Source organism: Colossoma macropomum, unplaced genomic scaffold, assembly GCF_904425465.1.
Source record: "Colossoma macropomum unplaced genomic scaffold, Colossoma_macropomum, whole genome shotgun sequence".
Lineage (NCBI taxonomy): Eukaryota > Metazoa > Chordata > Actinopteri > Characiformes > Serrasalmidae > Colossoma > Colossoma macropomum.
Window position 1 is genome coordinate 3,218,101 of NW_023494810.1, and position 556,981 is coordinate 3,775,081.

Sequence of the window (556,981 nt, forward strand, 5' to 3'; positions counted from 1 at the left end):
AGATGCTGTTATGTCTGCATTTTCAAAATGATATACAGGGTGATTCAAAAACGATTCATCCGATTTCAAAGCAGCATATTTTTACAACCATGAGGCGCCTAGGAACCAATCACAATCCAATTGAAAGAGAGGGTCATAGAGTTTCTGACTGTCAGTGGAAGATGGCTCCCTTCAGTCTGCGAGGAGATGAGACCCCTGAGCAGAAAGCGTTCTGCATTCTCCTCTTCAATAAGAGTGAATCCGTCATAACTGTGCAGTGTGATTTTCGTGGGCAGTGAAGCTCCAACAGCTCAGAGCGTTCCTTGTTGGTTCCACAACACTGGATGATCCGAAATCGCACTGAAAGAGCCGTGAGTGCAGCGACACCCGACATGCTCAATCCAGTATGGGATGAATTTGACTATGGTGTTGATGTTGTCTGTACAGCTGGAGGAGGTTCATACTGAGACCTTGTACAATTACATAATAAACTTTATGCTCATTTAAACCATTTACAGTTCACTGCATTGATCTGTAATGATTTACAAGTGAAATCAATCATTTTGAAATCGGATGAATCTTTTTGAATCACCCTGTATCTTCCAAAACCTAAAACACCATTATTTTGTGGACAGAGGGCCAAAACGCAGAGAAAAAACACGCCTTCAAAAATATCTCTACACGTGTGGGTGAAGCCTCTTTATATGAAGTAGAGTCCAAGCTGATATATTCCACTTCAGAAGTAGCTACTGGTTACTATCATGAGATGCGCTCTCCGCAAATGCTGCCAGTTGATGCGTTACATCGTTATCCATCCACGCCAGCTGTTCCAATCATGCATATGTAGGTGACGATCGATAAATATGCCTTAACTGTAATTAACAAGCAAACACTTGACTTTTTTTTGATCATCTAACATTTTAAAAATCTTTACAAAGCTAAAAAGACAGCGATTGACTATGTATATGTCACATAAGTGACAGCAAGCAGTAAAAGCTGACCATCACCCCAGGCCGATAGGGAGAAGCTTCCTGACCTCATATCTCCTCCAAAGTCATGCATGAAGGAGAAAGAGAAGGCAGAATCTTCACGGTGACCCTTTTAGAGGACAGAGCAAAAGAGTATTCCACAGTGAGCAGGTAGAACTGGGGGACGAAAAAAAAACAGCGAGCCTCTCAGAGCGAGGGTCCGAACTCATGTAAACTCAAACAGCGCTTGACTGGAGACTGATGCTGGCCACACAGAATGGAACTCTGCATACGAGATGGACACCGGGTCACGTTTCGCCTCAGTCATTTCCGGAATTCAGGATCCACAGTTATAACAGGCTAAACCGGAGAATAAACTCTATCAACATTTATACAATTCAAGGGCAACAACCTTTTTGAAGACGGCAACAAGTCATGCTAGTTGGACATAGGAGTAGTAGTATTAGACGAGCACTGTGTGCAGTAGTATACTTGGTTTAAACAGCTGATATGGAGGACTGCATTGGTGAGGTGGTGATATCTCAAGGTTGCCTCGAACAACAGAGTCTCACAGTCTGGCCTGACAGCAGAGGGAGGAGGGCTCAAACGGTGTGTGTTCTGTAATGGAGGATGCAGGATTGGTCTGTATTGTATATTATTGGTCTGTATTGTTACAGTAGCATAGGTTAGCTTCTCACAGCTGGGTGTTGAAGGTGGGGCTGGACGTCAGGCTCCTCTCCTCACTCTCGTTTCATGAGATCTGCGATCAGGACTGTACACACACAAACAGGTAAATCCCCTCAATTACAGAAGTCCATGAACCAATGCTATATTAACCCTCCACTTCAGGATGTTGCTTTAGGGCAACAAACTCATTTTCCTCACTTTACAATAAAATTGTACATGTATAAAGACAATATTAGGGTAAAAAATAAAGGAAGAGTTTGAGTAAGCCAATAAAAAGTATGTGCTTGGTCAAACTCTCTCTTAGTGGGCACTTTTAAACCTCTTTTTAAACATTAAGTATCAATTTTTTTGTTATGAGATTTTGCAGAAGTATGTTTGTTGCCTAGAAGCAACACTGTGTGACAGTGGATTTAGCCAGTCACAAGCCAGGTCTAACCTTTTCAGGGAACATGGCTCTATGTCAATCTCTCACATTGTTGCACATCGTTGCCTCAAGACAACATACTCCAAAAGGACCCCTGCACATGTTATTATTCTTCTTCTGCTTATTATTATTATTATTTTAATGTTCTTGAATTTAATAATCGGGTCTGAAAAAATAAATCAAGGATTTCTGCAAGAAAATTATGCAAATTTATGCAAGAAAAGTGAATTGATTTTTTTAAATTGCTTTCATAATGCATGCAGTAGAGGGTTAACACTGAAAATCATAGTTATTGCTGGTGATAACAAAAGTGAAGAAATTCTGAAGAAAGAAAACTTAAAACTTAATCTCTATGAGAGAAACATTTGTGTTTGTAAGCTGTAAATAGGATATTTTATTATGATTTAAATTTGATGACAAGTTGTTTTTTGTGACTATAGTCTTATTTTGTAGAAAAAAAACATTATTACACTGAAACACATGGAAAAGGGCAGACTTGAATTACAGAATGTAATTTAACTCTATCTAATTACATAACTGACCATGTAAAACAGGGGTGGGTGATATGACTAAAATATCATATCACAATCCTTTTTTTTCCACACAATACACAGTATGTATCATTATACTTTGACAGACTCAAAGCACTAATAGTGCCACATTTCAAAACTGCCATCAAACCAGTACAATGTTCAATGGTTTTAATTTTACATTTCACATACTGCACTAAATCCAATTAAACAGGATCTATTATGCTCTTTTTGTAATGAAACATGCAGTTGGCTACAATCAAGGAGGAGCTGAACATGCAGCCGCTGTTGCTCTCACTGGATGTGGGTGATTAATTAGAAAATTAGAACCGTATTTTCATGTTCAGGTTCAAGTTGAATTATTAAGGGCAAAAAATAAATTCTGATGAAGCTTATTTTGTTCACTTATATAAATACAGGGTGTCCCCAAAAAATTGACATAATTTCTTAGTCTAATAACAGCCAATTCTCCCTCAAATGATCTCAATTTTTAACAAAATGTGTAAAAAACTAACCAAGTTTAATTTTTATGTTTTTTTTTCAGGTTGAAGAACGGCGTTCACTAGAAATGAAAAGGCATTTAGTGTGTTAGAATATGCTCCAACACAGTCAAACAAGAGTGCAGTGGCATTTTTGAGAAAATTCAATAAAATTGCACCAACTGGACAGCAGATTTGGACATGGCACAAAAAATTCAAAGAGGAAGGCTGTCTGTGCAGGACAAAGGGATCTGGACGACCACCAGTATCAGAAGATATTACATTTCTGGAGCTGTGAAATCGGTTAGAAAATCTACAGCCCTCTGAATTTCTAGTTCGAATTTTGATAAATAAATCTTGTGTTTTTCACCATGAAGCCTATTTAATTTAGTTTGCCAGGACATGTAGTTACTCAGATATTCCCATCTCAAATGATGTCCATTTTTTGGGACACCCTGTATAATGAACTGCAATGCTTTTTAAGTTGTGATTAACTGCATTTGGAATACTTGCGATTTAATCAAAAGTAATGCTCTCAACTTCTAAGGGTTAACTACTATATAGGCACAGTCTTAAAGGCATTCATTTTTAAGACTATATAGAGGCTGATTTAAAATAGATTTGTTTAACACAGAGATCCTAATGCTTTTATTAGAGCTTTTTCCGCCTTTTCTCTAAGATTCTACTCAGGAATCACTGAAAATAGGGATCCGTGCCAATTACCCCAAATATAGTGCATCAGTCAAGACATGTTTAGTGACTGATGTTTACTTTATTTTACTGGAGCTATTAGTCTAATATTACTACTATAAATGCTACCGTCACGCCTAAATCATGACACACTCCCCCAAAACCATATTAGTCTTGAACAGACTAATATGTGTGGTTTAAAACACAGTATAACATATCATAACTATAAAAACTAGCCTCATGTGCTGCTGATTAACAGCATTTGGGGTAAGAGGAAAACTGTGTAATTTAGATTTTTGCTTCAACCATCACTTTCTGAACTTATCCTGGGTAGCAGTGACTCGACTAAGTCTTTATTTAACCAAATAACTCAACTGAACGATTCCGCTCAAAAATGAAAACAAACTGTGGACAGTTTTCTCTTGAATATGAGAAATATTTCCTGGATTATCTCAGGTCAGGGTACCTCAGATGTCCTGTGTTTCTCCTCAGAGGGAGATTCTGTTTCCCTGACGACCACTGCCTTCGTAACAAGCATGTCAGGATGCTGCTGTTTGGCCTCCTGTATTGCCATAGCAAGAGCCTGAAAGGAGGGGAAAACTTTAATTACCACTTTAAATGAGACACTGAGACACGACCCACAGCAAAGTGAGCTTCATTTTTCACCTGATGTTGGTCCACAGCATCATCTCCTGTGATTATGATCCTTTTCTCGATCCTCGTCTCTGAGTATCCCCCTTTGACTGTCTGCAAATGTAAAATATTGTTATGGAACTGAATTCAGAACTTCACATCTTTACACAGGACACACAGAGTAATTGGTTCCGTCTTTTGTTATTTTTCAAATTATTTCTAATCACAGTCTGTTCCTCTGCCTCTCTGTATTATCCAATCTGCAGGGGGCAGCCTGGGGCAGCCTATACTATCCACTGCGTGCATTCTTTATCACCCATTCTCTGACCTCTGCTTAGATTTCACTAACCTTTCACTTCAATACTGTTCTTAATATATTCTAGCTGACTTCACTTCATACCTCAGAAGTGAATTAAAAGCAAAACAGAGAGCTGTTGGTTGGTTTATGATCAGTAGTGTCTGAGCAGTAAATCTCTTTGTATCAGATTTAGAATCAGCTCACGGTGCGCAGTATCAGACAAACATTCACATACAGTAAATAAAATAAAATAAAATAAAATTACATTAAATTACAACAAATTAAATAAAGTAAAATAAAATAAAATAAAATAAAATATGCATTCCTACCATCACTCACGCACGCACACACACACACACAGTCATACCTGCAACCCTTACATTGTGCAAAGTATGTGTCTTAAGTAAATCTCTCGCTCTGCGTTTCCTCCATGATTTGCATCCACGGTTAGCGTGTGAAGGCTGCTTGAGCCACTCTTGCAAAGTAGCATTTTAAAAATCGATTTTTGACCCATGCAAAAGATTCAGCATTTCCTTTTTACGACTGATGCAGCTGCACTGGGACGAACTATAAATGATACATTGAGAAAACAAATGAATCCTTGCACCACTAAAACCTATAATAATACACAAGTGGCCCCTCACAGGATAAGAGGAGGCAACAACAAGGAGCAAATGTTCTATTGGAAATGCACTTGTCCTCAGCTAAGTTAGCCTCAGTGAGCTAATTATATGGCTAAACAAACATTTAGTAACACTTTCCTGTAGGGCAGTGTTTATAAGGCTGAATGACCCCAACATGAGTCCTTCAACACAACTGACATAAACTTACATAAACATGTATTAAGGCTTATTGCAATAGTCAAGGTGACAAAATGTCAGGTGACATCAATTTATTCTTACATTTTTGGGCAAAATGACAGCACGATAGAACAACTGACTTCGCAGCTTAGTGGACACTGACCAGCCACTTTATTAAGTACACCTACTGTGCATGTACACTCACTGTCGATTTTATCTGGTCCACAAACCATATAGGAGCACTTTGTAGTTCTACAGTTACAGACTGTGGTCCATCTGTTTCTCTGCATACTTTGTTACCCTATTCTTCATTGGTCAGGACCCCCACAGGACCCCCACAGAGCAGGTTTTATTTGGGAGTTGTATCATTCTCAGCATTGAGTGGATCAGATACAGCAGTGTAAGTAAGGTTTTTAAACACTGTCCACTCACTGTCCACTCTATTAGACATGCCTTCCTTGGTCCACCTTACAGAAGTAAAGTCAATAGCTTATTTGTTGCTGCACAGTTTGTGTTGGTCATTCTTTAGTCCCCATGTGTCTAACACAAGGTCTGCAGGCCTGACACAATCCTCTCATTCCCGCAAAGGTATTAGCCTGTTTCGCAATGCACTACACTACGGTCCCCAGCATGCACTGCAACATAATGTGCGCTCTGACTCTACTACCCTATGGGACAGCAGTTACACCTCAATTCTACACAATTCTACGCAATTCCACACCACTCATATCACCAAACACACTAACTGCATTTCAGCTGCAGCTCAACCGATATATCGCTGTTGTCAGAACAAAACCTCGTATCTCCAAAATGGTAACTTTACAGGAGAAGGAAAAAACCTACTTTACTCTTAATGTAAGTCAATAGAAACAGACATTTTTCCAAGTCATTTTGGGCCGTTTCTTTTGGTCCGTTCTTCATGAAATTTACATACAAGGTGAAGCCCAACAGGCATTTTCAAATTTTGACAAAAACTGTAAAATGACACAAATAGAGATACAAGGTTTTCTTTTGACAGCAGCGATAAACACAGAAATTGAGCCCAAGTTTTAATGAACTTGCAACAAAGTAAGGATGCCAGGGGCCTAGTTTAGTGACTGAGCTCCTGAGGACATTTAAACTTTGAATATTTCAAGTATTTATGTAATATTTCAAGGTCCACAACAAGTGCCTGTATTTTACTGTTGAATTTATTGCGGATTTTGAATAAACAATGGCTGGTTTGGGTTATAGAACAACATTAATAGAAAAAGAAATAAAAAACCCACAGATTTGTTGAGATTTTCTAATATGGCCCTTTTACTCGTTGAGTTTGACCCCCCTGCTCTAGTCCTTCATCAGTGTCTGCAGGACGCTATTGGCTGGATATTTTTGGGTAGTGGGCTCTTCTCAGTCCAGCAGTTACACTGAAGCGTTTAAAAAGACCAGCAGCTCTGCTGTGTCTGATCTAGAAAATATCAACGTCACCTGACGTGTTATGTTGTTGTTATATCAACTAGACATCAAAGTTGGAAAATGCAACCTTAATCACAAATAACACTTCCTGAAATAGGTGTTTAGAAATGTTTATGTACAGCTCTGTCACGATGGGCTTTTGTAGGTGTCATATAGGGCTTGTGAACACGGTAATGTGTTACCAAACGTTTTTTGAGAAGTCCAAGCATAACATCTGGACTTTGTAAGTAAACGCTTTGCCTGGCTTAACCTTTTAAACGCCTTGTGACCACCGGTGGTTCCAAAACGCACTGCGTCATATTCTTCATAACTTTCATATCTCATAAGCTACATTCTAAAGCTGGGGGTCGTATGAGAGCTGTAACTGTCTTCTTTCCAGTCAAATAGATGGGTGATGTCATTTTAAACCCTTATAATAAAAGAAGCTGAACTGACAATTTTTTTTTTTTCTACTGAAAGTCGACCGATTTCTCCACAAATCTGGGCTATAAACTATAAACAGATGGCGTCTCTTCAGTGATCTGCTCTGTATACATTATTCTTATAAAATAATACAAAGATTTAAGACTAAGATTTTTGGCTTTCAGCAGTAAATTGTAAGCATATAGCAATAAGTGTGATCATAAAACACATGTTCTGTTAATTTGAGGGGAGCTTTTACAATAAATAAATAAATAGATAAACAAATAAATAAATAAAATAAAAATGTACATTAATTTCATGCAGTTACTGAATAATTTGCCTTATGATTTGGTCATGTAAATTCAGATGGACAAACCAAAATATACCCTGGTCAATAAGAGGTAGATTTGGAATGAGAACCAGGGTGCATTGCCCTTGTTGTTGTTGTTGTTGCTAGCCGTGTAGCCCCTGATCTAGCTAAGTAGCAAGCTAGCAGAGTAGCAGTGTAGAGTAACATCAGCAAAGTGAATATTACAATATTAAAGTATTACTTATTTTATTGCTCTGGCTCAGAAACAGCTTTGTTCACAGTTTTTTTGAGTTTACAAAGGAAAGTGTGTCAAATTGCAGTGATTTCTGGGCACATTCTGCTGGTGAACTCTGCATTTATGTCGACCTGATCCATCACTCCTCCAAGAGCTCGTCTAACAATCTTCATTAGAGCCAATACAGCAGTGGAACAGTCCTTATGATTGCATCAGCAATCCCTCCAAGGGGAAATGGCGAGGGCACGTCGATACTGCTGTGAGTGAAGTATTAAAACAGACCCTAAGTTCTGTCTGCTATCCACTGCCTTTGCAGAAAGAAAGAAAGTTAATTTCTCACATAAGTGAATAGAGGATGCGTGACTCAAGCTGGCAGATGTAATTAGTCTGATAGGCATCCTGCTAATCTCACTAGCAAACCAAATTGACTGCAGGGACATGATGCCATAAGCCTGGGGGCTTCTACTGAAATTTTATTACGGTTTACTGCAGATTGCAGTACATCCACATCACCCGAGTAGGTAGGCTCTCGGGCATCTCTTCCTAATGTTCTCAGCCTTTTCTTCATAAGTTATACTGACAGCATTGAGTTTTCCTAAATAATACACCTAAATGGAAGTGTGTGGCGTGTTAGCCTGCTGCTTTCAGGGATTATGCAAATTAGCTGCATAAATTATTGCCACACTATACTTACATTTAGGTTACTTGATTAATTGATGATTCATTTGTACGACACAGATGCTTGTATACAAAGGATATGAACACTTGAATTCATTCTTTGTGTAAGTAGCTCATTAGCAACTTATTAAAAAGCAGCCTGCACACTGCACAGCATCACATTTTTATTCATATAATGATTACTACTGTAGACACTGTGATGTCACATCTATGAATGAGTGTATACACACACACCGATCAGGCATAACATTATGACCACCTCCTTGTTTCTACGCTCATTGTCCATTTTATCAGCTCCACTTACTATATAGGTGCACTTTGTAGTTCTACAGTTACAGACTGTAGTCCATCTGTTTCTCTGCATACTTTGTTAGCCCCCTTTTACCCTGTTCTTCAGTGGTCAGGACCCCCATGGACCCTCACAGAGCAGGTACTATTTGGGATCTTTCTCAGCACTGCAGTAACACTGATGTGGTGGTGGTGTGTTAGTGTGTGTTGTGCTGGTACAAGTGTCTGATCCACTCAGACCAGCACAATACACACTAACACCACCACCACATCAGTGTGTACTGTCTGTTTTGCACTATTACTATTATGTACATTTCTGGTAGATGCTAACTGCATTTCTTTGCCTTGTACTTGTACTGAGCAATGACAATAACGTTGAATCTACCTATCTACCTACCTCTCTGTCTATCTACATATGCTTTCCCACTCAGCTTACAGAAGTGTAGACTATTCACACTGATGTGATGCACAGTGATGTTCCTGCAGACAGTGTGTTGCAGAATGATCAGAGTGCAAGATGTGGGGAAAACGTTCAAATGCTGTGCTGTTCGTGGCTTTCAGGAAGCAAATATATCATTGCAACCTTGAAAAGGATTCACTCCTTTTAAAAGGACTTTCTGAAGGTCAGAGAAATTCTGTCTGAATGTAGTGAGACAAAAAAGGCTGCTTTTTAAACAAGGCACAATATTGAGCAGCCAGTCAAAAAAAGCCACTATACTGCTTTGAATTAAACTTTGGTCAACTCAGGGCACCTACGCAGCGCGCATGGAACACAAGGCACCAGGCCAACAAAATACGTGTCTCTAACTGAAAACAACTGGAAAGCAACTCCACAAAACACACACAGAGGACATGTTTGTTCAATTAATGCTGGTTAAATAACAGCTGCGTTACCTTGGTGACTTGAGTTGTAGTTGCTGAGGTAACATTTTCATTGGTGATGGTGAGAGGAGACGTGACAGACTCGCGACCCAGACTGCCTGTTTTCAGCTGGAAAAGAGCCGTACAACAGCAGGGTTACTACAGCTCTTCAATTCCAGCACACAAACACATCATTTAAAATCATAATTGTGTATAAATTCCTGAGGAGAACAGAAAAACAGTGGCTTATGACGAACACTATATATCCCAAACTATCCAGACAGCCCTTTGAGTAAATTTGGTTACTTTAAGGTGCACCTATTGCTGACACAAGTGTTTAGTCGTGCGTAAGCAACTGGTTTAATTTCAACAGAAAAGCATCGCTAACAGAATTGAGTCCATGAGTCCAAGATCACCATGTTCAATACCAAGTCAAACTCAAAGTTTATTTATGTGGCGCTTTTTACAACAGGTGGTCACAAAGCAGCTTTACAGAAAAATCCGGGTCCGAGTCCCTGTAAGCATCGCCAATGGCGACAGTGGCAAGGAAAAACTTCCTAAGAGCAAGAGGAAGAAACCTTGAGAGGAACCAAGACTCAGAAGGGGAACCCACCCTCCTCTGGTCGGCACTGGATTGCAAACAGCATTAGTATAAAAGTGTCGGCTGGAGGGGTTTAGACCCCCCCAGCAATGGGCTGTAGAGCAGTGGAAATGTGTTCTCTGTTATGGAGCTCCACCCGATACCTTTGGGATGAGTCGGAGTGATCCAGAACTGACCATCCAAAATCAGTAACCTGACCTCACTAATGCTCAATCAAATCCTCACAGCAATGTTCCAACATCTAGTTTAAAGCCTTCACACAAGAGCAGAGGCTGTTACTGCACTAAAGGAGGACAAGCTCTGTATTAATACTCTTAATTTTGGAAGAAATGTTTTTTAGACAAAGAAGAAACTTTTAGACAAATAGTCTTTGGTAAAACCTCTAGAAGTCATTATGAATAATAGCGTGTTTTGGTTGCCTGGTGTGTGTGTCACACTCACAGGGGAGCCGTTCTCTTTAGTTTCCTTTATCCTGCTGTCTCTCTGGCTCTGGAACAGATAATGGGAGAGAACTGGTGAGACAGGAGATTATAAATGGCCCTCATTACTAAGCATGTATCAGATTACACCTCGCAAACAGCAATTTAGATGGAAAGCAACAGTAAACAGACAAAGAGTCCGAAACAAACAGAGAGTTGAACAGTAGATGGCAGTGTTGTATCTTAAAGGGCCCATATCATTGAAACCTCAACTTGTTTCTGTGTATGTTTCAAAATGTACCACTCACTCCCTGGTCCATATAGTCCAAATATGGAAATTAAGATGTTAAAAGAGCTTTTTTGAATGAATTGTTTTTGTGATGTCACGAAAAACAGTGAACTTGCATAGTGTTGCACGCAATAGTTTGAACACCCCTGGATAAACAATGTTTTGTTAAATTTCTACATAAAAATGAGACAAAACATCCTCTACAAGGAACAAAATTAAACATGGCATATTTCTACAGTTTTCAGTGTACAATTCATGTTTATTTGGGTTTAACATACTGGTAAAAAAATAAAACCTAAAATACAGGGTGATTCAAAAAGATTCATCTGATTTCAAAATGATTTATTTCTCTTGTAAATCATTACAGATCAATGCAGTGAACTGTAAATGGTTTAATGAACATAAAGTTTATTATGTAATTGTACAAGGTCTCAATATGAACCTCCTCCAGCTGTACAGACAACATCAACACCATAGTCAAATTCATCCCATACTGGATTGAGCATGTCGGGTGTCGCTGCCCTCACGGCTCTTTCAGTGCGATTTCGGAGATCATCCAGTGTTGTGGAACCAACGACGAACGCTCTGAGCTGTTGGAGCTTCACTGCCCATGAAAATCACGCTGCAGTTATGACGGATTCACTCTTATTGAAGAGGAGAACGCAGAACGCTTTCTGCTCAGGGGTCTCATATCCTCTCAGACTGAAGGGAGCCATCTTCCACTGACAGTCAGAAACTCTATGACCCCCTCTTTCAATTGGATTGTGATTGGTTCCTAGGCGCCTCTCAGCTGTAAAAATACGGCGCTTTGAAATCAGATTAATCTTTTTAAAACACCCTGAATAAAATGAGCCATAACTTTTACCCAGGTTATTATTTTTTTCCCAGTATGATAAATTCAGCACACAGTCATTCTGCATTAAACTGTGCAGAAGTGTGTTTTGCGCTTTGTAGAAAATCAACAAAACGTAATTTGCATTTCAAACTTTTTCACAGGGCAGTATAAGCCTCTATGCCGCCTACAGCAGTTTAGCCCCGTCCATTTGTGTTCATGAAATTTTAAAAATGTTTCAGGCTGAACTGCATTTTGAATAATGTGTGAATAATACAGGGCAGCCAATCAGAACAGAGGTCATTTGCATTACCTCATGTTTAATTCTAAGGCTGTGGCTCCCAAACTGGAGTATTCGACCCCCAGGGCTATGGCCAATGATGTTGAAGGTATGTCTACAATTTCTGCCATTTACACTTAATTTAGTCCTCATTTAATTCCATTCCATTAGCTGGCTGTGCAATTACACAGCTATGTCCTTGATATACAGAGCACAAAGAGCTCTGCCAATCCTGCACTCCATTCACCAACCGCTGAGCAAGAAGGCATCACTGAAATTACTAGGTTTCATCAAAAGTCAATGTAAGATTTCTGGAAAGCATTAAACGCAGAGTATCTGTGACAAACTAAACACTATTGAGATGTTAAAACAGCACATCTATCAACAAACTGAAGTCTGTATCAAGCTTTTATGATCTACTTGTATACATGGCTTGTATGGATGAGCGAGTGCGATACAAGATCTTTTTATTTGATATTTAATATTATTTGTATTAATGGAGAAGGTGTTCCGCTTCAGTAGAGTTACCTGTGTGTGAATGATTTGAGTATCTTTGACCTTATTGCCAAGCCATGTATTCTCCTTGTTAGTTGTGTATTTAAGTTTTACTTTCAGTGCTTTCATTATAGGCTTAGTTTGCAGTTATATTATTAGTCTGTAGCCTGTTTAGCAATTTGTTGACATATTTGTAGTGCTACTCTGGGCTGGAGGTCAGGGAACCAGCCTTGTGACTGGAAGGTCACTGGTTCAATCCCCTGAGCAGACAGTACATGACTGAAGTGCCCTTGAGTAAGACACCTAACCCCCAACTGCTCCCCAGGCGCTGTGGATAGGGCTGCCCACCGCTCTGGGCAAGTGTGCTTGCTGCCCCCTAATGCATGCGTGTTCACTAGTGTGTATGTGGTGTTTCACTGCACAGATGGGTTAAATGCGGAGGTGAATTTCCCCGTTGTGGGATTAATAAATTAGAACTTATTATTATTTTACAGCTGTTCATTTTACAACTCTCTTACACATACATGTGTCCTCATATTAATAATGCTTGTGCTGCTGCCTTTGTGATTAGAAATCGATTCCTGTGCTCTGACCAGCAACCCAGAGTCAACCACCTACAGTTCACCTGCAGCCCAAAGGTTTACATACAGCTGGCCTAACTCAATTTTTCCTCCACATATTACTCCTCGTGTTATCATATATTTCTTGTATTCAGTCAAGGGTATCTACTTTATTTCCACTAGAAGTCATTTCAAAAATACAGCTAAAAGATTTATTTCAGATTTTGTTTACTTATTTTCAGTGGGTCAAATGCTTACATACACTGGTGGAACTGCCTTTTTGATTGCTTAACTTGAATCAAATGCTTAGTGTAGCCTTCCACAAGCTTCTCACAGCACTTTGCTGGAATATTTGCCAAGTAGTCCTGAGAGAACTGATGTAACTCTGCTTGGACAATATGTTGACACATTCAGTCAACATATTTTCTATGGGACTCAGGTCAGGGTTTTGTGATGGCCACTCCAACACTTACACTTTGTTGTTTTTAAGCCATTTTGTCACATGCTTAGGATCACTGTCCTGCTGACAGACCCAGCTGTGACTAAGTTTTAACTTTTTGGCTGATGTCTTGTTTTTGCTTCAGTATTTCTAGGTAATAGATGATGCCATCTATTTTCTAAAGTGCACCAATTAGCCTTTCTCCAGCAGAACACCCACATGATGCTGCCACCCCCATGCTTCACAGTTTGGATGGTGTTCTTTAGATCAAAAGCCTTACCTTTTGTCCTCCATACATAGCACTGATCATTGTGGATAAACAGTTTAATTTTTGTTTCATTTGACCAGAGAATGCTTCTTCAAATGCTGGCGATCACCTGCAAATTTCAGTCTGGCTTTTTATGCCAGTCCTGGAGTATTTTAGGCTTCTTCCTTGTGTGACAGCCTTTCTGGCTGTGGCAATATGGACTCTTTTAATGGAGAAAATAGATTCTTTGGTACCTAAAGCCTCCAACTCTCTCATTTCCTTTGTTGCTGTCATCCCAGGGATCAATGGAACCTTTCGAAAGGTTTGCTCATGCTCAGGAACTAATTTCTGCCTCTTTCAGGAATGATGCAGTGCCTGAGTGGTCTCAATACTTTTACATCTGCATACAACTGTGTATACAGATGCTTGTAGTACCTAAAGCTGTTTGGAATTTGCTCCTAAGAAGGAGCCGAACTTGTGGAAGTCCATCATTTTTTTTCTGAGGTCTTGGCTGAATTGCTTGGATTTTCCCATAGTATTAAGAGCAAAAAGGCAAAGCCTCCAAAGGTAGGCCCTTTAAAAACAGCCACAGGTGCGTTGCTTATTAACTTTTATTTATGACATTTGGCCGAACAGTCGTTACATAAATTTCTGCAATCGTCCAGGCTGTTTAAAAAGACAGGCTGCATACTTTGTGTATACTTTCAACCCACTGGAACCCTTATATATTGAATTAAAGCTTAAATAAATCTTAAATAAGAGTCTTTAATCAGCTGTAATGATTAAATATAAAAATGCTGTAAACAAACTGAATGCTGTAACTGACTTGCCAAAAGAAATGTATGATAACATGAAATCTGTACAGTGAAAAACTGGGTTTGAATGTCTTTAGCCTAGATGTAGGTGGTCTTAGAAACACTGTTCAGTTTTTTTAGTATTATTCAGAACATCTGGTGTGTTGTGTCATCATAAACATGTTTTGATACACACTGGAGTAACAATATGCAAATGACTGTGAAAGGAGCGAGAAGGGATTTGCAAAAGGAGGTCTAATGCTTGAGGGGGTAGAGGACTGTAAAAGGCTTGGGAACCACTGTTCTAAGGGATGAGGAGGTTATGTGGTACATAAACCCAAACACGTGGCAAAAGTTATCCACTTGAAATATGTAAGATATGTAAGATATGGCCCCTTTAATAAGAGCAACAGTTCAGCTGGTTGGCCAGTAGAGGGCAGTGTGGTTACACAAGAAGGGAGTTGAACAGGAAATAGCAGGGGAGACAGTTTTCAATGTGGATTTACAAGAAAAAGCAGCTCGCCATTGCATTCACACAGAAAAGCAACACCGTTTCCTCCAAACAAGCACCACGGCATTGACCAATCTGTGGAAAAACACTGTATGCCACACATAGAAAACAGAAAAGTGAAGCCTACATAGACATACTGGAGAACAAGGACAGATAACACTTAGAGCAGAGCTTCCCTTCACACATGCTAAGCTAAGGCAAAGAGGGAAACATACCATATCTCCCTCCTGTGGCTGGATGACATCATTGTTGGAGACCACGGTCTCCTCACAGTTGACGTCACCACCACCCTGCAGCACCTCCTGCACAGGCTGCCGATACACGCATGTCTACATTAGAACACCAGAGCGCCGACACTGTCTCCGCTCAGTCTCCTGAGCGTTTCTGCGCACACCTAACGCTTAGCCTCTCCGAGACTTACTCGAGCAACTTCAAAGACATCCTCTAAAAATAATTGCCTCGGCTCATCAGGTTAGCAAGATGAATGGCGCAGTGGAATGCTGTGATTAAATTTTAATAAGACACCTGTGGGGTACACACAAATGCACTCGCTCAGTCACTCACTCACACACACACACACACACACACACACACACACACACACACACAGACCCACTCGCAGCCTCTGGAGATTAATGAATCGTCTTCCTTCTTTCTCATTAATTTCCTGTTGATTTTCTAATCTCCTAACGCTGTCCCGGCACCGTCAACCAGCAACAGAAAATACTGCATTTGCTAGAATTAAGAGTTACAAAGGAAACAGCTGTTGGAAAAATGTTACCAAAGCATTTGTCTTTGTGAAATCAGTGTATTATGTAATGACCAAACGGCACCAAACCAAGTAAATAATAAGGGCTCTACAGCAACGGAGCACCTAAATCTATAAAGCTGTCTACAGCGCTCTGATTTCCTCTGTTTTCGTATATTTATCACACTAAATGGTCACCCAAATGATCATTTCATTTGCTGAAGGAAAAAGTTTTGCGACACTAATATGACCAAGGTGAAAAAGTAATTGCCCATTAAACTTAATAACTTGCAGCGACAACTGCAACCAAACTGGAGTGTTTCGTGTCGCTGTGGAGGAATATTGACCCACTCTTGCTTTAATTCAGCCACACTGGAGAGCTTTCGAGCATTTAAGGTTGTGCCACAGCATCTCAACGGGGTTCAAGTCAATACTTTGACTATTCCATTTTAAAACCTTAACTTTTTTCTTTTGAGCAATTCACAGGTGGATTCTTGAACTTCAGGTCACAAACTGATCACCACACATTCTCCTGCAGGATTTTCTGGTAGAGAGCAGAATCCATGGTTGCGTCAATTTTGCCAAGTCGCTCGGGCCCTGAAGCAGCAAAGCATCCCCACACCATCACACTACCACCATCATGCTTTACTGTTGGTATAACGGTCCCGTCGTGGAATACTGTGTTAGCTTTATGCAAGATGTAACCAAACCCATCTTCCAAATAGCCCCACTTTCAACTTAACAGTCCACCGATCTTTACTTCAAAGAGCTTCTTGGTCATCAAAGGTTTTTTTTTGTGGGAAATGTGAGATGAGACTTTACGTTTCTCTTGGTTAGCAGTTGTCTTCACCATGGATACCACTTTTTGCCCAGTCTCTTTTTAATGGTGGAATCATGGATCCTGACCTTGCTGACCTTATCTGAGGTACGCAAGGCCTGCAGTTCCTTAGATGTTTGTCTGGTTTCTTCTGTGACTTCCCGGATGAGTTGCCACTGTTCTCTTGGAGGAATTTCAGTAGACCGGCCACTGTTCCACGTTTTCTCCATTTGGACATAATGGCTCTCACTGTGGTCCACTGGAGTCCCAGATCTTCAGAAATGGCTTTGAAGCTCTTTCAAGATCTTTTTTCTCTTGTCTTCCAGAATTTCTTTTGATCGCTGCTTGTAGAAACCTTTTAACCTACTTCACATTGCTGGAAAGGTTCTATTTCAGTGATATTTAAATTCAGGGCTGGCAGTAATGAAGTCTGGGTGTGTCTGGTTCAACTGATCCCAATTATCAACTAAATTTGGTTTATTGGTGGTGGACAATTATTTTTTCACACAGGCCAGTTGATGTAGGTTAACTTTTTCTTTGATGAAATGAAACGAAATCGTTTAAAAACTGTATTTTGTGTGTAGTTAGGTTGTCTTTGTCTTATATAAATGTTGTTCCAAGATCTGAAACAATTAACAACTAACAACTTCGGAACCTCTAATACAATTCAGTTATTGTGATATGATCCAGAATGATTTTTAAATATGTTCTGAATACATAAATGTGACTGGAAAAATAACTGTGCTAGAGCTTTTTTTTGGATTTCTGAATTTGAAAATAGCCTAAGATTTTATTTTTGGCCAAAAAAATAAGCGCATAGTTGAATATTGTAATTGATTCTAACGTTCTAACTGTGTTATGCTGTAATTCAGTTATCAGTAGCTAATAAATATCTGTATTATTGAATCACCAACTCACCAATTTATTCACCCCTGTTTGATAATTATATGCAGCCACTAATCTACATGATTCATGTTTACACTAAATTGTGGCAAATCACATGCAGTTTCTCTCTCACCTGATCTGGGGCGTCTGTAACGGAGGGGAGGATTTCAGAGCCGTTTGAATGTGGTTCCACTCTGGCTTCTCCCTTTCTAAGCAGGTGGGCCACACTCACAGCGTTAGGGTCTTTCTTGGCCACCGGTGGCTGAGGGGAAACAAACGTTTACAAGACCATTACTTTATTAAATAAATTCAAGTACCTCCTTAATTTCCTTTTGAATAATGTTGAGTGGGGACAATGCCACTGTAACTCCAAAGGAATGTTCCCTAACATTATTTATGAACAAAGCAGGCTGCAGGCATTTGAAAGGCACATTAATTTAAGGCTGAACAGGTGTAGGACACTCTTTGAAAGAACAGGATGAACAACGAATCTTAAAAACATGCAATAAAGGAAGCATAAAAATTGGCAACACAAAGTCAACCCAAAATAAAACAGAAAACATCACGGAAATAAATATAACCAAAAAGAACACGATGAAGAAGGAACCATGACTAAATCTTAAACAAATGTGTGTCTTAAAAAGAAAGCATAAAAATGGCAAAATAACAAAGTCAACTTAAGGCACAAAAACATGGAAATAACAAAACAAAAAAATGAATCCGTCATCGGAAAATGAAAACAACATCCAATAAAAAGATGGTCCAAAGAAAAAGGATGATTTCTGAAGATGCGATCCACGGGCAGGCACAAACGAAGGAGACGAAACGGCTTCTTACAGGTTCCGTTTCATGGTGGGCGCGTTCCTCGTGCACTCTCTCCTTCATGGGCGACCGGTCGTGAGAGCCCATGAGCCGGGCGGAGTAGAACCTGGAGGTTTCCTCAAAGTCTTCCCTCCCCACTTCAGCTGCGGCTCTGGAGAATTCCTCGGAGCCTCCGTGGAGCTCCATAAGCATGGTGAAGTCAGCCTCGGCCTCCAGGCTGGACGTGGAACTGACCGTCATGCTGGAGCACTTGCGCTCGATGCTCAGGTGCGTCTCCCTCAGGGTTACTGCACTGTCCCGCTCGCGCTCGTCCTCAGCGGAAGAGTGTGGCCGTCGCTGTGGAAACAGAGGGGTTACTCGTCCACTGATATAAATGAGGGAATGGAGCCTGGTGGAAAAGATGATGTGGACCCTCTTTAGGTTGAATTTAGGATAAACACAAGGACACTCCGCTGACATGTGTCTCACAGAGGAGACTAAGCATGAGATCTAGATGAAGAAGAGGATGGCGTATACAGCATGGAGGGTGTAACACTGAATTATGCTCCAAACTAAACAGTCACTACCATTCAAAAGTTTGAAACCGTCTCTCAAAACAATGATCCTACAACTAGGCCACAATCTAAAGAGTGGGATTTTTCCAGGGTAAATAACAGGAAAATCCCCTTCTAGCGATGCATGTTGATGGGCGGAACTTGTGAATTTGTGGGGGCTTTTTAGCTTGTACATGCAGAAGCAAGCCAGATAGCTAACATTACTGCCAGGAAGCCAGATTATTGCGGCTGTATAATTATAGTAAGTCTTTAAACTATCGTAACAGTGGGGGAAATGGATTATGCAATCAACAGAAATTACCCATCAGATAAGGAGGTCAGCAAGCTAAAAGCTAAAGTTTGGCTTCTTTTCTCTGTTCTCTGGCTGAAAGCTTAAAAACTTGTCTCTGGCCTCTCTGAATAAAGATAAAACTGCTTCTTTATGATTTTATGAAACTGTTTCTTTATGATTTAGTTTGATGGCCGAAGTAAGAGTTACGCTAATACTAGTCTGGATGTATTTATTAGCTTACAGATCATATATTTATCATTGTTTCCGAAAAACCTCATCATCTAAGCCGCTTATCCTCCTGGGTCGTGGGGGGTGCTGGAGCCTATCCTAGCACTCACTGGGCAGAAAGCTGGAAACACTGTGGACAGGTCACCAGTCCATCACAGTGCAGACACACAGACATACACATGCACACACACTCACACCTAGAATCAAGCAGGGAATACCTTTTGGCTTCTAGTTAACACTATTCTGATCTACACTGCGCAAGTCACTACTGAATAAAAGTAACTATTTTAATATGAAAACCTTTTGAATAGGACTGTACCTGAAATAGAATGGAACAGATTCAGAATCACAGAGGACAGCAAGGTCCAAGGACATGAATGGAGCGAGTGAATGGAGGTCTATGGAAGTACACTGATTATTTTGCACTTAAATGTACTAAAAAAAAATGACATTAGAAATCACGATGAATTACGTACAAAGCCATGCAAGAAACAATCAGCTAAGACACATAAACGGCCTTGGAATCAGAGAATTTGAAAGACCTTGACTTCATCTAGTGTTTCTTCATGAATGGCAGGAGTGGAAAGAGGCTCCTGTATGGGCAGAAAGCAGAAAGAGAGCAGCCTTGAGTTACTTCCACTAATGCAACAAGAAACAGAGGAAGCCACATTTTATGAGCTGCATACTGCAGATTGTTAGATAAAGCACTCTGCGAGGAAGTGGATGAGAACGCAATCAGGAAAAAAGCTTCAGGAGGCATCCTAATCGTTCCTTTGGATCAATCAGCTTTGCAAGACGTCTATATTCTGTGGATCTCTCGGGTCCTTCAGTTCTCCAAAAGCATTTTAAGAAAGCGTATGTTCTCGGTTTAGTTTGAAGGAAATGTTTTTTATTTCATTTTCAAAAGCTTGTCGTAGGAAAATAATGTCTTTTAAAACCAGTGGAACAACCATTTGGGGCCAGATGTGATCTCATAATAAGAAGGTCTAAGGACAACCAACTTATTAGGTTCAAAACAAACTGAGTGCGGCATTTCTAAACCTATCCAATTCCTCATGAAGGCAGAGCTCAAAGTAGGTAGCGATGGTGCGTTCATCATTAGCTCTCAGATGTAATGCAAGTTAGCATGGCTAAGACTTCCCATAAAAAATTCATATGGATGTGTTCCGAGAACTCATTACATAAGATATTAATATACAGTTCAGTTGAACCAGACAATGCTTTAGCTTTAGGAGATATCACATACCTGCATTATTATCTTCAAACATAGTACAACAAAAAGTTGGGACCCTGTGCAAAATGTTAATAAAAACAAAATGCAATCATGTGAAAATCATTTAAACCCTCTATGTCATTGAAAATCATACAAAGACAACATATCAAATGTTGAAACTGAGAAATTTTATTATTTTTGAAAAATATATGCTATTTTGAATTTGATGCCAACAACACATTCCAAAAAAAGTTGGGACGGGGGCAACAAAAGGCTGGTAAAGTTGTGTAAGGCTAAAAAAACATCTGGTGGTTGATTGGCAACAGGTCAGTAACAATATTGGGTATAAAAGAGCATCTCAGAGAGGCGGAGTCTTTCAGAAGTAAAGATGAAGAGGGGTTCACCACTCTGTGAAAGACTGCACAATCAAATAGTGCAACAATTCAAGAATAACGTTTCTCAAAATAAAATAGCAAAGAACTTTTGCTTTTCATCGACAACTATACATAATAACATTAAAAGATTCAGAGAATTTGGAGAAATCTCTGTATGTAAGGGACAAGACCAAAAACCAGTATTTGCTGGCCGTGATCTTTGGGCCCTCAGACAGCACTGCATTAAAAACAGACATGATTCTGTAGTGGAAATCACTGCATGGGCTCAGAAACACTTCTGAAAACCACTGTCTGTGAAAACAGTTCATCACTGCATCCACAAATGCAAGTTAAAACTCTAAAACGCAAAAAAGAAACAAAATATAAAAAGGATCCAGAAATGCTGCCACCTTCTCTGGGCCTGAGCTCATTTAAAATGGACTGAGGGGAAGACCTGTCACCCACTATAAACATTTGACACATTATGGAATTAAAAATATGACAAAGGAGATCCCGAACTGTTGAGCAGCTGAAATCCTGTATCAAATAAGAATGACAAAACATTTCACTTTGTCAGTGTTGTTGGCATCAAATACAAAATGTGCATAACATTTCTGAGTTTCAACATTTGATATGTTGTCTTTGTAGTACTTTCCTTTAAAAACATGGTCTACATGATTTGCATATGATTGCGTCCTATTTTTATTTACATTCTGAAAAGCATCCCAACTTTTTTGGAAATGGGGTTGTTTTAGAAGCGTATTTATGGTATCAAATAGACCAACTGATTTGATGTCTGACAAAACTAAAACTAAAATAATTTTAAAGAATGAGCATTAGCTAACAACAGATTTCACTAGCTGGCTTGTTTTGCTTGTTATTGATTATATTTTGAACTTGTGTAACTAGTTGTCCCCAGATGTGTATGTTTTTAATTATTATTTATATTGAAATCACTATTTGAAGCCGCAGGAGCTTCAGCTTTAAGCAAAGCCTTCAATGTTGCCGTTGCCGAAGTGCCATCCCAGATGAGTTAGCACATAACACCACAACTACACAACTAACCTAACTTTCAGTTTCAAGCCAGAAAACAATTATATACTGGATTTTTAGCCTCAGAAAAAAAAAATAATTGCAATCTGAACTGCAGACAGAATATTGGTCCGAAAATCGCAATTTGTCCTTGAACCCAAATTGTTCAGTGTAACCCTGACATGTGTTTTCACTATGAGGTCACATCTGGCCCCCATGACTACTAGGTGCTAAGTAAAGGCCAAAACCGTTCCTTAAAACTGATCACGATCTAAATTTTGACGAATTACTAGAGAGACTTTAGGGTCCAATTCCATTTCAGACTGAAGTCACCATTCATTAGAATGAAAGAAACATTTAGTCCAATAGCTTAAACAGAACAAAATGTGTGTTGCAATATATCATTATGGCCATTGAAAATGGAACATAACATCCATTGTCAAGAGTCAGCTTACAGGGTTAATAGGAGCAAAGCGAAATGTCTCACGTTAGCAGGAACATAAGCAGAGTTGATGCTACCACAGAGGATCCATAACAATTTAAAGGAATCTCAAGCACCATCCAGTGGAGATGCTTTCTGTGAAAGGTACTGAATTTTCACTGGCACTCTATGTCACAGTGTCTGCTTTCATTTGTCATTTGAGAGCCTATGTTGGGCAATCAAACCAACCGAGATCAATGCGATGCAAAGGCTTGTCCGCAGACACGTACTGTTTTCGGCAATCGCAGTGTGTGAGATTACGCTGCTCTCACATGCTTATCACTTCTCAGCGCACTGGCTCACACATGGTGCCACTCTCCACGCTCCTTCATGCCAGTGTGTCCCCAAACCTCAGATGAAAGCAGGGACGCGATTTGAGTCGTCAGATCCTCGGCCTAATTCAAATTCCTTTCATTCCGCAGCCAAAAAATGTGTTTGCGCCTAATCAAAGTGTGAGAATACAGCAGGGTCTGTGTCGGAGAGCGAGGAGGACAAGCTAAGCAGTCTCATGCCGGTTGTCTGCTTTGTGCAGTAATATGCAATCCTCATGCAGCATACATTTGTCTTTATGAAGTACATCACATAATGTGCTGTAAAAGAACAGTAGCTCAATGAGAAACAAATAACGGCCAAGCGATTATTGAATTTTGGATTCTATGAGTTACCTGCATGTTTATATCTGCAAATTTACTGCAGATGGTCCTTAGTATGCGATAACAGATCTACTATGGAAATGAGCGCTGCTGTTTTTCTACAGGAACATCATGGATGAGAAATGGCATAGCAAACAGATTTCCATATAATCTTTAACGCAACGCAAACCATGTCTGAACTCATTGACTTCTTCTGCATATCCGGCGTATGCAACAAACAGCATGGAGAAGTCCTGAGTAGCTCAGAGCCATGGCATTATGCAAGAGCCTGGGTTTCCTTGCAACGCCTCCACAATCGAGCTCTTGTAGACGCTTGGTTGGAAGGAAAAACCAAGGCTCGGGTTTCTGAAGAGAGGGGATATCAAAGCAAAAGGCCAAAAAGCATGCTAATGCCACTGCTTGCTGTTGGGTGGAGTGGCCCAATGTATAAGCAGGTTGGGCCAAATAGGGCAGTGAGGGCTTCCAAATGGTCTCAAGTCAATGTAACAAAAAGCCAAAACCGATGTGGCCTTCTCCAACCCCTCTCTTCATGGACTGGAGGAGAGGATAAACAAATGTTCATGTCACAACAAGGAAAATGATGAATGTGTGAGTCGATCGGAAGCTCATGCGATGCTTTGTTTCCAATAACTGAAAAACAGAAGACGCCGAGGAGAGTTACCCCATGTTTCCTCCCGGCGGCTTCCAGTGCTGGATCTTTGCCGGCATTGCGGCTGTTGCGAAGTATCAGTCCTGATTCTCTGGCCTTCTTGGTTTTGACAGGAGGAGTTGGAGGAGTACTTTTCTGAAGCCCTGTGATTTTGGAGGCGAGCTGTTGGGCCTCAATGCTTCCATCATCAGGCTGGGGCAGATCCTCAGACCCTACTTTGGTGGAGTATTTCAACACTTCTTCATCCTGAACGGCACTTCCTTTTAGCGAGTACTCACTGTATACTGATGACTGCAGCTCAAAGCTTTGGAAGACGTTATGGTCCAGCATGGATAAACTCGAGTCCTCTTGACATCTATTCGCTTTAACAGAAGTAAGAGTATGTGAAGAGCTTGCGTCCCGGCTATCAAATCTACTCGGATCAAATTGTCTCTCTATAGATTCATTCATGCTGTATCTCTTAAAATGTCTTTTCTTCAGTTCAGACTCTTCCTCGATGTCTAGATCATCTTTGTACCCTTGACTCTTTGCCCTCTCGGGTTTCAATGGGACGATCCTTGTTAATTCGGAACGAGCGAGTCCTGTAGCCCTCACCCTCCTCTGTACCTTTTCTGGAAGGACCTCTTCGAAGCTCTCTTGTTCAATATTACTAATTTTCTTCTCTTGCACAAACTCATCCAGCCGTTGCTTAGCGTCATCGTCGGGCTCCTCTTCATTTTCACTGTTGTCAATCATGATGACTTTCGTGATCTCAAACTTGACCTCTGATCTTCTTTTAAGCTCATCTTTCACAGGACCATTGATGGAATCAGGACCTTCTGGCTGATCTTCAACATTTATGTTCTTTGCTTCAGCTGAGACTTTCTTTTCTTGATCTTCTGCTTGTTCTATGGCATCATCAAACACTGTCTTATCATGGATGGGCTTCTGTTCATCTTCTAGATCGGTTCTGTTCAGCTCCTTCTCGCTTTCTTTGTTCGGTGGTCCGGTAGGCACATCTGAGGCAGCTTTCGCATGCTCCTTTATCTTCTCAGACATGAGCTCTGACCAACTCTCTGTTCTTGAAGTGTTCTCATCAGGATGGCTGACTTGTGTCTCCTCTTTCCCTGGAGTATTGTTGTCTTCATCTGACTCCTCGCTCTCCTGTCTTATGTTTGTTTCTGTTTTTGTCTCATAGACAAACTCTCTTATTCCTAAATTCAGACTCTGAGGTCTTCTCTCCCTGCGAACTTTGCTTGAACGCCGTTCTTCCTTCACCTCAGACTTGGACGTGAAAGTTTCAGCCTTCGCTGTAGACGGTTCTTCTTGCGATTTGTCCATGGATTCTACAGCCTGAGGTTCAGCTGATGGATCTTCCTTTGTGTCATTCCTTTGCTTTGACTCCGAAGGCCCTTCCTTCGGTTCTACCTTAGGGGATGGGAAACTGTCCATCTGGACCTGCATTTCTTCACCATCTTCCCCAGTCACCTCAATGTGTATCATCTTTCTTTCCACAGGCGCTTCAGTGACCACAGGAAGTGGGGAAACATGGACTTTGTCCTTTTCTGTCTCTTCCATTTCATAGTCCTGTTGGTAAGTGTTCTGTTTTTCAATCAACACCCACTCCTCAGAGCCCTATGTGTTGATACAGATGGAAAATCATTAGTTTTGCTGTTGCAAGGGCCAAGATAAAGTTCTCAGACATAACCAATACAAATTGTTTATTTCATAAAGGTAGATATTTGCAAGCAAAGCAACCTCAGGCGAAGTCACCAGTGTCTTCTGGATGAAACCTTCCACAGAAAGGCTGTTTACAGGTTCCCTCCCCCCTGCTCCAATTGCCTCCTGATGGTTGGTAATGCCCAAGACCAGCAGGAGAGAGCGGAGAAGAGTTATTAACCATTAGCTTATGAAGCTGCATTCACCACGAGAGCATTTCACTGCAAGTTCTTACAGATGGACAAAGAATCCTGAGAAATGCTTTTTATACACATTGAAATTCTGGCAGCTGAGCTTGCTCTGAGGAACCTTGGCAACTAACCATTACAGACGGCAGTTTTAAGAACAGGTAACAGTTCCCTTGTCGCTCCACCTACACATTCGCATAAATCCCTTTTTCCTTCAACAAACCCATTTTCACATTCCCAATTACGCACAAAGCAGTTAAAAAAACTCTTTGAAATCCAATTAAAAAACACATTCTTTTGGATATAAAAGTCTGATTACCAACACAAGCTTAACAATCTATTATTTAGATCTGAGCACAGAGCAAATATGTCTCTATACCTTCAAGCTGTCTGACTTGTGAATGATCTGCTGCAATCCTATTTCGTGAGGTGATGAAACAGAGCTCAAAGATTGTCTAAAAGCAAGTCATAAATAATAGACTGAACTAATGTGGAAAATGTCATCTTAACAATTTGATCACAGTGAGATTCCATTCAGCTGAGGTCTCAGCCGTCTCCTGCTGTCTGAAAAGACTGAGGCATTATCTTGCCAGCTAATCGATGTGACAAAGCTAGGATTATGACATGTCTTAAGAAGCTGGGGTGCAGTAAAAATCCCTCATGCAAAACTAATGAACAGTCTGTCAAATGCCCTTGAACAACTGACGAGAACTTTCTTGTATGAGGGGCTTGACATTATATGAGAGCATAGCCATAACATGGAACACTTTTAATTAAATAACAATTAAATACGGTTTTTGACTTTGGTGTTCTGGTGTTCAATACACATTTCAAAGCAGGTCTGAAACAAACAAACATTCACACCATGTAATTGCGACTCTTTGTGGAGAAACACAGATATTTCTATTTGAAAGCGCGTTTTGTTGGAAGAATAATATGGAAGGAATAAGAAGAAAAGCAGAATGTGCCCTCGGCAGCAGTCAGTGGAAAAAGGTTCAAGATAAGGCAAATGCAACAAAGGACTTTAGCTGCCATACACACAATACACCGTTTCTTCACAAATGAAATGCAGTTTGTTGTCACCAAGGCTGTAAAAATACAAATAAATATGAAAAGGAAAGAATCAAATAATAGTTTTTTGCATGGTGTACTTAAGTTTGTCATTGTACTGATTTTTCATTTCAACCTTACTGGGGCATTCCAGCCTTAAACTAGCATTTAATTATTTAGTTATTGACCTTGTAATATTTTGTAGTGCAGCATTGCATCCCAGTTTGCAGTGTCATCAAACAGAATACATGATTTTGCATCCTTAGTCTGTTTTCATCCATCAATGTTCTGTCACTACAGTACCCAGCATGCATTGTGATGCATCATAAAACCATTGGGAACTACAGTTAGCTATCAGGCTTCCATCTGCATTAGCCAGCGGAAAAAGAAACCATTGCATTTCAAACAGCTAGCCCTCAAATAACTGTCATCTGTCATCACCACTGAGCAGCTTTTCAGTCGGCAGCTGTGACAGAAGAACAGCTAAACAACCTGGAATCAGCCAGAAATGAACCCAACACCATTCGCCAAACTAAATGGGCTGTAAGATGCTTTACAGACTGGCTGGAACAAAACAACATTAATACTGATCTGGCAAAAACTGACAAAACTGAGCTAAACTTGATATTGCCGCAGTTTTATGGCTCAGTCCGATTTGGTCAGGCTCTGAAGGTCAGACTACACGTTTGGCGAATGGTGAATGGTAGTCTTTTTTATTTTATTGTTCCGTTTTAAAACATTAATGAAAATGAACAAATATGTACTTTTTACCTGGAAAAACTTATTTAAGGTTCACAGTCAGACCTTAAAACCACTGTTGTACACTTTGAGGGAACATTTACATTGTTTGTACCTTGATGAACAAAAATGTACCTGCACAGCACCTTTATTTCTAACAGTGTAGTAAGCCAGTAAGCATGTTTACAATAGATGTAATGGTTACATTTTTGATTTCGGCCGGAGTGCCCCTTTAATATCTTATCCAATGCTATGCTTATCTTGTTTTATAAAGCACTTTAAGATTTTGCAACTACAATTATTATTACAAAACTGTAAGCCTGTCCCCTTATAAAAAATAAAATACATTGTCAGTATTACCGGCAGTCGAACATAAACAGAACACATCGTAATATATTTTCAGTGCATTCGTTTTTTGTACAGATCCAGACTCTGACCTCCAGTATACCTCTATACTCCCTTACCCCCAGACTCCATTCCCATACTCACAGCCTTCTTCTCAGGCGTGCCGCCCGGGGAGGTCCCAGACAGGCGTTTTTCCCGGTTCATCAGCTTGCTGTTGGGCTCCCTGAGGGCTCTCTTCAGCTCGTTAATGCTAGCCTGGTGCTTCAGGAGCACATCCTCTGACTTATCCAGAAACTGCAGAGGGAGAGAGATAAAACAAGCGGGTCTTAGTCGCTTCATTGACCTACAATAGGTGAACGTGAGTACTTCCTTTGAGGATTACTGGCAGCGCCGTGGCTGAAAACACCCGTCGATAAAGCACGAACAAACCACAGACAATAGCAGTTACAGTGCAGTAAATGTTCCCGCTGAAGCTTCGCCTGCCTGCAATGCTACACACGTAGACGCTACATACATAAACACCATGTACTGGAAGGAGTAACAGGTACCTCCTGTTTGTGTCGAGGGGTAGACTCCATCTCCAACTGACAGGTCAAATGTGGGGCAAGGGGAAGGCAGCATGAACGAACAGGGTAGAGAGATGCAGGTGTGTTGGAAGAGGAACATTAGGAGGACATAAGGAATTAAGAACAAGACATCACAGAGACAAAAAAGGAGAGTGCAGTGGGCAGACAGGACCATCAGTGTTTCCCCTACTACTATAATTTAAGACTGTGGCCTGCATAGTAATCGCAATCACTCGTCCACTGGTCACATCAATAATTATTCTTTTCCGCAGCAAACAGAAAGGCAGAGCTGTAAGACACTGATTGTTGTACACGGTGTCTGGCGGTTTCCTTTCACGGCGTTCTTTATATCGATTGGCTGCTAAAATCATCTTGAAATCTGTTTTAAATCAGGAGAGACGCGGCGTGAACAGCAAGCCAAAACTGCTCCATGGCGTTTATTCGTTCAGACTAAGAATGACTCATAAGTATAACATGAGGTATTTGCTGTTTTTCTGCAGAGGATAATGTCAAAATGCGGTCCCACTTTATATGAAGTGTCTCTAATAACTGTGTAGTTACACATGAATAACATGTGTAACAACACTGTAACTACTGATTTAGTCAGTGTTCCAGATGGATTACAGAAGTAAAGCCTATGTAATTACACATGTGTATCAGCTTCAGTTTTGCCTTATTTAATTACACAAGTGGATCCTCTACAGAGGAACTTTCCTGTAGTGTTAAAGTTACACTTTGAAATAAGTGGACAGTTCCTGTGTAGTTGCTATGTAGGTACTGTGTAATAAAGGAGTGGTAATATAGAAATTGCTTTGGGGGAAATGCAACACATTTAATTAATGTCATTAAAGTTTCATGTTAAGATAAGGGGACGTCTGCTGTTCTGTTACATTACAGAATGGTTTAAAGCTGAAACTGGTTACAGTGTCACAGCACTAGCAACATAAATGCTAGCTAATTGTTAGGAAAGCTGGCAGATACAGTGTAAGTAATGTGTTAATGTAAGTTATTACAAACTTCCTTTTACTGCTGGAAAAAAAATCTTCTGGAAAAAACTGCTGTTCCAGTCGGAATACAAATGTAATTACATTTGTGTTATTACACTTGTGTAATTACATGAGAGAAAATAGGCTGTTATCACTGTTAAGATACATGTGTAATTACATGAGGCAAAACTGAAGTTGATGCACCTGTGTAATTACATAAGGTCTACTTCTGTAATCCATCTGTGACAGTGACTAAATCATTAGTAGTTACAATGTTGTTGCATACATAGTTCACATGTAACTACACAGTTATTAGTGACAATATAAAGTGGGACCCAAAATGCCTTATTTGGCCATTAGATTAGTATAAACTAGGGCTGTCAAAGTTAATAACTTGTTAATGCAATAAATAATTAACACCTAATTTTTCATATCATTAACTTTTTCCTAGTTTGCTCACACTGTGTGTGTTATGATAAACTCTATGATTATAGGCCTCTCATTCAAATACAGCTCTGAAATGGTTTTTCAAGCAAGCGCTTTCAGCACACTATGCTGGTCAGTGCTTGAGGGAGACTGCTGGGAAAAATCAATGAGCAATAAACAAACAAAAAGCAACGTCAAAGTGGATGAGCAAGAGGCTATAATCATACAGGAGTTGGTACTATTGACTGTATATATTATGGGGTATAAAATATACAGTTTGTGGGCTGGGACCGTCCCAATTATGGTTCTTATCCTGCCTCCAGATGAATTTATCTACGTTCTAAATTATAATCATCTTTTGGACCATTATTGACTTTGCAAAATATTGATTGGCACAACACAATCAATCACTGCTTAGCAACCGTCTCTAAGCACTACTTCATCTGATAAGTGAATGAAAAATACTGGCAAAACTCCTCAGAACAACCCTGCAGTAAGAACGGTAGTGGCCGTAAACTTTAAGTGAATTTGCTAACATCTGCTTTAATATAATATCTAACAAAAAACAACCTTGCAGCACAATGTTACGATCAGTTAGCTGGCTAAATTAGCTTTTCATTAGCATAGCTGCTGACAAAATAAATATTAATGAACCCATATGCATGCAATCTTTTGCATTCTTTGAGGTTTGCTAAAAGACCTTGTGTAAACGATGACATTCTCAGCATCCCGTCAATAAAAAGGCTTCATTGATTAAGACAGAGCAAATAGCCAGTGCAGAAGTAGCACAGTTTAAAACTGGCTTCTAAGCCCAAGACCCCACTAATCAATGTTGGACCAGTATCAGCCACCAATAAATACTGTTTAGGGGAAACACTGAACAGTAATATACAAAAATCAGAGACCACCATTTCATTTATTCAGTTTCAAGTCAAATGTCCATTAAGTACAAGTTATTCATTTTTCATTTTTTTATAACACAGAAAAGAAGCATCAACAACTAATTGTCATATCAAGTATAATACCAAACTCCAAAATGGGAGTTCAATAAGGTATTCAGAGAAAATGGGACTCCAGACATCCATGCAGACCTGGTAGACCACCAAAGGTACGTAAAGCTTTCGTCTTTGAGAGAGAGGAGATGTTTCAGATCTGAAAACATCACAGGTGTTTCTGTCCATCCTTCCACTGTGAGAAGACGACTCAGCGCTGTGGGTCTGAAAGGACCCACAATGTTGAGAAGCCTTTACTCAGCTTTGAGGTCATTATTGTGTTTGGAATTACTTTTGTCATAAAATGGTGAAAATGCAAACAACTGACTGAACTCTTGCAGGTTTGTTAGAGTAAGGCCCAATCCCATTTCTTTCTTTTACCCTTACCTCTTGCTTTTGAGCATCACCTTGGCCCTTAGAACTGAGTTACAAGTGGTAGTGATTGAAATCTCCCCATCTGAAATGGGACCTTCAAATATAAAGAGCATCACTTCATTAACAGCTACCAGCGCTGCTCTGTAGGCGACCCTGCCAGTCTGCAGTGACAGCAGAGGAGGGCAAAGTTCAGCTCCTCACTGCTGGGCTTTAGTTACATTTAGGGCATCATATGTCTTCAAAGAGGGGGGCAATTATTTATTATCACCCACCCCTAATTCTTCAGTGATATGAAGCTGACATTTTGTTAGAATTTTCCCGTTCCACCTTAAATGGAGCAGCAGTTACATTCTGGCGCTTCAGGCATCAGAACTGCTATTTAAGGTGGAATGGGAAATTTACCTTGCTAGCTACCGAGACATCGGCATACTATTAGTGAATGTTTATGCTTGTTATGAAGAAAATGACCATAGTACATTGCTGGTTTTTCTTTTTTTCTCATAATACTCCGTTTGGAGTCTCTGAAAAACCTCCGTTTGCAGGGTCATGTAGCCCCAACACTTCGCCCTATCCCTCTGTCTCAACAAGAATTGGGACACCTTGCCCCTAGATGTGAACAGGCAAAACGGACGTTGCTAAGTGGTAGGGGTGAGGGGTGAAATGGGATTGGGCCTAAGTCTCCTGAAAGGAATGGGAGCTGTACTAAAACACTAAAAGAACATTTTATATTATATTCAGTTGTTGAGGCTTCTGTAGAATTTCTGTTGAATATATATTTCTACTGAAAGATGAACTTGTACTTACTGGCCAGTCTGACTGGAAACTGAATAAAATGAAGGGATGGCCAGTTCTGTACAAAGAGAGTAGTTTTGATGGACCTGGTAAGATGGCACGTACGAGCATGCAGAGTGAGAGAGGGCAGAGAATAAAGCCTCTCTCCACCACGCAGGCTGATGTGGAATTATGAGCAATTCTTTAAAAGGTCTGGAAGGCATTCTGCTGATAAGGCTTCTTCTGCCTGTCACGCTGGAATCCTAATCCACAGCTTTGGAGCAATTGCATAAGCTAATTTTTCTGCCACAGTAATATGAGATGGGGTGTGAATTGCTGCATATAACCTGTCAAAGGTGACACGATTCAAAGTGCACTGTAATCCCGCATTTTGTTTTAACTTAAATAAATTAAGTCAGTTGTACATAAAACTCAGTGTATCCCACACATTGCTCAACAATTTTAAGTTAAGGGAACGTTTTTGATGATTTTGTACACCCAAATGACATTTTTGAGTTGAATTAACTTATTGCTATTTACTTTAGTCTGTTGCTATGGCAACTTTGAAACCCCACATTCAAAAAATGACAACATTTTCTTCAACATGTTTCTTTCTCATTAAAGTTGCTGAACAAATGTGTGAAACTGGGTGAAACTAAGTAAGCTGTGAAATACAATTACATGTTTGTTTTGTTAACACGATTTTATTAGATAAAATGTATTTCTTTCCCATTGGCTCCTGGCTCCATCTATTTGCATATTGAGAGTTTCCCCTTGTTTTGCTCACAGTCAGTGTGCTTTCATTCCACCCAGGCTGCCTTTCCTCAGGCGTATGTTTTTTATATATGCTTTACTCAGCTGCCTGACGTTGTGTTGTTGGCTAAGAGTGAAGGTTATCGTTCTCTTTGCTGATGAGTGGGCATTTGTGTTGGTCAGTGACCATGTTCACAGTAAAGGTTAACCCTTCGGTGTTTAGCGAAGTGGTTAATATCACTTAAATATAAAAAAATTCTCAATTGCCTAATGAGACATGCAATTAAATTGCAATTTCAAGATGTTAAATTAAAATAATTCAAATTTACAAGTTGCGCAAATGGTGTTTATGTTAGCCTAACTCAAAAATGATAGTTATTCTGACTCAAGTTTTCATTACACATTACTTAATTTTTTTAAGGCAACCGGGTTCCTCAAATTTCTTAAGTAAATTCAACTTAGTGTGCATGTAAAGATGATCACTTAATATAATTATATAACTTTAGCCTTTATGTGCATTCAGCAGAAACACTGAGACATGTAGATGAACAGAACCACAGACAGCCACCAATCACTATGGTACAGTACAATACCTCTGGTTTAGCATCGAGAGTTGACCCTACGTCCTCCTTTTCGCCAGCAAAATGAAAAAGAAGGAGAGAAATTAGCAGAGACACACAGAGCAGAGTGAGGGAGCTGGATACGACAGGAGGGTGGAGAACACACGAGGAGTTCAAGAGGAAAGTTTGGCAAGAGCTGGTTCAAGTTAGACTTTGAGCGAACGTAAGCAGGAGAGACAGCCTGAATTAGTAATGGCTAATCCAAACAGTCAAAGCAGCGGAAAGGCAGAGGATAGCATGACAAGAAGACTTAGAGAGAACTCCTCTGCACTTATTAGCACTGGGCTTAGTGCTTAGGGCTCATAATCGTATTCATCCATGTCCAGCAGATCATCTGGATCCTTTTTTTTCTACTCCATACACTGAGTAAACTTAAATGCACACTAATATGATGATTATCTGATGTCGACAGTTACTTGATTATTCAAGAGGTCATGTAAACAGAATACTGCAATTTTTAAAAACCAGATTAAAGCTGTTATTGGATCTGGCTATTCCACACATGCAATCTGATATCTGTCATTTTTCTTGTAGATAGAGCTGCCATGGAAGCAAAATGGCAATCATTACGTGCAATTTGGAACCATAAAAACTCCCAAATAAATATTTGCCAGGAAATGACTCACGTTAAGAAGAACTGCAGCAAAAAGTGCAAATTTAGGTCGCATGCTTCTCCTTCAGCAGGCTGCAAAGCTACGGTAGACTTGCCTATATTTAGTAAGGAAACCGATTATTAACTGACTCATGTAGACCCAGAGTTTTTCTGGTAACACTTCATTCGAAGGCTACCTACACTTCATTACACACGAATAAGCATTGAATAACATATTTATAAAGCAATAGTTGAGTATTTATGAACAACTTATGTTATTACCCGCAAGATGACATAAGATTAAATAACATTGTGCTGACATAAGGGACCTTAAACTAAAGTGATGGACAGTGTATTTCATTTATAACACTATTATAACTATGAGGCCTAAATAAAAACACTATCAATTATTAAATATATATATATATATATATATATATATATATATATATATATGAAGCACAAAAGTTCAGTTTTTAAGATGTTACAAAAGGAATAAATGTCTATCACCCTTACGCCTATATCATCTTACAATTAATGGCATAAACTGTTCATAAATACTCAACTACTAATCTAATACGTACATAATTCAACACTTTTTCATGTGCTATGAAGTCTATATGCAGGTAGCCTTCAAATAAAGTGTTACAGTTTTCCCAATATCAGATTCCTTAATTGCTTGTAAATTGTAATTTACTGCCGAAATCTGGTTTTCTGCAGTTTTTATAATGTCATATAATTTTGTATACGTTGATGTAGTCATAAAGACTTAAGACAGTAGGGCTGGGCACATTTGAAATGTGCACATTTGAACTTTTTCAACATGTTTTGCATTAAGGCCTTGCTGATTGTGGAGCATACATAATCCACATTATGCATACATTTAGCCTTTCCTTAATGAAAAAAAAAATGGTCCAAGAAATGTAATTTCACATAAATATCGGCGGTAGTGATTGTAAGTCAAGACAAATGGACTTGTCTAACCCTGAAGACGTTTCACCAACTATTCCATGGTGTTTAAAATAATAGCAGACCACATCCTTGACTTACTCTTACTAGACATTAGCCCTGTGTCTCAATGAACCAAGAAACTGCAGCATCAGTACTGAATTAAGCAACTAAGTTAACACTTTATTGTAGGGCAGTGTTTATAAGGCTACATGGCACCTACAGAAGCCCTTAATGACAATTGACACATAAGTACTTATTCCAATAGGTGTTATTTGTCATAAGGTTGCATTTTCCATCTTTGATGTCAAGTTGACATAACATCTGTGTCAGGTGACATTTTCTGACATGAGGTTGTGTCATGACACTTTCTGGGTTTGCGGCTCAGCGTATGTCTCAGTGATATAATTGGGTAAAGCAAGTATGATTTTACCACTTACCAAGATTTAAGCTGTCACTTTATCAGCATTATGTCACTGTGATATACACTAAGCTAAAAAGTTAGTTTTTATAACATGCTGTGTCATTTCACTCAAAAAAGTGTCATGACAACTGTCACCTGACATAGGTGTTATGTCAACTTGACATCAAAGTTGACAAAAGCAGCCTTTATGACAGATAATGCCTGTTGGAATAAGCCTTTCATTTATGTACATTTATGTCAACTGTAATGAAGAGATTATGTAGGTGTCATGTAGCCTTATGAACACTGCCCTACACCTTATCAAGTATGGCTACCTTGTATCCTCATTCATTGTACATTTCATTGAGTCTACTTTAGTCAGACTGTAGTCCATCTGTTTCTCTGCATACTTTGTTAGCCCCCTTTTACCCTGTTCTTCAGTGGTCAGGACCCCCACAGAGCAGGTACTATTTGGGTGGTGGGTCATTCTCAGCACTGCAGTAACACTGATGAGGTGGTGATCTGTTAGTGTGTGTTGCGCTGGTCTGAGTGGATCAGACACAGCAGTGCTGCTGGAGTTTTTAAACACCTCAGTGTCACTGCTGGACTGAGAATAGTCCACCAACCAAAAATATCCAGCCAACAGCGTCCTGTGGGCAGCGTCCTGTGACCACTGATGAAGGACTAGAGGATGACCAACACAAACTGAGCAGCAACAGATGAGCTATCGTCTCTGACTTTACATCTAAGTGTCTAATAGAGTGGACAGTGACTAACACGCCACCACCACATCAGGGTTACGGCAGTGCTGGAATGATCCACAACCCAAATAATGCCTGCTCTGTGGTGGTCCTGTGGGGGTCCTGACCATTGAAAAACAGGGTGAAAGGGGCTAACAAATTATGTACCAAAACACATGGACTACAGTCTGTAACTACAGAACTACAAAGTGCTCTTATATGGTCAGTGGAGCTGATAAAACGGTGAAAGAGTGTATAAAGTGGCCGGTCATTGTACGGTAAATTGTTATATACCATTCCAACAGAACACAAAACTCAACAATTAGACATCTTCTGAATTTGACAACATTAATAACACTTTATAACATAAATGATCTTCTCTGCAACAGGAACGTGGGAGAGCACATGGACCAGAGAATCAAGCGTATCTGTTGACATTGTTTAAGTAGAGAAGATTAACACACCCAGTAACTTCTTGGCTCAACGTGTGCTACTTTTCAACACTGTGAAAAAAAAGTCAGAAAGTCCCAGGGAGAAAATATTTTGGCAAAGGTGGAAATTTCCAGCGTATACTATATGAAATAATAATAACAGAGTGCATGTTTCATGCATGTTTTCAACAATGACAAAAGAACTGCTGGAGTAAACTGTTTGCACTGTGGCACAGATTTGAACACTTTCCAGGAAGTTATGCAACACAAGAATTGATTACAGTCAAACATTACATATACACACATATACATATACATACACACACACACACACACACACACACACACACACACACATATATATATATATATATATATATATATATATATATCTTTTATGATTTACAATTTGATTTAAATAACAAAAATCATATTCTGATTTAACACTTGTGTGGTGTTGATGTGTTTGTTACTCAGTGGTCTGCTGGACCCACCGCATTATTGGTTAAAATCAATACAGCCATAACAGTTTATGTAAAAATTCCAGATGTTTAAAATTTCACAAGTGTCCAGTGTAGGGTTCTCCTTTAGCAGCTGTAGCCAGTCAGCAGCCTGTCCATGTTGTCCACCCTCACACACACACACACACATACATACACACACACACACACACACACACACTAACAGCAGGCCATGTAGGAGGAGAACAGAGTGAAGGACACAGCACCTCCACACTTTTACTCCCCGCAGGTTCACCCAACACCACATGTGTAATATAAATGTGTGGGGGGTGAACAGAGTGAAGACACTGAAAATGGGTTATTTTATATGATATTCACAGAAAATCAAAGACCAAGAATCTGAGGTTGAAATAATAATAAATCTCACAATTTTTTCTTTTGGTAAACATTGAAAACGGGTCCCACAGACCTGAACACCACACAAGGGTTAAAGATATGACTGAGTCAGTGCTTTAGAAACAGAACTGTAGTAGTCAGCCCTGACTAAGAGTAGTTTGAACATGGTGTTTCTGATGCTGCATAAGGAGGATTTTATTAACAATGTTTTATGCATATTTCATTCTAGCGCTTCTGGAGTGTTTTGAACATCTGGGATGAACTCCAGTACATTCTCTGTCATCCACCTAAAAACAGACGGTGGCTGCTGAGAACAAACAGATAAAACAGAACTAAAAGGGAACAGAAAAGGCCATAACAACAAGAGCCAAGTAGGAAAATAAAACTAAAAGTGCTTATTTTTACAGTTTATTTTCTCATAAGAGCTCAGGACAGGACAATAGGAGGCAGGAGAGAGATACTACCTCCAGCACGGTGCCATCTTTAGGCAGCTCCTCAGTCTGAGCCATTCGCAAAGCAATGACAGGAAAGAAAAACAAAACATATTACAGTAGTTGCGCAATAACTAACGTTTGGGAAAAGTGCCACACCAGGAGCCCCACCCCACCTAAGCCAAACACCTGACATTACCTATTATTCTGTTGACTAGTCACACCAGCTCCCTACCCTTTCTCTCGAAAGTCACCTGAACGGAACTGAAGGTACATTAAATATGTTAAATTTGTCCTTAACTCCATATTAACTTGTTTGTTCTGGTTTTCTTGTTTTATAATGTGTGTTTGGCACTACAATGAAGCAAAAGACACATTTCTACATCTACAGTCAACTCCAGAATTATCACCCTTCTTTAGTAACCTGTTTGAAAACAGGTTTTAAAATACTGGCCTCCATTATTAATAATTCGTTAAACCATCCCATGGTGAGAAACACAGCTCTATAGTGCTTTCTGTAATGCTTAACAAGTCTGGAGAAAGATCTTGGACCACTCCTATATGTGGAACATTTCCAGTTCCTTGATATTCATGGTTATTCGCTTGTGGACTGCCCACTTATTACGCACCACAGGTTTTCACTTGGGTTCAAATCTAAAGACTGAGAAGGCCACTGCAAAACTTTGTACTCCCGCAACTATTTCTGGTGGATTTTGATGTGTGTTTGGGGTCATTATCTTGCAGAAAGGTTCACCTATGGTCAGGTTTCAACTTTCTGGCAGACTGATTTTGTGTTAAAATCTGCTGGTATTTAGTGGAAATCATTAATGCTAATGATTCACAAGAGCCCCTGGACCACTAGCAGTAAAACAGACCCAGTCAACGATCTTGTAACGGTGGATGGCTCAGCAGACTGAGGATGTGAACCCAGGCTGTCTGTCAGGCTATATTCCAGGGCCTACCAGGTGAGCCACCACAGGTTTTGGGGACACAGGACCCAAGTGCCAAGCTTGTGTACAGCAGATGGATGAGCTGAACTAAAGAACTTCAGCACCTGATGAATCCAGGGATTGAACCTGGGCCCTATTGGTGCTGCACGAGTGCTCTACCGGTACGCCACCACAGCACTGAAAGGAGTGCTCTTATATGGGATTGCCTGGGTGGGAAAAGCTGTCCGAATTTGTAAACCCACCCGTTTTTGTCAGGCAGGAAAAAGAACAAAGGACGCCAGGGGAATTGAAAAAAAAGTTTAAAAAAAGACAAATGACTTTCCCAACAGAAACAGAACCAAAACAGAACAGATAAAAGTTTTTATTTTATATTTTTTTATTTATTTATTTATTTTTTTTTATTTTGGAGAGCAGAGAAGGAGATCTCGAGAGGAGGCTGGAGAAAACTCGAAAAGTGAGGGGGAGTGCGAAACTCTCAGCCCTCTTACCAAAATTACCGGCCGGTTCTGTTGACTCATGATGAGGCAAAGACACAGCCATGTGTGTCTTCTTCTCTGCGCTCATAAAGCCCTCTGCCCAGGTGTAGGACGTTGGGCTTGATTGCACCTGGGAGGTGTGCGTCGTCTCCCTCTGGTGGCCGGGAGTGCCACAGGCCTGGAGCCAGCCCTTACAGATCTATGATATTCGACAGTGGCTTTTCATTGCACTGTGACCTTTGGGTTCCTCTTTGCCTCTTTTACTATCCTCCTCACTGTTCATGGGGGTAGTATGCTCAAGCGTCCTCTTCCTGCCAAATTTTTAACTGTTCCAAACTTTTCTATAATCACCCTGATTGTGCTTAATGGTCATTTCAACTTACTCTATTTTTTTTTAATAAACTTTCCTAATTTAAGATGATCCACCTTCTGAATTGACAGGTCTTTGGTTTTACCCATGGCGATGGATGACAAAGGGATGTTACGTATGCGTAATTTCATATTTTTACTCCAGAGAAACAGCAAAGACTTACACAACAATGAAGCTCGTGGAGACTAAGAGCAATACAAAAAAGATTTCTTCCACAAAGATATAAATTTCTTTGGTTTTATTTAAATTAGGTGCCAGTAATTTTGCCCCATATACTTTTGAAAAAACGCATTATTGTTAAAACAGCACTCTTGTTGGAATGATTTCTTTTAGATATATGATAAGCAATTTCTCCAAACATTTTTCGAGGAACATTTGAATCATTACATGCATTTTATATAAAACAAATAGTGAAAAAGACTAAATTCAAACCAAGAAGACGTTTTACCTTAACATCTCTCTTCCTGGTGGGCGTGGTCACACTGGATTCTTCTTGATCCTGGTCCAGACTGAGGTCAGGTTCTGCCTCCTGCTCGTCTCCTGAGAGACACTGAGTCTCACTCTTCTGGGACAGGGCGTCCTGAGGCTCGCCCATGGTGGAGAGCGGCCGGGAAAACTCTGCAGGTCCCAGAACAGACAGATCGATCAGAGCTCTGTGTGAAATTTAGCTGAAGCAACATTTTAGCTGATTCAGGCTCAGATATACTGTCTATACATAAACATTTTTAGAATGCATTTTCTATACAGCTACAACATCCAAAAGTCAGAGATCACCCTTTATTTATGTCATTTCCTGTCAAAACAGCCACAAAACAGCACAAGTTATTCATTTTTGAGCATCAGGGAAAAAAGCAGAAAACATTTATTAACAGAAAATTCCACAGAAGCCTCAACATCTAATTAGAAGATCAATTTTGTACTGTTCAGTGTGTCTCTTCTTTGCCTTTATTACAGCTTCCATTCTTTTTTAGGAGACTCACTTTAATTTTTCTGAAGAAAACTGCAGGGATATTTTTCCACACCCCCAACATTCAGTCTTAGTAGTTGTTTGCACTTTTTGCTTTTCATGATTCAATCAATCCTAAACACATTCAACGATGTTCAGGTCTGGTTGTGGTCAGTCCATTGTTCTGAGATCAGCAGCAGCTTCTTTGTTTGATTCTATTTCCTTTTCACTGTAACAGCTTCTTGGCAGCAACACAATATTTCAGATCCATAGCATGGAGTTGTCTTCTCACAAAGTCAGGATGGATATTAAATATGTGTATTTTTCAGATCTGAGGCAGAAGTGGAGCTTGATTTTCTCCAAAAGATGATCTCTTAAAGTGCTTTAAGTGCTGTTTATCTGATGGTGTCAGTTTTGGTGGTCAACCAGGTCCTGCATGGTTATTAAGAGGCACATTTATTCTGTATCTTTTAATCATTTTTAACATTATAAAATCCAGTTTTGTGAACTTTCTTTCCTTTGACTTTCCTCTGTAAGAAGACAATGCAAGTAGATTATCTTCTGTCTAACCTTTTTAGAAATACCTCCTGAAAAATGAATGAATTGTACTTAATTGCCTTTTTTACTGGAAATCAAATAAATGAGAGGTTGGTTTCTGACTTTTGCACTTTCATAACTTTGCAAGTTATTCTTATACTGGAGGGAGGAATAAAAGACAATATTACAGATGCAATTAGTGCCAGTACTTTCACAGTATTTTAATGTATCATAGTATTAAAAATGTGCCATAACAGGCCACATTTTGTGTTATATATTTTCCCAATATATTAAATTCAACCAATAAACTTGTAATTGTGCATTAAGGGGATGTGTTAGCTTATTTTCACTGACCAGGGGCATTCAAACTTTTGCATACAACAGGGCCCTGAACTTCACCTAAGTCAGTCCTTCAATGGCAGTGAGCCGAATGTCCACTTAATGTAAAAAACATGGGCAAGAAATAACGCCTCCTTCTAATGTGCCAACCTGTCAGCTACTATTGACAACAAGGTGTGAACAATTTGTGTTTAGCGACCTTAAAACTTTAATGAGCTTTCCTTTCTGCAGAACCTCAGGGATGCGCCTCTATTTGATTAATTCATTTTTAATTCAACAGCTTTAATTGCCTGCTGGTGAAACAACGGCTTTGTTGAGGGTTGAAACAAGGACGAAAATTGGGACTCGGAAAATCACTTCAGCCCCAAAACAATCAATTCTAAAGGAATGAATTGCTTGAATACAGAAAAGAACGATTAAAAAATGGGAAGTGTACCAACCTCCATCCAGGCTGCGGGAGAGGAGGTGGCGTTTGCTGGTGGAGCGTTCGAAGTGCGGAGCGGGCCGGTCGATCAGAGCGCTGGCCTGCCGGGTTTGCGCTTGTGTCCGTCCACTGTACCTGAACTTGGAGCCCATCACCAGGAAGCCTTTAGGTGGAGGCTCAGGAGACACTAACCTGGGAGCAGTCAGGGGGAAAGGGGAGTACATAAGGGTCAACATGAGGTGTAAAACACTTTAAACTCTTCTGTCTTTTAGAAGCCACATTTATCGCCAGCAATAACAAAAGCACAGCTATTTTAAATGAATTATTTCACTCTTGTTGCTCTTTAAAACAAGCCAGTTTCAGAGAAATCTGTTGAATGAGCAGATTCCAATCCTTCACAATGTAAAAACTGCTGTAAATGTACTTATTTTACCATAAAATAATGCTTTATTATTTTACAGGATCTTACTGTAAAAGACTGGACATTTACACCTCAGTGTCACTGCTGGACTGAGAATAGTCCACCAACCAAAAATATCCAGCCAACAGCGTCCTGTGGGCAGCGTCCTGTGACCACTGATGAAGGACTAGAGGATGACCAACACAAACTGTGCAGCAGCAGATGAGCTATCGTCTCTGACTTTACATCTACAAGGTGGACTCACAAGCTAGGGGTGTCTAATAGAGTGGACAGTGAGTGGACACAGTGTTTAAAAACTCCAGCAGCACTGCTGTCTGATCCACTCAGACCAGCACAACACACACTAACACACCACCACCACCACATCGTCAGTGTTACTGCAGTGCTGAGAATGATCCACCACCCAAATAGTACTTGCTCTGGGAGGGTCCATGGGGGTCCTAACCACTGAAGAACAGGGTAAAAGGGGGCTAACAAAGTATCAGAGAAACAGATGGACTACAGTCTGTAACTGTAGAACTACAAAGTGCACCTATATAGTAAGTGGAGCTGATAAAATGGACAATGAGCGTAGAAACAAGGAGGTGGTCATAATGTTATGCCTGGTCGGTGTAGAACCACAAACACTCAAAGAACCCTTTGCATGCATTAATGGTTCTTTGAATGCTAAAAAGGTTTCTTCAGATTGATTAATAGTTAATAAAAGCTTTTTGAAAATGGTTCTATGCAGCATTGTAAAAATAGCAGAACCCTTTTTGATGCTATACAGAACCATATACAACACATTCTTCATCAAGTAGAAGAACCATTTCACCATGCAAAGAACCATTTGGCATGCAAAGGGTTCTTTAAGTGTTCATGGTTCTATATAGAACCTGTTTCTTTACTAAACAACCCTTGAAGAACCATCTTTTTTAAGGGTATAGATAAACAGTAGAAACTGCCACTTTGGCCTTAAAGGGTTAAGACAGAAAACAAATGCAAAGCCGACAGGTTTCCTTTACTGCTGAAAACACTGGAGTGGAACGGGAGCATTCCTTCTCCAGAGCAAAGTGCTAATAAAGACAGCGCTGTTCTCTACTTCATGCTGCAAACTCAATAAGAGCTCCAGGCCAGGCAGACAAGCATGTAGATGCAAGTCTGTGCGCAGAGAGAGAAAGAAAAAAACGAGTTATGTGAGAAACGGCCCATGCTTCGAGCGAGGGAGAGTTCAGCAGGAGAGGCCTTTGATCATGCAGTCTGACTTAACCACACCTGAGCTTTAGCAGAGTCTTAAAGAAGGCTGGGCGAGTGTCTGACGATGAAGAAACGAGGCTGCACCGAAAGAAGCTCGGAAAAAACGGCCACGAGGAACAAGCCCGGTCTGAAAAGCTTGCTTGGGAGTTTACCTGAAGAAAGTATGATGTTCAATGCAGACCTTCCACAGCCTCTTCGCTGCTCTGTGGTTGGGCAGCTTGAAGCCAATGGTGCTCTCAAACTGCTCATACTGTTAAAGAAAAGAAAAAAAATACAGATCACATTGGAACAGCATGATATGGATGAAATATCATATTGTGATTACATTAGGGCTGTCAATATTGATTATATTAGCAACTGAGTAACCTACTATTGATTTCTAGAGCAATAAGTTTTTTTTTTAAACAATAGCAAACCAACCAGAACCTAAATATCAAGAGTCCTTTAAAAAACATTCATCAACAAATAATATAATATAAAAATACTATATGGCCAAAAAAATGCATTTAAATAGGTAATTCAATCAGGCTGTTTAATACTGTGAGAGAGACCATTAGGAGAATTGAAAATATTCATTATGCAAATTGCCAACATGCCAATTGCATATTCATCACGAATATGCCTTTTCATTCATTTTTAAAATTGAATAATCAAGTGTTTTTGATGGAGTCCTGGATTATGTTGCTACACACTGTGATCGCAACATGTCTTGTAACGTACAGTCAGTGCAATAATTACTGAAACCCTTGGTAAAGTTGGGGAAAAGGTGACAAGATGTCTTTGTGAGGGAAATCTAACTGCTTTGTTGTTTTCTTCTGCAAATCTCCAACCAAGAAAAGTTACAACTTAGAAAAATGTCTGCCTCTCTAACCATCTCCCTTGCTGGACATTGGGGTAAAATACATTTGTGTCTTCCAGGCGGGATCACTACAGCTCTGGTTGTTTTAAACTGTTTAATATAATAGATACACACACACACACACATACATATATATATATATATATATATATATATATATATATATATATATATATATATATATATATATATATATATATATATATATATAAAATTACCTTTGTCTCATTTTATTTTGCATGCTGTCTAATATTTTTATTTATCCTTTCCCACACATTTATAGTCCAGTGAAACAGCAAGTCAGGGATAGCTGACTAAAAAGAACACTCAGCTAGGCTTAAAGAACGTGTCAAGTCAAGTCAAGTCAAAGTTTATTTATATAGCACTTTTTACAGCAGGTGTTGTCACAAAGCAGCTTTACAGAAAAATCCGGGGCCGAGACCCCATGAGCGTCGCCAGTGGCAAGGAAAAGCGCTCTAAGAGCAAAACGAAGAAACCCTGAGAGGAACCAAGACTCAGAAGGGGAACCCATCCTCCTCTGGTCCACACCGGATAGCAAACAGCATAAAATAAATATGAAATATAAATGGAAAAATATTTACACTTTGTTCAAAGGAGTTTCATTTTGTTTCATAGGAATGTCTAAAGGTGCCAATAGTCTTGGCATAAGGTGATCAAGAAACGTCTACCTTGCCAAAAAGAGGCGGTTTGACCAACATACAAAACGACCACAGCCCACTGTTTTGGCGTGGCATGTAGGAGGAGGTGATTGTGAAAAAAAAGGTATATCTTTCTCTGAAAGGGTCATTTTCATCATGATGTCCAGTGCAGACAGCTGGAAAAAAGTCTGTTTCCCATCTGAATGCTAAAAAACACTAAATAGAAGTGCACATGGTTTTGTTTAAAAATTCTCTCAAATTTGCAGCGTGAGATTTACCTGATTAACCACAAAGATTGTTTAATGCCCTTTTTATCCATCTCTACCAAAGGTGGCAATAGTGGAGCTGACTGTGTTTCAGACACATTGGCAAATCCTTGATGTGACATGTTAAAAGGTATTCCTGCAACATTTTGCCCAATAATTACATTTGTTGGGTAATGTCTTCTTCAGAGCGCTCACAGAAACTCATCCGGAGCATCTGAGGTTGGTCAACACACAGTAACACACTGACATGTTAGAGGCTCATCTGCATAGTGTAGCTTCCTGCAATGTCAGTATTTTAAAAGCCAATATTGCGAGATGCATCGCTGTTGTCAGAACAAAACCTCGTATCTCCAAAATGGTAACTTTACAGGAGAAGGAAAAAACCTACTTACTTTTGATGTAAGTCAATGGAACCAGACTTTTTTCCAAGTCATTTTGGGATGTTTCTTTTGGTCCATTCATCATGAAATTTAAATACAATATAAAGGACAACAGCTATTTTCAAATAATGTAAAAAACTGAAAAACGACAAAAATGGAGATACAAGGTTTACTTCCAACAGCATGACCCCCCCCCTCCCCAGCCCCAACCCACACAAACTTGAGACTAAGGATAAAAAAAAAAAATCATAGCTACAATGTAGGACACATGAAAATTGAGCTGTATCATTCACAACTTAAACACAGCATATAGTTAACTGAGCACAACGGTCCTGATTTTAGACATTCTGTGAACCCATGTATCAAGAGTTCTAGGGGCAGCATTGCTAAGTCTTGCAGATGACAATACTAGGTATAGGATAACCAGTAACGAATGGAGCCAGTGCCGTATGGACAGGTTGTGAGGGGGTAGCCAATACTGGACAATGACTTTTTTGCTGCTGTTAAGCCAGCCAGCCATATTTTCTGAGAACTTTTTGTAATGGGGAATTTAGAGTTCAGTAAATGAAGTTCAGGGTCCATGGGGAAGCACGTCTTGCTCAGAGTAGAGATGGAATCAACAACCTCTTCCCAAAAAGCATGAACTTTTGGGCAGTCCCACAGTATGTGCATAAAAGTCCTCAGAGTCCCATGTGGACAGAAAGTACAGAAGGGGTGAGGGCTTAAACCAATCAAGTGTCTGACCCTGGGTGTCAGAAAAGCCCTGTGGCATATTTCCAGATAGACGAACTGATGATTGGGGTTATGTGATGCCCTACAAATGTTAGCCTATGCAATTTTTTCACAGTTCCCCTCTGTTCCATAACTCTATCCCATTACGTTTGTCCAGAAATATTTACAGATACATGTGACATAAATATTTGGCATAAATAAAAGATACTATTCTTTCTGTGATCCAACTAATTATTTGATGGTCTTTCAAGTCTGATTCACCCGGAACATTGTGATTTTAATGCGGATCTGAGTCTAAAATAACAATATTGCGATACTGATTAACAAACGATACACTGTGCAGCCCTAGATCACATTTCTGACACGGAAAAATCCACGCAAAAAAAGTCAGTTAAGTGAGGATGGACCTCTGTCCTTCAGAGGGTCATTTTATCCTGTTTAAATTGCTCTTGAGCCTCAAATACCTTTGCTAATTTAACAAACACTGCACACAGCCTTAGGCTTGCTCCGGGGCCTAATTAAAATTAATCTGGGTCTTAAACTCCAGTCCTATGATCTGCGGGAGAGATTCCTGAACGGAGCTGAGCTACGAGACAAACGCGAGCCTTTTTCGGGCGGAGAAGATAAACAGGAGCATGGCATTTTGGGCAGAGCTCTAAATTTGTCTGTCTCATCCCCTTTCTGGGCAGCGCTGCAGCTGCGGTGGGGCGGCTGAAGGAGCTCTTTATGTGTGTATCTCACAGGCCCTCTGTGCGGCTCTGTTCTGCCAGAGAGCCGTCACCAGGCCTGTCACTCAGAAGCGTCGTCCAGGCCAGACTACAGCAGCAGGGCACACTGGGAGAAAAAGTCTAAAACGACCTATGGGGCTTCGCAAATCCAAGAAGTTCACTCGCGTATTCCCGCCAGCCTTATTGACATGCACATCAGCCACATTAATGCATAATTGCCTGTATAAATTATCATCTCTTTCCCACAAAGCCTGGTTGAGTAAGACTGACAGCACAAGCAATGAAATATTTCCTTTTTTTGTCTAACAGCTGCAGTACACTGAGCTCCCAGCGTATTAGGTAAACCTAACAACACAGCGCTGTACAAAATCTGAGGAGGATTAGATACAAAATAGTCAATCTGTGTAAGGAAGAGGAAGAGTCAAAGGAAAATAAGTGAAAAAACTGAAATTTCCAAAACTGAAGTTCAGTTGGACTCTGAACAACCACACAAGACCTGGTGGAGCACCAAAAATATCCCCATCAGCCCCAAACAGCACTTCAAACTTTTATCTTCATGAGATATGGAACACTTCCCACTTTGGTTTCGGATCTGAAAACATCCACAGGTGTTTCTGTCCATCCTTTCACTGTGAGAAGACGACTCAACTATGGTCCAGTCCTCAGTATCATTAAATGTGTTTAAATGGGCGAGAATCTGAAAATGCAACCAACTTCTAAGATTAAACTTTGGAGGTGTGGAAAAACATCCCTGCATGTTTCTTTGAAAATATGTAATAAAGGCAAAGTAGGGATGCAATAAATACTGAAAATATTACATTTAGTTGTTGAGGCTCCTGTGTAATTCAGTTTATTCCCCTCCATAACCTGTACTTAATGGCCATTTTGACTGGAAATTATATTTTGTACACTACTGTATAAGGTAGGTGTACCTAACGAGCTGGGAACTCAGTGCACTGCAGCTGTTAGACAAGAAAAATAAAAATTTCATTGCTTGTGCGGTCAGTCTTACTCATGCGGTACTGTACACTTGAACCAGCCCAATACATACATTGCCATGCCATTACTAACCCAGGATCACTGCATTGAGAATGGTCAGAGGTGGTCCTATGGTGGTCCCTTTCATTAATGGATGGGGCAGAGGGGGCTCCTAAATTGTGGCCAATGAGTTTAGCTACACTGTAAGTGAACCTACTTAACTGGCAACTCGGTGTATCTGACTGCTCATAGAACATTTCTCCACTGAAAGTGCCCCTGGTTCGTTTGCTTGGAGGGTGAAGATAATTCCGCTGAGCACAGCGAACATATCAAAGGGAAGTTGGGGTACCTCTCCGGGGCGGATCTTTATATAGAAGTTGCTCCTCTTGTATGAGATCTTGAGGATCTTGGGCCAGGCAAAGCGGTTGATCCTCAAGCGGTCACGGTAGATCAGCAGGCCGTTGGCACAAACCCCCAGCATGATGTCTATCCCTTCTGAATCCTACCTCAGGCATTAAAGAGGGGAGAGAGGACAAATGCATAATGCATCAACATGTCATGAATACAGCTTCCAGCCATATTTAAGGCCAGTGGTGCACTATGATAGGTGTACGTTCACACAGTTTGGTCTTATTAGACGCAGATATAAACTTCTCAAAGATATAATTGTCAGTTCACTATCTATCTATATCTGTCTTGCTATGTCTATCATTATCTTATAATTAGGAACTGTTTTATGAATATACAAGTACTCAATCTCCATATTCATTTATTTAATTGTGTATTCAGATAAGGCAGGTGTAGTCTGGAATTAAATACTGAATAAATCATAACACTGTTTTAACTGAGCGTGTGAAATGTTGGGATACAGCTGATATCGCATCTCGTGTTTGGTGAAATAGCCACACCTAAACAGAGCATATCGCTGTTGTCGGAACAAAACCTTGTATCTCCAAAATGGTGACTTTACAGGAGAAGGAAAAAACATACTTTATTTTTAATGTAAGTCAATGGAACCAGACTTTTTTCCAAGTCACTTTGGGCCGTTTCTTTTGGTCCATTCACCATGAAATTTACACAAGACATAAAGGGCAACAGGCATTTTCAAATGATGTCAAACACTGAAAAAGGTTTTGTTCCAACAACAGCTATATATACTTTACTATACATGATTTTTATACATGATCAGGCGTAACATTCTGACCGCCTCCTTGTTTCTATGCTCATTGTCCATTTTATCAGCTCCACTTACTATATAGGTGCACTTTGTAGTTCTACAGTTACAGACTGTAGTCCATCTGTTTCTCTGCATACTTTGTTAGCCCCCTTTTACCATGTTCTTCAGTGGTCAGGACCCCCATGGACCCTCACAGAGCAGGTACTATTTGTAGCGTTGTCATTTCATGGTCTGCTTTTTGTCCTCCAAGTTTAAAGCAGCAGTTTCACGTTTAATGACACGTGAATGGAGTCTAATAATCTTAACAAATAAAGAGGATAGCTGTGCTTGGATGAGCTGAGCGCTGTTCTTTTCGCACACTCAGGTCAGTTCAAGAGTGGTATCTGAGCGATGTTAGACATAGACCACATTAGAAAGAAAATGTGAATGACCAAACAAAAACAAAATCAGATTTCGGGGCTGTAAATTGGATTTGGGCCGCCATTTTATAATGTTGCTCAAAGCAGTATGTAGCCTAGTATGCAGCCAGCTATGTAGAATGAAAGAAGATATTGCTTGGAGAGCAGAACCAGATAGCATTATTACAATATAGCTGTTGTGCCGTACCTTTGCATGATGCAGGTCGACCCCATACATGGACAGCTTCTTGGCATTCTCCAGGAAGTTCATTTCTGCCTCAGCAGGAGTCATTCCCCTGAAACACGAGATAAAATGAGTCATGGATTAAAACAGCGGGAAATCGTCCAATCGGCATTGCTGATAACAGAATAAATACGACAGCCGGGGGGGGTGTGTTTCAGTGTGTTTCATTTCTGGTTAGGAACAGAGAACTCGCTCTGTGCCTGAGGAGCTTCAACACCACACGCCAATCACTAAGACCCCAGCTGCGTGGCTTATTGACTCTGCGACTCAGTAGGAGTCAAAGAGTCAGTTGGCATTGGCTCAGCACAGACTAGAGGGACAGATGCTCAACAACATGTGGTGTTTGTCAACATACGCAGCTTTACATGACTATTTTGTAACCTCTCTTTATCCTTTATCAGGTTGTTTTTGTTACTCTGCCTTAAAGACTGATATATAAACGACTCCTCTTCTGATTGACTGCCCTGTATTGTGCCTTGTTCTTTTTGGCTACGTTCACATTACAAGCCTCAGTGTTCAAATCTGATCTCTCTGACACAATGGTTCACACTCGTTTAGGTAAGTGATTCAAATCTGTCATTAATGTGACGAACCGGCGTCCTGAAATGACCCTCATGAGCTCATCCTACTCAGTAACGCCACGTGAATGAATCACGTTCATCATCAGCACAAACTAACGAGCAGAACGAGCTTCGCTGAGAAGATAATTAACTCTGATCAGCTCTCAGCTTTATTATTAGAGCGAGACGAAGGAGAAAGAGGTGAGATGAGCTGCTTTTCCACTGTTTACAGGCTTTAACTTCTGTTCGGCATATGAAAGTGACTCAGGTCGGATTTGAAAAGATCAGATTTGTGTCCACACAGCCCTGAAAACATCAGATCTGAGTCACATTAGGGCAAAAAATCGGACTTGTGCCATTTTAACCTGCCAATGTGAACGTAGCCCTTAAAGCAGTCTGAAACAAACTGTAAAGTTTCGACATGACACTGGAAAAAATAAGCTTCAGATGCTAGATTTCGATGTGTGGATCCTGTAGAAAAATGCAGTGATCCACTTGATTTCCGACAGGCAGGAACAGAATTTGCTCCAGGGGCGTCGGAGCATTTTTGGGCCAAAATGCAATGTTTTTGGTGGGCCAAGGACCAAAAAGATAAAACATTATAAAGACAAAACATTATTATATACAAATAAAGGAGGTAGGTAGCTTTCAAATCGAAATCAATTAAATAAAAAAATAGGTAGATCTCAAATCAAGTTTATTAAACAAATTATGTAACATTGTATATTTTTCTGCTAAAATACTATAAAAATTATATTTAAAAGGAAAATAGGAATTGAATTATAGTAATAATAAATACGGTAAAAAATCTGTTAGCTTTCTCATTGCTTGAGGGAGTAGGGACACTTTCTGGCAGGCCACACTTTGGTAAGCCCTTTCAGTCATTTTCTCCACATCTTCCTCTCCAATAACTAACGAATATCTGCAGTAAGAACACTCCACATCACTTCAGTGTGAATGGACGGGGCTAAACTGCTGTGGGCTGAATGGAGGGTCTTACAGAAACGTGTTAAACACAACAACAGCTAGTCTGGTGGGAATATGATGTGCATTGTATTTCCTCCACCTGTAGGTGCGATGGAGCTCCATGACTCTCTCCTCCAGCTCACGGGTCTGATTGGGGGCAAATCGGAGGTCACTGACATAGTCGGAGCCGTGCTCATCCTGATCGTAGTCTCCAAGCTCAGCCTGCACGGTGTAGGAGCCCAGCAGGGCGTGGGTGACGAATGAGCAGGGGAGCCGGCCGGACAGAATGTCATCACGCAGCTGAAGACACAGGTAGTACCTGTGAGAGAGATGGAGAAATGATGGCGAGAGATGGTTCAGAAAGAGAGAGCAAGAGGAGGATGTTCAGACAGGCACTAGTAATGGGGGAAGGCCTTATGAAAGGTTAGATATCGCTGCTCTCAGAACAAAACCTCAAATCTCCATTTCTTTCAGTTTTTGGCATAATCTGAAAATGCCTGTTGCTCTTTATATTGTATGTAAATTTCATAATGAATGGACCAACAGAAACAACCCAAAATGACTTGGAAAAAAGTCTGGTTCCATTGACTTACATTAAAAGTAAAGTATATTTTTTCCTTCTCCTTTAAATTCACTATTTTGGAGACATAAGTTTTTATTCCAACAGCAGCGATATGTCAAACATACATATACAATAAGCTACAACAAACTGGACAGAAATCAATTCAATTAATATAGAATACATTTAAATTCAGCAGACACATTTAATTTATTCAATTATCAGTGTTTAAGTAGGGCTGTCAAATTATAAAAATAATTCATCACAACTATTGCATTCTTTTAATGTATATGTCTGGGTGTTCGCCCTGCGATGGACTGGTGACCTGTCCGGGGTGTATCCTGCCTTCCATCCAATGACCGCTGGGATAGGCTCCAGCACTCCCGCGACCCAGAAGGATAAGCGGCTTAGAAAATGTGTGTGTTGCATTGTTTTGTGTAGTTAATTATGATTAATCACATTTGTCATTTTCCATTTTAAAAGCAGGGCATTTTGGTTATGTGAGTGGACAAAATACATTTTTCAGAATGGATTTATTACAGTCAATAATTCAAGCATTTTAATATAATTCTAATAGTAATTTAATAAAAATCATGTGAGCACAGCGTTTACATGAACCGACGCAAGAAAATTACAGAAATTTCATAAAGACGAAGGTAGTTTCCAATTTTTAGCACCATCATCCACTGAGGGCAGCAATAATCCAATAACTGCAGAAAATCAGATTTTGTCAGTAATCCGATCAACATGTTTACATACACTTGAGTAATCAGGTAATGGGGAAACTCCAGGTCTACATGAATCAGACAGTAATCAGATTTCTGCTTTACAACCAGCCAATAAACTCACAGAAGACGCGACGTAAACGTAAAACTCAAACTTCATACCGCGGCTTTTTTTTGTTTTTTAAACATCGCACCACTTCACCTGAAAATATGAACGTACATCATTTAGAAGATGAACAATATTTAAGTACTTTATTTCGTGTTTGGTTTCAGCGCCGCTCCAACAGTGTGTTGCTGCGTCTCGCGACATCCACCGTCTGATCTCGCGCACGCGCAGACTGAGAAATCCGATAGAAATCGGAGTATAAGTATACATTCATTCAGAAATCTGATTACTGAGCTAAAATCCAGCCTCTTTATAGGATTTCTTAATCAGGTTTCTAGATCGGAGTATGATGTTTACATGACCATTTGAATAATCAGATAACTGCAGAAATCTGATTACGATCGGATTATTGAGTGCATGTAAACACAGTGCCACATTCCAACCAACTAACCAACTGTATATATCATAAACAGTACCGTACCATTCATATATGTACCTTCCAGTCAAAACAGCCTTGAAATAATAGTCATTCATTTTACAGGGTCAGGAGAAAAGTGGAAAATGTATATTTAATATTTATATGTTAATTCCGTTTATTACAGCTTCCATTCTTTTCAGGAGACTTGCATGCAGTTTTTAAAGAAATGTGCAGGGATATTTTTCCACACCTCCAAAGTTCAGTCTTAGAAACTGGCTGCATTTTCTGCTTCTTACAAGCTCAAATAATCCCAAACACATTCAGTGGTGTTGAGGACTGGGCTTTGGGGCGGTCAGTCTATTGTTCTGAGAGCACTGGCAGCTTCTTTGCTTGATTTGCAAATGATCTTCGTGGTCTATTCCTTTTCTAAGCCCAGTCTTTATCAGCCGCGTCCGCAGCATATGGTTAATTAACACAAACAATGCTTTCATCATGTTTCCCTGAATCACACTTACATTAGAAGTCAGCAGGCAGGTGCTGAAACACCTTCCCAACGATTTTAATTATAAGCGTGTTTTAAGTCAATAGTTTTTCTGTATGGTTGATCATATGATACAGATGTAGATTAATTCTGATCAGACTGAAAAAGAATACAAATTCAAACTGAATCAACGTCAAGGTCTAATGACATCATCACTGCCTTACGAACTCAAACCAAAACCACTGAGAGCTACAGGTTGGTAATCATTGGGTTTATTACAAGAACAAGATGGTATATTTGAGATATTCCACCACCTCCAAACCTCAATGTCACAAACAAAGCTCAAACAGAGCCATGAATGATAATGCAGTGATAAGGCGCGTGCAGTGGAGCTCTCCTACCTGGTGATGTCCTCCATGAGCTGAGAGGGATCAGGAGGGTAGAATTTGACAGCGAAGGCAAAATGCCAGGGAGAAGCTGAGGACACAGACACAGCGACATACGCAAGGTGATGGGAGCTTAAAATTGGTTCAATACATTTTACATGCGGGCTCAGTGGACTGATATAATAAAAACGTTTTCCCCCACAGCCCCCCCCTCCCTCCCTCCCTGAGGATCCATGCGCATCACCCCAGTGCCACCTCATAAAAGTGAAGGTCAGAGAGAATGAGGGTCCTTTGCCTGAGTTACTGCTTAGTCATTCTCCCAGAGAAAACAGCATCTAAAGGCCGATTTAAAGGGCCCGTGTAGCTCACTTACTCAGAGTGCTGCAGGAAGCAAGGTGAGGGGTGAAACAGAGGTTTAATGCTTTTGTATATGTGTATAAATATCCAGCTGCTAGTTTATTGCATCCACCTACCTTGTGTCTACACTTATTGGCCATTTTATTAGAAACACCTACCAGATATAAGGTGCACTTATACAATGGCAGTAGCCCATCAGTTTCTATACAATTTATCACCTCTCCCACCTCGTTCATCATTGGAAACGATTATTATGGGACCACCAGAGCCCTGATATCATTTGGGTGATGGACCACTCTCAGCACTAGAATGTAGTGGTACAAGTGCACAGCAGCACTGCTGGGTTTTTACTCTGCATTCACAGCAGCAGCAAAGTGGTGCGACAAGCTAGCCGGAGGTCATTCGTTTTCAATGAAAGCTGGAGATTTCCAGCGACAGGAGGCGGCGCGAACGTTGGCTTGTAGAGAGGAGAATTACCACTCTGTAATCTACCTGTCTTCCAGGTTGCTCAAACACTAGAGGGCGCTCCTGCGCGAGTCCAGAATGAATGGATTAAGATTAAGCATTTAAGTAAAAATCACAGTTTATAAATGCTTAAACAGTTTTAATGTAAAAGAATACTTTTATTTCCTGAACACAGAACAGCATAAAACATTAACACTGCTGTTATATTTTTAAGAGCTTTTAAACTCGTTATAGGAATTTAAAACGGCGCCTCATGTATGTTCATGACGTCAGTGAGCGCGAACAGCCAATGAGCTGCTCCGCTCACCAACCAATCAGCACTCAGTAGCAGTAATGTTAGCATTCTGCAGCCAAAAACCCGTTTACTGTAGAAAAAAGAAAATATGAGTTTGAACTGAGTTTTCTTTGCTTTTTTAGTGAAATCCATCCTTCTACTTTCTAAAATTAAAGGAAAGTTCTGGTTCAGTGATTAGAAACTATTTTAACTTTTCATTTTTAGCCATTGAGCTCCATTCATTCCCATTCATTGAGGACTCACTCGCAGGCGCCCTCTGCTGTTTTGCAGTCCTGTGTTTGATATAATGGGAGAAATAGGAAGAGGCCAGCCTCCACATAAACCAGCTCTGGAGCAAAGTTTAACTTTATGCAAATAAGGAGCAAAGCGATGCAGCGATTACCAATAGGAATTGAGCAGCTTAGTGCGCACTTTATCTCCACTACTGAGAAACAGTATGCTCCTTTTTTGGTTCCTAGAATTATTCTTACTAGAGATTGAATAATGGCGCCGGTGCTTTCGCCGCAAACAGTTATCACAAAGACCAAATACTGTTTTCCTCACAAACTGACTGTACGAACACAGGGATTAAATAAGAATAATCACAGAAGCGATTTCTCACCCGGATTTTTATTTGTAGTAGGAACGCATCTGATTTGTGCTTGGCGTCAGTGAAACCATGGCAACCAACGGTCCGCTGGAGTTTAGAAACGCCCACAGGCGATGAGCAACCACAATTTGGGCGACAAGACGCGAAACATCGCTGCCGGTGTGACCGCAGGGTTACACAGCCAGTGTCACTGCTGGGTTTAAGGCCAAAAACATCCAGCCAACAGTGACTCTGTGGTCAGAAACTGACCTCTGATAAACAATGGTGGGATAGTTATTCATAAAAGGTAATCTGTTACCAATTCCTTTATACTTCTATGAAGCTGTACTGAGATTACTTTATTTATTAGTTTCACTGCTCATTACTTTCCCTCCAACTTACTCTCTAAAGCCCACACCAATATCTGCCAATTGAAAAGTACATGATAAAAGTCAGTAGTACCAAAACGGCTGCTTTAAAAATAAATCTTAACGAGTAAAACGGAAAGTTCACAGAGCTGTTCCTGATCAAGGCTTATTCATTAGAGGCTGGAGCTCTCTAAGCCATGAGTTTATATTACAATGGCAGGCAGCACACCGGCACATGAATTATGTACAAGGAGGGGCACAGAACACATATATAGACAAAATATACAGTTGTATGCAAAAGCTGAAGCACCTTGTTAAATGACATGTTTTATTGATTTTCTAAGCATAAATAAGTAAAACATCCTCTGCAGGGAATAATAATACATGTTTGCAGTTTTAGCGCACTTCTGTATATTTGCTGAGTTTAACATATTGGGGAAAAATAAAACATACAATATAAAATATGCCACAATTTTTCCAATATATTAAATTCAGCAAATAAACAGCAGTTGTGCATTAAAAAAACCCAAAAGTGTGTTCTCCGTAGTGGATGTGTACCAACTCAATTCCAAAAAAGTTGGGACAGTGTGTGAAATGCTAATAAAAACAGAAAGCAGTGATTATTAATTATGCTTGACCTGTTTAAAATTGAAAACAATACAAATATATGTAAATATATGCTCATTCCTTTTTTGATATTGGCTTTGTACTTATTTTCACTTAGAAATTCAGGAAAACATGTCATTTGACCCGAACTTTCGCATACGACTATGTTTTAAATGCCTCCAGTGTAACTAATAGCCTCTCAAAATCTGCCTTAGGATTGATTTCCCAGACAGGGATTAAGCCAATCCTGAGCTACATATTCCATTCAAAGGAAAATCCCCATTTAGAATACTGCACTCGGCTTAATACATGTCCAGAAAACTCATAAGACGTATGAGAAACTCAAGTAATGTCATTCTTATCAAGTCCATGACCTTAATGTGTTCACAAGATTTTATGCTTGTTACATTAAAAAAAGTACTTCTGTTTATTAACTCCAGCAAGGTGGAGCTCCATGTATCTATTGGTTCTATTAGTATTAGTTTCTATTAGTAAGTGAGCACTATGATTAAAAACCTATACAACACCACTGGGCCTGATATAGTGGTCCTATGGTGGTCTCTTTCTATTGATGGATGAGGTAGAGGGGGGCTGATAAACAGAGCATCTAAAGCAGAGCGAACGTCCTGACCAGCTGTCTTGCTGTCTGTTTATGGAAACTGAACCATCTCAGGCTGCAGAACCCTACAGTGGATTGTGAGGACAGCTGAGAAGATTATCAGGGGTTTCTCTACCCACCATCAACACCTCCTACCACAAGTGCTGCATCTGCAAGGCCACTACAATTGTGGACGCCCCTCCCACCTTTCTCACAGACTCTTAACACTCCTACCATCCGGCATTAGAACACAAGAGACACTACATACATATATTTATTCATATACATATATACATATATACATATACACACACACACATATACACATATATATATATAGTAAACCTTGTATCTCCATTTTTGTCATTTTTCAGTTTTTTACATTATTTGAAAATAGCTGTTGTCCTTTATATTGTATTTAAATTTCATGATGATTGGACCAAAAGAAACGACCCAAAACCACCTGGAAAAAATTCTGGTCCCATTGACTTACATTAAAAGTAAAGTACGTTTTTTGCTTCTCCTGTAAAGTTACCATTTTGGAGATACGAGGTTTTGTTCTAACAGCAGCGGATTCTACCAAAGTAGTTCAAACTGTGGTTGCACAGTAAAAAAAAATATATATTCAAATCTTTGATATTTACAATAATTATGTTATGATCTATTTAAACTCAAGGTATTAATTGAGATAGTAATAGACTAAATATACACACTATCATCATTTGTAGCGTACTTTCTATTGGGAGGTGGCTGTCCCAAACCCTAACCCTAATTTTAGTATGTAGGCGGAGCCTTATTCTAGCCACACCCCTGCATTTTACAGCAGGAAGTGAGGCTGCATCCCTGTCCCTCATGGCCATATGTTGAGCAGTTAGATCTCATTGTTTTGAAGTAAATGTGTCCCAAAGTCTAAAAATCAGTGTGCAACATTAAGAATTGTCACTACTGAAACACATTTTCTGCAGTTAAGTAAACCTTATTGTGTTTTAATGAAAAATATTACAATTTTATATGTGTACAACTGTTTAAAGCTGCGTTGGCTGGTTTGTTTTAATGAAATAAACATAATTAAGGTATAAAGTCCCTTTAAAGCAAAAGTATTTCAGAACTAACGTCCAAATCAGGTAAAAATCTGAATTATGTTTGAACCAAATTTGGTAGAATAATCCACATATGATGTCCATTCATATATATTGTTGTTTAGTTGCCCTGTTGTATACCTGTTATGCACTCGTTTAACACTGTTGTGTATCTGTACTTTATGTAGTCCTGTGTATTGTGCTGCTGGTGTGTGTTATGCAGCATGGGGCCTGAAGAACGACATTTCATTTCAATGCATGCAAGTTATACGGCAAAACGATAAGAAGACCACTTGATGAGCTACAGTTACTAATTGTAAACCTACGTTGGATTGTGGGTGTTTCTGATAAAATGGCCAACAAGTACAGACAAAGACAAGTGTATCTGATAAACAGGTTACCCTGTGTTCCTTTGCATCATTCTATAATAGTGTGTGCGTCTGAATGCACATGCATCAAACTACAAGCTGTCAAGCACTCACTTCGCATTTGCTTCTTGATCTCCTTGGAGGGGTCCAGCCAATTCTGCAGAACAGAACAGAGAATTCACATCAGTGTTTGTGCTTCTGACACGTGGCTAATATGCAGCGCGCTGCCTTTGATTCTCCGTCTCTCGCTAATTGCATGGAGTGTTTCCGGTGGAGGCCTCTCCATATGCTTTAATTGAAGGGAAGAAGCGCACTCCTCTGCTCCGCTGAGAGATCCAGCGGGCGGGGATGAATGCAAATCTCAGCATCTGCTTTTTTTCGCGCAGTGCTCCCAAATTAGCTTCACTGCGCTTGGTCTATCAGTGCAGATCACAGCCAATCAACAGAAGCTGTAATGCAGCAGCAGCGACTTCATTTCCAATATCAGACAGACATCGCCCGCCTTCATAAAGTCTAAGCTTGGGCTTAGAAGATAAAACAGATTGAAATATAAAACAAATACACCGATCAGGCATAACATCATGACCACCTCCTCGTTTCTACACTCGTTGTCCATTTTATCAGCTCCACTTACTATATAGGTGCACTTTGTAGTTCGTTCACACCACTCAATGTCCACTCTATTAGACGCATCCGCATTGTTGGTCCACCCTGTAGATGTAAAGCCAGAGACGACAGCTCATCTCTTGCTGTACAGTATGAGCTAATCATCCTCTAGTCCTTCATTGGTGGTCACAGGACGCTGCCCACAGGACGCTGTTGGCTGGATATTTTTTGGTTGGTGGACTATTCTCAGTCCAGCAGTGACACTGAGGTGTTTAAAAACTCCAGCAGCACTGCTGTGTCTGATCCACTCAGACCAGCACAACACACACTAACACACCACCACCATGTCAGTGTTACTGCAGTGCTGAGAATGACCCACCACGGTCCATGGGGGTCCTGACCACTGAAGAACAGGGTAAAAGTGGGCTAACAAAGTATGCAGAGAAACAGATGGACTACAGTCTGTAACTGTAGAACTACACCTATATAGTAAGTGGAGCTGATAAAACGGACAATGAGCGTAGAAACGAGGAGGTGGAGCTATTTTAACTTTGAATGCAATCAAAGTGAATTAACCCATTTACTTAATTAAAACAAACAACACTGATTACCTTCTCCATGAATTGGCAGTGATTAGTTGACAATGTAGGAATGTACATTAAATGTTTATGAGGGGATTAAATGTTAACATTAAAGCTGCACTATGTAGGATTTGAGTATTTGGAGACCTCTCTGGTGAAAATGTGTAACTGCACACAACATGCAGACCATTTTGTAACATTACTTCCGGACCCCTTCCCCAAGCAGATTAATCTGATTATTGTGTGCTTGTTGAGAGAGCATTAAAAAAAGAACTCAGTCAAAACCTGGTGAAGTTTTCTGAGGATGTAAGTGAACTGTCTTCTACTGTCATCACACACTCTTCAGTATAACATTCATTTTGTGCTAAACACTGAGTCAAACCTTCTTTTTGAGCCTCTACGTGTTATCTTAATAAGTAATAATTAATAAGTAAGCTGTATGATGTGGTCCAAAAAACTCCCACCTGACAACTGTGACTTTTAAATCACTATTTTAAGCCTTACAAGGTGACTCACAGCACAATTTAGTAAAAAAAATAAAAAATAAAAAATAACGCAGCTTTGAAAAACATTCATTTAATTTTATTTCATTTTAAATCAACAACACGAATGGGTGGAGGAGCATATCTGAATTTGTATGTATGAGGGCCGCTAGGTCCACCGCTAAAAACAGCGGTGTTTGGGACCATATTCTCAGAAGACAACAGCACAAACACAACAATCTATCATATCAAAAGCAAGCAATAAGACAGAAAACTACACTCTCAGACATAAAGGTAGTAAACTGTCACTGGGGCAGTGCCCCTCTTGTCACTGGGGTGGGAACCTCAAGGCTCCATCTCAGTACCTTTAGTCAGGGAACATAACTGAACCATAATCCACTGAAATGATATGTTCTAAGCTGTACTGACTCCACACACCCCGTCTCGTCTCCAGGCTTTTATTTTACTGTTCTGTTTAAAACATTCGGTTATGAAAAGGTACAAATACGAACTTTTCACCTGGAAAAACTTATTTAAGGTTCACAATCAGACCTTAAAACCACTGTTGAACCTTTGAGGGAACATTTACACTGTTTGTACCTTGATGAACAAAAATGTACCTGAACAGAACCTTTATTTCTAACAGTGTATTCTGTCTGCATTCTCAAAGTGAAAGTGTGATGCATGGCGGTGTGAGGAAAATTATAGAGAAGGATGTGGTGGACAGCAGCAGCTTATGAGAGCCACCGAGGTGCATTCAGCCAAAGCTAACCCTGGTCATTGTGTTTGTTTTAACATGGGTTAGTAATAAGTGGTAAATATAACCTTAGAATTTTGGAGCATAGAACTTTCAGTAACTCAATCACTGTAAATTCCAGTCATTTTGTCAACTTTTAAGTTTTAGTGGTCAAATCATGATGAACATATTATTTAGCTGTTAGCCCCAGAGTATCAACAAGCTCTTCCGCAGGGTAAACACTGATATATTGAACATGGTTATATATGTGTTTATGATACCGGTATCTCTGTGTATTAATACAGACTTCAGTTGTTGTATATCAATGGCAGTGAGCACAGCCAACCAGATTTCAGAACCGGAACTGTTCTATCCATTTTTTATGTTTGTTTGATATCATGATGGCAAACTAGAGCACACAATTAGCAAAAATCAGCATGTGACATAAGCTGTCCTCACTTTAACCATGATCACAACTGTCATGACTATTACTGGTAGTGGTAACACGACAATGTTAAATTACTGAACAACTAATAATGTATAATACCTGCCATGAGAGGTTTATGACATGGTTATGTCAATGTTATGTGATACAAGTGTTACTTAAGCAATAGAACACGAGAGGGAGTGTGTTATTGCGAAATAACATCACAGCTGTGATTTGGTCACCGTAGATCATCACCGCCGTGATGTTATTGGCGATAACACACTCCTCGAGTGTTCTATTGCTTTAATACAACAGTTAAATAAATAAAGTAATAAATTAATAAACTGGGCCGTGAACGCGGCGTTTAATATGTTTTAATGTTCGCAGTTCCTTCACCAAATTATAGTTCCTTAACGAGCAGCTTGTTGCTACGTCAGAGTAACGAACTCCGCCCACTCGCTGCACAGCCGGCAGTTCGTTCTCCAGCTCCACCCAGACCAACTGACAGTTTGGGAGTTTAGTGTCGTCTCATCTTCAGAGTCTGACCAAATCGGCTGTCGGTCAAATGTGATCTTAAAAGTGTCCGTTTTCTGTTTGTGGCAAAGTAAGAAGTAAAAACGGTCAAATGGCTTAACAGCTGTCAAAGTCGTTGCTTAGCAACAGCGTCTCAGCGGAGTGATAGTGTTTGTGAAAAAATAACAGCACCGTTAGAACGCTTCTCGACCAATCAGCTCGCGTGCCCGGAACTAACTGTTGTATAACAAAATATAGTACTTTGGGATGTTTTAAAGGGTATGTATGCTTTGTTATGGTTCAAAAGTCCATTTTTATTGTTGAGCCTTACCTTTAAAACCGCTCCATCTTTGACTACTCGATTAATTCTCAAAATAATCAGAGGATCACTAATATAATAGTGCTAGCCCAAAATGTAATCAGCATTTAACCCAACACAGCAGTGTGCACACACTAATGTACTGTATTAAAAGAAGGGATTTCTCTTGCATTAGTCCAGCTTCACTCTCAGCTATCAGCAATAAATGCAATTTTATGAGCAATAACCATATTTCCCACTGAGAGATATATGGAGCTAGAGAAAGATGCACTTACCCACCTGCCTGTGAGACTGCTGAAACGAAATTATAAACACTACCTACTGATTAATCCTCCTCCCAGAGTGCAACAGTGTTTTCTAATTTTATGAGGATTTGGCTTTGGTCCAGGTAACACACCGACCTTCATAAACTCCTCTCTCAATTTTTAGTCAGTTCAAGTTTAAATCTGCCACAATGATTTTTACCCACTAGCCAGAGATGCAAATTTGACCTGACAAGTGAAGAGCCAACATCAAGAGACTACAGATCACATACACTACTAGCGCTACATTACTGTTTAAACAAAGTATGGCATGTCACCATATTCTCATGATATCTAATGCTTAAATGTGGCACATGGTGCATTTTTGCTTATGCAGTCACCTGGTATAGGTATAATCAATCAAGGATGCACTGATAACACTTTACCCCTTCTAATACCGATCCTTAAATGTCAGCCAAATTCCAAGCTTTAAAAATGTTTTATGATTTATATTTTATATGCTATTTTGGTAAAAACTGTGTTCTGTGCTTTTTTACTATCAAATTGTTTTTTATAAAATGCATAAAATGAGTTAAGAACATATTTGACAACTTAAATTAATGCAAATATTTTTATCATGCAAAACAGAACTGAACAATACAGAAATAAACCTGTGGTGTGTACAAGTAAACACATAGCAGCTTCTCTGGCTCAGCTAACAAGGTGCTAAATGTTGTTTCATGCCTGAATTTTTCAAGTCATTTGTCTCATATGAGCATCTCTAAGCATTAGACTCTGCTGGAGTTTAGTAAATATTACAGTCATTTAAGCTAACGGTAGCAGCGGTTGAGCTGCGAATATCTCGGCTTGACTGAAGCACCAGGCCATGAGACCATGCTGTTGTGTGATGCAGGACAAAGGGCTTTAGCTATGCTAAAGTCTAAACCAAGGCTAAGGGCTATCCCTCAATACCAACCTTGAATAACATTAACTCAGACTGTAACTGAACACACAGTGGGAAATGAGTGATTACTGAAAGAAACCTCACTCAGCCATTCAGCTAAAGGCATTAAGCTACGTTCACATTACCAGGTTAAAGTGGCACAATTCCAGTTTTTTGCTCTAATGTGACTCAGATCTGATGTTTTCAGAGCTGTGTGGACACAAATCTGATCTTCTCAAATCTGACCTGAGTCACTTTCATATGTGGACGTAGATCGGATACGTATCCGATTCATGGCCATGTGACTTTAATGTGATCCTCAGATCGGAATTCATGTGCTTTTTCCCCACTGCGTGTGACCATCATTCAGCGTTACCATGGCAGCAGCGTCGAACAGAAGTTAAAGCCTGTAAACGGTGGAAAAGCAGCTCATCTCACCTTTTTCTCCTTCGTCTCGCTCTAATAATGAAGCTGAGAGCTGATCAGAGTTAATTATCTTCTCAGCGAAGCTCGTTCTGCTCGTTAGTTTGTGCTGATGATGAACGTGATTCATTCACGTGATGATGCATGCTGATTTGAATCACTTACCTAAACGAGTGTGAACCATCGTGTCAGAGAGATCAGATTTGAGCAAAAAAAAGGATTTGAGCAACGAGGCTTGTAATGTGAACGTAGCAGGTTGGATTTGAAAAGATCAGATTTGTGTGTCCACACAGCTCTGAAAACATCAGATCTGAGTCACATTAAGGCAAAAAATTGGATTTGGGCCACTCAAACCTGCTAATGTGAATGTAGCCTCAGTGTATTTTGTTGATAAATTGTGTTATCTGGCTTATTTTTTGACATACCAGTGAAAATCAGCCACTGTCATTGCCTTTTCACAAAATACTGCTGTGGCAGATTTTGCCATGAGCATTTTCTCTGCTGCTGGTCAATCTACCAGCAGCATTTTGAACACTGCAGACATGAAAGGCTTCATATACTGTCGTGCATGCATGCACCGTTACAGAGACATACAGAGATGGTGTCGATATCGTTGCAACCCTGATCAATAATATAAGCTATGTACTTTTTTCACAACTATCCTGCTACCCCATAGAAAATTCATACCCCCACCGGTCCCACTGAATGTGTACCAATTCCGCAATTCACTCTACATTGGCGCAATTACAGCTTGGCTAATTCATCAACATGCTTAAATACCTTGATGCGCACTGAGCATCTATTATCTGCCTGGCTTCCTTGGTGGCTGGCCAAAAGCGAAGAACACTCAATTATCAGCAAGCTGGCTTTCTCCCTCTCCTCTCCGAGGCTAAAGCGCTGATTATTCCTCCTCTGTCTTCAACAACACAGTCACATATCACAGTGGAATAATAAATGGAGTGAGTGCTTTTCCCCCGCTTGGCAGGAGATTGATATACTTTGTGATGGCTGAGAAATTGCATTTCAATCGCCTTGGTTCAGTTCAAATGTCACAAAAAGACATGTTGAACAAAAAGCTGCCGTGTTGAAGTGGACGCCTTGTAGGAGAGCGTAACGCTCGATCTATTGAACCCTCTCAGACTCCATACTTAAGTATCCCAAATGGCAGAAAACGATACATTATCGAGTAGTCGCCTGACATAAAACAAACACCCTTACACAAGCGAGATCCGTCAGGAAGTCAGATGAGTTTCATGACTGAGGCTTCAGCAAAGGACGAGTTGAGCTAAAATGCATTAATCAGTCTTTAAACAAAAAAAACCAACACCTGGCAGCACTACTGGAATCTGGCTAACTAATCTAATCCTTGCCAATGGCATAATTACGCCAAATTGCCTCTTTCAAAAACAATTACCCTGTCCCCTCCAGACTCGAAATGCACCGTCCCGCAGTGAATAAACAAGCCTTTTGAATGCATCACATTTCTGCGTACCATAGGAGGTCTGTCTGTTCCCCCACTGCTTCATCAGATGTTAACTTTAAAATGACCAAAGTTTAGACCTGAATAGATGGTGTGTGCATGCAATTGACCCATCCTTGCTCTGCTATTCTTTCTCAGCACGTGTTGTGAGAACAGACAAGCTCAACTCAACACAATGGGAAACTGTATGGATCTCTGTTTACAATCACTACAGCAATACTGAGTTTTTTGTTTATGTGGCGATGTCACCGAGCTGATCGAAACCAAGCAGGTTAAAAAAGGCAATCGTAAATGCAAATGTTAGCTTGATTACCCGGCAAAAAAATACAGCCACTCCATCCCAAAACTATCAGCTGTAACATATACAACACATAGAAAACTAATATCTCCGGAAAGTGCAGCTAAGAGGACTGGTAGCTTATTGTGAAACCTGTTTTATTCCCAGCAGCATTGTTGTATTATTACTGCTGGTATTACATTCATTATACTGTATTGGTTTGTTTGTTTGTTTGTTTTTCTATTAACCCCTATGTGGCGTTCAGGTCTGTTGGACTCATTTTCAATGTTTACCAAAAGAAAAAATGATGCAATTTATTATTATTTCAGCCTCAGATTCTTGTTCTTTGCTCATTTTCTGTGAAGAACATATAAAATAACCCATTTTCAGTGTCTTCACTCTGTTCACCCCCCACACATTTATATTACACATGTGGTGTTGGGTGAAACCGCAGGGCGTAAAAGTGTGGAGGTGCTGTGGAGGTGGAGAACATAGACAGGCTGCTGACTGGCTGCAGCTGCTAAAGGAGAACCCTACACTGGCCACTTGTGATATTTTAAACATCTGGTATTTTTACATAAACTGTTATGGCTGTATTGATTTAATAAAACAATAATGCGGTGGGTCACCAGACCACTGAGTAACAAACACACCAACACCACACAAGGGATAACCAGTGGTAAATTTATGGGTACTATGTGGGAGGGGAATAATAGGTGGCTGGGTGCTCCACTTTGTTGCTATGTTTTTTGTTGCCTACTATATTCGATATTACATTGGAGCTTTATTTTAAGAAACAAAAACATTTGATCACAAAAAAAGCAAACAAATGTAATTTGAAATTTATGATTTACTCCAAATGTACAGGACTATGCAGAGGTCAGAAGCCACCCTTCATTTATTTAATTTCCAGTCAAAATATCTGTTAAGTTATTCATTTTTCAGTGTCAGGAGAAAACGCAGAAAACATGTACTGAACAGAAAATTGCGCCAAAGCCTCAACAACTAAAATGAATATCAAATATTAGCTAGAAATCTGCAGAGATCTTTTTCACACCTTCAAAGTTCAGTCTTAGAAGTTTGTTGTATTTTCTGCTTCTCACAATCCAAACAACGGCATAAATTACAATTTTAGACTGGGCGGTCCACAAAACCTCACTCCACATCTCAGATCTCAGTTTTAGTGCAAATGTTTTGCTTTTTTATCTACTTCCTTTCTTTCAGTAACAGCTTCTTAACAGCTACACATCCTTTCAGACCCATAGCGCTGAGTCGTCTTCCCACAGTGGAAGGATGGACAGAAACACCTGTGGATGTTTTCAGATCTGAAGCAGCTTGATTTTCTCCTCTCTCTCAGAGATGGAAGCTTTAAGTGCTGTTTATCTGATGGGGCAGTTTTGGTGTCGACCAGGTCTTCCAGGTGGTTGTTAGGAGTTCCGATTTCTCAGTGACTTTTAATCATTTTTTAAATTCTCGTTTTGAAAACCCTTGTTTTTTTAAGTTATTTACCTTTGCCTTTCCTCTTTCTCAGGCAAGTGGAGCGTCTTCTATCTAATCACCTCAGAAACTTCTCCTTCAGCCATTTTAGATGCACACGAGAAAGAAAGGCACAAGGCATGTTTGGATGTTACAGTAGTTGATTGTGTGAATGTTTGTTTGAAGAGGAACATCAGTGAGATCTGAGAGAAACTTCTGTTGGGTGGACAGATTTAACATTATGCTTAGTGCCGGAAGATTCCATGTAATTTTCTGTTAAATATGTTTTCTGTTTTTTTCTGACACTGAAAAATAAATAACAAAACCCATTTTAACTGGGAATTGAATAAACAAAAGAGTACTTTTATACTTTTATAAAGTACTGTAGGTATTTTAACCAAAATGGGATGAATAAAGAGTGATGAAGCACAGACAGGTCAGTTTAATATCAAAGCTCGCTTGTCTTTGAAAAGCTTTTCTAACCTTTTGGCTGTCGGAATCACGGAAGGTCAGTCCAAAGTAGTCCTTCTCCAGCAGGTTGAGGTGTTCACACACCAGGTCCATCAAAGCTTGCCCCTTGCAGTGCTTCTGTAAACACAAACAGCAGAGAAGTTCACATCAGATGCATGACCACAGCAGACTGACCGCCAGAGCACAGACTGTGTTATACATTAGGGATGTGCCTTTTAACCAATATTTTCTATTTAAACATCCACAGTTTCAAACTAACAGTATTCAAATATCCAAGCAAGAAAGTATTTTATATAGTTATCAGTAAAAAAAAACACATAAGGTTTAAAGTTAATTTATTCTGTGCCGGTAGAAGCAAACTTTTGGCTAATTTAGTGATGTAACACGACAGAACTGACCAGACGCTCGCAGATAGAATTGGAAAAAGAGGCTTTACTGGTTAAAATGTGATCCAAACTCATTGTCAGGACACAGGCTTGGGTCAGATCCGAAACAATCCAAACATACACAAAGACAAACACAACAAAGCAGGCAAACAAGATCAAAAAGGGCAAAAAGGCAGAGTCGAAAATCCAGAAAACACAGTCCGACACACAAAAGGCAATACGTGAAAGAAGCAATACCTCACAAAGTGCTGACTAAAGCCTAGCTTTATATACTAACTGCTCTAGATCACCTGGAAAAACAAGACAGGTGCAGCATATTAGTATTCTAGTCAAGGAGACCAAGGATTGGTTGTGGATGGTCAGTCGTCAGTCACATGATCTCCAAGGAAGATCTGGGAGTTGGAGTTCACTAGCTGGTCAGATCCGGACGGATGCAGGACAAGTGATTTATTTTTGTGTTTTTACACAAACATACTAGATTGTCATCTTTTTGTTTGAAACTTAAATCAGCTGCGTGCTTCCCAGCAATCTCACGTCAAAATACAGGATAATACACAATTTATTTCATGTTTGTATTCCAAACTATACATGCCTAAATCAAACACCTGATTAGTCAAACAGAGTTGAGGGCCATATTCTACATTACTGTTGTATTCCAGTCTTATGCAAAAGTTTGAACACCCCCAGTCAAATGACATTCTGTTGATTTTCTACCTGAAAATAAGTTAATACATCATTCACAGAGAACACTTCTGCATGTTTTAATTCACTATACTGTTTATTTGCTAGCATTGTTGCCTCACAGCCAGAAAGGCCTGGGTTCGATTCCCCAGCCGGGCGACCAGCGTTTCTGTGTGTGGAGTTTGCAGGATCTCCCCGTGGGTTTCCTCCCACAGTCCAAAGACATACAGTCGGGACAACTGGACACACTAAATTGCCCCTGGGTGTGAATGTGCATGTCTGTCTGTCTGCCCTGCGATGGGCTGGCGACCTGTACAGGGTGTTTCCTGCCTTCCACCCAATGACTGCTTGGATAGGCTCCAGCACCCCCTGCGGCCCAGGAGGATAAGCGACTTAGACAATGTGTGTGTGTGTGTGTGTGTGTGTTTACTTGCAGAATTAAACATATTGGGGAAAAAATAAAACATAAAACAAACAGACTGTAAAGGCACATTTTATATGTTAAACTAATTAATATAAATTCTGCACTAAAACTTGCAAAGAAATTCCATTTAAGTTTGTTCTCTGTAGAGGATGTGTTGACTTAAAAAAAAAAAATCATGTAATTTGATACACATAATTGCATAAAACTGTATTTATAATGTTATGATGATTGTGTGGTTTCCTGTAACAAAAAAACAATTAGAATACATTTTTTCATGACCATTTCCCACCATTAACCTTTAAAATTATATGTAAGGTATATATATACGTATATGTAGATAATCTCTGTTCTGATTGGCTGCCGTGTATTGTGCCTCATTCAAAAAACAAAAATCTGAAACACTCTTTATAACTTCTATGTGAAAGGGTGGGGCTAAGCTGCAGTCAGCTAAATAGGAGAATACATAAAACGTAAATGAGGTGGTCTGCATGACATCTCTAAAATAATGAATTAAAAACTGCAAAAAAGCTGTTTTTGCAGCTTAGTTTCAATTTATCGTTTTAGTCTTAAAAAAAAAAAACGACAAAAAAACCTCCAAAATCGTGATGTTGAAGTTAAAAGTTCTTAACTTTCAATGCAAGTTAATGAACATTTCTATTGGTCTATTCATCATGATATTTTCACATAATGTAAAGGACATTTGTTGTTTTTTTGGACAGTAATACTATGTATAGTACAAACTGGGGAGTAAGGGTGTGCTTTGAAATGTTAACAGTGTTTATATACTTATATTATTTTCAGTGAAGTAAAACAAATTCAGTTTTTCATGATACAGAACCTTTAAACTGAGATATCCACTTATTCAAATAGCCATGCATGCCTGCTCCTAGTAAACAGTGCTGGGCGCTCTTTTGCACTGTGTGAAGTTCGGAACATTATGAATTTGTCTGAGCACAGTCATAATGTGGACGGCCCAGACCACATTGTTCTCAATTTAGTATGACTTTTAAAAGAAGGAACATTTTAAAAGGCAAGAGTGGTGGATTTTCCAATAACTGCTTTCCACTACATACTGTAGAAAAAGTGCCAACAAGAGAGCACTGCCAAAAAGAGGTCGCTTATATCACCATCTCTGAAAACAGCCACAGTCGTGCTTACATAATAGCTAAAAAGCCAGGGCCCGGAGATCCTCTCCACTGTGACTGTAGCTTTAATCATTTCTGTCTCTGAACACTCTCCGGATGTTCCCCCAGGGGCGCCGAAGTCATAGAACGGAGTACTACTCTCTGGCTTGCAGGAGACACAAATGTGCACACACACACTCACAAACACAAAGGATTGTTTTTTATGCTGTGTGAGGACATGAAGTCATACCATGCACTTATGTATTACACAAACCTCGGCTTTAAAGAAGGTGTAACAGTTTGTGACTAATGAAATCAGAGGGCAGGGATGAGTAAAATCTGTTCAACCTGTATTAAACTGAACACATAATATTTGATGTTGTACCCTTTGGCTAATATTTGCTTATTCCAAATTTGATGTTATCTTACCAAAAAGTCGGGACAGGAGCATGTTTACCACTGTGCTACACCACCTTTCCTTTTAATAGCATTCAATAATCGTTTAGGGACTAAAGATGCCAATTGATTCAGGTTTCAAAGCAGATTTTTTGGCCAATTTCCAGTTATACAATCTCCAGCTGTGCAACCATATGTTGTTGTATTTTGCCCTTAATAATGCACCACACATTCTCTTTGGGAGAGCAGTCAGGACTGCGGACAGGCCTACCTAGCACCCACACTCTGTGATTACACAGCCATGCTGTTTTAATAAAAGGAGAATTTGCCATTGTCATACTGAAATAAGCCTGGACATCCCTGAAAAAGACGTTGTCTAGAAGGCAGCATATGTGGTACCTTTACAGATGTGTAAGTTACCCATGTCATGGCCATTAATACACCTCGATACACCTCTATACACCTTTAGAAAACGGATCTGGTTGGCTAAGCCGTGTTTGAAGCCGTTGTAAAATCCACAATATACCACTCCTATGGCCACCTTACAACAACCAAGTTGTATATTTATCATATTTTATGTTGTCCCCCACTTGAGGCTGTGCGTTACCCACGGCCTCTTGTGGCCTATTGCTTTACTATACCATGACAGATCCTGGCATTTGCACTTCACGCTGGTAAAAATCTGGATTGTCCTTTTCTTCCTTGGCACAATCTTGAATTTGTGGATGCAGTGATGGACGTTTTTTATTGACAACGGGTTACTGAAGTATTCCCGAGTTCTCGTAGTCCATGTGTTGATATACGTCACACAAGCATGCTGGTTTTTACTGCAGTGCCCACTGAGGAACTGAGGATCACAGCCATTTGGGTGCCTTTACATACAGGGATGTCTCCAAAACTACAATAAAACCAGCCCAAAAGCATCACAGGTCTTCCTAAACAGCAGGGATGGGGATTTTTCTGTATAACCATCCTTCTTTTCATGCCAAATCCACCTTGACTGTTTATTGCTAAAAGTTCTTCCAAAGAGTTTGCTGGCAAGGAGGCGACATCTAGTTGCAGTTTTGGAGACAAAATGCTACCAGCACCTGTTAATCTCCAACAGTGATGCTTTTTGCAGAGAAACGTTTGCCTCTCTAACCATCCTCCTCACTGTGCGTGGGTGCAGAATACGCTTACGTCCTCTTCCAGGCAGGGTTAGCACAGGCCTAGTTGTTTTAAACTTCTTAACTACTGATGTAATATTGGATATGGGCATTTCAGGTGCAGGGCTGGGTATCGTTTGAAAATGTTTGATATCGATACCAATATACTTTCAATTCGATATCGATACCATAACGATACTTTTTTAATACCTTTTTTTCTAATTGTGACAAAACATTCAAAAAAGGAATAAACATTATTATGATTTTCTTTTTCTACTGCATACCAGGCAAATATTAGTGTGTTTGAGGGCATATCTCTGGATGGGGGCTGATACTTCAGATTTAATGCTTCGTCATCTCTCTAAAAAAATAAAAACACAGAGAAAAGCGTATTTCACAAAGCACAAACACATTACTGTAACCACTGTTACAGGTCTGACATAGCGGGATAAAACAGATAATCTACCCTGCGTACCCCACCGAAACCTGGGACATTCAACAGTCGAAAATGGCTGCAATCCTTAACAATAAAACTGGTTATCGCTCTGTGCCGTTCTTCCCTCCTCTCAACTGACATCCTGAGCTTTTCTGCTAAGTGAAAGGGGTTGTTTCTCCGTGGGCAGCCGCATTAGCACGAGTAGAACTGGTGGAACTGGCCCTGGCACTGCCAAAGCCCTCACCACCAACATGAAAACAATGTGCAAGAAGCGAACAGGGCTCATTTATGAAACCTACGAAACATGAATTATATCAACGTTCAATTATATCAATGTTCATATAGTGGCTGAATTGTAGCCAGCTAGCTAGCTAATACATGCTAGTTTTATGCTAACATTTAGCTGAATCCTAACTGGCTTTCAACGCTGACAAACAGCAAAGTAATGAGCTCTAGTTTTCTCTGGCAAAGCGAGAAAGGAGACCAGTAGGCTGTTAACTTACTTGTTGGTATTTTATCATTGGAAACACTGGTGTCTGAATGTGGTTGTAATATTTTTATCCCTGATTCTCTGATGGCGAAGTACTGCTGTTCTTCATGCAGTTGAAAATTCTGCAGTTTTCTTGATGGAGATTAATTCCATCTGTAATCATATGTTTCATCAGATTTGATGCATCTTAAGGGACTTGTTTCATCTGGAACTGTTCTCAGTATCCTTTTCGAAGTAGAGCCAGACTTTTGACCTTATCTACATATTTAGCTGTGTGCTCTCTGTGTTTCTGTGTGTCAGGGAGCCGGTCGCGTTTTCTTCTTTTCTTTTTTTGCATTAGTAGTAAGGTTAACTCCAATAATCCCTCGTGAATTGCATTTTATGCAAAGTATCGAAAATGGACACCAATGTTTTTGAGACTTTTCGGTACTCGGTAGTACCGAGATGTTTCAGTCAGTGTCTTTTTGGATCAAATTTCGGTACCCAGCTTTATTCAGGTGTGCAGCTGTTTTTTAAAGCCATTGCCTGATTTATGAGGGTCAACACTTTTAATTTCTTTTCATTTTTGTATTATCTAATCTTCACCATGTTGATGAACGAAGAAAATTCGGCCTCAGTGACACCTCATATTTATTTCCCAGTGAAAAAGAAAACTTGGATGACTGCTTAAAAGTTCCCGAACACTGATCTGAGCTTAAAAAGTGAAAAGTGCTTTTTAAAAGTTTCTAGGGTTGTGAGTAATTGACACATGTGGCTTTACTAAATATGTATTAATTAATAAGGGTGTTATTTTCTTAAAATACATTTACTTTAATTAAAATTTATGAGGTTTATATTTGTCTCATATTTTCAGTGTGAGATTGAGCCAATTAACCACACAGACATTTTTTATGACCTGCTTTACAAAGTCAGGACAATTTTGTTGCTCTTGATATTTTTTTTTTTGAAAACAAACAAACACACACATACACCCATGCACCACACACAAGCTGTCTCAGAGCGGCTCAGCTGCTGATGCTACTGATACGGCTGCTGCTGCTGCTTTCCAGGCAACCTGTTTCCGTAGTGACGGTGAAACGGCCGTTGTCATGGAAACAGATGAAGGGTGTTGTAGCTCGGACGCTCACGAGGAGAGAAGTTCTCCTCCTTTTGCTTCATTAGGATTGAGGGGGGCACTCTTAATCTTTCCTTTCCACTTCGCTGGAGTAAAGACATTAGTAGGCTGCAATTTCATCATCCAAATAACGAGCAATTAACCAGACGTAGGACCTATTCGGTCCGAGCAGGACCTGATTGAGATAAATTATATTGGAGAATTGGGCCAAAAACTCAGGTGTTTTGATGAAGGTATTCACATAATCTAGCAAAAGTTAACTATGTTGGTAACAATAATGCCAAACAATCTTTAATCAGGTCACATTATGGATTCATCGCCACCGCTTTTTCAGTATATCGCAATATAATCCATTACTGGTAATCTGTCCATATTGTGCAGCCGAACATTATCACCTGCACACCTAGCTAATAGAATACACAAGCAGCATGGATGAATCACGAGAGCAGCCCAGTTTTCTCTGAGCATTGCTCATTTTCTCTGAACAGCACTCTAGCAATGCTTCCTCTGCGCATTAATGAGCACGTTCGCCACTGACTTAAAGGGCATAAGACCACTCAAAGATGCTTCATCTCCTTTTCTAGACCCCTATTAAGTCCAAAAGAAGCCAAGGAACCAGAGCTATGCTGAGAGGAAACTCATTTGCCCTGGAATCGGCTCCTAGGGCGAAAGTTGACACAAAGTACGGCATCGCTTTGCCCAGGGCTGTTATTATCAACTGCAAGTCTTCAATAGGGCACATTTAATGTCTATGTCTAACCCTATCATTAATGACACACAGAGGCCAAGGCCCCTCCGAAGGCAAAAGGCACAGGTGACGATTAATACAATGGAGCGGAGCACAGCATGAATAATAGGCTTTACTTTGTGTTCTGTGATTAGTAGGGAGAAGAAAGAAAAGGGGGGGTGGGGGGATTCACTGAACCTGAGCAAACCTTATAAAAATGCAATTACAGTGAGAATGTGATAGTCCAGTGCAACTTAAAATAGAAAAGCCGGGAAGGTTATAATCCTATTACTCTTATTGGAGGCGCACTGTAGTGTATAACAAAAACATTAATTGGGCCATATTTCCAAATTATGTTCTAAATGGCAATTCATTTCACACATAGCCCCCCACCACCTTTTTTAGGGGCTCAAAAGTAGACGATTTGCTGCTCAGTTGTTTCATGGCCAGGTGTGTTATTTCTGTGTAATTTCATTATTTTACTTATGAGTATGCAGATAAATGCTGATTTCGAGAGTGGTATTTGCATTTAGAATCTGTTGCTGTTAATTTATAATATGAAGTCCAAAGAAGTCCAAAGCAAGCCATCATTAGGCCAGAAAATCTAAACAAACCCATCAGAGAGATAGTAAAGGTAATAGCAGCAATATAGAAGGTATACCACACGATGTAAACCATTGGTGAGCCTCAAAAATAGTAAGACCAAAAAGAAAAACATCTAAAAAGCCTGTCCAGTTCTGGAACATCTTATGGGCAATAATGGACAGATGAGATAAAGGTCAACTTGTACCAGAAGCGTATGGTAAAGATCATGATCCAAAGCATACCACCTCATCTGTCAAGCATGGTGGAGGTAGTGTTATGATGTGGGTAGGGCTGGGCGATAAAACAATAACGATAATTATCGCGATATAACTTTTCCTCGATAGAGCGATACGACATGTTCGATAAATGTTCGATATAATACACCATTCTCACACTTCCACGTTCAGCAAAAGCCCTGGTGGCGTTTTCTACTGCAAGGAAAGCGACACTACTCCGCTGTCACCAGGAGAGGGCGCACTTCCGAGTTTTTCTACATGATTAGAGAGGAAGGGGGCCACGAGTAAAATGAGTATCGCGGTATGTATCGATATCGAACGATATGAATTTTGTTTATCGTGATAACATTTTTGGCCATATCGCCCAGCTCTAGGTGTGGGCATGCATGGCTGCCAATGGAACTGGTCCCCTTGTATTTATTGATGAGGTGATTTCTGATAAAAGCAGCAGGATGAATTCTGAAATGCAGTGCTAAAATGCATTGAGCTATATTTTGCTCAGATAAAAGTAGGAGGACTGTGTATGAAAATAATTGTAATTCCTACACCGCTGACCTGATTTGGATGTAAATACCCTCAAAGCTGTACCCTTTAAGATGAAAGTCTGCATTACAGACCACAGACCACAGGCAAAAATGAGCCATAGTAATCTCAGGCATATGTAATCTTGACATCCATTGAACCTTGCATGTTCTCTGAAAGGCTATCTCAGAGTTTATGTGCTATACAAGACAATCTTCCACCCAGCTATAAGTGATCCTAGGACTTTCCACTAAGTCTGCCTCAACTGAGCACAGCAGTCCAGATGGGCTATAACGTTTCAACAGTTCAGTAAGAAATGCAGAAACTAGGCCATAAAAAGCTTTAAGTGTCACAAACAAGACTTTGTACTGCAACTACTGCAGTCCTTTAAAGTTCATAAATAAGATTCATTCTTAACTTTTAAAAAGACTGAAATGTTTTCTTCGTTGTGTAAATGCTGACACACATTCTAGTATCTTCCTCATTTCTATTTAATGCCGCCTCTCCTCCTCACTCATCGTTTTATTAGATCATAGTGCAGCTTTTGATACCATTGACCACGAGATTTTAATCCAGTGTCTTTAATGCTGGGTCGGCCTCTCAGTCACAGCTTTAGAATGGTTTAAATCATATTTAGGTAATCGGCAGTTCCTGGTTTTAATGGGGAATCATTAATCAAAAAGATTTTGCATTTCTTGTAGAGTCCCTCAAGGTTCAGTTTTAGGGTTTTTGCTTTTCTCTTTGAACATGCTCCCTACAGGTGATGTCATTAGGAAACATCAACTTTCACCCAGTTATACATTTCCATTCCTTCTGATGAGTAAGAGTCTGTAGACAAACTGACCAGCTGTGTGTCAGATTTTTCTCAGTGGATGTCGCAAAACATTCTACAATTTAATCACAAAAAAAAAGTAATTAAAACTCAACATCTCCAGCTATTTATCTTTTAATTTGATCTGCGCCATTTTCTTATATGATTCTAAATTAATACTTTTAATTTCTTGTATTACTGTTTAACTTTATCCATGTAAATGTCTGTAAAGCACTTTGAGCTGCCACCGGCATGAAAGGTGCTATATAAAAATATATTATTATTATTATTATTATTATTATTATTATTATTATTATTATTATATTGGTCTCTACAATAATATTTCTCTGTTTGCTGTACCTAACAAGGACAGCTTGTTATTCCAGTCTTGCTAGGTTAAATTTACTGACTGTTCAGACTTGTATGCCTTAACCATTTTCTGCAGACCCCCCTAGTGGCCATTCCACCAGGAGAAAGCAAACTGACTCAGATATTTGAATGAATATAATGAAATAAAATATTTTTTCCACATAATTCTGATTAACTAGGACACTGTTGGCTCTCTATGTGCGAAATGCTGCGACTCTGTGTTGAACTGCTAGTGAGCAACGAGGGGTGAAAGGGGAGGGCTGAGAACCCCCTGCTGTGAAAACAATCCACACCTCTCCACAAAGACGACCGTGTCGGGATTAAACTGCCACAATAAAAAAGCATTTCAACAAAACAAACATACTTTTATAAATGTTGATGTGTTATGGCTGCAGTAAAAATGGGTTTAAACAGTGTCCAATGCTACTAAAATATGACCTATAAACCAAAATATTTTGTTTATTAAAAATCCTTAGGGCGCCAATGGTCACTTTGTGATGATGTCATATGGTTGCACTGGATTCAGTCCTAGCTCGCTGTTCCTCACTCAATGGACAAGAGAGAGCAGCCACTTGATGTCGTGACCAAAATGGCAATGAAGTAGAATAGGAATTTTGTTTATTTTTAATAATAGATAAAGTATTTTACTTGGTTTATCTATACAATGTATTTTAATAATATTGGACATTTATATCATATTGAGGCCGGCATGTCTTTACAGTCAGGGCTCTCTATAAATCTCGTTAGTCCAGCAGAGAGCAACAAAGGAGTGAAGAGAGGAAACGCTATGTAATATTTTGTGCCAACATCATGCAGTGCGGCTGGCAAAACACAATATTTTCGCAAAGCTTACAGCATGTGACAAGCAGCAAAAAACTGACGTGCTTTGAGGGCAGTACTGATGCCGTGGTGCGGTGCTGTTTGTAGTTTGCCATTTTTAGGCCGTCACAGTATCCATTGTATATGCAAATCTATACCATGACACATCATACCAGTCACCTTGCATGTTTAAGGTGGTAGTAACTTCAGGCTCCTGCAGATGCACGAGGATGATCAGGCTGTAAATACCTGTGAGGTGTGCGACGGGATTCATAGATTGAGAAGAGGTGGTACAGTGCAGTGAATGTCTCGTTTGATATGTGGAAAATGGGACGTAAAGCAGATGTTAATGATTGGCAAAAAGGAGTGATTGTATTTGGGCTGCCAAAGGCCACAGTGTAAAGGAAGTACCTGCATTTGCAGGTGTTTTACAGGTCGACCAGCAGTGGCAAAAATCCAAGCCTACAGGAAATTCTCACCAGCATTGGGGCCGAAAGACAAAACTGACGCATAAGGACCGCACGGCTTCTCTTTCAGGCAAGAATTGTTTCTAGTGGGGGCTCCCGAGTGGCGCAACCGTCTAAGTGTTGGCCCCATCTTTAGGAGATCGCGAGTTTGATCCCTGGTGATGCTACAGCCGTCCGTAGCCGGGAGTCCAAGAGAGCACAATTGGCCTTGCTCTCTCTGGGTGGGTAGGATGGCCCCTCCCTCTACCCCCATCACTCAGCGCGATGCTAGTCAGCGCAGGTGTCTGTTAGCTGACCTAACAGATCTGGCGGTTGGCGCTTTCCTCCGAGTGTGTTCGGCTGTCCAGTGACGTTGCGTGAGCGGCAGTTTGAAAAGATGCGGTGGCTGGTTTCACAGGTCTCGGAGGAAGCCTGTGTTAGCCTTCACCCTGCTAGTGCTGATGGTATCGTGTGATTGGGGGAGTCCTAACTAGCGGGTGGAATTGGAAACGACTAAACTGGGGAGAAAATTGTGTAAAAATCAAAGAAAAAAAAGAATTGTTTCTAGAAGTCAACGAAGGTTCTTCACAACCAATTTCTGAAAGAATTCTCCGCAGGGAACAGTATGCCATGAACATATGGAGCAGAGCGGCACACAAGAGGCCTTTGCTCACTTCTACTCACAAAGTTGCCCGGTTACAGTGGACGAAGAGACACAAACACTGGACTGTTCATGACCGGAAACGTGTTATCATGTATAATATATATGCCATCCACAAAATCTGGCCAAACTGCACAATTATTTGATGCAAGAGTGGCTGAACACTGATGTCACCTACATCCAGAAACTCGTCCAGTCCAAGCCAAATTAAATCACAGCTGTTATTCATGCTTATGGAGGTATTACAGGTATTAGGTATGTTTCAGTCACAGGTGACTAATTTTTTGTCCGGTGAGCTTATTTATAGTGATATAAACAAATCCTTGCATGGTAAAGGTGGTAAGCGTGAGTGATATGGCATAAATATAATACCATAATACTTTGGTTTAACATTGTGACAGGACATAGTGTAGGATATACAATACGCCTCATGAAATATTTAATTTTTTAAGGTTTGTTAACAAGTTGAAATGGAAAAATGCACCAGCAAAAAGTTGAAAAAGATTTTTTTTAGTTCAACATTTGCAAAACCAAACTATTTAAGAAGAAAAAGAATGAAACAACAAACAAACAGTAAAAATAAATTGTTACTATGCAGTTTATGCTGTTATTGTACACGAGTTGTTGTTGTAATTGCCTTACTTATGTTCAGTGTTCTAAAAGTGCTGCTGATAACCATCATATTTTTCCATATGTAATTTTTCACGAGAACGATAAAACATCATCATACTCACCCACCCCTGGTTCAAAGACCTGCTAACAATAACATTCCCAAATACTCTATTTTCCCCTTGACTGAATGTATCTTATGAAATGCAGCAAATATAGATTTCCAATTTCTCATACACACATATACACACACGCATTGAGTGGGTGGCATATCGTCCAACCATGCACGGTGCTCTGTATCTCCCTGCCTCTACAATATAGTTTATGCTTAACATTATCCCTGATGCAGTCTGCCAGGCTCTGATTAAACAAGACAGGCCTCGTATTAGATTATACTGGGCCTTTATGAGGCTGCTGATTACATCAGCTGGCTACAATCATTCTTATATGAGAGTTTCTGCAGAGGCCCATCAGAAAAAGGTTATTGTCCCTGTGCAAAAAGCCAACCGTGAATACCATTTGTTACGGTATCTTTCAGGTCTAATAAAACGGCGCAAAGCACAATGTCAGAGTGAAGCATTAGGCCTGACTTATTTCCTGAAGAAATATCACCTCGTTCAGTAACACTGTTTACTTTTAATGGTCAATGTTTTTAAGTGTGAAAACAGAAAAGATGCAGGGATTTTAAAGGCATATTAATAATAAATGCACAGTGTTCACAAAAAAATAAATAAATAAACATCGAGCTTGCGAATGCTTTTGTTTTCATTTAATTAGAGTCTCTATTTATTTATTTATTTGTTTATTTATTTATTTATTTGCTTGTTTAGAATCTCCATTTATAAATCCTTGCGAATTACATATTTGGTAACACTTCAGTAAAATTACATTACATTTTACATTATAATGCCTTTGTAACTACTACTTTACTAGGCAATAACTACTTTATTAAGCAATACTACTTTATTAAGCAAAGAAACGACAAACAAATGGTAACAGATGGTGCACTAGGGTCATATGAAGCCAGTTAATTATAGCTATAGGCTTGAAAAGTTAGTTACCAGCTGTTGGCTGGACAGAGCTTAATAGTGGACACTTAAAATGTTGTGCAAATGATTCTGATGTAAAATCCACAAAGAAAACTCTATTTCGCTGTAGTAATTGCTTAATAAAGTAGTAATAAGCAGCCAGTTTATGAGTAGCAACTAGGTTTATAAGCCTTTATAAAGGCAGTCCAAAGATATTATAATGCCCCCCTATACTAAAGCTACCATAAATGTTTAGAAGTACATTTTTTAAAGTAATTTAGCGAAACAAGGAAAGTTTTTTATAGAGAAGTGAGAAAATTAGACACATTTGACACATTACAAGCTACATTACAGCTGATTTTAAGATATAAGATTTTAAGATTAAGATTTGACCATAAAAATAAATATGGGTCATTAAAAGTGGATCAGTATACAGTTGGCTCTCTCTGTAGTCAGTAAGCTTAGGTGAGAAATGCATTTTTAATGTAAATAAATGAATAAGAATACAATGTATGGCGATGCAGAACATAAAGAGCCCAGCAGAAAATGTAATGCAACTAGTTGCATGCTGTGAGCTGACAGATACACAAAGCAGTTCAAACTCAGAGGAATGCAGCACATTCAGTTACTCCACTAGTAAACCAAATAAAACAGCTCGTGTTATTTGATCTATCGTGTCGATCTCTCAGTCTGCTATCATGTCACCTATTTAACCATGAATTTTGAGTAGCATTTTTATCATCTTTGCAGAATTTTAGTGCAGTGATAGCTGTCTATAGTACTTGACGAAGAAAACCAAACTAAAAGGGCTAAACGAGTGTGGGTGAAAGACTGGCTACTGAAAAGAGAGAAAGGAGTTTAAACAGTTGTTATCGTTAGTTGGCTTGTTCACTAAGCTGGTTAGCTTTGAGAAACTCTCGTTTGTTTCTTGGTTAACTGACAAAAAAACTGCCAACCTTGAATAAAGTCAGAAGTATCTCTGTTTCAAGTGTCCAAACAGGCTGTCAAAACTTTTAATTCTCTTGCTTATCAAGTTGACGTCATTTGTAATCAATCCTTTGAAACAGTCTTGTTCGACAAGATAACGTGTTGCTTCATTTGCGTTCTGATTGGCTGTTTCATGAAACTTATTCCATTAAGTCGAAACGCTTGCAACTGTTGTGGCTGAGATTCAGATGAGTTGGAGGATGCTTTCAATTATGCAATTCAAGTGCAACTTAGTTTCATGTAGGTTTCAAGCAACAAAAATTGCGTGAATGTTTCACCGTATAAAGCCAGCCGAAAAAGTGCAAAAAAACCAAACTCTTACTAGTAATTAGGCTAAAACTGCTAAAATAAATCATCAAAATTAATTTAGCTGTCTTGGTTTAACAATAAAATAATAACGCTGTGCTCTTAATGACATTATTTACCAACAGGATTTGCTAAATTAGTGGTTCTGCAACCACGATACAGAAAATGCAGCACTCCACAGTATCAACATGTAAGCACACAAAACAAAGCAGCTCCACAATCTCACAATCAATCGACAGAGCTCTCTGTTAGTGTCAGTAACCGCTGCCTATAGATAACCATTTTAAGAAGTTGCGTTCTACGCATACTAAAGCAGTAGGAACTGCATAATGACTGAGAAAAGCTAAACTGGGTTTTAAAATGCACAATAAGCCTTTGTTATTTATATTGCTTAGACAGAGGAAAGTTATTGAAAAGTTTACTATTGAGCACATCATTAAACACAATTGGTTCAAAGTGTCTTGCATTAAATTATGCCATAATGAGCATATATTAGATTCCCTATCATCCTTTAATGAGCTCGTTTTTTGCTGAATACAAAGACTCAACCAGGGGGCTTTCTCTGTGTTCAGTAAGCTCAGGTGAGAAATGCATTTTTAATGTAAATAAACAAATAAGAACACAATATATGGCGATGCAGAACATAAAGAAATATAATGCATGGAAATAAATTACCCAAATACTGTATTTCAGATTTATGAGCACAAACACAAAACCGTAAATCAAAAAAACACCTTCGGTTCATGGTTTTTATTTGCATGAGTGAAATAACAGCGTGTACGTGAATATTTTCGTGTCCATAGCCAGTGAGAGGAAATGAGACTGTTATACTCAACACAATAAAAGTTTGCTGAAGTTTTATAGTGATATCACCACCTGAAATAGTGCAAAGTAAAAACCATCTGACCTCAAAAATAGGAGCTGGGTCTCATCTTGACTTTGATACAGATAGTTAAACACTTTTAGATACTTTTTCAGTACTTTGATTTAAACTACAAACCAAAAGTGGGTGTGGCACAAATCAGTCTAGATTTTGAAACAAGCAAGCATATTGGCTCACATATGCTAACTGTGAGCCAATGAAATTTGGGGCTGGATGCCATGAAATCTGAGAATCCTTTGGAGAAATTCGGTTAGTGATATCCAGTCCTAGTCAAGCGTCATTAAGAGTGGCTCAGTATGGTCATGTGACCTTCAGTTATACCCTGATAAATGAAGATCCAACTATTCAAAAACCCTCCCAGAATAATGATAACAATCATAGATGAACAGACAGACAGACAGACAGACGCCAGTGTCAAAATCTAACACTTACCAAATCATTCGAATGATAATGAAAATAAACAGTGATTAAAGATTAATATGGACAAAAGTATTGGGACACCTACACATCACACCTACAGGAGCTTTTATGAATCCCATTCTAAATCCATAGGCATTAATATGGAGTTGGTCCCCCTCTGCAGCTACAACAGCTTCCACTCTTCTGGGAAGCTTCTACAAGATGTTGGAGAGTGTCTGTGGGAATTTCTGCCCATTCATCCAGAAGAGCATTTGTCAGGTCAGACACTGATGTTGGACGAGAGGGCCTGGCTCACAATCTCTGTTCTAATTCATGCCAAAGGTGTTGGATGGGGTTGAGGTCAGGGCTCTGTGAGGACCAGTCAAGTTCTTCCACACCAAACTCACCCAGTCAGGCCTTTATGGAGCTGCTTTGGTCACTGGGGCTCAGTCATGCTGGAACAGAAAAGGTTCTTCCCTAAACTTTTCCCACAAAGCTGGAAGCTTACAATTGTCCAAAATGTCTTGGTGCTGAAGCATTAAGATTTCCCTTCACTGGAACTAAGGGTTCTAGGCCAACCCCTGAAAAACAACCCCATATCATCATCCCTCCTCCACCAAACTCTACAGCTGGCACAGTGCAGTCAGGCAGGTAACGTTCTCCTGGCATTAACCAAACCCAGACTCGTCCATCAGACTGACAGATAGAGAAGCTGATTCGTCTCTCCACAGAATACGTTTCCTCTGCTCCAGAGTCCAGTGGCGACGCTTTACACCACTCCAGCTAATGCTCGGCATTGCGCTTGGTGATGTAAGGTTTGCGTGCAGCTGCTCGGCCATGGAAACCCTGCCATGAAGCTCCCGGCGCAGTATTTGTGCCGATGTTGATGCCAGAGGAGGTTTGAACTCTGCAGTTATTGATCAGCAGAGCGTCAGTGACTTTTATGCTCTATGTGCCTCAGCAATCAACAACCCTGCTCTATATGTGGTCTGACACATCGTGGCTGAGTTGCTGTGGTTCCTAAACGCTTCCACTTTTTAGAGCGACCCATTCTTTTACTAATGTGTCTAAAGGCAGGCTGCACGGCTAGCTGCTTAAATTTACACACCTGTGCCAATGGGTCTGAACAAAACACCTGAATTCAATGATTAAGAGGTGTGTCCCAATACTTTTGTCCATATAGTGTATGTCATATTATCAGCATTAGGTCTCTGTGACATACATTGAGCTACATAATCTGTCATTTCACCACACAAAGTGTCATGACAACCTATTGTAAAAGAAAAATCTATATGAGCTGACTAGGGTGTACTGTTAACTCGACATCCAAGGCAAATTTAACCTTTATGACCAATGGCACCTATTTAAATAAGTGTTTATAAACGTCTACACCACTTTCATCTAGTGCTTTTGAAAAAACACAAGCAATAGCAAAACATCTCAGCAGTGCTTTTGTTTCTTATGTATGAATATTCCACTAAAACGGTTGCTGCAACTTGACCTTGGGAACTGACAGGCACTTAAACTGCGAAACTATCTTTAGTGGGCAAGGTCTGTCTCACCGCTGCTGAAGAAAAGTAGAAAAGCTACAGGCAGTAATTCATAACAGCTGCCCCTGGGAACGGTGGGTTAAACTAGCCTTTATTTCATATTTAAGTTTGCAAAACATTCCACTGATTTGGCTCTCAGAAATCTCTCCGATTAGAGGCATACATACCTAGTTGCACAGGCTGTCCCTGGACAAGTGCTCCTAATATTGCTATGAATATTTATGAAAAAAGTCATAAAAAAAAAGCTTCAGGAAAGAAAAACCATTAATTTGAGGTCCTAGTATGGATACTGAAACCTCGACTTGGCCTGACCGCAAGTTGCACTCACAGCATGCTACTCATTCACCTTTCAGCAACTCTGTTAAACAGTGTATTAGCCACACTTTGCAGCTTTAACATGTCAAAACAGAGCTACACCCGTGTGAGGCACAAATTAGCTTAGGAAATAACTGGAGGCGCAATAAAAAAGCAACTTGATCTAGAGGTCGCCGACGTATGATACAAACAGAAAGATTTAGTGCTTCGGTGAATCATAGAGGACATAAACGTAATTGCAGTGCTTAGCCCATTTATGAGCTGCTGGTGGTGAGATTTCTTACCTCAATGCTAGCTTCATACTCAGAGCTGTCCAGGAGAGCCACCTTGAAGGGAAAAGTCTTGGAGCGCTTGGAAGGTTTCTGTGGGGATTTGGGGCTTTTGCCTGGTGTCGTTCGGTCCGACGTGTCGTCCGGGTCTTTGTGGTCATCTGGACGTTTGCCGTCTTGGTCCTAAAAAAGCAGGAATGTGAAGATAACGTCTATTAATACAGAGCTAAAATAATCAAAACGCTGCCATTGTATCATCTCCTAATTATATCTTTATAGGAAGGAAGTGTAAGGTATCATAACACGATTTCAAGTAGGGGTGGGGGAGAATCGATTCTTAGATGCATCGCGATGCAGACGTGAATGATTCTGAATTGATTCACGAATGTCAAAAATCGATTTTCTAAATTTTAATTTATAACGTAATGTTGACGGAACGCAAAAGGCGGAACTTGGAAGTGCGGACGTGCAGCGTCCGGACAGTCTGTGGCGGCATATAACAAAAACACCACTGGATGAGTGAGAAATCCCACCGGCTCCCTCTGCATTAAAGCCAGGTTAGATCAGGAGTCACAACACAAATGATAAGAAGAGCCGTTTTGTCCTTTCAACAAAAATCAAACCACCTTGGGAGCCGCACCATTTAATGTCCAGTATGTCTCAGTGTGTGCTGATGTCCTAGTATAGACTAAACAATATAAACAAAAATGCATTTACTTTGCTCTGCTTTAAGATTTAAGCTATAGCCGCTTCGCTCTGATCTCTGCCAGAAAACTTTTCCTCAAAATTTGAAGTGTCTTGTAAAATGTCTCTTGTTTTATGAGGCTGAAGTCGCTTCTCATTCTCCAGCTTATTTAATTTCCAGTCAAAACAGCTATTAAGTCCAAGTTATTCATTTTTCAGAATAAGAAAAAAACAGAAAATTACACAGAAGCCTCAACAACTAAAATATAATATCATTTTTCAGTATTTATAGTGTCCACGCTTTGCTTTTCTTACAGCTTTCATTCCTTTGAAGACATCTGCTTTCAGTTTTTCAAAGGAATGTACAGGGATGTTAAGTCCATCAACTCCACATCTCAGAAGTCCAGTTTTGGTCATTCTAGTGCAAATTTTCCTCTTTTTCTAAAATGATTGAGTATTGGAGATGTGTAAGCTGTTCTAACTCAAAATAATTAACTAATCATAAATTGAATTCACCAATAGGCTATTGTTCTGACAAACTCATATTCTACTGCATTGCAGAAATACGATCATAGACATTTTGACAAGGTCTTGTCCAGTTTAACATGACTACAGACCACCTCTTCAAATGCTGACAGTACAGATCAGAGTAGAGATGCAGCCTCTGTGTGGCATTAAGTCACAACAGAATCACACTCAGCAGAGAAGAACTTAGTAAGTCAGCTCTCTCAACACTGATTTAATCAGTAGTGATTGGCATGAGTCACAAAAGTTTATAAATCTAGTCAACACAAGGGAAGGTAGGCTGGGGAGAATGACAACACACAGACAGTGAAGAGAAACGCCTAATATGTAAATATATGGTACTAAGAGCCAATAGGAATGATGTGAGTTTTACTCAAGAAGGTTGCATTGACATTTATCAAGTAAAGCCGAGAGTCTAAACTAAATTGCAATAAGTTTATTCAACTCAACGATCCGGTTTGATGGAATCTTTGAGTCTGAAATCATGAAAATAAAGTTATGAAAAAAGCACGAAAGTCCAAATCATTGTAAAAACAATGTAAAAATGTAAACATTTATGCTGTTTTATCACATTAAGCCTCACTAAATTATCAAGAGCCTTAAAAACAACCCATTATTGGTCTGTTTGTATTTGCATGTAAAGTCAAGTTAAATAAAAATAGTGAATAAAATACATTTAAATAAAAGTACCTCAACTCAAAATTTGCTGAAAAAACAATCTTACTCAAAATGACTGATTTACTGTCTCAACAATTTATTTTTGAGTTAATTAGATTTTTTCAGATTAAGTTACTCTAAATTTCTGTAGTATTCAAGTTGTATTGACTTAATTCTTTCATTAAGATGTGCAGTGACTTTTACAGTGCAGTAAGGGCTTCTTGACAGCTACACATCACAGCGCTGAGTCGTCTTCTCACAGTGGAAGGATGGACAGAAACACCTGAGGATGTTTTCAGATCTGAAGCAGCTTGATTTTCTCCTCTCTCTCAGAGATGAAAGCTTTAAGTGCTGTTTATCTGATGGGGGCAGTTTTGGTGTCGACCAGGTCTGCATGGTTGTTAAGAGTCACATTTTCTCTGGATCTTCAATCATTTTTTGAACTTTAGTTTCAGAAACTCCTGTTCTTAACCTTTTTTGACCTCTGTCTCCCTTATGTAAGTGTATTATCTTATAGCTAATCCCCCCAGAAACATCTCATTTAGCCATTTTACATGCAAATGAGAAGGAAATTTGAAGTTGTGTTTGGGTAATCAGCTGTGTGAATATTTGTATCTGTTTGAAGAGGAACGTAACATCATTTGGGAGGACGCAGCTGTACCTGGTTGGTTTTTAAGTGGGAAAGATGGTAAGAGTTAAAGTGGCAGCAGAGTGCACAACAGTAAACAGTGGACAAATGAAACACTGATAGATTATATATTATACTTAGTGTTGGAGTCTTTTGTGTAATTTTCTGTTTGATGTGTTTCCTGCCTTTTTTCTGACAATAAATAATGAATGATTTGTACTTGATGGTCGTTTTTCGACTGGAAATTGAATTGTCTTTCAACTATGCCCAGTACAGGGTGTCCCAAAAACACTGACATCATTTCTTAGTCTAATAACAGTTTAATTTTTAATGTTTGTTTTCCAGGTTGAAGAACGGCGTTCACTAGAAATGAAAAGGCATTTTGTGTGTTAGAATATGCTCCAACACAGTCAAACGAGAGTGTGCAGCAGCATTTTCGAGAAAATTCAATAAAAATGCACCAACTGGACAGCAGATTTGGACACGGCACAAAGAATTCAAAGAGGAAGGCTGTCTGTGCAGGACAAAGGGATCTGGACGACCTCCAGTATCGGAAGATATTACATTTGTGAAGCTGTGAAATCGGTTATAAAATTTACATCCCTCTGAATTTCTTGTTCAAATTTTGAAAAATAAATCTTGTATTGTTCAACATGAAGCCTATTTAATTTAGTTTGCCAGGACATGTAGTTACTCAGATATTCACATCTCAAATGATGTCCATTTTTTTGGGAAACCCTGTATATTCTGTCAAATCTATCCAGATTTTTGGCTTCTAAACTTCTGAAAGTCTTAAATATTGTCATTTCGGTTCCTTAGAGTTCCTTACAAAATGCCATTGAGTTGACATAACACATCACCTGTTTGGCCATTTTGCCGTCTGATGCTGACTCGGGCATGCTGCCTGCAGCCCCCTTGTGTTGGGGCGGTTCCTCTGCTGCGTTCTTCACCTCCACATCAGGACCCGTTTCTGTCGTCATGGTAACTTCTCTTTATCCTACAAAAACAATCAATATTTTATTATATCATACCGTATCATCTTGAGCAAAATGTTCTAGACAACCTCAAGAGCTTTTCTAAAGACATTTCAGTATTTTTCACCAAATTCCTGAAATATGACTCATGCTTTTCTCTCTTCCTTCCTCTCTTCATTGAAACAACATCAATATCAGTAACTCGATTCAATTTATCAGCTGAGCAAAGTGAAGTGATGCACTTTTATTTCTTCAGGCTATGAAGGAGGCATTCATTTTAATCCATACACTCACACAAACATCTTCTCTTTCCACTAAACGAGGGTCAGGCTGACATATCCCTGCTGGTGGAGGCCTTCATAGACATCCTCTTCAATTTACCCCACTCTCCTCAGAGGAATGTCAGTCACTTTAATTGAACACCCTAGACCTTTCCGAGTCGGTCTAATCCAATCACAGGCCTACGCTTTTGCCCTCATGACACAAATCACATCAACATAATGCGGCAAAGGCCAAGGATGGACACCGCACGGGACAGAGGAAACATGACCCACCCCAGCGAGCATGCTCCAGAGCTGAGCTGCAGGCTAACCCTTGCAGTGCCTGCTTCCAGTGGTGTGCAACAGGGGTGTATTTTAGGCCCACTGAAGAAGAACACAATGGGTTTCTTGCATTTGTGGCCCATAAACAAGAATCGATTTTATCCCATAGGGACAAAAGAGAGAAACATCTGTGACCTGTGTCAGGTCTAATTTTCCACAAGTAGTCTGGTACAGCTGAGCTGTCCGCTACAGTACTAAATCAATTTTTCATCAGTTTCTGAGGTGCAAAAATTATGAGACTGTAAAGCTGCCATTGTGTAGTCGCTTCCTTTGGGGGCAGTTTTCCGCTGAACCACTGAAAGTGATAGAGACGTGTGGCTTATTCTCATCCATCTGCATTGACTGTGTTATCCGCATTTCATTAACTGTTTATGGCCAGCAGTTTGGCTGAACTACATGCACATAAAATTTCACCGTCTGCGCTCATTTTTGTCTGGGGACAGAAATCATGCAGACTGACAGATGTTGCATTCATATTTACTGTTGAAGAAAGTAAAAACCTTCCTTTGTTTTTACTAAACAAATAAAAAGAATATGCATTCTTCAACCTAGAGATGAATGATGATATCAGAATCACCTCGGTATGTTTAGATTTGACTGATATTTCAAATCAATATTTGGGCATTTATTAATTCTATTCCTAGCAGAATGTTTAGGCAATGCTGTGATAAAATGTCTGCATTTAATTCAGATAAGCGCATTTATAACCTTCCAGAAGGGTTATCCTCATAAAACATGGCCCAACTTGAAAAACGCATTCAACTGTTTTTAGATAATACAAACGATGCATGTCTGAATGATTCATAATAAACCTGTATGATTTTCATGCTTTTAAATTGATTTTTAGCAACTTTTTCAATTTACGTGACCAAATTCTCATTACTGTACGGTAAGACTTTAAGATAATAATTGATCATTCTCTTTTTATAAGCTCTTATTTTTATTATCATTGTCAGACAACGTATTTCAATAGTAATTATTAGTGTAATTTGGGCAAAAAAATGGAAAAAAAAACTCTCTGCAATGCTAATACAGGCGCATTTAGTCCCAACTTCTACATTTTATGAATGTTTACATATACACAATTGCAATTAACAATTTCATTGTCTTTTTTTGTGCATTGCATGTAACTTACGAGCAAAAAGGGGCTAAATCAACTGTTTAGCTATCTGGCTTTCTAGCTGTCGATACTTTTATTCTTGTAAACACCATTATTTGCCTCAATGTATTGAGTATTTCCCTCAACCTGACCAGTTACATGCAACTGATTCACATTCTGTTTGTTGTGACATAAACATATGATTGTGGAAGCTTAAATAACTGTGATAAGGCCAAATAATTGTAGTCAAGTGATTATGTAATACATTTACATGCAAAAGTTGCACCCATGGTCAAATTTTTATGTTTTGTTGATTTTCTGCATGAAAAAAGTTCAAATATCCCCTACAGAGACACTTTTGCACACTTATTGCACAATTACTTGCTGATTTTAACATATTGGGGGGAAATTTAAACATGAAATTTGACCTGTAAAAAAAATTATGGCACATTTTATAGTTAATGTTCATTTTTTTTTCCAATACACTCTCATAAAAAAGGTACTAAACTGTCACTGGGGTGGTACCCTTCTTGTCATTAGGGTGGTACCCTCAAGGGTACATTTCAGTACCTTTAGTCAGGGAACAAAATTGCACCGTAATCCATTAAAATTATACATTTTTAGGTTGAATTTACTCTGTACCCCCTGGGGGCTCCAGCCTTTATATTTCATTGTTCTGTTTTTAAATATTAGGTTATGAAAAGGCACAAATACATACTTTTCACCTGGATTCAACATTTACATTGTTCGTACTATTGTTTGACCCTGCGTGGTAAACAAACAAATAGGAATGTGTGAAAAATGCCATACTGAAATCTGTTGGAAAGGGTGTGTTAACTTATTTTCACTTAGAAAATCAACAAAACATTTCATTTGACTGGCGATGTTCAATCTTTTGCATATGACTGTACTTTTCCCCCATTGGATCCTCTTACATTTGTGTGATTTCATGTGCCAAAACCAATCAGAACTCATTTTCACAGGACCATTTTCTAACTTCATCCCTTAAAAGTATTTCGCTGCTGTCGGAAGAAAACCTTGCATTTCCATTTTTGTTGTTTTTCAGTTTTAGACATAATTTGAAAATACTGTTGTTCTCTACACTGAGCGTAAATTTCATGATGAATGGACTAAAAGAAACGGTCCAAAATGACTTGGAAAAAATTCTGGTTCCATTGACTTACATTAAAAGTAAAGTATGTTTTTTCCTTCTCCTGTAAAGTTTCCATTTTGGAGATACGAGGTTTTCCTCCAACAACAGCGACATGTAAGGTAGATAGAGATATAGAGAATAAGCTCTGTTCTGACTGACTGCCCTGTATTGTATTGTACCTTATTCTAAAAGCAGATTAAAACACCATTTATAACTTTAGTGTGAACAGGCAGGGCTAAACTGTTACAGGCTGAATAGGGGCATATGTAAATGAGATGGATGGCGTGACAAAAATGGTGAATCCAAAGCAGATTGTTGTGCTGCTTACTGTCTATATATCGAAAAAATTAACAAACCTTTCATTTGTCTGGAGGTATTTAAACGTTTGCATATGACCGTAATTAGGAGAGGCCTATGAGTTCCTCTATTGTTTTGTAAATGCAGGGAAACGCAAAATGATTGTCTGCAGTAATTGATGGTACAATCCAGGCACACTGAGATTAGGCGGAAGTTTATTCTTCTTTTCTATCACACATAAACATGACCTGGGAGTCACAATGTATAAATAAAGCAGTATAGACAAAACCATCAACAAACAAACGCTTTCCACGTCCCATTTACAACGACCTATACATCACAGCACTGCGAACGAATGACTGAACGCATCTGTTGTGACACAGACATGCAGGTGTGCTGTGGAATCTGCAAACACAACAACGCCAATTTTCAGGCCACTCACACTCAGAGTTTAACCGGGTCTCCTGTCTAGAGATCTTTAATGGCTTCAGATTAATTACCAAATTAACGAGGGCTGTTGTCACCCATAGAGAGAGGGGCAGACATTTGCAGCCATTCATTTCCTGTCACAGCCCATTAACCATAACAGCCTTGTCCCTAAACACAGAGTCAGAGTGCCTCACACACTGCCGCAGTCGAAAAGTAGGTGACGCTAGTTGCACGTGATGAATTCCATATGCAGCTGATGGTACGAAACCTGCCGACACCTAAACCTGGCGAACTCCAGGCTCCACAACATGAGGAAAGTCTTTAGCGATAGACCTGTGAATCTTAATCTACCATCAGTCACGACATTGACCTTAAGAAATGTTTCATTACTGCAAACGTCTGTTTTGATCTGAGTGTTTTTTCCTAAATTTAGCACTCTGTGATATGATTATGCTCAAAAAAGAGCAGTCAAAAACAGCTGGGCACGTTTCTGTTTCAACATCAACATGACATTCCTAAACCTGTTAGAACAAAATTAAAAAGTGTTATGTTCTCTATGGAGATGCAGCAGAAAGCAACACAGTTACATGAAACATGGACATCTGATTTGGGTTAACAGGTTGACAGCAGACGTGTTTCACCAGATTCACCCTATTTTTGTGCAATTTCATGTGAGTTTGTTGCAACGTCAGGGTTGTTATACCAGTTTAATCCCTTTTCACAGTAGCCATAAAATGTTATAACAGCCTATTTTGCAGGTCCAAGAGTTCAATTTTGATCATATTTTGAATTAAACTATTTTATTTGATTATATTATAAAAATATCCAACAAAGTGATTTCCATTCTGCCGGCAGAATGGCCACAAGCAGGCCTGTAGACAGAGGTTAAACCATGTTTGGGCACTGAAGTGTCGTGTCATCCTGTGGAATCGACATCGGTCAATCGCGCTAAAGGACGACTGGCAACCGGTATCAACCTCACAAAGCGCTGATTGGTCTGTCTCTTCTTCAAAACCCATTTAATTAAGTTTTCCAGTGTTTCAGAAGTACTGAAAATACCCACAATATGTTCAGAAAATCTTGTGATTATAACAATATTACACCCTCATATCGCCCAACCCAATGGAGGGTGAGAAACTCGAATGCACAAGGCACCCAAAGAAGGCCCAAAGGTAAGAAAATGCCCAGCTGGACCTGAAACCAATGAATCTTTTGTGAAAAACAGCACATTTTTTGAAAGTCATTATGACAACTAGTGGTTCAATTCAGTTCAAGATTTATTTATATATCTCTCTTTACAACGTGCGTTGTCAGAAAACAGGTTTACCAAAAATCCAGATCCAAGCCCCAAACAAGCAAGACAGTGGCAAGGAAAAACTCCCTAAGAGCAAGAGGAAGAAACCTTGAGAGGAATATATATTCAAAAGGGGAATGCATACTAATCAGGTCAACACTGGATAGAAAACAGTAATACAACAAGAGCAGTATGAATAAATGATAAGATTTAATAATTAACCCACAAGGGTCTAAGGGCCTCTTCTCAAAACGTGCATATCTTCTTACAGTCGCCTTTAAAGGCACTTGCATATAATATGATACTCATATGTTTTATATCAAAACACTCCGTTATCTTCATCGCTACTTTCCAAAACCGCTGCAGCAACTTCAGCAGCTGTAAACTCTCTGCACGCCATTTCACGCGTGTATCCGATGTCAACTGAGTGAAGAATGAAGGGTTTCCGATGTGATGGGTCAGTCGTTAGTGATTTCCAGAGTGTCTATCGGTCAGTATCATACAAAATGTAGACAGACACAAGAATCCACCAATTACACAGTAAGAGGGTCACATGTATCTCACAGCCTCATAGCCGTAACATGGAAGGGCGTCTATACAGATTCTGGAACTGTTTAAACCGTATTTCTGTTTGCATCATCACAAAGATACAGAAACACATACAGAAACATCAGCTTTGAGTTTGTGGACCTCAGAGGGTTAATAGGGGATACAGAAAAGAAATAGTTAGAGGGTTATCAGAGAAACAATTGAGGAAACCATCTATGAAAACCAGTCGCTACTAGTCACAGTGTTAGTTTTACTGCTACAGTTACTGTTACGGACACTGACTTACATTAGGGGCCTATTAGAGCAACAACTGAGAAACAGGTCTATGAAAACCAGTGAATACTGTAAGCCTTTATGACACTACGTTAGTATGAATAAGAGTATAGTCTGAGAAAATGTCTATGACTGAATAGTTCTAGTTTAAAGGCCTCAGCGTACTTCTTGCGAAACAAAATTTTTGAGGGTTGCATGAAGCCGAAATCGCCTTCTCCTTCGTCTTTGGCGGTTTGGTGATGCCTGTCACGGATGCTCCACGTGACACTATGACATTTTATGATAAGTTTCATGGCTGCTGGAAAACGATTCTTTCACTGTTCTAACTATGGCGACGTTCGAGTCCAGAATGCTGCCACCATTTAAGGTGGACTGGGGAAATTCGAACATGAAGCTGGGGAACAGGGAGCCGACTTCAGCCTCGTCCTCTTGTGAACCTAAATATAAGATAAGCTGTATGGTTTGGTGCTTAGTACTAGTTAGTACTACCAAAAAATAGACTTAGCATCTTACATTTAGGAGATATTCATTGTTTATTTAACAAATACGCGCTTTACAGTGAAACATTAGTGTGTCTGCCAAAGCCGAAGCTCCTCAAAGTCGTCCATCTTTGTTTAATGACACGCCTCTTTTTTACTGACCAATCAGAGGCTTTGTCGTATAGCGCCTTCGTCCAGTTCGCCCAGCTGCCATGGGTGTGACACGGCGAACGAAGCCCCCGCACGACGTCTGCAGTTGTACGTTTTCTCAGGAATTACGTCACATTGTTCGCTGAAGTCAGGCGAACGTCGTTACCACCAGAAGTATTCTGAGGCCTTAAGTCTGTGCAGCACCAGTATCACTGGGAGAGTGAGGGGGGTTGGCTTGTGAGGCTCTCTGCACAGCAGGAAAGTGAACTGACAACACAATGGAAACAAAAACTAGGCAACGTTACAAGCTTTAAATGTTAGGTGGCTATGAAGGTATTAAAAAGTAAGACAGCCTGGAATTCGATAAATGCTTCTACATCAGACAGTCATGCCAGTGTATTCAGAGAGGGGGGAGGTACACCGCATGTTTGCTAACCAGCCCACCCTTTCATGCCTTCCTCTCCTTTGTGTGTGTTTGTGATCTGGTTTGTTTTCGTGTCAAGAGTCGTTCTCTCAGTAGTTCAGTTTTTAATGCTGACAGAAAGGGAAAAGAGCAAGAGAGAGAGAGAGAGAGAGAGAGAGAGAGAGAGAGAGAACGAAGAGAGAGGGAGGAGCTGCCGGAGATTCAGTTGCTATGGAAACAGATGTGAACAATTTTTATCGCCCAGGCTGTGTTTGACAGAGCTGTGTATGAAGGGGTGGGGCGGCGGTGGTGGGGGGGTGTATAGAATTAAAATGAAAAAAAGATCAGAAGCAGAGAACAGGCTGGAAGGAGGGGCGAACGACAGAGAGAGTGAGGAGGAGAGAACGCCAGTGTAGGGAGAAGGTGATAGAAGTACAGAGGCATATAAAGGCAGTCAATGAAGCTGAAGGCTTAGCGCCGGATTGCTCGCTGGACTTAGAGCCCGAGCCATGGGGACCCTGAACCGGCTCGTCTAGACATCGGCTGTCAGAAAACACACATGGTTACCTCTCCTTCCGCGGCCAGCAAGAGCTATGGACTATTGACCGGCCCTGGACGCCTACTTCTCTTTTCCTTTTTGGCTCCAGCTCCACAAAGCTCTGCAGTGGGACGGCGTTTATCTCAGCAGTAGCTGACCAGTTCACAATTCAAACCCCACTGCAGGCCCACTGTAAACAGCAGTGCTTGCCCTATAATCTGTCCACTTTTCCACACTGAAAAACTGCTTGCAGAACAGAACGGGGCATGTTGTATGTGGACATTTGATGGGGGGCGGTTGGTCAGGTACAAACACATTCATTTGTAGCGACTGTTGCAAGGCCGCCAAATATATATATATATATATATATATATATATATATATATATATATATATATATATATATATATATATTTGAATAAATAAACATTTTGTATATTACTTAAATACTTTTAAAGTTTTTAAATATCTACTTTATAATATCATTATAATATAATAATGTTATAATATCACAAAAGCGTTTGTTTCAAACTTTAATGAATAAATTACCATTTTTAATAGTTTACTTAATCCACGTATATGTTTGGACAGTCATACCGTCTGAATTTTTTTGATTTTGAGAGGTGTAAATGTGTAAAATCAGTTTTATTTTGATACGCTGAAAATGTATTGACATAAAGGAGGTATTGTATATTAATGTGATATATGTCACTATTTATTTTATAGGAATATAACAGACAAAAAAGGCATGTCATGACATTTGTCTCATTGCTGTCACCATGTAGCTTAACTTAATCAAATGTACACTACTGTTCAAATGTTTGAAGTCACTGTTTTCAATAAGGTTAAGCTAATTTTGTTTCAGACACATGTATAAAATACATTTTATACATGATCCTGCATCAAAATTATATAACAATTGTAATTCTAATTTAAGTCTAATATCCTATAGGTTAAAATCAAATTGCAGAAAGCTGTAAAAATTGTGAAACAAAACCGTAGACTATTATATAACAATTGAAAACTTATAAGAAAATTGATATGCAGAGTGCCTCATGTTCAAAATGCAGTGATTATCTGATCTAACTGATCAAATAGCTATTCACAGTAGTTTTGTGACAAGAAATGACTATAGATACATAATAACAGTTCATTATACAACATTTGCAACATGTTTTAACTTCTTGTTGTTCCCAAAACACTTTGAATTGAGTTCATCACGCTTAATTCTATACTGTATTAGTCAATAACAATAACAATTTAACAATTATTAAATGTCAAGTGATAACTGCAGTGTAGCACGAGGCAACGTATTTTCATGCTTCTATTTTTGCACTAATGTTGGTATATATGGTAAGTATGACACTGAAAATATAAGGAAATCCATACAGCTATGCCACAGCAGTGAGTGGGGCTGGGCATTTCAGTCTAGTATGATATATGAATTTGTAAGGTATTATTGAAAAAAACATTAGCCTGCTGCAGTAGTCTTTCTATGATTTCCATTCTTTCAAGTCAACCGACAAAAACTCTGGTAAAAACATAATAGACACCACCCTTTCGGTTCTTATGAGAATGTTTAACTCTAAAAATAAGCTAACCAAGAAAACTTGCTACTTGATTTTTAAATTGTGTGACTCTTATTAGTCCCACAACGGGGACGTTTCACCTCCGCATTTTAACCTATTCATGCAGTGAAACACCACAGACACTCTACTGAACACAAACACTAGGGGGCAGCCCTATCCACAGTGCCCGGGGAGCAGGTGGGGGTTAGGTGTCTTGCTCAAGGGCACCTCAGTCACATACTGTCGGCTCAGGGGATCAAACCAACGACCTTCCGGTCACAGGGCTGGTTCCCTAAGCTCCAGCCCACGACTGCCCCATTTTCCCTATGCAACGGTGAAACAGCTAAAGCCAGAGATGCTTCGTCTTCACCTATCAATCAAATGGTTATCCCCAAAAAACCTTGAATACACAGCAAAAAATACCCAACTCATCCTTTATAGATATTTTGAGAAATAATTGGTGCACTGCAGCCACTAATTAGGTTAAATGAGACTTCTACCAGCATTCTGTAAAGACAGTTCAATAAAAAGGACACACTGCAGGGACAGCATGGATGGGTCAAACTGCAAGGTCCACACTATGAGGTCTTTTGAGACATTAGACAGCTTTTTTCCGTGAATCGGAATGCAAATGGATTGTTCATGGTTCGCACAGTTTTCTCTTCGATGGGACTGACATCCTGGCAGACAGCTCAATGTCACTGCACTAATGACACCTGTTACATCATATAACCTGGGGGTAGCGCAGACCGACAGCATTGGAGGGACATATTTTGGGAAAGACAGGCCCGAAAGGAGAAGAGAAGGAGCAGTGGACAGAGAGAGAGAGGGAGAGAGAGAGAGAAAGTGAGAGAATGGGAGCGAATGGGAGAGATGTGGAAATGTCACCTCCACTCAAAGTCAGTGCTGCTCACACACTGTGACCGAGAGCGGACTGACAGGCCGCACTGTCACCTGGACTTGCCTCTCTTCTGGCACACATTATAACAGGGCTCTGGAGCATGAAAGCAGAGGGATGCCTCCGGAGAGGATTTTGGATTCTCTGAGGGGCAATAGCATCAGCTCCAGGGAGACCACCATACTCTCTCTTACTCTCTCTCTTCATACTGACTATCACAGCCTACAGACCATGGTGTAATCCAAAGAGACACCTTATAGGTCGTTTGTTAACATCTATTCTGTTAGCAATAATACGACTTAGTGTCCAGTTCTATAGATTATTCAACTACTATGAAACTAACATGTAAGTTACACAGTTATGAGAGACTCTTTGAGTTTAAGGAGATAATCATTATCACAATATTTGCTTTTTCAATACTGGCTTCAATATGCAAATACATCCTTTAACATGCAGAAGTCTCAGTCAGAGTTCCCACAGAATAATCTGTACAGATTTAAATTCAAAATTACAAAAATTCCAGCCACACTTTATGTTAACTACCTAAAATCCCAGGCTTACTATATACAACTATAGGGGCTTCAATGCAAACTGGTTGAGCCATTCTAAGGTTATAGAAGTGTGTAATTAAACCTCTGGGCCCACCAGCAGGCCCTGGCCATTTAAAGGGTTAATGGTCCCCTATAGCTTATCTACAAATGCGGATATTTGGTTTTGAGTTGAGGTTAGACCAGGGGTCGGCAACTCAAATGTTAAGAAGAGCCATCTTGTCAAGTTTGAACAAAAATCTAACCACCTTGGGAGCCACAACATTTCATGTACATTTTATTGAAGTAACTTAGCTGTGAATGTGTGTCAGTATGTGCTAATGTACTAGTATATGCTACAAATATAATATAAATGAAAAAACACAGCTTCTTGCTCGAATTTTTCCATTCCACCTTAAATGGTGTCTGAGGCGCCAGAGTGTAGCTGACTGTTGCACCATTTAAGGGGGAACGTGAAAATTCAAACAAGAAGCCGGCAAACGAGAAACGGACTTCAGCTGTGCGACTTTTTAGTGTTTGTCAGTTTCTCATTGCAGATTAAACGTATCAGGAAACCACCTGGAGTGATTATAAATGCGAATAAGTTCATTCATTTCCAAATTATCAATGTTCATCGTAAATCTTTCTCTTTGCTATTTTGTTAGCTACTAGCTAGGCGGGACTGTTGTCTGCGTTGCTATGGTCTGCGTTATACCAGCAGCCAGGCAGTTCTACATTAACTCCAGTGTTTAAGACCATTTATTGTTAAACTGTGTTGAACGATCAGCAGAGCTTTATTTTACTTTAAAGGAGGATTATTTTATTTTTACCTATAAATCTGATTCTGCTGAGGAGCCACAACAGGGCAGTGAAAGAGGGAGCCGTGTGTTGCCGACCCCTGGGTTACGTTTTAGAGTTAGGGATTTAGTTAGAATGTCAGAAAAAGACAAGAAGGGCATCAACAAAGCACCTACAGTGGACAATCCCAACACAAAATTCCATGGACAAAGTGCTGAAAGCACTGAGCAACACATTATAACAGCATAACCACGCTAACTATACTCATTAAAACAGTATATGATGAAATACAGGCCTTCACAACAGGGCTTTCTTTTAGTATAGTATAATCATACAAACCGTAGCGTCCAAAAACATGATGAATAAAACAGGCCTTTACTCAGTGTCGTCCTCCAGTATATCGCTGTTTTCAAAAGTTCGAAGGTTTTTCAGTTTTGACATAATTTGAAAATACCTGTTGTTCTTTACATTGTATGTAAATTTCATGAGGAATGGACCAAAAGTAACAGCCCAAAATGACTTGGAAAAAAGTCTGGTTCCATTGACTTACATTAAAAGTAAAGTAGGTTTTTTCCTTCTCCTGTAAAGTTTCCATTTTGGAGATACGAGGTTTTCCTCTGACAACAGCGATATTCATGCTTACTGTAGTAACCAAAAACACATAAAGAATGAAAGTTGGGCTCAGTGCCTTCTTAGTATAAATATACTAAATGTTAATTATTCTGATGGATTCCTATAGCTTATCTACAAATGTAGGACCTGTTAATGCAGCTGTTATCAACATGGGTAGGCTCGAGATTGGGGGTCAGATAAGGTTTAGGTTTTGTTTTAAGTTTAGGAATTGGTTACAGCAGTAAGGATGCACCGAATTTAATAGGTATTTAGGGAAATGTAACAAGGTGGACTATAAAAACACAATCTAGCAACCAAAAACATGTGATGAAACACAGGCCTTAACCAAGCTAACAGTAGCAACCAAAAACATGATGAATAAAAGATAGGTGAGTGAAACATTGACTTAGCGTCAGTGCTTTCTCTCAGCATAACCACACTGACTGGAATAACCAAAAAATATATGAAGAATGAAACACAGGACTTCAGTCAGTGTTTTCTTCTCCATACACTGTCGCAGGCACACATTTCCAGCAGAGTTCATGCAGGCACAGGCTTAGCTGACAGATCCTGACAGGAGACAGTGAGCCATTGCCCTGAGGTCATCGCTATGAAGGGCTTTACTCCACATACCAGAGAAGATGCAGCATACATTCCTCACCTGTATACCTGAGAACACAAAGCCTGGACAGGCTTAGCCTCAATAAACTTCCACATACTCTATTCTGTCTGCCTCTGTCACGCCGTCCTCAACACAATGAGATTTGCTTCGTTAAGCATTTAAAAAGCTGCTAAATCTGATAAGAGGTAATCTTATTGTTCCTTCTGCAGAAAATCTTATGTTTAAATGCAAGACGTTCTTTGCAGCAGCAGCAGCGGCAGCAGAAAAGAACGTTCTGTCTGTCTCTGGAAGGAAGTTACTGTGAAAAGCAGCAATTAATGTCACCGTCGCAGAAGTACACCTGCTGCATCAGAATCAAGCGTGCTTAGATATAAACTGAGCTGTTAAGCCAATAAGCCACAAATCCTCTACAGAGTTCTGTGGGCACGCTGACCAGTCACAGATATGTCCATTGAGCAGTGTGATGACTTGCTCATTCCGATGAATCACAAACTTTCTCTCAAAGTGAGCTGAAAAAGGGAAAAACTCACTCAGAAACTTACAGATGTGTGAGCACAGCTGGCGATCTAATGGCAAAAAAAATACAGAGGTCATATTAAGTCAACATTACTTTAGGTTGAATAATAATTCACAAAATGTAGATTTAAATATGAACAACTTGACACAAACAACTCGCGATAGCCTCATAGACTCCCAGTGAAGCCCAGTCGATGATGACGTTGTAAAATTCGGTAAAATCTGTTAAAAGTATGGCGTTTTTTTCTGAAGCTTTTATTGCTGAATTCCTTTAAATCATTATTTTGGTTTTAGTACAGTTGAAGTTTGGACCCACCGACAGATTCCTAGAGCTAAAAGGTTACAATAATTATCAGCAATTGCAGCAAAATATCAATGTAAACAATTAGTTTCCTCTTTTCATGTAATCCTATGAACACTGCAGGATGTCACCTCATTTGACACTCAACCTTCGCGATATGAAATGCGTGTGGACTCAGCATCAGAGACCACCTACCGCTGACCCGTCTCTCCCCTGCAGTGAGGCAGCATTTAAGGGCAGATGGAGTCTGTTTTCTCTCTGTTAAGCATCAAGATGACCTCTAAGTTCCAAAGGAATATTCCCTCCTGACTCTTTCACAGTCGGTCGTACAATAAGTACGATTCCACCATCTATCAGACAGTCAAGCTCAGTGCTCAATTTTAAGAAACATTTAAAAACGTATTTCTGTACTTTATGCGTTTAATTAAAACTCTACATGCCTTGGTATTTATCTTTTTAATGTGATTTCTATTTTTATGGTTTTAAATTAGTACTCATAGTTTCTTGTATTACTGTTAAGCATTAACACCTGTCTGTAAAGCACTTTGAGCTGCCACTGTCATGAAAAGTGCTATATGAATAAAAATTATTATTATTATTATTATTATTATTACATCTACCTTCTATCTATATACAATGACCATCTTATGAGAAACACCTACCATTTACAGTAATGTGCAGAACCAAGTCAAGTCAAGCCAAAGTTTATTTATATAGCCTTTTTTACAACAGGTGTTGTCACAAAGCAGCTTTACAGAAATCTGGGTCTGAGCCCCCCTGAGCGTCGCCAATGGCGACAGTGGCAAGAAAAAACTCCCTTAAAGCAAGAGGAAGAAACCTTGAGAGGAACCAAGACTCAAAAGGGGAACCCATCCTCCTCTGGTCGACACCGGACAGCAAACAATAACAGCAAAGAACAGGTACGGAAAAGGGGGAAAGCAGGAAAAGCAATGATGATTAAAAATGCAGCAGTGTCATCAGGAGGGTCAGTTCATGCAGGTGAACACTGCACAGCGTTGTACAACAGAAGTTCCATCGAGGTCAAACCGGTCCAGAAGGCTGGCGAGCAGTGGGCACACGATCAGAGCAGATCAAACCCTAAGGGCAGATCACCCTTCAGTTTTTAGTCAATAAATACAAGCTATTCACTTTTTAACATCAAGAAAAAAGCGGAAAATATATTTAAGAGAACATTTTTAACAGCGGTCTCAGTAACTAAAGTGTGCTGGCTGTTCTGACTGGAGATTAACTAAATGAAGGGTGGTCTCTGAATCACAGCACTGTAGGTTTTCAGTATATAGTTACTAGGGGTGGGGAAAAATCGATTCTTAGATGCATCGTGATGCGGACGTGAACGATTCTGAATCGATTCACGAATGTCAAAAATCAATTTTCTAAATTTATTTAACAACGTAATGTTGACGGAACGCAAAAGGCAAACTTGGAAGTGCGGAAGTGCAGCGCCTGGACAGTCTGTGGCGGCACATAACAAAGACACAACAGGATGAGTGAGAAATCCGACCGGCTCCCTCTGCGTTAAAGCCAGGTTAGGTCAGGAGTCACAACACAAATGATCAGAAGAGCCATTTTGTCCTTTCAACAAAAAATCAAACCAGCTTGGGAGACAAAACATTTAATGTCCAGTATGTCTCAGTGTGTGTTGATGTCCTAGTATAGACTAAACAATATAAACAAAAACGCAGACTTACTCTGCTCTGCTTTAAGACTTAGCTGTAGCCGCTTTTCTCGCATCTCCACCAGGAAACTTTTCCTTAAAAGTAGATAAAATGTAAAATGTCTCTCAACGTTCGACTGTTTTACGAGGCTGAAGTCACTTCTCATTCTCCAGCTTCTTGTTTGAACTTTCCCGTTCCACCTTAAATTCTGCCTGAGGCGCCAGAATGGAAATGCAGCACCATTTAAGGTGGAACGGGAAAATTCAAAAGAGAAGCGACTTCATCTTCGCCACTTTTTAGTGTTTGACAGTCTCTCGTTGCAGATTTCATGTACCAGGAAACCAAATGCAGTGCTTACAAATGCGAATAAGTCCATTCGTCTCCAAATGTTCGTCTTCCTCTTTGCCTTTTCGTAGCTACTAGTTAGGCGAGATTGTCTGCGATGCTATCTGACCTGCAGTCTGCACGCCAACCTTCAGGGTTATAGGCTGGCAAATTAGCAGCATTTAAGACCATCTACTGTTAAACTGTGTTGAACGATCAGCAGAGCTTTATTTTACTGCAAAGGAGGATTATTTTATTATTACCTACAAATCTAATTCTGCTGTGGTACATGACAGACTGTGGTGCATAGCAAGGTTGCTGGAGTGTTACACTCAGTCAGTGACACTGTGTAATAGCTGAGAATTGTCCACTAACCAAAAATGTCCAGCCAGATAAACAAAATCGTGCGTCATCAGACGGGCTACCGTCTCTAATTTTCATTAATTCCATTTTAGTAATTAAGACCACCTAGTCAATCTGCAGTCTTATCATTAAACTAAGATGTTATTGGTCTTTGGAATCTTCAGGCCCTTGTGAAAAACAATTCTAAGCTGCGAATGTTAATCTCTGAATTTTGTAAATGTGGATTTCTCCTCAGACATGATTATTAAGTCATGCTCAGTCACAATCCTGAGCAAAATCGATTTGAGGCTCAGTCAAGCCATCAAAATTACCAGTACAGACTGCAGGAGCAAATTATATTTGATCTTTACACGCTGAAATAATACGCGATGCAAGCGTTCTCACACCCGCCGCATGTTTTCATCACAGAGTTCTGGTCTTGAAAACAGCTTCATTGTCTGTTTTCAGCAGTGCTGTGAGGCCAAGTATGTACTTCAGTGCTTTATTCTGCCATCTCAACACAACAGTCTGTACAGTGCTGCCTTTATCCCAGTCTATCTGCCACACAACAGAGCACATCACAGAATTTCCACCAGCACGTTTTCAGTTTGCCAAGGAAACCAAGAGCAGTACAGTGTCTAAAAACTGAACTAGAAAATGCAGATTTGCATATATGAGCTGTCTTGCATCTTCACCACTGCTCAGCATTACTGTCACATTTTTGTACGCAGCACATCTATAATTTGCGCTGCTTGGAGGTTTTATAATGTCACGTGTAATGACAGACTTCCAGCACAGATGTTTTGCTTGAATTCTCTTTGTCTATAATCTACAGAACACAAGTTCCTGTTTCTCAGCAAGTGCAAATACTCAGGTTTGATTGCAGGAGGTGAAAAAACAGAGTGACGTCAGAACCCTGCTGATGAGGCCAATGGAAAAGGGGCACTAAATTTGTCCGGTAACACTTGGCGGAGCTAAACAAGGCGCTGAAGAGCATGTGAGTGTTAACTGAAGCACATATGACATATTTTACACCATCACAGAGTGCTTTAACACCTCTGAGCTGAAAACTAGAGGAGCTGAGCAAGGCTAGCGAGTGAGCTGGGAGCGAATAGGGCTTGGGAATGTGATGGCATGATGCACTGACCTTCCTTTGCTGTCACTCCTATGGACTCACGAAACACACTGGCATGTGGATCTACATGAGGGCTGCAACAAATGACTAATTTGATAGAGGAACCATCTTTCGATTATTGGAACGAATAATCGATTATTCAGATGAATATGAATCGCTTAATTACCAAATAACTCTCATGTAGCTATCAGCTTTTAAATTTAGCTTGAGGTTGTTTTATGTGTTCGCTAGCTAACAATGAAGACAACGAAGATGAATAAATATTCAAACATTCCCTGTTTTAATGAACTTTCCTGCTCATACAAAAGATAAATAAAACTCCAATATCTATTTCCAGTCAAAATTGAAAACCAAGGATGTGCAAAATATCTATCTAAATTAAATTTTTTAATTAAATTGTGGATTCTGCTGTCTGTCTACACAACTAAATTCTACAATCACTGGCCTTTGTTTAAACAGAGATCCTGCTCTTGTGAGCAGCTTCCTCTCCTCTTAGAGCAGATATTCTCCACTGCAGGGAAGATGTGCTCTGATGGAGCGGAGGGGAAAGTGGCAAACTTCTCTATGAACAGTTAAATTTAAACTTTGGGTAAACTTTTCATTTCAGTGGTAACCCTTCATTCAGCTGCCCTGTATGTTCGTGGAGAAATACCTCCTGAAACTGTTTGTGAGTGCTGCTAAATGTTCAGAAAACAGAAAACTGTTCTCCTTTATTCACCGAATTTAAGCGCACCTGTGGTCTTGACGTTAAGACAACGATCCAATGTTTAAAACTGTAAACGTCATCTGGAAAGTGAACAGGGTCGCTGTGAATAACAGTTACTTGCTTCTCTGCTCCAACTCCTTTAACTATTCCAGAGAATGTTGAAATAGAAAATGTTAAAGGTCATAATATGAAGTAAAACGGGTTTTAACACTAACATTAGTTCGCTAGCACAGCTAACTTACTGAGATGAATCTTCTTCATCCACTGAGCCGACTCAGATGCTCCAATATGGAGGATGTGCTCCCAGGCCAGCTTTACAAATAGCACAACTGACAATCTTTTTTCTGAGTTTAGCTCCCACACTTTTTGGATTTTGTTCTTGAGGCTGCCATCGCGTTTTTGTTAACTCTCCAGTAGGCAGTAACGTCAAAGCATTCCTGGTGATCGCAAGAAACACGTGTGACGACGTCACCAACTGATCGACTATTAAATTAGTTGCCAACTAATTTGGTCGTCGATTTCAGTCGACTAAGCCGAATAATCATCGCACCCCTAATCTACACGCCTACCAGATCAGAGCAAAGTCAAGGGAAGCAGATAGAAAAGGAAGTTTCATGAATTTCATTCAAATATTTTGCCGCAGCTCTAGTCCAATAGCACATGGGAAGCATCACAGCGAGAGTGGCAACAGACATCAAGCTCAAGCTCATTTTATACTCATGAAGATTTAATGGAATAAAACTTTCAGCATCGTTTAGTTGACTTATCATGTTTGGTATCAGCTATCTGACCTCAGAAACTCGCTGCTTTGTAGCTAAAAGTGTATGAGATGAAGGTTATGCTCATATTAGCTAGTTCTAGAATCAACGAACAGGTATTTCTTTGATAAACTAACGTGCAGGAGAAAAGACCTCATGCAGACGTCTTTCAGGAGTCCTCATCAGCATAGGCTAGCATGGGCTGGTTGTAGTATTAGCTATTAGCTCATCTGAAGAGGCAGCCTCAGTTACTCCTAACAAAAACCTTCCTTCAACTATATTTATTTATGTTTTTTGTGATTTTCTTTACAGCGGTTACCTGAATATTTGCATATTAACTGTAAATGAATACTCAAATATCAGTATTAGTCAGAATGCCCACCCTTACTAGCTATAAACTTACACTGCCTGCTACATTAGCCTCATAGCTCCAGTACAAAACATATGAAACAAGCCTTAGACATCAAACATGTCTTGGCTGACTGACTATTCTATAATTTGCTTTGGTGCTATAATTTGAAGTTAGGCTGTGACTTGGCTAGTAACGTTAGCTGAAGTGCTACAATTAGCCTTCGTCTGTTTCTCCTAAAGACTTCAGATTGACTGTATCTTCAGTGTAAACACAAGCCATGTGTGATCTTCTCTGGATTTTTGTGGGATTTGATAGTGCAGTACAGTAATACTGTCATTACTTTGTTAACCAACTAAGCATGCAGCGTTTGCTAAAAGGAATACGTCAGCGTTTTAGTGAAAAATGCCAAAGACGAGTTAAATGCGCCAGTAAATCAAAGATCATGTGAATCCTCTCTGGTTAAATGTGCCAGTGGCTAAGTGGAATACCCATTTGTCAACAGTACATGAGCTTCAAGTGACTTAAAAATCCTGAATTACTCCAAAGAACAGGCACTGGAACACACCCATTAGGAAAAAAGTCAGTGAATGAAAGAGGTGGTGACATTAGCATACCCACATCATTACTCCACAGTTTGTTTGGGAGGCCTTATGGATCCACCCTGTCAATAAGTCGAATTTTATTATTATATCGATATTTGGCACGCCTCCGGAGTCGGTTAGATACACTCCCTTTTCATTTAATTCACTTTTTAAGCAGGACAAGTCTGAAAAACCACAATAAAACAGCAATCTCTTAAAGTTCTTGCAGCGTATTGAGCTTTTGTAGCATGGAAACAAAGTACAGAGTCCGCCAATGCAGCAAAACGTGACACCAGATAAACTTCAACTAGTAACTGATGCTACAAGGATCACGTAGCTAACTAGTAATAAAAGCTTATACCCACCAGTTAGCATTGTGAAAACTAAACGTCTAAATTTTGTCCACTTTTATAGTTTACAGGGCGCCATTCAGTGTTAGAAACCACATAAACAAGCTTGTTTGACATTACTTAACAACTCAATAGCCAAGTTTACATGCAGCCAAATAATCTGTTAATAATCCGATTAATAGCTCAATCAGAATAGAATATGTCCGATTGAGGAATTTCAGAATACAGTTTCTATCCGACTGATCGAGGTGGGTAATCCTGTAAATAATCAGTTAAATAGAAGAATAATATCCGTGTAAACGCCTGTATCTGATTACATTCCCTATCGGAAAGTTTAAGTCCGTTCTGATCATGTTCGTCGTGTCATAGTGAGAGTTTATACCGTTCAACATGGCGGAGCAGAAACTGGTCAGCAGAGGAGACGAAGTTTATGCTCTGGTCTTTAAAAGACGGCGGTGGGACGGACGTCCAGCTTATGTGTCTCACAACACGACGTCTTCCTCTCGGCCTTCTTTAATAAGGACATGTGAAGGACGTTTTCCTGAGTCTGACATCATTTTAAAACTATTAAAAACACAAGCACTGCTCACTGCTGCTCATCTCACTCTGACTGGACTCACGTGATGTTCGCTGTCATGGTAACGTCTATACTAAGTGGTTCTCCACGCATGCACGTCATTTTGCATCAGATTACTGTAGTGAGCATGTAAACGAAGATTTTCCGTCAGGTTGTTGAATAGAGTGTGCATATAAACACCTCAGTCTACCTAGTCACTGAATGTGTTCAACTGGATTGGCAAAAGTCTTTGCATGTAAATACAGCCGATGTGTTTGAAGTAGATGTTTTATGATTTACACATTCAGTTTGAATGATGTTAATAGCTAGTAGGGATGTGCACTGTTGCTCAAGTACTCAGCAGCAACTCTTCAAGTTTCCTAATACTGAAACCACTATTCATTTATTCGTTACGTCACTACAGGAAAACCAAGTAAATAAACAGGTCAATAATTCAATGAAATGGACTTTTTCTGTTTTAAGACGACTGTAAAATGTGACATTTTGCTCTTATTTGCAGTAGTCAGTGTACTAGCAGGTAGCTAAGGATGTAACTAAGAATGCAGATATAGTTTGACCAGGCGGTGACCATGGTGGTCCCCCTGCTGAGCCAGTCCCCCCCTGACATTATCCAGTCTAGCATATGTCTTAAGTTACGGATTACCTACTGTATATAGGTAATGAATAGCGGCCTCCTCATGTAATGGCAGCTTATTTCACACATTATTTTGTTTAATACCTCATTTCATAAAGTGATAAGTGGCAAGCTCCCAAGACACCTAGCTATTTAGCTTTTGTGTTTATTTAAAGGATTTCCATGTCATGTTATTAAAAGGGGTACAGCAGCTGCAATTACATGTAATAACACTACATATAACATTATCATGGACACAAGTTGTCTGGTCAGCTAACTTTTATCCAAACTGTACCTTTCCCAACAATACCAGATGAAACATCGCTGGGGCTCTTATAGTCATCATACAAAATAATATTAGCTAGCTAGCTAACTGCTGCTGCTATCTGAACTCTGCTTTACCCAAATGATTCCCTCAGTGGCTAACAATTACTAGCAGCTAATGTAAGCTACCTAGGATTTTATAGCAAAAAAGCATTTTCTTTAACGATTAAGTGGCCTTTCATTCTCTGACACTCGTGTAGAGACATAGTGAGTGATTTCAGCCAATAGAACCAGGCAGACCAGCCAGGCAGGGGAGGACGAGCCAGGAGGAGGCCCACAATAGACACCACACCAGTTCTGGCATGGCTTGTTGCTAACTATGCTAACTATTCTAGCTCGCATTAGCTAGTTCTAGAATCAACAAACAGGTATTTCTTTAATAAACTAACATGTGCAGGAGAAAAGACCTCATGCAGACGTCTTTCAGGAGTCCTCATCAGCATAGGCTAGCATGGGCTGGTTGTAGTATTAGCTATTAGCTCATCTGAAGAGGCAGCCTCAGTTACTCCTTCTAACAAAAAGCTACTGATTTCCTTCAACTACATATTTTTAATGTTTTTATTGTGATTTTCTTTCCAGCGGTTACCCGAATATTTGCATATTAACTGTAAATGAATACTCAAATATCAGTATTAGTCAGAATGCCCACCCTTACTAGCTATAAACTTACACTGCCTGCTACATTAGCCTCATAGCTCCAGTACAAAACATATGAAACAAGCCTTAGACATCAAACATGTCTTGGCTGACTGACTATTCTATAATTTGATTTGAAGGAAGAGAATAACATCGGATCCATAAACTGCTGTGTATTTACTAGGAAGTTTCTGAAATATTTCAGCGATACCATCAACCTGGCTGTCTAAAGTCACGCAGCTGAAATGATTTAATCTGCATGTGTGCGAGGGCACTGGTCATTGAAAACAATAAGCTTTTGCTGCTTTTTAAATGGCGTGGATATGAAGTGCACAAGGCTGCAGAGGCCGAGAGAAAAGTTCAGACAGTGTAAGCTTACAAACCTCCACTTATGACCCGACTGCATGTGCTGAAACAATGCGATCTTTGTTTTGTGACACAGTCCCACTAGTTAAGAATGGAGATTATTTTACCCTTGGAGAAAAAAAGCTGGAGCGGAGAAGTGCACTGGGAATACACTGAGCTCAGCGGTAGCAGGCCAAATTGTAAAAGATAAACATACTCATTTTGGGCTTCTTAAGAAGAAATGCTTATGTACGCATGGCAGGTGGTTTGTTACAGGTAGCAGGCTGGAATTAGAATTCTCAAAGGGAATAAAAGTGAGAGCCTCCCCAGGCAGGCCCCGACTGTGTGTCAGCATTACAGTGTCAGCATTACTACTCTAGAAAGAAGCGTTGTTTTCGTAGCAGCCTGAGTAAGTAGGGGCTGCAGCAGCCGAAGAGGAAAGGATAGGAGCTCAGTCTCAAATGTGACTCAGTAAGCTATTTTCAATCCTACTGCGGAAGGACAGTCTTTTACAGTGAAGTATTGGATAAGGTTTCTGCATGGCTTAATTTGGTCACTCTAATGCATCTCACCTGATATGCCCTGCCAGACAAAAGCTCCAGACTGGAGTACTGCTATAAATGCACTTTAGGTGACGTTCCTTGAGACAAGCCTACAATGTATAACATAAGAGCAAGTCTAATTCATCCACAGCATAATAAACATAATATTGCAGAATCCACGATATATGCACAACTATGACGGCATCAGAGCAACTGAACTGTGTATCACTGCGCCACGGCACTAAAAACCCCTTGTGTTGTTAATGGAATAATCTTTGACTCCAAGTCTGAATAATCTTTGATCACAGAGTATATTGATGAAGTAAGAACGTTTTTTGTTTAAACTGAGGGCTGGCGACTTATGTTCTTAACTAGAACTAGGCTGGCCAGCTAGCCAACAGGCTAAATGATAGCTAACAGTCTAAAATATATTAAGATCATTAATATCACAGGCTTGAATTAAAGTAGTTACAGTATGAATAACTGTGAAACGGCAGTATAAAAGTCTGTTCGTGTTTCAGTCAGAAGTCAAACCCAGGCTGAGTCCCAAACGGCTCTGTACTCCCTAAATAGTGTTCTAGCTATGAAAGTTTAGAAATTCTAGCCTCTACAGCCAAACAGTGCATCATTTATCGAGTGTGGATGTGTCTGAATCCCAAATGATTATTTAATTAGCTGTATTTTGCTCTGTTGGGCTGCAGGATCCAGTATTTAAACTCCTACATAGTGCACTATGTAGGGAGCAGGGAGAGATTCAGCCCCAGCACAAGAAGAAGGGCACCGCTGGATTGGCGCTAAATAAGATTCACCGTGGTAATTTGGTGACCAAAAAGTACTTATAAAGTGAAAGTTTTTGCATTAAACAGTGCTGTTATCATATGTTTATTATTATATGACAAAAAAAAAGAGAGTTTTGAGTTTTACTTTGCTTCACGTCGTGCCTAAGAACACCCTTCCCACAATAAAATCGCAGTAATGCACAGCCTTTCATGGCTTATTGCTTTAATATAACTATAGTCTGTTTAAATATTGAAAACTTGTTGGGACCAGGCCCGGGTATCCAACAGCACAAATGAATCATTGTGATTTTAATGGCAGATACTTATCTAGATACACTTATCCAAAGGGACTTACAATGTTAATCATGTTAAACAGGTTGGCGAATGTAGCATTAGGCGTCTTGCCCAAGGACTCTTAATGGCAGGTAATCAAACCAGATCCTGCCACGTAGAGGGCCACAGCTGCTGTGTTTTCATTCAAAGAACTTTTTATAAACTGTTTTTTTTAATGCGTCAAAATGTTTGTCATTGTATAGAAAGGAAAATTTTCAGTAATATTTTATGAATGTCAACAAAACCTGTTTAAGATTAATTTTACCAGAAATTTACCTGAAATGTTGTGAGAACCTACATAGGAATTTAGTAAAACTCATGGTTTACTAAAGAACCTTTGAATAACTGTCTTTTGTAAGAATGAAAAAAAAACGTTTTTTCTAGGTTTACTTGAATATCTAAGTACAGAATGCTGGCTCTTTTATTAACTTGGAACAACTTAACTTTTTGTTTACAGTTTATGATAAGTTCCACAACAGAAAGAACCAATAAACCACATTACATGAGCACTTGTAGTCCTTTATTGCAATGCTGGAAAGATTCTAAAAATGTAATACTCTGTGTTATTAAATACATTCAGATGTCTTTGAAAAAAAAACTGAATTCTTTGCATAAAATGTATCCCATACCTCTAGAAACATTGGGCCTCATTTACCAATATATTTCTACGTTTTTTTCTTAAATTTGTTCTTGAGAAATATCCTAAGAAAACGCCTCTGTCAGAGTCGTGACTTGTTCTTTAAACGCAGAACTGTTCTCACCTTTGTTCTCTTGAGTGTGTGTAGATTCCGTTCTTACCCACCCATAGGCAAAAAAATTCTTTCTTAAGATTGTCTGAGAGAATTAAAGCAGATCTCAGTATTATAATGATGAAGGATCACTGATTTCTGAATTGTTTCTCCGAAACCCCCTTAGGAGAAAAGAGGAGATTAACATCAGCATCTCACTGGGAAGTTTCGGTGATGAATGAGAAAAGCATGAGTTCTCCTTTTGCACTGACAGATGATGACGAGATCTCATACTTTTCTTATGGAGATATGATTTAGCTGAGACTGTGGTGAGGCGAGTCAGACACTTAAGAGTTCAGCCACATGTGTGACAATATTTTGATCAAAGAGTTTTACCTGAGACATATATAATATATGTAATATATATAATATTATATATAATATATATACGACAAATATATTAATGACGCTCTTGTGCACATACACAACCAGGGCTGCGGGAAAAAATCGGTTCTTAGATGCATCGCGATGCGGATGTGATCAAATGTCAAAAACCGTTTTTCTAAATATTTAATTTATAACGTAATGTTGACGGAACGCAAAGGGCGGAACTTGGAAGTGGGTAAGTGCAGCGCCCAGACAGTCTGTGGTGGCACATAAGAAAAACACCACTGGATGAGTGAGAAATCTGACCGGCTCCCTCTGCATTAAAGGTCAGGTTAGGTCAGGAGTCACAACACAAATGATAAGAAGAGCCATTTTGTCCTTTCAACAAAGATCAAACCACCTTGGGAGCCACAACATTTAATGTCCAGTATGTCTCAGTATGTGCTGATGTCCTAGTATAGACTAAACAATATAAACGAAAACACAGATTTACTCTGCTCTGCTTTAAGATTCAGCTATAGCTGCTTTTCTTCCATCTCTGCCAGAAAACTTCTCCTCAAAAGTTGAACAGTTTCTTGTAAAATGTCTCTCAGAGTTCGACTGTTTTTTGAGGCTGAAGTCGCTTCTCACTCGCCAGCTTCTTGCTGAACTTTCTGGTTCCACCTTAAATTCTGACTGAGGTGCCGAATGTAATTGCGGCACCATTTAAGGTGGAACGGGAAAATTAGAAAGATAAGCAACTGTTTAGTGTTTGACAGTCTCTCGTTGCAGATTTAACGTACCAGGAAACCAGCTGCGCTGCTTAAAAATGCGAATAAGTTATTTGATGTTTGTTTTATGTCATTATTATGTTGTATATTATTCTGTATTTTCCATAATATTGTGAAATTTAATGTTGTTTAGGTGGAGGCTTTATATAAGCCTGTTAGGTGTTTTGGCTCTCCCTGCTCTGTATGTTATCTTTGTCTATTTGTGTGTATTTTAAATTGTGCAAAAAAATAACTGCAAACTACAAACTTATGTCAATATTAATACAAGTCCTGCCCTGTGGGCCCAGCAGAAACTGAACAAAACATCTGAATATCTAGGCTGAGATTGGCTTCTTATTCATCAGCTTTTGGTTTGAATTTTCTGGTCCACCTTAAATGAAACAGCGATTATATTCCGGCACCTCACTGTTAGAAATAAAGGTTCTGTGCAGGTACATTTTTCTCAAGGGAAGAATTTCAGAAACAGAAAAAAATGGCTAAAGATCTCACTCTGATTTCAAACTGGACCGTGTCTAGGAGAAGAACCTGCATAAACGAATTTTAAGAAGAAATTTCTTCTGAAGAACGGCTGGTGAACGAGGCCCATTCCTCTTGAACTCTATGTTTACAATCTTTCGACTAATCTTAAGACTTTGGGGATTTTGTAATTACTAAGAAACTAATCTGTAAATTATGTAGTTATGAGGCTGAGGGTTGAATTGAAGTGTAGGTCCACATCCAGACCCTTAGAGTTTGAGAGGTTCACTATACATATTAGCACTGTGATACAGCGCACGGAGAGCTGTTAGACAGCTATAGTGGAGCTATTGTTCAGAGCTTGGCTTCATGTTACTGTAACTACATGGTATGTGACCTGTAAAAACAACAGCAGAGTCACTCCCACAGTGACTCACACAGTCGGCCCCAGGCTCGCTCCGGAGTGATGCAAGCTGTAACGCAATACGTCTACAGCATGTTGAAAATTCACGTACTGAGTCTGTGCACAAATCTGAAGTGACAGCTGGGTGTCGGGGAGCAGGATGCTGGGTGAGCTCACGCTTTCGCTTCGGTTACGAGCCACAGAGCGCACAGTCTCTCAGATAAGCACCAAGGGGGGGGACGTTTCCCGAATGCGACCGAGATCAAGACGGGCTTTCTTGCTTTCTCAACATGTAGGGGAGATACATTTCAGATGAAAATGGGAGTTGTCAGTTTTGCCACGGCACATTTCATCCCATGGGCAGCTCATTTGAGTTATAGTGACATATTTTCACTATATTTATCTCCACGGATAAGGCCGGATCAGGTGGGGTATTGAAGAGAGTTATGGAAGGATTTGAGCAGTGGCCCACGACACAGCATTTCAGCATTGACCAAATATGCTCAAAGCATTTACTGCCTTTACCATGGTCCTTAATGCTACTGTGAACATCTCTGGCTCAAGGCTTAAGCAAAACCAGAAATAACCATGTTAAATCGGCGCTGCATGTGGTTCCTTATTTTGGTGCTGAAGAGACTAAAGATAGCTACAGATGGAAAACCTAGTTAACATTTAAGCACTAAGCCAGGAGAGGTTGCATGGTGTACATCATGGTATATATACACCGATCAGGCACAACGTTATGACCACCTCCTTGTTTCTACGCTCATTGTCCATTTTATCAGCTCCACTTACTATATAGGTGCACTTTGTAGTTCTACAGTTACAGACTGTAGTCCATCTGTTTCTCTGTATACTTTGTTAGCCCCCTTTTACCCTGTTCTTCAGTGGTCAGGACCCCCATGGACCCTCACAGAGCAGGTACTATTTGGGTGGTGGATCATTCTCAGCACTGCAGTAACACTGACGTGGTGGTGGTGTGTTAGTGTGTGTTGTGCTGGTCTGAGTGGATCAGACACAGCAGTGCTGCTGGAGTTTTTAAACACCTCAGTGTCACTGCTGGACTGAGAATAGTCCACCAACCAAAAATATCCAGCCAACAGCGTCCTGTGGGCAGCGTCCTGTGACCACTGATGAAGGACTAGAGGATGACCAACACAAACTGTGCAGCAGCAGATGAGCTATCGTCTCTGACTTTACATCTACAAGGTGGACTGACAAGGTATGAGTGTCTAATAGAGTGGACAGTGAGTGGACACAGTGTTCAAAAACTCCAGCAGCACTGCTGTGTCTGATCCACTCAGACCAGCACAACACACACTAACACACCACCACCACGTCAGTGTTACTGCAGTGCTGAGAATGATCCACCACCCAAAAAGTACCTGCTCTGTGAGGGTCCATGGGGGTCCTTATATCTAATAATCTCATATATATGCACGGACACTCTTGTGCACATACACAACCCACACATATGCTTACACATTCATATGATTTTGTTTTATGTGTTATGTTGATGCTAATATTTAAGTTATTTGATGTTTGTTTTATGTCATTATTATGTTGTATATTATTCTGTATTTTCCATAATATTGTGAAGTTTAATGTTGTTCAGGTGGAGGCTTTATATAAACCTGTTAGGTGTTTTGGCTCTCCCTGCTCTGTATGTTATCTTTGTCTATTTGTGTGTATTTTAAATTGTGCAAAAAAATAACTGCAAACTACAAACTTATGTCAATATTAATACAAGTCCTGCCCTGTGGGCCCAGCAAAAACTGAACAAAACATCTGAATATCTAGGCTGAGATTGGCTTCTTATTCATCAGCTTTTGGTTTGAATTTTCTGGTCCACCTTAAATGAAACAGCAGTTATATTCTGGCACCTGTATGAGCACCTGAATGTAACTCCTGCACTATTTAAGAAGGCACTGGAAATTCAAATGAGCCAATTTCAGCTGTATCAAATTTCATAAGTGATCTGTCTCATACTTGCATCCTACGCATCTGTGCCTCCCCCCGTCAGACGCTGCTGGAATCTGGAAAATATTACAAACATTCACGCTTCAGTACCAGCTGGGCCTCGGCTTGTTCCGCACTCAAGGCCCCGACCATGGTGGTGTCTGATGCAGCTGACCGAGTTAGACAGCTTCTCAGACGGTATGAAAGGAAACAGAAGGCTAAGGCTAACCCCAAAAGACTGACCGTTCTCATTTGAAACGTGGCTGAAACATCTATGACACAGTAATTCAGCTAAATGGGATAACAATAGCATGGTTTGCACTGCTTCACACCTGAGGAAGAATTTCACACAGTGAACAGGATGACCTGGTATACTGTCCACAACAGCTAATGTTTAGGGGTGTAATGACTTCGGTTCAGCTGAACACTGTAGTATCTTGATTCTAAACGTTTTTTGATATAGCAAAGATAAGGAGCGGCTGAAAATGTGTCTTTGTTGCATTTTTAGTTTATTACTGCATTCAACATTACAAAAGTACAGTATGTGAAACACACTGGCCGCAAGCTAATATGTCAGTCACGATACAATGATATAAAACGATATGATCGGACAGGCTGTGATACAATTCGACACGACACAATATTTTGTGTTGTTACATCCTTATTAATGTGTTAAAATCACTGTAACACACAGCATCTAGTGGCTTATTGCTTTTAAAACAGTTATGCTATTTTATGGTTACATTGTCTACTTTTTATTTTATTAGTGTCCTTTTTTTTTCTTTTCTGTTTTCTCTCAGTCTTTTTTTGTTTTTCTTGATTTTTTCCTCTTGTGTTTTGTATGACTTGCTTTGGTAATTGTTACTGCACTACGTCTGTTATGTATGACGTCTACTGAACCCCTGGAAGAATATCGGCTATCACAATTGCAGCTAATGGGGATCCTAAAAATAAACAATAAGCAACAACAAAACATAATATGATAAAATGTACAAAAAATATAAAGTTCAATGAATAATTTGATTTATTAACTATAATATTCACAGTAAATTCTTCAGACCAGTATAGTTTGTTAACTGTAGACTTTGGTTACCAAGCAACAAAAAAAGTCAAAGATTATTCAATTAACAGGTATTTAATAAATATGCATGTTATACCACATCAGTACTCAAACATTCATTTGAAAAACAACCTCTGTATCTGGTTGCTTTGTAAAATGTCATTGATTGTTAAATCGATTGTTAAAGTCAATCAACACTTAATTTGATAAACGACATTCAGCATTTCGCTGTATTTGCTGCAGTGGCTTGGGTTTTACTTCCTATTGAAAACAAACATTCTATAAAGCACCTGCTTCAGTCAAATTGACCACATCATGATGCCATTTCTATTGAACACACTGCAGTGTGCTAACCATTATATTAGCAGGCACATTTCAGCTTCATTACGGTGGCTTTACAATAGAGATGCTGAGACTTTGGTTGACGAGAATCAATCCACCAGAGCCTGTGTTTACCAATTCTGCCTCAAAATTGAATTCACAATGAAATTATGTCCTGCTGAGATTAAAATGGTCCAATTCCCCTGGGCAATAGCAATCTGTTTACCCTGACTTGGGCATAGAGAAAGTAACATCTTCAGTTATTCAGCTTGAAACAGCAGCTAAAACGCATCCAAGGTACTAATTTTTCAGTAGATATTTCTGAGATTAGATATCAGATAATACACTTGCATAAGGAAGGAAAAGGTCAAAGGAAAATAAGTGAAAAATCAGAAGTTTCCAAAACCGCAACTGAAAGAAGAAGAGAGAGAAAGTGGGACCTAACAACCTTGGGGGACCTAGCACACCACCAAAACTGTCACCATCTGATAAAAAAGTACTTAAAACGTTAAAAAAAGGAGTTTCAAAACTGTTTCTCTCCATTTTTCTCAATGCTGTGGGTCTGAAAGGATGTGTAGCTGTCAATAAGCCGTTACTGACAAAAGGAAGAAGGCAAAAAAAGAAGAACATCTGCACTAAAACCCTGGAACTGGACATCTGAGGTGTGGAGGTCTGATGGTCTGATGAGTATAAATTTGTACTTGATGTTTCTGTCTGAGAAGCAGAAAATGCAACCAACTTGTAAGTTTCCCAGACCGGAATGGAAGCTATAATAAAGGTAATGATTGGACGATTGGACACACTAAATATAGGGGAAAAAAACATTTAGTTGTTGAGGCTTCTGTGTAATTTTCTGTTAAATACGTATTTTCTGCCTTGTTCCTGCTGCTGAAAAATGAATAACTTGTACGTAATGCCCATTTTGACTGGATATTCAATAATTGAAGGGTGGTCTCTGACTTTTGCATAGTACTGTACACCTCCTTGTTTCTATGCTCACTGTCCATTTTATCAGTTCCACTTACTATATAGGTGCACTTTGTAGTTCTACAGTTACAGACTGTAGTCCATCTGTTTCTCTGCATACTTTGTTAGCCCCCTTTTACCCTGTTCTTCAGTGGTCAGGACCCCCATGGACCCTCACAGAGCAGCTACTATTTGGGTGGTGGATCATTCTCAGCACTGCAGTAACACTGACATGCTGGTGGTGTGTTAGTGTGTATTGCGCTGGTCTGAGTGGATCAGACACAGCAGTGCTGCTGGAGTTTTTAAACACCTCAGTGTCACTGCTGGACTGAGAATAGTCCACCAACCAAAAATATCCAGCCAACAGCGTCCTGTGGGCAGCGTCCTGTGACCACTGATGAAGGACTAGAGGATGACCAATACAAACTGTGCAGCAGCAGATGAGCTATCGTCTCTGACTTTACATCTACAAGGTGGACTGACGAAGTAGGAGTGTCTAATAGAGTGGACAGTGAGTGGACACAGTGTTTAAAAACTCCAGCAGCACTGCTGTGTCTGATCCACTCAGACCAGCGCAATACACACTAACACACCACCAGCATGTCAGTGTTACTGCAGTGCTGAGAATGATCCACCACCCAAAAAGGACCTGCTCTGTGAGGGTCCATGGGGGTCCTGACCACTGAAGAACAGGGTAAAAGGGGGCTAACAAAGTATGTAGAGAAACAGATATATGTGCAATTCTCAGATAAGATCACTTAATTCACTCCTACAGTCCATTCCCTCAAATTGGAATGTTTTGTCATAATAAACTCATCATAAGGTCCATAAATGGGCATACTTCATTTCAAGATGCCATAAGCTATTTGTTTGATCTTAGTCAGAAAATTGCATAATCACCCAATTACAGCTAGAGCACGGAACATGGGGCATAGCTGGAACAGCTGGTGAAATGCGCAGAGTGGCGGTCACTTGGGAAGCATGATGGAGGAAAAAGTGTGAACACTCTCTTATTCACTCTAATACACATGTACATATACACAACTCACACACACACATGTCCAGCAATAAACAGGCTCCCTGCTGCTGCTGCTGCTGCCCTGTGGTTTGGTGGCTCTGCCAGCAGTGTCAGACCACCTGCTGAGAACAGTGAGGCTGATGGCCTGATTAAAAAAGACAATGCAGACCACCAGCAGCTGGCCAGCACATTACTCCAGCTGCAGAGACAGGCACGACAACAAGGGCTAGATACATAGAAAAGCCGCCACTGATAAAACAGTAGTAGTTCAGCGATGTGGTGTTTTTTCCAGGACATTTTCAGGACAAAAGTGTCCAGACTGGGTAGGAAAGCCAAAGAAAACAAGGCAAACCTACAAGACCTACAAAATGATCCTGACTTTATAAAGTGATTTTTTTATAAAAGCAACATGTCTCACTATTTTTGTGGATTACTGAGGTTAATATTAGAAAAAATGATTATTATATGTACATATATACAGTTCAGAGCAAAAGTCAGAGACCATCCTTCATTTATTTGATTTCCAGTCAAAACTGCCATTAAGTGCAAGTTATTCATTTTTCAGTGTCAGAAAAAAAGAAAACGTATAACAGAAAATCAGACAGAAGCTTGGAATTACTTGGAAAACTACTTGGAAAAAAATGGCAAAAAATGCAACTAACTTGTAAGACTGAGCTTTGGAGATGTGGAAAACACTGAAAGCACATCATCCACAAAAAAGGTGGACACTAAATACTTTAAAATCTAGAATTATATTTAATCTGCCTTTTCTTTTAGGATGACTTACTTTCAGGTTTTCAAAGAAATTTCCAGGGATTTTCGACTCACTGAGTCGTCTTCTCACAGTGGAAGGATGGACAGAAACACCTGTGGATGTTTTCAGATCTGAAGCAGCTTGATTTTCTCCTCTCTCTCAGAGATGAAAGCCCATTTTTCTATATTTCAATTTACCTTTTAATACTTTTTCAACTCCAGTGTTGGAAATCTTCTTTCTTCACTTATTTTCCTTTGATGTTACCCTTTCTTACACAAGTCTAATCTCCTCAGAAGTATCTCTAACTTGTATTTAATGGCTGCTTAAATGGAAATGAAGTAAATGAAGGGTGGTCTTTGACTTTTGCACAGTACTCTGCATGTTCTAACGTTGTATAAAAACAAATGTGTGTGCGCACATTCTATACCCCACTAATCTAACACACACTTCCAGTAACCAACTGGCTCCCTGCTGCCATACAGTTTGTACAGACATGTATCAATGAGTCCATGTGTTGACGAAGATGCTGTAATTGGTGATGAAGAGCTTTTATTCAATTTGTAAGGAAATTCCTGGATTTTTATGCACCAGTCAAAATTCTAGTTTACAGTTGTTCAGTGGCTGCATTGAAAATTCCAAAGAGATGATTCCAAACTTCAAGAAAATCCCAATCCCAAGAACTGTATTGTTCTTTCATTGCACCCCAGTTAGTTCCAATCTGAGGATGTGATTGGCTGAGAGGCATTCTTTGGGTGCCAGTATCCCTTGATGACTAAATCTCTTTAAGTATCATTCTGCCGGTAGCACTTTACTGTAGGGTGCTGTTCATAAGGCTACATGACACCTATATAAGGTTGTCATTACAACTGACATAACCCTACATAACTGTTTATGAATGCTTATTACAACAGGCGTCATCTGTCATAAAGGCTACTTTAGCTGACTTTGATAAAAATTGGCAAATGTAACCTTTATAGCAAGTGATGCTTATTGGAACAAGCATTTATAAACGGTTACATAGGGTTATGTCAGTTGTAATGACAACCTTATGTAAGTGTCACGTAGCCTTATGAACGGTACCCTACAGTAAAGTGTTACCAAATAAACTTTATAAAACAGATAGTTCCAGTCCTAAAATCTGATTGGCTGAGCAGCGTTCAAAACCGTTGTAAAATCCACTATATACACACAGCTATGACCTCATCACAGTGACTGAACTCTGTATCACTACGCCACAGCACAAAAAACCCTTGTGCTGTTAATGTAATAATCTTTGACTCTAATGCTGATCGCATGGAGCACCGAGTGTACTGATGGAGTCAGAACCCGTTTTTGTTTAAACTGAGAGGCTGGAGACTTATGTTCTTATCTAGAACCAGGCTGGTCAGCTAGCTAACAGGCTAAAAGAGCCAACAGCCTAAACAACTCCATCATTAATATCACAGGCTTGAATTTAAGAACGGTATGATTAACTGTGAAAGAGCAGTATTAAACACGAAAAATGCCACTTGAATGTTTTACACGCTTCAAATATCCACGTTTCAGTCAGAAGTCGCATCAAACCCAGGCTGAATCCCAAACGGCTCCATACTCCCTTAAAGTGTGCTAGTTATAAAGGTTTAGAAATTCTAGCCTCAACAGCCAAACAGTGCATCATCTATTGAGTATGAATGTGTCTGAATCCCAAATGACTGTTTTTAGCTATATTATTCACTGTTGGGTTGCAGGTTACAGTAATTAAATCCCTACGTAGTGCACTATGTAGGGAGCAGGGAGCCATTTGAGATTCAGCCCCAGCGTGAGAAGAGGGGCGCCACTGGATTGGTGCTAAATAAGACTCGGTGGTAATTTGGTGACCAAAAGGGCAGTTTTTGCAGTAAACAGTGCTGTGTTAAAGTAAAAAGGTCATTAAACGACCGCAGTACACAGCGACAGCTGACCGAACGTTCTTCTCCTCATTCAGCGGTCCATGGTTGCTTGGTAATGATGTCCTATGCTAAAGAAACTACATTTCTTGCCGGAATACTTGTTTATGTCGATTATTATTAATAATAAATTATTTTCTGAAAAAATGTGTATTTCATCATAGTATATGTTGGCCGCCGTTGAGGCCGTGAGTTACTGCGATATTATCACGGGTAAGGGAGTTTCAGTTTTTCAGTTTTAGAGCTCCCTTCTCGTGCTAAAATCACAGTAACGCCCCCTCATGGCTTACTGCTTTAATAACAAATTCACCAGATCTACTGGCTTTGAAAAAAATAGTTTTGATTTAGTTTTGAATGCTTAACTTCTTTACACTAATAAACTCCAAATGGGCCAAGATTTGTCCTGCTTACAAATGACAACCCTGATATGCTAGAAAGCCAAAATCTAGTAGAAAATATCAACATAAAACTGTGGAATAATCGCAATAATACCTTCGACCTTGCACTTTACTCTGATGTACTGGTACTGATGTGCTGATCTACGGCCTACGATGGCAGCACACCGGTGCCGGTACCTCACAGTGTAGCACTCCCTCACGTGTATTATTCCATAAGTATTTGGGACCAACTTTTTTGGACTCTTCCGTGGATCCTCCTGATTCTTTGTTTGAATTTTAGAATCTGAAAACTCCCAGTCGGTTCACTGGTATTACGATTTATCATTATTCTGATTCTGAAAAATGACTAAATTCCCAAAACTCAATCTAAGATTCCAACTCTTATGACATCTGGGTGCCTTTCTGGAATCTCACATGAATCATTTATGATCAACAAGGTAAAAGTTATATAACATTTCCAAACAATCACAAGAACAGAATGGCAGCGCTGCCAGCACTGTTCACTGAAGCGCTTTTAGACAGAACGACCTTGTGTTGCTTCTCAGCCATGTGAGTTTCACAAGGAAGGTACTACATATTTCATCAGGGGGGGCCACAGGATTTGATTTTCAGGGGCAGCTGTTGCTTTTATAAGGCCATTTTCTTAACCTTATAAACAACTGCGTAATCATCCACTTACCAAAAACACTTTAATTTAAGTGAATCATCTCTAAAGCAGTGACTCTAACCAGAATTTTAAAGATATTTCATCGTCTATGCTAACAGCCCAAACTAATCTCTTTGCCCCGAGCCTCGGTTAATTTCTTACGCTGTACTAAGTGATTTGCATGCATGAGCGCTTTTAAACACTGTCGTCTTCTAACGCAAAACAGTCCTAGCACAACTCATGACATTCCCAGGGCAAGATGTGAACTTTACATTGCGTCTATGGCACAGGAGTGGCCACTCTTCTGTCTGCATGCAAAATACTGCACCAGTCTGAGGGTCAGAGCACATCAGCTGACACCAGAGGGCAGAGAGAGGGAGTATGAAAGGACTGTTTGAGGGAAAAAAGCATGCAGAGTGAATCATTATCACCACACTAATTACCTTGGCGTGAGTGGAGGAGTGTTCCATAATTAGAAGTCTATCAAAATATGACGGGTTATTTTAGGTATGCACAGATATGGAATTTCTGGGTCTATAACAAAAAAAAAAACGATTTGATTTTTTTCATTTTTAAAACTTCACACAATAATCAGACTTTAACTGACTAAAATCCCTTTTCTTTGAGTGACCCTATACTCTATGTTTATTTTATCAATACATTCCCTTTTGTCGCTAACAAAACAAACAATAGTGACAGTTTTAGCTAATTTTGAGCATTATTTGAAAACATTAGCCATTACATAGTTAGCAAACACAGCTTTGTACAGGCGCACATCTTAACATTTTTCATTAAATGCAGCACAAAAAATTACATAATTGCAGAAAATGAGTGTTTCGGTAATGACAACAGGGTTAAACACTGATTTTCAGGCTTTGGTGGTTAAAATGAGGCTCTATCTATAGACTAAATCTCTTCGTGTTTTGGTTTGACATAAAAAGTTAGATAATATTTTAAATAAAAATTTCACTTTAATTTCACTTTAAAATAAATCAAAATAGATTGATTTATATAGATTTATATGTAATAGATTTTTAAAAAACTGAAAAAGATGTTTAGATTTGAGTGATATTTCAAACCAATATTTAATGATATGTTTATTGTATTTATTGAACAATGACATGACAATTTAGCCAACGCTGAGCTACTAATGCTAAAATGTCTACACTTTGGGTTTTTTAATGCATTTGTAACCCCTTAGAAATAAATATTATACCTCTCCATTATACTGATCCAGGTGGATGTATACATATACATAAATATATATATATATATATATATATATATATATATATATATACATAGCTGTTGTCGGAAGAAAACCTTGTATCTCCATTTTTGTCGTTTTTCAGTTTTCACATAATTTAAAAATACCATGATGAATGGACTAAAAAAAACGACCCAAAACGACTTGGAACAAAATTCTGGTTCCATTGACTTAAAGTTACCATTTTGGAGATACGAGGTTTTCTTTCGACAATGACAATATGTTATTGTATTAGCATTGGTGTTGGCATAACCAAATATGTACATGAAAAGTACCAGAGAGCAACACAGGCCCAAAATTCCCATATCAGGGCATCCCTAATAATAATAATTGTGACAGTCCCCTTCTGTCTTCTACTGAAACCATAAACAACTTCCAAATCTTTTCCCTCAGATTGAGTATACTTGCATCAGCGTGCACGCAAGCAAAAATGCAAGTTATTAGTTGTAGATATTGGCAGCAATTCCAATTCAGGACCAATAATAATGATTAGTGAATAATATACACTCATTGCTCACTCTTAGCTCATGTTTGGAGTGGACAATTTGATGATATGTTGTCATTATTGTAAACAGCAACAAACAAAAGTTATTGCATAAGCTGTACAGTAATGATTAGCTGACTTGATGCCATTTTCTCTGTTCCAACTTGTTAGAAAACCTTAGAAAAACGAATTATTGTGATAGGCCTGCATAGTGTGAATCATACATATTGTGAATCTTATTTATGGTAAAATGGCAAAGGATGTAATTCTGTTTAACAGGGTGGGCCTTCTGGGTGACAGTAAGCTGTGGGCAGCAGCATTACAGAGTGGGCCCACAGTAGGCAGAGTGGTGAGTGATAAAACGCTGGAGGCTGAGCTGCCTTTGCTGCTTAAAGCATCTGACACTCTGGGTCTGGTCAAAACTGCAGGAGCTGCTCTGTCTGCTAGCGGCGTAACTGATCTGAAATGATGTGAAGGTGGTATCAGAATCAGTGACCCTGTTTTGCTTGTCGGTTGGGGGACAGTTACTCAGGCAAGTCTCTGCTGCTCTGTTGCGCCTCTGAGTTCAACAGAAAGGGAAAGGATGCAGAGGAGTGAGCTTCCCCTGGGAGCTGGAATTAAGAATGTGGTAGTTACATAATGTATCCATACAGTACAGTATAGAGAACCGGTTTAATATACATAAAACAGCCAAACAAACAACACTTCAAGGCTGAATCAATGAGAGTAACATACACATTCTTGTATTCTGCACTCGTGCATTTTATGTTGAGGTAACAATATATGCTGACTCTGCTCGACTGAATGGAAATGTATGGGATAATTAATACAGCCAGGGATAGACAAAGCCGACAGTACTCCTGACCACAATATTTCAAAAATATTGGCCAGTAAAAATGCAAACAGTGAATGTTTTTACATACACTCAATAATCTGATCAGAATATCTGCAGTTATCTGATTATTCAAATGGTCAGGTAAACAGCACACTCTGATTTCTTAGATCGGAGTAAAGTCTAGAAATCTGTTTAAGAAATCCGATGAAGAGGACGGATTTTAGCTCAGTGGTCAGATTTCTCAGTGCATGTGAGAAAACAGTCGCTGCCAGATGCAGCAAAACACTTTTGGAGTGACGCTGAAACCGACTACACGCTTGACGAAATGAAGGATTCAAATATTCTTCATCTTCTAGATGATATGTGTTCATATTTCCACATAAAGTGGTTCGATGTTTTTTTAAAAAAAAAGTTGCATCGTGAAGTTTGAGTTTTACGTTATGTTTACGTCACGTCTCCTTCTGTGAGTTTACTGGCTGGTTGTAAAGCAGAAATCTGATTACTGTCTGACTCATGTAGACCCAGAGTTTCTCTATTATCTGATTACTTAAGTGCATGTAAACATGTTGATCAGATTTGATGGATCTGATTTTCTGCAGTTATCGGATTCTTAAGTCTATGTTCACATTACCAGGCTGACATGGCAGAAATCTGATTTTTTGCCCTAATGTGACTCAGATCTGATGTTTTCAAATCCAACCTGTGGTCCTAGATCGGATACGTATCCGATTTGCAGCCATGCGACCTTAATGTGATGCTCAGATCGGAATTCATGTGCTTATTTTCCACTGCGCGTGCGCCATCATTCAGCGTAACCATGGCAGCAGCGCCGAACAGAAGTTAAAGCCTGTAAACGGTGGAAAAGCAGCTCATCTCACCTTTTTCTCCTTCGTCTCGCTCTAATAATGAAGCTGAGAGCTGATCAGAGTTAATTATCTTCTCAGCGAAGCTCGTTCTGCTCGTTAGTTTGTGCTGATGATGCACGTGAATCATTCACGTGACGTTACTGAGTAGGATGAGCTCATGAGGGTCATTTCAGGACGCCGGTTCATCACATTAATGACAGACTTGAATCACTTACCTAAACGAGTGTGAACCATCGTGTCAGAGAGATCGGATTTGAGCAAAAAATCGGATTTGAGCAACGAGGCTTGTAATGTGAACGTAGCTTAAGTGCACATAAACACACTCATTGTTGGTCTCTGTATTGCCTCTGTAGGGACCACAGAACACCTTTCTGATCCTATTTGGATTCCAGCCTTAGAGCCTCTGCAACTTCTCCATCATATCACTATAAAGGCCTGGTCACAGCCGGCCATCTCTTATCCAAATTCTCTATAAAGTTTAAGGCCCTGATGGATAAGGAGGTCATGGTAGCCCTCCTGAGGGCATGGCCATTTCCACTAAACACCATCATGAAAGGGGGTCTGTCTTATCTAAACCTAAGAAGAGGGACAGACCAAAAAGCCATAAAGCAGAAAAGGTTCCACTTAAGAATAAATAGAGTGTGTGACTCATTAGGGGTCACAACCCAGCAGCTCAGTGGACACACAGCCTTCAATGGGGAAAAAAGCATGAACGTCCCACAACATGAAAATTTCACAGGATAGTCATAACATCATGTGACATCATGTTGTGTTTGTGAAATGGCATGATGTCATCAGGATATGTAATTCCTTCTTTTCCCTCAAGTGTGGGTTATACACAGAACGTGGACATGCTAGTTGCACGATATGGACGTGATGTGAATGTTCATGTCCAGTATCACGGTATAGACTGGAGAAAGACCCCAGACTCCTCCCATGTGGAAGGACAGGGTTGCTTCCCACTTCACACCCCATAAAAGGCTGCGTTTACACAGCAGGTAAAACTGGCCCAAATCTGATTTTCTTACAAAATCAGCATCACAGGAGCCATCATGAAGCTTCACTGACTGACAGCTGGGCTCATCACCCAGAATGTGCTCAGCTCGCCATAAAAAGGGCGCGGTCACTTCTTTGGTTCGCGTCCTCGGATTCTTCAAATTTTGCTTTCAGTCTTTTAACTGTTCTTTGACGCTGCAGCCTCGTTCTCCTGCGGCCGCATTCGGACATTTCTTTAGAAATCTCTTCGAACACGGAGCCGTTTGATGAGTCTCTTCTAATTTTTTGTACAGAAACATCAGCCTAAATGTTTATGAGTCTCAGCAGCGCGAAATTATGACGAATGTCGAGTTGGATTGACGTAAACGTCACATGAATTCCGATCTGGCTGTTCAGACTGAGTCACATTGTCGCATGTCTGATACGGATTTCAGTACCTCATATGAAAGCGTCTCAAATCGGAATTGAAAATGTCAGATTCGGTGTGTTCATCTGTTCACACTGCCACACAGACACACATCTGTGTCACACATGAAGAAAAAGATCAGATTTGGGCCACTTTTACCTGCTGTGTGAACAAAGCCAAAGTTACAGCACCTCAAGTTTGTCTGAAGTTGCAGATTGGAGGTCTTTCTGATTTCCAGTCACCAACTTTGGAGTCAAAAATTTCGCCTGACCTTTCAGCTGATCCAATTTTGAACTGATTTTAACTCGTCAGAGGATGAAACAATGCATGCAAACCTTTGAACTGGCACCTCTTTCTGTCCTTCACTGATGTTTTTCTTCACACAGGCCTCCAGTCACTGAACCCATGGGCACACTTTTGAATGTAAACACATGCTTCTCATTGCTTCTCTTCCAATATTGGCCTAGTGGCAAGACTCAAGACACTGCAAACCTTCTAGAATCTACTTTGGTGTTAAATTAAGATAAATAGCTTGGTTCATTGTTGAGTTTTGATGACAGCCTTTTAAATGTGGCACCTTTTGCATTGTGACTGTGTCAAAATATCATGATACATATCATGTATGGTGAAAATATTGTATAATGATACAGCATTTTTCCTACATTGCCGACCCCTAATTTGTGGTATGAAAAGTTATTCTTTTTTATTGCAGAAAAAAAATCATCCACTGCACTTGTCTCATGTTTTTGTCATTTTTTGGTATAGAAACAAATAGGAAAAAGTCAGACGTGCAGTTTTGGACCTGACAAATCAGAATGTAAATGAAATGTAACAGTAATTCTGCGTAATAAATGATCATATTGGCACTCAAATTGAATAGCAGTATGACTGTACTAACTCTGACCTTCTAAAGGGTTAAAGAAAAAAACCTTGAGCTACATATTAAAGATAAGCATTTAACAGTTAGAAAACATCCATTAGAGCTCCATTCAGTACAGTGTGAGAACGCAGTGTGAGAAAGAAGAGGCACTGACAGCTGATAGAGGCTTAGATGGAAGACTTTTCCCCACAGCTCAGTTCCAAGACGGGTAATGCTGTTGGTCTTGCCAAGGTCATCTGACAGATGGTTAGTAATAAGTGGTTATGTCTTCACAGTTCTATTACAGAAGCCAGATAAAGAGAGAGCCATCTCTGCAGCTGCACCACAACACTACTAATAACAGTCTCTCTTTGGAGATGACATTGCTCCGTAATTACCATAGCACCAAGCCACTAAATAATGACAAATCCAGCCTGGCAGTTGCCTGTGTTGGGCAGTAAAAATGAAAGGTCATATTTGTTCCCTTTTGCTGTGCACACGCCACACAAACACACAAGGGCAGAACTGCCTGTTTATCTCATGTGATTAATTACACGGTGTCAGGATCTCTAAGCCTCGGAAGAGGGAGTCACTCTTGTGCAAGTACACACCCACATAAACACACACAGACGTGAGAAAGTGGAACAGTCGTCCGATGTAGGGTTAAGGCTTAGAAGTCTAGCTTTATCGTTGCCATTTTGCTTTACTTTTTGAATATAAATCCATAATTGCATAATTAATTGCATGTACACTCAAGTTACTTGTCTGTTTGCACAAGCATTTTGCTGATATCAGTTGTTGCACTATTACCTCAGTAATATCTCTCCATAAACGGACCTGTCCTGTTAATCAATTTCTCTCTCTCTCTCTCTCTCTCTCTCCCTCCCTCCCTCCCTCCCTCCCTCCCTTTATTTGAGCCCCTGACGTCTGCCTGAGTTGCTACTTGTGAGCCAACAGAGCTGCTGGATTCACCAGAGCTCCATCTCTGTTGGCTGATCTGCACCATTTTGACCACCATGGAGTTTTATGCTGTACAAAGCTGTGCAAACCTCACCTGCATGAACTGACCCTCCTGCTGCTGCTGCATAAACTCAAACTATCTAATTAACCATTGCTCCACCTGTTTTTCCTGTTTTCTACTCTAATATTTTATTCTAATGCTGTTTGCTATCCGGTGTGGACCAGAGGAGGATGGGTTCCCCTTCTGAGTCTTGGTTCCTCTCAAGGTTTCTTCCTTTTGCTCTTAGAGCGCTTTTCCTTGCCACTGATGCTCATGGGGGCTCAGACCCAGATTTTTCTGTAAAGCTGCTTTGTGACAACACCTGCTGTAAAAAGCGCTATATAAATAAACTTTGACTTGACTTGACTTGACATTCTGCATTTAGAGGTTCAAGTCTGAACTTCTAAATGTCTTCTGTCTCTTTTTGAAAAAAAAAAAAAACGTTTTTTCAGCCTGAAAAACGACTCTGTACACACAATAATAACTTTTCATCATATTCAAATCATCATAAAATATGTCCTCTTCTACTTACAAACCAAAAAGCAAGCCAACCGATAACCTTGGCCAAAGGGGTAAATGTGGGAATCAACCACAGCAGACAAAACAGGGTCATAACAAGAGCAAACAGGTCAACACAGTTAGAATTCAGACAACTGGGATCTGCCGACTTATGACCGGATGGCTGGGTCATGTGAGTGGCAGATGCATCTTGGGAACTGAAGTCCATAAGATAGCGAAAGTCCGTTTGAGAGCTGAAAAGCATGACAAGTGATAATCAATTGTAATGTAAATAGACATGTTTTTGCTTAAGCCTTAAAGGGTTAAACTGTAGTAGAAAAATCCAGAAATGTATCCAGAAATGTTTACCTGGCAAAAAAAGCATTCAGCTCTCATCGGGATGGAAAACTGTATGTAGTTTCTGTACTTATACTTTGGAAGATGAAGACTTTTTCTCAATAATTATTGCAGTTTTATACAAAATAAAATAAAAATTGTAAATTATTTCAAAATAAAAAACATACATTTTGCTTCTTACACTTTAATTTAAGCCTTGTTATTAACCCTTATTACTATGAGGCCTTCTTTTTTCATTTTTCATATATTTTTAGGTAAGAGGTCATTCAGCATGAGTGCATTTACCTAGCTTACATTATTTATGGCATAAAACTGCAACACAGATCAGGCAGAATAAAAATAATCCATTTTGGCTGATTGTCGAATGCAATCATGCAGGTCACATGCATTTTTTTTGGTACCAAATTCATACATGTAAAATGAAACTGCCCACAACTAGGTTGTTGTGCTGCAGGAGGGACAGTAAATACGGAATAATACTGTGCAATGTAATGATTATAACAATATCACACTGAATTTTACAAATGTTTATGAAAAGGGTCAAGGCAGACTCACTGGCCTGAGAGAAGTAGAGTGTGATCAGCTCATCCTGATGTCCTGACACTTTATATCAGGGGTCTTTAATTAAAATTCAGTAAGGTCCAGTTAAAGAAACCTTCCTCAAGCAAACGTCCGGAACCTCATAATGTCTAACTTGCATTATGATTCAGAGCCATATACCGTTTACTGAAGTAGCCTAGTAGGTATATCAGCATCTTATACAGTCAACAACTGAGTGTCAAATCAAATAAAGTTAAATTCAGTAACATTTCAACAACATTTATTGTCAGTTTTCTCTTTTTAGAGCCATGTAAAATAATCTGGCTCACTCTCTTCTCCAACTGCTGTGTCTCACCTCGTCCCTCCCCTGTGTGTGAGTCACTCACTCGAGTCTCAGTGCTCAACATAATGCACATATCTGATTGGCTGAATAGCATCACGTGTGATATTTACAACGCATGTGATTGGTCTGTGAGTCTCCCAGGCTGCTAAAGCTACCGTAAAGGCTAGAAAAGCTACGCCAATTAAAACAGCACCACCCCGTCGAAATTAAACAATTCTCCTTAGTTTATCGGTTATAGGTCCAGGCCCGTAAGGACAGTGTCTAGGTCTGGGCTCTGACCGCGGTCCGCCTATTAGTGACCTGTGCTTTATATTATCGTTATTTTTTTTTGGACAGCCCACTGTAAATGCTTTGCAGATGCTTATCTTACCTTTAACTTACATTCTACTAATTATCCTTTAACTGACCCTAACACTAAAGCTTGACTTAATGCAGCTGGGAATCAACTGATTTTCAACAGACAGTTTGTTAAAAATTGAATATCTATAGATAATATATTGGGGGTTATCCAATAAAGTGAGACCAAATTGTCTCATAAAACATTATTTACTGTGAGCAATGTTTTGATTGTGACTTCAGTTTGCTCCGTATTCCTATTTATAACCGAATAAGATGGTGACACAGTCCCCACACTTTCACCTACGTGTAATTTCTCTCGGCAGTGCTGTTTATTAACATTGCCTCCTTCACAAAGTCATTTCTCCACCCCACAAGCCTAAAACTGTTTTAAAAAATGGTGAAGCGTTTAGCAAATGACTGCAGCATGCAGCACTGGGAGACATCTGTGTTGCAATCTGTTACCGGGACTAAGTAACGATGGCACAAGGTCATTCTGCAACTCCAGCACTGAGGCCGTTGGGAATAACAAAGCCACAAGACTTAACCTCTTGTGGCCAGCTTTTGAATGAACACTACTGAAGGACACCGGAAAAATAACACGCTTCTTGAAAAGTGCGCTGGTAATTTTATTTGTTCTCAGTGTATCAAAGGCAGGGCGGGCAACCCTTTTCACTGGGCGGTGTTTGTCTTTAACACACCGCGCCTCCACGACGAATCCTCAAACAAGTTATTTAAGGCTGCGAAATAGATATGCAATAGCCACTTACAGTATTTCACAGTTGGCCCAGGCATTTGCTTACATAGTAGGTGTGACAAAGCAGAAGTGCTGAGGCACTTGAACAATGGAGCAACGGGTGCCTGCCGAGCAAGCCAGCTCATGATTACCAACCTCATTACAGCCCTGAGAATTTACATTTGTTTTGTCAGTTCTTTGCTGTGAAAAATAAAAAAAAAATTAGTTGGGAGTCAAGAAAAAGAAGCTTCTCTACACGTGCATAATAAGCACACTCAGTGCAGGGCTGAGCAGTGAAATGAATATTTATAATATATATTTGTGATTCGTTTATGAAAATACAAAATTAGTAGACATTATGACTATCCCTGTGATCTTAATGCACCTTATTATGCACATCGTCTCTGTCCGGAAAAAGGGAGCAAGTATCTCCAAAATGGCAAATTTACAGGAGAAAGCAAAAAAACTCTGTACTTTAAATGGAAATTTATGTAAAGAGACTTTATTCTAAGCAATTCCGGAGCATTTCTATTGGTCCATTGATCATGAAACACTGAGTAAATGGGAGCTGCTGCGTTCAAATGATGACAAAAAATACAAACCGGAAAAAATGCATACTTGTTGTTTGTTTTTCGGATTTCATGCATGCAGTTCATTGTCCTAAAGACTGTGACAGTCAGTCCTTGTTATGCGAATATGAGCATGTTAAGCCTAATTAGCAAACTGCAAACTTAAAGCAATAACACAACACAAACATTCGGACAGCACAGTGGATAACTCCCTGCAGGGGCTGGCTTTCAGTTCCCCATCCATGAAGGAATACATACATGATTACTTTTGCATTTGTCTACCATACTGAGCTGCTCTAGACAAGGCTATTCAGTCTATTATGGCTAATCTGACTGAAAAAACACTCTTCTCAGCCATTTCAGAAAGAATGACTGAATATCAACATATATGTTTATCGCCAAAAGGCTGAAAAATATTGAGATATACATTCTTAACCATATCGTCCTGCCTTAACCTTGGGTGCCAGGACTTAAGACAAGTGCAGGTACAAGGCTGGATCAACGACTTGCTTTTTAGCACACGCTGTGAGGCTGCAAGAGGGAATTCAAGTTGCATGATGTTTCAACAGTGCGTTTTCAGTACAACAGCTATAATGTTGGGGAGGTGAAAGCAAGTACATAACCTTCTCCATATGAAAGGGGTTCCTCTAAGAATTATGAAAATGGGCATGCAGGAGTCAAAACACAAACAGGCAGGCTGAGCTGAGACATGGGGAAAAACACAAACAAGAACAGGCGAATAGTCAAAACCGGGGTAGAGAGAAACCAACAAGAGACAGAGCTAAACAGGGAAAAACAAAGAGGCAAATAGAAAACCAGCCTGGGAGTTAAACTAGGATCAAGGCAAGGAATACTAGCCTTTACATTACGCAACGCAGAACTGCCCACAGCACAACAGAAACTTATTTAAAAGTAACAGAAATGATAGGACAAAGGATCCCAGGAAAAAGTTATCCACAGCCACGTTTACATGCAGACTAATAATCTGTTACTAATCTGACTAATAGCCCAATCGGAATACAATACATCCATGTAAACACCTCAATCGGACTAGACTGGTCCAATTGAGGCTATTCGGAATACAGTTTGTATCTGACTGAACGAGGTGGATAAATAAATAATCCGTTAAATAGAAGAATAATATCCGTGTAAACGCCTGTATCTGATTACATTCCCTATCTGAAAGTTTAAGTCCGTTCTGATCATGTTCGTTGCGTCATAGTGAAAGTTTATACCGTTCAACATGGCGGAGCAGAAACTGGTCTGCAGAGGAGACGAAGTTTATGCTCTGGTCTTTAAAAGACGGCGGTGGGACGGACGTCCAGCTTATGTGTCTCAGAACACGACGTCTTCCTCTCGGCCTTCTTTAATAAGGACATGTGAAGGACGTTTTCCTGAGTCTGACATCATTTTAAAGTAACTAAAAACAGAAGCACTGCTCACTGCTGCTCATCTCACTCTGACTGGACTCACGTGATGCTGGTTGTTATGGTAACGTCTACACTAAGTGGTTCTCTACTCATGCGCATCATTTTGGATCTGATTACTTGTAGTGAGCATGTAAACAGAGATTTTCCATCAGATTGTTGAGTAGAGTGAGGATAAACACCTCAGTCTTAATCTATAATCTGTGTTCCATCAGATTGGCAAAAATCTTTGCATGTAAACACAGTCAGTGACAGGCATGTGTTTACAGACAGTGGGTGTTCAGAAGATGACAAATGTTTTACGTTTTTGCCATACTGTTGTTTTGATACAGAGCATTTTGAAACTAGCCATCAATACAGAAGTCAAAATTCTGCTGTCATGACAATCCTAAAGAGAACTGAACCAAATTCAGCACTTCTGCTGTGATCTTTAGTGAATTCAGGCCTGAGGGACCCCTGCCTTTTCCTTTGGCAGCGCTGTACACTCTACAGATGAGCTGAAGACTCACGAATAGTAATACCTGTTTGAAAGAGGATGAGAAAAGCAAGGAGTAGCACAGCTCCTGAGCTGACACGCATGGGCAATATTCACTAGCGATGTGTTACATATGCATGCTGGAGGGCAAGCGTGGCTCCTCCAGAGCTCACTGCTCTCACTGGCTCAACGACTTCATGATCCTCCTGGCACTGCACACCTTCCACCAGCCAAACACCAGGTTTGGCACATGGGTTAGACGCGGCATCATCCTAGCATATATCACCTCTGTGATATGCCAGATAATATATCGCTGCTGGAAGAAAACCTCGTATCTCCATTTTTGTTGTTTTTCAGTTTTTTACATTATTTGAAAATGCCTGTTGTCCTTTATATTGTGTGTAAATTTTATGGAGAATGGGCCAAAAGAAACGACCCAAAATTACTTGGAAAGACGTCTGGTTCCATTGACTTACACTAAAAGTATAGTAGGTTTTTTACCGTTTTGGAGATACGAGGTTTTCTTCCGACAACAGCGATATACAAGTCAACTAGAGCTATTAGTAATGGAGTGATCTAATTTAATAATCAGACTACTAATCAGACTACTATGCATGGCCCTTCAAATATTCCAAAATAGGCTACTTTGTTTCTTGCAGAAAGAGCACGAGAATTTAAAATGTCATCATCATAATCATGCAAACTCAGTGAGAAGGAACGTTTTAATTGATTGATCAAGTTTAATTGAGTAATCTTTACAGCCCTAAAGTCACTCCAAGTATATGGTACAATAAAATGGTGGATGTAACGGCTTACTGCAGGTATTTGTGACAGCTGTCCATGGATTTGAATTGCTCGTGGAAAATCGTGTTAACTTATTAGATTTTTATTCATTAACATCCCTCATCAGCTGTCACGCATTGCTGATTTAATGATGATGGAGTGACATCTCATTTACCACCCAGCCAGAATGAGGTTCATGAATGGCAGACTGTGTCATATTAATCTGTTTCTGACTTCAAATTTGCACCAACATATTAGTATGTTGTTTAATAAGAATAATAATAATAATAAAAAATGAGTATTTACATGTACAACCCCATTTCCAAAATAGTTGGGACGCTTTTGGGACGGAGTGGTGACAGGTCTGGACTGCAGGCAGGTCAGTTTAGCACCCAGACTCTTTTAATACGGAGCAATGCTGTTGTAATACATGCAGAATGTGGTTTGACATTGTCTTGCTGAAATAATCAAGGCCTTCCTTGAAAAAGACGTCGTCTGAATGGCAGCATATGTTGCCAAAATAAGTACATATCATTCAGCATTAGTCACAGATGTGCACGTCACCCATGCCATGTGCACTAATGCACCTCTATACCATCATGAATACTGGCTTTTGAACTGCGCTGAGTGGTCTTTAGCCCAGAGGATACAGTCCATTTTAAATGAGCTCGGGCCCAGAGAAGGTGGCAGCATTCCTGGATCCTGTTCATATGTGGTTTCTTCTTTGCGTCTAAGAGTTTTAATTTGCATTTGTGGATGCAGCGACGAACTGTTTTCACAGACAGTGGTTTTCAGAAGTGTTTCTGAGCCCATGCAGTGATTTCCACTACAGAATCATGTCTGTTTTTAATGCAGTGCTGCTTGAGAGCCCTGAGGGCTTTCACAGAGTGGTGAACTCCTCCCCATCTTTACTTCTGAAAGACTCCGCCTCTCTGAGATGCTCATTTTATACCCAATCATGTTACTGACCTGTTGCCAAATAACCACCAGGTGTTTTTTTAAGAATTACACAACTTTACCAGCCTTTTGTTGCCCCCATCCCAACTTTTTAGGAATGTGTTGCTGGCATCGAATTTGAAATGGGCAAATATTTTTCAAAAAACTATAAATTTCTCAGTTTCAACATTAGATTGCATTTTGTTTTCATTTACATTTTTCACAGCGGCCCAACTTTTTTGGAAATGGGGTTGTACATTATCAAAAAAAAGATATCAATCTAAAAAAACATATATTAAAAATATGTATATTTTTAATTTGAAATGTTTTGACATGTTCCGCTTCACATGATTTTTGGTCAGTTAAAAAGAAAAAAACACTTGATGTCCTTTGAAGGATACACTAAAGCTACGAGTCATGCAAGGAATGAACACTATTGAATTTACTCTAGTATTTCTGTCGTCGTGCCTGTTTAAAGCAGTCAGAGCTAGGAATGTTTGGCTCAGAGCCTGTCTGGCCAGAAGGGACTGCAATTCCATCTTAAGTCCCCTACTAGCATTCACAGTGGCGACCGGCAAAACTTTCACATATTTTGTGCACATGCCAGCCAGATCTGTACTGAGAATCATGTGCCTGTTAAGCAGCAGATCATGAGCTGTGTCTCACACACACACACACACACACACACACACACTCTTACTCCCTAATTCACACTCTGTCACACATACACCTATTAAAAACATTGTGGCAGCCACAGCTATAAACCCAATTAAAATATGTGAAGAAACGCGAGGAACATATGCTTTAAAGTCAACTTAGGCCATATTAATCAATTTCATTCACATGAATACAAAGATACCCATCCATCTGTCTTGCTATCTAAACTGGCAGTTAATTTTTTGCTCCATCACATATATCAGTTCAGGGCTTTACAGTGCAATAGTTTGGAAACGTATTCGGAGGGAAGATGAATAATAATGCATTCACCCTTGAAATCACGAAGTTTAGCTAAATCAGAAAGTGGCTTCCAGCAGTTTTGTTCATTTTTATAGTTCATTGAGAGACATGCTGTGTCCTAAACCACATCAATGATGATGTCTTATTGAAGACCCTGATGTGGTTTGAGTGGGTCAAAAGAGGTTTTGGTGATATTTTTATAAAACAATTCAGGCTTTTTGGGTGACTTATTGAGTTCTAGTGTTTGTTAGAAATGTTAGCCTCGCTGCTCCAGTTTTAAAGAAGCAAAATTTGGAGTCTAAACATGCTTCAGTCGATCAGCTACGTCTGGGGTGTGTGGAAAATTGTGAACTGGATTTTTCACCAAGCTATTGCTTTAAGGTGCACCCGTTACTGATACAAGTGCTCAATTGTGCACACACAGCTCTATAGAAAACTGCTGCCAACAGAAAGGGACGATCTGGACAGCCAAACATGGGCCTCAGGTCACCATACCCAATGTCAAGTGCCAGCCAGAGGGGTATAAAGCCCTCCAGCATTGTGCTGCTGGGCACTGAAAGGCTGGAGGAGCAGATGTGAGCAGGCTTGTGATGATAGCTGATGTTAGCTAGGACTAGAAACGCTGAAAAGAAATTCCTCTGTTCTCAATGTTACCTTAAAAAGGCACAAGAAGACAAGTGCTCCTCATCATTTACTGCTGCACTGGTTAGCTCTGGTGTTGTTAATCCATCTGAAGGAGCAGCCTTTGTCATTTGAGCCTCCTGCTCACATTATATGAAAACCATTTTGACCTACTGAGGCTAAAAGATTTTCTTTAGTTATTCTTGATTATAAATGTACTCTGTAAATGTGCTACTTAAATTCTCTGGCTTTTGAACTGCGCTATCTAGTCATAGATATACATACCTAGATGCCGCGTTGTCTGTTGTTCTCTATGTGAGGTCATACGTCTGCGCGTCCACCGCGTTGGAGCGGTCAAGATCCACTTGTGAACAAATTCACTTGTATTGAGAGACGAAGAGTCTCAGGATTAAATCAGCCTCAACTTCCTTATTACTCAACCGATTTTCACCAAATCTGTTCAGTTATAATCCTCAGACACAGATTAATCCAGGCTGCACAGATCTGCTCTCGGTAGCTTTTAATACTTTAATAACTGATCATGATAATTAGCCGTCCGGACCAGCAGGAAAGTATTCAGTCTGCACCTGACGTTAAAAACCGAGTTTAGCATGAGAAACACAATCAGACACATCAGCAAATCCATCAATGAGTGAATCACTTCTAATCTTAATACACATACAAATAAAATAAACCCCCAAAACACAGTGAGGAGGACGAAGTTGGCTTCCTATTCGCTGCTTGTTCTTGGATTTTTCCCGTTACACTTTAAATGACGCAGCTGTCACTTTCTGGTGCCTGAAGCTGCACCATTTAAGGTGGAACAGGAAAATTCGAACAAGAAGCTGGCAAATAAGAATCTGACTTCAGGTTCGTGTAGGAAGGTGCTAAAGTTAATCTATTATGAATATCTACACAGATTAAGGAATGCTGTAATTTACCGCTACAAAGCTTTAACCATCACTGTAAATAAATAACTACTACATAAAGTTAAGATCCTGAATAGACTATTAAATGAAATAAGCTTAATATAAAACCAGAGGAGAAACAATCACATCAACAGGTTCTCTGTGCTTCACCAACCACACAACCATATCTACACAAACATCACACAAACAATAAACATCACACAAACATGAGTGTGGATCACTGCGTTCCCTCCGTTATATAATCCTATCCCACTTTCTGAGAGTAATATTCTTGAAATAGTGTAATTTTGGACAGTATCTTTCTTAAACTGCCGCTCTGTAATGGTACTGAATGCAGTCCAGCAGCGATGTTGACCGCCCCAAAATGGTGGCACTGCTGATGTGCCTGACTGGACCCAACGCAACATCTAGGTATGTATATCTATGTATCTGGCATTCTAACATGAGTATTACCACCTAAAATATTAAGAATACAGCCCTATGAGAGCAGCTGCAGCTAAGCTTAGCAATGCACTCCCATGTAACAGAGTTCTTGCACACCCACACTAAAAAACAAAACCTGCTGCAGTGCACAGGGCTGAAGATTCCTCCGTGATTCCTACATGTCTCTATCTGTCACGATGCCAAATGTTGTTCATATGCAGTCAGGTGTGTGTATGTGTTAGGGGTCATTCACCTCCGGGACCTTCCTAAGCCTCCTCCACCAAGCATTCCTGAGCAGACTGCCGATGTTCAATGCTGGTGTCACGGCCAGTTTGTCTTCAAACAGTGGCTCAATACACGAGCTAATTAACGTGGCCACGGCAGCAGCCGCAGACCACCATGAGCCCCTTGCAAAAATCTGTTTGTCTTCTAAAAGAAGAGCTGCAAAATATATGGTTTGTGAGTTCAGACCATGCCTTCAACATGTGGTGGTAGTAAGAGGGAGGATTGACTGAGGGAGGGGGGAGAACTCTGAGAACGTGGGCTGGGCAGCTTCTGCCTGTAGCTAGAAGGCCAGATCCCCCCTCATAGCCGTAGTAGGACTGATGCAGGACTGAGGAACGGGGAGGAGATGGGGTGGCGGTGGGGATTGCGAACACTTCGTCACAGGAACGGAAGGTGAGGATGTGAATTTATAGGGTGTTAGATTGAAAGAAGGAGGGGTTTCAGCCATGCTCCTCCCCCTAAACTCCGGTTATAACATAACTACATTTTGTTAATCACTATCATGACACCAGTCTTTGCAATATTGATATCATAGAAGTGTGCAAAATGCAAATGAGATTCTAACCAGTCACTGTTTTATAGTGTGCTGTGAGCATCCTGACCATTTAAAAGATGTTCTTTTGGTGTTTAGATGACTCAAAGCATTCATGTCATCCAACAAATGTAAATCATTTTTGGCAAAAAAAAAATGCAGGTCAGTTCTTAACCAAACTTAAGTGTTTTCAATGTATTGGAAGGTATATAGGGTTGGGTATCATTTGAATTTTCCTAAACGTAGATCCTAAAATAATGTTGTCCTTCATTAGAGAATGACTACAAAATGTATTTATAAATAACTTTTCACATAAAAAAAGTTTTCACTACCTTTAGTTATGGATGTACTGAAAACTTTGGCTCTCAACACTATAGGTGAGCTATTTTATTCATTAGATATAGTTTAGAGATTATATTTATTTATTTAACTCTTTAAGGCTAAGGCAAAAAAAGGCTGATTGTGCTGTTTTATCTACTGTTATCTACATCCCATAATAACATGATTTCTGAAGGCCGTTTTTGTATTTATTATTATGTAAAGGAAGTGATCTAACAAAGTCAAAATTTCTGAAAATATTATTCAGCTCACGTCTCAAACCACCATTTGGAACAACAAAACACCAGAATAGAAATATAAGACACACGTCAGTTTCACTTCATCATTACTCTGATTAAACAGATCAATAATATACGATCCGATCTGCTCTGAGTTTGCATCCGTTCAAAAAAACGTGTATCCAACAAGAAAGGAAGTCTCATGTTTTTTGTACACAGTAGCCACGTTTACATGCTGCCTAATAATTTGTTAATAAACCAACTAAAAGCTCAATCAGAATAGAATACGTCCATATATACATCTCAATCGGACTAAACTGGTCCAATTGAGGCCATTTGGAATACAATTTCGAACCGATTGATTGAAGTGTGTAATCCTGTAAATAATCTGTTAAATAGAAGAATAATATCCGTGTAAACGCCTGTATCTGATTACATTCCCTATCGGAAAGTTTAAGTCCGTTCTGATCATGTTCGTCGCGTCAGAGTGAAAGTTTATACCGTTCAACATGGCGGAGCAGAAACTGGTCTGCAGAGGAGACGAAGTTTATGCTCTGGTCTTTAAAAGACGGCGGTGGGACGGACGTCCAGCTTATGTGTCTCAGAACACGACGACTTCCTCTCGGCCTTCTTTAATAAGGACATGTGAAGGACGTTTTCCTGAGTCTGACATCATTTTAAAGTGATTACAAGCACAAGCGCTGCTCACTGCTGCTCATCTCACTCTGACTGGACTCACATGATGCTGGTTGTCATGGTAACGTCTACACTAAGCGGTTCTCTACTCATGCGTGTCATTTTGGATCAGATTTCTTGTAGTGAGCATGTAAACAGAGATTTTCATCAGATTGTTGAGTAGAGTGAAATATAAACACCTCAGTCTTAATCTGTAATTGGAATGTATTCCTCAGACTGGAGAAAAAACACAGACAGTGATGAAGTCTTGCTTTGCAGACTGCACTTCTGGGTAAAGGTAAAAGGCAAACGCACAAACCGATAACCAGTTCTGTTCTGGTAAAATCAAACTTCTTTCTCACAATTCCTTAAAAGGATAACAACAGATGAGAGTCAAAACTAGGCATATCGCAATCATAATATAGAGAATCATAACTGCAATATGGTATTTTGTACACTGTGCAGCCCTAACCAAATCAATTACCCACTGTCTTAATTCTCCCTCTAAACCACTGGTAAAATGATAACTAGTGCAAGAATTATTACAGTCTTTAATGCAAAAATCTAAAATATCCCCCACATGATTCAGTCGTCGTCCTCTGATAAGCAAAGCTGGCCTTAAGGCTGGGTAAAAAGGTGACTTTCAACAGGGGTGATATGTATTCCAGCCTGCTACTCATGGCCTCTAATGACCCTGTATATCAGTGAGCGACTGTGACCATCCCATTCACAGTCAGCTGGTAAGATCACAGCAGTGCGAATCGATCTGAGACAGCCGGCGGTACAACATACCAGCCTTTTCAGTATGCTGCTCGTGCATGTAAGGTAATTGGAACCTTTAGTAAAACGCTGGCAGTTATAAAACCCATCAATCCAGTTTGAATAAGGCATGGGACCGATACGAACCTGAGGACAGGAAGGGTACGTCAAAGCCAATGATCTTACCCATAAGCCCTTGCACTTTGTTTTCGAGTAATCCAAGCCATGATTATACAGGGCAATAATTGAACCCTTTAGCCACTTGTACCTGAGCTACTGACTTCCAGAGCTTAGGAGCAACAGGTAGTTTGGTAGGATGAATTTTGATAGTGAAACTGTTTTCCAGTTTTTGGTGGACCTACTCTTTACTTAGACTGAGTCAGATAACTAGAAGCTTAACAGTAGGGCTGTTTCTGGCTAAGCAGTTTCAGCAATCGCTCAGGGTCCCCAAACCAACATGTATGTATTTTTAGCTATTTAACATTAATTGTCAAATAGCACAGTGAGTGCAGAGACTTTCTTATATTCTTTCTTTATTAAGATTAATTAAATGTTCATTTTTGCTCTATTGCTATACTCAGGGCCCTCAAATACAAATAAAACAAATGTCTAAAAAATAAAGGTGATCATCTGTTTTTTTTAAATATACATTCTATTCCTGTAAATTAACAAAAGTAGTGTCATTTACATGCATTTAACCTGTTTTTTTAAGAAAATTAGTAAAGACCGTTACATTTTACTGTGCTTTGACAGTGAAAATACTTTTTTTACAGTGTGCTTTTGTCAGTTTTCTTGTCCAGTTGACATTATAACTATGTTTCCGACTTTCTGAGCATCCTATCATTTATTGGGTGAAATGACAGCGCGATAAAACAGCTGGCTTAGTGTATATCACAGTGACATAATGCTGATGATGTGGCAGAGCTTAAATCTTATAAATGGAAAAATGAAACTCACTTTATCTGAGAGCCACAGAAAATGCTCACTTTTGTTCAACCAGCCTGATCTTAGCAGGAAATATCATATTTTAGCCCTTTAAGATCCCAGGCTTATTACATACTAACACTCATTTTCCAGTAACTACAGGGACATTAATGCAAGCTGCTTGTGCTACACTCTTAAAAATAATGGTTCTTCAAGGGTTCTTTAGCAAAGACAATGGTTCTACATAGAACTGTGAACACTCAAAGAACCATTTGCATGATTAAATGGGTCTCTGCATGGTGAAATGGCTCTTCGGATGGATGGAGAATGTGTTGTATATGGTTCTAGAAAGGCACCAAAAAGGGTTCCTCTTTTGTCACAAGCTTGATATTCTAACCATAGCAGAACCCTTTGTGGTGCCATATAGAACCCTTTTCAAAAACCACCTACAGCACATTCTCCATTAATCTGAAGAGCCATTTCACCATGCAGGGACCCATTTAATCATGCAAATGGTTCTTTGAGTGTTCATAGTTCTATATAGAACCATTTTTTATTGCTAAAGAACTTTTGAACACCTAAGCGCTTTAAGTATGTATTCTTAGGTTATAGAAGTGTCTAATAAAACTCTGGGCCTGCCGGTGGGCCCTGGCCATTTAAGGGGTTCAGAAATGTCATTGTGCCATACACTGAGCTCAAAGTCATTTCACCTCAGACAGTGTCATGACACAACCTGATGTCAGAACCTATGTCACCTGGCATAGATGTTATGTCAACGTGACATTACAGCTGGCAAATGCAGCTTTTATGACAAATGACACCTCCTGGAATAAGTGTACGTTTATGTGAGTTGTCATTAAGGGCTTATGTAGGTATCATGTAGCCACTGCTCCACAGTAAAATGTGACCAAAAAACATTTAACATCTAATCAACTCACTACAATTCAGATGGATATCTAGAGAGTCTGAAAAGAGAAGCATTTGCAAAGCAAAACTTCCAGGTCCTTATTTAAAAGCTAAGATGCAGAGAGAACTTCTCACTAATCAACAAACCAAAGCACTCAATCAAATCAGTAATCAGTTTCTCGTCTGCCGCAGCTCATCCTGGGTGATTGTCATTTTGTATTTTCTCTGCTGAGAGATTTTGCCAGGCAGTTTTCAAGATGAGCAATGCCAGCGTTGACATGATTTCATTCTCGTGCATTTCCAGTCCGTCATAAATTACCCGTTGGCTTAAATAAGAGGATATGTCTACATCCTTTCTCATCACTGCTGACATCTGCAACTACAGCTTGCTTTGCTCAACCAATAGTGCATAAAATAAATCCTGCAAGGAGTCAGAATGCTAAATTTTCTCCTGTAACAAACCTGCTCTGAGATTGACCATTCAATCCAAATTCAGTGCTAGTGTAGCGTTCTCTTATTGAAGAAATGAGCCACGATATCCTGGTGTTAACAGCATGTTTCCTTTGACTTTCCAGACAACTGCCATAAATAATGCAGGCTTATAGTGGATAAGCCTGTACAGTCATTATTTTAGACGAAGGCGTACACACACATTGTACGCTGGTTGTGCAAGAAAACAGCAGAGAACAGCCAGGAGAGGCGCGGAGAAGGTTGCGATTATGTACTTCCAAAGCAATCAGACCATGACTCACTGCATAACAGACGCAGAGAAGGGAAAAACCAACAAGTTTTAACAAGAGACTCACAGTAGAATCTGCATCGTGGAAAAAGCTATCAGGAGAACGCGCTGAATACTGAAGCAACCGGGAAAACACAGAAGCTCTACAAAGAACAAAGGCCCGTCGTCTCCCTCTGAGACGCAGCAAAACACAGGAGACTGCAGAACGCAACAACAGGCCTAACACAGATAACAGTTTCAACATTTTCAGTTCATTTTATACCATTAAACACAGGAAGAGAACCTGCGCTGCTGCATTAGCACACTTAAAATAGATAAAAGCATTTATATTATCTTTTACACAGGAAGAACACAGTCATAGAGTCTGAGACTAATAAGAATAATACAAGCACCACAGTCTGTAAAACACTGAATATCTCAATACAACCTTCTACCAGACATCAGTTCCTGCATCAACATCGTATGAAGAATCACATTATTAATAGTGGGCATTTTAACCCTTGTTGGGACCCTGCTGGGATTGCTCACCATTTCGCTATTGATCAAAAATGAAAATACTTTGTTTAGTGCATGCAGCCGTGATTATTATTATTAGGTACCTGTTCATAAAATTCATAGAAAAAAATCAGCAATGCATTGATACAGAAATTGTGGGCCAAAACCAATATAAGATATTTTTCATGTACATATCAGTCGACGCCAATGTCTTATGTAATTTTTACATTCATGAAATGTAAAAACTGGGACTACATCTACCTGGACTGGCATTGCAGATAAATGTAACATTAATGTCTATGCAGTAACAGGAATAAAATGCAAACAATTTAGAGCAGTAGCCCAACGTCACTGTAAATATTCCATGAAATATCGGTTTAACCCCCTTAACATCCCTTAACAGGCTTATTATAGACAAAGGCTAATTATTCAGAAACTACAGGAATTTCAGTGCAAACTGGTTGAGCTATTCTTAGGTTATACAAGTGAGTAATAAAACTTTGGCCTGTTAAGGGGTTGAAATTTCAGTGTCTGTCCGATGCCGATAAGCGATTCTCTGCTGATACTGACATAATTGTGATATCATTGTGCATCCCTACAAAATGTCTATGTAAATAACCATGCAAGTAACCCAAACGTAAGCCTGTTGTGTCTGTAAAACATCAAAGAGAACAACTAGCGTAAGCGTACAAAATAGACCGCACAACTTACTGTGAATCATATTGTATCGTTCATTATGAGGTTCTCAATTTGATGCGCATGGGACATCAAACAATACATTTAAGAGACTGAAGTTCTTATTTTAAAGTACTAATTTTAACACGGTTATATTTGCGCCCTGAGATGGACTGGCGACCTGTCCAGGGTGTGTCCTGCCTTCCACCCAGTGACCGTTGGGATAGGCTCCAGCTCCCCCCCACGACCCAGAAGGATAAGTGGCTTAGTGCATGAGTGTGTGTGGTGGAAAACAAAGCCGTTGGAGCTGAGCTTGTTTTAAAATGTAAGTTGTTCACATACTCAAATTCATCTTCGTTGCCTTATAAAGTGTAAAATCACTGATTAATTCATTAGTTCAATCATTAATTAAAGCATTCGTCCATATATCGTATATCTTCCGTTTATCCTATTTTATTTAGAAGTATATGTATGTACGTAGTTTATCATACTACATAGGATCATCTCCCCCAAGGGAACAAACTCAATGCAGCAGTTCCATGCCTTATGGCATCACCATGCAGCCTCATTAGGACTGACCCATTTGTGTGACCGACAGGCTACTAAGGAGGAGTCTTCATAGGACAGTCCTACCGAGGACTGTAGCCTAGGCTTTGGAACGCATCTTTTGTGTGAGGTGTAATCAAGCCACAGTGACAGGTCACCGTCTCTCCTCTGAAAAAAATCTTTACCTCGACTTTTAACACAGAGGGAAAAAACACACTTCATGTAGGAATACAATAACTCGTGGCTAGTGTGGTAGCCTGCCCAAATGCAGTTTGGGGCTAGCACATTAGACATGGGACTCGAGTCAATGCATCTAGGAAAGTCTATGACTTGAACACACTGCTGCTTGGCCATATTAACCAGCCTGAAGCTTAGCTAGCACTTAAAGTCGTGGATAGAGTGCTGGCTCAGGGCTACGCAAGATGTGGCCATTTAGCTTGCATTCAGCTGCATGTGTCCAATTATTTTCCGGTTCTATGTCACACACTTACTTAGAAGATCAACAAGACGATTCACAATCTGTTTCACTTTGTTTTATTACAGACTACACACGCCTGAGTAGGCAAACGAACACTAAGATTGCCCGTTGGAATAACCAAGCCCATCCCTTCAGATTCTAGAAGAAATCTCATACACTCTGTGTATCCATAGAGCAGTGACAGACGTGATGAGAGTGCCCCATGGCCAGGGCAGTAGCACATGCCTGGGCAAAGCTCCAGTGTTGACGCAGAGGGCTGTATTCCAGCCTGGAGCAATGGTGGGGGGGGCTTCTATGGGAGGAAGGACAGCAGTCAGCTGACTGAGCTACTGGTAAGTGCAAGCTGTTACTGATGGAGCTTCCTGTTGCTGCAAACATCAGCTCTTCTGCATAAAGAAAGACTGAGTCAGTGGACGCAAGAAAATGGATACCTTTAGAATTGCGCCATAGCAATAACAAGGCACTGTATATCACACAACGACAGGAAGCAAGTCCAAGCACATTTTAGTAGAAATTGAAACAAGGACACTGAGATTAGATCACAGACTGTCAGCTTTAATCTGAAGGTATGCAGGTCTAAATTTTGGTAAATCATAGAGAAATCCTTTTTAATATATTGCTGCTCAGTTGTTTCTTTGCCAACTGTGAGTCATTGCGTCGTTGTTAGCTCACCAGATATAACAAAAGGCCTAAGGCTCATGGCAGGTACAGTCTGCGGCTGTTGTCTCTCAGGAATTTCCTCTAGGAAATGTTGGTGCCAGTCAAGGTGTCTATAAATTCTACAGTTTATAGAAGTAATGGGTAACAGTTATGAGCTATGGGTGTTAATGTTGCACTGTTAACGCTGCCACACTCTCTGTGAGCATGCTAAGGAAGCACACCGTGAGCGTGCTAATGAAACCGATTGGCTCAGTAAACTTTTAGTGGTGGGTCAGGCCTCCCTTGGCTCCGCCCCCAATACTCACTGCTGTATTGCTGTTTCTTTTTGGGTGAGAAACTTCTTAAATATGCTATATGATTATAAACATGAGTAATTTCTTTATATACCAGCCTTGACTGTGTTAACATTCATTTTGTATGTAGTTGCCAAGCTAACAGTGTTAGCGCTAAGCTAACGTTAGTGTATTTTCACTTTCTCACACGATGTAATAACTTGTTGTTAATGGCAGCTGTAGCTTAAACACACTGACATCTGAAGCATGTAAAACATGCAAACAACACCTTCTTTACTTTGTACGCCACAGTTTACAGTAAAACCTTCAGTAAATATGTTAAGCTGAAGCCTGCATGCAGTTCAGTCGCATTGTTTTGATCAAGTTGACAGTGACAGTGAAGAACGTCTTTTTTTTCACAGAACATTGGTGGATTCGCTAAAATTGTGATTATACTTAATAATGAGTGTGTTTATTCCAAATGGCGACAGGGCAGCAGTTGTGTTTCCCCAAGACTGGAAGAACGACAGGCACTGGCCCTGATCATTAGCTATGCAGGAAATATTATAATCAGGTAAAATTATTTACAAATGTCAAAGTCAAGTCAAGTCAAAGTTTACTTATGTAGCGCTTTTTACAACAGGTGTTGTCACAAAGCAGCTTTACAGAAAAATCTGGGTCTGAGCCCACATGAGCGTCGCCAATGGCGACAGTGGCAAGGAAAAACTCCATAAGAGAAACAGAAAGAAACCCTGAGAGGCAACAAGACTCAGAAGGGGAACGCATCCTCCTCTGGTCGACACCGGATAGCAAACAATGTTAGTATAAAGTATTATAGTACAAAAACGGGGGAAAACAGGTGGAGCAATGGTTAATTAGATAGTTGCTGAATGTTCAGTTAATGTTCAGTTGCATACAGTAAATATAAATTTAAGTAAAAGAAATTCAAATATCCGATTAAGTAAATGAATGCCAGCATCTGGACTGAAAAAAAAGAAGTTTCTTGGCAGAAGGACAGTAATCCAAAACAAACTACTAAAGCAAACATGGAGTTTCTGTAGGGTAAAAAAGGGAAAGTCTTTGACTGTGTAATCACCCAACCATAACCCAGAGCACACATTTCAGTTACTGAAGACAAGACTGAAAACAGAAAAGCCCCCAAAACAAGCAGGAACTGAAAATTGCTCGACTGCAGATTTACAGTTGTATGCAAAACATTGGGCACCGTGGCCAAATGACATATTTTTAGATTTTTAGCAAATGTTAATGCACAGTTACTTTATATTTGATTAACTTCAAAAAACAGAAAACATAAGTACCTATGGTATGCGCAAAAGTTTAAACACCCTTCTAGAGTGTAATAAATTCTCTGACTCTTCAAATCTTGTGCTGAAACAGAGCAACCTTGGGCTCCTCCTGAGCTAACTGACGCCTGCAAAACACAGGGATATAAAAAGATATCAAAGCACTTGCAGCTTGCAAGGAAGAGTGATCAGGATACCATACTTGCAACCTCATCACAAAGACAATGTCTGAAGTATGCAAAACAACATCTGGATAAGCCAAAGTAATTTTGGAAACAAGTGTGGACCGACGAAGTAAAAAAACGGAACTATTCGGTCGCCATCACCAAAGATATGTTTAAAGAAAAAGGAACAGTATTTGATGAAAAGAACATCTTTCCAACTATTAAGTATGGAGGGTGGGTCTATTATGCTTTGGGCTTGTGTGGCAGTCAGGGGCAGGGAAAACACTGGTAGATGGAATATGTCACACTCAGTCAAAAAAAACAAGGGTCCAAAACATACCTCACAAGCTGAAGCCTTTGGAATGGTCCTCACAGTGCCCTGTCTTGAACATTACCGAAAATCTGTAGGTAGATCTAAAGCATGCTGTGCATGCAAGACGGCCCAAGAATATGGAAGAACCAGAAGTGATCTGTAAGGAGGAGTGGACGAAAATTCCTTAAACAAAAATGTTCTTTTTTTAAATAGTTTGCTGCAAAGGTTGTGTTCAATTTTTCACTCCAAAAATCAAAATATTTGATCTGGCCAAACATTTTGCATACATTTGTAGTTAAGGATCATCAGGGAAATAACACAGAAGTCTAGTGATACATATGGGTTGCAGACTTGGGCCCAATCCCATTTCTTACTTCTACCCCTACCCTTTTTTTCGAGTGTCATCTTGCTCCTTGGAACTGAGTTACAAACAGTAGTGGTTGAAATCTCCTCTATGAAATACTAGCGCTGCTCTGTAGGCGACCCTGCCAGTCTGCAGTGACAGCAGAGGAGGGTAAAGTTCAGCTCCTCACTGCTGGGCTTTAGTTACATTTAGGGCATCATATGACTTCAAAGAGGGGGCAATTATTTATTAACACCCACCCCTAATTCTTCAGTGATATGAAGCTGAAGTCAGATATTCTTCAGCTTCTCTTTCAAAATTTCCCGTTCCACCTTAAATGGAGCAGCAGTTACATTTAGGCACTTCAGGTGTCAGAACTGCTGGACTATTTAAGGTGGAACGGGAGAGTTTGCTAGCTAGCTACCAAGACATTAGCATACTATTAGTGATTTTTTATGCTTGTTATGAAGAAAACAACCATAATACATTGAAACAACACTAAAGTAAGATAATACAGTGGTTATCGTGATTTTTTAATGGAGAAAATTCTCACATTTGTGGGTTTCTTTGGTCTCTTGTGCTCCATTTTGCCGGTTTTTCTTTTTTTCTCATAACTCTCTGTTTGGAGTCTCTGAAAAACCTCCGTTTGGAGGGTCATGTAGCCCCAACGCTTCTCCCTACCCCTCTATCTCAACAAGAATCAGGACACCCTACCCCTAGACATGAACACACACAACGGAGGGCTAAGGGCTCAGTGGCGGGGCGAGGGGTGAAATGGGATCGGGCTTTGGATTTGCAACCAAGTACTAAACGTGACAATCGTAGCATAGGTTAATGTGCCTAATTATGCAAATTCACTTAAAACAGGTCCCTGACACAAGAACACAGCAGGCTTGGCAAAGCATTATCAGGGAAAAGACTCGTCTGTGGGGTTACAGACTTAAATGTGCAACAACTATATACGCAAACATGGCTTACCCATCTTAAATTTAGCATCTGTTGGATCTGAACAATCCTGCTGAAAGACAAGCTACCTGGGGAATTCCGCAAAAATCATTCCCACCCTCATCATTTACACAGGATGAACATTGTCAGAGCCCCTCATTTCCCGTCAGCTTAAAAGTCAAACTGTGCTCACGCGAATCAGAGGCTATGAGGTTAACACTACAAGCAAAAGAAATAAAAGGTCACTTCATCCCTCTACCGTAAGATAACCGTTGCCTGGCAACCTCGGGCCACAGAGACTCAGTCTCCCAAAGCCTGCGTGGTGGGCCCAGCCTGACAATGGGGGGTCCATGAGTTCCTATCCTGAGGTGCTATCTGTCTGGCTCTGAGGCTTATTACAGCTGACGATACGGTGCCATGCCGACAGTGCCAGCGCTGCCTTCAACTGTTCCACTGGGAGGCTGCTTAACAACATCTGACAGACAGTCTAGACACACTAAAACACACTTCCTGTTCCAGAGATCACTCTGGCGTAGCTGAACTGAGAGGAATTATGTCTGCAATACTGTATTAATATCACTAGGATAGAAATCCGGCCTAAAACATTTGGAAGTCAATGACAGAGTCCTGTTTTTCTGAAAGAAAAAGGGCCGGTTTGAAGGTTTATTGAAAGCTATGTGCCCAGACAGTAGTGGACAGCAATGTAGTTTGCAAATATAGCAGTGTAGTGTCAGAACCAAGGCTATCCCCTTCAACCCCAGGCCTCCAACATAATATTATGAATAAAAAGAAATCTTTTAATACTGGCCAAACACTTTCACTAATAACTGGTTTAAGTCAAAGTTCTCAAAAGATGTCAAAAAGAAAAGAGTCTTCAGACACTGAGTTTGTGGACAGAGGGAAAAAGGCTTCTTCTCTATTTCCGTATCAGGTGGCACAGAGAGACCCAACTGCACAAATACAGTGTCCCAAACTGTTTATATACCATTTATCTGGGGTAGTTTGATATCCCCCCACCTTACTTCTCTAACAGGTGCATCTCTTCATCCATCAATTTGGCCATCGCATGTTGAGCTCACTCCTAAAAACTGGTTTCAACAGGTTTTTCCCAGTCTGCTTTACCTTTCAAGGTCAACTTGCCCCTCTCTTCACTGGGTCAGTAGGTACACACAGGCCTGTCTGTGAACCCACGGGCCTTCCAGTGTCCAGAATCTCCTATGCAGACAGACTAAGGCCTCCCTTTGGGAGAGAATTAATATTCTCTGTTAGCCAATACTGCCTATTTGGTTATTGATCACAATATCTAATCTATGTGATTACTGATTAAGGGAATATTTATTCAAATTCTCCGTCAGTAGCACACAGGGCATTTGAAAGTCATCGATGGAATGGCTCCGTCATGAAACCATTTCACAAAATGCTGCATAGATGACTGATCAAAGGGGTGATTGAGTTTAATTTTGGACTAAATTACACAGCCAGCTTGGATTCCCTGCTGAAAATCCCTTTTAAGTGCAGGGTGAGGTCTGCTCTGTGCCTGCAACAAACAGCTCTGAAAGTTTAAAAGCGCTGATTAAACTGTAATGGTCTGTGACAATTTATTAATGTAATACACCCAGTGCAGCAGTGCTTACTACTACTAGAACCAAACCTCCATTGCACCACGGAATGTATTTATCTGCATTCACACTGGAATTTAATGCGCAAAGTACTGATTCAGTCCATACACAGCATATGGACAAAAGTTTCCCGACACCTCCTGCATTGCAATTTCAGCTACTTTAAGGTGCACAGGTGTTCAATTGTAGACACACTTGTATAAGAAGGGAATAAAGTTCCCCAGCACTGGGCGGTGGAGCAATAGAGCTGTGTTCTTTGGAGTGATGGAGCACCATCCGTTTGGGGTTCAAGTGGTGTTTGTGATCCAGAACTAATCACTCAACATCAGTACCTGACCTCATTAATGCTCTTGTGGCTGCAAGCTGAACCCTCACAGCAATGTTCCAACATCTGTTGCTGCTTGGAACTGAGTTACACGGGGTAGTGGTTGAAATCTCCTCCACGAAATGGGACCCTCAAATAAAAAAAATCACTTCATTAACAGCTACTAGCGCTGCTCTGCAGGCGACCCTGCCAGTCTGCAGTGACAGCAGAGGAGGGTAAAGTTCAGCTCCTCACTGCTGGGCTTTAGTTACATTTAGGGCATCATATGACTTCAAAGAGGGGCAATTATTTATTATCACCCACCCCTAATTGTTTGGTGATATTAAGCTGTCAGATATTCACCAGCTTCTTGTTTGAATTTTCCCGTTCCGCCTTAAATGGAGCAGCAGCTACATTCTGGCGCTTCAGGCGTCAGAACTGCTGGACTATTTAAGGTGGAACGGGAAAGTTAGCTAGACAGCTATCAAGACATTAGCATACTATTAGTGATTTTTAAGCTTGTTATGAAGAAAATGACCATAATACACTGAAACAACATTAAAGTAAGATAATACAGTGGTTATTGTAATTTTTTTTAATGGAGAAAATTCTCACATTTGTGGGCTTCTTTGGTCTCTTGTTCAGCCATTTTGCCATTTTTTTCTTTTTTCCTCTTAAAACTCTGTTTGGAGTCCCTAAAAAACCTCCGTTTGGAGGGTCATGTAGCCCCAACGCTTCTCCCTACCCCTCTATCTCAACAAGAATCGGGACACCCTACCCCTAGACGTGAACACACACAACAGAGGGCTAAGGGCTCAGTGGCAGGGCGAGCGGTGAAATAGGATTGGGCTTGCAACCAAGTACTAAACGTGACAATCATAGCGTACCTCACTAATGTCCCTGTGGCTGCAAGCTGAACCCTCACAGCAATGTTCCGACATCTATTGCAGGGGTGTCAAACTCAACCTCTAAAAGGGCCATATTAAGAAATCTAAACAAATCCATGGGCCAGTTGTGTTTCTGTTTCATTTTTTACTTAACATTTTGGCCATTGTTTACTCAAAACATGCATCAGCAAAACAGGCACTGAATACTTGAACAATTCAAAAATAACCTAAAATAAAAATTTGTTTTATATAAAACAATAGGCTATTTCAGCTGCAGACAACTGTTAAACCTCTTTAACTGTCCCCAGCAGGTTTTTTACAACTGCGTATTTGTCCTTTTCTTTCTGTGTAACTGCAGGCCCATAGATCATTGCTGGGGAGGGGGTCGAGTGCACATTATGTTGCAGTGCATGCTGGGGACTGTAGTGCAGCTCATGATGAAACGGGCTAATATTAATAGAAAATTAAAATAATATTGCGGGCCAAACAGGAGCGTCCCAAGGGCCTGACTTGGCCCGCGGACCTGTGTTTGACACATGGGATCTACTGGAAAGCCTTCCCAGAGGAGAAGAGGCTGTTACTCCAAGGGGGGACGAACTTCATATTATTGCCCTTGATTTCAGAAGCATCGCTGGATGAGCAGGTGTCTGATGACCGAGGTGTCTGATGACCGAGTGGCTTCCCTTGAGCAGTGGCATGTGGCTAGAGCTCAGCAGTACAGCGCCAGGCCTCATATACACCTTGGCAGTGTCATTCTAAGTTGAAAGAGTTGATAGACAAACAGTCTCAGGAATTCAACTGGAATTAACAGTGCTGTGCAAAAGTCAGAGCCCACCCTTCATTTATTTCATTTCAACTCAAAACAGCCGTTAAGTTCAAGGTATTTATTATTTAGTGTCAGGAGAAAAAGCAGAAAATATCTAATTAACAGAAAATTACACAGAGACTTGCTTTCAGTTTTTCAAAAAAATATCTGTAGAGATAATTTTTCACAATTCCACAGTTCAGTCTTTGCAGGTAATTGCATTTCCTGCTTATCATGACTCAAGTAAGCTAAAACACAGCCTATAAACAGTAGTGGAGGTATGGACTTTGGGGTGGTCAGTCCATTGTTTTGAGAACAGCAGCTTCTTTGTTTAATTTGTGAGTTTTCTTCTTTTTATCTATTTCCTTTTCTCAGTGAGGTTCTTCTTGACAGCTGCACATCCTTTCAGACCCATAGCGCTGAGTCGTCTTCTCACAGTGGAAGGATGGACAGAAACACCTGTGGATGTTTTCAGATCTGAAGAACGTGTGAAGCTTGATTTTTTCAATGGCTGCGTTCACACAGCAGGTAAAAGTGGCCCAAATCTGATTTTCTCACCAAATCTGATTTTTTGTTTGGCTGTTCAGATTATCTTTTAAATGTGATCTGTATGCAACATCAGTCTGAACAGATCAGCTCCTAAACTGACCCACATACGCAAAAGAACAGAGCGTCACGCTGCTTCACGGCTCATCCAGAGGTAAACAATCACGACCGCCAACGAACGCCAGTCGCTCCCGGAGGATCAGCTTCATCTTCACCAGCATCACAGGAGCCATCATGAAGCTTCACTGACTGACAGCTGGGCTCATCACCCAGAGTGTGTTCGAGTTCACCGTAAAAAGGGCAAAACTTTGCTTTCGGACTTTTATCTGTTCTTTGACGCTGCAGCCTCGTTCTCCTACAGCCGCGTTCAGACATTTCTTTAGAAATCTCTTCAAACACGGAGGGTTTGGATGAGTCTCTTCTAATGTTTTAGTACAGAAACATCAGCCTAAATGTTTAAGAGTCTCAGCAGCGCGAAATTATGACGAATGTGGAGCTGGATTGACGTAAAACTTGCTGCTCAGACTGAGTCGATCGCTGCATATTGGATATGTATCAGATTTCAGCACCACATATGAAAGCGTCTCAAATCGGAACTGAAAATGTCAGATTCAGTGTGTTTATCTGTTCACACTGACACACAGACACACATCTGTGTCACACATGAAGAAAAAGATCAGATTTGGGCCACTTTTACCTGCTGTGTGAACAAAGCCGAAGATGAACGGTTAATCTGATCCAGGCTCTGCACGGTTGTTAGAAGTCCCATTTTCTCTAAATCTTTTAATCATTTTTTGAACTGCAGTTTTAGAAAGACTTGCTTTTTTCCCTTCCTTACCTTTTATCTTCATCTTAATCCCTTCCTTATCTTGTTATATTTTATTTAATCTGAAAATATATCTTCTAAACATTAATAACCTCTACTTAATGGCCATTTTGCCTAGAAATGAAACAAATGAAGTGTGGGCTCAGACTTTTCCACAGTGCTGTATTTTCTAAAGAACTGTCTAGCCAGGCTCATTTGGAACATCTGAACTGTTTAGTGCCCCCAGCACCCACATAATGCGCCATTGTGTGACTAGTTAGCCGGCTCATTTAATGAGTAGAGCTGTTTTAACGCTCCACTGTAATCCACCAGGCGGATTTCTAAATCAAATTGCGTTTTCACAATTAGCTAAACGTGATTTAAATTTGATCACAATTTCACATAATTGAAGAGGCAAAAATTGCAATTTGGATCATCACAGCTATCATTGTGTATCTCTACTTTCTGTTGCGATACAGTTGTTTTAGATGGATTTGGGACTCCTAACAACTGAATTGACTAAACGATTAAAGATATTTTAAAAAACTCTCCTGCAAAAATTGATCTGAGGCCATTTCTAACAGGGTAAACAAAACAGGAGTTAATGGCGTGTCACAGACCAAATCAATGCCTTCCCTGGTCTAAGCACAACTTCTACTTCAAGGCAAGATTAATGTAGGGTCAACAGTGACAACCTTCTCTGTGATGGCCAAGTCGAAGTCAACAGAGAAGAAAGATGGCAAGAAAGAGAGAGCGAGAGAGAGCAGAAGGGGGGAAGAAAGAGGTACCATCTTAATTTCTGAGCCGCCACAACAGAGGAATGCCCCATGAATGCGATTCATCCTTCAAACTGGAGATTAGGTGCATAATTTTAAGCAGGGTCAAGTTTCTTCTTATTGATTATAGGAGTGAACTGTCTGCCTCAGACACTTTTCCAATCCATCTTCATAGCCTCTCACCGCGCTGCACACTCTAATCTAACAGCGCCATGCTTTACACGCCTTATTTGGATGGTGTATTTGTCATAATGGTGTATTTTTTCCAGCTCTGAAAACTCACCCACAGGCAGCCAGGCCTACCATTGATCTTGAACTTCCTCTGATTTGAAAGGGCCTGGCATGGAAATAAACTCAACCCCCACTCTAGTGAAAACCAGCTCTTCAAGCCTATTGGACAGAGAAGCGAAAAGTCCATGCTGCGGATGCAAATTGTGTTCCACTGACCATAAGCTGCAAATCATTTCGGTTGCTGTGGAAACCACCCGTCAGCCCCAAGCTTGGTAGAAAGAGTTATTCCTGCCAATCAAAGTTCAGATAAGCTTGTTTTTTTTCAATTTACTGTTAGAGACTTAGAATACATTATGACAGTGAGTTTCCCAGTGCATAATACCACAGGGACAGTGGAAATCACTGAAACCACACATTAAACAATGACGCACCCAGTTACAGCAATTCCACATTCACATCAGTCGTTAAAAGGGTCGTATTCTACATTTTCTTGTATTTTTCTTTTCCCTGTGGTCAGCTTATGACGTTTGTGTGGGTTTTTCATTTTAACATGACTATTTTCCGATGTCATTTTATCGCCTTAGAAATAATCTGGCTGTTTTTTTTCCCTGTGCCTCATAAATGACCCCTGTTCTGACTGGTTGCCCTTTACTGTGCCTTATTATAAGACTATTTAACTTGTTTTCATTGATTTTAGTAAGTCAAATTATCTCCCTGTATTAGCAGATAATTTTGCTTGTTGTAAGAAATGTACAAGAAACTATGTGAGATAACTTGATTTACTAAAAGCACGTAAAACAAACATAAAATGTCTAGACATAATTTAAATAATCTGATAATAAGATTACAATAATCTTAAAATAGGAAAGATTGGATATATCGACTAATTTCACTTGGCAAGATACCATTTTTTGCAGTGTGCACTTTTGAGAGCAGTGATTGAGTTGCTGAATTGAGATTATTGAATGGCTTAAAAATTAAGTGCTGCAACAAAAGAAGCTTTTAAACAATAACAATGTCTGTTAACGTAAAGTTAGTCTAAACCACCATATAGGCCTGTTTTTAATGTCATTTGATACAAATAATTATTGGTAATATATATTTCCTAATGCTTAAGTCTAAACAGAATGCTGAACTCAAAACAAAAGCAATATAGCTCACTAACAGTTAACTGTCCTGCTGGTCTGTACTGTTGTGAGTGAACAGCTAGACTTCTTCTTCTTCTTCTCATCACTCTACACTCTCAGAAATAAAGGTATGAAACTGTCACTGGGGCGTTACCCCTCTTGTCACTGGGTTGGTACCCTCAAGGGTACTAACATTTTCTACATTTTCTTGTATTTATTTTTTCCCTGTGGTCAGCTTATGACGTTTGTGTGGGTTTTTGGACCAAAACCAGTCATAATTTATTTTAACATGACTATTTTCCAACGTCTTATTATCGCCTTAGAAATAATCAGGCTGTTTTTCTTACTGTACCTCATGAATGACCTCTGTTCTGATTGGTTGCCCTGTACTGTGCCTCATTCAAAAAGCAGTCTAGGCTCAAACTCTCCTTGCAACTTCACTGCAATTAGTTGATCACAAAAACAATGAGTTTGCATGAATTTGCATGCATGGACTTTATTGGCTTGAGTTTAAGTGGTGCATTCTTCAACAATGTTTACAATCAATCAAACCAGGCTCTTTAAAATCCATTCTCCATCAAATTATTTCATCATTAGGGTTTATTTTTTATGTTATAACAACATGAAATGTACAGATAGATAGACATAACTCAGATCTGAAGCCCATGAAGCTGAAGCCTCTCTGTTGGCCACTGTGTACACAGGTACAATGGTGACCACAGCTACTGGTATCTGCATAGCTGCAGGCTGTTTGAGCTTTACCTTGTGGGAAAAGAGCCGTGGCTTTTGAAAAACAAACAATCCACAGATTCGCCTTCTGTGCCCTGCTCAGTGTGGTGTTTAATAACGGGAATACTCAGAGGAAATAAAATGCGTCTGCTGGTCCAGGCTATGTTGGTGTAATCTCTCATTACATTTGAGCTGACTTGACCGCGATATGGTCTATCAAAGCCTGCTGTAGAGGTCATGCTGTGAAACAGATGAACTCAGGTAGTTCAAAAGGATTATCAAACCAAACAGTACCTCAGCAAGTGGCTATTAACTGAAAGCTAATGTTTCCAAAATGATCTTACGTTAATTGGCCACTTCATTAGCCATGTGTTTATTGTTTGGATGAACTATTCCTTTAATTTTTAGACTTTTGACAAAGCATTTGCTAAACAAAAAGCAATGTCTTTCAGCTTTTTTACAGGTAGAAGCTATGTTATGCCCTTCCCAAGTGAAATTATCTTAATTCAAGTCAATATATCTAATATTTCTTATTTTGAGATTGCTGTAAGCTTATTATAAGACTATTTAACTTGTTTATGATTTTAGCGAGTCTAATTATCCCCCTGTATTGGCAGATCATAATGCTTGTTTCAAGCATATTTCTTACAACAAGCAAAATTATCTGCCAATGTGAGAATTTAATTTAGTAAAATAACTTAAAACAAGCATAAAGTGTCCAGACATAAGTCAAATAATCTTATAATAAGATCACAAACTAAGGGATATTAAATATAGAGATACATCAACTAGAATCAGGATAATTTCACTTGGCAAGATACCATTTTTTGTAGTGTGTGAGCTGCACGGACTGCTGTCGGTAACTTTTATTACTTTAATAACTGATCGTGCTAATTAGCCATCCGGACCAGCAGGACAATATTCAGTCTGTACCTGATGATAAAAACCAAGTTTAGCACGAGAAACACAATCAGACACATCAGCAAATCCATCAATGAGTGAATCACTTCTAATCTTAATACACATAAAAATTAAATAAACCCCCAAAACACAGTAAGAAGGATGAAGCTAAAGTCGACTTCCTATTCTCGAGCTTCTCATTCGCATTTTCCTGTTCCACCTTAAATGGTGCAGCAGTCACTTTCTGGTACCCCTAAATAGACAGTTAAATAAAATAGGCTTAATACAAAACCAGAGGAAACACAATCACATCACCAACCACACGGCCATATCTACACATAAACATCACACAAACAATACGCATCACACAGACATGAGTGTGGATCACTGCGTTCCCTCCGTTATATAATCCTATCCCACTTTCTGAGAGTAATATTCCTGAAATACTGTAATTTTGGACAGTATCTTTCTTAAACTGCCGCTCTGTAATGGTGCTGAATGCAGTCCAGCAGCGATGTTGACCTCCCCAAAATGGCGGCGCGGTTGACGTGCCTGGCTGCACCCAAAGCATCATCTAGGTACGTACATCTATGGACCGGACCAAACAGGGTAGGTGTGAACGCACCTTTAGACATCCAGTAAGCAAAAACACTAAAGGACACATTTTCCACTTCAGTGAGTTTCCATTAGATCACTAAAAAATAAAATAAATATATCAACAAACAGCGGATTCTTTTGGGTGCGCTAGCCTGCAGACATGGCGTCCATGATTGGCACATGGCTGGTTTCCAAGCGGAGATACTGTCACACAGAGCTGTACCCCGCTCTCTTAAATAACACAAAGACAATGACTTCTTTACACTGAGCCTGTCACTACTTGACAGGCGCTTATGAGTCCCTCCAGCAAACAGTCACTGCCTTCTCTCTCCACTGGCACCCGTTTAGCAGGAGAGAGAGAGAAACTAGGGGAAGAGAGAGAGAGAGAGAGAGAGAGAGAGGTGGAGAAAATCTAGTTTGTCGTTTATGGCAATGTTATTTCAGTGCCTCTCCCGCTTTCCTCTGTGTCCTTTTTGCCTTTCCCATTACTGACCACTTTACCAGGCAGAGTTCTGCCACATGGGACCTGGTCATGACTCTGTGAGAGGCCGAGGGCTGCTGAGGCCGAGAGAGACTGGACCTCTGCTATGAGAAAAAGATGCAGGGGTGGTGGAAAGAGAAAAGGAATGAAAGAATGCATTGGATAAGGGGGCAAAGTGAGAGAAAAGAGAGAAGAAGAACAAAACAGAGATGTACTGCTAGAGAGAGAGAGAGAAAGAGAGAGACTGAATGTCTGCTAGGGGAAAAAGGAGTGGCAGAAGGGGAGAGAAAACGAAAGAATGTATGCGAGTGAAAGAGACATAAAACAGAAAAACAAAAAGAGCCTAACAGACTGAGCAGTGGAGCGATAGAGAGGGTCATTCTACAAAAAACACGTTTGTGCCCCTAGAGTTTACAGACATATTACACTTGAAAAACATGTTCAGGTTACAATTTATTTCTATTTTAAAATAAAGCAATAAGTTATTTTAACAATTACACCTTCTTGAGCCTCAATTCAGCAATATTGGTTTTTAAATCAATCATATAGAATTCCAAGCACCACAGAGGAGCTCGTCCTCACAGTCATGTGTGAAGGCTGAGGCCATATTTTGAGGTAAAAAACACACTTTTCTGCAGTTTTAACTTAATAATCTATACATGACTGTGAAATATTTGATTTGAATGACATAAAGAAAACAAATGCCAAATAAATATTATAAAATATATAATGAACGTTGTTGTCCCCAGGAGTCGTGTCACTGGTGTTACTGCGTAACAAAAAATCTCCTATTTTGAAATAAAAGTCACACTGATGACATCACTCGACTTCCTTTTACCTGTTTTCTGAGGATCTATGAAGAAAAGCTCATGGTGAGTCCACTGTGTCTTTCAGTTATCAGAGATTTTCTCATTTAGCTCATGATTTCATATGAAGCTTTTAGCCGAAGTCACTGGTGTGACCGACTTTATTCTGAGGTTATTGTGAAAAAATAGAATACAAATGGATTAAATTCCATATTTTAGTGGATATTCCATGATTGACAACATGTGGTTTGATGCTCTGTAGCAGTTACTTTGTAAAATGCATTTTTCCTTAAAAATGTCTCTTTTGTTCCTTTATTATGTGTAACACCAATGAGGATCGGTAACACCAGTGACTCCTATGGAGAGATAGAAAAGTGGACGTTTCTGTAGAATGACCCAAGAGCGGGGAAGAGAGAGAATTTGGACTTCTGCTTTGAGAAAAAAGAAACAGGAATAGGAGAAAAAAGTGCAAGAGTAAAAGAATGCACAGCGGAGAAAAACACAGAGAAAAAGAGCAGAACAGAGACGTAGAGCGATGGAGTGCATTAGAGAAGCAGAGAGAGAGGGAAGGGGAGTGTAATGGGCGTGGATCCAGTCTCTCTCGGCTCGCTCTCCTGTGGGTGAAGGGCCATTCATGCCCTTATTAGGATCACTGTGTGGCTGAGAGTGAGCTAAAGAGACTCGGTGTTGACAGAAAGCTCACTGCTAATGGTCCTCCATACACAGCTGTATGCAAAGTCTAGGCATCCCTGGTCAAGTGACATGTTTTGTTGATTTTATGAGTGAAAATAAGCAAACATCCTTTATAGAGAACACATATCTGCACAGTTTAATGTACAATTACTGTTTATTCAATGAATTCCACATATTGGAAAAATAAATGCTGACGGGGTAAAAGTTACGGCACATTTTATACATTATGTTTTATTGTTTTTTCTAATGTGTTAAACCCAGGAAATAAACAGAAACTGAATCAAACGTAGGAGAAAAATACCTAATTTAAATTCCCTGGAGAACATGTAGAAACTTATTTTTTCCCTTAGAAAATCAATAAAACATGTAATTTACGTTCAAACTTTTGCATATGACTGTGTATGCACAGGTTGGAGCAGCAGGCAATACACCAGGAGTCAATGTAGCACAACTACTGCCAGTTTTGAAGTATTTTAAAGAGGTGCATATCATACCACACAAAACAAACGATGGATGGATGGATAGAACAAGAATGTACCGGTTCAGCAAAATTGTCTACTATAAATAAATCTATCTCACTTATTACAAAGAGGCAGGAATATATACAAGAAATCCTGTCTACAGGCAATATCGACAATATGTAGGAATAAAATATAGAAATTGGAACCAGACCCAACCTGATTAGCATTACAGAGAAACTGAACTGTAAATAAATGAAACGCAGACATTTTATCGCAGTACCCAGCACCACCTAAACATTCTGCTCTTCTAGAGTACAATAAATACATCATCTAATATCAGTTTGAAATTTCAATCCAATGTTTAGACATTTTTACTTTTCATTAAACATTTGCAAACCAATGCAAAGGAGAAATTGGAGAGATTGGAAATCACTGGAGGTGGTGTTTATATTCTCACTCTACTCAACAATCTGATGGAAAATCTTTGTTTACATGCTCACTACAAGTAATCCCATCCAAAATTATGTGCACGCGAAGAGAACCACTTAGTGTAGACGTTACCATGACAACCAGCATCACGTGAGTCCAGTCAGAGTGAGTTGAGCAGCAGTGAGCAGCGCTTGTGTTTTTAATCCCTTTAAAATGATGTCAGACTCAGGAAAACGTCCTTCACATGTCCTTATTAAAGAAGGCCGAGAGGAAGACGTCGTGTTCTGAGACACATAAGCTGGACGTCCGTCCCACCGCCGTCTTTTAAAGCTCAGAGCATAAACTTCGTCTCCTCTGCAGACCAGTTTCTGCACTGCCATGTTGAACGGTATAAACTCTCACTATGATGTGACGAACATGATCAGAACGTACTTAAACTTTCTGATAGGGAATGTAATCAGATACAGGCGTTTACACGGATATTATTCTTCTATTTAACGGATTATTTACAGGATTACCCACCTCGATCAGTCGGATAGAAACTGTATTGCGAATAGCCTCAATCAGATCAGGTGTATACATGGACGTATTCTATTCCAACGCCCATCCATGCTGAAGTTATAAGGAGTGTTCAGACTGGATTGCTTTTTGAATGAGATGCAACCCAGATCAGCCAATCAGACCAGCCTGTTTAATTTGAAGGGAGAAAGAGAGGCTGGAAAATGGTCCTGTAAAAATCAATGATGAGTAATGGCACATCAAGCATTCAACACACCAACAAACATTATAAACGGGCCTGAGCGAAAATAAAAAGAAAGAAAAATGAAGGACTTTTCCTCTGTTTGTGTAATAAGCTTCAGCTTCAGGGCTAGGGACTATGTGTTCTGCATAAGGGTGTGTAGTCCGGTTTCCAAATGAATGATCTACGCTAAGCACACTGAGGCAAAAGTGTCAAGCAGAGTTGTCACAAGATTACAGAGACTCCTGTGAGTTTTCAATTAAAAATGAATGCATTACACCTCAGCAGGGGCTGCTTACCACAGAGCAGAGTGCGCGCACACATCTGAAGGATCGGCGGCGCGTTACAGTACAGGGTGTGAGTGCATGTGTGTGGTGTTGTTGACAGAGAATGTGTGTTTTGAAGAGAGCTCTCCGAGCGTAGCTTGCAGGTGCTACACTAGGAAACAGGGTTTCATTGAACAATGCGAAAAACAACAACATGTGACGCTCGAGTGAGCAAACTGCTGATAAAGATCGCTGTCTGCCCACTACTGATAAAAACACTTGCCTGCTCTTTGTAAACTCAGACCACCTCAGTCAAGTCTTTTACAGAGAACTCCTCACTGGTTGAAAAGTCTGGCTGAAAGGCCTAATGGTTATAAGCTGATTCCCTGCGGGATGCATTTAATGGAGTCCTGAGTAAGACTCTTTGCCCCAACTTCTTAATTGCGGCAGTAAAATCGTGGGTAAGAAAAGACTCCGTGGCTCATCAAGGGAAAGAAGACTCATTCATCACTACGTTTTATCTAACAGACACTTCAAATTGGTTTAAGTGCCATGAGCACAGGTTTATTCTGGTTGTATATAAGATGTGGTCCAGTTATGTGGCGACTGTGAAAGTGGTGAGATTCAGCAGAGGGGATTTATGTGGCTCGACTCAGCTGCATTAGCATTAGAGGTTAGATAAATCACATGGGATGCAGCCAGAGGACAGCAGTTGGAGCATACTGTACATTTAGGGTTGGGCAATATAACGCTATGAGTCATTCTACGGAAACGTCCATTTCTGTGTCCCTAGCGTTTACAGATTACACCTAAAAAACATGTTAGGGTTACAATTTATTTATATTTTTAAATAAAACAACACATTATTTTCACAATTACACCTTCTTGAGCCTCAATTTAGCAATATTGGTTTTTAAATCAATCATATAGAATTCCAAGCACCACAGAAGAGCTCGTCCTCACAGTCGTGTGTGAAGGCTGAGAGCCATATTTGTGGGGGGTGAACAGAGTGAAGGCACTGAAAATGAGTTATTGTATATGTTGTTCACAGAAAATGAGCAAAGAACAAGAATCTGAGGTTGGAATAATAATAAATCGCATCATTTTTTGTTTTAGTAAACATTGAAAATGGGTTCCACAGACCTGAACACCACACAAGGGTTAATGAACAACCCTAGCAATTACATTTTTGGAAGAAGAAACTGACAATGCAAATATATTTGACACAATATTCAGAGATTCTTTCCTTTATCCTTTTTAGAGGACTGTTGTATATAGATATATATAGAGCACTGAAAGCTGTGTGTTATATTGCAAATAACATCATGGCTGTGCTTTGGTTGAACATCATCACAGCCGTCCTATTATCTGTGATATTGCTCTCCCTCTCCTGTTCTCTTGCTCTTAGGTATATATATATATATATTTACATGCCCAAATCATAAGACAAATTATTCAGTAACTGCATGAAATGAATGTAAATTTTTGTTGTTTTTTTGTTTTGTAAAAGCTCCCCTCAAATTAACAGAACATGTGTTTTATGATCACACATAATTCTATATACTTACAATTTACCGCTGAAAGACAAAAATCTTAGACGCTCTTTGTATTATTTTATAAAAATAATTTGTACAGAGCAGATCACTGAAGAGACGCCATCTGTTTATAGTTTACAGCCCAGATTTGTGGAAAAATGGGTCGACTTTCAGTAGAAAAACAAAATTGCTTCTTTTATTATGAGGGTTTAAAATGACATCACCCATCTATTTGACTGGAAAGAAGACAGTTACAGCTCTCATACGACCCCCACCTTTAGAATGTAGCTTATGAAATATGAAAGTTATGAAGTAAAGAATATAACGAAGTGCGTTTTGGAACCACAGGTGGTCCCAAGGAGCTAAAGAGGTTAACCCTTTAAGGCCAGCTCAAAACCGTGCCTATCTCTGCTGTTTAATTTGCTCTTCTCCATCAATCATGTGATTCTTCAATGCTGTTGTTGCATTGATTTGACAAGAAAAAATGTGGTTCAAAATGAATGCATTAAAATATTTTGTTTGTGTGACAAACTATTTGAATTAGTAAACAAGCAAACAGGAATATAAACAACACATCATGGCATTTTATTGTTACTCTGATTAAGTAACTCAATGATAACAGCTCACCAATCCATATTTCGCTCTAAATGAGCCTGCATACTCACAGTACATGCAACACTAAAGGAAGCCTCGTGCATCTTTTACACCGTGATAGAAAACATGGCAGCACAAAGAAAGCTGCCCTCTCTGATACGCTTCATTCTGGCCAATGTGCACACGCCCTCGTCTGGTGGCAGATTTAAACAAGTTAAAGTGACTATATTCTCAGAATGGATTGCTGGCGAGATTCTAGATCAATAGTATTAATTAAGCCACAATACACTTTTCTGAGTATGTCATGGGTATAACCAGTAATTCTACACAACACTAAACACTAAACAACTGTAGGTATTGTAAACAAGACTTTATACTAGATCTAAAAGGTTTAGACCAATTTACCAAGTGCAGCAACAACCAGTAAAACCACAACAACCAGTGCAGAAACTGCACAGTAACAAACAGATGATTAGATTATTTTTCAGTTCCTTCTTAAATAGTTTATGGTTCTTTTGCATTTTGTCTCTTCTAACTTGTTTACGTCATGAACTGTAAAAATGTTAAGTATCATTATATTAATGTCAAGCATATTAATTTTATATTTTCACCATGTCACCCATCCATAGCAAATTTCCAACCTACCCACACCCCTCCGACAATGCACTGGGCAATGCAAATGTGTACCCATTTCATTAGGCTACTAATAAATTGCAGATATTAAAGTAATAGCAATAAATATCACATACATGCAAATATGTAATCATAGCATCCATTGCATACAGTATTTAGACGATAACACTTTAAACCAGATGCTGTGGCCTGACTGAATATGAATCTTGTCTAAACTCTAACAAACTCATATCTGATCTCGGTTTCTATAAAGCTACAATTCACTCTACACCCCGGATAGAACCAGTCAGGCCTGTTTGGAAGCCACAGGACAGCCCCAGAGGGATGGGGAGTAGGCTTGGTTCGCTCAAAAGCCAAACATTACTCATAGCTATGGCTCCAAACACAAACAAGGCCCCTTCAACGAGGGGGCACTATCAGCGGGGTTTGAAAAAGGAAAAGCAAATCCACTTTGAAATGCCCTATCCAATTATCCTGGACTAGGGGACGTGTAGTGATGCAATATAAAACACTCTGAGTGCAGACGTAGCGAGAGGGCCAGGGCCTTATGGGAACCTCCTCGGTCATCTTCAGAAACACAAACACTGAGCTGTAATCAAAACGTCCACAATTCAGCTCAGACGCCTTTTATGTTTTCGACAGTAATTCGATGTAGGTTGTGAGGCAACACCGTGTTAGCATGTGTCAGAGCACCTCGAAAGCATTGCTAAGACGTTTGTCAACAAGTCGGTTCTGACGGAGGTGAACGATGCGCGGAAATCTCAGATGGGCTGTGAACGTGTTTTCAGGTTGAGTCATTCTGAAAGCTTGTTCATGCCAGGTTTGTAAAATATAACACTGTATTCATAGTGGCATTAACCTCTTACTTACTAAGGACCTGAATGCAGCCAAACACTTCTTATACTCTCATAACCACATGACACACACAATAGTTTCACAGTAGTTACTAAATAATTCACAGCAAAACGAAATATGTATTAAGATTAGTTACTGAATAATAAGCTATGGGTTCAAGGGGTTAAAGAGCAACATGACCCGGCGCTGTTTTGCACGTAGTGATCTTTCATTTTAGTGGCATCCTAGTCAACTGTTTACATATGTTGAAACTTCGACATGATATTGGTCTACTGCAGTTGGGTCATTCTACAGAAACGTCCACTTTTTTATCTGTCCATAGGTGTCACTGGTGTTACTGATCGTCACTGGTGTTCCACATAATAAATGAACACCAGAGACATTTTAATGGAAAATGCATTTTATAAAATGGCTGCTACAGAGCATCAAACCACATGTTGTCAATCACGGAATATCCACTAAAATATGGAATTTGATTCATTTGTATTTAATTTTTTCAGAGTTACTTAACAATAAAGTCGGTCACACCAGTGACTTCGGCTAAAAGCTTCATATGAAATCATGAGCTGAATGAGAAAATCTCTGATAACTGAAAGACACAGTGGACTCACCATGAGCTTTTCTTCATAGATCCTCAGAAAACAGGTAAAAGGAAGTCGAGTGATGTCATCAGTGTGATTTTTATTTCAAAATAAGAGATTTTTTTTTTACACAACTCCTGGGGGCAACAACTTTCATTATATATTTTATAATATTTATTTGGCATTTGTTTTATTTATGTTATTTAAATCATATATTTCTTAAAACTAATTGTTATTTGTATAACTAATTGTGGTTGTTTCTTACTTTTTTTTTTTTTGGTTTTCTTAAAGGGCCCATATCCTGCATTTTTGTGTATTGTAAGCTGTAAGCTGAATAGGCTGATGTGTGTAAGGGTGCCTACACACTAGAGGCTGACGCAGCGTCAGAAACGCAGCCCCCCAATGTATTTCTGTTAGGACGCTGCATCAGCTCCGTCGGCCTGAAAACATGCCTGTATGCAGTGAAAAGAGGCTTCGTCGAGCCTCAAAAGAGTCCGAACCATTTCAACTTTTGCTGCAACAGATTCTGACATGGAGGCACGTCAACCAATAGGAAAATACAGGCAGGAAATGGATGAAAATCCAAGCTGGAGGACAGTAGTGAAGCTGAGTACTCTTTTCCTGTTCTATATGAATTCTTTGCCTTCGTGGTTGTTGTCTGCTTGGCTTTTTTGATGGCCATCACCAAAATTTTCAAAAATGGTCCATATTTCTTTGTTTCTAGTCCACATTTTTTATTTTGAAGTGTACAAACTTTGCCCTGCTCAAGTCGTGTACAGGCCTTCTAGATGGACAAGATCTGCATGCATATACATCTACCGCTCCGTCCTTGGGGTGTATAGTGTGTAGGAACCCTAAACGAGTTGGTTTATCATGACATCACAAAAAAAAATTATTCAAAACAGGCTGATTTTGTTTCCTTATATGGACGATATGGACTTTCGAATGAATGGTACGTTTCAGAACATACTACATTAAACTCTTTAAGGCCACAATAAGTGAGAAAAAAATCCATTTTCCATGAGATAGGTCATTTAACCAAAACAAAACTACTAAAACTGAAGCCTTGTGAATGTCTTTGTAGTCAAACAGCACATTTTCCTAGGAGAATTAAGTTACTAAACAATCTATCGATTCAATTATCAGCCAAAGGTTAAAGGAACCTCTTTAAACTACATGCAGATTTCTAAAATACACATTCGAATGTGTTTTGATAATACATAAAAAATAGGAAGTCTCTGAAATGATGGCTCAATAAAAACATCCATTCTCCTCTACAAAGACTAGAGATCTGTAGAGCACACTTCACCGCCGCAACTCCCAACGCACGCAGCATGCTGAGAAGGAAGCTCAACGAGTCCTGCCGCATGAACATGTGAGCAACACGCAGATCACAGACCATGGGTTGTCCACAAGATGGGGGGGGTGGGGTTTAGAACTATTCCCTGGGAGAGATGAGAAAAGGAGCAGATGAGAAAAGCAAACGAATGGACAGTGGGGGGGGAGGGGGAGGGGGAGCACTCCAGATTTTTTGAATGTGCTGACTCACTGCAATCAGGCAGAAGACAGCCGCAGCTCGCCGGGTCTCCTTCAGAAAGGACAAAGTACCGTTTCTTACCACGCACCGCCACTCTCGTTTCCCATCAATCAGAACACCTAAACCACCCCACCGTTTTTCACCACGACTATAAACGATTAAACAAGAGCTGAGTGGCCGCTCAAGAGGTTCACAATGCAGGGGAAAGGCACGTGGCCAAAGGCAGCACCACAGCAGGGGCAGGCAGCAGCCAAAAACAATGCAGAAGGGTCAGCCAAGAGGACAGGCTGAGTCATGCTATAAACAGGCTTGTTCGGAGAGGCGGACAGCAGTGGTGGGACATGAGAATGGGGCAGGAGAACGCGAGCGGCGCCGGATGCTCTGCAGCAATAGATTATTCCCGTCCTCTGTATTGTCTCTGGACTGGGGCTATAATAGGGGAGATAAAGACTTTGATAATTGACTCACACTGTAGGTTTCCAGCAAATACCATTAGCTGATTAAGCCTTCACAAGTCATGGTAATGGCTTGTAGCCATTAGGTGTCATAATGTACCATTATGATACAAAGGGTTTGTGAAAATATGTCCAAACTAGGATGGAAACTAAGTCTGCACGATATAGACTAAATACTATATTGTGATAATATTGCTACGGGTTGCAGTTACAATATGCCTTGTGATATACAGCAATGGGCGAAAGTCAGAGACCACCCTTCATTTATTTAATTATGTGCAAGAAAAAAAGCAGAAAACAAATATTTAACAGAAAATTACACAAAAGTATCAACAACTAAATACATCGTTTAAGTTTAGTGTATTGTGTCCACACTTTGCCTTCATTTTAGCTTCAGTTCATTTCAGGAGACTTGCTTTCAGGGATATTTTTCCACATCTCTGAAGTTCAGTTTTAGAAGTTGGTTGCATTTTCTGCTTCTCACCATCCAAGTAACCCCAAACACATTCAGTGATATTGAGGCCTGGACACTGGGGTGGTCAGTCCATTGTTCTGAGAACACAAGTAGCTTTTTTATTTGCAATTTGTCTTTTTTTTGGCTATTTTTCTTTCCCAACAAGGGCTTCTTGATATCTACACATCCTTTTAGACCCCATAATGCAGGGGTGTCTAAACTTTTTTCATAGAGGGCCAGATCGTACTGTGTTAAAATACCCGAGGGCCGACATATTATTGACAAATGATTCGAAATATTAAGATTTCAAAAGCGGGGAGAATCTGAGCTTTCAGTGAGCTGCTGTGTCTTCTATCACTGTATAAAAGATGCACGAGGCTTCTTTGATTGCTGAATTGTTCATTCAGAGCAGTTTGGATCGATAAGCGCTTATAATAAATGATTAAACTGTTTAAGATTAACAAAACAACATGTCTAATGTATTAATCATATTCCTATTCAAGTGTTTACTTGTTGAAAAATATAATTTGTGAGACAAACTAAACAGAAATCTATAGATTTTTGGTTTTGTTAGGTGATGTTCTTTAGTGTAGCCGTGTTTTGTTCAACCTTAAAGGGTTAATATTTACTGAACAACTGAATTTGCTCTGATAAGAAGCTAAATCGGCAGTTGTCAGTGTTTAGTATGAGCTTTATGTCTGTAGACTTTACCAAATGTCGTTTACTAAATGAAGCTGCAGGTCTGGTCAACTGCCACCATCAGGTGAAAGCAAGAACTGCAACGTACTGGCTGGTGGGCCACTTATAATACCCTGTGAAACAGACGCCGGAGGCCAATTAAAATCTGTCCGCCCGCCGCATTTGGCCCTGGGGCCGGACTTTGGACACCCCTGCCATTGTGTTAAGTTGTCTTCTTACAAAGAAAGAATGACCAGAAATGTCTGTGGATTTTTCCAGATCTGAAGCAAGTGGAGAATAATTTTCTCCAATCTCTCAAAAAAGTACCGTTTATCTGATGGTGATAGCTGTGGTGGTCAAGCAGGTCCTGAATGGTTGTTAGGAGCCACAGTTTCTCCATATCTTTTAAAACCTTTTTGAACTTCAGTTCTGAAATCTCCTGTTTTTGTATCTTATTTTTCTTTGACTTTCTCCTTCGTTATGCAAGTGGATTATATCTTCTCTTCTCAGAAACTCCTCCTGAAAAATGAAATACTTGGGTTTGTCATGATTTATATAAAATAGTATATTTCAGTACTATAATGAAAAAACACATAAGCAGACATGATTAAACTCCAGGATTATTTTTGTCTATTGTTGATTGGATCATATAAACTGATTGATCCAAACTCCCAGAGAAAGATCTGTGGCTGGTCTGGGTGCTGGGTAGGGGTTCCTTTGCATACTGTAGACGTCTGCAATATCAGTGTTGTGCAGCCCTACCAGTGACTGTTCACCAATAACCAGAGTTTGCATTTTGAGCTGTGAACTAGAAGCACAAACTGTAAGTCCTGAGATTTCAAGCGCTACACTGATGATGTCATTACAGCTTCTGGCACTCACTTCCACCTCCTCAACCCTCTTAATTACCATGGCAACAGAGTAGCCCCATGTCCCATCATCAACATTGCTTGTTCCGGGCCTTATTCTACACCAATGCCAGTGCAGGACTCTGCAGATGAAGCTTTTGAAAGACTGAATGCATGAATCAGTACCTTATAAAAGCCTTTCTCTGCCGTTACAATCACAGCAGGGCACATTCATGTGGTCCAGTCTTACTCATCAAATGCATCGAGCTGAAGAAGAGGCCTAAAAAACCTCTGGGAAAGTGCTCGAAATGAGTTGAAAAACCTTGAATCAAAACGAAGGGGAAGAATCACGGACACTTGAGTGGAGCAGGTGAGCCACGCTTCAGTCTGCCGGGCTGATGGTGCAGTGCTTTAGTAGGCCGATGAACCTGCGCCTAACGTCCTGAATTAGCGATGTTCGATCACCTGCCATCTGCGTCTAATTGTGCTTGGCAAGCAGCCTTTGACCTGTAGCCTTCATCCCTTCGCGCATTAAATCAGATAAGTCAGTTCGTTCTTCCCCACAAGAACCAGCATCAGAAGCGCTTTGTTGGGTCTCTTTTTTTTTGGCTTGGCAGGTCTTGCTCTACATGGAGAGATGTATTACCCAATCCAGGCTGACAGACAGTATTCTGCAGTACGGCCAAAACGCATCTCGGCGATCTTATCTTGTGAACGGCAATGAAAGACGAATTGCCTAGGGCAACTTTAAAGTATGCCATGGTTACTCAATCACACTCGGTTTAAAAAGGTGATTTAAATTTACCTTTTTGATGAATCAGCAATGATTAGCTGGAATTTTAAATGACGATGATGCATTTTTTTTTCATGCATTTTTTAAAAAACTTATTTATGTTGCTTTGTCTAAAGTTTGCATAATTTCATGATATATATATTCAAACTTTTTAGCGGTTTATGCTATGCTAGCAACTGAATTTTAATTCAGTACAGACTTAACATTACTAAAATAACTACCTTACACTGATAAGCTGATTTAGACTATTAAACTATCCTACCTGTAGTTTTAACACAAGGCAGAGATCAGCTTCCTACTTTTTGATATTTCAGTACTGACCAATCAGGAACTGGTGGCAATTAGTACCAGTTTTCAGTATCTATCCCTAATATAACTCCTGTAACTTTCACCAGCAAAAAAAAAAAAATACAAAAAAAAGTGCAGTAATGAGCTCAACCCTGTGATCACATGACCGCGGTATTGCAGTAATGCATGTTTCCAAAAAAATGACTTAATAATAAGCAATTCATAGATTACTTGATTACTAAGATAACTAATGACAGTCCCACTTTAAAGTAAAATACATGGAACAACATGACAGTTTTGCCATTAGCACTGTGTCCAACTAGGCCTGGGCGTCAGGGCAATCGGATATCATCAATGATGGACAAGTAACCTGATGGTGATGCGTCAAAGGTGATAACTGCTGTTTTGTAAATGGTTTAAATGAGCATAAAGTTTATAGTGTAATTCTACAAGGTCTCAGTATGAACCTCCTCCAGCTGTACAGACAACATCAACACCATAGTCAAACTCATCCCATACTGGATTGAGCATGTCGGGTGTCGCTGCACTCACGGCTCTTTCAGTGCGATTTCGGAGATCATCCAGTGTTGTGGAACCAACGACGAATGCTCTGAGCTGTTGGAGCTTCACTGCCCACGAAAATCACACTGCACAGTTATGACGGATTCACTCTTATTGAAGTGGAGAACGCAGAGCGCTTTCTGCTCAGGGGTCTCATCTCCTCTCAGACTGAAGGGAACCGTCTTCCACTGACAGTCAGAAACTCTATGACCCCCTCTTTCAATTGGATTGTGATTGGTTCCTCACGGTTGGAAAAATATGGCGCTTTGAAATCGGATGAATCTTTTTGAATCACCCTGTATTTTTAATATGTTGTTTAATTGAAGATTTTTATGAAACTAGTTAATGTTTAAAAGAAGCATAAACCAACAAAATATAAAGTAGGTCAAAATGCAGCAGATCACATGTATGTGTTTGGGAGGAGGTGGGTGATAATTATGATCTTTTAACTAGAAAATATCATGCTTATCATTTTTTAGGCTCTCTTCCAATTCCTTTTTCCAAAGAGACATATCCACTCGTGTGCAGCATTTCAATATGATAGAAACACAAAGGATCCTGTGGTCTCTCTTTTTCTCTCCTTCTCTGTCTCTCACTGTGACTCCCAGTGTCTTTTTGTTTCTGTCATCACTCTATCTCCAGTTTCTCTCTCTCTCTCTGTCTCTCCACTCCTTTACTTTCTATGATGGGCCCTGCATGGGACGTGACCAGATTTGCCCCCGGCTACAAAAACAGACACCTTGGGAACATTCCACACAGTGAATGGCTATGACAGCGCGGAGACGGAGACGGCTGGAGTCGGCTTCAGCTCGCATTTCAGCTCACGCTGACGACTCACCCAGCTGCCTATAGCCTATATACACAATCCCTCCACTTCCATTTACCAATATTATGGAAGTTGTGTAAATATGACAATGAAACTTTGAAAAAACTGTCATGTAAATGACTGATTTCTAACATTTGTGGACCCTGTTGCGCTTTTAGCACATCATTGCTTTTCAAATGAGTCCGGTGAGGATTGAGGCCGAGAGCAGCGCTTTCAGAAAGTGCTGGAAACAAATACACAGGCTCGATCTCACTGGGTGCTCCGAGTCGCATCACAGGGACTGGTGCGCACCAGGAACACATTTGAGTTGCAAATCATCTTCTTCTGCAAATCGATCTGCGACTGTCACGCAGACATCACCTGCTACTGACTCTGCCTTCCCACTCCTTCATACAGACAGAGCGTCAGAGCCTGCAGCAGCCCAGGGGAAGGCAGATGTAGCACCTCTGGCTGCCGGTGACAGGCAGGGTACACTGGTGAGACTCTCAGCGGAGGTGGGAGGACGGAGAGACTGTTGGGGAGTTAATTCTGGCCTGTGATGGCCGTCTGTTAAGGTTAAGGCCCATCATCTTATGTTAATGACACAAAATTAAAATGTATTTTTATTTTATTTTAGCTTATGATTTATTAAATTCAATGATAGTCCGAGGGGCGTTCATGGAAATAGACCTCGCCGAGTTTCGCCCAGAGGCAATAAGATACCACTCATTAAGCATTGATTTTTTAAAATGATTTAGAATTGATTTTAATTATTTAATCATTTATAATTTATGATGTTAATGAATAATTTATTATTTGTAACAGATAATATTTTTATTTTATTTTTATAATATGCATTCTATTTTATTTTTAATTTATTTATTTAAATAATGTTTTTGTTTATTTAATTGGCCATTTTTGTTCAATTGCTTTGTTTTTTTATTTTTATTTCATTTTATTTTATTTTGTGACAGTTGAAGGGACTGTGCTAAAAGAAATAAGCCTCTCTCAGATTTTGCCATAAGCGGTGTAGAGCAATCTTGAAATGCTATACATTAAGCACAGTTTAAAAAATTATTTATGATTAAGTTAATGAAATGTATTTAATGATTTATATATATATATATATATATATATATATATATATATATATATAAGTTTTATTTATTTGACATATGGACCAACCTTATTTTCTTTCTTTATTTATTTATTTTTATTTATTTTTTGACAGTTGAAGGGAGGGTGCTAATATAAACAAGCCTCTCCCAGATTTGGCCACACCTTTCTGCACTGAAAAGCAGCATTAAATCATTTCACATACAGGCAGAGTCCTCCTGAAACTGTTGCTAGTCATTTGAATTCACTGTTTTTCTATGAAGAGAAACTTGAAATGAAAAGCAGGTGGAAATGCAACAAGCGCAAGTACAGGTACTTGTCTTTGAAGTCAAAATTCTCCTGTTTTTAAACTAGAGGTGTGAATTCACAAGGTGGATCAAGATTTGACAGACTGCCATTAATGGGTGGCTTTTATTTTCATGTTCCGCGCCTCACTGACAAAAATTACATTGAGGTAAATTATGTACTGTCTGCTGTACAAACATAGTATTTAAGTAATAATAGAGCTGAGAGAGAGAGAGAGAGAGAGAGACAGAGAGAGAGAGTATGTTGATATGGAAATTAGACACATAGCTCAGACGCAGTGATGCATCTGTGTTACATCTGCTAGAAACACTCAATTATCAACCCAAAGACAAATTAGTGTATCCGCGCCATGAAGAGGAACTCGGGGATAGTAACAAAGCCAAAAGTTGCAGGAGCAAAAAATAATACAGCATATAGACGTGTTCCTGCTAAATGTCGTCAGTGTTGCCAGCTGTGGTGGAAGAGCGCTACTAGCAGGAGAGATAATGGAAAAAATGGGCCCAGGAAATGGTCAACTATTGTGTAAATAAATAAATAAATAAACAGGAGCGCAATAGGCTTTGTTGTGCTTTCAGGCTGTTGAAGGAAAATGCCTCAGCGTGGCTGCAACTGTATGGTGACATAGCTGGCATATTTACTGTCACACAGAATCCAAAGAGCACTTGAGGGACAGAGGTTACGCCGTCTCTATATATGTGGATCTGTCTCAACAACCCCAAGGACTGAACACAAACACACACGTATACAGATACTTATATATGTCGCTGTTGTCGGAAGGAAACCTCGTATCTCCAAAATGGTGACTTTACAGGAGAAGGAAAAAACACACTTTACTTTTAATGTAAGTCAATGGAACCAGAAGTCATTTTGGGTCGTTTCTTTTGGTCCATTCTTCATGAAATTTACAAACAATGCAAAGGGCAACAGGTATTTTCAAATTATGTCAAAAACTGAAAAACGTCAAAAATGGAGATTTTTCTTCCGACAACAGCGATATACTATGTCGTAGCATAATTATGCATGTCTCATTGGGCTGAGTAGCCAGTTGCCTCTTACTTTCAGTGTAGCTTTATTTGATTCATGTTATTTAAACAGGAAACTGTTTTTAATTCAAGAATTTTAAATACCATTTGGCCCATTAAAGAGTGAATAATGTTATTTTTATTCTAACTTTGGCTGAAAGAAAGTGCTGCAAAAGTTCATTTAGCAGAGTCTGAGCTTCAAGTTTTTTAAAAAAAAAAAGTCAAATTTTAGTAGTAAATATTGTCCATCGACCAATTTGACTGTAAAGAATTAGGAACTGGCCATACAAATTCAGTGCATCCCTAGTAATAATAATATGCCTTAGGCAGGGCTGGGCAATATGACAATATTTATGGCTATTGTGACAAATTATGGCACAATATGCCAAAATATATTCTTCTAAGTACATGGCAGATATCATGAGCATTTAAAAACACTTCTCAACTGCATGTTTGATCACAAGGAGAGCATAATTAGTCCTGTTTAATTGGATTTAGTGCAACTCAGCATGCAAAGCGTTAAATAGAACCACTGTACCCATAGTTATGGATAGTATTTTTTAATGTGGCACGACTTTCTTGGTTCACAATATGAATAAATTAATATTGTAGCATTTTGCATATTGTGAAAACATCCTGAAGTACTTTGACTACATTTTGTCACATCACTCATCTATACCCTACATATGGATTACCTATAGATCGTCACTGTCCAAAGAAAAACATGCATCTCCATTTTTGTCGATGTTTATTTTCCTGTCATTTGAATACGGCAGTTCCTGATGACTGGACCAATAGAAAACCCCCAAAATCAATTAGAATGAAATCTGTTATTAACTTACATTAACAGCTAAGAGTGTTTTTGCTCTCTACTGTAAAGATTTTGGAGATACTTGTTTTTCTTTGAACAGCAACAGTATGTAAGTATCTATACATAATAATATGTCCCATGTGTTTTATACATAACACCTGTACATTAATAATACATCCTATGAATAATTTCTAAAAAGTAATACGAATTTTCTACGTTTTTCCTACAAAATCAGTACCCTGTCCTAACAAAGCACAAAACAAACCCATAGACTGCCAGCACTAAGAGGTTCTGGGAGGCCAGCACAGGCGTGATGCTGAGTGTTTTACTGAAAAAAGCTGTATTTCCACCCTTTTTAACTAATCGCTTTAACAAAGAAAGCGAACTCCTATTCGATCCCAGTCCACACCTGTTTTATTCAGCCCAGCTAAACTGAGGCTTTACTTGTTTTCCATCTTTTGTGATCGCCTGCCTCAGCCTCCCTCCCTCGAGGTGTTTGTTAAAGTGTCAGGCAATGTGTGTGTGTGTGTGTGTGTGTGTGTGTGTGTGTGTGGCACTACTGTAACATAAACATTAGCGTTTGCTTGCGTGGTTAGAGACAGGAATCTGCTGGCGAGGCTGCATTTGGCGAGCCAAGCACAGGCACAGAACAAGTCAGCTGTGCTGGAACTAACCTTTATGGAAAGTTGTACTTATTGTACCTTTAAAAATTCATCACAGCCTGAAAGCTGAACTGAAACAAACTCAAGCAGCAAAAGAAAACACGTCGATCCGATGGGATCGCAAGTGGTGGCATAAAATAACCTGGCTGGTCGGCTGGGCTAGCAGACGCATCACGTCGGCCGGGGCAACAGCACGGGCAGTGATCTCTGACTAGTCTGTCTTCAGACTCAGAAACACTCACCCAGAAGAGCAGAGATGAGGGATGGGTTGGTCAGAAAGCTACGGAGAGGATTTCAGCACCGTCTCGCTGGAGGCTTTGGCATTTGGCAGCTACTGACCTGGAGCCATAGTCCTGAGGCCTTTAACAGGGAAGAAAGTGAGGTGCTGAATTTGATTAAAATGAGCAAATCTTTTCCACAGTTTGGGCAATAACTGTGTTGATGCAACTGAAATGATCAAGTAAAAGTCTGACCACGGACGTGTGCTCCGATAATTAGATCAAAGGTACACACACCCTTCCTAATAGGGTGAAGTCAGCTGAAAACCACTGCCAATAGAATGGGACATCATGCCTAATGCCAAGCGCTGGCTAGAGGGGTACAGAGCTCCCCAGCATTGTGCTGAGCTGCGTTCACTGCAGCAAATTGGGACAAATTCTCTGTTAATACCCTTAATTTGGGAAGAAACATTGGATGAGCAGATATATGCAAAGTTTCAGACATACAGTGTAAATGCTTAACTCTTAGAACCCGAGGCAAAACGGTAGCTAACGTCTAGCCTTCGTAACTCCAGAATGGTTTAAGCTACATACATGATCCACATATCAGATGACTCAGCAGACCCAGCCCAAACTAGCTAGTATGATGTCATCAAGCTGTGGCATCAGCATGAGTAAGTAATTCGACTCGGAAAATCAGCCAAAATCCCGATTTTATTGCTGTTTTTTGGCCTTCAAATTCCAACAAAGGGCTAAAACAGCAACATGATTCACAATCAGCTCACTCATCAGACTCTGTCGCACCATCCAGAGTGATTTCATCCACCTATGACCGTCCATCAGCCAGTAATCCAGCTCCAAAATCACCCACAACCCACTTGCTACTGTTATATTACATCTCTGCCTTTAGCCTTCATAGTATAAACAAAGGGTTAACAATAGTGACGTGATTCATACACTAGAACACTCAGAGGAACCTGCCATCACTAACCAGAGTGAGAGAAACCAGCTTACAACCCAGAAATACAGCACAAACACACAGCCAGATCACTGTAAGACCTGCTATTCACGCTCTGCTTTAGCCTTCATATGACAACAAAAGGGTCAGTACTACTAAAAAAAGTACATTTTTAATGCATGGTGCTTTTTCTGATACCCAACAGAGGCAGCAGCAATGAGAAATGATAAAACATATGCCTTGATTTACTAAAGGTTTTAGTTCATGCAAAACAGCACTGCCGATGCAAAACCAGCACCATCACCAGTGGCTGGTTATGGTAATCATTTTGCCCCAATGTGCCGTTAAACCTTTTCCAGTAAATGCCAACTGTCTGTAAGCACTGAGTCCTTTTACTGCAAATGCTGAAACCTTACACACACACACACACACACACACACACACACACACATATATACACACTGACAGCATATTACTGTCAATACTAAAATTTGGAGAAAACCACTGACTATTTCCAGGCTTAGGTAGAATACTGAGTACTAAATACACTGTTCTAAAAGTATTTAGTAATGTATTCCAGTACAATACATAAAAATAACATATTCAGAATACATTTAAAATGCATATTGATAAGGCACATGGGGAAAACTCTGCTATTTTTATTGAGTTCACACTGTTACTCTTGGCAGTAACTCCTCTGTTAATATGGTTTCATGAAAAATGTACTTTTAACTTAAAATTCTCAACAGTATTTTGTCTCCGATGGCCTGCGTCAGTCCACTGCCTCCACAAAAATACGCAAAATCTTGCAAATTGTACTATAAGCTGGGTACCTATGTGATTTTTAGTTAACAACATGTACGTAACTTGCCACAAAACACACCCACAAGTGCAGTGCAACACCAAAGCTAAGCTCATCACCCATGAAGTTCTTTCATCTCTCAAAGTGCTGAGAGTAATAACTGATCATCACACTGGTTTATCAGTCTACTCAGTCTTTAGCAGGAACGTCACATGCCGTGCGCTGATTTTAAAGTAGTGTATAAACAAGCACTGATGGTGTTTCTTATAAAGATGGCATATATTTTTTAAAATTTAGTGGTCAGGTATTCTAAAACTGCTCTCCTAAAAAATGTAGAAGTATCTGCAGTCTGAAAACTGCCTTTACAAAACACTTGTCTCACTGACACCAACACAACACATTGCTCAGCATTGCTATTTCAAACCTAAACCTTATCACCGCTCATCAGCTTTGACCATCCACAGCAAAATAACCTAATAATATCCTTCATGCTCAGTCTGGCATAAAGTTGAGGAAGGTCTGAATGCAGCAAAATCAGACCCCAACAGTGACTGGGCTCAACACTGACCAGGATGGACACCTCAAGTCTGCTTTCGACTGTTCTTGCATGCAGGGATTTAAAGTCACGGACTAGGATTTGGTGATTTTTGAGTATGTATCTCGTGCACACCTACTCACACCCTGCACTTCACACTCACTGCTCCCAACTTAAGTTACATAAGTAGCCTGAATGTTACTACTACGCATGAAATTCATAACAGCATGACTGAACATGAGCTCCTCCACATTTTAGCTTCTGCCAGCTTGACTTATTAAACTGAAAACCAGGCGATGATGCACTGAAATGAAGCCTCAGTCTCAACGCACCGGTTCAGTAACGCATCTCTGCTTTAACGTTCACCTCAACAGTGTTATTAACCTTCATGACACAAAGAGCGCCGCTTCTGAAGCCAGGTCAAATCGGGTTCACTGTAAGAATATCAGTTTGCGTTCGGAAAGTCGGCGTGGTGAGCGGCTGTGCGAGCGGCTGTTCGAGCGGTGTGCGGTCTTCTCAAATCAATTCGCCACGGACTGAACCAGAATTCAGTTTCAGCGCTGCGGAGAAACGATCGGGACTTTAACGAGGCAGGAAATAAAGAAATAAAGGCGTTAAGATGAGGGAAAAGATGCGAAACGTAGCGTTTAGCGTTTTCAACCCGCCACCTACCTGCTGTGTCCGTCACGCGCCCCAGCCGTTTATTTTCTGAAGGAGTAACGCGCGAGTCGTAGCGCGCGCGAGAGAGGGAGGGAGGGAGGGAGTGATCGAGAGAGAGAGGAGGGGGGGAGCGAAAGAGAGTGTGAGAGAGATAGAGAGAGGGAGGGAGAGATCGAGAGGGAGCGAAAGAGAAAGAGAGAGAGAGAGAGAGGGAGCGAAAGAGAGGGAGGGAGTAAGAGAGAGAGAGAGAGAGAGAGGGAGGAGGAGAGAGAGGGAGTGGAGGGAGAGAGGGAGTGAAAGAGAGGGAGGGAGTAAGAGAGAGAGGGAGGGAGGGAGTAGAGAGAGAGAGAGAGAGAGAGAGAGGGAGGGAGGGAGTAGAGAGAAAGGAAGAGGGAGTGGAGAGAGAGAGAAAGAGAGAGGGAACAAGAGAGATGGAGAGAGAGGGAGGGGAGAGAGAAAAAGAGCAAGAGAGAGGGAGGGAGAAAGAGAGAGAGGGAGAGAGAGAGATAGGGAGAGAGAGATGGAAAGAGGGAGGGAGCGAGGGACAGAGGGAGTGGAGAGAGAGAGGGAGGGAGAGAGATGGAAAGAGGGAGGGAGCGAGGGACAGAGGGAGTGGAGAGAGAGAGGGAGGGGAGAGAGAGAGAGATATGGTTATTATTTATGTTGGTTCTTTTTATCTTATTCTGTTTTCATTATTGTTTTCGTTGTTCACTTCTACTGTTGTGATGCTTTAGCAATACTGTACCTCAGAGTCATGCGAATAAAGCTATTCTGAACTGAACTGAGAGAGAGAGAGGGAAAGAGGGGGGAGCGAGAGAGAGAGTGAGAGGGAGTGGAGAGAGAGAGAGAGAAAGAAAGAGAGGGAGGGGAGAGAGAGAGAAAGAGAGAGAGAGGGAGGGGAGAGAGAGAGAAAGAAAGAGGGAGGGGAGAGAGAGAAGGAGAGAGAGAGGGAGGGGAGAGAGAGAGAAGGAGCGAGAGGGAGGAAGGGAGAAAGAGATGGGAAGAGAGAGAAAGGCGAGAGAGAGAGGTAGAGAGAGAGAAGTGGGAGAGGAGAAGAGAAGGGAGGGGCTGCAGGGGGGGTATGTGCTGGTATTAGTGTGCTTTGATTTTCAGTGGCTGCGTCCTAAATCACATACTTCTACTAAATAGCATGTAAACACAGTGGTGTGGTCTGGATTAGATGGGTATGGTGTGCTTTGTAAGGGATCCCCAGCTGAATGTATGTGCGCGTTAAAGAAAAGGTTCCAAAGCCAGTCTGAACATCTTGTCCAATATATACATAAACAGCTGTGTCCAGATGTCTGAGAGCACTGATGAAAACGTTTTCATTCAGCGAATCTTTGAATGTTTGTATGAATTTCAGAATTTATTAGTATTTGGTGGTTTGCCCCCCTGTAGCCTTAATGACAGCGTGAAGTCAAGCTGTCACTGACTCCTTATGTTGATGTAAAAGCCTCTGATGAAGTCTTTAAACAGCTCAGTGTCACTGCTGGACTGAGAATAGTCCACCAACCAAAAATATCCAGCCAACAGTGTCCTGTGGGCAGCGTCCTGTGACCACTGATGAAGGACTAGAGGATGACCAACACAAACTGTGCAGCAGCAGATGAGCTATCGTCTCTGACTTTACATCTACAAGGTGGACTGACAAATAAGGAGTGTCTAATAGAGTGGACAGTGAGTGGACAGTGTTTAAAAACTCCAGCAGCACTGCTGTGTCTGATCCACTCAGACCAGCACATCACACACTAACACACCACCACCACGTCAGTGTTACTGCAGTGCTGAGAATGATCCACCACCCAAATAGTACCTGCTCAGTGAGGGTCCATGGGGGTCCTGACCACTGAAGAACAGGGTAAAAGGGGCTAACAAAGTATGCAGAGAAACAGATGGACTACAGTCTGTAGAAGTACAAAGTATATATGGTAAGTGGAGTTAATAGAAAGGACAACGAGTGTAGAAGAAAGTGTTTTTAGTGAAGTCACCAGTTGGTGTGTATGAACACAAAAATAATCAGTTGCTTAATTTCAATTTTTTTTTTTCAAAATACAAACAGATATTCAGAAGCTAACAGGCTATAAGTGGCTTCTTTTCATCTGCCCTCATTCAGTACATGGAAATACGCTGCCACACTGGCAAAGCGTGCTGGTTTGCGTCGTTTTTAAGGAGGCTGCCAGTCTAATGACATCAATTCAGTGCACAGTATCATTAGCTTATATACAGCAGTATTCACATTTCTACTCTTTAACGACCTCGTGATTCAAAGGATCCAGTGATATTCGAGAGAAAAATGCTGGTGGGACAAAACGTATCATCAATTATCACAGGATGTGACAGGCGATTTTCGAAAACTCCATTCATTTTTCTCATAGAGAAATTCCTTTTAGACCCTGAGTTCCTTATATGGACATTAAAGCATGACACCGTCTACAGAATGACAACACGACTTCAGTGGTCTGTGGAACTGCTGCACGATTTAAGGTGGAACAGGAAAATGTGAATAGGAAGCCAACTTCAGCCTTGTTAACTGTCGGAGGTCTCTTCACCGCTGAAACGCCTTCGCCTGATCTAAGAACTTCTTTCTTAATCTTTACTCTTCAGATCTTCTCCTCTTTGGCTGTTTCTTGGCCATCTCTCCTTCTTGACAAAGCATTGAGTTCAGCATGTAGCCCCGCCTGTTCCCCCGTCCTGTGCATGAGCACGAATGCCCCCCCTGTTGGTGATTTGCTGGAACGGTGTTGTGTCGCTCAGTCCAAGCCATTTTGTTTGTTTCCCATTTACAGAGTCAGGGCTGTATACGAACCAGGGCCGAACGATTTGGGGAAAATATCTAATTGTGATTTTTTCGGACTTATATTGATTATTTTTTATAAATGAGATTCAGGCTTGGCCAAGAATATCCACCTTTTTTGGCTGGAACCCTGAATGGCCAAACTGCCAGTAAGTCGTGGTTGTGATGTCACAACACATGGAAGTTTGGTTGCCTCTGATTTGTTTATCTTATCACAGGCATTTCACAAGCTCTGTGTTATTAGGTTTAATTTCCCCTCTGAAAACCTAAGAGAATGTTTTTTGACAATTTACACACCTAAAACCTTGAAGAACCTTGGTTCTTCAAGGGTTCTTTAGTAAAGACAGTGGTTCTATATAGAACCATGAACTCTCTAAGATCCATTTGCATGCTTAGAGGTTTCTTTGCATGGTAAAATCAGTCTTCAGCTTGAGGTACATGTCTGCATAGGGTTCTATACAGCACCAAAAAGGTTCTTCAATTGTTACAAGCTTTGACACCAGAACAATAGCAGAACCCATTTTGGTGCTATATAGAACCATATACAACACATTTTCCATCAATCTGAAGAACGATTTCACCATCCAGAGAACACTTTAAGCATGCAAATGGATCTTAGAGTGTTCATGGTTCTATATAGAATGATTGTCTTTACTAAAGAACCAACCTTTTCAGAACCTTGAGGAACCACCTTTTTTAAGAGTGCAGGCTACAAAAAAATTGCAGCTCTTGCGATTTTAAAATTGCACTCTCTTAAATTGTGATTGTGATTTAAAAACGATTCATCTTTCAGCCTTAATACGAACACTGGATCCTTTTTCCCCACACAGAATAGACAGCCAGCGCACTGAGAGGAGACATTAGCTGAATTTGACACAAAGTGTATTGGATTGAAATTGCATACTGCACTTTTAAGCAGTGGACAGTAACGAAGTAAATGTAATTGATTACTGTACTTAAGTAGTTTTTTCGTGTATCTGTACTTTACTGAAGTTTTTCCATTTTGGGTGACTTTTTACTTTCACTCCACTACATTTCAGAGTCAAATATCTCACTTTTTACTCCACTACATTATGAGAAATCTGTCGCTCCTTTTGGTTTATGTGTGCATAAAAACATAAAATGTCAAAACGAAAGAAGCGCAAAGCGAGAACACCAATCAGGACACAGCGCGCTCTTTGTTTTGAGCTTGTTTTGACCTGTTGGTCATACCGACCCAGTGCAGCACACAGTTCAACATCAGTGCAGCAGTGTAAAATTTTGGGAGAGTCTATTCAACATAAATGATGAACTAACCTAACTTTGTGTAAACAGACCACAATAGTTTATGTTTATGAACAGAGACCTACAGATGCAGTTTAGTAAAGGAAACTCATTTGTGAATCTGAGTTTAAAGTCTTTATTAAACTTAAACTTGTAACTAAGTTGCAAATAAATCTTAAACTGAAACTTTGCTTGTTTGTAAAAAGTGATTTCAGAGCCACTCAGTTCTACCTGATGGAAACTGTTTACCTTCAGTGTTTTGTGCTGATGATAATTTTAATAGACATCAGCGTCACTAATTAATGACTCTATTAAAAGACTGGTTTACCAAGAGAGACACTGAAGTATTTTCACCTAAAATGAGTTAATGAGGCAAGTCTTGTTACAAAAATGATAATAGGACATTAAAGCCATAATTAACCTTTTAGTACTTTTACTTTCGATACTTAAGTACATTTGAAGGCAAATACTTTTGTACTTTTACTCAAGTGGAGGTCTAAAGGGAGGAACTTCTACTTTTACAGGAGTAATATTTTACCTTGGGTATCTCTACTTTAACTCAAGTACATGGTTTGTGTACCACTGCTTTTAAGTCCATGAACTTAAATATTGCATGCTTTGTTTTATGTTGGTACAATTTAGCAAGCTAGCATGCTTTTAGTCAGCTAGCTAGGCTAATGTTAACCATCTTTACCACTTGTTATTAACTAGTTGCATTTAAGGCTCTTTTAATATTAATATTTTTCAGTAAATGCAATGGTTCTTTTGCTGGCTCTGAAAAGTACTATTGGTGGTTTTACAGTAAAGCTGATGATACTGTATGTTTTGATGTGTTATTACAGTATTGTTACAATAATATAATACACTATAATCTGCCTGTACTGTAAATGTTTTCCCAGATTTCAACATGGGATGCTGTATAAAACTGTAACATGCATTCAAAGTATCATAGTGACTTAAACACAGTACATTGCTGTACACATTACAGAAGTTCTTTACAGTGTATTACTCACCCCTCACCTTTCCTTCTTCAAGATGCAGGTAGAAGGAGCACAGGTAACTAAAGCTAGCATAGCCACAATACCATAAATCTAACTATAGATAGATGAATAGTGGGTCAGACACAGCAGTGCTGCTGGAGTTTTTAAACACTGCGTCCACTCACTGTCCACTCTATTAGACACTCCTACCTTGTCAGTCCACCTTGTAGATGTAAAGTCAGAGACGATAGCTCATCTGCTGCTGCACAGTTTGTGTTGGTCATCCTCTAGTCCTTCATCAGTGGTCACAGTACGCTGCCCACAGGACACTGTTGGCTGGATATTTTTGGTTGGTGGACTATTCTCAGTCCAGCAGTGACACTGAGGTGTTTAAAAACTCCAACAGCACTGCTGTGTCTGATCCACTCAGACCAGCACAACACACACTAACACACCACCACCACGTCAGTGTTACTGCAGTGCTGAGAATGATCCACCACCCAAATAGTACCTGCTCTGTGAGGGTCCATGGGGGTCCTGACCACTGAAGAACAGGGTAAAAGGGGGCTAACAAAGTATGCAGAGAAACAGATGGACTCCAGTCTGTAACTGTAGAACTACAAAGTGCACCTATATAGTAAGTGGAGCTGATAAAATGGACAATGAGCATAGAAACAAGGAGGTGGTCATAATGTTATGCCCGATCAGTGTATATATATATGTATAAATCACTACTGCAGTTGTTTTTTAGTTTTTGACATAGTTTGAAAATGCTTGTTGCTCTTTAGATTGTGTGTAAATCTCATGACGAATGGACCAACAGAACTGTCCCAAAATACTTGGGAAAAATGTCCGGTTCCATTGACTTACATTAAAAGTAAAGTATGTTTTTTCCTTCTCCTGTAAAGTTATTATTTTGGAGATATGAGGTTTTTCCAAGGTAGCAATGCGTCAGTGATTTCCCTTTTCCTTCCTTAAGAAAAAAATGTCTATGTCTGCCTTTAATATGCTGATTTTGGGCCTCATACCACCTCACTGACGTTGAAGTTCTCTATGAAATATATTCATTAAAATCCTCCAGTAACACCATAATTACATTCTGATTTCAGGCTATTTAATGTCAAAAGAATGATTTTTTGGCGTCACGGTGGCGCAGTGGGTAGCGCTGTCGCCTCACAGCAAGAATGGCCTGGGTTCGATTCCCGGCCGGGTGACCAGGGTCCTTTCTGTGTGGAGTTTGCCTGTTCTCCCCGTGTCTGTGTGGGTTTCCTCCCACAGTCCAAAAACATGCAGTCAGGCTGATTGGACATGCTAAATTGCCCCTAGGTGTGAGTGAGTGTGTGTGACTGTGTATGTCTGTCTGTCTGCGATGGACTGGCGACCTGTCCAGGGTGTATCCTGCCTTCCGCCCAATGACAGCTGGGATAGGCTCCAGCACCCCACCGTGACCCAGAAGGATAAGCGGTTTAGATGATGTATGTATGTATGTAGAACGATTTTTACCTAATAATTTATTTAATCGAATAAAAAAAGTTATTTTAACGTGTCCCACATTTGACGCACAACCCTGTTACCCAAACCTGTTTCCCTTCGTAAAAAAATGGAACATTCAATTTATTATGATTTATACAGGAAGTTGCATAATCTTGTTTTCTGCAGAATGACCATCAGAGAAGTAAGTATCATCACTCTATTTTCTCTGTTTACACACAAAACACTGATTTGGCTGCATGGGTGAAGCTTCCGTCCATCCCTGTTACCAAAATCATTGTTAAAAAAAGAATATATATCTTTATATATTTCATATATGTAAGCTGTGTGGTTATTAGTAGTTAGTATGCAACATGTCCACCCTGTCACGCTAACCGTTCCTGAATGCTGCTTATTTTAGACTAAACTCACAACCCTGTTAGCCATTTTTCAAACCTCTAATTGTTTTAAAAGAAAATTAAAATAGCTTGAAACAAAGATTTTAATGAAACATTTTGATTAAAACAGTTTTTCAACTTTCCCTTTTACTTTTTGTTGTATACTTTGTAGGGTTTTTTTACTGCATTAATACCATCTTAATGGGAAATATGATCTCTGTGTTCAGCCCTGCTACTCGCTTCAACCCTGTCATTTACGGTGAAAACAGCTCATACAGTGATCTGACAGCCTGAGGTGGGAAAATAACATTTTCTGAAGGTTAAGCACTTACTTTGATTTCCAGTTTCAAGGCATAAAATGAACTCTTTTCACAGAAAGTGCCTTTCATACCTGTGGTTGTATGAGTCCGTTATGAACACACGTGTGGTCTGTTTCACTTTAGAAAAAAAATAATCACTTTAAAAATGCCAAAAAAATTGGACTGTTTCTTTTAGCACTGCAGTACATCTTTCTATGGGAGCACAAGGTTGATTACAGGGGTACTAACAACAGATGCTATGGAAAAGAATGTGTATGTTGCTAAAGTGGCATGTTGCCATGAGGTGCAACACCAATCAGTGATATATTTCATGTCTGATGGATTTTCCATCTCTCAGCCCTGCACGACTTCAGTCTGCAACAGCAGCTTGTGCATCGAGCAAAGAGGAGATATGTAAATAATGGCAGTTCAGGTTCAAGTGCCTGTATCCAACAGTGTAGCCAACATGCGTCACTGCATGTTTACCTTCTGATGGTCCTTCAGTGGAAAAGTACAGCGTGCATGAAGAGCCCCGGTCCAGACCCAGACACAGAGGGGAAACGGTCACTTAGAAATCGCGTTCAAAACTGACATTAAGGGCATCATTTATAGGGCTGAAGGTACACTGCAAAAAAATCAATATCTCAGCAACTGTAAGCATCTTTAATGCAGGTAATATATCCAGTGTTTCTTATTATGCGGTCTTTGTCATAAAAATATGAGAAATTTTATAGGATTATCAGGATTATCTAAACTGTTTCTGTTTATATAGAGCAGGGGTCTCTTTTACTGCCCTGTTGTGGCTCCACAGCAGAATTAAATTTGTAGGTAAACATAAAATAATCCTCCTTTGCAGTAAAATAAAGCTTTGCTGATGGTTCTAACACAGTTTTAACAAACGCTGGTGTTAATTTATAACTGCTGATTCACCCTTTAACCCTGAAGATTGGCACACAGACTGCTAGTCACCATAGCAACACAGATAAGAATCTGGCCTAGCTAGTAGTTAACGAAATGGCAAAGAGAAAGTTTAATGGCGAACATCGATAATTTGGAGACGAATGGACTTATGTGCATTTAAAATCACTCCAGCTGGTTTCCTGACACGTTTAATCTGCAACAAGAAACTGTCAAATATTAAAATGGCATGAAAGTGAAGTCGCTTCTCGTTCTCCAGCTTCTTGTTCGAATTTTCCCGTTCCACCTTAAATGGTGTAGCAGTTACATTCTGGCACCTCAAGCACCATTTAAGGTGGAACCGGAAAATTCGAACAAGAGGCTGGAGAATGAGAAGCGACTTCAGCCTCGTAAAAAGTCGAATATTGAGAGACATTTTACAAGAAACTGTTTTACTTCTGCGGAAAAGTTTCCTGCCAGAGATGTAAGAAAATTGGCTAACTAAGCTAAAGCTTAAAGCAGAGCAAAGTCTTTTTTGTTTATATTATACACCAATCAGGCATAACATGTTTCTACACTCATTGTCCATTTTATCAGCTCCACTTACTATATAGGTGCACTTTGTAGTTCTACAGTTACAGACTGTAGTCCATCTGTTTCTCTGATACTTTGTTAGCCCCCTTTTACCCTGTTCTACAGTGGTCAGGACCCCCATGGACCCTCACAGAGCAGGTACTATTTGGGTGGTGGATCATTCTCAGCACTGCAGTAACACTGACGTGGTGGTGGTGTGTTAGTGTGTGTTGTGCTGGTCTGAGTGGATCAGACACAGCAGTGCTGTTGGAGTTTTTAAACACTGTGTCCACTCACTGTCCACTCTATTAGACACTCCTACCTTGTCAGTCCACCTTGTAGATGTAAAGTCAGAGACGATAGCTCATCTGCTGCTGCACAGTTTGTGTTGGTCATCCTCTAGTCCTTCATCAGTGGTCACAGGACGCTGCCCACAGGACGCTGTTGGCTGGATATTTTTGGTTGGTGGACTATTCTCAGTCCAGCAGTGACACTGAGGTGTTTAAAAACTCCAGCAGCACTGCTGTGTCTGATCCACTCGTACCTCTCGCCGAGAGCTTTGTTATTTAAGCATTACTTTTTAAAGCAAACCACATCAGCTTCTAATGTAGTGAATACTTCATAACCCTGCTAGAAAAACCAGCATAGACCAGCACGGCTGGTCACCAGCAAAAGCAGCATATATTGTGTTTTGGATGCTGGTACGCTGGTCAGTAGAAATGGAAGCTGATATTGTGATCAAAACCAAAACCAGCATATGTTGGTTAACCAGCCAAACCAGAATCAGACCAGCATGAAATGCTTGCTGGTCTGTGCTGTTTTTTTGAGCAGGGAAAATAGCTTAAAATTAGTACAAGTATAACACATGTTGAAAAATCGTAAAATATTTTTACAGTCAAAACTTACTCGAAATGTAATCAATCAGTCGAGACATGTTTGGTGTCCAAATGTTTTTTCTGTAGTTTAGTGCTAGAGCTACGATACTAATATTGCTATGAAAGTCAATAGTCAATCTTTTCTGTAAGTACATCCCCAAAACTTCTCTCAACCTGCTTAGACCACATCCAGGTTTTCATTAAGATTGTGCAGACTTGTGGTTTAGTCAGTATGACTTACTTTACTATACATGAAAAAACCTCACCTGTAGCTCAGTGCAGCAGGCAGCCATATCAGACAATCTGATTCCCCTTCAGGTACATATACATCGTGCAATCATATGGACTCTATATTACGTCAGTGATCTCAGCTGTTTCAACTTATGAACATATATCTTCAGCTGTTAAGGTTACAATTTATTTATATTTTAAAATAAAGCAATAAGTTATTTTAACAGTTACACCTTCTTCAGCCTCAATTTAGCAATATTGTTTTTTATATCAATTATCTAGAATTCCAAGCACCAGTGCTTTTTCAAAAAGTGCTTGTCCCCACAGTCGTGTGTGAAGGCTGAGGCCATATTTTGAAGAAAAATTTTGAAGAAAATTTTAACAGTAATCTATACATGACTATGGAATATATAAATTAAATAACAAAGAAAACAAATGGCAAATATTATAAAATATATAATGAAAGTTGTGGTCCCCAGGAGTCGTGTCACTGGTGTTACCGCATAACAAAAAATCTCATATTTTGAAATAAAAATCACACTGATGACATCACTTAACTTCCTTTTACCTGTTTTCTGAGGATCTATGAAGAAAAGCACATGGTGAGTCCACTGAGTCTTTCAGTTATCAGAGATTTTCTCATTTAGCTCATGATTTCATATGAAGCTTTTAGCTGAAGTCACTGGTGTGACCGACTTTATTCTGAGGTAACTGTGAAAAAATAGAATACAAATGGATTAAATTCCATATTTTAGTGGATGTTCCATGATTGACAACATGTGGTTTGATGCTCTGTAGCAGCCGTTTTGTAAAATGCATTTTTCATTAAAAATGTCTCTGATGTTCCCTTTATTATGTGTTACACCAATGACGATCGGTAACACCAGTGACACCTATGGAGAGATAGAAAAGTGGACGTTTCCATAGAATGACCCAATAGCCACATTCCTGTGTGACTTGCCTAAATTGGCTTCAGCTACACGGTGAAGTTTTGTTCGTTTTTATAGCTCAAAGTAAGTCATACTGTAATCTAAACCACATCAACAGCTCTGCACAACCTTAATGAGAATTGGAAGGGATTTGAGTGGGTTGACAGAGGTTTTGTAGCTGTGTTTACAGAAGAAGTTTACACTTTACACCTTCCTAGAATAACTAACATGTGGCCAGCCTAGCTGGTCACCAGCAACACCAGTACATTGTCACTTTATATAATACATACATACATACATACATTATCTAAACCGCTTATCCTACTGGGTCGCGGTGGGGTGCTGGAGCCTATCCCAGCTGTCATCGGGCGGAAGGCAGGATACACCCTGGACAGGTCGCCAGTCCATCGCAGGGCAGACAGACAGACATACACAGTCACACACACATTCACACCTAGGGGCAATTTTAGCATGTCCAACTGGCCTGACTGCATGTCTTTGGACTGTGGGAGGAAACCGGAGTACCGGAGGAAACCCACGCAGACACGGGGAGAACAGGCAAACTCCACACAGAAACGACCCTGGTCACCCGGCCGGGAATCGAACCCAGGCCATTCTTGCTGTGAGGCAACAGCGCTACCCATTGCGCCACCGTGCCGCCACTTTATATAATATAATATAATAATAAAAAGAAGAGGAAGATTTTTCCAAGTAATTTTGGACTTATGTTGGTTCATCCATTATAAAATGGTAATTCAATGCAAAGGTAACCAGAGTTAATGCAAAAAATAAGTTAAATAATGCAAAAAAAAAGTAAAAAATAAATAAATAAATAAATAAATAAATAAAATAAACTGGAGATACAGGGTCTTTATGTGACAGTAATAATATGTTGTGTTTTGGATGCCGGTCAGCAGCAATGGAAGCTGTGATGCTTATCACCACCAAAAGCAGCAAATGTTGTGTTTTGGTTGCTGGAATGCTGGTCATGCAGCATGACCATGCTGGGTGACCAGCTAAATCAGCACCAGACCAACATAAACCAGTATAATCCAGCTTAGACCAGCATGGAATTCACCCTGTCCTAAGCTCTTTTTTCAGCAGTTGACTACTGAGTCCTAGTGTTTGTTAGCAACATTAGACTTGTAGAGAATGTAATGTTATATTAAACCTTCAGTTTAAGATGCTGTAACTTGCCAAAACATCATATTTTGCAGTGAACAGTACAGATGCAGTAGCTATGAATACTGACGAAATGCTACAACCCAAATGAAAAACCCATATAGCTTATTAGTGCTTATTAGTACAGCAAAAGCTTCTTTAAAAACACTCTGTTTGGTCCTCATAACAGAAAAACAGTCACGTTGTGCAACTTCTCTGCAGCTAATTACACACAGGCAGGCTACACAAGCACTGCTAGGCATACATTCATAATGTATGTGTTTGACAAAAGTGCACTGGTAATGAACCGCAACCTTCGAGATCCATAGGCTTTTAATGCACCCAGATCCAGTAAGGGCAGACATTATGAATCGGATATTATATAAATCATGCAAGCACATGACACATTAGTCCATTTATCGTCTGCTAATCTCCTCCCCGAAGCATCCTGGGAATGTGGATCTTCTACTTACTGTCCATTTTCGCTTAGGCTGCTCTAGTCATGTTTTATTTATAGCCTGTTCACTTATTTGAATTATGAAAACTATGTATACATATAATTATGAAATATCATTTCAATAAGAAGTGAATATGCGCACACACACACACACACACACACACACACACACACACACACACACACACATACATTTTCAAAACTGCTTATCCTTCTGGGTCGTGGGGGGAGCTGAAGCCTATCCCAGTGGTCATTGGGCAGAAGTCAGTAAACACCCTGAACAGGTCACCAGTCTGTCGCAGGGCAGTAATTCAATAATACTACTTCATTGCTAATAATAGACTATTTTGTTGCATTTACATGTATAAAAATCTATGATGATCCTATTATAACTAATAACTTTCTAGGTTTCAACTAATTAGTAGGAAGCTTAAAAAATTGTCCAGAATAAAGACCAGAGCTGTAGATGATCCCATAATGATCTGGAAATATAATATTGAGAATGAAGTTGTGTTAAAATGAACATCCAGAATTCCTAACATTCGTAAAGTGATGATCAAACGCTTGTCAAAGAATTGCTGTAAGTAGATAGTTACAGTATATTGTTTATCCTTTAATAACTTTTTGATGTTCCTGAAAAGAACTTGAAATATTTAATGAAATATATTAAAATAACTTTTAGCGTATAGCTTACAGTATTTTAATTTTTCACTGTATAAATTATTGTTGAATAAAATAAAATTTTAAAATTTACTTTTGTAATGTGACTTTTTCATTTACATTTATTCTCAGTCAAAACTTGAAGTCAGGTGCATAGAAAATAAGATGCTATTTTCATACATTCCGAATATGTTTTCTTTAACATAGAGCTTTATTCAAGGCTGTTGGAGAGCATACAGCATGTAAATATATGTGTGTGTATATACTTATATATGCAGGATCCAGTATGTAAACTCCTACGTTGTGCACTATGTAGGAAGCAGGGAGCCGTTTGAGATTCAGCCCCAGTGTGAGAAGAGGGCGCCGCTGGATTGGTGCTAAATAAGACCCGCAGTGGTAATTTGGTGACCAAAAAGTCCTTATAAAGCGAAGGTTTCTGCATTAAACAGTGCTGCGTGATCATAAATTCATTGTTATATGACAGAAAGTTTAAAAATCTATGAAATGACTGCAGCGTACAGCGATGGCCGACCCAACGCATTCCTCATTCAGCGGTCCATGGTTGCTTAGCAATGATACCGCACTGTAAAGGAACTACATTTCTTAGCGGAATACTTGTTGATGTCTATTGTTATTAATAATAACTTATATAAGTTATTATTAATAAAATACTTAATAAAAAAAGAGTGTATTTAATCATATTTTATGTTGGCTCCCATTTTAAAAAAGCAATAAGCCACTTGAGGCTGTGTGTTACTGTGATTTTATTTTATTTATATATATATGTTTTATGCATTTTAGAGCAGGAAGTGAGGCTGCATCCCTGTCCCTCATTGCTACATGGTGAGCAGTTAGATCCCACAGTTTTGAAGTAAATGTGTCTCATAAATAATCAGTATGTAACATTAAGAATTGTCACCACCGAAACATATTTTCTGCAATTACGTGGTTTTGTAAAAAAAAAATTGAAAAACAAAATGTAAAATTAAGATTTTATGTTTGTACACCTGTTCATAGCTGTGTTTACTAGTCATGATTTTGAGTTCTGCTCAAAATCAGCTAAAATTGTCACTACTGAAATATTTCGTCAAGTTTTAACAGTGTTATAATCTTTTTAGTAGTTACAAAATACAATGTTCAGTCATTTGCTTTAATAAAATAAACATAATTAAGGCATAAGGTCACTCAAAGCAAAAGGATTTTAATCTAAAGTCAGTCCAAGTCAGGTAAAAGACTGAAATATGTTTTAAACTCTTTGAATCAATTTGGTTGAATGATCTTTATACCTTTCTTCAGCTGAGAAGATCCAGGCGTACATACCTGTGGATACAGTGTGGGTACAAACATATAATGTATCTGAGAATGCATATGAGTTTGTAGTGACCCGTTCGTCCAACGTTTCATCTGAAATCAGTCTTCTGAGTTTGTCCTCCTTTGCTGCAGTAACAGCCTCTAGAAAAGCTTTACACTAGATGTTGGAACATTGGTCAGCATTTGGCACTGGAAATGGTGACCTTAGGCACATTAGAGCACCACACTCCACTGGTCAGAGCTTTTCTATGGAAATTATACAAGTGGGTGTGTAGCTGTATCAGCAATGGGTAGCTGAATTCACTGAATAGCAGGGGTGTCTACAAACCTTTGAGCACTCTGTTACATATACACAACAGCAGCACTGCTGTGATGAATGAAAGGAGCAATATTGCTCTGGAATGAAACAGAGGTTGATCAGTTGTGTCAGCAGATTTATTTCTGTTGCCCCACAACACATCCTGACTACTGACTGCTTTCTGAATGAACAACAATACAGGGTACTTGCTGAGAGGTCAGCAAATGAAGAGCGTAATTCTAAGGAATGAAGAGAGGTTCAAATATGGTCAGGTAAAAATGAATTATGATTGGTTTTGGTACTTCAACCCACACGAGTGTTATCACTGGATTTGAGAGGGAAATAAAAACAGAATACAAGACAAAATGTAGAATATGGGCTTTTTAACATAACAAACGCATCACGCCCCCACATAAATCAATGCTTATCAGCATATGGACACAGACATTGACATTCAGCACTTATCTTCACTCCCTTAAGCCTTCCTTAGTGGGGCTGCTTTCCCAGGCAGTGGGAATCTCACTGGGGTTGTTCCCTCCAGTAAACCACAGTTCAGGCCTTCAGGTCTGCACTGATCTGAGATCAGCTTCCTCTATTCCCACTTCAGACAAAACTCAATTTTAAACAATTCCAAATGTAACTGATGAGCTAAGACATGTCTGGTGTCTGAAGTTCGCTTCTTTTGCACTGGATCTGCGAAGCTAATGGAGCTAACAAGCAGCGGGAGCTTATACCCCAATTAGCACTATGCAAGCCTCATGCCTAAATCATCACATGCTTGCCTTGAACCACATCAAGCAGTCTCAGACCACACTGAGCTGTTAAGTAATCTCAAATAGACTTGCTTATGTGGTTTCTGACAGGCGTTCTGTAATCTAGATACTGGCTGCTGCTACCATTTTTAGCTATGCAGCTTACTTTCGTCTGTTTTTTAGTTAACAGCATGTCATCAACTAAAGGCACAAAAACATGCCCTGACCGATCAACTACTTTCGGTATAATTGCATGAATTAGATTCTTGCCCGAACCATTGCTTTAACCACAATGAATGAAATGACAGACTGTTTTCCAACCAACCAGCCTAAACTGGCAGCTTCTCTCAGCGACCCAGCCAGCCTACCCTGGGAAGCTTCTGGCAGGGGCGGGTGGGTGCAGTGCAGCGTACAGAAGTGCTGAAGCAAGGCGAATGCTGATTAAACGCAATTCTCCATCCAGCCTCTCGCACCTTTAATATTTCTCCAGCGAAGGCTTTTCACTCGAGGCCGATGAACTGTCAATTGCAGACTCCTAAAAGGAGCATGGATGGATAATCGATACTCTACCACTCACAGGGCTTTGAAAAGAATTCATGTGTCATTTAGCGTCAACCTGTGCGTCACCTAGAGAAAAAGGGAAAAAGAGAAGAAAAAACAGAAATGGGATCTCTCTGTGGTTCTTTCCCAGCAGCTAGCAAGTATGGATTAACCAAAGACGCTTCTACACTCTCAGAAATAAGGGTATAAATCTGTCACTGGGGCAGGACCCTCTTATCACTGCGGTGGGACCCTCAAGGGTCCATCTCAGTACCTTTAGTCAGGCAACATAACTGAACCATAATCCACTGAAATGCTATGTTCTAAGCTGTACTGACTCCACACACCCCGTCTCATCTCCAGGCTTTTATTTTACTGTTCTGTTTAAAACATTCGGTTATGAAAAGGTACAAATACAAACTTTTCACCTGGAAAAACTTATTTAAGGGTCACAATCAGACCTTAAAACCACTGTTGTACCTTTGAGGGAACATTTACATTGTTTGTACCTTGATGAATGAAAATTGTACCTGCACAGAACCTTTATTTCTAACAGTATAAACAGCTAACGAAAGTCAATCTCACAACGCTAGTTAATCTGTCAGGATCATTCCTATGTTCCCAAGGCCCTTAGAACTGTAGAACTCTACCTTATGGTTCCAGGGCCCTGTGTTCCCCACGCTTTCTCGTCCCTCTTTGTACATTTTGAAACAGGCCTGTGTCCCCTGGGCTGTATATTCACAAGGTCCTATAGTGCCTCATTGAAATTTTCTAGGAAACAGCTCTACGTTCCCATGTTTCAGACCTCAATCAAGTTTCCCCAAGTGCTTCAGGAGCAAAACGTGCCCAGATATCTTTGATTTGACAACATTCATTTCATCTGTTGCTTAATATGTTTACTTAATAAAAGAGTATGTTACTTAATCTTCTTACTTTACTCGGCTAATTTGCTAGTTAGCTAGGTTTACACAACTAGCAACAACAAAAATGAATGGCAGTGCACCACACTTCAGCCAGACAAAGCAATTATTCACAAAGTACATGTGATTTACACTCTGATGTCCCAAAAAGTGGTTTGCATTACAATGTTTGCTTTGCTAATTAGCTCACATAAGCTAGCAAGTGCAATCCTATTCAAAAATCCGCCCCTTATACTCCCTGTATCACCTTTGGTGACCCCAAGACCCTAACCATGACTTTACGAACCCTTTAATTGGCTTTCATTATGTACCATATTGAGGTATGACGTATCGTGTAAGAGCGTACAGCACTGGGAACACATGTTGTCTCCTAATTTGAGTTGCTGTTAAGCAAGTATGGCTTAACCAAATAGCATGAGATCAGCTTATGTTAGCGCTTTAGGAACATTTCTAGAAAAGTCAGTCTTACTATTCTTGAGTTCAGTCATAAGTAGTGATGTATTCGTGGAGGTGATTTGTCCGCAGCTGTAAAGCATATAAACATATATGTGCATATCTGTGCATATCTGTTGTTTCCAAGTATGTATGTATATATACACCGATCAGGCATAACATTATGACCACCTCCTTGTTTCTACACTCATTGTCCATTTTATCAGCTCCACTTACTATATAGGTGCACTTTGTAGTTCTACAGTTACAGACTGTAGTCCATCTGTTTCTCTGATACTTTGTTAGCCCCCTTTTACCCTGTTCTTCAGGGGTCAGGACCCCCATGGACACTCACAGAGCAGGTACTATTTGGGTGGTGGATCATTCTCAGCACTGCAGTAACACTGACGTGGTGGTTTTAAACACTGTGTCCACTCACTGTCCACTCTATTAGACACTCCTACCTTGTCAGTCCACCTTGTAGATGTAAAGTCAGAGACGATAGCTCATCTGCTGCTGCACAGTTTGTGTTGGTCATCCTCTAGTCCTTCATCAGTGGTCACAGGACGCTGCTCACAGGACGCTGTTGGCTGGATATTTTTGGTTGGTGGACTATTCTCAGTCCAGCAGTGACACTGAGGTGTTTAAAAACTCCAGCAGCACTGCTGTGTCTGATCCACTCAGACCAGCACAACACACACTAACACACCACCACCACGTCAGTGTTACTGCAGTGCTAAGAATGATCCACCACCCAAATAGTACCTGCTCTGTGAGGGTCCATGGGGGTCCTGACCACTGAAGAACAGGGTAAAAGGGGGCTAACAAAGTATGCAGAGAAACAGATGGACTACAGTCTGTAACTGTAGAACTACAAAGTGCACCTATATAGTAAGTGGAGCTGATAAAATGGACAATGAGCATAGAAATGAGGAGGTGGTCATAATGTTATGCCTGATCAGTGTATTTGAAATCTATATATTGCTATAAGTACCTGTCCAGCTTGTTTCCTGCCTTCCCCCCAGTGAACGACAGGATAGTCTAATTTTTTCAGCAGGTCTGTTTGAGATTATTTGCCGTTTCTCTTCTCTGCACTTGCTTTTCAAAGGAATATATCACCCCAACATGCTCACACTGCCAATAACGTGAAAGTTAACAGTTAGCTTGATCTCATTTTGCTAACAGCTTTCATACCTCATTATCCATTTTAGCGATGCCTGTGTATCTAATGTGCGCCTATTTGTGAGTGTGATGAGGTTATGTGTCTCTTATTTATGTGTTTTAATATGAGCTAATAAAACTAATGTCAGTGTATTTTATGTAATTTCATCGTAATGTGTCCATTTACCTGCCCAGAGGAAACAAATAAAAATTAGCGTACTTGACAGAAATGCTTATGAGTGGGCTTTGCTGCTGGTAAATTAATACCAGGAGTACAATAAGGCAGCAACTAAAAAAATAAATGACCACACGTAGTTTGTAGACACATGCTCATCCAACATTTGGTATTAATAACGGTTTTTTTCCCCCTTTCCTGCAGCAACAGCCTCTTGTCTTCTGTGAAGGCTTTACACTAGATGTTGGAACATTGCAGTGAGGATTTGATTGCATTCAGCCACAGTAGCAGTAGGGAGGTCAGGTTCTGACTTATCCTAAAGGTACGGCTGGAGCTCCATCACTCCAGAGAACGCAGCTCCAATTCTCCACAGTCCAATGCTGGGGGGCTTTATACCCCTGTAGCCAATGCTTGGCACTGGGCATGGTGACCTTAGGCTATTGTGATAGACTATATCTAAATGTATGGGAATCTTTGTATATATCTACCACCTTCACAACTCAGACACTCTGAATGAAGCGATATGCCCATTAACTGAATATCACTGATAGACAGAAGAATGTTGGAGGAAGAAAATGGATCTACTTTAGAGTGGAATTTTTTTCTGAGAAGCTAACAGTCCACATGCGAACACTTTTTTAGCACAGACAGCCTATAATCGTGTAATATTGACATAAATAAAAGCTAGTGAAGCTGCTAGGCCAGCTGCTTTGCTAAGGGCTGATGCACAATGCCAGAGTCATTAAGCCAAAGCTCAGTATGTGCAAGACTTGCAGGTCCACTCCAACAAGCACTCTGTTTTAGAGAGCAATGACAGTGCAGATAGATAATATAATTTACAGTAAAATGTGCTATCAGTCAGAGGTGTGGACTCGAGTCATATGACTTGGACTCGAGTCTGACTCGAGTCACGAATTTGATGACTCGAGACTCGACTTGACAAAATCAAAAAAGACTTGCAACTCGACTTTGACTCGAACACCGATGACTCGGACTCTGACTTCGACTTGAGCATCATGACTCGGAAAGACTTGAGAATCGTGGAGAGTCTGACTGCAAACGGGACTCTACACAGTCGGTTTGTTTTCCTGTGAATGGGTTCGTTTCCTGCAGTAAATCTGATAAACAGCAGCGACGTCAGATGTTTCTGTGCTTACGCTCGGATTATTTTATTTCGGAAGACAAGAGAAGCGCTAGAGCTCAAGTTTGACCCCATAAGCTGGAAACAAGCAAAGCATCCACAGCATCAATGCACCCAGCTCAGCACTTAAACTCTTACTGGAGAGACTCACCAGGCGAACTGACAGCGTCTCTGTTTGATCGATTTTAACAGCTTCTGCAGGTAAAACAACATTCACCACGAGGCTGAAGCTGACTTTTTGTTTGCCAGCTTCTTATTGGAATTTTCTGTTCCACCTTAAATGGTTCAGCAGTGAGGCACTGGAACGTAACTGCTGCACCCTTTAAGGTGGAACAGAAAACTCCAATAAGAAGCTGCTGGTCAATAAAAAGTCATCAATTCACCGTCATTTTGCTGTCTTTTCTGTAAACTTTGTTCAGTTTGGTCGCTTTGGATTCTGTTGTCATCTAAATTCAAGTAAAACTAGCAGTTGTTTTTAGTTTGTTGAGCTCCTTTTAGAGCTATAGTTCTTATTTTAATCCCATGAGCCCAAAAACTCTCTTAAATTATATTCAAATTTAGTTTTTTAAAATAATTTCAATAGTACTTTGTTTTTTGAAGGGTAAAAAAGAAATAATAACAAGTGAATACAGAGCTACACACTATTAACATGCTGTCATTAAAAGGCTGTTTTACTGTTTCCATCATTTTTGGTGTTCCGTGTTGAAATAGCCTTAAATCAGCTGAAGAACATACACTGACTTGTTTAGAACTCAAAGATTAGGACTTGGGATTTGACTTGAGACTCGCCTGTAGTGACTTGGGACTCAACTTGAGACTTGCTTATTACTTATTACTTATTACGGGACTTAAATCGAGACTTGACTGTCTTGACTTGGGACTCGAGTGTAAAGACTTGAGACTGTGACTTGTTCCCACCTCTGCTGTCAGTATTACAAGCTTTGTACTTTTTCGACATCCACTCTGTGTCCCATTTAAATGTTCTTGTGTAATTTTTAAAAGTGGGGGAATATGATCCCCCCACAACCCTACACCCAATTTTACACAGGTGAATAACAGGAACAACAGTACAAATGGAAAATAAAGGCATTTTAGAATAAAAAGGCTAAAGACATTGAGCCTCATTCAACAGAAATGTCCACTTTTCTATCTCTCCATAGGAGTCACTGGTGTTACTGATCTTCATTAGTGTTACACTTAATAAAGGAAACACCAGAGACATTTTTAATGAAAAATGCATTTTACAAAACGGCTGCTACAGAGCATCAAACCACATGTTGTCAATCATGGAATATCCACTAAAATATGTAATTTAATCCATTTGTATTCTATTTTTTCACAGTTACCTCAGAATAAAGTCGGTCACACCAGTGACTTCAGCTAAAAGCTTCATATGAAATCATGAGCTAAATGAGAAAATCTCTGATAACTGAAAGACACAGTGGACTCACCATGTGCTTTTCTTCATAGATCCTCAGGAAACAGGTAAAAGGAAGTCAAGTGATGTCATCAGTGTGACTTTTATTTCAAAATATGACTTTTTGTTACGCAGTAACACCAGTGACACCACTCCTGGGGACCACAACTTTCATTATGTACTTTATAATATTTATTTGGCATTTGTTTTCTTTATGTCATTTAATTTATATATTCCATAGTCATGTATAGATTATTGCAGTTAAAATTGCAGAAAAACGTTTTTTACCTCAAAATACAGCCTCAGCCTTCACACATGACTGTGAGGACGAGCTCTTCTGTGGTGCTTGGAATTCTATATGATTGATTTAAAAACCAATATTGCTAAATTGAGGCTCAAGAAGGTGTAGATTTAAAGGGTTAATGTGAGTTTGTAGCATATTAGCTGTTGTGGTTACATCACATGTAATTTAATACTGCTCTCACGCAGAAAACCTCAGTGTGCTCCAATGCGCAGCATCGGCCTGGAAGCAAAACCCACCAGGCTGACATTGCAGCGTCCCCACCATCAGCTGACGGGTGGCCCTTGGCTCTGGGCCGCCGCTGCTGCGTATGTGACTTTGTCAGAAGCCTGGCAGCCACCGATAAGGACAGCTGTGTCTGCTAATTTGCACTGTTTTGAAAAGACTCAAAGGCAACCTGGCGCACCCAGCCTCCCTTTCTCTCTCTCTCTGTCTCTATCTCCCCCCCCCTCTCGCTGTCTTGCTCTCCCATGCCTCTTGGCTTGGAGATGACTGTTTTCATCGTCTCCAGTCATTTCTGTCTCACTGTTTCTCTCTTTTCCATACACCATTCACTGTGAGAGACATCTCAGCTCCTAATCTTTGCGAGGCTGAATGCAATGTGCTCAGTTCCGCCGTAGAAAGCATCCGGATTCAAACGTGCTTTTAATTAAGAACTCATGCAAAGATCCAATATCCCTCCCGCGTCGAGGTCACGGCAGAGGCATGGGTGTGTATGCCGCAGAGAGTGTGTGACACACCCTGTCATGCGCCGTCGCCCGTGCGTGGCCCAGCAGCATCCACTGTGTTTCCAAACACACATCCGCTCCGTGCTCTTGCAGCTGAACAGGAAGTGAGCTGCTCATCCTTGAACTCTGCACACTGCCGCCTCATCACATTAGCAGGCCGAGCCTGAATCACACTCACGAGAAAGCAAGACGTTTAAAAGGAATTCTCCAGCATTTTCCAAATTAATCGGTCTAATATGGTGTCGATTACCATCGATAATCATGTCAGTGCCTTTCCCTGAACTTAGAGCAGAACAGAAAACCTGTCGACTCCAAACTCATTGAAGTTAAAAGTGATCACAGATCACAGTTAAAAAGGTTGATGTGATCTGTGATGCAAATTCAAAACTACAACCATTACATCCCAAACAATACAGGTAATAGAATGAGCTGTTCCACACAAAGCCATGTCTAGGTCAGGATACACAAGACACGCCTCTTATTTCCCCACCATGCATGTATGCCTGGGACACCATAGCAATGGCCTAGCAACACCTTAGCAACCACCAGGGATACCATTGCAATGGCTTAGCAACACATTAGCAACCACCTGTGACAGCATAACAACAGCCTAACAACACCTTAGCAAACACCTTGGATACCATGGCAATGGCCTAGCAACACCTTAGCAAACACCTGGGACACTGTAGCAATGGCCTAGAAACACCCTAAGAAACCACCTGGAATACCATAGCAATGGCTTAGTAACATGTTTGCAAACACCTGGGACACTGTAGCAATGGCCTAGCAACAACTTAGCAACCGCCTGGGATACCATAGCAATGGCCTAGAAACACCTTAGCAAACACCTGGGACACTGCAGCAATAGCCTAGCGACACCTTAGCAACCATCTGGGATACTATAGCAATGGCTAAGCAACACATTAGCAACCACCTGTGACAGCATAACAACAGCCTAACAACACCTTAGCAAACACCTTGGATACCATAGCAATGGCCTAGCAACACCTTAGCAACCACCTGGAATACCATAGCAATGGCTTAGTAACATGTTTGCAAACACCTGGGACACTGCAGCAATGGCCTAGCAACACCTTAGCAACCACGTGGGATACCATAGCAATGGCCTAGCAACACCTTAGCAACCACCTGGGATACCATAGCTAGCAATGGCCCAACAACACCTTAGCAAACACCTGGGACACTGTAGCAATGGCCTAGCAACACCTTAGCCAACACCTGCAACAGCATAGCAATGGCCTAGCAACACCTTAGCCAACACCTGCAACAGCATAGCAATGGCCTAGCAACACCTTAGCAACCACCTGGGATCCCGATGCCTTTCCAAAGCCTTTCCCTGTACTTAGAAAAGAGCAGAAAACCAGCTGAAACTCAATTATAATAGAAGCCACAGGGCAGTTGCCAAATTCCATGGATAAAAGTTTGAATTGTGTGATGTGGCAAAAATTCAATACTACAACCTCAATACAGGTGTTAGGAGGAGCAGTTCTACACAGCTCCATAAACATAATCACAAGACTAAGTGGCGGCTGTTAAAGTTAGGCTTTCAATTCGGGAAACAAATCTCAAAACCTGATTAAAACCCGGAAATAATCCACCTCTATGATTGTGCTGACTTCTATGGGATTCTAGCAGTGTGTTAGCACTAAGATAGTGGTACTTCACATGAATATGTTTTGGCTGCTTTAGATGAAACACATTTGAAGCATCTAAAAGACATTTCATGTTTTACAAGAAGCTTCTATCAGATATATTAGCACATGGTTTACCTTTTTAACCTGTAGCAGTTCCACGGTGACTCCTTCAGTAGAGAGGCCTGGTACAGAGCTGCTGCCACTGAACAGCCCATCAATCAAGCTGCCACTTGTATTCACAGTCAGTGATGTACCTGGGACTTCCAGAAAGCCTGGAGCAGTTGTCACCAACCCTGGTCCTGGAGATCTACCTTCCTGAAGAGTCTGGGTCCAAGCACACCTGCTCAAGCTGATTAACTTCATCAGAAGTTCCTGATTGGCTAGATCAGACATATTAGTCTTAGGTAAGGGGGCAGGGCAGCATGTTATATGCAGGCTGGAGCTAAACTCTTCAATAGAGTAGATCTTCAGGAGGAGGGTTGGTGACCACTGGCTTAGAGTGACATTTTCTCATAAAATCGGTCCAGATTGTAGGAAACCGAAACATGATTGGCTGATTTCTATGTCAATTCATAATGCTGTTGGTTAATCTAAGGCACTAGGACTTCTCTTCATCTCCTGAAGTCCTGACCAATAGGAGAGCTCTCTTAGCTATGTCTACCACCATAACATAGAAAAAACAATTCAGTTTTTGGCCAAGTTTCTGCAGGACGTTTCAAAAGTTAACAATGAAACAAGAGCAGTACTGGAATACTTACGGATTATAAACATAAGCATGATTCTTTTGGACAAAAATGAACAAAACATTGGTGGCGCAGTGGGTAGCGCTGTCACCTCATAGCAAAAAGGTCCTGGGTTTAAATCCCGGCTGGGTGACCAGGGTCTATTCTGTGTGGAGTTTGCATGTTCTCCCTGTGTCTGTGTGGGTTTTCTCCAGGTACTCCAGTTCCAAGACATGCAGTCAGGCCAACTGGACATGCTAAATTACCCCTGTGTGTGTGAATGAATATGTCTGTCTGCCCTGTAATGGAATGATGACCTGTCCAGCGTGTTTCCTGCCTTCTGCCCCTCGACTGCTGGGATAGGCTCCAGCTCCCCTGCGACCAAGAAGGATAAGCGGCTTAGAAAATGTGTGTGTGAACCAAAAATTATAGACATGATCGGACCTTCTCTGAAGGCCTAACATGTTCCCCTCTGGTTAGATTAAACATTTAATAAAAGTAATCCATAATCGCAGTTCCAGTTACTTTCGCTTTCCCTATGATTTTCTGGTATTCATGCAGTGTGTCTCAATTCAGGGGCTGCGTCCTTCTGAGGCTGCATTTGAAGGCCGATTGCGTCACAGCGGCGCTTCTAGGCTGTCCACTTTCGAAGACTCCTTCGTATGCGGCCGAGAAATGTGTCCTTCTTTTCCATGGCAACAAAGGACCAACAGGTGGATCCTTTACCAGCCAACATATCCCGAAGTTCATTGTGTGCTGGCGAGAATTGGAGAACATGGCGGCGACAGCAGAGGAGCGAACGGCAGCTGAAGAGACACTTTTAAATATAGGTATTGGGTTTAAACTGAGACGAATGGCTAACAATACAAATGTAAAAAAAAAAAAGAAAATCTTATCAGTAGCCAATTGTGAAGCATCTCCAGCTCTAATAAATAAAAATAAAAACTAAAATCAAAGTTTCTGGTTCCGTCTTTAAAGAACTTTAAAAGAACTTGACGAGAGCGGTGTTTCGTGGCTCAACGGTAAAGGCGGTAAATCTCACCGTAGGGCAGACCGTCTCATTTCGGTTCAGTCTACTCAGTCTTCAAAAGACACGCCTTCATAGACTGCATCCTTCGAAGGATCCAGCCCCTAAATTGGGACACACTAACAGTGATTCGGCAGAGCCTACAAAACTCCACCCACAAGACTACTTCAGTAATATATTACTACAAATTATCTTTAGAATATTAGCCCCATCTTTATAAGAACGAAGTACATAGATTTACAGATTAATGTACAGTTGTGTGCGAAAGTTCGGGCGCCGCTGGTTAAATTACGTTTTGTTGACTTTCTAAATTAAAATAAGTTAATAAATCCTCTACAGAGAATACACTTCTGTATATCCCTATTATTTTCTCTTTGAGAAGTGCCAAACTTAGAAGATAAATATTATTTTCCACATATTTTCTGAGCACCACGCTTCATCTCTTGCCCCCGAACACTTGGTTCTCTTTTCCCCCATGAAGTTTTATCTAACTTTCAAACACTGGAGTAGAACTGCAATGATTACTCAACTATATCAATTATTTAAATAACGTCAATGTGGATTTTTTTTTTTGTTGATGTATTTTTAACTTTAAAAGCATAATATTCATGTGTGGGTTAATTCTGACAGATTTCAGAATGCTCCATACACACAAGGGCAATACAGCTTCTGTCCTTTCATTGCATCATAAGAGGAAATATTGTGGCACAGAACTTTGAACAATGGTGGGAACAAAGAGAAATAAACTCAAGAAAGCAAGACCCACAAAGTCCCAGCATGAAAGGCGTGATATGCAAAGCAGAGGTAACATTTCACAGCAGCAGGATTCTGATATACACACAGAACAAGATGAAACTAAAGCACCCAAGTTCCAACACATTTCTGCTCCAGCTGAGAGTGGGAGTGCTTTAACTAGCTAATCTAAGAGGCTGATGTCAGCCCAGTAAAGGTAGCATTAGGCTGCATGTTAGGAGAGCATTTCAGTGATGTTAAGTACAGTGTATTTATATTGGGGAAAAAAATTACATATAAAATATGGCCTGAGCAAAAGTTATGGCACATTTTATATTATTTGTTTTTTTTTTATTAATATGTTACTGTCAGGTTCGGACAGATCTCAGACGCTCACAGACCAGACTGAAGTAAAACGGCTTTATTAGCAGAGGGGGAATCCAAAATCAAACTCAAACAGCCCAAGTCAAAAGCCAAATCGAGAAAACAGGGGCAATCCAAAAAAACAGGGTCCATAAACGTGACAAGAAAGTCCAAATCAGAAATACAAACAATACACAAAGGGCTGGGCTAAGGCGAGGTCTTAAATAAACAAAGCAAATGTCACAGACAGACAGACAGACAGGCGGCAAGACAGACAGACAGACAGACAGACAAGAAGGCTCAGTAATGCTCTGAGAGACGAAGACAATACTTCACAATGAACTGACAAACTGAGGGGGTTTAAGTAACGTGTTAAACTGGTGACCTGAATCAATTACCAGGTGAAGTGGAGTTGTGAGGAGCCACGAGAGGGAGGTCTGGGGGTCACGTGATCTGGCAGGCGTTCTGGGAAATGGAGTCCGGAGGCTGAGAAGTGGTGACAGCGGTCGCTGGAGGAAAGCGTGACAGTTATGATCAGCAAATAAATAGAAATTGTGATTTGCAATTTGCAGAAATGTGCTATACTGAGTTGATCAAATTATATGTTTTCACTTATTTTCACTTAGAAAATCAAGAGAAACATGTAATTTGACCGAGGGTGCTCAAACTTTTGCATGCACACGTATTTAGTTTTAACAATAAATGGTCTCAAACGCTGGAGTTAATGCAGAACTGCTAATTCACCCTTTAACCCTGAAGGTCAGCATGCAGACTGCTGGTCACCATAGCAACGCAGACAACAATCTCGCCCAGTTAGTAGCTAACGAAACGGCAAAGAGAGAGATTTAAGATGAACATAGATAATTTGGAGACAAATGGACTTATTTACATTTATAATCACTCCAGCTGGTTTCCTGATACGTTTAATCCGCAACGAGAAATACTGTCAGCCACTAATTCTCATTTGAATTTTTTTCCGTTCCACCTTTAATGGTGCAGCAGTTACATTCTGGCGCCTCAGGCACCATTTAAGGTGGAATGGGAAAATTTTGAACAAGAAGCTGGCGAATGAGAAACTGAATTCAGCCTCGTAAAATGTCAAATGTTCATAGACATTTTACAAGAAACTGTTCTACTTTTGTGGAAAAGTTTCCTGCTGGAGATGCGAGAAAAGTGGCCATAGCTGAGCTAAAGCTTAAAGCAGAGCAAAGTAAGTCTGCGTATTATATTTTTATCCTTTGCTAGTACATTAGCACATACTGAGATATACAGGGTGTCCCAAAAAAAATGGACATCATTTGAGATGTGAATATCTGAGAAACTACATATCCAGGCAAACGAAATTAAATAGGCTTCATGTTGAACAATACAAGATTCATTTATCAAAATTTTAATAAGAAATTCAGAGGGATGTAGATTTTATAACTGATTTCACAGCTTCAGAAATGTAATATCCTCTGATACTGGAGGTCGTCCAGATCAATTTGTCCTGCACAGACAGCCTTCCTCTTTGAATTTTTTGTGCCATGTCCAAATCTGCTGTCCAGTTGTTGCATTTTTATTGAATTTTCTCGAAAATGCACACTGCACTCTTGTTTGACTGTGTTGGAGCATATTCTAACACACTAAATGCCTTTTCATTTCTAGTGAAGGCCGTTCTTCAACCTGAAAAAAATATTGAAAATTAAACTTGGTTAGTTTTTACACATTTTGTTAAAAATTGAGATCATTTGAGGGAGAATTGGCTGTTAATAGACTAAGAAATGATGTCAGTTTATTTTGGGACACCCTGTATTTACAGCCAAGAACACTGAAACATTACTTCAATAAATGGACATACAATCTTGTGGCTCCCAAGGTGGTTTGGTTTTTGTTGAAGGGACAAAATGGCTCTTCTTAACGTTACAGTTGCCGACCCCTGCCTTAGGCTCACGTGCGGCTGCTCCAGAACATCCCATTCTATTCTCAGTGCTTTTCTATGGAGATCATACAAGCTGTGTGCACAGTTGAACACAACATTAACAATTGGTGCTCCTTACTACTTAGAACACTTCTGGACATATAGTGTACATTACATCCATACCTACACACTCCCATCTCAAATGGACATAAATCACCTGTGGCTATTTCCCATTTCTGCAGTGTTGTCACACTTTTAAATGATATATCTATAAATGTTTGAGTAATCACAGTGTTCGTTAATTAGGCCCTGCACTGGAAGTGCGCATACACACCTGGGTATTAAAAGATTTACAAGGAGAGCAAATCAAATTAGCTCAATAACGACACGGCCCCTCAAATCGCTGTAATTATCCAACAGGAAATATTAAAAGCATGAGGCATCCACACTTTTTCATCGTTATTGCATGACTTGTTCCCACTACATTAAGTGTGAAAACAACATGTGTAAAATCCTATGCGCAGGACCATTAGCCGGGTCAGTGCGCAATTAAGGCCTGGAGAACATGGGTGCTCTTAACCCAGCGCTTACCAATTAGGAGCAGCTTTCCTCTTCAGGGACACTCTCTGACTGTTAGTTCACGCAGAGACGAGGTTCATTAAAAGCCTTTACAGAACTGTGTTAATGCCAGGGTCTCTGTAGTGTGTGACCTGTGTACTTCACTGACTCGCCCACTGACTGAGCACTTACTACCATCAGAGGTGCGGTGACCTAAACTCATCCCGAAATGATCACTTTTTTTACAGTGAAGTAAAAGTAAAACTAACTTAGTGTGTCCAAAAGGCTTTTCATGCAGTTCGCTTTTTTATTATAAAGGTGGAGGAGACAGTTCACCGTCTGCCCATTTCAGTCCCATTTTTAATGCCCTCGTCCACTTGGCCTCACCATTGCCCCTCATGGGAATCCCTGATGCCATTCTAAGTTGTTTTATCACTTTATTAACTCAAGCTAAGTGTCCCTGCTTGACAAACCAGCATCGTTGGTTGCTAGCAAAGCCAGCATATGTTGTGTTTTGGATGCTGGTATGCTGGTCAACCAGTATGACCATGCTGGGTGACTAGCTAAACCAGCACCAGAACAGCACCAGACCAGCATAGATCATCTTAGACCATGCATGCTGGTTTGTGCTGGTTTTTAGCAAGAGCCCTTGGAGGTATGACGGATAGGGTGAACATAAAGGTTGACTTTTACAGCAGTGCTTGCCCAGAAATCATTGCGACCTGATGGCTTTTCCTTTTCAAACCCGAAAATAATGGTGGACGAAGCTCCAGACATTCAATTTGCTGGGCTTTAGGTTGCAAACTATTTCATCAGTTATACATAACTGTGGACACAACTTCATCGCTTTACTCTGCCAGCTTGCTAGTCAGGTAGATAAAGACTACGCTGTTAATAGCAACAAACAGAAAGGCTCCACACCAAAGTTCATAGCCAAAGCAATTATTCACAAGTGATTTCATCATCATCATCATCTTAAACCGCTTAGGCCAGATAGGGTCATGGTTGCATTTGGGAGAGCTGAGAATCCCAGACGACTCTGTCTCCCGCAACGTCCTCCAGCTCATTCCTGGGAATTCCCAAGCTGCTCCCAGGCCAACTTGAAGATATAATCCTCCCAGCGGGTCCTAGGATGACCTCGGGGTCTTGTCCCAGTAGGCCGTGCCTCCAGTAGCCCCCACCGGGAGGCATCCAGGGTGCATCATGATCAGACACCCGAACCACCTCAACTGGCTCCTCTCAATGTGGAGGAGTAGCGGCTCTACTCCGAGCTCCTCCCAGATGACCGAGCTCCTCACCCTGTCAGTAGAGTGTAGCCACCACCCTGCGAAGAGGTTTTGCCGCTCGTATCTGCGATCTCATTATTTCAGTCGTTACCCACAGCTCATGACCACAGGTGAGGGTGGGGATGTAGACCGACCGGTAAACAGAGAGCTTTGCCTTACAGCTCAGCTCCCTCTTCACCACTACAGTCCTGTACAGTGACCGCATTACTACTGCCGCCTGTCCCAGCCTGCGGCCGATCTCACCATCGCTCTTCCCATCACTCGTGAACAAGACCCTGAGATACTTAAACTCCTCCACCTGGGGCAGGTCCTTTCCCCTTAGAGTGGGCATGCCACTTTTTCCGGGCTGGTGATTTTTGTCAGATTTTCCAGACCAGTGATTTCCAATCAATCAATACTTTGGGTCCAACTGAGCCATAGCAAACTAGAAAACATTGATCTACCCACCTAACCAGTGTACTTCAAAGCAAATGTTGGGACACTAATCCAAACGGAGATCTCAAAATGCTGCTCCTGGAAAGCCACCATCCAACACATCTGACTTCAACTCCTAAACATTTTTAAAGATATTGCTTTAAAAAACTTTACTTATTAACTATTGAGTTGAACTGTCAAATATCTGAAGCTGTCAAAAACTGTCTTTTGGTGAAAAATGTGAGAAAGGTACGGATGCATTGGAAAAATCCAAAAACAAGAGTGAAAAATGTACTGGAAAGAAATGGGACGTGTTCAAAACTTGCAACGTTCTGGCCATCAAAAAGAGAAACAGCTAACAAACCTGGCTGAGCATCAGTAAAGCAAAGTCACTGAAACTGTTACACACATACAGCATCTGTCAGCATCAGCACACTGAGGTTTGTTACAGGCTATTCTTCTCTTTTTTGGGCTAAACCACTAAAGTTGAGAGGTGTGAGCAAGATCATGTTTTGCTGTAGTTTTGCTTGTACAGCTTACAGTTGTATGCAAAAATGACAAATGACGTTTGTTGATTTTCCAAGTGAAAATAAGTTACACATCTTCCACAGTGAACACCCTTCTGCACATTTAATGCACAATTACTGTTGTTAGTGTTAACATATTGTGGAAAAACTGAACATAAAATGGGCCTGTGCAAAAGTTACGGCACATTTTATACAGGGAGATTCACTCGAAAGAGGCCCCGAATATTCTGTTGTAACTCCAGTTAGGATGAAGCAATCTGAACCAAAAAAAAAAATACGCTACATACCTCAACATATGTGTAAACAATTGCATTCCATGCTGGAAGTGATCTCTGTTTTCTGCCAGACACATGGAGGTGTGCAGGGGTATGCACCCAGAAGTTGCAAATGGAGGTTAAACGTTGCAATGGCTGTCCAGCGCCTACCTCATCGCTCCGACGCAGGATCATCCCAGCTTGTTCAAAGCTCCGTATACTGAGGAGCACATTGCATGTTGTTTTGTTCAGATTGCATCATCCTAGCGAGAGTTATTACACAATATTCAGGGCCTCTTTCAAGTGAATCTCCCTGTAGTTTCATATTTTAGATTCTAATATGTTGAATTCAACAAATAAACTAAAACTGTGCACTAAAATATGCAAAAAATGCCATATTTACTTTGAACACACTTAGAAAATCAACAAAATATGTCATTTAACCACGAGTCTTCCAACTTTTGCATCATATTTCCAATGATAAAGCCAAGCCATATTAGTTCTATTTAAAATAAAAAAATATTTGAAACAATTTATTAAAACTATAAGTAAGAATTGTCACTCAAAACTGCTCAGAGAAGTTCAAATCCATCAAAATTTTACTTTCTATACATATAAATGAGTACATGTAACTCGTGACTACTCACCTGTGATTGCAGGCATAAATCTACTTGCAAGCATTTTAAAATTCCCAGCAACCACACAATAGGAATTGTTATTGAGAGCGAATCTGGTCTGTTGTGGTTATCAGTGCGGAGGAACCCGGTGTGGATTATGAGCGCAGAATCCTTCCATACCTTCAATATTGGAACTGAAAATTCAAAGAGCTTTGATGCCTTCAGATGAGGAGGAAACAGTCTGAGAGCCTGAGATTCAGAGACACAGCAGAGAGGAGGAGAGCTGAAAGAAGAGCTGAGCTCAACTGCAAGCCCGGAGCTTTACTGAAGCGCTGCTCATTCTGCATTTGCAATCCAAATCGAGGAATGGTGCTGGTGCACGTGCTCACAGAGGTAGAACGTACAGCACCTTCAGACAAACACAGGGTTTTATACAGTACAGAAGTCAGAGACCACCTTTTCAGTTCATTTCCAGTCAAAACAGCTATTAAGTGCAGGTTTTTCATTGTCATATGAAAGTTACAACAGCAAATTACACAAAAGCATCCAACACTAAGTATAAAATTAAATCTATCAGTATTTAAAAGTTGTGATCAGTCACTCTTTACAGAACTAACTCACTGTGTGTTTTCCTTTTCTATACTGAGTTGAACAGCTGCCCATGCTGTGCGTCTGATGCTGCCTCTTCTGCCTTGATTGGGTGCCCACTTGCTGTACAATGCTGTGCAAACCTCATTTGCATGAACTGACCCTCCTGCTGCTGCTGCATAAACTCAAACTATCTAATTAACCATTGCTCCACCTGTTTTTCCCTGTTTTGTAGTATAATATTTTATACTAACGCTGTTTTCTATCCGGTGTCGACCAGAGAAGGGTGGGTTCCCCTTTTGAGTCTTGGTTCCTCTCAAGGTTTCTTCCTCTTGCTCTTAGGGAGTTTTTCCTGGCCACTGTCGCCACTGGCGACGCTCATGGAGGCTCAGACCTGGATTTCTGTAAAGCTGCTTTGTGACAACACCTGTTGTAAAAAGCGCTACATAAATAAACTTTGACTTAACTTTAACTTAATTTGTCCTCTCTTTTCTTTGCGCACTTTGCTGCCACTTTAACTCTTACATCCTTCCAGTCTTAAAGCCAACCAGTTACGGCTCCCAACAGAAGATCTCACTGACTTTGTTTCCTTCAAACAGACACTAACATTCACACAAGCAACTACCCAATCACACCTCAGCTGCCTTCCCATTTCTCTGAAATGATGCTTCTGAGAAGATTAGATAGAAGAGTTTAGAGTTGCATAAGAGTTTCCAAAACTGGATTTAAAAAAAAAAACATTATAAGCTACAAAGAAAATGTGACTCCTGACAACCACCTGGACGACCTGGTCGACACAAAAACTGCCCCCATCAGATAAACAGCACTTAAAGCTTCCATCTTTGAGAGAGAGGAGAAAATCAAGCTGCTTCAGATCCGAAAACGTCCACAGGTGTTTCTGTCCATCCTTCCACTGTGAGGAGACGACTCAGCGCTATGGGTCTGAAAGGATGTGCAGCCGTCAAGACGCCTTTTCTGGAAAGATGAAAATTTGCACTAGAACACCAAAAATTCTAGATGTGGAGTAAAGTTTAAAAGTCTAAATTTTTGGGGGGGATTATTTGAATCATGAAAAGTAGAAATTTAGCCAACTTCTAAGACTGAACTTTGGAGGTGTGTCTGCACATTTCTTTAAAAACTGAAAGGAAACCGAAAAGAATGGAAGACATAATAAAGGCAAAGAGTGACACATTAAACGCTGAATATTGTGATATTATATTGAGTTGCTGAAGCCTCTGTGTAACTTTCTGTTAATTTTCTGCTTTTTTTCCTGATCATGAACATTACAAAAAATTGGCGAGTGAAATGATCTTAAATCTAGTGGACATGTCTTATTTTAAGGTTATTTAACAAATTCCTACACATTTTTTACTTGTTTTAAGTGAAACCATCTCACTATATTGGTAGATACTTGATTTCACTTGTAAGAAATGCTTGAAACAAGCAAAATTATCTGTCATTATAATGAGGTCATTTTTTTGCATTGAAAAATCAATGACTTTTTCACTAGCAATCAAATAAAGTGCAGTCCTTGATTACTATGTGTTTTATATAAGTAAAGCATATATATATATATATATATATATATATATATATATATATATATATGTGTATATATATATATATATATATATATATATACCATAATAATATGCCTCAAATGGTTTTTATATCTGCATCTATAATAATATGTAGAAATATTACACAGAGTAACCTCAGTAACCAAAACGAAATCTCTTTCATGGTGTAAAAGGCAGTCAGGAGCGTTTTGGTGGTGCTGTAGGGTAGAATTGTTTTTCTCTGGTTTTCCTACAAGTCAGAAACTGCAGAAAACCCACCGTCCCTCAGTCGATACGGCAGAGCACAGGAAGTTTTTTCAACTTCTCATTTTAGCCTTTTAGTCAGCAGATAGAACAGAATGTTTGATTTGTTGTTACAGACCAGCTAAAGAATCCTGTTCTCTTTCTGCGCTAGAAAAAACAAACCGTGACCTTAATGAACCCGACACATGCAGAGTTCAGCAGCGCTCTGTGTGGAGCAGCCAGTTCCTTTACATCTGGAATTCTGGAAAATGTTTCCCCAAAAAGACAGCAGCACCATATATATATATATATATATATATATATATATATACATATATATATTTGACATATTTTTGATGACTTGTTACACTAATGTACATTAAACATTAACATGAAACATTTTTTCTTTGACTATAAAGTTTTAATATCAAAAAAAGAGTTCTTTTAATGACAGTGACAATTTATAACATCCTGTATTTTGAGAAACCTTGTATCTCAGAATCGATCACTTTAAAGGTGACTGAAAAAAATGTTCTTAACATCCATCAACGTAACTTTAAAGGTTTGCTTTTCAAAATTTATATCGATCCTTCCATCATGAAATGATCCCAAAATGTAAAAGGCAGCTGATATTTTCAAATAGCGGAAAAAAGGGCAAAAGAAAATGTCATGAGTTGACAAGGTTTTGAAATGGCAGTGATGATACATTTAATACATTCATACATTCAACAAAATACAGGGTGATTCAAAAAGATTCATCTAATTTCAAAATGATTTATTTCTCTTGTAAATCATTACAGATCAATGCAGTAAACTGTAAATGCTTTAAATGAGCATAAAGTTTATTATGTAATTGTACAAGGTCCCAGTATGAACCTCCTCCAGCTGTACGGAAACATCAACACCATAGTCAAATTCATCCCATACTCCATTGAGCATGTCAGGTGTCGCTGCACTCACGGCTCTTTCAGTGCGATTTCGGGGATCATCCAGTGTTGTGGAACCAACGACGAACTCTCTGAGCTGTTGGAGCTTCACTGCCCATGAAAATCACGCTGCACAGTTATGACGGATTCACTCTTATTGAAGTGGAGAACGCAGAACGCTTTCTGATCAGGGGTCTCATCTCCTCTCAGACTGAAGGGAGCCATCTTCCACTGACAGTCAGAAACTCTATGACCCCCTCTTTCAATTGGATTGTGATTGGTTCCTAGGTGCCTCACAGTTGTAAAAATATGGCGCTTTGAAATCAGTTGAATCTTTTTGAATCACCCTGTATGTTCGTAAACTGAAGTAAATCAGTAACAAGTTTTACAGTTAACTGTGATGGTTTGCCTTATAACAAACTAACTTACTAACTCTGGCTGAGGGTCCTTGGGAAGTGAATCAGAGCAGGGATGTGAAATTGGTCTTCACACCGGGAACACCCAGCTCTTAGCCAGCGTAGCATCCCCTATATTTTCAATGGATCAATGGTCAATGTAGCATTTTCTATGGGATGTGAGAACAACTTTTCTGATTGGTTATTGCTGCCCAGCATCACTGCTTATTTGCATCAAGTTGAGCGGAGCTGAACTACTTTGCGTAGCTCAGATCGCTTTGTATTGCTTATGGACTTCGCATGCATGCCGCAGCTTGCCGTCGCTAGCTTTCAGTCAAAATTAATTACTTTTATCTGCTTTGTTACCTTCGTCGTCAGCAGCGTGCATGCAGGGTAAAAAACAAATTTCAAGGGGTTGTATTTTACAAGCGTGAATTGTTGTCCTCATTAACACTCACATGTATGTCCTGTGTTCTCACGTTATTTCTCACGTTTATTTTATAATTCTAACCTGGTGTTGCCCACCTGAACATCTTAACAAGAAGTCAAAGCTGTAGCATGTCATGAAGAGCTAAATATATCGGACAGTAGCTCTACGGCAGGGGTATCAATCTGTGCAAAGGGCCGGTGTGGGTGCAGGTTTCTGTCCCAAAGAAGTAAAGGACACCTAATTCTACTCATTTACTCAGTCTCAGTCTTTAAACAACTGATCGTGTGTGCTCTGCTTTGTTGCACTAAAAACTTGCAGACACATCGGCCCTTTGTGGCCAAGATTAGACAACCCTGGCCAATGGGCAAGCCACAGCTGCTTTGAGGACCGTAGTATCACTGCTGATTGGAAAATCTTGGAATACATAATTGGAAACAGTGTTTTGCCTGTGAATGATACTTCACATTTGATGTACTTCGGTGATAAACAAATTCACAGCATGCCAGTAACTGGAAATTAGTTGTATGAAGAGAACAATCAGCTGAACTAAGTTCTATTTAAATAAGAAGGCTACAATTTCAGAGTCATAACAGCACACAAGCAGCTGGACCTCAGGCTGGATCTATGGATGGTATAAAAGGTCATACTAAAATGCATAAAAAATAGTGAAATTGCCTTAAAAAAATAGTGGCATTAACCCCTTAAATGGCCAGACAGGCCCAATATTGTATTACACACTTCTATAACCTAAGAATAGCTCAGCCAGTTTGCGCTGAAGTCCCTGTAGTTATTGAATAATAAGCCTTGGTGTGTAATAAGCCTGGAATTTTAGGGGGTTAGCCATTTATTGTGTTAATGTACTGCTATTAGCACTGTGTTGTGCACACACTCCACTGAGTGAATTCATTACATTCCTCACACGAGTCGCTCACCTCCCCTTTGACTGGTGACAGGTGGCCTTGTGCATTCATCAGGAGCCTCAAATCCCAGCGGGGCGCATCACTTTGACACACATACGCACAATATTCTGTCCCCGTCTCACTACTTAAAATCTTCCTTACTGTGGAGGTCCTCAATTTTGGCTCCGCTTTAACCCGCCACACTCACCACCAGGTTCATTCCTATATCTTGTCAGGATGTGAGTCTGACTGGTTTACAGTACTGTGCAAAAATCTTACACAGCCATCTTGACATAAGTAAGTACGTTAGTAAGTGAGCACTATATATAAGCACAATATTACATGCAAATAACTACTTATGAACATAAATGCACTAAAACATGACAAGATTTTTTGTTTTTTGGATAAAAGGTTTTGTGATTGGGTTATTGTGAACGGTTTGTTAAATTCCATCAACAGCACATCTGATTAAATTCAATAGAGAATCGATTAATTAAACTAGGAATTGGATGGTAACTGTAGATACTGGGTTTCCTTTAGGAAAGCTTTGGAAATGGTCAAAGTAATACACTCGCACTCATAAAATCAATGCAATGTATGTATGTTTATTTCTATTTACTGTAGTGTTAGTGTCTTTACTGTCCAGATAAATGGCTTTTCAAATGGCCTAAGACTCCTGCACAGCACTGTATGCCAATACATTACACAATAACATGTCCCATATGTGGTAAATACAGTGTAACAACTTATATAAAATAATAATATTATGTTTCATATTCAATATATATAACGTAAGTACCTATATGTAATAATTATATGTCACACAGATTATTTATCCTGTACAAACTGGCCAGTCAAATCACACACAAATTACATTACTGGACCTCCTCTGGTAAAACTAATCCAGCTTGAATAGGGCTTAAAATGGCAAATATGTTTAGGCAATGAAAATAACACATATCTCCAAAGCAGGCCACTAACATCAGTTAACAAACTCATATCAGAAAGGTAACTCTGGTTACTCTGGTTACCCTATTACCCAGTTAACAGGTTCCTCCAGTAGTATTGAGAGAAGGTTCAGTGTTATACTGTAAAAATTAAATAAGTCACTGTAAAAGTGGAACATATGAAGTAAGTAATGTTACTGAATGGCTGTTATGTCTGTTTAAGCTGGACTTACTCTGCATCTAAACTTAGTGTGGGAAAGGGGTCATACACCACTAGCTTGATGGTAACATAACATTGAAGACTGAATAAGGGCACTAGTGCAAAATTAGTATTATCAATGTGAGGTTCCCCCATTGAGCTTCCAGTAATTTTGTACGTCATGTTTGTGATTAGATTATTAGCGTAAAGTAGAATTATGAAAGTGTGATCATGTAACTTTCATTATATAATGTTTTGGCCCGTTCCTGGATCGGGCCCTTGCCGTGGTGGAAGGGCTTGTGTGGTCTAGGGATCTTCAGAGCTAAGTCGTCGGGAGCAAAACGCTCCTGGTAGGGTCTCCCAAGGCGAACAGGTCTGGAGTGAAGACCCAGACTAACTCAATCCAAAAATCCTGGACACAGAAGACCGTGTACCCTGCCCGGGAGAGGGTTACCAGGACCTACCACTGGAGCCAGGCCTGGGGGTAGTGTTCCTCGATGAGCGCCTGGTGGCCGAGCAGCCCACGTAACCCGGCTGGGCTCAGCCCGAAGAGGCAACGTGGGGGGACCATGTGGGCCCACCACCCTCAAGGTCCAGCATGGGGGATCGGTGCAGTGCCGTATAGGCAGTGGGAGATGGCTGCAGACCCCTGCAGCAGAAACTGGCTCTTGGTACATGGAATGTAACCCCACTTGGGGGAAAGGAGCCGGAGCTTGTGCGGGACGTTGAGAGGTACCAACTAGATTTAGCATCATCATGGATAATGTCAAAGACAATGAAAACAAGATGAAAAATCCACTCAGTGACAAAACTATCTCAACTTTTTGAAATCTGAATCAGTGATTTCACTGACGAGATTAACGCTGTGTGGAGGTTTTGTAAAAAACACTTTACGAAGTTAGTCAATTGAGTTGGTCCTGTCCCCCTGTTCTCTTTGGTTTTCCAAAGTCAAAAGACAAAGACACTACATTCTGTAATGGAATTGTCATTCTCCATGGCCCCCCTCGTGAACTCCGTTTTGGATCTAGCAGGGCACGTGGAGCTTTGCCCAAGCACACAGAAGAGGGGCACAGAAAAGCCTTCAGCAACACACACATTGCTCTCTTTATCCTCAGCACACTAGACCATTGATCCTGACTCCATGTCGCATCACCACACAGTTCAACGCAGCTTAACGCTGTGATGCTTTTAAAACATGACGCAGAATAAAGAGATTACATTTAATATTCATTCATAGAGAAACCGATGGCCTAATTTGCAGCTAAACGCTACACAGAGAATCTTTCACTTCTGAACACTCTGGAGACAAACTGTTTCATGGATTGATTTCTCAGCTCCTTTCAAGGCTTCAGAGAGAGTAGAATGACTCCTCGAAAGCTCAAAGGATCTTTTGGAATGACAAATCACAAGAGCGTGTTCCTCATTCTGTCTGAATAGGGCTTATTAGCTTTACAGTGTCTGTTGAGAACCGTTCCTGTGAGTTTTATTTGTCCTTTTGCGCATTTTGTTTGTACTAATGACTTTTCGTTTCCTCACTAAGGTCTGATTTTTGTACCCATCACAAAAAGCACATCCCTATAGAGGATGTGCTAATGTTTCGTGGAGAGAGGGGATTTATGTCAGTTTCAACTCCTTATCACTTCAGTGTGAATAAGCAGTCATATGTAATACATTCATGGTTGTGACATCACTAATTAGTTGTTTATACTACTATTTTAACTGCATTTATTGCTCAGAATTAGGCCGTGTTTGTTATGTTGCCTTTAAGGCTGATTTCTGTGCCTCTGTTCTGATTGGCTGTCCTGTATTGTGTCTCATTCAAACACACCTCTGCACATCTTAATGCACAATTACTGTTTATATGTTAAATTCAACATCATGGAAATAAGATAAAACATAAAACGTGGCCTGTGCAAAAGTACTGGCACCCTTTCTTGTTATGTTTTATCTTTTCCAGTATGTTAAATAGAAATTGTGCACTAAAATTTACACAAAAATGCTATAATTAAGTCTGTTCTCTGTAGAGGACGTCCTAACCTATTTTCACTTATAAAATCGACAAAACATGTAATTTGACTGGAGGTATTTAAACATTTGCATTGCGCTGTACAGTATGTCCAGTAGGGAATTGTGCACACATGGCTTAATCCCAAATGGTTCGTTATTAGAATATATTGTATGATTTGTGTCCAGGAGCCAGTATTTTAATACCTATATAGTGCACTAAACAATATGTTTGTACAACACACTACAGCCATTGAAGGTGCAGCCTTTGACTGTAGCCAAGGGCCGAAATACAGGGGGTTCTCGGGGGTCTGGGAGCTTTTATTTAACCTCTTGAGCCCCCTGAACATCTCGAAATAAAAATTCAGAGGGGCCCCTGAATATAAACTTTTTATGACATCATGCCACCAGTTATGTAATGTATGTAGACACTCAAATACAAAAATTAGGATACCACTGAAAATTTTCACAATATGTCGCAGCATATCTGAAAACGTTCCCAAAGGTTTGGTGGAAAGTGTGAGTTTTTACCCAAGATACAAGTGGAGATGTGTGAAAAAGGTTAATGTCTGGAGGACCACATTACAAAACTAGAAATTTGATGTTTTAAAAGAAAAATTGTTAAAACAAACATTTTGCTGCCATTTTGTAACTTCACTTCCATCAGCAGAGCTACGGCAACCATCCAGTGCTGGAGTAGCTAGTCACCATGGGACCCCCTGAATACCAGGGGCTGTTTCACACACTGATTGTAGTTTGTAAACATTGGTAAAGTTTCAAGCTGTCCAGCTGTCCAGGCTGAAACACTCCTTATAACTTCAGCTTGAAAGGACGGGGCTAAACCGCTGTAAACTGAACAGGTGGATATATGCAATTGCCTGGTTTTAATGACATCACAAAAACACTGGACTCAAAACAATTTGTAACAATGTTTATGAATTACAATCAAAGGCTGCACCTCAAATGGCTGTAGTGCACTACAAGTGTATTGTTTAGTGCACTGCGTTCATCCTAACAAAAACAAAAAAGTGAGATCAGATCACTCCCGCTTTAAAAGAGCTGCACTGGCTCTCTGTATCATTCAGGATAGATTTTAAAGCTCTGCTACTAGTTTTTAAATCTCAAAATGACCTTAAAGCACCGCTTACATCACAGAGTGTCTGTCTGTTTATGATCTTAGATCTGCAGATACTGAACTTCTGAATACCCTCTGTAAAATACAGAAAACGTGGAGAGACTCATTCAGTTATTCTGCTTCTAAACTGTGGAGCTCAGTTCACCTTTTATTAGACAGTCAAGCTCAGAGCTCACTTTTAAGAAGCATCTAAAAACGAATCTCTATAACTCAGCGTTTAATTAAAACTCTACGTATCATGGTTTTTATCTTCTAATTCGATCTGTTTCATTTTCTTCTGATTCTAAATAAATACTAATGATTTTTTGCATGACTGTTTTAACACCTGTCTGTAAAGCACTTTGAGCTGCCACCGGCATGAAAAGTGCTATATAAATACAAATTATTATTATTATTATTGTTATTATTATTAAAATAATGGCTCCTGCACCCAAACAGTGCATCATATTCTAATAAAGAACAATTTGGGGTTCAGCCATTTGTGCACAGTTCCCCCTTAGACATACTGTACAGTCGTATGCAACTGCTCTAACACTCTTGGTCAAATTACATGTTTTGTCGATTTTCTGGCTAATAAATAAGTTAGCACATCCACAGGGAGTAGACTGTGGATTAAAAGGTGCCATAACTTTTGCACAGGCCACATTTTATGTTTTATTCTATTTTCAAGATGTTAAATTCAACCTAAACTTAAACAGTAACTGTACTTTACAAGGTGCAGAAGTGTGTCCTCTGTAGAGGATGTGTTCACTTATTTTTACTCAGAAAATCTACAAAACATGGAATTTGACTGGGGCACCCAAACTTCTGCATAGGACTGTATACTGCACCAACTGGGTAAAGAAGCCAAAAGTTCACAACTCGGTACCCAGGGATTAGAGAGCCATTTGATTTTAGCCAAAGTCATTACAAAAAAGCAGGAAAAAGGTGTTTTTCCATCCTATGGGCTTTTAAAGACTCACCTAATGACCTGAAGTAAGTGGATAATATGTCTCAGCTTCATTACACAGACCTTACCTTGCGATGCTGTGTCTAAATAAATAATCTCTGCATTTACAGTAGTGTCACACCCTGATAAATGATCCCATCGCAGTGCCGTCCCAGCATCCACAGCAACACCGCTGTGTCACTCCTCTAATCTAACGGCGCTGCGACATCCATCAATATGGTGGCGTAAAGCGAAGGGAAGCTGCTAAACTTGCCCAACATCCTCACAGCCAAAACGAGTGTAGAGCACCCACCGCCCTTCTCTGAGAAATCTCAAGACAAACTGTTTCATGGATTGATTTCTCAGCTCCTTTCAAGACTTCAGAGAGGGTAGAACGACTCCTCGAAAGCTCAAAGGATATTTTGGAATAACAAATCACAAGAGTGTGTTTCCCATTCTGTCTGAATTGGGCTTATCAGCTTTACCAAATCTGTCTGTGTGTTTTATTTGTCCCTTTGTGCATTTTGTGCTAATGGGGTTCGGGGGGAATCTGACACCTCGTATTAAGACCCTTTCATCCCACTCTGAGGACGTGTCGTCAGTTTGCAGTCAGTGATACACCGATCAGGCATAACATTATGACCACTTCCACCTCAGCTCCACTTTGTAGTTCTACAGTTACAGACTGGAGTCCATCTGTTTCTCTGCATACTTTGTTAGCCCCCTTTTACCCTGTTCTTCAGTGGTCAGGACCCCCATGGACCCTCACAGAGCAGGTACTATTTGGGTGGTGGATCATTCTCAGCACTGCAGTAACACTGACGTGGTGGTGGTGTGTTAGTGTGTGTTGCGCTGGTACAAGTGTCCACTCACTGTCCACTCTATTAGACACTCCTACCTTGTCAGTCCACCTTGTAGACATAAAGTCAGAGACGATAGCTCATCTGCTGCTGCACAGATGTTTTTGGTTGGTGGACTATTCTAAGTCCAGCAGTGATGCTGAGGTATTTAAAAACTCCAGCAGCACTGCTGTGTCTGATCCACTTATACCAGTGCAACACACACTAAAACATCACCACATCAGTGTTACTGCAGTGCTGAGAATGACCCACCACCCAAATAGTACCTGCTCTGGGAGGGTCCATGGGGATCCAGACCACTGAAGAACAGGGTAATAGGGGGCTAACAAAGTATCAGAGAAACAGATGGACTACAGTCTGTAACTGTAGAACTACAAAGTGCACCTATATAGTAAGTGGAGCTGATAAATGGACAATGAGTGTAGAAACAAGGAGGTGGTCATAATGCTATGCCTGCTCGGTGATATGCCCACATAAAGGAATCTTTTATCTAAGGCAAGCTTGTCGCTATTACACCCTGTGGTAAATAAAACTGTCATCCTGTGTACATTTTTCCCTGACTATGACTTGTTCTATGAATTATGAGGTAAGGAGTTGGAGAATGTTGCTACATGCTTTGAACTGACATTAGATTGGCAACCTCACCAAAATACCCCAAACAAATTGGTTAGCTTCATCAAACATGGTAGTTAAGATGCTTTTGGAGTAGCAAACTACAGTTTACTACTGTTGTTGGAAGAAAACCTCATATCTCTAAAATGGTAACTTTACAGGAGAAGGGAAAAACCTACTTTTAATGTAAGTCAATGGAACCAGACGTCTTTCTGAGTCATTTTGGGTCATTTTTTTTGTCCATTCATCATGAAATTGACACACAATGTAAAGGGCAACAGGCATTTTCAAATTATGTCAAAAACTGAAAAACGAAAGAAAAATGGAGATACGAGGTTTTCTTCCGACAGCAGTGTTATAGATCTTAAAAACATGGCATACATTAGCATTTCCCTTATATCCATCTACGTTTGCCACATTTGGACATCTATCTGACATATATGTTAACTTATTTGAAACTGGCCATTTTCAAATGTGGGACATATATTTTAGCCATTAATCAACGTGTTTTTCCTCCAAGTGTAACTGGATCCTCTGTAACATGAGGTCTTTGCTGCATACATGCTACGAGCTAACACTCCTGCGCACTGACATGACGTTACTACTTCAACACTATTATATAGCAACACAAGATCAAACTGCAGCTTAAAACTGCCAAAACCTCTGAATCACCACATTTGACAAATGTTTGCTTGTTTGTTTGGGACATTTTGGTGAGCTTGTCAGATGCCAATTCAGTGCGCAGTAACGTTAGCGAGCATGTAGTGATAGTCCTATTTTGGCCACTTGACGACCTCATAATTCAGAGGATTCTGGAAAGTTCAGAGGAAAAATGTCCGTATAGCAAAACACACTGACTTCAGAGCATCTTAGTTTACCACAAGGCACAACAGCAGCACCTGTCACAGTGCAAAAAAAGGTATTTTGGCAAGTGAAATTATCCTAAATCTAGTTGATATATCCAATATTTCTCTTGCTAATATAGCTGTAAGGTTATAACAGGATTATTTTTAAATTATTTCTAGAATTTGTAATTAAAATCATTAAGGAACATTATCTCACTACATCATCAGATCCTTCGGCTTGTTCTAAGAAATATTTTTACAACTAGCAAAATTATGTTTCAATATAGTGAGATCATTTTACTCGCTAAAGTAACTTAAAACACGTAAAAATGTCTAGAAATAAGAAAAATAATCTTGTAATACTCCTACAACCATCTCAAAATCAGAAACGGCAGATATATAGGCTAGATTTAGGATAATTCCACTTGACAAGGCCATTTTTTGCAGTGTGAAAACAACATTCATCTTTGTCATCGAGAAAACCAGCTTAGATTCGAGTCCCTATTATGAGCATGAAGCCGAGCATGATGACACGACTTCAGACGTCCTTGGACATGAAGACAAATGACTGATGGAAGGCTCTTAAAATAACACAAACACAGATATTTTAATATTAATGCTGAAACAACTGCTAGGGAACATAATGTCATTACCTTTTATTTTAACCATGACCCCTTCAGGGCTCCATAATACTTTGTGCCATTGCAAGGCATTTGCAGCAACATCGCATTCTCTCACAAACATTTTGCCTTCTCTAGCAAAGTTGGTAACACTTTCTATGAATGTCACATTTGTAAGCATCTATAAACACATTTATAACATGTTATAATGCATCTATAAGGCATTATGAACATGGTTATAAATATTTAAAAAAATGAATTACATTTCATAGCCATGTTTATTATACATTCTGAATTGTTAATACAATGCATTATAAGTAGTGTTAATAACATGTTATACTTTCAGTGCCAAAGAAGTCAAAAAGACAAAGCTTATTTACGCCCTGAGATTTCCAATATTTTATTTGAGTGTAAAGTCACTGTGGAGTGAAGGTCTGGAGAGGGAGAGGTGAGATAGTAGAGTGCTGTCATTGTAATTTGTTCCCTCACTGGTTCTAACGTCAAGCACTAGAACCCTTCACTCTGTAACATCACTACGCTACAGTACAGTAATGCTAATTTCTGCTAGCATTCTATTGGATATGCAGTGTTAAGTTAGCGCTAAGCTAACGGTGGTGTACATTACCTTTCCCACATTGGGTAAAACACTGATGGCAGCTTTAGTTTAAACTCTGACATTTGAAGCCTGTAATGTGCTTTACTGTGAATGTTTTAGTGTTTCAGTAAATCCTTCAGTAAATACTTCAGCTTGAAGCCTCACTCTGAACACTGGAGGAGGCTTTAGTACAGTACGCTTCACTTTACTTAGAGCGGACAGATACAACTTATGAGCTCCTATAATTTGTTATGAACAGTACTTATAATGCATTATATTAACAATTCATAATGCATAATAAACATGGCTATAACATGTAATGCATTTTTATAAATACTTATAGCCATATTTATGATGCCTAATTAATGCATTATAACATGTTATGAATGTGTTTATAGACGCTTACAAACATGACATCCATAGAAAGTGTTACCGCAAGGTTCACTGTGTTTGCAAGGGAACACAAAATTATTGCGAGGGAACACAATGTCATACTTTTGTTTTTTTACCCATGGCTCTGTAGATTTAAGACCTGGCTTACTGAGCACCTCTCACCACATTATCGGAGCAGCCTCGGCGAAGTCCCACTGCCCTTCCTCTGCAGTGCTGCGCGTGTCTCTGCAGTATTAACTCCCATCAATCCTTCCCTCCTCTGCTGACAGATGAGGCCGTGACAGTGACTCCATTGTGCTCTGCTGTACGGCACTGCACTCTGAAAGGGCTTGAATGGCAATCGATACAAGAGAATCACCCCAGTCATTGATTATATGCTACATAATCAATGTACGTACTTATTATGCTCAATGAAAAGGAAGCTACGAAGGGGGTGGCTATAGACTCTTTGATATTCTACTGTTGTTTACAGGCAGATGCACCTGGAGCACAAAAGGGGATTTTTTTTATATCACTTAATGGCTTTTGAAACAGCCTATGTTTTTAATATCAGCCTACTGCCATCTGCTGGTAAGGCTGTGCTACTACAATATGAATATGGGACTTTCAATGGGTGGAAAGCCATCCAATTTCCAGTGGTTTGTGAGAGTAAACATCTCTTTAATGATAGAATTCCTGCATTCTTCACTATCTGGATTTCACAATAAGGAGTAGATATTAAGGTCAGTTGTTCAGACCAGCAGAGCAACAGTGTAAACATATGAGCAGCTAACTTACGCAATCCGCCAAACTGGTTTCTTGGTACTTTTCTTGATAGGAGCATGTGCTCTAAGTGAATTTAGGAACAGCCTCTTCCTGGTGAATTAAAGGACATGTGTTTCACTTCCCCCTTTCATTCTGCTTAGCTGCCAGTCAGAGAGCTGCCCCTACACTGACAGACAGAGAGAGAGAGAGAGATTGAGTGAGGGAGAGAATGGGACTGCACAGCACTTCATTACAACAACATAAGGTAAATTTGCATGAAACTCATATAACTCATTATCATGCTCTGAAAAGGGCGGGTAAAGGAAAATTGAACTAATCTAAGTTGCGGTTCTTCTTCATTATAGGACTTAGACCACAGTGATGAAAGCTGCAAATGCTTAAAAATGCTAAAAATATGCCGATAAAAAGGAACTACAGGTTCTATGTACTGTAACATGTAAATTCTGTTTGCAGCTGCGCAGAAATCTTGCTGCCATTTATAAGTGGATGCGATAGTGACTGTTATACTTACAATTCAAAGACCTTCCTTGATTTTATTTCTTGCATGATGTGTCATTTTCATTTCTCTGCTGTTTAATCACTGATGCTATGGAGGGGGGGCACTGTGCTGGACTTTGTGAGCCCCTCCAGAAGCAGTTATCTGGACAGAGACAGGCAGAATCCTTCACAAACAGATCACGTCACATGCCTGGCTGTATCAGGGCAAGCCTGAAGCTTCATTTCTAGATTCTTCATTCAGGCCGGGCTTAATTCAATATAGGCCCGACTGGGCTGCTAAGCCAACCCCCAGTCATGTGGCTTGTGCCGCTGATAAACACACGACTCTTTCAGAGCTTCACAAAACGTCTAAGTCTGTGTTCTCCTCAGCCATCAGTGTAGCTCAGCAGCAGAGGAGGAAAACGTTTTAGCCGTCATATGATCAGAGGTGGGTAGAGTAGAGAGGTGTAAACCTATACTGAGATAAAGGTGCTGTTACTCCATTGACATAATGACTCAAACAGTAAAAGTAAAAGTAAAAGTAGACCAGCAACAAACAACCGTATATGACAATTCCTCAGGCATTGAGTTCCCTGTAGGACTGCAGTGGAGTTTTCTGGTACATAAAGCATTGATCTGCATAGACTGGGGGTTGGCAACCCAACTGTTATTAAGAGCCGTTTTGTTTAACAAAAATCAAACCACCTTGGGAGCCACAACATTTTATGTCCATTTTACCATCTTGACTGTAAATATGTCTCAGTATGTGCTGATGTACTAGTAAAGGTCAGCTCAGCTATAGCCGATTTTCTCGCATCTCTGGCAGGAAACTTTTCCACAAAAGTAGAAGTTTCTTGTAAAATGTCTCTCAACGTTCGACTTTTTACGAGGCTGAAGTCGCTTCTCATTCGCCAGCTTCATGATCGAATTCTTCCGTTCCACCTTAAATGGTGCCTGTGGCGCCAGAATGTAACTGCTGCATCATTTAAGGTGGAATGGGAAAATTCAAACAAGAAGCTGGTGAATGAGAAACTGACTTCAGCTCCACAACTATTCAGTGTTTGTCAGTTTCTCATTGCAGATTAAACGTATCAGGAAACCAGCTGGAGTGATTATAAATGCAAATAAGTCCATTCGTCTCCAAATTATCGATGTTCGTTAGCTACTAGCGTTAGCTAGGCCAGATTCTTATCTGCGTTGCTATGGTGACTAGCAATCTCTGCGCCAAGCTTCAGGGTTAGAGGTCAGTGAATTAGCAGTCATCCATTAACCCCAGCGTTTAGAACTAACCAGAACGATCAGCAGAGCTTTATTTTACTGCAAAAGAGGATTATCTTGTGTTTACCTACAAATTCTGCTGTGGAGCCGCAACAGGGCAGTTAAAGAGTCGCATGTTGCCGACCCCTGGCCTAGAAACTGATTGCTATTCTCTTCATATAAAACTTACTTCCAGTTTTTAATAATTTTCTTCCTCCTTTGAGGTTGAATGACCACAATGAAATGAAAAAGTGAGTGAAACTGATTATTCAACAGTCCTTTTGTCATGCTGGGAAGTTGCAAGACATTGCAAGAGGAAGTTACTGTCAGTTAGAGATGATCAAATGGGATGAAGTAAGTCAAGACTATAAAAGGGTCACACTTAGTACAATATTGAATCTGTAGTTAATGTTTAACAATGTTTTTGGAAAATGAAAAAGAGCAGTTCTCTCGAATGATCAGTATTGTGCAGAAGTCAGAGACCACTTTAATGTTCTGTGAAAACACCCATTAAGTACAAGTTATTGATTTTCAGTGTCCACTGTCAACAAATGAATACAATATCTTTTTTTAGAATTTACCATGTCCACACTTTTGTTACAGCTTCCTTTATTTCAAGTAGACGGGCTTCAGTTTTTCAAAGAAATCTGCAGGGATATTTTTCCACACTTCCAAAGTTCAGTCTTGGTTTCGTCTCCTGCTTCTCATGAAGCAAATAATCTCAATTACAAATTTAGACACATCAGTCCATAAAACCTTCCTGCACACCGCAGTACGGAGTTTCAGTGCAAGTTTCTTTTTTTATCCGTCTCCTTTTCTCAGTGAGGTTCTTCTTGACAGCTACACATCCTTTCAGACCCACAGCGCTGAGTCGTCTTCTCACAGTGGAAGGATGGACAGAAACACCTGTGGATTTTTTTTAGATCTAAAGCAAGAGTAGAGCTTGATCTCTCAAAGATGAAAGCTTTTAGTACAGTATATCTGACGGTCACAGGTTTGGTGGTCTACCAGGTCTTGCACGGTTTTGTTAGGAGTCCAAAAAAATACATAGAATAACTTGTACTTTATTGGATGTTTTGACTGGAAATTGAATATGAAGTAATTGATGCCAATTAATTCAATAATAACTTATACAGTGTAGATTGAACACAGTAAGCTTGAAACCACATAATATTTTCACTTATTCCCCTTCCCTGTGAAACTGGATTATCTCATATCTAATCTCCTCAGGAATTTCTCCTGTAGCTATTTTAGATGCAGATGAGAAAGAAATTCAAAGGCAGCTAAGGTGAGTTTAGGTAGTTGTTTGTGTGAATGTTAGTGTGTCTTTTAAGATGAATATAATGTCAGCTTTTGTTGCAGGTGTAACTGGCTGGTTTTAAGATTGGAAGGAAGGAGTTAAAGGGGCAGCAGGTCCACTCAGTTACATTAAGAGTTGACAAACTTAGTTGGGTGACTTTTGTGTACTTTTTGGGTAAATACACTGAAAAATTAATAAACTGGTCTCTGACTTTTCTACAGTACTTTCTAGTGACTTTCTAGCGTAAAATACAGGGTGATTCAAAAAGATTGATTTCAAAATGATTTATTTTACTTGTACAGATCAATGCAGTGAACTGTAAAAGGTTTAAATGAGCATAAAGTTTATTATGTAATTGTACAAGGTCTCAGTATGAACCTCCTCCCGCTGTACAGACAACATCAACACCATAGTCAGATTCATCCCATACTCATGTCGGGTGTTGCTGCACTCACAGCTCTTTCAGTGCGATTTCGGAGATCATCCAGTGTTGTGGAACCAGCGGCGAACGCTCTGAGCTGTTGGAGCTTCACTGCCCATGAAAATCACGCTGCAGTTATGACGGATTCACTCTTATTGAAGTGGAGAACACAGAACGCTTCCTGCTCAGGGGTCTCATCTCCTCGCAGACTGAAGGGAGCCATCTTCCACTGACAGAAACTCTATGAACCCCTCTTTCAATTGGATTGTGATTGGTTCCTAGGAACCTCATGGTTGGAAAAATACGGCGCTTTGAAATCGGATGAATCTTTTTGAATCATCCTCTGTAAGTCTTGCAGCAAGCAACATTCAACAAAGACAAGACAAGGCCTGTAATGCACAACAGTCAACACAGGGTAAACAGTAGGAGTGAGTGCAGCAACAGCACATGTCTTGCTATTAGACGTTTCAATGTTTTATTTTCTTGGCAAAAGCCAAGGGACTGCATGACCAGAGAGTGTACGCGAAAACACATCGTCATCAAAGCATGAGAAAGGCTGCATGACTCAGGGGCTGAATTAGCAAGACACAGCAGGGGCGCTTGGGAAAGTGTGTCAGTATGCTTTCCAAAATAGCAGCAGATGGCTTATGAAGGAACAGATTACATTCATACTGCTGGACAGTTCTGATGACCATGTGTCTTCCTCCTAGGCCAGAGTGGACATGGTGACCCTGTGGTGGGCGCTGACCCTGCTGACCTTTCTTTCTTCGGAGGCTTCAGGCACTAATGCTGGAGTTAAGGTGAAACTGACAGGAAAGGGACTAGAGTATGGTAAGTACAGTACAAAATACAGTCTAAGTTACCAGTTCACTAGGTACACATACCTTGTATCTGTACTCAATGGCAATGTTATTGGACAATTTAACATATAAGTGCACATTCTAGTTTTGCAATTACTGACTGTAGCCCCCCCTTTACCCCATCCATCAATGGCAAGGGACCACCACAGGACCACTGCTCACTAGGCCCGTGACAAATATTGCAGAATTGCCTGATCGCAATCAACTGAGCTGATGGCAGTTGTTTAAGATGACCTCAATTATTTATTAGTTTTTAGAACTGCATTTTTACATTGCAACAAACAGAATGTGTTGTTTTCAGTTGCGTTGAAGCAAATAAATATAAATAAAAAACATTTATTGAGACACATCACGGGTTGTGAAAACAACAACTAACTTGACTGACTTAGTGCTATAACACCTTTAGAGGGCAGCATGTTTGTTTATTTGATGTTTGTTAACACCTTTAGAGAGCGGCGGTGATTGATGTTTGTTTATTTGATGTTTCTCAACACCTTTGCAGGGCGGCAGTGAGTTATGTTTGTTTATGTGATGTTTATGTGACACTGACTTGTGGCAAAGTGCCATTTCTGGGGGTTTTAATACTGTTTTTAAATACTTTGATGTCAATTCTGGAAAAGACCCGGCCAGCAGTGGTCTTGTGGTCAGAAACTTTCAATGAAGGTCAAGAGAACGGCTAACACAAAGAGTGCACAGCAAACATGAACAACACTCTACAACAAGGCTTCTTATCAAGTATACAGCGTACACAGTGTTTAAAGCCCCCAGCAACACCACTGTCACTGATATTCTTCACACCATGCTACTACCATGTCAGTGTTACTGCTGTCCTAATAATATCTAGTCAGCGCTGGTCATGCAGTGGTCTCTGTTCATTGATGGACGAGGTAGAGAGGGGCTGATAAAGGGTGCAGAGTAAGTACAAACCTACATAGTGCACTAATACACCGATCAGGCATAACAGTATGACCACCTCCTTGTTTCTACGCTCATTGTCCATTTTATCAGCTCCACTTACTATATAGGTGCACTTTGTAGTTCTACGGTTACAGACTGTAGTCCATCTGTTTCTCTGCATACTTTATTAGCCCCCTTTTACCCTGTTCTTCAGTGGTCAGGACCCCCATGGACCCTCACAGAGCAGGCACTATTTGGGTGGTGGATCATTCTCAGCACTGCAGTAACACTGACGTGGTGGTGGTGTGTTAGTGTGTGTTGTGCTGGTCTGAGTGGATCAGACACAGCAGCGCTGCTGGAGTTTTTAAACACCTCAGTGTCACTGCTGGACTGAGAATAGTCCACCAAACAAAAATATCCAGCGAACAGCGTCCTGTGGGCAGCGTCCTGTGACCACTGATGAAGGACTAGAGGATGACCAACACAAACTGTACAGCAGCAGATGAGCTATTGTCTCTGACTTTACATCTACAAGGTGGACTGACAAGGTAGGAGTGTCAGAGTGGACAGTGAGTGGACACAGTGTTTAAAACTCCAGCAGTTCTGCTGTGTCTGATCCACTCAGACCAGCGCAACACACACTAACACACCACCACCACGTCAGTGTTACTGCAGTGCTGAGAATGATCCACCACCCAAATAGTACCTGCTCTGTGAGGGTCCATGGGGGTCCTGACCACTGAAGAACAGGGTAAAAGGGGGCTAACAAAGTATCAGAGAAACAGATGGACTACAGTCTGTAACTGTAGAACTACAAAGTGCACCTATATAGTAAGTGGAGCTGATAAAATGGACAATGAGTGTAGAAACAAGGAGGTGGTCATAATGTTATGTCTGATCTGTGTATGTACCTCATAAACTGGCAACCCAAAATTGAACATGAAGTGTTTTGGTATTTCAAACAAACAAGTGAATACAGCAGCATCACAGCCCAGAAACAGACCAGACAAAGAGAGATTGTTACACAAGAGGGAAGCTGAGTGCTTTGGCTAGAGGCCTTGGTGTGCTTGTGTAAAGTGTGTCACAAGCAGTGAGCTCTCAGCTTTCTGAGTGTTTGTTTTGAATGCAGGCCGCCAGATCGGGATTGCGACCCTTCAAGAGAAACTCAAAAGCATCAAGATTCCAGACATAAGCGGCACTCAGTCGGTCTCTCCTATCGGCAAAGTCTCATACAGTCTGACAGGGTGAGGAGGGCCTCTCTTCCTTCTGTTACATTACATCCCTTAGCTTTCTGCCACATAACAGACCCAAATAGACTAGCTCAGTTCATTATTACATCATACAAATCGTGTTTTTTAATGATTTCACCCCTTAAAGGGCCCATATTATGTAAAACCAAATTTCCCTTGCTTTTTTTGAGTCTGATTTAGGGTGTAAACATTGTTAAAGCTTCAAAACGTACCATTAGCTCCCCAGTCAATACAGTCCATATATGGAAACTAAGCTGCAAAAACCCATGTTGAATTCATCGCTTTTGTGATGAAACAAAAACCAACACATTTGCATCGATTCAGGCTACAGCAGATTAGCTCCACCCATTCACATCGAAGTTACAAAGAGTGTTTCAGCCTAGACTGCTTCTTAAATTGAGGGTGTGGGGGGGGGGCTACAGACAGGACAGCCAATCAGAATATAGAAGTCTTAAAGGCACAGTAACAAAAACAGCCTGTTTAATTCTAAACGATGAAGAGAGGTTGGAAAAAGGGCATCATGGTAAAAATAGTTAATGGTAAATATGAATTAATTCATAACGTCTATGAATTAGGTGGCGCAGTGGACAGTGCTACAACCGGATCTCTGTTTGTAGCTTATGGTCAGTTGTTTCAGTCCATAAATTAGATGCCTCTCCGATACTTACAGAAGCCAGTTAAAGATAATGGGCAGCTTAACAAGTTTGACTAAACAAGCTGTGTTTTCTTTTCTAAATTCACAGAAGTCAGTAATTGACAATATGATGGTCCACTGCAATCAACTATATGCAACAGATGCAACACATAGCGATCAAGATTAAAATAAAACACAAGAGTATTCCTTTAAGTTCTAGGGGCCGTATGCAGACCCTCACCTCGCTTAGAGCTGCTCTCTCATGTTCCCAACAGGTTACGGATTTTGAATCTGGGGCTGCCAAAGTCTCAGGTGGGGTTGGTACCTGGTACTGGAGTCAGTCTGTCCATCGGCGATGCCTACATTAACCTGCACGGCAACTGGAGAGTAAAATACCTCAAAATCATGTAAGTAGAAGCAAAAGATACACTACATGTCCAAAAGTATCAGACAGCCCTTCTAATTAGCTACTTTAAGGTACACCCACTGCTGAAACAGATGGTCAGTTGTGCTTATATAACTTCCACAGAAAAGCACTGACCAATAGAATGGGACACTCTGGAGCAGCCGCACCATGAGCATACGGTCACTATGCACAATACCAAGCATCGGCTAGAGCAGGGGTGTCAAACTCAACCACTAAACGGGCCATATTAAAAAATCCCAACAGATCTGTGGGCCAGAAAACGCCTATGTTTAATTTAATTTTTAATTAGCATTATGCTATAAACTGACCACTGTTTGTTTAAAATACACACCTTCAACAGTAAAATACAGGCACTTGTTGTAGACCTTGAAACTATTAAAAATGTAAATGTCCCCAGGTGCTTGGTCATTTAAACCTACATATTTGCTTGAACTATCTGAACCACCTGACATCCTTTCTTTGCTGCAAGTTCACTAATACTTGGGCTCAGTTTCTGAGCTGCTGAGCTGACGTTAAGTGTTTACACTGGCTGAAATGCAGTTTGTTGTTTGGTGATATGACTGGTGTGGAATTGTGTAGAATTGAGGTGTAATGCTGGGGACTGTAGTGCAGCGCATTGTGAAACAGGCTAATATTAATAGAAAATAATACTAAAATAAATAAAAATACTTTTGCGGGCCGAGTAGGATTGACATCGTCTGGATGGCAGCATATGTTGCCAAAACCTGTATATATTGTTCAGCATTAATGGTGCCTTCTCTGATGTACACGTCACCCATGCCATGTGCACTAATGCCCCCTACACCATCATAAACACTGGCTTTTTGAACTGTGCACTGATAACAAGCTGTGTGGTCTTTAGCCCGGAGGACACAGCGTCCATGATTTCCGAAAAGAATTCAAAATGTTGATTTGTTGGACCACAGGACACTTTTGCTCTTTGCCTCAGTCCATTTTAAATGAGCTCGGGCCCAGAGAAGGTGGCAGCATTTCTGGATCCTGTTTATATTTGGTTTCTTCTTTGAGTTTTAGAGTTTTAACTTGCATTTGTGGATGCAGTGATGAACTGTGTTCACAGACAGTGTTTTTCAGAAGTGTTTCTGAGCCCATGCAGTGATTTACACTAGAGAGTCATGTCCGTTTTTAATGCAGTGCCACCTGAGGACCCAAAGATCACAGCCAATAAATACTGGTTTTGAGTCTTGTCCTGTACATACAGAGATTTCCCCAGATCCTCTGAATCTTTTAATGATATTATATACCGTAGATGATGAAAAACAAAAGTTATTCCTATTTTACATTGAGAAACGTTATTCTTGAATTGTTGCACTATTTGATCATGCAGTTTTTCCAAGACACTTATCAGGCTAATATTAATAGAAAATTAAAATACTTTGGTGGGCCGAGTAGGATTGTGTCGGGGGCCTTATCTGGCCCGTGGGCCTTTGACACATGGGGGCTAGAGTTACAGAAAGTCCCCAGTATTTGGGCTGTGGAGCAGTGGAACAGCGTTCTCTAGAGTGATGGTGCTCCATCCAATACCTTTGGGATGAGTTGCAGAACGCAATCAAATCATCACAGCAATGTTCCGACATCTAGTGTAAAGCCTTTCCAGAGGAGTAGAGGCTGTTACTGCAATACAGGGGGACAAACGCCTTATTCCTGATTTCATAAGAAACGCTGGACGATCAGGTGTCTGTAAACTTTTGGACACACAGTGTATGTAGAACTATTCATTTTCAGGGCAGGTTGAGTCAGACTGGTCGACTCCATATTAACAACAAAACAGACAATCACTGAATGTCTTTTAAATTCCGTAGAAAGGACAGCGGCTCCTTTGATTTGGCTGTGAGTGGACTGACCATCTCCGCCACCATCAGCGTCAAGAGAGACGACACTGGGAGGCCGACAGTCAGTTGTGTCAACTGTCAGGCCGTTGTTGGAAGTGCCAAGATCAAGTTTCATGGGGGCGCCAGGTAATCTCACCAACTACCTACATATCAGGCTCACTGAGAATTCAACAGACCCTATCGTTTCTTTTTAAGGCAGCAGGTCAGTGAAAAACAAGTTTGAACTACGAGGCTGACGTAGCTAAAAGTTAATGCAAGTTTAGATGATGTAATTAGCATCGTGCAAACTGCGTTTAACCATCATTCGCTTTCCTCAAACTGCATCAGAGCTGTTGAATAATCTCAAATACACTCGCTTATGAAGGTTTCGAAAACCTTCAGCGATGCAACATGTTTGTATGTTTTATTGTTATAAGCTTCCATTACTTGTTTATGAAAGCTCATTTCTGCTAGGTAGAAAAAATTATATATATTTTTTAATCCTTCTCTGATTCTGGCAACCATATGTCAAAATACTGACGTGGCATCTCAAAATAAAGAAAACATTATTTTAAAAATTAATAAACAACAAATATATAATTTAAAAAAATTACTGATATTCTTAAAACATTGACTCGTATCTCAAAATATTGACTTATTTTTCCAGTTACTTTGTCAAAATAACGACTTAATTTCTCAAAATATTGACTCAGAATCTTGAATTAATGACTTTCATTCTCAAAACATTGACTTCGTATCTCAAAATATTGACTTATTTTCTCAGTTTTGACTTACTTTGTCAAAATAACGGCTTAAGTTCTCAAAATATTAGAAATTAGAATCTCAAATTAATGACTTATTTTCTCAAAACATGGAGTCTCAAAATAATTACTAATATTATTGTAAGTAATTATTATATTATTATGTTATTATACTGTATAAAGCCATCATGATTTTACATAAGTCAAAATTTTGAGAAAATCATTTTAAAAAGTCACCATTTTATGGTAGATTTCAGATTTTTGCAGGAAGTTATTATTTCAACATAATAAATCATTTTCGTTTAAGACACTAAGTGAGAAAATAAGTCATTATCCTGACTCTACCTGGCAGGAAGGGGCTTCCATACTTGTTAGCTACATTAGCCTCTTAGCTCCAATTCAAAACTAAACTTCAGACACCAAACATGTCTTGGATGACTGCCTATATGTGGGGGTAAGGGGCAGAGGCGTTGGCAAGGGGTGGTCCGGGATGGGCAGTGCTACTCTAGAATGAAGCATGGCCTTCTGGCCACCTCATTTATGTTAAATGAGACCATAAATGAGACAGTTGGCCATCATCAATAAAGCGTCAATTATGTTTATGGTGAGAATCTGCGGCCGGGACAGTTACCAGTCAGTTATAACTACAGTCTGATGATGCTGTATTTAATAATGTGAGGTTAATTAGCTCATCAAACAGGCTGCCCTGTGAGCTATATTATGAAGTAGGCTATGTGATGGGAAGATTAATTAACTATCAAAATGAGTCAGCTATAATCATTTATCATGCTAATTACTTGTTACAGTTGAATACATGCATGTGTTGTAGGTCAGTTTATACAGTGCTGAGCTTTCAAATCATTAGACTCCTGTATAACCTGTAGCGAAAGCAGCCGAAACGAATGACCTCTATGGCCAGTCTGTTTGAAATGTTTCTTAACCCCTTTACATTACAGGCTTATTACATACTAAGGCTTATTATTCATTAACGGCAGGGACTTGTGGTTGGTATAGTGCAGTGGGTGACACCTCTGCCTTCTACACTGTAGACTGGGGTTCAATCCCTGCCTGGGTCAGCACCCTACACTATACCAATAAGAGTCCTTGGGCAAGACTCCTAACACTGCCTTCACCTACCTGTGTAAAATGATCCAACTGTAAGTCGCTCTGGATAAGAGCGTCTGCCAAATGCTGTAAATGTAAATGACCTCAATGCAAACTAATGGAGCTTTTCTTAGGTTATAGAAGCGCCCTGAGGCTCAAGGCTGGGTAAGGGGTTAATGTTGTGCACTGAAAACATTGATTTACCTGAATAAAACACATCATTTCCTCATAAATAACTGAAGTACATAAATGTTTCATAAGTATTGTTTTGTTTTTATTTACTTTTAAGCAATAATTGTGTTGAAATATTTAATCTGGTGGAAATTATGGACCGATTTAATTAGGTACAGAGAAAAAAACAACACAAATTTTTCTGTCATTTTAATACAGTAAGGCTATTTTATTTGTTTATTTTATTTTATTAATTTCCTTGCAGTGTGCCACCCAAAAAACCTCTGGATCTACCCGGCCACCTCATACATAAAGGGAAATTTGTGTCAGTTATTTTTTTTCACCAGTCTGTTGCACTAAGCATGACGGCAAAATCCAATAACCATCTCATTACTGTGGACAAAAGAGACGTGACCTGCAAATCTCTTTTAAAGCAGAACAGTTAGGGTTACTTCTCTAAATATGAATAGAGGTTTTACACAATTGCCTAATGTGCTTGAATAAGAGGAACCGTCACTGTTCACCAGGTTCCCTCCCTTGTTCTCTAATTTTAGTCCAGGAACAATGAGCTCTTTACCGGACACACATCTCAGCAGCTGTTCTTCCTTTAGCTCACTGGCTGCACCTGAATGACCTTACGCAGCACAGATTAATGTTCAAAATAAGACCACTTTATTCTGTTTTCTCCCCACCAGCTGGCTCTATAACCTGTTTAGTAAATTTATTGACAAGGCTCTGCGCAGCGCCCTACAGAAACAGGTAACGTACCTACATTTTTAACCAGACAGCACCTAAACAGATGGGAAACGTGTAAAAGGCTTTGACGTAATAAACAAATGTGCTGTTGTTCCAGATCTGTCCTCTGGTGCGCAATGCCATAGATGAGATGAACCCCCGTCTGAAAACTCTGAATGGTACGACCCTTTAATCAGCAGCACATGCTACCCTTCAGTGTGTGGAATCAGTGTTTTCAGCAATATAATTCCTGTTTGGTTGCAGATAAATGTACATTCTAATATGCTTGTTCTGTGCAACATGAAGGGTTTCAAGGTTTCAAGTAAATGGAAGCTGTAATGGAATCAAAAATGAAGTTATAATAAGATTAAGAGCCAAAATGTCTCATATGTCAATGGTGGTACACAAAGCTTAAGGCAGATATCTCAACAAAAAAAGATATGCTTTTACATCATTTTCTGTAACACAATGTAAAATTTCTGTAAATATTAGTGTCCTACTTTTTACTACAACTGTAAAATTAATAACTTAACAGCCATTTTGACTTAAGTAAACAAAAACGTGGTCTCTGTCTTTTGCACAGTATGTTTATACACTTCTACTCAACTCCCTCAAACTGTGCGAACAGAACCAGAACCCAGACGACTGATTTTTTTTTTTTTCTTTTAGTTTTAGCCCAAGTCGACAAGTATGCTGAGATCGAATATTCCATGGTGGAGTCTCCCGTCGTGTCCATTTCCAGCATTGATCTCAGTTTAAAGGTGAGCTGCCATTACACTCGAGCCAAGTCACGCTTGAAAAGAATCCAGACAGGTTTCAGAATATTTGCCCTTTCTCGCCCACCGTTCTCTGTAGGGGGAGTTCTACAACATCGGGCAGCATAAGGAGCCTCCTTTCTCCCCCAAACCGTTCTCCCTGCCCCCTCAAGATAGCAACATGCTGTACATCGGACTGTCCGCCTTCACCCCCAACTCAGCAGGCTTCGTTTACAACAGCGCCGGAGCCCTCAGCCTCTACATCACGGACGACATGGTCAGTACAAACCACTGCAGGCTGTCACTCAGCAGAAGGTGTGGATGTTCTTACCCAAAGGAGCAGCCTGGATACTCTTCCAGACCCATGTTAATCTTTAGAGCGTCTAAAGTCTGAGATCTGCTTTGTTGTCATGGCAACTTCAGCCATGACAACAAAGCAGACCATAAGACTGAATTTAGGACAGAAGCCATTACAGAACAACAGGTCTTAAGTCTATAATCTTCTCTTATTTCCAGATAAGAAAACGGTTTTACAGAAATATCCTAAGTTTCCAAAATATCCTAAATATTTTCTTAACTTTAAGATAAACTCCAGGGCATCTTAACTTCTGTTTAATCGTCTGTTTCTATTGTTTTGTGCAGCGATGGGCAGCACAGTTTACTATAACCAGCATAATGACGCCACAGTTATCTACACTGAAAACGGTGCTTTGACCTGTTTTTTTTCTAACAGCGTTAAAAATCTCAGACTCTGCAGACTCGACCTCCACCGTCCCTCTTATTACCTTTGTGTGTTAATGTTGATGATGAAATATTACAGTGATGGTGAATAATGAGGAGACAGAGCTGAACGTGTGTCTGTTTATTAGGAGGAATAACGTTAGCGCACTCGGCTAAAGCATTTGGGAAATGGAGACTGAAACTGTGGAGCGGCGACACTGATAAACAGCGGAAAATGTTGAACAGTGCATTCAGTTAGAGTATTACTGGCTTAAAGGCCGTGGTATAGAATAGCTCATTTGAGTAACAATGATTTTGGGCTGGTGATGGATGGGTAGAAAGAGGTTCTATTGAAAAAAATAGCGGCCTATTTATTGAGAAAAAAAAATGAACATAAACATTCATTTTTGGAACCGTGAACGTAGTTCAGATTTTTTAAAAATGAACTATGAATGTGAACTAGTTCATTTTCATTAGTGTGAACTGAACTTTGAACTAGTTCATTTTCAGTGTAAACTATAACAACACTGACTAAAACGCCTAGTGGTCAATACTGTCAAGTATATGAAGAATGTTCTAGAAAAAAGTTCCTGCTCAAGGCAGCTCCGGTTCAGCTGTATTGTCTGAAAGTAGCTTGTTATGCCTTTCCCTTGGAAATCATTTGCCTTTTCATAAGATATGCCAAGACTCTTCAGTAAACAAGTCAACCAATGCACAACCTTGTCTTTATTGGAGTTGGCAAGTTCGCTGTCTGTCTAGTAATACGGTGGAGACGTGTTACAAGGGCAGAACACCATCAGACGAATGGCGAACGTCTTCAGTATTATAACACAAGTCCAGAAACTATGATAAAATGACATGTGTGCCTAAAAACCTTCCCAAGCTAATAACTGTTTCCCCTGACAGATACCGTCGGGTTCTCCCATTCGACTGAACACTAAGACATTTGGAACCTTCATTCCACAGGTACAAACTAGTGCATCTTCCATTCATCCTATGCTAAGTTTGGCTAAGAATGTAGGTTTTAGACCTTTAAGAAATAATGAACTATGGTTTATAGTGAATTAGATTCATGGATGTGAAGCCTGGCCTTATGCTAATGCTGCACAGTATGTCGTTTGTTAATCAATTATTGCGAGATTGGCTTTAATGTTTTCTAACCAATCACAAAGTGGGCTGTGAGCATCCTGACCAATCACAGTTCCAGATGAGTTTCCAAGAACAAAAGTCAATTATTTATAAATATATTAATCAGCCAGAAATGAACCCAATACCATTCGCCAAACATGTGGTCTGATCTTCAGAGTCTGACCAAATCAGACTGAGCCATAAAACTGCAGCAATATCAAGTTTAGCTCAGTTTTGTCAGTCTTTGCCAGATCAGTATTAATGTTGTTTTGTTCCAGCCAGTCTGTAAAGCATCTTACAGCCCATTTAGTTTGGCGAATGGTGTTGGGTTCATTTCTGGCTGATTCCAGGTTGTGTAGCTGTTCTTCTGTCACAGCTGCCGACTGAAAAGCTGCTCAGTGGTGATGACAGTTTGGGAATTTAGTGTCGCCTCATCTTCAGAGTCTGACCAAATCGGCTGTCGTTTAAATGTGATCTTAGAAGTGTCCATTTTCTGTTTGTTTCAAAGTAAGAAGTAAAAACGTTCAAATGTCTTGAGCGACTCCCACAGCTGTCAAAGTCATGGCTTAGCAACGGCGTCTCAATGGAGTGATACAGCTTTTGTGGAAAAAAAACGTGATGTTATGGTGAAATAACAGTATAACAGTGTATAACAGCATTTATCGTTATCAACAACGGGGGGGGGTGTTGTTCACTGAAGGAGAATTTCTCAGTAAGCCAGATAACTTAAGCCCAGTATCAAGCGAGTCCAGTAGAATGAAAGAAAAAGGACAACCTTGTTAGTTTTATTATTCAATTCAAGGGTAAATTATCCAGTTAGCAGTTTTGTGGAATCCCCCCTCAAACATGTTTGGGAGGAGTTTTCCTTAACTCTCTGGTCTCTTTGTCAGATTGCTAAGCAGTACCCAGGCCTCATGATGAAGCTCCTGGTGAAGACGGTGAAGGAACCAAGCATCACGTTTGAGCCCAACAACGTGACTTTGCAAGTTCAGAGTGCAATCACGGCTTATGCTATTCAGCCCAACAGTACACTGTCTCCTCTCTTTATCCTTAACCTGGTGAGTCACACGGGAGGGACCCTGGGGCACCGTTTGGGCTGGAGATAATGTTTTCTATGAGACTTCATGTGTCTTCTGCCCACAGAATGCCAGCGTGAGTGCTAAGATTTATGTGACGGGCGTTAAAGTGGCTGGAGCTCTGACCCTGAACGAGTAAGTCAAAGAATAAGTATATAAACTAGTGTGCACCTACGCTGTGTATTTCTGTTTTTCACCTTAATACCTTCATTTGTTTTGTCTTAGAATTAACATGGCCTTAGCAACAAGCTATGTGGGACCGTTCGAGGTAGGAGAACTAACAGACCAATCTGAAAAGTTCTACTGAAGAAACTAACACAATCAGGCCACTAATATAATGAATATTTTCAACAGGTCAAATCACTTAACAGCATCTTGATGATGGTTTTGAAGGTCGTGGTTATACCCAAGGTTAATGGTGAGTACATGATGTGATCATATTCATGATTTATTTTGCTTGAAAGCATTTTTTAATCTACAAACCCTCCTGTATCCACAGTCCGCCTACAGCAAGGTTATCCCCTACCTGCCATTGGAAAGATGAATCTGGTGAACACTCAGCTTCACATTCTGAAGGTATGAATGAGATGTTGATGCTGTTTTTAAAATATTATCACAAATAACTATGTCTAAATGTCTAAATATGCTTTTGTGAGTTCATTGCAGATTTTTTTAACCGACTGTTTGATTTTTTTCCTGTTATTTCGGATACGTTCATACATATACACAAATGTATAACATGATTTTTGGAATTACTGTTTTTTGGTGTAATGTGTCCAAGCAAACCTCAGAAGGACTATATATCGTGATGTCCTCACACATTGCAGTATTACATATATCACCCACCATATTTGAACCTTTATTATGACTACATGTTGTTTTTACAGGACTACATGTTGATCGGGACAGACGTTAAATTCACTGCCTGAGCTTTACTTGAAGTCTGCAATCTTTAAACTGCCAACGCTGCATAACGTTCTCAAATGAATTTGCCAAAGAGTGGAAGATATGTGATTTGCCGGTGTAAGGAAATCTGCTTAGGCACAACATTTATTTGCTGTAATCATTTTTATTAAACTACATGAGCTTTGTGTGATTTCAAACATGATCTTGAATAAATAAATATGCAGTTTTCTCTTTTTGATGTTATTTCGTGTATGTGCTTTAAATAGTAAAGTCCATGTTGCCCACATTCACGCAGTACAAAGCCCAACGAACCTGCAGGTTAACATGCAGCTGCTTGTTCATTCAGTAGCTCCTCGGTTCTTCTGCTGTCACTCAGAGAGGTGTGGCTGATTGCTTGACCTCGCAGGCTTTGGGAGTTTGCCGAGGTAATCTGTAAAAATGAGAGCGACAAGCACAACAAGCTTTCTGTTTAACTGATGATACATGCATCATTCTTCCCAATAAAGAGGCTGTAGTTAATATTTAAGAAATACAGCCTCATCCTATTTCAATATGTGTACTTGTGTATCTTATTAAGGTGTCACTGCTGACTGACTGTATTAGTTATAAAGTAATCTTCCAACTGTTTTTATGAATAAACAAGTAACCATTAAAAAAAAAGGCCAAACACTTAAAACAGATTTAAATTAACATTAAAAAAATTCAAAATATTTCATTGTAAAATATAATCTAGAAAAAAATCAAGAAGGTTATCCATTTTTTTTAAATGAGCAATGATGACAATCCTAATCCTATAAAGATAAGGACTTACCTTCACTAGTACATAGTCTCCAGCTTTAATAGGTACTGTAGTGGCTGTAGTCTGAGAGGGCAAATCCTTTTCAGGGAAAATCACCTTCAAATTCCCATCATTCCGACCACAAAGCTCCTGAGACGATCGTTTACTCTCCTGCAATGTACAGAAACACAGCAAAAACTAACTTCGAACTTTTCTAACATGAGAGTGCAAAGGCTTGAATAAGTAACTTCAAGGGTAACAGCAGACAATAACACAAACAGTTTTTAAATGGATGAGGTTTATTTCAGATTACTAAAACACTTGTAAGTGTTAAAGTGGAGCTCCATCGATTTTGCAAAATTAATTAATCTAGAGTAGAGTAGTTTGGTGTGAAATGCGCCTTTCTAAAGAAATTTACAAAGTCAAAATTGTTCACCTTTGTAGTGCTAGGAACCAGACATACGCATGTCTCCGCTACACATTTTATCTGCTCTCATCACCATTTTATCTGCTCTCCAAAATGACCCGTGAACTTAAATGTGTCTTGTAAGTGTTCATATGTCACACTGATAGTGGTAAAATACTGTGAAATTGAAGAAATGTGTTTTCTTTGAGTGCTATTTTTTTCTTACAACGCTCTGCATGTACCTCTCCACCCTGAACGCCTTTTGGGGAGCGGTCTGACTGCAGAGCCGCAGGTTTACACACCCTCAGTTTCACTACAGCAGAAACTGGAATCAAGGTAAGAAACGTTTGTCAGTGAAATAAATTAGTCGTCGTTAGACACCGTGCAGATATCACTGTTAGCCGTTAGCTTAGAATAGACTGTCTAACACGGGCCACGCAAAAAATACAAAAACTATCTGCCTCATAAACTGGTAAGCGGAGTAGCAAGTAGTTTGTTGTTGAGACCAGCACTTTCCACTCGCCCTGGGCTGCTCTGTGCTGGCACCGGCAGGTTCTCTCTCTCTCTCTCAGCTCTCCGTCACTCTTTAAACCACTGCAACTCCTTTGTGTTTCAAACTTCTGGTTCAAACTAAAATGGATCTACGACATTTTGGAAACAGACCTCCTCTAAGTCCTCTGCATACTCTGCCATCTTCAAAAATAGGTATGAAAACTGTAAAAATAATCCGGAAACAAAAGCTGTGCTGAACAGCTGTAGCTACAGGCTAATAACAACAGAAGCATGTTTGCTCACTCGCATTGATCTCAGTTGAGATGCAATTTTGAGTGGAAACATGGAAATAATCCTGGGGTAATAGTTTATATTAAAAATACATTTTAGAACAAAACTTAATAACAATACTATCACAAAACAATGTCTCTGGTATCAAACCATGCATTCATAACCATTTTGTGTAATAACCTAACAGGATGTAGCTTTAAGAGCCATTAAACGCATAGGATGTCTGGTTCCTAGTACTATAATGTTGAACAATTTTGACTCTGTAAATTTCTCTGGAAAAGCACATTTCACATCGAACCACTCTGAATGCTTTTGTTCACATCTAAACCATTGAATGATTGAGTAATTTTACAAAATCGGTGGACTTCCCCTTTAAGTAACAGAAAAATGCTACTACTGTTAATAACGAATGAAAACTAGTAAGTCCCGATTAGCAGTATGCAAATAGATTGACTGGCACCTATTGCGATCACTCATTACCATCTTAAGATGAAGCATTACCCTCACAAGCCAACTGTGATACTCACTCCTTCCACTAGGACGAGCTGTGTACTGCCGATGAGAGTGGTGTTCACCTTAGCTGCCTCCTCTCTGAACACTGAGATTAGCTCTTCCAGACGCCTCTGCTTCACCTCAGCGGGGACGTCGTCCTGGAGACGGTGGTACGCATGTGTTTTCTGATGAAAGCAAAATCAGACATTATGATCCCAAAGCAAAGCAACACCAGCTACACACAACAACCTTTAAATCCTTCAGAAAGTTGTCTGTTATTAGCAAAACGCTCCACAGATTCATCTTATACACCAGAGAGGATGGCCATGCCCGAAACTTCGCCCTATTCACTATATAGGGAATTGTGATTAGGGAACTACATCAGTTCATTATAATGCTTTTCTTGATTTTCCAGTATGGCAATAGTGATTGTTGATTAGTGCCTCTAATTGTCTAATGTAGGGAACAGTGATTAAGTGGCCATTTCTATCCATTTCATCATCATCATCATGAACCACTTAGTCCAGATAGGGTAGCAGATGGGAGAGCAGAGAATCCCAGACGACTCTGTCTCCAGCAACTTCCTCCTGCTCATTCCTAGGAACCCCGAGCCGCTTTCAGGCCAACTTGGAGATAAAATCCCCCCCGGCGGGTTTTAGGATGACCTCTGGGTTTTGTCCCAGTAGGCCGTGCCAAGTAAACCCCCACAGGGGGGTCTAGTGGTCATCCTGATCAGATGCCCGAACCACCTCAACTGGCTCCTCTCAATGTGGAGGAGTAGCAGCTCTACTCTGAGCTCCTCCCGGATGACTGAGCTCCTCACCCTATCAGTAGAGAGTAGCCGCCACCCTGCTTGTTTCCGCTGCTTGTATCCATGATCTCATTATTTCGGTCATTACCCACAGCTCATGACCACAGGTGAGGGTTGGGATGTAGACCGACCGGTAAACAGTGGGCTTTGCCTTATGGCTCAGCTCCCGCTTCACCACTACAGTCCGGTACAGTGACCGCTTTACTGTTGCCAGGCTGTCCCAGCCTGCGGCCGACCTCGCCATCCATTTCAACATGGTACTATATAGTGTCCCTGATTTCCCACTGTAGGGAGTCATAATTAGCAAACCATTTCCTATAATAATTTTCTATAGAGTGCTCTTGAATTTCCATTGTAGGAAACCATTTTTGTTCACTACAATAGTTTTCTATTCACTAATTTTCTAATTTCTTTTCAGTGATTTCTGTTCCCTGTGACAGTGTTTCTATAGCACTCCTCATGTTACAATATAGGGAACAACGTTTAGGGGACCATTTCTGTTCTCTAAGCTGGTGTTTCATACTGTGCTCTTGATTTTTCAACAGTAGAGAACAGTGACTACGGTACCTTTCCTGTCCTTTACAGTAATGTTCTATACAGTGCTCCTAAGTTTGGGATGAAGGGAATAGTGATTAGGGGTGCATTTCCATGGAATTGTGATTAGGGAACACTTCTGTTCCTTGTAATAAACACACACATTTCCTAAGCCGTTTATTCTTCTGGGTCGTGGGGGTTTGCTCTATTCAGTGCTACTGATTTTCCAATGTAAGGAATCGTGATTAGGGCACCATTTCTGTTCACTATAATACTTTTCTATATAGGTTCCCTGATTTTCTGGTATAGGGATTAGTGATCAGTGATTAGGGGATTATATAGTGCTCCTGATTTTCTAATGTAGTGTAATTTCTGTTCATGGGTCATTCTACAGAAACGTCCACTTCTTTTATCCATCCATAGGAGTCACTGGTGCTACTGATTGTCAATCATGGAATATCCACTAAAATATGTAATTTAGTCCATTTGTATTCTATTTTTTCACAATCACCTCAGAATAAAGTCGGTCACACCAGTGACTTCAGCTAAAAGCTTCATATGAAATCATGAGCTAAATGAGAAAATCTCTGATAACTGAAAGACACAGTGGACTCACCATGAGCTTTTCTTCATAGATCCTCAGAAAACAGGTAAACGGAAGTCAAGTGATGTCATCAGTGAGACTTTTATTTCAAAATAAGAGATTTTTTGTTACGCGGTAACACCAGAGACATGATCCCTGGGGAGAACAACTTTCATTATATATTTTATAATATTTATTTGGGATTTGTTTTTTTTATGTCACTTAAATCATATATTTCAGAGTCATGTATAGATTATTGCAGTTAAAATGGCAGAAAAACATGTTTTTTTTTCTGAAAATATGGCCTCAGCCTTCACACATGACTGTGAGGACGAGCTCTTCTGTGGTGCTCGGAATTCTATATGATTGATTTATAAACCAATATTGCTAAATTGAGGCTCAAGAAGGTGTAATTGTTAAAATAACGTATTGTTTTGTTTTTAAATATAAATAAATTGTAACCCTGACATGTTTTTCAAGTGTAATATATCTGTAAACGCTAGGGACACAAAAATGGACGTTTCCATAGAATGACCCTCACACACTGAACACAGTGTGAGCTTTCTGAATGTTGAGCTCACCTTCCTCATACTGTAGGCAAACAGGAATCCTATGTTGTAGCCCACTTCCCTGAGTAAGGACAGGGTCTGCTGGTGGTCCTCCTCTGTCTCTCCACAGAAGCCTGTGATGAAGTCACTGCTCAGACTGACCCCTGAAAGTAACAGTCATATATTCCTTGAACACACTCCTTCATCTGATTATTGGCTTATTCTCTGAATAGTCGATAATGACAAGAGACCTGGTATTATCTTGCGAATGTTTTCCACCAACTCAAGATACGCTTCCCTGGTGTACCTACAAAAACAATGCAGAGCACGATGGATTAAAGATAATTAAGGAAATTAATCTAAACCCACTTTACTGGTTCTGTGATCAGCTATATTATCGTGATGTTGCGTCTTACCCGCGTCTCATCGTTTGTAAAACTCGACTGCTGCCACTTTGAGCTGGCAGGTGGATCTGCTTGCAGATATTCTTCCTTTCTTGGATCAAGTGTAACACCTTCAGAGAACATGCACACACAAAACGAATTGGACCAGCACAGCATAAAGCAACAAAATTTGCACAGAATTTACACACTGCTGGACAGTCCAATAGAATCACTTTCATCTTATACACCGATCAGGCATAACATTATGACCACCTCCTTGTTTCTATACTCATTGTCCATTTTATCAGCTCCACTTACTATATAGGTGCACTTTGTAGTTCATAATTTGGGTGGTGGATCATTCTCAGCACTGCAGTAACACTGACGTGGTGGTGGTGTGTTGGTGTGTGTTGCGCTGGTACAAGTGGATCAGACACAGCAGTGCTGCTGGAGTTTTTAAACACTGTGTCCACTCACTGTCCACTCTATTAGACACTCCTACCTTGTCGGTCCACCTTGTAGATGTAAAGTCAGAGACGACAGCTCATCTGCTGCTGCACAGTTTGTGTTGGTCACACTCTAGTCCTTCATCAGTGGTCACAGGACGCTGCCCACAGGACGCTGTTGGCTGGATATTTTTGGTTGGTGGACTATTCTCAGTCCAGCAGTGACACTGAGGTGTTTAAAAACTCCAGCAGCACTGCTGTGTCTGATCCACTCAGACCAGCACAACACACACTAACACACCACCACCACGTCAGTGTTACTGCAGTGCTGAGAATGATCCACCACCCAAATAGTACCTGCTCTGTGAGGGTCCATGGGGGTCCTGACCACTGAAGAACAGGGTAAAAGGGGGCTAACAAAGTATGTAGAGAAACAGATGGACTACAGTCTGTAACTGAACTACAAAGTGCACCTATATAGTAAGTGGAGCTGATAAAATGGACAATGGGCGTAGAAACAAGGAGGGGGTCATAATGTTATGCCTGATCTGTGTAAATACTTGGGTTTTATGTCAGATGATAACCTGTCTTTTAAACTGCATGTCGAACAAATGAGGAAGTTAAATTTAAAGTTGGGATTTTATTTTAAGAACAGTTTTCGCTTTACTTAACAAGCACGACAAAAACCAGCTGAAACTACTTTTACCTATTTTAGATTATGGTGATATTTTTATAGGCATACTTCAAAGACAATGTTGCACTCACTGGACTGTGTTTATCACTCTGCATTAAGATTTATAACAGGTGCTAGATATTCAGCTCATCACTGTGAGCTTTATGAAATGACTGGCTGGCCTCCATTTTCAGTGCAAAGACAAATTCATTGGATATTATTCTGTCTATAAAGCAATTACTAGTCAGCTTCCTTCATATTCAACAAACAAGTCTCGGTACAATTTACGTTCTAATAGTCATATTCAGCTGGACGTTCTAATAGTACGGCCTGAATATGGCGAGGCAGCTTTTAGTTACAGTGCTTCATCTGCACGGAATGATCCGCAAAAACATTTGAAATTGGAGCAATTTATCTCCTTGACTGATTTTAAGATACCTGTTAAAGAGCTGCATCATTCTGTTTGTACTTTTTGATTTGATTTTGACAGATTTGATTTTGTTGGTTGTGGTCGTGTTGTTTCTTTGTTGATTTATGTTTTTTTTGTGTGTGCTGCCTTCTTAGCCAGGGCTCCCTTGCAAAAGAGATTTTTTATATCAATGTGATTTCCCTGGTTAAATAAAAGTAAAATAAATAAAAAAAAAAATATTGATTGTCACCACGTCTGATTAACTGTCTGAGCACTATAATTTTTTGTCATATACCTCATCTGGAAAGTCTTTGGGATGTGGGGAGGTGAAGCGTATCCTCATGTCGGGGTCTACAAGGGAGACACGGTCCAGAAGTTCAGAGAATCGCATGCCGCCCTGCTTGGCACGGTACACAGTGCTGAAGCCTCGACTGAGGCGCGAACCGACCTCAGAGATGTTGATCTGTGCCTCCGAAATGTCCCTGTAGCTGTTCACATTCTGGCCCAGCAGAGTCACCTCCTTCACACCCTGTACAACAATTTCACATGGTTAGAGTTGGATTTGGCCAAGTTTCAGAAAACTAAAGGGCCCAAAATAAAATCTGAACAGTGACAACATTTTAAACTGCACCACCGACTCTCCAATCCATAATAATGGAAGCCAGACTGCAAAAACAGCCTGTTTTGAACTCATAATGGTTGTGATGTCACAACCATGAGCACATTCACACATGATCGGCCATTCAGCACACAGCAGTTTAGAGCACCCATTCACACTGAACTGTGAAGGAGACAGTCAGTAGCAGAGTAACTGGAATAGAAGATAAAAATGATTAAAGCTGTTTTCTTGGGTGTCAGGAAGGAGATGGATCATCGCAGCCTGCCCAAGGATGCAGATACCCGAAAGAGGAGGATGAAGGTTTTTTCCATTACATCAGCCCTGACTGCAGACATGCACTCTCAGCCTGACATGCACCGCCAGCCTGTTAATGACGTCAGTGCCGCTCTACCACCACAGTGTTTTTTGACAGTTTTATGAAGAAATACAGCTATTATTCAGCAACAAAACTTTCAAAATAAAACCTACCATGACAACAAAACATAAATGTCGAGTTTATTTGCAGAAAAAACAAACAGGCTACAGCTGAAACTCATGAAAGCCATGCTGAAGACAATTAGAACCGTTAGGAATAAAACCTGATGGCTTCGCTTCCTAATGGGAATTGGCTTCATGGTTGGAATCAGTCCTAAAAGACCTGATTAAATGATTTGAACCCTTTACACTGGGATATCAATCAGGAAAACACAGAATACCCTTAGCGACTACAGAACACCACCAGTAACCAACAGACACTTTTAATGGGTCCTATGACTTTTTTCATCAGGGAGGTACATTAAATGGAGTTCTCTAGTCGTGTTATGAACAAAAAATAGATTAAGTGATGATGTCGCTGAGCTGAAGCAGCTATGAGTTAATGTGCCGTTTGGCTGCTTCTGCCATTGAGGCAGAGAGTGCATGTGCACGTGACGCCACTGGGGCTGAGAGTGCATCTGTCTGAGAGTGCGTGCAGCCAGACTCTATTGAATGAGGCACAATACAGTGCAGCCAATCACAATCTAGATACATCAATTCTGAAGGCACTGTGACAAAAACAGCCTGTGAAATTCTCAGAGATAAAGAGGGGTCGGCAAACGGTCAAGCAGAAATAAATTACGACTGTTTATGGTACATAAACCCTCACAAATTATAAGTGGGCTTCAGGGGGGAAAAGCAGAAAGCAAAAGAAATCCAAAACAGTGTTACAGAATATGGGCCCTTTAAGGAAGTTGGATGGACTGCCAAAGAGAGAGACCTGGTCAGACAGCATGCGGACTTCTTCCAGTATGGAGTACAGGGGTCTGCTTCTCTCTCTCCCTCGAGTAAACGGCACAACGCAGAAGCTGCACATGTTGTCACAGCCTCGCATGATAGACCTACGGTAGACACAGAGGGACAAAATACAGTCAAATACAGAGCCACCATCAGGACTGCAATCGCATTAAGGACTGTAAAGGATTGTGAAAGAGTTTGCATCAGTAACAGGAGATGGGAGATTGACACAGAGGTATTGTTTGAAGTGGAACATCAAACAGCATGAAGAATCAGTGAAATACAAAGACAGTGCCTTTGAAGCTTTATTTCACTTTCATCCTCAATACAGGAAAGTCTTTGTAATGTCTCGGCTAGTAACGAGACAAAGTAGACTGATGAGTGATTTCTAAGAAAGTTTTGGATCAGGCGTTTCAGGGCCGATGTCTACACAGTGCAGTCTGTATAAATGGGACAGTGACCCTTGTTTGTTTTTAGCATTTGACTCTGGGTTTCTGTCTGTAGCCACGTTTACATGCAGCCTGTATACGCCTTATCTGATTACATTTCCAATCGGAAAGTTTAAGTACGTTCTGCGCATGTGCGTCGCCAGTGGTGGACAGTAACAAAGTAATTGTAGTTTTTTTCCTGTATCTGTACTTTACTGAGGTTTTTCCATTTTGGCCGACTTTTCACTTTCACTCCACTACATTTCAAAGTCAAATATCTCACTTTTTACTCCACTACATTATGAGAAATCTGTCATTCCTTTTGGTTTATGTGTGTATAAAAACATAACATGTCAAAACAAAAGAAGCGCAAAGCAAAAACACCAATCAGGGCACAGCGGTCACTTTGTTTTGAGCTAGTTTGACCTGTTGGTCATACCGACCCAGTGCAGCACACAGTTCAACATCAGTGCAGCAGCGTAAAATTTTGGGAGTGTCTGTTCAACATAAACGATGGAGGAAACTCCTGACTGAACCTAACTTTGCGTAAACAGACCACAATATAGAAATATGTACACATATGCAGTTGTGACTGACGTGTCTTTTTTCCGAATTTATACAAACACTATTTCATGTTATTCCTCCGGGTACTCCGGTTTCCTCCCACAGTCCAAAGACATGCAGTCAGGCTGATTGGACGTGCTGAACTGCCCCTAGGTGTGAGTGTGTGTGACTGTGTATGTCTGTCTGTCTGCCCTGTGATGGACTGGCGACCTGTCCAGGGTGTATCCTGCCTTCCGCCCAATGACAGCTGGGATAGGCTCCAGCACCCCACCGCGACCCAGAAGGATAAGCGGTTTAGATGATCTATGTATGCATGTATTTCATGTTATAGTAAAGTTTATTAGTTACAGTAAAGTTATAGTTTGTTTTGTCTAGTTTATGTTTATGAACAGAGACCTACAGATGCAGTTTAGTAAAGGAAACTCATTTGTGAATCTGAGTTTAAAGTTTTTATTAAACTTAAACTTGTAACTAAGTTCAAATAAATCTTAAACTGAAACTTTGCTTGTTTGTAAAAAGTGATTTCAGAGCCACTCAGTTCTACCTGATGGAAACTGTTTGCCTTCAGTGTTTTGTGCTTATGATAATTTTAATAGACATCAGCGTCACTAATTAATGACTCTATTAAAAGACTGGTTTACCAAGAGAGACACTGGAGTATTTTCACCTAAAATGAGTTATGAAGCGAGTCCTGTTATAAAAATGATAACAGGACATCAGAGCCATAATTAATCTTTTAGTACTTTTACTTTCGATACTTAAGTACATTTGAAGGCAAATACTTTTGTACTTTTACTCAAGTGGAGGTCTAAAGGGAGGAACTTCAACTTTTACTGGAGTAATATTTTACCTTGGGTATCTCTACTTTAACTCAAGTACATGGTTTGCGTACTTCGTCCACCACTGGTCGCGTCATAGCAAAAGTTTATACCGTTCAGCATGGTGGAGCAGAAACTGGTCTGCAGAGGAGACGAAGTTTATGCTCTGAGCTTTAAAAGACGGCGGTGGGACGGACGTCCAGCTTATGTGTCTCAGAACACGACGTCTTCCTCTCGGCCTTCTTTAATAAGGACATGTGAAGGACGTTTTCCTGAGTCTGACATCATTTTAAAGGAATTAAAAACACAAGCACTGCTCACTGCTGCTCATCTCACCCTGACTGGACTCACGTGATGCTCGTTGTCACGGTAACGTCTACACTAAGCGGTTCTCTGCGCATTTGCGTCATTTTGGACCAGATTGCTTGTTGTGAGCATGTAAACAGAGATTTTCCATCAGAGTGTTGAGTAGAGTGAGAATAAACACCTCAGTCTTTATCTATAATCGGAATGTGTTCAATCGGACTGGAGAAAATCTTTACATGTAAACACAGACAGTGATTCCTATATTCCTACATACAGTCAGCCTTGATTGAGATCCTTTAAGAAGTGAGGCACTTACACGAAAGCACTGTGGCCTGTACTGTGGATGGGCATGACGTCAGCGTAGGTTTCTTCAAGAGAAAGCAGGACGTTGCTGGCCCTCTGTCCTCCGTGGGCGAGAGTCAGCAGCCTGGGCAAATCTCTGTAGGCATCTGGCCCTGCAATGACATCCACCAGCTTCTCCTTCTCCAACAACTCTGTCTTCAGCCTCTCCGCCATGCAACCTAGAGCAGAGATGGACAATATAATGATATTTCATTCTTATCACGAAAGATCACAGTACGCTTTCCTGAGCACGCAGCAGGTTTCATCATGATCCATAAAACATAGGCCAAATGAAAGCTTCTTTAAAAATAGAAGTTAAGGATTTAGACCACTAATTTATTTTGTTGTCTTCCTTTCTTTATGTTGAATAAAACAACTTATAGTACAGTTTTTCAGCTTTTTTATTTTGCTGGTGCACTATGTCTGTTCTGTCTTAACAGCACACATCAGACAAAACAAAATATTATGATTTGCATTGTGTTTTATGATGTCCTGCATTATTTTAGGTCCTTTATTATTTACTTCATACATAAATGACGCTGACGATCATCTGAATGACTAAGATACATTTACATGCTGATGATATACACCGATCAGGCATAACATTATGACCACCTCCTTGTTTCTACGCTCATTGTCCATTTTATCAGCTCCACTTACTATATAGGTGCACTTTGTAGTTCTACAGTTACAGACTGTAGTCCATCTGGATGACCAACACAAACTGTGCAGCAGCAGATGAGCTATCGTCTCTGACTTTACATCTGACAAGGTAGGAGTGTCTAATAGAGTGGACAGTGAGTGGACACAGTGTTTAAATACTCCAGCAGCACTGCTGTGTCTGATCCACTCAGACCAGCGCAACACACACTAACACACCACCACCATGTCGGTGTTACTGCAGTGCTGAGAATGATCCACCACCCAAATAGTACCTGCTCTGTGAGGGTCCATGGGGGTCCTGAGCACTGAAGAACAGGGTAAAAGGGGGCTAACAAAGTATCAGAGAAACAGATGGACTACAGTCTGTAACTGTAGAACTACAAAGTGCACCTATATAGTAAGTGGAGCTGATAAAATGGACAACGAGCGTAGAAACAAGGAGGTGGTCATAATGTTACGCCTGATCGGTGTAACTGTCTATACTTGTGCTTCAGCCATAGTAAATCTTCATAGTAAAGAGCACTGAGCATCATCCAATACTCATTACAAGATATTAAATTTTAATATTAAATTAGTTCTTAATGGATCTAAGACCAGGTTTATGGTCTTTTCTACGTCCCTTATAAATTCTTGCACAGATGTGCATATTAAGACCCTGTCAAGTGAAACACTTAATTGTGTATCTCAATATAAATACCTTAGAATACAGTTAGATAATAAATTGTCATTCAGAAAATATGTTTAGGAGATCAATAACTCAAAAGCCAAACTTAGAAGTAGAAAATCTTATTCATTTGACAACAGACAGAAGAGTGCGCAGACTATAATAGTATCTGTTTTTGATTATGGGGATATTATTCATATGAATGCCGGTCCTGCACTTTGAGAAAACTGGACCTGGTTTATCGTGGTGCAATTAGATTTATAACTGAAGATGGGTATTCTACTCTCTATTGTGATCTGTATTTAAATGCCCAATTGAAATATTTTAATTTTAAAAATACCTCTTGGTCAGCTGGTTAAGCATTACTTAAGCAAATTCCTTACTTAGTCAGTGTGAAGAGCATGTGTGACCATTTGCACTCTAGAGTACTTTTCACAGTAACAATAGTGAAATGAGAACTGGGAAAATTTCTGCAAATTTCAGTGCACAATTTCTATTTTTTTAAGTTTAACATAAAGGTAAAAATTTTAACAAATAATAATAAACGCACCATAACGTTTGTGTGGGCCACATATATATTTTCCCCCAATATGTTTATCTCAGCAAATAAACAAAAATTGTGTGTTAATATGTGCAGAAGTTTGTTATCTGTAGAGGATTTATTAACTTATTTGTCAATTAGAAAATCAACAAAATGTCATTTGACCAGGTGCACCCAAACTTTTGCATACGACTGACTGTTATTTTGCCTTTTTATATATTTGTTTTTTACTTCTGTACAGAATTATAAAGCTGTTTATTTAGGCAGAAAGTGTTTATTTTATTATACAGAAAAAACACTGATATTAGAATAAATCTAAACAATTTTATCACAATAAATGTGATTTTATTTTCAAATTTCAATATGTTTGTTTAACAATTTCCAACTCAGCACAGCCCAATATCAATTGTAGTTATCACCCAGCTCCTAGTTTGACTAATCAGTGCTTTATTACATTATATCAAGTGGGCTGGTCACTGATTTGAACAAATCTACGCAATACTGAGGGCATTCAGGAGACATCTGCAACCAAACCAGCTCAATATATCAACTCTTTTTAAAAAAATAAGAAATTCTTACTAATTTTTACTGTATTCATGTTTATTTGCATCTATTCTAATGACATATGGCGAATCTGCTTAAGTGCTTAAGACTTTTTGTACCTTATATTTGTGGGTTCAGTTTTGTACTGGGGTACCCCTGAAAAGGAGGCCTTAAGGTGTCTGCTCTACTGATATATTTTATTTTTAAAAAGTATTGCAAAGTGACATTTTTGCCTTATTGCCCACCTTTAACCCAGAGGAGGGCAGAAACATACAAATACCAGGCCAAAACATGCATTTGAAGCAGGGTGAAGAGCTTAAAACATAAAAATTACCTAGGATTCCTATCTTCAAGTGACTGTTGGCCTTTAGGCGCTTCTTTTTAAGAGCTGTGAGCTGTTTGAGTCGGTTCCAGATGGTCTGCTCTGCCTTTTCCCTGCAAAAAAAGAGAAAATGGCACTGAATCCAAGCATCCAACCAAATAAGTAAGACAATTTGTATTTACGGTTTCTAGCACAAGAACTGACCTTACGGAACACGTGACGAGAAGCACCACGTCTGCCTGTGGGAGAAGTTTAAGAAAGATGAAGGTGAAAGCATTAACACGAAGGCAGTTCTCCAGGGTATATTTTGGTTTGTCCATCTGAATTTACATGACCAAATCATAAGGCAAATTATTCAGTAACTGCATGAAATAAATGTCAATTTTTATTTTATTCATTTACTATTTTTTTGAAAAAGCTCCCCTCAAATTAACAGAACATGTTTTATGATCATACACATATTGATATATGCTTACAATTTACTGCTGAAAGCCAAAAATCTTAGACGCTCTTTGTATTTTTTTTATAAAAATAATTTGTACAGAGCAGATCACTGAAGAGACGCCATCTGTTTATAGTTTATAGCCCAGATTTGTGGAAAAATGGGTCGACTTTCAGTAGAAAAAAAAATTGTGAGTTCAGCTTCTTTTATTATAAGGGTTTAAAATGACATCACCCATCTATTTGACTGGAAAAAAGACAGTTACAGCTCTCATACGACCCCCACCTTTAGAATGTAGCTTATGAAATATGAAAGTTATGAAGAATATGACGAAGTGCGTTTTGGAACCACCGGCGGTCTCAAGGAGTTGAAGAGGTTAAGAACAAGAAGGGGCAAAAATTCACCTCTGAGAGTTCAGACGTCCTCAGATATCCTCCCTTCTGCAGAATGGACCATGCAATTTCAGTATCGTTCACGTTCATCTGACAGCCGTAAGTTTCAAAGTAGACTATAAGAGATGATGAGAACATAAAAACTGACATAGAAGGAAAATGTATTCAATTCAATGCTTTAAATTCAAATACCTGTTGGTCAACTGGTTAAGCACCACTCAAGCAAATTACTTGTTAGTCTGAGTGAAGGGCAAGTGCGGCCGTTCGCACTCTAGAGTACTTTTCACAGTAACAGGAGTGAAATGAGAACTGGAGAAATGCTTTTAATCACCTTATACATGTAATATTTTAAATCAGGGACCTCAGTTGACAGAGCTTGTCCCATTTAGTATTGTTAAAGGTTCAACTGAAGGTTTTCATACAAATGGGAATGCCTAAAATAATTTGTATATTATTACTATACTTAGCTGTATGCAAAGTTTAAATAGCCCTGGTCAAATGACGTTTTGTTGATTTTCTAAGTGAAAATAAGTGAACACTTCCTCTACGCAAATTTAAATATGGCATTTTTCTGCAAACATATGCAAGTTTAACCTCTTATTCTCCAGGGTATATTTTGGTTTTTCCAACTGAATTTACACGACCAAATCGTAAGGCCAATTATTCAGTAACTGCATGAAATGAATGTCAATTTTTATTTTTTAATTTTTTTGTAAAAGCTCCCCTCAAATTAACAGAACATGTGTTTTATGATACACTTATTGCTATATGCTTACAATTTACTGCTGAAAGCCAAAAATCTTAGACGCTCTTTGTATTATTTTATAAAAATAATTTGTACAGAGCAGATCACTGAAGAGACGCCATCTGTTTATAGTTTATAGCCCAGATTTGTGGAAAAATCGGTCGACTTTCAGTAGAATAAAAAATTGTGAGTTCAGCTTCTTTTATTATAAGGGTTTAAAATGACATCACCCATCTATTTGACTGGAAAGAAGACAGTTACAGCTCTCATACGACCCCATTCTCATACGAGAATGTAGCTTATGAAATGTGAAAGTTATGAAGAATATGAAGCGCATTTTGGAACCACCGGTGGTCTCAAGGAGTCGAAGAGGTTAAAATAAGGGATAAAATGAAAACATAAAATAATGAGTATGTCATAACTTTTGCACAGGTTACATGTATATTTTTCGCTCCAAATATGTTAAACTCAGCAGATAAACAGTAAACGTGCATTAATGGAGCCCCGCTGGTGACATCCTGTATAAATAAAAATAATGCGTGGGAACGAGATCCTAATGCGTGGCCACGACTTAGTAGGGCGTGGGAACGAGATCACGGCTTACTAAATCGTGGCCACGCATCAGGATCTCGTTCCCACACTTTACTAAGTCGTGGCCACGACTTAATCATCTCATTCCCACGCCCTACTAAGTCGTGGCCACGCATTATTTTTATTTATACGGGATGTCACCAGCGGGGCTCCGTAGTTCCCTGTAAAGGATGTGCAAACTTGTTGTCTTATAAAATCAGAACACTTCAAATTCAGGCTGACACAAACCTCTCCGCACATCTGCTGGGGAGCTGTGGGGAAGAATCGGCTCTTCATACTCAGTCTGTGATTCTTTAGGTGGTGTTTTGTTGGAAGACGCCCTGATGAAGTGATGAAAGTCTGGACCAGAAGACAGTTTGGTCTTAAATCCCCTCTCTCGTTTCTCTCTTATCTCGTCAGTGTCAGATGAAACTGAGCAGTAACCTCTGTATTCCTGCGCTCTTCGAGGCGGATATGTTTGCACAGAAAACACAAAGAGTCTGAGACTCCTGACCCGCTTCATGTCCGAATAAATGTCTTCTGTCAAACCAGTGAAGCTAAACTGGACATGAAGCTGAGCTGCTGTGTGGGAACGTTAGCTACGTTAGCTACGCTGGAATGGCCAGCACTACCAGCTCACAAGCTCAGCTCGTTTATAAGCTCGTCCTGAGAAGCTGAACGAGCTAACTCGAGATAACGAATTAGTACAAAAAATAGCTAAGAACGTCTCTTACTTAACGCCTTCGCCAGCTATTACAAAACAACACAGTAATGAGGTTTACTTCACGTGTAACCTTACAGTGTTGACATTGCCGGCTAGCATGGCGGCTAAAGGTTGTGTTTTTCAAAATAAGAGTTCGTCAAAATAACGGTGATTAAAGGGGCTTCAGCGCTGACGAGGCTAAATTATCCGACGTTTAAACCAAAATGTCCGTGTTTTTACATAGGTAAGTTTGGGACCAACTTTTGTTGGTGACTGTATAATTCGCATAATCATGGACTTTTATTTTTGCAACTGTGAATTAACAGCAGTTTTTAATTAACACATACAGTGCCAGATCCAAGGGGTTGAAGCTTTATCTAGAGTTTATCTAGTCCATGTGAACATAAATAAACAGGGGCTTACTCAGAACTGTACTAATTAATTAAATGCTGTAAGGATTTATTCAACACTGTAGCTAAGTAAGAGCACGGTATTCCGTACAGTTCAGTATTCCATACACTTGCAACTTTTCCTGTTTGTGTAATAAAAAAACACTTTCTTGTGGTTTCTAAGCTGGGTTTGGACATCAAATCTGTGCAAATAGTGACCAACCCCTGGCACAACCCGAAAATGGCTGGTGGGGAAACCCAGGGATGCGAATGTGAATAGGGTGGGGAAACTTTCACGGCCAGTTAAAATGCATTTTAGCACTTTTAAACATCACATTTAACACTTAAATGAATATTAATCAATATGTTATGACCATGAAACACAGTATGTTTAATACTGAGTTGTTAATCTAAGTTCACACAGTCAGCTAAGTTACCTTATACAACAGTTAGTTCCGGCCACACAAGCTGATTAGTTGAGAAGCGTTCTAACCGTGCTGTTATTTCACCATAACACCACTTATTTTTTACAAACACTGTATCACTCCGCTGAGACTTTAACAGCTGTAGGAGTCGCTCAAACCATTTGAATCTTTTTATTTCTTACTTTGCCACAAACAGAAAATGGACACTTTTAAGATCACATTTGACCGACCGCCGATTTGGTCAGACTCTGAAGATGAGACGACACTAAATTCCCAAACTGTCATCACCACTGAGCAGCTTTTCAGTCGGCAGCTGTGACAGAAAAACAGCTGAACAACCTGGAATCAGCCAGAAATGAACCCAACACCATTCGCCAAACTAAATGGGCTGTAAGATGCTTTACAGACTGGCTGGAACAAAACAACATTAATATTGATCTGGCAAAAACTGACAAAACTGAGCTAAACTTGATATTGTGGCAGTTTGACGTAGCAACAAGCTGCTCGTTAAGGAACTATAATTTGGTGAAGGAACTGCAAACATTAAAACATATTAAACGCCGCGTTCACGGCCCAGTTTATTAATTTATTACTTTATTTATTTAACTGCTGTATAAAAGCAATAGAACACTCGAGGAATGTGTTATCGCCAATAACATCACAGCCGTGATGTTATTTCTTGATAACACACTCCCTCTCGTGTTCTATTGCTTAATAAGCAGACTCCTTTCAGCTGCACAGCTTCACACCACTGCCTCACTTTAGGCTTTTTTCCATGGTAGCCTCATTCATTGCACATATTGTTTATATTAATTCAGTTTTATAATCAGTATAATCAGTTAATGTCTATTCTTATGCAATTAGATTTCATAAAACTTCAAATAAAATTCAGGGAAAACACTGTACGGAAAACTGCTCCTTCTCTGGAAGCTGGTGTACGGAATACTGACGGCACAAACCACTGACACAGATGACATTGTTTTCTTATTTCTTTAAAGGAATTGGCCCAAATGTGGTCAGCTTGCTAGGCAGAGTCTAACCAATCATTACATCATGTATGACTTCCGCAGTAACTACTGAAACACAAAAGTGCCGAAGTAAGAGGTCAATCAACAGTGTGGACATTTAGTGAACACCTATTTTGCTGTATCTGCCACACAGTTGTGGGATGTAAAAAGAAAGAGAGATGGAGACAGAAAGTAAAATGAAACTGTCAGTTGCCTTTGAAAGTTTTCTCTGTACATTCTCTGTACTCATTTCATTCTGCAGTAAAGCAGAATTAGCTGGAAATTGGGAGCCGAAACTATGATGTGTAAATATGAATACAGCACCCTTCATTTAATACCAGTCAAAACGGCCAGAATTGATTTTTCATTCAAAACACATTTTGGACTTTTAATTGAGTTGGACTTTAGAAAAAGTGACCTTATATCTTAATTATGTTTATTTTATTAAAACGATATATCGAGCATCCCATTTTGTCACTAACAAACAATCATAACACCTCTGAAACCTTTTGAAATGTTTGGGTTGTGACAGTTTTGAGCTGATTTTGAGCAGAACTCAAAAATGCTAGCCAGTACATGACTAGCAAACACACATAAAATCAGACATAAAATCAGAATATTTTCATTAAAACACACAAAAGTTGACTTGACTGCAGAAAATATGTGTTTGGTAGTGACAGTTCTTAATGTTACACTCTGATTTTCAGACTTTGGGACACATTTACTTCAAAACAGTGGGATCTAACTGCTCACCATGTGGCCATGAGGGACAGAGATGAAGCCTCACTTCCTGCTCTAAAATACATGGGCGTGGCTCAAATAAGGCTCTGCCTATGGACTAAAACTCTTTGTGTTTTGGTAGCGAAAACATGAGATTTTTTGGGGAAATTCAACTTAATAAATCTAACATAATCTTAACGTAATAAATCAAAATCTTTAAACCTTTAAAAGAAATCCAAAAGATCCTATTATTATTATAGTATTATTTTCACACGTTGAAAGTTAGGGATTAGGGTTTGGCACAGACACCTCCCAATAGAAAGTACCCTATAAATAATGAATTTGTATACATTTAACTTATTACTAAGCCTATTAATCTGTTGGGTTTACATAGATCATAGCATAATCTTTGGAAGTATGTAAGCTCTGAACACTTCATTGTTTTTAGAGGGTTTTTTTTGTTTTTATTTTTATTTATTTTATTTTTTTTAACTAATTTGAAATAATTATATAGATACTGTAACATGTGGTTTGTTAGCAGGCTGTATGTGGTGAGCAGCTTTATTAGGGGCTATCCAAAACTCATAGTCATCACAGGCAAAGCCACACAGCAAAACCCAGAAACCAAAGCAAAGGTAAAAGAACGCTAAACCACAAAAGCCACAGCTCAGAACTCAGCTGGGAATAGAGACTTTGCAAAGAACAAGGTCACATGAAGGTGTGTATGTAGGGGTTGTATTTGAATCTATAAACTAGCAGCAGGTGTATGTGATGAAGGGGTGGAGCCAGGGAGAAGCAGGCAGTGGAATGAGCCAATCCAGACCAGGCATGTCCAACTAGAGTCTCCTAGAGACTCTACAGAGTCTAGAGACAACATAATCCATTTTCTTAAGGAAGGAGAAAGTCAAAGAAAAATCAAAAGCAGTTCTAAAAAAGGAGATTTAAAATGATACTCAAAGCTTTCATCTCTGAGAGAGAGGAGAAAATCAAGCTGCTTCAGATCTGAAAACATCCACAGGTGTTTCTGTCCATCCTTCCACTGTGAGAAGACGACTCAGCGCTGTGGGTCTGAAAGGATGTGTAGCTGTTCAAGAAGAACCTCACTGAGAAAAGGAGACGGACACATCAAACAAAGAAGCTGAACAGTGGACTGACCGCCCCAGAGTCCAGACCTCAACACCACTGAATGTGTTTGATTACTTCAGAAAATTTGGAGGTGTGGAAAAATATCCCTGCAGCTTTCTTTAAAAACTGAAACCAAAAATGAAAATTTGTATATATATATATATATATGTGTGTGTGTGTGTGTGTGTGGCCATTTTGACTCAAAAACAAAATAAACAAAGCGTAGTTTCTAACTTTTGCAAAATCCAGGACATTTAAATAATGTGCTGCTTTTCCAAAGTCATATGCAAAAGTTTAGGCACCCCTTGTCAGTTTACATGTTTTGATTGATTGATTTTCTAAGTGAAAAAAAAATTGTGCACTTAAATTTTAAGGTATATGACATATTTAAGCGTGTTCTCTGTTGAGAATCAGCGTCATTTAACTGGGGGTGTTGAAACTTTTGCAAATGACTTTATATCCTTTTGTTTAGCTTTTATCAACATTTCTATTTTGTTCTATTTCTATTTATAAACATGCATTAATTATATGGAATATTAGGAATATATAGATAAAATGTTTACTGAAAACACGCATTTCTCTGTTCATACTATCAGTTATCTTTAAGTGCTTAAGTTTATGACTATTTTTTGAATAATTGAAAAATTCATTATCAGTTTTTTTTGTTTGGGAATAATTCAGCTTTTCTAATATCTGGCTTTGTTAGAAAAATATGTTCACCAGTTCTAAAGATTAGATTGTCTAACATTATTAACCAAATGAAGCTGATTATGTAGTTAAAGTGTCATATTCTAATCTAATAGAGAGGCCTAGAGAGAGAGAGAGAGAGAGAGAGAGAGAGAGAGAGAGAGAATGAAGAAGTAAAATGAAGCTGTCAGTAATAAAGTTGTCTTTGGAGGCTTTCTCAGTACAGTGGTGTTTATGAAGGGTCGTCACATGGTACCTTCCTGGGTGGCGAGCAGTGGAGCTACTGGAGCCTGTTGCTGTTGCTGATTCTCCTCCACTCTTTCAGTATCACTCGTTCAGAGAAGGCTGAGGATGACACAAACCCCTGATACAGACTAACCTGCAAGCGCACTCTGCCTTCTTTCACATCCAAGACTACGCGGGGGAGCCTTTACCAGCAACCGCACTTAAGGAAATTATCCAGGTGAGCTGATTACGCTTAAGTGACCCTAACTGGCAAAATTCACTGCATCAAATAAGCCTGTGGCATGTTTGAGTTCTTACTGTAGTCGTTTCTGCTCTTTTGGCATAACAGTGCTGCTGAATTTTGCCAGATCATAGATTCCAAGGATATAAAACATCTCCAAAATTCTCAGTTGTTGAAATATTCTAACATTACAGTAAATTCAGATATAAAAAGAGACTAAAGAGACTTTCAATTTGGAAAAAAAACCTCTCAGAATATGATCCTGCACGGCTGTGTGGTCAGCGACTTTTGTAATGCCCACTGCAGTGATTAAAAAAAGAAAGGTGTTGGTCAGCGTTTTCTGAAATGTAATTTTGAGTGTGTTTTCTTGCTGGTCAGTGTGTCCAGGTCTAGTCAGGATGATGGAGAGAGCTGTAGTGCTGGCACTGTGCTGCTGCCTGTTGATGCCTGACCCGTGCGCTCCACTCTATCCATCACTACGGTAAGACAGACTGAACAAGTGTTTCTAGTAAAATATACAGAATATTAGTTTTGAAACTGGAAGCTGATGAATGTAAATATATTCACCAGTTTTATCCATACATCTATATATTTTATCTGTATTTTAAATGTATTTTTTGTATTGTGTTCATATTTTTATGCCTTAATTATATGTAATTTAAAGAATATCTAGATACATTCTTTTATTACAAAGATGCATTTGTCAGGTTATAACAACAGTTTTATTAACTCTTATTATGATCTGTCAACTATTTAACAGCAATTTGTAGAGTAAATAAATCATTGCTTCTTATTTGTAATTGAAAATCAGTCTAATTTTGGTTTGGAAGTCATTGATAATATATAAACCTTCTCAAAATGTTCTAATTATGTACTAAATGTGACACAAACTGTACATCGTAATCTAACAGGGGAGCCTGTCCAGCAGTGTTTACCTAACTGCACTGACCATCTTAGACCAGTAAAGGAATTAATAAACACTTAAACTCTATCCTGAATCAGCTCATTCATATATATCAAGGATATACGTTATAAATATAAGTATCTATATGTAATAATAATATGTCCTGTACGTATTATGTAAATATAGGTCCCTAAATGTAAGTCCCTATATGTTCCATGTGTATTCTGTATATGTACATATCTTTTATAAAAAAAAGTCCCATATGTAATCTTTATATGTAGGTACCTATGTGTGATAATATTATGTTACATATGTATTCTATATAAGCATCTATATGTAATAAGGCATCAGCACAGAGTTCTGTTTCTGGCAGTATCTGAGCTCAAGGGTAGTTTGGACTCTGATCTATTTGAACTACTAGGATAGGTTCTATGTATACATATATGTATAAATATATATATGTATAGGTTCTATGTGTATGTGTATATATATATATATATATATATATATATATATATATATATATATATGTATGTATCGCTGTTGTTGAAACAAATCCTTGTATCTTCAAAATGGTAACTTTACAGAAGAAGGAAAAAACCTACTTTACTTTTAAGGTAAGACAATGGAACCAGACTTACTTCCAAGTAATTTTGGATTTTGGGTCGTTTCTTTTGTTCCATTCATCATGAAATTTAAAATGAATGTAAAGAGCAACAGGTATTTTCAAATTATGTCAAAATATGTAAAACAACAAAAATGGAGATTTTGTCCCATTGTGTGTGTATATATATATATATATATACACCGATCAGGCATAACATTATGACTTGTCCTTGTTTCTACGCTCATTGTCCATTTTATCAGCTCCACTTACTATATAGGTGCACTTTGTAGTTCTACAGTTACAGACTGTAGTCCATCTGTTTCTCTGATACTTTGTTAGCCCCCTTTTACCCTGTTCTTCAGTGGTCAGGACCCCCATGGACCCTCACAGAGCAGGTACTATTTGGGTGGTGGATCATTCTCAGCACTGCAGTAACACTGATGTGGTGGTGGTGTGTTAGTGTGTGTTGTGCTGGTCTGAGTGGATCAGACACAGCAGTGCTGCTGGAGTTTTTAAACACTGTGTCCATTCACTGTCCACTCTATTAGACACTCCTACCTTGTCATGTTATGCCTGATTGGTGTATAGATTTATGTTACATAGGTGTGTGTGTGTGTGTGTGTGTTTTCTCTTTGTTTCTATTTTTGCATAATTTAAAATGATTTAAAATTAAAATTAATTCAATTCATTTTTAAAGTTGCCATTCTGGAGGGACAATGTTTTGTTCAGACAATGACAATGTGTACCTGTCTATTTATGAAAATAATCTGTCTTATATGTATTATATAAATGTACATGCTTAAAAAAGACAGTTCTTCAAGGGTTCTTTAGTAAAACCAATGGTTCTATTTAGAACCATGAACACTCACAGAACCATTTCATACTTACATCTTTTTTTTGCTCTGCGAAACGTTTCGGCTATGGTGACAAAGAGTTCTGCTATTAAAGGGTTCTGCTATTTTTACATTTGTCAAGCTTGTAACAAGAACCCTTTTTGGTGCTATACTGAACCATTTTCAAAAAAGGTTCTATATAGAACCATATACAACACATTCTCCATCAGAAGAGTCATTTTGCCATGCAAAGAACCATTTAAGCATGCAGATGGTTTCATATAGAACCCATTGCCTTTGGCAAAGAACCCTTGAAGAACCATATTTTTAAGTGTGTAAATATCTGTATGGAATGAGAAAAGCCAAACTTAACTCTAGCCCTAACCTCATAAACACACACACACACACACACACACACACACACACACACACACACTAACAGTGTTTTTCATTGTGAGCTGAGAGGCAGTTAATTAGCGCTCAGTGACTCATTTAGCTCACCCATACTGTTAGCCTCTTCCACTGTCGGCCTGAACACTCTCACACAATGTGTTGGGAATTAGACAAAAACAGCAGACAAAGACGTTTTTCCCTCTGAGAGGCTCAAGAGACGCTCCAACGCCTGGACGCGGCGTACAGCCTCTAACACAGGTCACTGTACTGGACAGAGGCCACTCGGGCCTTTTGTTGTGCTAAGTAGCGCCGGGCAGCGTGATTCGCTTCTAAAAGCTGATGAACGTGCTTTTATTTTCCACTGGCCTTCTTACTGCTGTCTGTCTCTGTGAGTGTGCTGTACGCTCTTAAAAAAGACGCTACATAAAACCATGAGTTCTATATAGAACCATTTGCATGCTTAAATGGTTCTTTGCATGGTGAAATGGTTATTCGGATTAGATTAGAAGAACCTTATTAGTCCCACAATGGGTAAATTTCACCTCTGCAATCCAACCCATCTGTGCAGTGAAACACCACATACACACTAGTGAAGACAAACACTAGGGGGCAGTGAGCACACTTGCCCAGAGCGGTGGGCAGCCCTATCCACAGCACCTGGGGAGCAGTTGGGGGTTCGGTGTCTTGCTCAAGGGCACCTCAGTCACGTACTGTCAGCTCAGGGGATCGAACAAGGCTGGTTCCCTAACCTCCAGCCCACGACTGCCCCCTAGATTGATGGAGAATGTGTTGTATATGTTTCTCTATAGAACCTTTTTGAAAATGGTTCTATACAAGCACAAGTATGACATCATAACAATAGCAGAACCCTTTCTAGTGCTATACAGAACCATTTTCATAACACATTCTCCATCAATCTGAAGAACCATTTCACCATGCAAAGAACTGTTTAAGCATGAAATGGTTTTGTATAGAACTCATGGTTCTAAATACAACCATTCTCTTTACTAAAGAACCTTTGAAGAACCACCTTTTTAAAGCATGTAGATGGGTAAGTTTGGGAAAATCATGACGAGCTGTGTCCACTTTTAATCCACCGTCCACAGTTTCTTGGTTTCAGAAATTCAGTTTGAAGTAAACGTGTTATTAATACTAGTTAAACAAAGTAAATTTAATGTCTCAAGAATTATATTTTAGCGTTTTCAATTTCAGTTCTCACTATTAAAATTTAAATTCATTTCCCAATTAATTATAATAGTAAGAACAATTTTTATTAGCATGAATTAAATTTAATAAGTTAAATAAGTATGAATAAAATTCACGTTAAATTTTGAATTTCATTTCGTTTTTTTTTACTAGAGAAAATTAAATTGTTAGTCATATGCAAAAGTTATGCGCCCCGGTTAAATGATTAGATGAGATTTGAATTTCTTGATTAAATTTGAATTTCTTATATTAAGAAACTCAGAATGATTTTAAATCATAAATTGGAAATCATAACACATTTCGTTTTCGTTTCACTGTTATGTATTTCAGAGTGATTTCTCACGATATTAGAGGGGGTCTCTGAGCCAGCTGAGCACTTTTGCTGGATTATAGGTGGGGTGGTGGGAGGTGAAACATGATATTATTGGTAAATATTATTTTTTGCACTGTGACTTAATCACAACTCAGCAGATGTTTCAGAGGAAGGCAAAAATCACTGCATTTTGAGGGAAGATTACAAGAAATCAAGAATTTTGTATTTTAAATGATATAATTAATCATGAATTGAGGTAAAAAGTCAATTAATATTTCATGTTGACTTTAATGCTGAATGCTTAAGTTCAAAGTTGAGGACTGACCAATAGAAATGACCCTGGCTCCTCATGCTGTTGGACAGACTTGAGTCTGAGCTTAATTTTTCTGGCTGAGAAATCTGCCTTGTGAAATGCGCATTGTTTCTTTTTGATGTTGCATTAAATGCAAAATGTGACTGATGTGTTGAAACTTGTGTGTCAGGTTTGGTCAGAGAGCGACTGCTATTCTGATGAGCTCCTCTGTGGAGGATCCTGTACAGCTGCCCTCAGACTACAGCTCCGCCCACAGTCAGGAGGTGGAGTTCAGGTCAGTCTGGATGGTCCATTTTCATTCTTAAACCTGCATTCAATCAAATTACACTTCATTATGTATGCTTCTCATTTTGAACTAAGGAGAAAACTGTATTTCAGAACAAACTTCTACAAAAATCTCACCTTGTAAATGTTGGCAGCTGTTTAATTAAGCAATAAGCCACTGGAGGCCATGCGTTACTGCAGTTTATCACAGGGAAGGGTGTTTTTAGGCATGCAAAGAGGAGTAAAACTTAAATAACGGATATTTTTGAACAAAAAATATTTATTTATAAAGATTTAGTGGGGTATTTGGTAAATTGGTGCCATTTGGCAGCAATGCGAAATCGTACCATGGCACCACAAAATCTAAAAAAAAGCACCATAAAATTTTAATTTCTCTAAAAAACATCTTTTTATCCTTCTATTGAAAACAGGAACAAACAAATCCAACTTATACTTAGTGAAATGTACGACCCAGTATTTACAAATATTGGAAATGAATACAATTTCAATTGGTATTTGGAATGTATGGTAATAACAACATCATAATAAAGAATTCCTGGTCATGTGATGCCATGAAATATTTGTCCTTTCAAAGTAAAAGACCCTTTTTCCACAACTAAATAAGAAAACTCAGATTTTATATCACTGCTTTTTTAGTAAAATTAAGATAAAGTAATTGTTGCCATATGGCAACACTGTGCAGTAGAGGGTTAAACAGTGTGGACCGACACCAGAACAGACAACAGACACCATGACATCTAGATGTTTTGCTTAATATTTTAAATATTTCAATTTTGGGAACAACAAGACTATGAAATGATGAATAATAAACTGTAACTATTTATTTATTGTAATTACTTTGAAAGTTTTCGGCCTTGAAATTTGATCACTTTTCATATAAGAGGCATTCTGGATGTTGACTTAATTATTTTAAACAATACAAATTGGTTTTGAGTGTTTCCAAACTTTTAAACAGTGGTTGCTGAATAACTATTCGTTTGCGTGGTTAGGTCTGGTAGACATGCTGATGCCATCTTCACCAACAGCTACAGGAAGGTTCTCGGCCAAATATCAGCCAGAAAGTTCCTCCAAACAATCATGGGCAAAAGACTTGAGTAAGTATTACTTACAGAGTATTTATGCTTCTGATGAAGGTTTAATACAGTATCTCACACGTTCTGTATATTCTGACGTACTTGTTTTCCTTCAATAACAGGCCGCCATCTGAAAGCTACACGAAACGCCAGGCTGGGATTTTTGAGGACACCTTCAAACAGGACCTGACGTCCATTGAGAGGGAAGAAAGTTACAGAGCAAAGACTACAGAGTCTTAAATAACTCCACAGCTCACGTTTCGATGATTTTATGTATGTGCGACTTCATACATTACTTCTCCAAACTTTTACTCATTGTCCTTTCAGTCAGTGCGGTCCGTGTGCTTGTGTACTGATGATAAAGAGAAATGTGTACAGGATCAGCATAGAAAACAAGAAGAAGTCCATTATTAGTTTTATATATACTATATAATAGTTAATTTACTTGTAACCACATAAACATTTTTTTAGGTTGAATTGACAAGCCATGTTTTACACTGTAACTACTGCATTCTCTGCAACTCTTAGTGCACAATTTCTAGTTATTTACTTAATTTATCATATTGGATAAAAAAAAAAAACATTAAATGTGCAATAACTTTTGCACATGCCACATTTTATGTTTTTTTCCCCCTCCAATATGTTACATTTAGTAAATAAACAGTGTTTGTGCATTAAAATGTGCAGAAGTGTGTTCTCTGTAGAGGACGTGTTCATTTATTTCCACTTCGAAAATCAACAACACGTAACTTGAGGCGCCGAAACGTTTGCATATGACTAAATAATTCTTTGAGTACCTCCATACTTTAATTTTTTTCTAAATATTTGCAAACTTAAATGGTTATGATGTTAACAAAGTCATTCAGAGTGATCTGATGTGAAATGAAACTTACCAGCTCAGAACTGTTCACAATGGTGGTGATAGGAACCAGACGTCCAAAGCATTTACTGCCTCAAGTTTACATGAAATGGTTATGAATGTGCTGCCTGATGTCTGGGAGATTGTTTTATGGTAGTTTTTCAATACATCATTTGACTTAAAACATTTTTAAAGGTATTCATGCACTGTAAGAAAAAAGGTTCTATGCAGGTACATTTTAGTTCATCAAGGTATAAACAAAGCAAATGGAATTTCAAAGGTATAACAGTGGTTTTAAGGTCCAACTGAATATCTAAGTCTTTTTCCCCAGGGGGAAAATATGCATTTGAATCTTTTCATAACCCTAATGTTTCACAACAGAGAAGTAAAATTCAAAGCCTGGAGTCAAAACAAGGTGTATGAAGGCAGTGCAACTTAAAAATACAGGGTGGTTCAAAAAGATTCATTGACTGAAAAATATTCATTTCACTTGTAAATTATTACAGATCAATGCAGTGAACTGTAAATGGTTTAAATGAGCATAAAGTTTATTATGTAATTGTACAAGGTCTCAGTATGAACCTCCTCCAGCTGTACGGACAACATCAACACCATAGTCAAACTCATCCCATACTGGATTGAGCATGTCGGGTGTCGCTGCACTCACGGCTCTTTCAGTGCGATTTTGGAGATCATGTTGTTGGGAGTGGCACATAAACAGAATCCTTAACGTACCCTACAACAACAGTCACACGGCGTGAGATCTGGTGATGCTGGTGACCTTTTTCTTGGAACTGTTGGCACCAACGACGAATCCTCTGAGCTGTTGGAGGTTCACTGCCAGACTGACAGTCAGAAACTCTATGACCCCCTCTTTCAATTGGATTGTGATTGGTTCCTAGGCGCCTCACGGTTGTAAAAATATGCCGCTTTGAAATCTGAATCTTTTAGAATCACCCTGTATGACTGCAATAGAATATAGTTCCATTATTTTCCACAACTACAGGTACTGAAGACGCTCCACAGTGGTTAGGGGTGCCGCCCCAGTGACAGTTTAGTACCTTCTTTCTCCGAGTGTGGTGCAGAGGTACATGCAAGGCGCTGTAAAGTGAAATAGTCCCCGAAGAAAACTTATTTTTTCAGATTTAGATTCACTATTTTACCATCAACATTACATATAAAGCTCAGAAGACACATATAGGTTCACTGGTGGTTCTGGATCTTAAATAAAATGGCTATACCTGCGCAGACAGTGTGACCCCTGGCTCCTATCGCCACCACTGTAAAGAAATCTGAGTCTGTAAATTTCTCTACTATGAACGATTTCACATTAAACCACTCTGAGTTTGGTTACACCACAACCACTGAATTACACTGACATTTTGAAATATCCATGATAAGGTAGGATATTTACTGACATGACATTTGCATGGGATTAATATACTAATATAAACTGGGTGATGTTGGAGCTCAGTCTATAAACATTACTAGTGTATTTGGACACGACTAAAATCTCTAAAAACACTGCTAATAACTACATCACCCCACCTGCCTATAAAACTAATAGTACTTTAAATTGTCAGTAAACCCTGAAAGAGGAACTGAAATAATAAAAATGTTTCCAGCATTTTTAACAGCTTTGTTGGTCTGTAAACTGGCTCTTTTCATCAGTACTCTTACTTTAAGTTTTTCCATGTTATTAAATGTTATATTCATGCTAAGGGTTGGGTTTGAATGCATTTTACATGTTTTGTGTTGTTTACCAGTTCAGGAATTGGTCACTGAGGCTGGCAAAAGAACAGGAAACAATTAAAACTCTCACAGATGGACAATTTTCCCCTCATATTAGTGCTGTGTTTTTCTGCATAGAATGCATCATTCATAAATTTTTTAAATGTTTTATCGCAATATTTTTAGCCAAAACCAAGAAACTCACATCAGCAATTTTATTGACTAAATTGATAAATCGATCAGGCCCTATGCCGTCATATATGCATGTGACCGTAGAAGGGTTTGCAATGAGAAGTGAATTATGCAAAAGTTGTAAGATCTATTTTCAGAAATATTAAACTAGTTAAACCATCCTGCTTTTCACACCTCAAACCATATCGAACTTTCTGTATAATTAAATAGTTTAGACGTAAATAAAGTCATTCAGAGTGGTTTGGTGTGAAATGCTCCATTCTGGAGAGTCAGAATTGTTCACAGTGGTGGTGATAGGAACCAGACGTCCACCTCTAAAAGCTCCCTCACAGAAAGTTACTACATGAAATGGTTATGAATTCACTGCCTGATGTCTGAGACACTGTATTACAATAGTTTTGAGATTTTGCTCCAAAGGAGATACGTTCAGGCCATTAAGTAGACAAGGTAATCCCCAAATAACATGTTTCACCATCATTAACGTTACATATAAATCCCAGAAGACAAATGTAGATCTGCTGGTGGTTTTCAATAGTAAATAAAATGTCTATATTTGTGTTGTAGACATGGTGACCCCTGGTTCCTATCACCACCACTGTAAAGAGTCGGTAAGCTTCTCTAAAATGAAGCATTTTACATCAAACCACTAAGAATGACTGTTTACATCTCCATGACTGAATTTTGCAAAAATTTGGAAAAATCCGTGGAACCACCGGTGATTCCAAAACGCACTTTATCATAATCTTCACTTCATAACTTTCATATTTGTATAAGCTACATTCTAAAGGTGGGGGTCGTATGAGAGCTGTAACTGTCTTCTTTCCAGTCAAATAGATGGGTGATGTAGTTTTAAACCCTTATAATAAAAGAAGCTGAACTCACAATTTTTTTTCTACTGAAAGTCGACCCATTTTTCCACAAATCTGGGCTATAAACTATAAACAGATGGCGTCTCTTCAGTGATCTGCTCTGTAAACATTATTTTTATAAAATAATACAAAGAGCGTCTAAGATTTTTGGCTTTCAGCAGTAAATTGTAAGCATATGGCAATATGTGTGATCATAAAACACGTTTTCTGGTAATTTGAGGGGAGCTTTTACAAAAAAAAAAAACCCAAAACTTTACATTTACTGCTACTGCAGTTACTGAATAATTTGCCTTACGATTTGAGCAAGTAAATTCAGATGGGAAAACCGAAATATACCCACGAGCATAAGAGGTTAAACTCAAAAAAACTGAACCAAGACCAGTGGTTTTTCTTTTTAATTTGTTTTTTCATTACAAAAAAATGTTTGCCGAGTTGAGTTCAGTGTGGTCAGAGCTGTAAAACTGGCAGAGAGAGGGTGATGGGGACAAAATCAACAGTCTATCCTAATTAACACACTGTATTAACCTTCTTTAGGAATGAAGCACGTTGAAGTAGCACAGATCCTCTCTGCCACGGATGAAGAAAAACAACAAACAAACAAAAACCTCTTAATGACAGCCCAAAAATAGTTAGAACCTTTGAAAAATGGTGACAAAATGAGAAGATGAGAGATTTTATGAATTTTTACAGCTTTCTGAAAACACCCGGGAACACACCTGAACAGAGTCAGCAATAACCATGTCAAACCACCCCAATGTATCAATCTTACAGTGCATTCAGTTTTCCATTAAAAGGAAGAATGTAATGAAAATGTCAAACTGCATTCTTGTTTTCAGATTTGGAGGTTTTTTTTTTTGTTCCAGGACAGTCTATTGAAAATGAGCTGTGCTGAGCCGTCACTGCCACACTACTTAGCTTCCATGAACCTTATGCTTCGCTTGCCAGGATTCTTTACTTAAATAAAGACATGAACGAAAATGAAGCGCCGGTCTTCTCACGACTGTTTTCGTAGATCATTTACCTTCATGTCTGAAAGAAAAAGAAGAAAACAATAAAACAGTTAAGACATAAAACAGCCACAAGCTTGGCTAATAGTGATGATGGTTAAAATGAACTGGACAAAAGTGACAATGGCCTGAACTCTGCACTGAAAACAGATTGGGGGAAATCATGCAATTCTTTTGACCAGGCGACAAGGAGGTTTTTCACTTGCAAATCGCAGACATGGAGACAAAAAGCTCCATGTTCACCTCAAAGTAAAACCTCAGTGCCCCAATCAAGGCTTAACAACCTTTCACCACAAATGTGACTCATTAGGAACGAACAGAAAACAACAACAATGGCAAGAACGCAGCACCACCACTGGTTAATGAGGATGAGTTACACACTGAAGCTTATGATGATGAAACGTATTCACGAATGGCCATGAATGACGTCTCGGTACGGCCCACGTGGTGCAAGAAACACTGCCATGCATTTACATAGCGGATGGTGAAACGGGTGCCGCTCTTTTATGGATGCGGAGGTGGCAAAAACAAGTCTTACTTCAGCCTGGAAGACCTGGCTTTGTTACTATCAAAAGGCCTTTTACCGCAGACTCCTATACTTAGCCAACCTACTACTCTGCTCAGCAGCGATCCTAGAAGAGGAGGAGAGAAAGGAGAGAAGCAGCAGAAAAGGAGGTTAAAGCTTTTAAAGGTTTCTTTGAAAAATCTAATTTACACAATGTTTCCCCACAGCTGATCAGCCAAGACGTGTTTGGTGTTTGAAGTTTGCTGCTTTATTTTTGCTCTGGAGCTTTGAGGCTAATATCCAGATGGCAAACTTAAGGGTGGCATTTTATGCAAATGTTGGTGCACAATTTCTATTTACTTGCCGAGTTTCACATATATTTGTTTTATTATTTTGTGACGTTTACATACATCCGTTAATAATCCAACTAACAGCTCAATTGGAATAGAATTTGTCCATGTAAACACCTCGATCAGAATAGTCTAGTCTGATTGAGGCCATTCGGAATACAGTTCCTATCTGACTGAACAAGGTGGGTAATCCTGTAAATAATCCGTTAAATAGAAGAATAATATCCGTGTAAACGCCTGTATCTGATTACATTCCCTATCGGAGAGTTTAAGTCCGTTCTGATCATGTTCGTCACGTCATTGCAAAAGTTTATAATATTCAACATGGCGGAGCAGAAACTGGTCTGCAGAGGAGACGAAGTTTATGCTCTGATCTTTAAAAGACGGCGGTGGGACGGACGTCCAGCTTATGTGTCTCGGAACACAACGTCTTCCTCTCGGCCTTCTTTAATAAGGACATATGAAGGACGTTTTCCTGAGTCTGACATCATTTTAAAGGGATTAAAAACACAAGAGCTGCTCACTGCTGCTCATCTCATTCTGATTGGACTCAAGAGATGCTGGTTGTTATGGTAACATCTACACTAAGTGGTTCTCTACGCATGAGCGTCATTTTGGATCTGATTACTTGTAGTGAGCATGTAAACGAAGATTTTCCATCAGATTGTTGGGTAGAGAATATAAACACCTCAGTCTTGATCTGTAGAATCGAAATGTAATCATGGAACGTATTCCACATTATGTTTTAATTTTTTTCAATATGTTCAGCAAATAAACAGGCTTTGAGCATTAAAACGTGGATGTTTATCCATAACGCAAAACTACTTTTTTGCTAAAACCATTTGCCAATATTACAGCACAGTGATACAATAATTGGGCGTGTTTTGCTCCACATTTTTTCTTTATTTTGCAGAACTGTTCTATATAAAAGTCCTTGTGATGATGGACGTGGTGATGTGATAACACACTCAGTTCAGTGTTGCGATGCTCATGTATGACACTGTTATAAAAATGGACACAGCAAGTTGAATAAAAGCAATAGCAGCAGCCACCTTTAAGTCTTTGTCCATTTATATAAAAAACAGTTTGTCATACAGATAAATATAAACCACATAAACCAGACTATGAGTTTATTTAACAACCTGATGTGGTTTTATGCAAGTGTGCAATGATGTATTCATGCAGGTCAAACGATTCCACTGCTTGTCAGCATCATTTGTCTTGTATCTGAAGTGCAAATACTAAAGAAGCAAATTTTAGACATCAAACATGGCTTGATTGACCGACTGACTACATTTGGGAGGAAAACTGTCTACATTTGATTTTTCACAGAACCATTCCTTTAAGTGAGCAAGAGAGACTCGCTCATGGAAGGAGAGAAGAACAGGGTTAACTAGTGTGAAAGTGTAAAAGAGTGGAGAAAAAGTTGGCACTTTCCATAAAATCATTCAAAATAAAAGAAAAGATAATTAGCAGCAGCAAAGAGGTTTGGAAAGTAGGTTTAATTTAAGCCTTAAAGTACTCAAAGAAGTTTCTAGCTGCATCGATAAAGCCTTTACCTCCCTATGGAGGTTTCTGAGGACACTACACACTAATGGGGTGAAGGTTCGCTATCCATCTGCTCCCTATGGACATGAGGTACAGAGTGCACATGCTACTTTATGAAGCCGGAGCATCATGACCGACACATAGAGCAGGCGGTGAAGTGGCAGAGTAAGTCAGATGGGATTTGTGCTCAATAACCCCCCAATTTACTCAAGCACACTCAAATCGCTCGGTTACACTGATCTCAGATCTGTTCTGCTGATTCTCATGATAATGCTTAAGTTCAGGGAGGGAACAGTGATGCAGTTTGGTTTGGGAGGCCCTTTAAGAGTGCACAGCATGTAGGAGCCAGTCGTTATGAAAATGAAAGTCCCTGAGTGTGTATACATGCACTCAATAATCTGATCATAATCAGACTTCTGCAGTTATCCGATTATTCAAATGGTCATGTAAACACCAAACTCTAATCTAGAAATCCGATTAAGAAATCTGATAAACAGAGCTGGATTTTAGTTCAGTAATCAGATTTCTCAGTGCATGTAAACTCTAACTCTGATTTCCTTCGGATTTGTCAGTCTGCGCATGTGCGAGATCAGACGGTGGATGTCGCGAGACGCAGCAAAACACTTTTGGAGTGGCGCTGAAACCAAACACGGAATAAAGGATTGAAATATTCATCTTCTAGATGATGGATGTTCATATTTCAGGTAAAGCGGTGCGATTAAAAAAGAAAAAAAAAAAAAAGTCTTCTTCTGTGAGTTTATTGGGTGGTTGCAAAGTAAAAATCTGATTGATTACTGTCTGTCTCATGTAGACCCGGAGTTTCTCCATTATCTGATTACTCAAGAGCATGTAAACGTGCTGATCAGATTTCTGACAAAATCAAATTTTCTGCAGTTATCGGATTATTAAGTGCATGTAAACACACTCACTGATACCAATACCAATATTAAAGAGCTAAAAATTCTGCTTAGTGATAATATCAGACAAAATAATTTTATATGGTCAAAAATTAAAAAGACTAGAACAGTTTTAGTTAAGTGGTGCTTTACTGGCTATCAGATCTCCATTATCAAATTTCTGAAGCTCAAATGAATGACAGAAACTTAGTCTTAAATAAGGTAAAAATGAAACAAGGCATTTTGTGAATAACCTTAACTTTAAAATAGGTAAATAACATGAACTCACAATGCTGAACTCAAAATAAGAGAAAGTTTAAAGTTTACTGTCCTACTTAGCATCAGCACACTTAAAAATCTATAAACGTGTCACATGGTTTTGTTGGCCAAACAGTGCATCAGTGAGGCCCGAGATAAAGTGAAAAATAAAAAAAAAAAACAAATGTCTGCAAACTTAATATCAAAGCTCCCTTATTTATTCCCGAATTATTGCAACATTTCAAGCTCTACAGTCTTTAACAGGCAAAATAAATAAAGTCTTGGGTTCACTACAAGTCTGAATAGACTGGGAATCTGAAAAGACTGGGCGTCTCACACTATCTGACTGTTTTTTGCTGATTTTTCTTGGGCGACTGAAATATTGGGGATCCACACTAAACGATTAGGAATCACACACTACTCAACTTTTCAGCTGCTGCTGAACTAAACAAGCATGGAGCTGCTGCTGCTGTTTTCTTTGCCGTTTGCGCTGAAACAGTAAAGAAGCAGCAGATAAACATGTTTAAGTCAGAATCATGGATTTAAAATTTGGTATTCTGAGAGTTTTAAATGTACATAAACTCGATTGTGCTTTAAACTCAACTCGTTAAAAAGCTTTGCTCCACACTCGAGAGACTTTTTGCCATTTTTCTTTGTTTACTTGCTGTATTTTCTTCTTTCGCTCTCTCTGTTTTCACTGGCTGTTGGAGGAAAAATCAAACATGTTTGATAAACTCTGACTGGTCTGAAACACGATCGGGAGGCCAAAACTCTAAGTCTGCGCCCCTCAAACATGACTCGACTCTCTCTCCAACTGTTGACTCCGACTGACTCAAAAATCTGCAGACTAGAGCCGACCAGCTCAGACTCAGCCAGACTGAGAATAGTGGCTAAAAACAGGGTAAAAGCCGTGTAATGTAACCCCAGCTTAAGTAAATGAATCAGCAGAGGTCAAAACACTGCATCAATGCAACAGTGCACAAGGTAGCTTTGATATTAATAGGGTGCGGTCATTTCTTTTTACTTTTCAGTGCTCTTTTGTGTCCGGCACTGTGTCCGTGGGATGCCCACACACTTATGAATGCTGTACCCTAAGATCAGGTTCCATTAATCTCACTGTGAAGGTGAGTTAGATGTAAAATAATGCAGGATGTACCTTTTAACTGCTTTCTGGGCCAGCATTCGGTTCCCGGCCAGGAACGTGAGACTGCCGACAATGGCCAGATACTTAAGGGTCTGGAACATGTTGAGGTGAGTCCAGTACACATACATCAGGCCCAGCATGGCTACAAAAGAGAGAACAGGGAAACAGTGCAAAAGAACATCAAGATCCATTAGGTACCAAGATTACATCTCCAAAATTAAAAAATACAGGGGCAAGGAGGGATGACCTCAAGTGGGGTCATGATACACTACAGAACAGACTTGTCCATTTAGTGGAACTGAATTTGCCTTATTCCTATAATAATTTTATAAGGTTTCTTTATTGTACATACTATAATATTCTTACAGAACAAGCAGGGAGAGGCAACAAATCTTTGGTCTACCAATAGATCTGTAATTAAAACAATATAAAACAACGCTAAAATAAAAAATTGTTGCACATGTTGCAATATTAAGGCTTTTGCATAATGCATATGCAATTTTAATACCAAAATCAAAGACATTTGGCTTGCCTAGTCCCTTTTTTTAGGAGGTACCACGATTTAACGCATTACACAGATTCGATTGATGATAGTTGGAGGGTAAATGTGTTTGTGTGCGCTCACCTGCATGCCCGACGTGGAAGAGCACCGAACTGGGGGAAAAACTGAAGTTCGAAATGTTGGCACCCAGCTTAAACCACTGCACAGAAAAAAGAAGCCCGATTAAAAACTAAAACATTCTTTAGAGAGACCTTAATACAGTCAAAACGCTAAGCACTTCTTTCTTTCTATGTAAACAACTGTATGTCCAATGTATTATAAAGTATTACAGCATTTCGTTCTCAGCATCTGACAGTACAGCACACTGTATCAGCCTCAGTACAAGCCAACGTCAAATCACACAACACTTCCATGCCGTGTGAAGCTCTTACCAGAATGAGCAGCAGCAGGAAAGGAGAGAGAACGAGGGCAGTGAAGGTGTTGGACAGCACAGTGGGCGGCCTCTTCTCCGGCTCACGGAACAGATGCTAGAAGCACAGAACAACAGCTTTATAAATACTGTGATGAGAGTAATGATTCATGCTCAGTGTATGATTTTATGCCACACCACCAAAAAGCTACAGACACTGCACCATTCTTTTGTATGGCTATATTAGCCTCATCTTGAGCTTGTCAAATCGGCAGCCTGAGCAAACAGTATAAAAATACCTTGTAATATTTATTAGTTTAGATAGTAATAACATTTTGCTCATGATATGTACATTAGAACCCAAATGATCAGCCATAAGGCTGTGCCAGTAAAACAACGCTCTTTTTCAGGGAACTGTGTGGAAAATAACCACAGCAAACAGCTAAACTGGAACTTATATCCTTTTTTTTTCATGTAACGTTTATACACTTTTCCTAACATTGAAACAGACCCAGGAGTAAACACACACACAGTTTGTGGGCTGAAGCTTAATTTTACACAAATAAAATATATTTAAATGAAGTAACATAGTGAAGTTCAGTAAAGCTGCATGTGTATTATTTTGTAATTTTTAATATGGTCACAAAACTGCAAATAATCTAGTAAGTAAAACCAGAACCATGTCCAAGTATAAACGTTCAGTTATGTTCACGTGGGGAAATAATACTATTTTGCTATGATTTTCATAAAATAAATCAATACATTAATATTTTCTAAACCAGTGGCAAACGAGTTGTCGCCATCACTGGGGGCAGTTACTACGGAATCACAGTTACCTGTCACCAGCCAAAGGCCTTGTTGGTGCACAATGTTGGCTAATATTGATGGCCGGTTTTATCTGTATCAGCAAAAATGCCCCAATAGTTAATGACTTTTTTTGGTTGCAGCATCGCTGGGATTCAGGCTTGATATTTCATGTCGCTTAGACTGAGAGACAAGCTTATGTCGCTTGTCTCTCAGTCTAAGTCGCACCCAAAACCACACACAGTCACAACCACCGCTCTGACACGGAGACAAAGAAGTCCACATATGTGGCGACTTTGCTCCGTTTGACTGAGTTGAATTGCAAGGTATAAATAGTGTTTGTAGACCTGTCTGTACACCACCTGTTATTCAGCTTCAGTGCACAGTGTGGCTCAAGTTAGCAAAGCTGTTTTATGCCTGTCTTAAGAGTTGAAATACAAAAATCTAATTGAAATTAGAAAAAATTAACAGAAAGCAAAAACCTCCCTCAGTGCTACAATATTTATATTACTTATACTGAGTTTCTGCTGTTTTGAGTTTGATAAACATGATTATTGAGAACTGCTGATTATATCAGTGATTAAAGTCATTAAAGCACTGTTTAACTACTGGGGAATAAATTTAAATTTACAATCTAAAATCATATTAGCCATTATTATGGAAATTTTTAGTCCCTGAAATCGGTATCAGCCACAAAATTTTCATATTTGTCCCTGGTCTACATATTCACTCAAAACGTGCTGAAAACACTTACAGTATTTAAACACATTGTGCGTCCAGTTAAAGTGGAATTCCACTGACTGTAAACAAAGTCAGCAAATGTAAACAAAACCAAATGGTTTGAAGTGAAATACTCCGTTCTACTGAAACCTACAGAGCTAGAATTCTTCTCAGTGGTGGTGATAGGAACCAGACATCTGAAGTTTAACGCCTCTAAAAGCTCCGTCCCAAAAAGTTGATGAAATTTTTTTCTTGTATTTTTTTGAAGCCGTTCATGACGGACAGATACACGCAGTGTTGTATGGTAAAGCAGTCCCTAAAGAAAACTTTTTTTTTTTCAGGTTTATCACTCTTTTACCATCAACATTTCAAACCTCAGAAGACGTATAGGTTCACTAATGGCTTTGTACAGGGAGATTCACTCGAAAGAGGCCCTGAATATTCTGTAATAACTCTCAAATTGTAAGCTGCTCTGGATCTGGAGCGTCTGCCAAACGCCATAAATGTAAATGTACAATAAATAAAATGGCTATATTTATTTAATAAACTGAAGACCCCTGGTTCCCATCACCAAGACTGTAAAGAGGTTACGAGTCGGGATGTTTCTGTACAATGCACCATTTCACATGAAACCACTATGAAAGACTTTATTTACATCTCTATTGCTGAAATATGTAGAAATAAAAAAATATATAAAATCAATAGAATCAGCAGCAGGACAACATACTTTGTGTTACTTTTTATACAGGGGTCCCAAACATTTTGTCTTAGAGGGTATATTTCTAGTGGGCCATGATCCAAAAAAACTGGCTGCATTTCTTTGAAATTTCTAACGGTTTTCTCACATACGAGGCACACTGCCTTGCCTTTAAATTCAGTGGAAAGAAATTCTTTACACCAGTGGTCTACGAATCTATGAATTAGGCAACGTTCTGGTGGGCCAAATCAAATAGCCTTATAGGCCAACTTTGACCCTTGGGCCTGATTTCAGACAGCCCTGCTTTAACACAACCAGTCTATGTTCTTATAAGTAACATCACTACATATAATATGATGGTCAAACTTTAATATTTATTTAGTGTTAAAACAGCACAGCCTACAGTATGAGAAGGCTGCCTACCTGTATCTCTGGTTTGGGAACATACAGATTCTTAGACTGAACGGTTGATGGAGCCTCTTCATCAGGGAATTTGAGGACGACGTCCGCCTTTAAGGAGAGTCACATTTGAACAATTAAACATAATAATGACGTCAAACCTTGTGCAATATGTTTCAGCATGCTGGTCCAGAGACATGAAATTAACCATTAAACCTCTCGCCAAGTTTACAACGGTTCCATACCACGTTCCATAGGACTGGGTTCTCCAGTGTAGCATCTCCCACCATCAGATAGAGAGCGTAGGTGCCAGAGATGGAGTCAAACTCTGTCTTCCTCTCTGCCGTGTCCAGCTCAAACTTGTACAGGTTCTTGCTGTCCGGCTCGGCCACAAACACCACCTCCTGGCCTGTTTTCTGATTATGCAGCCTCACAAAGGTCTGAGAAGGGCAAAGAGGGATTAGTTCACTCAAGAACTGAAGTGGTATAAGGGATGAGTTGATGCCAAAACAGACATCTTTCCATAGTAAAGAGCAAAACAAAAATGCCCTATAAAAATGTTTGACTTTGGGTTTAATTAAATGCTTTTTTTGGTGACACAGCCTTTCACTATAGCTTAACATTGAGGATGGAAAATTGGGGTAAGTTTACTTAATTACTTACATACAAGTTCAAAAGACCTACATTAGCTACTCATTAGGGGTATTAATCTCAGACCTTATGCTAATTTGACTTGACGATTCTTTAGCAAATGAGTAAATGACTCTTATTCACAATTACAACATTATTAAAGTTCTTTTTAAACCGGACCAATACACAAACCTGACTGGAGGAACTACACTGACCGGCCACCGATTTATTTTTTTAATTATTTATTTACGGCCAAAAACTTGGAAAATATTTCATATAAAATATGCTATGGGGGAAAAATGCACAGAAATGCGCGTCTTTCTTACTGTAGTAGACACCAGCAGTATCAGGGTATTAGTAAATTCAATTTATTCCTTTTTTAACTGTTTAATGTTGCTTTAAGCTGGTCATTTCATGAACTTGTCACAGATGCAAATATCACTGTTTACTGCAAAAATCTTCATGAGTCTGAGTTCTAACCCTATGATAATGCTAATTTCTGCTAGTGATTCTATGGTAATTGGTAATTTTCCATTTTTATTCTAATTTCTGCCAGGCTAACAGTGGTGTGTGCTACTTCCCTCATTGGGTATAACACTATGTAAGCCAGCTCTACTTAAACACAGTGATCTGAAGTTTGTAACAAACATTGACGTAGCATATTCTTTATTTTGTATTGTAGTTTTACAGTACAATCCTTCAGTAAAGCCTCATATGAACTGAATATTATTGGAGTAGCCTGTAAGCTGCTCAGCCCAGACTTTATTAAACACAACCCTAAATAAAAGTTCACATACAATTATTTTATATATGCAATCAGTCACAGCAAAAATTACATTTTACTTAATCTATATGCAATTTGTAAACACAAACATGCATGCACTTGTGAGCTCCTGCTGGTGTGGGTTTCCTCTCTTTCAAAGACACACACAAAAGGGCCATTCTACAGAAACGTCCATTTTTGTGTCCCTAGTGTTTACAGATATATTACACTTAAAAAACATGTTAGGATTTACAATCTACAATAAGTTAGTTTAACAATAACACCTTCTTGAGCCTCAATTTAGCAATATCTAGAATTCCAAGCACCACAGAAGTGCTTGTCCCCACAGTCATGATATTTCATATTTTGGGGAAAAAAAAAAAATTCACACTGATGACATCACTTGACCTCCTTTTACCTGTTTTCTGAGGATCTATGAAGAAAACCACATGGTGAGTCCACTGTGTCTTTCAGTTATCAGAGATTTTCTCATTTAGCTCATGATTTCATATGAAGCTTTTAGCTGAAGTCACTGGTGTGACCGACTTTATTCTGAGGTAATTGTGAAAAATAGAATAAAAAATGGATTAAATTACATATTTTAGTGGATATTCCATGATTGACAACATGTGGTTTGAGGCTCTGTAGCAGCCGTTTTTAATATGCATTTTTCATTTAAAATGTCTGGTGTTGCCTTTCTTACGTGTGACACCAATGAGGATCAGTAACACCAGTGACACCTATGGATAGATAGAAAAGTGGACGTTTCTGTAGAATGACCCAAAAGCAACTTAAATGCTAACATCTCCCCCTTGTGGAGAACGGTCAAACTATTAAATAGGCTTCACAAAGACCTGTGAATACCCTGTAAATTGTGAACTCACCACTAAACCGATTAAGTTAAAAGATTACTCTATAAAAAAAATCAAAGTAATCACTTAATTGAGTAACTGTGATAGCCCTAATATTCACATTACTTCTGAGATGTATGCTACGTGCTTTTATTCATGACATTAAACGCTGTAAAGATGCAGGACCTGGACTTTCACTTCCTTTTTGTTAATACAGTATTGAATATAATAGTGAATTCTGAGTCAGCTAAAAGAAATGATGGCCAATTTGTGTCAATCTTGCATCCTGACACTTCACACACAGAAATCTTACAGTTCTTTTAATACGCTATATGTGGTTGCGGTACATACCTGGTGAGGAGTGAGCTCTACTCCAGTAGTATCATCTACCAGCTGGAAGGTCATAGCAAAATTCTGGTGACTGTCTGCTATGAAGGAGGCCTTGGCCTTGTTGGGATATTCAACCCTAAGAACAAAAATCAATTTAAATATAAATAAATTCTACCATAAATGGATTCAGGTTAGATTTATCCAAGGGCTTATTCTCACCTTGTGGTCTTGGTGCCGATGCTTTGGTCCTTGTCCACCACAGACAGGTCCATGTTGTTGATGGCCACCTTGGTGGACACCTTCACCTTGAGCTAAGGATATGGAAAGGGAAAGATCTGAAATATTAGAATAACTGAACACTTCAAACCAGGTAAAAGCAACGTGCAAAACAGCATATACTTAAATGGTTAAAGAAAGAGGGCTTTGTGTGGTGTACTGAAAAACATGTGGGCCTTTTGTTCAGGGACAGAGTCCTACAAAGGATTAGAGGCTGACCTCAGACGAAGTCTTTTTGGAGACAAGTGACCTCCACTTGACCTCACTATTGGATAGTACATCTACTAAATAATTGCTCTTTCAAAGCCGCACTAATTTGACTAAATTGGAGAATGAATCACCAGCTGCTCCAACAAATAACAGGAGAACTGGGGGCAACTTTTTGACCTTTCATAAAACAAGAGTTTGAAGCAGATTGTGCAATTATTCAGATCAACATAGTCACGTCAAAATTTCCAACACAGAAAACAGGAATGCACAGGTAGTTTATTGCCATATCAAAAAGACAACTCACCTCAACATGGTTGGCGACCAATCGGGTGTCCCCGGTTACAGCTACAGAGAACTGATAGTAACCACTGGCAGGCTTGCTGGCCATGAAGTTCAGCTCAAAAATCCCACTGAATGTGAAGAAAATATTTCAGCACATGGCTATTTTTCAATATTCGCCACCAATTATGTCAGACAAAGCAAACCTGCACTCAACTCACGTCATTCCACTAATATGCACCAATCAGGCATAACATTATGACCACCTCCTTGTTTCTATGCTCATTGTCCATTTTATCAGCTCCACTTAGTATATAGGTGCACTTTGTAGTTCTACAGTTACAGACTGTAGTCCATCTGTTTCTCTGCATACTTTGTTAGCCCCCTTTTACCCTGTTCTTCAGTGGTCAGGACCCCCATGGACCCTCACAGAGCACAATGGTACAATTTTGCTACAAACAAAGTATGCAGAGAAACAGATGGACTACAGTCTGTAACTGTAGAACTACAAAGTATAAAAAAAACCTATATAGTAAGTGGAGCTGATAAAATGGACAATGAGCGTAGAAACAAGGAGGTGGTCATAACGTTATGCCTGATCGGTGTAATGTATTTTTATCTTATGTCGCAATTATGTCGCTTATGTACATACTCTCTCAGGGTGAATGGAGTCTGGCTGAGGATGGCGGCCTTGGAGGTGACAGAGGTAGCCGATTCTACCAGAACATCAGCTGAACTTAGAGGCTGGCAGAGAACATCAGTCACCTGGAGCTGTGGTGCAAACACACACAAGCATAAGATTACTACAGTACCCTTCAAATGAATCGCTGTAAACATACAAAATTTCTTCAGATAAACGACGTAACGAAGACTTGCACACTAGCTGTATATAATTGTATTGTTTAATTTACTTCTAGACATTTTCACTTGTTTTAAGAAATTTTATCTGCTGAAATGTAGTCATAATTGTGTTAAAACATCTAGTTAATAAAAAGACATCTACAAATAAGTTGAATAATCTTATATTCTTACATCAGTTTCATTATTAGAAGTATCAGATCTACTGACTAGATTTAAAGCTGCTCTATATTAGTCTCTAGGATTTAGAGACCTCTCGTGGAAATGTGTAATTACAAGCAACATCTGGAAAATATTTTATAATGTCGGTTGTGCAAAAGAATCTGATCACTGCGAACGTGTTAACCCTTGTGTGGTGTTCAGGTCTGTGGGACCCATTTTCAATGTTTACCAAAAGAAAAAATGATGTGATTTATTATTATTTCAGCCTCAGATTCTTGGTCTTTGCTCATTTTCTGTGAAGAACATATAAAATAACCCATTTTCAGTGGCTTCACTCTGTTCACCCCCCACACATTTATATTACACATGTGGTGTTGGGTGAACCTGCGGGGAGTAAAAGTGTGGAGGTGCTGTGTCCTCACAGCATGGACAGACTGCTGACTGGCTACAGCTGCTAAAGGAGAACCCTACACTGGACACTTGTGATATTTTAAACATCTGGTATTTTTACATAAATTGTTATGGCTGTATTAATTAAAAAAAAACAATGTGGTGGGTCCAGCAGACCACTGAGTAACATCAACATCACACACAGGTTAAAGAAGAATTCAAAGAGAACTCCTTTTTGAGCGTGTGACGTTGAAGGTGTAAGCACAAAAACAGTTGAACTACTTTAATATGTGCTCATAGATCCAATATCTGAGTGAAATAATCTCAAATTGAGACCGTAAAAGATCAACAAGATTAGATTTTTTTAGATCATTTTTTTCACACTGATAATAGATACAGATCACTTACAAACATGAATGTGAACCAATAAGGCAAAAATATCAGACCTGAACAAAATATCAGATTTGAACAACAAGCCTCAAGTTCAGCAAGTAATGACAACACTAGCATCACTATCCTCTGCAGAAAAGTTCAGTGTGTACCTGCAAGAGAGGCTGACTGTGAGATACAGTTGCAGGGCCCACAGCGCTAACGACGACCGGCTTGTGGAAGCGGTTGTTGGAGAGGGCGGCAGCAGCACTGGCCACACTAAAGGCTTCAGAAAGGGAGTCCCACGACTTCTTACTGAAGACAGAGTTCACTAGCTGGATCACCTGATCCTGTAAAGGCAGTACAAGACACTGTTTATCTCCAGAGTACACAGTTCAAGTGGTTATGGAAGTCAACTATGGTGTAAAAATGAATTAGCATGCGCTGAATCGACATAGATCTTTTTTTTCCTAAAAACTAATTTTATTATATTAAATGAATATGTATTGTTAATGTAGAAACAAATATTTACAGGCATGGCAAAGGATTGATGTTTTATTTGGCGATATTTTAGATGTAATTTCAATAACAGTCTACATGTATATGTAAAAAATTACATTTTTTAAAAAGGTTAATTATGAGCTTTAAATGAATATAAATTTAAATGAATTTAAGCTTAAAAGCAAAATTTTTGGCTCTTATACATGGTATCAAATGTTGTGGACTCAAATGAAATGATTCCAAAATAATCTAATAAAAATGTGGGGAAATTTGGGATTTTATGATTTCGCGAGGTCAGAAACTCACACCCTTAAACAAAACTACATCCCCTTCTGATTCAGAAAATTTATGATTGTTATATTAAAAATACTGAATACACAAACAATAATGCAGTGTCCAGCCTTACTTCCTTCAGTGGAGGCTCCACGTCCACGTGGTCAGAAAGAGCATAAGCTGCAGACACAAAGAGCGCTGTGGCCTCCAGACCTTCCTCAAACTGCAGGTACACGCCACCCAGATCGTCCAGACGAGCGGCCAGATCCTGATCCAAAAATATTAAACAGAGCTCCACTATTTAACATTAACTTCATGTTGAGCTCCTCAGGTATTCTGTAAATACCTTGAGAGCTCACTGGAATAAATGGGTTTGGAGTTAAATGCTAAGACGCAGCTCCACCTACAGGCTGATTAAATTCTCTCACCTCAATTTCCTCCAGGATCTCTCCCAGTTCAGCCTGCTGAGAGAGGCGGGAGGCAGTCTGCAAAGCCAGCGTAATTCTGTACACACAGACACAGACAGAGGGTAGAATGTAAAATACATATCAAAGGAGTAGTACAGCTTATTTTAAACCTAATCTCCAACACGTTTCCCTGTACTAACACCAGAAAACTTGTTGACTTGAAACATGCTTGTAACAGAAGTCAACAGGCAATAGGAATTCCAATAAATTGTTCAATAAAAAAATTAAACGTACATAATTGTTCACTTACCTCAGAGGTAACCGTCAGCCACGACTTGCATGTGTAGTGCTGGAGCAACAAGGCTAACACTGCTAACAAATACTGGAAGTCATTAGTCACCCAAATCTTTTCTGGAAATACATTCCCAAAACTTGCAACCTGTTTAAAGTGCATCCAGGTCTTCATTAAGTTGATCCAGATTTGTTGACATAATTTAGAGAACAGTCTGAGTTACTGTGAACTATAAAAATTAAAACGATTTGGGTGACTATTGACTTCCAGTGTTTGTGAACAAAGTGAGCCTCAAAGTTCCAGAATCAATCAAATCAAATCAAATAAAATAAATAAATATTAAAAAAGTAAATCTGACATCAAACATGACTTGGCTGATCGACTCTCTCTAGGGTAAGTGGGAAATTTGAAACTGGATTTTGCTGGAACAAAAAAGTTATACTTTCTAAAAAAATAAATAAATAAAAAGCAGGACAGAAATGCACAAAGAGTCCCTGAATGGCAGACGATTATTATAATTTTTTTTATTAAATTGCTATATGTATTTTTACAGTAGAATCGTGTATACATTTGGCCATCCCAAAGGATTGATCTTAAAACCTACACTATGTTAACGGTACTGAATTAGTGATGGGCCAATCCACATTTTTTCAGTTCTGATCTGATTCCGATATACAACTGCCGATAATGATACAGATTCTGATACAAGAGCTCTTTTAACTTTAATTTTATCATTATTATTGTTGGTATTGTGTTTAATCTTCCAATCACTAAGCATGTCTGTAATGGAGGCTGCAGCTGAACTGCTCGTGTGTGACCCCCTGCACTTCTTTACCTGACGCTCTGCACTCTGTGGCGTATATGTTTCTGAGATCACCCAGTGTGCAGTGAGACTTAGAGACACTGGACTCACATCTGAGGTCCAAATATCAGTCTTGAATCTCATGGCTTTAACATAACTGCGCCGCTAATGGTGATGACACTCGGTTGTACAGTTCGTGTATAGCAGTCTCTGAAATGTATTTAATAATGTGATTAAGTACAGCAACTTCTCTCTGATCCCTTTAGCCTTTGGGTCGTCTGTTCGAAGTTTATTGTGTTTCTGGAAAGCATCAGTGAGAGTCGCTGCCTGGTACTGTCTTCCTGTCTATTAGCTGGCATGAACTCCTGGTACTCTTTCACATCAAACCTCTGCAGGTGATTAAACTGGTTGTACTGTATGACGCAGCTGTACTCGCTCCCCTCGGCACGCTGGCTTTACACATTTTACTAGTAGCGGTTTTGCTTTTCGGAGGTTTCCAGACTAAAATATCTTGAAACAAATGACATTTTAGTCAAACCAACAGCTGATATTATTTGCTCACTCAGTTACAGACTAAAGTTGCCGTGGGTTCATGGTAAAATGTGGAATGGAATCTGGATCGGTGACATTTCACGTTATGTTATGTTATGTTACGGCAGGTTCATGGTCCAGCGCAAGCTGCGGACTGGAATCTGGATCGGTCAGTGGATCGGCCCTGTCCGTCCGATATCCGATGAGAGAATTACGTCAATATTGGTCCCGATACCGATATAGGATTGGATCAGTCCCATCTCTATATTAAATGTCATGGACTGAAATAGCAAGCTTTTCACGGAACGACTTCCCTGAATGGCAGGCGAAGGTACAAGCAATGCTAAGGTAAGCCCTTAAGGCTGATGCTCCCAGTAAAGTGAGGTTTACTCACGCCACGACATTGTCCTCTTTGGAGATCCGTGCTTTCAGGGCACTGACCACCTCCTGGGAGGCCAGAGGGAGTCCGAGAGAGCTGAGCGCACTCACGGCCTGATGGATCTGCGAAACCGTGGAGTCCTCACTTACAGCAGCGTGGAGTAAATCCCGCGTCTCGTTAGAAACATGGATCTGAGGAGTTAATGGATCAATTATAAATTTGAGGAATAACTTTTTTTGCATACATTAATGCGGTCAAGAAATACACACTAAACAACCTAAAGCGGTTTGCATTTATACCTCACAAGAAGGGAGCGCTTGGCTGGCCTCTGCAGCGTAAAAGAGAGCTTCAATACTGGAGGAGTCCAGGTTTGCCTTAATGAAACTGCATGCGTCCTTAAGAAGGAAGAAGCAAAACGCATTAAACTCATAGCAGAAATACAGTATAAAACATGAACACAAGCCAAAGGGGTTCAAATGACTTCTTAATACTCTAAAATGCGTTTATCCTTACATTTGAGTCCGCAACAGACACTCCCAACTTGCTCAGGCCAACAATGGAGAAATATGCAGATTTTAAGTCTGTGAACGGCTGGCTTAAAACAGCCTGAAGTCTGTCTACGTCAGAGGCCGCCAGGTAATGAGATGGGGTCAGCGCTTGGGCTCCAAGAGCCAGCACGAAGACCAGCAAGCTGACCGAACCTGCAAACACACATAAACAAAAGATACAAAGAATGTTATTATTAAAGTAAATAACCTTTTTTATGCTCCACATCCTAAACACTGAGGATGTGCTTTCCTCATTTAGAAAAGAACAGCCCAGCAATTTTCCTGACAATTTCTAGTTTTGAGAGTTTATTTATTGTTATTTTGTGAGAATTGAGGGCCTCTAAATTAAGATAGCATGCTAAAGTTAATCTAAACTACCACTGTCTTCCATGGGTCACAGACACAGACAGCAAAGAAGCCTTCTGAGACTCTAAAACTGCTAATACAATTACATAATATTCTAGTAGCTATTATTTTGATTATTATTAAGGGGACTGGTTTAAAACTTTGAAACTCAAACTGGTCCTACTCATTCAGTCCATAATTTCTTATGGTTGTCTCCAGATGTTCTCCTTACAAGCTCACATCTGGCCCCACAAGATTACCCCTGCTGAGACACTTATAAATCCAACATGAATGGGAGTGACTAAACTTCAGCAGACTGAACAGGCAGATATATGTAAATGTACTGGTTTTTGACATCACAAAAACAATTCACTAAAAACCTGAAATTCTGGCAGCACGGTTTTCGTCTATGGACAGGGGTGTGAACGGTATGCTCTGAAACTTCAGCAATGTTTATGTACTATATCGAAGTTCCTGCTAGAAATGGCCAATAGGTTGCAACTCCTTCATAATTCAGACAAACCAAAGGAGGTGATGTTGAACTGAACGCCTGCAGCACCATGCTGAGCCCAAACCCGGATGCATGTCCCATGGAAGCCTATAGGAAGTCGTTTTGGGGGCAGATTTTACTTCAGAAGCACACAAAAATCACAAAAACTTACTCCAAAACCGTCTGAAACACTGAAAAATGCAAATAAAACGAAAACTTGGTGAGGAAAACCGCTGGGACGTTTCTTTTAAGGGCCCTTTCCCGTTGCTGAGCTGCCGAATCTGATTTAACGTTAAGCTTCTTGCTCAAATATTCCCGTTCCACCTTAAATGGTGCAGCAGTTACGTTCTGGCGAACATAGCTGCTGCACCATTTAAGGTGGAACGGGAAAATTCGACCAACAGGCTGGTGAATAGGAAGCCAACTTCAGCCCTGACCTGCGCTGCCAAATGAATGACAGCAGACCAGCCGCAGCTCCAGGCAACAGCTAAGTGACTCTCCACCGACTTTTAGACTTCAGATGATAAAATATGATCTTGAATTAAACATAAATGCCCTGAAAATAAGAAAATATTTTGTGTTTGTGAATTTTGAACCAAAGCTCTCACGCACGCGCGTTAACGTTACTGCAGTTAGCCGCTTAGCACCGCGCTAAAGCAACGGATAGCTCCGATTTCAGTAGAGATACGCGATCAGCTGGAACACCTCATTCAAAACCATCATATAAACTCTCATCTCAGACACAATTATGGACAAAAAACACAGAAAAACGAGTCAAAATCTCAGACAGATGACTTACGGAGCAGCGCCATGTCGCCGAGTGCAGCGTCACCAAAAGGGAAAAGGGGTGAAACCGTTTGGGCTCGCTAGGGGGAGAGCATTAAATCCGGAGATTCAGCCGAAATAAATTTAACATCCAAACCGCAATCACAACCAAATCAGATTAAAGAATATGTCTAAATATATATTCAATAAGTATCACCACAATGTAAAAAAACATCTACCAGCCTTCTTTTTAATAACAGTAAAACCGGCACCCCCTACACCGAGAATGGTATGGACCAAATGCTGCTTTGCAATGAAATAGAAGAAAATTGAATATATCGACAACGAGTGGAAATTAGAAACAGATGCTGGGAATTCAAGGTAGTTTTTTTAAATATTATTTTTAATGGTAAATAAATTGTGGTTTGTGAACAGATCTCGTATTCTTTTATTGAAAGAGCGGGAGGCGTTTTTGGGCATTGTGTCTATTTCTCATTGGTTGTTCTCCTCCCATTCTGTCCAATCAGAGCGATGAGAAGGAGGGAGACGTTTCCAGTTCACCTGCAAGGTGAGCCTGAGTGTCACTGCAGAATGAGTGATTATTTACTGTATCCTCCTGAGACCCAGAAAAAATAAAGTGAGAATTTCAGTCATTTTAGAATAAAATTATTGGCTGATTTTTTTTTTCAAAAACTTTTTATTTATTTATTTATTTTTTGGTAATGTCCTTTATAGTGGACATTCCTATACTAAATAAGATCAAAGCCCTGCTGCAACAACAGCAACAATTTAAAAAACCTTATCAACAGTCTTCAAAGTCCTGGTCATCAATGTTCTGCTCAAAGTGAGTCCAGGCCACCCAGTCAGTACTTTGGGTGGGTCATTTAGCAGCAAACTGTTCCATGGTAGGGATGAACCTTAGGTATAAACAGAGAGGGATGAGAATTAGTTTATTTTGAATGTTTTTATTTTAAAATGTACGATTATGTAAAATGAGATTTTCTAATAAATTAGGAAATTAAATAAGCTCAGATCCTGAGCTTAAATGGCTGCATACACTTAGTCCAGTTGTCCATTTAGCAGTAAGAGTAATACTTAAAATATTGGCGGTACAAAAAAATGAGGACAAAAAAGAAAAAAATAGATACAGTAACATCACAGTAATGTATTTAACTGCTCAGTTTACATGTTGTTGCTTCTAACCCTAAGAGGGGTGAGATCATCCTTTAATTCTCTCTGCCTCAGTCAATTTCCCATCACCTGTGATATGAATTTCATGTAAAAACAGAAAAAGTTAGTTCCAGTGTCCATCAGAAAGGACATCAAAAAAAAGTCTACTGTTAGGTCGTTAAACATATCATATCAATCATGCATATCAATAAAGAACTGCTATGAAAATTAGCTAAAACGTTTTTCTACCTAAAACAGATCAACTATAGGCTTTAGAAACAGAAATCTTTAATGCACATTTTTCAACTAATAGCTTCTCTTGCTCCCGTAGAATGTGGTTGCTGAGGTGGCAGAACTCCTGTTGTGAATGACACACCCAACAAATGATAAATCACCCCTTTTACCCTGTTCTTCAGTGCTCAGAACCCCCATGGACCCTCACAGAGCAGGTACTATTTGGGTGGTGGATCATTCTCAGCACTGCAGTAACACCGACGTGGTGGTGGTGTGTTAGTGTGTGTTGTGCTGGTCTGAGTGGATCAGACACAGCAGTGCTGCTGCTTTTGGACACAGCAGTGGTCCAAAAGCTGCTAGGGATAATCTGCCTACGTTTACTCTTAATCTCGATAGTTTCTCAGTTGCACCAGGCACATCTGTAAAAAGCCTTGGTGTCATGATCGATCCCGATCTGGCCTTCGATGAGCATATTACCAATATTACCAGAATAGCTTTCCTCCACCTGCGTAACATCGCTAAATTAAGAAATGCACTGTCGCTACAGGATGCAGAAACGTTAGTTCACGCCTTCATCACGTCCAGGTTAGATTACTGTAACGCTCTGCTTTCTGGTTGCTCCAGTCAAAACCTTAACAAGCTTCAGTTAGTCCAGAACGCTGCAGCCAGAGTTCTCAGCAAAACCAGGACATTTGACCACATTAGCCCAATTTTGTGTACCTTACATTGGTTGCCAGTTAAATTCCGCATTGTGTACAAAATTCTTCTACTGACATATAAAGCTCTGAATGCTCCTCAGTACCTCAGTGACCTTATTTCCTATTATCAGTCGACACGCCCACTTAGATCACAAGGTGCTGCTCATTATCAGTACCTAGAATTAATAAAGTTACGTCAGGGGGAGGAGCCTTTTCATACAAAGCCCCCCAGCTTTGGAATAGCCTACCAGTCTGTGTTCGGGACTCAGACACAGCCTCCATCTTTAAGTCTAGGCTAAAAACTTACCTGTTTAGTCGAGCCTTTGGTTAATTAGTTTTCGTGTTAGAAAAAGGGGCAGATCTGGGGGTTCACGGACAGAGAGTCTTATGGTAATCTGGGAATGTTGGTGCTGTCGTCCCACTGCTTCACTCAAGTTTGTTGACGATGGAGCAGAGGGGCTCTGACTTCTCAGGGAGCCCTCATGTCCTTGTTACCTTCTGACTCTCCCTCTTAGTTATGCTGCCATAGCCAGGCCTACCGCTGCACTGTCAACTCTCTGTTCTGTTCGGTCACCCCCCCCCGCCCTTTCCCTGAGCTGAGTGACTGCCCATCCCAAGAGGGTCTGATGCGAACACCACTCAATCCCATCCCAGGGGGGTCTGATGCAGCTGGTGCTCCGTCCTGTGTGGTGCTGTCGCTTCGTCTGCCATGACTGGATGGGCTGTTTGCGTGCATCGTAGAGCCTTGTGCTGTGTGGATCCTTGTGTGGTCCTCACTGTACAAAGGACTCTAAACTCCATACCCAACACTGTACAGAACTGTAAAACTGTATCCACTTATACTGTTTTGAGTCTGTGCTGTTATCCGGTGTCGACCAGAGGAGGATGGGTTCCCCTTTTGAGTCTGGTTCCTTTCGAGGTTTCTTCCTCCTGTTGAGGGAGTTTTTCCTTGCCACTGTCGCCAAGGCTTGCTCACTGGGGGCTTGGACCCGGACTCTCTGTGAAGCTGCTTTGTGACAACATCTGTTGTAAAAGGCGCTATATAAATAAATTTGACTTGACTTGTAATTGTAGAACTACAAAGTGCACCTATATAGTAAGTGGAGCTGATAAAATGGACGATGAGCATAGAAACAAGGAGGTGCTCATAATGTTATGCCTGATCGGTGTGTGGTTTTTGAAATATCCTTTGGGGGCTCACGTCCCCCACAGAGGACAACAATGAATTACCAGGTCTCAGGAGGATATAACATACACACAGGAATTATTAGGGTCCAAGCACATAGTCCATTAGCTGCAACTCGCACATAGACTGCCTGACTGAGATCATATTCAAGTTTGTTACAGACAGTATGCCAACTATGGTCTAAATTCACCTCCAAGGGGCGCTGCAGAATGGAATCATATGCAAATTATGTACAAATAATTTCACTTATTTAGTTTAAATTGAACAAATGCAGACAGTGGCAAAATCTCAAAAAAGCCTTTAGTCTGCACAACTTTGCCAATAGATGGGTTCGCTAAATTGTACAGGCAAATTAACCTCTTATTCTCCAGGGTATATTTTGTTTTTTTCATCTGAATTTACATGACCAAATCGTAAGGCAAATTATTCAGTAACTGCATGAAATAAATGTACATTTTTATTTTATTCATTTATTTTTTGTAAAAGCTCCCCTCAAATTAACAGAACCTGTTTTATGATCACACATATTGCTATATGCTTACAATTTACTGCTGACAGCCAAAAATCTTAGACGCTCTGTTTTATTTTATAAAAATAATTTTTACAGAGCAGATCACTGAAGAGACGCCATCTGTTTATAGTTTATACTATAAACAGCCCAGATTTGTGGAAAAATGGGTCGACTTTCAGTAGAAAAAAAAATTTGTGAGTTCAGCTTCTTTTATTATAAGGGTTTAAAATTACATCACCCATCTATTTGACTCGAAAGAAGACAGTTACAGCTCTCATATCACCCCCACCTTTTGAATGTACCTTATGAAATATGAAAGTTATGAAGAATATGGCGAAGTGCGTTTTGGAACCACCGGTGGTCTCAAGGAGTTGAAAAGTCAAATTTAATATTCTGATTTATACATTTCCAACACAGTAGTGCAATGACAAGAATACATTGTCTAATTGACACCAAATTTGGTATACCTGTTCAATGCCTAATGTTAAAATAGGGTGCAAAGATCTGTGGACATATGTTAAAGGGATGCACTAAAACAATAATTACACATGCTGAACTTACTTTTAAATCCATCACATTATAAAGCATTTCCAATACATATTACAAAAGAACAACCAGTATCAAAGTCTGTCATACTTTTCACAATCCAAAGATAAACTGATTAAAAATTAAATAAATTAAAAAACATTTTAGAGTACTTGGCAGCCAAAGCTACCAGATCCCTTCTTCAATTTACTAATTTGCACCCAATCTAATTGACTCAATAATCAAATTTAACACACTGCAAAGTGATCAGTGACAGTAAGCATACCATGAACAAGAAATATGGGTTTAAAATTTGTCATACTACAGACATCCCACAGATGAAGTCATTTTTCTGTGGCATTTTAAAATAACAGGCAAACAAAATGAGCAAATTTGTAAATTACTGGCACCCAAACTAACAGATACAGATTTAAAGTTTGTCAAACTGTGTTAATACCTAAGATAAAGAGCTTTTCCTTCAGCATTTGTAAAGTAACTGCTACACAATATAATCACACTGCTCGGTCTACTCAGGTTGGATGTGTTGTGAAATGGTGCTTGGACCCCTTATTGCTGCTTGCAACTACATTTAATATCGCAGTTTTGGCCAAGCGTGTAGAATGAATTCAGGTGAAGTAGGACACATGCTGAGAGGCACTGAGTCTTGTTGCTTTTGTGAGCTTGATATGAATAAATAAACATCAAAATGTCTAGGGATAAAAATGTAAATAAACACATTTAAAGGGGTTTTAAGAGAGGTTTTAATGGACTATCCTAAGGGCTGTTTCTGAACATTTGGGGACCCATAGAGGCCCCTATGAATGGTCTTTTTTAATGCAAGAATAAAAAAAGAACAAATTTTGATCAGAATCAGAAATGTGTAGTTTTTTATAAAAACAATATCGAATAAATCTGAAAAAAAAAACATAATCTGGACCTGCTAGTATCACAGGGGCGATTTCTTATACCACTGATAGCAAGAAACTACCCTTATTAATCTGGTGTTTGCTGAGTATCATGTGCTAATAATGACCCCTTTTTGAGATTTTGACACTAAATATTTATTTAGAACAAATTTGCAGGACTTTAGATGACAGTGACATTTTATTTTAATTATTTTCACTACATACAACAATCAGCAATCAATCTATTTAGACAATCAAAAGCAGATCATGGCTAACCTTACATTGCAAAGAAGCAAAGTTGAGCACCATGTATAAAAATATATAATTACAAAACTCTGGATAAATCACAATTACCCATTTTAGGAAGTCAGTAGACAGATGTCCATCTATTGTCTGTCCGTTTCCATCAGCTGACTCCAGCAGATGAATCTGCTTCTACATTACCATTATAGAAAATGTAATCAAGAGGTGAAAGAACCCTGAATCGCAATCTTATTTCTACAGAACTGGTCAAGTGTTAAGGGATACGGTGCCAAATTAAAGGCATGGGTGCATATTTTCCTTTGCGTTTGACAATAGTTTAGCGAAGCATTTAAGAAGTTTAATAAATTACAGGTACATTGACTCAAACAGAATGTATTCTGAATCTGTGACACACACTGTGGTAAAGTCATGGAACCACAACCTGAGACAAATGACTGATAGCACCATCACTGATTCACCATGACTGCCGGTCATGAGAACATGGCGTTTCTGTTATCTACAACACTGTTTCAAAACCATCCTTTCTATCACACATTATTAACAAACCATTTTTTACATCTTAATTTGTAACACGAAGAACATAGAAGGTAGAGGCAAATGGCGACTCTTCAGCGGAGGGTTTAGTGCAGCCTCAGGAGAGGATGAGCGCTCGGCTGTGCGCGCTAGTCTTCAGAGAGCGAAGATAACGCCTGGCCTTCTCCGTCATGATCAGCTGATCCTTCGTCCGACCACACGCCACTGTTTCCCACGCTGGCGTCATCTAGTGGGGAAACCAAATGGAGATTAGAACCAGTGAGACAGTTGAGGAGGTAGCCAAGTGATTGATTGCAGACGTAGATCAAGGATTAATTATACACGTCCAAAATTATCCAGACATTCAGCTACTTTAACTATTGCTGACACAGGTGTTCAGCTAGAGGTATAAAGCCCCCCAAGCACTGGGCTGTGGAGTAGTGGAACTGCAGACACTACTGACAAAACATGCAACTTGACTAGGGGTGTTCGAAGGTTTTATGCGATGAGGCTAACTTAGTAACTGGAAAAACAGATTCAACCAGCTAAACCAGCTCAGAATGTTGATCAGCTCTGAAACTGTAAAATCGTACACCAGCTGTGTGACTTACAGGAGCAGGCAGGATCGTGGGGGTCGGCTGAGCTCGACTGGTAGTTATTCCACTTTCATTTGGGCCAAGGATGAAACCCTGGTCCAGGACATTCTCCTCCTTCTTCACCGTAATAGAGGAGTTGAGAGAGCGTGACAGTGACCGGTCCGCCTGCAAGATAAAAAGTCTCCAGTCTTAATTTTAATTAATTTAATTAATAACGAAAAGGTTATGTTTCAGGTAGGTTAGGTAGGATAATATAGTTTCACCACAGCATGTGTTTAATATTTATGACCGATTTGGAGTAACATGTCAAAAAATTTGATTTAGCCAATATTTTGTGCACCCTAACCATTTACCTGGCTATCCTAACCTACAGTACGATTATCTGTTACCGAATTTACAGTCAACTTCACCACCTAAAACCAAATGTTGTTTCACTCCGTTTTTGTACATCTTGCAACATTTGGCACTGTGTGTTTGATGAAGCAGAGCACACAACAGTTTAATCTAAACTTGAGAGAATACAAGTAAATCCTTTTTCGAGTGCCTCTGTACTCAAGATAAACTTTGAAACAGATGTCAAATTTGCATGGGATTAATATAAAGTCAGGTTATTTCTACTTTTCCTTTAACAGTGGGTAAAAGGTGTCAGTGTAACGAGAATTGCTGTAAAAAGCTCACACATTAAGCTTAAACTTGCATGTGCAGAAGTCTGCACACACACAGTGTACATACAGCTAAACTTGTGGACATATTTGACACTCATATGCGTAGCGCTACAGCGAAAAGTGCTGTTTTTAGGCTGGAGAAGACGATGTTATTTGATATGGAAAAAATAAAAACACTCAATGAACTCCTTTAGGTGCTGTTTTTCACCTCTGGAATGACAACTGTTTAGATTATTAAGTCTGAGAATTGGTGAAACATTACCTTGTCTGTCATCTAGCCAACAGGGCTGTACAACAAATTCAGTAGCACACACGAAGCAGACAGAGGAATACATATAACTTCAGCCATCATAGCCTAGTTGCACTAAGTTACTTCAGACGTCTGTCATGTCTGTGGCACACTAAGGCATCATGCTTTGCAGCAAAGTAAAATAAAATAAAATGAAATAAAATAAAATAAGCCACTTCACTGAGTGAGAAGGCATTGAGATGTCAGATTATAAAAGGTACACCTACCGTGTACCTCTCAGTGGCCATTTTATCTTGTAAACCTAGTAAATGCTGACTTAACCTCTTATGCTCGTGGGTATATTTCGTTTTTTCCATCTGAATTTACATGCCCAAATCGTAAGGCAAATTATTCAGTAATTGCATGAAATAAATGTAAATTTTGGTAAAAGCTCCCCTCAAATTAACAGAAAATGTGTTATGATCACACATATTGCTATATGCTTACAATTTACTACTGAAAGCCAAAAAAATCTTAGACGCTCTTTGTATTATTTTATAAAAATAATTTGTACAGAGCAGATCACTGAAGAGACGCCATCTGTTTATAGTTTATAGCCCAGATTTGTGGAAAAATGGGTCGACTTTCAGTAGAAAAAAAAAATTGTGAGTTCAGCTTCTTTTATTATAAGGGTTTAAAATTACATCACCCGTCTATTTGACTGGAAAGAAGAGTTACAGCTCTCATACGACCCCCACCTTTAGAGTGTAGCTTATGAAATATGAAAGTTATGAAGAATATGACGAAGTGCGTTTTGGAACCACCGGTGGTTCCAAGGAGTTAAAAAGGTTAAATACTCAGTAGGTTGCTAAGCTAAACACGGAGACATAACTACAAAACCGGGGAATAAACATTTGTAGTGTCACCTTTTTTCAGTGTCAACTTAGCACTTACAGTTCTACATAAGAAGTTAACCTCAAACAGAATCTCACGCCAGCCGTTTTTATTACACTGGAAACTTTCCTGACACAGTAGCGCACAATCACAGTTCAGATGGAATTAAAATTACTGAGAAACGCCAGTAACAATTAATCAATAATTAATTTCCCCACCTCCCCCTGTAAAACGTATCCCATCCTAACAGCACTTTACACTCTCTTCATAGTAGAAGACTAAAGCCAAATATCTGTATTGCCACCAATGCTTTCATACCTTCCTGCTGGGCTTGGCAGCGGGTTTAGTTTGCTGGCGTCGAGCAGAGCCGGAGTCATTACAGTCCAACACATCCAGGGCCAGAGATTTGCGGACTTTCTTCATGGGAGGCCGATGCTGATGACAAAAAAAAAATAATAATGAATATAAAACACAAGGGTCAGATCCCTGCCTGCAAATTAAACCTAAACCTTTTTGGCTATGTTCACTTTACAAGCCTCGTTGCTCAAATCCGATTTTTTGCTCAAATCTGATCTCTCTGACACGACGGTTCACACTCGTTTAGGTAAGTGATTCAAGTCTGTCATTAATGTGATGAACCTGCGTCCTGAAATGACCCTCATGAGCTCATCCTACTCAGTAACGTCACGTGAATGAATCACGTTCATCATCAGCAACAAACTAACGAGCAGAACGAGCTTCGCTGAGAAGATAATTAACTCTGATCAGCTCTCAGCTTCATTATTAGAGCGAGACGGAGGGGAAAAAGGTGAGATGAGCTGCTTTTCCACCGTTTACAGGCTTTAACTTCTGTTCGGCGCTGCTGCCATGGTAACGATGAATGATGGTCACGCGCAGTGGGGAAAAAAAGCACATGAATTCCGATCTGAGCGTCACATTAAGGTCGCATGGCCACGAATCGGATATGTATCCGATAAATGACCACATATGAAAGTGGCTCAGGTCGGATTTGAAAGGTGTCCACACAGCTCTGAAAACATCAGATCGGAGTCACATTAGGGCAAAAAAAATCTGATTTGTGCCATTTTTACCTGGTAATGTGAACGTAGCCTTAGTCTAGGAACAGGTTTAAAACGATATGTGTGACACAATAGTGAATCACCACTGTCCAAACATTCTTCTTTAATTTTGCACAGGAGCTACAAGGCTAAAAAGTAATGAAAGCTTATAAACCACAAATTAGCTTTGTTTTAGCAACCGTTCATTTTCGCTCGTCCATTTTTTCATTTCAATTAAAAAATAAAAATTAAAAGGAATTCATTTTGATGCATCACTGAACACTACGTCACACAGTGTCTGAAACCAGAGCATGTGTTTGAGACTACTTGACAAGTATGTGATGATTTAGGTATGCAATTATGTGGAGTATAACCTTCCATTACCTATTAGGTACATTAGCCTCGTAGCTCCAGTACAAAACTAAAGCAGCAAACTTGAAACAACGAACACGTTTTAAAGTAATATTGTGTTAATTAAATTTTTTATAGCAAAAAGACAGCGAATGAGACAACCTGCCCTCCACTCACCACTTGTTTTTGTCTCCACTCAGGTGGACTCTCATCCTTCACAATGAGCTCGATCCCCGCCTCGCTGCGCAGGACCTCCTTCAGGTCCTCCTCTAAGTTAGGCGTTGGTGGCTGTAAGACAGAACAAATATATTTATACATATATCAGCCTTAACATGGGTGCATAGTCTGTAGCATAAACCTTTGTTTTGGTTAATCTACTGGCATTTCCTCACCAGAGGCCGTATGGGGCCGTACTTCTCCAGGGCATTCTTAAATGGGGTAGGAGTGCGGGGAGTGTTATCCATATCAGCCTTGTGGTTCGGTGTGATGAATCTAAATGGGGAAAACGTTTTAGTTCAGAGTTCCTTCACATTACAATCTGTTTTGTTGAGGAAAAGAACATAGGAGACAAAAGAACATACACAGAGTTTTCTTTCTGAGTGAGGGGAGTCTTGTCACGGTGTAGTGGTGTGGTGACGATGGCCTTTTGGCTACACACAGGGGTAGACGTGAGAGAGGGATTCTCCAAGTCCAGGGTGTCTTGTTTGGTCCATAAATTGAGGAACTGCAAAAGGTAAAAAAAAATAAAATAAAATAAATAAAAATAAAAACAATTATGAAAATACTGTTTCACCCCTTAATTCCAATCCAATTTACTAAAAATATTAAATAACGTTTCGATACCGAGTTTTTAATGAAAATTAGGTAAACACGTTGAAGTATATTTATATATATTAAAGCTAATTCGGCTTAAGTAAGATATCCTAAAGTGCCAATTACTTTAAAATGCTACAGTTAAATGTATATTATATATATATATTGTTCTTTTTTTACTAGTGACTTTCATACATTTTTTTCTCAGTTTTGAAGATGCTGACCTACACATCTTAAAGTTTATATGTAATATTAATAAAGTAAAACAGTGTTAAATGTGTTTTCTTTGGGGACTACTTTGTCTTACAATATTCGGCGCATACCTCTCCTCGAAGAACGGCTTTTAAAAATACATTCTGGCTCTTAATTCCAAATTTTTGCTCAGATCAGATCCTTTTTGTAACTTGACGGCTCTCATTTGTGTAAGCAACGAAGCCGTGTCCTAAATGAGCCTTCGTCACCAAGATAATATGCTCTGTGCAACTTAGCTGGTCATTATTAGAGCAGGATAAAGATGAAAAAGGGTCAGATGCACTGCATTTGCACCGTGTACTAGTACTAACGTCAGGTTAGGTGCTGCTGCCACAGTAAATGGGGAAGGAAAAAGAAAAAAAAAAAACGAAAAAAAAACAAAAAAAAACTGATGGTTCTCAGTTCACATGGTAAGTTTCTCCAGAATTAAGTATTAAGTATTTCACATCTAACCACCGCAGTTTTCTTTTTTACTTTTATTTAATTTCGCACTGTAGACATTAATACATCTGAAAATGTGCCTCACTACTGGATTGGACAGTGTCCGGTTATGTCACCTTTACGTCAGTAGTACAAATACAGCATAACAGGGGGAAATAGCCTTAATAAAGCATTAGACTGGGCTTAATACAGGCGATCTCACTCCATTAAAATATGGCTTGAGCACATCCCCACATAGAGTACAGCAAACACTCCAGCTGGGTATGAATGGATTATTACCTGAGAGGGAGAGAAGGGGAGGATCTTGACAGGAGTGCTTTTGGGGGTCATGGAGTCGTTGGGGTCTGGGGACAGGGCGATGCGGCGGCGGGTGCGGCGACTCAAGATGGAAGGGGGCGTGGCCCCGCCAGGGGAGATTGGGATTAGCTCCCCTTTACTGCCTTTACTGAGCTCCTGTAGAGCACTGCCCTCCAACCGGAACTGCAACACCTCCGGACTCTGACTCTCCTCCGGCAAGTCAAAATCAGCCAGATTACACCAACCCTCCAGGTCCTGCAGGGAGAGAGGCATAGGGATTATTTCATTGAAAGAACACACCAGATCCCAGATCAGAGGTCTTCTAATGTAGACCTTGAATCCGGTTTCCTATCCTGGATTTTGTAATTACTGGTGAACTGAACTGTTGTAAATGATTGTCCAAATAGAATCGCATATACCAGCAAAATCCAGGACCTGAAACTGGATTCAAGGTCCAGATCACTGTCTTAAAGGAGAGCTGCTGAGTCAGAACTGTTCACAGTGGTGGTGATAGGAACCAGACATCTAAAGAGCTTAATGTCTCAAAGCTCCCTCACAAAGTTTTTGAAAAAATACGCTGCCTGATGTCTGAGACATTCTTTTGCGATAGTTTTGAGAAGGTTTTGGTTTAAACCTTTAAATCCATGCAAGGTGTTCTGAGGCAAAACAGTCCCAAAAGAAAACATTTCTCAGATTTACCACTACCTATTACTATTATCAACATTACACACAAATCACCAGACTTGATTGTTTACTGATTGTTTTGGATAGTAAATAGACACAGCTCCAATGTCATCATCAAATTTGCAGATGATAAGACCAAGGAGCTCATAGTGGACTTTAGGAAGCAAGAGAAAGTGCACACCCCCATCACCATCAACGGAGCTACTGTAGAGAGGGTCAGCAGCTTCAAGTTCCTCAGTGTTCACATCTCAGAGGATCTGACATGGAGCGAAAACACCACATGGGTGGTAAAAAAGGCACAACAGTGCCTCTTCTACCTCAGGTGGCTAAGCAGGTTTGGCATGATCCCCTGCATCCTCAGAACATGTTACACAAGCACTGTGGAGAGCATTCTAACAGCTCCATCACCACCTGGTATGAGAACTGCACTGCCATCGAGCGGAAAACTCTGCAGAGGGTGGTGCGGACAGCCCAGCACATCACCGGGGTCCAACTCCCAAACCTCCTGGAGATATAGGAATGCTGCCTGAGGAAGACCAGGAGGATTCTAAAGGACTCCACCAACCCAAGCCACTGTCTGTTCTCACAGCTGCCAAGCGGGAGGAGGTGCAGAAGCATGAAGTCCAGAACCAGCCGGTTCTGAGAGAGTTTCTTCCTCCGGACCATCAGGCTGCTGAACAGCCAGCAGTGCTGGTGTATCGGTTTATAGGCCTGTCACTGCACCTCATCATCATGATGGTCTCCATGGACAATCCACACCTCATCTACATCTCAAAAGACACTCTGATCTCACTGCACCTTCAATCCAGCAAATCTATACTTACACATATAGATTTACATCTTGTACATCTTTTATCCATATCTTGTATAATCTGGAAGATTTCTATATCAATATTCTACCCCCTGTGTACCTTTCATATATATATAGTATTGAAATTCTACAAAGGGCTACACACCTGAGATTTTCACTCACCTTGCACCTGTGTAAATGTGATGTGACAAACATGATTTCATTTAAATATAAATGGATATATTTGCACTGTAGACATTGAGACCCCTGGCTCCTATCACCACCACTGTCAGGAAATCTGTTAAGTTTCTCTAGGATGAACCAAATTTATATCATGTTAGATCTAGTGTTAGGCTAGGCTTAATTTGTGTCTACATAGTGAGCTCTTAGCCTATAACCACTGCAGAATGCCACTGCATATCATTTCACCCTTCAGACAAAGGCAGTGTGCAGTGAACTCACCCCGTCCATCAGCTCCATAACCTCCTTCAGGGTGGGCGCTGCAGAGGGCGAGAGGAAGCCTGAGCTGTCCACCACCCAGGCAGAGTTCCCCCCACTGTCTGCTTCGCTTTTAGGGGTTGCTGGAGCTCTGGGACGTTTAGGAGTCGCAGAGCTGATGGGAGCAGCTTCAGCTTTCTGCGGTGCAGGATCTAAAGACTCCTGGCGGTAACAGAAAGTATGAATTTCATTTTCATTATTAGTTCAAGACCCTGAAATAAATTAATGAAGCTCTATGGTGAGTAAAATAGGGCTTGTGAGACTATAAAACACAGGGTGGACTAAAGGGACATTTCGGTAGATGGGTTAAAATAATGACCACAGCCAAAATGACAATGTCTTATGCTGCCTTAAGTTCTAATAGACTTGCTTATGTGGTTTCTGACACTGTACACAGTTATCTATGAAAAATGACAAAAGTATGGATAAAATAAAGGCCGCAGCTACTGTTTTGGCTGTGCAACATACACTTGCCCATTTTTCTAGATAATACAGCGTCCAACCAACATTAGGGACTCTATTTAAGGATACTTAACAACTCATTGGGTCTTAGTCATCAAAGTTATGCAAAAAATAAAGTAAGTAAACACATAAATAAAAAAGAAGCAGATTTGACCACCTTTAATGACGTACAAACTACTGTGTCTGATTCGTGACATATTTGTAAAACGTGCAACCAATAGGAGATTTGAGTGTAATTTAATCAGGTTCAGTGTGTCAAATCAAGCAGCAGCCCATCAGTACCTCACTTTCACATCGTTTACATTAATTACACTCCAATTCAAGCAGTTGTATCAGCAGGGACCCAATAAAAACACGGCATTCAGCAGCTCACGACTGAGTTCACTGCTCCACCTAGTGTCCAAACTTTGAGTTAAAATTACCACGACTGGAAGGAATAAAATGTGACAAACAAAACGTCTCAGCTTATTTAAGACGACAGAATGATGTGATTGTGTACAGTGATTATTTTCACTTGATTAAAATAACACATTTAAATACTGTATTATTGCAGTGTATGAGATGTTTCTGCACTATGTTTTATTTTTTGGAGGGGTCAGTCGTATAAAACAAATGTACATGTGTAATATCTTTTTACATGGAACACAGAACAGCTGCTGCATTTGTTTATACCAATGTTCACGTAAAATAAGTAGATCCACTTGTACTGGATTACCCAAATTATTAGTAATATTGTTATTTTCTATTATTATTCTTATTATCATTATTATAAGTGGTAGTTTTGGTGGTTAACTGCAAATCAAGCATTTTCCTTCAGGTTATTAAAACTATTCTACTCAAATTTTCATGGATTCCTACCAGACCTGAGTTTGATCGTTTAAATATGTCTGTGCACTCATTTTACAATCAGATTCAACCTAACACAACTTTGATAAATGTGTTTTGAGAAGTGTGGGCTGGTTTATTTATGCAGCCTGCATATTGCTAATTGGTGGGGTGTAAGCTTCCTTTATACATTAACTATGTTAGCCTTGTAGCTCCAGTGCAACACTAAAAAAGCACATTTCCAAACATGTCTTGGCCAACCAACTACACTCAAGGTAAGGGGGAAATCGTAAAAATAAAAAAATGTACCCCAAACTATCACTTTAAAACAATATTACTTGCTTTTAGTCTACAAAAGTGTGATGTTTTACCTGTGTCACCACCTCTATAGGGATACCCTCACTGGCTGCATTATAGCAGAATTCCTCCTACAGAGAATACAGGTACAGATCAATACCCAGCCCTTATATTATTCATGTTTTAACAATAAAAAGACAAGGAATAAAAAAGAAAATGCTGCAGCAGTTACATTCTGGCATCCTATGCACCATTTAAGGTGGAATGGGAAAGCTCGAACAAGAAGCTGGCGATTGAGAAACTGACTTCAGCCTCGTAAAACGTCATTTAAAAAGACACTTTCACTTTTGAGGAAAAGTTTCCTGTCGGAGATGTGAGAAAAGCAGCTATAGCTGAACTAAAGCTTAAAGCAGAGCAAAGTAAGTCAGCGTTTTCGTTTACATCGTGTTTTTTCGCTTATGCTAGTAGCACGTACTGAGACATATTTACAGCCAAGATGGTAAAATGAACATAAAACGTTGTGGCTTCCAAAGTGGTTTAATTATTGCTGAAAGGACAAAATGGCTCTTCTTAACATTGGTGTTGCCGACCCCTGGGCTAACATGTTACATCACAGCTAGCGAATTAAATTGGGGCATTAAACAGAAGATTTTATATTTAGCTATCAGAATATATGAGGCAAAATTCCACTGTGCCATTTTAAAATCTTTTTAAAAGTCATTTTAAAGTACTGAACTTCTATAATGTTAGATTTTTTTGCCGTATTGAAATGTGCTGTATCAAGACGGCATCGTGCAGCATCGTGCAGCCCACTCACTGCACAGCCGGCAGTTCATTCTCCAGCTCCTTACACTAAATTCCCAAACTATCATCACCACTGAGCAGCTTTTTGTTTTTTTATTGCGGCAGTTTTATGGCTCAGTCTGATTTGGTCAGACTCTGAAGATCAGACTACACGTTTGGCGAATGGTGTTGGGTTCATTTCTGGCTGATTCCAGGTTGTTCAGTTGTTCTTCTGTCACAGCTGCTGACTGAAAAGCTGCTCAGTGGTGACGACAGTTTGGGAACTTAGTGTCTGACCAAATCAGCTGTCGGTCAAATGTGATCTTAAGTGTCCATTTTCTGTTTGTGGCAAAGACGTAAAAACGTTCAAACGGCTTGAGCGTCTCCTACAGCTGTCAAAGTTGTTGCTTAGCAACGGCGTCTCAGTGGAGTGATACAGTGTTTGTGAAAAACCTGTGATGTTATGGTGAAATAACAGCACCGTTAGAACGCTTCTCAACCAATCAGCTTGCGCGGCCCGAACTAACTGTTGTACAAACCCATATAAAATGCAGGGGGTGTATAAATGATACCTGTGGATCAACGTGTTGAACTATAACATTTTCTGGCTCAGGCTGGTGAATGATATGGAGAGTCGTGTCCACTCCGTCATAGTAACCCGTCTCAACCTTGCGCTTGATTGTAGAGTTCCAATGATTCTTCACCGCATTGTCTGTTCTAAAAGAAAACACAGAAACACACACTGTTTGGGTGAAAACACATCAGTAACTTATCAGAAATGACTCTCCTGCTGGGTGTAAACAAACTGAAAAACAAGAACTAATTCTGGAAAAATAATAATAAATCATGACACACATTTGCCTGAAATTGAGCGGAGTTAAGTCATCTTAAATAGACTCCCACTTAGTTTCTGATACTGTATGACTTAAATAAATATATAAAATATACAAATATATTGAAGAAAATGCCTTGAACGTATGCAGAGAAACAGATGGACTACAGTCTGTAACTGTAGAACTACAAAGTGCACCTATATAGTAAGTGGAGCTGATAAAATGGACAATGAGTGTAGAAACAAGGAGGTGGTCATAATGTTATGCCTGATTGGTGTATATATCAGCAGCACTCACCTTCCAGGGAGCAGCTTGGCGATCTCGGCCCAGCGGTTGCCCAGCACACGGTGGGCCTTATAGATTATCAGGTCCTCCTCTGCAGTCCAGGAGGACTTCTTCACATCTGGGTTCAGGTGGTTATGCCAGCGCTCGCGGCACTGCTTTCCCAGACGCCCCTTCAAGTGCTTAGCAACCATGGCCCACTGCTTGTTACCATACCTATTCACCAGCTCTATTACCTTTACAGACACGAAGTGGAAATGTAAGCCAAGCTATGAGATGAGCACTGCATCGGCCTTCTCACCATTGATATACATGGACAAGATCATTCTGGACGACTCCCATGCAGTGAACCAGTTTTTCCAGTCTGGTCTCTGGTAGAAGGCTGGGGGCCATAATAACCAGAACCAACCAATATACACATTATGTTTATGTAATAATTTGGTTTATTAGGGAAGTCCTCCTTCAATAGGACAAAAAAAAAAGTACATTGTGCTTAATTATAAATAAGGACTGTGCATTTTGCTGAATGTAAAAGTTCGCTACAGCATATCACAGCTGCCGGTACAAAACCACAAAAACACACAGTTTTCATTTTTTGACATAATTCAAAACATTCCCTTTACATTGTGCTACAATTTCATGGTAAACGAATTAACAGAAATGATCGAAAATTACTTGGAATAAAATCTCATTTTACTGTATTAACTTGCATTAAAAACTAAGAATGTTTTTTTTCCCTTCTCCTGAAAGCTCACCATTTTGGAGAAATGAGGTTTTGCTCCCACAACGACATCATCGCTGTCCATTTTACCATAATCCAGATGCCGCGCTGGGTCCAGCCATGCACGTTAAAAGCTCGGCTAGCCACAGCATTCCTTAATCCGTGTAGATATTCATAATAGATTAACTTTAGCACCTTCTTACACAAACCTGAAGTTAGATTCTTATTTGCCAACTTCTTGTTCGTATTTTCCCATTCCACCTTAAATGGTTCAATTTCAGGCACCAGAAAGTAACTGCTGCACCATTTAAGGTGGAACAGGAAACTCGTTCGCTTCATGCTTCTCACTGTGTTTTAGGGGTTTATTTTATTTTTGTGTATTAAGATTAGAAGTGACTCACACATTGATGATTTGCTGATGTGTCTGATTGTGTTTCTCACTCCAAACTTGGTTTTTAATCATCAGGTGCAGACTGAATACTTTCCTACTGGTCCAGACGGCTAATTATCATGATCAGTTATTAAAGTAATAAAAGCTACTGAGAGCAGATCCATGCAGCCTGGATTAATCTGTGTCTGAGGATTATAACAAACCAAATCTAGTGAAAATCGGTTGAGTAATAAGGAAGTTGTGTCTGATTTAATCCTGAGACTCATCGTCTCTCAATACAAGCGAATTTGTTCACAAGCGGATCTTGAGCGCTCCAACATGGCGGGCGCTCAGACGTATGGATATCTAGGTATGGATATCTATGGTTTGCTCCCACAACGACATCATCATTGCCCATTTTCAGTCCTCTTTTCCATAGTCTGAAAACGACATCTGCCCTTTATACTGTAGGAAAAATTAACACCAAATGGACTAATAAGAAAAAATTATGTTTCATTAAATCTTGTGACATTAACATTGAAAGTTAAGAACATTCTTCTTTCTCCCGTGAAGATACAAGGCTTTGTTCTGACAGTGATATGATTGTGTATACTGCCTAAAGGTAAATGTAAATTTCTAAATGTTATTTTTTTAAAAACGTCTAAATGTTATTATTTTTAAAAAATTTTCTAGCTAGTTACATTTGGGGTAATTAAACTTTGCGAATAAAATCATGTTGCCAAATAGTAAAAGAAAACACTGAAAATATATATTCTCTCTCTCACCTTTTCATCCTCCTCTTTAGTCCAAGGTCCTTTGACAAGGTCTGGATCCAAGACTTTGTACCAGCGGTGCTGACACTGATGTTCTGACCGATTCTAATGAACAGTTTGCATTTATTAACATTAACACACAGCACTACACCAAAAAGCAGATCCACTGATGTAAATAAGAAATACACAATAAGGGGCATTTGACAAAGCAGGATTTCTCAGTCTTCAGCCTACTGTACCAAATTTAGTTTCACCTACTCAACTCCGCTTCATGAAACACCCCCTAGATTTCATACACAGCATAAACAATACATACTGGCAGAAAACTGGCGATGTATTTCCAGTCGGTCGTTCCTAAACTCTGAACCAGTGTTCGCAGATTATCATCCTGGAAAACAAAGAGAGACCAGTCTTGTATTAACACACACTCTCAAACACTATTATAAGGGGTGAAAAACTGAGTTCTGAGATGGAAAAACTCAGATTTAGCTGGTTTTCCACTCAGTCTGACTACCGCAAGCTTCTAAAACGTCTGGAAAAACTACACTATATGCACAAATGTTTGTAGACACACCTATTTAGTGGTTTCAGATATTGTAAAAGAGCACCCATTGCTAACGCATTTGCTCAACTGAGCACATATGGACTGTACAATCTCAATATAAAAGCATGGCCAATAGAACGGGGTGCTCTGGAGAAGCCGCACAAGGTCTCCATGCATCCCAGCTTCAGCTAGAAGGGTACAAAGCTCCCCAGCATTGAGATGCAGAGCAGTGAAACTGCATTCTCTGGAGTGATGGAGCTCCATGCAATACCCTTGGGAGCAGCTGGAGTTCGGGCTGAACGATTTGGCTAAAATATCTAATTGCGATCGGACTAATACTGCAATTGCGATTATATTCTATAAATTAAGGTTCAGGCTTTTTTTTGTTGACAAGACCAGAATATTAACCTTTACTAGCTTGAGGCTTGACCCCTTAATGTAGTGTGTCAGACTGCCAGTAAGTCATGGTTGTGAAGTCACAAAACATGGAGGTTAGGTTCCCTCTGATTGGTCTACCTTATGTAGACAGCTCTCAAATTCTACGTTATTCGGTTAAACTTTCTCTTCTTAAAACTTTTTGATGACATAGGCTATAATTGTTTAAAAAAATTGCAATTTTTGCAACTCTTGCGATTTGAAAATTGCACTCCCTTAGATTGCGATTTCGATATAAAACCGATTAATCATTCAGCCCTAGCTGGACTGGCAAAAACTAACCATCGAACATCATTATCTGACTTCACTAATGCTTTTGTGGCTGAACGCAATCAAATCCGTACAGAAATGTTTCGACATCTAGCGTAAAGCCTTCCCAAAACAGTAGAAGCTGTTGCATCAGCAAAGAGGGGACAAACGTCCAATTAATACCCTTGATTTCCAAAGAAACACTGTGTCTACAAGCTTTCGGGCATTTAGTGCCACTCTTTCGTCAACCTAACTCACCTCTTCCTGAGTCCACTTCACTTTTACTTTGCCGCAGTCCTTTTGGTCCGCTACATCAGAATCTGTGTCCTGACAGTCCACGTCCTCCCTGCAAACACACACAGGCAAACAGGACAGTCTTGTTAACAGGTCAGGGGACATGAGGACAAACACTACCATGTGGTCATCAGCAACGTGTGGAGTTGTACTGACACCATCTGGCTTTGTGGTGTTTCCAGTACTAGTATTACAAGCCTGTTAGCACTGCACTAATGTACACATGGTTAAAGCAAAGTTAACAGCCAACTATGGATGAGCTTGAACAAGAAATAGTGACTAAAAACACATAATAAAACATCCATAAGCTAAATATTGTTTCCTTTGGTGACTGAAGTCACACCATGAAAGTCTTAACGTCACTTCTCCAACGTTTCTTAAACATTTCTCAGTATTTACGTTCATAAAGCCTGCATATAGGCTTTAATATCATCAGGATTTGTTCATTTTAGAGCTACTTCTGTTGGCCAAGACAACAACTCGTTAGCTCGCTTGCTACAAGCTAGCTCGATTAGCAAAACAAGATCATAAACTGCGGTTTTGGTCAAGAATAGTTTGTAAAACTGTACAAAAACATGTATTTTAGACACGTTAGGGTTACATCAACTATTCCTGGATCATAAACAGGTTGGTTCGAGCATTACTAGAGCCTTTCCAGCAGACAGTGCTAAGCTGAAGTCAGCTTCTTGTTCGAACTTTCCCGCTCCACCTTAAACGGCGCAGCAGTTCCACTCCGGCCGCTGGAGGCCTGAGGCGCCAGAATGGAACTGCGGCACCGTTTAAGGTGGAACGGGAAAAATGCGAACTTCAGCCTCGAGCTAAGCGGGCTATTCCTATACATTAGCTAGGCGGGTCCCCTGTTTTTGTTTTTTTTTACGTGCTAACGAGTTCTCAAGCGAAGCCTCGACTTACCCCCCAGTCTGCTCACGGTGTATTGTTTATTTTGCCCCGTATTTGAGGTTTGTTTGCGCCGAGTCTACGCATAAACATTGATGAATGGTCCGCTTACCCGCGCGTCCAAGAAAAAGACATTTCCACGCAGATGCGCTTTCTCCGTAGTCTCCGATCAAAGCGTACTTCTTCCCTGCGATGCTTCGCACACAGCACATCAAGATCCGACCATCCGCATCGTGGATCCTGGTCACTTTATTGAACGGACAAAACTTCTCGGATCGACCCCGAAACACACAGCAGCTGTGAAAATCTGAAACTGCGCGCTTTTTTCGCAGGGCTTTCCCGGGAGTGACGTCACGCGCATGCGCACCGCATCGAGCGAGCCAGTGCAGCAGCTAATGGTGATAATTGCAAATAAATAAAAATACTGTGTTAAAATCATTTGCATGACATGACTGCAACTGCATGGGTCCTATTAGTTTTAAATTTGACCAAAAACGTGTCCTCTTTTGTATTCCACTGAAAACACACTGACCAAATGACCAAATCAAATCAAGTATAAATACAAGCTGAAGGCCATTTGGCTCAAGTCTGCAAAATCATGGAGGAAGAGCGAGGCAGAGCTGGTAAATATGGCACTCAAGCCGTGTTCTGTTCTTGTTTGTGGTGTAGGATCCAAGAATCTTGAACTTTTTCACTTTTTTTTTTAAAGGTGGTGCTAAGAACTATGAGGGCCCTTCTTCTTTGTCAGAGCTGGACAAAGGCTTCCTCACAGACTGCAGCCTGTCTGCTTTGTCCATTGAGGGAATCCATTTGAAGCCGCCCAAAGGGATTGTTGTGGAGTATTCAGAAGGCAATCCTGCCCCGCCAGCTTCTTTCAACCCCTCTTCTGGTGTTTTGTCACCTTTGAATGCCCCCAGTAAGAGCTCCCTGCTATCTCCAAGCAGCACCCTGACTGCTGGCCTTAACAGTTTGATCGAGGGCAAGTCCTCCACGCCTTACGAGAGGGTTACATTTCAAAAGCCTGTTCTGGTTAGCTCGCTGGACCTGTCCTGCATTGATCTGACCACCTCTCACCCGCCATGGGAAGTCTCACTCATCAGGCCCGCCTTAGAGAGCCCAAAGCCGTGTTTGGACTCAAGCAAGTTGGAGTCAACATGGAGCCCCAGTTATCAGTCGGTTCCCCCAGCGCTGGCAGAGATCTCCTCACTGATCTGGTCTGGGACACCCACTAGTAAATCTGCCATTGAGGAGTATCAGAGGTCACGTAAGGAATCCACTTTCCAGGATTCGAACCTGCGCCATGCTGTTCTGGAGCTTACAGAGGAGCAGCAGAAGAGTCTGGCCAGAAACCTTGCAATCTAATGCAGCAAAGGGGAGGTTTAGCATGAAATGGCCCAGTGTGTGGTCAACACTTCATGGAGAAAGGGTGTATTTATTCAGCTTTTGTTCTGTTTTCTGGATTTTGTGTGGTGACCAATCACAAAACGTGAAGTAATGTAGATGGATTTTTGTATTGTGTTTTTGTACTTGGAAATAAAGCGTTATATTTATACACTGAGTGATTGTGATTCAGTACAAAAGACTTTATTCAAAATAACTGACAGTTACAAACATCAGACTGTAGCGTTATGATGCGCACACGAATGTAGATGATTTGCATTTATATAAGGTATGTACTAGCAGTTCACATCCCTGAAGGGAAGGTCACTTTCTTTTTATAAAGGCCTCCTAATTTAAATGCTGATGTGTAAAGTCATTCAGGGTGGTTTGCTGTGAACTGTTTGGTTCTTAAGAAACTTTCAATGTCAGACTTCACAGCAGTGGAGACAGGAACCAGATGTCTGAGGAGTCTCTAAAAAAGCCTGTAAAAGCTACGTCACAGAAAGCTATTAGAAGAAGAGGTAACAAATGTGCTACTCAATGTCTGAGACATAGTTCTATGATAGTTTAAAGTAGGTTTTGAACTAAAATGTGTTTATAAATATGCAAGGTGTTGTAAAAATAGCAAAATTGTCCCCCAAGAAAACTTTTTTCCCCCTCCCAAAGATTTACCATGTTACTATCAAAACTCTGCTATAAATACATTCACTAGCCATTTGGACAGTAAATAAAATGGCTATATTTGCATTGTAGACATTGCGTACACCATCATGAAGTTCAGAGTGTCTCTGTGAATAACTTACACTTAAATGCTTGAATTCTGCAGAATTTTGCAAATATCTTTACTCAGATAGCCATATGAGATTATACTGGAGATTATAATATAAGGTTATTAAATCTGTGGACCCCCCTGAAATAGAGATTACCCACAAAATGAACAGCCTCTATGAACTTCACCCGGCTGAACTTGTGTATATTTATATAAATATGGTTTAAATATGCACATAGTGGAGTTGTAATAAAAAAAAATAAAAGTAACTGATAACACGTCTACATGTAGTGAACTCTTCACACCATAAACCAGGCATAATCAACCGTCAAATCAAAAACCAAAAGGTACATTCAGGTCCAGTATAACAGGAACTTGCTTTAAGTGTGGATAAAGAGTGTTAAGAGGAGCAGAAGTATCTTCTACAGGTGAGATGCAGAACTTTTGTCTTTGTTATTACATATATGGAGTAACAGATCCTGGATCAACAGTCTGACTCTGAGACCTTTAGCACATAAGTCCTGATGCTAGTTCAATCAATGTGTAGATAAGTCCAAGAAATCTCTGGCGTGCATACAGCCTTCATGCCAGCAGTCCTCCACTTCGCCTTACTGTCCAGCTTCAGAACGGGGAAAATCTTGTCTGCGTCGTGTCGATATCATGTTCCTAGAGAAGGGAACAAAGAGACATTGGGCCTCATTCACCAACCGTTCTTAAGAAGAAATTCATTCTTAAAACCCTATTTCATGGTTTTGACGAAGATTCTGACATTCACCCATGTTTACTTATTTAGGATTTGTTCTTAGGTAAGAACAGAATCCACACACAATCAAGAGCACAAAGGTGAGAACAGTTCTGCAGTTTAAGAACACGTCATGAACGAAGATGCCCCCCACCACCTCAATCTAATCTCAATGCCGCAATTCACTGACTGGTTGTGGTCTATTTAAATCTGAAATGTCATCTGAATCACTGCATTCCTGAGATTTTGGTATGGAAACTTTCTGGGTCTGTTGATCTAACTGTTGTCATTGGACAATAGTGATATATGCATTTAGGTAGGTAGGTAGATAGACAGATAGATAGATATCAAATCAAAGCACGTTTATTGTGTAGCCCCCTTGTAGAGTTTAAATACAAAAAAATATATATATATATAAGAAGAAAGAAATATATAAACACCGACTCTAAATAGGTACACGATATACACTACTATTGCACTATTGCACATTTCCAATGTACAGTTGTTCAGTAATAAGTTATGAAATAAAACTTACTGGATGAAAAAACTATGATATATACTGTTGTACACATTTCCGTATGCACAAGTAGTGAGTCTGAGGTAGATAAAGAAATGAGATGCTGGGTGGGTGGCTGGGTCGGTAGGGAGGTAGGTGGGTAGGTGATTCGGTGGGTAGGTAGGTAGGTACTTTATTTATCCCAAGGAACTTTAGCAGCTAGTATCAGTCACACAACACAGCACGCTTAAAATAATAAGGGTGGTACAATAAAAAAAGAACGATATATAACCAAAAACATATCTACAGGCATATATACAACTAGAAATATACAAAAATTATGCACAATGATCTATCCTGAGATTAAAAAGGCAGTGCAGTAATGACTGTACAAGGAGGTGCAGGTAACAGCATATAATGACAATATGGAATAAATATGTGCATATATTGGTAATGAAATAAAGTGTCCAGATGTGCAGAAGTGCAATATGTACATAAGTGCAGAAAGATGCAGGTAAGTTGTACAAGAAAAGTTGTTAAAGTATATCATTGTTGGGGGACGTTGTATAGAGAGCAGTACATTTGGGATTAAGAAGAAATAAATATAATCTGGGGTGAAAAGATAATGTTAGGCTTTTGGAGCAAAACATACTCCCAGAGCAGCGGTAAATGCCCCCTTTACAATACTGCCCACAAAACTAGGGTCAACTTAGATTTAGAAAGTCACAAAGCTGTGAACTGTGGGCTGTATATCAGGCAAAAGCATTAAATTGCTTGTCGCTTTGAATGTTATTGCTTTTTTTAAATTGTTATTGCTATTATGGCAGCCAACTAATATGACGTCTAATACAACAGCTACTAAAAATAATAAATATAATCATAATAATACCATTAAATGAATATACACGATGTTATTTATGTAGCCACTGTAATCAAAATGAGTATTAACAAACAAAACATTTTTTTTTTACATTTTTTTATTTTTTTATTTGTCACAGTTTTTTTTCAATTAAAATGAATCAGAATCATTAGAATATAAGGTCATATGCGTCTCCATTTCATTTAAAATGTTTAATTTTAGGATTCACCAGGGGGCTTCTTGGCCCGACAGTGTGGCATAAAGGCGCTTTCTAAGATTATTATTATTTTTTTTTTATGATTAACATTTTTTATTGATTTTTCTCTTAGATTAATACTAAACCACACATATAAGTATTTGTAACAACATAAGCCCCTTTATCCTCCCCCTACCCACCCTAGCTGTGTCGGTGCAACATTCATGACCTGGTTTAATCCAGTACTGTACAAGGTTCTGTATCATTAAAAGAAAGGAAAATAAACAAATAAATAAATAAATAATACTAATAATGAACAACAAAATTAAAGTAAAAGTGGCAATAACAACAAAGCGGATCACTGCATGTTACTCCTCTTTTAAGAGCTCTCTATAAATCTTAAATATTTGTCCCATTTACATCTGTACACTTCTAAATGCCCAAACAATTTAAATGAGTTTTTCATATGCAGCTACTTTGCCAATCTCAGCAACCCATTCTTCAAATGATGGAGGGCCCGCTTCCCTCCACCTCCTAAGGATAACCTGCCTACCAATCATTAAACTGGTTTGAATCCATGCCTTTAAATGCTTGTCCCTGGTTACTAGCCTGGAAGGATCTCCTAAGACAAACAGTCTTGGGCAAAAGGGGATTTGACTACCTAGTACTTTACAAACAAAATCATAAAGCACCCTCCAAAATTCCTGAACTCTAGGACAATGCCACATAGCATGAATAAAGTCCCCGTCTTCAGACTTGCAACGCCAACACTCAGCTGTGTCCTTTAAACCAAGCTTATGCAATCTTCTAGGGGTCCAATAAACAAGACATTCCTCTAACTGTGTGCAGGTTTATGCATCATCATCGTGTTCATGCTAAATTCACTCATGCACAGATATGATTTAGCTTTACAGTAAATAGACACTTAAGGGGTGCTTTTTCCCCAATTTACCCATTAATAACCAAAGCGTGAGTGTTGAACCCACCTGGTTCAGTTTTTTGAACTCCACCACCTGAAAGAAGATGTGCTCCAGGATGTGTTTGGCATCTCTTTTTTCTTTGTCCAGCTTTCCAGTAACCCCTAAAATGTCTCCACACTTTCGCACATAAAACTCGAGGTCGTCATCTGTGCCTGCGAGACGAGAGAAACACAACAGTCATGAAACAAAATTCCAAAAATTAAAGTGATAAAGTGATAGTTTTAGAAATTCCAAATTCTTACCCAAAATACAGTCAATCAGTCAAGATAAGTCTGGTGTCTGAAGTTTGCTTTTTTAGTTTTGCACTGGAGCTATGAGGCTAATGTAGCTAACGAGTAATGGAGGGTTGTAGTCTACCAATTAGCATAGTGCAAACTAGTTTCCTAAATCAGCACAAACTTGCCTCGAACCAAGTCGCTCTGGTAAGTAATCTCAGATAGACTTGCTTATGTTTGACACTATATGACATACTATCATCTATAAATATGGAGAAAAGCACATCATTCAGGCTTCAACTTGGCTGCTACTGCTATGCTTAGCTATGAGAATGACTTTAGTCCATAGTTTTAGATTTTTAGATACTTGTTAGCTACATTAGCCTCAAAGCTTCAGTGCAAAACCTTCCTCACCTAACACATACGGACTACTTGAATAGATCTGGGGAAAGGAGGAAATGATCTATGTTTGACTATTCCAGCTATATAATATATATATTTTATGCAGTTTTTAGACTTTTAGCCACTTGTCAGCTGCATTAAAACTAAAGAAGCAAACTTTGAACACCAAACGTGTCTCGACTGCAAGAGGAAAAATGTCTACATCTGAATCTGCAGCTTCAAAAAGTTCAGAAAAGCAGGACATCAGTCATGTCCACTCAGAATGTCACGCCTGTGAGCTTACATTTGTTTGAGAGCTGAGCTAGTCGCACTTTCTCCGATGAGAAGGTTTCGTCGAGGTCAAAGAGGTCGAGCATGGGTGGGGGCAGGTCCCTAAAAGCAGGCTGGAAGACCTGAGCAGACAAGTCAAATGCAGTATGTATATAACTAAAGGCTGAAATGTATAAAAGGATGGTAAATAAAAATGCAATTAATAGGAAAACACTGCAAGAGTGGTCATAAGCACAATATACAACACTGTACAGGAAAGCTGCTTACAGCCGGCTGCAGAGGCGGCAGTGGCGTTTCGAACTGAGGCGTGATCAGCTGGAGCGGCTCATGTTTGACATTCAACTGCTTGTAGGCCCTGGAAATGACAACAGAGCATTCAGTCAGTATTATAAGACAAGCTAAACTCTATTGAGAGAAATTTAGCTGTATAAAAAACTAAAGTATAAAACGGATAGTTACATTCTTTGCTGATTGGCTGAGCCTAGGCCTGAACGATTTGGGGAAAATATCTAATTGCGATTTTTCCTACTAATATTGCACCAGCAATTTAAATTGTGATATTTTATAAATTAAGATTCAGGCCTGACTTAATTTGGCCAAAAAGGCCAGAATATCCACCTTTTTTGACTCGAGGCTCGACCCCTGAACACAGCGTGCCAAACTGCAAGTAAGTTGTGGTTGTGATGTCACAACATATGGAGGTTTGGTTGCCTCTGATTGGTCTAACTAAATTATATCTACAGGCATTTCCCAAACTCTTATTAGGCTCAATTTCCCCTCTTAGAACCTAAAACAACATTTCTGCTAATGTACACGCTTACAAAAGATGGTTTTTCAAGGGTTCTTTGTAAAGATAATGGTTCTATATAGAACCATGAACACTTAGTGACTCACTTGCATGCTTAAAAAGTTCTATGCATGATGAAATGGTTCTTTAAGTTTATGGACATTGAGTTGTATATATATGGTTCTATATAGCACATTTGTGAAAAGCGTTCTATACAGCACCAAAGTGTTCTTCTATTGTTACAAACTTAAGGAACTATCTTTTTTAGGAGTGTGGGCTATAATTAAAAAAAAAATGATGCTCTTACAATTTGAAAATTGCACCGTCTTATATTGCGATTTCGATACAAAAACGATTAATCTTTCAGCCCTAGCTGAGCCGTGTTCAGATATACGCACATCTTTGACTGCCTCAAAACAATCAATGCATTCACATGGACCACTAAGCATATTGATAGGTGAGACAAGGCATCAGCATTTACATACAGAAAATGGGCTGGAACAGTATGAAACATACCCTACATAAGAACCCAGTTTTGTTTAAACTTATTTTCTTAACACCTAGAATTAGGCAGATCAACCCAGCAGACAGCTAACATGCTAACAGGTGCCTCTATTAATAATTAGTGCTGTAAAGTATTTACTGCAGAATTCAACATGAAACTGAAACATACGACGTCAAGTATATGTTATACATATATGTTTTACAAGCTTCAGATGTCCATGTTTTTGGGAGATCAGCCTTTAATTAGTATTAAACACAACGTGGAAAAACAAATGCATGACATCGTTAGCTTGATGCTAGCACAGGAAATCATGGGGTCAGCAGAAATTCGCCTCACTGAGTGCGTTTACTTGTACTTATTAATCCGATAACTGCAGAAAATCAGATTTTGTTAGTAATCCAATCAACGCATTTACATGCTCTTGAGTAATCAGACAATGGGAAACTCCAGGTCTACATGAGTCAGACAGTAATCTGATTTCTGCTGTACAACCAGCCAATAAACTCACAATAATAAACTCTTTACCTTACAATATGAACATACATTAACTAGAAGATGAAGAATATTTAAATCCTTCATTTTGTCCAGAATGTAGTCGGTTTCAGCGTCGCCCCAAAAGTGTTTTGCTGCGTCTCACGGCGACGCCGCTTGTTTATTTCCGGTACAGCAGTCTGTTTTCGCACATGCTCAGACTGAGAAATCCGAAAGAAATCAGAGTAAGAGTTTACATGCACTGAGAAATCTGATTACTGAGCTAAAATCCAGCCTCTTCATCAGATTTCTATATTAGAGCATAGTGTTTACACGACCATTTGAATAATCGGATAACTGCAGAAATCTGATTATGATCGGATTATTGAGTGCATGTAAATGCACTCATTGTTTCAGTGGTAATTGATAAGAAAAAGTATAAGATTGCTGAAGAATGAATGAAGATTGCTATATTATGATATGGTCATGATTAGGTGCATATTTAAGTCTGTTCCCTGCAGAAGATGCGTTAACTAATTTTCACTTGGAAAATCAACAAAACAGGTGATTTGACTGAACCTGTACCTGAACTTTTGCAAAGACTTACTTCTCCACTATGAAGGAACACTGTATTACAGTGACATTACAGTAAACGGCTGTAATGCTTCACATATGTCTAAACATATTAAAAGCTCAGCTTAGGTGCAGCATAATTATGCATCCTTTAAAATGTGCGCAATGCAAGGACAACTCTAAGGCTATGTTCACTTTACAAGCCTCAGTGCTCAAATCCGATTTTTTGCTCAAATCTGATCTCTCTGACACGATGGTTCACACTCGTTTAGGTAAGTGATTCAAGTCTGTCATTAATGTGATGAACCAGCGTCCTGAAATGACCCTCATGAGCTCATCCTACTCAGTAACGTCACGTGAATGAATCACGTTCATCATCTGCACAAACTAACGAGCAGAACGAGCTTCGCTGAGAAGATAATTAACTCTGATCAGCTCTCAGCTTCATTATTAGAGCGAGACGAAGGAGAAAAAGGTGAGATGAGCTGCTTTTCCACCGTTTACAGGCTTTAACTTCTGTTCAGCGCTGTTGCCATGGTAACGCTGGATGATGGCGCATGCGCAGTGGAAAAAAAGCACATGAATTCAGATCTGAGCGTCACATTAAGGTCACAAGGCCACGAATCGGATATGCATCGGATCTACGACCACACGTGAAAGTGGCTCAGGTTGGATTTGAAAAGATCAGATTTGTGTGTCCACACAGCTCTGAAAACATCAGATCGGAGTCACATTAGGGCAAAAAATCAGATTTGTGCCGCTTCAACGTGGTAATGTGAACGTAGCCTAAATGTATTTGATGGATCCAGATAATTACCTAATAACAGAGGGCAGCGTATCTGTTGACAGTTTAAACAGAGACATGTCAAAAAGTGAGGTGAAGTCTCGTGGATTTTCGTCCCCCTCTTGCAGACACACCCTCAGTCTGTCGGACAGGCGTCTTGTGTCTGGTAACATGGTGTAGTCTGTGATCTGGAAACACAAAGACATTTTGTCTACTGATGTCCTGTATTATTTTTTGTGGCCTAGTTTATGAGCCACTTTATTCTGTTACTATTTTAGCATATAATGGTATAATAATTGCCAAAGTACACTGAAGTAAATGAAGTAAAAATTGCTCACCTCTGGGTCTTCTGCATCTATTTGATTAAGGTGAATGTTGTCAGTCATCAGCCACTGGAACACAACATCCTGCACCACAGAAATGACAACAGAATTAAAAACCTGAACAGAACATTCCTTAAGCCTTCATATAAGTTAGAGTAATGAGTAGCAGTAGTAGTAAAAATAAAACAGTAGAAAAAAAATAGTTCAGTAAAGATCACCATAATTTTACTGTTCTCCTCCTTGTCCAGATACTGGTCACTGAACATGTGGCACGAACCCAACACTGCCAACCTCCCTGCATTCTTTATTTAAACAAGACACATAAACATGAACCTATTAAGGAACAAAGTAAAATGTACTGGTGAAATGAGAAGATATACAGTACTGCGCAAAAGTCAGAGACCACCCTTCATTTATTTTATTTTAATTAAGTGGTCATTAAATAAAAGTTACTGATTTTTCAGGGTCAGGAAAAAAGCAGAAAACATATTTAGCAGAAAATTACACAGAAGCCACTGTATCACTCCGCTGAGACGCTGTTGCTAAGCAACGACTTTGACAGCTGTAGGAGACGCTCAAGCCATTTGAACCTTTTTACTTCTTACTTTGCCACAAACAGAAAACGGACACTTTTAAGATCACATTTGACCGACAGCCGATTTGGTCAGACTCTGAAGATGAGACGACACTAAATTCCCAAACTGTCATCACCACTGAGCAGCTTTTCAGTCGGCAGCTGTGACAGAAGAACAGCTAAACAACCTGGAATCAGCCAGAAATGAGCCCAATACCATTCGCCAAACGTGTAGTCTGATCTTCAGAGTCTGACCAAATCAGACTGAGTCATAAAACCGCCGCAATATCAAGTTCAGCTCAGTTTTGTCAGTTTTTGCCAGATCAGTATTAATGTTGTTTTGTTCCAGCCAGTCTGTAAAGCATCTTACAGCCCATTTAGTTTGGCGAATGGTGTTGGGTTCATTTCTGGCTGATTCCAGGTTGTTTAGCTGTTCTTCTGTCACAGCTGCCGACTGAAAAGCTGCTCAGTGGTGATGACAGTTTGGGAATTTAGTGTAAGGAGCTGGAGAACGAACTGCCGGCTGTGCAGCGAGTGGGCGGAGCTCGTTACTCTGACGTAGCAACAAGCTGCTTGTTAAGGAACTATAATTTGGTGAAGGAACTGCGAACATTAAAACATATTAAACGCCGCGTTCACGGCCCAGTTTACTAATTTATTACTGTATTTATTTAACTGTTGTATAAAAGCAATAGAACACTCGAGGAGTGTGTTATCGCCTTCGGCTTGTGCCTGTGACCGAAACAGCCACACCCTCTCGTGTACTATTGCTTAAGTATTTAGTGTGTTCACGCTTTGCCTTTATAGCAGTTTTCCTTGTTTTTCAAAGACTTTCTTTCAGTTTTTAAACAAAATCTGCAAAATCCACACACTCCAAAGTTCAGTCTTAGAAGTTGGTTGCATTTTCTGCTTCTCGTGATCCAAATAATATCATTCAATGATGTTAAGTCTTTAGTTCTTAGAATACCAGCAGCTTCTGTGTTTCACTTACACATCCTTTTAGACCCACATCTTTTCACAGTGGAAGGATGGACAGAAATGTGGATCTCCCTGTTTCTGTTCAGTTTTAATCTTACTTTCCTTTGACTTTCCCCTTCAATATTTTCTACATCTGATCTACTCAAAATATCTCCTGAAAAATATTGACTTTTGCACAGTAGTATATGTAATGGGTAAGAAACTGCAATGTATACTAACTGCAACTTGGTAGAAAGCCAGAACAGGCCGGTTGAGAGGGAAGCACACAGAGCCAGTGGAAAGGATAGCTATGGCAGGCTTCATGACATTCAGTGTAGCTCCGTATGGATACACAAAGGTGAGGGCCCTGTTCGAAGCACAAAAGTCCATTAGCACATCTTTTGCAAGCTCTCATTGTCCACTATTGTGCAAGTGCATGCAAACCAGGGCTGTACAATACATTGTTAATTGTTATCACCATAGTGGCCTTTGCTATATATCAGACAGCTGCAATGTGCAAAGGAGCCCTTTAACAAATCACAAATGTTTTACTGTATGCTAGGAGCATCCTGATCAATCAAAGAGGTTCTATATGTAGTGTCTGAGGGTGTTTTGATGAATCAGTCACAAGATCCATGTAAATAACCAATGTAAAGCCAGTAGAGCAGCGCAGGTTAAATATTAAAATGTATAAAAAGTGATGAAGGTTAAAAATCCTTTCTAATAAAAAAGTGAGTATAAAGTGATATAACAACCTCTACTACACCTAAAACATGCATCCACATGACCATTGATATTAAAGGACAGTTCCACCTATTTTTAAAATTAAATTGTTTACATGTAAACAAAGTCTGAGTGGTTTGATGTTAAATGCTCCAATCCAGAGAAACTTACTGAGTCAGAATTGTTCACAGTGATAGAAACCAGACATCTGAAGTGGCTAATGCCTCTAAAACAGAGGTCACTAATAGGCGGGCCGCGGTCCGAGTCTGGACCCAGACACTGTCCTATGCGGACCTGGACCTATAACCGATAAAATATGGATAACATTTCGAGATCTGTGCATTACGATGAGCACCGAGACTCGAGTGAGTGACGCACGCACAGGGGAGGGAAGAGGCGAGACACAGCAGTCGGTGAAGAAAGTGAGTCAGAGGGAAATTATTTCACATGTCGTGATCTAAAAAGAGAAAACTGAAAATAAATGTTGTGGAAATATGACTGAATTGTACTTTATTTGATTTGATATTCAGTTGTTGACTGTATAAGATGTTGATATACCTACTAGGCTCCTTCAGTAAACAGTATATGGCACTGAATCATGACGCAAGTTAGACATTATGATGTTCCGGACCTTTGCTTGAGGAACTTTTCTCTAACTGGACCTTACTGAATTATAATTAAACACCCCTGCTTTAAAATCTACCTCACAAGATGATATTTTATTAATCTTTTACAAATATGTTGCCAGATACCAGTGATATTATTTTACAATTGTTTTAAGATAAGCTTCTGGCCTGAAACATACTTTTAAAAAGCCATTTATTGCAAAGAGATACATGAAGGCAAAATAGCACTCAAACAACCTCTGTTTTTTCACCATGTAAGGAAATCTCAATAAGGAATTTTCTCTGAAATGTGCTATTTCACAACAAACTACTCTAAATCTAGGATCTAAATTTAGAAAAATTGGCGGAATTCTCTTTAAAGTTAATGTACATAAATACCGATTCAGCCAGGACTTACTGTGCATTGTTTCCAGTATTTTCATCATCAATGATCCCTGTCACCACTTTCCCAGCCGCACGACTGATCTCCCTGCCAGAGACAATGAGTTCATTAAAATATACAACTGATGCTTCACAGTGGGTGACAAGTGAGTCATTTTAAAATGAGCTTTTAAAATAGAAGAATTACCTGTTGAGAACACCATTGGACACTAGTGCTTCTTTGGGATGGAAATACTTGTAGTACACGTTTCGCACTACAGTGTCTTGGAAAGGGAAACAAATAGGATAACAGCAATAAACAGGTTTCACCTAATTGTGGCACTTTAGTCCATAACTTAACTGTGTGTATAACTGCATTCAGTCTGTCCTGCTCACCGCTGTTGATCATTATTCCAAACTCTTCCAGGAGGAAATTGATATTGGTATCATAGCTGACTTCTCCTCCTTCTCCAAGCATCGCAAGGACGTTTCCACCGCCATTCAGATACTGCTTCAGGACTTCCAACTATATAAAACACATTAAAAACATCCCAAAACCATGTAAAAACACAGAATGTCTGCACTAGTGCTGGTGAATGTTTATCTCTGTATAATTGAGTTGTACTTTGAAACCGCAGCATTTCCAAAAAAGTTGGGACGCTGTGCAAAATGTCAATAAAAACAAAATGCAATCATGTGCAAATCATTTAACCTGTATCTTTAAATGAAAATAGTACAAAGACAACATATTAAATATGAAATTGTATTGATTTTTGAAAAAATATTTGCCCATTTTGAATTTGATGCCAACAATACGTTCCAAAAAAGTTGGGATGGGGGCAACAAAAGCCTGGTAAAGTTGTGTAATGCTAAAAAAAAAAACAAAACAAAAAAAAACAAAACAAAAAAAAAACTGGTCATTGATTGACAACAGGACAGTAACATGATTGGATATAAAAGAGCATCTCAGAGAGGCTGAATCTTTCAGAAGTAAAGATGAGGAGGGGTTCACCACTCTGTGAAAGACTGCACCATCAAATAGCGCAACAATTGAAGAATAACATTTCTCAACATAAAATAGCAAAGACCTTTTGCTTTTCATCATCTACAGTACATAACATCTTTAAAAGATTCAGAGAATCTGGAGAAATCTCTGTATGTAAGGGACAAGACCAAAAACCAGTATTTGCTGGCCGTGCTCTTTGGGCCCTCAGACAGCACTGCATTAAAAACAGACATGATTCTGTAGTGCAAATCACTGCATGGGCTCAAAAACACCTCTGAAAACCACTGTCTGTGAAAACAATTCATCACTGCATCCACAAATGCAAGTTAAAACTCTAATAAGCAAACAAGAAACCAAATACAAACAAGATCCAGAAACGCTGCCACCTTCTCTGGGCCTGAACTCATTTAAAATAAACTGAGGCGAAGTGGAAAAGTGTCCTGTGGTCTGATGAATCAACATTTTGAAATCTTTTTGGAAATCATGCACACTGTGTCCTCCGGGCTAAAGAGCACTCAGCTTGTTATCAGTGCACTGTTCAGAAGCCAGTATTCATGATGGTGTAGGGGGGCATTAGTGTACATGTCACGGGTGATGTTCACATCTGTGAAGGCACCATTAATGCTGAACGATATATACATGTTTTGGCAGCATATGCTGCCATCCAGACGGCGTCTTTTTCAGGAAAGGCCTTGATTATTTCAGCAAGACGATGCCAAACCACATTCAGCACGTATTACAACAGCATGGCTCCATATTAAAAGAGTCCGAGTGCTAAACTGGCCTGCCTGCCGTCCAGACCTGTCACCACTGAAAAGGTCTGGCGCATTATGAAATGAAAAATGCGACAAAGAAGCCCCTGAACTGTTGAGCAGCTGAAATCCTATATGAAACAAGAAAAGGAAAACATTTCACTTTCTAAACTACAACAGTGTCTCCTCAGTTCCTAAACACTTACAGAGTGTTGTTAAAAGAAGAGGTGATGAAACACAGTAGTAAACACACCCCCGTCCCAACTTTTCCGGAACGTGTTGTTGGCATCAAATCCAAACTGGGCATGTATTTTTCAAAAAAACATAAAATTTCTCAGTTTCGACATTTGATATGTTGTCTTTGTACTATTTTCTTTTAAAAATATGGTTTACATGATTTGCATTCTATTTTTATTTCCATTCTGCACAGCGTCCCAACTTTTTGGGGTTGTAAATGTACGAACGTCACTATGAACCAATGCACAGTATAACAGAAACCAGACTATGAGAAAGGTGATTAGCACCTCAGCAGCCGTGAACTTCTCCCGAGGACCCGCGGTGATCCACAGTTTCGCACCATGCAGTTTCTCCGCCGTCAGCTCCTCTTTGATGCTAAGGAGGAACAATGACCGAAACATGGAAATTCAGCAGTTAACACCACATAGCTCACAACTGACTGTGTGAATGAATCTGAGACCCAGGACCATTGTATACCCTGAATCTGCATGTGTTGTATACAGGGGTAAAGTGAGTGTTAGGTTTAGCCCTTAATCACAAGTACACCTGACTGTGTCTGGCAGTTTTTTACCTCTGAATTTTCCACTGTGCCCTCAATCTCTTCTGAAGAGACTTGTAGCCACTGTTGGCGGTGAACAGCTCTCTTTTGGAGGAGTTGAAAACAACGGTGTTCCGTGGTTCTTTGTCCATCCTGCCTCTGGGAGCTGTCTATATTATCTAAAGACAAAAATCTGCATGGAGAGAAGACCATTTTATTATTTCGACTGGTCACTATATCCCCAAATGAAGGCTACTACTGTATACTAATGTCACAACCCATCAGTTAACATTAGGTTTCATCATTTAATCTCTTGTACTGAACATCCCACTATAATAAAGAGAAAGATTGACTGTTAATTCCTCCTCTGAAACGTGTTCTCTAATTCTGGCCATGCTTCTAAAAAACAAAAAGAAATGTGAAATAAGTGACCAATATTGCAGAAAAGTCATGGAAATGCTTTCAGGTGTTTTAATAACGTTACACAGCACCATTTCTGGCTTGCAGAGAGAAAGTGAAGTTAGTGGGCTTAGTTAGCGCCACTGATGTTAACCTGTACATAATATGGGTCGTTAAATAGTTAGAATCACATTTATTCGCTATAATTTATCAATAATAACCGATACAGTCAGAGTATCGCTAAGGCTACCGAGCCAGCCAGCTAACGTTGGTTAGCCGAGCAGCCGCACATCCGTCAAAATCGAGAGAAAAACACCCGCGAATCATGAAATTAACAGACTTTATGCCTCAGATAATAACTGCTAGATTATAAACTGCAATTTTAGGTCGATGGAAATAATATAATAAGCTTAGAAAGGGAGCAAAATTACGAAACGCTACCTCCAAATTCAGCATTGTTTTTTAGCCTGAGCCTTAGCTGCCGTGATGCATTGTGGGTAACTGCTGAGGACAACGGTAACCAGAGACGCGTCGTCCATAGCAACCAGGACACGATGTAAACATAAAAATTAAACATTAAACATTTAACATTAAAACTGCTTTCTTATATATACACTCCATTATATGAGCTCCAGTATTACAGACTGTAGTCCATCTGTTTCTCTGCACACTTTGTTCTTCAGTGGTCAGGACCCCCACAGACCCTCACAGAGCAGGTACTATTTGGGTGGTGGATCATTCTCAGCACTGCAGTAACACAGACGTGGTGGTGGTGTGTTAGTGTGTATTGTGCTGGTCTGAGTGGATCAGACACAGCAGTGCTGCTGGAGTTTTTGAACACCTCAGTGTCGCTGCTGGACTGAGAATAGTCCACCAACCAAAAATATCCAGCCAACAGCGTCCTGTGGGCAGCGTCCTGTGACCACTGATGAAGGACTAGAGGATGACCAGCACAAACTGGGCAGCAGCAGATGAGCTATCGTCTCTGACTTTACATCTACAAGGTGGACTGACAAGGTAGGAGTGTCTAATAGAGTGGACAGTGAGTGGACACAGTGTTTAAAAACTCTGCAGCTGTGTCTGATCCACTCGTACTAGCACAACGGTTGGTGTAGTGTAGTGGGGACCACCTCTACCTTCTACACTGTAGACTGGGGTTCAATCCCAGCACCCTACACTATACCAATAAGAGTCCTTGGGGAAGACCCCCAACACTACCTTGACCCACCTGTGTAAAATGATGGAATAGGAAGTCCTTCTGGATAAGAGTGTCTGCCAAATGCCATAAATGTAAATGTAAACACACCACCACGTCAGTGTTACTGCAGTGCTGAGAATGACCCACCACCCAAATAGTATCTGCTCTGTGAGGGTCCATGGGGGTCCTGACCATTGCAGAACAGGTGAAAGGGGGCTAACAAAGTATGCAGAGAAACAGATGGACTACAGTCTGTACTGACAAGGAGGTTATTTTAATGTTGTGGCTGATTAACGTATGTGACATCTAATAAAATAATGTTTAAATCATGTAATATATGATGTATGTCATGCTGGAAGTCATCATCACACATTTAAATGAATGTATCGGCACATCTGATTTAGAATTAAGACATAATAAATGAAGAAAACTAATTAAAAACTATTCTTCTTCCATCTATCTGCTTGTAACACTAGTGACAGAATTATCCTGGTGCTTATTATACAAAATCCAAAGAGAAACAGAGGAGGGCCAAAAGCATCTGTGAGTTAAGCTCTTAACTGGCAGAGAGAGTGTAAAGTGTGATGCTCGCTCTACCATTTAAGAATCATCTTCGTGCTGAGACGAGGACTTCTTTTTAACCTCTCATTCTCCAGGGTATATTTTGGTTTGTCCATCTGAATTTACACGACCAAATCGTGAGGCAAATTATTCAGTAACTGCATGAAATAAATGTAAATTTTTATTATTTATTTTTGTAAAAGCTCCCCTCAAATTAACAGAACATGTGTTTTATGATCACACATATTGCTATATGCTTACAATTTACTGCTGAAAGCCAAAAATCTTAGACGCTCTTTGTATTATTTTATAAAAGTAATTTGTACAGAGCAGATCACTGAAGAGACGCCATCTGTTTATAGTTTATAGCCCAGATTTGTGGAAAAATGGGTCGACTTTCAGTAGAAAAAAAATTGTTAGTTCAGCTTCTTTTATTATAAGGGTTTAAAATTACATCACCCATCTATTTGACTGGAAAGAAGACAGTTACAGCTCTCATATGACCCCCACCTTTAGAATGTAGCGTATGGAATATGAGTTATGAAGAATATGACGCAGTGCGTTTTGGAACCACCGACAAAATTTTGCACACTTTAATGTAGATCTGTGGATTTTTAGATTAGATTAAGTGACCTTTATTAGTCCCACAACGGGGAAATTTCACCCATCTATGCAGTGAAACACCACATACACACTACTGAACACACTATTTGATTTGACTACATTATGGAGCCAATCAACATCGTGGTATGCAGTGCTGGGTGCAGCTTAGATCTCCAGCAGGGCTGGTGACCAGTTTTGGAACAGGAGCAGGTTTAGTATGTGTGCTTTCTTCTGCTTGAATCCACCTCCAAAGTTCTCCCATCAGAGTCAAAGTGACTTGCCCCAGACTTTGGGCCTCGTTCACCTACTGTTCTTGAGAAGAAATTTCTTCTTAAACCCCCTTCTTATGCAGTTTTGACGAAGATTCTGACGTTCACCAGTGTTTTCTTATCTGGGATTTGTTCTTAGGTAAGAACAGAATCCACACACACTCAAGAGAACAAAGGTGAGAACAGTCCTACGCTTTAAGAACACGTCATGATTTTTTCTCATGACCTTTCTCAAGAACAAATTTAAGATACTGGTAAATAAGGCCCATTGTCCTTGATTTAATATGCAGTTTTAGATTGTTTAAATTTAAACTGGCCTACATTCACACCAATCAATTCAATTAGTCAATTCTTTAACCTTTTCAACTCCTTGGGACCACCGGTGGTTCCAAAACGCACTGCGTCATATTCTTCATAACTTTCATATTTCATAAGCTTCATTCTAAAGGTGGGGGTCGTATGAGAGCTGTAACTGTCTTCTTTCCAGTCAAATAGATGAGTGATGTGATTTTAAACCCTTATAATAAAAGAAGCTGAACTCACAATTTTTTTTCTACTGAAAGTCGACCCATTTTTCCACAAATCTGGGCTATAAACTATAAACAGATGGCGTCTCTTCAGTGATCTGCTCTGCAAAAAATATTCTTATAAAATAATACAAAGAGCATCTAAGATTTTTGGCTTTCAGCAGTAAATTGTAAGCATATAGCAATGTGTGATCATAAAACATGTTCTGTTAATTTGAGGGGAGCTTTTAAAATATATAAATAAAATAAAAATGTTTTTTCATGCAGTTACTGAAAAATGTGTCTTACGATTTGGTCGTGTAAATTCAGACAGACAAACCAAAATATACCCTGGAGAGTAAGAGGTTAAATAAGCAACACATGTACTTGTAAAGCCAGTTTAATTTTATATGAAAATGTTCCAAAAGGTACAACTCAGTGCTTTTAAATGTGCACTTTTTTGGTCTGTTATCAAAAATCACTGCAACAGCAAAACACAGCCAAGTTGTATTTTCATGGGGGTCTTGGCCAAAAGCTGCCCCTAATAAAAGGGCCGGTTTTCCGACCCAGATACAGCCTGACCCTGAAGTATTCTTACTGGGAAATCGTCACTACAATTGAAGTTCAGAAACAGCCCAACACTGGACACATTACAATAACTAAGTAAACCATGACCTGTTATAACTGCATTATTCCTTACATCCCCACAGCTCTAATGCATACAGGATTTCAGCACATCAGACACAAGTCTGACAAGGGAAACAGCAGATAGCCTCAGCATAACCACCACCATGTATTGACAGCCAGATTGTTCAAATTTAAAAACATTTACTTCTATTTTGCGATGTGATTATTCAACAGTTGGCACTACAAAGCACACAAGCTCTTGTTTGAGTTTAAAACCTGCGAGGCAAGCAAACTACAAAAATCCTATAAAAGGAGAATTTCATTTTGCAGTTTTGCTTCCAAAATAAGGAAGAACTGTAACAATAAGTTTTTGCAGAATTAAGATGTAAACAAAGTTATTCGGACTGGTTTGTTGTGAAATGGACCATTCTAGAGAAACCTGCCGAGTCAGAATCATCCACAGAGGTGGTGATCGGAACCAGGGCCTGTATTCACGAAGCTTCTCAGATTAGGAGAGCTGATCTAGGATCTGTTCCAGTCAGTAAATGAAAATTAAATAAGACATGAATCTGATAGTCAGTTAGAGGTTCTGAATGTTGGTTTCGATTACTTTTCGATTAATCGCCCAGCCCTAACATCACCCGACAGTGTTTGACAATAGTTTGCAGCCTATAATTACAAAAACCCAAAATAGTTTTAATTAAATAAAATAGTTTGTATAAGTTAAATCTATTTTTAAATTAGTTTAACCACTATTTGTTTGGGTGGGATAAAAAATAAACTAGGGAATTCCTTTTAATTGGGCTGAAATGTTACCTACATTTAAACGAGACAATGGACAGAACAGCAAGCACTCAGCCTCCGTGAATAATAGAAAATCAATCATGTTTATTAAACTAAAACACTGCAGATTACTCAGACATCAGTTTAAAAAAAAACGAAACAGGACATAGTATAAAGGTCTGAGACTCCTACGATTTGAAGCATCAAAGGCGATTCTCAAAATGCCAAAGCACTAACGAAAGTAGTAACATTTACTGTACAGTGAAGAAGCCCATCAAATTATTCAACTCAAGCCACGCTCCACATTTTTATATCAATAGATGGCGACTGATTACTGCTTAAGAATGTACATACGCAGCCATCAAGCTTATTTCAGCCACTCTGAATCCATACACTTCAGTGTAAGGATGCAATACAAGCCTTTTAATTCACTTTAATTCAAAGGACAGTCATTCAAGTCAAAATAGCTAAAGAAAAAAAACTTAAGCAATGCAGTTTGTGGGAAAAGAGGTGGGAAAAAAATCCACAAGCATTAACAACATAAAGAGGGACAGGAGGAGGGGAAAAAGCCTACCGCAGACCCCTTTATAGATCTGGTATGCATTTCTGATATTTACAATACATCCTTTGTTCTCATGCAAAGCTGAAAACATACGTGATAGTATCTACTCTGAAGCACCTGTGAAGTGCTTTGTGAAAGGCAAATGCCTTAAAACACTTGAGTTATGCATCACTGCAAGCTCAACTTCTCTACCAGCCTCTAAAAAAAGGCCCTCAGTCCTGTGAAGCAGACCTGGAACGTGAACGGGACTTCGATCGAGAAGGGGAACGGGACACTGAACGTTTGGCGGGTGATTTAGAGCGGTCACGATCCTCCTGAGGAGAAGGAGAGCGTGAGGCTGACTTCGGCCGCTCGTTGTTTCCGTTCTCCATCGGAGAGGCGGAGCGGCTGCGGGACTTCTTGCTCACCGACTTTTCCTTGGAACGGCTCCGAGAACCTCGCTCAGATTTGGGCTTCGAGCGACTCTTGGAGCGACTCTTAGAGCGACTCTTAGAGCGACTCTTAGAGCGACTCTTAGAGCGGGACTTGCGGGCATCGGATCGTGAGCGGGACTTGCGGCTCGCAGAGTGACTGCGAGATTTTCGGGAGCGGGAGCGAGAACGGGATTTTTTGGAGCGGGATTTGGCTGGAGACTTGGAATGGGACTTTCTGCTGGACCGGGAACTATACTTGTGACCGGACTTTGAGCGAGAGCGGTTCTTGCTGCGGGAACGTGACCTGTAACGTGGAGGGACAGAGAAAGATCAAAGTTACACACAAATCAGAATCAAACTCATGTCATCCTAATGAAAACAAATAATGAATAAATTAAAAAACAAAGAAACAAACAAAAAAACACTTACCGAGAGCGAGACCTTGAGCGGCTTCGTGAGCTCCTGCTCCTCCGGCTTCTGCTGCGAGAACGGCGCCTGCTACGGGACCTGTTGAGAAGATTAAGATATTAAGATTTTAAGATGTTCGCTCACCAATAACAAACCTATTACTACCCAATCAGCTGCTAATTGACTGCTTTAAACAGAGCCTTTGCAAGATTGCAGGGAACACAAGGCAGAACTACTCAAAGCACGGTTAGATATATCTATTACGAGATTTGTAGAGACTCAGATGCCAAAAAGCCGTACAAACAGGCTCAGACACCCACCTGGACCTGCTACCCGAGTAAGAGCGGCGACGTTTGGGCTTATCCTCCACCAGACGGATTCTCCTTCCATTGATATCAGACCCGTCCAACTTGTCTATCGCTCTCTTCATATCAGAGTGGGTGCGAAACTCGATCACTCCCTCATTGGTCCGCTCCTTGTGGGCATCAGCGTAGGTCACTTCACCGGCCTGCCGCATGAAGTCCTAATAACAACAATCAAAATCATAAGTCCTAAAAATACCAATCAGGCTAGTAAACTTTACCGGCTCAAGTCTTTGCCAGCTTAAATTACCTTGAGGTCCTGCCAGCTGCAGCGACTGGACAAATTCTCCACAATCAGCCGATACTCTGTGCGTACAGGTGGTCCGTACTTGTCTCGGCCAGAGCGGCTTCTGCTGCTGTAGCCACTACTACCTTTAGACAAAAGTGAACAACGCAGTCAGACAGTGTCCCCCCAGGAATCATCAATGCTGCACTCAGGCCAACCGCTTTAGACTAGAGAATCAAGTTCATGAATAAAATCTGAGCTTTCTGCTTTTTGTTCCATTGAGGCGTCAAACACTCCTTGTTGCGGTTTACCTCAGCACCAGATCGTCTAATTCAATCTTAAAAAGGAAAGAGGGAAAAACAGAACAAAAAGGGAAATAAAAACCCTTGGCAGAGACTCCTGAATGTACTCAGACGCACCCTGTTAAGCTTGCACTACTGGGTTTTATTCAGTCTAACCTTGACTCTGTTCTGATATGGAGCCCATTAAGTGACACTTTAGTTATGCATGGTCTACAGATGAGCACTACCAAATACTACAGACACTGGCTCATGTTAGGCATGTTTTAACTAAATGGTATGCACACTTTCCCCAAATTGTGGCACTGAATTATTAACCAAAAACAAACAAAACCAAAAAACAAAAACAAAAAAGTAGTAACGACTCCTACTGGGCTCCATACTCCAAATAAGTCTTACTGGATAAGTCCACATAGATCCTTTCCCCAATACAGAAAACTGAAAAATAACCAGTACTACTCACATTAGACTCTGGAACTTGCCTTTCTAATGACAGCACATGACAAAGCAACGGAAGCCCATTGCTCTCTTGTTAAAGACTAGATGACTGCTACATCGTTCACATTAACCTCTCCGATATTTCGTTCAACATAAAAACCAATGGGTTTCCTCACCATCACCCTGGTCTATTGGCAAAAGGCTGCTGTCATCATGGCTTCCGGTTAGGTCAGCCAAGGGTCAAAGGGCAAAGGTCACACACACATTGTAAGGTGAAAGCCAAGGCCAAACGGGACAGGCAGTCATCTTAGCCTCAATGGACTCGGACTCAGCCCGCACTGGACTCTTTCAAATTGAAACATCAAGGACTTTTGTTAATGTTGATTTCAAATGTATACACATAGCATGATCACACGTCATATCCTTTGTTTACATACCAGTGAGGCTTTTACAGAAACATTTAAGGGGGGAGAAAAATGTATGTACCGGAAACTGGTTCAGCCATCACTTGACATGCAAACGTGGTCATGTTCCCTATCCTTCCAAATTATTTAACACTACCTTTTTTCCAATGTAAGCATCTGCCCTCTGGCACAATTTCCTCTTTTTGGGCAGTCCAACCTACACAGCTTAAAATGCAAATCAATTACAAAGCTAACTCTTGTGCATCATCAGGGAAAAGCCTGTTTAAGAAGAGTGTTGGTCAGCATGAACAACTAGAGCTTCTACAGATGCCGCTCCTCCAGAGAGTCCTGCAAGGGATGCTTGACATGAGACGAAGGAAATGAAAGGTTATGTTAGGTTGGCTCATCCGTGAACCTGGGGGGAAAAGGCTTTATGAATGAGAATCTTATTAGACTGTACTTACTGCGCCCGCCACCCCCATAACCCCCACCGTATCCATCCCGGTCCCGACGCGGTCCTCTCGCATGTTCGACCAAGACACGTTCGCCACAAAGCTCTTTGCCGTTCAGCTCGTACACTGCATCGTCGGCATCTCGGGTGTCCTCGAACTCCACAAAGCCATACCTGCAAAAGAAATAAACGCATATTTAAAGCAGGCTACACAGCAGCTGCAAAGACCATATCTAGCATGATCAGCCCTCCATACAGAGCAGCATCCCACCCTCCAGTCCTGCAGTCTGAGCTACAATATAGAGCTGGACTGCAGCATTTGGGGAAAATCTGTGGGATTTTTCTGGCCAGTAGGGCTGGAACAATGAATGTAGCACACCCACTTTAACCTTTTATTCTCCAGGATAATTTTTTGTAAAAGCTCCCCTCAAATGAACAGAAAATGTGTTTTATGATCACACATATTGCTATATACTTACAACTTACTGCTGAAAGCCAAAAATCTTAGACGCTCTTTGTATTATTTTATAAAAATAATTTTTACAGAGCAGATCACTGAAGAGACACCATCTGTTTATAGTTTATAGCCCAGATTTGTGGAAAAATGGGTCGACTTTCAGTAGGAAAAAAAAAAAATCAGCTTTTTATTATAAGGGTTTAAAATGACATCACCCATCTATTTGACTGGAAAAAAGACAGTTACAGCTCTCATACGACCCCCACCTTTAGAATGAAGCTTATGAAATATTAAAGTTATGAAGAATATGACGAAGTGCATTTTGGAACCACCGGTGGTCTCAAGGAGCTGAAGAGGTTAAACTTGCTAATACTATGTTGAATAATGTGGAATATGATTAAATTTGCATGTGCGCTTTAAAAAACCAAATTTGGTATTAAAAACAAACATCAACACAGCTCTTCTGACAGTTATTTATGGGACTCGGATGCAGGAAAACTATACAAACTAATACAACACTGGAGCTAGGAAGCAATAACTTTACTTGGTTGAAAGGGTCTGTGTTTACAAACCACTTCAGAATTAGGAGAGACGGTCTAGTATTATTTAGTAATTATGAACATCGTTAGCACAAAGAGCCTAACCTATCCTGAGCTGCTTTGTGAATACAAGCCCGTGTAAAAGCAAGTGTAGGTTAACAGCAGTACAGGGTTTCCCAATCCAGGTCACGGAGCCCCAGTGTTACACATGGTTGTCTTTCCAGCCCCAAACAACTGATCCAAGTAACCTAACGATACCTCGCTCATCAACAACCCCTGACTCAGTGGAATAAGAGAGTTTAAAGTCAGGGAAAGCACCAAAACGTGCATGAAAGACCCTCCAGAGATCGGGCTGGGAAAACACTGCCTCCACTGCGCACGTTTTCACTTCAGTCCTCAGGCGCTGCTTCGCGTTCGCGCTCCAGTTAGCCTGAATGCTAACTAACTTGACGTTAAGCAGGCCCGGCTAACCGAGCGCGCAACTCACCGCGGTCTGGAAATGAAGCCTCCGTTAATTCACTCTAAATTACGCAGCTAAATTAACTGTTAGAACGCAAAATTAACGCTGAAGCCTGGATGAAGGAGCGCGCCAGCTAAGCTAGCGGTATTATCGTTCGCGGTTCTCTTTCACGTCCGCCATTTTGAGCACGCGGCCGAATTCTCCAAGTTTCAAAAAATGATCAGAAACGGTCCGAAAGAGCCGACTACAACCGCCGCTGACCCGCTTCGGGTGCGTTTATCTCGCTATACCAGCTAGGTTTGCAGCCGTAGCTCGATATTCCTTTAACACACGGAGGCCGAGTCGCCGGAGCGGAGCAGCGCTGAACGCGCGCGGCTGCAGCGGTTAGCCGGTTAGCGACACTCACCCGTTCTTCAAGTCGATCTCCAGCAGTTTCCCGTAGCCGCTGAAGAACCTCTGGATGTCCTTTTCGCGGACGTGGTAGCTCAGCCTGCCTATATAAACTCGCGGCATCGTACTAAATGCTGCTTTTTTTCCTCGCCAGTAAAAACCGAAACGGCACCGAGAACAACACGCGACCCTCCGCTGCTCTCCGGCTGTGCGAGGATCCGCGCGGCCTCGGCGGAGCGCCACTTATACCCGTGACGTCATCAGCCTCGCTGACGTCACCGCCGATATGTAAAATAAAAGAGCTGTACAGAGTAAACCGGCAAAGTTTTAACAACAACAACAAAAATCCACAGTATTGTGCACTTCTGTCTAATTCTACGGGGCCTCTAAGGTGACACGCTGATTATTTTTTAATAAGATGTGGCCACAAATTAACCTATTATGCTACTGGCTGCTAAATTTCCTTAGGGATCAATAAGTATCTATCTATCTATCTATCTCTTTTTCTCCAGGGTATATTTTAGTTTGTCCATCTGAATTCACAGGACCAAATCGTAAGGCAAATTATTCAGTAACTGCGTGAAATAACCGTACATGTTTTTATTTATTTATTTGTTTATGTATTTTATGATCACACATATTGCTATATGCTTACAATTTACTGCTGAAAGCCAAAAATCTTAGACTCTCTTTTATTATTTTATAAAAATAATGTTTACAGAGCAGATCACTGAAGAGACGCCATCTGTTTATAGTTTATAGCCCAGATTTGTGGAAAAAAAAATTGTGAGTTTATCTTCTTTTATTATAAGGGTTTAAAATTATATCACCCATCTATTTGACTCTCATATGACACCCACCTTTTGAATGTAGCTTATGAAATATGAAAGTTATGAAGAATATGATGAAGTGCATTTGGGAACCACCGGTGGTCTCAAGGAGTTGAAAAGGTTGAGGACACAGCTTACCATATAATGAATTACTATAGTGAGACCACTAATTAATATGTTGAGTCCACAAGTTATGAGAAACATAACTGTTGGTCTTAATATGTCATTTTGTGGCCTCAACATATTAATTCATGGGCACACCTTATTAAAAAATATTCATCATGCGGCCTTAGGGGCTCCATATAATTCAATAGGCGAGATGTAAACAAAGTCAGTTTGATGAGAAATGCGTAGAGAAGATTTGTTCACAGAACTATGGGTGGGCAATTTGACAATGTTTTATTGTAACCGCCACAATATGCTTTTCTAATTATACCATAGATATTTTAAAGAACACTGACTGACTACTTGTTTTATTGCAAAGTGAGCATAATTAGGCCGGTTTAACTGAATTTAGTGCAGTGTAGCTTGTAAAACATTAAATGAAAAATCTTTGTACCTTTGTTATTATGGTGTTTTTGTATGCAGCCCTACAGGTTCTATTTTGTACGTTCCAACCCAACTTTTTAAATCTCAGAAAAACAAAATATCATGATGCATACAATGTATCAGGAAAATGTCTTGAAGTATCATGATATAACATTTTTGCCATATCACCCACCCCTAATAGGAGACATTTGTAGAGTTTAATGTCCTAATACCTCCCTCACACGTAACTATTACATGAAAGATTTACAAATACATTAGAAAATACATTTTTAGATAACATTTTGGCATAAAATATATTTTTGAATCCATTCATGGTGGAGCGGTACATGCAGGGTGTTATAAAGCAAAATAGTACAAAAGAAAAGTAGATCTTTGTATTTATCACTATATAATATTATCAACATTACATATAGAAACTCAGAAGACACTTATAGGTTCACTGGTCGTTTTGAAAAGTGAGATAGAATATAAAATGTATATATCTGCACTGTAGCCATCATAACCCCTGGTTCCTATCACCACTTTAAGTTTCTTTACAATTTCACATCAAAATACTCTGACTGACTTTGTTACATGTCAGTGATTTAATTATGCAGAAATTTAGATTAATCAGTCAGAATTTTCCTTTAACCCTGGTTAGCTTAAAGCTATTGTTTACTAAACTGCATCAGTCCATAAGTAGTGTTCGTTTGGAAAAATGAACTAATGTGTACATTAAGACCACCGTAAACACAGTATAAAATCTATTATTTATTCAGCATTGAACATAACAATATGTAAAGTTTTCATAACTTAATTGGTTAAATGGAATACTTAGATTTTGCTTGGTTGTTTATATTGTAATTTTGCTTCTTGGAAAAAAGTAAACAAATAAATATGGCAATAGGTATTTAGTGTATTTCAATTTACAGTTGAAAACCTAAACAGGACTTTATTTAGAGCAAAGAGCACATCAGTAGTAAAGATTAATTTATTCATGCATAAATTAGTACAAATTAGAACTTTTCATCCAGACACTGGAGAATATCATAAAATACTAGTATAAGAACATTGATATTTCACATCTGTACACTTAGTCCAATTTTTTCCACCTAAAGTCACTCACATCTAATGGCACCACCTTATGTATTGTGTTTATTATCAGGAATATAATAAACATAGTACATAAGGTGGTGCGGTTAGTGATTAAAAACTATACTTAAATATAAAATACAATCACATTCTGGCAATTTTAACAATGAACTAATCAATAAAGGCAATAAATGCTTTCTGGTTATTAACGACTACTCTATCAAAGTGTGAGTGTTTAATGAGCGGCACTTCACTTTCCATTGAATGCCCCGAGAGCACAATGAGCAATCTGAGCTGACTGAGTGTTTTGTGAATGGTCAATCACAGGAAGATCAACAGAGTGCTTTGTGACCATGTACATGTAAATCTCTGTGAGTAATAAGGCCAATCCCATGGTCAGTCAAAATTCTGTCCATTTTATACTAGAAATGATCAAGTGGAGTTTCATAAACCATGATTTTCATAAACAATAATCTGTCCAAACTCATCTACAGTTTACTCTGAGTCGTATTTTTGACTCTTAGCACTCCTTCTTGTGCGCAAGAGACCGCAAGAACACCGTCTTGTCTCCACATGCGGCCTTGGACCAATCCTCTGCTCCCTCCTACACAAGAGGACAAAAAGAAACAAACACATCAGTGGACATATGAAACGTCTTACGGCCGTGCTACACTGACCCAACATTTCACAGTAAATACAAACGTCCTTAGGCTGGTACAGAACAGTTACCACACAATGGATGCACCAGACGGACAACTTTCAATGTCCAAAACTAACAAAAAACTCAAACAAAACTCCTAAACAAACCTGGAGTATGAATGGCAGTAAATTAGTCTGAATTATTAGCCTATAAAATGTAAAAAAGTGTTACTGGAAAATGTTTAACTCTGATCATCTGGAGGGTGGTGATGTTTTTATTTCTTTTCCAAAGTAAAACATTTTGGATTAAATTATGAGAAAGACTACACTCACACGCTTTTATCTAGAGCAATTTTCAGTGGCCAGAGTGAACATGGGACTTAAAATTCATACTGCTAAAGGCAATAGTTACAGTGAAGCTTTTATTTCTGATTGTAGGCATTTTTTTTTTACATAGAAAGCGATGAGTTTGAGGTGTGAAGAGCTGGTGAAAAACAAGAAAAAAATCATTAGATGACATTGAATGGTGAGATTATTCTAGAAGAGTGTGAATTGGGAGGCATAGTCTACAATGTATAAAAGTACACGGGGAAAACATTTTAGTAATGTTAGTGGGTGGAAACAGCAGAGTGAGTGGGAGAGAACATTCTAGAATGCACTCTAGAGAAACCAACTACATGAGCATTTCATTTATTTGTTTATCTTTGCTGTTGTTGGCATGAATGGAGTGAGTAATATTTGCGAACTGTTGTTAAGGTCTGTACACTCCTTGTTAATCATGTACTCGAGTTAGTTTTTTTAGTTTTCACAGACGTGATTTACTTTGCAGATGTAGTGAGGTGTTAGTTTGTAGCTACTGTGATTAGCGCTTTGGTGCGTTATCATTTTGGGTGCATGTTTCCAGAACTGCAGCGTGGGAAAAAATAAACAGATGATGTTACTGAGCTGAATGTGATCTGTATGTTAGTGGAAAGGCCCAGTCCCATTTCTTCTTTCTACCCCTTGTTTTCGGGTGTCACCCTAACCCCTTTGAACTGAGTTACAAGGAGTAGTGGTTGAAATCTTGCCCTACGAAATGGGACAACCCTCAAATTAAAATAAATAAATAAATAAAAACATTGCTTCATTAACAGGCTATTAACGGTGCTCTGTAGGCAACCCAGCCCGTCTTTGGTGATAGCAGAGTTCAGCGACCTCGCTGCTGGGCTTTAGTTACATTTAGGGCATCATATGCCTTCAAAGACGGGGGTTTAAGACAATTATTAATCATCGCCCACCCCTAATTCTTTGGTCATACGATGCTGAAGTCAACTATTCACCAGCTTACTGTTTGAATTTTCCCGTTCCATCTTAAATGGTGCAGCAGTTATATTCTGGCTCTTCAGGTGTCAGAACTGCCTGACTACTTAAGGTGGAACGGAAAATTAGCTAGCTAGCTACCGAGACATTAGCATGCTATTAGCGATTTTTATGCTTGTTATGAAGAAAACGACCAAAATACACTGAAATGACATTAAACTAAGAGAATACGATAGTTGTTGTAATTTTTAATTTTTTAAATTCTCACATTTGTGGGTTTCTTTGGTTGCTCGCGCAACCATCTTGCCGGTTTTTCTTTTTTTTCTGATAACACTCTGTGTGGAGTCTCTGAAAAACCTCTGTTTGGAGGGTCATGTAGCCCTAACACTTCGCCCCACCCCTCTATCTCAACAAAAACTGGGACACCCCAACCCTAGACGTGAACGCACGAAACAAAGGGCTAAGGGCTAAGTGGCAGGGGTGAGGGGTGAAATGGGATTGGGCCTAAATAAGATTCGCTATTCAGTATATCCAGTGTAAAGTGTCCTCACATCGTAAACATGCTAGATCTTAAAGGGGGACTAATTTTATAGGGCTAAATGTCTAACATATGCATCATGGCAATATGCGCATGTGTATGTATAAGGAGTGAGAGGGGGTGTGCAGCATGAGGTTTAATGTCTGAAGAGGCAGGGGAGTGTAAAAAGTTTGGGAACCACTGTTCTAGAACAATGTGAGTGGGGAGAAAGCATTCTACAACAGTGTTAGTGTAAGAAAAAAACATTCTAGAACAGTGTGAATGGGAGAATACTCTAGAAAAGTGTGACTGAGGGGGAAGCATTCTAGAACAATCTGAGTGTGGGGGGAAAAACATTATAGAACAGTATGAGCAGGGGAAACATTCTGGAACTGTGTTAAATAGAGGACATCCTAGAACAGTTTGAGTGTGGGGGAACATTCTACATCAGTACGAGTGTGAGAAAAACTTTTCTAGAGCTGTGTGAATGGGAGAGAATATTCTAGAATAATGTGAGTGGGGGGGCATTCAAGTACAGTGTTAGGAGAAAAAACATTCTAGAACAGTGTGAATGAGAGAATATTCTAGAAAAGTGTGACTGAGGGGGAAGCATTCTAGAGCAATGTGAGTGGGGGGGGCATTCTAGAACACTATGAGCAGGGGAAACATTTTGGAACAGTGTTAAGGAGAGGACATTCTAGAACAGTGTGGGGGAACATCCTACATCAGTATGAGTGTGAGGAAAAATATTCTAGAACTGTGTAAATGGGAGAGAATATTCTAGAACAGTGTGAATGGTGGAGAATATTCTAGAGACTCTACTGCTGCACTTGCATCTTGGTGTTGAGAAAAGAAGAGAACTGGTGAGAACCTCAGCAGAATTGTTGTAATCGGCGATGGTACAGAACTGACTGTAGCATTCACCTGTGCACACATTGCCATTGGGATAGCGCTGCTGGAATAACAGCGGTGTTTGTGCCTGTAAGCAGGATCACCCATTAATTTATCCTGAAAAGTATACTGAACACGCGCTAATGTTTCTAACGGTGTGTTGTTGTTGTACATTTTGTTGCACTGTTCAACTACAAGCATTAAAAGTCTGCATGAAAATAATTCAGCATCTAGAATATTCTACCTCTGCAGCCACAGCACATTTATTACCACTGATCATCACTTACCTGCCCAAGGACTCTCACATTCATACAGCATCCACTGGTCTGCTCGGAATGTGTTGTGGAACCACATGGCGTGGTCGAGGGAGGCTGAGAACTGAGCCCTGTACTTGGGGTAAGGCAGCAGTGCAGTGGGGAGCAAAGAGTAGTCTGACACATAAGCAGCAACACAGCAGTGCAGTTTCATGTCGTCCTCCCCTGAAATAAGTAAACACACAGTATACGTGTCAATTAGGAGAAACAGCAGAAAACCTTGCATCTTCATTTTTGACATTATTTGAAAATACCCATTGCCCTTTACATTAGTTGGAATTTTCATTAAGAATGGACTCAAAATGACCTGGAAAAAAGTCTGGTTCCATTGACTTACATTAAGAGTAAAGTAGGTTTTTTCCTTCTCCTGTAAAGTTACCATTTTGGAGATACAAGGTTTTCTTCTGACAACAGCAAAGCTTTTGTTTACTTAAGTAACAGAACAGCTGAACATAAAGAACGGGCACAATGCTGATCTACACCTATCAGGCATAACATTATGACCACCTCCTTGTTTCTACGCTCATTGTCCATTTTATCAGCTCCACTTACTATATAGGTGCACTTTGTAGTTCTACAGTTACAGACTGTAGTCCATCTGTTTCTCTGCATACTTTGTTAGCCCCCTTTTACCCTGTTCTTCAGTGGTCAGGACCCCCATGGACCTTCATAGAGCAGGTACTATTTGGGTGGTGGATCATTCTCAGCACTGCAGTAACACTGATGTGGTGGTGGTGTGTTAGTGTGTGTTGCGCTGGTGCAAGTAGATCAGACACAGCAGTGCTGCTAGAGTTTTTAAACACCTCAGTGTCACTGCTGAACTGAGAATAGTCCACCAACCAAAAATATCCAGTCAACAGCGTCCTGTGGGCAGCGTCCTGTGACCACTGATGAAGGACTAGAGGATGACCAACACAAACTGTGCAGCAGCAGATGAGCTATCGTCTCTGACTTTACATCTACAGGGTGGACTGACAAGGTATGAGTGTCTAATAGAGTGGACAGTGAGTGGACATAGTGTTTAAAAACCTCCAGCAGCACTGCTGTGTCTGATCCACTCAGACCAGCGCAACACACACTAACACTCCACCACCACATCAGTGTTACCGCAGTGCTGAGAATGACCCACCACCCAAATAGTACCTGCTCTGTAGTGTCCATGGGGGTCCCCACTGAAGAACAGGGTAAAAGGGGGCTAACAAAGTATGCAGAGAAACAGATGGACTACAGTCTGTAACTGTAGAACTACAAAGTGCACCTATATAGTAAGTGGAGCTGATAAAATGGACAATGAGCGTAGAAACAAGGAGGTGGTCATAACGTTATGCCTGATCGGTGTACACAAGCACAATGTGTACTGCAAAAAAACATTTAAAGGTGTCACTTTTTCTAATCACAATCTCGGTCGTACCTATATGCCCTTTTGCTCTGACCCAGAACAGTTTCTTGGGTTCCATGACGACACGTCTATAGAAATCAGGTGGGTTCACTGGTTTGATCTCGATGGGAACCTCTTCTGCCAGTATTTTATTCAAGCCCTGTTTGGTAACATCAGCCACATTTGGATCGCTGTAAAAACAGATGTAAGGTTTAATCATAAGTGTCCGATATATCTGTTTCCAGTCGTCCTGCATGATTTACTAAACAAAACAGAGACAGTGAATGTTCTTTAGTGACACCTGAGGTATCTCTGGATAAGTTCCTCTACAGTAAGCAGGGCCTCAGGTGGGGGGACGCTGGGCATGGTGAACTGATGCTCCAGTGGACTGGGCTGCGACATATGAAAGGACGCCTGACATATCAGTATCGGCTGACCGTGCTGGATGGCCTTCACAGATCGAACGCAGAAACTGCGGCCGTCTCGGGTCCGCTCTACCTGGTAAAGCACTGGAACTTTGGGATCACCTGTAAGGCAACAAGGAAGGTTACATATGTAGATGTATGATGGGCAAAACAGGCTTTAGCAGAGCTCAGTATTAATAACTGATCACATTGATTTATCAGTCTACTCAGGCTTTAGCAGAGCTCAGTAACACTGAGATTAATAACTGATCACATTGATTTATCAGTCTACTCAGGCTTTAGCAGAGCTCAGTAACACTGAGATTAATAACTGATCACAATGATTTATCAGTCTACTCAGGCTTTAGCAGAGCTCAATAACACTGAGATTAATAACTGATCACATTGATTTATCAGTCTACTCAGGCTTTAGCAGAGCTCAGTAACACTGAGATTAATAACTGATCACATTGATTTATCAGTCTACTCAGGCTTTAGCAGAGCTCAATAACACTGAGATTAATAACTGATCACATTGATTTATCAGTCTACTCAGGCTTTAGCAGAGCTCAGTAACACTGAGATTAATAACTGATCACACTGATTTATCAGTCTACTCAGGCTTTAGCAGAGCTCAGTAACACTGAGATTAATAACTGATCACATTGATTTATCAGTCTACTCAGGCTTTAGTACAAACTTCATTGTAAAGCCGCTGTTAATTAAGGTCCTTTTTAGTGTTTGTCCAACAAACATGTTTGCTACACGCTGTTCACTGATTCTAAAACACTTAATAAACAAACATTCATAGTGTTTCTTTTGAAACTTGTATGTTTTTTGTTTAGTGGGTAGGCATTATAAGATTATAATTATTCAATTAAAAAAATTAAAAGATAATTGTATTCTAAATACTGCCTTTCTGTAATTTGGAATACAAATACTTAATTCCTGTATTCTGACTACATAATCTCAATATTTGTAATCCATTACATCCCAATGTTCAATGTTCATTCCATATATATATCAAAGTTCATTGTATATATTAACATTCATTCAATATCTCTCAATGGAACAAAGACTGATGTATATGGAATGAAGATTTTGTGTTTGTGTTTGGTGACCCTCAGAAGAAAGAGTAGGGCTGGGAATGACCGACCTCAATTTTCAGTTGCTTTTCAAGTGGCATTGTTTCCATTTCTCTCAATAAAAAAGCATTTTTCAGACAGAAACTATGGCCTCATCTGACTCTTCTTCTGCACCATGTCAAATTATGTACATATTGAAGATCCACCCATCAGCCACTCTCAAATCACTCTGTCCCAGGGATCGCTGTGTATAGATACTGGTCACTTTATCAGAATTCCCTTCCTTTAAGCTCCACCTGGAGTTTGTTAATGCCCATTTATTGATGCACAGTTTTGTGAACCCTTCAACAGCGACTTTCATTCAATGTATATAAAAGTTCATTCAATATATATCAAAGTTCATTCAATTTGAAAATGCCTGTACCCCTTTACATTGCATGTCAATTAATATATATGTGTATATACATATATATACATAAACACACACACACACATACACACACACACACACACACACATACACATACATATATATATATATATATATACACATATATATACACACACATAAATACATGTATGTGTGTGTATGTATGTACGTGTATGGGACACTGAAGCAGCTGCATACCTTATACCTGACCTCACTCACTAATGCTCTTGTGGCTGAATGCAATCAAATCCTCACAGCAGTACTCCCAACATTTAGCCTTGAGTAGAGGCTGTTACAGCAGTAACAGGGGGACAAACACCTTATTAAATCCCCATGATTTCAGAAGAAATGCTGGATGATCAGGTGTGTACAAACTAAAAACCCCTCCTGACCAGTATTTAGGTTAGAGGTTAGGAAGCAGTAATGTAACAGGTACAGTCCTTTCATGTTGGTCCAGACACTTTGAGATTCAGATCTACTTTTTCAGCCTCTATATTTATATGTGTTGCTGAAATATTGGACTCCATTGACTCCAATGTTTATCTTTATTGTGTCTATGCTGACTCATGGCTCACCTGCTCGTACGAAGTAACAGTGCAGTGAATGAGCGTGAAGCTGGTCGGTGACAGACTTGGCTGCTGCTACCAGAGCCTGACCCACAATCTGACCACCGAACAGGCGCTGAGATCGAGGGACCCAGTGATGCTTCCCTCTGAGGCACATGTTAATTAGGAAAAAGGCAGAAGTGTAAATCAGGTCAAAGGGTACCTAAGGATAAGTGTGAGTGCGGAGGTATTTCAGACCTTCACAGCAGCACTCAGGCTGTTGATACAAGGTCCTATAAGCTGCAGGCGCTTTACCTGTACAAGTCGTATTCCAGCTTCTCCAGGTTTAAAACGCTGGTCACTAAAACGCTCCTGAGGTCCGGAGTGTCCGCAAACCTCGCAGCGGCGTCCATCACCTCCCGTTTCAGCTCGGCGCCGCTCTCAGCCATGTTGGAAGCGGCTACCACACCCGTATTCCGACAAGCCCGGCCTATTCCGCCCGCCTCGTGATTCGGTTTTATTTTAATTAATTCATTTATTTCCAAGAGAAAATACGATCACAGCAGTAAAACTCGTTGTACAGCAAAATTAGTTTAAATAACGTATTAATTAAAAAATTATGCCCCCCCCCCAAAACAAAGAGTAAAGAAAAAAGTTCTAGCGTTTTTTATATACCTTTCCGGAATGTAAATAAAAATAATAACAATAATATATTAATAACGTAATTTTAATCTACATAAATCTAAAATACATGCTTAGATTTCTGATGCTATGCTTATTTTATTTGATTTTTTATTTATTTTTTTTATTATTATTTTTATTTCTAGTTATTTCTGGGACATAATCCCATACATGATACTTACAATCCGGGACGAAGACAAGATAACAATATTGCTTTCTTCCTCGTAGTTTATCTTCACGTACATTACGAAAATAAATGTTCCGAGCAACTACTAGCCAATCACAGCGCATGAGGTGCTGCGCTACTAGCCAATCGCAAAGCAGGAGGCGGGGCTCTACGGAAAACGGGTGGAGGAACAGAAAGATTAGAGAGAACGTGCTATTATTATTCTCGCCGCTAGAGGGCAGCACCACTCTGCGCAAATTCAGCCCTCTTAGTAGAAACCCAGTAATATGCCTCTCTAAACACGGTCTCGCGCGTTTTCTCTCACATTTTAAGCACTTAATATGAGTTTTGATCATATTTAATAGGCCCGTAAGGCAAAACGAAGATGCACAATCCATTCTGGATCGCGAGCGCTGATCTGTCAGCCTGTACAGCGCGACGCACAGCAACCGCCATGCTTGAACTGTGTGGTCACGACGTCCGTCTCACACGAAATAAACATGTCAATCACACGAATTGAAAGCATCAGATGGATGCACCAGTTACAGACCACGCTTGTGCACGCGCGCGCACACTCACACACACACACACACAACACACACGCACGCGCGCGCGCACGCACGCACACGCTCGGATTTTCCTCTCCATCAGTGGCTCTCAGATGCGAGACCCTTGCAGCTGTCATCCCGAGTCGTGTCCACGCTGTTGGACCGCGTTTTCAGCCTTTTGTTGTTTCTGCGTAATTCGCGCGCCTGCATGGCTACGGCGACCGGAGCGGCTGGACCGGAGGAGTGCGTGCAGCGGGGGAGGTCTCAGAGTGACCCGAGCATCCTCACTGAGGCTCGGATGGTCTACAACAACAACGGCGCAGGTAAGAGAGCCCGTCATCCAGCCTCATCCGCTCAGCCTGGCGCTCCGAGCCGCTGCAGCAAAGCGGCAACGGCACCAGTGGGTGCTCAAATCAGCAGAGGCTCAGTTGTGATGTTGGTCAAGGCTATTTTTATGGTTATTATTTTTAAGGGGGGGCGTGGGGGTAAGGGGTGGGGGGGGTGTAATGCACTGATTCTCAGCACATGCATCACCTGAGCTCTGTGTCTGGATCTAAATGGGTGCATTGCATTGCGTTTGCCTTTGCACAGTCCTTGCCAGTCCACATCTGTTTTGAACTGATGCTGTTATGACGCGGTGGGCTTCCCCGTGACTAATGCAGGTCTAGGGCTGCACATTTGGCGATGCGTGCGGTGGTGCATGGTGAGTCCACCATGATGAAACCCACTGGCTGTACCACATGGAAAATGTGGCTGGATAGAGAGTACAGTGGGCTTCGGAGTCAGCTGCCTTTTATTGCCTTACATCACTGCAACCTGTGATGAGGTTGTCGATGGGGGAATGCCTCATTAAAGGTGCAGGATGGTGCACTTGAGGATGCGCGCAGCAAAGATGGGAATCGTCCAATGCAGCAGACCATTGAGTGCATTTAGGCCTAATCGCTGACTGGAACCCCCTCATCAGGGCAAACGTGTGGTGCAGTTAAAGGGGAAGATGCTGTTCTTGTGTATTCGGTTGTTGCTATGGCGACAAGGCATGACTGCCAGGCAGAAGATATCACCACTGAGGTGTTGAGAGACAGAGGTTGGCCTGACGTTCTTCAACAAGTGGGTCTTCCTGCTGTGGTTACAGCATATTGTAAGGGGAGTTTCTGCCGATTTTGCAAAAATTCTTCATAATGAAGTCGTCGAGATGTAAACAAAAAAGTCGAAAATGACGTTTGAACCCAAAACCCAGAGCTAAAATGGCAAAACATTTAGCTTTTAATGGGTATTACCTTTCATTTCTTTCAGTGTTGAAGACTTGTGGAGAAACTTTCAGCCAGTCTTTTACAGAAAGAATAGTCGATATTGTTGCACTCAGCATTGGTGGCTTTAAACAGTTGAAAAATATTGCCAAGCTACAACCCCAATTCCAAATAAGTCGGGATGCTCTGTAAAATGTAAGTAAATGTAAATAAAAAAAAAGAATGCAATGATTAGCAAATCTCATAGACCCATATTTTATTCACAATAGAACATAGCACACAGATCAGATGTTGAAAGTGAGACATTTTACCATTTCTTGAAAAACATGAACTCATTTAGAACTTGATGGCAGCAACACATCTCAAAAAAGTTGGGACAGGGCCACGTCTACCATTGTGTAACATCCCCTTTTTTAACAACAGTCTGAAAAGTAAGGAGACCAGTTGCTGGAGTTTTGGGAGAGGAATGTTGTCCCATTCTTGTCTGATGTTGGATTCTAGCTACTTAACAGTCCTGGGGCTTCTCTGCCGGATTTTTCGTATCATGATGCGCCAAATGTTTTCTATTGGTGAAAGGTCTGGACTGCAGGCGGCCAGTTCAGCACCCGGACTCTTCTTCTGTGAAGCCATGCTGTCGTGATGGATGCAGTATGTGGTTTAGCATTGTCTTTCTGAAATATGCAAGGCTTTCCCTGAAAGAGACGCTGTCTGGATGGGAGCATCGGTTGTTCTAAAACCTCTGTATACTGTTCAGCATTGATAGAGCCTTTCCAGATGTGTAAGCTGCCTATGCCATAGGCACTAATGCAGCCCCAGACCATCAGAGATGCAGGCTTTTGAACTGTGCTCTCGTAACAAGCTGATGGTCCATCTCCTCTTGAGTCCACAGGACACGGCGTTCATGGTTTCCAAAAAGAATTTCAAATTTTGATTCATCTGCCCACAGAACAGTTTTCCATTTTGCCTCAGTCCATTTTAAACAAGCTTTGGCCCAGAGAAGTTGGCGGTGTTTCTGGATCGTGTTGACATATGGCTTCTTCTTTTCATGATACAGCTTTAACTTGCGTTTGTGGATTGTGGTGAACTGTGTTCACAGACAATGATTCCTGGAAGTGTTCCTGAGCCCATGCAGTGATTTCCAGTACAGAATCATACCTGTTTTTAATGCAGTGCTGCCTGAGAGTCTTTTGATTATATTATGTACTGTAGATGGTGGGATATCCAAAGTCTTCACAGTTTTACATTGAGGAACATTTTTTTGAAGTTGTTATTTTTAGATGCAGTTTTTCTCAGATTGGTGAACCTCTGCCCATCTTTGCTTCTGAGAGACTCTGCCTCTCTGAAATGCTCTTTTTATTCCCAGTCATGTGAGTTAGCTGCAAATTGCTCCTCCAGCTGTTTATTAGTACCACTTACTTTTCCAGCCCTTTGTTGCTCCTGTCCCAACTTTTTTGAGATGCGTTGCTGCCATCAAGTTCTAAATGAGTTAATATTTTTCATGAAATGGTAAAATGTCTCACTTTCAACATCTGATATGTGTTCTATGTTCTATTGTACATAAAATATGGGACTATGAGATTTTATTTACATTTATTTACATTTCACACAGCGTCCTGACTTTTTTGGAATTGGGGTTGAAGTTTGCTTTTAATGTGAGATATTCTCTAATGGGGTTTAAATCTGGACTTTGACCAGGCTAAAACCATTAATTAAATGGTTTTATTTTATTGCTATCATGATGAATTATGTCTCAAAATGTATCCGTACTTAAAAAACACTGAACAACATTTCATTACAAAGTGAATAATTAGGCCTGTTTAATTAGATTTAGCGCTGTGCAGTTTGTAAAACATTGAATAAAAATCTTTGTAAGAATTTTGTAAGTTTATTTTTTTTATTATAGTATTTTATATGTAGCACCACAAGTTCAATTTTGCCGGTTCCACCTTCTTCAGTCTCAGAAAAACAAAATACATGATGCATATCGTGTATCATGAAAACATCTTAAAGTATCGCCATGCAATATGTTTTGCTGTATCGCCCACCCGTGGTACATACAACACATCTCATATGCACATCACCATTTTACAGTGCTGATTGTTCAGGGTTGAGTGGAAAATCTCTACCCACAAGCCTACGGGCCCATTTGGACATTTGGAATCAATGTTTACAATGACTTAAAACCAATTAGATTGCATATAAATGTGAAAATGACTCTAATATATTCACGTTCTAATATACTTCACATTCAAAGTAATTAGGCCTAATAGGAGGCGTTAAATAGAAGTAGAAAATTTCAGAAGTGCCCAGAATGAACAGAGCTTTAGATGATGCTCAAATGACTGAGGAAGCTGTGTAGCACCAGGAATCATGCCCACCGAGTTGTTCTGCGGCAAGCCCTCCGCTCTGGAAAGCTAAAATGGAATTAGTGATTGAATTGTGTTAAAAGCTCTTTGTTTGTACATGGACAGCTGGTGAATATCCATCCTTGGATTTGCAGCTAATCACTTGACGCTGTCCCAATATTGTGGTACCTCCGTAGCGTCTGTTGACACAGTTAGATGCTCATGCAGGTCCAGGACTTTTACTGAAAGCTCTCACGAGTTGGGCGCACGTGACTCAAATGGTTCAAATGTTGTAGGTGCCAAACGTCATACTGGCATAGTGTTATTGAAATACTTGTTTATGTAAAGGTCTGTTAGCACTGGAGTTGTACACCAAGTTTTACAGTGATCACTGCAAATTCACCTCTGTGAAAGCAATGCAGAGCAATCAGCTCAACCTCACTGTTGCTCTTCTAATTGCTCCAGTCTGGGTGGTCAAGACGTGCCATGCCAAATTCGTGGCAGCATGGTTTTACGGGTTGTTACCTTGACGACCGTGCAACAGTTTAGTCCTTTGTGCCCCCAGGCAATTTTGAATTCCACCACTTTTTGACGCAGCCATTGTGTAAGAGCCCTGGAACACGGGGTGAGAACCAAAATACAGGACAGGACAGATTTGTGGGACGTCAAGTTTCTTACCTAATGTCTCTTTATTCTCGAAAGAAATTCAAAGTAGAGCTGCCAGAGGGGTATAGAGGGTCTAATGGAGGTGCTCTGTGGATAGGGGATCTAAAATGTCAATGGCATTGTTCTAGAGATGAAATAGCTGGGTCATTCTACAGACACGTCCATTTTTTTTGTGTCCCTAGCGTTTACAGATATATTACACCTGAAAAGCATGCCAGAGTTAATATTTATTTATATTTTAAAACAAAACAATACGTTATTTTAACAATTACACCTTCTTGAGCCGTCAATTTAGCAATATTGGTTTTTAAATCAATTGTCTAGAATTCCAAGCAGTCATGTGTGAAGGCTGAGGCCATATTTTCAGAAAAAAAACATGTTTTTCTGCAGGTTTAACTGCAATAATCTATACATGACTATGAAATAAATGATTTAAATGACATAAAAGAAAACAAATGCCAAATAAATATTATAAAGTGTATAATGAAAGTTGTGGTCTCCAGGAGTCGTGTCACTGGTGTTACTGCGTAACAAAAAATCTCTTATTTTGAAATAAAAATCACACTGATGACATCACTTGACGTCCTTTTGCCTGTTTTCTGAGGATCTATGAAGAAAAGCACATGGTGAGTCCACTGTGTCTTTCAGTTATCAGAGATTTTCTCATTTAGCTCATGACTTCATATGAAGCTTTTAGCTGAAGTCACTGGTGTGACCGACTTTATTCTGAGGTAATTGTGAAAAAATAGAATACAAATGGATTAAATTCCATATTTTAGTGGATGTTCCATGATGGACAACATGTGGTTTGATGCTCTGTAGCAGCCGTTTTGTAAAAATGCATTTTTCATTAAAAATGTCTCTGGTGTTTCCTTTCTTATGTGTAACACCAATGAGGATTGGTAACACCGGTGACACCAATGGGTAGACAAGGACAAGGACATTTCTGTAGAATGGCCCAATGAGCAATAGTAGCAAATAGTTTAGCAAAGAAGCCCAGCGTCTATAAACATTATGTGCTACAATAAATATCAGTCGAATTTAAACATCTGTGCGATGCAGATCATTTTCTTATAAGGAAATATCTGCCGCTTCAGATATGATTCCGATCATTGTGTTTCTTTTTTATCCCATAAACTGTGGGCTTATTATATAGTAACTACTATAAATTATTGAATAACTAATGTGAAACTTATATGTATGTAGTTACAAGAATAAAAAATTGAAGTGAGGCTCCCTTTAATTTAAAGGATTCAGTTCTAGACGAGAGCTGTGGAAATGAATGTTGCTGTCTTCAGTCTTCTCAGTCCTTAAGCCAGTACTGTTGGTGCAGATTCCCATTTTTGCCTGTGCTTGGCATAAGCAGATGAGATGCAGTGATGACGCGCCATTGGCCAGCCCCCTCTCTCCTCTCCCTCCGTTTCTGCTCCAAAACGAAGCCTTTCATCCCTGCAGCACACCCACTGCGGCTTTGATCTCGCCTCTTCAACATGCACTTGAGGAACAGAGCGAAAGCCCTCATTCTGAAAGGGAGGACTAAATAGACTGAGCACTGAAGGAGGAGGGAGGGAGAGATGGAGAGGGAGAGATGGAGGAGGGGGGGGCGGAGACTGATGTCAGGAAGCATCATCTGGGCAGTGGAAATAAACCTAAATGTATACAATGCAGAAATCCTGGTCTGAGAGAAAATCGTGATTAGAAATGATTGTGAGTCTATCAACACTTATCGCCATAGCAACTTCCACTGAGTCGCCATTGTATTAGAAGCACCTCCCATGTAAGTGCACTTTGTAGGTGTTCAGTTACTGACTGTAGCCCAACTGTTGCTGCACAGTTTCTCAGCCCCCCTCCATGCTGTCCATCAATAGAAAGGGACAACCGGACCACCGCCAAGCGGATATTATTTGGCTGGAGGGTCAACACAGCAACATGTGGCACAGCGGTGTTGCTGTGGTTCTCATACTGTAGCTGCGTTCCAAATCCTAGGCCTCAACATATGAGTTAAATGACATAAAGAAAACAAATGCCAAATAAATATTATAAAATATTTAATGAAAGTTGTCCCAAGGAGTCGTGTCACTGGTGTTACCGCGTAACAAAAAACTCTTATTTTGAAATGAAAATCACACTGATGACATCACTCGACTTCCTTTTACCTGTTTTCTGAGGATCTATGAAGAAAAGCACATGGTGAGTCCACTGAGTCTTTCAGTTATCAGAGATTTTCTCATTTAGCTCATGATTTCATATGAAGCTTTTAGCTGAAGTCACTGGTGTGACCGACTTTATTCTGAGGTAATTGTGAAAAAATAGAATACAAATGGATTAAATTACATATTTTAGTGGATATTCCATGATTGACAACATGTGGTTTGATGCTCTGTAGCAGCCGTTTCATAAAATGCATTGTTCATTAAAAATGTCTCTGGTGTTCATTTATTATGTGTAACACCAGTGAGGATCGGTAACACCAGTGACTGCTATGGAGAGACAAAGAAGAGGACATTTCTGTAGAATGACCCAACTGCTCCTTCTTTTTTCCAAAGTTGCTGATAAATGCTGGTGGTTGTGATTTTTGGGGGGTTATTTTGCTACGGAACATGATGGCCTCTGAATCAAAATTATAATGAACACCACTGTGCTGAGAATGGTTCATCAGCCAAATAACATCTGGTCAGCGGTGGTCCTGTGGTGCTCTGTTTTTTTATTGATGGAAGGGGTAGCAGGAGGCTTATCAATTGTGCAGCAACAAATGGCTACAGACAGTAATTCTAAATCTACAAAGTGCATCTAAATAATAGGTGATTATGATAAAATGGCCATTGGGTGTAGATACAAGTAGGTAACTAATGAACTGGCAACTCAATGTAAGTTCTTAAGATTTTTCCTGTATAAATGATAAAATAACAAGAGCGTTCAAAGGCCTAGATCAGGGGTCGGCAACACAAGGCTCTTTTCCTGCCCTGTTGTGGCTCCACAGCAGAATTAGATTTGTAGGTAAAAATAAAATAATCCTCCTTTACAGTAAAATAAAGCTCTGCTGATCGTTCAACACAGTTTAACAATAAATGGTCTTAAAAGCTGGAGTTAATGTAGCATATATCCGCTAATGCACCCTTTAACCCTTTAAAGTGCAGACTGCTGGTCACCATAGCAACGTAGATAACAGTCTCGCCTAGCTAGTAGCTAACAAAAAGGCAAAGAGAAAGATTTAAGATGGACATCGATAATTTGGAGACGAATTGACTGATTTGCATTTATAATCACTCCAGCTGGTTTCCTGATACGTTTAATCTGCATAGAGAAACTGTCAAACACTTAAAAGTTGCGAAGTCAGCTTCTCGTTCGTCAGCTTCTTGTTTGTCAGCTTCTTGTTCGAATTTTCCTGTTCCACCTTAAATGGTACAGCAGTAACATTCTGGCACCTCAAGCACCATTTAAGGTGGAATGGGAAAATTTGAACAAGAAGCTGACGAACGAGAAGTGACTTCAGCCTCGTAAAAAGTCGAACATTGAGAGACATTTTAAAAGATATTATTTCACTTTTGTGGAAAAGTTTCCTGCTGGAGATGCGAGAAAAGCGGTTATAGCTGGGCTAAAGCTTAAAGTGGAGCAAAGTAAGTCTGCATTTTTGCTTATATTAAATTTGTTAGCCTATACTAGTACATACTACAACACATACTGAGTCATATTTACAGCCAGGATGGTAAAATGGTTAAAATGTTGTGGCTCCCAAGGTAGTTTGATTTTTGTTGGAAGGACAAAATGGCTCTTTTTAACATTTGGGTTGTGACCCCTAGCCTAGACCATTCGCTTAAACGATCTTCATCAGGTGAACATTGAAGGAACATGATGGTGAACGTAAAGTGCCACCAACACAGGAAATGAAAGTCAGTCGTAGCGAATGAGGGCAAAAGAAACCTGTTATAGCCAAACACTGACATCCAGTCACACATCCTCTCCATCTGTCAGCATATAGGAGTTAGTGTCGAGTGTAGCTTTCGCAGTCTGGGCGGTTCTGCCAGTGACAGATCTACACAGCAGGACTCACATTGTTCCAGTGTGCTGCTCACTGGACTGGAGGAAGCAGTGACTCATGCCTTTTCTCTCGCAGGTCAGTGAAGCAGCACCTTCTATGGACTGAACTGCGAATGTTACTGACTTTCACATGACCTCAATTACAGCACAGTCAGCCGCTGTCACACACCAATCATTACATTTTAGCGTCCTGAATAGTCCTGGTACTGACCAGTGCTGTAGGCCTGCTATACACTGTGCTTTTTATTCACGTGTATTTCTTTTTACTTATTTTTTAGTTATAGACAAGAGACGAAGCACAATAATTAACCCAAAGGTAAATGTAACCAGCGTTAACAAGCTAGTTAATTATCAACTGTGGCCCTCGAGGCCTGATACTCATCAGTGTCTGTGTTTACAGGCAGAGATTTTTGCCAGTACGATTGAATACATTACAGATTTGGACTGAGGTGTTTATGCTCATTCTATCGATGGAAAATCTTCGTTTACGTGCTCACTACAAGTAATCTGATCCAAAATGACGCTCATACATGGAGAACCACTTAGTGTAGACGTTACACAGAGTGAGATGAGCAGCAGTGAGCAGCGCTTTTGTTTTTAATCACTTTAAAATGATGTCAGACTCAGGAAAACGTCCTTCACATGTCCTTATTAAAGAAGGCCGAGAGGAAGACGTCGTGTTCTGAGACACATAAGCTGGACGTTCGTCCCACCGCCGTCTTTTAAAGATCAGAGCATAAACTTCGTCTCCTCTGCAGACCAGTTTCTGCTCCGCCATGTTGAACGGTATAAACTTTCACTATGACGCGACGAACATGATCAGAACAGACTTAAACTTTCTGATAGGGAACGTAATCAGATACAGGCGTTTACATGGATATTATTCTTCTATTTAACTGATTATTTACAGGATTACCCACCACGGACAGGAATTATATTCCGAATGGCCTCAATCAGACTAGACTATTCCGATTGAGGTGTTTACAAGGACGTATTCTATTCCGATTGAGCTATTAGTCGGATTATTAATGGATTATTAGGCTTCATGTAAACGTGGCTAGTGTAGTAAGTAAATGTGCCAGTGTTAGCAAACTGGTTTAATTTCACTTGTACTCATCAGTACTGTAAGCCTTGCATAGGTTGTGCTTTTATTCATATTTATTCATATTTTCATTTATTTACCAGTGGCAGCATAGATTAATTAATCTTGTAAGGAATTTATCTTATAGCAGTAAATGTGCTAGTGCACATGCGTCAGGCTCCAGTCCTCGCAGGCCAAAACACTGCAGATTTCAGCTCACTGCATCATTAAAGACACCTGTCTTAGCTCATCAGCTAAGTAGCTGAGTCTTCATGAACTGAATTGAGAGCGTTAGATGAGGCTAAACGCTAATCTTCGCAGCACTTTAGCCCAGGAGGTCCCCAGTTTGACATGCCTGTGCTGGTGTAATTTTAGCTGTAGTCCATTAGACCTGCACTGTAAAAAATGGTATCTTGTCAAGCAAAATGATCTTAAATCTAGTCCATATATCTAATATTTCACATTTTGAGATGGTTTTGCACTTATTATAAGATTATTTACTTATTTCTAGACATTATTTATTCATTTTTGGTAGTTTTATCAAGTAAAATTATCTCACTATAGTGGCAGATAATTTTGCTGGTTTCAAGCTCGTTTCCTAAACCAAGCCAAATTATCTGCCAATATAGTGAGATTTACTTAATAAAATTACTTAAAACAAGTAAAAAATGTCTATAAATTATCTATAAATGTTTATGAATGTCTATAAAATAATCTTAAATTAATCTTATAACAATCTCAACAGGACAAGTATTCGATTTATTGACTAGATTTAAGATATTTAAGGTAATTTCACTTGACAAGATACCATTTTTTGCAGCGTGATACGTATCAATGCTGTAGTTTTTGCTTTTCTTTACATATATTTTTCTATTCATTCTATTTATAGATCAGGGACAACACACATTAACTAGCCCAAAGGTAAATGTGCCTAATTTGCAAGGAATCCCTAAAGCTCAGTGCTATAAGCCGTGAACAATTCAAGTAAACAAAGTAAAGAACAGTTTGCATATAAACGAGCTAATGTACTCAGAAATATTACACTTACAGTGGATTCTTTTCTGAGCCGAGCATTAGAGCCCAGCACTGCTGCTGGGGTGGGTGTTGGGAATCTGCCTTTTATAGGCTGATCTGAGAGAAGCTTGGCAGTTGTACTTAAATTGTCAAGCACTGTGATTTGGAGAGCAGAAACTGATCCTAGATCAGTGTAAAAAAAAAAGAGGCCTCACTGCTTCCAGTGCAGCTCCAGGGCTTCTTCCTAACCCGGATTACTCACCTCCCCATTTTCCAGCTGATCCTATTGAAATAAGCTACTGTGCTCACACATCAAAGGCACCCCCACACTTTACATTTTGGGCTTTGCCGTCTCTTTCAGTGGCCAGGAATCTTTCGTACTCTGCTGAATTCACATACAGTAAGTTAAGCTGGACGATTTGAGTTAGATTCTGTGACTTGTTCAGTCCTATATTCTAATAGCTGACGTTCGTGTTTTATTCATCAGGCCCCTATGTTTAGCGGTTGTATGAATATTCAGTGTGGTGATTAATTCGTAGCGTTCTAAGGAGAGCAAAGAATAAAGCGAAACAGGGCTGCAAGTCGCCTTGCATGAAAACATCCAGTTATGGCTTCCATATAACAGCTTTCATCTCCCGTGACCCAGAAAAATGTGACTTGGATTAATCAATTAAGGTGTAAGTACTGTGGTGCAGTTCCTCACACTAAAGCACCATTTATATGTGGGTCATTCTACAAAAACGTCCACTTTTCTATCTATCCATAGGAGTCACTGGTGTTACTGATCGTCATTGGTGTTACACATAAGAAAGGAACACCAGAGACATTTTTAAGGAAAAATGCATTTAACAAAATGGCTTTCTACAGAGCATCAAACCACATGTTGTCCATCATGGAATATCCACTAAAATATGTAATTTAATCCATTTGTATTCTATTTTTTCACAATTACCTCAGAATAAAGTCGGTCACACCAGTGACTTCAGCTAAAAGCTTCATATGAAATCATGAGCTAAATGAGAAAATCTCTGATAACTGAGAGACACAGTGGACTCACCATGTGCTTTTCTTCATAGATCCTCAGAAAACAGGTAAAAAGACGTCAAGTGATGTCATCAGTGTGACTTTTATTTCAAAATACGAGTTTTTAGTTACGTGGTGACACCAGTGACACGGCTCCTGGGGACCCAGCTTTCATTATATATTTTATAATATTTATATGGCTTTTGTTTTCTTTATGTCATTTAAATCATATATTTCATAGTCGTGTATAGATTATTGTAGTTAAAATTGCAGAAAACATTTTTTTTTTCTTCAAAATATGGCCTCAGCCTTCACACATGGCTCTGAGGACGAGCTCTTCTGTGGTGCTCTGAATTCTATATGATTGATTTAAAAACCAATATTGCTAAATTGAGGCTCAAGAAGGTGTAATTGTTAAAATAACTTGTTGTTTTATTTTAAGATATAAATAAATTGTAACCCTGACATGTTTTTAAGTGTAATATATCTGTAAATGCTAGGGACACAAAAATGGATGTTTCCATAGAATGACTTACTTCAGATGTTGACTCTTGTGATGAGGTCTTACGTAAGGCTTCCTTCTGATGACTCTTCCATGCAGATCATGCTTGTGCAAGCACCACTGCTCTTGTGTCAGCTAAACCTGTCCGCAGGTCCTCCGCTGTCATGTGTTTTTGCCTTGCCTTTCTGGTCAGCATACAAGCAGATCTACCTGAGATTTTTCTTGGTCTTCCAGGTTTTGCCTTGACGTGTACAGCTCCCCTTAACTGCCACTTCTTAATGACATTTTGGACAGTGGGAATTGTGAACTGGAAGTGCGATGATCCTTTTTTTTCCTCACTCTACGTCACTTAGCTTCATTTTCAGATCCATAGCCAGCTGCTCAGAGAAGAAGGGTGTTGAGTCAATGTTTGAATCAGCTGACAATTCCTAATGGCATTTCTTGACCAGCCAAATCAGTCCAAACGGTAATACTTTCTATGAATGTCAATGTTTGTAAGCATCTATAAACACATTCATAACATTATAATGCATTCATAAGGCATCATAAGCACAGGTATAAATATTTATTAAAATGCATTATATGTTATAGCCATTGTTAAGTACTGTTCATAATAAAGTATAAGAGCTCATAAGTTGTATTTGTCTGCTCTAAGTAAAGTGAAGCGTACTGTACTAAAGCCTCCTCCAGTGTTCAGAGTGAGGCTTCAAGTTGAAGTATTTACTGAAGGATTTACTGAAACACTAAAACATTCACAGTAAAGCTCATTACAGGCTTCAAATGTCAGAGTTTAAACTAGAGCTGCCATCAGTGTTTTACCCAATGTGGGAAAGTCAATGTACACCACCGTTAGCTTGGCACTAACTTAACACTGCAGCCCCAACAGCACCAATGGCGAGAAATAAAATACTGGAAATCCCAGGATGTAAATAAACTTTGTATTTGTCTTTACTTTACACTCTCCAAGCTGGAACTGACTTCTTTGGCACTAACAGTATAACATGTTATTAACACTACTTATAATACATTATATTAACAGAAATATTCATAATGTATAATAAACATGTCTATAAAGTGTAATGCAGTGTAATTCATTTTTTATAAAGATTTAAAACCATGTTTATAATGCCTTATGAATGCATTATAACATGTTACGAATGTGTTTATAGATGCTTACAAACGTGACATTCATAGAAAGTGTTACCACCGTCATTTGTGGCCTGAAGAGTTAATTAAGTTCTGAGACAACTCAAAGTGTGTCCAAACTTTTGCCACAGTTACATTTTTATGTGGTACCCTGCAATGCTTTGCAGTGTTTGTATATTCAGGAACATGTCTTATGATCTGTGTTGTGGATTCATACCTGCATGATTCTTGCTTCAGCACTGCAGACCTTGTTAGTTGCAAATGCTTAGGATGTTCATGTGTTATGAATATGAATGTTTTTTTCCTCCCCATTGAAATTTGCCAAGCTGTGATGAGATTCCTCCAGTCAAACCGGTAGCCTGAACGCTGTGTGTCAGCAGCAAAAATCTAGGCCTTGTCATTGCTGATTGCTTCTAATGCATGAGCAGGCACGCTGTCTTGGCTGGCATCATTACGGAGTCTCTGTGAGGCCCAGAAGCCAATAAAAAGCAGGTCACGTATACAGTACATTTCATATGCAGCACGAGTCTCCATTTTACAGTGTTGATCGTGGGAAATCTCTGCCCGCAGTCCTGCCAGCCCAGTCATACTATGTCAGCACAGCTGTTCAAAAGTTTTTCAACAATATAAATATAATATAAAGCTGATTTAGTTGCAGATAAATGTGTAAAACTATTTTAACCCTTTATTGTATGGTGTTGTCATATGGCAGTGATTACTTTATCTCAATTTTACTAAAAAGCAGTAACATAAAATCTGTGTTTTCCTATTTAATTGTGGAAAAAAAGATCTTTTACTTTGAAAGGACAAATCCTTTGTCATCACATGACCACGAATTTTTATTATGATGTTGTTATTACCATACATTCCAAATAACAATTGAAATTGCATTAATTTACAATATTTGTAAATTTTGGGTCGTACATTTCACAAAGTATAAGTTGGATTTGTTTGGTTTTGTTTTCAAGAAAAGTGAAAAATTAGATTTTATGGTGCTTTTTATTTACCAAATATCCCACTTTTAAAACATATACATATTCTTTTTTCAAATATTTCAATTATTTAAGCAATTTTAAATAACAAAAACATGTTTATCATGTTTAAGTAATAATTCATGCAATAGAGGGTTAATATGCTGGTATTGTGCAACTTCACAGGTTTCTAATGAGTCTGATGGTAGGAAGCATGACTTAGAAAGCTGTAGAGAATGACGTTATTATTAAAAACAAATGTGTCCAGAATGCCTCGTACAGTCGTATGCCAAAAGTTTAGGCACCCTGGTCAAATGACATGCTATGTTGATTTTCTATGAGAAAATAATTCAACACATCCTCTATAGAGAACACACTACTGCATATTTTAATGCAAAAAAATATTTTTATTTGCTGTGTTTAGCATATTGGAAAAAAAATAAAATGTAAAATGTAGCACATTTGGCACATTTTTATTTTATTTTTTCCAGATAAATAGAAATTGTGCATTAAATTTACAGACAAATGCCATATTTAAGTGTGTTAACTTATTTTCTCTTAATAAATCAACAACAAAGGGGTTCTCAAACAATCGTAAACAGATAATTACAGCACATTATTTGTCATAACTTATTGTTTTTTCCAAATAGTGAATAATATTCACTTTGTATAAGTTATTGTAGTGTGCAAAATAACAAAAAAATTATATAACGAGTGATTCCAAACAGTACTGCATCTATTACAACAGAAGATACAAGGCAGAGCTTATAAATGAGAGCACTGTACAGCGCTCTTATCTGGGCTTCGTCTGTTGAAAATGACCTACTCTAAAAAAAAAAGCCCTACCCTGGGCTGAGAGCTGTGCCACCTGCCTGCCTGCTCCCCTGACGACTGAGAAAACGGAGTTAAAGATGGAGGTTAAAAGACGAGAATCGATGCCAAGTGTATCTGTCGGGGCTGAAAAATGTCCTCGCAAGAGCAACAACATGAATAAACCAAGGAAACAATGGAAAACCGGAAAAGCAATATGCTGCATCTGCATACCCGCCTCTCGGCCGTCCCATATGGATTTGTGCCTTGAATACTGTGCTTTATTTGAATTAGAGGGAGTTTGCAGTCAAATGTAGTGACCTTGAAGGGGATGTGAAAGCCAGGGGTGTAAATATCTGACCTCAAAACAAACCGATTCAGTGATTCCTCACAAAACGATTCAATGCATCATGAAATCTTAAATTTCACTGCGATTTGATTTGATTAATTGATACAAATTAGAATTAGTTTTAAAAAATAAACTGAATGGGAGAGAGTTGGGTTGGTTGGCACAGATTTCACTCAGTCGCATATCACTTACATACAATACAATAGTATGCATAAGTGTAGGCACCCCTGGCCAAGTGAAAATAAGTTACACATCCTCTGCAGAGAACATACTTCTGCACACTTTAACAGGTAATTACTGTTTGTTTGTGAAATGTAACATATTTAAGCTCCCTTTAGAGGAGATGTACTTATTTTCACTTATAAAATTAACAAATGTTGTAACATGTAATTTGACCAGGGGTGTTGAAACTTTTGCAGTGACTGTAAATTATGCCAACTGAACTAAAAGCTAATTAAAGTTGAACATCTGGCTTTCAGTATTCGAAAATATTTATTGGAATTAGTGCATTCATGGCTAATGCATGTTGTACATGTGTGCCAACCTGCCCCAACATGTAGTTGGTTGCCAAGTGTTATAGAGATGGTTGGCACAGTGTTAAACGGTTATAATTTCAAAGAATGATGCAACAAATTAAATGTAAATATACAGATATACACATTAAATGGCAACCTTACAACACTTAGGCAGGCTGGCATATCCCAAAATCAATGTGTAAACCTACCCCACCACATCAGGACACAACTCTGTATTTACTTCATGTTAGTTAACTATCATTACTTATCGTTGGTGTTCAAATCATATATCAAAATAGCTTATTGCCATTTCTAGCTAAAATAAAAATATTTTCAATATATCTCTCAAAACATTTCCACAATATATTTACTCTGGGAGACAATTTTTGGATGGATGTTGGTCAAGAGGGCAATCGCTTTTATATTACATTTTTGTGCCAGTTTACTCCGCTAGTCCAGTGATTAACACTGTGCTAACCAACCCCAGCCTCTACTACACAAATGTACTTGGAGGTATGATTTATAGTGCTTGTCCACCAGGCAGTGCAGTTCGACACTAAAACGAAGCCTTGACCACATATTTTATTGTGATTTTCATTACTAAGTGACCTGTACTGTATGAGTAATTTGGTTACCCTTTTTGTCCAGGGACCAAGCGTACCGAGCCAGAAAGTATGGGTGGAGCTAGAAATTGATAATCAAAATCCATTCTGACAAACAGAAGCTACACTGACTCGAGTTTAGATGATAATGACTCAAATCTGAGGAAGCTAGGTCGAGCAGCTGGTGTTGGAGGAACTGAAAGCCGAAATTAAGCCTGTTCTGTGGTGTTTGGATCTACAGCCTCCTGGCTAGCTTAAGGCCCAAAACATAACGCAAGGACGCGAACACAGATGCTTCGAGCTACGCAGACGGGGTTTTACGCCTAGTTGCGTTCAAAAATGTGTCATGACGCATTTTATAACGCAGCGCAAGCAGCATTCTGAGCGTTACAGTAAGGGGCGCTACAACAACAGCCAAGCCTGATCAAGCGGTCTTGTACCGCCAGCGTGCTTCTCAACTGGTGTAGCAGACGAGCAGTTGAATGTAACGCAAAGACAGCATAAAATATGATTAATTATCGCATTTCCAATTCAAGAGAAGAGCTAAAGCAGCTCGCTCTCCTCCACTGTCCACGTTCAGCTGTCGAGGCTGTTGGAATAACAGTAGATCCCTCTCTGATTTGTACTCTATCGCCCCCTTCAGTACTGAGTGTTTTAACCTCCACAGCAACGTAAGAACACGCAGTGAGTTTGTACAGAAGGGCCGAGCGTTTGCAATGCGTTAGCCGAGCGCTGTCATTTGCATTTGTGTCCTTGTGTAAAGTGTTTCAGGCCTAATGCTAACTGGCTCCTCTAGCCGACTTAGCTTATCTACTGGCCTACAGATCTAAACACCACAGTACAGGTTCAGCTGCGTCTGCTCTGCTGTTACTAACGTATATGATAAAAGCTCATGTCCTCACGTCTGAGAAAGCAAAGTTAAATAAGTGACATAAAGCTGAAATAGACCTGTTCTGTAGTGTTTTGAGCTTTAGCCTACTGGGCTAGGCTACTGCTAATAGGCTGAAGGTTCCACCCACCGCAGTACAGGCTTAGTTCTAGCTAAGTGATGCTCAAATAGCATCTATTTAGAGGATAAAGTCTCCAAGAGCACAAAATCAAGTCAGTGGTGATGGAGTGACAGCAGAATCGAATGTTCTTTATAGCATTTAGCCTGTTAGCTGCTGCCAAGCCACTCTTGTATGTAGTTTTCTTCAGTATTTCCTTGTTCTGATTTAGCAGCAAAGCATAGGAGATGGAAAAAGAAACCATAACCAGTCTCACGAGTCTGCACCAGCGTGGAATGGCACAGTACGGCCTTGGGAACCATTTGGCTCTACAGTGGAAAAAGGTTCTGGATTCGGATCAGTAAGTGTACCGTACCACACTGCACTGTCTGGTGGAAAAGCACTATTACACAGATGTGGAACAAAGATGATAAAAACAATTGATCCAGTTTTTTTTTGGGTGAATTTAATTTTTGAAAATAGTTCTGGAATTACAGAACTGGAATTTTGGCCAAAAAATACATGCATACTTGCTGAATATTGTTGAATACATGCATACTTTGTCGAATAAACTTTTTGAAATGTTTTCCATTCTGGTTTGACACAGGATTTCAGCTCCTCAACAGTTCAGGGTCTCCTTTGTCATATTTTTCATTTCATAACGCGCCAAATGTTTTCAGTGGTGACAGGTCTGGACTGCAGACAGGTCAGTTTAGCACCCGGACTCTTTTAATACAGAGCAATGCTGTTGTAATACATGCAGAATGTGGTTTTACATTGTCTTGCTGAAATAATCAAGGCCTTCCCTGAAAAAGACGTCGTCTGGATGGCAGCATATGTTGCCAAAACATGTATATATCGTTCAGCATTAATGGCGCCTTCACAGATGTGCATGTCACCCATGCCATGTACACTAATGCACCCCTATGCCATCATTAATACTGGCTTTTGAACTGTGCACTGATAACAAGCTGAGTGGTCTTTAGTCCGGAGGACACAGTGTCCATGATTTCAAAAAAGAATTTCAAATGTTGATTCGTCAGACCACAGGACACTTTTCCACTTCACTTCAGTCCATTTTAAATGAGCTTGAGCCCAGCGAAGGTGGCAGCACTTCTGGATCCTGTTTATATTTGATTTCTTCTTTGCGTTTTAGAGTTTTAACTTGTATTTGTGGGTGCTGCAACGAACTGTGTTCACAGACAGTGGTTTTCAGAAGTGTTTCTGAGCCCATGCAGTGATTTCCACTACAGAATCATGTCTGTTCTTAATGTCTGTTTTTTAATGTTTTCAATGGATACTTGCTGAATATTGTTGAATACATGCGTACTTTGTTGAATCATTTTTTTGTTATTGATTATAATCTATTCAAACTTTTAAAACCCACCTTATTATTACAATGCATTAATGCATTTTTACAGCTCTGGTGGAAGCCACTCGAAACGTGGCTGCTGTCATTGTTGTCGGGCTGTGACGAAAGCTCTCTGTTAGGCAATAGTGATTACCTGGCCACCTGGCCAGCAGTGGGAGGTGGGAGTATGCCACGTTTAGTCATGGCCAAGGTCATCTTCAATCCACACAGCCTGCCCTGGTGTCCTTTTGTACTGCTGCTGTACTTTAGCACCAGCATGACTGAGGTATATGCTGTAAAGCCTAGAGAACAAAGGTCTAATTAAATTAACCCCATTTTGACCAAAGTTTTATTACACACTTTTATAACCTAAGAATAGCTCAGCCAATTTGCATTGAACTCCATGTAGTTACAGAGCTTTTAGTATGTAATAAGCCTGGGATTTTAAGGGGTTAATATCCACAATGCCTTTGAAAAATGGTGAACACACATAGAACAGATAACTTACTATCTAAACTATTCAAATTAATTGTTTGCTCCTCCTTTTACCCTGTTTTTTGTACTATAATACTTTATACTAACAATGTTTTACTATCCAGTGTCGACCAGAGGAGGATGGGTTCCCCTTCTGAGTCTTGGTTCCTCTCAAGGTTTCTTCCTGTTTCCCTAGGGAGTTTTTCCTTGCCACTGTCGCCACTGGCGACGCTCATGGGGGCTCGGACCCGGATTTCTTTTCTTTTTAATGCTCATTTCCTTGTAAAGCTGCTTTGTGACAACACCGGTTGTAAAAAGCGCTATATAAATAAACTTTACTTACTTACTTACTTACTTACATTACCGCAGACTATTTGTCATGATTTCTCCTTGTTTCAGAATTTGAAATATAGAATAAAACATTTAAACTCAACTACTGGAATGAGAAAAAGAATGAAACCTGCAGTTTCAGTTAGTGCTGCACTTTATTATCATTTGTTAATTACAATAAAGGTCTTTTCAGTATTGATATAGCAGAAGGCTGCAGTGAATAAGCTAGCCCTCAAAAGCAATCACTAACATTTTTATTGTGTTTTGCAAGCATGCTGACCTCCCTTCGACATTCCTGAGGAATTCCGTTGGGTGTTTTTTAAATAAGAAAATTGTTTAAAACATTTTTTTGGCAGTAGCTTTGCTTTTGCTAGTAAAGAATGAACAAAAAAGCATGTATTCATAAGCATAAACAAAGATATGTTTTAAAAAATGAAATTGACAGGGGGAAAAACAACCAAACACCACATATAAATAAAGTTAGCAGTTTGTTGCAAAGCCATTATTGGCAGTTAGAGATTTGAGAAGTCTGTAGTAATATGTAATTAGTTTGTTGCTGCATTGTGGTTCAGTTTTAACCCTTTTCTCTTGGTGCACCGTCTTCAAGATTACATGAGTGGCTCTGACAGACTCACAATTCCAAGAATCCAATATAAATTTTCAATGAGATTAAAGTTAGGAGGTTGGCTAGGCCATGCAGTCACCTTCATCTTCTTCTTTAAATTGCATTCTTGAGTTATTTTGGCTGTATGTTTGGGGAAGGTCTGTTGTTGACATGTCTGTCTTCTTCCCAGTTTTAATTTCTTGGCCAATGAGATTAACCCTTGTGTGGTGTTCAGGTCTGTGGGACCCATTTTCAACATTTACCATAAGAAAAAATTATGTGATTTATTATTATTTCAACCTCAGATTCTTGGCCTTTGCTCATTTTCTGTGAAGAACATATAAAATAACCCATTTTCAGTGTCTTCGTACTGTTCACCCCCTCAAAAAGCTTTGTATCATGGCGGTAAGCAGAAGCTTATACAGCCATGTTAACACTTATTAGGTCTGCTCCATATTTTTGGGCTAATCAAAAACAAGACTGCAAGATTACACAATGTGATCCAACAAACGTAATACTTTTGGACAAAATATGATTTAATCATATTTTATTGCAATTGCAAACTGCAGCAATATAATCACAATACAGTATTTTATATATATCATTCAGGCCTAGTGAGTTTTTTCTGGAATACATTGTTGTATTATAATATTGGGTTGGTTTTTTTTCAGAATATACTGCCTCATTCCCTCCCTGAACACATTCTTTATGTTGCTAAATGAATAATTAGTTCTACTCAGGAACAGTTTATGAGGGTAAATATTTGACTTTTTAATTCCTAATTTATTCACAAAAGAAATGCCAAATATTTTCAAATATTGCAATACGTAACGTAAAAAAACTTAAAATATCACAATGTGACTTTTTTCCCAGTATCATTTAGTTGTAACACTTATAAACAGACATGGCATATTGGTATTGATGGGACTCAGTTTGGGCTGATATCAGCTGAATTTTGGAAGGAAAAAAGTAATCTGATCCAATTCAGTAACAAATCTAAAATAGCACTCATTCACGCTGTGTGAGGTGATGTTAGAAGTGTGGTTCTTCCTGTGAGGTTGTAGGATGGGTGAGTAGTTTGAGCATGATGGCCTACTTTTAGATGCTCATCTTAAGTGAAGTGCTACGATAAAACAATGTAAAGCTTTTTTTTTAAAGGAAAAAAACTGCATCAGTATCGGTATCAGCCAATACTTAAGGTAGGGGTGGACGATATGGCAAAAAATATATCATGATTCTTTGAAACGTGTGCAATATACTGGGAGTGTCACATTTAAGACTGCCCTCAAAAAGTGTGAGTACAATCAGTTTATTCATGTGTCATAACATAAATCAAGTTAACCCTTGTGTGGTGTTCAGGTCTGTGGGACCCATTTTCAATGTTTACCAAAAAAAATGATGTGATCTATTATTATTTCAGCCTCAGATTTCTTGTTCTTTGCTCATTTTCTGTGAAGAACATATAAAATATCCCATTTTCAGTGTCTTCACTCTGTTCACCCCCCACACATTTATATTACACATGTGGTGTTGGGTGAACCCGCGGGGAGTGAAAGTGTGGAGGTGCTGTGTCCTTCACTCTGTTCTCCTCCTACATGGCCTGCTGTTAGTGTGTGTGTGTGTGTGTCTGTGTGTGTGTGTGTGTGTGTGTGTGTGTGTGAGGGTGGACAACATGGACAGGCTGCTGACTGGCTACAGCTGCTAAAGGAGAACCCTACACTGGACACTTGTGATATTTTACACATTTCGTCTGGTGAGAGTCCATTGTTCTGAATTGTCTTGTTTATTGCAGAGAATTTTTGCGTGAGGTATAGGCTCACATTATAAGCCTCAAATCTGATTTTTTGCTCAAATCTGATCTCTCTGACACGATGGTTCACACTCGTTTAGGTAATTGATTCAAATCTGTCATTGATGTGATGAACCGGCGTCCTGAAATGACCCGCATGAGCTCATCCTACTCAGTAACGTCACGTGAATGAATCACGTTCATCATCTGCACAAACTAACGAGCAGAACGAGCTTCGCTGAGAAGATAATTAACTCTGATCAGCTCTCAGCTTCATTATTAGAGTGAGACGAAGGAGAAAAAGGTGAGATGAGCTGCTTTTCCAGCATTTACAGGCTTTAACTTCTGTTCGGCGCTGCTGCCATGGTAACGCTGAATGATGGTCACACGCAGTGGAAAAAAGCACATGAATTCCGATCTGAGCATCACATTAAGGCCGCATGGCCATGAATCAGATACGTATCTGATCTAAGACCACATATGAAAGTGGCTCAGGCCAGATTTGAAAAGATCAGATTTGTGTGTCACACAGCTCTGAAAACATCAGATCTGAGTCACATTAGGGCAAAAAATCTGATTTGTGCCACTTCAACCTGGTAATGTGAACGTAGCCTTAGAAACAGAGATGATATTAGGTTTTAGCCTAAAACATTACTTTAAAACGACCAGGTACATGCAAGGAGCTATAAGGCGATATAGTGTCCAAATCTATTTTTTAGATTTAGCTCTATTTTACAATTTTCAGCATCTATATTTAAAAGCTTGTGTAGGGTTAGTGGTAATTATGTATAGTAAATAAAATAGCTATATTCGATAAGCTTCTCTACAATGAATCATTACATATCAAACCACTCTGAATGACTAGTTACATCTGAAGAGCACTTAAGCTACGAAAGTCTTGTATAAGTGGTACTGGTTATGTGATGCACGACTCAGACATTATCTGGCATTCCTAACACAATATTTTCACCAGCCAAATTTAACATCATCTGGAGGGGAAAGCGTTCAGACAGAAATGAGAATGTGCGTAGCTGAAACGCTCTCAAAAAAGCAGTGGGCATTTTGAGAGTGAAACAAAGCCAAAATGTGAGTTAAAAGGGAAGAAATCAACCGAGAGCAAAAAAAATGCTCTCAAAATGGGTCAAAGCTGTGAGATATTTACTCTGAGCAGGACTAAAAGTGTTGGAATCGCAATGCCTGGATTGTGGCCTTTTATGTAGATCAGCTTTTTCTGTTTAAAAAGCATCATTTCTGTCTGTGTGTTGGATAAAACGGGGATATTTTAAAATATTTTTTCATTATAGGGTTTGTGTTTTGAATTGATGTAAAATATCTGCTGCAGGTTTGAGTGTAGACAGAGTTAAAGCTGAACGTTTTGCTGTATCAGTGTCCTCATTCCAGTCTCCTCTACTCGCTGGGTTAACAATGGCACTTTTCTCTGGAATAGCTGTAGTTTGTCATGCTGACAGGGTGGTTTGTAGAGCTGAATATGCGCCCTTGTAGTGAGCCTGCGAGTCTCTGCCTCCAGCTCTCCCTCTCCCAGTACCACTCAGAGACGTCCCTGACTTTCCACCACTTCAGCACCGTGGACAGCAACTCCCTAATGATGATGATTTCACTGTAGTCCAGTCACATCTCAGGAGACTGTGACTCAGCTTCTGTCTTTGGCTAGGGTTTAGCTCATGGTTAGCTCTACCACTAACTAGCGCTAGCTACACCGACCAGGCATAACATTATGACCACCTCCTTGTTTCTACGCTCATTGTCCATTTTATCAGCTCCACTTACTATATAGGTGCACTTTGTAGCTCTACAGTTACAGACTGTAGTCCATCTGTTTCTCTGCATACTTTGTTAGCCCCCTTTTACCCTGTTCTTCAGTGGTCAGGACCCCCATGGACCCTCACAGAGCAGGCACTATTTGGATGGTGGATCATTCTTAGCACTGCAGTAACACTGACGTGGTGGTGGTTTGTTAGTGTGTGTTGCACTGGTCTGAGTGGATCAGACACAGCAGTGCTGCTGGAGTTTTTAACCATAGGGTTAGATCTACCATTGGCAAGGGTTAACCATAGGGTTAGATCTACCATTGGCAAGGGTTAACCATAGGGTTAGATCTACTATTGGCAAGGGTTAACCATAGGGTTAGATCTACCATTGGCAAGGGTTAACCATAGGGTTAGATCTACCACTGGCAAGGGTTAACCATAGGGTTAGATCTACCATTGGCAAGTGTTAACCATAGGGTTAGATCTACCATTGGCAAGGGTTAACCATAGGGTTAGATCTACCATTGGCAAGGGTTAACCATAGGGTTAGATCTACTATTGGCAAGGGTTAACCATAGGGTTAGATCTACCACTGGCAAGGGTTAACCATAGGGTTAGATCTACTATTGGCAAGTGTTAACCATAGGGTTAGATCTACCACTGGCAAGGGTTAACCATAGGGTTAGATCTACTATTGGCAAGTGTTAACCATAGGGTTAGATCTACCATTGGCAAAAGTTAAACATAGGATTAGATCTACTATTGGCAAGTGTTAACCATAGGGTTAGATCTACCACTGGCAAGGGTTAACCATAGGGTTAGATCTACTATTGACAAGTGTTAACCATAGGGTTAGATCTACCACTGGCAAGGGTTAACCATAGGGTTAGATCTACTATTGACAAGCGTTAACCATAGGGTTAGATCTACCACTGGCAAGGGTTAACCATAGGGTTAGATCTACTATTGACAAGCGTTAACCATAGGGTTAGATCTACCATTGGCAAGGGTTAACCGTAGGGTTAAATCCACCATGGGCAAGGGTTAAACATAGGGTTAGATCTACCATTGGCAAGGGTTAACCATAGGGTTAGATCTACCACTGGCAAGGGTTAACCATAGGGTTAGATCTACTATTGACAAGCGTTAACCATAGGGTTAGATCTACCATTGGCAAGGGTTAACCGTAGGGTTAAATCCACCATGGGCAAGGGTTAAACATAGGGTTAGATCTACCATTGGCAAGGGTTAACCGTAGGGTTAAATCCACCATGGGCAAGGGTTAAACATAGGGTTAGATCTACCATGAGCAAGGGTTAACCATAGGGTTAGATCTACCATTGGCAAGGGTTAACCATAGGGTTAGATCTACCATTGGCAAAGGTTAACCATAGGGTTAGATCTACCATTGGCAAGGGTTAACCATAGGGTTAGATCTACCATTGGCAAAGGTTAACCTTAGGGTTAGATCTACCATGGGCAAGGGTTAACCATAGGGTTAGATCTACCATTGGCAAAGGTTAACCATAGGGTTAGATCTACCATGGGCAAGGGTTAACCATAGGGTTAGATCTACCATGAGCAAGGGTTAACCATAGGGTTAGATCTACCATTGGCAAAGGTTAACCATAGGGTTAGATCTACCATTGGCAAGGGTTAACCATAGGGTTAGATTTACCATTGGCAAGGGTTAACCTTAGGGTTAGATCTACCATTGGCAAAGGTTAACCTTAGGGTTAGATCTACCATTGGCAAGTGTTAACCATAGGGCTAGACCTACCATTGGCAAAGGTTAACCTTAGGGTTAGATCTACCATGGGCAAGGGTTAACCATAGGGTTAGATCTACCATTGGCAAAGGTTAACCTTAGGGTTAGATCTACCATTGGCAAGGGTTAACCATAGGGTTAGACCTACCATTGGCAAAGGTTAACCTTAGGGTTAGATCTACCATGGGCAAGGGTTAACCATAGGGTTAGATCTACCATTGGCAAAGGTTAACCTTAGGGTTAGATCTACCATGGGCAAGGGTTAACCATAGGGTTAGATCTACCATTGGCAAAGGTTAACCATAGGGTTAGATCTACCATGGGCAAGGGTTAACCTTAGGGTTAGATCTACCATGGGCAAGGGTTAACCATAGGGTTAGATCTACCATTGGCAAAGGTTAACCATAGGGTTAGATCTACCATTGGCAAAGGTTAACCATAGGGTTAGATCTACCATGGGCAAGGGTTAACCATAGGGTTAGATCTACCATTAGCAAAGGTTAACCTGGAGTTAGATCTACCATTGGCAAAGGTTAACCATAGGGTTAGATCTACCATTGGCTAACTCAGTTGAGTGACTGGAGGAAAGAGATCATGATCTGTGCCTCAGTGCTAATTGATGCTGGCTCTGGACAGCTGGACAGGGATGCAGAGAAGCTGACCAGCTTGCAAACCCAGGCTTGAGAGAGCAAGAGGATTACGTATTGAAGTTGTCACTCAAAGCTGTCCCCAGTTCATTAATTTGCCAGTCTGCACACAGTTTGCCTGGGAGCTGATCAGCTCAAATGCAAACAGCCTCAAATTAGAGGAGCCGAGGGAACGGCGCTATGATGCAAGAGTAACTCCTGTCCACAGCATCAACGGTCCAGTGAAGCAAATCATGTTCTTTCTACTTGTTACAAATATCCAATAGTAGTACAGGGGATTATTGAGATGCTAATTTTTGAATTACCTTTTAGGTCACATATGAGGGGTTTAATGGCCTACATAAAGGGTCCCATATGCTGTTTGAACCTATTCTTCTCTCCCTATGATGGTATTGTGCATATATATGTTTTGTTCTTGTAGATTTTAAACAAGACCTAACAAGTAAAGCAAGCATTTTTAAACAGTTAGTATTTATTTATGAAGCCTCTTTTTTAACCTTTTCAACTCCTTGAGACCACCGGTGGTTCCAAAACGCACTTCATCATATTCTGTATTTCATAACTTTCATATTTCATAAGCTACATTCTAAAGGTGGGGGTCGTATGAGAGCTGTAACTGTCTTCTTTCCAGTCAAATAGATGGGTGATGTCATTTTAAACCCATATAATAAAAGAAGCTGAACTCAAATCTGGGCTATAAACTATAAACAGACGGCGTCTCTTCAGTGATCTGCTCTGTACAAATTATTTTTATAAAATAATACAAAGAGCGTCTAAGATTTTTGGTTTTCAGCAGTAAATTGTAAGCACATAGCAATATGTGTATCATAAAACACATGTTCTGTTCATTTGAGGGGAGCTTTTACAAAAAAACCCCCAAAAATGTACATTTATTTCATGCAGTTATTGAATAATTTGCCTTACGATTTAGTTATGTAAATTCAAACGGAAAAACCAAAATATACCCTGGAGAATAAGGGTTAAATACAATATTTCATATATCGTTTCTGTATCAAAACCTTGTAATTTCATCCTTTTTTAACAGCATTTGACAACACCAGCTGTCCTTTACATCGTTTGAATATTTTTAATGAAGAATGGACCAATAGAACGGATCTAAAATTACTTGGAATAAAAGTTTGTTACAATAACAAGATACATTTTTGAGAAGGGGCACATCTTCATCATCTAATGTAATGTAATGGACCATGTGTTTTTGTCTGCCAGTGTTGGTCTGCCTAGTTTTATTTTTATCATGAAATCAGACGGACTGAAAAAAGAACAGTACAGTGAACACAAGGACGTGTTATAGTGAACCGTCAGGAATATGTACCAGTCTGACTTAAAAAGACCGAGTCAGAGTCAATGAAAACGTTGTGTGGGTAGGTGGATGGGTGGCTGCCTACACGAGCCCATACGCTGTCTGCGGAATACTGCACCAAGTAGACAGGCTTGACTGACAGGAGGCATTACCCATGCGTGCTCAATCCCAGCGTATATTCTCTATGAATCTTTTAGGCTCTGACCTAAATGCTTGCAGAGCTGAAGCACATCAAAACACTGCACATAAGAACACACCCACCTGATCCTCGCTGCGCAATATTTACAAGCCTGAAATAAACAAAACAGGATGCAGCACAACAGCGCCGTCAGACCAAAACCAGACCATAAAAAGCAAAAAACAACTGCCAGCTTCTGAAATGGGCCAAAAAAAAAAATCTTATTACATTAAGCTTCCTTTAAGCTTGCACTGGTCATTATTGCCAGGATTTCACAATAATAATAGTCCTTTTAAAGGTATTTTTTTACAGTAAAATACTGTTTTCATCATTTTATTGTGAAATCAACACAGCAAATTACTGTGAGGTTGATGTTGAGCTGTCCCGCACAGCGTTATGGGATGTGACAGCAACCGAAACTTCAAAAAGCATTTTAATAAACACATTTTAAGTGTTTTTATTCCGACAATTTGGGTTTAGGGGTTTTAAAGACTTTCAATGTTTTATGCTGGATTTATTTATTTATTTAGGTTGTTTAAATGCTGGAACAAATTGTCAGATATAGGTTTTTGTCTGTAAAATGTCTATTTGCATTCTAAAAATGCATATATCAGATATTCTCTATGTATACAATGCAAAACATGATGTATTAGCATATTTTTAGGTCTGGTAAAATTAAAACTTTAAAAAATATTGAATACGTAAATTTACAGTAAAAATGCTGGCTACTGAATTGTATTACTTTTACAATTGTTATGTAAAAATACAGAAGACTACTGTATTTTAATTATAGTTTATTACTGTAAATGTGCAGAATAACGGCTAGATCACAGTAGTTTTGTGGTCAAGATGACTGTGGAGTCACAGTATAAAGTTGCTATTTTCCTGTTATTTACTGATAATATGGTTCAGTATATTGAAAGTTAAGCAATTAGCAGCTTTGTAGTAATTTACTGTCATTTACAGTTATTTTTTACAGTGTAAAATTCTACTGAAAAATTGCCATTTTAGGGTTTTAATGTGTTGTTAAATGGGCTCCAGAACCTCCCACGACCCAGGAGGATGGTGGCTTAGATAGTGAGAGGTTTTGTTCTGACACACGTTTTGTCAGTAGCGATGGCACCAATCCAACACTCAAAATCATGTATAAAGAATTCAATTCTTAAATATCACAGAATTGATTGTAGTGCAAAATAAGCTTTCTTACCTGTGTATCACTGAGAACAATCCTGACATATTTCAAGATATCAACTCTTTCGTTTTAGACCAAAAACCTTTAAATCTATTTATTACAAAACATGCAAGTCAGAGACGATAGCTCATCTGCTGCTGCACAGTTTGTGTTGGTCATCCTCTAGTCCTTCATCAGTGGTCACAGGACGCTGCCCACAGGACGCTGTTGGCTGGATATTTTTGGTTGGTGGACTATTCTCAGTCCAGCAGTGACACTGAGGTGTTTAAAAACTCCAGCAGCACTGCCGTGTCTGATCCACTCAGACCAGCGCCACACACACTAACACACCACCACCACGTCAGTGTTACTGCAGTGCTGAGAATGATCCACCACCCAAATAGTACCTGCTCTGTGAGGGTCCATGGGGGTCCTGACCACTGAAGAACAGGGTAAAAGGGGGCTAACAAAGTATCAGAGAAACAGATGGACTACAGTCTGTAACTGTAGAACTACAAAGTGCACCTATGTAGTAAGTGGAGCTGATAAAATGGACAATGAGCGTAGAAACAAGGAGGTGGTCAGAATGTTATGGCTGATCGGTGTTTAAGATAATAGAAGAATATATTGAAACTGTATCACTGTCAGTTGATAATACAGGTTTTAATATCTATAAAGAAAAGTGGTGTCAGTGCATCTCTAACTTAACCTGTCTGTTTCATTCAGTGCTGCAATTTATCACAGAAAATCTGCCATGTTTATCTCCAGTGCAGATGCTTCTCTGAGACGGCCACAGATTTGCGCTAAGACGTCTCCGGTCACCCGCAGAGAACGAGACGAAATGCTAGGAGCTTAAAATGTAGCATGTTTTTTTTTTTTTAAACAGTGAAGGAAGATGTTCTTCTCCCCCTCTTTTTCCAGCTGTAATTAGGCCAGAAGGCTGCCACCCATGCACAGCTGCTTTTGAGCGCAGGCTGAAGCTCACTCGAACATGAAAGAGAGAGAGAGAAAGCAGGAATTAAGCAAGAAAGAAAGTGGGAAATAGATAAGGAGAGAGAGAGATTTGAACTTAAAGCTTATCCTCAGGCACCGATTCTCAATCTCTTAAGACACTGAAGAGGAGATGTTTCATTCAGAAAGTGTGTCGCCACTTATTTTAGCAGAAGAGTAACATGGTCTAAACCGCATGGAGTAGCAGGCATTGCTTAATAATAAGACAAAAATAGTGAAAACTTGTGCTCTGTTAGAGATGCTCCCCTAATCTTCAGCCCCTCCACTGGAAGATCAGGAACACTACATATTATTAGTGCTATCATTTTGATATGAGAGTTGCGAGACGATCTAATCCAACATCAGAAAATCTAATACAGTTTTATGCTGTGAAATATTTGTGATGCCAGACTGAAATGAAATTGAATGCTTTCTGCTCCTGTTCTAAACAGCACTCTGTAACAAACCTAAACTACTTATGATTTCAATTTACGTGTCTTTTGAGAAAAGTATGTTTGTTATTGTGGCGCATGTTCAAGTAAGCTGCGTTCTAAAATCTCGTACATGTTGAAATCAGTTTAGCGTAGTTTACATGTTAGCTTTCTAGAACGTAAAATAATGAGTGGGAAACTCTCAGGGTCTTCTAGGCCTTAAAAAAGGCCTAATGATTTGTGTGGGGGAAAAATGCATGTGTATAAATTTTGTTTATTTCAGGTTTGCTGTGTTTATTGTGTTTATTGTTGCATTTATTGTAGTAATACTCATTTCATTGTTTTGGTTGGAAACAAAAGAGTTAATTTTCTAAAACTCCAATAAAAATCATCCAATCATTTTTTTTTCTCTGTGTTATGTAGGCAGATGACGTAGCCCTCCCATTGGTTAGGCCTTCAGGAGCTGAACTGAGAACCTAACATGTCAGATTACCCACCAGCATAATTAGGAACTGAGGGTAGAATCAACCAATCACATTTTGATTTCCAGTGGGTGGGATCAATTTCTGAAGGTTCTAGATACATCACAAATGTTAATAGTAATGTTATAGTGGTAGCCTGACCAATGCATTTCATTCTGTCACGTGTTAGAGATGGAAAAGGGTGTTCCCAAGTGGCGCAACTGTCTAAGCGTTGGCTCCGCTGTGGCCAGGAGTCCAAGACAGCACAGTTGGCCTCGCTTCCCCCCCCATCACTCAGCACTAGCCAGCACAGGCCTCTGTTAGCTGACATACCAGGACTGGCGGTTAGCATTCTCCTCCAAATGTGTTCAGCTGTCCAGTGACGTTGCGTTAGTGGCAGTTCGAAAAGATGCGGTGGCGCTTCACATGATATGGAATATGACAGCAACATTTTAATAAACACATTTAAGCGTTTTCATTCCGACACTTTGGGTTTAGGGGTTTTAAAGGCTTTCAGTGCTGGAACAAATGGCCAGATATAAGTTTTTGATTATGTTTGTGTAAATTATTGTAAAAGTTAACATGTCTGTAAAATGCATTTTAAAAATGCATATGTCAGATATTCTGTATGTATACAATGCAAAACATGATAAATTAGCATATTTTTAGATCTGGTAAAATGTAAAATTTTAAAATATTTATGTTGGTTTCAGTTGATATTAAAGATCTTAATATCCATGAAGAAAAAGTGTTATCATAACATCTCTAACTTAAATGTCTGTTTCATCCGTATTTTTATTTAGATTTGTTCGAAAAGATGCGCTGGCGCTTCACATGATATGGAATATGGCAGCAACTGAAATTAAATAAGGCGTAAACATTTTAATAAACAGCTTGAAAAGATGTGGTGGCTGGCTTCGCATGACTCAGAGGAAGCTCGTGGATGCCTTCTCCCTCGTAGTGCTGGTGGTATCGTGTAACTGGGGGAGACCAAACTAGCAGGTGGAACTAGACACGGCTAAATTGGGGAAAAAATTGGAAAAAATACCCCGCAAAAAATGGAGATGAGCTCTATGCCAGAGCTCTTTACTGAAATTTTCAATGTAAAACTGTTGCAAGATAAAATATATGTATTACAAGCTTAAAAAAAACAGAATGTTAGCTTAGCACTATAGCAGAAATGAGTATTATGGTAGAGGGGAGTTTTAACATTTATGGCCTGAACTAAAGGCCTAACTCTAATAGTCACAGTTCACTAATGATAGTGATGGATTATTAAAAATCAGGCGACTGTAAGAAGGGCTAGCTGTACTTTGTACCACATGTTTTTAAAGGCAAGTAAAATGTACAGTAAAATATACAGTATGCTACTTCTTTACTTGTGTAAATGAATGTAAATTGAACGCAAGTTATGAAATGCGTCTGCTTACAGTAAGTTGAGCAGCTTTTAGTTTGCAGGATAGCATTTAAATACAAACATATTAAGGTTCTTTCTAGCTCACCATCATTTACATAAACACATGCCTGCCTCATTGCTCACTTCATTAGGCTATTTCATAAAGCTCCTTTCTTTCTTGGGTTGAATTAATCTAGTCGAGTGGAGGACTGGAGGTTTCTAACGTTTGGACAGATGTTCAGAGATGGTAACATCTGGAACCCATAAGACTGACAGACAAGACTAGTAGAGTATTTTTAGACTGGAGTATTTTTATTGGATTAGGCGCTGTGCGTGTTTCTGGGTGAGAGTTTTTTCTGGATATAAAGTAGGATCCACCATCAAGAACATCAGCCCTAAAAAAATTATTTGATCTGTTTCTGCAGAATTTGACATTATTTATCATTACAGATTCCTCTGTTATTGCAGCACAGAAGGTTACTTTATTTTTTCCTTTTTTTTTTTGAGAGGTTACAGTCGATGCATGGCGAAGCAGATCATGAAAAAGTGCACACGTACCATTACACTGTTAGAAATAAAGGTTCTGTTCAGGTACATTTTTCATTCATCAAGGTACAAACAATGTAAATGGTCCCTCAAAGGTACAACAGTGGTTTTAAAGTCCAGTTGTGAACCTTAAATACATTTGTCCAGGTGAAAAAGTACGTATTTGTACCTTTTCATAAGCAATACAACCCCATTTCCAAAAAAGTTGGGACGCTGTGCAAAATGTAAATAAAAACAAAATGTAATGATGTGGAAATAATTTAAACCCTATATTTAATTGAAAATAGTACAAAGACAACATATCAAATGTTGAAACTGTGAAATTTTACTGTTTTTTTATTGTGAGTCTTTTCTGAAGGAATGAGTCTTTTAGAAGTAAAGGTAACGTTTCTCAACATAAAATAACAAATAACTTCTGCTTTTCATCATCTACGGTACATAATATCATTAAAAGAGTCAGAGAATTTAGAGAAATCTCTGTATGTAAGGGACAAGACCAAAAACCAGTATTTGCTGGCCGTGATCTTTGGGCCCTCAGACAGCACTGCATTAAAAACAGACATGATTCTGTAGTGGAAATCACTCAGGATCAGAAACACTTCTGAAAAACACCGTCTCTGAAAACATTTTGTCGCTGCATCCACAAATGCAAGTTAAAACTCTTAAATGCAAAGAAGAAACCAAAAATGAGAGTTCAGAAACGCTGCCACCTTCTCTGGGCCTGAGCTCATTTAAAATGGACTGAGGGGAAGTGGAAAAGTGTCCTGTGGTCCAACAAATTAACATTTGAAATTCTTTTTGGAAATCATGTACACTGTGTCCTCCGGGATAAAGACCACTCAGCTTGTTATCAGTGCACAGTTCAAAAGCCAGTATTCATGATGGTATAGGGGGGCATTAGTGCACATGGCATGGGTGACATGGACATCTGTGAAGGCACCATTAATGCTGAATGATACATACATGTTTTGGCAACATATGCTGCCATCCAGACACATTCATTGTCTTTGTAATATTTTCAAATAAATAAATATAGGGTTTAAATGATTTGCACATCATTTAATTTAGTTTTTATTTACATTTTGCACAGCGTCCCAACTTTTGGAAATGGGTTTGTAAAAAGCCTGGAGACGAGACGGGGTGCGTGGAGTCAGTACAGCTTAGAAAATATCATTTCAGTGGATTATGGTACAGTTATGTTCCCTGACTGAAGGTACTGAGATGAACCCTTGAGGGTTCCACCCTGGTGACAGTTTACTACCTTTATTTCTGAGAGTGTAGCACTGTACTGTGCATTTTTAAAGAAGTTCTCCAGCATTTTGCAACATGATCTCTGTCTGCTGCATCTGTAGCAGAGTCAGCTACTACAGACAAAGTTTCCCTGTTCTTTTCAGCGCCTGCCCACTGGCTTCTATGATACGTGTGTTTTGAGTTAGTGGGTTTTCTGTTCTTTTCTATTCTGCACCTGTTATTGTCTGTAATAATCGACTGTGTGCTATAGATGCAGCCCACTGAGATTAGGTTAAAACCACTAGCCCATTCCTTTAAAGAGCTAGCATCTGCCTATACAGTATCATATATTATGTAGACATTTTTGGAAACCATAGTCAGCATGAAAATGTTTGACTTCAAATTACCTTATTGACTGAAACGCCTTCCATAGAACAAGGTATATTTTGTAACACTAATCAATTCCAATCCTCTGATGGGACGCAGCTTTGAAGCTTTGCCAGGAGGCCTCCCCAGTGTGAGTGTCTGCTCAGGGCTTTGCTGTAATGCAGCACTGCGGTGTTTCCAGACTCAGACTGTAATACCCAGAGTCTAATAACTGTACAGTCCTTCATGCAGCAACATTCTGCTTCTGTGGAAGGACAAGAGTTAGTAGCTTGCGGCGCTAACGGCTCTGTGAGCTCACCTCAGGGACGGCCTCAGATAGCTGCTTAACATCCCTTTTCTCAGCCACTATATCTCTTACTGTGGCAGTTCCTCTCAGCGTTGGGGACAGGGTACTTTTTAAGCCCCACAGACTGAAATTGAGGGGCATTTTATACGTAAATGGAGGCAGAAATGCAAAACATTCAGAATAGCATTAACCTAATTAGAACACGAGCTGGCAATTTAACCTCAACAGCAGAAGTGCAATTGAAATTGAAGTACAGTTAAAACAGGGTGGAGTCAATAACCCTTATTTATCAAAGTTGCATAAGGTCAAAACTGATGCACCCAAATTTCACCAACAGTTTTGCGATTCATCAGTTTTATCTTTGGCGTATCTGTACAAGCAAACTCACGTCTGGTAGGAGTGTGTGTAAATTGGAGCATAAGCGATTAACATAACCTGTTTTTAATGTGATTAACTGGTTTAAAAATGCCTGATTTATGGTTAGCTAACCCAAGCTGTTATTAATATCATCTATAGTACCACCACTAAGAATATAAGAAGATGAAAAATAGAAAATAACAACTATGCTGGTCCGTGTAGGTCAGTGAACCTTTCGTTACCTGGTTTTCCGTTTCTAATATTGCAGTAGAAAAACGGAGAACGACCCATTTCCATCTTTTGAATTTTATTAAAAAAACAGAGATTGCAGATTTTCTATTCTTCCAGTGCATCACAACACATATATAGGGAATATTAGGGACATATTTTGATTTTAGTTCGCTATATATTGATATTTTCATCCTTCATACCTAACAGGAGGGTAATAACAGATATACAGGTCACGTAAACGTCACCGTTCTGCTGCGGTTTTGCACTAAACTGGCTCTAGAACAGAAGCTGGATGTACGGTTTCTTCTCAAGCCATAATCTGTGCAAAACGTCCTCAGAACACCCTCTCAGGGCACCCGTGTCCCCAGTGTGCATAGAAATCTCAGCATATGTTGTCTAGTCCTTGATCATAGTTTTAATTAAATCATGAAATGGGTCAAGTATATCTTTAATCTAGCAGCAGAATAATTTCCTCTGTTTCGAAATGAAGGGCGATTTGGGGATAACAGCGTTAAAAAGTTGCAACCCAACTCATAATTAGCCATAATTAACAAGTAGGAATGACTCATTATTTTAGTTTATAGTGTTGATGTTTGTTTGGTTTTTAGTTTAATTATATTGTAGAAAACTGCTTGTTTTCCTTAATTCAATAATATTTATATCATTCAAAATAGGGAAATGGGACGTTCTCCATTTTTCTACTGCAGGATTAGAAACAGAAAACCAATTAATGAAAGGTACACAGACCTATGCTAATCATTTATGCACATAACAATCTAGCACCAAAGCAGATGTATTTACTTTATATGCACATTAATATAAACAAATATACTACATTCCATTGAAAAACATTACACTGTGCTTTTTTATGCTACTGACTCCGCCCACAAAATTAACAATACAAAACACAGCTAGTGCAGAAGCATCTCATACACTGCAATAATATGGTGTTTAAATATGTTATTTTAGGAAAATAATCACATTACACAATTACATCATTCTACTGTCTTGTTGTTTGTTTCTGTCACATTTTATTCTTTCCTGTCATTGAATTTGATTTATCAATATATGACATGTAGATATCCATATATATTGATTTATTACATCTATAACATTATTTTGGGAACAAAACAATGGCAAAATTTACTTAAGTACTTAAGCGTACTTAATATAGTTAATATTACCTATTAACTATTTCTTTTACAAACTTAAGTGAAGTTGATGTGTGCGCTGAATTGCTAGATTACCTATGAAAATACAAATATCTGATCAGACTCTGTCAGTATTACAGAGATACTCAGTATTATTAACCCTTTTTCACAGTAGCAATAACATTTTCACCCATTTGGAGGTCCCTCAGTTCAGCTATGCATTTATATGTATTTATATGTATTTATATGTGTTTATAAGCTATGCATATACTTCAGTATAGTTTGGTGGTATATATTTCAAAAGCTGCATTTGTGCTGACCTTCTCGTCTTGGCACGGCTGTCTTTGTAGAGGGGTGGGAAGTGTTTTCACAGCAGGGGGTTCTCACTCCTCTCCATTCGCCCCTCATTGCTCACTAGCAGCTCAACAAAGAGAGCGTGGAGCGTGCTAGTTAATCTGATAACAGAGCTATGGGTAATATCTTTTATTAGATTATAATAATTGAAAATATCCAAGTCCACTGGAGGAATGGCCTCTGTGGGCCTGCAGGAAGAGGGTACTACATTTTACGAACTTTACTATATTTTAGTAACTTTATTATATCTTACTAACTATAATGTATCTTACCTGAACTGGATTTGTTTTACCAACTTTAATGTTGTTGAAGTGCTTTATCTACATAAATACTGGCTCAGCCTCGTTGTTGGCAGATAATCAATATGAAAAGACTTGGAATGGGGGCCAAAAACTCAACTAGGACTCCATGTCTCATATGACGTGATGTCAAAATGCGTCATGATGTAGGCCGCACTATTGACCACATTTCATTTTTACATCCGTATCCACATATTTCTTTACAATGTGCATTAACTACATTATGTGTACGTCTAAAAGAATCAGAAATAACACATTTACATAAGTCAAAAGCACTTTGCTGTTGTCAGGCATTATATATTGTACATGAATATGGATGAGTCAACCGATTTAGAAATGGTTGATGTGATGGAGGACCTATGGGACCTTGGGCTATTAGTTTCTGTCTGGATGTTAAGTTGCCATGAAAAGTCTGGCCGGGGAGCCATTCATACGCACCCTCTGTAATTTGCGTGTATGATAATTACACGTTCTGGCCGGCATTGTGATGAAAGTGGGTTACATGGAAGTGACTCAAAGGTTGAGGTCGTGTTTGAAACAGCTACAACAGCTAGCGCTCACAACGAGACAGAGAAACGTTGCTCCAGTCTGCCATCCTGCAAGCGTGGGTGCGGAACAGAGACAGCTCAGCGCCAATTAGATTAGATACCTCATAACACTGTGAACCCATATTATTTAAAGGAATAGTCCATTGTTTTTCAACATAATCTCTGTCGGCTGCACCTGTATCATACAGTCAGTGACCCAGGACAACAATTCTGAGTCGTTTCTTGTACTTAGAAAAGAAATGAAAACTCAAAATTAGAAGTCAAACATTAAATATAGACGCCATCTAAAATGTGACTATGTGAAGAAAATATCAGAGTTGTTCTCGTGAAGTTTTATCTTTACTTATCAGGAATCTGTGAAAACACCATCCACTCTTGGATAGAAAAACTCTTGAAAATTGGTCCCATCTATATGAGGACAATTTATACACATTTGCAGCAGATTTTTTGGGTTAAGAATTCATGTCTTACAAAAATAGTTGTCTCACATAAATGTACTGACAGAGTTTAGCAGCTTTGTGTATTTTGAGAAAATAGCCAGGTTTCCATTCACCTGTCAAACAAGGGCCTTTTCACAAGAAACGCAAACGCCGGGTAAACAAATTCCGCTATTGCCTTACAGACGATTATTAACCTCAGACATACAGGGTGATTCAAAAAGATTCATCCGATTTCAAAATGATTTATTTCTTGTACAGAACAATGTAGTAAACTGTAAATGGTTTAATTGAGCATAAAGTTTATTATGTAATTGTACAAGGTCTCAGTATGAACCTCCTCCAGCTGTACAGACAACATCAACACCATAGTCAAATTCATCCCATACTGGATTGAGCATGTCGGGTGTCGCTGCACTCACGGCTCTTTCAGCGGAGATCATCCAGTGTTGTTGGGAGTGACACATAAACAAAATCCTTAATGCACCCCCACAAAAAACAGTCACACGGCGTGAGATCTGGTGATGCTGGTGACCTTTTTCTTGGAACTGTTGGCACCAACAACGAACGCTCTGAGCTGTTGGAGGTTCACTGCCATACTGACAATCAGAAACTCTATGACCCCCTCATTCAATTGGATTGTGATTGGTTCCTAGGTGCCTCACGGTTGTAAAAATATGCCGCTTTGAAATCTTTTTGAATCACCATGTATAATGAAATGCGCAGCTGGCATATGTACATATGACCGAATATTAAAACATCTATAGACTTACTGGAATATCCCATGTTTTAAATGCTAATTTGAGAAGCAGTGAAGATGACCACAAGCAAAGGAAGGATATAAAAGAGCAATGCTTTGCATGAATAATACAATATAATAGCATATTTTTTCTTTGGGATATTCAAACACTAATTATTTAAAAAAAAATCGGTGCCTATCCATGGTGGGAAACCTACGCTAAATTAATTTCTATAGCATTAGGGAACATCAGGTATGCTAATGACAGAGAATGCACAGACATTTAAGGCTTTATCAAATGTATAAGCAGTTTATAAATAAAGAAGTCTTCATACTACACTACCGCAGCCGTTTAATGTACCTAAAAAGTCATCTGTATGCTACGTCACTGGTCTAAAGTAGACGTTAGTCTGTCTAAATGCATTTTCCCCATAGCTTAACTGCAAAAGTTCAAACTGAGGGTGCACTGCATGCTTTGGCGCTCCCCTAGAACTGGGCCTGACTGGCCTTGAAACAAGCTCATCAAGTCCTTGTGCTGGAGAGACCTCTGGGACGTAAACAGCCAGAGAAAGAAATCCACAAACTCAGCGCTTTTAATATTTAATGCTAAATGTAAACAAGACTGTTGTTGTCCTCCACGTACTGTCGGCTTATCAATACTTCGCTTCTTATTCGGTTAAGATGTGCAGGAAAATCAATCAAAAAGCACTTAGCTGCCATACTTCTGTAACTACAGAGGTTTTCTTTAAGGCTTTGATTTGTGTTGTGCAGTGGCTAATGTTGCTGCTTGCACTCCTCTTCGCTTGTATTCTCATGGGACTGACCACAAGACTGTCCGCCGCCCAGTGTTTAAACACTCTCGCCTTCAGTTTGACCTCAGTCATTTCTATGTATGATGTGATTATGCTCAATTGTGATATACTGTCCCTGTTCAATACTGTAACTCGCCACTCTTCTGTCCCAAGAGGCATATTCAACCTTTCGGTTCCGTCTGATTTGTTATACTCGAGGCCCGTCCTCCGCTGTCTGTTATCTTCACGCTGTCTCCCTGGAAAAGCTGTCTGAAAACCGCAGAGGCTTCTATTTCCAGAGGCACATTGATCGCTGTCACAATAAACATTCAGTTAAAGCACTTGGTCCTGAAGGGAAGCCCAGTTAAGGAAGCTCCTGTTACATGGCAATTACGGACATGGAGCGCCGCAGGGCGAGCGAGAGAGAAAAGAGGAAAGACGTTCAAAAAACTGGACCACGACTAATCGATTTTACAACATGGCCTAGTTAGCAATGGCCGTTTGTTAACAAGCCCGCGAAAGCTCGTGTGGAAACGGAGGCATATGGCGACAAAACAAGCCTCTTGACATTCTGTCGTGCGTCATCGGCCGCTTTGATATCTGCGCTCTTGGCTGCGAGCTGCCACAGCGATGCTAGCTGTGTTGGTTTAAACTCTGTAGTGCCTTTTCAGCGGTGTCCACCACTTCACGCCAACCTGAGATTTTGAAACATTGTTCAGAATGAAAAAGTGGCTCTGCCAGAGGCTCTCGCTTGAGTGTGCTCAGTATAATGTAGGCCATAAATGGGAGCTCATAGGACTTGTACAGAGTCTGTGTGTGTGTGGCGGCTGCATTGGATCATGCAGTTGTTTTTGAGGTATTGTACTGTATTAATCTGTGGCTGGATACTTAAGCTTTTTTCACCTGCCACACCTGTATTGTTCAGTCAGTTACCACCACCCTGCTGAAAAAGGACCATTACAAACCACTGAGATTAAAGCCTAATATTTTGCTTTATAATGGAAAATTGGCTTAATGCAGATTTACACCCGCAGTTTGACTCCAACGGGTTCAGGCCAGCGGAACACATGCGCAGCAGGACAGCGTGATCATGCCGTATAAACAAAGTCCTTGTAGGAAAGTCGAGCGTTACGATTAGTTTACCCAGAGCCACATCAGCTGTAGTTCCTTTAATATTTACTCAGTGAATCTCTACATGCGTTCAAACCAAAGTTTGTTTTAGGCCAAAGCTTGAAATATAATGTTAGACCCAACGCAAATTTATCACATATTTATTGGAAACCCACATAAAACGACTGAAATGTTGATTAGCCTAAAACTCAGAGCGTGCTGTTGGCGCATGCACTGAATACCACTGGCTTGAACCTGCTGGAGTAAAACTGCTGGTGTGAAACTGCGGCTCTGCAGACAGATATAATTGGCTCTTAGTGCTTTTTGAATGAGACATAACACAGGGCAGCCAATCAGAACAGGGCTCAGCTATCTTATATGAATATTAAAGGCACAGCAACAAAAACAGACAAAGAGAGATTGGAAAATGATTGTGCAAAAATGAATTACGAGCAATTGTGGTACATAAAACCACCCAAAAAAATGAACTGAATGTTTTTGTGATGTCATGATAACACACTCATTTACATATATCCACCCATTCATGCTGAAGCTATAAGGGGTGTTTTGAAACACGCCTGAGCTGCTTTTAGTAAAGCACAATATATCGCTGCCAATCAGAAGAGAGATCATTCACATACCAGTCTTAAAGGCGCAGTAACAAAAACAGTTTGTTTACGGGGTAAACAGAAGTTGGAGAATTGTCATGTAAAAATTCATTATTTATTATGAATATGGACCCCTTAAATAAATGTGCGAGTCTAATTTAATTTATCCTGGACACGATATATGTTTTATTTCATAGCTAAACAGCCACTGGAATCTATTGAAAGTAAAACGCTGTTGTCAGAAGAAAACCTCGTATCGCCATTTTTGACATTTTTCCGTTTTTGACATAATTTGAAACTATTTGAAACTATTGTTACCCTTTACATCGCCTGTAAATTTCATGAAGAACGGACTAAAAGACCTAAAATGATTTGGAAAAAAGTCTGGTTCCATTGACTCACATTAAAAGTAAAGTAGGTTTTGTCCTTCTCCTGTAAAGTTCCCATTTTGGAGATACAAGGTTTTCTTCCGACAACAGCAAAAAGCAAGGTAAGAAAGGGATAAAATGGGGATAAAAACCCGCAAAATAGACTTTTCATTCTGTATTAATAGCAGGGATGTTCACATAGTTGCTCAAATAGAATATCACATATGTGCAGTGCGAGGATGGCACCAATATGACGATATTGAACGTTACAACTGTCCTGCTGTTACAGCCGTTCTCGGTCTACCCTCTGTTACAAATGTGCCAGCCTGAAAAATGCTGGAGTAAATATCTGCCTTCTTTTAATGGAGCAAATATCTGTTTGCTTTTGAATGTTCAAGCTAAAGCATCAGTAATAGCAGTATTTGTGCCTGTTCTACACGGACAAATATAACAGCGCACTATTAGTCTGGAGACTAGAGATGGCCATGGCACGGTCAGCCTCAGGTTCTGTCCCTTGCTGTTTAGAGTAAATCAGTGAGTCATATGACATGTGCCTCGAGCTGCAGTCTCTGTGGCGTCACTATGAAGTAAACAAGCGCTGTCAGTTAAGAGGCCGTAGATGTGAAAATCAGCTACTCAGTGTAAAAATCAGAGAGGCGCTAATATTACAGGCCTTATGTGTGCGTCTATAACGGACCCTCTTTTGTATATCCCAGATGTGTGATGAATGAGAAACATTATGTAAAATGGCTACAAATGAAATAAAGGAGACGCTGTTGGCTATTGGCAATAAGGCACTGGATAAAAAGAAACTAGGCTATATTGCATTGTGTAACTGGTACACAGCTCGTGTAAATTAGCTGGAATATTCAGAGCCAGATGGGGAAGCTTTAAAGGGGAATTCTGGTCTAAAACATAGCATTGAATACACCGATCAGGCATAACATTATGACCACCTCCTTGTTTCTACACTCATTGTCCATTTTATCAGCTCCACTTACAATATAGGTGCACTTTGTAGTTCTACAGTTACAGACTGTAGTCCATCTGTTTCTCTGCATACTTTGTTAGCCCCCTTTTACCCTGTTCTTCAGTGGTCAGGACAATGAGCATGGAAACAAGGAGGTGCTCATAATGTTATGCCTGATCAGTATATGTTTTCAATATTTGTTACACACAATAAAATCGTCCACTTGGATCTCCTGTAGTTTTGTTGGTTCCAGATGTGGCAGTAGAGCATACATCTGGATATGGTAAAACAGAAACACTTCATATTAATGCATAAACGAATGGTGTGCATCTGGGCTTGATCCCCTCAAAAACTGGTCATGACGAACTTGTTGGGGGTTGGGGAATGGTTTGGCAACAGCATGAAATCAGTGGAAATCTGGCACTGAAACCCTTTCTGCCAGTGCTGTGGTCCTGCCATGTGCTAGTATGATTGGACAACGTGGCTACGGCTTTCCACACCAGTCAAGAAGGGAACGCAGGGTTGGTGGGCTCCCCACTGCCTTCTGATATCGGCGCTTCCCCGCTTTGCCTCATTGTGAGCTGCTCATCTGCCAGGCTTCGACAGCTAGTCAAGGCAAAGTGGTGGTCCCAGAGATTTGAATCAAATATGGCGTGGCTTCGGTGGATTTGTATGCCAGAGCAGACCTGACCCGCTGCCATCTGTGGTTTTCACTGTTGAATCCACTGGGCCTTAAAATGTTAGCCCCCAACTGCTTGGATTGGCTGCTTTAAGCCATTTTCCCTTATCCTGGAAACACTACACACAGCTTGGCACTCCTGATGACCATCGCGCTCGTCAGTCACTGAAAAACTGCGAGCAGGTTCCTGACGGGCGTCTTCCGTCTGAGCATGGACTGTCACATCACATGGCGTATCATTTGGTGGCTTTGTTGATATAAGAGCACAAAGAGCATCCACTGTGGTTCGCACTGCCTCTGTCGGTCGGTAGGAACGAAACAGATACGTGTGTGATTTCATTATTTTCTTTGTGAATAATGTAAAAGCACATTGTTCATAGCTTAAAGCAAAATTAGGATTGTTTGTACAAAAAATTGATAAGATGTAAACAGTCTTTCAGGGTGGTTTGGTTTGAAATGCTCTGTTCTAGAGAGACAAGTCAGAACTGTTCACAGTGGCAGTGATAGGAACCAGATGTCAAAAGCATTTCATGCTTCCAAAAGCTCCCTCAAAGGAAGTTATTACATCAAATGGTTACGAATTCGCAGCCTTTTGCCAGAGACACTGTTTTAAGATTTAGGCCTAAAACATATTATTAAAAGCTGTTCACGGCAGAGAGATGCATGCAGGGTGTTGTAATGCATATATATATATATATATATATATATATATATTATGGCTGTTGTCGGAAGAAAACCTCATATCTCCACAGGAAAAGGAAAAAACATACTTTACTTTTAACGTAAGTCAACTGAACCACACTCCCCAAATCATTTTGGGCCGTTTCTTTTGGTCCATTCATCATGAAATTTGCAGACAATGTAAAGAGCAGCATTTTTAAATTATGCCTAAAACTGAAAAACAACAAAAATGGAGATACAAGGTTTTCTTAAAAAAGTTATATATATGTTTATTTATTTATTTATTTATTTTTTTTCCAGATTTGCCACTATTTCACCATTATCAATATTACATATAGAAACTCAGAAGCATGCAGGTTCACTGGTCGTTTTAGATCGCAAATAAAATGGCTACTTTGGTGTTGTAGACGTCTTGACCCCTGGTTCCTATCACTGCCACTGTAAGGAAATCTGAGTTGATAGGTTTCTCTACAATAAACCATTTTACCTTAAACCACTCTGGATGACTTTTGTTTACATCTCAACCACTGAATTATGCAGAAATTGATAAAAAAATTTCCCCCCGCTGTAGCCTATTCTTCTGGGAAGGCTTTACGTTAGAAGTTGGAACATTGCTGTGAGGATTTGATTGGATTCAGCCGCAAGAGCATTTTTAGTGAGATTAGGTACTGTTATTGGATGATTAGTTCTGCATCACAAACGCCACTCCAACTCATCCTAAAGGTATTGAACAGAGCTCCCTCGCTCCAGAAAAGGCAGTTCTTCTGCTCCACAGCTCATCGCTGGTGGGCTTTATTCCCCTCCAGCCGATACTATGCTGTTTTGTGTTCAGAAAATTAATGAATTAATGATCAATGATTCTATCAAAAACATGACTGCAAAGGGCGCCCGCGAGCGAGTCCTCAATAAATGAAGCTCAGCGGCTAAAAACGAAAAGTTAAAATAGTTTCTAATCACTCGCCCAGAACTTTCCTTTAATTTTAGAAGGTAGGAGGATGTATTTCACTAAAAAAGCAAAGAAAACTCACTTGATTGTTTCCTTTTTTTCTGCAGCAAATGGATTTCAGGCAGCCGGCTGATAGTATTACATTACTCCCAGTGAGTGCTGATTGGTCGGTGAGCGGAGCAGCTCATTGGCTGTTCGCCCTCACAGACGTCATGGACGTACATGAAGCACTTACAAGTTCAGTGGACGTACATGAAGCACTTACAAGTTCAGTGGACGTACATGAAGCGCACTCGAGTTCAAAACCTCTTAAAATATAACAGCAGTGTTAAATGTTTTGTGCTGTTCTGTGTTCAATGAATGTATTATTTTATAGTGAAAGTGTTTGAGTATTTATAAACTATGATTTTGCACAAATGCTTCATCTCAACCCTTTTATTCTGGACTCGCTCGGGAGCGCCCTCTAGCGTGTTGGATCCCTGGAAAACATTACAGAGTGGTAATTCTGTATTTCTCACTACCAGTTCTGTCCTCTACACTGGCTGAGTGCAAGCTTTGTAATCCTCTCATTAGCATATTTTAGTATATTGCACCGTGATAGGTTCAAGCTCATTTGTGACATACCAACCTAAGCTGCTACCTAGCTCTTACTTTTTTTTTCAGAGGTACTAAGAAAGCCTGAAGCTGTTCCCAAACCCCATATACTACACATACTATTACACTAATACTAATGAATGGTACTTCTAATAATGATGTACTATTTTTGACATATTATTTAGTATGTTAGTATAGGGTTTTTGTGTTTTTAATAGAAAAATCAACTTGTAATATGGTAACACATTCAACACAAATATCAGTCTATTAATATAATACACTATCCAAGACGAGTTATTTTTGAGTGCAGGTATTTTTGAAGTATATAATACATAGTAATGTATTAAAGTAGCTTAATTTACTAATTAGAAGTGGATATTTGGGTCATGCAGAGTAAGTTCAGTTTCTCGCTGCTGCACAGAAAACAACAGGCCTCTCTTGCTAGGCTAGAAGGAAAACCTAGGGAGCCCTGCTGGTGACCTCCTGTATAAATAAAAATAATGCGTGGCCACGACTTGATCATCTCATTCCCACGCCATACTAAGTCGTGGCCACACATTAGGATCTCGTTCCCACGCATTAATAAGGCGTGGCCACGCACTATTTTTATTTATACAGGATGTCACCAGCGGGGCTCCGTAGGAAAACAGCGTGCATGCGCTCTTGAACGCGCGCGGATGATATGGGCTCCTCCAGGGCCGCAGGGTGCGGTGAGCGTGCACGAGCGCGAGGGTTTGCTGACGGCTCGCGCAGACTGCAATGTCGTCCGTGCTGATCTCGCTCCGGGGAGAATATTCAAGAGGGATTCTTCACAACAAAGATCTGCTGTCCTCACTCGAGAGAGAGAGAGAGAGAGAGAGAGAGAGAGAGAGAGAGGGAGAGGGAGAGGGAGAGGGAGAGCAGGAGGGAGTGAGGGGCGTACCCGAGCCCCCCGCGCCTGAGGATCAGCTGAAGTGAACGCAGCCGAGGAAGAGTGAGGTTCCCAGTTAAGGGCTTCCCGGAGAGAAGGCGCTCTGAACTTCAGTGTTTGAGGAGAGGCTGGAGATGACACGTGAGTGCGCTGTGCTGTGTGGAGCGGTTCTCTGTCTGTAGGTCTGTCAGTAGGTCTGTCTGTAGGTCTGTCTGCTGATGTTAAAGGAGTTGAAGAAAGTCGTTTGACTGTTTGAGCTGTTTGAGTTTCGCTCTGTTCGTGACGCGCTGAGCTGCAGCTGAGTTGCGTTACAAGTATCAGCGCTGACTGCATTTAAAGTAGGCTGACTTAAAACTTCTGTTTTCATGCACTTCATTTCCACTTTCTCTCTGAATGGAAGCAAATTCCCGCCAGAGAGAGGAGGAAGAGTCACCTGTTCTGTTTCTGACTGCGGTGTGTCCAAACTTTGACTTAGTATCTCGAAGTAAATCATGACTTCATTTCTGAAAATAATGACTTGATATCCCGAAATAATGACTTTTAGATTGAGTTATTAAGAGAAAGTCAAGTAACAAGTCATTCTTTGGAGAAAATAGGATGGCAAAGGATGGCAAGTCAGATGTCAAAGATAGAAAATAATTAATTAAAGAAGTAAAGAGAAAAAAGTCATTATTTCAGTATTAAACGTAATGACTTCTTGTCAGTTTATTTAGGAATGCAGTATTTGTTTTAAGTGGTCATTATTTCATTGATACTATGTCAACTTTAAAAAACAACACATTGCATTTAAGATGCTGTGTTGATATTTTAGAAAATAGTCACATTTTTGTGGAAATAAAAGGAATTATTTCACGATACTAAGTCAACATTTTGAACATGTCATTATCTCAGTATATGACATTTTGAGTTGCTGTGTCAAATGTTCGAGACAATAGGTAATTATTTCAGGATACCAAGTCAATAATTTGAGTAAATATCATTATTTAGATTTACTGAGTCAGTATTTCTGGAAAACAACTACTTATTGCAAGATACTAAGTATATAAGTGTAGCATGCAGCATGCGCTCACAGCAGGATGAACATTTTAGCCCAAAGAAGAATACAGTCTCTCTCACATGCTTGCTCCTGCTTTTGTATCTGACCTTTTTATTAATGCAATGCGCTATTAATGGATCTAAATGCTATTATATAAATATGTATATGTGTGTGTGTGTGTGTGTGTGTGTGTATATATATATGTATGTATGTATGTGTGTGTGTGTGTGTGTGTGTGTGTGTGTGTGTGTGTGTGTATATTGCTGCTGTCTGACCAAAACCTTGTATCTCCAAAATGGTAACTTTACAGGAGAAGGAAAAAACCTACTATATTTTTAATGTAAGTCAATGGAAGCAGAATTTTTTTGTATGTCATTTTGTGCCGTTTCTTTTTGTCCATTCATCATGAAATTTACACACACTGTAAAGGGCACCAGGCATTTTCCAATTATGTCAAAAACGGAAAAATGATATGATATGAGGTTTGTTTTCCGACCACAGCGATATATATATGCCTTTGCAATGGGCAGTTGCCCATGCACTATCATTTATTTGTGGGGAACTGAAGTGCTGTTGGTGCAGAACATTGGTAAATGACCTTTAGATGTAGTACTTTGCATTAATAGTGCATTGCATTAATGAAAAGGTCAGATACAAAAGCAGGGAGCAAGCATGTGTGAGAGACTTTATTTTTTGGGCTAAAATGTTTATCCTGCTGTGAGCGCACGCTGTGCATCACATCAGGCTGAGAGCACAGATTTGCCATGCATATGTCTCTCTGTGCAGCCCAAGCGCTTTGCGTTGCATTTTGGAGGCAGTGCACTAAGGCAGTGCACTAAAAACCCACTGATTTCATGTCTTCTCCAGCTGTTCCCCAACACACTGTGATCAATTTTTCACAACAACATCCCCAGACCATGCTCGGATTAAAAATAGAGGGATGCCTGACTTGCATTATGCATTGCTGCCTTCTGATTGGCTGCGGCGGGCTTCCTTGTCACTCTGCGTGGCAACAGCCTCCCTGTCCGCCCAGCAACCCCCCGTTTTTTTTTTTTTCCTCTCATGCTTTCGTGCTCCTTTGCCTCCGAGGGGCTTTTCTGCAGCATCCGGAGCAGTAACCATGGCAACGGGAGTCTGACCCAGGGTGCGCGCGCTAGCTGCAGCAACTAAAAGGCTTGACCTGGATTCTGCACTGCTGGTTTAGTCGGGCGGACCAGACTTGAGCCGCTTGACCTGCTTCTCATCGTTTAGGGCCAAGGGGCACAGCATCCACCCCCCCACCCCCCACCCCCTCGACCAGTGAAAAGAATCAACCCCAGCAATCCTGGCCTTCATAGTGCGCCGCTGTAGCTTGAGTAGTTTCGTAATATGTTTTAAATAGAGTGCAGCGTAATACATGCATTCGTATTCAAGGCTGGCGCTCGGGATTTGCAGTCATTACCTCTGTGAGGTAATTAGCAGCGGTGATGCTGTTGATCCTTGCTCAGCGAAGCATGTTATTCTTATTATGGGTAAAGTGTAGACAAACCTGAGCGAGCCTGGATGATTTAACAGGATTAGCGGCTGGCTAAGCCACTGTTGAGCAGATGAGGGGTCACTGAGAGTAGAAAGAGCAGCTTGCTAGAAAAGCGAATGCTGCTTCCACTGCTCATCCTCTCCTGGCTAAATAAGAGGGATGCTGTAACTAGGGCTGAATGATATGGACAAAATATATTCTGATTATGCTGCTACATATTGCAATTGCGATACGCCCTGCGACGTATTTAGGCCCAGTCCCATTTCTTCTTTTTACCCCTACCTTGTTTTCGAGAGTCACCCTAACCTCTTGGAACTGAGTTACAAAGGGTAGTGGTTGAAATCTTCCCTCTGAAATGGGACCCTCAAATAAAAAGAGCATCACTTCATTAACAGCTACCAGCGCTGCTCTGTAGGCGACCCTGCTAGTCTGCAGTGACAGCAGAGGAGGGTAGAGTTCAGCTCCTCACTGCTGGGCTTTAGTTACATTTAGGGCATCATATGCCTTCAAAGAGGGGGGCAATTATTTATTATCGCCCACCCCTAATTCTTCAGTGATATGAAGCTGAAGTCAGATATTCACCAGCTTCTTGTTCAAATTTTCCTGTTCCACCTTAAATGGTGCAGCAGTTACATTCTGGTGCTTCAGGCATCAGAACTGCTGGACTATTTAAGGTGGAACGGGAAATTAAGCTAGCTAGCTAGCATGCTATTAGTGATTTTTTTTTTTTATGCTTGTTATGAAGAAAACGACCAAAATACACTGAAACGACATTAAACTAAGAGAATACAGTGGTTTTCGTAATTTTTTAAGAGAGAAAATTCTCACATTTGTGGGTTTCTTTGGTCTTTTGTTCAGCCGCCTTGCTGTTTCTCTAACACTCTGTCTGGAGTCTGAAAAACCTCCGTTTGGAGGGTCATGTAACTTCGCCCTACCCCTCTATCTCAACAAGAATTGGGACACCCTAACCCTAGACGTGAACGTGCAAAACGGAGGGCTAAGGGCTCAGTGGCAGGGGCGAGGGGTGAAATGGGACTGGGCCTAAAAATGTTGGTGAACGATTATGTACACTCTTAAAAAAAGTTCTTCAAGGGTAAAGAAAATGGTTCTGTATAGAACCATGAACACTCAAGGAACACTTTGCATGATTGAACGGTTCTTTGCATCATGAAAGGGTTCTTAGACTGATGGAAAATTTGCATGAATGTGCTGTAGATGGTTTTGAAAATGCTTCTATACAGCACCCAGAAGAGTTCTTCTGTTGTTATGATGTCAAGCTTGTAACAATAGAAGAACAGTCTTTTTAAAAAGCTTAAACCTTTTTAAAAAGGTTCCATATAGAACCATCTGTAGCAGAGGTTCTCAACCTATTCCAGTCCAAGGCCCACCTGTGTATAACTACAAATCATAGCAGCCCACAAAAAACTAAAATCAGCTTTTTTTTAAATTAAACTTTGTTTTTCTTTTCTTAAATGCTGACACTGAAAAGCTGAAAATTAGGTCCTGAAAAAATCAGATTGGCCTTTCTGGTTGTCAGTAGGTTTCCAAAATTTAGCCCACTAACGTGATGTCTTTATTTATGCGTCTCTATTAATATTTATATAGATTATACTCCGACAACATTTAGTTCTTAGATTTTTCAGTATTAAGCTAATCAGTTTTCCACTTATGTTTGTATGACTTACAATAATGTTATCAGCCCGAATTACTGCCTCCCTCTCAGTACAGGCCCACGGACCACTAGAGGGTGCTTCACGGCCCACTGGTGGTCTGCGGCCCACAGGTTGAGAAACCCTGATCTATAGCACATTCTCCATCAATCTGAAGAACCATTTCTCAATGCACAGAACCCTTTAATCATGCAAAGGGTTCTTTGAGTGTTCATGGTTCTATATAAAGCCATTTTCTTTACTAAAGAACCCTTGGAGCATCATCTTTTCACTTTGCATGAAGGTACACCGATCAGCCATAACATTATGACCATTATGTCCTTGTTTCTACACTCATTGTCCATTTTATCAGCTCCACTTACTATATAGGTGCACTTTGTAGTTCTACAGTTACAGACTGTAGTCCATCTGTTTCTCTGCACACTTTGTTAGCCCCCTTTTACCCTGTTCTTCAGTGGTCAGGACCCCCATGGACCCTCACAGAGCAGGTACTATTTGGGTGGTGGATCATTCTCAGCACTGCAGTAACACTGACGTGGTGGTGGTGTGTTAGTGTGTGTTGTGCTGGTATGAGTGGATCAGACACAGCAGTGCTGCTGGAGTTTTTAAACACTGTGTCCACTCACTGTCCACTTTATTAGACACTCCTACCTTGTCAGTCCACCTTGTAGATGTAAAGTCAGAGACGATAGCTCATCTGCTGCTCCACAGTTTGTGTTGGTCATCCTCTAGTCCTTCATCACAGGTCACAGGACGCTGCCCACAGGACGCTGTTGGCTGGATATTTTTGGTTGGTGGACTATTCTCAGTCCAGCAGTGACACTGAGGTGTTTAAAAACTCCAGCAGCGCTGCTGTGTCTGATTCACTCAGACCAGCACAACACACACTAACACACCACCACCACGTCAGTGTTACTGCAGTGCTGAGAATGATCCACCACCCAAATAGTACCTGCTCTGTGAGGGTCCATGGGGGTCCTGACCACTGAAGAAGAGGGTAAAAGGGGGTGTAAAATGGACAATGAGCAAAACACTCTTAACTATTAATGTAAGTTAATGTGAAGAGGTTTTATTCCGAGTGATTTTCGATCATTTCTATTGGTCCAGGAAATTTTCACACAATGTAAACGCAGCTGCTGTGTTCAAATGCAGTAGAAAAATAAAAATCAACAAAAATGGAGATACTTTGTTTGGACAGTGAGGATATGCTGTCCAGCTGTAACTGTAATCTTCCTACAGTTATGGATTAAGATAATGAACTGAATATTTTAAAAATAAACAGCATCGATGCTTAATATCATAATGCACAACTAATACTGCATTAATAGCTGTGACCAGGTCAGAGACAGTCCTGCAGCTTTCGCAAAGTGGTCTGTGTTTTCTTACGTTTCCATCTATCATCAGGTTTGAGCAGGTGTTGTTTTTTCGAGCCAGTAGGTGTGACATTAATGCAGAGCCAGAGACAGAGATAGAACCCAGCGCTCGTGGCGCAGCCCACGGCTCATCTGCGCCGTCCCTGAAGTGTCAGTGCTGTGTCTCCGTCAGACTGCGTGGGAGGGCCTATTTCTGTCCTCGCTGCCTCCCAGGCCTCCTCGTGCAGCAGTGCTGTTGAGCACCCCCCCAACCCCGCCCCATCCACTGTGCCGGGTCCTGTGGTGCAGCTCGCTCACAAGGCCCAATCCTTTCTCTGTCTCAGAAGCCCCCCGAGAGTCTAGAGCTGCCTGTCTTTTGACTGCGATCAAGCCGGCGGATGTCTGTCTTCCAGACTGACGCATACGACTGCCGAACGACATGGATTAGGATAATCTCTGAGTGAGGCTTGGGAAAGTGATTTGGGCGATTTAGGCTCTGTATACGAAGGCCAGGGCCAAATTAGAGCCGACGTGTTTCGAGGAGTAATTTAAAAGCAATAGTTAGGAGCAAAATCTTTGCCCCAAATGCAGTCGATCAAGCAAGACATGTTTAGTGTCTGAAGTCTGCTTCTTTAGCAATGTAGCTAACAAGAACTGGAAGCTTGTGTCCCAGTAATTACTGTCATGCTAACTGCATGTGTAAATCACGCCTGCTTTAATCTGTGTCAAGTTGTTAAAGAAGAATTCCACCATTTTTTCCTGCCAAGTTTTAATAAAAGACCTCTTCTACGCGTTGCCAAACCGGCTGAACGAAGCGCTTGAGGTTAAATTTAGAGGACGGACAGTAGACACCAAAAAAGACTGTGCTGAACAAAATTTAAAGGGGATTTCCAGCGAGTTTTCCAAATTACCTTATAATTCAGTTATTGAGATCAAAGTCATTCTGGGTGGTTTGATGTGGAATGGTTTATTGTAGAGAAACCAACTCTTTTTCTTTACAGTGGTGGTGATAGGAACCAGGGATCCCAATGTCTGCACAATTATAGCCTTTTTATTTGCTATCAAGTGAAGCCACACAAGGGTTTTTATATAGCTGCTGTCGGAAAACCTCGTATCTCCAAAATGGTGACTTTAGAGGAGAAGGAGAAAACCTACTTTACTTCTAATGTAAGTCAATGGAACCAGACTTTTTTCCCAAGTCATTTTGGGTCGTTTCTTTTGGTCCATTCATTATGAAATTTACACACAATGTAGAGGACAACATGTACTTTCACATTATGTTAAAAACTGAAAAACGACAAAACTGGAGATATGAGGTTTTCTTCCGACAGCAGCGATCTGGATTGTTGGTGAAGGTAAAATAGTTTTATTCCGAAAAACGTCATCTTTGGGGCTTTAGAATGCCCTGCATGCATCTCTCCACCATTAATGGGTTTAAAAAACAAGATATAAGGCCAAAACATTGTCTCAAATCTATTATAAAACAATGCATAAAGCATCAGGCTGTAGTTTCATAATCAACTCATACAATAACTTTCTGTGATGTAGCTTTTAAAGGCAGTGAGCGTTTCAGATGTCTGGTTCCTATCACGCCCACTGTGAACAGTTTTGACTCTGTAATTTTCTCTAAAGTGGAGCATTTCTGTCATCAGACCACTCCAAATCAGCACATCAGACCACCCTAAATGAGTTTGTTTATACTTTATTCGCTTATTTGTGCGGAAAATCTGTAGAAATCTCATTTAAGTAAAGTCAAACATACTTGCTCATGTGGTTTGTGACACTGTATGACATACTGTTATATGGGTCATTCTACAGAAACATGCAACTTTGTGTCCCTAGCATTTACAGATATATTACACTTGAAAAACATGTTAGGGTTACAATTTTGTAATATTTTAAAAGAAAACAATACGTTATTTTAAGAATTACACCTTCTTCTGCCTCAAATCAGCAATATTGGTTTTTAAATCAATCATATAGAATTCCAAGCACCACCAAAGCTCATCCTCACAGTCATGCGTAAAGGCTGAGGCCATATTTTCAGGTAAAAAATGTTGCAATTTTAACTGCAATAATCTATACATGACTATGAAATATATGATTTAAATAACATAAAGAAAACAAATATCAAATAAATATTATAAAATATATAATGAAAGTTGTGGTCCCCAGGAGTCGTGTCACTGGTGTTACTGCGTAACAAAAAGTCTCATATTTTGAAATAAAAGTCACACTGATGACATCACAACTTCCTTTTACCTGTTTTCTGAAGATCTATGAAGAAAAGCACATGGTGAGTCCACTGTGTCTTTCAGTTATCAGAGATTTTCTCATTTAGCTCATGATTTCATATGAAGCTCTTAGCTGAAGTCACTGGTGTGACCGACTTTATTCTGAGGTAATTGTGAAAAAATAGAATACAAATGGATTAAATTACATATTTTAGTGGATATTCCATGATGGACAACATGTGGTTTGATGCTCTGTAGCAGCCGTTTTGTAAAATGCATTGTTCATTTAAAACGTCTCTGGTGTTCCTTTATTATGTGTAACACCAATGAGGATCAGTAACACCAGTGACACCTATGGAGAGATAGAAAAGTGGACATTTCTGTAGAGTGACCCATATATGTGGACAAAAATATGTCATAAAGTCAAAACAACAATATTAGCCGTATTAAAGCCTGAATTTTGTCGATACTTTTGTCCAGTTTTATAGATAACGTCATATTATTATCTGCTTTAGCCTCGTGGCTCCAGTGCACACTAAAGAGGCAAACATTTCTTGGCTCATTACATTAGTGTTGGGGGGGGGACTGTGTCAGTTTGATATATTGAGTGTATTTGATTTATTTTTTAAAATAAAGTGGTGTTTCGATGTATTTGAAGTGGTTGGTTGGTTTGTTTAGATGCGCTGGAGGAGTCTGTCTGGGCCATGTGAGTCAGACACAATGCGTCCCTTCTGCACCGGCCAGTGAACAGAGTCTTTCACTGGCGGAAAGGGAGAAAATCACGGTGTTCACTTTTGTGAAGCGGTCAGCATGCAGGGCTGTGAGACAGTAAGAGCCTTTCACTCCAGTCTGATGGTGATTAAGGAATCCACATGCTTGCAGGATCGAGTTTTTTTTTTTTCCTCCCAGGTTCCTTCTGAGCAGCGCACGCTCGCTGATTCTTGCAAAGACACTGTCGTTTCTGTGGTAAGACTATTTCAGTCCAATGGGTTAATTACAACAAAAGCGTAGCCGCAGGGAGATGACCCAGATATGATGTCTCCTCTGTGCGAGAATCCTCTGGGTAGAGTGGTTTTCACTCAAGTATACTGAGATTAATTTAATGACTCCTTTTTAAAGAGGTTTTTTTTATGTGGCACTTGTCATTCACCATCATCTGGGCTTCTTACGAAAGAAAGGTTCCCGCTGCTCTGCCTTTCGCGGTTTCTGTAGCTGTGGTTTTCACTCAGTCCGTTTCCCTCTTCTAGATGTTATGGAGCAGCAGAGGACCCTTCACTCCGGTTGCCTGGTGACGGGGGTCCGGACGCCCCCCATCCGCCGCAACAGCAAGCTGGCCAGCCTGGGCCGCATCTTCAAGCCCTGGAAGTGGAGGAAAAAGAAAAATGAGAAGTTAAGGCAAGGCTCTACAGGTGAGGGAACTCCAAATGCGCTGACACAAGGGGTGTAGAAATGCAGTCTGAAGGTGGTGATTCGGCAACCTGACTGGAAAAAGAGGATTGATTTTAACTGATTATAGTCATAATTAATAAAGTCTGCAGGCTATTGTCAAACTGAAAAACAGCTTCATGCAAATCCGCAGTGCACTTGCAGCGTAGACCCACTTGTTGACCGGACAGTACATGAAAGGAGGGAAAGTACTCTACACTGAAAAAAGCTTAAAACCTTAAAAATGACTAAATTAATTAGTTTTATTTAACCTAAGTACTTTGAACTAGGGCTGGGCGATATGGTCAAAAATGTTATCGTGATAAAAAATTTCATATCGTTCAATACATATCGCAATAAATGTCAAATCATTATTTCCTTTAGGTTTAAAGGCTGATTTTTTTTTTTGCTCCTGGGTGGTTAATTACTGTTTTAAACTATCTTAAAAATATCTTTTATGGTCTGAACACAACAAACACTCACAAACCAATGGCACGTTTTACAAATCTGTCATGGGACAGTGGGAGAAAGTTTCTGGTTGGCTGTTTTTACCAGCTGGAAAAGCACGGCCACAGTTTTTGTAATATTCGTAATTTAATAAAGAAAACATTGTTTTTAGCTGTCTGCTGACGAGCGCTAAACTGTTTAGTTTGTCAAACATCAACTTAGTACGAACTGCAGACATCAGCTGGCTCAGTACGTCAGTGATGGATCATACAGCCTTACTGCCGTCACTCCACCACATCCATATCAGAGCATATCACAGTATTCAGACAGCAGCTAGCGACGACTGGATTTCTCTATTCTGTCTCAGTAGTTTGAGAGTTTGAGGGGTGAACCGCAACATATCTGACGCTCGCTGTGTAAAAGCATTAACTGCAGTGTGAATCTCTCACACCAGACAAACTGAGTCCTCCTTTTAGGTACATTTAAACTGAAATCAGTGCTTTTTTGTCTTGTTTGATCTACAGTAACATCAGTTCGCCGTACTGTGTGAGTGACAGAGCACTGCTTCAAGTTAGCCAGCTGCTAAAAACAGCTAGCCTGAGAAGCTAGAGTTCTCCCGCTCTCCAATGGCACACAGACACACAGTGTCTTCAGTTTACTTTCGTTTAAATCAGGGCTGTATCTAGCATGGACGTTGCTAAAGTATATTTGGCGACTCATTTAACTCCTTGACCCTTCCCTCTCTAATCATCTCTAAAAACTCGGAAGTGCGCCCTCTTGTGGCGACAGCAGAGCGGTGTTGCTTTCCTTGCAGTAGAAAACACCACCAGGGCTGTCGCTAGAACGTGGAAGTGTTAAAATGCTCTATTGTATCAAACATTTATCAAAAATTTCATATATTTCTATCGAGGAAAGTTATATTGTGATCATTATTGTTAGCGTTTTTTCGCCCAGCCCTACATTGAACCATTCTTTCAATCAAAGTAAGTTTTTGCCTTAAGTAAAACTAGTGAATTTATTTTCTATCACTATCACTTAAGCAATGACAGACCAGTTCTTACAGTGTAGTTATGACTAACGTTAGTTTACATAGTGTAATGCAGCATCTGAAGCTCATCAGAAGGTTGTATATACCAGATAGTTAACTGGTGCATACAGCTTCATTTGGTTCGGGCGCTTGTTGGAAAATACTCCCACCATGTGGGGAAAAGAAAGCGAGGAATAAATATCCTGCTTTTGATTTGCTGTGTTAAAAAGCACATAAATTTCCAGGGGTGCCGTAAAGTTGGGGGCGATTCGGATGATTCCAAGGGCCCAATTTTTTCCCAGTGATTCTTAATCAAACAACTTGTTTTAAATAACATTGTAATTAGGTGTTTAGTTAAATGACCTTACTTGTCTCCAATCTGGGAGAGCAGCAGTGTTCAATGTCAGCACAGTGAAGCACTCAGTTTGATCTGTTCTGTCATTGCAACGATGTGTTTATTGTGGAAACTCGTACTGCGAAAATGATAAAGGAGTGAAATGAGTCAACAAATACACTTTAGCAGCATCCGAAACGTTGCTAAACTCCACGCTGTATATTCCATATGTTGACATGGATGCAGTAGGAGTGATGGCAGTGAAGCGGTGTGATCCATTATTGATGAACCGAGTCAGCTGATGTCTGCTGTTCGTACTAAGCTGACGTTGTTGAGGAACTAAACAGTTTAGCACTCGTCACCGAACAGCTAAAATAATCTCTTTTCTTTATTAAATTATGACTATTACAAAAATTGTGAACTTTCCCTACTGTCCACTGACAGATTGGTGAAACGTTCCACTGTTTGGTGAGTGTTTGTCTTGTTCTGACCATAAACGAAAGTTTAAAACAGTAATTAACCACCCAGGAGCAAAATCAGCCTTTACACCTAAAAGCAATAATGATTCCACATTTATCGCGATATGTATTGATATCGACTGATATGTGTGTGTGTGTGTGTGTGTGTGTGTGTGTGTGTGTGTGTGCGCATGCGTGCGTGTGTCTGCATGGTTAATTTGTTTCACGAATGCAAGACTGTGTACACATCAGCCAGAATGCTGGATTCACATAAACACAACCAATACTGCAAAGCCCTGCACTATAAAGTATGCATCCCCTCGCGGCATGCACAACTTCTGTCCTGTGAAGGCGACATAACCGAGTTAAAATCAGGCAGCTGAAATGTTGAAAGACGAGGAAGAACAACACAGCAAACTTAACCTAAACCATATCATCCTAGGTTAAGCATACAGTCATGATTACAAATGTTTACAGACCATTTATGTCCTGTTTTGATGAGTCAGTGCATTGAAGCAGACGTCTGCTTTACCATTTTGGCACTGCCTTTCAGTTTTTTAGTAAAAGAGCGCTGTAAATACCAAATTTGCAGACCACTGATGACAACAACATATTTTTTTAAAGTTCCAAAGTTTTTGACATTGGAAACAGTTAGAAAACGACATGCTCTAATTCATCTGGGACAGATCTCACTTTACCCCTTGTGTGGTGTTGGTGTGTTTGTTACTCAGTGGTCTGGTGGACCCACCACATTGTTTTTTAGATCAATACAGCCATAACAATTTATGTAAAAATACCAGATGTTTAAAATATCACAAGTGTCCAGCGTAGGGTTCTCCTTTTGCAGCTGTAGCCAGTCAGCAGCCTGTCCATGTTGTCCACCCTCACACATACACACACACACACACACACACACACAGACACACTAACAGCAGGCCATGTAGGAGGAGAAGTTCCTCCGATAACGTATGTTGACGGCAGCTGGAGCTCAAACACTGGCATGCTGACTATGAATTGAAGCAGTAGTGGATAGCAATGCTTGCTAAGCAGTGACTGGGGAGAACTTTGGGGAGAGCATGAAGATTCGATTGGCTATAATACATTAATAGCACTCATAGAAAACAAGTCAAATTTCATGTGATTGATGCACAAAGTCACAAAGAAATAAAAAGTGAGATGATAATGACTTCAGAAGGTGATTGGTCAGAAGCTTGACTGGTCCCAGAACTGGTTATGTTCCCTTAACCTGTCCTGGAGCAGGTTAGCCATGCAGCATTGTCATAATTATGCAGCCCAGTAAAAAGTGATTCACAGTTGAGCCTAAAGTTAGCTAGCTAGGCCATAAGACCCCAGTTTAAGTGGATAAACAACCATAAAAACAAGCAAAATTAGTGTTTTTTGCCATCTAACCCCGTGTGATGCCCCCTGCAGGTGTGGAGAGAAAAGTGGCGGCGCGACAGCCTCGTGACGAGCTGTTGAGAAAAGGCCTGGCGGAGACCAGCACAGGTGAGAAAGAGCCATACAAACACTCCTCCTCCTCCTCCTCCTCGCTGCAGTCTGAGTGCTCATAACTCACAGCCCTTACTCACCAACCACCGTTCAGCATACTGAGTTCTGGAGCCAGCTCATTTCACACTGTAAGACCACCGGGGGAGCTGTTAGGCTTTTATGAGAGAGTGATGACAGCAGCAGAGTTCAGCCGCCTCTCACCTGAGAGAACACAGACAGGCCTTTCTGATAAATAGTTCTGTGTAAATAATTTGCCAGTTATCACCGTGGTGGCATTAAAGGGATAGTTCAGCAAAGCAGTGCCAAATTAACCCCTTATTCTCCTGGGTACATTTTCGTTTATCCATCTGAATTTACATGCCTAAATCGTAAAGCAAATTATTCAGTAACTGCATGAAATAAATGTAAATTTGTTTTGGTTTTTTGTAAAAACTCCCCTCAAATTAACAGAACGTGTTTTTATGATCATATGCGTAATTCTATATGCTTACAATTTACTGCTGAAAGCCAAAAATCTCAGACGCTCTTTGTATTATTTTATAAAAATAATTTGTACAGAGCAGATCACTGAAGAGACGCCATCTGTTTATAGTTTATAGCCCAGATTTGTGGAAAAATGGGTCGACTTTCAGTAGACAAAAAAATTGTGAGTTCAGCTTCTTTTATTATAAGCGTTTAAAATGACATCACCCATCTATTTGACTCTCATGTGACCCCCATCTTTAGAATGTAGCTTATGAAATATTAAAGTTATGAAGAATATGACGAAGTGCGTTTTGGAACCACCGGTGGTCCCAAGGAGTTGAAAAGGTTAATAAAGCTACTACTGCTTGTTAGCCTTTTAAATAAAGGTTAGGGATGCATAGTGACATTGGAATCATATCGTTATTAGCAACTGGTTAATGCTAATCATACACTAGAAGACTTTGAAAGGACTTTGAAAAGACATCTAAAGACGATGTCCCCGTTTTTAGTCACAGAGTGTGATTCTAAAGACTGGGGATCTTGCAGGGTCACTATTTGAAAGACTGCAACCAGATTTCTCAGATCATTTCCCATCATGCACCTGGTGGAAATTTACACGCAGAGAAACCTTTTTACCTCTCAACTCTGTAGACGTACAGAGGGGAAGACACTTTGGCTGGGCGTGTAAAGATCTGGGATTTAGCTCAGTTCACTGTAGAACTGTATATTCTGGCAGATCATCACTCAGTGTTTTTATAATTGACCTGTAAAATGTGCAGCTACTTTATTATTTAGCATAAAGATTCACACATCAACAAAACAGGCAGTGATTCAGCATCATTGATTGAATTAAACCATAAAAAACAAAACAAAAATAAGAATCCGCTGTAACAGGAAGCAAAGAAAGGGAAAAAAAAAAGATTCATGCTTCTTCAATAAAGCCAATTTTAAAGTCCTCTACACATTTCCTTACATCACTGTTACACTCGATATTATTATACTAAGTAATATTAAATATTAATAACATTAAAACAGTCAGTTTACGTTGTTTAGTTATAATGATTATTCCTTTAAAGTGGAGCAGTTTTTCCTTTTTTACAGAGATTTCAGGCGCTCACGCATTCTCTCTCTCTCTCTCTCTCTCTCTCTCTCTCTCTCTCCCCCTCCCTCTCTCTCTATCGTGCCGCACGCGTGTGCTCGCCCACTTGCTCTCTCTCGTGCCCCTGCCACGTCACTATTTGCAAGATCCAAGACTTAAAACTTATGATAACATTAAACACAGCTGATTTTGTTGCAGCGTCAAGACTGACCTCCACCTCACACTAATCTGACGTTTTAATTTCCGATTTGAGACGCTTAACAATTTATGTAAAAATACCAGATGTTTAAAATATCACGTATAATATCAAGTGTCCCGTGTAGAGTTCTCCTTTAGCAGCTGTAACCAGTCAGCAGCCTGTCCATGTTGTCCACCCTCACACACACACACACACACACACACACACACACACACACACATACGCAAACACTAACAGCAGGCCCTGTAGGAGGAGAACAGAGTGAAGGACACAGCACCTCCACACTTTTACTCCCCGTGGGTTCACCCAACACCACATGTGTAATATAAATGTGTGGGGGGTGAACAGAGTGAAGACACTGAAAATGGGTTATTTTATATGTTCTTCTCAGAAAATGAGCAAAGACCAAGAAATCTGAGGCTGAAATAATAATAAATCACATCATTTTTTTTCTTTTGGTAAACATTGAAAATGGGTCCCACAGACCTGAACACCACACAAGGGGTAACAGCTCCTCCAATAACGTATTTTGACTTTTGTATTTTGATTTGAGACGCTTTGATATGTGGTGCTGAAATCCAATCTGCGGCAATACGACTCAGTCTGAACAGCAAGATTTCAAATTCATGCGACTTTTACATCAATCCAACTCGACATTCGTCATAATTTCACACTACTGAGACTCATAAACATTTAGGCTGATGTTTCTGTATTAGAAAATTAGAAGAGACTCATCCAAAACCCTCAGTGTTCGAAGAGATTTTGAAGGAAATTGCCGAACGCGGCCGTAGGAGAACGAGGCTGCAGCGCCAAGGAAAAGTCGGAAAGTAAAGTTGAAAGAATCCGAGGACGCGAACCAAAGTGACCACGCCCTTTTTACAGTGAGCTCAAACACATTCTGGGTGAAGAGCCCAGCTGTCAGTCAGTGAAGCTTCATGATGGCTCCTGTGATGCTGGTGAAGATGAAGCTGATCCTCCGGGAGAGGCTGGCATTCGTTGGCAGTCGTGATTGTTTACCTCTGAATGAGCCGTGAAGCAGCGTGATGCTCTGTTCTTTTGTTCATGTGGGTCAGTTTAGGAGCTGATCTGTTCACATTTAAAAGATAATGTGAACAGTCAAACAAAAAAAATGGATTTGGTGAGAAAATCAGATTTGGGCCACTTTTACCTGCTGTGTGAACGCAGCCTAATTTGCATGACTGATAAATATATGCTTCCATTGCTTGGTAGCTACATCGACCTTGTAGCTCCAGTGCAAAACTAAAGAAACAAACTTGTATAGATGCAAAACGTATCGACTGATTACGTTTGGTCAAAGGAAAAAAATGTGTCCATTTGAATAAAAATTAATGCTAAATATTTGTCCTAAAAAACATTTATCAAAAAGTTTACTCTGTGTTATTGTGTGCAGGGTCTGGTCTGGCTTGTGGAGGGAACTCGGAGGAGCCAGGTACCCCCACGCAGGAGTACTCAGACGGGGAGGAGAGAGAGGATGAGCCCATGGCACCGCTGGCCAACGCCACCGAAGAGCTGGAACCTGATGAGGACATTCCTTCCACAGGCAGGACTTCCTTTTATTGTCACATAAATATATAGACTGAAATATTAAGCGATATTCCAGATGTTTTCCAGAGATCAAAAGAAACGCTTGTGTAAGGCTTTATTTTACTTATACTCCTCTTACATTTACATTAGTAGTGTTGTTTATTTTCTTGCAAAGTTTCAGGTTTAAGCAGAAAAACTATATATCTGGAAAAAGTCAGAGACCACCTTTCATTTATTTAATTCCCAGTCAAAACAGCTATTAAGTCCAAGTTATTCATATTACTGGAGGTATTTCTGCAGACATTTGATACAATATAATCTAGTTGCATAAGAAAGAGGTCAGTCAAGGGGGAAATCAGTGAACACAGGAGCTTCCAAGATGGCAGTTCAGAAAAAGATTTCAAGATAGAAAGAAAATGGGACTCCTAAGAACCGTGCAGACCTGGTAGACCAGCAAAACTGCCCCATCAGATAAACAGCACTTAAAGCTCATCTCTGAGAGAGAGCAGAAAATCAAGCGGCTTCAGATCTGAGAACATCCACAGGTGTTTCTGTCCATCCTTCCACTGTCAGAGGACATCTCAGCGCTATGGGTCCGAAACTCTTTGCCCTTACCTTACCGCTGCAAGTTCTTTTAAAGTTCTTTAAAGACGGAGCCAGAAACGTTGATTTTTGTTTGGTTTTTTCGTTTATTAGAGCTGGAGATGCTTCACCACCGATGTAGTACGTCATGTGCTACCCCGGGCTCAAGGAGGATGCTGGAGGCAGGATTCAGGGTGGCACACCAAAGAAACAAAAACAAAACCAAACAACCAAAAGAACTCACAACAAAAACCTAAGCTGCCTACTTTTCAGTCTCTGCTAGTTAGACTTTTCAGTCCTTTTCAAACTAGGCTTTCCAGCTCTTCAGTCCTTTTGCTTCTGCTCATCCCTCTCTCCGAGGCGGGGCTCGGGACTCGCCCGCTGTCCCCCATTCGCTCACTGTTCTCTACCCGTGGTCTCCGCTTTGGAGCTCGGGCCCCGCCTTCCCACCAGCTCTTGCGGCCGTCATCGGGGCCCGGGGTACAGGCGCACTCCGCAGCCGGCTACTGATGAGATCAGCTTTTTTTAATATCTGTATCATTTGCTATTCGACTCAGTTTAAACCCAGTAATTTAAAAGTGTCTCTTCAGCCGCCATTCGCTCCTCTGCTGACGCCACCATGTTCTCGAATCCTCGTCGGCTCACAGTGAACCTCAGGATATGTTGGATGGTGAAGGATCCACCTGTTAGATCTTTCATTGCCATGGAAAAGAGGAACACATTTCTCGGCCGCATATGAGGGAGGCTTCAAAATGGGACGGCCCAGTCGCCCCACTGTGACGCAGTAAGCCTTCAGATGCAGCCCCTGAGTTGGGACACAGCTACTGTGTAGCTGTCAAGAAGCTGTTACTGAAAAAGGGCATAGACAAAAAAGCCCCTGGTGATCTCAGAACAATGCACTGACCACCCCGCAGACCAGACTTTAGCATCATTGAATGTGTTTAGAATCATTTGGATAGTTAGAAGCAGAGAATGAAACTTCTAAGACTGAACTTTGGAGGTGTGGAAAAATATCTAAGCCCTAGAGAACCCTAAGCATGCACTTTGCATGCAGTTTGCATGGCTCTATCCAAGGTTTCATAAGTCAGGAAGGGGTTAACTTACAGACATGATATACCTATGTATAGTGTTTGTAGGTTAACCCTTTCCTGACTTAAGAAGTCTAGCAAACTGCCCAAAAAGCATGAGCTTAGGGTTCTGAGGGTTATAAGACTGATTGTCTCACACAAAATGAAAAAATGGAAATGATATTTACATTTACAGCATGTAGCAGACGCTCTTATCCAGAGCGACTTACAAAAAGTGCTTTGTTGTCTACTTAGAGAAAAAATCTTTGCTAAGTTAGAGAGAAAGCTGGTCCTGAGCTCAGATACTGCTAGAGACAAAAGCCCATGCTGATACCTGGAGAAAAAGGAACAGAATTAAACACAGCGCAGTGCAATACATTTCAATAAGTGCAGTACAATACATTACAATAAGTACTTAACTCAGTGCTCACTTAAGTGCTGTATAAAGAGACGCGTCTTCAGTCTGCGTTTGAAGTCTCCCAGTGGGAGTTCGTTCCACCACCAGGGCTCCAGGACAGAGAAGAGTCTTGATGCTTGTCTTCCACGCGTCTTGAAGGATGGCGGGTCAAGCTGAGCTGTACTTGAAGCTCGAAGGGCTCGAGGTACAGTTCGAGTTTTGACCATTGCCATCAGGGAGGGAGGGGCTGGTCCGTTTTTGGCTTTGTAGGCATCAGGGTTTTTAAAGGAAGCCAGTGAAGGGAGCACAGCAGTGGAGTGACGTGAGTGAACTTAGGAAGACTTAATTAAATGTGTTTTCTGCTTTTTTCATGATGCTGAAAAAAGAATAACTTGTACTAGTTGGTCATTTTGATTGGAAATTAAAGGAATGTGTTTGCACAGTTCTGTAAAAGAAAACCAGAATGGCTTTTCTTCAGTGACCACTAGGTGGTGACAAAGATCACAGAATCCACCAATGCAGAAGTTCTCAATTTTGGTCCTGGAGTACCACAAACCTGCAGTGAAGCAGTGGAAACTCTAAAATGTGCAGAGTAGTGGTATTCCAGGACCAGGACTGAGAACCACTGCGCTAATACAGCCAAGACGGAAGCACTTGGTATTGATTTCTGTACATATAGGGTATTGTCCCAAACCAACTTACCTGAAATGTGGAGTCAGCTCTCTGTTGAACTCTCCTGAGGGAGATGGTGCCGGGAAAAGGACTCAGAAGAGGAACCTGTCCTCCTCTGGGCTGCACTGCACAGTGGAATGACAGTAGGAAGGGTTTAGAGAGCGAGAGAAATTAACACAGGAAATCATCTCAGAATAAAGATCCCTGAGATAAGATGGTGGGGAATGTTAGTAGTTTGAAAAAGAAAAGCTGTCAGAAGAAGCTTCAGTGGGCTACTGACTCCATCCTTTCGTTTATTAAATGTTAATATTTAATAACGACCCCAAGCAGACAGAAGTTCAAGACATGCTTATTAAACTAAGGCCCATTCCCGTTTCACCCCTAGCCCCTTCCACTGAGCCCTTAGCCCTCTGTTTTGTGCGTTCACGTCTAGCGGTAGGGTGTCCTGATTCTGGTTGAGATAGAGGGGTAGGGCAAAGTGTTGGGGCTACATGACCCTCCAAACGGAGGTTTTTCAGAGACTACAAACAGAGTGTTATGAGGAAAAAAGAAAAAATGGTAAGATGGCTGAACAAGAGACCAAAGAAACCCACAAATGTGAGAATTTTCTCCTTTAAAAATTAAAATAACCACTGTTTTATCTTAGTTTAATGTCATTTCAGTGTATTATGGTCGTTTTCTTCATAACAAGCATAAAAATCGCTAGTAGTATGTTAATGTCTCAGTAGCTAGCTAGCTAACTCTCCCGTTCCACCTTAAGTAGTCCAGCAGCTCTGACACCTGAAGTGCCAGAATGTAGCTGCTGTACCATTTAAGGTGGAACGGAGAAATTCGAACAAGAAGCTGGAGAATGTCTGACTTCAGCTTCATATCACTGAAGAATTAGGGGTGGGTGATAATAAATAATTGCCCCCCTCTTTGAAGGCATATGATGCCCTAAATGTAACTAAAGCCCAGCAGTGAGGAGCTGAACTTTACCCTCCTCTGCTGTCACTGCAGACTGGCAGGGTCGCCTACAGAGCAGCGCTAGTAGCTGTTAATGAAGTAATGTTCTTTTTATTTGATTTCATTAGGGAAGATTTCAACCACTACCCTGTAACTCAGTTCCAAGAGGTTAGGGTGACACTCGAAAACAAGGGGTAGGGGTAAAAAGAAGAAATGGGATTGGACCAAAGAAGCTGCTTATGTTCTCAGAACAATACGCTCACCACCTCAGAGTCCAGAAATTCACTATGTTTGGGATAACTTGGATTGTCAGAAGCAAAAAATGCAACCAACTTCTAAGACTGAACTTGAGGTGAGGTGTGGAAAAATATCCCTGTAGGTTTCTTTAAAAAGCTGAAAGCAAGTCTCCAGAGAAGAATGGAAGGTAAAGGCAAAGGTGAACACACTAAATACGGAAAAATGATACTATGTTCAGCTGTTGAGGCTTTTGTGTAATTTTCTGAGTAAATTCAGTGAGTAAATTCTACTCAATGGCCATTTTGACTGAATTTAAACAATGAAGGTTGATCGCTCAATGAAGGGCGATAAATAGATATGAGAACAGGGTAGGTAAGGAAGGCCATTGCTTTGGTTGGTGACCACTGCTCTAATCCATCCTTGGTCCTGTGTTTATAGTGCAAGATGCCCCAGAGAACCCTGAGCCCACTGAGGAGCCCAGTCGAAACGAGGAAGAGCAGGATGAAGAGGCTTCTTTCTCTGACCCTTCCAGCAAGGACAGCAGCACCCCCCCTGCTGAAGTTCTTCAGAGTCCAGAAGAGCTAAAGCCAGAGCCGCCGCGCAGAGAAACCCGCACGCCACCCCCAAAACTGCCCGCAAAGCTCCTGCCCCGACTCGGCAGCCTGGACAGTCAGTACTGGATTACTGTGGACGCTTAAAGTGATTTAAAGGGGAACTCCACCGATTTTACAAAATTACTCAATCATTCAATGGTTTAGATGTGAACAAAATCATTCAGAGTGGTTTGGTGTGAAATGCGCCTTTCCAGAGAAATTTACAGAGTCAGAATTGTTCACCATTATAGTACTAGGAACCAGACGTCCGACACGTTTAATGGCTCTAGAAGCTACATCCCGTTAAGTTATTACACAAAATGGTTATGAATGCATGGTTTGATACCTGAGACACTGTTTTGTGATAGTTCTGTTATAAAGTTTTGGCCTAAAACGTATATTTAGTATGAAATTTTACTCCAGGATTATTTTCTTATATGTTTCCTCTCAAATTCGCATCTCAACTGAGATCAATGCGTGTAGCCTAACGTGCTTCTGTTGTTATTAGCCTGTAGCTACAGCTGTTTAGCACGGCTAACGCCAGCAACAGCTTTTGTTTACAGTTTAGTTTTACAGTTTTCATACCTATTTTGGAAGAAGGCAGAGTATACAGAGGACTTAGAGGAGGTCTGTTTCCAAAGTGTCGTAGATCCATTTTAGTTTGAACCAGAAAACACAAAGGAGTTGAGAGAGAGAGAGAGAGAGAGAACGAGAGAGAGAGAGAGAGAGAGAGAGAGAGAGAGAACGAGAGAGAGAGAACCTGCCAGTGCTGAAGCAGAGCAACCCAGGGCGAGTGGAAAGTGCTGGTCTCAACAACAAACTACTTGCTACTCCGCTTACCAGTTTATGAGGCAGGATAGTGAGGCAGATAGTTTTTGTATTTTTTGTGTGGCCCACGTTAGACAGTCTGTTCTAAGCTAACGGCTAACAGTGATATCTGCACAGTGTCTAACGGCGACTAATTTATTTCACTAACGAACGTTTCTTACCTTGATTCCAGTTTCTGCTGTAGTGAAACTGAGGGTGTGTAAACCTGCGGCTCAAAGAAAACACATTTCTTCAATTTCACAGTATTTTACCACTATCAGTGTGACACATGAACACTTACAAGACACGTAAGTTCACTGCTCATGTTGGAGAGCAGATAAAATGGTGATATGTGTAGCGGAGACATACGGACGTCTGGTTCCTAGCACAACAATGGTGAACAATTTTGACTCTAAATTTCTCTAGAAAGGCCCATTTCATTAATTTGCAATTAAATGTTTAATTAATTTTGCAAAATCGATGGAGTTCCCCTTTAAGTTCATTGATAGTTCAGCAATAGTATCACATTTAGAGATGCAGTTGATCAGCTAAAGCATGTATAGTATATTATGTATAGTAGTTTTTTAGTTTTGCACTGGAGCTTCAAGGCTGACTTAGCCAACATCTAATAGTATTTAATTTATGAATTAATAGATAACAGTTTATCATACAGTGTCAGACGTCTGCTTGTGTGTGATCGTACTATATTGCTATTTGGGGGAATCTAAGCTTCCATTACTTGTTGGCTGCATTAGCCCTGTATCCCCAAGACATAACTAAAGAAGCAACTTTCAGACACCAAAAGTTTCTTGGCTTTGGTTTTTGCCAGATTATTCGTCATAAATCCCACTGTTTTTCCTCACCGCACAGGTTCTCATCCCATTCAGATGCGGCCCGCTCCAGCCACCCTGCCCCGGAACTTCACTCTGCCCAAAGACGCGCTGAGGGGACGCATGTCCACCCCGACAGGCTCCCCACACCTGGGCAACATGCATCCACCGCTGCCCCCCAGCTGCATCATAGAGGAACTGCACCGCGCTCTGGCCACCAAACACCGCCAGGACAGGTGAGGGATTAGTGTGGCCCAGTTAACACGATGTGAGAAAATGAAATGAAAGCACATATTACTGTACAATATACAGTCCTGTGCAAAAGTTTGGGCGCCCCTGGTCAAATCACATTTTGTTGGTTTTTCTAGGTAAAGATAAGTACATATCTACACATTTTAATGCACAGTCACTGTTTATTTCCTGAAATGAACAAAACCATAAAACGTGGCCCGGGCAAAAGTTATGGCACATTTTGTGTTTTATTTTTTAATTTTTTCCTAATGTGTAATAAGTAGAAATGTTCACCAAAATTAGCAGAAAAGTGAAATATAAGTTTGTTCTCCTTATTTTTCGTACCTTATTTTCAGGTGGAAAATCAGCAATACATTTAATTAGACTTTTTGTTCCAACTTTTTGTCTGTGACTGCATTGTTTGTTAATTGTCATGGGTGCATTAAGATTTGGGACATGCCACTGTAAAAAGCTGTAAATACATGCTGTAAAATCAGGAATGGAAAAAATATAAAGAAACTGTACTTAAAGCTGGGCATACACTTTGTGATTTTAGAAATCTTGTTCTTTGGTGACTCACACTGTACGTTTGAATCGCCCCTCGTGTTCGGCCAAAGCCTGCGATTTATGTGCTCACACTGTACGAAAACACTCGGTCTGACTGACCTGACGCGACATGGGTGCTCACACTGCACATGAAACGCAGCCCCTACAGACGCTGATCTGTCTACAATAAATCTGTTTCATTCAAAACAACACGCTGCGCCTGCGATGTCCTGATCAAAACACTGGCTGAATCTCACACGGCTCCCTGCTCCCTACATAGTGCACCACATATTAAAATAGTTGCTCCTGCACCCATAAAGTGCATCACATGTCTAATAAATAGCCTTCTGAGATTCAGCCATGCGTGCACAGTTCCATACTGGCCAAACAGTGCACTATTTTGGTGAAGAAGCCAGAGCTTAGTGCACTACATAGGAAGTAGTGGGCCATTTGAGATTCATTGACAAACACTGTATTTATTTAGACCTCACAATTCAACTCAGTCAAACAGAGCAAAGTCGGCTGGTGCAGCAAGTGTGGACTTCTTTGTCTCCGTGTAGGAGCGGCGGTTGTGACTGTGTGTGGTTTTGGGTGCGACTTTGAGAAATTGGTTCGTGAGGCTGCTCAGACTGGGAGACAAGTGACCAACATTTCTGACATATCAGAAATCCATCGATCGTCCGACTGCTGATGCAGAGCTCGTTTGGGCAGTTAATCGGGCATCATTTCCCCTTTCAAACTGCACGGCAAACGACGGCCGATGAAGCTCAAATTCGGCCCGATCATGGAATTCAGTCGGCTCTGACCAAATCGGGCTAAAATCGCACAGTGTACGCCTGGCTTAAGTGAAAGTATGAGTAGGAGAGAGCAGAGCAAACTGACAATTTTTTTTTTTGCTAAATTATTTTTTTTTTTAGTTTTGACTGAGATGAATAGTTTGCTATAGTAGCAACCTACACATCTCTGCTACACATTAAAATGCAAACATTCTTTCCAGCGTCTGCTGTTTATAAGCAGTTCAGCCAAAAGTGGAGCGAGTGCAGCTTACTTCACAGGTGTGGTTAATTGTGAAAGACTAAGGGGCAACAGTCACTTAGACATCCAAGTTGACATACATACAGTTTCTAAGTGCAAAAATGTTGACTTTGGGGATATTTTGCCCCTCCCCCTCTTGTTATTCCTATTGCTTGTTTGTGTCACAGTTGGAGTTTTAATGGTTATTTTTGTTTATTTGTTTATCGGCCACAGTTTTCATGGTAAAGAGGTCCGCAGCTCCCCTAAGAGGCGCTCTGACGGGCGTCTGTCACGCACCTCCAGCACAGAGGGAGAGCAGCAGGGTGGGGAAGTGGAGGAGAACAAAGAGAACATGCGACTGGACGAGTATTACAGTGACCAGGACAGCTGGAACGAGTCCGTCATCTCTGGTACGGTCCACTAGAGCTGCCCAGCGTCAGCGTTACAGCATTATGTCATAAGTAAACGGTCATAGACTTTTTAAGTTATGACTATATTAAAGAGCCTCTATCATGGAAATCTGAATTTCCCTCACTTTTTGTAACTGAAAAAGTTTAATGTACTGTATAAACACGGCTAAAATTTCAAGATGTACAGTACACTCCACAGTCCATAAGGTCCATAAATGGAAACTAAACTACAAAGCAGCCTTTTTTTGAATTCACTATTTTTGTGATGTCATTAAATCGAAGCATTTACGTATATCTATATAGCCTCGTCCATTCACGTCGCAGTTAAAAAGAGTGTTTCGGTCTGGACTTTTTAATGAGGCAGGACATCCAATCAGAACAGAGATTACTTACATATCGCTGTTGTCGGAACAAAACCTCGTATCTCCATTTTACAGTTTTTATCAAAGTTTGAAAATACCTGTTGTTCGTTACATTGTGTGTAAATTTCATGAAGAATGGGCCAAAAGAAACGGCCCAAAATGAAAATATCTGGTTCCATTGACTTACGTTAAAAGTAAAGTAAGTTTTTTCCTTCTCCTGTAAAGTCACCATTTTGGAGATACGAGGTTTTGTTCCGACAACAGTGATATATCAGTCTTCAAGGGACCTTATCCTACGGTTTTTTTCTTGTGTTTTATGATTTGCTTTCAGGTCCACTTATAACATTTTTGAGGTTTTATTTACCAAAACGTGGTCATAATTCATTTTACATTACTGTTTTCCAACCTCACTTTAGAATCTATTAGAATTAAACAGTCTGTTTTAATTACCCACGACCCAGAAGGATAAGCGGTTTAGAAAGTATGTGTGTGTGTGTGTGTGTGTGTGTGTGTGTATTTTATCACTGCCTTTACGACTGTTTTATGTAAATTAACTCTGTTCTGATTGGCTGCTCTGTATTGTGCCTCATTTAAAAAGCACTCAGAGCTGAAACACTCTTTACAGCTTCACTGTGAATGGATGGCTGAATGTATGTAAATGAGTTGGTTTTTGTGACATCAGAGAAACAATGAATTTAAAATGGGTTGTTCGTTCTATATATAGACTTTATGGACCAGGGATTGAATGGGACATTTAAAGCTTTAACAATGTTTACATAATACCTCAAACTCTTTCAACTCTTGAAAATTTGATTTGATTTCTCATGTTATGGCCTATTTAAAGACACAAACAAAGATTAGAATGTATTCATGTAAAAATGAATTCTGACTCTTTATCGTGCTTAAAATGACAGACATTAGCGGAAATTGTGTGGTATAGACCCTTCAACACTTTTTGTGTCAGGTCACAAGAACAAAATCTCAGATGACGTTTACTGCTGGACTGTTTGGCCACTGCAGCTTTTAAAGCTCGGTGTGTTGGTCTCCGGAGAAGACCTGAAAGTCCTTTTGAATAAGAGAACACATCTTCCTGAAGAGAGTTTGTTCCTTCAAAATAGATTTATCAGCAACATCTGGTGCATCTTCTGCAGCCTGCTGTTATCACATATGGGTCAGGAAAGAGAGAGACTTTTTCCTCTTGCACATAATCTTTCTTACTTAGTAACTATTTTACTCTTACAGTATTTTATTTTTTTCTTTGATGTCAGTTTATGATGTTTGTGTGGGGTTTCTGTACCAAAAACAGTCATTATTTTTTACCCCACCCTTTTCAAACCACTTTTTCTGCCTTAGAATAGACTGTAGATCTTTAACCTTCTACTCCACACATTATGAAAGCAATTAAAAAAAATACTCAATCCACTTTTCTTGCAAAAAAAATGATTCTTGAATAATTTTTTCAGACCCGATTATTAAATTCAAAAACAAAAATAAATAACTAAATAAATAAATAAATTGTGCAGGGGGTCTTTTTGGAGTATGTTGCCTTGAGGCAACATTGTGCGACAATTAGAAGAAATTATATAACTCTGTGTTCCCTGAAATGGTGAGACCTGGCTTGCGACTGGCTAAATCCATACCACTGTCGCACAGTGTTGCTTCTAGGCGACAAAAAAAATTCTGCAAATGCTTATAACAAAAATATTGATACTGAACATTAAAAAACAGGTTTAAAAGTGCCCACCAAGAGATATTATGACTAGGCACATGCTTTTTGTTGACTCACTCAAACTTTTCCCTTTGTTGTTAACGCTTTCGTTGTCTTTAAATATGTATAACGTTATTGTAAAGTGAGGAAAATGAGTTTGCTGCCTTGAGGCAACATTGTGCAATATAAGGTTTAGACTAATATTTGTAAATTACCTCTGTTCTAATTAGAACAGAGCTGCGTTATATTGTGCCCTATCCAAAAAGCAGTCTAGGCTAATTCACTCCTCATAACTAAACACTTTAACTTTAAAAACAAGCTGTTTTTGCAACTCAATTTCCATGTATGGACTGTATGAACTGAGGTGCGAACAGTATGTTTTGAAACTTTAGCATTGTTTATGTAGTACAGTAAACTTTTATTTTATTTCGTTGTCATGGTGGTGGTGTTTTAGTGTGCGTTGTGCTGGTATGAGTGGATCAGACACAGCAGTGCTGCTGGAGTTTTAAACACTGTGTCCACTCACTGTCCACTCTCTTGGACACTCCTACCTTGTCAGTCCACCTTGTAGGTGTAAAGTCAGAGACGATAGCTCATCTGCTGCTGCACTGTTTGTGTTGGTCATCCTCCAGTCCTTCATCAGTGGTCACAGGACGCTGCCCACAGGACGCTGTTGGCTGGATATTTTTGGTTGGTGGACTATTCTCAGTCCAGCAGTGACACTGAGGTGTTTAAAAACTCCAGCAGCACTGCTGTGTCTGATCCACTCAGGCCAGCACAACACACACTAACACACCACCACCACGTCAGTGTTACTGCAGTGCTGAGAATGATCCACCACCCAAATAGTACCTGCTCTGTGAGGGTCCATGGGGGTCCTGACCACTGAAGAACAGGGTAAAAGGGGGCTAACAAAGTATGCAGAGAAACAGCTGGACTACAGTCTGTAACTGTAGAACTACAAAGTGCACCTATATAGTAAGTGGAGCTGATAAAATGGACAATGAGCGTAGAAACGAGGAGGTGGTCATAATGTTATGCCTGATCAGTGTAAGCCCTTAACATTAAAGATCTTCCATTCCTCACTCTTTAACTTAGTAATAACTTAGTCATGGTGTGATGTTTTCCATGTAGGTGCTGACTAAAGAGCCTTGGGATGTGGACAGTGGAGCCTAAATGGTTAATCTACTTAATCAACAGGAGCTGTTTCCATTCACTCTCCCTTAATTTGCAGGATGGAAATATAGACATTGTTCTGTTGTGGGTTATTGGGTTTCTGGTGGTCAGTTATTTGACACCGTTAGTTAATGTGTGCGTGTGCGTGTGTGTGTGTGTGTTGCAGGGACACTGCCGCGGCGGATAAGGAAAGAACTGCTGGCCGTGAAGCTGCGCAACAGACCCAGCAAGCAGGAGCTGGAGGAGAGAAACATCTTCCCTGTCCGCAGCGACCAGGAGCGCCAGGAGATCCGCCAGCAGATAGAAATGAAGTTGGCCAAGTGAGTGACCCTTTGACCATGTTTACACTGGTCATTTCATATGTCCACATAATGTCCAGATAAGATTTAGCCATGTTAAGCGGATTTTACACCAGACTTGCACGGCAAGCCTAAACTGTTTGGCAACACTTGCGTTCGCATGGGGCGAAAGTCACATGCATTGCGTTGATAAAGCAAAGACTGTTTTCCAGCCGTATATAATAGTCGTTAGCAGCCGTTAGTATAACCTGCAAATTCCATTTACAAGTTGAATAAACTTTATGTAAATTAAATTCGAGCATAGATATAGCTGTAGAAAGAGGCTTTGATTGGCTTGTTCCTTATTTATTTCCAGCATTTTAACAGACTCTCAAAGTTTTAAAATTAAGCACTCTGCTGTTTTGATTATGGGCCTAGATGGCACACTATAGCAAAAATACAGAATTTTGTACTGTTTCTTTCTAGAAATTGTGAGCATGCTGCGTGCGGCAAGCATCAAAAATAGACTCAAATAGAACCAATTTTTGCGCTTCACGTGCAGACTACATTGATTAACATAGGAGCTTTTCGCTCCCAGCAAGGCGTGTGGTGTGGTTACCATGCCTGGTGTAAAATGGGCTTTACATGTATACCTTAGCACTAAAACATGCCTTTGTTAGACAGACAGAAATCCTACTGGCTGTTTTCCTCACATTATGCAAATCCAAGGAATTTTCTGCTGGAATCTTCTTGGATGATGCAGTGCACCACAGTGATTTCATTCTATATAGCATTATAATTATAATTATAATGCATTTTGTCAGACCTACACTGTTAAAAATGAGAGGTCAGCTCAACTCAAAATGATGATGTAACTGATTACATGGCTTTTCTTGAGTTGACTCAACTTGAAGACAACACAACTCAACACAACTCAAACTTCTTAGTTGAGTCAAAAATTCTCTTAATTGCTTAGTTCTGCATCTCAGGTATGGTAAAAAAATTGAATTTTTTTTTATACTTATCTTCCCCACTAGCCAGGACTCTCTCAATCACACAATCCTGCTGGACATTTTTCCTCTTGGGTAAACACTTATGAATGGCTGTGGCATCACTGGGGCTCAAACTTCTTGTTGGGGTGACGGCTTAGTCCACTGCACCACTCAGGAACACATGAAGCAGCTCAAAGTTTGTGTCTACAAATGTTTAAAACACTGGAGAAAATATTTATTGTTTTAACTTTTAAGCATGGTACAGTCTCATATGGTGCAGCTGTCTAATAGTTCAATATGCCAGATGGGACTGTGTGATAGATGGAGCGCCAGCTGGTGGGGGAACTGACTAAATTCAGTTTTGTTTATCTAACTGAGATGCAGAGCTGGAAACAGTAGCTGGGAGAATTTTACTCAACTAAGAAGTTTGAGTTGTGTGAACTCTGGCGTCCTCAAGTTGAGTCAACTCAAGAAAAGCCATGTGATCAGTTACTATATAATTTTTTCAGTTGAGCTGACTTTTCATTTTTTCTATAGAAACTAGAAATGCGGTTAAAGGCCATAAGAGCTGTCATATGCTTTTGTTTTTTCATCCTGACATAGTTCAGGAGTACGGATTGCCTTGGAAGCTGAGAGAAACAGATACTCTTACACTTGGCTCACCTCAGCTATTGAAGTGTCTGAGGCAGTAGATAACAATCTGACTCCAGTTTGTCTTGCAGTTACATTTTCACGATCAGATGGTTATCAAATCTGCCCAAGAGACCTTGTGGCTAAGTGTAAATACACCCACCTGTTGCTGCACAGTTTATCAGCTCCCCTCACGTCATCCACTAATGGAAAAACACCTTAGAACTACCAGACCAAATATTATTTGGGTGGTGAATCATTCTGTTTTTTTTCCCCACACTGCACTATTACTTCCCACTTTTCACAGACCTTTAATGGTCCATTTTTATTGATGGACATTGTAGAGGGGGCTGATAAATTGTGCCACAACAGATGGGCTACAGTTAGCACTTGTGAACCTACAGCGTGCATCTATATGGTCAGTATTAAATTGGTGATAAAGTGAGCTTTGACTGAAGGCACGAGGTACCTAATACCCTGGCAACTCGCTGTGTTCTCTCTTTGTCCTCTCTCCTCTCTCCATCCCTGTTCCTCCTCTCCTACACGCCGTTCCCTCAGCTCTGTGTCATCAGGTTCATTATTTCAGCCTCGTCGCTCCTGCTTAATAATGTCATTTCTGGAAAGCTTGTGTGGGTGTGACAGCTGACCACACTGAAGGCCAGATGTATCCGAGCCTTTAGTGCATGTGAGAACATTCACACGTGCGGTTTTGCAGTGAGACGAGCGACAACTGGAGCAGTTCCAATCACACGTATTCGTTTGGGTTCAGCAATTTTGCAGGCGCTGTATACAATGAAGAGTTCAGGCAACAATTTGGTAAAATATCTAATTTACACAAATTCCCCCTTTATTGCAGATTTATTTGATCAGCCAAGACATGTTTGGTGTTTGAAGTGTACTTATATAGCTGAGTAATAACAGCTAAATTAAAACCTGAATAACAATATGCCAGCAGGGGTATTCAACTCCGGTCCTGGAGGGTCACTGTCCAGCACAGTTTGGGAAGTGTCCTACTCAAACACAACCACTAAACCAAATGAACAGATCAGGTGTGTTTGAACAGGGAGATGACAAGACTGCACTGGAGTTGAGCACCCCGTCATACACTGGCTGTGTTTACATGCAAACACTTTTGCCAATCCGATTGAATACATTCCGATTATAGATTCAGACTGAGGTATTTATTCTCACTCTACTGAACAATCTGATGGAAAATCTCTGATACAAGCACACAACAATTAATCTGATCTAAAATGTAAATGTAGTGTAAATGTTACCATGACAACCAGCATCACGTGAGTCCAGTCAGAGTGAGATGAGCAGCAGTGAGCAGCGCTTGTGTTTTTAATTACTTTAAAATGACGTCAGACTCAGGAAAACGTCCTTCACATGTCCTTATTAAAGAAGGCCGAGAGGAAGACGTCGCGTTCTGAGACACATAAGCTGGACGTCCGTCCCACCGCCGTCTTTTAAAGATCAGAGCATAAACTTCGTCTCCTCTGCAGACCAGTTTCTGCTCCGCCACGTTGAACGGTATAAACTTTCACTATGATCCGACGAACATGATCAGAACGGACTTAAACTTTCAGATAGGGAATGTAATCAGATACTCGAAATTAAAAATATGAAGGGTGGTCTCTGACTTTTGCATAATACTGTAGCCTTGCAGCTCCAGTGCAGTACTAATGAAAGGCACTTATTGGCTGATCATCTACATTTAAGGTAGGAAAATTGTGTAAATTAGATTTTTGTCCAAATCATTGCTTTAGTCCAAACTTGATAGTAATACTGTAACCTGGGATACTCGTGTAACTTGACCTATGAACTGTGTACCAAAGGTGGTGGTTGGTTGGTTGGTATAGTGTAATGGGTAGCACCTCTGCCTTCTACGCTGTAGACTGGGGTTCAATCCCTGCCTGGTTGTGCACCCTACACTACACCAGTAAGAGTCCTTGGGCAAGACCCCTAACACTACCATCACCTACCTGTGTAAAATGATCAAATTGTCTGCCAAATGCCGTAAATGTAATTGGTCATCTTGTGACCATTATGTGGGGACCAGTTCTGAGGCTTGTGAGAATTTGCTCATTCCTGATATACAAGCATGGGGCTCTTTGACAGAAGGCTTTTTGTGCTCACTCCTCATTCATTCATTTCAGTGAAACTTAGTTGGATGCTCTTGCTGTTGAAGCCCTCACAGTTACAGCACAGTACGCTGCATGCTAACAACCTTTAAGCACTAGGGGGAGCCACATTCATAGATGTCCTTTACACCATTTGTGTATCCTATTCACCATAACAAAGAAATTATAACAATTGACTCCCTCAAAATCTCCCATATAAAGCCTCTTATGTTGGCTGGTATTCTCTAATTAAAACGGTCTTCGAGGCTGTGAAGGACTGCCAGTGTTCTCATTATTATTCGTATTGCCCACGTCTCTTCACGCCTTCAGAACTGGTTTATTTTCAGACAATACACTCTGGCTTGTTGCATTCAAATGATTGACGCCTGTGGTGTCGCATCTAGCTCTGAAACACATCCAGAAATATGCCAGGAAACATTCACACCCTCAGAATGCTTTATTTGACACATTCAATATATATTAATATATAATTTTATATTACATAAGGCAGATAATTGTGCAATATAATATATCTCGGTGTGATTCACACTCTTGGATTGTGTAATGTTATGTGTGATGTTATTTATTATTATTATAATTATTATTAATGATAATAATAATAATAATAATAATAATATCTTTATTATAGAGCTCTTGTCATACCGACAAGTGATAAAGCCTGACAGTGTTAGAAGAAACTATGAGTGTCATATAAGAAAAAGATGTAGAGTTTTAATTAAATGCTGAGTTAAAGAGCTGCGTTTTTAGATGCTTTTTAAAAGTGAGCTCTGAGCTTGACTGTCTAATGAAAGGTGAACTGAGCTCCACAGTTTAGAAGCAGAATAACAGAACGAGTCTCTCCACGTTTTCTGTATTTTACAGAAGGTGTTTGTAGAAGGTCAGTATCTGCAGATCTAAGATCATAAACAGACAGACACACTGTGATGTAAGCAGTGCTTTAATGTCATTTAGAGCCTTAAAAACTAGTAGCAGAGCTTTAAAATCTATCCTGAATAATACAGAGAGCCAGTGCAGCTCTTTTAAATCGGGAGTGATCTGATCTCTGTTTAGTTTTTGTTAGGATGCTGCCAGATTGTGTACAAGTTGTAAAGCATATATTGTTTTCTCCAGTGAGAAGATCATTACAGTGATCAACTCTGCTTGTAACAAATGCGTGAACAAGTTTCTCTGCGTCGCTCTGAGACAGAAAAGGCCGAACTTTAGTGACATTTCTCAAATGATAAAAAGATGCTTTAGTAACTGTGTTTACATGCAGATAAAACAGAGCTCAGAGTCTAAGATCACACTCAGGTGGAGTACTTCAAGTTTAATGTGTATATAAAGCTTTTTTAGTACCTTTTTTAGCTGTTTTTAGTACCAATGATCAGTATTTCAGTTTTGTCATCATTTAGCTGGAGACAATTTTGTGGCAAAATATATGTATCCAAAAGTATCCAGACAGCACTTCTAATTAGTGAATTCAGCTACTGCAACTGCAGCTGTTCAGTTGTACACCAACACAGTGGGATGCAAGTTTGTGATCCAGAACTGATCAGCTAACATCAGTACCTGACCTCACTAATGCTGTTGTGGCTGAATGCAATCAAATCGTCTAAGAGTAGAGGCTTAGATATACATTCCTAGAGGCCACAATGTCTGTTGTTCTCGATCTGAGGTGCCACGCCTATGGCGTCCGCCATGTTGGAGAGGTCAAGATCCGCTTGTGAACAGATTCACTTGTATTGAGAGACGAAGAGTCTCAGGATTAAATCAGCCTCATCTTCCTTATTACTCAACCGATTTTCACCAAGTTTGTTTTGTTATAATCTTCATAGACGTAGATTAATCCAGCCTGTACAGATCTGCTCTCAGTAGCTTTTACTACTTTAATAACTGATCATGCTAATTAGCCGTCTGGACCAGCGGGAAAGTATTCAGTCTGCACCTGACGATAAAAACCAAGTTTAGCGTGAGAAACACAATCAGACACATCAGCAAATCCATCACTTCTAATCTTAATACACATAAAAATAAAATAAACCCCCAAAACAGAGTAAGAAGGACGAAGCTGAAGTTGGCTTCCTATTCGCCAGCTTCTTGTTCGAGTTTTCCCGTTCCACCTTAAATGATGCAGCACTTACATTCTGGTACCTGAAGCTGCACCATTTAAGCTGGAACGGGAAAATTCGAAACAAGGATCTGGCAAATAAGAAGCCAACTTCAGGTTCGTGTAAGAAGGTGCTAAAGTTAATCTATTATGAATATCTACACAGATTAAGGAATGCTATAACTTACCACTACAAAGCTTTAACCATCACTGTAAATAAATAACTAGTAAATAAAGTTAAGACCCGCTGAATAGACTATTAAGTGAAATAAGCTTAATATAAAACCAGAGGAAAAACAGTCATGATCATATCTACAAACACCACATAAACAATACACATCACACAGACATGAGTGTGGATCACTGCGTTCCCTCCGTTATATAATCCTATCCCTCTTCCTGAGAGTAATATTCCTGAAATAGTGTAATTTTGGACAGTATCTTTCTTAAACTGCTGCTCTGTAATGGCACTGAATGCAGTCCAGCAGCGATGTTGACTGCTCCAAAATGGCGGTGCCATTGACGTGCCTGGCTGAACCCAACATGGCATCTAGGTATGTATATCTGTGGGTAGAGGCTGCATAAAAAGGGGACAAATACTGTGTTAATACCCTTGATTTCAGAGGAAATGTTAGATGGGCGAGTGTCTTTTGGACACAATGTAAAATTAATGTATAATGAATATATACATAAACACAGTGTATAATGAATGTTTACATCACATGAAAGTGGATCAGTCCTACTTAAGAGCACTGAGAAAGCTCTGTTCATCCAACTTCTTATTCTAGTGTCTGTTAAAAGGGAATTCCACAGTTTTTTTTCAGTATTTGCACATTTCAGCTGTGATGTAATCTAAAGTGGGTGTTTTCATTTTTTTTTCTTTTCATTTTGTCTGAGTTTCGCTCTCCAATTTAGTTGTGTCCAGTTCTACCCACTAGCTAGGTCTCCCCACGCTGGGAGCCACTTGCATCATGCTGAGTGATGGAGAGCGAGGGGGAGGGCCGTCCTACCCATCCGGAAAGACCGATTGTGCTAACTGTAGACAAAGTTACCGAGTCAGATTTCTTTTCAGTGGTGTTGATAGGAACCAGAGGTCACAATGGCTACAATGCAAATATAATCATTTTGTTTACTATCCAAAATGACAATACATTTACAACGTTATTTCAAAACTATCTTAACACAATGTCTCCGACATCAGGCAGCGCATTCAGAGCCATTCCACGTAATAACATTCAGTGTGGTAGCTTTTAGAGAAATTAAACACTGCAGATGTCTGGTTCCCATCACCACCACTGTGAACAATTCTTGCTTTTTTTTTTGGTGTGTCTACTTTTATGCTGTCTCCTTATGATATTCTGAAACATCAGTGAAACTCCCAATTAAGCCTTATTTAAGAAACAAGAATAAATAGAATTGGAAAAGAGCCATACTTAACTTCTCTTATTGGCAGTGGTGGACGAAGTACACAAACCATGTACTTGAGTTAAAGTAGAGATACCCAAGGTAAAATATCACCCCAGTAAAAGTAGAAGTTCCTCCCTTTAGACCTCCACTTGAGTAAAAGTACAAAAGTATTTGCCTTCAAATGTACTTAAGTATTGAAAGTAAAAGTACTAAAAGATTTATTATGGCTCTAATGTCCTATTATCATTTTTATAACAAGACTCCCTTCATTAACTCATTTTACGTGAAAATACTCCAGTGTCTCTCTTGGTAAACCAGTCTTTTAATAGAATGTCATTAATTAGTGACGCTGATGTCTATTAAAATTATCATAAGCACAAAACACTGAAGGCAAACAGTTTCCATCAGGTAGAACTGAGTGACCCTGAAAGAACGTTTTGCAAACAAGCAGGTTTTCAATGTAAGACAAGCAAAGTTTCAGTGTAAGATTTATTTGCAACTTAGTTACAAGTTTAAGTTTAATAAAAACTTTAAACTCAGATTCACAAATGAGTTTCCTTTACTAAACTGCATCTGTAGGTCTCTGTTCATAAACATAAACTAGCCTAAACTAATTTACTATAAAATGAAAGTGTTTGTATAAATTCAGAAAAAAGACGCGTCAGTCACAACTGCATATGTGTACATATTTCTATATTGTGGTCTATTTACACAATGTTTGGTTAGAGTCAGGAGTTTCCTCCATCATTTATGTTGAATAGACTCTCCCAAAATTTTACACTGCTGCACTGATGTTGAACTGTGTGCTGCACTGGGTCTGTATGACCAACAGGTCAAAACAAGCTCAAAACAAAGTGTGCGCTGTGCCCTGATTGGTCTTCTTGCTTCACGCTTCTTTTATTTTGACATTATGTTTTTATGCACACGTAAGCCAAAAGTAAGGACAGATTTCTCATAATGTAGCGGAGTAAAAAGTGAGATATTTGTCTTTGAAATGTTGTGGAGTGAAAGTGAAAAGTCACCCAAAATGGAAAAACTTCAGTAAAGTACAGATACACAAAAAAACTGCTTAAGTACAGTAACGAATTACATTTATTTGGTTACTATCCACCACAGCTTATTGGCTCACAAATGATTGCAGTAATAATAACAGTAACTGTCTATTTTAAACTTTGTGATTAGATAATATCAGAAATATTATCACTCTCATTATTTCGTCTTCACTGTCGAAGGAAGGATGTGTTTTCTTAGGCTCCATTGTGTGATTCATAATCATTTAATGGGAGATATTCTCATATTTACTCCTCAAGAGGGCTTATTAACAATTAGCACTCCTGTCATTTCCTGTAAACCTCCCTTGATGAGGCAATTAAGCCTGCTTACTCACTCAGGGAACTGACCTCATCTGTTTTTCCGCAATATCCCTTTGGCTCCTATAAATTCCCCCTCGACTGAGCGAATGTAATATTAAAGAAGTGCACTGTCAGGAATCTCAGGGGCTGAAAATGGCCTGTGATTTTCTTACTACGAGTCAGCAGAGCAGAAATAGACAGATCGAGTGAACAGAGGACTGTAAGAGAACCTGCCCACATCTCTTGGTGCCTTTGGTGGGTTTTTAAGAAGGAATTAGTTTTCCATGTTGTTAGCTTAGCTGTTAAGACCTGTTGCTAATACAAAGTGTCAAGCTTTACAAATGCAGGCCAAATCAGCCTCATTAAGCCCACTAAGCCCCTTTATTCTCCGCTTCTGTTCGCTTTGAGCCTCCCCACAAATTCTCTGAGCCTCACAGCAGGTTCTAATACTGAAAGTGATGAAGTTAGCATTGAGCCTTGTAATTGAGTGCTAGATCAAAAGGATCCTGTAGGGAGAGGTGGGGAATAGGGGTGTAAATCGCTGACCTCACGATTTGATTCAATTATGACTCCCCTGGAACCGATCCAGTACATTATAAAATCTATAATTTCACCATGATTCACCATGGACTATTTTGGTGGAATTGTTTTCAAAATACAAGAAGCCAATCAGAACAGAGATCAGTCTTATATCAGTCAAGGAACAGGACCACAAACCGCTTGTTTAATTCTAAGGTATGAAGAGAAATTTTTGTACAACCCCATTTTAAAAAAAAGTTGGGATGCTGTGCAGAATGTAAATAAAAATAGGATGCAATGATGTGCAAATCATGTAAACCATATTTTGAAAGGAAAATAGTACAAAGACAACATATCAAATGTTGAAACTGAGAAATTTTATTGGTTTTTGAAAAATATATGCCCATTTTGAATTTGAATGTTCCAAAAAAGTTGGGACGGGGGCCTGTTTACCACTGTGTTTCACCACCTCTTCTTTTAACAACACTCTGTAAGTGTTTGGGAACTGAGGAGACACTGCTGTAGTTTTGAAAGTGAAATGTTTTCCTGTTCTTGCTTAACACAGGATTTCAGCTGCTCATCAGTTCGGGGTCTCCTTTGTCGTATTTTTTACATTTCATAATGCACCAAATGTTTTCAATGGGTGACATTGAACTGGATTGCAGGCAGGTCAGGTTAGCATCCAGACTCTTTTGAAGCGGAGCAATACTGTTGTTATACATGCAGAATGTGGTTTGATAATGTCTTGCTGAAATAATCAAGGCCTTCCCTGAAAAAGACGTTATCTGGATGGCAGCGTATGTTGCCGAAACATGTATATATCATTCAGCATTAATGGTGATTTCACAGATGTGCACATCACCCATGCCATGTGCACTAATGCCCCCTATACCATCATGAATACTGGCTTTTGAACTGTGCACTTATAACAAGCTGAGTGGTCTTTAGCCCGGAGGACACAGTGTCCATGATTTGAAAAGAATTCAAAATGTTGATTCGTTGGACCACAGGACACTTTTCCACTTCACCTCAGTCCATTATAAATGAGCTCGGGCCCAGAGAAGGTGGCAGCATTTCTGAATTCTGTTTATGTACAGTTTCTTCTTTGTGTTTTAGGGTTTTAACTTGCATTTGTGGATGCAGTGATGAACTGTTTTTCACAGACAGTGTTTTTCAGAAGTGTTTCTGAGCCCATGCAGTGATTTCCACTACAGAATCATGTCTGTTTTTAATGCAGTGCCGCCTGAGGGCCCAAAGATCACGGCCAGCAAATACTGGTTTTTGCCTTGTCCTTTACATACAGAGATTTCTCCAGATTCGCTGAATCTTTTAATGTTATTATGTACCGTAGATGATGAAAAGCAAAAGTTCTTTGCTATTTTATGTTGAGAAACGTGATTCTTGAATTGTTGCACTATTTGATCGTGCAGTGTTTCACAGAGTGGTGAACCCCTCCTCATCTTTACTTCTGAAAGACTCCGCCTCTCTGAGATGCTCTTTTTATACCTGTTGTTAATCAGTCACCAGGTGTTTTGTTGCCCCGTCCCAATTTTTTTGGAATGTGCAGTTGGCATCAAATTCAAAAATATTTTTCAAAAAACAATAACATTTTTCAATTTCAACATTTGATATGTTGCCGTTGTATTATTTTCAATTAAATATATGATTTACATGATTTGCACATCATTGCATTTAATTTTTATTTACATTTTGCACAGCGTCCCAACTTTTTTGGAAATGGGGTTATATATAAAACCCCACAAATGTTATAAGTGAACTTCATCAGAGAAATAAAATACAAGACAAATGTAGGACTTGGCCCTTTAAAGCAATAAGAGTCTGTGTGTTACAAAGGGTTTATAACAGTAAAGGGGTTGGTAGGCACAATTTATTGTTAACACAAATCACAATAAACACTTAACTAGGCTGGTACCATGAGCAATTTTGATCAAATCAATAAATTGGGACTAAATTATAGATGAATATTAGTATTTTCAGTGTTGATATATTTTTATACTCCTAGTAGGGGTTGGGGAAAATGAGTCTGATCCCTCTCTGATATTCCCCCTCTCTCACACAGCCTGTTGTTGGACGTTCACATGCTCGGATCGTGTATTGCCACAAGGGATTTTATGCGTCTACACCAGGGGCATTTCACAACTCTGTGCCGACCTTGTCACTAATACAGCATGGTGCGATGTTTCCACTCATGTGAGTGCTATTGTTGTCTGCCATTGACACACTCGTTTAGCACGGGCTTTCACGTGCGAAGAAGACGACACTTCTAATTACAGCCTGCGACTCGTCAAAGACGAACATCTGAGAACCTCCCTGTGTTGAGATTTGTTATTGTCATTGGAAATAGACAGCAGGTCCTTCCACGTGAGGCAGTCATTATGGAACAGTTAACAAGCCAGTTCCTAGCCTTAAACCTGCAATGGATGCTGCAGTTCCATGTGATGTCTCAAGGGAAGCATATGGTGTTTGGTTTTTGGAATATTTGAAAATATATATTGAAATATATATTGAAAATATTTCCTCTAGATTTTTGGTGGGAATATTGAAAACATTTTCCTCTGATTTTGATGGGAATATTGAAAATGTGTCCCTCCAGTTTAGTGCAAATATCGGAAATTTTTCCTCTGAAATTCAGTGGCATTTTTAAAAATAATTAATTTCCCTGCAGTTCAATGGGAAAAGTCTCAAAAACCCCAGTAGTTAGAAAAATTTTACTTGAATTTGGATGGGAATATCAAAATGATTTGGAAAGAGTCCTCTGGATTTTGATAGGAACACTGAAAATAGTCCTGTGAAGCTTGATTAGAATATTGAAGATAGTGCCCTGAATTTTTGTGGGAGTTTCAAGAAAGTTTCCCCTTTAGTTTGGTGGGAATATGAAAAATGCTTCCCTTCATGTTTGGTAGGAATATTGGAAATGTACAGTTTGAAATGTAAAATGTTTCCCCTGTTGATGGGGGTTGGGGGTCTGAAATGTTTGCCCTAAATGTTCTGTGGGAATATTGAACGTGTTTACCCTGCAGGTCAGTGGGAATCTCAAAAATATTTTCCCTAGAGTTGGGTGGGAATATTGAAAACGATTCCTTTGAACCAAAAGCATTGCTTTGTATCTAGGATATCGTCAGGGTTTACTGTGTGTCATGTTATCTCAGGTGTAACTGTAGCTCAGGCCTTGCAGGGGGCTCGCTGCAGGACCTCTGTGAGGTGCTGAAGTCCTCCGCTGTGTTTGGACCTGGCCAGAAAGCACGGCCATTACAAACCCCCTCACAAACAGCTTACATAAAGCTCCAGTGCATCTTACACAACCCAGGGCCGGAAAATCGATCCAGCAGGGAGCAGCAGAGGGCAGCAGGGGTGGGTTTAAAAGGGAGGGTGGACTGGTGCTGTGAGGACAAACCATTACAGGTCTGAGCCGGTCAGGCCTGGGGCCTCCAGGATCACACATGTTCTAACATTGGTCACTAATGGAGGCTGTGTATTGGCAGCATTTAGTTGCATCACGTCATCATTCCATGGAACACTATTGGTGTTACATATGATGCAGCTGTAAACAATCTTAGAATAGTAGCATGAGAACATAGGGTGTGGCACATGACAGGCAGGGGTGAGAATGTTTGAAGAGGCTGGTAACAGGAAGGACACATGGGTTCACCTATAAAGCGAATGTACAGTAAAGTGCTTGTGCCGCCTGTTGGCAGTGAACAGCTATAATTAAGATGCCACACTTAGGACAAAATTCGAAAAGTATTGTGACATTACATTTTTGCCATATCGCCCACCTCTGTTGGCATCCATTGCCTACTATTAGCAAACTACACTGCTTGTCATAATTATAGTTTATTGTAGTTATTATTAATGATAAATTATTTGCTGAACATGGTGTGTTCAATTGAATTCTATTGTATCATTTTCTAAAAGGAATAAGCCACTTGAGGCTGTGCGCTACACTGATTTTACCATGGTTGGGGGGGTTTAACTCTTCTTTACAGTAGCCACGTTTACATGCAGCCTAATAATCCGTTAATAATCCAAGTAATAGCTCAATCGGAATAGGCTAGTCCAATAGAGGCCATTCGGAATACAGTTTCTATCCGACTGATCGAGGTGGGTAATCCTGTAAATAATCAGTTAAATAGGAGAATAATATCCTGTATCTGATTACATTCCCTATCAGAAAGTTTAAGTCCGTTCTGATCATGTTCGTCGGATCATAGTGAAAGTTTATACCGTTCAACATGGCGGAGCAGAAACTGGTCTGCAGAGGAGACGAAGTTTATGCTCTGATCTTTAAAAGACGGCGGTGGGACGGACGTCCAGCTTATGTGTCTCAGAACACGACGTCTTCCTCTCGGCCTTCTTTAATAAGGACATGTGAAGGACGTTTTCCTGAGTCTGACGTCATTTTAAAGCAGTTAAAAACACAAGCACTGCTCACTGCTGCTCATCTCACTCTGACTGGACTCACGTGATGCTGATTGTCAGGGTAACGTCTACACTAAATCGTTCTCTACGCATGAGCGTCATTTTAGTCGGATTTCTGGTAGTGAGCATGTCAACGGAGATTTCCATCAGATTGTTGAGTAGAGTGAGAAGCGCCACAGTCTTAATCTGTAATCAGAATCTATGTAAACACAGACACTGATCCTAATTCTTCTTCTCCAGCCCAAAACTAGCTCTGAACACATTATTGGTTGTGTTATTGTTGTGTTATGCCGTGCTCTGAAGGGCAGCATTATATCCATGAGCTTCACGGGTTTGACTGAATTCACAATATTATATTGTCATGTTTTCTTTCATCTGTGTTCTCTCATTACTAATACCTTAGCATGCATTAAGCAAAAACAGAATACAGCCAATTGGGAACCATTGTAGTGTCAACCAGTCCTGACTGCTAGCCTAGCCACTGAGCTACAGGCCAGTAATCACAAACAAGCTAGCATTAATGTAACACTTACCTCAGTGATTATTCAAAATACTCAAGAAAACAGTGATTCTGTCTCTTTTCAGCACAAAATGGACACCAGCTGTTTACTTTTTCAGCCAGAGAAAAGAAGCCAAAACCGAGATTAGATAACTAGATAGCCTGCTACCTTGCTAACTTTAGCTTTAAGCTTGTCATATTCCTCACTTGATGCGATATTTGAGTAATCCATTCTCCTCATTGATGATTTGAAGACAGTTACTACAGTTCTATGGCTGCAGTAAAGTATCTGGCTTCCTAGCAGTAATGATAGGTAGCCTTTTTTTCTGCATCAGCCAGCTAACAACGACAAAACTATTAATAACAGACCCCAAAAATCCACCCAAACAGCTGAAGTTTTACAAACTCCCTCCAGCCTTTAAGATGCATCATTAGAAGGGGTTCCTAGTCTTTAAACCAGAAAATCTCACTAAGACTACTGTGGCACTGTTGTCGGATGCAAGTAGGCATGTTTACAACAGATGTAGCGATTGGTCATTTTGGCTAGTGAGTCACTGAAAGCAGAGTTTACCTAAAGTATGATTCAGCTCCAAATGTGTTAAGAGAGACTTTTTGAACGCTACGTTTCTAAAACTGATATAATATGTATAATATAATATATTCAATATGATATATGACCATGCTAGCCATGTAAATTGAAATTTTTATATTCATTGACGTTTCCAGGCCCTGCATAATGTGTGAGTTAGTTGTTATGAACGAGGTCAACATTGAAAGTATGTTGTGTCCAAAGCGGTTATAGTCAGAGTTTAGTCATCAGTGAGTCAGAGAGAGAGGGGAAGCCCCTAAAGTCACTCAGCACAGACCTGCTGCTGCTGCGTAACTGGAGCCCTGCAGACCACGTGTGTGTGTGTGTGTGTGTGTGTGTAGGTGTGTGTGTGCTACACACAGTGGATAAACACAGGTGCTTGTCCCTCTCAGTTGGAGAACAGCAGGGGACGGATACAAGCTGTCTTCTTTGTCCAGCCTGGTTGTTGACATTGTCTTAACCCTTGTGTGGTGTTCAGGTCTGTGGGACCCATTTTCACCAAAAAGAAAAAATGATGTGATTTATTATTATTTCAACCTCAGATTCTTGTCCTTTGCTCATTTTCTGTGAAGAACATATAAAATAACCCATTTTCAGTGTCTTCACTCTGTTCACCCCCCACCACATTTATATTACACATGTGGTGTTGGGTGAACCTGCGGGGAGTAAAAGTGTGGAGGTGCTGTGTTCTTCACCCTGTTCTCCTCGTATATGGCCTGCTGTTAGTGTGTGTGTGTGTGTGTGTGTGTGTGTGAGGGTGGACAACATGGACAGGCTGCTGACTGGCTACAGCTGCTAAAGGAGAACCCTACACTGGACACTTAAACAGCTGGTATTTTTACATAAATTATTATGGCTGTATTGATAAAAAAACAATAATGTGGTGGGTCACCAGACCACTGAGTAACAAACACATCAACACCACAAGGGTTAACAAGAAACTCATCAAACTAATGCATAGATAGTTAGATAGATAGATAGATAGATAGATAGATAGATAGATAGATAGATAGATAGATATGATTTGATTTGTTTTCAAGTTTACGCACCCATGGTCAGCTGATGTTTTGTTGATTTTCTAGCTGAAAGTAAGTAACACATCCTCTGCAGAGAGCACCCTTCTGCACATTTTATTTTATGCTTACTATTTATTAGCTGAATTCAGCATATTGGAAAAATTAAATAAATAGAACCCAAAATGTGGCCTGTGCAAAATTTGACACATTTTATGTTGTATGTTTTTTCCAATACATTAAATTCAGCAAATACATTTTGCACTAAACTGCACAAAATGCCATATTTGTTTATTCTCTGTAGAGAATGTTAACTTAGAAAATCAATTGAACGTGTCATTTGACCATCTTTTGCATACAACTGTACATAATTACATGATTATTTACATAATTACATAATACATTTATATACACAGGTACAGGTCTGCACTTCTGACTTTTCAGTTTGTTTTGATATCAAAACATGAAGAAAACAAGCAAAAAAAGAATTTTATTTTTTTTTTTCATTCTGCAAAACAAGCTGGAACCTCACAACAATAACTATCAATCAAATTCAATTCATAACAAAATATCACCTTTTCTACTTACAGACGTAAAAATGAAGTATAGTTTGAAAGCTTAGAATCTGCATTTTTGACAATTTCTTTACTGCTTTCAATGAAATACATTTAATATTAAATTACACCCTGCTGGCAACTTATTGAGGTTAATATTAAAAAGATTTCTTTTTAATATATAGGATCAGATATATGGGAATATTTTTAGCTTAATAATAGTTTTGAACATAACATAGAGTTACTGTGCGCAGACAAAGTGTATTAATATAGCTGTGTATTTCTGAATGCACTCTGTGTCTCTGTTATGAAAGCTTTTGAGAGCTGCAGGTCAGTGGCCTTGCATTCGGGCCTGTTTTTCAGACGGCTGGAACAGAGCAATCCTTGCATTCTGAAATGGGCAGGAACAGAGTGTGCAGATTGGCTTCCTGAGAGGATCACAGAGAGAACATTTCTTCAGTGTGGTTTCTTTACTGTTTCAGGGTTGGTAGGGACTTTGTACAGTTTACTGTATAGTGTTCGTGGAGTTCCAAGCTTTGTCATTGTGTAATGTTAGCTGCTGTTATATGGCTCGGTAAGCTGACTCCATTAATCTTTCATATGAATTCCTTGCAAATATACCTGGCCGGTGATGTAGTGGTATATCATGATGCTATGTGATGTACTTTTGTTCATTTATATAGAGGGCAGTACATAATACGGTGTCAGAAACACAAACCAATCTGCTTTAGGGAGGAATATGGTTATTTAAATGTACAGCTATCTAATCTTCGTATTCGTTTACCTCCTTAGGTATTCGAATACAGCATGTTTGCTTTGTCGTAACAAGCACATAGTGTCAGTAATGCAAAGCACTGCTCTTAAGAAGCTCCACTTTGTGGAGAATCTCCAGTCTGCTAAACATGCATGAGTGAGTTACAAGCCGCATTGCATCTCCTGTTAAACCATGTGGTGAGCTACAGCGGATGCTGCGTTTGCATGTTGGTGAAAAGCTGCCAGTGGCAAAATGGGTGTTCCATTGTTTTCATGGGAGTTTTGACATTTATGGCTCAAATTGAAGTCCTAGCTCTAATAGTCACAGTCCACCACTGCTAACTACTAAACGCTGGAAAAAACTTTTAAAGACGCGACTTCACATACTTTTATCAGTCTAGCAATTATATCTTTTTCCGAGAAGCTCGGCAAGATTGACAATCAGATCGGCAATTAGAATTCAATCTGGGCTCCCGAGCGGTGTAGCCGTCTAAGCGTTGGCTCTATCATCATCAGATGAAAGTGAGTTCGATCCCTGGTGATGCTACAGCCGTCCGTGGCCGTGAGTCCAAGCGAGCACATTTGGCTTTGCTCTCTCTGGGTGGGTAGGATGGCCCCACTTTCTCCCCCCATCACCTAACGCCATGCTAGTCAGTGTGACGTAACAGATCTGGAGGTTAGCGCTTTTCTCCGAGCGCGTTCAGCTGTCCAGGGACGTTGCGTGAGCGGCAGTTCGAAAAGATGCAGTGGCGCTTCACAGGACTCGGAGGAAGCCTGTGTTAGCCTTCACCCTCCTAGAGCTGGTACTATTGTGTGATTGAGTCCTAACTAGTGGGTGGAATTGGACGCGACTAAATTGGGGAGATAATTGGGGAACCCCCCCAAACAAGACAAAAAAAGATAGCTCAACTGAAAAAATTCAAATAAGTGTGGTCAACTTTTCATACACTAAATATCACAGGGTCCATTTACCTTTGTGGGCGGGGCATCTGAAGGTGAGGTTGCAGTAGCTGCATGGAGTAAATGTATTTTGATTTGTGCTTGACCACGTTGGCCAAGATTGCCCAACTTGTTACATTAGCCTTGTAGCTATATTGCAAATCTAAAGCAGTAACCTTTGTGTTTTTATATGTATTGTTGATAATGGTGAAATAATAGTAGATCTCAGGGTGGGAAGATGTTTTGGGGACCCTGCATATACCTCTCTGCCATGAATGGATTTTAATTTAGGCCAAAATCTTTATTATAAAACACAGTCTTAGACATCAGGCAACATAGTCATAATGATTTTATGTAATAACTTTCTGCAAGGTACCTTTTAGAGGTATACCCGCTTTGGACACCTGGTTATTTATCTCCACCACGGTGGTGAATTCTGATTCTGTAAATTTCTCTACAGCGGTCCATTTTACATCAATACTGAATGACTTAAACATCTTAATAAATTTACTATGCAGAATTTTTGAAAAAGCGGTACGGTTCCCCTTTAACAAACTGAAAATCTAATGGAAATCAGACTGAAGGGTGTGTAGATCTTACACACTGCTGTGTTAATAGCAATGTTAATGCTTTTGCACTGTTTCTAATGAGGTGTTGTCACTTGAATCAGTTGATGTGATTTCACTGCAGTAGTTCTGTTTATATTACTGCGCTGAACAGCGTGTAGGCAGTGTGCAGCAGGCTGAAAGCGCAGGCTATGGTTTCTTTATAGTAGTAGTAGAATTATGTAACTGATGCAGGGCAGAATTTGCCTTTGCCTGGTGCTTAAAATAGAAACTGTGTGTCTGGTCTTCTGAGGCTGGATCAATAGCTTCTTCCACTGGACCTGCTTTGGTGCAGCGCATCATTCGGACATCGTTCAAAAGTTTAGGGTCAGTGATTTGTAATATGAAACCAATTTGGCTTTGCAGATGCATGTATATAATAATTGTGGTCTTCTTGTCTGGTCTGACTTCACAGGTTTTAAATTATTGATAAGAAGCTGTAAAAAATTCAGATGAACAGAGCTGTAGATGATTCTAAAATAACTGAAAGCTGTACATTGTGGAGAATGAAGGTGTAATAAAATTAATGCCTCATATTTGAAAGGTGGCGATCAATTTTCGAGGCTTGACAAAAATTGATTGTAAATAGAAAATAGTAAATTATTTACCCCTTAATAATCTTGTGTTTCCAAAATACTTGAGATATTGAATAAAACATATGACGGTATCTTTCCATGTCTAGCTTATAGTATTCCAGTGTACACTGTATGAGATATTGATGTAATTAAAATTGTATGAAAATTAAATTTAATAAGTGATTCCAGATAGATAATTATGTCCTATGTAAAAATTTTAACATCTCTGGTCACATTACATGTTTTATTGAATTTCTAAGCAAAAAATAAATACACATCTTCAACAGAGAACACACTTAAATATGGCAAATATGGCATTTGCCTGCAAATTGTAATGCACCATTTCTTATTCATGTATTGGAAAAAAAAATATATGAAATATAAAATGTGCTATAACTTTTGCACAGGCCATATTGTATGTTTTATTTTTTTTGTTGCTCCCCCAATATGTTAAATTCAGCAAATAAACAGCAACTGCACATTAATATTCAAAACACCTTTTGAATATGGAAGAGAATATTTAAGTCAACATTAAATACATTGTAGTTATACACTGGTTGTAATTATTACATATACAGATAACACAAAACGTAATTGATTCCAAGCTTTGGAATGCTGCTATATGTGCTCTTGTGTAATGCAGCTTTGTGCACATCAGCAGTATAATTGTGGCACGTTGCACCAGAGTGCAGAGCGGTGGGTGGAGCCAGGAATGGGGGGATCCCTCTCTATTGCTATTTTTAGCCCACTGCGTCGCAGGCCCACGCCGGAAAAAACTGCAGCAGGAGCCCTGATCAGTCCTCCACGTCACGCAGGCTGTTGCTACCCCACAAAGGCAAGAAAATGTACCCCCCCCCCCAACCACACGCTCCCAACCCCACGCTCCCAACCCCTTTCCCTCCTAGCCCACTCTGATTAAACCAACCTGCTGCTCCAGTGCCTCTTTGACACGATCGACTGCATTTGCAATTTGTGTACGTTTGATTTTTTGACTTTGCTTTAAGAAAAATTTTATTCAAAATAAATAAAACTATATAGTGACAAATTACAAAACATAAACGTAAAATAAAGCAGATATCTTTAGATTTATATACGCTAATCCACAGTGCCCACCCTGAACAGTATATGCAGATATGATATGATGCAGTATTGTCAGTGTGGTGGATTCACAAATTCAATATGAACAGAAAACAACAGCCGCAGTGCATTCAAGGTCTGATAGACATTGTCAACAGTTACCTGACTTGCCGCAGCCAATTGCCTGTCACCCAGCTTCCCAGCAGCTCCCTGAGCTCCTCCTGGGGTGACCTTTCTATCAATAGCTGCTCGACAAGAAAAAAAAAGCCCTCTCCTTCAGAGAGAGGCTAAAAATAGCCCAGAAGGCTGATGCATTATGTTAACGCCAAGCCGAGCTACTACTCCTTCCACCTCCGCAGGCTGGCTGTGAACAAGGAGAGAGCGAGAGGGGCGTGCGACGGAGGGAACTGGCACAAAGGCAGAAAGAAGAGGGACAAGGGCAGCTGGGTATTTGCGTCTGATGGTGTTCGGGCTGCTGCTAAAATACCAAGGCGCCCACTCGCAGCTGCTCTTCTCACACATTTTTCTCTTCTGATTGTGATTAAAATATTGGGGCAATTACATTTTCAGAGTATAATATGCTCTATTATATAGCCTTTATATTAGGCTCCATGCAATTAACAGAGCTATTGTGTTGTAGAGACAGTGCTGAACTCTGTATGGGTCGTGCTGTATCCTTTGTAGTACTTACAGAACTGTGAGACGATCCCTCATTTATTTAATTTCTTGTTAAAATTGCTATTCACTACAAGTTATTCATTTTTAGGAGGTATTTCTGAGGAGATTTAAGGAATAAAGCAGAGAAAATGAATGTTTATGAAGCAGGAATGCAGAAAATGGAGCTCCTTACAACCAGACAAGACCACCAAAATCAGTCTCAATCAAATACACAGTTATAAAGCTTAGAAACAAAGGTACTGCTGGTGTTCTCAGATCAATGGGCTGACCACCCCAGAGTGCAAACCTCATTGTCACTGAATGTGAATAATTGGATTTTGAGATGCAGAAAATGCAACCAACTTTTAAGACTGAACTTTGGAGAAAGAATGTCCCTGCAAATTTCCTAAAAAACTGAAAATAAGTGTCCCAAAAAAGAATGGCAGCTGTAATCAATGTGAAAGTCTGCATGATCAAATAGTGCAACAATTCAAGAATAACGTTTCTCAACATAAAATAGCAAAGAACTTTTGCTTTTCATCGACAACTATACATAATAACAAAAACCAGTATTTGCTGGCCGTGATCTTTGGGCCCTCAGACGGCACTGCATTAAAAACAGACACGATTCTATAATGGAAATCACTGCATGGGCTCAGAAACACTTCTGAAAACCACTGTCTGTGAACACAGTCCGTCACTGCATCCACAAATGCAAGTTAAAACTCTGAAATGCAAAGAAGAAACCAAATATAAACAGGATCCAGAAACGCTGCCACCTTCTCTGGGCCCGAGCTCATTTCAAATGGACTGAGGGGAAGTGGAAAAGTGTCCTGTGGTCCGACGAATCAACATTTGAAATTCTTTTGGGAAATCATGGACACTGTGTCCTCCAGGCTAAAGACCACTCAGCTTGTGGTGCATTAGTGCACATGGCATGGGTGACATGCACATCTGTGAAGGCCCCATTAATGCTGAACGATATATACATGTTTTGGCAACATATGCTGCCATCCAGACGACGTCTTTTTCAGGAAGGGCCTTATTTCAGCAAGACAATGTCAAACCACATTCTGCATGTATTACAACAGCATTGCTCTGTATTAAAAGAGTCCAGGTGCTAAACTGGCCTGCCTGCAGTCCAGACCTGTCGCCACTGAAAACATTTGGCACATTATGAAATGAAAAATATGACAAAGGAGCCCACGAACAGATGAAATCCTATATCAAAGAAGAATGGGAAAACATTTCACTTTCAAAACTACAGCAGTCGTTGTTGGCATCAAATTCAAAATGGGCATATATTTTTCAAAAAACAATACAATTTCTCAGTTTCAACATTTGATATGTTGTCTTTGTAGTATTTTCCTTTAAAATATGGTTTACATGATTTGCACATCATTACATTCTATTTTTATTTACATTCTGCACAGCGTCCCAACTTTTTTGGTAATGTGGTTGTGAAAAAAAAAATACAGATAAAAGACCTTAGAACTTAGTACAATTAAAAAATTGAGCTTTAGAGATATTAAAATAAGATGATCTGGAAATCGTGACAAAGTAGGACTTGATACAGTTATAAACGTTTCTTTTAAATTGTATAAATTAAAATAAACTGGCAATCAGCCACCAGCAAAAACTATGTAAAATATTCAGAGAGCCTGATTGTTTCCAAATGTTATAAATCAAAGCAGCAAGTGAGCAGCAGAGGGGCTGTGTTGGTTACTGTAAAATAAGACTGCGGTATCTTATATTAAAGCTTTCGCTGTCCATGGTACTGTAAAATCACAGCTGTAACGTGCGCCACACGGTGCCGATAAAACGGTCACGCCCTTTACTGTAATTGTCCTCATCTAGGAGTCACAACAGCCCCTCATGTGAACATCCAGTCAGCTTCTAAATAAAGCACAGACACAGTTCATGGGCAGCAGCGGCTCAGCACGACTCACGACTAACTCGATTCCCTTATGATGGTGCTCCGCAATCATTACTATCTCTGGCACTCGTTCGGTGGCAACTGGAGTTGCTAGGCAACTGAGTTGGGTCAATAATGGATAGTAGGGTTGTATGTTTTCTCTCTCTCTCCTTTCTTTTCTTTCTAGTGGCACTGCCGTGATGCCTCTTCATTACAGCTGCTGAAACGTTCATCAAGAATCCCCTGGGACATTCTTTACTGAGCACCACAGCGCAGGAATGCACAGAATGGGCTTGAACGCTGAGTACATGTGGATCGTGACTGATCTGTACTCATGCATTAAAATGTCTCACGGTTGCTTTTCAAATCGGCTACACTAACTGAGCGAATTATGCAATAAAGTAAACACAAGCTCGTTCTTTGCCGTCCCTCGCAGATCATTTCCTTTCAAAGCCATTATCAGAATTAATTTCTTTTAGACGTCCTCTCATTTCCTCTTAGCTCCACTGTGTGCCATGAGGTTTGGAATGGAAACGGGTAATTTCAGCTTCAAGGATGTTTGCTTTCTCTAATTTCTCTTTTTCCAATTACTGAAATTAAAACGCTCCTGTGAGAGCGCTCGTTTGTGTTCACAGTGTTACATTGGGAGAACAAATTTGGCCTCGTCTAATTACTTTTTCATAGCGGTGCGCCGTCTGTCATGGCTGTTGCTCTGAAGATGATCCTGGAGGCCACTGAAGGGCCATCAGCAGATCGGATTCATGTCCTTTAACCCTGTTTTTGTTTTAATAAGCACATATCCCGTATCTCTTGCTGGATCTGTCATGCTGGTGCTAGATTGGACCGGTTACCTTGGCTGAATGGCAACACTATCGACTGTGTGTCCCTGGCTGGTACGCCTGGCTAAATAAAGCACAGCATCACAACCAGGCAGCAGCCCAATGCTAGTCAGGCTTTTGCCCATCGCAGCAAAGGAACTGGCAAACAACGTGTAGCATTGCTAATGACGCTAGGGCCGGATGTTAGCTCGTCAACGCTAAAAAAGCCCAAAATCTGGAATTACATGTTGTCACTGCGCCGCTTCGCCAGCCCACGTTTACAGTACTATATTTACATTTGAAAGCAATTGCTAATTATCAGATGCCATGATTTTGCACACGCATTTGCATATTAACCTCGCTCCCACCATGCCGTGTTGCGCAGCTTTATTGCATCAGAGTTGCGCACAAGAAAATTGCCTCCAAAATAAACCCTTCCCCCATTTGATTTTAATAAACGTCACCAGAGAAGGAGGCGATCATATCAAACTGAGGAGAGGGATGAGACGATAACACATGCATCCCATTAAAGTGGCCACATAGTGAAGGATGTGCACCAGAATGACCCCCCACCACCTCCCACAGATGCTAACAATACAAACAGGCCACTCATTGGAAAATTGGTTGCTGGAAAGGACAGAGTTGCTATGTAGGCCACTAATGGACATTGGCTTTCGATAGCAGGCGCTTTATACCGAACAGGATTATCAGTTTGTGTTTGTTCTCTTTTCAAAGCACACAGGAACAGGAATCAATTTAAGGAAAAGCATTTGCCTGGTCGAAAAGTCAAAAGGTCAAAAGGAACAAATGGAGAAAGCATAATTCATTTCCACACTTGAGATTAATTAGCATGTTCTGTTTGAGAGCATAGCACCAAATATTTTAAAAAGCAGAGTCAGTATATCACTATTCTCAGAACTACCCCCACCCATTTGGACCTGGAACAATCACGAATCTCTGTGGTATTTAGACACCGTCCCAGCGGTTGGTGCCTCGGGGGCCACGTTTCAGAGAAAGTGACCACCGCTGTGGGGGCGTTTGAAGCTGGACTCACGTTGTTCCCTCTGTGGGTGACACAGGGACACTCAGAGGCTCCCTGTATTTGATATCTCTCGTGTCGCTGTGTAGTAAAGGGCAGGCCTGGGGTCGGCCAGAAGATTTGATGAATTATTGAGGTCCAGCCCGGAATAGGGCAGCTTTGATGGCTTAGCTTTTGAGGAGCTTGTTTAGACTGTCCTGCTGGTATAGGTACATTTTGTAACCTTGGCTGCATCAAATAATTGACCATCATTAGTTGGTGATTTATCTTTAACCAGCAAGCCTAAATTTATAGGTCTGTGTAGCGGAACTAATTGCTTATTGTGCCTTTATGCGTACAAAAACGTTTCTCACCTTATATGATAAACTCACCTATTCAAATAGTAACTGTTGTTGTCTGGAAATTAAATTGAAGTACACATTTTTTCTACCTGTAGCTCATCAAACAGTTGCTTACTTGTTGCTTTGGGTAGGTCATCTGTTTGACTCAAGGCACCCAAATAACACTGCTCTACTTACATGTAATATGAAAGGCGTATCATCGGGACTTTTTCCTGTCACATGGTGATGTGCAGTCTTAAAATAAAACTTCCTAAGTGGTTCTTAGCTTGAAAACCTTAAAGTGGTTCTTCACTCATCTCACGGTTCCTTAAAGGACCATCCATTGAAAAGTTGCTTCCCTCCAAAGAACCCTTTTTGTGACCTTTTTGAAAATGTATATTGTCGGGAGATGGCAGCTTCAGTCCCTGACGATGCCACAGCCATCCAACCTCCATGTTGAGCTGAACACTGATATTGCACTAGTTAGCTGGCTTCATATCTTGCAGGAAGCCCGTACTAACCCTAATCCCCCACAGTGATAGCACTGTGTAAAAGGGGGAGATATAGGTTGCAGTTCGGAATTGGCCATTACTAAATTTGGGGAAGAACTTGGGTAAAAATGAGTATAAAGCAAAGGTTTCCTTCCCATCATCCTTAGCACCCAGACTCTTTTAATACTGAGCAATGCTGTTGTAATACATGCAGAATGTGGTTTGGCATTGCTGGAATAATCAAGGTCTTCCCTGAAAAAGACGTCGTCTGGATGGCAGCATATGTTGCCAAAACATGTATGTATCGTTCAGCATTAATGGTGCCTTCACAAATGTGCCAGTCACCCATACCATGTGCACTAATTCACCCCTACACCATCATGAATACTGGCTCCAATAACAAGCTGAGTGGTCTTTAGCCTGGAGGACACAGTGTCCATGATTTCCAAAATTATCTCAAATGTTGATTTGTTGGACCACAGGACACTTTTCCACTTCCCCTCAGTCAATTTTAAATGAGCTCGGGCCCAGAGAAGGTGGCGGTGTTTCTGGATCCTGTTTATATTTGGTTTCTTCTTTGCGTTTTAGAGTTTTAACTTGTATTTGTGGATGCAGCGACGAACTGTTTTCACAGACAGTGGTTTTCAGAAGTTCAGTCTTCTGAAAGACTCTGCCTCTCTGAGATGCTTTTGTATACCCAGTCATGTTACTAACCTGTTGTCAATCAACCACCAGGTGTTTTTTTAGCATTACACAACTTTACCAGCCTTTTGTTGCCCCTGTCCCAACTTTTTTGGAACGTGTTGTTAGCATCAAATTCAAAATCTGCATATATTTTTCAAAAAACAATAATATTTCTCAGTTTCCACATGTTCAATATGTTGTCTTTGTACTATTTCCAATTAAATATAGGGTTTAAATGATTTGCACATCATTGCATTTTGTTTTTATTTACATTACACAGCGTCCCAACTTTTTTGGAGAAGGGATTGTAATTAATAAGCCCTTCCTGAGCTGACGTGGGTGTATTAGAGTTGACCAGCACTGATTCAGAAGCAAAAAAGGCAAAGTATTAGTATAAAAACGTGCTATTCATGTAGTTCCTTGGCCTTGTCTGACTGAACTCCACCCAGCACCCCGGTCAGTACTCATTCCCATTCAAGAAACATCCCCTAACCTTTTCAACCTGCTTGTAGAAGGTTACATAAAACCTCAAACCCTCCTACTCTTGATGTAGATATGGACCACTTTTAACTGGATCCGACACCTTCAGCCCTCCAGGCGTCATGGCTGCACTTGATGGCTGCTCAAATCCACGGGCAGTCCCTTCCCTTCCGTCCAGGCTTTCCCTGGGACTTCCTGAGTGCTCTGGTCCCCTAAGTTGGGCGGAAGCTTGAGCATTAAGACACAGCTCAGTGGTCAGCAGCAGTGCCAGGGCCAGGGTCCCTGACTCACATCCACGCTCTGACACTCCCTTTAAAGGCTGCTTCCATCAGCTGCCTCATCGCTCTGACATGTTGCTGGGCTGCCTGGTACATCAGATCCTTAATGCGTGATAAGTGAAGCACATCGAGGCCACTTGTAAAGGAGCTCGGTCTGAGGCTGTCTGGCTGAGGATGACCATAGACAGGCTTCAGGAAGACAATGCCAAGAATGTCTTGACAAGGAACAAGAGCATGCAGACATTTAGCATTTTGAAGTTGCTTGAGAGCAATTTTTGCTCTACTCTGATGTTTTTTTTATTTTTAAGTATAAGTCTTTCACCTCCAACCAACTGATTTGATTCAGTTGTGATTCTATAGCTAACGATTCATCACAACAATGCATAATGAAATCTTAAAATACACCACAAATCTATTGCTTTTAGGATTCAGAATTAACATTTTTTTAAATAAATTGAATCCTCAAATGTGACTGGAGGAATGTTTGGATTTTTATGTTTGAAAATGCCAATAAATTTTATTTTGGCCAAACAATTAGCACCTAAACTGCAATTAATGCCGTTTAATTGCCATATTACATCAAAGCATGCAGGAGCCTCTTCTTGCATGCCCCCTAGTGGCCATTCTGCTGGTGGAATGGATGTCAGTTTGATATTTTTAAATAATATAATCAAATCAAACATTTTCCTCATAACTCTGTAATCAGATTAACTAGGACACTGTCGGCTCTCTGAGTGTAATATGCTGTGACTCTACGTTGAGCTGCTGGTGAGCAATGAGGAGTGAAAGGGGAGGGGTTAGAATCCCCTCACTGTGAAAACAAGTCGTGCCTCTCTATAAAGACGGCCAAGATAAAACCGCAGCTTTCTTCGTATCAAAAAATTAGTATCAAATCGTATCAAAGAAATAGATTTTCATGGCTACTCTGAAGGGAGGTGATGCATTTTAATGATGTATTGAGATCTTATGCTATGTTGCAGTATCATGTTAGATGTGCTGTATCTCAGATTTGCTGCACATATTTACTGCAACAATGCAGGATGTGGTTTGAACTGTTTCGCATATATTTAGACTCTTATCTCCTAATCAAGTTATTTGAAAGCTTCACATAAAAATGAAACTGTTCTCTCAGCTGGCACTAGTGTCGGTCAGACACAAGAGTCATACTTTGATTCCAGACAGAAGCCAGCTAATTTCTCTGGCCCAAGAAAGGCAACGAACCTTTCATCCTTTTTAAATTTTACCACATTAAGGCCTGTTTTACCACATTAAGGCCTGTTTTAAGGCTCTGGTGATCAGCCCCTGCTGAGCTGCCACCCTCACGGCCCTGCTTTTTTTGGACCATGCCCCCAGGTGTCTTACCATGCACCTATGTTTCCAGGACCTGGGCCAATCAGAGAGGCCAAAAATAGCTTCTGCTTGTTCATAACTGTTTTTTTTTTTGTTGCTGTTATTATTGTTGATCAACAGCTTGAGCAGCTTTTTTATAGCATACGCCTGTTGTCTGCGTGAATCATGGCCATCATATCCTTGTCACGGTCTGATGTCACTCGTCAATCGAACAGGGGGAACACAGCGTTCATTACAAACACTGATGGCTGGCTCTAGTGCCTTAATTAGGATCTGTCACTGGGGAGAAGGAGTGTTAAATAGTGCCGGTTCTGATATTGAACGTGTCTGTTCTGGGAGATGGATTACTGCTTTTTTTAGGGGCAATTGATGAAGGAACATTGTCAGTGTTACACTGTAAATTAGATGCAGAACAGCATGGTGCTAGGAAATTGACTTCCAGTGAAGAGCCATGGTTAAGTCTTTCTCCTTTGCAAATGGTGTTTTGAAGGTCAAGCAAAAATGCCATGACTTTATTTTCAATTCACATCATTTTACAGACACTATGATATTAATTTTACATACAGTATGATATCGATACCTCACTGTTGTTCTTTAATTTAGTACATATAGGGCCAGATTCCTAAAAGCTGGTGGTAACAGCACTACACCATGCAAAATGTGTGACAAGGTAAAAAAGAGCTATTCATACAGTCACCATGGTTTTGATGGTGATTAGCGCATTGGTGTATTTTTAATGTTCGTATTAAAGACCCACGCCAAGTGAAACTCCGTGTGGCCTGCCTGCCAAAAGAAAGGAAAATAAAGAAACACAGAAAACCAAGACTGTCAGAAACAGAGCTATGATTTTTTTAAGGGAAAAATGCTGACAAATAATAGTAAATTGTTTGATAAAGATGCTTTTAATTTCTAATCATGAAACAATGGGCCTCATTCACCAACCGTTTTTAGGACATTTCTTCTTAAACCCACTTACGCAGTTCTCACAAAGATTCTGACATTCACCGGTGTTCTCTTATTTGGGATTTGTTCTTAAGTTAGAACAGAATCTACACACACTCAAGGGCACAAAGGTGAGAACAGTTCAGCTTTTTCTAAGGACCTTTCAAGAACAAATTTAAGAAAAAACCTGTTGGAAGATGTTGGTGAACGAGGGCCAACGTTTCTTTATCAGAAAATGTTTTTACTATAAAAAAAAACATTTATAATAAAAATCGAATTATAAAATCTTAAAATCATAAAATTCAGCTACTCAGAAATGATAATTTAGTATGTAAGGTTTAATTTACTCATTAAATTATTCAATAACAATAATACAAATAGTAATATATTATTTTTTCCATTTCATTATAATTACAATAATTTTTACTTACATAAAGTTTAACATTTGGTATTTTTTATTACAAATAAAATTGAAATTAACCTGCTGAAATTCGAATTATTATGGGAAACTGTTTTAGCTACAGCAGCAGTTAGAAGGTCATGCTGTTATCATGCTGCTCTATTCAAACAAATCAAAACGTGTCTTTTAAGTATATTGGTAAATCAGCTGAGTGTGCGTATGTACATATGTATTTGTGGGACCAAACGTGTTTAAACATGGTAGTGAATGTAAGTCAAGCCACATCGGTTTCTTAATGGAAAAATGACCATCAGAGTGGTGTTATGAATCGCTACCACCATATGTAAATGAAGTGAACGTGTGGTATTTACTCTTACCATCACGGTTAATCTGCTGCCCTATGTACTTAAAAGGCTTGTGTAAATATGTGATATTAGTTTTACCATCTACTCTTATTCTTAAGGCTTATGCTCTCTTCCAGTGTGTTGCTCTCCCTTTGAGACATTATACTGAATGTTGAGGACTCCGCTGTGCTTTAACAGGCCTGTCACGTCGCACTTCCTGTCAGCAGGGATATCGGGGGGTGGGGGGGTGGATAACATACAGTAAGATAAGGTTATTCTGAGTACAGAAAGATTATTGTCTGTCCTACATCTTATCTGGAATTCTCTTTTTATATGGATAAATACAGAAACACTTGCCATGAGTACATGTACAGGTCGTAGCTCACTGGATGACCTTACTTTCATCCAAAAACAACTCGCTGAATAAGCCCTGTTATAACCGGTCAGTCTGTCACTAGCCTGAATGGCTCAGTAGCCTGTATACAAAGTGCGTCCATTTGAACTCGTCATATTTGATGTCACAGATTATATCAGTGGGCGATAATGAGTAGGTAAATCAAGTCACAATGACACAGAATAGCATGGTTATAGTATCTGAGACGATCATTTCTCCGTGCATATTATAATAATGTTGAAGACCATTCCTGCCAGACCCTTCTCCTCGTCCGTTTCTGGAAGCAGTATGTCAAAATTTGACTTAGTGTCTCAAAGTAATGACTTATTTCCTTGAGATTTTGACTTACTATTTCAAAATTATGACGTATTATCTCAGAAATTTGACTTGGTTTCTCAGAACAGTCCTGAATACTGAATTTCATTTTGACAACTCAGAATCTTGAGATAATAAGGCAAATTTTCGAGAAAGTAAGCTATAACCATGCTGGGAAAAAAAAAACATCATAGCACGTGAATTTCATGCTGGTCTGTGCTGGTTTAAGCTGGTCTAGTGCTGGTTTAGCTGGTCACCCAGTATGGTCACCAGCATCCAAACCACTGCATATAGCTGCTGTCTGAACAAAATGCCTTTAACATTATGTATAGATTTCTTGATGAATGACCAAAATAAATGGCCCAAAATTACTTATAAAAAGTCTGGTTCCATTGACTTACATATATTTTTGTTCTCCTGTAAAGTTTTCATTTTGGAGATATGAGGTTTTGCAGTGACACCAGCGATATGCTGGTTTTGCTGGTGACCAGCACAGTCACTTCCACTGCTGCTGACCAGCATCCCAGCATCCAAAACGCAGCATATGCTGGTCTGTGTTGGCTTTTTTTAGCCGGGAATTTCGATGTATTAAGTCACCATCTCAGTAAATGAGTCATTATTTTGAGATACTACGTCAAAATGTGAAGGAGGATACAGTGAATGAGCTGAACAGAGATTTTGGCTCCGTTTAGAATCGGTTGAAAGAGGCAGACTAACAACACAGACTGTGAGGATTCTGCTAAAACAAGTGTCCAGTCTCATTCTCAGTGATCCGGTGTGGCTCACTCAAAACGAGCTGGTGTTCACCTGATTCCACTAGTTTAGTCTAGTTTCTGCCTTCAAACCGCTGTTTATATGAGCTCCTGCTTTGCTGGAGTGAAAACCCGCAGCCACGCCGGCCCTTTGTGGATCAGACTGGACGCTCCTGTGCTAAAATAACCGTAACTACCGTCTCAAACCAGTGTTTATTCTAGCATCTTACTTACCTGCCTTATTACCCCACTTATCTTGACTGTTACCTCACTGATCCGTTTCTCTGCCACTATACACCCTTTAAGTGCTGCTGCACTCAGCACTTTAACTTTAGACCCATACTTTGCAATGTAAAGGTTACAGGTATGACTGTGTGTGTGTGTGTGTGTGTGTGTGTGTGTGTGTGTGTGTATGAGAGAGGGTAGGAATGCACACACACACACACACACATCATCTAAACCGCTTTTCCTTCTGGGTCGTGGTGGGGTGCTGGAGCCTATCCCAGCTGTCACTGGGCGGAAGGCAGAATACACCCTGGACAGCTCGGGTAGGAATGCGTGTTTTATTTTATTATTTTTTTGTATTTTATTTTGTTTGTATTTTATTTTATATTTATTTTATTTTGTTCACTACATGTAAATGTTTGATACTGTGCTCTGTGAGCTCCTGTAACCAAATTCCTGGCAAGTGTAAGCAAACCTGGCCAACAAGGCTCGATTCTGATTCTAACGTAACGGTGAGCCGTTGAAAAGAATCGATTCAACGCGAATCGGTTCAGTGGAGTCATTCCCAGGCCCCGCCCCCTTGATGACAGAGAGGGAGAAAAGCGGCGGTGGCGTGAGGGTCTCCTCACTCAGAGCATCGCCGCGCAGTGCGGAGGAGCGGAGCGGAGCTGCGTTTCAGGCTGTTTTTTTTTTACACTTTATATGACTTTTTTCATTCGTTTATAAGCGCTGGTGTCGTCGTTTCCTATGTCGGCGCGGACTTTTTGCACTTTGTCGCGGAGAACCGAGAGCGCTTCGCCCCGTTCAGCCTCCTCAGGGAATCCCGGGCTGAGCTAATCACCCCCCGCCTCTCCTCATGTGGAAATCCTCCAGGTTCTCCCAGCCGCTGCGGTGTCTCGACTCGAGATGGACCTGGAGAGCTTGTCGTAGGATGAGCGGCCGGTCAGGCGGAGAGAGGGGACTGTGAAACAGAGAGAGAGAGAGAGAGAGAGAGAGAGAGACTGAGAGGAGCTGAGGGGGGAAAATGGTGCAGAACGTGATTTTGGTGTTTTTCCGCAGGAGGCTCAGCCAGAGACCCGCGGTGGAGGAGCTGGAGAGCAGAAACATCCTCAAACGTGAGTGTGAAACGAGGACCACACACTCCCCTCACTCCTCACACACTCCCCTCACTCCTCACACACTCCTCTGAAACCAGCAGAGTGACTTACCAGGCTACCTGTTGATTATTTGACTAAATCAGCATTTATTTGGGGTAATTCTGCTGTGATTTAATAGCCTAAAAGTCATCAGGATGTGGTTCCAGGTTAATGCTCTGAAGGATAACTTGGACAATATGTGCTCATTCAATTACTGCTGTTTTATTTGCTAATAGCTATATTTAAAATCAAATTGTTGTAGGAAAAGGACAGGAACTACCTTTAAAACTATATCATCATCTATGTCATCACATGGTTCATTTGAACAGCAGCTGCCTTTAGCATAACACAACATTCATGATCATTGGACCAATAGAAATGCTCCAAAAATGCTTAAAGGGAAAATCTCTGTACATTAATTTGTATTAAAGGAATGTTTTTGCCCTCTTCTGTAAAGCTGTCGTTGTTGAGAGAGGCTCTGTGTTTTTCTTTGGAAAGTGACGTATATAGACGCCTGGGAAATTCACTTCAAAGAGATATTTTGTTGGCCAATACATTTCTGTTCTGTTTCAAATAATTGAAATACAGTAGGTAGTGATTTATGTATGTCAGTACCTTAACCGTTCTCAGACCTCTCCAGTTCTTAGTCATAAATGATTTTAAACAATTTGCTTAGGTGCAAGACACATATATATATATACATCGCTGTTGTCGGAAGAAAAACCTCGTATCTCCAAAATGGTAACTTTACAGGAGAAGGAAAAAACATACTTTACTTTTAATGTAAGTCAATGGAACCGGAATTCTTTCCAAGTCATTTTGGGCCGTTACTTTTGGTCCATTCATCATTAAATTTACACACAGTGTAAAGGGTAACAGGTATTTTCAAATTATGTCAAAAACTGAAAAACGACAAAAATATATTTGTATGTATGTGTATATATATATATATATATATATATGTGTGTGTGTGTGTGTGTGTGTGTGTGTGTGTGTGTGTGTGTATAGACACACTCAGAAGTGTGTTTGTGTATGTCTTGCACCTAGAGGGGATTTTTTTTTGTTTGTTTGTTGTTGTTTTTCTTTTTTTTACCACACACACCACAAACAGTGTTTATCAGCATTACTGGAAAGTTTGAAGGCATCATCATTTCACCAGATCATAATAAGATCCTTATCATAGAGTATATTTAGCACACTGCTGCTTCCTCAGTAACTTCTGTGGCAGCTCCTTTTTACTGGTTGCTTTTCTGTTGATTTAGCTGAAACCTTCATTCCTTGCTGTGTCCTGCTTTGGGGGCACCTGTTCCCTGGGTCACAGCAGCTGTCCTCCCCCACCCACTGCCCCCCCGCCTGCTAGAATCCAGCATTAAAGCAAGGACAATGTCTATTTTTCTTGGAAACTTAAATTTGTTCTTTCAATGTACAAGTGAAGCGCTCCAAAGAACTTTCCTCACAGCATCACTGAAAGAATATCTGACCAAAAAAAATAAATTAGACCCCGCCTGACCTTGTTTGAGTGATTTGAGTGGATTTGAGTGAAGTATTATCCACGTGCGGTGGCTCAGGCCAGCGTAGTGAGACTACGGATAATCCAGACCGCTCAGTATTTGACAGGGGAAATTGGGGGGACGGAAGAAAACAAGTGGGGATGAACAAGAGCTGCTTTCTCCATGGACGTCAAGCGAGTGAGCTTGTACTGTCTAATAAGGACAAATTGCATCCCTTTGCCTCCCCGAGGAGTTCCTCCTGCTTTTCACTACAGCGCAGCTGCTAGCACAGATGTTTCAGCGGCCCTGGCTCAGTGCTGATTAGGCAGAAAGTTTTAGTAAATAAATAAATAAAAGGAAAAAAGAACAACATTCAGTCTTGACAATAAGAGTTCTGTATGGTACCAAAATGGCTTTATGACTTGTAAGAATGGCAGATACCTTTTTGGTGCTGTATAAAACCGTTGTAAGAGCCACCTACATTGGGTTTAGCCATTTAACCAGGCGAAGAACCATTTAAATGGTTCTTTAAATGTTTAAGGTTTTATATATTGTCGCTGTCCAAAGAAAAACGTGTATCTCCATTTTTGTCGATTTTTATTTTTCTGCACAGTCGGATCGCGGCAGCTGTCCTTTACATTGTAGGAATGTTTCATGATGAATGGACCAATAGAAATGCCCCAAAACCACTTGGAAGAAAATCTCTTTACATTAACTTACATTAAAATCAATCAATCAATCAATCAATCAATCAACCTTTATTTAAACTCGGAATACATTGAGGGAGACCCTCATTTACAGTGTAGCCGAGTAATACAGGAATCAGGGATTGAGAAGTTGTACAGTAAAAAAAATAAATCAAACGCTATAATTTAATAATAAAAATCATAGAAGTAAAATTTAATAATAAGAAGGTACCAATAAACTGTTAAATCAATAAACGATTAAAATTACAATATAACAACTTATCAAGTAACAGAGCAGATAAGGATAAAATAATAATAAGACGATAAAAGCTGAGAAAGTTTTTACCTTCTCCTGTAAAGTTACTGTTTTGGAGACATTTGATTTCTTTGGACAGCGACGAAACTGCTGCTGTTGTAGAACCAGTTTTTAAGGGTGTTGGTTTGGTGAAACTGTCATATTTACATTAAATACATAATTAACTTTCTTTATATAGGAACTTTTGCACGTTAAAGGTAGCACAAAGCAGCTTTACCAAAAAAAAATCACATGTATATAAAAACTAAGAGTAAATGTATAATGTATTAAGATTAAACACGCGAATAATAAATCAGAAATGAAAGAAAAAAGCCAGTTTCAGTTGTTTCCAAAATGTCAAGATCAACAACAACTTACAAAATACAGTGTTACTAAGTAACATCCCTCTATTACAATCTAATAATGTGCAAGACCGGGCCAGCTTTTACTGACCCACACAGTATAAATGTCCATATAGTGCAATTAAACAAGACACTGCAGTACAATATTACATTACAATACTATAAATACACAACAGTGCAAAACTAGGCATAAACGCCAAACATAAATATAGCACAGACATAATTGTAATTCTCCAAAATAGTAACTTTACAGGAGAAGGAAAAAACATACTTTACTTTTAATGTAAGTCAATGGAACCAGAATTTTTTTCTGAGTAATTTTGGACCGTTTCTTTTAGTCCATTCATCATGAAATTTACAAACAATGTAAAGAACAACAGGTATTTTCAAATTATGTCAAAAACTGAAAAACGACAAAAATAGGCATGAGGTTTTCTTCTGACAGCAGCGAAATACAGGTAGTATATGTATAAGAATGAGAGGAGTGCAGAAGCGAATAAAGCTGAGTAAATTAACTGAGCAAATTATTGTCACTGTAATAAAAAACGTACAGCTTTTTTCTTTTTTTATATACTATTTAAAACAGCAGCTGCGCTTTATATTGTGTACTGACAAACTGAGCAATAGAAATGCCCCAAAATTTATATTAACTTGCATTAAAGCAGTTTTTCCCCTTTTCTGTAACGTGAGCGTTTAACAAATACAAGGTTTTGTTGACGACAGTGATGATAACCACAAAAGCAGCATATGAAACACTAAGCATGTGATTCCTCTCTCGTGTGCAAGGGATCTCTTGGACTGTTCTGTGTGGGTATTTATTTATTTATTTACTCGCGCTGACACGTGATTTTCTCATCTGTGTCTTGCAGAGAGGAACGACCAGACGGAGCAGGAGGAGAGGAGGGAAATTAAACAGAGGCTGAACAGAAAGGTACGAGCACCAGCGGGTCACCAGCTCCAAGAATATTATCAAGCCCTAATCTCTCAACCTCGCGACCAATCTCGCTCCAAATCCTGGACAAAACCGTAAACAGACAGAGAGGCTGGCAGACAGGCACGCTCGCTAGTCGCTGCTCAGCACAGACGGTCTGAGTATTCCGAATGGAAAGGGGTGCTTGGCGTGATTACTGCAGTAATACCGACTTTCATTCACTTCTCACAGCTGCTGTGGTCCGTCAGCAGGTCACAGAGAGACTTACTCATTCATAGAATCTGCTTACTGTGATAAAATGATGAGAACCATTGTTTGAAGCTTCGTTGCGAAGATTGCAGTAAGTCCACTAAGATGTTGATATGACTAAAACCAAAAAAGTCAGCAATGCCATCATGGAATCCTCCAAACAGGGACGTCAGCAGCAGCTTTTAAGATTATTTGCGAATTATTTCACACTGGATCAGACTATATGGGGCGTGTCCAACTCAGTATTGCAATATGATGATACGTTATCGTTGCAATAGATTATGTTACACAATTCTAAGTATTATGAGCACTTATCATATTTCACATTGACTTCCAGAGCACAGAACAAGTGCATGTGTCATAAAGAGATCATAACAACAAGTGACCAGTAAACTGACAGAGAAACAAGTAGCTGCCCATTATGCCATCTTTTTTTATTCATTTATTCTCACCAGTTGTTGGATTTTATTTTTCCTCCTGTTGCTTCGTAAATAGATTTTGCAAATTAAATGATAGTCATTGTACTCATAATTTTTTATGGCCTTTTTAGGGATGTACGATGATATCGGAGTCTCATCAGGCGGATAATTGCTTTAAAAATGTATCAGAATCAGACAGACGCTTAGTTATGACTGATATTTCAAACTAGTGTTATATGACATGTTTGTTGTACCCCAGGAGAGCTGAATGTTTCAGTGATGCTGGGCTTCTCCTCTAAAATATCTCCATATTTATCATTTTGCTGAATTTCTAACTAAAGAAATAGATCTTATATTTCTCCGTAATGGTAATCGAGGTGGATCGAGTCCTAATTTTTACATTTTATAAACGTTTATGTATCAGCTTCGGCATCATACATGAAAAATATCAGATATCAGACCGCAATTCCCATATCAGCGCATCCCTAACTTTGGTTAATTGTGGTGCTACTGTTTTACAAACCTCAGAATTACTAAATATCGTGATACATATCGTCACTGTCACATTTTTCCAAAATGGTAACTTTATGGTTGCTTAGTCGATGTAATTATTTTTTTCCAAGTAATTTTACACCATTTCTCTTGATCCATTCATCATACAGTGTAAAGCAGGTGCTGTGCTGAAGCAAAAAAATAAAAACACCGATTTTAGACACTGATGATATATTTTTGCCATATTGCCTTCATTACTGTGATCTGATCTGCATGATTAAAGCTGAATGTCTCCCTCTTTCCCCATGTAGCTGAACCAGCGTCCCACAGTAGACGAGCTACGCGAACGAAAGATCCTCATCCGCTTCAGCGACTATGTCGAAGTGGCCAAAGCTCAGGACTATGACAGAAGAGCAGACAAGCCCTGGACAAGACTGTCTGCTGCAGACAAGGTATGTCTCCCCCTGCAGGACAGCTTTCTGTATTACACGTTGATTTCTGCTCACTTTATTTTCCTCACTTTCTTCTGTTTAATAGCTTTGCCCTGTCTTTGCTCCAATCCTTAGTACTCTAGAGTTATTATTGTCATTTTGCTGTACTATTGGAATGTAATTATCATTGCTTAATTAATTTCTTGTAACGTAATGACACATTTACATTTTTTTACAGTCTGTATTTTTTATTTTTTTTACATTTATTTCAGTGTCAGACTGTAATCATGACAAGAACTGCAACTTTTAAGGCATATGCCTGTGTGAACACTTGTATGTGTTATCTTTGCCTCAAACGTGTCTTTTCTTTCTTACAGGCAGCAATACGGAAAGAGCTGAACGAGTTCAAGAGTAACGAGATGGAGGTTCACGCATCAAGCAGACACCTCACCAGGTCAGTGTGTCTGCTGTCTGTTTGTGTGGGTGTTTGTTTGTTTGTCATGCTGAGCCTTTGTGGGTTCAACTTATACAAGAGCTGCCACTATTAATTAATATTAAAAATGAAACCAACTTCTAAGACTGAACTTTAGAGGTGTGGAAGAAATATCCCTGCTGATTTCTTTAAAGATCTGAAAGCGAGTCTCCTGAAAAGAATGGAAGCTGCAATAAAGGCAAAAATATGTTGTTGAGTCTTCTGTGTAATTTTCTGTTAAAAGTATTTTCTGCTTTTCTTTCTGATGCTGACAAATAAATAACTTGTGCTTAAAGACCGTTTGGATGGGAAAGTAGATAAATGAAGGGTGGTCTCTGATTTTTGCACACAATAGATATATATAGGAGCATTAAAAAATACATTATTATTATTTTTATTATTACTTGTTTATTAGATAGATAGATAAATAGACAGATAGACAGACAGACAGACAGACAGACAGACAAACAAAGACAGACAGACAGACAGACAGACAGACAAACAAAGACAGACAGACAGATAGACAGACAGATAGACAAACAGATAGATAGATAGATAGATACACAGATAGATAAACAGTTAGATAGATAGACATATAGACAAACACATAGACAGACAGATAGATAGATAGATAGATAGATAGATAGATAAACAGTTAGATAGATAGACATATAGACAGACAGATAGACAAACAGATAGATAGATAGATAGACAGATAGATAAACAGATAGACAAATAGATAGATACACAGATAGATACACAGATAGATACACAGATAGATACACAGATAGATAGATAGACATATAGACAAACACATAGACAGACAGACAGATAGATAGATAGATAGATAGATAAACAGTTAGATAGATAGACATATAGACAAACACATAGACAGACAGATAGATAGATAGATAGATAGATAATTAGACACATAGATATATGGACAGACATACAGACAGATAGATAGACAGAGACAGATAGATATGTAGACAGACAGACAGACAGATAGATTGATCGATCGATCACTTTATTAATCCCAGAGGGAAATTCTCCATTGCAGCAATACAAAACACACTGAAGAGCAAAACGAGCCAAATGAACAGGAGCGAAGTATTACTGAACACTATTCACAGATACACAAAAAGAAAGTAGAGATAAATAACAATAAAATATACTAAACAATAAACAATACAGTACAAAAATACAAAGTATTTGCATGAATAGTATGCAGGTGCGGTGGTGCCTGACCCTCCAGTGAATGAACTACTGACCATGGACTGTAGCAATAAATGTTGTACAGTTATTATATTTTGTTCTTATTTTTATCTTCTTTCTCTTCTTCCTCTGTTGTTTTTACTTTGTATTGCGAAGCACTTTGAGCTGCATTTTTAATGTATGAAAGCTGCTGTATAAATAAACATTATTATTATTATTAATAGTAGTATTATTATTCAAATTGCCAACTCATCATTGAATATTTATTAGAAAAGTACAGTCTTTAAATTGAGTTATTCTGACAGCTCTAACTGCCGCAAGAGTTCAGAGTCATTGTTTACATAAGGGGCCGCTGCATTGTTGGGCATGACCTTCCCTTACAATGCAGATAAAGCTCTGTATGCATCTGTATGGGGGTCAGTCTAAATATAGTCCAGCCGCCCCTCTGAAAATGCAAAATGTGTGGAATCTGCAGGCTTTGGCGCAGCCTGACACGGATAACAAATGCCCCCCTCGTGTTTTGCTTACGTCTGTTTTACGTTAGTCCCCATTTCTGTAGGCAAGAATAGCCATTAGTAGCTAAGCAAGGTCCCGCTAGCCGCTCCTCTAGCGGCAGAGAGTCGCTCCGTCTGGAATTTTTTGTTTCTAATTATACACCTGTGATTTATGATGACCTCTCCAGTAGATGCAGCGTATGCTTACAGGTGTCCTCTCTCTCTCTCCCTCTCTCTCTCTCTCTCTCTCTCTCTCTCTCTCTCTCTCTCTCTCTCTCTCTCTCTCTCTCTCTCTCTCTCTCTCTCTCTCTCTCTCTCTGTCCTTCTCTACTTCAGGTTCCACCGGCCGTAGCAAGGTATCTTCTGTGAAGAATATGCTGGACATCAAAGGAGGTCCTCGGGAGGATCCTTCCTGTGCCCTGGCCCATTAGGTGGTCCCTGGAGGGCCCTGCTGTTTTTGGGCATTAGTTGAACCTTGGAGGCTATGTCTCTGGAGCTTCAGCTCGGAGAAGCGAAAGCTCGTGCAACTCCGAATCTCCACTCAGCCAAGCTTCGTCTCTGTAGATTTCTGTACCTGGTTTTGGTTTTCATTTGTTTTCGACTTTTTCTCCAGGAGAAGCTTGATGAATGATGGAACACTGTTCAGAAAAAAAAGAAAAAGAAACCCAGGCTCTTTTTTAACGGACTCTTTTTTAAGTTTGCCTTTCAATGCCAATAGGGAGGGTTGTTGGGGGGAGGGGGGTCTTTGCATGTGACTCAAAACTCAAACCGTTTTCCCTCACCAGTGCTGGTACTGTAGTCACACCCCGAGTTTGTGGGCTCCCACTAAAAACTTGAGTTTCATATCAGCTGTATAAATGTCAGTCTGAGGGGGAAACAAAAGGAATTCATGTCTTACCTTTGTAAGCACTATTTATTGTCTGCACAGTACAAGTTTTGGATTTTTGAGAAACAAAAGTGTCTGTCTTTTTTATGGATGGATGGATGGGGTTTGTGGATGGATGTGTAATGAACATGACTGATGATGAGTACTTTGGTAGAACAGTCCACAGTTGGGCCTACGTTTACGTGTTCGTTTTGTTACGCTCACATTTTGTTAATCTGTGTTCAGGGTTCCGGTTTTCCAAATGTATTGTGTTAAGATCTTATGGGGAAGTGATAAGTTGGTCTTTACGAAAGTCTGTGATCTTTGTGCTGCAACACTGTTGGGAGAAATAATCTCTGATTTCTAGCACAGAAGAAGGTCCAGTTTTTTCACTAATCTCTCCGATACAGAGAGTTTTTGAGTGACGTCCCCAAAGCTCCAGATTAGAAAACACGTCTTTAAGTAGTAGCAAAGCTTATATGTACTTCATAGTGACAGCATTACATAAGCTGTCAGTATAAAAGCCTCACTGGCCCTCAGGAAAGTAAGAATTAATCCTTTGACCTCACGTAGTGCAGTGACTGTTTCAAAGAATGACTGCCAGGCTGTAGAATTAAAATAATAGGTTGAATGCTGCAGGTTGGCTGTGGCTTTTATTGTTATTCCAGTGTTTAGGATTCAGGAAAAGTTTGGGTAACACTTTACTGTAGGGCAGTGTTCATAAGGCTTCATGATACCCACATAAACTCATAATAACTGACGTAAACATATATAAACATTTATAAAGGCTTATTCCAGTATAAAGGCTGCTTTCGTCAAACTTTAATATGAAGTTGACTCACATCTATGTCAGGTGATTTTGGCTTGTATCATGACACTTTTTGGGTGAAATGATTTAGCACATTAAAACGACTTACTTTGTGTCTTAATGCATATCACAGTGACATAATTCCACAGTTTAAATGTTACAAATCGCTGTTGTAGGAAAAAACCTTGTATCTCCATTTTTGTTATTTTTCAGTTTTTGGCATAATCTGAAAAGGCCTGTTGCTCAAGAAGAATGGACCAAGAGAAACGACTCAAAATGACTTGGGGAAAAGTCTGGTTCCATTGACTTACATTATAAGTAAAGTATGTTTTTCCTTCTCCTGTAAAGTTACCATTTTGGAGATACGAGGTTTTCTACCTACAACAGCGAAAGGCTAAAATGAAACTCCTTTTGTTTAAGAGCCACAGAAAGCGACACACTAATTTCATGTCAGAACAAAATCAGTCACCTGACATCAAAATGCAGTCTTCATGATAAAAAGTGCATATTGGAAAATATTTATGTACTTCATGTAGCCTTATGAACCCGAAAGTGTTACCAAAGTTTTGGGTGGATTTCTGGTGTCCCACCTGGAAATAATGACCCACCTCCTCAAACGCTTAAACTGCTACTTTGTGATGTAGAAAAACGATTGTAGACCGTAAGAAACGCACACACGGGGGTGTTTTTCACAAAATGTGATTTTCTAGTTAGCTAGACAACTGAAAAGAATAGTCCAGCAATAGTGTATGGTACATTACCATTATCAATAATTTTAATGTGTATTCCTGAAGAGAGTGGAAAAAACACATTTATAATAGAAGATAAGTTGGTTGCTTTAGCAGCTGCCCATTGGCTTCTATTATAAGTATGTTTAGAGTCAATGCGTTTAATGCTCCTCTAAGAAAATTGTACATGGTAATGAACCATACGATACAGATGTGACTAAGTGAGACCAGATTGAAGAAGTCAAGCCTCAAAAAAGGGAATGAATGTTCCTATTGGTCTTCATTATAAGCTTAACCCTTTAATGTCCTCACCAAGAAAAAAGCAATGGAATTTTTTTTGTATTTTTTTTTTTTGGGCAATAATAAAAACAACTGGTGTCTTTCATTTTTTTGACCCCACAGTTTTTAAAATATTCACATCTGCCAAATGGCACTTTGTGGCATATATAGTGACTCAAAATGTGCTCTACCAAATGGTTGAGCAGAACATTAAAGGGCTAAGTTACTCAGCTTGACATGTTTTGTGAAAAACCTCCCTCAGATACTGAAACTACCATTCACACTCAAGCCAAACATGAAATAATGAAGGTATACTCAGTGACCCGGTTGCCTGGTTTGCTATAAAGCTGAAGGCTGAAGGTCACGGTGCTCCCATGCTCTAAACGCAAGAACCCACTTACAACCTTAGTAAACATGTTGTAAAGCTTTGTTTGATTTGTTTACACTAGCAATGTTTGTAAACACCCAGATCCAGAACCCAGCAGCTCCTGTCTTTGAGCTTTAGAATGCACGTAGCAGTTTGTCTACAAGAATAAATGCATACAATAAAGCTGATCTAAACAAAACGGCTTTAAACATCCCAGTGTGGCTTTAATGTATTACTGTCTAGGTTATCAGCTAACGTTCACTGTCCACTACCCTACTTAAAGATTACCGTTCTCGTGCGCAGGGCTGGTGCAAATGCTTGGATGTCCTGTATATTCAACCCCGCGTTTCAATAATTCACACCCTCATTCAGAGAGTGCAGTCACATAACCTGACCACAGGCCTGTGTCCAGTGACAGGCTGTGTGAGGCTGACCGCAGACTCCGTTACAGAGGAAGAAGCAGACGGCAAAGTAGGACAGCAGGTGTGAAGCAAAATGCTATGCAACATATGTAGACTCAATATATACACCGATCAGGCAAAACGTTATGACCACCTCCTTGTTTCTACGCTCATTGTCCATTTTATCAGCTCCACTTACTATATAGGTGCACTTTGTAGTTCTACAGTTACAGACTGTAGTCCATCTGTTTCTCTGCATACTTTGTTAGCCCCCTTTTACCCTGTTCTTCAGCGGTCAGGACCCCCATGGACCCTCACAGAGCAGGTACTGTTGGGTGGTGGATCATTCTCAGCACTGCAGTAAAACTGACATGGTGGTGGTGTGTTAGTGAGTGTTGTGCTGGTACGAGTGGATCAGACTCAGGAGTGCTGCTGGAGTTTTTAAACACTGTATCCACTCACTGTCCACTCTATTAGACACTCCTACCTTGTCAGTCCACCTTGTAGATGTAAAGTCAGAGACGATAGCTCATCTGCTGCTGCACAGTTTGTGTTGGTCATCCTCTAGTCCTTCATCAGTGGTCACAGGACGCTGCCCACAGGACACTGTTGGCTGGATATTTTTGGTTGGTGGACTATTCTCAGTCCAGCAGTGACACTGAGGTGTTTAAAAACTCCAGCAGCACTGCTGTGTCTGATCCACTCTGACCAGCGCAACAAACACTAACACATCACCACCACGTCAGTGTTACTGCAGTGCTGAGAATAATCCACCACCCAAATAGTACCTGCTCTGTGAGGGTCCATGGGGGTCCTGACCACTGAAGAACAGGGTAAAAGGGGGCTAACAAAGTATGCAGAGAAACAGATGGACTACAGTCTGTAACTGTAGAACTACAAAGTGAACCTATATAGTAAGTGGAGTGGTTAAATGGACAATGAGTGCAGAAACAAGGAGGTGGTCATAATGTTATGCCTGATTGGTGTATGTAGTCCTGCTATTCACTTTATTAGAAACTCATACCATGTACTTCCATTCACTGACCGGTTTATGAGATCCTCTTACATTATATGTCCAAAGGTGCCCAGACACCCTTCTGGTTTGTGAATTCAGCTACTTTAAGGTGCATCCACTGCTGATACAGACGTTCAGTTTTGCACAGGTTGTATAATCTCCTTAGAAAAGCACTGACCAGTAGAATGGGATGCTCTGGAGCAGCCACACATAAACCTAATGTCACTATGCCCAATGCCAAGCTCAGCTAGAGGAGTATAAAGCTCCCCAGCATTGGACTGTGGAGCAGTTAATCTGTGTTTCCTGGATTAATGAGTGACACTTGTGATGTAGAACTAATCATCCAACATCTGTACCTGATCTCACTCATGCTCTTGTGGCTGAATGCAATCAGATCCTCACAGCAATGTAAAGCCTTTTCAGAAGAGTAGAGGCTGGTACTACTGGAGAGACTATATTTTAATATCCCCGATTTCAGAAGAAACAGTAGAAGAGAAGGTGGCTACAAACTTTTGGACATATAGTGTACCTTACAAGTGTGCTATATAGGTTAGGGCCCATCAACTGGCCGATAGATTGGCCAACCCCAATTCCAGAAAAAGTTGGGATGCTGTGTAAAATGTAAATAAAAACAATGCAATGATTTGCAAATCTCATAGACCCATATTTTATGTACAGTAGAACATAGAACACATATCAGATGTTGAAAGTGAGACATTTTCCCATTTCATGAAAAACATTAACTCATTTAGAACTTGATGGCAGCAATGCATCTCTAAAAAGTTGGGACAGTGCCGTGTCTACCATTGTGCAGCATCCTCTCTTCTTTTGACAACAGTCTGTAAACATCCTGAGAGCATATGTTGTTCTAAAACCTCTGTATGCTGTTCAGCATTGATAGAGCCTTTGCAGATGTCTAAGCTGCCCACGCCATAGGTACTAATGCAACCCCAGACCATCAGAGATGCAGGCTTTTCAACTGTGCACTGATAAAAAGCTGATGGTCCATCTCCTCTTGAGTCCACAGGACACGGTGTTCATGGTTTCCAAAAATAATTTCAAATTTTGATTCATCTGCCCAAAGAACAGTTTTCCATTTTGTCTCAGTCTATTTTAAATAAGCTTTGGCCCAGAGAAGACAGCAGCGTTTCTGGATCGTGTTGACATATGGCTTCTTCTTTGCATGATACAGCTTTAACTTGCGTTTGTGGATTGTGGTGAACTGTGTTCACAGACAATGATTCCTGGAAGTGTTCCTGAGCTCATGCAGTGATTTAAAGTACAGAATCATACTGTTTTTAAAGCAGAGCTGCCTGAGGGCCCGAAGATCACAAGCATCCAATATTGACCATCAGCCTTGTCCCTTGCGTACAGGGGTTTCTCCAGATTCTCTGAATCTTTGATGATATTATGTACTGTAATATCCAAATATCCAAAGTCTTCGCAGTTTTATGTTGAGGAACATTTTTCGGAAATTGTTCCACAATTTTTAGACGCAGTTTTTCGCAGATTGGTGAACCTCTGCCCATCTTTGCTTCTTATATATATCTGGCAGTCATATCAGTCAGTAAAGCACTGTTTAACTAAAGTCTGTTTCATTTTTGACCATATAAAATGAAATTGGTTTTATATATTTAATTTTTAGCTCCTGAAAATCATTATTGGTTTTGGTGACATCTGTCATAGCAGTCAGGCTCTAATACAGGTGTGTAGTTACAGACTGTAGCCCATCTGTTGTCATGCAACCTCTACTACATTCATTGTTGGTCACTTTCTGACCAAAAGACTGCTGTTGACCAGATAGTATTTGGATGATGGCCCAACAGCGACACTGACACTGTGGTAGTGAGGTAGTGTGTGTGGTGCTGGTTCTTGGCACACTGGTATCTAGGTTGGGAGTGACCCATCAACCAAACATAACCAGTTAAGAGTGGCTCTGTGGTCAGAAACTGACAAATAATGAAGGTATAAAGGTCAAAGATGGCTAATATGATAAGTACATCAACAGATGGGCTACAGTCTCTAACTGCACACTAACAAGGTGGTGCTGCAATAGAGTTTCTAATAAAGCGGCCAGTCAGTGTATTCATACAGCCTGTATAGCCTGTATGAGTCATGCACATCACTACCTACAGCTGTACTGTAAATATGAATGTAATTCCAGGAGAAGTCCATGTTGAACCAGATGTCTTATTAAAATCATATTGATATTTAACAAAAAAACAATGGATTTTTAAGGGTACGGTGTATAAAATGTGCCTCATCAAAGCTCATGATTTTCCTTTTTTTAGGGAGTGGGTGTTTCTTTTTGAGGACAAATATTTAACTGTTATATAAGCGCGAGCTGTGAGGGACTGGGAGAGAACCCAAAATGGCAATGTGTTCCAGAAAGGAGCAGAGGAAGCACGGGGGTGCAGCTATCCCACCGTCACACTCATATCTCCCTGAGGGGACGCTAATGTCCTTTCTCATAAACCCCAGAGGAGCGCCTACACTCTCTCTCTCTCAGACAGACACACATACGCACATTATTCAGTCAAACGGCCTCATTTTGGAAATGAGTGACATAATAGTAAATGAACAGCTTGGCAAATCAATCCGCCAAGACATGTTTGGTTTCTGAAGTTTGCTTCTTTAGTATTGCATCGGAGCTGTTGTAACTCCTTGAGACCACCGGTGGTTCCAAAACGCACTTCGTCATATTCCTCATAACTTTCATATTTCATAAGCTACATTCTAAAGGTGGGGGTCGTATGAGAGCTGTAACTGTCTTCTTTCCAGTCAAATAGATGGGTGATGTCATTTTAAACCCTTATAATAAAAGAAGCTGAACTCACAATGTTTTTTTCTACTGAAAGTCGATCCATTTTTCCACAAATCTGGGCTGTAAACTATAAACAGATGGCGTCTCTTCAGTGATCTGCTCTGTACAAATTATTTTTATAAAATAATACAAAGAGCGTCTAAGATTTTTGGCTGTCAGCAGTAAATTGTAAGCATATAGCAATATGTGTGATCATAAAACACGTTCTGTTAATTTGAGGGGAGCTTTTACAAAAAAATAAATAAATAAAATAAAAATTTACATTTATTTCATGCAGTTACTGAATAATTTGCCTTACGATTTGGTCACGTAAATTCAGTTGGACAAACCAAAATATACCCTAGACAATAAGAGGCTAAGCTAACAGGTATTAGAAACATCCAGAGATTAGCAAAATGCAAACCGCCTCAATCTTCAACCTGCATTTTTGTGATGACAGACTGCTATTTACACAAAAAACATGGTCTAAGATCAGTCTGTAATTTTGACCTTATTAGTGTACATGAGTTTTTGTTACTTGTTAGCAACATCAGCCCTGTAACTCTCATTGGGGAACCCTCAGGGCTTCAGACAAGGCCTAATCACTTTAGCAAGATGGGAAAATACATGTCTGTAATTTTTAGTTTAGTTTTATTTAATAGAATCATCGAGCTTTTTGTATTCAAACTCTACAGGAACTGCTACTAATATTTCATTTAGTTTTGATTGTAAACAAATTTGTTATATTCGTGACAGAAACATCACCCAATCAGGATTTCTTTTCTCTGTGGTATCTAAGTAGATACAGCCAAGCGAACTCCCATTGGTTAGGACTTCAGGAGCTGAACTGAAGGCCTAATGTGTCAGATTAACCTCTAACATTACTCAGGACAGTGTAATCAATCACATTTTGACCGGTTTACAATGGATGGAACCAAATCTGTGAGGAAAAAACATCATTCTAGGCCTTCTGGAGGTCCTAGATACATTTCAGGCAGTTATCAGAAATGGTAAAAAGCAGTTCTGTGCCAGGAATCTTTACTAAAAGAGTTGTTGTAAAACGGCTACAAGGAAAATTATATGTTCATGTCTTTTGCAGCCTTTAAATAAAATATGGGATGATTTTGACAAGCTTCAAATGTTTACACTGTTAGCTTAACGCTAATATACTACTAGAATCCAATAGGGTGCTAGCAGATAGTAGTCCGATTGTTTTTTTCCTTGTTTTTTTGACCAAGTTTTGACATTTATGGCCTGAACTAAAGGCCTAGCTCGAATCAGCCCGACACTGCTAACTGGTATCTTGTCTAAGGTCTCACTGATTACTTTTGGGGTAAGAGGAAAATTGTATGAGTTTTTTTCTTGCTAATCTATCACTTTAATCTGGTATTTATACAGTATCTGTTGATATCTTATGCATTATATACACAAGGCACACACACAAGGGAGGGCTGACTGATGTTAAAAGCCTCTTGCGAGTTTGATCTACTGCTTGTGTGACATATCTCAGTGTAGCAGTGCCAGCAGCTCACTCTGCAACTCTGTGCTGGTTACATAACAACAACGGGGCTGCATTTCCTCACTGCAGCGCGCATCGTTTTATCACACCTAGTCCTGGGATGCTGATTTACAGTCTGCTGATGGAGCCCAAACAGCCTGGTAAGTGGAAAGAGAGGTGTAGAAAGCCGTCTGCACACAAAAAGCTCAGAGCAAACCACTGGCGTAGGCAGAAATGCGTTTTTGGGTAGGCTTGTGAAAAAGTGGGCAGGGCCAACTGGGTAGAAATAATTGTCCTGCAGTGTTATAACAGCAGGCCATAGCCTATTCCTGACAGTAGTGGACTCTTCACCCTGCCTATTCCAACACTTTCACACAATGATTATACAAAACAACCACCACTGTAGCACCACTCATGCTTCTGTTTGCGACTGGCTTTAGCTCAATGAAGACAAGTTAACCCTTGTGTGGTGTTCAGGTCTGTGGGACCCGTTTTCAATGTTTACCAAAAGAAAAAATGACATGATTTATTATTATTTCAACTTCAGATTCTTGTCCTTTGCGCATTTTCTGTGAAGATCATATAAAATAACCCATTTTCAGTGTCTTCACTCTGTTCACCCCCCACACATTTATATTATACATGTGGTGTTGGGTGAACCTGCGGGGAGTAAAAATGTGGAGGTGCTGTGTCCTTCACTCTGTTCTCCTCCTACATGGCCTGTTTGTATATGTGTGTGTGTGTGCGTGAGGGTGGCCAACATGGACAGGCTGCTGACTGGCTACAGCTGCTAAAGGAGAACCCTACGCTGGCCACTTGTGATATTTTAAACATCTGGTATTTTTACATAAATTATTATGGCTGTATTGATTTAAAGAAACAATAATGTGGTGGGTCCAACAGACCACTGAGTAACACACACATCAACACCACACAAGGGTTAAAATCAGACAACTAAGATGTACAAAGACAAAGAAAAACAACACAGCAAACATCAAAACACAAATCTAAACATCCTAGGTTAAGCATACTGCCACAGTGAGCATGAAAAACGTTTATAGACCATTTATATTACGTTATGATAACTCGATGTAGTGAAGCAGAAGTTTGCTTTGATATTTTGAAACAGTCCACTTCAGCTTTTGTAGTTAACGAGCATCATGAGTACTAAATCTGCAGAAAACTGACGATGACAATATAATAAATACTCTGTCCCCATTTGATTGGGTCGGCCTGTAAGTCAATGTGGGTAGGTGGGCTCACCCATTGCTGTGCTCCTGGAGCAAACACAATGAAATATGAATGTTTAAGACTATCCATCTGGTCACCCCAGTGATCTGTAAAATAAACTTGTAAATAAATCTTAGTAGTTCTGTTTTCTGCTTTGGATCAAGCCTTGGTTCTCCTTCAGGTTCTGTAGTGACCAATAGTGACTAACCATATCATATTTCCCCACAAAGCAGTCACAGAAGGTCTGAGACAATGTTCTTCAGTTTTACCCCCTTCAGTCATGTTGACTCATGTTTTTTTCAGTCATGTTTTTTATGGCTTGTGTGTTTGTCTTGTTTCTGCACGTGAGTCCGCCAGTCTCTAATTTGCAGGCCCACAATTACCGAAGCCCTGGTTAACAACATACCACAGGAGACCTGTTTACAGCTTGTGAAGGCTTCAGATGTGCAGTCATCCTTTTGTTATCTCAATCGGAGTCCATTCTCTTACAGGCAAAACACAGTCAGTCACTTCCACAGAATCCTGAGTGATTAATATTAACAAAGGCATTTAAAGCTCATGCATAAAGCAGAAGGTTGAGTAGCTCGATCCTTTCATGCTCTTTAAGTGGGTCATCCTGTTTTCGTACAGAGATGTGGGTGTCTGTCCTGAAAGGAAAGGGCCAGTAATGGCCTGGCTGTGATCACGCAGTGCCTCAGCTATTCGTCTATTCTTTTCACTATTGTTGAAGAAGCGCAAATATGTTCTGAACGAAGATCCAGTCGCACCCTTTTTCTTCATCCTTTTGATTCTTTTCAGACGCTGTCTTTTGAGTACGCCGTTAGCAGAATCTCCTTGACCTGGTCTCTCACACACAACAACAAACCTTTTCTGACTGAACCAGGTCGGAATAGATTTGTGTTTGTGGGGAGAAGGACCACAGAGCCGAGACTCGTGACTCATCCAAGCAAGAAAATTGACCAAGTGGAGGACGGTGAAGCAGAAGTCGCTGGAGATCAGATTGAGGTCAAATCTTAATGTGGGTGATAAAATTGTTGAAAGCTCAGGACACTTAATGGTGACTCCCTTAAATGTCTTTAGGAAAAATAAAATTAGACCAAAAGGAGACCTGAGATATTAAAGCAATTGGCCACGAGAGGCCCTGCGTTTTATTAGGCTAAAAACTCCCTTCTCTGTTATAAAATCTCAGTAACTCAAGTGGATTGTTGCTTTTATAAAACGGCGGCCAACATAAACTATGATAAAATACACAGTTTTTTTGAAAATAATTTGTTATTATTAATAATAATCGACATAAACAAGTATTTCGCCAAGAAATGTAGTTCCTTTAGCATATTGTGTCGTTGACAAGCGACCATGGACCGTTGAAAGAGGAGAAGAACGTTCAGTAACAATAAGCAAATGATAATATGGTAAAACTTTCACTTTATAAATACTTTTTGGTCACCAAATTACCACCACGCCGTATGTAGCGCTAATCCAGTGGCGCCCACTTCTCACGCTGGGGCTGAATCTCTAACGGCTCCCTGCTCCCTACATAGTTCACTACGTAGGAGTTTAAATACCGGATCCTGCAGCCCAACAGAGCAAAATACAGCTAAGAAACAGTAATTTGGGATTCAGACACATCCACACTCGATAAATGATGCACTGTTTGGCTGGAGAGGCTAGAATTTCTAAACTTTCATAGCTAGAACACTATTTAGGGAGGACGGAGCCGTTTGGGATTCAGCCTGAGTTTGATGCTACTTCTTACTGAAAAACAGACATTTAAAGTGTGTCAGTCATTCAAGGACATCTTTTAGTGTTTTATATTGCCCTTTTATAGTGAATCTGGTGAATTGTTTAGGCTGTTAGCTATCTTGTAGCCTGCTAGCTAGCTGACCAGTCTAGTTCTAGTTAAGAAAATAAGGTGCCAGCCACTCAGTTTAAACAAAAAACGGGTTCTTACTCAGTCAGCATACTCAGTGGTTCCTGCGAGCAGCATTAGAGTCAAAGATTGTTCCATTAACAACACAAGGATTTTTCGAGCCGTGGCGCAGTGAAACAGAGTTCAGTCACTGTGAGGTGGTCATAGGTGTGGGTATATTCAGAGCCATGTAGAGAGAGAGAGATGCTGGGTGAACAACTAGACCAACACTAGACCAGCATAAATCAGTTTAGACCTGCATAGATCAGCATGGAATGCATGCTGATCTGCGCTGTTTCTTTCAGCAGGGAAAACAGCCTTATATAGTACATACCTGTCTATTATTAAAAAACAACGGGCAACATTATTAAAAAAGAAAACAATAGTTCTTAATATGGTTCTAATGAGATTCGTTCTGATTTTCTTTCCCGCTTAAATATGTGATGTAACAGAGAAAGTCTGTGTGAGTATGTTTATGTATCATCCCTAATAGCAAGCATATGCTTGGTAATGTTGGCACTCCGCTGTAAAACACTGCTAGACCACCCTCGGACCACCAAGATTACTGTCCTGCATGCAAGGTCTAACTAGTTTTTAATGTCCTCAAACATATTTTAATCCACATGGTGTTTTTTTCATATTTTGAAAATGAATTAAGAGAAAAATATTAACGACTAGGCCTAATATAACATGAGTTATATTGTGGCCCACCCAAAAAAAGCAAAATAGAGCAAAAAGCCAGTATTTAAACCCACCCCCATGGCCTAGTATCACCATGTGGGTGATATCCCAGAGGAAAATTGTTGAATTCGCAGGAGACTTAATGGTGACTCTCTTAAATATCTTTAGGAAAAATAACATTAGACCAAAAGGAGACCTGAGATATTAAAGCAATAAGCCACAAGGCTGTGCATTTTTTTATGGGAAAGGGAGTTTTAGGTCAAGAACACCCTTCCCCTTGATAAAATCGCAGTAATGCAAGGCCTCTCGTGGCTTATAACATTAAACTATGATAAAATACACACTTTTTCAGAAAATAATTCGTTATTATTATTATTAATCAACATAAACAAGTATTCCACCAAATAATGTAGTTACTTTAGCTTATTGTGTCATTGGCAAGCAACCATGGACCCAATATAAAATGATGGGCTGCAGTGGGCCGCCCGAAAAAAGCTGAGCAAAAAGCCAGTGGGCTGCAAGCTTTGCTGCCAGGGGGCCAACAGTGGCCTGCTATTCTCTTGCTATCTGGAGTGGCTCAAGTATCGTAATGATATCGTATCATGGTGCCTGTAGCGATTTACAGCCATAACAAACGTAAACTTCAGCAGCAAGAAATCACTGAAATCTGTGAATTTCCTTTCCAAATGTGATAAAACGCAGACAAAACTGTTCATAAACCACAATCAAGTTCTTCAAAACACTTTCTTTCAAAGCAACATTCAATTTGCTGTATTGAAACTGGGTTTTATGTATGAAACTACTCCTGTTAAACAGTTAAACATGACTGCTGATGTAACAAGCTAAGCTAGCTACACAGCTAGCAACAAAAAGAGAAGGGTAACACAGCACAGTTCGCATCGTAAACGTGAAGCTTAAGCCAGATGAAGCAATTATTCACAAAGTTAATGTATTTCATGCATGGACTGAAAAAACAGCTTGCATTATGAAGTTTACTTAGTTTTCTCAGGCTAGCCTAGTGTCACAACTCCCTTCGGCTCTGAGGACTCCATCTCCCAGAACCCCCTGGGGGATCACGTGACTCCTGCCTCACTCTCGCGCTCCTAACTCTCCAGAGTACTGATCATGTCCACCTGTAGTTCATTGATTAGTTCAGTATAAAGCTTGTAGGCCCGGTTCTTTGTGTGGTTTTGCTTCTGTACCAAGAGCTACTGAGCGTTTATATCTGTTTGTGTTATTCTGGTTCTGACATTTTTGCCCTGTTTCTGACTCGCCTTTTTGCCTGACCCCTTTTCGGATTGTTTGCTTGGTTATGTTTGTGCTTCTGTGTTTTTTGCCCCTTTTGGATCCGACCTATGCCTGTTTACTGACTTCGATTTTGGATTGTGTTTTCATCAGTAAAGCCTCTCATTCTACTTTTACCCGCGAGCGTCTACGTCATCCTGTCGTGTTACACCCAGCCATGGGCAAGGGTGTTCTGATTGCAAAATCTGGTTCTCATTGTCCCCTCAAATGCCTCTCCTGCCATGACTACACTCTCAGAAATAAAGGTACTAAACTGTCACAGGGGTGGTTCCCCTCTTGTCTCTGGGGTGGGACCCTCAAGGGTCCATCTCAGTACCTTTAGTCAGGGAACATAACTGAACCATAATCCACTGAAATGATATGTTCTAAGCTGTACTGACTCCACACACCCCGTCTCGTCTCCAGGCTTTTATTTTACTGTTCTGTTTTAAAACATTTGGTTATGAAAAGGAACAAATACGAAGTTTTGACCTGGAAAAACTTATTTAAGGTTCACAATCATACCTTAAAACCACTGTTGTACCTTTGAAGGGACATTTACACTGTTTGTACCTTGATGAACAAAAAGTTATTTAATGCAGGGGCTACGTGCTTATATATATATATATATATATATATATATATATATATATATATATCCCTCAAACCAGTAGTGCTACATTTAAAATATATATATATATATATATATATATATATATTACTACAGTTCTTTTTTTCAACATTTTACTGCACATTAAAGCATCCACTTATCAGAATCGTTATGCTTTCACAGACTGTGGGCATCGTCTAAACTATAGAGTGAAACCTTAAACAGGAATATCACTTACAATATCCACTATATGCTCAGAAAAGATGATTAAAAAGTAAAATTTACATCATAATATAATATTATCATATTATATCACCCACCCTAAGGCCTAGTCACTGCTGCGTTAAATTCACATGAAAATAACCGTATAAGCAACACAAGAAAGATCACATAAGCACATGCTGGCCCCCCATATGAGCTGGGTTAAACTAATTAACTTATTCTCTGTGTGTCACCTTCTCAGCCAGGAACCCCAGGCAGCAAGGTCAGAGGGTGACTGCAAAGTCTGCACTAAAAGTGATCAGAGCAGCTTGTGTTCTGCTGATCCTTTTTTAGTTTGTTTAATTTATATATATATTTCTCGTCAAGGGACACTAAGGACAAGCAGTAGAGGCTATGCGTATTATAGCTATTTACTGATGTTTCTCAAAGGCCTTTTAGGGGTCATTACCACTCCCTCGTCAATCTAATCTAATTATAGCGAGCACAATGGCATTATTGTAACCGCCGCCTGGAGATTACTTCTTTAATTTGTATGAATGTGATGAGACGGCCTAGTGACGAAACTTTTGAAAGGCTAAATAAACCTGCAGCTTCAACTATGGCAAGAAAAACAGTGCCAGTCAAAAGTGTGAACACACCTACACTCTCAAAATAAAGGTGCTACACTGTCACTGGGGTGGTACCCTTACGTCTTCAGCACCTTTAGTTCAGGAACATAATTGTACCGTAATTCATTGCAGTTGTATTTTCTAAGCTGTACTGACTCCACACACCCCGTCTCGTCTCCAGGATTTTTATTTTATTGCTCTGTTTTACAACTTTTGGTAATGAAAAGGTACAAATACGAACTTTTCACCTGGAAAAACTTATTTAAGGTTCACAATCAGACCTTAAAACCACTGTTGCACCTTGATGGATGAAAAATGTACCTGCACAGCATATTTTTGTGTGACACTTTTATTTTTTATTTTAAACATTTTCAATCATTTAAAGGTGCCATAGAATGAAAAACTATATTTTGCTGTTGTCAGAGGAAAACCTCGTATCTCCAAAATGGTAACTTTACAGGAAAAGGAAAAAACCTGCTTGACTTTTAATGTAAGTCAATGGAACCAGACTTTTTTCCAAGTCATTTTGGGCCGTTTCTTTTAGTCCATTCATCATGAAATTTACAGTCAATGTAAAGAACAACAGGCATTTTCAAAATATGTCAAAACTGAAAAACGACAAAAATGAAGATCGAGGTTTTGTTCCAACAGCAGCGATTTACATCAGCATAGTTGAATAAGGAGAGTTCAGTATGTGGAACTGACATATCCTGAACCTCAAACACTGTTCTGTTTCCTCCTTTAAATGCAAATCCTGTATTTGTAAAAGAGGGCAGTAAAACGGGCCAATTCCGAAATCCTAAATTGTTACGTAACAGTCTTTACACATTAATATTTATACCCCCAAAAATTACATACAGCAGCCGACGTTCTAGCCGATCGAAACAACAACAACAGAGCAACAGCAATTAAAATGGTGGACTATTTGCAGAAATGTACTGTTCCAGGCTGTGGACGGGATGTCGGCACTTTTCATACCCTTGCTAAGGAACCGAACTGCCAACGGTGGGTTTTAAACAAGGCTGGCTTCCTTTTTGGCAGCCAGTTCCATCTTAAATGCTACAGCTTGTTCCACCTTAAATGCTACAGCTTGTTCCACCTTAAATGCTACAGCTTGTTCCACCTTAAATGCTACAGCTTGTAAAAGCGCCAGAATGTAACTGCAGCACCATTTAACACAGAACAGACAATCCGCAAAACAATCTGGCGAATAGGAAGCCAACTTCAGCTCCCACATCTTTAACAGGACCCCAGACAGCTTTACTTTGAATTTGTTAGTTATCTCTCCCACCAAAAAAGGGAAGAATAGCTTGTTTCATTCTAGGCCAAACCACAGCATTGTAAATGTTGTGTAAAACCGCATCTGTGCATTTTTCACCCCAACCAAAGGCACATACCTTCTATGTAGACATCAGAGAATCATTTAAAGTACTGAATAAATGCATTTTATAACACCTTTACACACAGGCTTTTAGAACTAAATGCTTTTAAAGGTGCATTCCAGCCTAAAACTCATTTAATTTAATGTTACTTTTTGTGTTATGTGGTCTGTAGCGCAGCATTGCATCCCTCAGCATCATCAGTTTGACAGAATTCATGATTTTCTGTCCTTTTTGTGTTTTTATCCATCACTGTTTTCTCACTACAATACTCTGCATGCATTTCACAAACACGTCATGCAGCCGTATCCCCCCCACAGCGATACGGAAATCCACTAACGTAGAGGCTGTATACAGATGGACTATTCGGCTTAGCAGAAGCCAACTAGCATGGGAAAAAATCCAAATAAGTTAAAATTTTTCAGAAGTTCCTCAAAACTTCAACACTGTAAAAGGTAACAATTACACTCATTTTGGGGTTTACTTTACTCATCTGTTACACTTACTAATGCAAATCTAGTAACGCATACTATTCCTTATATAATCCTTAGTTGTCCTACAGACTGAAGAGTATTTTGCCTGAGTTAACACAACTTAAATACCACAGAAAGTTGGAGTAACTTAATCTGACAAATCCAAACCAACTCATAAATGAATTGTTGAGATAGTAACTCAGTCATTTTGAGTGAAATCATTTGTTAGCATATTTTGAGTTAAGATAACTTTATTCAAGTGTTTTATGTTCACTATTTTTATTTAAGTTGACGTTACAGGTGGGTACAGACAGCGTTGGGTTTACATTCAAATGATTTGGACTTCTCATGCTTTTCATGTAACTTTTGACCACTTTGGACATTCAAATGGGATCTTGGAGTTGAATCAATGTCTTGCAGTTTAGTTTAGTTTGTTAAGACTTCTCAGCTTTACTTGATGAAAGCTCAGTCAATGCAACCTTGAGTAAAACTTGCATTATTCCTTTTGGCTCTTGGCGGCATGTATTTGCATATTGGGTGTTATTCCACCTTCTTTAACCTACCATCTCTGTGTTGTCATTTTCCCCAGCCTCCCTTCTCTTGGGCGCTTATTTATTTTCTAAATTTGGGAACTCATCTAATCTCAGTCAGTACTGCCTGTAACTTGGTGCAGAGTAAGCTGAGCTGCCATGACTCCACCTGCTGAGTGGGGTTCAGGACACTTCAGACCACTTCTGCATTCTGGGCTGAACTGTCACTATTGGGCGAGATGGTCCAGAGCAATATTAAGTAAAACTGTTTAAGGCATTCTTGTAAAAATGTTCTACCATTCAGTATAAATTTGTTAAAATTAAAGCCTAGTTTAGCTTTTAATGGAAGAAACTGAGTTAGCTAAACTTGAGTGGCTAGAGTTGTAGAGTAGAGTGTAAAAGCAGCAAATATAAGTTATAATTACTTAACTGTATTGAGTTAGTACCATTATTAGAAGTCCAAAATACTCAATCATTTAAGACCAAAGGAGTGATCTACTCAATATACTTAAGCGTATACAGCAATAAACAATTGTGTTGTTCATACTCAGTTCAGTGAATTACTCATGGTCAAATGATTTGAGTTACTTAAATTAGATCGGTTTCCTTAAGTTCACTCAACTCATCAGGTTTTACAGTGAAGATACCTCATCAGAAGGAGGTTTTGCTAGTCTTTAAACCGGAAGATCTCATTCTTGAGACCAGAGGGGCATGACCGAAGAGTAGGCATGTTTAAAACAGAGTTAAGGTGGATACATTTTTCATTTTGGCCTTTCAGAGTGTCCCTTTAAAATTATGACAAACTTAAATATGATTAGATGTGTCCAAACATTTGACTGGTACTTTACTGTGGCCGCACCAGACAAGTAATCCATCATGAATTCGTAGAAAAACAGTTTAAAAAGTTCACAAAAGTGTTTATATAATGGGTTGTCTGAAAGCGAAAGGCAGCCTGGGTGCCATCCAGGTTGGTAATCTGAGGGCAAAGCAGAGAGGCCGGCATTTGTGCTACATTAGTGGCAATTACCGCATATTACAGTAATGCACAATAATCCGCAGATTTATGAATCATTAAGTAGACTAAGTAATGCAAGCTAGGTTTTATTCACCCAAATATCATTACTGCTCCAGTTTGCACAGCTGGCCCCGATGTGACTCCCTCTGGCTTTGGTCAAAGCTGACAGCTAAGCTTGTTTTCGTAACACAGAGCCGCAGAATACCTCAGGTCGTGTATCATATGCCCTTGCGTCAGGGTCAAGCATGGAAGGACGCCCGCCTCAGATGCCACTGGCTGCCAAAAGAGTGAGCCTTCTGTAGGCGAAAGGTCGAGATTATCTGAAGGAGCTGGAGTTTATATCGGATATATGTCCAAAAGTCCATAGACACCTACTCATGTCACGTTTCTTCAGAAATCAATGAGATTATTAAGGAGTTTGTCCCCCTTTGCTGCAGTACAGCCTCTACTCATCTAGGAAGGCTTTACACTAGATGTTGGAACATTGCTGTAGGGATTTCATTGCATTCAGCCACAAGAGCATTAGTGAGGTCAGGTACTGATGTGGGATGATTGGTTCTGGATCACAAACTCCACTCCAACTCACCCCAAATGTACTGGATGGAGCTCCATTACTCTGGAAAACACAGTTCCGCTGCTCCACAGCCCAAATACTGCCCCTTAGGCTCATGTGCAGTTGCTCCAGAGGGTCCGATTCTATTGGTCATTGCTTTTCAATGCAAATTATACAAATTATGCTGAGTGTGCATTTGAGCACCCGTGTCACCAAAGGGTGATTAACTTCACTAATTAAAAGAATATATATATATATATATTGTATATATGTATATGTATATATAACCTCAACCTTTTCCAAAATGATAACAGGAGAAGGAAAAAATTGAATACCACTGTTGTACCTTTAAGGTTACATTTACACTGTTTATTTTTATCTTCATTTTTACTATTTTCCACAATTAACCTTGTCTTAGAAACAAATTTCAATAATTTAAAGGTGCCAAAGAATGGAAAACTATATTTTGCTGTTGTCGGAAGAAAATCTCCAAAATGGTAACTTTACAGGAGAAGGAAAAAACATACTTTACTTTTAATGTAAGTCAATGGAACCAGACTTTTTTCCAAGTAGTTTTGGGCCGTTTCTTTTGGTCCATTCTTCATGTAATTTACACACAATGTAAAGGCCAACAGGCATTTTCAAATTATGTAAAAACTGAAAAAGCACATAAATACCTCTTCGCAACTAAAATAATGAGTATTCACACGTGACTGTTATTGTTCTTCCAAACGACTGCATGCAGGCCCACATTAAAAACAATATCCGTTTAATATTGTGATTTTTGTGAATGTTTTCTACATCTGCAAACTACATCTGGTTTCTGCACCATCCAAAGACACTTGGCTTTAAAATGCTAGTCTATTTAATTCCGTTGTATGATCCTCTATCGCAGTCCTGTGTGTATAACTCAGGGTGAGTAGACAGCAGAGCGCTCCAGACAGTCAGTCGTAAAACTGGGTCAACAGGCAGACGAGTGACAAGTGAACAAATTCCATCAGCGCACTTTTAGAGAGCTGGGATAAGACGAATGCTTGTAGCGTGTAGAGTTCTCTTTAATGTAAGAAGAACGTGAAAAACTATACAAATACATTAAGAACTGTGTAAAAGTCAGAGACCACTCTTCGTTTAGTTAATATCCAGTCAAATCGTTTGTTGTTTTTACGATATTGATTTTTCAGGAGATATTTCTGAGGAGATCTGATGTAAAAAAATCCTCTTGCATATAAACAAGAGGCCCCCTAACAACCATAAGAGACCCGGTAGACACCAAAATGGTCACCATCAATAAACAGTATTTCAAGATTTCATCTGTTTTTGGTTGGTGGACTATTCTCAGTCCGGCAGTGACACTGAGGTGTTTAAAAACTCCAGCAGCACATATATATAAACCTGAACCTTCTCCAAAATGATAACTTTACAGGAGAAGGAAAGTATTGTAAGTCAATGGAACCAGACTTTTTCTCTGCTCTCTCATCTTTGAGAGAGCAGAGAAAATCAAGCTCCACTCCCTCAGATTTGAAAAAGACTACAGGCGCCTCTGTCTGTCTTTCCACTGTGAGAAGACGACTCAGCGCTATGGGTCTGACGGACGTGTAGCTGCCAGAAGCCTCACTGAGAAAAGGAAATTTGCAAATCAAACAACGAAGCTGCTGGTGTTCTCAGAACAATGCACTGGTCACCTCAGAGTCCAGACCTCCACATCACTGAATGTGTTCGGGATTATTTGGTTCATGAGGAGCAGAAAATGCTAAACCAACTTCTAAGACTGAACTCTGGAAGTGTGGAAGAATATCCCTGAAGGTTTATTTGAAAAACTGATAGCAAGCCTCCTGAAAAGAATGGGAGCTGTAATACAGGCGAACAGTGGACACAGTAAATCTTAAAAAAAATGTATACAATATATTTAGCTGTTACTAGGATGCACCGATAGGAATTTTGAGCCAATTTTGAAAACCAGTATTTTTCATGTACATATCTGCCTATGCCTAATCCACCTGGATCGGTGTAACAGAAGAATGTAACGTGTTTGTAGAGATTAGAAATGAAGTGAAATTAATTAAATGCATACATTTTGGCACAACAGCCAAGCCTTGCCTATTCCAGAATACAATCAAGGTATCATCAAAATGTCAGTCTGAAATGTTGGTCAAATCTGTCTGATACTGTCTGATACTGATAATTACCTGCCCATACCAATTAGATGCTTGTGCGCCCCTAATTATTATCATAACTATGTTTATTACCAGATTATGAACATACAAAAAGCATTTTGTTGAGTAAAATTCTCATTTCTAAATTCACAGAAACATTTACAAATATTTTTACCAATAAAAATTGGCAATATATGCACTTTACTGGCGTTTGTTCATGTGCTCAAGGACAAACATGAAAACTGAGCACTAGGGTGCTTCTTATAAGAGATGGAAGAAAATGCTTTCCTTTTGAACCGGGATGCGCAGATCTCATGGCACCTCCTTGTGGTGGCTTATGTGAAGTGCACCATGCTGTCCTCACATTCTTTGGGGACAGTCAGCTTGTACGTATGGCAGGTCAGTTTGTAATTGTGTCCACCGTTGTTGTCCCAGTATTCCACTCCGAGTGCCTGGAAGCGGATTGCGAACTGCAGCGTTGCTCCAGGTTTCAGGATAAACGGTGGCACGGGCAGGCGGAAGCGGAAAACGTCGGATTCTGGCTCAGCTCCGTTTCTGTGCATGGTAAAAACCCAACATGCTTTGCAGTCGGCGCTGCTGTTCCAGTCTGTGAAAGAATAGCGCACTGTGACGTCTTTCTCAAAGGCCAGGTTTAAGACTTGCGCTGTACCAATGATGCCCAACTCAGAGCACTGGACCTGCTCCAGACAAACACGCTGACGGCTCAGGCGCTGGAGGAAATCAGGCTGGGTGGCCATGTCCTCTGGAAAAAATGGCTGAAAGTAGGGCAAAGAAAGCTCCAAGTTCTTCCCATAGGCGAGCTCGGAGCTAGCCAGCAACCTGCTGATGACGTGCAGGGGCACAGTGGGGTCTTCGCTAGCTTTAAAGAACTTCACATGCACAAGCTCCAGGCCCAAAGAGTCTACAAAGCGGACCTGCGAGCCCCTGCGGGTCCTCCGGTCGGAGGAAGAGGAGAAGGACTTGGATCTCTTCCGCACGATGGCCTTGGGCTCTGGCTCACAGTTCAAACTTTGGCTGGTTACCCACTCTTTCGGAGGTGGCAGATTGCTGGGGGGCCGTATCGCCACTGGCTTCCTCGGAGGAACAGGCTGGGGGTCGAAGATGTGTCGGAGGCGGATGGTCCTGACAGGTCGTGACACTTCAGCGAGCCCATTTAAAGACTGCATATCTGACTCCAGCTGTCCAGGAGATGGTGGATTGATGGACGCTGACATTTTTTGCCACAGCTTTGGGAGACAAAAAGGACTCAGTTAGGGTCTTTAAACCAAACGTTTTTTTGAACCACTGAAACTTCCATGGACGTCCACATCCAAACCCAGAGGGAAAAAATTCTGTCTCAGGATTGTCTCAGAGAAATAAAGCAGATCTCAATATTATATTGATGAAGGATCACTGATTTCTGAATTGTTTCTCCCAAACCCCTATTAGGGGAAAAGAGGAGATTAACGTCAGCGTTTTACTGTGGGAAGTTCTGGGGATGAAGGAGAAAATCGTGAGTTCTCCTTCTGCACTAGAGCTCTATAAGAAAACGAAATCTCACACTTTTCTTATGGAGATATTACTCAGCTGAGGCTGGGCTGAGACGAGTCAGATACTAAAGAGTTAAGCCACACGTGTGACAATATTTTGATCAAAGTGAGAAAATATGAGTTTTATTTCTCAGGAGCCGAATTTCAGAAACAGGGGAAAAATGGCTTCAGTCTCACTCTAATCTCAAACTGGACTGAACCGTATCTAGGAGAAGAACCTGAGATCAAGAGGAGATTCATTTACAATATTTCTTTCCTCTGGGATGGCTTATCATTCAGTAACAATGCCAATGACTGAATCATTATAAAGTTATTAGAGAGGGTTGGAAGTCTCAACATACCATGTTAAGGGGTTAACATACATGTACTCAAATTTGATGATAGGAGAACCTCACCTTGGGATAACTAGGTGTTTAAAAGGCCCTACTTGTTTTTCTTAAATTGGTCCAATTATGTCATTTGTGTGGGTTTATGTACCAAAAATGGTCATAAGTCATTTTTACATCACCATTTTCCAACCTCTGTCCCTTAAAACTGAACAGGCTGTTTTTGTCAAGATGGGTGTATGCAAACGACCTCCGTTCTGATTGGCTGTCCTGTATTGTGACTCATTCAAAAAAAGCACTCCAAGCTGAAACACTCCTTATAACTTCAAGGTGAGTGTGTGGAGCCAAACCGCTTTAGGCTGATTAGGCAGATGTACATACAACGATCAGGCATAACATTATGACCACCTCCTTGTTTCTACGCTCATTGTCCATTTTATCAGCTCCACTTACTATATAGGCGCACTCTGTAGTTCTACAGTTACAGACTGTAGTCCATCTGTTTCTCTGATACTTTGTTAGCCCCCTTTTACCCTGTTCTTTAGTGGTCAGGACCCCCATGGACCCTCATAGAGCAGGTACTATTTGGGTGGTGGATCATTCTCAGCACTGCAGTAACACTGACATGGTGGTGGTGTGTTAGTGTGTGTTGTGCTGGTCTGAGTGGATCAGACACAGCAGTGCTGCTGGAGTTTTTAAACACTGTGTCCACTCACTGTCCACTCTATTAGACACTCCTACCTTGTCAGTCCACCTTGTAGATGTAAAGTCAGAGACGATAGCTCATCTGCTGCTGCACAGTTTGTGTTGTTCATCCTCTAGTCCTTCATCAGTGGTCACAGGACGCTGGTCACAGGACGCTGGTCACAGGACGCTGCTCACAGGATGCTGTTGACTGGCTATTTTTGGTTGGTGGACTATTCTCAGCCCAGCAGTGACACTGAGGTGTTTAAAAACTCCAGCAGCACTGCTGTGTTTGAACACACTACCACCACGTCAGTGTTACTGCAGTGCTGAGAATGATTCACCACCCAAATAGTACCTGCACTGTGAGGGTCCATGGGGGTCCTGACCACTGAAGAACAGGGTAAAAGGGGGCTAACAAAGTATGCAGAGAAACAGATGGACTACAGTCTGTAACTGTAGAACTACAAAGTGCACCTATATAGTAAGTGGAGCTGATAAAATGAACAATGAGCGTAGAAACAAGCAGGTGGTCATAACGTTATGCCTGATCGGTGTAAATGCATTGGCTATCACAAAACAATGAATCCAAAACAAGCTTTTTCAGGGTTTTCCCAAGTTGCACATTAACAGAAGGACTGAAATATCATACGCTGTAAATGTCTGGTAGTTAATATCAGACCAAACAGACAGTATATCTGGATAATCATAGTAGTAACTTCATGCAAACTCCTGTTAAGAAGTCAAACTGAATATACATGCAGTCTATGTCAGAGTACAACTGGTCTCTTCTCACAGACATTTTGCAAAACTTACCTAATGAAGGCAAAGGTTCATACTGACTCCAGCTGAGAAAGTGGACACACCTATCTGGACGATGTGCAGATTCTCACGTCGTGCCACTTCATTTGCCAACTCTATGGACAACTTTGCCCACCCTTCGCCCACCAACGTCTCAGATTTACTGCATTTACTCTAAGCCTCTACACTGATACAGGTTCCACTCGTTCAACGGTAGCAGTCTTGGGTATGAGCACATAAGCACCTCTGACATTTAGCGTTGTTTCCCGCTGGGAGGTGCAGTTCGGATGTACAACGATAGCGATTATTATTAGAGCACCGGGCCGCTGACATGCACATGCGCAGCTGCAGCTGTCTCTAAAAATAATACACTGAACTTTCGCAGGACTGTGGGCTAAACTGTCCACGCACTGCCATGATTAGTCGAAATAAAAGCTGAAACAGGTGATGTAACAAACTGCACTGAGCAGATTTACACGACTACATTTCCCACGTGGCCATGCGGGATAATCCCTCGCATTGAGAATCACTTTAGTGATTCGACTCAGTCGTTTCAGTGAATCGAATCTTTTTGATTCTCATTGTGTGAACTACTAAAAATGTTAAAGCTGTGTGATAATGTGAGCCAATCTAAGACCACATTTAAATTTCACTTTTATGTTCCAACTTTAAGGTTTGTGGACGAAATTAGAAACACTGAATCATTTGAAGTTGAAAAATCTGTAACCTTTAGTAGCCCTTTACAATTCTCTAATATCTATGGAGCAACTAAGGTGAAATGGTGAACATTTTAATAAGGTTTGACCACAAATTGATATATTGAGGCCATGAGTTACTATTCTGAGGACACAAATTGCTATATAAGAGCCACAAATCATTATATATCGAGGCAACAAATTATTGTATTGAAGCCATAAATCACTATATTGAGACCATAAATTAATATATTGAGGCCACAAATTAGTATAATGAGGTCACTAATTGATATATTGAGGCCACAAATTATTGAGAGACAAATAACTATATTGAGGCCACAAATAATTATATATTGAGGCCACAAATTACTGTATTGAACCATAAATTACTATATTGAGGCCATAAATTAATGTATTGAGGCCACAAATTATGATATTGAGGCCACAAATTAGCATATTGTGGCCATGAGCTACTATATGGAGGACACAAATTATATTGAGGCCACAAATTACTGTATTGAGGCCAAAAGTCACTATATTGAGTCCATAGATTAATATATTGATGCCACAAATGACTATATTGAGGCCACAAATTAGTAAAATAAGGCCACTAATTGATATATTGAGGTCATGAATTATTGAGGACACAAATTAATATATCGAGGCCATAAATTACTACATATAGGCCAAAAATTAATATACTGAGGCCATGAATTACTATACTGAGGCCAGAAATTAATTTACTGAATTACTGAGGCCACAAACTTTGTGGTCACACCAAAATAATCACTGTGTCACCTTTGGGCTCCGCAAATATCAACAAAGTTACTTTTAAAAAAAATTCATATGGCAACTTGTGTGTCCGCCTGCTAAAAGTGATCCACGGCCCCCAGCTACGAATGTGTTCTTTTATTGTATGTTAGCTGTCGCGATGTTGGACAAACATTACAGAACACTGGAGAAAATCACAATCAGTTTAGATTATCCAACGTTGACTTTCCAGTTTGAAGATCCGTGTTGCTGGACTGCATAGTGGCTCACTGAAAACGGGCAGGTTGGAAGGTTGGAAACGACAATGAATTAGCCACAATGCTAACAAAACTTTCACCTGATCTGAGTGACCTTTCACACCTATACAAAAGAAATTGAAAAATTAATAAACTACTCAAACTTTCTGTATTATGATGCTCCCCTTAGTGAAGAAGTTTTTTGTAAAGTTTATGTGCTTCTGTGAAAGAACTCATTACGGGTGGAGCACGAATCAAGGCAAAGTGTTGGATGGCGGAAATATTACTAAAATGATACGATAAAACAAAATAAAATAAAATGATATTCTAAAAAACAGAAGAACAACATCTGATAAAGACTGAACCATGATCAGAGCTCTGTGAGATGTTGATGTAGTTAAATTAGCATTTCTCTCTACTGATTAAAAAAACATTAGGACTGTAAGGATTCATACCAGATGGATCCTGATTCCTGATGGAAATTAGCCTAACATTACCGTTAGTGGAGACCACCAGTTTCCCTAGATCCTATTAAAAAACCTTTAAAAGCGTCTGCGGTCAGTCACAGGTCACCACTGTGAATCAACCCATCAAGAAAAGCCAAAACACAAAACCAGAAACCAACAAAAACACTAAATGGTTTCGATTTTTCAGCAGGAATCGTTGTTTTTGTGTATTTAGACTTCAGATTTTTTGTGAATTACGTTTCTTAGTTAACGGTGGCAGATTAGCACGATGGTGCTTTTTTGTGTGTATATGAATACAACGTATGACTCGTTCGTACTTGCGAATCGACTCGCTCGATTCACCTGAAAGAGTCGTTCAAAAACAGAACGATTCGCTCGCGACTCGCCCACCGCTGATCCCCAACAGCTGGATTTACGGCGCGTGTGTGAAACCCTGTGTTTTTTGGGGGGCGCAGGAAATGAAAGCACGTCGATTTGCGGTGCGGTCTGAAAAGGAAATCTCACAGACTGGCTAATTGGGCTCGAGCGTCTCGTTACGGACAGACGATCAGGTCACCGATGAATTATTTATCGCGGCCAAACAGGATCCTGTCGACGGTAAAGCTGCGGAAGGGATTAGAGGAGCGGATGATAGAAAATGTGGATTAATGGCGGGTGTAACTGCACAGCCGAGGCGGAGACACACGAAACCCTTCGTGCTGTTGGAGCCGATGGTGAAGCCCGCAGTGAACGGCATCAGTGATGGGCACAGTGCTGCAGGAGAGGCCCATGCAGAACGGCCACCATCAGCTCACAGCACATAAACCAGCCAAGGCGAAAGCTTCAGGACATGCATCGAGGTAAGAGCCAGGCAGGAGCAGCTGAGCTTTAACTTTGCATTCATATAATAAAACCACCCACTCCTCTCACCCATCACTCATTCACGTGTAAACAAGAGGATTTCTGTGCATCATCACTGCATTACCCGCCACTGAACTGCAATCTCTGTAAATAGTGACCAACTTTATTTCATCAACAGCCGGAGAAGCACCAACACAGCTGTGCACTCTTCACGTGCAGAAAAGGAAGATCAGATGGCAATCGAGAATGTAAGTGCAGTTATATAGAAGTTGAGGTGCATGTTGTCTATGCAGAGATTTATTTGCATGCGTACGTCCCCTGGCTGTAAAATACACTAGTTAAGTGACCCTTATTAGTTAATTTCATTATTATTAATTTCAACCCATCCATGCAGTGAAACACCACATACACACTAGTGAACACGATTGCCCAGAGTGGTGGGCAGCACTATCCATGGCACCTGGGAGCAGTTGGGGGTTAGGTGCCTTGCTCAAGGGCACTTCAGTCACATACTGTCGGCTCAGGGGATCGAACCAGCGACCTTCCGGTCACGAGGCAGGTTCCCTAACCTCCATGACTAGGACACTACCTGTCTAGTATCCTAATAACAAGCTGTAGCAACAGTGCCAGTTTCCTGTAGAAAATTCTGTAGTATTGCTATGGCTTGTTTCATAACATCATCCAGCCTCTCATGCTGGGGGAGCAGATGGAGAAAATGCAGGTGCACAAGTCCATGATTGCATGGGTCTTGGACTACCTGTCTGGAAGACCCCAGTATGTGCGGTTGGGAACCTGCCTCTTAGACCATCTGGTCAGCAGCATTGGAGCACCTCAGGGAACTGTGCTCTCCCCCTTCCTCTTCACCCTGTACACGATGGACTTCCTATACAGGTCAGACTTCTGCCACCTGCAGAAATGTTCTGATGACTCTGTGGTGGTTGGGTGCATCAGGGATGGGCAGGAAGGAGAGTATAGGAACCTTGGGGAAGGCTTTGTTGAGTGGTGTACGAGGAACCACCTGCTCCTCAGTGTGACCAAGACCAAGGAGATGGTGGTGGACTTCAGGAGGAAGAGGACCACGATCAGTCCCGTTACCATCATGGGTCAGAACGTTGACATATACAGGTATCTGGGTGTCCTGCTTGACAACAAACTGGACTGGAGGGCCAACACAGAGGCTGTGTACAGGAAGGGGACTCTACTTTCTGAAGGCTCAGGTCCTTTAATGTGTGCACCAAGATGTTGGCGATCTTCTACCAGTCTGTTGTTGTGGATGCTGTCTTCCTGGGGAGGCAGCATCAGAGGAGGAGGCGCAAAAAGGCTCAACACACTGATCAAGAAGGCTGGCTCTGTCTTGGGCTGCTCACTGGATGGTTTTGAGGTGGTGGTTGAAAGGAGGTCACTCAGTAAAGGCAGGACATTATTGTACACCAAGTCACTCATACTGCACTGCCACTTTGTTTATTTTGTTTATTTGTCCACTAATATTGCACATTGTACTGTCACATCTATAAGGGCTATAGAGTTATGGACAGTTTTCTTAAATGTTCACAATATCTATATTCTGTATATCAATATAATATTCTGTTTATGTCTAGAGTTGTTCATTTTTCCCTTTTTTACAGCTAAGAGGGAGGAGGACGAGGTCCGATAGGGCCTCAATCATGGTCACGGCTACAGCTCTGTGAGTTCTAATTCTATTAACCAAGCTTGCTTTATTACTGATCACAAATTAACTGTGTGAATTTATTTTGTTTTCATTTGTGTTTCAATTTCATTTGTGTATTTTAGAGCTTTAAAAGTGACAGCTCAGCAAGAAAGAGTTTAAAGGTGGTGAAATCTTTATATTTAGATGGAAAACTATGGGAAAACAAGGGCTTTGTCTTTGATATATGATGAATTGAGCTTAAGATGACATGAAAAGTAACATGAACTGACAAGGTACACTCTAAAAAGTGATGTGTTAAATAACAACACACTTGTCTTAGATGATTTGACACTTTTTGTGTCGTATCGTTTTCTGATTTAACTCATTCTGTGTTAAAAGTAACACAATATGTTATTCGTAACTCCACACAGAAATATTTCAACACATTTTGTGTTAAAAATAACTTTTTTAAAGAGTTTTAAAAGTGTAAAAAGCATCAGTTGTGATTTCAGGTTGGCTTAAAAAATTAGTCCACAAGTTTACATCATAACCTGTCAGCTTCTGTTATTTTTTGAATCTATTAGAAATGCAACATTAACCATGACTTGTTTTATTGACACATCCCCCCAACCTGGAAATTTAGGGCTCAAAATCTGTTATTCTTACTGAATTAACAAAATTGTGGTGGCATTTGAAAAAGGTCACCCTACCCCAAATGTAGTTAATCTGCCAAAACATGTTTGGTGTCTGAAGTTTGCATCTTTACCTTTGTACTGGAGCTACAAGGCTAATGTAGCTAACAAGCAATGCAAGTTGGTAGCCCCCAGTGCAGCACTGTGCAAGTGCATGCCCAAATCATCACACGCTTGCCTCAAACCACACTGCGTTGTGAAGTAATCTCAAACTAGGGCTGAAAGATTAATCGTTTTTATATCGAAATCGCAATCTGAGGTAGTGCAGTTTTCAAATCGCAAGAGCTGCAATTTTTTAAAATTATAGCCTACATCATCAAAACGCTGTCCTTAGTTTTAAGAGGGAAAATTTAACTGAATAACGTAGAATTTGAGAGCTGTCTACATAAGGTAGACCAATCAGAGGGAACCGAACCTCCATGTTTTGTGACATCACAACCACAACTTACTGGCAGTCTGACACACTACATTAAGGGGTCAAGGTTAATATTCTGGTCTTGTCAAAAAAAAAAAAGGCCTGAACCTTAATTTATAGAATATAATTGCAATTTAAATCGCAGTCGCAATGGTAGTCAGAAAAATCGCAATTAGATATTTTATCCAAATCGTTCAGCTCTAACTCAAACCAACTTAGTGGTGTCTGGCACTGTATAACATGCTGCTGTCTATAAAAATGGTCAAATGTACGTCGCATAGCTAAACATGGTTGTAAGAGCAATATTGAAGCCTGATTCTTGTCCGTTTTGTAGATAGCAGTATGTCCTACAGAGCAAGAAATCACATTAGCAAGTTGTTTTGTAGTTACTGTTTGAGATAACCCTTCGGTATGTGGTGGGCAGGCAGTTTGCTTGATGCTAATTGTTGGGTCAGGCCTAAAAGCCCCCATTATTTGGAAGCAAACTTCAGACCCCAAACATATCTCAGCTGATGGACTATGAGTGTGTATACATGCACATATGGTCATGTAAACACCATACTGTGATCTAGAAATCCAATTAAGAAATCAGATATAGAGGCTGGATTTTAGCTCCGTAATCAGATTTCTGTGCATGTATACACGTAATCTGATTTCTGTAGGATTTGTTAGCCTGCACATGCGCGAGATCAGACGGTGGATGTCGCGAAACGCAGCAAAACACTTTTGGAGAGGTGCTGAAACCAAACACAAAATAGAGGATTTAAATATTCTTCATCTTCTAAATGATGTATGTTCATATTTTGAGGTAAAGCGGCGCAATGTTTAAAAAAATCAACGGTTACGTTTACATCACATCTTCTTCTGTGAGTTTATTGGCTGGTTGCAAAGCAGAAATCTGATTACTGTCTGACTCATGTAGACCCAGAGTTTCCCCATTATCTGATTACTCAAGTGCATGTAAACGTGTTTATCGGATTACTGACAAAATCTGATTTTCTGCAGTTATCAGATTCTTAAGTGCATGTAAACGCACTCTGTGTTTAGGGTTAGAGGGAAATTGTGCCAAACTACTGCTTTAACATTGTCCCATTTTCTTCAGGAACCCGAAAGAAATCACTGCCAAGCCAAAGCCGCATGTGTCCTCCTCAAGCGGACCAAGGGAAAGGCGCCACGGGCGAGATACACGGCGCAGTGTTGAAAAAGACTCCGTAGACTCTGGAAAACTTCCCAGCTCTCTGCCGCTTTCCCTGACTTCAGTTTCTGCACCACGGCAGGAATTAACAAAGCATGAACCCCAACGTGAGTCTTCAGTCTGCCCACCTCAACCCAAAGCTGAGGACACGGACAGTGGCAGTGACCTTTCTGACACGGAGAGGCTCCCGGGACCTCCTTCTGTCACTGCCCCTCCACAGCTCCATCTGCGTGCAGAAGTAATCGACCCCCATGACCTCCAGCCTTCACGGGCTGTGCGTCGGTCCCGCTCCAACGATGGATACCCGGACTTTCTTCCTCCTCCCTTCAACTCCTGGAACCTCCGGCAGCTAGCCGTGTATTTGAATACGGAGGGCAAGGGCATGCCCCGCCCTCGACCCGTGGGCCAGCTGGAGAGATACCTCGAGCGACTTCTGCAACTGGAATGGCGCCAGATCCAGACAGTCCATGAGGAGAGCAGCAAGGCTGTCCCCTCTTCATGGGGCAGCCGCCATAGACCCCACACCAGCCCTCATTCTAACCTGAGTGCTCCGAAAAGCATCCTCCAGTGCCAGCGGGCCTTCCCCCTGGCGCTGCTGTCTTCCCTGGCTAATGCACCCCCGCTCCAGCCACCCAGCTGCACCTGCCCCAACTGCCGCAAAAGTTATCCGATTTGCAACGGAGCGTGCCGCTTATACGCTCATCCTCACCACTCCCATTTGAGTCCGCTTCCAGAAAAGAGGGGGAGGGCTCCGGGGCTGCCCCGGAGGAGCAGCAGTGAGAGCCGAGCGCAGCAGTTCCAGCGTGGGGTTGGACCTCGCAGCCATAGACTTAGTGACCCACTGGACAGTACTAGTCACTTGAAGCGCATGCAGGCCATTGGCAACATTAGGAACCCAGCAGGTTGCCCACGCAGCCCTCAAGACAGCTCCAGTAATATGAGCGTGGAGGTAGGGCTTCACTGTCGTTTGTTAAGTATTATTGCAGTATTTACCTTTGCAATATTACGCAAACAAGCTTATAGCCAAACACTAAATCTTTTATTGTATGCTGTGTTCTGACCAAACTCCGCATTCCACAGGACTTTCCACATGAGTTTTTGTGGGTGTTTTGATGAATTAAGGCATTCTTATGATCCAACAAATGACAATAATTGTAAAGGTCTATATCCTACATTCTTCTTGGATTTTATTTTTTTTCTGAGGCTCACTTTGTGGGTATTTGGTGCTTCATATTTACGTACCTCGTTTTCCAGACCCTCTTTAGAATTAAACAGGCCGTTTTTGGTATCATGCCTTAAGACTTGTATTGTTTTAACAAATTTTTTACTTAGAAAATTACCAAAACATTTGACAGGGGGTGTCCAGACCTTATCATATGATTGTATATGGTCATTGTGACATTACAGAAACAATTAATTCAAAATGGCCTGTTTTTGCAGCTTAGTTTTCTTATCTAGACTATATGGACTGGGGAGCGAACAGTACATTTTAAAACTTTAGTAGCGTTTACATACTACATCAAACTCTTTTATAACACAAAAGTGAGGAAAATTGTGGTTATAGCCAAACACTAAATCTTTTATTGTATGCTATGAGTGTTTTGACCAAACTCAGACATTCCACAAGTTTTTGTGGGTGTTTTGATGAATTAAGGCAATCTCATTATCCAACAAATGCAAATAATTGTAAAGGCCTATATCACACCTTTATACATTTTCTTGGATTTTATTTTTTATTTTTTTCTTAAGTCTTAAAGCGTGGTACCAAAAACAGCCTGGATATGACTATATGGTTGTTCTGACATTACAAAAACAATTAATTAAAAATGGCCCATTTTTGCAGCTTAGCTTTCATATATAGACTATATGGACTGAGGAGTGAACAGTACATGTTGAAACTTGAACAGTGTTTTGCACAATATGGGCACTTTAATTAAATTAAAACATAATTACTTTGAAGAATGCAGAGTATTCCTTTAACCATGTCACGTCAAGGGTTTACAAATGTGTTTGAAATATACTGTTTATATTATGAAAGAGTCAGTACGATCACAATATGTAGACATTTAACAGTAATACGGTATTTTGTCCATATTGTGCAGCCCTATATGGACGTCGGGGCCTCAAGGAAAAAAGGCCCAGGGGAAAGAAGCCGGTCCTGTGGGGATGTGAGAGAGGACGGCTACAGGAGAGCAAGGCCCGAGCGAAGGACTGCAACACAGCGTTTACAGCAGGACTCAAAGTCATCAGGTGCTACCAGGTCAGATGACTTGCACAGTTCCAAGGACTCAGTCCCCAGTAGGCCTACTGGGAAACAGAAGCGCGTCGAGTTTGTCACACAACATGAACGTTCTCATACATACCATAATTAAATCCCGCTTTTCTATATAGTTTCTGTACACTCTTTACACTGTGATTTCTGTTATTTTGTTTAGTGAACTGTAAACGCATGTTTCCCTCTTCTTTATCATTCTTATTTATTTTAATACTGTAAATTATATATTTTCTGACATTTGTTTTCTCTGTACTTATGTTATAGAAGGTCATGTATTTTTGCTAGGAGGATTGTGGGGTATAAATGTTGTAGGCAGCTTAGAAACAGATGCTTTTTTTGGCAATATTAATAACTTGACTTCCTCAGTAAAATGATTGGCCCACGACTGCCATGTTCAGCCTCTGGGACTTAAATATCAGGGGTTTTACAACATTCCAGTAAGTCAGCCCTTTTTTGGGCATTTTCACGCAATAACAGTACCTCATTAGTCTTCACCACAGCACACTGTTTCAGCACAACAATGAATGTAAATGTTTCATTTGTATTGCCGTTTATTATTGTCAGTTATGATTGTTTGAGTAAAAAAAGACAAATTGACACATTTTTGTGTTTTATTAATGTGTTTTATGTAACATTTTTTTTTCTGGCATGGAGAAAATGTGTATGTATATCAGTTGCTTAAGTGCAGGTCTTTGTAGGATATAGCACTGTCACTTAAAATAACCCACAAGTATTTAGATAGATTTTTTTAAAATAGGATATTTCTTGTATGTAACATATACTTGTATGAGGTTTTTTTATAAAGCCATAATTAATTCCATTAATTCCATTTAATTCCATAATTAAAATCCACTGCAATCAGTAAACATACCCACTTCCAGCACCTCACACTCATTTCTAATGAAATTAGCCACACTTACTTTCAGGTTGTAATTTAAGATTAAGTCCCACAACGGGGAAATTTCAACTCTGCATTTAACTCATTCATGCAGTGCAACACCACATACACACTAGTGTACACACACACTAGGGGGCAGTGAGCGCACTTGCCCGGAGTAGTGGGCAGCCCTATCCGAAGCAACCGGGGATCAAACCGGTGACTTCCCGGTCACAGGGCTGGTTCCCTAACCTCCAGCCCATGACTGCCCCCTGATTAGACACATTTTTAGCAGAGGATGGGTTCGATCAATTGACCTCTGGGTTATGGACCCAGCACGCTTCTGCTGCGCCACTCTCCTGACAACAACAAAAATAAATAAATAAATAAACAAGGTCTCAGAAAACACAGTCGTTCAGGAATTGGTATCGAAGTCATGGTGTCGGTAGTGATATCAGTATTGATATCAAACTATTTGAAAAGATACCCTATAGTGGTACTATTAACTGGTACTATATAGTGGGGTGCCCACCTGGATTTAACAGGATTTGCTAGACAGCTCTAAGAATTTAAACTAAACTACACTAAACAAAAACTATGATATTTTAAATCTTACTAATTTCAGAAGAATAGTTTTTTTGTGAAATGTTCCTGAGAACATGGTGATATTTGGATGTTTGACTTCTAGATGATCCTCAGATGCTTTGATTTGATTGGTCCAAAATTTTGGAGAAACGTGTATGTGCTCTAAACCCAACCATGCTTAAAAAGGCCTTTCCACACCAGAAACCAGCAAACAACAAACACACACCAGTGAACTCTAGCTTCCAAAAGGTTATGGTTGACTTCACAAATTTCAGAAAATGCACATTAACGATACATCCCGCTGTTTCCCAGCTCCAGTTCTGTAGTCCATCAGCACAGCACCACCTCTGTCACATTATTAGAAAATTATCAAGTACTTGGGGAGCTGAATCAGGTCTAGTATAGCCTGAAGAGGACTGGAGGCAGGAAACAATGATCTTAAAACACCCCCAAAATTCTGTTCACCACAACCAAATGACTGAATTTCCTGAAAGAGAGAGCTGAAATGAGCTACGTCCATATAAAATGATTGTAAACAGTGCAAGTTAAGCATTTTTCTACTTTGGATTGGTAGCCTAAACCCATATTACCCACAAGTAGATGTAACAGTACCTTTCCAAAAAAAGAGTTCCCTACAGAACTGCAGTGAAACGTCTTAGGACATCCAGCATCTATCAGCACAGGAACTGGAGATTGTTAGGATCAGTTATTTACTTTTGATGCATCATTTTGGTCTAAATTAAAATGATAAACCTACTCGGATAGCGGGCCGTCCTGGGCCTGCTAGCTTTTTGCTCAGCGTTTTCTGGGCAGCCCACTGGTGGTTAAGCAGAGTATTAGACTAAATACCACTTTTCATCTTGTTTCACAGTCCCATTTCTTTCCTTCATTATCTTTTGTAAATTAGTTTGATAAATAGCCCAATTTTAACAGCAATATCACAATGCTGGTTATACAGCTGTAACCAATCTAGCACAGTATCAGCAACATTTTCAACTCGTTTTATATTAGGCCTAGTCGTAATTTTTTTTCTTTTAATTGTTTGTAATCTTTGGCTTAGTTTATTTTCTAAAATAATCTGGGTAAAAAAGGAAGAAAAAAGTAATTAGTAACTAAATGACTAAAATAGAACTGAGTAAAATGTAGACTCCTTTCCACACAAATACACTCTGAGCATATCGCTGTTGTCGGAAGAAAACCTCGTATCTCCATTTTTTCAGTTTTTGACATAATTTGAAAATCCATGTAGTCCTTTATACTGTACATAAATTTCATGATGAATGGACTAAAAGAAATGACCCAAAAATACTTGGAAAAAAAGTCTGGTTCCATTGACTTACATTAAAAGTAGAGTGGGTTTTTTCCTTCTGTAAAGTCACCATTTTGGAGATACAGGGTTTTCCTCCGAAAACAGCGATAAGTAAACGTATTACCATTTGAAAATAGTCAGGAAAGTACACATCTAACAAAAAAATTACCTGACTACATAGAAATGGTTACTCCCTACCACTGTGTTTTCACTAATATTTGGGGGTTCTTTTAGCTTTTTTTATCCCTACGAAAGTTGTGTTGGACAAGTACTTTTACTTCTACCCCAGTCATTATTTTACTGAAGTAACATCACTTTTACTGGAGCATAATTTTACTCACCTTTACCTCCTCTGACCGAGAGCCGGTCACGTCGAAGGGCGGAACTGATTTTCGCACAGTCCTTGTTTCCCTAAAGGCGGACGTATTTTTGCTTCTTTATTCGCGGGGTGGGAAGCTGCTGTTAGCGCGATGGACTCCTCGAGGGTGCTGGAGTACCTGATGGAGGTGGAAGTGGCGGCTGAAGACGTTCTCGCTGATAAACAGCAGGTAGATAAAGTATTGATTCAGCGGAGCCGTTAAAACGGGACATCAGCGTTGCGTGTGGAGGCTTGCTGAGCGGACCCGTTGCCAGGCTGTTGTTGCTAGGCTGGTTGCTATAGAACCGGGTTGTCGAACCTCGGCTTCAACTAATCAGCGGGCGATTGGCGGGAGTTTGCGACTCACGAGACCTCAATATTTGTTTAAATTCGGAATGACCGTTGCTGCGTTAACGGAACGATCGCTGTTTACTGTTTACGAGCAGTTAGCGGCGTTAGCTTAGTTAGCTAACCGTGCTAACTTCTTACGTTTCTTTTAACTAGAGGTGGGTAATCCAGGTCCAAAAAGTAAAAAACCCTCCCCAGGATTTTACCCACCTCTACTTTTAACTTATATTTTATGAGAGGTTTGGTCGTTTTAACCCTTCTGTAGAAATAACTGGACCTTTAGGGGTATTTTAAAGCTTCTGTAATGCTAAAATATCGATAGTTTTTAAAAAAAAAACGAGTTCGAAAGTGCCGAAGAGAAATGTTTTTCATTTAGCACTTTTAGCCAGACAGCGATACCGCGTAGAATTATGACCACCTCCTTGTTTCTACGCTCATTGTCCATTTTATCAGCTCCACTTACTATATAGGTGCACTTTGTAGTTCTACAGTTACAGACTGTAGTCCATCTGTTTCTCTGCATACTTTGTTAGCCCCCTTTTACCCTGTTCTTCAGTGGTCAGGACCCCCATGGACCCTCACAGAGCAGGTACTATTTGGATGGTGGATCATTCTCAGCACTGCAGTAACACTGACGTGGTGGTGGAGTGTTAGTGTGTGCTGTGCTGGTCTGAGTGGATCAGACACAGCAGTGCTGCTGGAGTTTTTAAACACTGTGTCCACTCACTGTCCACTCACTGTCCACTCTATTAGACACTCCTACCTTGTCAGTCCACCTTGTAGATGTAAAGTCAGAGACGATAGCTCATCTGCTGCTGCACAGTTTGTGTTGGTCATCCTCTAGTCCTTCATCAGTGGTCACAGGACGCTGCCCACAGGACGCTGTTGGCTGGATATTTTTGGTTGGTGGACTATTCTCAGTCCAGCAGTGACACTGAGGTGTTTAAAAACTCCAGCAGCACTACTGTGTCTGATCCACTCGTACCAGCACAACACACACTAACACACCGCCACGTCAGTGTTACTGCAGTGCTGAGAATGATCCACCACCCAAATAGTACCTGCTCTGTGAGGGTCCATGGGGGTCCTGACCACTGAAGAACAGGGTAAAAGGGGGCTAACGAAGTATGCAGAGAAACAGATGGACTACAGTCTGTAACTGTAGAACTACAAAGTGCACCTATATAGTAAGTGGAGCTGATAAAATGGACAATGAGCGTAGAAACAAGGAGGTGGTCATAATGTTATGCCTGATCGGTGTATAGTGTGGAGAATGAAGTGGTCTATCACAACTAGCTAACATCAAGGTGTGTAAACTGCTATTCAGGTTCCTCTCAGTGTGAACGAACACAGATACTGAACCCCCTTCTTCTAATAAAAACCTAATCAGCTGTTTCTGAGAGGACCCTGGACTCCATTATACAGTAAAAACATTAATTACATAAAATAATGAACACTTTTTTAAGATATAAGACGTTAAATGTGTTCTTCATTAATAGTATTAACACAGTCTACCTCACATTTAGAGTCTTGGATCACTGTTCAGTGTTTGAGGAAAAAGTGCTGATAATAGATGCTATTGTGTTTTTATGATTTTATGAATGTCAGTTAAGTCATCTGAATCGTTAACTAACTTAACTCTTTAATGTAGATTGTAGATCTTGACGCAAGAAGGAACAGAAATCGAGAAGCCATGAATGCTCTTCGAGACAGTGCTTCTCAAAATGGTAAGTGAATTGCTATTGTGTATGTCCAAAAATGTCTGAGTTGTATGTCCAAAAGTTTCCAGGCACCCCTTCTAATTAGTCAATTAAACCAATTTAAAGGCACGCTGATAATAATACTGATGCAGCCATTCCATTGCAGTTGCAATGTATTTTTTATTTATAAAGCACATTTAAAACAACAGCAGTTGAGCAATGTGCTGTAAATAAAGAGAAATATATAAAATATATAAAATATCCAAGTCTAAACACAAAGGGTGACTACAATCAGAAATAACGGTAGTACCTCATTTTGAGTGTCTTTTTTAGATTAAATAAACACTCAACAGTCTCTCAGTAATATAACAACGACATATCAATGATGTAGCAGCAGTGAAACTTTAAAAGTAACTGTAAATAAAATTAGTTTAACGTCTGCTGAGTTCAGTTGTTTTCACTTTATTTGGAGAGTCCAAGTTCAGATCTGTAGATGTTTAATCTGAGAGGAACTGAACATTAACAAGTTTAATACAGACCATCAAGACACACTGACACCATCCTGTACCTGGAGCTTAACTGGATTAGGGTTTTGGTTAAGGTTAGGGTTAGGATTAGGGCCAGGGTGAGGGTTAGCATTAGATTTTGGGTTGAGGTTAGGGTTAGGATTAGGTTTTGGGTTGAGGTTAGGGTTAGGATGGGGGTAATGGAAGTAGCATGTTAAGTCTACTTGATTTTATGTATCAACAGTACATCTACATAATATTTACCTCAGTGTATTCAGATGCTACACTGCTGCTATTTCACTGATATGTTGTTGGTGTGTTACTGATACTCTGTTAAGAGTTTATTAATCATTTACAATAGGCCACTTCAAATGAAGTGTTACCTAAATAACCCAGGAAAACAAAATAATTAATCAGAAAGAAACATAATAATAGTAATAAAGTATAATATAATCAAAAAATGAAAGTAACAATATTAATAACATTTCAAAATTGCAGTATAAAAAAGTTAGTTTTAAATCTTTATTTGAAAACGGTAAAAGACGAGACATTTCTAATATTTAGTCATAGGCTGTTCTACAGCCTCAGAGCAGCAACTGCAAAAGCACAGTCATCCTTAAGCTTCAACTGAGAATGTGGAACAGCCTGAAGTGACTGATCTGAGACCCTCAGAGACTTGGGGGCAGAGTGAGACTGGACCAAGTCTACCATGTAGATTCATAGCTTGTGTAATCTCCATAGAAAAGCTTTGCCAGTAGAATGGGATTCTCTGGAGCAGCCATGCCTGAGCTTAAGGTCACTATGTCCAATGCCAAGCAGCATTAGTGATGAAGCGCCATCAAATACCTTCGGGATGGTTTAGGAGTGGCCTTTGTGATCCAGAATGAATATCGACACATCTGTACATGACCTCACTAATGCCCTTGCGGCTGAATGCAATAAAAATTCTCACAGCAATATTCCAATGTTGAGCGTAAAGCCTTCTCAGAAGACTGGAGGCTTTGCATTAATACTCTTGATTTCATAAGAACGTTGGATGAGCAGGTGTCTACAAACTTTTGGAAATGTAGTGTAGATGATGAACCAGTGAAGTGAGAATTTTACAAAAAATGTAGACTCAGCACATTTTGTCTTTAATAACAGTTAATTGGTTTTCATCTTCTTCACTCTGGTGTCTTTCCCACAGTTGTCAATGTTTTCTTGCCTGTTTGTCCACAGACAAAGTCAAAGTCTGCTTTGGAAGCATGTTTATTAAATTTCCCAAGGAGAATGCCAAGTCCATGATTCAGAAAGGTAAGTAGGGTGTACCATGTTTTGCAATCCTGCTCTGTCTGGTTAAACAACTGTGTTCAGTGTTTGAAATTTCTCCTCAACAGATCAAGAGCAGCTTGACCAAGAAATAAATGACATCCGAAAACGCCTGAAGGCAAAAGTGAATCATCTTAATGACTTACAAGGTACTCTAATGCACTCTAATGATCTCAGATTTATATTAGCTCATGTGTGTGACTGTGGTAATATTTTTGCACAATATAAGTCCAACTATAAGATTGGCAGCATGCCCTTATACTTTTGACATTGGTGGTATGAATAAGTGACACTTTTCCACTTTCCCTCAGTCCATTTTAAATGAGCTCGGGCCCAGAGAAGGTGGCAGCATTTCTGGATTCTGTTTATGTACAGTTTCTTCTTTGTGTTTTAGGGTTTTTAACTTGCATTTGTGGATGCAGCGGCGAACTGTTTGTGGTTTTCAGAAGTGTTTCTGAGCCCATGCAGTGATTTCCACTACAGAATCATGTCTGTTTTTAATGCAGTGCTGCCTTAGGGCCCAAAGATCACGGCCAGCAAATACTGGTTTTTGGCCTTAAAAATAGGCAAATAATTTTCAAAAAAACAAAATAAAATTACTCAGTATCAGCATTTGACAATTTGACATGTTCTCTTTGTACTGTCGTCAGTGAAATATAGGGTTTAAATGATTTGCACATCAACTAACTCAAAAAGTGCTAATTATCATCAGTAGCTCTACCTTATTGTAGATCAATATACAATATCTGCATTTTTTTTCTATGTTTCAGGGAAGCCTGAACTCAGAGGATACAACCTGTCTCCACTCAGCAGTGATGAACTAAAAGCAATCAATAATATCCTCATGAGATGATGCAGCTTTTTCAGGCTGACTAGAGACTATGAAGCAGGCAAAAGACTTGGCAGTTTGATGTCGGAATAATGGTTAAAACTAAGGGAGCAGTCAAGAGTATGAAGTCAGAAGATCCCAAGCATGAAATGAAGGTGAAAGTATCTCGACAAAAATGAGGAAGAGTGACATGTGAACATCGTTGCAGGTGTGAAGGTTAAAGAAATCTCAGTAAAAGTATAAACTCTTCCAGATATGCTGACGTTTGTTGCATCAATAGCAGAAATTCCTTTCTACCTACCTCTAGTTTAAAACACATCAGCTAACTACAGTGATACACCCATGTGTAATGGTGTGAATACTGCTGTCACATGGAGTCCAGTGTGTATGTAAAAAAATATATAATTTCACATTGTAATAATGCACAATTTAAGCTGATCAGTGTGATGTCATTTTTTGTGCCAAGGCGGTAGTTTTGCTTTATGAATAAATCCTCAACAATCCTCAACATTAAGCTTTGCATCCCACTATTAAGACTGCTCAGTACTCTGTTCAGCCAGCAGAGGGCAGTGTTCCTTCATCAGTTGTAGCCATGCTTATATGCTGTGTCTTTGCAATTGTTGAATGGAGGGACATTGTTCATCTGTAATGGTGTTTATCATTGTGCTCTCTTCAGACACTGCTGGTTTTGATTTTGGGTTCCTCCATATAATTTTATGTGAAAGGAATGCTCTGTGGTTACGTAAATTACTCTGAACCAGAAGCAATATTGGAAAAGATTTAAAACCTCAAAAGCAATTTTCCACCTAAATGTGTTCGAAACTACTGTGGACAGTTTATCCCCAAAAACTAAGATTATTCTTTTATAATGTCTGCTAGAGGAAAAACCTGGAACCTGAAAATTGCACTGGGGTCAACATCTGATTTCTTTAAATACAGCTGTGCGTTTTACCAGGCAAGTTTGTATCTTCTTATGCTGTTTTCTTACGAAATACTAATAATCCAAAAAATCTAAAACGAATAATAACTGAATACTAGTAATCTCTCGCAGAGTCTAAGGGTAACATAGCAACATGCTGGCTATTTAGTGTAGTGAGTGGGTTGCATGTGGTGGTACAGTTCTGGACGAGATCCAGTGTGATGAATTTATGAGTCAGTACAAGGAAACATGGAAACAGTCCTCAGTTATATAATCAGCGATCAAGGTGTTCGTCCGAGTGCGTTTAAAAACACTCCTTTTGTCTGGTACGGTTCTTTTCTGCAGGGGAACACATGGGAACATCTTGTGTAAAGAGGATCGTGATTTTTAATAAAGGACTGAATCAAGGCCAGAATCACAGTGCTCCCAATACACCAAGTTCAGCTTGTGCCATGCTGTTCATAACATATAATTTTGGCCTGTTATTGCCAGAAGGCAGTCTAAAGTAGAAGCCAGCAAACAGACAGGAATTACCTGATGCACGGACTATGTAACTTACTCAACAGTGCGGTTCACGGAAAGGTTTAAGGCCCTGGAATTATTTCATATTTAACAGCCTGAGGAGTCTGTCCAGCTTTACTGTGGAAGCAAAACAATGGTATTGTGCTAAGAACAGTCACAGAGCGTTACCCTATTAAAATGTGTAAATGAAGTGTGAGTGATTGGTGATAAGAAAAGCCTCGATTTGATCGTCGTGTTATGGAATACTATTGCCTTTGGCCGGCATTTCCTCTCTTAACCAACACAATGTGGTTAACGTCTCTGGCGAGGCAATTGTGCTGTCATTCTGCCCTGTTCATCCAGCTCACTAAGGGCGTGTCAACTTCCTTCCCTCCGCTGTGAGTAAGAGTTGGAGTAGGTTCTACGTCTGATGAATTAGACAATGGCTCTCGTTCTGAGCTCACGTGTTGCTTAGGAGGCGAGATTAAAATTAAACCTACAAATTGTTCATGCATGTTCAGTGCAAAGCTGAGGATCAGTGTTTACTGTTGGAGTGTGCCCAGAATAGTAATGGATTTCGGGTCTGGGAGTAGGAGGTTTGACCTAAACTTGGTGGGAGTTTTTATGAAATTTGTAAACTGTTTTTGCTCAGAATGCCTCCAAATTTTGTAATCAGTTCTTATTTTAAGCAGAAGTGGATTGATGCCGAGTTTTTGTAGCCCTGTTATGATGAGAGGTAGCAGATTGAAACACCAACTTTAACACCACACCAATCATCCTGCAGGGTCACTCAAGCTATCAAAACAGATGACTCCCTGATGAGAGTGTGTATCTTATTAACTGTCAGGGGAGGGAAAATATTTTTTAAGATAACAATCTGGCTTTCAGTTGCTTCCTAAAAGCCATATGTGTTCTACTATTTTGTTCCATATGAAGCTCAGTGTGGTTCTGGTTAGTTTGGAACATCTTTTCTTAAATGCCGACTAGAAACCAGAATATTAGGTCCTGATAAAGATTGGATCGGCCATTCTGGTTGTCAGTAGGTTTGCAAAATTTGCAGGTATGTTAAAAAACATGAGCATGTTAAAGACTGCATGGCTGTAATGATGTCAAAAAGGGGAAAAAAGAATAGAAATGTCCAAGGTAGATGTGGTTTGGAGGTGCAGGCCATCGTCCGCGGGTTTCTGCTGGACCGGTTCAGCTGTTTGCTGCAGACCCGAATATGGGTGGAGTGTTCACATGTGTCAAAACGGAGTAAACTAAAGAAAAAGGTACGATAAGTCATCACCAAACAAAGCGCCATGAGCGCCTCTCTGGTTAGCTGTCTGCATAGTGTGCCCGCAGCTGCGCTGTCTCAGACTGATGATGTTTAATTAGAGACAGCGGCGTTTTTATTTGTACATCTTTATTAATGTTTATTTGGGTTCTGCTGTGAAAACGTTGAATTCTGAGATTTTTAATTATTACTGCCTCCCCTGAGTACAGGCCTGCGGACCACTAGAGGGTGCTTTGCGGCCCACAGGTTAAGAAACCCTGGCCTAAACGGGCTGAAGCTGAACACTGAGTTAGGGGAGCTTAGAGAGACAAGGTTAATTTAAGAAATAGTGCTTTACTTTGGGCTTAAGGTCAGAAAAGATCAGCAGTAAGACTTAGTTGTGTTTAATGTCTATTCAGTTTCTCTGTGGCTTTACTGAATTCTTTTTAATTGATCACTCAGCATGGTTGCTAAAACCCGCACTATTTCTTTAATAAAACACCAAAGATATTGTTTTAAAACAAATGCTCTGAGGAACTGAGAGATAATTCGGAAGTCGTAAATGGATTCGGTTTCATGAGTAGCTACTTTTTCCACAGTGTTTTTGTTAAAGGGGTGGTGAGGGCCAAAGTTTCTGCTGAGACCAAAGAGGCGGCACCCAGCCAATGACTGTGAAGAATCTATCAGCATGAAGAATCTGCTGTTTTATTAGTAACTGCTGAGTTTGGTCAGATTGTTACCAGGCTGGTTCAGGTTTTGGCTGGATGAGTGGTACCATAAATGCTAACACAAACGTGATGATTTCCTTTTTATGTGTAATGGTAAAGTGAGATGATGGTTGTGGATGAAGACATTATGAGGCTGGTTCAGAGAGTTTCTGTGTATCGAGTTGAAGACAGTGCTGTTATGAGTGGGCCTGTGTGTTTAACCGAGTTAAATGTGGTAACAGCGCCCAGTGGTGGTAAAAACTCATTTACAGCTGATTCAAAAAAAGAAAAGAACGTCATTTATTCATTGATTTATATCATGCGAATCAAAGCAAAACTAGTATTATCAAATTTGAACAATTATCCTACATTAATACCTTAATATACAGGGTGATTCAGAGAGATTCATCTGATTTCAAAATGATTTATTTCACTTGTAAATCATTACAGAACAATGCAGTAAACTGTAAATGGTTTAAATGAGCATAAAGTTTATAGTGTAATTGTACAAGGTCTCAGTATAAACCTCCTCCAGCTGTACAGACAACATCAACACCATAGTCAAATTCATCCCATACTGGATGGAGCATGTCGGGTGTCGCTGCACTCACGGCTCTTTCAGCGGAGATCATCCAGTGTTGTTGGGAGTGGCACATAAACAGAATCCTTAATGCTCCCCCACAAAAAAGATCAACACGGTGTGAGATCTGGTGATGCTGGTGACCTTTTTCTTGGAACTGTTGGTAGCAATGCCGAATCCTCTGAGCTGTGGGAGGTTCACTGCCATACTGACAGTCAGAAACTCTATGACCCCCTCTTTCAATTGGTATGTGATTGGTTCCTAGGTGCTTTGAAATTTGACTTTTTGAATCACCCTGTATGTTCCTGGCATAGATATCATGCCTGTGCAAAAATGGCCTATAGTTTCCAGTCTTGGGGAAAACATCATGCCTAAAATAAAATCATGCCTCAGTTCTTGTAAAAGGCGAAACGGACTGTTTCAAATGGCCTTGAGCGAGATGGCTTCAGAGAAGAAGGCCAGTCTCAGATGGAAGTTAGTGTCAGTCGCAGTTACTAGTAATTAGAGTTTCACTGCAAAATTAATGATAAGAGTACACTAAAACTGTGGTTTTATTGTGTAGGTTTATTTTTATGAATGTTTAAGCTATAGCTCACGCACTTTTACTGTCTGAGCACACCTTGATGTAAGTTATTTTTCTATCCCCAAACATAGTACAGGGTAATTCAAAAAGATTAATCTGATTTCAAAGTGCCATATTTGTACAACTGTGAGGCACCTAGGAACCAATCACAATCCAATTGAAAGAGGGGGTCATAGAGTTTCTGACTGTCAGTGGAAGATGGCTCCCTTCAGTCTGAGAGGAGATGAGACCCCTGATCAGAAAGCGTTCTGCGTTCTCCACTTCAATAAGAGTGAATCCGTCATAACTGTGCAGTGTGATTTTCGTGGGCAGTGAAGCTCCAACATCTCAGAGCGTTCGTCGTTGGTTCCACAACACTGGATGATCTCCGAAATCGCACTGAAAGAGCCGTGAGTGCAGCGACACCCAACATGCTCAATCCAGTATGGGATGAATTTGACTATGGCGTTGATGTCTGTACAGCTGGAGGAGGTTCATACTGAGACCTTGTACAATTACATAATAAACTTTATGCTCAATTAAACCATTTACAGTTTACTGCATTGTTCTGTAATGATTTACAAGTGAAATAAATCATTTTAATCACCCTGTTTATCTTTCATCTTGGCCGTGTTCTTCTCCTTTGATATTTGTTCACATTCCACACATTTGCCTTTATGTTTATGTGACGTTCATTGCAAAATGTTAAGAGTCCAGATTATTGCTTAGTAGGGGTGGCAGTGTAGGCCTTCGGTTAAATATCGGCAACGCAGGAACACAAGCTTACACGTTATTTTCTTTTCTTCACACCCAATACCAGCCTGCTTGATCTCACTTAGCGGAGGTATTAGGTCTCCTAACGTGGCAAGCATGGTTTTTTGATTGTGATCAAGAAGAAACACAGTGGATAGGGTTGGCAGCGAGCGCTAAACCCAGACATAAATCAAAAGACAAAAGAAAATTTGTGGTTTCGGAACAAGAGTCATAAACAGTTGGGTTTGACAGTGTGCGACTCCTACTCAGTGCTGCGAAGCAAGAGGCCAGGTTTTCTTTTCTTGATGGTTCCTGACCTCTGGAATTTAGCAGCAATAACAGAGGGCAAACTGCTTGACTGAGGTTGACCACACACTGATGGAGCCACAGCCGCGGGCTCAGTCTCGTCATGGTAGTTAACCTCGTTTCTCTAGAGCTGCTTAAGTATACAGTTTAGGCAAGCAAACACTTCCCGTTCTCCTCGGGCAGAGATTTCCCACTCTGCACTCTTCCTTTGATTCCAGGGCTGCAGGTATGTTTTTTCAAGACCCTGCACATTCAGCTGAACTGGGCTGGTGCTTTGGCAGCTTCTGCCGACGTGCACATTCCCCGCCTAACGTGCAGAGAAGACGGAAGCATGTTCCCTGTTTTGTGCTCTCATTATGAATAGTTATTGAAAAGAAATAAACACATTTTATGAAAGCGAAGAATGAAAGGCGGAGGACGTAAGCGGTCTCAGGCATGCTTTTTGATCGCCTGAAGGTCTGGGGAGGAAAGCAGTGTTCTCTAAGTCATGATTGAAGCTTTATTTTTAAAAGAGTCACGCTCTGAAATTGGATCTTAATCTTATGTTCAAATCCATGCCAAAGCAGTGATCAAATCACTGTTTTTTTTGACCCGAGACTTTTCTTGTGTTGTGTGACATGTGCTGTACAGTCAGTAGGATTAATGAACTGTGGATGCACAGTGGGATCTCTGTTTTGGAGATCACAGGTGCAGCAATAGAGACACGTTTTTAAGGCTGGACAGTTTTACTCGCAGACAAGAATGACAGCAACTTTGAGCTGGAATTGATCACAACAGGAATTGGGATCCTAATAGGCTATGGACTGCATTAAAACTCATTACATAGGCATTATTTCATGACTGCCTTTTAAGTATAAATAAAAACACATGGTGATTTAAGCATTTTTTTCCTTACGTGAGATCACATTTAATCTTGCCTTTGCACTGGCTCTTCCAGAACTCACCATAAGCTTGAATGTTGCATGATCTTGTAATCCCTCAGGAGTTTTGGACTAAACCCATCTAGTCCTAGTAATCTTTTTTAGTGTTTGTTATATGTGGGTAATTTCATTTGCTTTGAGAAGTGTGGGGATAGGGCAGTCTACTGTAAAATTATGGGCTGAATAATTACAGTGGCTACCACAGGCTGTCTAAATTATATACATAACTGTCTAATTGTGTATTGTGGATAATCATTGCACATGATTGTATGCTCATTTGGGGTTCTAATAAAGTACAGTTTAAATGACAGATAACCCCCTATAGGGCCCTATGATTTCCATTCAGAGGACACGGACAGAATCGCGGAACTGAGGCATTAGAAAAGGATTTCAGATATAAAGATGGAAACAAAAAGCACCTGCGCTTATTACATATCCTGAAATGGTTCTGTCTTTGTGCATGTTTGTGCACTTACATCATGTTGTGTGTGAGTTAACTGGCTAGCTAACTGCCATGAGAATAATAGACCACTGAAGTTGTGTTGTCATTCTGTAGACGGCACCGTGCTCTTATGCCCATGTTAGGAACTCTGGGTCTAAAAGGAATTTCTCTATGAGAAAAATGAATGTTTTTCGAGTTTTCAGAATGACCGTCGCATCCTGTAGTAATCAGAAATGTTTCAAAGCTGATATGGATGGCCTATGAACATTTTTCAGAGGTCATCAAAGGGTCGAAATATAACAATTGGTACATGGCAATGCCCTTGAAGTGCTCTTGAGCAAGACACCTAACCCCCAACTGCTCCCCGGGCGCCGTGGATAGGGCTGCCCACCGCTCCGAGTCAGTGTGCTCACTGCCCCCTAGTGTGTGTGTTCACTAACGTGCATGTATGTGGGTGTTTCACTGCACGGATGGGAGCACATCCAACCAATGGTTCTGAATTCATTCATTTATTCTAATGCTACTGTGCACTGAATTGATGTCATTAGACTGGCAGCCTCCTTAAAAACTGTGCAAACCAGCATGCTCTGCCAGTATGTCATCATATTTCTATGTACTGAATAAGGGCAGATAAAAAGAAATCAGAAAAAAAGAAACAGTTTTCCATGTTAAGTTATGATGCAGTACTTCATCTAATACCAGCTGAAACACGATAGATCTTTGTTTTGACAAGCTCTACAGGCTTACCTGCCCTCAGGCTAATTCAGTACAGACTCAGCTTTATATTACTGCTTATCCCCCTGATCAACTTATTTAGGCTATCAAAACAAAGACTTCTGCTGAGGACATTACATTATGGCACCCGAAGGTGCTTTCATACCTGGCTTGTTTGGTCCAGACCTTTGGACTTTTCAGGTTGGTCCGAATCAAAATAGCAGATGTGAAACATGCCTCGAACCGTGGTCTGGACCAAAGGACCAAAAATTTAGTTCAACCAGTTGGTCTCGGTCTGGATCAAATTGAATGGGTTCATTTTTTGTAGTATGAAAACACATTTTTGGATTGTTCAAACCTTCAGACCAGTTACAGGAAGCTGAGGCAGGTTGTTGTCACCCAGTAAACAATAGAAGAAGGAGAGAAATAAAATGAGCCATGATAACACATAGGGAGAAGAGGAGAAGGAATACTGAATTGTGATTTGTTCCAAAGAAAAAGTCAAAAACATGAACCTGGGTTTTAACTTTAGTCCAGGTGTGAAAACTTCACAGCTTTATTGAGAGAAAGGCATGAAAAGGGACGAGGAGGTTGCTCTGTTTCTGCTTAACAGGTGGGTAACGTTACCCCATTTTTGTTGTTTCACAGAACAAACAGGTCAGTATTTTTTTTGCTAACGTTTTTGATAGCAAATCACAGCTGCTGCATCATTTAAGGTGAAACGGGAAAATACAAAACAAGAAGCTCCTGTAAAAGAAGCTTCAGCACTGTTTAAGGTGTCATTTTTAAACCATAACAGCACAAATAACTGATGTGAAAATCTCTTAATAAATATACAGAATTAACCCTAATCTAACGTGGGAGATTACTGAGGTACATAAACTGATTAAGTGATACTGTAAACAGTCAATATTTAAGGATTTCTTTTTTTCTCAGCAATTATATCACAATGTGGATGTTATTACAAGTGGAAGTACTGATACTGGCAATGGCTTTATTAATATTTTGATTATGCAGAATGCAGTTTCTCAAAACATTCAATGCGTCATAATGACATTTACATAATTTCAAATAGAAATCTGTCATATTTGCTTCATGGACAGATTATTTTTCAAAAAATAAAAACAAGTTAAATCAAAAATTGTATTTACAGATCAAGTTACATATTGATACATGAGCAGACTTTAACAACTCTCTCATCCATTGAACTTATGTATAGTCCATGTATAGTTTCTGCCTGTATTTCATTTTAGGATGCCAGTATTGCCTTCCAGAGCAGTTGTCTCGAGGTGTACTGAGACCCACCCTCATTGATCTTCCTTTTAAGGAGCTCCATAGGTTCTTAATAGGATTGAGGTCAGGGGTTGATGGTGGCCAAACCGTAAGTTATTTCTCTTTTTCTGCCCATAGCAACCAATGGAGTTTTTTGCAGCACTGGATGGTGCATGGTCCTGCATGAAAATGATTTTATTTCGGAAGGCATGATTCTTCTTTTTATACCACGGCAAAAAATGGTTCGTGAGGAGCTCTACATATTTTGCAGAAGTCATTTGGAGACCCTCAGTGACCCTAAAAGGACCTACCATCTTACTTCCCAACATCCTGGCCCAAATCATCACTCCCCCACCTCCTTGCTGGCAGTCTTGTTGGAACAGGGTTGCCATTTACCAACCATCCAGAACTCCATCCATCTGACCCATCTAGTGTGGCACAGCATTCATCAGTGAATAAAGCTGTTTGACAATTAGTCTTCTTGTATTTCTAAGCCCACTGCAAATGTTTCCCTTTGTGAGCTTTGCTTAGAAGTGGCCGAAATACAGCTTTATGCACAGCTGCCATCCTGTGGAGAATCCTGTATCGAGAGGTTCTTGAGAGTCCAGAGACGCCAGCAGCTTCAAAGACCTGTTTGCTGCCCAACAGTGGTGTTTTAATAGCTGCCCATTTCATACAATTATTTTGTCTGACAGGAACTTTCCCTGATTGCCTTTATCGGGCCGCATTCGCCTGTGCTCTGAATTGTTTTCATGCCTCTTGCAAGACATTGCACTATTTCATGCTTTTCATCTTCAGGAAGATCTTTTCCCCATATTGTATGAGAACTGTGAATCTCTTTAAGTTTCCCATTGATCAAGATAACCTGGCAAACTAATTAACAAACCTGTCTGAAATGAATACCAATCATCTAAAAACATGAGGAATAAAACAAACACTTCATTTAAAAAACTAAAATCTGAATGCTCATTATGCTGAAATCCTATGCTGATATCACTTGCATAATAATTTGGAGCTCAGTGTATATATCAAATAGTCATTATTTTCTCTATGCCCCTGCTGTAATTGGCCCCTCTGAGGTAACAATTGTTGTCTGGTTTCAGGTCAGGCTGTTACTGGACACTGGACACGGTTTAAACCAGAAAAAGACAGGTTTATTTTCTTCAAAAGCTCAGACAAGTTGAGGTGATGGCTTCAGGGACGAGCATTCGGCAAAATAACAAACAAAACTACTAATGATGAAAAACTAACTAAACCTAAAAACAAAAGAACCAAAAAGACATGTGGCTACTCAGACTCCCTACCTTACACAGGAGAACAAGGTACCCAAAACAAAACCATCCCCTACTTTTCCAATGTTCACAAGAGTTTCACAAAATCTAACAAAGCTTTCACAAACTTTCAAACTTTACACACAAAGTGAAGTGAAGAGAGGTGTGAATTGTGCCAGGTTGGTCTGAACAGCTGTTCTTCCAGGTTGTGTCAAAGAGGAAAGGCCTGAATGTCTCCCAAGATGGTGGTTCGGCGATCTCTTATACCTCCATGCGCCCTGTCTGGCCAATCATGTACCTGCACATAAAGGAACACGCAACAGGGAAAACACAGAATGCCAGCACAAGGCACACAAAAGGTATATGACAACCAGGGGTCGTAACACAATAGAGGAAACAACAAACTTATCAGACACAAGGCGTGAGTTTGTCTGAGTCTGACATACCACTTAAAAAAATTAAGATACATCTTTTAATGATTAAACACTGTAAACAAGGAGGCGCCCTGCTAGAAAATAAGAGCAATCTCACTTGCCCCGAAAAGAAAACTTGTGGAAAGAAAAAATTCCATTGTAGTTGATGAAACTACTGGTAACAAAGACCACAGCATTCTCAACACTGTAATAGAGGTGTAAAGTTGGGTTATCCAGTATATACATATATTTAACAAACAAACATGCGTGCATTTGTGAGAGAGTGCAGGTGGGTTCATTCTACTTTTTCATTTTCAAATGGTTCCCACCAAAGCTATCTCCTGCTACCTCCTCCCTCTGCTTAAACCAAACTACAAAAATGCTAAAAACATTCATGATTAGTTGATCTAATCCTGGTAGCAGTGCCGACTGTGTTGTTTTCTGGTGTTACTTTCTGTGTATTTAAGTAGAAGTAGAAGATTTCTTGTTTTTTCCTTGGTGGCTTCTTCTCACGTTTCATGCGATTGGCTGTTTGTCATAAATGTCATACTTTCATGTGCACACATGAGGATTAATCACAGCCTGAGGACCTAAACCTAGATTAACAGAGAAAGTTGGCAAGCGCTGTTGTAAAACGAGTTAACTGCGATTGTTTGTTGATTTTGTGAAGCTGAAACTTGGTCAGAAAGTCTGTCTGAGTTGAACCTGCTTCCCATATCCAGTACTTGTTGTCCAACTACAAGCCAAAAAAAAAGGCATAACAAACACCACCAAACCCGCTGAAACATACCTTTATTTTAACCTTTTCCGTTTTAGGGCTCTAGATGTGTAAATTTTTTTTGACACCTGATAAACCAGTTGCTTTTAGAGTAAATTAGAGCTTGTTTACACCTTGCATTAACATGTGTTTCATATCCTAAACGTATCTGGATGTACTGAGATGTAAACAGGCTCTTAGAAAACATAACGGTACAGTAAAAACCCAGAAGTTCTTAGGGAGCCCCTAGCAGCGGCTTATGTCGCTTATTAGGTAGAGCCTGCACTGGATGTAACTGAAGATTTTACAGTCATGGAAAACATTGTACCCAAATATTTTCTGTTTATTTGCTGAGAAGTGTCTGAAGGCACAGTGGGTGGTGTTTCACTATAGGGTAATGCTATAAAAACAAATACATCAGGAGAAGATCAGATGAAGATAAAGCTGTCAGTCTGTCTCACAGCTCACTTAGGTTGTTGAATACAGACATGCTGTCTCTGTTGTGAAAAATGACACTAAGGATGCACATGGCAGCTGTGAGGCCTGGTGGATTCTGCCAAAGGAAAATGACTCCATGAATACAAACGATTATTGAAAGAAAATTGCAAGAACAGACCACCAAAAGATAAAGAACAGGCCCCCATCAGATAAACAGCGCTTAAAGCTTTCATCTCTGAGAGAGAGGAGAAAATCAAGCTGCTTCAGATCTGAAAACATCCACAGGTGTTTCTGTCCATCCTTCCACTGTGAGAAGACGACTCAGCGCTGTGGGTCTGAAAGGATGTGTAGCTGTCAAGAACCTCACTGAGAAAAGGAGACGGACACATCAAACAAAGAAGCTGTTGGTGTTCTCAGAACAATGAACTGACCTCCCCAGAGTCCAGACCTCAGCACCACTGAATATGTGTTAGATTTCATGGACTTTGAGAAGCAGAAAATGCAACCAACTTCTGAGACTGAACTTTGGAGGTGTGGAAAAATATCCCTGCAGATTTATGTAAAAAACTTGTACTTAATGGCAATTTTGACAGGAACATAAATAAATAATAGGTCTTGCTAATTAGCCACAAGAAACATTGTTACTTTCTAAAACAAAGACTTTTTCCAACTGTAATTTGGAAATTGACTCATTGGTTTAAAATAGTAAAAATAAAACTAAAATAAAAAGGTATTTTTGTAAAAAAAAATAATAAAAATGATGTCAAAAGTGGTGTCAGAGAAACAAATACAAGTAATCAAATAAGTAATTAAACTTCACAACTCTCACCAAGACATTTGACAAGCAGAATTTCAGCCGCTATGGTTCTTCGTGGATAAGACTGGTGACCATTGGGGTAAATCAGGGGTGAACAATGCTGGTCCTGGAGGACAGTTTGGAGGCTTCCCTTCTCAAACACACCCACTTAACCTGGCAATTAACAGATAAGTGTGGTCAATTGTGTTTGAGTAGGTAACTCACCAAAACCGTGCTGGACCCAGGACTGGACTTCTGGTGTAAATGATCAGTTTGTTGTAGTAAACAAAGCTCAAAGTCTGGATACTATAGGTTATGAGTTCATAACCCGTCTATCAGCATGGCCAACAAGTTCATTCGAGCCTTTCTTCCCGGTACGTGCAGCGTTCATCGCAAGAACCTTGCGACTAGAAGATGAGCATTCATTGTTTTTTCCCCTAAGGGGTTTTTCTTTATGTATCCTTGTGTGACTTGAAGGAAGGAATTCAGATAACCTTACGCAACGAGCGGTGCCAGATATGCTTCTGATGATGTGGTTTAGGGGCAGTGTCAACCAGCATACCTTGGTAAATTATGAAATTGCTTTAGCTTTTTAGGTGCCAAAAAGGCGCAGTTTTGATAATAGGCATGAAACATCGCTCCCCTCCTCCGGAATGTGGCCCCACAATGTCAGAATCCCTTGGCCTGTGAACGCAGAGCCGTTCTGGTGTGACCCGTCTCTTGGCTGAGAAGCCTCCGGCAGTCAGAGAACAGAGAGGTCCCATTGGGTTCCTATCGGGGGCAGAGCGGAGCCTTGTTACGCTGTCCCGCATCCAGCTCTGGCTCCGGGCTCCAAGCTGCTCAGCTTCTGGCTTCCATCAGTTGACAGAAAGAGTGAAAAGGACATCTGCAATCACTTTCCTGAAGGAAACGCTCAGTACCAGCTCCGCACAAACCTTATCTGTGTTCACGCCTGCTGATTTGACCTTATCCTCCGCAGTGTTTCAGTGCACCTTACTGGTTTGTGAGTGGAATCTCAACCTCGATGTTCCATTGAGAAGAACAAGTCTTTGGAACCAGCATGACATACAGAGTAGATCCCACCCATTTGATACAACTCATGGTACTTTCCAGTGGTAATCACAAGCAATTATAATAAAGAGAACACAACAGAGGGTGGGTGGGTTTTTTTTTTGCAATCGATTTCTTAAACCAGGGAAAGAATTGCATAATGATGACTGGCGTTCCTCACTCTTCACTAAAAGTTCTCAGCCCTGGGAGGATACGATAACACCTACGTTCTGCAGGCTATAAGTTGGTCTGCCGTCCCATGAGTGAGTCACTTCAGAGGCTCAGGCCAGGGTCAGTTTCAGAGCCGCACAGCAAATGAAAATGATAGTTTTGACTGTTCTTCAATATGTTTGAGCTTCACTCTTCAAACCACTAAATAATGGACTCCTCGATGTTGTTCTCTAGCTCTTTGCAGGCTTGCGGGTAAAAACCAAGTACTGTTTTCATATCTAAGTGTAGTGATTGTGTTTTCTTAGTAAAGAACTTATTTAGGAACATGTGTAGCATTACACAACTAAAATATGCTATATTTCTGTCTGAAATAGCAGAGAAAACAAAACTAAAACATTATTATTGGATTGTGAGAAGCAGAAAATGCAACTAGCTTCTAAAACTGCTTCTAAAACATCCCTGCAGGTTTATTTAAAAAATGAAAGCAAGTCTCTCCAAAACAATGGAAGCTGAAATAAATATAAGTTTTGTTTTTTTTCCAGATACTGAAAAATGAATAAATTGTATTTAATGGAAATTTTGATGGGAACATGAATAAATGATAGGTCTTGCCAATTAGCCACAAGAAACATTGTTACTTTCTAAAACAAAGACTTTTTCCAATTGTGTTTTTGAATTTGATTCATTGGTTTGAAGTAACTGAATTTGGACTAAAATAAAAAAGACATTTTTTTGTATACAATGTCAAAAATACAAAGAAACAAATACAAGTAATCAAATAAGTAATTAAACTTCACAACTCTCACCAAAACATTTGACAAGCAGAATTTCAGCCGCTATTGTTCTTCGTGGATAAGACTGGTGACCATTGGTGTAAATCAGGGGTGAACAATGCTGGTCCTGGAGGACAGTTTGGAGGCTTCCCGTCTCAAACGCACCCACTAAACCTGTCAATAAGTGTGGTCAATTGTGTTTGTGTAGGTAACTCACCAAACCGTGCTGGATCCAGGACTGGAGTTGTGCACTTCTGGTGTAAATGATCAGTTTGTTGTAGTAAACAAAGCTCAAAGTCTGGATACTGTAGGTTATGAGTTCAAGGTTCAAGAATTTCAGCCACTATGGTTCTTTGTGGATAAGACTGGTGACCATTGGTGTAAATCAGGGGTGAACAATGCTGGTCCTGGAGGACAGTTTGGAGGCTTCCCTTCTCAAACACACCCACTAAACCACCAAAAATAAAACATCATTACTGGAAGAAAACTATCTAATAACAAGTGCTTTCGTATGAAGCATCGTTGTATTGATGTGTATTTGAGCACTTACAGAGATGCTCTCAGGTCTTGCTTCTGTCTTCCGCAAGAACAATGAAACATCCTGTGGAGACCTCCAGCTTCTGTCCCTTGTCAGCTGAAGAGATGAATGGTAGTTTACACAGAGGTTGATCTGTTCTAGTAAAAGAGTCACGCCTGTTATCCATTCATCTATATCATGAAGTGAATACTGTCCAAGAAAGACTTCACAATAGCTTGAGGTCTCAAAGTTGTCAAAATGTCCTGCACTTATGACTTCAGAGTAAATTATAGGGTTCCGTTCTCAGCGGTGTGAAGGAGAAGATCGCTGGGCGAAGGCCAGACTCAGACTAAAGCAACATTAAAAATGTGCTTCTCGCTCCCATACCTCTCGCTGAGATAAACGACTGGACTGGGAGGACATTTTCCTGTTTTGCACAAACCCTCATGGTCCAAAAGATAACACTGCACTTTTTCTTATGGGGCCACCTGGATTAAAACGTTCCATTCTGAGCAGTCCGCCGGCCAAGCTCAGTATAAATTCAATGTGGGATCTGATGGAGTTTTCAAGTTGGCGAATGGCCTCGATTAGATGGTTTTAATAGCTACTTGAGAAGAAGAAGTACTACTCATGAATCTGAAAAGAACTTATGGAATTTTTTTTCTTTTTTTGGTAATTTGTAAACTGTGATCTCTAGACAGATTCTGCCAACTTGACAAAGCCAGTGGATAGCATAGCAATGCAAAAGCTATACATTTGTTTGGGTGCAGCTGGTCTACTTACGTTATGTTGAGCTTCTAAGTAGAAATATGCACATTTTAGGCTACCTGGTTCTTTGTAATTTGCACACAGTTAATAGATATTACAGACCTAGAAAAACCCTCTTTGTACATATCATATTTAATTATATATATTTATATGATATTATGAGGTAGATGTAATAAAATTAGATATATTCTCGATATTGTCCCCACATTGCTGTGACAGTTAGGGTTAGTCAAAGACTGCTAACATTATGGGCCCATTATTAGTGCAAAACAGGTAAAACATTATTAGTGCAAAAAAACTTTGGATACATTTTTCAGTGCTTGACAGTCTGTATAGCTTAAGAGCTAAAGAGAAATAACAGTTTGCACAACAGCACAACAAGAAAACATATCAGATTTACCGATGGGGGTTGAGGTCAGGGCTCTGTGTGGGCCAGTCAAGTTGTTCCACACCAAACTCACCCAGCCATGCCTTTATGGACCACAGACAGACAGACAGACAGATCTTTGTTGTCATTGTTAAAAACAGTGAAAAAAGACATAAAGATAACACAGTGAGATAGTACACACACACACACACACACACACACACACACACACACACACATATATATATATATATATATATATATATATATATACATACTAGTGCAAAATGAAATGAAATATAGTGCAGGACGAAAAATATCTCAGTCTTAGTCTAAGGGAGGAGAGGGATGAGAGGGAGGTTGTGCATCTGACTGCCTATGAGAAGAAGCCGTTTTTTTAATCTGTTTGTTTTTGCTGAGATTAAAAACCAGCTTCTTCCCCTTGCTTTGTGCACTGGGGCTCAGTCATGCTGGGACAGAAAAGGTTCTTCCCCAAACTGTTCCCACAAAGTTGGAAGTGTACAATTGTCCTAAATGTCTTGTTCTGCTGAAGCACTAAGATTTCCCTTCACTGGAACTAAGGGTTCTAGGCCAACCCCTGAAAAACAGCCCCATATCATCATCCCTCCTCCACCAAACTTTACAGCTGGCACAGTGCAGTCAGGCAGGTAATGTTCTCCTGGCATTCACCAAACCCAGACTTGTCCATCAGACTGACAGATAGAGAAGCTGATTCGTCGCTCCACAGAATACGTTTCCACTGCTCCAGAGTCCAGTGGCGGCGCTTTACACGAGTCCCACCATCCCCCCCGACACTTGGCATTGTGAATTTTGATATTAGGCTTGTGTGCAGCTGCTCAGCCATGGAAACCCATTTCGTGAAGCTCCTAATGTGCAGTTCTTTAGCTGATGTTGCTTCCAGAGGCAGTTTAGAACTCTTTAGTGATTCAACGGAGGATAGACACTGTGCTCTTCAGTGCTCGGTGACCCCACTCTGTAAGGTCTACCACTTCGTGGCTGAGCTGTTGTTACTCGTAGGTGCTTTCATTTCACATTAGCACTTACAGTTGTCTGGGGCAGATCTAGCAGGGTGGAAATTTCACAGACTGAGTTGTGGCAGAAGTGGCATCCTATGATGTTCAAATTCACTGAGCTCTTCAGTACGACCTTCTACTGCCAGCGTTTGTCTATGGAGACTGTAAGGCTATGTGCTTAATTTTATCCACCTGTTAGCAATGGGTGTGGCTGAAACACCTGAACTCAATCATTAGTAGGTGTGTGCCAATACAGTGACTAAAATTAAAGCATTTACACATTTTCGTATTCTGAACACTGTACTTCACCGTACACTGAAGCTATAAGGAGTGTTTTAGCCTGGACTGAGGCACAATGCAGGGCAGCCAATCAGAACAGAGGTAAACCTTAAAGGCACATTGACAAAACAGCCTGTTTAATTCAAATGGAAAAGGATAGAAGAATAACAGCGTAAGTGGACTTCAGGAGGAATATTACATACAAGAAGAATGTAGGAGGTCATGTAAATGTTCAGGAGTTCATTCATGAGTAGCATTAATCTATCTGAAGTAAAAGCGTGCTTCCTAGCACGTTCTCCTTTCTGTCCAGCGTGTGTGGACGATTGCATCATGTGATATCCTATCAGTGATTAATGTACGCTGACTTTAGATTCATCAGAAACCTATAAGACCGCATGCTGTGGCCATGCAGTGATGAACTGTTGCAGGATGACCAGCAATGGCCTTCCGCCACAGAGATATAAGCACCCTGCTGAGCTCGAATGCAAAGGGCAATAAATAAAGCAACAGAATAACGGATATAAGCACTTCAGAGACAGATATATCTTTAAAACCTTCCTCCTGGGAGTTTTATTTGCTACATCCTAAGCAGCATGCCTCCACGCTGTAGATTTATGAGCGCCTGGCAGGACAAACTAGGCTCCAGCTCAGTGCATGCTGAGTTCACTGAGAACCACCTACAGTTCTACGTCTACATTAGACTACAGCAGACATCGATGGTCTGTGACTGACTGCCCCAGCAGCTGGGGTCTAGTGTTATTCCACTGACCACCTGAGACCATCCCGCGGCTAAGCTGTTTTCATTGGCCGTGTGGAAGCAAAATTTTGCTTGATTACCCAAAGTTTAAATGCTTCTAAGTACGAGACAAATCAAATGGACGTGAACTTTGTGGTGAACTCCTATCTTGTACTACCACTACTTTATAAGTCAGTAAACTACGAGCTTATTAATAATGACTCAGGATTAGTACCTTTGTTCTTTGTGGAGGCGATGCAGACGTTATTTACAGCGTTTTACATTGAGTTCATTAGGCAATCATTATCATAAACACGTTAGCTCGATAGAATAGCGATATACAAGCCACTAAGCGATCAAATAGAAAGCAAAGCCAGTGGTAAAAAATAAATCCTCAAACGTTTCGACATTCCTGGCAGGTTTATAAACGGCCGTTTGTCACGGCGGCATTTCGGCATGAAGGTTCTGTGCGGTTCTCATGTCATATGAACATCTGCATTGTTCTCTGAGGTGCAACAAAGCATTTACTGTCTTGCTGTCATTGCTGCTCTTCTCCATGTCTGTTCTAGCAGCTATAATCTCTGGCTCCTGCTCCGCATCTCGTCTGGCGTGCAGTCATCTATGCTGTGGTCTTAAGTGTTTAGGAAGAGCTTCTGCCGCACTGACAGGCAGTTTGCAGCCATTTTGTGGACGTGTTTATGTCACTGACACACTGTTTAGGCTCTTTATACAGAATGATTTTATTAACTTCTTGTAGCGGCCCTGATGGAGAATACTTCAGCTGAACCGTTGTAAACCACTTCCAACTCAATTGCATGTAAGCATTTTCCTACAAATGGTTTTGTAATAATGCCTTAAGGCTGTTTACCATGCAAATCCAGTCAGTTTACCATGAAGAATCTGGTTCCTGCTCCCTTAACTTACTCCTTCAAGTTCCACCAATTTAATTAAATATGCTGCCATATCTACAATGCAAATATAGCCATTTTATGTACTGTACATGATCAGTGAATTTACATGTCTGAGTTTTTATCTGTAATGTTGGTGAGGGTCAAATAGCTGTAAATCTGAAAAAAAAAAATGTTTTCTTTTGGTCCTATTTTTCCTTACAACACCCTGTTTTCAACCCTGTGCCAGAAATAATAATTTAGGCCAATCATAAAACAATGTCTCAGACATCGGGCCACATATCTGCAACCGTTTAACTTACTGATTTTCTGTGGTGTAACTTTCAGAGGCAATAAAACCAAAATGCTATGTTTGTGGTGGACTGAGGGCTAAACATACAAAGAAAAGCATACAAATGAAGAAGGCAGATATAAAATAAAGTTTTTAAAAATGTATTTTTTAAAAAACACTGCACTGTTTTGTTGATAATTTAAAAAATATAATACGTTATTTGGGTCATTCTACAAAAACATCCACTTTTCTGTGTCTCCATAGGTGTCAATGGTGTTACCGATCATCATTGGTGTTACACATAATAAAGGAACACCAGAGACATTTTTAATGAAAAATACATTTAACAAAACGGCTGCTACACAGCATCAAACCACATGTTGTCCATCATGGAACATCCACTAAAATATGGAATTTAATCCATTTGTGTTCTATTTTTCACAGTTACCTCAGAATAAAGTCGGTCACACCAGTGACTTCAGCTAAAAGCTTCATTTGAAATCATGAGCTGAATGAGAAAATCTCTGATAACTGAAAGACACAGTGGACTCACCATGTGCTTTTCTTCATAGATCCTCAGAAAACAGGTAAAAGGAAGTTAAGTGATGTCATCAGTGTGATTTTTATTTCAAAATAAGAGATTTTTTGTTACGCAGTAACACCAGTGACACGACTCCTGGGGACAACAACTTTCATTATATAATTTATAATATTTATTTGCCATTTGTTTTCTTTATGTCATTTACTTCATATATTTTATAGTCATGTATAGATTATTGCAGTTAAAATAGCAGAAAAATATGTTTTTACCTCAAAATATGGCCTCAGCCTTCACACACGACTGTGAGGACAAGCTCTTCTGTGGTGCTTGGAATTCTAGATGATTGATTTAAAAACCAATATTGCTAAATTGAGGCTCAAGAGGGTGTAATTGTTAAAATAACGTATTGTTTTATTTTAAAATATGAATAAATTGTAACGCTAACATGTTTTATAAGTGTAATGTATCTGTAAACGCTAGGGACACAAAAATGGATGTTTCTGTAGAATGACCCATATATATTTTTGGAAAAATATTATCTCACTGGATAAGGGGCTTGAGTTTCTAGCGGGTCAAATCAAACGTCCTCACCTCAGCTTTGGCTTACAGGCCACGCTTTGGGAACCCCCGCAATAAATGTTCCAGACAGCTGGTTCCTACAGCCACCACTGTGAACCAACTCTGACTGACTGAAAAGCTTTTCACATCAAACCACTCTGAGCGACTTAGTTTACATCTCAACCATTTAATAATGCAGAATTTTTTTTAAAAATCAGTGGAATTTCTCTTTAACACATATGAAGTGTCATGAAAAATCTCTGACCAGTCATTTTTCAGATTCGAATGTAAATTTTAGAAAATAATCAGTTTTTTTAAGTAGCCTTCTTACTGCACTAGTTTGTATGGACTTGTGTAAGTAGCTTAATTTAAATTGTTTGCACATATCCTTTCCTTTACATATTAATATTTTGTTTGTTTAGGTAATTTTTGTGGTCTTTGATGGCCTCATGGACCTCATCACACCCACAGGGAGAAACAGACTGGCTGGTTTACATTTCAGGTTCTTCTACACGCCTCTGAAAGGACTGCAATGTCCTGTTTTATACATTTTTCACATATTATCCCTGAGGCTCGGACTGGAGGTTCTCAGTATTTAAAAAAATCATTTTTAGCTTAGGTGAACATGCCCCATGCAAGCAAAACGCTGATGGCAATTTTTTAAGAATGCAAATGTAAGAGTCGAGCAGAACAACTTATTAAAGAGCTGCTACATGAGAAGTGAAGTGTCCTGCTGGCTTTTCATGCATTCCATTACATCTCCAATCAGGCTTGTTCACAGACATTTTGAGGGGCAGAGGCTCAAGGGGGGGAATAAGAGCAAGAACATGAATTAGACATTTAATTTACAGAATATTGTGCATTCTTGAGTCTGGGTTGCAGATCTCCCTCCCTTTTTTCTGCATCTGAGGCTGAAACTGCTTTATGAGAAACTTGGTTCTTTAGCTTTATATACCAAACCTGAAGTAGGAAACCTGGGTGTGATCTTAGACTCTGAGCTCTGTTTTATCTGCATGTAAACACAGTCAATAAAGCAGCTTTTTATCACCTGAGAAATATCAGTAAATATCACACCTTTTCTCTCTCAGAGCGACTCAGAGAAACTTGTTCATGCATTTGTTACAAGCAGAGTTGATCACTGTAATGATCTTCTTACTGAACTTCCTAAGAAAGCAATACATCCTTTACAACTCTTTAAAGCTTTCCTTTACATCCTTTAAAGCTCTGCTACTAGTTTTTAAGGCTCTAAATGACCTTAAAGATACAGTAATTAGTTAAATCTAGTTAAATCATGAACTTTAAAGTTATTACTCATGTCACTAACTTTAGCTGGCTAGCTTTAGGTGTAATCTGATAACCTTGTGAATAGTTAGTAGCATTTGGCTCAAATAATGCACAAAAATGAGGGTTTTTGTGTTGCTTGCCCAGACCTCAACGAGTGCTGGCTTTTCCTGCATGTGACGTAACCAGCGAGCTGACTGGCTCATTATTGAAGAGCAGGACTTTTCCCGTAAACAGACTCCATGTTGAGTGTTAAAAGTTCTCCCATTCATATTTCAACCAATGACCCGTCTCCTCCTTTATAAAGTCTCTGCCACAATGCCAGGTTTTCTGAAGTCGATTCCGAGTTCCAACTCCTGCCTTTGGAGTCGAGGGAGTCAACTCCTTGAATACACTTAATTTTAACCAATAGCACACCAGAGCCCGTGCTAAAAGGATATAGCAGAGATTAAACCATCCTAACAGTGGTTTACCCTGTTTTTTTGAGTAGCTGGGTCATTCTACAGAAACGTCCATTTTTGTGTCCCTAGCGTTTACAGATATATTACACTAAAAAAGCATGTCAGGGTTACAATTTATTTATATTTTAAAATAAAACAATAAGTTATTTTAACAGTTACACCTTCTTGAGCCTCAATTTAGCAATATTGGTTTTTAAATCAATTATCTAGAATTCCAAGCACCACAGAAGAGCTCGTCCTCACAGTCGTGTGTGAAGTCTGAGGCCATATTTTGAAGTAGAAACATGTTTTTCTACAATTTTAACTACAATAATCTATACATGACTATGAAATTTATGAATTAAATGACACAAAGAAAACAAATGGCAAATAAATATTATAAATTATATAATGAAAGTTGTTGTCCCCAGGAGTCGTGTCACTGGTGTTACCGCATAACAAAAATATTTCTTATTTTGAAATAAAAGTCACACTGATGACATCACGACTTCCTTTTACCTGTTTTCTGAGGAAGAAAAGCACATGGTGAGTCCACTGTGTCTTTCAGTTATCAGAGATTTTCTCATTTAGCTCATGATTTCAAATGAAGCTTTTAGCTGAAGTCACTGGTGTGACCGACTTTATTCTGAGGTAACTGTGAAAAATAGAACACAAATGGATTAAATTCCATATTTTAGTGGATGTTCCATGATGGACAACATGTGGTTTGATGCTGTGTAGCAGCTATTTTGTAATTTTTTTCCACAAAAATGTCATGTGTTACCTTTCTTATGTGTAACACCAATGAGGATTGGTAACACCAGTGACTCCTATGGAGAGACAGAAAAGTGGACGTTTCTGTAGAATGCTACAGACAACTACAGCTACCAACTACAGATTTTAGTGATTTGATGAAAGTTCTTAGATTATCATATAACTGTATTATCAGGTAGCTTGTCTGCTAACTAATCTTTGAACACATCTTACTATCAGTTTAATTAGGCTGTTTCACACAAAGCCACGGCTGAAGGTTACTTAAACAGGCTATAGTATGAGAGGAAGTGGAGTGATGTACTGAGATAACATGCAAACTCCATCCCGATTACTCAAACCTCTATTAAATTGTTCTTTAAGCCAATTACTATAAAAACATGAAGCTGACTCCAAACGTTTTGACTCTCAGAGTCACCGGCCAAGAGTCGACCCCGACTCCCAGACATGTCGGAGTCAAGTATTTTGGAATTGATTTCCCATCACTCTCCAAGCCAAGTCGCAAACAACATTTGTTAAGAGGGCCACAGAGTCTCCTATAACTTCCTCTTTTTTAATGATGAGAATTTGCTATGGTGAGTTATTAACACCCAGAGCTGATTTAAGGGAAGCCTGGCCACTTCCTATGTCTCCCATTACATCAAAAACATGATTGCAAACCGCCAGAGGGCACCCGCGAGCGAGTCCTCAATGAACGGGGGTGAATGGAGCTGAACAGTGAAGGTTACAATAGTTTCTAACCACTTGTCCAGAACTTCCCTTTAATTTTAGAAAGTGTAAGGATGTATTTCACTAAAAAAGCAAAGAAAACTCACCTGTATGTTTCCGTTTTTTCTACAGCAAACAGGTTTTGGGCATCCCATGCTTTCCCATGCATTTATCTCTTTAGATGTGTGTAATATTCCTGCACTTTACAAACATACTGTATAAAGTCATGCAGTAGGTCTGCAAACTGAAAACTATTCTATTATTATTGTATAACGTGCTATGTTTTTTTGTACAGCTACGAAATCCTACGCCAAGTTGTCATACAAATAGGACACTGAAGTTTTTACCTTCTCTATTTGGGTCATATTTCAACAGCCGAAATTCATCATAACATACAGTCATGTCTGAAATATTTGGCGTTTTTTTGCAGATAAAAGTCTGCTGTCTTCAGTCTAACCAGGTGAAATCCGTTCTCTGTCTAATTCAGGTTCACATGTGTTCTAACAGTTGAATGTCGTCAGATTACTTTCCTGTATCATGTTGACAAAGTATTAATTTTTCCAATATGCTTTGGCAAGAACAGCCAGCTACAATAAAACATAACATGAAATATTTTTCCTAAGCTTCTTGATTCTCTAAGTGCTTTTTATCAGCGGCTGTTTTTTAACTGACAGCCGCGAACCTGTTGATTATTATCCGATTTGGCCCAATAACATCATGGTTATCTGCTGTTTGATTCCATATGGTATCGCGTTGAGAATAAATATTGAAGGCATACGTTTTGAGTCTGGCTTAGTAGCATTTGGGCTTCTTTCCTATGATATTCCAGCATAAGAGTTTGGGATTTGTTTGTATTGCATGCATTTTGATCTTAATGTGGGATTAAACTAAAGGGGCTTTGAGGGTCTCATACCAGGATATAGTTACTTGTCCTTTAGGTTGTTTCTCCTGTGGGGAAAGCAATACCTTTCCCTTCGTCAGAGCCGATTCTGTGTAGAATTTCTGTTTCGTTCAGGGGATTATTAATATGCAGGTCTGCAATGGCCATGTCTCCATTTTCAGTTAGTCGAGAGGTTTTCGTCTGGAGCACATCGACTTTTTGCTTGGTTGTAATGTATTAGATCTTATTTTCCAGTCTGCCCATAACAGCTTATTAGCTTTTGTCACTTTCAGGCTGCCATACAGCTTGTCTTTGTAAACCTTATCACAGAATATGATGATTATATGTGAAAGTGTGTTTATTTCCTTTAAGTGAGCATTACAGCAACTCAGGACTTCTTAGTGAGCATAAAGAACTACATAAAAGCCTCAACTACTTAATGTCATTTGTCAGTATTGTGCCCATCCATGCTATTATTACAGTTTCTATTCTTTTCAGAAGACTTGCTTTCATTTTTACAAAGAAATGTTGCAAATATACTTTAAATATTATTTTTTCACACCTCCAAAGTTCAGTCTTAGAAGTTGGTAGCAACTTTTTGCGTCTCATAATACAATTAATCTCAAACAGCAGCAGCTTTTTTGTTTGGTTTGCAAGTTTCTTGACAGCTACTCATCCTTTCAGACCCATAGCGCTGAGTCGTCTTCTCACAGTGAAGGATGGACAGAAACACCTGTGGGCTTTTTTTTCAGTCTGAAGCAGCTGGATTTTCTCCTTTCTCCTGGAGATGAAAGCTTTAAGTGCTGTTTATCTGATGGGGACAGTTCTGGGGTCCAGTTTTGGAAGCTCCTGTTTTTCCTTTGACTTTGATCTTCCTTATGTATTTCTATCTCAGAGGTCACCAGCTGTCCTCCTGGAGATCTACTTTCCTGCATGGTTTGGTTCAAGGCTGCATCTAACATGCTGCCCCAGCCCCCCTTACCTAACATTAGTGCATCTGATCCAGCCAATCAAGGACTTCTGGAGGAGTTAATAAGCTGAAGCAGGTGTGGTAGATTGTGACCAGAGTCTGCAGGAAGGTAGATCTCCAGGACCAGAGTTGGTGCGTACTGTTCTCTCTGATCTTCTCAGATATATCTTCTAAAAATGAGTAATGAGTACTAAAAGGTGTTAGAAATTAAATCAAGGGGAGTCTGTGACATTCATTTAACCTTAATGACCCAGAGCGAAACGGTAGGTCACTTCTAGCCTTCATAACTTCAGAACGGTTTAAGGTACAAACATGATCCACATATCAGGACATTCAGCAGACCCGCCCCTAACATCATTGAGCTTTGACATCAGCATCAGTGAGTAAATCGGCTTGGAAAAATCACCTAAAATCATTATATTATTGCTCTGCTTTTGGCCTTCGAATTCCAACAAAGGGTTAAAACAGCCATGTGGTTCACATATCAGATCACTCATCAGACTCTGCTTCACCATCCAGAGTGATTTCATCCACCTGTGACCGTCCATCAGCCAGTAATCCAGCTCCAAAATCACCCACAACCCACTTGCTACTGTTATATTACATCTCTGCCTTTAGCCTTCATATGATAAACAAAGGGTTAACAATAGTGACGTGATTCATACACTAGAACACTCAGAAGAACCTCCCATCACTAACCAGAGTGAGAGGAACCAGCTCTAACATCCCACAACCCAGTAATACAGCACAAACACACAGCCAGATCACTGTAAGACCTGCTAGTAGCTCTCTGCTTTAGTCTTCATATGACAACAAAAGGGTTAATAAATCTCATCTGGTGCTTTCTCAGGTTCAGGTAGTCATCATGGCGCTTGCCAATTTTCTGGCAAATGACAAGCAGTGGCTTTTGAGCCTTGACCTCCCAGCAGTGCAGTCGCACCACTGCGTGCTGATGAGGACCTGTGAGAGTGTAGCTGTTCGAGCCTCAAAGATATTTTCATTCCTGGGAGTGGCATTTCACAGCAAAACATTCCTAATTTTACATGGGAGCAGGTTTCTCTTGAAGACAGCCAGAGATGGGACTAGACGTGTCTCCATTTTATTTAAATAAATGATTATGTCTGGAGGTAACATACTTGACTCGGTAACATTCTTATACTCGGGCACCGGCTATGATTTAGTGGCCTACCCACATCTGGGGAGAACACTTTGTGAAAAGCCTGTTTTTACAGAATTCAGGGGGGATCTACTTGCATGGATCCAGAATGCCTCAGGGTCGAGTGTACGTAGGACAGTCCAGCGTATCTCCAGAGCGAATCTCACCAATTCAAATAGCTGTGGGTCACAGATTCTGGTTGCTGAAAAAACAGTTTGGTGTTTATTAGCCAAAGTATGAATTTCTTGGGGTACAGCAACCTGTTTTATAGGTATTACAGTGAGGAATGATGGAATATTTGCGGTTTGAATTGTTTTCTGCCTCAAAAGTGTCTTTGGGGTCCAGAGAAATATTTCTTCAATTATGTTTTTTTCACACAAAGACCAGTTTCCATCTGTCATATCTCATCATCTGTCAAATTTGAAGCAGAGTGCTGGCTTACTTTGGTTCTTTAAAAGATATGAAAGAAAAAAAAGCAAAGTTAATGAGATTAAAGGGAAATTCCACCAATTTTTCAAAATAGGTGCATAATTTAAACGTTGAGTAATTCTGATTGGTTTGATGTGAAATAGTTCACGGAAAATAGACTTCACTCAGATTTACAACAGTGGTCATTGGAACCAGGGGTCCAGTGTATACAGCAAATCACTGCTTTTGGAACAAAGATTGTTTGTTCATTTTTAATTTTTTTACAGAATTTGAAAATGCCAGCTCAAAAATTCTTTATGATGAATGGACCAATAGAAATGTTCCAAAATTGCTAATAGAAACTTATTGTGTTCCATTAACTTCCATTCAAAGTTTTTTCTTCCTACTTAATTTTCCATTTTGGATACATTTTACTTACTATTCCGAAATGACCAATCAACCTGCACATCTTCTGAATTTTGCCTCACAACACCCTGCATGTGTCACTTCAACATGACTGTGTTTAAAAAATATGTTTAAGGCCAAATGATTGCAAAACTATTGTTAAAGAATGAGTTACATGCACTTAAATAATCTCATAACTGCATCATGCAATGTATTCTTATCCATTTTACATAATACCTTTGCTTGACATAGTTTTTAGAGGCAAAACACTTCTGACTTGCTAAGTTTCTCTACACTGTGTAATTACCCATCAAACTCCTTTGAATGGCTTTGTTTACATCTTAACGATTGAAATTTGCAGCTATTTGGAAAAATGGATGGATTTCCCCTTTCAGTTCTTTCACTCCGTTTGGACTATTTAGCAAAATTGTTGAATGTTGTGATGTCTTTGAACGCCAGGCTTCCTTTGCCTGTTGTGAACATGGCCAGTCTTGACCCTTGAGGTCCGATCTCCTTCTCTTTCACTGACATAGACAATAATAGTGAAACAATAAATACAGTCTCCTGAGCAAACTTTCAGAAAACAAACGAGAAATTACACGTGTATCAAATTGAACAAGAGCACAGTATTTTATAAGTCCGTATCAGTTCCCTGGCCATCTTGGAACGGCCTTTGTTTTGGAACTGGGATATTGTCCACCCTGGGCGAGGGTCCAGACGCACAGAGAGATCTGATCAGACGACGGGATAATAAATAATAAATCAAGAAAGCAGTCCGAAATAATTAGGCCCCCAAAAAATTTAACGGCTTTTCCTGAACTGTTTAAAACCCAGAAATTCCGTCCGTAGGTGATGCATGTATACAAATGTGTGACAGAATGCTGCATTGAAAAAGGTGCAGTAATTGCGGTTATTATACCTCCATCTCGATTCCTCTGTCAAATTAAGATTATTAAGTGGTTGAGATGAAACAACATAAGCTTCGCCACATACCTAAGGCTAAGCTTTGAAATCCTGTCAGTTTCGCAGACGCCATTGCACTACCTGTGCCAATCATGCATGACACGACCTGAACAGAACGTCTGACTCCAACAACCACTTTCTGAGAAACACAACTGCGCGCTGAAGCTCCACATGCTTTATTAAAGCATCAAAGCACCGACTGGTTGGTTTCAAAGACATAGGGGTCCTACTTTATCATCGGTATCAGTAACGAGGTAATTATTAGTCCGTAAACCGTGTTATTTACTAAGAATGCATACATTTCTATGTTTTATGCTAGTATATGAATGTAATTACTATTGGTAGGACAGAGATAACTGACATGTAACAACATGTACAGATATAACAGGGAAACTGGATCTACGACTTGACATAAGTACATAATTGCTGCAGAGACCTAATATCAGGTTGGTGTCGTAACAACCGCTTGTATCTCTGAAATGGTAACTTTATAGGAGACGGAAAAAAACAACACTCTTAGGTTTAATGTACCAGCTGGTGTACAAAATAAATAAAAAAATAAAAAAATAAACGAAGTTATGGGAGTTTGATATGACAAAGTAGCTGCGTTGTCTTTTTGAACTGAGTTCCAGCAAAGCTAATATAAACAAAATGACCACATATAGAACTGTTGAAAAGACCATCCTTCATTTATTTCATTTCCAGTCAAAACTGCCACTAAGTACAACTTAGGCACTTTTCAGAATCAGAAAAAAAGCAGAAAACATATTGTTTCTGTTTAACAACGGAAAATTTCCATTTTTTGCAATTTTTAGTTTTCAAAATTTGACTTTAGCAGCTGTGTTAAAATTTCATGATGAATGGACCAATAGAACTGTTCCAGAATTGCTCGGAATGAAATCATGCTACATTAAGCTACATTAAAAGTGAAGAATGTTTTTGCCCCCTCTTGTAAAGTTACCATTTTGGAGATACTTGTTTTTGTTTGGACAGCAACAATAAAACTAAATGACACAGAAGCCTCAAAAACTTCTTTGTTTCTACACTCATTGTCCATTTTATCAGCTCCACTTACTATATAGGTGCACTTTGTAGTTCTACAGTTACAGACTGTAGTCCATCTGTTTCTCTGATACTTTGTTAGCCCCCTTTTACCCTGTTCTTCAGTGGTCAGGACCCCCATGGACCCTCACAGAGCAGGTACTATTTGGGTGGATCATTCTCAGCACTGCATTAACACTGATGTGGTGGTGGTGTGTTAGTGTGTGTTGCACTGATCTGAGTGGATCAGACACAGCAGTGCTGCTGGAGTTTTACACACCTCAGTGTCACTGCTGGACTGAGAATAGTCCACCAACCAAAAATATCCAGCCAACAGCGTCCTGTGGGCAGCGTCCTGTGACCACTGATGAAGGACTAGAGGATGACCAACACAAACTGTGCAGCAGCAGATGAGCTATCGTCTCTGACTTTACATCTACAAGGTGGACTGACAAGGTAGGAGTGTCCAATAGAGTGGACAGTGAGTGGACACAGTGTTTAAAAACTCCAGCAGCACTGCTGTGTCTGATCCACTTGTACCAGCACAACACACACTAACCACTTTTCCACACTTCCAAAGCTCAGCCTTAGAAGTTGGTTGCATTTTCTGCTTCTCACAATCCAAACAATCCCAAACACATTCAGTGACGTTGAGGTCTGGACTTGTGTGGTCAGTGCAGTGCTCTGAGATCACCAGCACCTTCTGTGTTTGATCTATAGATTTTCTTCTTTTTCTCAGTAATGGCTGCTTGATATTCAGACCCGTAGCGCTGAGTCGTCTTCTCACAGTGGAAGGATGGACAGAAACACCTGTGGATGTTTTCAGATCTGAAGCAGCTTGATTTTCTCCTCTCTCTCAGAGACGAAAGCTTTAAGTGCTGTTTATCTGATGGGGACAGTTCTGGTGTCTACCAGCTCTGGTCTATATCTTCAGATCATTTTTTAAAACTTTTTTTTTCCTTTGACTTTCCTTTTATTTTCCCTTGTGCAAGTCAATTATCTTATATCTGATTTCCTCAGAAATACCTCCTGAAATTGGTCAATTTTATAGGAACTTGAATCAGTGAAGGGTGGTCTCCGACTTTTGCACAGCAACTAAGATCATGCTTTGTCAGCAAATGAACTCACCATTGTTATTTAATCACTACATCCCTTTGTTTTCTTTTTCTGATGCTCTAATGCAGACAGAATTGCTGCTGTTGGCAATTTGGTCTTGCAAAGGTCGGTATAACCCCTCGTACCCCGTTTGTCTCCTTTTGAAAACATTCAATTGCACAGGCAGTTGCGTATCACTATAGCATTGCCACAACCACAAGTCTGGAAAAGTTATGTTAGGGAACATCATCGTATTGGACTGTTATCCCTTTGGGATATTATCCTATTGCAGTAATGATGCGATCGTAGTTGCCTTGGGTGCATCCACAACACCAATCATACTTGATTAACATCACTGCCAACATTCCATACATGAACCCAAGTAACATTTAGGACTCAATCCTACCAGATGAAATACATGAGTGTCTCTTGCTTTGCCAAGAGGCATGCCCATTCCAGTACCTCTCAGGACCTAAGGCATCAGGTTTTAATCAATATCATGCCATTTCAAATAACTTATGCGCCTGTCTCCGTCAAATAAATGAAGCATATAGAATTGCAGTGCTGCAAGGTATCATTTTGATCAGTCTGTGTTTTCTATCATGTATATTTTTTGGTGATCACTTGGGACTCGACCCTGTTGTGCGGTATTCTGTGGTCAAGCTGCTTCGCCCATCACAATCAAGATACCCCAACACGTTCTTTGTGCCAAAGCCACAGGCAATCGGCAAAACTGGAGAAAAATGTGAAAATTGGGTCTTTTGGCCCGAACACACAAGGAGGTTTATGTCTGTGAAAGCATTATGTTTAAATTGCAGACTTGTTTAAACCAAGAACGTCTTAAGGCAGGGACAAAACTCTTTCCAGATCTTTAGCCAGTAGCCACATTTGTACATTATGATACATTGCTGGCTCTACCTAATAAGCGACATAAGCAGCTGCTCAGGGCCCCACGGCCTCCAGGGAGCCCCATAACAATTTCTGGGTTATTACAGTACCATTATGTTTTTAAAAGGCCATGTTTACATCACAATACGTCTAAGTATGGTTTGGGCATGAAAACCATGTTAATGCGAGGTGTAAATAGGCTCTAAAAGCAACTGCTTCATCATGTCTCAAAAAAGAACGGATCTGGAAAAACAGAAAAGAAAAAGGTTAAAGATAAAGGTAAGTTTTGGGGTTTTTTTTGTGGTGTTTATGTTATGCCATTTGTTTTGGCTTGTAGTTGGACAACATGAAGTACTAGATGTTGGAAGCAGGTTCAACTTAGACAGACTTTCTGCTTCACAACTTTAGACAGAAGTTTCTGCTTCACAAAACACACAAACGATCACGGTGAACTTGTTTTACAACAGCGATTGACAACTTTCTCTGTTATTCTAGGTTTAGATCCTCAGGCTGTGATTAATCCTTGTGTGTGTGCACATAAATGTATGACATTTATGATAAACAGCCAATTGAAAAAAAAGAAACATGAGGAGGAGTCACCAGAGAAGAAACGAGAAATCATTCTACCTAAATATGTAGAAAGTAAAGCATTTATAATGGCAAAAAAGCAACGCGGTCGCCACTTCTACCAGGGGAAAGTCAAACTTGGTAAGCAGGGTAAGCAGGACATTGCATTGTGAGACAGAGCCCTGGATTGAGAACCCTGAGGAGGTTATTTGTAATTGAAATGGTACCTTATTAGAACCCCAAACAAGCATACAGAAAACCTTGTATCTCCAAAATGGTAACTTTACAGGAGAAGGAAAAGAACTACTTTGCTTTTAATGTAAGTCAGTGGAACCAGACTTTTTTCCGAGTCATTTTGGGCCGTTTCTTTTGGTCCATTCATCATGAAATTTACAAACAATATAAAGGACAACAGGCATTTTCAAATTACGTGAAAAACTGAAAAACAACAAAAATGGAGATATGAGGTTTTCTTTATATATATATATATTTTGTTTTTTTTGTTTTTTAGTCAGTGAAACGTTATCAATATACTGTCTCGGTGTTAACAGGCCGGACAGGCATTCTGTTTTTTCTTGTTAATGGTCTTTGCTAAGTGTGTTTCTTTAAGGAACCCGAGTGGTGGACTTGTCCCTTCATGCGTCATCACCATACATGCCTTTTAAGACCTTCAGGAGTGGCGTATCCATCTGAGTGGCTCCTGACTGACTCCAAAAAAAGCTCCTGCTCTCTTTATCTTCTTCTTATTAGCTAGATGTGAATGCTTTCCAAACACGAAATCCCTGAGGGGCTATAATCGACTACCCTGGCAGTTTTTCCCCTATAATGCGTGTCTCCTATCTTTAACCCACAGCTTCAGATGTCAAACCCCAACTTTAATCAATGCATGGGGGAATGCTGTGGGGGGTATTAAGTATCAGTGTTAATTCAATGTGACAGGGGAGCAAATCCGCCATCGAGTGGTTTCATTTCTGGCTACAGCTGAATATGAGAAGTTTAAGTGCTGAAAAGTGTGACACTAGTTTCCCACACATTTTTTTTCGTTTTCAGCAGTTGGGGATATATTAGGGATGTATTTTCTGGTATAGGAAATTCGAGACATTCGCTGACTCTTTATCTCTCATGTTTATCTTAAGCTGTAGTGTGTAGTTTGGGGAGAACTATAGTAGCACATTTACATTTTACAATGATAAGCAGAATATTTTGATAGATAGTTGATGAAGGCTGACAAGATTATCACCAAGACAATGCTCATATTGAATGGCAGAAAGAGGGTTTACTCTAATATGATTGTTTAATATGATCTTTAGATTTACATCAAAGAAAAAGAAAGGTTGAGACTGAATTAACTGCCTTAGGTACTATTTTCTGAACAGCGAGCACTGACTGTTACTTCATCAGTCATCTATCCAACAAGGCTGTACAACAAATTCAGTGGCACAAAGGAAGCGGACAGAAGAATATATGTAACCGTGCTTTTGTAATTAAGCAAACTGCTTATGTTTGAGTAAAACAGAGGTGGGAACAAGTCACTAATTTGCAAGTAAGAAGTTATCACACTCAAGTCCTGAGTCAAGATAGTCGAGTCAAGTCCCAAGTCAACAGTCCTAATCTTCGAGTCCTAAACGAGTCAGTAAGCAATTCTTCAGCTAATTTAAGGCCATAACACTGGTACTATATACAGCACTATAGCCTTTTAATGACAGCACGTTAGTAGTGTATGGCAGTAGATTAATTTTCTTATATATATATATATATATATATATATATATATATATATATATATATATATATATATACATACATGTGTAAATATAAAAATACAAAATCCATGGTACACATGAGAGGCATACTGGTATACACAAAGAGTGGTCGCTGAACTTGTTATATTTCAAGATCATTTTTGATGATTTTTGGGAATATTGGGTGCACAGGATTACAATAAAACCTAGCTCAGCCAACTAAAAACAACTAGTTTGAACTAATTTCAGAAGATAACAGAAACAAAAATTACTGCACTGAACGAAGTTTAAAGAAAGGACAGTAAATAATAATAATAATAATAATTTTTATTTATATAGCACATTTCATGCTGGTGGCAGCTCAAAGTGTTTAACACACTGGTGATAAAACAGTCATACAAGAAATCATTAGCATTTATTTAGAATCAGAAGAAAATGAAACAGATCGAATTAGAAGATAAAAACCATGATACATAGAGTTTTAATTAAACGCTGAGTTATAGAGATTCGTTTTTAGATGCTTCTTAAAAGTGAGCACTGAGCTTGACTGTCTAATAAAAGGTGAACTGAGCTCCACAGTTTAGAAGCAGAATAACTGAAAGAGTCTCTCCACGTTTTCTGTATTTTACAGAGGGTATTCAGAAGTTCAGTATCTGCAGATCTAAGATCATAAACAGACAGACACTCTGTGATGTAAGCGGTGCTTTAAGGTCATTTTGAGATTTAAAAACTAGTAGCAGAACCTTAAAATCTATCCTGAATGATACAGGTAGCCAGTGCAGCTCTTTCAAAATGGGTCTGATCTCTGTGTTGTTTTTGTTAGGATGCTGCTGTATTTTGTACGAGCTGTAAGGGATGTATAATTTTCTTAGGAAGTCCAGTGAGAAGATCATTACAGTGATCAAGTCTTCTTGTAACAAATGCATGAACAAGTTTCTCTGCGTCGCTCTGAGACAGAAAAGGCCGAACTTTAGTGACATTTCTCAAATGATAAAAAGCTACTTTAGTGACTGTGTTTACATGCAGATAAAACAGAGCTCAGAGTCTAAGATCACACCATTAAAATGATGGTGAATGTATGAAGTTCACTTTTTTCACCAGTTTCTTATTAGAATTCTCTGGTGCAGCAGTTACGTCCACCGGCGCCTCACTGCTGCACTATTTAAGGTGGAACAGTAAATTCCAATAAGAAGCTGGCAAATAAAAAGTCAGCTTAAGCCTTGCGGTGAATGTTGTGCTTGTTTTACCTACAGAAGCTGTTAAAATTGGTCAAACAGAGACGCTGTGTTTCTTTTGTTTAACTGCCATCAGGAAAATGGCCAGTTCGCCTGGTGAGTTTCTCCAGTAAGACTGGAGTTTAAGTGCTGAGCTGGGCACATCGATGCTGTCGATGCTTCGCTTGTTTCCAGCTTATGGAGGTGAACTCGAACTCTGACGCCTCTCTTGTTTTCCGAAATAAAATAAACTGAGCATGAGCTCAGTGACAGTCATTTGGCAACGTTGCTGTTTATTCAATTTACTGCAGAAAAGAAATTCATTCACATGAAAAATAATCAACTGTGTAGAGTCCCGTCTGCGGTCAAATGCCTCCCTACGTTTCTTTCACTTTGAGTCTCTAGTCTTTCCGAGTCATGACGTTCAAATCCGAGTCAGAGTCCGAGTCACTGGTGTTGAAGGCAAAGTCGATTCCCAAGTCTTTCTCGATTTTCTCGAGTCGAATCTAAAGTCAACAAATTCGTGACTCGAGTCCGACTCGAGTCCAAGTCATATGACTTGAGTCCACACCTCTGGAGTATACTACAGAGGGTTAATTATTTTCTGCTCAGTGAATGATGTGGAAATTTGTTGGCTTGTTGAATTTGTTGGTAACCTTGAGAACACAGACATGTCTTTTACAACTTAAACTATCATGGTTGGCCTGTTGTCTCTTCCGGTCCAATCACTGTCTTGACTGCTGCCTACAATACTAAGTATTGGATTTATTCGTTGACTAGTTGACTAGTCTATGCAACCCTCATACGCTAGGTTTGAAATACTGTTTACACAATAGAACCTGACTCCTGTTGTACAGTGATGAGCAAACTGTGTAGTGTATGAAGCTCTTTACTTGAATCTTGATGAATTCCATTTCCTACATTGGCTACATTACTCCAATCTAGGGAATAGTGAGTAGGTACCAGTTCAAACATAGCCAGCATCACAAAATCAGAGGCAGTGAAGTTCTAGAATAGCATTTAATAAGAATGAACAGGGAGAGTGTGTTCAGTGTCTTCAGCCCAGTGCTGGCATTGCTTCTGTGGATGCCTTCCTCCAAATAAAAAGCTTTTAACATATTAATCACGCCTAATGCCACAAGTGAGTTGCTGGCATTCACATCTAGTTTGGCAATATGTCATATTTTGTTGTTCCTGCAAAGGGAAATTGTCATTTCGACACCTAACCGTGCCCAGTCTGGGAGCAACACAGCATCATCATGCCCAAGAACACAACCAGGAATACCCAGTCAGTTTTGTGATTTGAACCCACAACCATCTGGTTGCTAGCTTGTTTCTCCTACTTGCTTCCCCAACTTGTAGGCCCAACACTCAAGATGCTTTGTTGTGACATCCAGTGGCAGCATCATCAGTACTCATGTATTTTTAGTTATTTTCTTGAAGTTTTGAACACAGAGAAATGTAATAACTTGGGAATGTTTCTTTGGACATCAAGTGTGTCTTAGGAGAGCCTGTCCTTGACAAAAAATCATGACACTGTGGTAAATCTTTAAACTTTTAACCCTTGCATGGTGTTGATGTGTGTGTTACTCAGTGGTCTGATTGACCCACAACATTATTGTTTTTGTAAATCAATACAGCCATAACAATTTATGTAAAAATAACAGATGTTTAAAATATCACAAGTGTCCAGCGTAGGGTTCTCCTTTAGCAGCTGTAGCCAGTCAGCAGCCTGTCCATGTTGTCCACCCTCACACACACACACACACACACAGACACACACACACACACTAACAGCAGGCCCTGTAGGAGGAGAACAGAGTGAAGGCCACAGCACCTCCACACTTTTACTCCCCGCAGGTTCACCCAACACCACATGTGTAATATAAATGTGTGGGGGGTGAACAGAGTGAAGACACTGAAAATGGGTTATTTTATATGTTCTTCACAGAAAATGAGCAAAGACCAAGAATCTGAGGTTGAAATAATAATAAATCGCATCATTTTTTCTTTTGGTAAACATTGAAAACCGGTCCCACAGACCTGAACACCACACAAGGGTTAAAAAATCAATTTCCTCTATGTGTTCCAAACTCGCTAGTGAATTACTGTTGGCAGCCTGCGCACCAATCACACCTTTTGCTTGTGAAAAAAAGAGTGGAGCTCAAGTTCATTCAGCACATAACCCCCCCCATTCATATTTAGCCCTCTATCAGTAAAGTAGCTGTCACAGTAAGTGAAGCCATCTTCAGGCCTTGCTTTCGTTCTTCAGTAAGAGTCTGGCATGGCTTTGCAATTAGTTTAGTGACTGCCTTGGAGAAAACTCGACATTCCAGGAACTGTCCAATAGAAACATTTTTCTCAGTATACCCTCTGAGAGCTGTTTGTTTAACCTCACTGAAAAACTGGCCAGTGTGCACAAAAAACGGGGCCTTTTAACAGTTTACAAATGCACTGTATGATAGTCGGTGGACAACCACAGCAAAGCTGAGCTTCGGTGCTGCACACAACAAAGCTAATCATTGCAAGATCATACAAGTACAGTTTTGTTTCAACCTTTTAGCGACCTGTTGCTCTCACACCTGCTGCGTATGAGTGCATAATGATCACACCCTTCGTCGAACACACATGGGTGCAATGGGGCTAATGAATATGACCCGGTTTGCCAAAATGGGGTACGAATGGCTGAGGAACGCGTCTTGGAATCACATCGTTTTTCATATTTGCGCCGCTCCGGATCCTCTGTGTATAACGTATGGAATGAATTAGTATTTTTATTTTTACTAAATTATGTTCAGTCCCATTGTGAGAGTAAGCATCTGGCAAACATCTGCAACAGTACAGCTGATAAATGGTCTATGGGATGGAAGTTTCCTTAGCACAGGTCACCCTTAATGCGGCCAGCCTCCACTGGATGCTTACGTGAGATTTATGCAAGTGACATCTGATGTGAATCTTTAACAAAGACAACGTGAACGTGACAGCAGTGGAGTGTTCTTGGAAGTGATTCACAACATACAGTTGGTGCAGACTATCACTCTCTCCCTTTTTGAGGCTATTACCTAAAAACACATTGTATATATTATTAGAATCTTCTGCAGATTCTAATACTTTCAGAGCTGATATTCATTGCTTTCATAATTAACCCTTGTGTGGTGTTGATGTGTTTGTTACTCAGTGGTCTGCTGGACCCACCGCATTATTGTTTTTTAATATCAATACAGCCATAACAGTTTATGTAAAAATACCAGATGTTTAAAATATCACAAGTGTCCAGCGTAGGGTTCTCCTTTAGCAGCTGTAGCCAGTCAGCAGCCTGTACATGCATGCTGTCCACCCTCACACACACACACACACACACACACACACACACACACACTAACAGCAGGCCATGTAGGAGGAGAGTGAAGAACACAGCACCTCCACACTTTTATTTATTAATTATTAATTAATTAATTTATTTATTTATTTATCATCCCAACACCACATGTGTAATATAAATATGTGGGGGTGAACAGTGTGAAGACACTGAAAATGGGTTATTTTAAATGTTCTTCACAGAAAATGAGCAAAGACCAGGGAATCTGAGGTTGAATTAACAATCCATTGCATCATTTTGTCTTTTGGTAAACATTCAAAATGAGTCCCACAGACCCCAACACCACACAAGGATTAAGACTTGATCTAACACTAATCTAAGAGATGTTTTAGTGAAGTAAAGTGTTTGCTGTCTGCAGCACTGTGCAATAGTCCGAGACCACCCTTCTTTTATTCAAAGCAGCACTATGTAAGATTTTTTGGTAAAATATGGTGTGCGTGCACTGCTGCGAGTCGCCCTTTATAGCATTAAATAATAATTTAAAAGTCAAATGTGTTGGGTTGAATTTCACGGTTTCACATTTTCACGTTTTTTTGGACCCCATCATACTCCTTTATATATTTACACCACACACACGGGCTCAAACAGAAGGTCTGGCTCAATGGTCCAGTGTGCGAAGTACGTCATACAACTTCTTTTCTTTTCTAGTATGAACTAGAAATATTCTATATCTATGAAGTGCCAAATATAACAAAAGATCTTCAAGGAAACACAGCTGACAATACAAAATGTTCTTCTGCACGCTGTATGCATTACACATTTCCACCAGAGGGGTCTCCAAATCCTTAAATCTTACATGGTGCAGTTTTAATTCCTAGTCAAAACAAATTTCTCAGTTTACGTACTAATTACTTATTATCATCAAATACACATTATTCAGTTTTCAGCATGAAGGAGCAGAAGAAAACATATATTTAACAGAAAATTACACGTTTAGGGAGGCTTGCTTTCCGTCTTACAAAGAAATCTGCAGGAATATTTTTCCATACCTCCAAAGTTCAGTCTTAGAAGTTGGTTGCATTTTCTACTTCTCACAATCGAGTAATCCCAGACTCACTGAATGATGCTGAAATCTGGATTCTGGGATCATAAGTTCATTTATCTGAGATCATCAACAGCCTCTTGGTTTGATTGGCAGTGTTGAGTTGTCTTCTCACTGGAGCTGGATTTTCTCTCAAAGATGAAAGCTTGAATTCTGTTTATCTGATGTTGACAGTTTTGGTGTCTACAAGATCTTGTACGGTTGTTAGGAGTTCAGTTTTCTCTTTGTTTTTTGAACTCCTGTTTGTTTGTTCTTCCTTACGCAAGTGGACTATTTCATATCTAATCTCCTCAGCAATATCTCATTAAAAAATGAATGACTTGTGTACTTTATGGCCATTTTTGACCGGAAATTAAATAAACTGTGCAAAATTCTCAAAAAAACATCCAACGAATTGCAACCCAAATATTTCCGTCCACATAAAAGTGGTATTTCAACTGGTGGTACTCCAAAATGGTTTCAGTTGAGGTGAAAAGATAGTTTGATCTCCGAATTTCCTGACATCTATGTAAAATGTCTTCCAAGAGAGACTGACTTTGTCGCAGACATATGAAATATATTCCAGAGGAACCCAGATGATTTTGATATTGAGGAGGTATTTCGATTTTGATGCCTGGTTGCAAAAATAGCTTAAAGAATGCTTGAAGAGATTTTTAGTTGATTGCTGCAGACTCTCGCTTACATGTTGCACTAGCAACTGAACTATGTGGCCTAAGGTTTATTTAAAGCCTCCCTCTCGAGCTGATCATCGCCTAAGCCGCTCCTTTGCTGACAAAAGAAGTATCTTTGTATGCTATACTCTGAGGCGTAACTGGATATATAACAAGCAGTTAAGAAAATATTGTGCGAAAATGAAGACAAATCCATCCAAACCATGAAATGCAAATATTTGAATGTCTTTCTATCTGCCTCTCTTATTAAACCTGAATACTGTTGCAGAAAATCACCAACCGTAAAATATAAGGTGCTCTGTAAAAGACTGGAATGTTTTCCCTGCTGAATTCTGTATGCAATGTGTTGCAAAATCAATGTTTTCAAAGAAAGTAATGCAGATATTACCTGACAGTTTAGACTGTAACCTTTAGATTCATTCGTAACTCTGGCTAATAGCAAAGAGAGACCCAAATGGCAAAGACAATAGACTATCAGTGCTCCCTAAAGTACCCTGGCCTGATCTCCAAGGTTTAGAGAGGCAGCTGAAGCACGGAGGAACTGTCAGAATGCGTGCTACTGATGCTTTGTAATTGCTTCCAGATTTAAGAGTAAGAAGGTGTTTTCTATCGAATGAAAAAGGGCTCTGTTTTAATCATTAGGGCCCTTCACTGCGGCTGTGTCATGTACTGCAGATAAAATGTGCAGCAGTGCCAAAGTCAGCAAGCTCCCGTGTTAGAAATGACAGGCAGATGGTCTCCAGTTCACACTACAGAAACATATAAATCATGTACCTCTTATGCAAACACGACTGAACGCCAAAAAGGTCCAAAAACACTTCCTGTTGAGTTCCGTCCCTGCCGTCCAGTCTCAGTGATGTTTATGGATGCACAGTAAGGGAACACCCTGTTCTCGCTGTATTGGCCCAATGCTGCTGAGCTGCAACTGCTTCTGTAGGGAGATCTTTACAGAGAGCTTAAGGTGCTTGAGATACAGGTTTGAGAATAAACTCACTGACTTTAAGTATTTCGCTGGAATTTTTTCTTTTACCATATTCTGTTTGATGTTCTGCTGATGGTCTGAAAAAACATGTTAGAAGTTTGGCTTGGTTTGGTCTGTTTGGATCATTTTAACCACAGATGGCAGCGGTTCGAGAGCTAGTGGCCTTAGGCCGCTTACTGATATTATCCAGAGATGCAAATTATATCTAACATGTGTGTACTGGGTGTAGGCTATGGCCTAAATACAATACCGACACCAAAACTGGATAAACAAAGTATGCCGAGATACCATATTTACATTGTGTTCAATGCTTTCTAAATCAATGCCAAATTATCAAAGCATGTGACCTTTTTTTAATAACTTTGACTTCATTTAATTGCTCCCTTTGTACACTCATCCTAATCTATGGTTAGTTCAACAAGCCATTTAAAATAATTAAAAGAATATTGCAATATTCTTATATTGACCTGTCCAGGGTGTATCCTGCCTTCCGCCCAATGACAGCTGGGATAGGCTCCAGCACCCCACCGCGACCCAGAAGGATAAGCGGTTTAGATGATGTATGTATGTATGTATGCAATTAATTATACACTCTTAAAAAAAGGTTCTTTATGAGTTATTTAGTAAAGGAAATAGATTAGATTTCTATATAGAACCAGTGCGAGCTTAAATGGTTCTTTGCATGGTGAAATCGTTGTTCTGAATAATGGAGAATGTGTTGTACATGGTTCTGCAAAGAATCTGCATAGCACCAAAAAGGGTTCTGCTATTTTAATGATGTCAAGCTTGTACACTGTTAGAAATAAAGGTTCTGTGCAGGTACATTTTTCGTTCATCAAGGTACAAACAATGTAAATGTTCCCTCAAAGGTTCAACAGTGGTTTTAAGGTCTGATTGTGAACCTTAAATACGTTTTTCCAGGTGAAAAGTTTGTATTTGTAGTTTTTCATAACCGAATGTTTTAAAACAGAACAGTAAAATAAAAGCCTGGAGACGAGACGGGGTGTGTGGAGTCAGTACAGCTTAGAACATATCATTTCAGTGGATTATGGTTCAGTTATGTTCCCTGACTAAAGGTACTGAGATGAACCCTTGAGGGTCCCCAACCCCCCCCCCACATAGCATACCGAGCTGGATGATGTACCACAGAACTGCTTGTAGCTTAACATAACGCAAAGCACAGGTCACATGATAACAGTGGTAGCCACATGTAGCATCATCAACAAGTAGCTAAGTATCAAACTAGATTTATGATTCGTTTATTTGAAATGACTTAATTTCAGGTACAAATTGGGGCAGTCGTGGGCTGGAGGTTAGGGAACCAGCCTTGTGACTGGACGGTTGCTGGTTCGATCCCCTTGGCCGACAGTATGTGACTGAAGCGCCCTTGAGCAAGGCACCTAACCCCCAACTGCTCCAAGGGCACCATGGATAGGGCTGCCCACCACCCTGGGCAAGTGTGCTCACTGCCCCCTAGTGTGTGTGTGTTCACTAGTGTGCATGTATGTGGGTGTTTCACTGCACAGAGGACGAATTCCTCTGTGTGCAAGTACAGTTGGCTAATGGTTCTGAATTCAATTCAATTAGCATTGTAAATTATATTTCTGTTTTGTTTTTTATTGTTTATTTTTGTGAAACAATTTAGCTCTGACTTTGTATGAGCAAGTCACTTTGTTGGCTAAGTATTTCTTCCTAAACACGTGCCCTGAGTAGAGGTCTGTGCATGAAACTGAAGCCCGAACCCCATGACTTTGAGACCCGACCCAGTCAGGCTCAACCATTACTGCTAAATCTGAAACCCAAACCCAACTCAAACCCACTCAAACAGAAACAGATGATCTGAGCACTGTTTTACAGAGCTTTGCTTTACTAGGTGTTTGAGTTGAGCCTCAGAAAATATCATCCTGGGTTAAACTGGTATTTTTCACATCTGCAATACGTTAACAGTATTTATTATCAGTTAACTTTGGTGCAAATGTCGATTGTACCTGGTAGAGATCAGCGTCCACCCTCCTCTGATCAACTGTTAGCCTTGTTACCATGTTCGTTCAAATGTAAACAAATCTAGTACATGAAAATTACTCAGTAGAAAACAAAGAAAGCCTGACCGGAGCTCTGGTTGGGTCACAGAACTTCAATCCTAAAATGTGCTCGTAGTGTAGCTTAGCAGAAAGTGCAGGAAAGTAGGTCACATGATAACAGTGGATGTAGCATAATGCTAACATAAAAACAAAGGGTTGCTGGCTAAGTGTTAGACAAGAACTGCAATTCTTATCTTTTGAATGACTAATTTCGGACACATTAGCAGTGTAAGTGATATTTTTGTCTATGTGAGAGTTTAAAAATAAACTTAAAAGAAGCTGCAGGTCTTTATAAGTCAGGTTTGTTGTGTTTCTTCTTGTGGGGTAGTACTGTGAGCATCTTAAGCCATCTTAAGTGAACTGTTTCAACAAAAAATAGCTCATTTTAAAGCTTTATTTTTTTTTTTTTAAATAAAATGCATATTGAATTGGTCTCAGTCAGATCTGTACCTTTATTATTGTTCCTGAACTCTGCTTATTCTGTTTAGCCGTTTGCTTGTTTTACGCAACGTTCTTGGAATAGACATCAGTCAGTCTATTCCATTTCATTTACTCCGTTTACGTCGTAAGGATTAGTTTTAAGAAACTAA

The 556,981-nt window shown here is 39.9% G+C and overlaps 15 protein-coding genes across 20 annotated transcripts; 7 read left to right on the top strand and 8 right to left on the bottom strand.

Moving 5' to 3' along the window:
- Positions 1-663: 663 nt before the first annotated feature.
- Positions 664-183,495, bottom strand: LOC118800052 (band 4.1-like protein 1). 4 transcript variants are annotated; one of them, XM_036560199.1, is made up of 24 exons: positions 183,416-183,477; positions 151,235-151,364; positions 88,895-89,031; positions 85,556-85,723; positions 67,835-67,939; positions 58,961-59,003; positions 54,158-54,233; positions 51,568-51,786; positions 49,906-49,993; positions 48,472-48,624; positions 43,673-43,770; positions 41,880-42,055; positions 40,066-40,235; positions 28,075-28,224; positions 25,649-25,735; positions 23,924-25,525; positions 18,472-18,792; positions 17,768-17,896; positions 15,400-15,495; positions 10,760-10,807; positions 9,751-9,846; positions 4,424-4,504; positions 4,224-4,340; positions 664-1,719 (listed from the first exon to the last, which is right to left on the bottom strand). In XM_036560199.1, the coding sequence occupies exons 3-24, from the start codon at positions 89,012-89,014 to the stop codon at positions 1,714-1,716; spliced, it is 4,149 nt and encodes a 1,382-aa protein (XP_036416092.1). In that variant the 5' UTR covers positions 89,015-89,031; positions 151,235-151,364; positions 183,416-183,477; the 3' UTR covers positions 664-1,713. The 4 variants fall into 4 exon arrangements, with proteins under 4 accessions (XP_036416092.1, XP_036416091.1, XP_036416093.1 ...); XM_036560198.1 differs by lacking the exon at positions 151,235-151,364 and having other exon boundaries at positions 183,416-183,495; XM_036560200.1 differs by lacking the exons at positions 15,400-15,495; positions 151,235-151,364 and having other exon boundaries at positions 183,416-183,495.
- A 47,180-nt stretch (positions 183,496-230,675) lies between these two features.
- LOC118799607 (bactericidal permeability-increasing protein-like) lies at positions 230,676-247,510 on the top strand. The gene is made up of 16 exons (XM_036559570.1): positions 230,676-230,808; positions 234,730-234,850; positions 236,906-237,020; positions 237,936-238,067; positions 239,908-240,063; positions 242,648-242,711; positions 242,806-242,866; positions 243,357-243,448; positions 243,543-243,719; positions 245,069-245,128; positions 246,181-246,348; positions 246,434-246,501; positions 246,592-246,634; positions 246,721-246,784; positions 246,866-246,942; positions 247,254-247,510. The coding sequence occupies exons 1-16, from the start codon at positions 230,773-230,775 to the stop codon at positions 247,293-247,295; spliced, it is 1,476 nt and encodes a 491-aa protein (XP_036415463.1). The 5' UTR covers positions 230,676-230,772; the 3' UTR covers positions 247,296-247,510.
- On the bottom strand, positions 247,467-264,172 carry cdk5rap1 (CDK5 regulatory subunit associated protein 1). The gene is made up of 13 exons (XM_036559569.1): positions 263,578-264,172; positions 262,026-262,129; positions 261,384-261,418; positions 261,192-261,292; positions 258,421-258,625; positions 255,972-256,092; positions 254,414-254,647; positions 252,624-252,721; positions 252,459-252,514; positions 252,241-252,371; positions 249,767-249,916; positions 248,084-248,221; positions 247,467-247,702 (listed from the first exon to the last, which is right to left on the bottom strand). The coding sequence occupies exons 1-13, from the start codon at positions 263,849-263,851 to the stop codon at positions 247,592-247,594; spliced, it is 1,758 nt and encodes a 585-aa protein (XP_036415462.1). The 5' UTR covers positions 263,852-264,172; the 3' UTR covers positions 247,467-247,591.
- A 4,575-nt stretch (positions 264,173-268,747) lies between these two features.
- On the top strand, positions 268,748-274,846 carry ghrh (growth hormone releasing hormone). Its single transcript, XM_036559869.1, has 4 exons — positions 268,748-268,847; positions 269,229-269,331; positions 273,589-273,693; positions 274,694-274,846. The coding sequence occupies exons 2-4, from the start codon at positions 269,249-269,251 to the stop codon at positions 274,800-274,802; spliced, it is 297 nt and encodes a 98-aa protein (XP_036415762.1). The 5' UTR covers positions 268,748-268,847; positions 269,229-269,248; the 3' UTR covers positions 274,803-274,846.
- A 4,150-nt stretch (positions 274,847-278,996) lies between these two features.
- rpn2 (ribophorin II) lies at positions 278,997-298,216 on the bottom strand. 3 transcript variants are annotated; one of them, XM_036559750.1, is made up of 18 exons: positions 298,153-298,216; positions 296,484-296,671; positions 296,270-296,365; positions 295,986-296,161; positions 293,988-294,063; positions 293,693-293,827; positions 292,959-293,135; positions 291,659-291,777; positions 291,032-291,137; positions 290,461-290,552; positions 290,263-290,377; positions 287,913-288,107; positions 287,692-287,778; positions 285,070-285,165; positions 284,762-284,837; positions 284,149-284,278; positions 279,974-280,067; positions 278,997-279,457 (listed from the first exon to the last, which is right to left on the bottom strand). In XM_036559750.1, the coding sequence occupies exons 1-17, from the start codon at positions 298,163-298,165 to the stop codon at positions 280,016-280,018; spliced, it is 1,929 nt and encodes a 642-aa protein (XP_036415643.1). In that variant the 5' UTR covers positions 298,166-298,216; the 3' UTR covers positions 278,997-279,457; positions 279,974-280,015. The 3 variants fall into 3 exon arrangements, with proteins under 3 accessions (XP_036415643.1, XP_036415645.1, XP_036415644.1); XM_036559752.1 differs by lacking the exon at positions 279,974-280,067 and having other exon boundaries at positions 279,255-279,361; positions 279,415-279,457; XM_036559751.1 differs by lacking the exon at positions 279,974-280,067 and having other exon boundaries at positions 279,255-279,457.
- Positions 298,217-303,564: 5,348 nt separating this feature from the next.
- mybl2b (v-myb avian myeloblastosis viral oncogene homolog-like 2b) lies at positions 303,565-319,785 on the bottom strand. The gene is made up of 15 exons (XM_036559508.1): positions 319,570-319,785; positions 318,525-318,612; positions 317,355-317,426; positions 317,051-317,143; positions 315,190-315,410; positions 314,632-314,776; positions 313,351-313,407; positions 311,657-311,854; positions 309,703-309,975; positions 308,499-308,641; positions 308,310-308,409; positions 308,095-308,205; positions 306,827-306,943; positions 304,736-304,885; positions 303,565-304,371 (listed from the first exon to the last, which is right to left on the bottom strand). Exons 1-15 carry the CDS (start codon positions 319,590-319,592, stop codon positions 304,243-304,245), a joined length of 1,920 nt encoding a protein of 639 aa, XP_036415401.1. The 5' UTR covers positions 319,593-319,785; the 3' UTR covers positions 303,565-304,242.
- A 270-nt stretch (positions 319,786-320,055) lies between these two features.
- si:ch73-303b9.1 lies at positions 320,056-320,819 on the top strand. The gene is made up of 2 exons (XM_036560131.1): positions 320,056-320,080; positions 320,167-320,819. The coding sequence occupies exons 1-2, from the start codon at positions 320,056-320,058 to the stop codon at positions 320,817-320,819; spliced, it is 678 nt and encodes a 225-aa protein (XP_036416024.1).
- A 206-nt stretch (positions 320,820-321,025) lies between these two features.
- On the bottom strand, positions 321,026-335,907 carry ift52 (intraflagellar transport 52 homolog (Chlamydomonas)). The gene is made up of 14 exons (XM_036560044.1): positions 335,823-335,907; positions 335,016-335,175; positions 334,732-334,819; positions 332,846-332,975; positions 332,658-332,733; positions 332,487-332,558; positions 330,981-331,107; positions 329,428-329,511; positions 329,225-329,293; positions 328,920-329,074; positions 326,034-326,121; positions 325,780-325,888; positions 324,886-325,031; positions 321,026-322,272 (listed from the first exon to the last, which is right to left on the bottom strand). The coding sequence occupies exons 2-14, from the start codon at positions 335,132-335,134 to the stop codon at positions 322,228-322,230; spliced, it is 1,308 nt and encodes a 435-aa protein (XP_036415937.1). The 5' UTR covers positions 335,135-335,175; positions 335,823-335,907; the 3' UTR covers positions 321,026-322,227.
- Positions 335,908-338,902: 2,995 nt separating this feature from the next.
- srsf6b (serine and arginine rich splicing factor 6b) lies at positions 338,903-345,565 on the bottom strand. The gene is made up of 6 exons (XM_036559368.1): positions 345,354-345,565; positions 343,505-343,665; positions 341,924-342,045; positions 341,632-341,834; positions 341,333-341,410; positions 338,903-341,207 (listed from the first exon to the last, which is right to left on the bottom strand). Exons 1-6 carry the CDS (start codon positions 345,458-345,460, stop codon positions 340,703-340,705), a joined length of 1,176 nt encoding a protein of 391 aa, XP_036415261.1. The 5' UTR covers positions 345,461-345,565; the 3' UTR covers positions 338,903-340,702.
- Positions 345,566-347,672: 2,107 nt separating this feature from the next.
- On the bottom strand, positions 347,673-356,230 carry acot8 (acyl-CoA thioesterase 8). The gene is made up of 7 exons (XM_036560019.1): positions 356,153-356,230; positions 355,605-355,792; positions 355,320-355,456; positions 353,127-353,352; positions 352,859-353,016; positions 351,421-351,612; positions 347,673-348,391 (listed from the first exon to the last, which is right to left on the bottom strand). Exons 1-7 carry the CDS (start codon positions 356,213-356,215, stop codon positions 348,276-348,278), a joined length of 1,080 nt encoding a protein of 359 aa, XP_036415912.1. The 5' UTR covers positions 356,216-356,230; the 3' UTR covers positions 347,673-348,275.
- A 662-nt stretch (positions 356,231-356,892) lies between these two features.
- LOC118799985 (phosphatase and actin regulator 3-like) lies at positions 356,893-463,565 on the top strand. The gene is made up of 9 exons (XM_036560132.1): positions 356,893-357,007; positions 411,937-412,098; positions 415,812-415,886; positions 419,064-419,213; positions 423,536-423,766; positions 425,368-425,563; positions 427,353-427,528; positions 430,941-431,094; positions 463,358-463,565. Exons 1-9 carry the CDS (start codon positions 356,893-356,895, stop codon positions 463,563-463,565), a joined length of 1,467 nt encoding a protein of 488 aa, XP_036416025.1.
- On the top strand, positions 463,259-472,259 carry LOC118799870 (phosphatase and actin regulator 3-like). The gene is made up of 5 exons (XM_036559948.1): positions 463,259-463,745; positions 467,469-467,530; positions 469,002-469,142; positions 469,499-469,575; positions 471,639-472,259. Exons 1-5 carry the CDS (start codon positions 463,655-463,657, stop codon positions 471,652-471,654), a joined length of 387 nt encoding a protein of 128 aa, XP_036415841.1. The 5' UTR covers positions 463,259-463,654; the 3' UTR covers positions 471,655-472,259.
- Positions 472,260-492,914: 20,655 nt separating this feature from the next.
- ppp1r3db (protein phosphatase 1, regulatory subunit 3Db) lies at positions 492,915-496,335 on the bottom strand. The gene is made up of 2 exons (XM_036559738.1): positions 496,090-496,335; positions 492,915-493,960 (listed from the first exon to the last, which is right to left on the bottom strand). Exon 2 carries the CDS (start codon positions 493,946-493,948, stop codon positions 493,049-493,051), a length of 900 nt encoding a protein of 299 aa, XP_036415631.1. The 5' UTR covers positions 493,949-493,960; positions 496,090-496,335; the 3' UTR covers positions 492,915-493,048.
- Positions 496,336-498,684: 2,349 nt separating this feature from the next.
- si:ch211-266k22.6 (protein FAM217B) lies at positions 498,685-505,518 on the top strand. The gene is made up of 5 exons (XM_036559672.1): positions 498,685-499,082; positions 499,262-499,332; positions 500,701-500,767; positions 502,941-503,982; positions 505,136-505,518. Exons 1-5 carry the CDS (start codon positions 498,985-498,987, stop codon positions 505,403-505,405), a joined length of 1,548 nt encoding a protein of 515 aa, XP_036415565.1. The 5' UTR covers positions 498,685-498,984; the 3' UTR covers positions 505,406-505,518.
- Positions 505,519-508,496: 2,978 nt separating this feature from the next.
- On the top strand, positions 508,497-513,636 carry pdrg1 (p53 and DNA-damage regulated 1). Its single transcript, XM_036560124.1, has 5 exons — positions 508,497-508,627; positions 510,437-510,512; positions 512,210-512,284; positions 512,368-512,448; positions 513,070-513,636. Exons 1-5 carry the CDS (start codon positions 508,550-508,552, stop codon positions 513,150-513,152), a joined length of 393 nt encoding a protein of 130 aa, XP_036416017.1. The 5' UTR covers positions 508,497-508,549; the 3' UTR covers positions 513,153-513,636.
- Positions 513,637-556,981: the final 43,345 nt, after the last annotated feature.

What these genes read in the sequence shown, in the direction of transcription:
- LOC118800052 (XM_036560198.1), bottom strand. Translation starts at nt 89,014, where the DNA reads ATGACGACAGAAACGGGTCCTGATGTGGAGGTGAAGAACGCAGCAGAG. An exon ending in AGTATGAAGCTAGCATTGAG is followed by an intron (nt 67,940 to 85,555) that starts GTAAGAAATCTC and finishes TTGTGTTTACAG; the next exon opens with AAGCACTGCAAGGGGCAAGC. An exon ending in CTACAACTCAAGTCACCAAG is followed by an intron (nt 4,505 to 9,750) that starts GTAACGCAGCTG and finishes TTACATTTGCAG; the next exon opens with ACAGTCAAAGGGGGATACTC.
- LOC118799607 (XM_036559570.1), top strand. Translation starts at nt 230,773, where the DNA reads ATGGGACTGCACAGCACTTCATTACAACAACATAAG. An exon ending in CTCTCTTTATCCTTAACCTG is followed by an intron (nt 246,349 to 246,433) that starts GTGAGTCACACG and finishes TTCTGCCCACAG; the next exon opens with AATGCCAGCGTGAGTGCTAA. An exon ending in GGAGCTCTGACCCTGAACGA is followed by an intron (nt 246,502 to 246,591) that starts GTAAGTCAAAGA and finishes GTTTTGTCTTAG; the next exon opens with AATTAACATGGCCTTAGCAA.
- cdk5rap1 (XM_036559569.1), bottom strand. Translation starts at nt 263,851, where the DNA reads ATGAAGCGGGTCAGGAGTCTCAGACTCTTTGTGTTTTCTGTGCAAACA. An exon ending in GGACGTCTGAACTCTCAGAG is followed by an intron (nt 261,419 to 262,025) that starts GTGAATTTTTGC and finishes CTTCTCCCACAG; the next exon opens with GCAGACGTGGTGCTTCTCGT. An exon ending in CCAAAGACTTTCCAGATGAG is followed by an intron (nt 252,722 to 254,413) that starts GTATATGACAAA and finishes TGTTCTCTGAAG; the next exon opens with GTGTTACACTTGATCCAAGA.
- ghrh (XM_036559869.1), top strand. Translation starts at nt 269,249, where the DNA reads ATGATGGAGAGAGCTGTAGTGCTGGCACTGTGCTGCTGCCTGTTGATG. An exon ending in CCACTCTATCCATCACTACG is followed by an intron (nt 269,332 to 273,588) that starts GTAAGACAGACT and finishes CTTGTGTGTCAG; the next exon opens with GTTTGGTCAGAGAGCGACTG. An exon ending in AGTCAGGAGGTGGAGTTCAG is followed by an intron (nt 273,694 to 274,693) that starts GTCAGTCTGGAT and finishes TTGCGTGGTTAG; the next exon opens with GTCTGGTAGACATGCTGATG.
- rpn2 (XM_036559750.1), bottom strand. An exon ending in ACCCAGTCCTATGGAACGTG is followed by an intron (nt 287,779 to 287,912) that starts GTATGGAACCGT and finishes CTCTCCTTAAAG; the next exon opens with GCGGACGTCGTCCTCAAATT. An exon ending in GCCCAGAAAGCAGTTAAAAG is followed by an intron (nt 280,068 to 284,148) that starts GTACATCCTGCA and finishes CTCCTCTTCTAG; the next exon opens with GATCGCTGCTGAGCAGAGTA.
- mybl2b (XM_036559508.1), bottom strand. Translation starts at nt 319,592, where the DNA reads ATGTCTTTTTCTTGGACGCGCGG. An exon ending in ACATCGCCAGTTTTCTGCCA is followed by an intron (nt 317,144 to 317,354) that starts GTATGTATTGTT and finishes ACTGTTCATTAG; the next exon opens with AATCGGTCAGAACATCAGTG. An exon ending in CCACGATCCTGCCTGCTCCT is followed by an intron (nt 304,372 to 304,735) that starts GTAAGTCACACA and finishes TTTCCCCACTAG; the next exon opens with ATGACGCCAGCGTGGGAAAC.
- si:ch73-303b9.1 (XM_036560131.1), top strand. Translation starts at nt 320,056, where the DNA reads ATGGAGGAAGAGCGAGGCAGAGCTG. An exon ending in GGAAGAGCGAGGCAGAGCTG is followed by an intron (nt 320,081 to 320,166) that starts GTAAATATGGCA and finishes TTTTTTTTAAAG; the next exon opens with GTGGTGCTAAGAACTATGAG.
- ift52 (XM_036560044.1), bottom strand. Translation starts at nt 335,134, where the DNA reads ATGGACAAAGAACCACGGAACACCGTTGTTTTCAACTCCTCCAAAAGA. An exon ending in ACGCTGCCCTCTGTTATTAG is followed by an intron (nt 326,122 to 328,919) that starts GTAATTATCTGG and finishes TGTCATTTCCAG; the next exon opens with GGCCTACAAGCAGTTGAATG. An exon ending in TGCCGCCTCTGCAGCCGGCT is followed by an intron (nt 325,889 to 326,033) that starts GTAAGCAGCTTT and finishes TTGTCTGCTCAG; the next exon opens with GTCTTCCAGCCTGCTTTTAG.
- srsf6b (XM_036559368.1), bottom strand. Translation starts at nt 345,460, where the DNA reads ATGCCGCGAGTTTATATAGGCAGGCTGAGCTACCACGTCCGCGAAAAG. An exon ending in GAGATCGACTTGAAGAACGG is followed by an intron (nt 343,666 to 345,353) that starts GTGAGTGTCGCT and finishes TTTCTTTTGCAG; the next exon opens with GTATGGCTTTGTGGAGTTCG. An exon ending in GCAGCTGGCAGGACCTCAAG is followed by an intron (nt 341,835 to 341,923) that starts GTAATTTAAGCT and finishes TGTTGTTATTAG; the next exon opens with GACTTCATGCGGCAGGCCGG.
- acot8 (XM_036560019.1), bottom strand. Translation starts at nt 356,215, where the DNA reads ATGTACGTGAAGATAAACTACGAGGAAGAAAGCAATATTGTTATCTTG. An exon ending in CTGTTACTTCGTACGAGCAG is followed by an intron (nt 353,353 to 355,319) that starts GTGAGCCATGAG and finishes GTTGCCTTACAG; the next exon opens with GTGATCCCAAAGTTCCAGTG. An exon ending in CAGAGCAAAAGGGCATATAG is followed by an intron (nt 351,613 to 352,858) that starts GTACGACCGAGA and finishes TACTTATTTCAG; the next exon opens with GGGAGGACGACATGAAACTG.
- LOC118799985 (XM_036560132.1), top strand. Translation starts at nt 356,893, where the DNA reads ATGGCTACGGCGACCGGAGCGGCTGGACCGGAGGAGTGCGTGCAGCGG. An exon ending in TGAGGACATTCCTTCCACAG is followed by an intron (nt 419,214 to 423,535) that starts GCAGGACTTCCT and finishes CTGTGTTTATAG; the next exon opens with TGCAAGATGCCCCAGAGAAC. An exon ending in CCGACTCGGCAGCCTGGACA is followed by an intron (nt 423,767 to 425,367) that starts GTCAGTACTGGA and finishes CTCACCGCACAG; the next exon opens with GTTCTCATCCCATTCAGATG.
- LOC118799870 (XM_036559948.1), top strand. Translation starts at nt 463,655, where the DNA reads ATGGTGCAGAACGTGATTTTGGTGTTTTTCCGCAGGAGGCTCAGCCAG. An exon ending in GAGCAGAAACATCCTCAAAC is followed by an intron (nt 463,746 to 467,468) that starts GTGAGTGTGAAA and finishes TGTGTCTTGCAG; the next exon opens with AGAGGAACGACCAGACGGAG. An exon ending in AACAGAGGCTGAACAGAAAG is followed by an intron (nt 467,531 to 469,001) that starts GTACGAGCACCA and finishes TTCCCCATGTAG; the next exon opens with CTGAACCAGCGTCCCACAGT.
- ppp1r3db (XM_036559738.1), bottom strand. Translation starts at nt 493,948, where the DNA reads ATGTCAGCGTCCATCAATCCACCATCTCCTGGACAGCTGGAGTCAGAT.
- si:ch211-266k22.6 (XM_036559672.1), top strand. Translation starts at nt 498,985, where the DNA reads ATGGGCACAGTGCTGCAGGAGAGGCCCATGCAGAACGGCCACCATCAG. An exon ending in GCTTCAGGACATGCATCGAG is followed by an intron (nt 499,083 to 499,261) that starts GTAAGAGCCAGG and finishes TTTCATCAACAG; the next exon opens with CCGGAGAAGCACCAACACAG. An exon ending in TCAGATGGCAATCGAGAATG is followed by an intron (nt 499,333 to 500,700) that starts TAAGTGCAGTTA and finishes CATTTTTCCCTT; the next exon opens with TTTTACAGCTAAGAGGGAGG.
- pdrg1 (XM_036560124.1), top strand. Translation starts at nt 508,550, where the DNA reads ATGGACTCCTCGAGGGTGCTGGAGTACCTGATGGAGGTGGAAGTGGCG. An exon ending in TTCTCGCTGATAAACAGCAG is followed by an intron (nt 508,628 to 510,436) that starts GTAGATAAAGTA and finishes TCTTTAATGTAG; the next exon opens with ATTGTAGATCTTGACGCAAG. An exon ending in TCATCTTAATGACTTACAAG is followed by an intron (nt 512,449 to 513,069) that starts GTACTCTAATGC and finishes TCTATGTTTCAG; the next exon opens with GGAAGCCTGAACTCAGAGGA.